This window comes from Centruroides vittatus, unplaced genomic scaffold (assembly GCF_030686945.1).
Source record: "Centruroides vittatus isolate TY-2023 unplaced genomic scaffold, ASM3068694v2 contig_488, whole genome shotgun sequence".
Lineage (NCBI taxonomy): Eukaryota > Metazoa > Arthropoda > Arachnida > Scorpiones > Buthidae > Centruroides > Centruroides vittatus.
The window spans coordinates 56,840-633,555 of record NW_027122276.1 but is presented as its reverse complement, the minus strand read 5'-3'; the positions used below and the strand labels follow the sequence as shown (position 1 = coordinate 633,555).

At 29.7% G+C, this 576,716-nt stretch overlaps 12 protein-coding genes and 2 long non-coding RNA genes across 25 annotated transcripts in view; 8 read left to right on the top strand and 6 right to left on the bottom strand.

Annotated features, from left to right (window-relative positions):
- The window catches only part of LOC136978107 (ecotropic viral integration site 5 ortholog-like), a 90,575-nt gene extending 8,756 nt beyond the window's left edge, over positions 1 to 81,819 (top strand). The window contains exons 2-18 of one of the 2 annotated variants that reach the window (XM_067273764.1): positions 27,263 to 27,454; positions 54,364 to 54,571; positions 56,298 to 56,597; positions 56,661 to 56,786; positions 56,897 to 57,040; positions 60,647 to 60,736; positions 60,816 to 60,913; positions 64,600 to 64,660; positions 64,746 to 64,799; positions 75,142 to 75,309; positions 75,458 to 75,604; positions 77,072 to 77,221; positions 77,483 to 77,647; positions 77,722 to 77,868; positions 79,711 to 79,806; positions 79,888 to 79,983; positions 80,062 to 81,819. In XM_067273764.1, coding sequence (XP_067129865.1) covers positions 27,312 to 27,454; positions 54,364 to 54,571; positions 56,298 to 56,597; positions 56,661 to 56,786; positions 56,897 to 57,040; positions 60,647 to 60,736; positions 60,816 to 60,913; positions 64,600 to 64,660; positions 64,746 to 64,799; positions 75,142 to 75,309; positions 75,458 to 75,604; positions 77,072 to 77,221; positions 77,483 to 77,647; positions 77,722 to 77,868; positions 79,711 to 79,806; positions 79,888 to 79,983; positions 80,062 to 80,313 — 2,445 coding nt within the window. In that variant the 5' untranslated portion in view covers positions 27,263 to 27,311 and the 3' untranslated portion in view covers positions 80,314 to 81,819. Of the gene's footprint in view, positions 1 to 27,262; positions 27,455 to 54,363; positions 54,572 to 56,297; positions 56,598 to 56,660; positions 56,787 to 56,896; positions 57,041 to 60,646; positions 60,737 to 60,815; positions 60,914 to 64,599; positions 64,661 to 64,745; positions 64,800 to 75,141; positions 75,310 to 75,457; positions 75,605 to 77,071; positions 77,222 to 77,482; positions 77,648 to 77,721; positions 77,869 to 79,710; positions 79,807 to 79,887; positions 79,996 to 80,061 lie in introns of both variants that reach the window. The other variant, XM_067273763.1, reaches the window with a different exon arrangement.
- Positions 81,820 to 87,196: 5,377 nt separating this feature from the next.
- On the top strand, positions 87,197 to 91,496 carry LOC136978113 (uncharacterized). 2 transcript variants are annotated; one of them, XM_067273775.1, is made up of 6 exons: positions 87,197 to 87,461; positions 88,486 to 88,606; positions 88,677 to 88,762; positions 89,000 to 89,082; positions 89,167 to 89,224; positions 89,710 to 91,496. In XM_067273775.1, exons 2-6 carry the CDS (start codon positions 88,528 to 88,530, stop codon positions 89,746 to 89,748), a joined length of 345 nt encoding a protein of 114 aa, XP_067129876.1. In that variant the 5' UTR covers positions 87,197 to 87,461; positions 88,486 to 88,527; the 3' UTR covers positions 89,749 to 91,496. The 2 variants fall into 2 exon arrangements, with proteins under 2 accessions (XP_067129876.1, XP_067129875.1); XM_067273774.1 differs by lacking the exon at positions 87,197 to 87,461 and having other exon boundaries at positions 88,243 to 88,606.
- LOC136978105 (transient receptor potential cation channel subfamily M member-like 2) lies at positions 90,229 to 133,946 on the bottom strand. 3 transcript variants are annotated; one of them, XM_067273759.1, is made up of 30 exons: positions 122,384 to 122,478; positions 120,679 to 120,879; positions 119,770 to 119,949; positions 119,485 to 119,700; positions 118,317 to 118,515; positions 115,982 to 116,174; positions 115,726 to 115,882; positions 115,020 to 115,113; positions 114,806 to 114,933; positions 110,965 to 111,156; positions 110,568 to 110,896; positions 110,231 to 110,483; positions 109,887 to 109,977; positions 108,595 to 108,676; positions 103,259 to 103,418; positions 100,029 to 100,172; positions 99,718 to 99,948; positions 99,420 to 99,594; positions 98,434 to 98,496; positions 98,249 to 98,357; positions 97,995 to 98,184; positions 97,758 to 97,900; positions 94,474 to 94,616; positions 92,720 to 92,921; positions 92,487 to 92,642; positions 92,324 to 92,410; positions 92,139 to 92,232; positions 91,861 to 91,959; positions 91,601 to 91,777; positions 90,229 to 90,528 (listed from the first exon to the last, which is right to left on the bottom strand). In XM_067273759.1, exons 1-30 carry the CDS (start codon positions 122,462 to 122,464, stop codon positions 90,418 to 90,420), a joined length of 4,680 nt encoding a protein of 1,559 aa, XP_067129860.1. In that variant the 5' UTR covers positions 122,465 to 122,478; the 3' UTR covers positions 90,229 to 90,417. The 3 variants fall into 3 exon arrangements, with proteins under 3 accessions (XP_067129860.1, XP_067129859.1, XP_067129861.1); XM_067273758.1 differs by lacking the exon at positions 122,384 to 122,478 and adding an exon at positions 121,156 to 121,501; XM_067273760.1 differs by lacking the exons at positions 120,679 to 120,879; positions 122,384 to 122,478 and adding an exon at positions 133,828 to 133,946.
- On the bottom strand, positions 133,812 to 184,752 carry tst (twister). 2 transcript variants are annotated; one of them, XM_067273762.1, is made up of 24 exons: positions 184,734 to 184,752; positions 182,901 to 183,025; positions 179,659 to 179,765; positions 179,406 to 179,523; positions 170,188 to 170,371; positions 166,454 to 166,629; positions 163,832 to 163,906; positions 163,200 to 163,331; positions 156,921 to 157,066; positions 156,660 to 156,806; positions 156,357 to 156,441; positions 155,115 to 155,221; positions 147,938 to 148,084; positions 144,302 to 144,398; positions 140,787 to 140,999; positions 140,553 to 140,663; positions 140,245 to 140,475; positions 139,011 to 139,292; positions 138,563 to 138,921; positions 137,701 to 137,917; positions 137,487 to 137,597; positions 134,318 to 134,542; positions 134,107 to 134,247; positions 133,812 to 134,035 (listed from the first exon to the last, which is right to left on the bottom strand). In XM_067273762.1, exons 2-24 carry the CDS (start codon positions 183,006 to 183,008, stop codon positions 133,835 to 133,837), a joined length of 3,720 nt encoding a protein of 1,239 aa, XP_067129863.1. In that variant the 5' UTR covers positions 183,009 to 183,025; positions 184,734 to 184,752; the 3' UTR covers positions 133,812 to 133,834. The 2 variants fall into 2 exon arrangements, with proteins under 2 accessions (XP_067129863.1, XP_067129862.1); XM_067273761.1 differs by lacking the exon at positions 184,734 to 184,752 and adding an exon at positions 184,578 to 184,654.
- A 24,857-nt stretch (positions 184,753 to 209,609) lies between these two features.
- Positions 209,610 to 211,171, bottom strand: LOC136978100 (52 kDa repressor of the inhibitor of the protein kinase-like). Its single transcript, XM_067273754.1, has 2 exons — positions 211,153 to 211,171; positions 209,610 to 211,099 (listed from the first exon to the last, which is right to left on the bottom strand). The coding sequence occupies exons 1-2, from the start codon at positions 211,169 to 211,171 to the stop codon at positions 209,610 to 209,612; spliced, it is 1,509 nt and encodes a 502-aa protein (XP_067129855.1).
- Positions 211,172 to 219,548: 8,377 nt separating this feature from the next.
- On the top strand, positions 219,549 to 222,407 carry LOC136978104 (tudor domain-containing protein 5-like). Its single transcript, XM_067273757.1, has one exon. The coding sequence runs from the start codon at positions 219,563 to 219,565 to the stop codon at positions 222,197 to 222,199; it is 2,637 nt and encodes an 878-aa protein (XP_067129858.1). The 5' UTR covers positions 219,549 to 219,562; the 3' UTR covers positions 222,200 to 222,407.
- A 1,662-nt stretch (positions 222,408 to 224,069) lies between these two features.
- LOC136978114 (uncharacterized) lies at positions 224,070 to 234,626 on the top strand. Of its 2 annotated transcripts, XR_010881173.1 has the most exons (4): positions 224,070 to 224,165; positions 232,600 to 234,023; positions 234,136 to 234,389; positions 234,457 to 234,626. It is a non-coding gene; the product is annotated as an uncharacterized lncRNA (long non-coding RNA). The 2 variants fall into 2 exon arrangements; XR_010881172.1 differs by having other exon boundaries at positions 232,600 to 234,389.
- Positions 234,627 to 235,204: 578 nt separating this feature from the next.
- SCaMC (Short Calcium-binding Mitochondrial Carrier) lies at positions 235,205 to 337,265 on the bottom strand. Of its 2 annotated transcripts, none has more exons than XM_067273770.1 (10): positions 336,750 to 337,257; positions 332,432 to 332,558; positions 309,070 to 309,157; positions 297,189 to 297,300; positions 264,741 to 264,899; positions 252,478 to 252,624; positions 250,724 to 250,834; positions 243,932 to 244,099; positions 237,935 to 238,082; positions 235,205 to 237,116 (listed from the first exon to the last, which is right to left on the bottom strand). In XM_067273770.1, exons 1-10 carry the CDS (start codon positions 336,951 to 336,953, stop codon positions 236,941 to 236,943), a joined length of 1,440 nt encoding a protein of 479 aa, XP_067129871.1. In that variant the 5' UTR covers positions 336,954 to 337,257; the 3' UTR covers positions 235,205 to 236,940. The 2 variants fall into 2 exon arrangements, 1 of the variants encoding a protein (XP_067129871.1); XR_010881171.1 differs by lacking the exon at positions 235,205 to 237,116 and adding an exon at positions 243,796 to 243,865 and having other exon boundaries at positions 238,011 to 238,082; positions 336,750 to 337,265.
- LOC136978111 (early estrogen-induced gene 1 protein) lies at positions 327,424 to 389,961 on the top strand. Of its 2 annotated transcripts, none has more exons than XM_067273772.1 (10): positions 327,424 to 327,442; positions 343,082 to 343,139; positions 357,428 to 357,649; positions 359,122 to 359,242; positions 360,914 to 361,104; positions 365,830 to 365,993; positions 374,550 to 374,718; positions 377,365 to 377,443; positions 379,591 to 379,696; positions 388,926 to 389,961. In XM_067273772.1, exons 3-10 carry the CDS (start codon positions 357,504 to 357,506, stop codon positions 389,039 to 389,041), a joined length of 1,092 nt encoding a protein of 363 aa, XP_067129873.1. In that variant the 5' UTR covers positions 327,424 to 327,442; positions 343,082 to 343,139; positions 357,428 to 357,503; the 3' UTR covers positions 389,042 to 389,961. The 2 variants fall into 2 exon arrangements, with proteins under 2 accessions (XP_067129873.1, XP_067129872.1); XM_067273771.1 differs by lacking the exon at positions 327,424 to 327,442 and adding an exon at positions 337,390 to 337,547.
- Positions 389,962 to 392,096: 2,135 nt separating this feature from the next.
- On the top strand, positions 392,097 to 486,626 carry ftz-f1 (ftz transcription factor 1). Of its 4 annotated transcripts, none has more exons than XM_067273768.1 (6): positions 392,097 to 392,524; positions 472,106 to 472,402; positions 477,106 to 477,896; positions 483,124 to 483,382; positions 484,250 to 484,350; positions 484,438 to 486,626. In XM_067273768.1, the coding sequence occupies exons 1-6, from the start codon at positions 392,476 to 392,478 to the stop codon at positions 484,582 to 484,584; spliced, it is 1,644 nt and encodes a 547-aa protein (XP_067129869.1). In that variant the 5' UTR covers positions 392,097 to 392,475; the 3' UTR covers positions 484,585 to 486,626. The 4 variants fall into 4 exon arrangements, 3 of the variants coding, with proteins under 3 accessions (XP_067129869.1, XP_067129870.1, XP_067129868.1); XM_067273769.1 differs by lacking the exon at positions 392,097 to 392,524 and adding an exon at positions 468,377 to 468,482; XR_010881170.1 differs by lacking the exon at positions 392,097 to 392,524 and having other exon boundaries at positions 471,706 to 472,402; positions 484,221 to 484,350; positions 484,438 to 484,568.
- Positions 486,627 to 488,059: 1,433 nt separating this feature from the next.
- Positions 488,060 to 490,648, bottom strand: LOC136978103 (pancreatic lipase-related protein 2-like). Its single transcript, XM_067273756.1, has 8 exons — positions 490,597 to 490,648; positions 490,110 to 490,510; positions 489,791 to 490,037; positions 489,491 to 489,718; positions 489,152 to 489,379; positions 488,665 to 488,779; positions 488,221 to 488,397; positions 488,060 to 488,141 (listed from the first exon to the last, which is right to left on the bottom strand). Exons 1-8 carry the CDS (start codon positions 490,625 to 490,627, stop codon positions 488,069 to 488,071), a joined length of 1,500 nt encoding a protein of 499 aa, XP_067129857.1. The 5' UTR covers positions 490,628 to 490,648; the 3' UTR covers positions 488,060 to 488,068.
- A 9,126-nt stretch (positions 490,649 to 499,774) lies between these two features.
- LOC136978099 (zinc finger BED domain-containing protein 5-like) lies at positions 499,775 to 500,369 on the bottom strand. The gene is made up of 2 exons (XM_067273753.1): positions 500,180 to 500,369; positions 499,775 to 500,124 (listed from the first exon to the last, which is right to left on the bottom strand). The coding sequence occupies exons 1-2, from the start codon at positions 500,367 to 500,369 to the stop codon at positions 499,775 to 499,777; spliced, it is 540 nt and encodes a 179-aa protein (XP_067129854.1).
- A 3,323-nt stretch (positions 500,370 to 503,692) lies between these two features.
- On the top strand, positions 503,693 to 572,377 carry LOC136978108 (G-protein-signaling modulator 2-like). Its single transcript, XM_067273766.1, is given in 14 exon segments — positions 503,693 to 503,844; positions 520,578 to 520,807; positions 520,912 to 521,047; positions 533,175 to 533,317; positions 539,963 to 540,086; positions 542,937 to 543,052; positions 546,834 to 547,098; positions 552,267 to 552,372; positions 556,360 to 556,427; positions 566,234 to 566,398; positions 566,499 to 566,703; positions 568,545 to 568,580; positions 568,583 to 568,776; positions 571,709 to 572,377. Coding segments are annotated over 13 exon segments (2,124 nt in total). The 5' UTR covers positions 503,693 to 503,844; positions 520,578 to 520,583; the 3' UTR covers positions 572,051 to 572,377.
- Positions 569,701 to 569,954, top strand: LOC136978115 (uncharacterized). Its single transcript, XR_010881174.1, has 2 exons — positions 569,701 to 569,831; positions 569,887 to 569,954. It is a non-coding gene; the product is annotated as an uncharacterized lncRNA (long non-coding RNA).
- Positions 572,378 to 576,716: the final 4,339 nt, after the last annotated feature.

Below are 576,716 nucleotides of genomic sequence, written 5' to 3'. Positions count from 1 at the left end.
ACACTAATACAAAAATTTTAAATGTTTGTATTGGTGTTCTATTCTATTGTAACTGATGAAGATCAGTAAAACTAATCAAAAACGTTTTTATTTTATTAAATTCATTACTGGATCTTTTAAAGGCATGACTTTTTTTTATGATTAAGAAGCTGATTGCTTTTCCTATCTGTAAATTTTTGTCCAGTGGAGAATTATTTTTTTAAAAGTTAAAAAAAGTCTGCCCAAAAGGGACCACCATTTATTTTTCTTGCGTTCTAGACAATACACAATCTTGGCAACTGACCTTTCTCTCTAGGCTACTTGGTGCCAGAAGTTAAAAAATGTCCTTTTAAAAACACAAAATACGTTCAATTAAAATTATAAGTAATTTCTAAAAAGGAACTGGTGACATACAGACTTGTTGCTTACATCCATCCATACCTTCGTTAGAGTTGTTGCTGCTTTTATCTACTAAGAAGCGTTGGAAAATGTAGATTTTTAGAAAGTTGCCCCCTGGTGACGATACATGTAGAATTTTCATCTGTAAATTTTCGTCCGATGGAGAATTATTTTTGTTTTTCTCTGGTTATAATATATTGTGTGCGCATGTATTTATTTATATGTGAAATATTAAAGAAATAAAGTATATTGACATTTAGTTAATTTATTATTTTTGTTATGTATTTATATGCTCTTAATATTTTTGTATAAAATTCAGCTTGCACCCAAATTGGTGGAATGGAACTTTATAATTACTCAGTTAAATGAGTTTTCAGTTTGATTTTAAACTTCTCAAAAAACAGTGAAATAATTGCTTTAAATCTGTATTTTGAATGTTCAAAAATGCTTTGTCATGTTTTTATAATTTGTTAATTTTCTGAATTAATAGTTGAGCAGTAGTGAGATTTGAAAGTAATCTGATGTTTTTATTTATATTTGAAGTTTTGCTTTTGACATTACAGAATGGTACCGAACAAAATGTTAACCTCCAGAATAATCATTAAGAGTTAAATTAATTGATGCTATTAGATTTAATATATAAATATATTCTTGTATATTTTTATCAGAATATTTATTATTATTATTATTATTGTTTGTTGTTATTACAAGTGTTTCTATTTTTACTTCATGTTATTTATAAATACTTGAAATAAAAATTACTCAGCAATGTAAGAAAAATCAGAAATTATTGTAATTTTATATAGCCTACTGTTGTTTGATATAATTTTTATAAAGTATTTTAAATATTTTCTATTTCAGATTTACTTGATTTTTCTCTTACGTTAGTTTTAACAAGTAACAGAAATGCAAAATAAAATAATTACTTAATAAATTTTTTTAAATGTTTTTTTTTTTTTTAAATAAAAATGAGGACAGTGAATTAGTAAACAGTTTGCTTAAACTTAATTGTATTAGATAGCTAACAAATTTAGATAACCTATATTTGTTTCATTTAAGATTAAAAAATTGTATAAAAAAGATTTTTTAAAAGTTAGATGTTAAGATCAATATTATAATTATATTGAAAATTGTTGAACAACTGATTAACATAAATATAAGGCTATTGGTGTAACTTTTTTAAAAGATCAATATGTTTCAGAATGATTTTATGTAAATTTGAATTAATGTTTTATATTTTTATTATAATATATATTTGTGTAGAAAGAGCAGATATCTTAATTTGAGCTATGACACACTAACACACTAGATGATTTTATATATATATATAAAATCCATGTCTACCATGTATATATAATATATATATATATATATATATATATATATATATATGGTGGAGTCAAATTGCTTTAACTTTTGAAAGACAAAAAGTCTCCTGTTGCTCACTTTAACCAATGAGCATGTGTAGATTTATGTAAGCAAGCTCATGTCTACAACACAAAAATAAAAATGGTGGATAGTCACTCATCAATGGTTGATAGGACACAATGTTAATTTCATTAATTCACTCGTAAGAACCAATTTATAGTATAACCACACCATTAACGAAAATTACAAGGTACTCAATGATACATGCTTTTGCACTGTTAACAAAAATTTATGATTATCAGGTAAGAAATGTTGATCATATGACTGTGGCAACTTGTTTCATTGTATGTCTGAACATTGCCAAACGTCATCAGGTTTTTGCCACCCAGAGACATCAAGTTCAAGTTCTTTATTGCCATACAAAGGTACAAGCCCGGTACTGCGTAAGCACAACCAGTACCACCCAGAGACACATCTCCAGGGTGAGAAATTGCTTAGTGTGTCATGGCCTTTAATGGTGAGCTCCTCAATTACTTGAAAGCTGGAGCCCATCACTGGCCAAGTGGATAAAACCACTGAACACTGATAGTTGGTTGTGGGTTTGTGCAAGGGACAAATTCACCACCAACTATCCCAGAAAACCCAGAAAACTACTTGGCAAGCCCACTGCCAAGTAAAGTTTTCTGGGTTTTCTTCATATTAATAACACCTAAATGGGCCAGTTTCCCTTAAAAGATCTCTTAGGAGGCATTTCCCATTGGCAGATTGTCTATGTGTTGCATTGCCATAAACAAATAAAACATTTGAAAGCGTGATTGGATAAATGATGGATTTCACATAGTTCAAAAAGAGCTTTGTGGAATGGGTAGTTTTTATAGATGTATTCCATTGTTTGAAGTTCTAACATTTGCAAAAGGCTGATTGGAATGTCTGTTTTAAACAGGCTAAACTCTGATGAGCTGATATTCGTTTAACTTTCCAACCTATGTTGGATAAGGAGAGTTTAGGCAAAGTTCAGTGGGTTCAGCTCAAAGCCATTTATCCTCATCTCCTCACAGACTCCCTATGTAAATACTATAAAGGGATATGTGATATGTATGAAGATCAAACTTTGTGGATTACTAAAGGATCATCCATTAATTACATGTACAGTTTAAGGGGAAGAGGGGATTGTGAAAGGGACACCATCAACTGGTTTATGACAAGTGGTGATGGTCAACTGGATGTCAGACATCTGAGCAACAAAATAAGAAATCAATAATAGACAAAATACAAAATTTTTTGTTTTCTTGACTAAAATCACCATTCTTTTCTATTGATTTACTATCCAGTAAATTTTAAATAGTAAATAAAAATGTAATGTTTGTTTGTTCCTAATAGCTAATCTCCGAAAGTTCTTCACTGATTCCTTTGAAATTTTGATACAACGTTGCATTCAAATATGCACATGTTTTTATATAATATACATGTCGAAATTCCCCCACCAGGGGGAGAGGAACAGGATTAAGGTTTACCGTGAAAAACTTGGCTTCTATTTATACTATTTTAGATGTGGTTTTTTTGCATTTTTGATTGTGTTTTAATAGGGTACGTCAAGAGAATGTACAGTACATTAAGAAGGGATTTTTCGAAATCCCCCAGCAGGGAAAGTTTTATACATTTATAATAGATACATTTTGAGCCACAGCAACGCATGGCTGGGCTCGTTAGTCTTTAATAAACAAGTTAAAAGAACAATTTTGTAATTAACATATTTATACATGTTACATGCACTAAAACAAAAAAGTATAAAAGTTCTTTGAAAGAATTTGTTTTTGAAAACTGCTTTTCTTTGATGTGCTTTGTTAACAGCTTCTGACATACAATAATTAACAATGCTACAGTACCTTATTCAAAACATTTCCTAAGTTGGAAATAACTCACAACTCATAACTCATGCCTCATAAGTCTTAACCAGATTTATATTTACATATATATTATTATTATTTTTAAAAAATCCACAAAATTGTATGCTTACTAAGTGTGCAAAAATTTTTAAGTTTTTTTTGCCCAATTAACAGTCACTCACTTGACTATCACTCAGTTGAACATTGCCCAGCTGCTGTGTACCATTGTGAAAAGTACATGACAGGGAAGAGGGATTAAAGCATTGTTTACATGGACTTTTTTTAGTGGTATTAGTGGGCACTATGTATTTATGTACTTGTACAGTCAGTATATGTAGCACTACAGTGGGGACAGTTCGGCAAATCGCACAGATCCTGTGTGAATAGGACATCATGCAGAGGGGCTGTCTCAGTCCTGAGACAGGCCAAGAGGGTTTCCGTGTAATGAAATGATGCGCAACTGTAAACCTAGGGATTGAAAGGGCAAACATGATTACGGCCTTTGTTGAGTAGGGATGTCGACTAAGCGTCCATCAGTGTCCTAATAGTGGTGTCCCACATGGACCGAGTGAGGTCTCGTGGCATAATTGAGTGCCATATAGAACTGCAGAATGGGCTGCTACAGGCTGTTTTGTTGTCTGCTTTATTAATCAGTATATCAGTGTGGCCCGGAGTCCACCCTATGACTATTGGTGCCATATGAGAGGTGATGGCTGCCACAAGATCAATGATGACCAATGGCGACATGAACGAGACATTAACCACTTCTTGAAGAACAGAGTGGCTATCAGAAAACATTATAGTGGGTCTTACAAACGGGACGCTAATTTGAATCACCCACATTACCCCCTGGGCCCTGCCCTGAAAATGCTGTAATGTTTGTTTAGGGACCAGACTTTGTTCTCGTGGCAGGTCGGGAGTACTGCTGTGATTGCTGTCTAGATCCGGGTTTTTGATGTGTCTGTCCCCAGGCAAAGCTAGCCCAACCATTTTGTGGCGATGGTTGTCTAGAACTGGTCGCACGTAACTACAGGCAGGTCGATGGATGGTATGGGGTAGTCATCAAGGCTGCTGTGGGGAAGGACTGTGGTTGGGCGTGGTGGCATACCCTGCTGGTGGTATATGTGTGATTGGTAGGCATTCCTGCAGAAAGTGGGATAAGACCCAGAACATGTAGGATTCCTGATGTGATCACCACCAGTAAAAGTCGAAGGCTTGTAGCCATGTGGAAGAGGTTTTGGAGAGGGCTATAGGTACCTCATGAGAGATGTCCTGCAGCATGGAAGAGTGCGCATAAGTGAAGCCTTGTTTGCAGTGGCGCACAGCCCATCTCGGCATAGAGCAATAGTAGAGGAGTCGTCTTTGGCACACTGAGCACTGTACAGAGATTTAGCCTATTACATAACACATGGCTTTAAGATCCTTCTGAAATAAGATAAGGCCTTCTGATTTTGCAAAAGGTTCTCACTTCTGAGAGTTAGTTTATTTTCTTAACCAGGTTTCGTCAAGCTTGGTTTGTCAATATATAGGGTGAACCAAAAGTATGTGGATAGTAAATTTATTGAGTTATTATAAAACATTTATTGAGATTACATATACAATTATATTTACCAATATAATACAATACAATTTTATCAATACACGTGCTCAAACTGCTGACCATCACAATTTACACAACTTTGAAGTCTTCATTTCTCCATTTTATGCTTTGACAAACATTTTTGCACAAGTATTTTTGTGTATTAATTTCTTGAAATGCATCTCTGTAATTTTTTCAACCATAAATAGGTTAAATATACACCATTGTCATAGTATAACCTTAACACAAACCTTATTCCACCTACTGTACTTTTGGTTTACCCTGTATATAATGAATGAAAATTAAAACCAGTCATTTAGCATATAGTACTGTGAATGTCTCATAAACAAACAGTCAGTTATTTAATTATCATTACATTTTTGGCTAATAATAATAATAATAATAATAAAAAGTGATCTAGTAATAATTTAAAAATTCTACTTTTCGTTAATATACATATAATCAATATTACATGCAAGATATGAAATTTTACAATATTTTGAATGTTTTGTAATTTATTTTTGTACATTTAATTCAAGGGTAAATAATTGCATAAAATAAATGAAGAGTGTTAAATGAAATCAACTGGAAATGTGTTCATACAAGTATGTATTGTACTGAAAATACAATAGATATACTTTATTGTGAAGAGTTTTTTTTCTATCATCATGAAGAATTTTTCAAACGATTGTAATTATTAAATTCATAATATTTTTTGGCGATTTAAAGTAAATTAAATACAATAGATTAAACAATTTTATTCACCCTTTTTGGCATTTATTTTATATACAATATTATTAATTGTTCTTAATATGAAAATTTTAGTTTTGTTTTAATTTTTATAATGCTACAAGAATATATTATCATATCTATATTATGAAATGGTTCACTGCTTACTGATGTGATAATACCAAAAAAGTAAGAACATTAACTAATTAAATACTTAGTTTAAAAGCTTACAAAATTATATTTGTGTATATTGTAATATTTAATATTTGAAAAAATTGTAAATTTTTTTGTTATTACACTTAAATATCATGGATAAAAGAAATGCATGAAATTTTCTAAGTTAGAGGAAAGAAACTGCATTATATTTTAAACTAATTGAGGTGGAATATTAGTGAAGATTCTTCTATGAAGCTGATTGATTTGTGTTTGTTCTCAAAATTTGATTAATCATTGTTATTTTCTATAATTGTGATGAAGAATCCAAAAATGTAATAAAAAATAGAGGTCTGTGACTTCATTTTTGAGATAGTGTGGGTCAAAGTGACAATGTCCATGCTCCTTGATATGATTAAGTGTGCCTAATATAATTTAGGGAGCAAAAATAAATAAAATCTTCATAAACTTCATTGTATGTGCCAAATGGAAAATGGGCATAAAAAATGAACAGAACACAAAGCAGTAGATGTAAGGATCATCTCTCCATGGCCAACAAGTGCAAGGATTTCCTTCTCATGTGGCCAGCCATTTACTTCTGATCTCACTCACTCATTCTCAGACACACATCCTTACATACATATTCAAACACATGCTGGTGTTCAGGTTAGATTGAATGAAAGATAGTTTTCATATGTATTAATACTAATTTAAAAAATTTTTAATTACAAAATTACAATGTTTTGCCTTAATTCTTTCATAATATAACAGCCATGCAGTGTCCCTAGTTTAACAGGACATTATATTAATTTGATTGTTTAAATTAAATATTATAAGAAAAGCATTGCTAGTATTCGAATTATTTGTAAATTATCAAACTTATAAAAAAGCTATATGAAACTAATGGTTAGCATTCTTGATGTAAACAAATCTAATTGTCTAAAAAAATTACTGGCTAATATCCAATACAATAAGAGAAAATATATTTAAGAATTTAAAAAAAGCAAAATATTAGATTTGTGTAATTAAGAAGGCTAACCATTAGTTTCATATAGCTTTCTTCATAATTTAACAATTTTAAGTTACTTCTGTTGTAACATTTGTTATTATGATCATTTTGTTAATTTGAAAAAAATGTACAAAAATTATTCAGATAATATCCATCAGCCATACAAAGATAGTATACAAAAGTTATTAAAAGTTCCTTACACTATAATTAATGTTTTTAAGATTAATGAAATTTACTTCATTTAGTAGTTTTATAAAAGTTGATTAGTTTTGTTATTTTTATATTAAATTTTAATATTTGAATTTAATCTAATGCCATTTAATTTTGCTTTATGTATAGATTAAAAACTTTTTCATGCCTTTAAAGAAAATTTATTGTTTGATTGCCTTTATTAAAGTTACTTTATTTATTTCAAATGGAAATTTTAATAACGTTATTTGTGCTTCATAAAATAAAGCTTAGTTTTGTTCCATATGAATTTATTTAAGCTTTGGCTAAATAATTTGATAGCAGAACTTTGAATTATGCTGAAAATTGAATCAGAATTCAATTTGATTTAACACTCAATAATATAATAAGCTTTTTCAAAGATAGATAAATCTTCTAGTAAAATTTATTTAAAAATATTAAATTATAAGATGAGGACAAAATATAATTTTAAAATTAAAAAATTATTGTAAAGATAACTTTAATCTTATCAACAAATAATTATCAATTAGCTGAAATATTGAATATGCATGTTCATTAGTCTTTTAATAAAATTGCTCTTCAGAATTTATTTTAATTAAAATGTAATGATATATATTGGAGATTTATGCAAAATTAATTTTTTCAGTTTATATATAATAATAATTTCCATACGGATGACCTGTTTATGATACATTATTAATGCAAAATGTTTTTCTAAGATGCCATTTTTTATAAGGATTGATCATCATCAAGATCACTTAAAAAGATATAACTAAAACTAGTTTAACAACTTATCCAAATTAGATCTATTAGAATTAAGTTTTTGTATTAAATTTAGGAAAATCAAAGTAACCAAGATAATTTGACTGCTGAATTTTATTGCATTAATGTTGATATATAAATGAATGAATTTGTGTGTACTGTACATGAAAATGGAAGGGAGTGCTGGGATTTTTTCCTGGGGCCTGAAGTGGTTTTTACCCTATAAATTAATGTTATTTTTACTAACAAAAATTAGAATATTTAAGACTTTATCAATAAAACAACATTTAACTTATTTTATTTGTTCCAAAGAAAAATAAGGGAAAAAGATATCTGTTCAGGGGTAGAGGAGAACCTGCTTTACTCCAGACCTTGTACAAGCTCTTGGTTGACATTTGTGTATACTGATATATATAGAGACAATAACAAAATATCCAAAACATTACATGTTTCGTATATTAATGTTTTTACATAGTGTGAATTATCTGGACTATTTAAAGATTATTTGTATGAAAACAATATGGTTTAGTGATTATAATAAAATGAGATAAAAATTTTGCTTGCTAAAAGCAGAACAATTTTTAAAATAAACTTTTTTATATATATTTTTTATTAATAATAATCAATTACACTTCTGAAAATTATAATTTAAATGCAGTTGGGAATGTTATATTGAATCAAAGTTTGACCTAATGATAACTTTAGAGTTGACACACATTTTAAGTTTATCAGTACATCAACAAATATGAATAAATAAATTGGCCTCAATATTTACTTGATTCATACTGTGTATGTAAATTTATTTATGTATGAAAATGTAGTATTGATCATAGTTTATCAATGTTTTATGCACAACATTACAAATTTTGACTGTCTTTTGATAAAATTGTTATCTAAACAAGTTATTTTTTTGAAAGAAAATAATAAAGGAAATGAAATAATGGATAATTTCTACAGTTTAATGTAGACAGTTGCTAATTCACATATACCTAATCAGATTGATATTCAATAAATTTAGTATAATTTAAACTTTATCATTTATAGTTACATTTTAACATTTTTTAATAAATTCATGAATACTGACAATTAATGATTTTTCTCATTTTAAATTTTTTGCCGATTTATATATATAAATAATTGAACCTGTCTATCACAAATCACATGGAAATAAGAAAAAAAAAAATGAGATATAGCAGTTCCTACACAGTAAGCAGTACTAGGTTTGATTGGATGTATATACTGTACTAGCTATTGTATTTTATTAATAGAATAACAAGTGCAGTACATACCTGTATTAAGTATAAATAAAACATTTTTGACATACCTTAACAGAAATAGTTTGTCAGTTGTTTCTGATGCCTGACTTTCTTCAACCAATAAGATGCAAGCTAGACTTGTAGCCAATCAGAAAAAGCAGCATTAATTGTATGTATTGTATTGCAAGAGATGTTTCTCAACTACAGTTTACACTATCAAAACATAGTGGCCGAGCTTTGAATTTGTAATGGACACTTCAGTCCATAATTTGAGTTAGAGGTTTTGGGAGAAAATTATTTGAGAAAATATGGAAAGTATATTAAATTGAGGTTGAAAATGCAGAGGAAAAAATAAATTTTGATAGACAGGTTCAACTGTTGTTTATGTGATTTTGATTTCTATTTCTATTAATATTTGTAGAAAAAAAATCAGCAACGAGTTGCTTAACTTTCCCAGCAACATTTGGTAACACCATCTGTTATTCTATTTTAGTTAAAAATATAAAATGTTTTTCTTTTTAATATTATAAAATGGCAATGCAAATAGGAAATGCAAAATTGCAAAATTGTTCTCAAAGATAAACCTGAGTTCTAGAATGATATATGTTGTAGCATAACCTTCTAAAACTTCAAGTTTATTTTTTGAGGGACAAGTTTTTAAATGCATTTATACTGCTGCACAGTTTTAAAAAATTTCAGTTTTTTGCAAGGTTTTGGAAAATAGAATGAGTATGAAATATCAGGGAAAAAATGAGAACATTATTTTCAAGAGAGTGCAAAATGAAAAAGATAGTGAAGTCAAGTTAACTTTGAATCTTTGGTTTAGTAATGTTTGTGAATGAAAAAAAAAATGTGTCTGTTAAAATGGACCTTTAATGTATCTGAAAGCAGAAGAATTGGCTAAAAATATGAAAAGATTTTATTGCAGCCTGTTTGAACTCAGTTACATATGAAAATATCTTCTCTGGGATGCCACTCTAGACCTAGAATCTTTATCACTTTAGTTTGTCCACTTGTGGAGAAAATAAATTTCTAGTATTTTTTGTTGTGTTACTAAGAATTTGTGTACTGTTTAGAACATGTAAATGGGAACACAGCCAATAGGTTGTTTAATTGGTAGAGAAAACGAGAGAACATTTTGTGTTTAGATGCACTCATGATGAGGAAAAAAGTTCTGATTCTGCATTATATTGTGCACGAAGGCAGAATGACTAAAAATTATTGCTTAATATTCATAAAAGAATATAATGCAAATGAAAGAGCACTATCTTTGTACAGTACCTGATTATACTTATGTTTAAACTTGAAAGTGCTAATGGATTTAAATCACTGAAGGAATACATTACAGTGCTTTATTAGTAGTGTTACTAGAGTTGGTATCATTTAGTGTAGTAATTTCTGGTATCATTGCTATGGACCTTTTTTTATGTTGTATCATACAGAATCTGTAGTAATGTTTTTGTACATACCAATATTACTTGTAGTAACAATTTACATTTATTTTGGTTTATTGTAATTGTATTATACTTATAATATTTAAAATATCTTTTATTGTAATTTGCTAATAATGATGGCTCTGACTGGATTAGAAGTGGAGTGCATTAGAAGGTTCAAGATGTAAATTAGTATAGTTTTAGTATTGCAGGTATATTGATACTGGGCTTACAAAAAATATGTTTATTGCTATAAATGAATATTTTTTAAAATATAGTTAGTTTCTACTGAAACACTGCACAAAAGTTCTTTAGTGTGTTATTTTAATGTTATCTGGTGTGGTCTGCACTTCGATACTTCCTAGTGACAGCAACTAATATGTAACATCAGAAATGGAGAGTTCTAGTGATTGGAAACAGTAAAAATACTAGATGAAACATTTAACAATAGATTACTGTTCAAATGCAAATGCTTGGATGACAGCTGGCATTTTTTAAGAACTGGTTATTAAATGGAATTTGCAATTTTGTTGGTAGACAATTGTACAGCACATTCATATGTTGACAATGTATCATTAAAAACATTATGATGATGATACTTTCCAGAAATATTTCTTCACTGATTTAGCCATGCAACCATGAAATTACATCTAACTTAAGACACACTACAGAAGTGAAATTTATGCAAGAAGTTTAGAACTAAATGATAGTCAAAGTTGAACTGATATGACTGTTGCTAAAAGAATTTCTCTACTTGACATATTACAACTTTTGACAATGTCATGAGATCAAATATCTGAGACCATTGAGAATCATTTTAAAGAGGATGGTTTTTAAAAAATATGACATTTGACATGAAGTTGTATATGTCAAAGATGAGATCATAAATAACCCTTAGAAGATTTTCCAAAAATGTATGCATTCTTAACCTACACGACAGTGATATTTATTATAGAAAAGCAATAACTGTATACAGTAAGATCCCGCTTAACGCGGGGGGATACGTTCCTAAATGACAAAGCGCTAAATGAAACAGCATTAAATGAGGTCATTTTAACACAGTAAATAGGGAAAGGAATAAAAAATAAACAGATTTTCCTTTAATTTTGTTATATTATTATGAAAATTAATATAAAAATATGTTAAATAACACACAAACATATGTACACAGAAATGTAAAGTTCATTTTTTGTGATGAAGGTCCTTTTTCTAAAGTTCTTGATTTTTTTTTGCAATTAAGTGATCTAATGTCATTTGTTGCTTTTTTTTTTCTTTTGTTAAGCAAATGTTGGTAGCAGGAGATCACATCCAAAACACCTCATCTTGCTTTTGCACTCCTTTCAAAATCTGGATAATTCACCTCAATTTGATCAAAGATTTCGATTATCGTTACCAAACTTTTACCAAGGAAACCTGTAGAGAAATTCTTTGGGTTTTTTGTTTTCAGAATCTATTTTCCAGTTCTACGTGAATTCCTTGTTCTGCCAGTTCTTGAAGGTCATTGTTGGTAAGGCTCTCACCAGAAACCTGCAGTAACTCCTCAATATCCTGCTGTATCAAATAAGAGCCTATTGTTGACAATTTGGTCAATGATAGGCTCTTCTCATTGAGAATTCTTGGATGCCTCTAGCCATACCTTCTTCTTCACTCTGTTCATGCATTTATCAGTTAATTCTTGCCAAGCAAAGTCAATATTGCCTATGGCATCCACAATGTTATATTTTTTCCAAAATTGCATCACAGAAACGTAGATTTAAAGAAAGTATGGCGCTATGATGAATTGCCAATTTTTGCTGATTGGTTCATGCTCAAGAATAATCGTATTATATATGAATCAATAAAATGCCGCAATAATTTGAATCAGCATAAATTTTGAGCTTTTTCTTTTCTTTCTTTCTTTTAAGGTTTAGATTGCATTATATTGAATCAACATTAAATGAGGTCTTACTGTACTTGATTGCTTCTTGTTCTTTCTTTTGTTCTTTGGAAGTAAGGAGAAAATTGCTACGTAGAACTTATCACACAGGAACACTATTACATGAAAAAAATTTATTTTGTACAATGGAATGGATATGCATTTTGGGCTGTTTGCCCCTCTTCAGTCTATATTGTACAGTACATTTATTCCTGTGTGGTAAGTTCTACTTAGCAATTTTGTGTTTATTCCCATAGAGTAATAATTATAATTTTTTAATTATATATATATTATAAAATTAAATTATTAAATTATAAAATACTATATATATATAGATAGTATTTTATATTTATATACATATAAAATACTGTGTTCTTGTAGAGGATGTGTCTCATGTATTTCTGATAGGAGATAAATGCCTCCTATCATAACAAGGTTTGACCACCTTTGATATATATTATTGGCAGATTTGTGTTACTGTGTTACAGAATATCCTAGATTTCAAAACAAATTTTTTTTAATATTGGAAATTATACAAAATTGAATATTTCATGACATGCAGATATTAAGAAAAGTAACGTAAGTAAAATTACTGTTTTTGATTATTTCTGTACTTGGACGAACATATACTAATACTATTTCTTAGATATTAGTTATTCGTGAATACAAAAATTTAAATTTTTTAATAAAATTTGATGGTTCAATATGTAACACAAATTAGAGATTATATTCTTATAGTTGAAATAACCCTAAAATAAACAATAGAATTTTTGAAAAATAAATGTTCTCTCCATGTTTTAATATTTTAATTCAATTTTTAGAGACTGTATATATTCAATTATTTCTGCACATAATTCTTCAAAAATAGTTTGAAAATTTATCAATATTCATTTCAGTAATATGATGATTGCATATATATAAACAACCAAACTGAACTTTTTACTAATTGAATCACTAAATATTGAATTTATTTGACAGCCAAAAAAATTAATCCTTCATTTAGAGATTTGATTACTTATGTTATTAATTATTGTATACTAAAGAATTTAGTTAATTGTTAAGAAATTAGATCTTGGTTACTTATAAAAGAAACCCTTCTAACCTTTTTTACCCGGTGTGGTTCTATTTTTAGAATCGCTTCGTTCTATTTACAGATTAGCGAACGTTTTCACAGCCCTCCTGGGCTCTTCTTCAGGCTTCGTCGAATAGGCTGTTAACATTCGAAAATATTCAATTTAAATTTCTTTCCGGAATATTATCACGTGCGGCAGCTGGATATTTGTACTGCGCATGCTCGATGCTCCTCTCCTTTAAACGCTGTTTTCTAGGACAACCTGCCATGCGCTCGATAGGATCATTTCGTCCTTATGATTAACGCAGGTGTTACGTAATCCAGCCTTAAATATCTCTATGGCTTCTAGCCATTTCAATTGCTGTGGGTTATAGCTGGGTATAATGATTTTTGCCGCATGCAGGTCCGCCGTTATCTCCTCTTCCGACGCGTACGTCGCCAGGGCCGTGGTGTATCTACCGTGGTGTATGTCTGACTCGTGCTCCTTTAATCTCACTTTTAACGCACGTTTCGTGGAACCAATGTATGTTAATTGTCTATCGCACCTGTGATCTTCTAGTGGTATCATATATACTCCCGGAAGCCTGTCGGGGTTTGGTGGGTCTTTGCCGTTGCTTAATATTCTGAAGAGAGTCTGACATCTTCTGTACACGATGTTAATTCCTTGACGGTTGGCCACGGTTTTGTAAATGGATTTCAGCACTGGATTGTATGTGATAGGTATCCTTTCATTTTCCTCCTGTGTGATATTCAATGGTTGTGCTGTTTGCTTATTTTCCTTTTGGGAGTTCTCATGTCTTCTAGACAACTTTTCAATGAGCGTTTTGCTGTATCCATGGCTTATAGCAATATTTTGGATATGATTGAGCTCCGTTTCGAGCGCTTTTTTTGTAGAGGAGTGCGTATGAGCCCTTCTCACTAATGCTCGGAAGGCAGCTATTTTGTATTGAAAAGGATCATATGAATTTCTAGGAATATATGTGTGGAACGTGCTAGGCTTTCGGTATACTGATGTAAGTATATTAGCTCCTTCAAAGTTGATATCAATATCCAAGAAGTGCACCCTCGATGAGTCGTGCTGCTCCACCTCTAATGTTAGCCCGTACGGATTACTGTTTATGGCTTCGAGGAATAATTTTATGTCCGGTTCTACTTTCCAAAATATAATAATGTCATCTATGTAACGTTTGTACAACAAGATGCTGGGCAAGAATCGCGGTAGGATATTGTTTTCCAATCTCCTAATTACCATTTCGCACAAATCACCCGAGAGCGGGCTGCCCATCGGGACTCCTTTGCCTTGCATGTACGTGATCCCTTTAAATTGGAAAAGAGAGCCGTAGCATAACAAATGGGCTAGTTCGAGAATATGTTGGTGCATTGTGTTGTCCTCAACTATCGAAAACAGAAAGTCCCTTAGTTCGCAAAAACATGGTGGTAGTTCTATCGACGGAAACAACGATCTGAAGTCTAAGACCGTAGCATAAGCTGGTTTTGCTATCTTCTTCAATTTTTCTATAAGTTCTGCTGGGTTGGTTATATTGAACTGGTATCCTTCCAGGTGCGGGATGAGCAAGTTATGAGTAAAAGATTCTAAGATACGTGTGGGGGCCTTAGTCTTGTCCACCACTGGTCTGAGTTGCTGTGCTTTTTTGTGTGTTTTTGCAAATGCAAATAACCGCGGTATTTCTGGAGCATCAACTATTATATTTCCCATTTTCATTCTCTTGGCCAGGCTTGTGTTCGCAAAACGTTTGACCCGCGATTGTAATTTATCTATATAAACCCCTTGCACTTCCGTACATCGAGTCATGCTAATGTATTCTTCTAAGCCTTTTTCATACGTATCCCGCTTCATCAGTACTAACAGTTTATCCTTGTCGGCTCTAGCCATAGTGATGTTGTTTCGTTTTATCCATCTTATGGTTCGCCTTAGTTGTTCTTGGAAGTGATAAACCTCTTTCGTTTCTTTGGATTTTCGTTTCTTTTGAAAACGTTTGCTAATCTGTAAATAGAACGAAGCGATTCTAAAAATAGAACCACACCGGGTAAAAAAGGTTAGAAGGGTTTCTTTTATTATTACAAGTTCCGATGAATAGAGAGATTATATATCTTGGTTACTTATTTCAAAAACAACTTAAATTGCTATTAACATAATTTTATTTTATATATAAATGTTCTGTTTGCTTTAAAATGAACTGTTGTTTAAATTGTTCTGAAAGAGAATTTTGTTTTTTTGTTTAAAGTATGTTAAAATTATATTGAGTGAATTAAAAGGAAGGAAAACTTTGATCTATTTTCAAGAATCAATATTTTATGTAGGCCATATGTTGTGGGTTGATAATTTAGTTTAGCTACTGCGAACATGCAGTCTGTTTTAATTATAAATAAGTCTTTCTCAAAAGTTTTTCCTTATCCTCTACATTTAACTAAAATTTGTTAGGAACTGAAAGTTTTGAAATACTTTGTATTATATCAGCACAAATATCAATAAAATATCCTTGTTTTAGTAACAAATTGATATTTTAAATCTATTTTATTCTATTACTGGAGTAAGACTCCAATATTAGAATAAAATAGATATTGCATAATATTTTAATGCAATCATCCCAATACTACTGGTGTAAACAATAATAATAAAATAAATACTGAACAAAACCAGCAAAAATTCAATCTAAACGAACGTTTTCAACAATAAGGACTGATTTGATTGGAATGGTATCCCAGAAATATATTCTATCCCTATTTATAATCATAGAGTAAACCACCCAGGTGAATATATTGGTGCTACCGCATGCTGCCTTAAAACAAGGATCAAGGAGCACAAATTCTCCATTCAAAAATGCCTTTCCACTACAGCATTGGCTTCTTTTGCCCTTGATGATGATGTCAGAGTGGTCTTTGATAATGCATGATTAATACAACAGTGTGAGCACCATTGTGAATCTAAAGATGATATTTTAGGGCAGCCTAAAATATCTCAAACAGCTGGAGATATTTAAAGCATTCAAGAAGGGAACGGCCATCAATTTCAAAGAAACTGACTCATTGGCGACTGCGTGGCGGACGTATTTTTATTACTTACAGGACTAACTTGTTAGAGAGCTACAACAGGGCAAGCGCCTAACTTCATGATATGATTTTTGAATTTTTTGCAATCGAACCTGAGGATGACCGTTTAAAACAGTTGAAAATGTTCATTTAGATTAAATTTTTACTGGTTTTGTTTGGTAATTATGTATTTATTTTAATATTTTAATGCTTTTTTTATAAAGTTTTTCTGAACATGAATCATGTTGGATTAGCATTATCATCTATTATAATAATATTTTTTAATTGTATGCTATGTTTAAAAATAGACCAGAATATATTGAATACAGTATAAAATATATTAATTTAAATGAGCAATTATTTTATTGTGACATCATCACAATGCCAGACTGTAATTTTTAATTTATTTAATTTAAAATATATGTTCTCCGCCTCAAATTAGTAGTGTCTTGCTCCTGTACATCTTACTTTTCCTGTTAGCAGTAGATCCATGCCAATCATCTAACTGCTTTCTGGGAAAATTTTTGAATTGAAATAACATGACTTTCTGTGCAAACCAGAAGTTCCTATATAGTTAATTGGGGCCTCCTGCCCCTAAGCATTCCATAATGGTTTTAACTTCCATCTATCTAACTCTGTTCTTGAGATTAAGGAAGGACAGACGTATGGAAGACAGTGAGAATTTATAGGTATACAATTTTTTCAAATTGCAGCCCAATTAGTAACAAATCAATAATAATTTTTATTAATGTAGTTTTTATTTCAAAAGTTTAACAGTTGTACATTTGGTACAGTGGTTGATGTGAGTCATATTTTCATATTCATGTTGTTTTATTATTAATGGAATGCTATTTGAAAAGATTAAATTTCAGAGTAAAAATTCAAAGATTTTATAAGATGTCAACTATATATATATTTATTTATTTATATTTCCTTTATTCTTACTACCAGTAAGAGAATAGCTATTGCATTTCTGTAGGATTACATCAGAATACTTTATAAAATATTTTAAAGGCATTAATATTTAAAGTTCTTTTTTATTTTTAAGCATTAGACTTTTACAACAAGAGCTAAAAGCAAATTCAATTATTAGAAGTCAATATAATTAAAGTTTTTATTCTTATGTAAATCTTTAAACTACAATAAATATTAAGCTTTAATAGTAATAAATAAACTGTCATTATGAGAGTATATCTTAATGCATTGCAAATAGCATCCATTGTTTTTGTCATTAAAGTTACATAAATAATTTTAATTTAAAGTAAAATAAATAAACCTTTTAAAAAGTTCTTTAAATATAAAAGAAAACTAAAAAAATTCTTTGTTACATTGTTTAAATTCAAAATTTATTCTTTAGTTAGTGTTCTATTTATACTGAATTTCTATAAAACATTCTAAAAATGGTTAAGTATCTAAGGATTTAGTTTTTGTTTTAGTAGATTCTTGGGAGAGATTAAGTTAAATCAAAATTCTGCATAAATATAAGTAAATATTATATTATCATTTTGAAAATGTTTGTTGCTAATATAAATAAAATCAATATATGCAAAAAAAAATGAAAAATGAGAATGACTGTGTTTTTGTACATATGTATTTAACTTAAAAATATATTGACAACTGAAAAATATATTTTTAATGACAACAAAAAAAATTGTCATGATAATAATTTCACATTGATACCTTTAAATGCAGTATACTGTGGAAAATGTTAAAGATATCAGTGTGAAATCATTGGTAATACTGAAAGTGAAGTTTTTGGAGCATTGTCATATATGATATGATATGTGAATATATATTTGAGTTTAAAAAATTTATTACAGTATCTTTAGTTGTATGATAAACGTAAGTAAAAGATTTTCTAGATATTAGAAATATAAGTAAAATTGTAATTTTAAAAAGTTTTATTTTATAAAATTGTAAAAGCAATCTAAAAATAAATTGCATTAATTACAGATATAGATATTGGTCAGAAGTGTAATAGATGTTTATATAAATAAATAAAACATATAAATGACCGTTTTTAAGTTGTCACTATAGAAAGGTTTCAAGATTGCATGGCATGTGAGAAAATGCATGTTTTCTCTGCTCCTTTGCAATGTTTGTGGTCTAGCTTCCACTTGCTTAGCTTGCAAGTGGTTTATTATTTGACAGGTTGGTCCCCCCTTTTTTATTTAAACATAATAGAACTACAGTATTTTTAAATCATGGACAAAGTTAAAAAAGATGCTTTTTTGGCAGGCTATTCTCGTTGTCTGACAGGATGAGATGCTGTTTTATATAAAAAGAAACTTTCATTATGTCAAGATGTTGATCCATACAAAGCCAGCATCTTTGTTGTAGATCAAGAGTTGTCATGTTTGTGGTCTAGCTTCCACTTGCACATGGAAAAGAACAATCATATTGATTAAAGGAAACTATCGTCCAACTAAAGCCAAATAATTATCTGGCTAGAAATGGCTATAATAATAATAATTTATATGACAATTTGGCACTAGAGTTAGGTGTTATGTGCCATTTCTTAATAAATTTAATAATTATAATTTTAATAATTTAATTTAAATAATTTAGAAGTACTGGAAGAAAAGAATCAGCCTGGAGTGGGACTTGAACCCACAACTCCTGCTTAATGTGTAGATGCATTGCCAATTACGCTACCCAGACCTCTGGTTTGATTTAAGGAAATATTACACATTTTTATCTCAACACTGGAGAATATATTAATAAACTCTTCAAACCTGTTACCAATGCGCTGTTAAGGAAATACTGTCAAAAATCTTATGAAGTGCATTCAAAAGAAGGTTTGAAAGGAATAGAGCAAAACTTAAATGATATAATTATTTAAGCCTTAAATATATTTTAAAAAGCAAACTTTTAAATAAAAGTAAAATCTTTTTGATTACATTACAAATAAAAATGATGTCATCTTTTGAATTTTACAGATTTCTATCATTACAGTCTTCAAATTAATTATTAACAACTGGAAAAATATTCTTGAGCATTCCTTGAGTGAACTCCAGATATTGTACTGTAATTTACAATTTAAATCATTTCTTATGGAAATTTATTCACATTGATATCATTCAGCATTCAGTTACTTTAGATATATGATAAAATATAAATGAAATATTCTGTTAAATCTATAATACTTAAATATTAAGTATTACAAAGTATCAATGTGAATAAATTTTCATAAGAAATAATTATTTTTATTTTTTAATGCTAATGGTGACAGATTTATATTATTAACTTATTAAAATTTGTTACTATTAAAAGATAATTCACAATTGCAGTTGTTTTAAGTCATCAGACTATTTTTTACAAATATATTTAACTTAATGTAAATCAAGAATTCTGACAACTATTCAAATATCTAGGTCAAATTATAGTTTAAAAAATATTTACAGTTTATATGTAAAGAACTGCAATAACTAAGTTCTCTTTGTTTTTTTGTAAACTAAAGTTAAAATTACTTCATAAAAAATTTGATGTTTTTTTCTGACTTGGTTTTAATCAAATACTTAATATTTAAAATGTGTGTTCATCAAGAAATGTTTTATATGTAAATCAGTAATAAATTAAAAATCATGCAAAATTGAGAATTAATGCAATTTTCTTGTCTAAATTTTTAAAAATAATTTTAATCATGTTATAAAAAATTTTTGTAGTTTGTACACTGCAGATTCTGAACTAATATAGGGGAGAAATGTTAGAAATTTCAATTTGCTAATAAAGTAATTTATTGCTTTTATTGTATTTATTTTTCTTGATTTTAACGATGATTTTCTCATGTTATTACTGTCTTGCTAACAAGTAAATTGTTTAAATAAGCACTACATATAACCAATATCCAGCAAGAAAATACAAAACTACATGAAAGCAAATGTTTTGTATTTTCTTAATCGATATTGGTTGTATGTGATGCTTATTTAAGTATATTTAGTTTGAGTGAGTTAAAAGTAATTCTTTTTTTGTTTTTATGCCTCTCTTCAATTGCAAAATAATTTTTACATAGTAAAATTAATATAAGAATAGAAGGTTTATTCATATATAAATTCAATTTCTTGCTGTAGATTTACTTACTAATTTAACAATTTAATTAGAAAGCTTTTACTAAATGCATGTCATTTCTATAGATTTCTCAATATAGTATTTACTAGATTGCAATATACTCTATATATTGTTATGTAGTATATATGAATTGTTTTAAAATTTCTTATATGAAAATGTATTTTTTTTTGGTCCTATTTCTTAGAATTTTCTTTTACGTAATGTTTAAATCATTTTTAATTGTTACATTTATTAATATTTCTAATTTATTTGTTTTGTGAAATGTATTGTATGATTTAAATTAACAAATACATTTTATCAATTGATAACAGTAGCTAATAATAATTCGAAAATATATCCAATTAAATTAAATTTGTATAATTGGGTCAAATATGATTCAATGAACTTTTGAGCTTTTGAAATGTGCTAACTTTAAAATAAAAATGCATGAATGAATACTAAGTAAAGTCAATTTTAGAGAGACAGTACTTTCTTAAGAAGTTCAGGTAATCACAATGATTAATAATGCATATTAAAAATGGATAATATATTTCTTCATAATGTCTTAAAAATTTGACATGATTTCATGCATGATTGATGTACAGATGTTAAAATTTTTATTAAAAATATTATAATGTTGTTAGATTTGAATTTTGTATATAATTAACAATAATAAATGAAATAAAAGAGCTGAAAATTCTTTTGATATTTTATTTTATTTTTAACATTTAAAAATATATGGTAATTGTATTATTTCATAATCTTCAGATTTCAGTTCATAAAATGACTTTTACTTCTGCACTTCTGTCATTAAAAATTCATTCTACTTTTTAAAGATTTGAATCATTGATTGTATGTCAAATATAGTTATTTCATCATCAAAGACTATGTTTTTATTGTTTGTATTTATTCATTTTTATTACAAACATAGAGAGATTATTATGACAATATTTATGTTTTATAAGTTTTTAATAGTATATAAAGTAAATATTTGCTTTATATAGGGTATTAAAAAAGCATTTAACATAAATGCTTTTTTATATATAAATATAAACCTTCATTGCTACATGATGATCTTGATTACTGGATTGGTCAACATAGCCCTATTTTTTGTCTTCTTTGATTGTCTAACATCATCCTTTGAACTTTTTTTTCACTGTGGATGTGTCAGTGGTTGCCTATATGCTATAAAAGTGCCAGACATAAGAGCCCTGCATACAAGAATCGTGGATACTATTAACAATGCAACTCCTAACATGCTGACTTGGACATGGCAAAGTAAAGATTTGAATATCATGCATGCCACATCAGGAGCACATGCAAAGATGTATTGATTTAATGTAATAACTTTTTCAGATGCACTTTCTATTATTGTTTACAGTACTGTACTCACATATCTTTTCCTAAAATTAATTCACAAAACCAAGGAGGTTTAAGGGAACACCTTGTAAATTACTGATAAACAGGCAAATTTGAAAATATTTATTTTTATTTGTTTATTTAGACATACTGGGAAGAACCCATGATGTGGGGAATACATACAACAAAATCATTACGTATACATTGCAAACTAATGTAATATTGCAATTCATAAGTTATTACAGAGAAAAAAAATAAAATATACATAAATAAAAACAAATAAATTATACAAAGTGATACTAAGAAATATTTAAACAAAATATTTATATATAAAACAAAAAAAAATTGTGGGGAGAACTATCTAAACAATAAAAAAAAACATTATAGGTGGGTGTAATTAATTTCTTTGTATAAGACAAAAAAGGATTGTTATCACGTCAAACAATGGATAGTCTCCCGAAGATTCTTAGCCATGAACACACTTTTAAAGGAAGAAAGCAAACACCACCTTTGGGCAAAATCAAATACTCCAATATGCAAACCAAACAAAATGTACACCACTCTGTACAAAGGATCACAATAAGGTCCAGGAAATTCTCAAACAGAATAATAGGGATACCAAAGATACTTTCACGAATTTTTTCTAAATTAGCACACCAAGCTATCATGTGAAAAGAATCCAATAGCTGATCACCTTGACAATATATGCAAATTTCTCTGTGATGATTCTATAAGACAAAAAAGGATTAAGTTATCATGTCAAACAATGGATAGTCTCCCCAAATTTGAAAATATTAATTTTGTATTTGTCAGGATACTATTGAAATAATACTAATAATTTTAGAATTATTAAATGGTATAATTTGTGAAGCTTCTTTTCTTATTAACTGGTTTTTGGAATTTATATCCCTTACTATTTCAAGGTTCCTAAAGTTTCTTGGAAATTTGGAATAGTAAGTGATGTAAACTTTGAAAAGGCAGTTAAGTATTTTATTTAATAATGGAATTAATTTTTGTGTTAAGTAAGAATGTTTTCTCCAAAAAGTTTTTGTATTATATAAATAAATAGCCTACTGTATTTTCACGAAATGACTGACATGCTGGTCTAGCTGGGGAGACCATGAAATTAGATATTTCTGTATTGTAAAAATCAGAATGCTGGTTTATTCCTGGGTGAATGCTAGCATGGTGGTTTATGGGTGCATTAAAAAAACAAACAAGTTAAGTCAGGTAAAAATCAATGAGTTTTTAAACAAACAACACTATGAAAACCCTGTCTGTCGTAGATACATTGGGCTCTGTTCCTTTCTACTCTGCCATCTCATTGTGGGCCTGGCCCAAGTGCACAGTAGGTTTGAAAAAAGGCCCTCTTATTGCCACAGGACAAAAAGAGTAAAACAAATAATAACTCACACTAAACTACATTATTGTATGCAGTGAAGTCCCTGGGATTTATTCAAAGAACAGGATTTATATGAATTTTAGAGTGTAATTGAGGAAATATGATAATTTATTTGATTTAAAAAAATGTTAAGTGGAAATATGCTAAAAATAATTAAAAACATTTATTTTGTATAAAATAATTTTGTTTTTCATTTTTTTACTGATTATGGATGAATATTATCATCATCTCAAGAAATATTCATTATAAGAGAAATAACTGATAGTATTATATAAGGATATTCTAAAATAATTATTTGAATTTCTTCTTGACACTTCAGAAGTTTCTTTTACAGAAGTATTTGAGGGCTCCAATAACAAATTATGTAAAAGACACTAAATCAATTGTTTTAATTCTAAACAAATAACAAAAGAAAACATCTTATTTAAAGATTTAAAAACATATTCATTAGAGAAATGTGAAAGATTTATGCTATTTATATAAAGTTGCTGATACATTGATATATGAAGTACAGGTATCTCTCATACAACATGGCACTTCTTCAACATGGTTTTTGCTCTAAGACTGTTTGAAAATTTGGGATATCCGCCATACAACACACCTTCTGATTCCTCTCTAACACTGTTGTGAAATTTTGTACAGAGGATTTTCAAAATTTTTAAGTGTAAACTTCATTATTCAATATTTTTTCTTATTCAAGTAAGCATACTGTCTCAAATTTACCATGGATTTTAGAATATTGAAATTTTCAAATTACTTTGTTTTCAATCAAGTTTACTTTAATGAAAACTGATAGGACAATTTTTTTCCTTCCTTGCACTAATTTCCTATCAGCTTTGTGTTGTTGTTGCTTTCAGACTTTACCTCTTACTGTTTTCTTTTTATAGATTAACTAGCTGACCCGGCCACACGTTGTTGTGGCTCAAAATGTATCTATTATAAATGTATAACACTTCCCCCGTGGGGAGAATTTCAAAAAATCCCTTCTTAGTGTACATTCTCTTGACATACCCTATTAAAACGCAATCAAAAACGCATCTAAAATAGTATAATAAAAACCGAGTTCTTCACAGTAAGCCTTAATCCCGTCACTTTTCCCGCTGGGGAATATCGAAAAATCCCTTTTTAGTGTATATTCTGTTGACGTAACCTATTAAAACGCAATTAAAAACGCAAAAAACGCATGTAAAATAGTATAATAGAAGCCGAGTTCTTCACGGTAAGCCTTAATCCCGTCCATCTCCCCCCACTGGGGGGAATTTCGACATGTATATTATATAAAAACACATGCGTATTCGAATGCAACGTTGTGTCAAAATTTCAAAGGAATCGGTAGGAACAAACGAACGTTATATTATTTATATAGATATAGATAGATAGAAAATGATCTGCTTCAGTCCATTCTCACAGAAAAGCATAATGCCTGACAGAAAAGCAAACTTAGGTCGTCGGAAGTTAGCGCCATCTGTTGGACATAAAAGCCTTAATCCATATATAAATATATTTTTGAAAGGGGGGAAATGGTGTAGGGGTATGAAAAATAGATAGTAGCCGATTCTCAGACCTACTGAATATGCATATGAAATTTGGTAAAAATCGGTAAAGCCGTTTCGGAGGAGTAAGGTAACTAACATTGTGACACGAGAATTTTATATAATAAGATTTTCAAAATTTAGTAATGTTTATTCAGACATTTTTAGGTAAGTATTGTTAAACTTTTTTTAACTGTAGGTAAGCAATCATTCGCCCACCAGTGGCCGAGCAGTTCTGTTGTTAAACACTGGGAGTTTGGTCGTGGGTTTGCACTGTGCTTGAACAGGCTGGCTATGTGGAGTTTTTTGGATTTTATCTATGTTAGTAACACCTGAATAGGGGCCAGTTTCCCTTACAAGACCTCCTGGAAGGCATTTCCTCTCACATAACATCATGCACCAGAGAAGACAATGGGAGGAACCACTCTGGTTGTAACTTTCCCCAGGATACACTTTGATGCACTTACTAACCTGCGCTAGGTGCTTGCCGACGTTGGGATTTCTGATATGCAGAGAGAGAAGCAATCATTCATAAAATGACAAATGAACTAAAGCAGTATCTTGGTATTGAACAATTTTTGGTATTCAAACACAAATTTTGGAAAAAGTCACTTGGTACTCGACTGGACAAATGCAACCCACTAGAACAAATTTTTGATTAATAACGTATTTTTATTTCATCTTCCATAAAAATTTTTTATGATAAAAATAAAAAAATATGAAAATGTTGCCGATACTTTTGATCAAGGTCAACGAAAGAGCTGAGATGATGATGATACTTTGTAAAAAGCAAACACCCTTAGAAAAAATATATATTTCTTTCCGGACTATACATACAAATGAGTCCAAAATCCTTGTCCTTTCACACACTTTTAGAGGCAATAATGAATCTGCGGTGGAACCAACCTTCCTTTTTAGGCTACATGTCCGCCGTGAAATATAAATAAGTTAAAAAGGACAAGGATTTGGACTGATTTGTATATATCAGACGTGGGCAAATGCAGCTCCGAGAGCCGCATGTGGCTCTTTTTAAGTTACGCGTGGCTCTTGCTGAAAGTGTTAATTTCTGTTTTTATTATTATTTTTACAATTTTATTTTTGTAATTTTATGAAAATAAATATTGAATTTTTTTAATAAACATGTTTTATATTATATTTATATTACATAATAAAATCGTGCGCCTTACCATACTATCTGCCACGACAGTACAGAGCTGCAGCTCCCATGCATTTTGCAAAACCTACATTTTGGCTCCCACTGAACTCTTGCTTGCCCATCCCTGGTATATATAGTCTGGAAAGAAATATATATTTTTTTTCTAAATGAATTTGTCCTGGCAAATTTTTACTTTTAAAGAAAACACCCTTGTTTAACAAAAATGAATATTAATATGTAATGCAGTTTATGTGTAATTGTGATTGTTAATTAATTATTGATTGGAAATAAATTATTGATTGCTTTAATAAACATTTCTTTTAGTAAGCAAAAGTATACGATTCTTTTTCATAACCTCTGAATAATAACCCTGTGTTTTGCATTAGTGCTTTGCTTCATATAACACAGATTCACATAACATGGCACTTTTTCAGAATGTTACTATCACGTTATACAAAGGATAACTGTATTAAAATATCATTAAATTCTATGTAATTGTTGATGTCAAAAATTTATTAATAAATTTTTTTTGTAAAACTGTTATAAGCTAGTATTATAAAAATTTAATGATCAGTTAATAAATACAAGTTTCTATCATAAATATTTAGTTTTTTTGAACAAATATGAATTATTAAAAATATCAAAAAAGAAGAATACACAAAAACAAATTTTAAAAATTTATTTATAATTTATATTTTCACTTTGTTTTAGTAAGTTGAGTTTCAATTTTGCAGTTTGAATTATCTCTAACTTCTTAAGATTAATTTATAACATTAATTTTTTTTAACTTTTGTTTAATCATTCAATAATGTAATTAAAGAAAATTTCAAATTGATTTGTTAATTTTTATCTTTAAAACATATATAGCTTAAAAATATAACTATGGTTTAGGATTTTCTTTAAAACTTTTTAAAATACATGTTATTTCTAATGAATGAAATAAATTTTATGAAATACAGATAAATTTATAAATTTGTTTCTGTTAGATCTATTAATTCCGTCCTTATCTGAAGAATTCTGAATGAAGACATTACTATGACAACACATTCAAATTCTCCACCTAGCCCTGTCATCAAATTAGGAGATGGAGATTCAGATAGTCCTATTTCTTCCTTCAATAATAACAAGCTGAGTAAGGAAGAAATGGAATTGCTGGCAAGATTAGAAGAACAAAATAGGTTAGTGTTATTTAAGTAATGAAAAAATTAATTATAAAATCATATAATATAGCATTTTTTAAAATTCAAATAAAAAATAGTTATTTCTTAGGATAAAATATTTTCATTAAGTAATATACTGTATTTCTGTAAAAATATTTTGTCTGAAATTAAGTTTATTTTAAATTATTTATTGTTTTAAAAAATCTTTAAATTAATTTAAATGCCGTTAATTTAATGATGTCTTTATTTAGCCAAACATTGTTTAAATGATATACGTTTAGAATTTTAAATGAGGATATCAATTTTCATTCTTTAAATTTAGTGATGATAATTTCTAATTATATTAGTAAACTACTTAGTTTTATAACATTCTATGTCTTGTGTGGAGATAACAGTTAAACTTCACAGCAGTTTAATAAATTTACTGAAACTATTGTAATGTAATGAAGTTTAACTTTAGTAAAAAAGACAAAATCAGATTAAAAACTCTTAAAAAGCTATTTTAAAAGATTTTTTTAAAAATATATTTTAATTTGAAAAATAATGTTATTCATTTAATAGCTAATTCAATTTATATCTTTTGTAATTACAATCAATTTTTATTTAATAGTTATTATTTGCATTTGAGTTACATTGAGATATTTCAATCATTTTTTAAATAATTGGCCTTTTATGCTGCAAAATTGCCAAAAAGTATTACATTCATCTGTTATTTCACATTGCATGAGGAGCACAATCTACATAGAAAATTATATCCAAACATATAACATTAATGTCCTCCCATCTCCTAAAAATTTCTAATATTCAAAATTTAATCCAAATATCAGTAATGAAATACATATTAAGAAAATTACATTTAGTATTGATTAATTAAACTATCTAGACATTCTTGGATCAATTTGAGAATTTAGATTAATTAAATAAAGGCCAGAAAATACTTAGAGCAAAATTCTATGCATTGTATTTTGTAAAATTATATATATTTTTTTCATTTTAATTAATTGTATTAATTACCTAATTGTGATGCTTTGACTAGAATAAATTTAACTTATTTATTCTGAAATGAGTCTGTTACATTGTCAGTAGCAGTAGTGACTTTCTGCAGTATCCATCTATACTATGATAACAAAATCTATTGTATTGGTCTTATGCATAAAGATAATTTAACAATGTATTTATCAAACTCATTTCATTATATTAAGGAAATGTGATTAAATAATTACATGTATACAAGATATCATATACAAGTAATCAAATAAAATGAATCAAGTTTTAAAGAACTATCAAAAATTTTTATAACTGCATATGTTAAGTAAGAAAGCTGATTCCTACATAAAATTGTTATTAACAGTATGACAGGACTGGTAGATTTTAGATGTGAGATTATCATAATTAAAACTTTGTCAAACAAATTTCCAGATTATTCATCAGGATGTAACAAGGCTAATTTAGTGATTAGATATAAAACAATTTTGCTATATGTAGTGCTTGAAATAAGTTGATATATATATATGCTATTACTTATTATGTATCAAAATTTTAAAAATTTAAATGTTCAACTGAAATTAATCATCAGTTATCAAATTTAACCATACTTTACTCTATAGGAATGTTCAGTATTAATTTCTGAATACATGTATGACCTGGTTTATTCTGGGGTTAAGCTCCTAAGATTTTTGGCATAAAATGAAATGGTTTAAATTGAAACAAAAATATTGTAAAATCAATAATCTTGAGTCATCTTTCTCAAATCCCTCCTTAAGTCAAAATGGACTGTTAGATTCAGCAAACACCCTATATAACAAAACATATTTTTTTACTCCTAAAGTTGAACAAATATCATATATCAATGTTGTCCCTCTAAGTCAAATTATTTGAACTCAGCAGGTGCCAACTAACAAATTATGTTCTGCAAATATTTTTGGCATGTTGCCTGTTAAAGTGACTTTAAAATGGTTGGATAAGCAAGCCAGTGACATATTATCTTGTTTCATTTGAAACAGACTCTCCATAGTTTGCTTATCCAGTTGTATTAAAACTGCTTTAATGGACAACACACCTTTGTTCATGAGCAGTTGCTAGTTCAGTCAAAACCCACCAGACCTAGGGATAATATTGAAATTTGATGTAATGTATTATGCAAAATTTGATTTGTGAATAAATTCAGTATAGCATAGAGAGGCAATTTTGTGATTTATCTATATTTATAATATTTATTTAAATCATTATTACATCATATATTCAAATGATTCAAATGAAAAAAATCACCTGGTGCTCAATTGAACAAATGCAATCTGTTAGAACAAATTTTTGATTAATAACATATTTTTATTTTCATTTTATCGTACATAAATTTTTATAGTAAAAATGAAAACATTGCTGATATTTCTGATCAAGATCAACAAAAAAACTGAGATTATGATGTACTTTGTAAAAAGAGAATGCCCTTGTTTAAATAAAATTAATAACATTAATATGATGCTTTTAATTGTGATTATTAGTTAATTATTGATTGCTTAAATAAACATCATATTTCTCTTAGTAACAAAAAAAAATAATATACTTTTGTTAATTTTTGCACCTGACCCTTTGTTTTTTATTTGCCATTTGTTTCGTATAGCATGGGTTCATGTAATATGGCACTTTTTCAGAACATAACTATGTTGTATGAGGGATACGTGTACTTCACAAAATCATAATGCAAATTTTTGCATATACCCTTGAAATATTTTAATGAGCTATCATTAACAATTGAAAATATAGATAATACCCATTCATCTTAATAAATGAGAGATAAAGGGTTATCTACAATTATAAATATCAATAGAACTTGAAATTGCACAGACATCTTCATCTTTATATAAAAATTATTGTTTTTTTTCTGTGTGGACAATTTTTTTCTTGTTTACATATATGATAGTGGGGCATTTTTTGTGTGGACTTTTTTCATGTGCATCTTGTTCATATAAATGATATTTGAAATAACTTGCAAGTTATTTCAAATAAAGTTTTACAATATTAGTATCTAATTAACTTAAGTAATATGTTATAAGCAAAAATGATAAAATTTTGCTTTTGATATGTTATTTTGAATTTATAATTTAAATATACAAGGCTATAATAAAAAAATTTCAAACATGACATAAATTTGACATGAGTGAATTCATTTTATTACAGAATAGAAATAAGATCAATTAAATATGCATTAAATGTCTTGTTTATATATATAAACTACATATACATACATAAGATATTAGTAGTAAAAATTTACAAAGTATTTTATGATGTTAGTATTTAAAATGAAACAATGGAAGTAACTTTTAATCAATATATAGATCATTCTTAAAGTACTTAAATTTTTAAAATATTTTTTACACTCTAAATGTATAATTTTTAATGTAAATTTATAAATTTAAATATGAGTAAAGGATTATTATTATTATTATATAATGATTCTCAATTATTGTTTCCATTTTTCAAGAAATGTAAGTATAAATTACTAGTTTTTCCTGCCATAAAAGTTTTTTAATCATATATCTGTAATATTTAAAGTACTCAGTTTGTGAATGATGCATTCATTTAATGTTGATATTTAGTCAATTTAATATTCTCTAATCATTTGTTTCAGTTATTGTTACATGTTAGTTGTCAAGCAAATGATTATTTTCACCTTTTTAACTTCTCACAAATGTTTAATTATGAGATTTTAATATAACAATACTTATGTAAATTTTGTTATTTATGTAAATCTGTTTAAAAAACTATTTTGTCTACTAACTTAAAATTATTCATTTTTTTGAAATTAGCTTTTAATTAGAAAAGAAATGATGAAAATTACATAAATTTTAAATTTTTACTTATTTTTCTATTGTTTGGAATGAAATCAGATTTATTGCCATAAATTAAGAGTTTAAAAAAATAGTTATCCTTGACATTATATTGTTTAACTTGTTAAGTTTATTACTCACCAAACATTTACCTGAATGAAATAAAAGGTATTTTATTATTATGTTTTTTTAAATTCTGTTAAAAAAAATTATTTTTCATTTTATTCTATTATTTACTTTTACAAATTAATGTTTATAAAATGAGTATAATTTCAGAATACAATTTAAAACAATATACAATAAAACATCAAATTTTCAAATTTGAAGGGATAAAAAAAATTGGCTAGTTTGAGTTATGGAGAGATCCACGTATGAAGGTATATGAAAATAGAAAATTTTTTATTCAGATGCAGAGTATAAAGCAATAGTATAAGGGACAAATTCTTGATATATATTTGAATTATTAGAACAATGTATGATGTAATAATGATATACCTAAATTTATGATAATTTAAATCTCACAAAATTACCTTTGTTACACTGAATTTATTCAAAAATCAAATTTTGCATAAGTGGTTAACAAGAAAATTTACATGATTAGCAAATAGTTTTTAGTAATGTAAAATAATTTGTAAGTTCATAAATTGCTGAAGAAAAAATTTAAGATGTATGCCACAAACAAAGAACTTCACTCCAAATAGAAATATGAATTATGAGAAAATCAGTATTTTTCAATGGAAATTAAAAAACAAAATACTGAAATAAACTTGAGCTACCATGGTGTTCCTTATTTGCACTGTGACCAAAAAAATTAACATTTCCACCAGGTGGAGAACAACTTCTAATCCTCTCAACAATGCTACAGGAAAGCTAGATTTAGCAAATTTTCTGTTAATTGGCAACTTGATGGATTGGCTTGCTTATCCAGCTGTATTAAAGCTACTTTACTAAACAATGCACTGAAATAATTTGCAGAACTTAATGAACTTAGGTTGGTTGACACTTGCTGAAAGTTTAACTAGTTTGACTTAAGGAAGATAATGTTGAGATGTTAAGTCAAACAAAACTTAAGAAGTAAAAAAAAATACATTATATTATATAGAGTAGCCAGGACCAATAATCCAGTTTAACTTGCGGGATTTAAGAAAGAGAAGATTTGTGTTTGGTAAACTTAAAATACAGTAAAACCTCTAAAGCCAACCACTGCTGTATGGACTAAATAAAGGCTGTAATATTAATAAATTACCAAACAATTTAATACTAGAGGGAGGCATTAGGTGCTATCTCTTTAATTATTAAGAGATGGTGCCTAATGCCTCCGTCTAGTATCAAATTGTATTACCAAAGCCAACCACTGCTGTAGGCTATCATGCTAAATAATGGCTATAATATTAATAAATTACCAAACAATGTATCAGGTTTTAGTAGAGTTGTTTGTATTTTAATTTGTAAAGAAAAGATTGCTCATACTGGTAATAATGTGTATATGTGTATATATATATATATATATATACAGTCAATATACAGTCAAACCTGTTTTTATGCGCTCTTTTTATGTGCGATTTTTTTTAATGCGAATTTTTAATTTATGCAGTTTTTTTTGTGCGAATTTTTTATTTGTGCGGTATAGTTGGCGACTAGTCTCGTGCGATTCGTCATGTCTCACGTTGACTTATTATAGCTAAATAAACTTATTATAGCATAAATGCACTTATTATAGTAATATTATTGCATGAATATGCAAAAAATGAAATAATTTACTTTTTAAGTCAACAAAACACCACCTAGACAAAAATATGTAAAACAGACGATAGACCAGACGATGCAGTCAAGTGCTGACATCTGTTGTCAATAAATTCTATTTCGTACGGTTTAGAGTTATTTTCTATGTGAGACTTTTTTTATGCGGTCCCTGTTGACCGCATAAAAAAAATATTTTTTAATTGTGTTGCGAAAACTATTTTTTACAGCCATTCGTGAAGTTTCGTGCGATTTTTTTTTTTTTTTTTTTTTTTTTTTTAATGCGTTTTTTTTAATGCGGTCCCTATCCCCCGCATAAAAACAGGTTTGACTGTATATATAAGCATGCTTGTGTTTCTGATTTTACATTTTGAGCTTTGATTTTTAGCGGGAGCCATGGCCTACTCAGCCCCTTAGTCCCCAGAGCCTTTGTATAAACCAGTGGTTCTCAACCTTTTTTTCACCCATGGACCCCTTTTCCTCTTAATTTTTTTTGTGGACCCCTATAGACATTGCACAGAAAAAAAAACTTATATTTTTCATTAATAAAAAAAGAAAGAAAAATGTTCAGAAATGTCACTGTCAAAAGACATGACCATTGATGGTATAAGATTCTCCTAACAAACCCCAGCTTTATAATCTCTCTTTGAAACCTTTGTCAATGAGATATATATGTCATATACGTATTCAATATTTTAAATAATTTGAATTTTAAAATGCAAGAAATGCCAAAATTCCAAAACTTTTACAATAAAGTAATAAAGAAATTGACAATATATATGCTTAGAAATTTAATTCTCAGTAAAACAATTGTTCTTAAGTAGAATTACCCTATAGACCAGGGGTGAGCAACCTTTTTAATCAATGGGCCAATTTAAATTTTAAAATTTTTTGGCGGGCTGCACATAAAGTAACACTTATTAATAATTTACAAAACTTTATTTATAATAAACATTAGAATAAAAAAATATAAAATTTAAAAAAAAGTAAAGATTTCATATACAAATTTTAATGCAAAATAAAAACAAACAAGAAAAGAACAGAAAAACGAATTTACTTGAAATTTTAATGAGAAATTTGGCACTGTTTTTTTGATACAAGCTGATCAATATCAGCCGGAATTGATGAGGTAGCTACACGTACACAGCTTTCTAATCGTGCATCACTCAGTCTTGATCGGTGGTCATTTTTGATTAATTTCATGGTTGAAAATAATTGTTCGCAAACATACGTACTTCCGAACAGAGATATCATTTGCTTTGCATTTTTCGTCAAAAGCGGAAATTTCTCAGGGCTCGCATAAGATTTATAAAAATTTTCAATGTTTACTGTGAAAAATACATTTTTTAAATCGGTATTATTCTGCATGTCAATCACTTCCATTTGAAAGTCTTCGGGAACTGTATCCACATTGATATTAAATGGCGAGGAAAACATTTTCATGGAAACCGCTGTCTTCTCAGCTTTGAACATTTGGAATCGTAATTGAAATTCGTTGATTAAAATGTCTATATATTGTGCATATTTTTGAGTAGTAGTAATGTTTTCTTTTTGTAAATGCGGAAAGTGAAACACATTATTCTGCAAAAGATGCTGTTTCCACAATTTTAATTTGTGCTCAAAGCCCTGAATTTTATCATACAAATTGTGAATAAACTGTCCTTTGCCTTGAATTTCTACATTAAGATCATTGAGATGCTGAGTCATGTCGATAAGAAACCCAAAATCGCACATCCATTCTTTATTACCAAAATGAGGAAAGGCATATCCCTTCATATCTAAGAACAATTGTATTTCGCTTTTTAAGTTGTATACTCTTTTTAGCATTGCATCTCTACTAAGCCAACGTACTTCGGTATTAAAAACCACGTCGCCATATTCAGTTTCCAAATCTTTCAGGAATTCTTTAAATTCACGGTGATTTAACGCACTCGACTTTATAAAATTGATTAGTTAAATTATTGGTACTGTGACATTTGGCAAACTCAATCTTTTCGCGCACACATTTTTCTGGTGAATTATGCAGTGGTTAACGAATATTTCCCTTCCTGTGACCTTCTTAATGTCTTGAAATAGCCTTCCCGATACTCTTACCTCCATGCTTGACATTGCTCGTGCTCCATCTGTCGATATACCAATAATCTTTTCTAATGAAATTGAAAAATTTTCCAACACAGACTTTAGTTCATCGTACAGGTCTTTGCCGGTTGTAGTCCCTTGCATTGGAATCAGTGAACACAATTCTTCGGTAATATTAAATTTGGTGTCAATACCACGTAAAAATATAGCCAGTTGTGCTGTATCGCTAATATCACAACTCTCATCAAGTGCCAAAGAACAGTATTCGAATTTTGCAATGCGTTCACGAAGCGTTGTTGCTATGTTCTTGGACAAGTCTTCAATTCTCCTTGCAATGGTGAATCTTGATAAACTAATGTTTGAAATAATATTTATTTTATCAGGAAATGCTATTTCTGCAACAGCAGTCAGACATTCTTTTATCATCTCTTCATCCGCAAAGGGTTTCTTTCTTTTTTTTTTTTTTTTTTTGCCAGTATTTGACTGGCAACAAAACTAGCCTTTACTGCCGTATTTGATAAAACAGCTTGATTTTTAAAAATAGCCTGTTGCTTTCCCAAGTTTTTCTCCATTTGATTAAACGTATCTATCCAGAGTTGTCCTGTTGAGTTTTTATATTGTTGTTCATGTTTTGTATCGTAATGCCTTTTTATGTTATATTCTTTTAATGTCGACACAGTCTCTGAGCATATTAAGCATACAGCTTTATCTTTGACGAAAGTGAAAAAATAATCAAATTTCCACTTTTCTTGGAAATGCCTGTGCTCATCCGCAACCTTCCATTTTTTTGTTTGCTTTTCCGACATGCTATTATGGATTAAAAATTTGAAAGTTAAAAAAAATTTGTAGGAAAACTTAATTTTGAATAAAAAAACTCTAATAGTACCTTTTTGACAATAATATTGCACTCGTGCCTTTCAAGAAACACAAGAATTGCTAAAATTGCTAGTTAACAGCTTACCAGTCTGACTGATTGTGTGACAGAAGCAAACACAAACAAGCACAGACGCAGCACGTTCGTATTGCATGTTTAAACAAGTTGCCAACAAGTGAGTAACTCGTCACAAAAAATTGTTTCGGTTTAGTATGTACTACCATTTTATTATAATTAATTTTATAATAATATATTGATGGGAGAAAGTCGATAAATAAATTCAATTATAGAAATGCTTGGCGGGCCACATAAACATGTTTAACGGGCCGTGTGTTGCTCATCCCTGCTATAGACCACTAAAATATCACCATAAACTCCCAATTCTGTATTTTTTTTCTGTGGACCCTCTAGTAATGTTACATGGATCCTGGTTGAGAACCACTGGTATAAACCACACATTGTTGGTGCACAACTCAAAAAAATAGATCTTTCAGACAGCCACTTAAAAGTTTCTTGTTTCTTTGTTAAGACTTTGTCATGATCTTGGATTTTGAAAATTTTCAAATCTATTTTGGAAATAAATATTAGTGTTCATTCTTCCACATAAAAATATGGGGAGTTTGCTATACATTTCTACAATAAACTCGAAATTGGAAATTTTTGAGTTGTCACTATTCTTGTGCACCAACGTCATGTATAATTTTGTGTGTGTTTGCATGCATACATAGATATACACATGTTAAATAAAAACGTTAAAGAAGTTTTCAACATTCAGATTTGATGTTAAGACATTTTAGGTTTTAGAGCATAAAGTCAATTACTTATAAGTATTCAAATATTAATAGAATCAAAAAAATTTTTAAAGGAAAAATTGAAGTGAATAAATGAATTTTGATATTTAATGAATAAAAAATACATTCTGAATTTCAATATATTTATGGAATAAAATTAGATATGACAATTTTAATGTTATGAAGTTAGAAAGAAAAAACAAATCATATTTTTATTTGAAATTCAACTTTTTTCTCCCTTAAAGTAGTTCAGAAGTTTTACAATTTAAATATATATCAACATCCCAAAGCCTGATGTATTGATACTAAGCCATACAATCACCATTAATAATTGGGCATAATTAGCCTGATTATTAACAGAAATCATTTGGCTTAGTAATTTACAATTTAATTTATACAAATTAAAATATTTCAAAAGATTTGCTTATATTTATAGACAAAGTTTAGTAACGATGATACAAATGAGAATAGATTTTTTTAATGAATAAGCCTGAACTAAATTTTATTCTTAAATATCTTCTATAAACTTGAAAACAACTTCAGGATTAGGTTATGATTATAATAATAATTTTCCTAACAGTTCCAAAACTTTTATAATTATAAATCAAGTCTTTAAATAACTTCAATTACATGAAATTTCTTAGAATAATTTCTGTAATTTCACTAGATTTGATACTGGAAATTCTAATTCATTCTTAAGTACTTCTCAAATACATTTTACAAAGTATACTTATTCCATTTGGATATAACATCGAAAATGGAACTCAAAGTTCAAAAATTCAATGTTTACGAAGAATTGCCCTGTTGTGATTATTCATGATCATGTGAGACCAGTGTATTATAATAAATATACTTATCAGTAAATAATTTTCTTAAAAATAAAATTATACTGGTAAATTCTGTTATCCAGTTTATAGAGTAAATGCACTTTCTTTGTTATAAAGAATTTTTTAAAGTGTTTATTGTATATTTTAGAATATCTGTTCATCTTTTGAAACAATAACTTTTATTTAAAATAATTCTTTGAAATGTTGAATCTAATAATTTTCTATTAAAATATTATCACGTTTAACATAATTAACTAAAAAATAGATTAATAATTATTTAGTTAATAATGCAAACAAATTAATTAAATTTGATATAGCTGTAGTGGTATATTTAATGGTATATTTTATCAAAAAATAATAGTAATAATTTCTCTTAAATAACACTCTCTATTTATAACTGAAAAGTAATTTATAATAAAAAAATTTTCATAAAATAGTGAAGGCTTATATTATGTTATGTAATCCTTTTTTTTTTTTAATCTTAATATCTATCTGCTTCAAATTATATTATTTAGAACATGCTTTTTTTAATCCATGACTCATTACAGATTTTACATTGATTTTGTCATTAAACTACTTGCAGTGGATGTAATAATTGTAAAAGTACAATCAATCAAAAGTTAGTTGTCATATTTATTACATTGACTTGAAAAAAAGGTTACGAAAAGATTTTTTTCTCAATAAGAAACTTTGCAATTTATATAATCAAATTTTATTGAAATAGAATCTTATAGTATATCTAATTATCATTATACAGTAACATTATATATAAAGTTTATTTTTACTTGATTTTTCTGACATTACATAATCAAGATTAATAAAAATTAAAAATTTTCATTATTTTATGTATCTTTAAGACATCATTTATTTGATTTCAATATATCTCTTCTGTTTCTATCTGATTCAATTTAACCTAAACCTTTCACTAAAGTTTGCTTAATCTTTATTTGCTTGGATTACAGATATGGTATAAATTTTCCTAATTTATAGAAAATTTGGAAAATAATCTAAAGTTCAGTTTTTAGCAAATATTATTTAAACATGTTTTTTAATTATATCTTTCCTTAATTGTGTTCTGTACAACACTTTACAAACCCACTTTAAATTCTAAATATTTTTAGAAAAATATTGAGAATAAAATCAGTAAAATATAGTATTATGATTATACTGAGAAATTTCATTTATTTGACTAATTTGAGACTGCCAATTTTGATTCATTACTAAGCACTTCTAAAATATGATTTTAGAAATTATGATTATTTGAATTCTACAATTCCATGTTATAAAATAATAAATGACGTAATAATTATAGTAAAAATGAATTCTAGTTGATTGAATGATGTTTAAACTAAATGTTAGTGGATGGGATTATATCGTTGATCATTAAGAACTAACTCAATATTTTACCAGGTTTACTGAACTCTGTTATTATTGATTGATTAATTAAGTAGAGCTAATGAGTACTTTCTCAATTATCAGAATTCTACTATGCTTATAATTTTGTAAAGTAGGTAGGAAATTTTAGGAAAGTAATTAAATAATAATTAAGTTTTGATAATGGATACTTTGTATTGGTATTTATTGTTTTATTTAAAATTAAATTATGTTTTTATGTTTTATTTAAAGTATTTTATGTTGTTGCAATAGCTTTGAATTTTGAATTTAACACTAGAATATCTAATTATGAAAGTACAGTTTTCGAGATATTTTTGAAAAGAAACAGAATTGTTTATATTTCTTTCTTAGATATTATTATTAGAAAACTGCACATTCCTCATATTAAATATCAACTAACAAAGTATTGTATTGATGAAAACTGAAATATTGTATTAAAACAATCTGTTGAAATATTATCTATTTTGAAAGATATATTAAAAGTAGATGTCATCAACTTTTAATATTCTTTTTAATATTCAACTTGTAATTAAAAAGAATTATATATATTAAACGTTATATTAATCAATTCATTTTAATTTTATTTTACAGTTGAGAACTAATCAACATTGTGTTTGCTGAATTTTTATTATATTTAAAAATTAATAAGAATTATTTTGATATAACTTCATTTATTTATTTTTAACAATCTGATTTAATGCTTTTATGAAATCAGTTATAATACTTTTAATCCCTGTAAAAATTCCATGTTTTCATTCATCAAGGAAGTATCCATAATAATCAAAACTGGAACTATCACAGTATATAAAGACACTGAGCATGGTGTATTTAGTGTCTTTATATTCAAGGAAATATTTTTATTTTATAGCATTTTTGTACATGCTTTTTTTTAAATTAATTATTAGCGAGGTTGAGGTTGAAGTTTTCAACGTGAAAACATGTATGTCAGATGTTTAGCGCAGTCTTCCTGTAAGTGTAGAAGTTTGACAATGGCACTTGGAATGTCAGTGGAATTATGCTTGATGTTCCAAATATCATTGTCAAACTTCTATGCTTACAGGAAGATGGCACTAAACATCCGACGTACACGTTTTCGCATTGAAAACTTTGGCCTCAATCTTGCTATTATATTTTTATAAACCTGAGAAAGCCCATATAGTCAGAATTATTATGAAAATTAACAATTGTAAAATTTATATATTAAATTAAATTTTTATATACTGTATTTACTCAAATATAAGATGACCTCGCATATAGGAAGAGATGTGACTTTTAAGATCAAAATAAAGAAAATTACATTTATTAATACAATTTTAATTTTATTTCATTTAATCACAAGTAAAATATCAAATGAACATAAATGCACACGTTGTTCCACAAAAATTACTAGCATTTTAAACTTTAAGGAAAAATCTTGTAAAATCGATGACAGCATTTGTTCATATAAAGCTAGACAATCAGAAACTTTTTTTTTTTTGTTTTGCAATTCTTAACAGTCGAATCACTCTCCGTTGATTATGCTTACAAGTTTCTCTGAATTCTGATTTCCAAATAATTATCTGTTTTCACATGGGAATGAATTAAAACTTATCCCCCCATATGATTTTAGAATTTCAATCTGGAATTCAGTTTAAAAGTTTTGCTTTTCCTATTGCTATTTATCTTTATTCTTGACAATATACAAGAATGATTCAAACGACCCAGATAAAATACTTGTTTTTAAATACAAGAGGGTAAACATCTGGTAAAAAATGCAAATAAACAGTTCACAAAAATTATTTGCAAAAAATGCAAAGAATCTTTCACTTGTATGTATAGGACAACCTAGGAATTTGAAGTTGTGATAAATGAATAAAAACCTTGTCTTATATGCGAGTAAATATGGTAATGTCAATACATTGTAATAAAATATTCTTGTGTGAATTTTCCACAAATTTTGAAAACGAATTAAAAGATGTTTTAATAACAGTAAATTTAATTTTAGAAAGTAAATTTCAATCATTTGATTTTATACTCATAAAAACTTTACAAAAATTTTTAAAAAAGATGATATATTAAAAATGTCTTTACATCTGGTCTTTTCTATATTATCTATTTTTGTAAATTTTTATACTTATTGTCCTTGCTATTTTATCACTCTTTATATATATAAAATCCATTTTATCATCATTTATATTTATATCATTCATTTAAAATTTTATTATTTATATATTGAATTAAAAACCATTAAAGTATTTTAAGAATATTATTTAAAATGTTTGAGAAATGTACTTGTAAATATCTTGTTTATATGTTGTAAAATTTTGTTCTGTTTTTAAATTAATTACAAATTAATTGAAATTAAAATTTTGTTATATAATAATAAGTTCTTAACTGAATTAATTTTGTTTACATAATAATTAACTTTACCTTTTTCAATGATAACATTTTCAAATTATAATTTAAAATATCTATAATTTACAATAATTACTGTTATTTAGTTTAATAATCATTACAGTAATTAAGCATATAATAAATCTTAACTGATAATGTTTACTGAAAGATATTTCCTTGTTTTGTTTTAGTATGAATTCTTTACTTATACTGCAAATGTTTTATAAGAAATGTTTCTTTCAAAAGGCTGTTATTTTATTATTATTTTATTTAAATCAAGATAAAGAATTTTCCTAAAATATATATATTTTTTTAATTTAGAATTTTATTGAGATAGATATTAACATTTAACACACATTAATTTTTGTTAATTGTTATATACTATATCTTTTATCTAGTAACTTTTTTCTTTTACAATATATCAAATTGTAGAAATTTCTTTAATATTTAGTTAAAATTTTTTTTACTAAATTATAAATTAACTGATAGATTATACTTAAAAATGCTAATATTAATGTGACAAAAGATATTAAGGTAATACAATAAAACCCAAATAATATAGAAACCTGCTTAAATGGAAAAAATTTCATTATGTAACTTTCATTTACTCAGATTTTACTGTAGTCAAATAATTTCTCTGTAGTTATAGAAGTTAGACAAGTTATGAAACTATTGAAAGCTTAATAATGAATTTAATATTTTGTATTTTTATTTTAAATAAATAAAATATATATATAAGATCATCAATTAAAACAGTCTTGCTAGCTAGACAGGTTTTAATCATATTCAGAATGTTATTAAAATGACACCAATTTGACATGAGATAGGGTGTAACTCCTTAATACCTTGACTAGTGATGCGCAATTGAAGATATGGGTGGGGGTTTGATGACACGCACACTATATACGTCCAGCACATAATTTTTTAATGGAGTTTTAAATATAAAAAAAAAAATGAAATGTAATTAGATTTTAATATTTTAATTAAATGTTAAATTTTTAAATATTTTGATTTCATTTTTACTTTGTTTAAAAGAAATAATTAAATTTGGTTTGATAATTTTAATTTTTTAATTTGTTCTTGATTTCTGTAAAGTAAAAACAAATTTGTAGTCAATTCTTAGTTTTCATTTTTTATGATGATATATATGCTATATATATATATATATATATATATATTGAATTATATATATATTCTATGATATTTTTGTTTTTTTTTTTTTTTAGTGATAACTATATATAAATAAATGTTACATTATAAACTTATTTATTATTATTATCATTTATTGTCCATTGGGAATTTCTTCCCTATTACAAGGGTGTTACATTTACATTGTTTACTTGTTTTTTACTTTACAATACTTTTTGTTTATAAACTTATTTATAAGAATCTACCTTCTATAAAAGACTTTCAATATTTAAATCAAATATTGAATTTAGAAAAAAAATGTTTTCAACATGGAAAAAGTGAAGTTATTGACATTTTATATATAAATTGAAAATAATTTAAAATTGCATTTTAATAGTTTTCTAAAGGAGGATTAAGTAATCAATAGAACTAAAAATGCTGAGAAATCAAAAAAAAAAAAAAACATTAAAAATTTAGATACTTTTTAAAATTGATATGTAATTAAATCAAAATGTTACATATGTTAATAAAGAAATTGATAAATTATATAATTATATTTAAGGGCATTTGATTTTACTCTAAGGATTAATAAATGTAATAATGGAAAGAAGAACTGATTTTAGTATTTGGTGATTCCTGGTGATTCTGTAGTTTTTGCAAGTTGAAATTCAATATTTTATTGATTATCAGTACTTTTTATCTTTTTGATAAAAATTCCTCATTGATACAAAAACTTAAATTGGTTGTATTAATATCATATACATTTTAGGTTTAATAGAAGACATTCTGAAATTAAAACTAATAGTTTCTAAATTGGTCTCATCGTGTGTGTCTTAGGTTTGTTAATATTTTAAGGAGAATCCATAATATTTGTAAGAAGTTGGCATCTATTTAAGGCAACTAATTATGTGGTTAATTATAAGTAAATGAAATTATTATTATGAATAATATAATAAATATGTTTTTATTGATATAAGTCTATAGCATAATAGCTGGTAGATTTTTATTCCTCTACTATCACTTTTAAAAATATTCTCCTCATTGAATAGCTGAATGAGAAAACACAATGTAGACTATAATGTTCTATGTACTGTAAGTTTAGCTTCATTTGATGTGAAAAATGTTAAAATCAACATCACAAAAATAAATACACTTTGAAAGAGTTGTTGCTTCGTGAATCTTTTGATTTACATTTTCCCCCAAATTATGTATTTTTAATTATATTTTAATTAATATTTAATTATTTAATAAATAAAAGGACTCAAATAATTTGTAATATCCATAATCCGCGTGTTTTTATTAAGAAAATTTGATTGTGTAATCTAACTTTACGTGATGTCATGCATCGTTTTAAGTATTTTTAATTTAAAGGAGTGTTTATCATGGCGAAATCGGATAATTTTGTTAGTATTCATACTGGAAAGAAAATCTTAGTGGTATCGCGTGTCGTAACTTATTATGTAAATTTTAAATGTAAAACATCGAACTTCTTTCTCATCGAATGAATTACCAGCAAAATCGATAACGTTTCGCAAATGATCCGTCATACGTTTGACCCTCTTTTAACCTTCCGGTTTAAGGGATCAAAATCAATTTTAATCTTTTAAATAATAATTTTTAAATTTGTTACAAAATATGTAAAATTTTAAAAAATATATATACTCTTAAGTCTGTTTTGAACTTCCCTTTAAGATAAACTGAACGAAATCATGTCGTTTAAAATTTCAAAATAAGAATCGGTTGATATCTAGCGCAAGAGTGAACAGTCGAATGATTCAGCTACAGTGTATAATTTAAATATTTTGTGATTAAAGTAAAAATAGAAATAGGTCACATCTTCGTGAATAACTTGGTGCATTTAGAATAAAATTCTACATTGATGCCGTGATAATGGGATCTGACTAGCAGAAAATGTATCGACTCCAAGCTATATATATATTATTTAAGTCTCCTGTAAATAGGTTAACTAAGTTTTATTCCTACTTCGGGAGCTCTATGTAATTGACTTATAGGGACTCTCTTATTACCATTGCGTTACTTAAAGTTACAATACTAATCAAAATTAGTTCTTGATATTTATTGAAATCTGTGAGAAAGAAAAAAAATAATTCTTTTACATTACTGTAATATAAAAAAAGAAGAAAGATCGCTTAGATTAATCGTGCCAAAGGGCTTACTGTTAAAGAACTAATTAATAACAACAAAAGAACTAAAGTCTATAAAAAAGTAGCCTATTTTGAGTCATGGGAGCAGGCGTTTTATTTTTATTAGTAAATAACAAATGGTATAATAAAAAAAGTAGAAATTCTGTACTTTGCCGCAAGACGTTTGTTATAAAAAGTTAAAATGCATATAGCGTTTGATGGTGGCGCAAACTTTTCAATGCTAAAATTTTCTATATTTTAGTGCATTAACTTGTTTTTATGTTTAACGTATTGTTGATCATTAGTTTTAATCTAAAAATTTTAAATTACTGACGCGAAAAGGTATTAAAATTACAATTTTCAACGTGAAATAATTGTTTAGATCAATTAAAAGCTTTTATAGAAATATATTGCTAGTTTTTTCTTTTTTTAACCAAGTCTTGGAAGTAAATTCGATCCAAATTCCTCTTCTAGATCGACTACAAGTCGCTTACTTATCGATCCATTAACTAAACGTCATCGGAAAATTAAATATCGAATTAAATCTCACGGATAAATTGACAAAAATTCAGTTTTGCTACTAACCTTGACGTCATTCTCCAAAAACATCTCGTGATGTCATTTCCTGTGTCCTCTTTAGGTGTCTGGTATTTTTTCTCGTATAATAGGTATAATTAAACCATGAGTACCCACCAGACTTCAAAATTGCCCGCGGGCATAACACTATCCGCGACTGGTAATATATTTTATGAAAGTAAATAAATCGAAAAAAAACGAGTTTGGCATCTACATGGCGTCTCGACAATATAAAGTTTTTAATTAATAACTGCATGTCGCCCACTAACGATAGTTGCTTTCTCTATGGGGGTCGAAGTTGTTGAGTTGAGTATAATGTGTTGGCACTTTAATAGTATGTGTAAAGTAAATAAAAGAACAAATTTAATTTTTGTTGTTGCAATCACGAATGTAGAAAACAATTTTATATATATATTTTATAACAAATTCAGTAGCTATGATAAAATATGTTCCTGTGTATTTTCTATTATAAAATATACTAAAATTGCCGCACACAAAAGATGCATCCTGTGTAAATGAACACTGTATTTGCGTGTTGAATATACAGGGTTTTTCTGATTGCCTTCGACTATCGCTATGTAAAATTTTTTTTTGTTTGCATAATGCTCTTTCCACTATCTAGACTGGTTAGGAATTGTAGGAAGATGTTTTAGTTTTGTTACTATTAAAAACTTATCTATTGTTCGATATGCATCTTTAAAAAATCATTAACTAGTTTGTTAGATACTGACCGTATTTTATATATGAAATAAACTGTTTATCGAACACTATAGAGAAGACACGCAACCTTGGACGATCTTAGTTATTGTAAACAGCTCGATAATATGTTATATCAGCCTTTGTTTTTAAGTAAAAACGTAAGTCTCGTTTCTGATGTATTGCTTCTATTGTTTTTCGCTTTTCTTTAATTTATTCTACCAATCGGTAGATGTTTGAAGAGGAAAATTAATGTTTTTGACACAAGTTTTGTATGAGTATTGTTCATTATACAAAAGCCACGATTGATGATAAAGCGTGATTTTATTGTATTATCACGTGAAGATTTTTGTCGTTTATTGAACAACTTTTAAGTATTGTGAACATTGTCGTCATGTCTGACACCTCAGACTTTAGTTACGAACAGAAGTCTTTTTGTATTCTGAAATATCAAGGACAGTTTTCGGCGTAGGTTTGGGTCATTTTGACTGTGTAGAGGCTATTATCAAGTTTCTTTAATGACATATGTTAATAGTAGAGATGAGGGCGGACTGGATGGAAGAACCTCCAGGCAAAATTTAATTATAAGAGCTGCTCTGTCTTAGTATTAGTTGCAGCAGTTTGGACTTTTATATGAATTTTGCGCGTAAAAGTTCTTTATACAATTGTTTTAATAAGTTAGATATTTTTTTTTTTAAAAAAAAAAGATAATTTTTATCTGATTGAAAATTGAATAATCAGTATAATCTCCGTTTGTCAAATAGTATTTTTGTTTTCTTTAAAACAATGTTAAAATACTTTATGAAAGTTTAAACGTCGTTTTAAATTTCATCTTACGTAAAATAAACTTCGTAAAGTGTTCGGCAAAATCCGGATCTAGTCGGAAATGCTTCGTTAGAGCGTGAGCCAGAAGAGCCGCTCGTACACTGAGATAACTTGCTTTCTTGGATACAGTCGTGTACAGACAATGGCTTAGCCCGTTTACTTTATTCTGCGACTGTTTACAGTTTGGATTATCGATCGACAACACAATAAATGGTCGTTTATCTTAACGCTTCACCGAACTCGTGTGGGTTTGCAGGAATGTTGACTTTTCCTGTGTCATCCGAATGCAATCGTCTGCTCATCTCGCTTGCTGTCTATCTAGTAACGGTAGTTATCGATAGTATAACGTGGCTGTAAATGTACAAATTACCTGCTATAATATGTCATTAAGATAACAGTTTTTAAACCGACCGGTGCCGTGTTTATCATCTCAAAATCCGAATGACTCCGAACATGGATGATACTGCCAACGTTACTAGGAGAAGAAGAGCGACAGTCAATGAAATCATTTGGGATTTTGGTCGAAGGTAAGAATAATATATCGTTAGTATCGATCGGGTAATGACACTTTGGAAAAATTACAGACTTGAACCCACTCGTTGACGAGTGAGAGGCGTGGTGGACTGGAAACGGAATTAACGTTGGTAGAACCAGGTTGGTTAACCCCATAACAGCCATATAAGTCTGTTGACCTCATACATTCATTGATAATTTTGTAAGACCCGACAGGAAAACACCTGTGCTTTGTTTTCGGTATTTTATCTAGGTCTGAGTTTGATTCATATGCTGTATTTTGGTCTATTCAATATTGTTCGTGCTGTGAAGCCTGATACACACGTCAGTTTCAACAATATATATATATATATATATATATACTGTATATTATTCAGTTTCCTTTTTCATAAATATGTTGATATGTACATCTTTCCATCTGTGGCCACAATAAGATGCATTTGTATTTTTAATTTTACTGAATAATATATATACGTTTTTATTTAGTATTATTTTGATTATTATATTTCTGAATTTGTTAAATGAGTATATAATGTTTTGTGTGAGTAAAGATGCACATTACATGGTTTGGGAAGAAAATATGCAAATTTTGAACATTTACAGACCTTGGCCCCATAATTGCTGTCTTCCTCTTTTGTCTATTGCTTTTCTATGTTGAAAACATAAATTAATGTGAAAATATATTGAACAAGAAATTAGTTTATTAAATACTTTTATAAGAGATTTTAATTTATCTCAGTAAAAGTATTTAATAAATATTTTTAATTTATTGGTCACGGAACATTTTGTTTGTTTATTGCGGGCATTTAAAAAATTTAATCTTAGGTCATCAACATCTGTTGGAAAGGGAACAAATATAATATTAAATAATGGGAAAGTCAGACAAATTATATTACAGGGGTTTAGTCTGTACTTATTTACTAAATAAATTGTCCTCATTACTGTTTAAAGTGGGATGAGTCCTTGAAACAAGTTTCCAACATTTAGCTTTGTGCTTTGCCTATAATTTTAGATTAAGTCTCATAAAAATTATTTTATGGGAATCAATTACTTTTTTCTTATTTGATTTAAAAATAAATAAAAGGGGTGAAGAATCTGTGTTGCAGGGGTGTAGAAGCAGGAAAGACAACTTCTATAAATAAAATTTGAATCATTTACAAAAATTGATTTTTAAATACAGGATTTGTTTAAAGAAATAAGTTTTATTTGGTTTTGTAATTATTTTAAGCTCTATTAAATAATCACTCTTTGTCGTATTTGAAATTTAATAATAAGAAGATGCAGTTGTTAGCTTAATATATCAATTTGCTATTAATGTATATATTGGAGAATGAGTGAAATTACAACTTATTAATTAATAATAATAATTTTTTAAAACATTTGTGACAATAAATTGGTCTGTTATGACTTACAAAATTTCTTCTAAGTAATATTTAATGATTACAAATTCAATTATATAGTGAAGTTGTTCTTGAAAATTTTCCACTTTAAGAATGCTAAATTTAAAATGCCCTTGAAATGAAACACTGACTGATAGTAAAAATAATGAGATAATTAAATTTTGAGTAGATTCTGTAATGATAATTACTATAAAAGAAAAAAAAAATAGTTGCAAATAATTTAATATCAAAAATTATATATTTTTTATGATTAAGTATATAAATATGAATATACTTTCCTCTTAATTATTTATAAATTTACAAAGTTAAAGTTTGATGTAAAGAATAGATTAAATAGTGTATTTTGTGATGTTAATTTTTTACATATTATATAAAGATTATTAACTTGATATATCTGTTACTTTAATTTTTAATATTAATTATACTTACATGTTTCACTAAAACATAATAAATGAGAAAGAAACATGCATGTTTATTTCTTAATTTAAGTACATATTTCTGTTTTTCATTTGATTTGTCATTTAAGATGTTTTTTTGTTATGCTCTTAGAATATTTTCCCAAGAGAAAAAAATTAAGAATTTCATTTTATATTATTCTTGTCTTTAGATATGTTAGGAATTAAGTTCATATAAAAATGGCATAACATTAGCTATTAGCAAAAGAAAGTGGAACAAGCAGCAAACAGGTAGTGAACCCAATTACTAACAAAAGTACTGTATAGAATTTAAAAATGGCCTGAGCATATGGTACAGTGAATCAGTTTAGGATAAGTAGTAGTATAGTTTTTATTGTTTTTATACGGTAATTTCTCGTATTCATTTATCATTTTGTTTTATAAAATACTGTACTTGATAGCTAATAAAGAATGATGTATTATAGTAGGCATTATAAATGTTTATTTTTAAACTTGTATAAATATAAAAATTGAAATATGTAGTAGTAAAAAGTTTTTATAGTGCATTTTTGACTTACGCAATTTTGGAATTAATATTTAAATCAGATAAGAGCTAGACTCTTTGTAGAAGTAAACCAAAAGAAATTTTATAAAGAAATCTATTGTATGCACCACTAATAATATAAATAGCCACCTGCTGTTTGTCTAATGAAAGTGTTCGTTGTTTAAAGATTTTTCTCATGTCATAGAAATTTTGTTGTGATTTTTAATCTTACCTTAAGAAAAATAATAATAATAATATATATATAAGTAAAAAGATAGATAGATTGGATTGATAATATTTCAAAATATTCTATTGTTTACATATAGTTTATTGATATAATAGTTCATAAGATGATTATTATTTATTATTCAGTAAAACAAATATGGAAAAAATTCTCTAAAAACTTTAAAAACTTAATAAAATATAATTTTAAAATTTAGAATTTCATTTGAGAGAAAACAAATGAACTTTCTTTATAAAACATGATGGCGAATTGGCAAAATGATGTTAATTTTTAGGTAGACCAATTATGTTCATTCATTTGGAAATAATTGCCCATTGTAATGCACTTTGCTACCCATAAATTGTGATTAATGAAGGAATTTTTCATGTCTTAATCTAAGAATTAGTATTTATAAACATTTTTAAACTACTTTCATGAAAACATATATAAAATTTTAATAATTAGATGTTACTTAAATTTTTCAGTTTTAAAATGTAATTTAAAAAAAATAATAATAATAAATATGAAGTTTTTAAGTTATTCTTGAATTAAATTGTAAAATTTTGACCTTCAGTTTAGTTAGTTATGTTGTATTTAAAAAATATTGCATTATTATGTAGCTGCTATGTCAAATCTGTCTCTTAAATTTCTCATACTTTATGCATCATTGATGTTTTAACACTTTGAATGGGATAATGTGCAATTATCTGTTTCCTTGTTTCATGTTCCTCTTATCATTTAGTTTTTTTTAATTACTTTATAAACCTTTCCTTTACTTGAACATGTAACGATTGATGATACACTAAGAAATGTGTGATGCCCTATTTAGATTGTTGATTTATTGATTAGTCTATATCTTTATTGATTTCTAGTAAAAAAATAATTAAGAATTCAGCAAATTTACACTTTAAAAATATTTTATTATAATAAAAAAAAATGTGGTTTAGATAATTGTTTCTTTGTATACTTTAAAATAAAAAATTTAATAAACCTATCAGCTTTTATACAAGTCTAATTGTTTAAGGAATTTTAATATTTTTTAATGTTCTAAGAATTTCAATATTAGACTTAATATATACAATATATTTGTATGTGCACGAATATTGCCTAAATTTTAAATTTTTGAAAAGATTTTAAGAATTCTTATAAGAATAAGTAAGAAAATAGTTAATTTTAATGATTAATTAATTAATATTAAACTAAATTATACCATTTTAAAGTAACTTTCCATATTTCAGAATTTTTAATATATTATGATAAAATGCAGATATCCCTGTATAACACTGTAGTTAGGTTCTGAAAAAATGCTGTGTTATGCAAATCCATGCTGTACAAAACATAGGATTAGGTTTCAAAAGTTAGCGAAAGTATACAGTAAGACTCCACTTAACACTGATTCAATATAATGCAGTCTGCTTTGAAGCCTTAAAAAAAAGCTCAAAATTTACGCTGGTTTAAATTATCACAGCATTTCATTGATTCATATATAATACGATTGTTTACGAACACGAACCAATCAGCAAAAGATTGCAAAAAGGTGTACTTTCTATAAATCTAGTTTGTTTGGTGTAATTTTGGAAAAAGTATAACATCATGGATGCCATAGGCAATATTGGCTTTGCTTGGCAAGAATTAACTGATAAATGCACAAACAAAGTGTGTAAGAAGTTCTAACAATGACCTTCAAGAACTGGCAGAACAAGGAATTCACGTAGAACTGGAAAATAGATTCTGAAAACGAAAAACCCAAAGAATTTTTCTATAGATTTTCTTAGTAAAAGTTTGATAATGGTAACTGAAATCATTGATCAAATTGTAGTGAATGGTCCAGAATTTGAAAGGAGTGCAAAAGCAAAATGAGGGGTTTTGGATACGATCTTCTGCTTAATGAAAGAAAAAGTGACAAATGAAACTTTACAACTTTATTGCAAAAAAAAAAAAGAATTTCAGAAGAGCCAGGACCTTCTTCACAAAAAATAAACTTTACATTTCTGTGTGCATATGTTTGTGTGTTATTTAACATATATTATTATACAAATTAATATAAAAATAACTTAAAGTACAATTTGGTCGTGCGTTCCCCTATCCCTATTTTCTCTGTTAAAATGACCTCGTTTAAAGCTGTTTCATTTAGCGCTTTGTCATCTAAGAATGCATCTGCTGCATTAAGCAGGGTCTTACTGTACTAGTCTTTTTTTTTTGTAATTAAGATAAATATGTTTGTTAAAGCAATCAATAATTAACTAACATTCACAATCAAAAGTATTGCATGTTAATATAAATTTTTTTTATTCACTGCTAAACATTGTTAAATGAGGAAGTTTTTTTTTTTGCAAAATATTATTTGATCGATCTTGTTGACCTTGATCAGAAATATCAACAACTCAATTTTTCTCTACTTCTTTCATAAAATCAGATATTTTCATTTGTTTGCATTTGCCTGAGATATCTTTTATAAATTAACCATTGTATGTAATAATTTTTAATTTATTCCTTAAAAACAACATGACAGTCTTTCAGGTTCATTTAGAGTACTATTGCCAACAACAGCAATGCCTGGTTTGTAGGAAAGCTAGAATTGAAAGCTAGGACAAGGAAGAAGAAAAATTGTATAATCAGTTCTCATTAAAGAAAACTAGACAAAACAACATTGGAATTTTTAATATTCTAAAATCCATGGACAAATATAAGACATGCATGCTTACTTGAATAAAAAAAATATTGAATGACTGGTTTGTACTTAAAAATTGGGATGTTTTGTGTGGGGATGTCTCCAAATCTCAAATCATGTTAGAGCAAAACTGTGTTGTAAGAATGCTGTGTTGTATGAGGGATACCTGTAAGATGTTTAATATTTACTTTTAGAGTTTATATTTTTAATTTTAGAATATCTCATCAATATTTCTTAAACAAAAAAAAAAATTAATATTTTTAGTTTATTTAATAAATTTAAATAAAAGTTTTTTTTTGTATGATAAATACTTTTTTAAATAATTTGTTTCTTTATTTAATCTTTATTTTTAATTTGTTCATAAATATATTGTAAAAATATATATGTAATTTTCCAGCTTAGTATAATTTTTAATTTTTTTTCCTAATATATGACTTAGTCAATTTGTTTATAAATAACAAAAACAATGGATAAGAAATTGGAATATTGAAAGTAGTATATTTGGTAGACAAGGCTAAAAGTTTCATGGGAGGAGTCGATAAAATCAGAATTTTGGGAGGAGTAAATGACTCCTCCCAAAATTCTGAATCATTTTACATAAGAATTTTTTACAAGTTCGACTGATATCAAATTTTAAGGTGTGTGTGTGTATATATATATATATATATATGAAAATCTAATTAAAGAATGAAAAATGAAAATTATACTTTCTAAAACTTTTTAATTAAAAAAAATGTTATAATTAAACTCTACAATAAAGTAAAATAATAAATGAATGCTCTACACATTGTAAATGCTATCAGCTTTGTACTTACAAATAAAATTTTCAAGAAACATACTTTTGAAGAATCCTTACAATTTTTTCAGATTTTATCCATAATTGACAACATAATTACTGGCTGCAATTATTCATTGACAAGCCATAATTTTAAGTACAATTAATGCTAATTAAACTCTTTTCATGTATATTTAATTTTCATAAAATAATGCAAGTATTCAAATTCAAAAAATAAGCAGAATATTAATTATTTTGTATAAAAACACATGAAGCAGTTTTAGTTTTTTCCCTCCTTGTATATGATGAAACTGTGACTTGACATTATATTTAGAGTAATATGATTATCTATTGATAAAATTTACATATCAAAACTTTTATTGGTCTTATTTCTTAGGAAAAAAGAATTCTTAGAACAAAAAAATTTTTAATATTTGGTTATCAGATTATGTCAATTAGAATATTATAAATGAATTTTCATTAGACATACAATCAAAGAAACATAGTGAAATTTATTATTGAACTATGGAAAAATGCTTTTTAGAAGTTTTAATTCATATAGTTCTGTCTTGCATTATGTTGTTCATTTAGGAAATGAATGAAATAATGTAAAGTATTTAATAAACTATTAAAAATTTGACTATTAAATGAATATAGCTTATAATAAGAAATTTCAACAAGAAACAATGAAAGTAATTTTAAATTAACTCTTATTTTATTATGATATTGAGGAAAACTGAGTAATACAGTTGAATTTTCTCTTAACATCTTTATAAAATACATTTTTATTCATGATATGAAAACTTAAAATTCTGAAAAATACAATACAATAGAATTCACTTATTGTAATTGCTTTGGGCCTCTTATATTGATGATGATGATAACCAATTGATAACATTAAATAGGGTAAGTAAAGAAGGTTATGGTTAGTGAAAATTCTTGGTTTTGTTGACTCTGACATTAAAAGGATATATTAAGACAGTTTGATAAAATTAAAGTTATATATATAATTTTTTTTTTTCTGTATTCTAAAACTTTTATTTTGGTGTTTACCATTTTTTCCCCTGAGCAGTTCAAGTTTGTTATTTATAGTAACTTTACCTAATTAACTTTAATATTTCTGTACAACAGGCTTTTGGAATCAGATACCAAATCTTTAAATTCATTAGCATCTGGGCATTCGAGACGATCCTCTGATACCAGTCAGGTATCGGTTACTTCAGGAACAAGCATACATAGCAATGGTCAAGAAGATGAGACAGAAGATGTTTGGATTATGTGGGGAAGAATTGCCAATGAATGGGATACATATATCAAAAAGAAGAGTTCATATGTTAAGGTACAATAAAGATAAGAAGAAATTTAAAATGTTTTTTGAATTTCATAGTGAATAAATAGTCAATTTTTGATGATTTTAAAGTTTAATTATATAATTTTTAGAAATAATTTCATTGTAGTATATTATAATTTTACAAATAGTTTAAGAATGTTTATTTAATAGAAAGATTGATATTAATTATTTAAATGATTCGTTTAAACAAATCATTTAAATGTTTAATATAATAATAAACTTAATTCAATATTATTAACTTAATATAATATTACGTCTAATAATAAAAGATATATTGAAAGAATGTTGAATAGAGCATTCTTCAAGAAAAATATTTTGAATATTTTGTGTAGAATTCTGCATTTGAATTGTTGAACTTTTTTAAATGTAATATCATTTGCACTTCTAATTTTCTTATAGATAACTAAGAAGTAAATAATAGAATAATTTATGAAATTAACTATTCTTGCTCCCAATATTATTATGAATTGAAATCTGATATTAATAGTGTAAGGTCGTTTTTAAGGAAAGAATTTTGTGATTGCATTTTATCATTTAAATCTTTTAAATGTTGTTCTATCTTATACAGTACATGTGTGTATATATTATATCTGTAAATTTTCTAAGTAAGTAAATTTTTAATTTTAGTATTATATAAATGATTATTTTTATTAGATTCAGTACCCTCTAATCAATAAAGAGCATAATTAATTAAATTATATTTGGGACACAAATATTTACTACAGAAGACAAACTTCTTTGAACTGAATCATTTTTTTAAAAATTATAAAGTATACAGTAGTTTCATACATGTGGCTTACTTCCAAAATTAGATCCAAAATTTTCGTAATCTCAATAATTGAAAAGTTTATTAGTTTAGAATTAATGATTAATTTAAACTTGACTTAAGAAGCTAGATTTTATTGACTGAATTGTTTTCATAACATCTTCAATGATGATGTATTATACAAACATCCTATTATATAATTAATAGGTCTGAATTGTTTGTTTGGTCATCTTTGAAATAATTGGTGATTATAAGTAATTAGAAAATTAGGATAATTCAAGTGCTAATGGCTGTTGTAATCATTGTAGCAAGTATTGTCAGTGATTTTTATCAGCTGTGAAAATACAAAAATATTTATTTTGAATGAATGTTGATTGCTTAAAAAGTATATTTTGATCATTTCTTCAGTTTTAAAATAAATCTTTGATTGTTAAATTAAAAACAAAATATGTACTTGTCATATAATGGTTGCATCCATTGATTATAAAATGTTATTTAAGCAAAGCATTTTACAAAAATGTGTTTATATGAATTATGTTCATATGATGAAATTATCTCCTTTTTAATGCATTTGATAATGCATATTTTGTTACACTTCAATAATAATTAAAATTTACAATATTTCATTTTTACATAAGCATTTTTGTGATTAATTAGTAAACAAGTATGAAGACAATCAACTTCCATTGTATGAATAGTAATAATCTTTAAAAAATAACTGATCAAGACAAGCTTTTATTATATTTGATTGTATAATTGTTTTTACCATTTTAAATACTATTGTAATGTTATATCATCAAATTTCAGTGCATTGGGACAATTCTTTTTGATACTTGATATGCATTTCATTATTTCTAATTCTTGTAGTTTGGCATTATTTTAATTGGTCATTTAATTTTTATAAGATTTTCAAATTACTGAAAGATATTACTTCTTCCTGTGTTATAGGAAATGGTACGTAAAGGTATTCCTCAGCATTTCCGCAGCATCATCTGGCAACTATTATGTAATGCTCAAACATGTTCTGCTAAAGATTTATATGCAGATTACATGAAAAGTGTATCTCCATGTGAGAAGGTAATTTTGAGGGACATTGCTCGTACTTATCCTGAACACGAGTACTTTAGAGAGAAAAATGGTCCGGGTCAAGAGAGCCTGTTTAATGTTATGAAAGCTTATTCCTTATATGATAGTGAAGTTGGATATTGTCAAGGAAGTGCTTTTATTGTTGGCTTGCTTCTCCTTCAGGTACCAATTTCATCCCTAATTAATTAATTTTATTTTTAAAAATAAAATTATATCATATTACAGATGCCAGAAGAGGAAGCTTTTACAGTTTTTGTAAGATTAATGCAAGATTATAAATTAAGGGACATGTATAAACCAAGTATGGCAGAATTGGGTTTAAGCATGTATCAACTTGAATGTATTTTGCAAGTAAGATAAATAAGAAATGTTAAACTTATCCTTGTACAGATCCAAATTAAAATTATTCATATAGTTAATTTTAGCTAATTTCTAAAAGTTATATTTAAATCTGTTTATAGGAACAAAATACAGAATTATATAGACATTTTCAAAATCAGAGTTTTCACACATCAATGTATGCATCATCATGGTTCCTTACACTATTTACCTCCACGCTTCCATTGTCACTAGCATCAAGGGTGATGGATTTATTTCTTTCTGAGGTAATTTATAGGATTCATTAAAAGTAATGTGCTAAAATAGAATAGGAAAATCAATTTTGCTAAATTGTAAGTATATAAAATTAGACTAAGATAAACAACACTTGTTTCCTTATTTAAAATCTTAAATTCATTGTTTTACATTTTCATATTTATCTATATTTATGTTTAAATAAAATAATATGTATGTAATACAGTAGAGCCCAGAAACTCAACTCTCAGTAACTTGACATTCTGTATAACTCGTGTCATTCAAAAAAAATACATGTAATCTAATTTATACTGCTAGAAACTAACAAAGTAGGTTCAAATAAGTTATTTTTCACTGGTGACACTTGATAATAGCATCAATTCCATATATTAACATAGAATATAACCCTTTTATCAAAGTTCCATGATGCAACTGTTCCTAATTTGAAAATAACAACTGAATAGCCAATTATATTAATTAAATTATCAACAACTGTGAGGCAGATAATAGTTAGGGCTTATCAGACCAATGATGGGCACAAATGCTCAGGAATCAAAGTGAAAACATTTAATAAATACAAAAATGACTACATAAGTATGGAAACAGAAAAAACCAAAATGCATTTTGGACTATGAAAATAGTCCCTCATCAATTGGTATTAAATAAAGGTTTTAGTATATTTAAAATTATACAAGGTAAAGATAAACTTAAAACTATGCCTAAAGCTATACAATATAAAGATGGAAATGCTGTTATAACTGTATGAGCAGTAAGCATTATCAGTGTAGATGGGTGTAATAAATCCACATAACGTTGCAGGGTGGCATGACATACAGGGTGCTGATACAAAATGGTTATAAGTTAGTCAAATTATTGATTTACAGTTATGAACTAAAGTTATACATACAGATTATGTACATAACAGTAAGACAATAGAGTTTCAGGTGCTAACATTACAACAAGGTGCTGGGTGCTGTAGTAAGGGAGGTGTGTAACTGTCCACATCTGGTGCACAAGTGGTGACAACATATGATACAATTACAAGTTTACAAAAGTTTACTGATAATGCTTACTGTTCATACAGTTATAATGGCATTTCCATGTTTATATTGTATAGCTTCAGGCATAGTTTTAAATTTATCTTTACCTTGTATAATTTTAAATATACTAAAATCTTTATTTAATGCCAACTGATGAGGGACTATTTTCTATTGGAAAATAGTCCAAAATTCATTTTGGGTTTTTCCATTCCTATACTTATGTAGTCATTTTTGTGTTTATTAAATGTTTTTGCTTTGATTCCTGAGTGTTTGTGCCCATCATTGGTCTGATATGCCCTAACTATTATGCCCCAACTGCTTCACGGTTGTTGATAATTTATTTAATATAATTATACCAAGAGCTAGAAGCAACTTTTGTAATTATTTCGTGGATAGCCAATGTTTTTTAACTTAAAATTTAACTACAAATAGAAATAGTCACTGTTGGTATTCAGACCGAGCAACCCCCCTTTCATTGGGACCAACAGTCCTTTAACCACCCCCTGATGGAAATTCATATCAAACTTTAAATCAATCAAAAACGAACTTTTATCTTTCCTCCGCCGAAGTTTGTTTCCTTTCACAGAGGATTTAAACCTGAGTCACAAAATCTTAATCATCGATAATCGCTATTGGCGATAACCGGCCATGTGACTGAAGGTATAAAAGAGAGATGATAAGAAATTAACGGGGTCGTCTAATCAATTTCGGTTTAAGTGCCCATCTTGAGAGAAGCTCCGCCAACTCCTCCAACGATCCTCTCAACCCGATGATATCCAATGAAAGAAATAATAGCTGGATGAGGTATGACGACCAAATTTTTGTAAACTCTCTCTCCCCCCTCTCTCCCTCGCGTCAAGTGATAGATATCGATATTAATCTTGTATTTGTCTAATTCTGTCCAAAATAAATCTTGTTCATTTGTTACAATGGTGTTAATTATTCGAGTATCACTACTGCCTTATCGATGAACCCACGAAATTCTTCCACTCAACCGAACAAACAATCATTAAACAATTAAATTCCAGACCAGAACTTGCCATCCTTGACTGTGGGCAGGTTTTACCAACCTGTTAACTGAGAAAAAAAAGATACGACTCCATCCGACCTCCCTGTTATCCCATAGTATTTAGTTAATTTGTATATGAATTTGCACATATAATATCTTGAAATACATATGATAAGATTATCTGGAGGTAAATTTTTATATCATTTGTAGTATAGTAATTATTTTGTTAGATTGTACTGTAGATTTTCTTTAGCTCTGAATGTGTTAAAAGATTTTTAATAGATTAATTTGTAGCAATGTATTATGAATTGTGAATAATCCACTGCAAAGTCTATAAAACTTGTCATTTTCAGTAACTTGTTGCCTTTTCAGTCCACATTAAGTTGAGTTTGCAGGATTCTGTTCATATATATATATGTTACAGTAAAAGCCCGTTTTGTCTAGTTAAAACTAGAATTTACTGCTATACATGTTTTGATTTTAGATAAAACTAGTTTTAACTTTTAACATTAGTTAAAACTAATTTTAGCTACATAAATATGTTTGGGGGAAATAAATAAAGTGATGATTGGGATTAAAATATTTGTATTATTTAATACGATATTTATTGAAAATATTGGTCACACATCTGTGTTATTAACATTAATTAACCCTTTGTCCCTGAAGGCACCGATCGATTGGTACCCTGGCTTTTTAAACAAAACTTCGAGGGTACCGATCCATCATTACTTTGGTAAATATTGATTTTTGTAAAATTTATTAACAACAGATATAATCTCGTTCGATATGAAGTGAATAAAGTATAATAATTCATTATATTAGTTGATAGTGGTATAAAATGTTGATTTCAAACAAATGTTTGATATAATGTGCGATAATTTCACAACAAATAAACATACACACATAAGTGTTATATCGAATTGTACAAAACAATATTCTAGGTCTTTCTGGCTCAGTGCCAGCAAACAACTATGTAACTAGACAATGTTAATTTTCATAAAATGTTACAAATTATCAGGTTTGTGTGTCAGTTCTGATATATATTATTTTTTTTTTTTTATAAATTTTTCTAATAAAATGCATTGAAAAATATCGTATTTAAAACTAAAGATATTAATAAATGTAAGTGATTTTTTTTTTCATATAGATATAATGATAATTTGATTTTTGGTGAACTTTTAAAATAATGTCGCCTGACTGACCTTAGGAGGGATTGCAAAATAAATGTAAACAAGATGTCGGGGGGGAAAAGGGTTAAAGCGATTCGAAATTCATCATACACTATAGGAACGTGTTAGCTGAATGATCTTGGTCAAAACAGTTTTTACTAAGCCATTTTGTTAAAACCCGTTTTGTCTAGTTAAAACTAGTTTTAACTCAAATTCATTTTTGACTAGCAGTAAATTCTAGTTATAACAATGACATCCAGTAAAAACTAGTTTTAACTAAAAACAGGTTTTTACTGTAATATATACATATGTGTATATATATATACACATATTTATTTAATTCTGTAATGAAATAATTTTTTTATTTACTGTGTAATAGTCTTAAATTTGATGATTTATCAAATTTACTTTTTTACAAAGGGAATGGAAATGATATTTAGAATTGCTGTTGCTATTCTTCAGTTTTGTAAAGAAGATCTGTTGCAACTTGATATGGAAGGAATGCTTAAGGTAGAACTTAATTTTCAATATCTAATAATTTTCAATTATCAGATATCAAAAATTTGTATTCTTAAATATATATTTTCAGTACTTTCAAAAGGAAATGCCTGCTAAATGTGAAATTGATCCAGATTTTCTTATTAATTTGGCCCTTCAAGTGAAGTTTAATGGAAAGAAATTAAAAAAGTAATATTAATTTTTAAAATGATTGCTTCATTTATGTTTAATTAGTCTGTTATATACTATACAATTTGAAAGAAAAATAATTTAAAATAATTGCAAAATTTTTATATTTAGTGATTCAGTATCATAATAATAATAATAATAATAAAAATAAAATATTACAGAAAATAAAATATTACAGAAATAATAAATACATTTATTATTGCTGTAATATTCTACACACAAAAATTGTCTAATTGACAAAACAGATCAGTAACATCTAATCTATAAAATGTGTCATCAAAGAACAGTAATGTTACATAGTTAGGGTGTTTAATCTGTACTTTTCAATGACAGAATAATAGAAAAGATATGAAATTTTCAAAACTGTGTTTGTAATTGATCATTAAATACCACAATGAAAGTGTGTGTGTGTATATATATATATATATATATATATATACACACACACACTTTCATTGTGGTATACAGTATAATAATGCTGATTTTCTAAAGTTACTCATGGTTACTGAAAATTAAGTGTAGAAATCAGCAATTGAATAGGGTCTGTCATGATCTAAGTGGGTCAATATATCCTACAGAAAAGGAAACTTTAGTATTAAATACAACTAAGAATAACTAATACATTAAAGTATATTTTTATAACAAACTTTTATCTGATGATGATTTTTTCCTATTTTCTATCACTCTTAGACTGATTTTAAAATCCCAAGCACAAAAACAATATATGCTTAAGATATAAACACAATTTGAACAGTAGCTCTGAATTTTAATATCTGAATTTTTTGCATACAAATTTTCTTCATTTTTAAACACCTTAAGTAGTCTAATGGCTACTTCTGTGCCTACTTTAAGATCAAAATTGATAATAATTTTGAATTTAAATCTGTAATTTCCAAAGCTTAAATTCTAATACTATATTAAATTATTTTATTCTTAAAGTTATATGATTTATATTGGATCATGTTTAAATTTTGTATAGATATTAAATTCTTGTGTAATTTACTAAGTACAATAAAATGATTATATAGAAAATTATTTTTCATGTTCTATGAAAACTTTCATCATAGTTTTCTTAATGAAAAAATTGTATAATGTAAATAATTTATAAAATGTAAACATCTTGAGTTATATTACTTTTACAAAGATGGGGAAGTATTTTTTCAAAGTATGAATTATTTTTGGTACTGAAAGAGAGATTAAAATCTATGATAAAAAATTTTAATGTAATAAAAATTTACCAAATTAAAGCATGACTATTACTTTGTCTAGTTTAATAAATTATAAAAACAACAAAGTGAGTCATATTTTGCCATTCCAGTTATGACTGAATTGACTGACCTCCAAAATGCAGATCTTTTATATAAATTAAAATAAAATATTTAACAGTTGAATAATTTGTAGTGAAACCTGTTTTATTTTCAAAAAGCATTCCATTGCAATACATTCATATTTAATTATTTACTTCCAATTTCGGTATTAAAATTATTATACAGTTCAAATCTTATCTTCACAGTTTCTGATATCATAGTGATTTCGTTTTTTTATCTTTTGAAAGAAATTTACATGAATAAAATTGTAAAGTAATTTATGATACAAATTGATTTCAATGAAGATAAAATATGTTTCAAATAAACTGTTTTTATCTTTGTCAGAATTACACATTGAATTTGCAGTGACAAGTATATAGTGTGAAATAAACATAACAGACTGAAATTTAGTCAGTACTTTATTATTATTGTAGCTGGTGAAGAGTGTGGTAGTGAGGTAAACAAAGGAATTGCTTGGTTGGAATAGAGTTTAACGTACAGTATACACAGTAGAGGTACAAAAAACAAGGTCCACATAGGACGGGGTTATCTTATATACAGAAAGAAAGATTTAGTGGAACCTGTTATGTCCTTAGGAAAGTGCCATGATACTCTTACCAACAATTATTTCAGAAATTTGGAAATTGTTTTTTTTTGGAAAACATTCAAGTTTGAAATGGAAGTTAGAAAATATTTGATATAATAAATTACTATGACTATATTTTTAGTCTGTTTTTTTTTTTTCTATAAATAACTAGTAGAAAATAGTTACAAAGATTTTGAATTCTACATTTTATTTAATGTTCACAAAAAATTTTTTTATTTCATTATTTTGTAAGGAAGCAGTATTTTAATATAGACAGTATTAAATTATTTTAAAGCATTTTGTTTTCACTAATTCTATAAAATTAAATTCTAGTTTGTTATTCTCACTTTCTCAAATATTAAAAAAGCTGATCATGATTACTTATGATTATACTCAACTATTTTTAAAATTAGTGGTTTTGTAATCTGTTCTGTAATTTTTACTTAAGTAATCAATTTTGAGAATACCTAAATTATATCAAATTCCATTTAAAAATATAATCATAATAATAATTATTATTATAATATTTCAAATGTCATGCTCAGCTGATTCTGGTGACACGTTATGCTGGACTAAAGTCAAGACAAAGCTACCCAAATAAGTTAACATTAAGCTTCTGCATTATTTGTATGTGTGTCCATGTCTAGAAACTTCCTAACAATGTGACGTGTGTTCAGTATTGCAGCTTTCTGTAGTGACGTGTAAATGTTTTTTATTAAGGTTTAAAGTTTCTAGATTTTTCTGTAGTGTATTTGGTATAGCAGTAGTAGAAGAGAGGAAAATAGGTACAATAAATACCATCCATCTTCTACAGTTGTCTTATTTCTTAGGATATTGGAGTGTACTTGTTGATTTTTCAGTGTGGGTATTTTTCATGTTTTGAGTGTTTGGAATGAAAATGTCTATAATATAATTGGTCTTATTACATTTGTTGATAGACATGATATCAGGTTTGTTGTGATGAATTGTTTTATCTACAATTATGGCTCTCATTGTATATTTTGTGTGTCATTTTCTAATAATGCCCATGGAGTAATTTTTAGTATGGTACTTGGGTGTTTAATACTCTGTGTATTATATTTTCTATTTGATTAAGTCTATATACTGTAAATAGTCTGTGCTAAGAGTTTGCAACCAGAAGTAATATGTTATAGAATGTAGCACTTTCCGTAAGAGTCATTTGTAAGTGGTGTTTTTTGTACTTTAGTGTTTATGATTTGATCTTGAATGGTAACCATAAAACTCCTCAGTCTCTCTAAACAGGCAGTCCCTAGTCAGCCAGTAGTTTGACACAGTTTTGTCAACATAATTCTGAGCTAGGTCAGGTCATAGGCATGCCTGTCATGGAAGTGCCTTTTGGGCCCATGACTGCTTAATGGTGTCTGTTATTTGTGCTGAGCTATTCCACATGTTCAGAATGTAAGTTTATATGTGTATGGTACTGTTTGCCAGAGTTATAGCTTTATGTAATTTTGATGTTTCTTGTTTATTATCATTATTATGATGGTTATAGTAGTTAACAGCAAAAAAATATATTTTGGAAATGCTTTTTAAATTGCATTTACATGTATTAGATTTAAAGTAATGTTTAAAACAAAACATATTTAAAATCTTGATTATATCAGTTGTATATTAATGCTGTTTTAAAGACTTTGAAATGATATTTTTTCAAATTTCAGTTGTTATCTTTCCTCATTATATATATATTATTTTACCCATTTGGACTAATATAGTATTAAATATAATATTAGTGTGAATTGAACATAATTTTTCTTCAATTTCCTGTTGTTTAGAATGGAGAAAGAATACACTCTATTAAAAGTAAAAGAGCAAGAAGAAATGATTGAATTAAGGGTAACTATAATTGAGTTTTGTGATCATATTGATAATAAACATAATTAAAATATATTGTACATTTATTTAAATCTATATTTTTCAGAGATTAAGAACTGAAAATAAAATATTAAGGCAAAGAATAGAAAATCTTGAGCAGGTACAAAGTTTAATTTTAAAATTAACAATGATTAGTTATTTAGGTTTAACTTATACAGTATATATCTTGATTATTAAACTTCATTAGAGTTCATTCTTTATTGCATATCAGCAATGAAAGTGAAATATCAATTCAAAATTTTAATAAATTTTTGTGCATTTTTTTTCCTTTTCTTGTTACTTTCTAAATACACTGGATATTACATTTTTAGTTATCTTATAATTTTCTTAAATTTTTATAGTTATTCTCATTTCAACAGATTTGTACAGTTTAAAGAATTACTTTTAATTAAGTAAACAAACATCATCATCAAACCCAATATATTTTAAAGCTATCCTCCAACTAATGCCATGTATTATCGGGCTAGTAATGGCTATAATATTAATAATAACGCCTAACTTTAGTGTCATATTGTCTTATAAATTATTAATATTACATTCATTTCTAGCCCGATAATATAAGGCATTAGTTGGAGGATAGCTTTTAATTAAGACCAAGATTAAAACTTTATAAATAAGTAATAACTTAGAAATTTTAAATTTTTGTAAACATTTTATTTCATATACAACTAAAACTGGTTTAGAATAATTGCATCTTATTTGTGATTCATTCACTTCAGTGAAGTGTCTGAATCATAAAAAATAACACGTAACTATATATCAGACTGGTTGTGAGAATTCTTAAAGTAATGTTTTAGTTAATTGACTTTTGGCTACTCTACACACAAACTTGGTCATGGTTTTCAAAAGTAGAATTTAAAATTACTCAATTCTTAAGTTAGCCATTGTCATAAATTTGACTTATAGATTAGCATTTTATTAAAATATTTTTTAAAAGTTTAATAAATATTTGATTGCTTAACAAAATACTATTTTCATTCTTGAATTCAACTACTGCTATTTGTTTATCATAACTCTGTTGAATTATAACAATTGTTTACTTTAATTTTGACTAGTTTACATAAATTTATACAATGCATTGCAGATTTTTAAATAATAATAATAAACATCCTGTATCACAAACAAAATATACAAACACATTGAAGAACACGACATTCTTACGAAACAACAAAAAGGTTGCCGTAGAAACCACAGGGGATGCAAAGAACAGTTACTCATAGATTCAGTCATTCTACGGCAAGCACACAAACAACACAGAAACATACACATGGCATATATAGACTACAGAAAAGCATTCGACAGTGTTCCACACAGTTGGCTGCTACACATGTACAAAATACATCCATCACTCATTGCATTCTTCCAAAACACTATGCCAGTGTTCCGCAAACTTTTTGTGTTCGAGGTACACCTACCAAATCAAGAAATTTTAGAGGTACACCAAAGAAAAAAACCAATGTTTATTTAATATATATTTATTATAAAAATCAGTACAATGTTTAATGAGAAATGTGAGCCTGCTTAACTGAGCACAGGAGATCAAAATTTGGAACAGTCATTGATAAGGCTGCTCTCATCTCTTGGTCGATCGTCCTTAGGCGTTCTCTTTTTCTTGATTTAATCATAGTGAGAGTTGAAAACCCCAATTCGCATAAGTATGTCGTGGCAAATGGTAAGAGAATTGCAATAGCACGCTTTGAAAGCAGTGGATACTCATTTTTTATATGCAGCCAAAAATGTGCTAGCTCTGTTTCGGAAAATTTTAGTTTTAATGTCCGATCAGTTTTTAGCTCCATGAATTCTTCCTGCTCGTTTATCAGTAGGTGTCCAATGGAAATACTATCTGAGAATGGATTTCGTACCTAGTCCATAAGTTGCAGGTCACACTTAGGAAAATAAGAGTTCATTTTTTTTCTTAATAGCTCCAAGTGTTTCACTATCAAATCCTGCACTTTTTTCCTGAATCGGCAGCCATGACATTTGGGAACATTTCATTACTACCATTGGTAGCGTGGCTGATCCATAACACCAACTTACAAGGGAACTGTCGGAGTGTCATCTAATAGATTTTAATAAAATTTAGTTAATAATTACGTTAAAAGTATACAAACTCTATGACAAATTTCTAGTATTCACTAAAAGTGTTAATCAGAGTTATTAGCAATCAAATGTCGTACTATTTTATAGTACTTAAACACAAATATGCAAATTTTTAGTAGTGAAGAGGTCGCGGAGGAAGACAGCGCTATTACATTTATGAATGAATTCTAGTTTTCGAAAATGGGAGAATTAAATGTAAATATTCAAAACATTATAGCAGAATTTAAACGTTGATGTGATAATGTTTGACCTACAGAAAATATTTGTAGGCCTAATATTTCAGACGTTGATAAACAGGTAGCCAAACTGCTTTTTAATGCATTTAGCGATATTTTAAGTAGTTATGTAAGTAGAGATGACGAAGAGTTTTGTCAGATGGAAAATAATAATTTGATTATAGATAGGCCTATTTCAGATAATAAAATAACACGTCTGCTTCTAGAGAAAGAAACTGATAATGCAGACACTGACTGTGAATCGGGATATTCAGATGATGAAAAATTCGATAAGAATATAATCTCAACAAAACGAAAAGAAGAAATTCTTCTCTTGCATAAGAAACACCCAAAATGGAAATTACACACATTACAGCAGAAAGGAGCTAAAGAATTAAAACGTTTTAGTGATTTATATAAATGGGAAAAACAATTTAAATCTCGAAAGCATAGAATTGAAATGTTAAAAATCATTAAAGAACATACTAAACAAATGTTTGACGAAGCTCGAGGCAGCTATAAAATTGTTAAAGGAAATCAATTAAAAATATGGGCATTACAGAAATTTCTTCAACTGAATAGTTCAATTAAGTTTACAGCTAGTGATTCTTGGGTTGCAAAATTTAAAAAAGAATATAGATTAGTATCTCGAAAGATTACAAAACTTGTAAATAAAACAGAAATAGTGAACGAAAAGGATATATTAGTAAAAGCTGCGCAATTTCAAACAACAGTAAAAAATTTATTGCCGTCTTATTCGCGTAACTTCATATTCAATACGGATCAGTGTGGTTTTTCATACGAAATGATTTCACCAAGAACACTTTCATATAAAGGAGAAAAAAACACTATTGGATTTGCACATTCTCCAAGTAATAAAGTAACGCATTCCTACACTGTTCAATATTTAATTAATGCTAACGGACAAGTTGTAGGTAATGTATTTATTTGCTTACAAGAGGCTCATGGAACCTTTGGACGTAGAGTTCAAGCATCGCTGTTCAATGCCCCAAACGTAACTGTTACAGCTAGCTCATCTGGCAAATTATCTACAGCAATTATTACAAACTATGTAAAAGACGTATTATCTCCAAATATAACAGAAAACTCTTTATTAATAATTGACTCGTGGAGTGGACAAACAAATATTAATATTTATAATACAGTATTTCAAACATCTACAAATCAAAATTCATGCGAAATATTAATTATTCCACCAAAGTGTACGTCTATATGCCAACCTTTAGATGTCGGATTTCATAGACAATTAAAACTTTTAGCTAAAGAAATTTTAAATGCTATACAATTATTCTGTAATGATTCTTTGATGAAATTGTTTTGGACAACTAGAAATGGCATTATAAAATTACATTCGATTCTTCATCATCAATTATCTGCGCCAATATTTAATAATTTGATTAAACATGCATGGTTCACTTCTGGACTCATAAATGAAAAGTGTCAATTCTTAAATGTAAAACAAGTTTGTTTTTCTTTTTTAAACACTGACAGTTTAAATTGTGTCGAGAGTAATGGCGAAAATCTTCGATTTGTTAAATGTGCACGATGCCAACAGATTTTGTTTATTTTGCTTTGTTGAAAAATATCATGTAAATAGTTGTCCATCTAATAATTTGTGAATATAATAACTTTTAAATATATCTATTAAAATGTATTTATTTATTACGTTTCGATTGTTTTCTTTATATTTATTCTATCAATACTTTTATATTAAATTTCATTGTTAAACTAGTATATATATCTAATCTTTTATAATATTTATTTGAGTTATTTCTTCTTCTACTCTGTAAATGTAATACAGTGATACCTCTGTTTTCGTAGTGTTTAATACTAAAAAAATTAAGAAATTAATATAAAATGAGTATAAAAAACTAATACAATGGTCTCCGAAACAGAATCACCATCTAACTGTTTTTGATTGATCGAAATTAATAATAACTGTTCGGCCTCTTCAATTGTTTGCGGTCTCTGTTTCATTAGCACATTTATGCCTTTCGCTACATTAGCCTCCTTTTTGCTTCCTTTTTCGCCACAACGAAACTTATCGTGGATGACGACTTCCCGAAAAGTACATGCGACCGATTTCAGCAATTTTAATGCCAGTCACGTATTTTTTAATGATTTCCTTCAACTCGATCGTGTTCCTGGCCTTGTTCGAAGGGCTACTGGCTCTGGAAACTTTCTTTGGTCCCATGATGGAACTAAAAAGAATGGAAGCAATGAAATTGTTTGGCTAGACGCGCGGAGTAATGCTCGTACAGCAAAAAACACCGCCATGAGGACTTGTGAGCAGAAAAATGCGTGGGTCGCTCTTTGTTTTCGCAAAATTAGCAACGAGATCATGTGGCACGCCGACGAAATCCGAGGCAAATTTTTTGCAAAAAATCGACGAAAACCAAAGTCAACGAAAATCGAGGTATTACTGTATCTTCCTCAGCGACCCTTTCACTACTAAAAATTTTCATATTTGTGTTAAACTACTATAAAATAGTACGACATTTGATTGCTATTAATCCTGATTAATACTTTTAGTAAACATTACAAATTTAATATAGTGTTTGTATACTTTTAATGTAATTAAACTAAATTTTATTAATTCTTCTCCCATTTTCAAAAATTCCAGAATTTATTCTAAATGTAATATCGCCGTCTTCCTCCGCGACCCTTTCACTTCTAAAAATTTGCATATTTGTGTTTAAGTACTATAAAATAGTACGACATTTGATTGCTAATAACTCTGATTAACACTTTTAGTGAATACTAGAAATTTGTCATAGAGTTTGTATACTTTTAACGTAATTATTAACTAAATTTTATTAAAATCTATTAGATGACACTCCGACAGTTCCCTTGTTAGTGCAAAAGCTTTCAATCTTGTTCGATAACGTTAAAATATTAGAATTCCTGCCTTGCAGTATTTTGTTGAGCTCATTTAAATTGGCGAATATATCTGCCAGATATGCAAGTTTTGCTACCCATTCTTCTCTTTTAAACAGAAAAGCAAAATCTGAACCCTGGGCCTCTGAAAACGTTGGGTCTCATTTTTTAGCTCGTAAATTCGAGAAAGCACTTTTCCACGAGAAAGCCATCGTATTTCTGTATGAAACAGAAGTGACTGATGATCCACTCCCATTTCCTGACACACTGCATTAAACAGACGAGAGTTCAGCGGTTGCAACTTGATGTAATTGACAATTTTGACAACATCTTGTAGGACAGAAAATCTTGTAGGACAACAATTCATCAGGCAGAGACTTTGCCATCAGTGCTTCCCTGTGTAAAAAGCAATGTACATTTTTAATATTATGGTTTTTTTCAGAAGCCCTGGTTATAAATCCCCTAATTTTTCCCATCATAGCTGCTGCTCCGTTCGTGCAAATGCTTATGCAGTTGTGCCATTCCAAATTATGCTCACTGAAGTACTGGTCTGTTACTTTGAATATTTCTTCTGCAGTGGTATAATCAGGTAGTGGCAGACAAAATAAAAAGTCCTCTTTTATTTCATATTCATCAGTGTACCTCACATTTGATATGAGATGCGCGTGACCATTGATATCAGTAGCTTCGTCGACTTGTAGCGCAAAAATTCCACTAAGCCTTAATTTTTCAATTAACGTTGATTGAATGTCGCTAGATATATCATTAATTCGACGTGAGATCGTATCTGCTGACGCAGGTATTTTTTCGATTTCCTTAGCAGCTTCTTGGCTAATCATAATCTTGACAACTTCTTTGCAAACAGGTAAAATTAAAGTTTCAGCGAGAGAATAGGGCTTCTTGGATTTAACAATCATATTAGCGATCACGTAGCTTGCTTTCTGTGCTTTGTCTGATGTTTTGAAAGACGAACTCATGAGAGTTACCTGTTTCTTAGACTGGTCTTTCAAACGTTGAAAAAAGGCTTTGTCTTTTTGAGCCACCGATGGGTGTTTAGTAGTTAAATGTCGTAAAAGTTTACTGGGCACCATCGAATTATTACTCAAAGTTTCTCCACAAACAAGACATTTTGGGATTGGGCATGATTCGTCTCCGCAATATATAAAGCCATAACGTATATAGCTTTCATCATATTTTCGATTAACAAGCTTAGGTTTTTTCTTCGTTGACTGCTTCTTGGGAATCATTAGTTTCACTTTACAAACTTGCAGTAGGTTTAAGGAATTTATCCATTATATACACATACATGTATTAAGGTCTATTTATTTGTAATAAAAAAAAAGTCAATTACGTTCGCGACGACACAATCACAAACTAGTGGCTAGTTACTGGCGAAAAGCAATTTGTTTCAGTTTACAAAAGCGCGTGACAATGATGACTAAGCTGGGTGCAGCATTACAATATCACATTGACACGCGCATGCGTGCGGCGCGCGGGTGGGCTGTCCCGCTCCTCACGCAATGAAACGCTTTGCTCGCGTAACTCTCAGCTATGTGTAGGTGCATTATCTTTACATAACTTGACGTTTTTCCGCCGCACACAACTATTGACCGCGGCACACACTTTGCGGAACACTGCACTATGCAGCACTGGAGAACAACACTACATCTCAAGGTTCATAACACTTCCATACAAACAAACCAAATTTTTATTAGGCGAGGAATTTTTCAAGGAGATTCCTTGAGTCCTCTCTGGTTCTGCTTAACCCTGAACCCATTATCCAACATGTTAAACAACACACAATATGGTTACAATATCAGACATGAAAAAACAACACAGTTTACACTGTCACATCTCATGTAATGTACATGGATGACATAAAACTTTATGCATCCACACAAAAACAACTTCATCAACTCCTACAAATCACACATTCATACACCAAGGACATACAAATGAAATTTGGCCTGGATAAATGCAAAACATTTCACATAGAAAAAGGAATCCTGAAGAAAGAAGATTTTGCACTTGGAAATGGAGACGTTATTGAATCCATGGAAGAGGGCGAGTTCTACAAGTATTTAGGATTCCAACAGGCCAAACTAACAGAACATACACAAATAAAGCAAAGATTAATTAAAGAATACCAAAGTAGGTTAAATGCTATTCTCAGAACACAGTTAAATGCAAAACACACAGTTAAAGCAATAAACACACATGTCATCCCAGTACTCACATATTCTTTTGGAGTTATACATTGGACTCACACAGATCTTGAGCAACTCCAAAGGAAAACAAGAACAACACTTACTAAGCATAAACAACATCATCCTAAATCCGCCACAGAAAGATTAACCCTTTCACGTAAAGATGGCGGACGTGGCTTGATTGACATAGTTAACCTTCACTACAAACAAATACAGTCACTGCGAGAGTTTTTCTACAAAAAACAAGAAACATCACAATTACATAAAGCAGTAACTCTAGCAGACTCAAATAACACACCATTAAACTTACACTCACATCTTATGGACACAACACAACATATAAAAAGCATAGACAGCATTAAGCAATCATGGGCTCAAAAGGCACTCCATGGCAGGCATCCTTATGATCTGGCCCAGGATTTTGTTGACAAAACTGCGTCAAACAGCTGGTTAGCTCGGGGATGCCTCTTTGGGGAGACGGAAGGATTCATGATTGCCATACAGGATCAGGTCATAAATACTAAAAACTACAGAAAACACATACTCAAAGATACAACACTCACAAATGACACATGCAGAAAATGACACATCATGCCAGAAACTATACAACACATCACCTCTGGTTGCAAGCTCTTGGCACAGACAGATTATTTACACAGACATAATCAAGTAGCAAATATAATACACCAAGAGCTCGCAAAGAAACACAAATTAGTAGACATCCACAAACCATACTACAAATACATTCCACAGACAGTATTGGAAAACAACACGCACAAAATGTACTACGACAGAGCCATAATCACGGATAAAACAATTTACCACAACAGACCAGACATCACACTCATTGACAAACACAATAAAATCACATACATTATAGACATATCCATTCCAAACACACACAATATACAAAGCGCATGCACTGAAAAAATTAGCAAGTACACAGAACTCGCCCAGGAAATAAGGCATCTGTGGAGGATGGATAGGGTGCTTATTGTACCTGTTGTTTTCTCTTCTACAGGTGTCATACTGTACACACTACACAAAAGCCTGGGCACATTAGAATTGAATAGAAACACATACATCACACTACAGAACACCACTATATTGAATACATGTCATATTGTGAGAAAATTCCTGAATACAGACACACACTCTGATACACTTCTTTAATTTCTGTTTTGGTTATTATGCCTTGACTTTGGTCCGGCATAGTACACAGCCACCAGTGTTAACCGAGTATATCTCACTTAACCCAACAAAATAATAATAATAATAATAATAATATTTATTTTTGTAATATGGGATGGTCCTGTTACAAGGGGGGAACATAAATTAAAACATTTGTTGATAATTTACATTAATAACAGTATTTATCTTGAATTACAAAAAAATAATTTTGATTAAGTCTCGTTCTCAGATTTGTTGCTGGTCTTCCCGGACAATTTAACATATTTAATGAAAAAATTGTATAATCTTGTTATTATAGTTGGGCTCATTTGAAACAACTTTTTATAGAATTCATTAGTTGATTTACTCTCAGATAAAGTGGAAATACCGTATTTTTGCCTAATCTCTGTACAACCTCTACATGTACAGTACATATTATATGGAAGATCAAAATTTGCTCCTGACATAATTTACATGTTTCTCTCCTGATCCTTATATAATTCTGATCCACTAATATATAAAAACTGTTTAGTCAGAGCTGCATATAAAATTTTTTAATCATAAACGGTAGGTGAAAATTGATGTATTCATTTGAAGGAGGAAAGTTTAAGTTCTCCATATACCAGGGATGAAATTTTGAACTCTGTAATTTAAGTATTTCTTGATGGATAGAGTTATTAAACAAATTTTCTATTAATGTACGGTTACCAAATTGCCAGTCTTCTTCTGTATTTCCAAATAAAATAGGAGAAATTCCGTATTTAGCCAGCATTTGACTAAATTTAGTAAACCAATTGTTGACATAATTTTTCTTTGTTTCTGTTAGACTTTTCAGATTATTTAATATGGTCTTAATCCAAGGATTATCACTGTTAATCATTCTTTTATAAAATTTTTGTATTCTTGATACCAAATAGGGCTCCAATTGCAGTCGGTTTGTGTCATGTCGTATGGCATATCCAGGGACTGCTCTGTCTAACCCATATATTTTCCTTATATATTGTAATTGTATTATTTCAAAACGAGTAATCCATTCAATTCTTCATATTGGGAAAGCATAACATATTGAGTTCATCACTATTGCCGAAAAAAGTTGCATTTGTTTTTGAATTGAACTAATTTTTATTTTGACCAATAGATATATTAGGTTATTGATTAGTTTATTAGCTTTATTTCTCATATTTTTAAAGTGGGCTTCGAAGGATAGAGTTGAAGTTATATTAAGTCCCAAGTAAGAGGTGCAGATTTTTAAATTAGCAAACAGACTATAATTTTATATTTTACTAAATATTAATAATAATTTAAATTATATGAGCAATTATTTATTGTGACATTGGCACAATACCAGGAAGAAATTTTTTGTCACCATGCACCACACTTTAGTGTCTTGCCCCAGTACACCATACTTTTACTGATAGCAATAAAGTCATGCCGCTCATGTATCTAACACTGTTTAGGAGAAAATTTTTGAATTGAAATATTGTGATTTCCATCCCGAAACAGAAGTTTGTATATAGTTAATTGGGACTTCCTGCCCCTAAGCTTTCTATATCTGGTCTTTCATCTATTTAATACAATTCATGAGATTAAGGAAGGACAGACAGACTGATGACAGTGGAAATTTATAGGTCTACAATTTTTTCAAATTGCAGCCTAATAAAATGAACAGAATCAGGCATATTTTTTAGATATACGAACTTTCAAATATTATCTTAAAAATATTCTGAATTGTTTAATATTTATATTAAATTATTAAAATGTAAAATACTTTTTTGTATAATTATAAACTGTATTTTTTTTTTTTTTTTGTATTTAAGATTTTTGGCAAATTACTATTGGTTTCAATATTTAGGAAAGTTCAGCATTAGCAGACAAACTCATTCAGGGTCAGGTGAGTCGAGCTCAAGAGGCTGAAGACAATTTTACTATTAAACGAGAACTAGTTCTTCTGAAGCAACAAGAGCTTGATGTTCAACAAAAATTAGAAGAGGCAAAGAAAGAAATAAAACATTTAAATGAGGTTATTATTATTATTATTAATCTGTAATACTTAAATATTATGATATATGTTTGGACATTTCATAGAAATGAGAAATTTTAATGCATTTTATTATCTTTCAGTTGATTTAAATTCAAATATTTTAACTGTGTATTAATTTATCAAACAGATAAATTCCCAACCTCCCTCTTTAGATGAAGAAACAGAGAGACTAGTTCAGTCTCTACAGGATGAGTTGGTTGCAGTGAAGTTGAAAGAAGCCGAAACTCAAGAAACAATGAAAGAAATAAAACAGAGAATACAGGAATTAGAAGAAGTATGCAGTAATATAATTATGATTTTCAAGAATGTCTCAATAATGATTTTTTCCCTCAAATTTATAGTTTTTATATTGATCTATCTATATATTATATTCTATGATCTGATCTATATATTATAATATATGATCTATCTTATATATTTAAATTTATATAGTTTTTATATTATATTGGGATTTTTTTCTTGTCATGCTAAAATTTAGTTGATTCAATTTACAATATTTATTTTTAAAATATGCAAATATTTGTCATTTATATAGTTACAAGCAGATAAGCCTAGTGTTGCTCAGGCAAAAAAGTAAGGATAGCGAAGATTAAGATTATTACATTATAGCCAATCTTACCCATTTTTACAGAATGCAAGAATTAGGGTCCCCCCTGTTTCCAGATTAATTAGAGAATTTTTAGATGGGTCTAAATGTATGTTCGATTTCCCGCAAAAACCGCATCTGCATCTGTAAATCTTGCATGTCGCTTTCTTTTTCTCTTAACACTTCCATTGTTAAGGAATACACTATGGTACCCCACATGGTACCTTACTAAAATGCAGTTAAACATAAAAAATTGCATCTAAAATAGTACAGTAGAAGCTGAGTTCTTTAGGATAAGCCTTAATCTTTTCCCTCTCCCTTGCAGGGAGGATTTCGAAAAATCCCTTCTTAGGGTACATTACAAAAATGTACACTATTAAAACGCAATCAAAAACACATCTAAAATAGTATAATAGAAGCTGAGTTCTTCACAGTAAGCCTTAATCCTATCCCTCTCCTTCATGGGGGGGATTTTGAAAAATTCCTTCTTAGGATACGTCATGAGAACATACACTGTGTACCAAATTTCAACTTTCAACTCCTAACCATTTGGGAACCCATCTCCATTATGTTATAAGATTTGTTAATAGAACTTTTTTAATAATAATAGAATTTTTTAATGAAAGGTTAATTATTCAAATTTAATCTTTAAAATTATTCTCATCAAACTAGTTTTTTCAGAAACAGTCTTTACCAGAATAAGAATGGAGTCAATATTCATTATAATATACACATGTATGTTTTTTTAAAATTTATTTGACGTTTTCAACATTTTTGCAAGAAATATATGATTATGAAAAATTATTTTAAAAAGTCTTGCAATGAAATATGACATGATTGAATTTTTGAAATTTTTATTCTGTTTTGTTTTATTCAACTTGCTTTACTCATGGCTTAGTTACAGTGACAGTGATATACATTTAAGATCCAGCACATTAGCTCCATTCTTATTCTGGGGAATATTATAATGTCATTAATTTATACTATAAATGCTATATTGAAAATACTTTATTTTTATGATTAAGAAAAAGATCTTAATAAAATTTCCAAATTTAAAAATAAAGACAAAAGTCTTGAACTTTGAGACATTCATTTATCAAAGATTAATTTTTGAGTGAATTTCAATCTCATCTCATTCATTAACTGTTTTATTAGACAAATAAGCAGCTTCGTGAAATGAAACCGGATAATGACATTGCAAATCTTCAAGAAGATCTAATTGTTGTTAAACTGAGGGAAGCCGAAGCTAAATTATTTGTGAAGGAACTACGACAAAAGGTGGCAGATCTCAAGGCCATGTGGGAGGTAAAAAAAATTTGTAATGGTTATAGTATTTCAGTTACCTTAAGTCTTATTAATTGGGTTATTTTTAGACAATAATGAGAATGATAAGTGATTAGCTTTAGACCAAATTTATTAGTTTAGACTATTTTAGATCAAATTTATTAATTATTTATTATTATTGGAGCCCATTAGTAGCAAATTAATTAGGCTTAATGTTTTTAATAAATTTTAAAAAATTTCTAAGTTCCATTCAATTTTCATTGATTTAATCAAAAATTGTAGAAACATTTGGAGGAATCCCAAGCTGATGCCAGCAATAATAAGAAAAAGGATAAGACAACAGTGTCTCAACTTCAAGAAGAACTCATGTCAGCCAAGTTATCTGAGACAGAAGCAGTGGCAGAATTAAAGGAACTTAGGCAAAAAGTCATGGAACTTGAAACACAAGTAATATTTGATAATTTTATTTTTTATTAATTTTGAAGCTTTGAGCTGGTTTTGCAATAATTTTCTCTTCCTAGAATCAAGTTAGTTTAAATCAAATCAGAAGACAAGCTGAACAAATCCAAAATTTACAACAAAGAGCTGAACAAAAAGAAGAAAGGGAAAGAGAATTGCAACATCTCTTACAAGAAGAGAAAAGAAGACTTACAGACATAGAATCAAAGGTAAGATTGGTAAATGTAATATTTATTTTTTATGGGCAAATAAATTTTACAATATGGAATTACTTTGGGTTAATGAAAAAAAAACAAAGAAGCATGTCTAATTAAAACATTTTAGCAATGAATCTTATCAAGAACATAAACTCAATTATTTTTATACAGAATTATATTATTTAAACATTTTTGAACTTGTAAACATTTAAGATTAATATTAATCTATATTTTCTTAGTCTCAAATACTAAGATAATACAGTTTGAATATCAATATATAAAGTTGTTGGATTTTCCAGGAAGTAAGGATCTTTGTACAAGTGAGATTATTGAAGAGCTTGGAAAGCTTGTACTTTCAGTTTTACTTTTTGTAGACTTGCCACACTATATATTATTTCTGCAAACTAATTGATTGCAACTCAACTGTATTTACTGAAACAAAAGATTTTTGTTTTCTTCTCCAAATCTATTTTTGATCATATATTTGTGTCCACTTTGGATGTTCTTTTGAACTTTTTAACTAGAAACAGTGTGTTTCTAGTTAAAATATATTTACTGTAATGTAATCTTGGGCCCAAACTTAAAATTTTCAATGGTATTTCTAAGTCTGAGCTATTAACTATTAAACCACTATTCATTGAAGAAAAATAAAAATGGATGGATAGTTTAATAGTTAATATGTCAGACATAGAAATACCATTAAAAATTTTAAGTTTGGGCCCAAGATTATATTACAGTAAATATATTTAAATTGGAAATTGTATGATCTCTTCCTTTTAGTATAACAAGCCCTAGATTATAAGAATGTCTAAAGTGGACACAAGTAATTAAGGACAAGAAGCACCTGTTAACATCTGTCATGATCATTCAGATGACCTAGATGTGAATATGACTTTTACCACATTTGTAGCTTTCAAAAATACAGAGTTGTCTTAAAAACATGAATATAAATATATATATATAATGTTTACAATTATCTTATGTACTTTGAGGCCTATTAGAATAATATCTATATTTAAGTACTTGACCTAGAATAACTCATACTTCATTTAGCTTTTTGTTTGGATTTGTATCTAACTATTATTTCAGCAACCCAATAGTTCTGTTTTTTCCCAAACCTATCACAACTACTGTATGTTAGTTATGACATACAGTAGTATTACGACAGACATACATGATAAGTTTGGGGAAAAACAGCACTATTGAAATAATAATTTGATAACTCATATAATTTGGATAGTTAATTATAATATTGCTTCCATATTTTGAAACAATTTTTTTTATGAGTTTAGGTGTTGTTAGACTAATGAAACTTTTATAACAAATTTATTAAGATTTATTAGCAATTTTTATAAGTATTTATTACTGGAGATTAAAATACTTAACTTTGAAAAATTCAAAACTTTATAATAAAGGCTTTAAGATTGTTGTTTACCTGGATTTGAATACCTGGAATTAATTATTAGTATCTTCAGCCATATCATATCTTTTCTGTATTCAGTTATAAGAGAAATTATCATTATTTAATATGTGAAATCTTGTCAATTCACTTGGGGATGTTAAATTTTAATGGATTGATTGATCTATATTGTGTTTTGTATGACTCCATCCCTCTTATCATTTGGTTGAAAATGAATGAAAATGTATTTTCATTTTTGACTTTTTTGCTATTGCTGTGGATTCATTTTATGATATTACATAAACAAGAAAATAATTTATTAGAGAATTTGTAACAAAAATTCTCAGATTACACTATTTCTGTTAATATATATTTTATCAAATATAAAATACTTTTATGTAATTTAAATTGATTAAAAAAATCAAAAGATATTGAAAAAAGTAATTTCTTTTAAGGAGAAGGAACAGCAAATGATGTCACGAATAAGAGAAGTGGAACAAGAACAAATAATTGCAGAAATGAGACAAAAAATATCTGCATTAGAAATAAAGGTTTCTTATAAAATTGTTTTTACTTTTTGTATAGCTTATTAAATTATTTTTACAATTCTTATATAATGTATTTTCTTACAGAATCAAGAAATCATGACTGCTAGACAGCTACGAGGAGGTGTAGAGAATGACGAAGTAAAAGAATTACAAGATCGTATTGTCGAACTTCAAGGAGAGGCAAGATATACTGTTTGTAAAATTCTTTTGCTTTAAAAAAAATATAATTTATTTAAAATACAACAATTATAAATTTAGATAACAAGATTAGAAAACCTGAATAAGCAATTGACTTCGGCCATTGCCTACAACACATATCAGAATGATGGCATGACTTCCGGCAGTAATGAAAATAGAGGAGACAACTCCATCAACAGACTGACGAATTTATTAGACAATCATCTAATATATAGCAGAAATAATGGTACGGGTGACGATGTACTAAACGAACATTTACTATTACAACTCAATCAGAAAGGACTAATTAAAGCTGTTAACGGAGAAGTGTAATAATGATACACGTAGTTTTTTAAGGGGATTAATGTACTATACTGTTTGCTTCCAATCAAATAGCTTTGCTTGAATGCCCTTGGTAACAACAAAACTCAAAAACTGTAGCATTTGTTACATAAGTATAAGTCATATGACAGCTACATCCGTCCATCTACAGTGTATCTGCTTTGTGATATTGAAACTTTTGAAAGGGACCAATTAATAATTTTACTGTTACACTGTTTAAAAATTTTTGTTCTCTGATCTTAATTTTTCAGAAATCTAGAAACACAAAGCAAAAATTAAAATAAGTAATTGTATCTGAAATATGTAATTGTGTGGAGAGAGAATTTATTAAAAATTATCATTAATGCTGAAAGCAATAATTTTTAAGTGTGTAATATATGCATATTCTATGCAAGATTGTGAATTTGTTTTTAGATAAATGCTTAATACCATTGTTTTTAAATATACTTAATTATTTGCTTAGGAAACTATTCTGATATAAAAGCAATATTTAATTATAAAACCGTAACTTAAGTTGTGAGTTCATAAATTTTTTTTGTAGCTATCGGGTACTCATTTAGGCAGACTTTCTTCATTTTGAAGGTAAAAGGCTGCCTTGTGGCATACAATTGATACAGTGTCCACAGAAATTTAGCTTGTTGCAATAATTTGTGATCCAATAATTTTGAATGCAATATAAAAGGCTGTGCAGTGTTAAAATTTCAGTTTAGGAGATGGAATTTGTTACATTATTTTATTATTATTATATATATTATATATGAATTATGTAAAGATCTCTGTTGAATAATCGTGTGATATTTTTTATTACTATAAAATAGATAAAGTGATAAATATTTAAATTCTATTTTCTCTTTTAAAAAAAAATACTATATATATAAGAATATATATATATATATTCTATGTACTCCTTGTTTATTTATTTCTAATATTTTATCATTACTGTAAATATTTGTGTGTATGCACGTGTTTGCGCATGCCGTATCGATGTAAATAGTCGACACAGGTCACAATTTTTACCACAGAAGTTCCAGGAAAGTGTGATTGGGCAATGAATATGCTCTCGGAGGCAATAGAATTACTACCAGATTACAAGTATTATGTTGTATGTTTTACAATATAAATATTTATGAAAAAATTATATATATATATAATGTATATGTATGTGGACGACATTTTTTGGCGACACCTATGAGACCTTTTCGACGACGATTCGAGTCAACATGTGAGTTTTTGTAGACGAGAATCTCGATCGGGTATCGTCATCAGAAGTGAAGGGGATAAAAAATTGCCCCAAGAAAGATATTGTACATATCTACTATTCAAAATCATGCCCAACATTTGTGTTAAATGTAATAATCTCAAGAATTGTTTGGTTATAAATGAATGTGCAAGAAAAATCCAAAGGATTTTTTGTTGAGATTTGTATAACAATCACAAAGATACTTCTGTTATATAATTTCACTGTTTGTGTTGGGAAATAAAGAGAATTATAAATAACTGCTTGTTTATGTCAATTTTTTAAAAATATTTTAAGCTGAACAAAAATAATTTGATACAAACTAAATTTCTTAACAATTAGGAAATTGTTTTGAGTTATCAAATACCAAAAATAACATTTTCATTTTCTTTTAATCTGAGATATTGACTTAAAGTTTTCACAAACTAAATTGTTTTTAACCATTTACAAACATGCTTGAAAGCTCTTCTATTTTCATTTTAAAATTTCTGATCATTTTGTAGTAAATAATGGTTTTCAATGAAAAATTAATTATGCAAATAATTTTTATTTTTATATCCTTAAATTTAGTATTTTTCTAAGGGGGAAATTTCATTACATTTTCTGCATTAAGATAGAAATCAACTCCCAATTTTAATTCTTTATTAAGATACTGCTATGAAACTTAATTTTCTTAGAACTAAATATCCTGTAATATGCGTTACAGGGTATTTAGTTCTATTTAGAAATGTGTTAAAAACTTTAATGTATTGCACAAGTTTCTAAATTATATAATTTTTTTAAAAAAATTTACAGTAGACCCACAATTTAAGACAAGAAATTTGTCTTTTTTTTATTTGCCAATAGAGCACGCAGAAAGCTTTGGTCAACGAGTTGGAGTATAAATTACTTGAGATACAGTATTATAATTTCTTTGTGCTTATATATAATAATATTGTAATACCTCTTGTAATTGTCATTAATATGTTTTTAAAATTTGTACAATATAAGACTCTGCAATAGCAGACACCCCATTCCTACCCCAATTAGTCAAATCCGGGTCTTACCAAATTTAGTAGTTACGAAGTATGTAAATATTTGTATTGCATGTATAAAATAAATATGTTCATCATTAGCAATGCATTGTATTTTATGTAGTGTGCATATATTAAATCTTATAATGTTGCATTTAAAATTAAAAGATGATATTGTAGTTTTTAAATAAAACCTCTTCAGTTTCAAAATTGATTGAAAAATGTCAAGCTACATTTTATCAGATGCTTAAAGCATTTTTTATATATTACAGATTAAAAAGCCTGTTTTCTGGAATTTTTTTAAAATAAATTGATTACAAGCAAATTGTAAAATTGAAAAATACCATCTATTTTAAAATTTCTGGTAAATTATTTTTATAAATGGTTGCTATTTGGAATTCCTATACTATAGTATACAGTCTATAGGAGTTTCTACATTATCAGTTTTGCCATTTTCATCATTTCTTAAGATTTCATTATTTAAAAATCTATACATTACTAAACTTATTTTTTCTTACTTAGATGCATTTTATATTTTAGCATCTTGATGTTCAGTGCTTTTCCATGGTATAAAACCTGAACATTTTCTGAAATTGATACACTTTAAACAATTACTACTACAGATAATGAAATGTTACAAGCAATAATTCTATGAAAACTTGAAACACAAGTAATATTTGATAATTTTATTTTTTATTAATTTTGAAGCTTTGAGCTGGTTTTGCAATAATTTTCTCTTCTTAGAATCAAGTTAGTTTAAATCAAATCAGAAGACAAGCTGAACAAATCCAAAATTTACAACAAAGAGCTGAACAAAAAGAAGAAAGGGAAAGAGAATTGCAACATCTCTTACAAGAAGAGAAAAGAAGACTTACAGACATAGAATCAAAGGTAAGATTGGTAAATGTAATATTTATTTTTTATGGGCAAATAAATTTTACAATATGGAATTACTTTGGGTTAATGAAAAAAAAACAAAGAAGCATGTCTAATTAAAACATTTTAGCAATGAATCTTATCAAGAACATAAACTCAATTATTTTTATACAGAATTATATTATTTAAACATTTTTGAACTTGTAAACATTTAAGATTAATATTAATCTATATTTTCTTAGTCTCAAATACTAAGATAATACAGTTTGAATATCAATATATAAAGTTGTTGGATTTTCCAGGAAGTAAGGATCTTTGTACAAGTGAGATTATTGAAGAGCTTGGAAAGCTTGTACTTTCAGTTTTACTTTTTGGAGACTTGCCACACTATATATTATTTCTGCAAACTAATTGATTGCAACTCAACTGTATTTACTGAAACAAAAGATTTTTGTTTTCTTCTCCAAATCTATTTTTGATCATATACTTGTGTCCACTTTGGATGTTCTTTTGAACTTTTTAACTAGAAACAGTGTGTTTCTAGTTAAAATATATTTACTGTAATGTAATCTTGGGCCCAAACTTAAAATTTTCAATGGTATTTCTAAGTCTGACATATTAACTATTACACTATCCATCCATTTTTCTTTATTCAATGGGTAGATAGTTTAATAGTTAATATGTCACTTTAAACTGGATTTTAATATTTTGTATTTAAATTGTGATAATGAAAATATTGTATATTACTAATTGTCTCATGCTTATGTTTAATAATTATTATGATTGTTGAATGGCCTTTCTTTTAATTTCTCAACACCCATGTTTTGTATTTTCATATAAGTGTACGACTATCCTTACTTATTCAATATCCTTTCCCATAAAAAGTTATGGTTTATCATTACATATTTGTAAAATTTCAATTTACAATTTAAAATATTTATAATAAATATGAAAAACTATAATTTCTAGATCAAAATCTAAAAAATATATACAGAATGTGTAGCAATTGACTACAAAATTGTTCAGCAAACTTTTCAACTTTCGTTTTACCCCAAAAAAAGTGATGCCATAATTGCAGACGGTGGAGGTGGTAATAGTCGACCTACCACTCGGGGGACCCGGGATCAAATTTGCCACACTATACTTGAAATATGTTTTTGTAACAGAGCAAAAATCTTTATAAGAAAGCATTTTGTGTTTAACACACTTAACACTAATAAAAGAAAAATATAGCATTTATAATTTTATACATCACGATTTAACAATTCACAATATCCTAGCAAATTAACGCTCTAGTAATCTCGAGTTCTGGGAAATTTACTTTTGCCACTCGAAACGTGTCACTAGAAAAACATTTAGCGTTTGGTAAAACAATTTATTTTTGTCTTAAGCAAAACAAAAACTATTTTATAAAAATAGTGATGCACTCAAATATTAGAGTTAAAATAAAAAAGGAACTACTGGCAATATAACACAACTTTCTATAATTTATCAATTCCGTACTACAGTTTATCACATTTTTAGTAGGGGAAACTTGCTTAATTCGTACTTGTGCCTAATTCGTATTTCGCTTATATTTCGACTCCGGTAATAGCTATTAGTGCCTTTAGTGACAAAAAAAGTAAATAACAGATCGGCCATATTACCATCTGACAGACAACATGCTGTTACGCTGCTTCCGACAAAAATATTGAAAAGGTAAGTTTTTTTCAACTTTTTCTGTAATATTTTTGCACATTTCGTAAGAACGTTCTTCAAATTCGATCGGGTATATGTTTTTTAACTATCTGTGACGTATTAATGCGTATTTTTGTGGTTTCACCTGACGTGATGATATATGAGTGTTTGTTGTCAAATTTCTTGGAGGCAAATGTAAAATTTGTTCGACTCTTGCGCCTATTTCGTACTCCAGGCAAGTTCTTAAAACGTACTGGTACGATTTAGGAAAACCATTTTAGATGAATGTCACAATAAGCTATTACCGATTCGTAAACTGTTATTTTTTTACTAAGTTACTGATTTCAAAAATAACCGCAAAAGTATGATCAAATGCACACGATGTGAGATATGGGTATATGAACTTTGCGCAGGAACCAATAAAAAGCAACGTATTACAACTGCGATGACTGCCAAGAATTGGCGAAGACCATCAGCCGAATCTACACACGTATTAATACATTATTGATTAAGATTTTGATTCTTAAGATGCAAACCAATGATAGGATCTCAAAGTACGATTTAAGATGAATGGTTCTAAATCGTACTTTTTTAGTGTTTTTTTAAATTGTTTATTTCTCAGAAGTTTATAAGATTTATGCTAAATTTGATTATGGTAGTAATAAAATATTTCTCAAATAAAAGTTACTTAAAATGAAAAATAATTTTTGTTTATTAATTTCGATATGATGATTTTTCCTTAAGGGGTACGAATTAGGCAAGTTTACCCTAGTAAATTACATTTTTCACCAATCTTAAAAATGTCAAAGTAAATAAATGAACGTTTGCAGACAGAACAATTAAGATGATTTGCTTCAATAAGTATTTTAATGCAATGTTTCTGTAACAGCTCTCTCATTCTTGGCACAGCAGCCAATTGTAGTGCAAACAATTACTACAGAATGGAAATCGACACAATTCACGTCGACTGATTCCTTTGAGTAGAATTTCTTAATTCGGACAGCACATTCCTGAACTGATTGATTTCTTCCGCTTTGATAGTAGCGTAGTGATGATACATCATCTTGATTCCGCTGATGATCGACATCCTCATCCTGATGTTGTATCTGATGGCATATTTATTATTATTTTCCGCTCTTCGATATAATTTTTTAAGGTACGAAATCTGGTGACTGAGTAAGACGATCTGACGACAAACGCGATCGAACTTGACCTGCGTTACTAGCAACTTCCTTTGAATATCGTCTTCGTTTCCTAACGCCGCTTTATTATAGAACTGCTCCGTCACCGACGCCATATTGGAAACACGTGAAACACTACTCTCGATCTCCTTTCGCCCCTCGTCGAAAGTATCGTCAGGAATTTCGCTAAAAATCTATTTTAATAATAATCACAAAACATAAAATATATTTAGCAATCGATACCGTGTCAAATCTACAAATTAACATATAGGGAGAGCTTCCATAACTCGATTTTTAAATAACAGATGGCACTAACTCCATTATAAAACGCTTTCGTTTTATAAATAAGTTAGCGCCATCTGTCGTTAATCAACGTCATTAATGACTCGTATCGATTTTTAAATTTGAAAATTTTGAACGTACAAAACGTAAAAAAATTTTATTTTCTATTCGAAATTTTGCTTAATTAACCAATAATTATTTATAGAAAGATCCGCCTAAAATTAAAAAATTACAGTAAAATCATTAGATATAAAACAGTTAAAATTCGAATAATTTATAAAGTCCGTTAACATGCAGCCACCTGTCAGAAACTTTCTTCCTAATCGATATAAAAACTATGTAAACGACGATAATTTTGACTTTTCGGAACAAATTAATAAAGAAGCGAGAGAATGAATATATAATTGATAATACAAATACTTTTTTATATTTATTTATTAATTATATTTTTTAAATATAATAATTACAAAAAATGATCAAAGATGGCAACATGAAGCACATTATAAACACGCATCGAAATCAAATTTTCAGATAAATTAAAATAAATTAGATTTTTTTTTAAAGAAACTTTACGTCATTTATTTCTATTTATTTGAAATTTTAAACGACGTTCGAGCCTTTTTGTGTGACATTTAATTGCTTCGCACTCCGAACATATTTACTGAAAAAACTTTTAAAGGCAGCTAAATAAATAAAAATATCTTCTTGTCACGTGACAAGATCGAGCGCCGTCTGGTTGCTCAGGTAACTGAACACATGGCTATTTAGAAACATCGTAAATACAATATTCGAAAGTCGAAAAGAGAGAGAGAGAGAATTTTATTAAAGCCGCCGACGTCAGAAAAATGGATTTAAACCGAAAATTAAAAGAAGGTAAAACGTCTTTTCGCTGTTATTCTTTTTAAATATATTTAAATTCGATCGGTAATTATCCGTTCCAATTCTCTGGTATTGTTTGTATGCGATAGGTGGTCGATCGATGAATAAAAATAAACAAATTAAAACGTTTAAAAACATCCTAAAAATATTGCTGAATATCTTATTTAAAATCGTAAAAATATTTAACGATTATTACTAAATTATCTGGAAAATAATTTACAGTTATCTGCCGCCAGTCATTATTTTGGTTTTTATTTTTCCCATTAAAAACGACAGAGCGATAATTTTAAAAAAAGCAGGAAATTTTTAATGTTGGAATTATGCAATTATCCCCGCGCAGCGAGTAGAGGTTTTTTAATAGGAAATGCAATAAAGCATCCTGTTCAATATTAACGCAGCACGCAATGCTTTTAGGTAAGATATCGTGCGTTAGAAAAAGGTAAAATATTCTTTTGTTTTCTTCCTTCCGGTAAGAAGTACAAACAAAATTTTTGAAGCGTATTAATTTATAATTTTATTTTATTTTTCCTCCCGTTTCGTGTTTATTCGTAATTTTATCCAAGAAATTGCTGAAATGTGACGTTTTGTTTACTTATTACGTATGGTTTGACGTAATAGTTAATTTTTTTTTGCCGACGAGTGACGCCTTGACATTTAAGTCTAGAAAATAATAATAATTTTTTTAAGTGTATAACGTAATTTGAGATTTTTTGGGAAGCGAAAAACGATAATTTTATATTTTCGTCATTGGAATAGTTTCGAAACTGTTTTCCCTATATATATATATAACATAAAATTCAATTTTGGAACGGATCCAGAAAGAAAAATGACTAAGAATAGTCCAACTGGCACAATACTCATTGGATAATGCGCATCCTCTGTTGCTTTTTTTATTCGGCTGTTAAATATGCAAAACGTTACCCTAACACACTAACCGTGAACTTAAGAAGACGGGCTACGATGTTACCTAAATTACGCGAGATTTAAAATATAAGATCGCTTTGGTTTATCGTTACAGTTTGTTAGCTTCTTGGAGGCATTACGAAGCTGCAATGAACACATGGGGTGCGGACCAAGTAAACCCTCCCGGGTCTCACCTCAAAGGGCATCTTTCTGCGAAGAGGAGGAGTTCGGACAGAGTACGTATCTTAAATTGAATGCGTAAATTCACGACGACGCTCACAGTTATATGTTACCGTGTTTTTAAAGATGGCGACGAAGTAAACACAGTCATGGTGAACGAAACCGGTAAAAATTATCCGCTGTCTCCAGGTTCGAAACACGGCGATGTTCGGGTAAGCTTTTACTTTTATTGTTTTCTTCGTAGTTTAAACTGTCGTAAAAGTTTTCGGTATTCGTCCTTTGTGAACCGCGACGACGACACGTGACACGCGGCGTGGATATTGTTACTTCTAAAAATAGTTTACACGCGCCTTAAAGAATTCCTAAAATATTTGACGCGCATTCTGACGTCGCGCGCGTCGTTCTTAAACGAAAAAATTAATTAAAAATTCGAAAAAAAATTTTTTTAGACGATTCGAGTAACTGGCAGTTCTAAAGGGAGAATTGGAGAAAAATCAACACGTCCCATGCCGGGCCCTCTAGTGGCGCAAATGTGAGATTTCTTGTAAAAAGTTTATTTATCAATTTTTTTTTAAATTGATAAATAAATAATTATTAATGTTGTTTGTTTGTTTAGGCAACGAACTCCGAGCCAAATCGAATTTTTTAAGACTCTTGAAGAGAAAATTAATCAGGTGAATAGAATTTATAAGATAATTTACTCAGTTACATTTTAAATCAAAATAATGTCATGTGTATAAAGTCACGAGCACAAATATTAAGGATTTCCTGCCTATTTTCAAACGTTTAACAAGTTTTTTTCAACTTCAATTTGTAAATAAATTGAAAGTTTTAACTTTATTTAATAATTTTAAACCAAATATAATTATGATTTTAAAAAATTTAACCCATTAATTATAAACTGAAAAATTGCATAATTTATTATTGCTACAAACTGCCTTTGGAAACAATAGAATTAAATATTAATTCTAATTAAAACCTGTACTTTAATTACTTTCTTTAATTAAATTATTTATAAATCCCTGCCTTTAATTCTCTATTCTAAAGTATTCAAAAATTTAGACTTTTTTTATAGTGTAAATTAAAAAAAAAAGTCTAATCATTGACTAACTTGTTAAAACATTTTATATCATTGTAATGTGTTGTAATTTTGGTGTAGGGCCAAGATCTGGAAGAAGCTGAAGGACTTTCTATCTGAGTTTCATTATCTCAAATTGAAGACATTACTGGAAGGGGGCCACTTTTCAATTGGTTGTTAATGTAGATTTTTCTATTTCTGGCTTGCGTGCGTATTTTTTCGTGCGAGCGACCGTCGTCGTGGCACATTGCGTCGAGATTTCCGCGCTTTTCGAGTTAAATAGAAAACAACTGCGGACGAAACGTTTCGGTATTTGTTAACGGTTTAGTAAATTCTCGAGGTTATCGAATTAATGGTTTTGAAACGTCCCGTTTAAGTTTTTTTACAGTTTATGTTCCGGAAATAATACTAAGTAAAATGTGAATTTGTTTGTACTTATTTAATATTCTTTAAAGAGAACGAATTGAGTTATGTATACAAAATAATATTTTCATGCATAATTAGTATGGTCGTTGTTGCAATTTTATTTAGACAGTTAATTATAATATATGAAAATAAAGTCTATATGAATTATCCAGTTGAGATTTGGGAAGATTCGAATTCCACGTTTTATAATCGTCGTATATAGTATAAATACGGTATTTATATTTATGTATAAATTAACGATAATTTACTTATCTCGACGATGTCGAATAAGTAGAAAAAATAAAATATACAAAATTGTGCTTTGGCGTCGGTTGTCGTTCTATCGACGAGAATCTTAAATCAAAATTTAAGAATCCGCGATCTTCACAACAGCATCGCCTCTACTCGTTGCGTCACCTCTTGAAGGAAGGCCGCTTGTCCCGCGGGTAGTTTGATGAAGACGTCGTCGTTAATTATCCTCCACCATAGTAGCGGCTGTTGGTAATCAGATAATACTTTTAAATACTGTACTGTACAATTTAAAGTGAGTATAAAGCTTACAAATTTAAATACAAAAATAATTTTTATTAACCAAGTATTTTCCATCATTTTCAAAATATAATTTGTTAATTTTGTATTTGGATGAACATTTAGAATATCAAATTAAATTTATTGACATTAACAGCTGTTAGAAACATTTTTCAGTGGGGGAAAATTATTTCATCATTTAGTTTTATTTATGTTGATTTTGCAGGTTTTTTCCAGAATCTGTTTGAATTAGACTGATTTCACATAGAAATATTTAAACAATTGAATGGTTTCTACTTAATCTTCTCGCAATACTTGCACGATTGGTGTGGTGACACCACTACTGCTAACTTAAGCAATTTAATATGGAGTCCGTGGCTGGGAAGAGCAAATTTTACGTTAAAGTTACCTATGCGTAATTAATTCCGGTAAAAAATACGATCGGTAACGACGATTGTATTTCTAATGAAATTTGTAAATGGCCAAAAATGTACAAATAGGCTGATATAATAGATAAAATCTCGGTTTAAAGGGCAATATATTGCCAAAAGCCTGCAACCGCTACTATCCTAATCATTATCAAACAGATTTTGATAAATTTACATCTATATTAAGTCAGATATTAATATATTCCAATAAAGTTATTTAGATTATTTTATTTAATATGGTTCATTTCTTTCAAAATCACATAATAAACAATTTATGTTAAGTTTCCTTTAACTCAGAATGTTCAGTTTATCATGACTGAAAATATTACTGATGAGCATCTTTACTGACAAATAATGTAATGGTGTTATCATAAATACCAAAATTTGATTTTCTGAAGTTCATCCAAACAGTGGCATTGAATGTACAAATAATAAATGTTGGGTCAAGTTATTGAAATTCTGCATGAATTTTTGTTATAAATAAAAATATATATTTCAGAACAGAAATTTTTTCAGTTATTTTATGATAATGTTTCTTTAAAAGCTGCCATACAAAAGTAATTAAAGTATTTCAATACATTCACATATATATATATATATATATATCAAACCTGTAAATTCTCCTGGATACATTCTTGTTTATTATAATGTACATGCCAAAGTTCAACTTCTCTCCATGCTTGATCGGTATTACAAGGATCATCCATGTACCCTTGCATTACTAATTCTACTTTTATGTCATTTTCGTCATCCTCCTCTTCTTGAGAAATGCTACAGCTTTTAAAAAACTAGATAAAATGGTTTGAAGTATTAACTTAAGCACTTTTTAAACTAATTTTTTAAATTGATATTAACAGAACATGAAACATACTGATATCATTGCTGCTTGGTTTTTCCAAATATCTTTAATCTTTTCAGATTTAAACAAAGAGCGAACAACTTCGTATCTGTTTTCGTCAGGAACAAATCCCTGTTTTTAAATGTCGATATAAATTATGTAAATCTATACATTTAATTAATTTTTTTGTAAACTTGTCACTATCAAACCTGTTCTGTTTTAATTAAATAAATCTACAATATTGTTATTTGCTGCTGTTAAATTTTGTCACATCTACAAAAATTTTTTAAAAATTAAATGAATTAACATACCCCAGGAAGAGTAATTTGATCATGTCTTTCTGCTCTCATAACAACAAATTCTACTCCTTTCCCTCCAAAAATTGTGTACTTTGATTTTTGCCATCTAGTTTAGATATTAAATTATATTAATTTAGATATCTAATGTTCTACAATTAAAAATAAATAAATTACAGACTTGTAATAATTACAATTACCTTGTGATAATTACAATTATATAATGGTTTGGTCCCCAACGTGGTAAAGATCCTTTTCCTCTGAGGCCAGTTCTTCCTCTTGGATTTCTACAAATCACAGAATTAGATTATACATAATTTATAAATATGCATTTAGGTAATTAGCTGCTAAGATTATACTAACTGAGGCACATTTTCGCTATCTAGTTTATAAGTTAGAGGCATTCCGTCTTCTGTTTTAATCCAAGATTGTCGATCGATTCCGATACCGGCCGGACTGATTGATATACTGTTCCACGTAAAAACTGGTAGATTGTCTTCGCCATCCTTTTCTCGAATCCTATGATGTATAATTAAGTAATGTAATGTTTTTATTGGTTAATTTAAAATAATTTATATTGAATTTATATTACTTACAAAAGTAAATCTAAATCTACGTGAGGTCTAAGATTGATGACAAAATCTTCTCGAGGATGAGTAAAAGCCACGGGATCGTAATCCATCCACATCACTTCCCACGGAACATATTTTTCGGGAACGGGGAAACGATTTACCATAGTACCAGGATAAGGTGAGTGACGCGACAACACGTGGACTGGTTGACTGTGAATACCTTTATCTGAAAATGTTTCATATATTATATAATTCATTTAAGAGCTAAACAAATGATTAGAAATTAATATTTCTCTATATTATGTTCAGGAGAACAGAATTTCTTGTTAAGAACATAAAATAGCAAAAAGTTCCAATTCTAGGTTTAAAAAAAATAGTATTTATGAATTTAATAAGTAAGAGTCTTAAATAATAGAGTCTTAATTTAATTTCTTCAATTATTTCTAAGATGAAATATTTTAGATATTTAATAATAAATTATTTTTCTTAAAGATTAAATATGTAAGCTTCTGTTTATAAGGAGAAAAGAATTAAAAAATTCAATTATTTTATAACTAAATTTTTACAGTAATCAATAATACAGATTTAATGATATTTTTAAATGTTATGCTTCAATATTTTGAAAAATTATTAAATAAATGGTAGTAAAAATTCATTAACCTGTACAAAATGCTATTTTTTTACATATTGTGAATATTGTATATTGAAATAAACAGAGGCTCTAAAACAATATTTGGTAGTACTGTATTAAAAATGTTACTTTTCATTCTTGATTTCTTTGATTCTATAAACAAATGAATTGGTTACAGATTCAAAGAAATCAAGAAACTAGTGCTTGATTGACAAATTTGAAACCAACATTTAAACTACTTTCATGAAATTCATGACCAAAAGATTTGTTTATTCAAGCATTTACAATGAAAATAATTAAACATATTATTGATACAAATTTAAAAAGTAAACTTATCTCGTTTTTAGTTTTTTTCTATGTTCTATAAGTTATAAAAAAATTATCATATATTCCCTAATTATTTAAAAAGTTGCTGTTTTATTATAGGTATGTACCATTTAACAATGAACTGCATATATGATGGAGGTTCCATAAGATTACAATGGAGTTGAAAAATTTGTAGCTGCCTGTACCTTTTCCATGTTTAGATATGCTTAGATACATAAATACTTATCATTGTGTTATATATAGACTATATGACTAGTAAACTATACCATATAAGTTTGTCTAATTACACTATAATATTCACTTAATGATGTATTTTTTAGAACATAACCTCATTGTTGAGTGCACATACCTGCAAAATAATTCATTACTTGTTGCATAAATGAGTTAACTGAATTAGTTAGATTACTGAAACATTAATTACATTGAAACAATTAAGGCTGTTATGTAACAGTCTTAATTGTTTCAATGTAATTAATGGTACTTTTCTAATCTTGACAATTAGAAACTATAAATACTTTTTTAAAAATTATTTAAAAATCTGATATTACCATTTGGTTATAAAAAAAACAAAAAACTGATTTGTAATTTTTCTATAAAATATATGAAAATTTATTATATATTATATTAACTTACTCCTTTTCAGACATTTACAAAATATATATGAAGGGAATTAAGAAATATTTCAAATTTTTTTAAATTTGATGGCCCAGAATAATTATTTAATTGACCACATATTTGATAAATGTATAAATTTTCATAAGTAATAAAATGTGTAAGTAAATGATTAACATTGTGAAATTTAAAATATAATATGATTTACCTTTATCCTTTTTTGCAAGGTGTCTGATATTTTCTAAGGAAATATGTGACTGAACCATCATCCGCTCTAGAACTCCTATGTGCCCTTTTAATTGTCTTAATACTTTCTTTTGATAATCGACATCATCGGTAATATGTCTTATTCTAATAATAATAATAATTTAAATGGATTAATTAAAACATCTAAAAATTTTCTATTGTAGAAATAAAACTATTACACATTGAAGTGAATTAAAGCTTTTGTCTTTATATGATATTTATATTCATTTAAAGATAATGTATAAAATAGATGAAAATGAAAACAGCCCCCCAAACTTAGCTGTGACTTTTGAACTCAAATTATCAAAATATAATTAATTGCTTAAAGTAATTAATTAAATAATAAGTTCTAATGATTATTTGAATTAAGTTAATTTTATTTCTGATTTAATTATTGTTACTAAATCTACTATTACAAAATTGTTTAAATAAATCATGGTTTTTAAACAATTTTATTCACAATTTCTGTTAATAATGTATAAAATTAATTTATTTTTGGACTCTCCACTCTGTGGGCACTAGGAGGACTTTTTTGTGGGTTTGGTCAGTGGGAGGGATGAGGCCCAACATACCCAAAATGGATCACCCATAAAAAATTCCTGGAATTTTTCTACCACCCAGAGTCAATCACCAGAGCAGTAAGCTAATATCTGAACTTTCTCAGTCAGAAATTTATATCTTTAATCAAGGATATGAAATATTAACTAAATTCATCATTTATCTTTCATTTCAAACTCTAAATGCTTTTGTAATGCATGATTTTAAACATACTAATGATTACAAAAAAAAAAAATGATCATCAAAATTTTTAAAGCCTCTTTGTTTAAAGCCTTTTCAAATGTTTATCCATATTAACCACATCTATATTTTATCTCTGTTTTGTATGCAATCCCATAGACTTGAGTTGTAGTTGCATGCCTGTACTTTTACAGTTTTCATTGCAACATAATGAAAACAGATATTCAAAATATTTGTAGCATCTACAGCCTCACTCTAATTTATAGAGAGAGAGAGAATCTTTATTTTTATTTCAATATATATCATTGTTCTTCTATCACTTGCTTCACACAATTTATGTCAGTGTTTCCTAAAATGCAGTCAATGACCCAGTATCAACTATTGTACTATAAAAAGTTGGGTCATGGAAAGCTTAAAAAATTATGTTGAAAGTTGAAATTTGGTACACAGTTAGGGTACGTCATGAGAATATACACTAAAAAGGATTTTTTGAAATTTCCTCCATGGGAAGTGTTTAAGAGAAAGCGACATGCAAGATTTACAGGTGCAGATGCGATTTTTTGTGGGAAATCGAACATATTTTTAGACCCATCTAAAAATTCGCTAATTAGTCTGGAAACAGGGGGATCTAATTCTTGCATTCTGTGAAAATGGGTAAGATTGGCTATAATGTAATAATCTTAATCTTTGATATCGTTACTTTTTGCCCGAGCAACGCCAGGCTTATCTGCTAGTATTATACGAACTTGAAAATTACTAATTGGAATGAAAATTACCACATATTTGAAGCATTTATGTATTCAAGATGTGCTTCAAAAAATTATCAGTCCCTAGCTAAAAAGTTTAGGAAATACTGATCTAATTTATTTAATATCAATAGAGGTAATATGATGAATCACTAAGTTAAGAATCAATCAGTTTATATTATTGTCTATTATCTGCTATTACATATAGATACATATTTTGAGAAGGATATTATTTTACTAAAATACTTTTTATATTCCATACATTACATAAATACTTGGTTATTATTGGGTAGTATGATTAATAAATTTATTCAAGTTATCCAGATTCTTATTTAAATAATTAAGGAGACAATTCAATTCTGTACTTATATGATATTTCCTAACATATTTTAACTCAACAAACAATACCACTGAATTTTAATCAGGCTGTAATATGAATAATTAATAATAAAGATATTATATAATTTGGATTAAAGATGGTCACTTAACCGCTTAATTTATTTATTTCAGAATATTCTAGAACTAGTCGGCAACCTTTCAGCAGTGTTGTGCTGAATGTAAGTTATAGTATTATTCTGAATGCGACATGATTCTACCAAGTTTTTGATAATATGTATAATAATTAGTCCGGTTATAACAGACTTCAAAAATATATAATTTTGAAGTTAGGTTGTTAATTGATTTATGTTTTTAGGTGTAAAGTGTTTGCATAACACATAGATGCAATATGGAGCGTAAATGCATGCGCTGTAATAGAAATATATAAACAAGAGATTCGTTTTTAATATACCATTGCCTTTGCTCAACTATGATTTAATTATTAATTACACATTTAAATGGAAAATATAATTTTTACTACATTTCTATTCAATCAGTGTGCTACAGGTTGCTGACCCCTATTCTAGAAAAGATTGATCTAGTGCAGGACTCAAACCCACAACTCCTGCTTATTGTGCAGATACCAATGTATCTGCACAATAAGCAGGAGTTGTGGGTTGAGTTGTTGAGTAAGTACTGTACATACCATCCCATTCTGAATCAATCTTTTCTTTCAAAATATTCTGAATTAATTTATTTATTTCTAATTATTAAATTTAACACAAGATGGCACAACTTAACCACCTATCTTTAGTTCAGATTATGTAACATCTTTACTGCCAAATTTTAATTGATTGAACTATATCATTTGTTTATTGCTATATATCAAGATTGATTTATATTTAATTATTTAAATCTAAATAACTTGTAAATACAGTAGAACCTCACTACTTCAGACTAATGGGGGAAATCCTAAACTGAATGAGTGACATTTTTACTCAAATGCATTTTGTATTTGAGTAAAAACCTCAAAAAATACATTCATTTAAAGTGAAATTTTATTGTGCATTTTAAGTGAACAAACACAAATATTTGCAAAAGTAGTAGTAGTAGCATCATTCCTGTCATTGCCAACATTTACTAATTTGGGCTTAAGAAAGAAACTAACTTAAGTTTTGTTTTCAATTCCTTTTCTAGCATCTGTCTAAGAGTAAGGTAATAGTTGTTAAAGCCCAGATTAGAATCACTAGATTCATTATTAAAAAAAAAAATACACAATAAAAAATAGTAGTTCGAATTAGTATGAATTCCAAATTAGTAAGTCTGAATTAGAGAGGTTTTACTGTATTTAAAACCAACCACCAAATATTAAAACTGTAGTACTATAGTTTGTTAATCATTTAAGATTTTATGAATATCAATTTAATAATTGTCTATAACTTGCATTTCCATTTGCTTTTTTTGGTAGTTTTTTTCTGATTCCTTCTCAGCTTGGTTCTTGCTATATTCCTGAGCTAACTGACGCCAATAATTATAATCCTTCTCTGATAATCTTTGGTTTTTGGGTGGAGGAGCTGTAAGATTATCCTATATAATATTAAAAATATTTGTAATTATAAACTTATTTTGAACATTATTCTAAAGTGTGAAAATAAATGTAAAAATATTTTAATAAACTTGCAGTTGTTTCAGCTTTCTTGCAGACTTTACAGGTTGAGCATTTAATTATCCAATGAAAAACTATTAAAACATAACTAAATACATTAAGTGGAGCAGGTAATCTTAAACAAGCAGCAAAATCTACAATCAGTTGATATCTTTGAAATTTCCAAATTGCATCAACTTCTGTTTGAAGTTTAGAAGCTGTTGCACTAAATAAATAAGTAAAAAATTATTAAAATTATTATTTTATATTAAAAAAAATTTACAACTTACCTGAAAAGAGCATAGAGTAGAGTCATCATAATTAACTTTAACAAAACAAAATATTGAATAGTAAATATATAAGGCCATAACCCAATATTTGGACAGGTATCATCATCATCTGTTAATAATTTTGTTTTGTTTTAATATTTTCAAGTAATTTATATATATGTTTATTCAATTTATGAAATACTCACATTTTCCAGCTTTACATTGGTAACTGTCATTGAATGAGTGCCATTTATTACAGCCCTGTCTCTCTATAGTAAAAATGATACTTATTTATAAATACATCATATATGTTTTAATAAAAGAAGTTTCAATATTTTAACTTCTGAATTATTTAAAACTAGTTGATACAAATATATTGAGCAATGAAACAGTAATCATATTTCAGCCAGTTATATGTCATTATTTATATCATGTGTTGTTAAATTAAAACAATTTTATTATTAATTCATATTATTACTTTTCTGTTCCCAATATAGAAATAAATGAATATAAAGTTAAATGTGTAGTAGTGTTTTCATTGGCAGATTGGTGTGTAGTCAGTGACTTTAAAAGTTTATTTTAGCAAATAGATGTGCATAGTTATTCAAAAGAAATTTGTGGACTTCCATGAATTTTTTTATAAAATATAATGGAACAGGTTCATAGGAAAGTATAAAAATAAAAATAAAGCTGAATTTCCTAAATAAAAATTGAAAGAAAAGAAGATAAAATTCAATTACACTGCAAATACAAATGTGTCTTCAAGTGCCTAACACAAAAACAATAGTATGACAGTGACAAAAAATTTCCTTTTATTTATAAAGCTATTCATATAATATTTGTGAAATCTGTTATACGCTTACATTACAGGCATTGACACACTTAAAGTGTAGAGAATTAAGACACTACCAGGGTGTATTAAGGTATCACATCTTTATTTTTTTTAGCATGCATAAACTCAGCACTGCCTGGCCATACACATGACATTAATACAATTTCTCACTTTTTTTTATTAATCATTACTTATGTAAATTTATATTATCAAATTTATCACTTTAGATACATTTTTTTTAATATTACATATTGAATTATGATTTATAAATTGTTTAAAAATGTGATAAATTGCCTCTAACATCTCAAAATTTGTTTTGAAATTTATAAAGGAAATTGATGACATTTTAAAATAATATACCTTGTAAATCACTAATTGGAGTCATAAACAGAGAAAACCAAGCCTTATGAAAAGTTCTTCTAAATAATTCTAAACTAAGTGGAAAATCAGGATATAAAACAGCATGTATAACTATTCCTCCACTGATGATAATTAATAACACCATACGCATAAAATTCACAAAATCTTCAAAAACCTATAAAAGAATTTTATTTATTTATTAATTATAACAAATAAATCAAGCGTTATCATTTGTATTTATTTTATAATTTTAAGTTTTTTGTAAAATAAATTAGTTGAATAAAATTTTAATACTTACCATTAATCTCACTCTAAATAACAAAGGACCTAATGTAGGTGATATAGGTAAATAAATTGCAATAATACGATAATAAAAATAAAGAAGACCACAACATAATAATACTCTTCCATTGTAAGGATCAAGAAACAATCCAATTTTTACAATACGACTAACAATATACAGGAATATGAAGATTATAATTAGTATTATTTCTACACATTTTAAAAACAGTGGAATACTTGTATATTTCTGTAACATAAAAAAACAAATATTACACTTTTTACAATTATAAATAAACAAGGAAGACAATTTAATAAGCTAAATCTTACTTTATGTAATACAAAAGTTCGATGGATGGATTCAATAAGAATCAAAGTTGTCCAAGTGCATACTGCAATATCTAGATATTGATTTCCACAAGAAGGCCACATCACTGCTAAGCTAAATATTGCAAGATAAATGATGTAAAACACCTATAAAATACAAGAAATTTATTACTAGAATTACTAGAATGATAAATATATGAATACTGTTTAATCAATCAAATTTTATTAAAATTAAAGAATTTCCCTTTATGAAAAATATAAAAAGAAAATTTTTGGTAATAGGAAAATATATATTTGGTTCAAGATATAAATTCTCATTTCTCATTCATTCTCCCTAATGTCTATGTGAATTAAGATTATCTGTATAAAACTACAAGCCGACTAATGCCGTATGTCACTGGGCTAGAAGATGGCTACAATACTAATAAATTATGAAACAGTTTGGTACTAGAGGGAGGCGTTAGGCACCATCTCTTAATAAATTTAATAATTATGAAACAATTTAGTACTAAAATTATAATTTATTAGTATTATAACTGTCTTCTAGCCTGATTAAGGTATAGCATTGGTTGGCTTGTAGTTTTATAATGTATCGGGTTATAGTGATGATGTTTGATTATCTGTATACAATGCATAAAACTGAGACTACTAATCTAATAATATGTGCTAGTATACTAAACAAAATTCCAATTTAATTAAAAAATCCACAAATCCTCAATGTTCATGGACGTCAGTGTTTGGGAATTTGATTATTCATAATTGGAAATTTATGCACCAAAATTTCAACTTTCATTAAAGGTGTGGTCTTTCAGGAAATGGGAGATTAAATACTACTGTAAACTGGAGTTGGCACCTGCACAAACTGGATGTTTGAGCAGGCACAATGCTAAAAAAATCACTGCACTCACTCCTTTGTATGGTGTCTGTCATAAGTTATGTTACTGTTTAGTTGATTTTTTTCTCAGCTTAAATAAAAAGAATTATATAGTCCAAAGGATTATTTACATATTTAAATAATAAATTGACCGAAAATTGTTTGTTTGGTCATTAAGTCTTTATCCTTTTTTAAATTCCAGCTGGGGCAGATGGTAAATAACTTGAAGATAAAAACAGTTCTTTGTTAAAAATGGCCGACAATATGACATTAAAAACATACTTTATACACTTGACGCTGATCTTTTCATGTGGGATCTGACACCAACAAATTACTAACAGTTTTTCACAATATTAATCTGGTCACAATATCAGTTATGTATTAAACACCACTCTGAAGTTTCCTGGTGGAAATTTGGAAATTAAACATATTTACATAAATTGAATAGTCCCAAAGATTATATGATTTATGTAAGGTTTGGTTATTATTATTTAAATATGTAAATAAAATGAGTTTTGCAGCACTATAATTCATTGCACTGTATATTTATTTAATAAAACCATTCATTTTTCTAACAGGTTTTTAAAACAGCAGTAATACATAAAGTCTTGGAATGAATTACAAATTTAACATTAAAATAGAACTCAATGTATATGAAGGATTACTTGCTCCCAATTATTCACAAACATGGGGAGATCAGTATATACATAATGATACAGAATTTATATATTATTTAGCAAAAATAAAAGATCATATTGAATTTAAATAATATTAAATCAAAAGATTTTATTAGACCAAAGAATTTTATTATTTTAACAGATCAGACAATCTTAACTACAACATATGTACTTTGTTATAATAGTTAAGTTGATCCCTTTCATATTCAAATATTTTTAGATATTACAAATAGAAAAATATATAAAGTCATTCTCAATTGCTATTTAATTGAATTTTTAGTTGATTAACTTTTTTCTTTTTTGAATTAACTAAAAATCAATGAAATTTAATTAAAAAATCAGGATTTTTTTGTCATAGATTTTGGAATGATATCCACAAGTAAAAGTTATATTAGAAATACGTTAAACTAGACCAGTGGTTCCCAACCGGTGTTCCGCAGATTTAGTCGCAAATTGGAAAGTGTACAATCGTATTCGAGCCGCTGAATATCAAAAAATTAAAATCATAAAATTTTCATAAACTTAAATATGTATGTACGACTCGTACTTATGGAGTGTACTACTGTTTCGAATAAGATAAAGGCAATGATAAAAACTGAATGAAATATGTAAAAAACATCAGGCACAAGTTTCCCATTAAAGTTATTTAGGTATATTTTTCCTGTCTTAGAATTGGCGTTAATAATATGAGTAGAGATTTTGAATTATAACTGCTCAATTCTAATAAAATAACTGATGACAAGCTTATGTATTTCATATTAACTTAAGTAAGTGTTCCGCTAAAGAAAATTGCTCACAAAAGTGTTCTGCATCCTAGAAAAGGTTGGGAACCACTGAACTAGACTCAAAATTAAGTATGCCATGAGTTATAAGTTTTGTTGTAAGTTGAAAACTATCCTAGAAAATACATTTGTACACAGAATAACCACATGTTAGTGTTTGATCTTTCAATGTACTTAATAGAAAACATTATGCATATCTACCCGCTTGCTATTGCTTAGTAGAAGGTGTTTCAAATGTGGTTTTCTTTTACCTAATGCACTTAGCTTTATAATGTCTAGTGCAGTTTTCATGGTAATAGAGCAAACCTTCTTGCATTTATCTTCACTGTTAGATTTACTATTACATTTTGGATGCATTTTTAAAGCACTAGTCATAAAAGTTTATTTTAAAAAAAATTGCAAACAATAACGATAAATACCATTACTCAAACATTACCAACTTTAACACCACCTCACCATCAGTGATGGAAAGTCAGAATTTGCACAAAAACAAAAAACGAAGATACATAATAGAAACAAATCCATATTAATTATTTATTTCTGGCCAAAGACTGACTTTGATGCCACCCTACAAGCATCAAGAGAACTTTAGAAACCATGCAAAATTAAATTTTAGACATATGGTCAAATTGTATGTAAGTATGAAAGTTTATAAGTTGAACGTTTGTGAGTAGGGGAGCACCTGTGTAATCAATTATAGTTTATGAGCATTGTATTTTTATAAATAAAAATAAATATCTTAAGTAGTAAAATTACTAATATATATAATGTAAATATAAGATAAAGTATAAAATATAAATTTATTTTTAAATTGAACATTACACAGTATATAATATTTTATAGAATAATAAACAAATGTGAAATAAAAAACATAAATGCAATGTTTTAATCATATCCTACTTGAAAGGTCCAGAATTTTGTAATTGGTGCACTCCACATGAGATAGATCATTTTAAATATATTTGGACGGTAATACACAAACATATCAGTGTCAAACTGTTTAATTGGATGTGGAGATTTTGTTTTAGCTGTACGTGGATCCTCTCTTACGCTATTTTTCCTGCAATAAAGACTAAACTTATAATTTCTAAAAATGTAATGTTAATATTTTATATTGATGATATTAAAATTTTAAAAATTGTTGAATTTGAAAAAAGGACACAAAATATTCTATACATGTATAGTGGAGTATAAAAAGGGCTGAAATCATACATTAAGTGCAAATTAAAAACTCAATCTCACAATATTTATTTAAAACTTTTCAATTTATCAAATATTTAATTCATTTTTTATTCCATAAATAATAAGAATAATACATTAAATTTATTTTTATCCTATATTTTAAAACAAGTGTAAAAATAATAGTGTCACTGATTAGACTCATTTCTGAGATACACTAAAATTTTTGGGTACATCCATTATGTAGACATGTTAAGACATTTTTGAGAGATTTTAAGAATACTAAATTTAATATTTGTATTCTGCATTTATAATTATAAATCTACAAAATATAGACTGAAAACATACACAGATTAATTAATTAATTTAAGTTTATTGTATAATTACAATTATACTAAATATGTTATTTTCCTGCTCAAAATCTTTGTTTTTAACAGATAAAATAAATGTAATATGTTGATTAATATTAGATGATACAGTCAAGTCCACTTAACAGAGCATTGGATAAGAGAGTACTCTCTTGCGTTCCTGATTTTCTCTCATACATTTTATATTAGCAGTGCTCTTGTTAACATATCATCAGATAGTAGAGTGGTCTGTTTTAAAAAGCTGAACATTGGTATTTTTAGAGTGATACTCCACATAAGGGAGCTATAAGGGACATAAGGCACATAAGGGACTATTCTAAGATTTATAAGGGTCTATCTTTAATCTTACAGTTACATGGGCACATGGCAACAGGGCTCTTAAAACTATGCTATATGTTATGTGGAGAGTAGTGAACCTTCCATCATGATTTTTTAATAAATAGACAGTCAAAAAATTTCTTACACTTTCATAATGAACATGACATGATACACACATAAGAAGCAATTACATATTAAAAAGATTTCTTAAAATATATCTGAACAAGCAACACAGACATGGGAATTAATCCATATGAGACAGAGGAGACATACAGATCATACAGAGATGTGATTTCCCAATCACATCTTTTCAGCTAGGCCAGTGTGTACTATATTTCTGGGAAGAAGGAAAGTCATGTGATTAGTAAATATACTGTATTTACTGATTATTCAACAGAACAATAAAATTAATGAAGCAAGAATGGAAACCAATATTCCAATATGTATAGGGTAAGACAAAAAGGTTACCTAATTTTGAAAAATCAGTACTTGCTAGTTAATGGACTTATATGAGCAAAACTGCACATTGATACAGTCAGTCAGTCAAATAATCTTTATTCTCTGGCACCGCTAAGCACAGCCAGACAGAAATACAAAAAGTACATAGTAGATACATGCTGTTAGTCATACAAGGGATACAATAAAATGGCAGATAAAAGGGAAATAAAATAAATAACATAAATGAATTAAAATAAAAAAAATTAAAGTTAAATAAATGATTAAAAAAATAAAAGTGCACTATAAGTAAAATAAAATTACTGTACATCAAAGTCTAAATGCTGTAATAGCAGAGCAAGGCATGTAAAAACATTGGCATCAAGGCTAGAGTGAATCAGATCACAAGAGAGCAGGTCAACGGATCCCACATCTAATGGAGTAGAGTGCAACAAATTTCTTTAACAAGTTAAAGTTGCTGTTGTTTTGTAGAAAAAAATCAGGCTTTACTGGCCAGTCTATATTGCTTATTTTGACATGCTGCATGCACTGATGCCTAATGTCATCCAGCATAGGACAGTTGTATAGATAGTGCATGACACCGTCCCGCACCCCACAGAGCTGACAGCAGTCAGAATTAGAATGGTGAAATTTTTTCAGGTAAGCACGAAAGCGCCCGTGTTCAGTCAAAAATTGGACTAAATCATGTGTGGGTTGAATCCATTTGCTGTGAGTACGTTCCTTGACCTTTGGGATAAAACGTCTTGTTATGTGTTGTTCTGGGATCCAGTTGCCAGGTCTCCAAGGCATTGTCCCAGATAAGGTATTTAAGTCTTGATACAAAGAAACTCTAAGTATTCTTCATATCTCTCCCACCAGATGTAATTATGTAGAATTGCCACCAAGTGGAATAGAGTAAAAATGGTGGCCATTGCAGCAGAAAAGAGGTTTTGCATGATTGAGTTCTCTGCTAGCAAGTCTGTTATCACTGTTCAGTATAGTTTGTGTCTACTAAACACATTCCTGTCACAACACTGGATCAGACATGAAAGTATTGTTTTGACAATTGATTGTTACAGTGGTCTCCTCAGCCACTAGATCTCATTTCTTATGACTTTTTCTTGTGGGGATACATTAATGATAATGTGTTTGTACCACCATTGCCTTCTGACATAACAGAGCTAAAGACATGCACTGTCAATGTTATGGAGACATCCAAGCAGACATGCTGAGCTGTATGTAGCAAGAACTATATTACTGTGTAGATGTGTGCCATATCACCACAGAGCACATATTGAGCACCTGTATGGACAAAAAGAACTTTTTAGAGTTTCTACATGTACTGTTACATGTTCATTGAAGTATCATCAACAATACATGTGTAGTGATTTTTCAAAATAGAGGAGACCCTCTTGATTTACCCTGTACTTGTAAGTATAGTAAAATTATTTAATAATGAATTTTAGCATTTCCAATTGTGTTATAAGTTACATACAGCTCCTAAGACAGGAAAAAGTGAAGAAAATTGTATATACAGTAAGACCTGCCTCGCTTAATGCCGATTCAATATAACATGGTCCACTTGATGCCTAAAAAATGCTCAAAATTTATGCCAATTCAAATTAACGTGGTATTTCATTGATTCGTATATAATACAATTATTCTCAAACACGAACCAATCAGCAAAAGGTGCAATTCATCATAGCACTGTACAGTGGAACCTTGCTTAATGAGCACCTCGCACAATGAGTAAAACAAATTGTAAAAGTTTGCCTCGCTTAACAAGTGATGTTTTGCATAACGAGTGACGAGGAGAGGGGAAGTTCCGAATTGTGCGCATGCAGCATGCGCCATCAGTCAGTGTTTAGCACTCGTTCCACTAGCATCTTACTGTCACTTGTAATCACATATTTTTCCAAACTTGTGTTCACACATATTACTTTAAAAACATCGACAACCATAGCCCGTTATATAATAAACACGCCAAACCATATGCCAAATTCTTGGGTTATTAAATTTAATGACCGATTCCAAATTAAATTTTAGAAATGTTTGAATTAAAAATTAACTATTTATAATTATTAAATTTAATATGAGATGAAAACGTAACTGCCTACCTGTAGACAAATTAATTAATTTCTAATATTTAATTATAGCCTTTACATAACCCAAGAATTTGGCATATTGTTTGGAGTGTTTATCAAATATATTAGCTGTGATTTTTTTTTTGTTTCTGCAAATCGAATTCTCATTCCAGGATGGTTCATTCCGCACTAGAAGAAATGATGATGATTCACGCTCCTTAACAGTGTATATTGTACAATTTTTTTTTGATAAATGTTAGACATAAAACATTTGAGCATTTTTTCAGCATGGAACACATTATCGTATTTTACATTAATTTCTATGGAAAAAATTGTTTCGCATTACGAGTAAGACTCTGGAACAAATTATGCTCGTTAAGCGAGGTTCCACTGTTCTTCCCTTAAATCTATGTTTGTTTTGTGCAATTTTGGAAAAAATATAACATCATAGATGCCATAAGAAATATCAACTTTGCTTGGCAAGAATTAACTGATAAATGCATAAATGGAGTGTGGAAGAAGTTATGGCTGAAGGTATCCAAGAATTCTCATCGAGAAGAGCCTATTGCTGCATCGTTAGGTTGACAAAATTGTCAACTTAATCAATACAGGAGATGTAGACAAGCAGGATATTTACGCATATGTTTATATGTTATTTAACATAAAATTATAGTAAAAGTTTTGCATAATAATATAAGTTATTTTTACGTAAATTTGCTTATTTTTTGGTCATGTGTCCCCCTATCCCTATTTAATCTATGTTAAAATGGTCTCATTTAACGCTGTTTCGCTTAGTGCTTTGTCATCTAGGAAAGCATCCCCCGTGTTAAGCAGGGTCTTACTATAATTAACAATTCCCTGGGTGATCTTGTTACTTTGGATAAAGGAACATGATTCAGCAATTGCATCATGCTCCCTTATCCAAACAGACTTGACTGTATAATATTTAATATATTAAACTATTTTTTAGTTTTAATTTTAAATTTAAAATTAATTTTATCAATCATAAAAAACTGAAAAGGCATTCAAATTTATTTATATAAATATAAAAGAAAAGCTAAATAATTAAAAATATAAAGCCTTATTTTATCTAACTTGAAGAAAAGATAAAATCTATTATAACATAGGGTAGATGTACCAGTTTTGGCCAGTGTACCAGTTATGGCCAGAAAACAAATTTGACTTAAAAATATAATCACCACATATTCAAATCTGTTCAACAAAACAAACTTTTATTGTTAACTGTTCACACAGTTAACAATAAAAGTTTGTTTCATTTGTGATTATATTTTTAAGTTAAATTTGTTTTCTGGCCAGAACTGGTACTACACTGGCCAAAACTGGTACATCTACCCTAGCATTTTTTTTCAATTATGAATAATTTATTTTGAAAATTTTAATCATTTTCAATAATTTAATAATTTGTAAGCTTTTTAGCAAAATACAAATTAAAATTGTAAAGCCAATAGAATTCTTTCTCTTCTCAAAGCTTGTACTGTAATGTTAATTAATAATTAACATGAGATTTTATAAGTTTTCTTTAATTTGCTTAATTAAAAAAAACTAATTTTCTTTAACACATTCTTTGCTAATGATACCTTACAGCAGTTTACAATATAACAACACTACTCTCATAGCATCATAAAAGTTTACTGGGTTTCTTGCTTGGAAAATTTTATTATTTGTTTTTAACCTGTTTATTACAGAATAAATAAAATAAAAGTTTAAAACTTATTGTAAAATATATATTTATTTATTTAAGAAGTAATGTTAAGAAAAAAATTTAAAAAATAGATAAAAATTTGACACATCTAAAATTTACAAAATTTAAAATTTTTATAATAATTTATACTTTGTTAATGTATTTCTTTTGTTATCTAATAATATCGCTTCATCACCATCTCTTTCATCTTTCTCTTCATCAGAATCATATTCTATAAAATAAAAACAATACATAATAAGTTTCTGGTAGTTATACACAGTAATAGCAAGATGTAAAAATAAATCATTTGCATTTGTTTAACAAATTCTCTGTCACATAATCCTTTAAAATCATTGAATGTACATATATGTCACATTAAATAAAAGCTTAACTAATTTTTTCACTTATTTATTATTTGTAGCAAGTCAAGTTATAAGTAAAAGCTAAATTGTAAACAAAAATATAATTTCATAAAAAATTCAAAGATTTATATCCAATTTATATACATATATATAAAGACATGAATTGGCATATATAAACTAATATATAAATCACAAGAGATTTGTAAACTAAATTAATCTTACTTGTTTACATAAAAGCATCATACAGTATTACATAAACATAACAACAATTAAGTTTAAGCTTATGTAATAAAAGGTTAAATTTTAAATTTTCAATTTTTCAATAATTTTTAAGAAAATGTACACTTATTCATTTTTAAAACATTTAAAAATAATAAAAATAAATAAATATGCATAAAATATTTTTATATTTTATTGAAAAATATTTGTGTATTTAAAATTAGTATTTAATATTATTTTAAAGTTTAAAAATGGATTGAACATATTAAAATTTTAATTTTTGTGTTTTTTTAACAACTTGTTTATTTTGTTATATAATTTTTCCCATATAATATTTTATGATAAAATTTGAATAATAGTAGATTATTACAATTGTATAGATAGCAATTGTAATAAACTGTTTTTTTAATTTTGCAAAAGACTTTTATCTTTCAAATATGAAAAACAATCCAGCTATTAAAATTATTTAACCTGATAAAATAGATTTTTTTTATGAGTACAGAGAGTAACAGCTTTTTTTTCTTTAAAGCATAAATGTAATTAAGTATTTGCATGAATAATGTTAAAAAGATTAAAAGAAATTAATTAAGATTTATGATATCATTTTGATTCTATATTAAACTATTTAAAAATTTTCTCGACAATAGATATAATCCTCAACTTTTACTTTCATAAGAAATATACCAATAAAAATATTAAACAAAAACTGTTATGCTATACAATTATATGTTTATGACTGATTGTTTTATCTGTAATGTAATTAATAAAACTTACATACCATCTGATTAATTAACTAGATATCATTATAATGTTTTATTGTAATTTTTTTATGAGACAAAATACAGAATGAAATCAACCTACCTGATTCATCATCATCATCTGTAAATATAGGATCAGACTTAAATCTAATCCAAACATACATTGGAACAATCAAAAACGCACTAAGTATTATCTGTACGAAAAATTCATGATATAAAATAATGCATTTCTTATAAATAGTTCAGGTAATAAAAAATACAAACAAATTATAAATGATGACATAATACAAAAAAGAATAAAATGATTTATGCAACTTTATAAGTTTTAGATGTATAATTTTAAGATGTGATAGAATGTTAAATTGTAAATAAATATAAAAATTACTTAGCAGAAAATTGGAATTTTTATATAGTTATAAATTAAAAAACATTATTAATTTCACAAACCTTTAACCAAACAGGTATTGTGATAACTCCCCATGTTAAATCTCTTACACAAATATTTCCTAAAAATTTATTAGTGAGCCATTTCTGACAGGAAGGATGTGATAAAAATGTGCGATTCTTAGCATCAGCTGCAATATCCACTGCAGTTTTATATGCCCAATCAGCACTCTCTTCATATAATACATCATAAGTCCTACATGTTTTCTCTTTATAACTTTCATCTAATACTCCAGTTGCCATTTCAGCAAATTCCCTTTTTAAATAAATTTTAGTTAAAAATTTATGTTTGATATTATTATTAAAATTAAATTATGCTGTAAACTTCTAAAAATCTTACTTGCTAAGTCCTTCCAATTCTGTCCGAGTATTTACTTCTTCTATATAGATTAATAATCTATTATACATCATTGAAATAATTAATGCTAGATGAATAGGTTGGTCAGAATGTTTCCATAACAATTTTGCTAATTTAACACGATTGGTGACTACAGCCCACAGTGTAAGAATTGCTAATGCTTTTCTTTCAGCTGCTGATGGATCAAGTGGATACATTCCCATCGCATTCAATGAAAGCTCCTGACCATTTACAAAATTAACAATTCCAGTCACTTTATAAAGAAGCCAATTAAGATCACCTTCAAGAAAGTCTTTACTTAACTTCGTAACCTATATTTTAAGAAATTTTTAAACTTTTCTTAAAACTACATAAATCAGATTAGTTAAAATTTTCTTACTGCACCATGACCAAGTATTCCTTCCCAGCATATAGAACGAAAAAATTCCTCATGCTGAGCAATTTTAAATAGGTTTTTCAAACGACGAGGTGTTAAATATGTATGTACTTGAAAACCTTGTTCTAGAAATAATGATATAAAATCTTCTCTGTTGGATTGATATAGAGCTTGTTCAAAAACTGCTTTACTAACCTAATTATTTTAAGAAAATCAAAATATTTTAAAAAAAAATTAATATCTAAATATTTACTAACATATATTATGCAAAAATATCTAAGACATAAAATAATTTGTTATAGCTATATAGAAAACCAACAAATTTATATTTTTAAATTTAAATAAAGTTTAAATTACAGATAAATTGAAAACATTTCTTTAATTCAATATTATAATAGAATTGAATCCCTTATTATAGTGACTTTGGGGACTCACCTAAACTGATGACAATAATAAATGATAGCATTAAGCAAGATAAGGGGCCATCCATAAATTACGTAAGGGTGATTTTGGCCATTCTAGACCCCTACTTACCCCTCTGTAAGAAACCATAATATTTTCTTTGATTCCCCCCTCCCCTTCCCTATCTTACGTAATATTTAGGCATGATTTTATAGAAAAATTTTAACAAAAAAAAATTTTTTATGAAACCCTAAAAACCTTAGGTCCAAAACATATAATTATTAATTAGTTAATTAATAGGTACTATTATTTATAAAAGACTTTACGTGAACAAATTTAAAAATGAACAATTTATTTTAAAAACTTAATAATAATAATAAAAAGATTGTTAATTATAAAATAATCATTAATCAATGTCATAATATTCATTTTTATATATATCTTCCTCATACACACCGGGGTGTATATTATATAAATAGAACTCACTTGTGCCTGTGACCGGTGTGAAATTAATTAATTCAAGTTAACGAACGTTTTCTGGACGCCTTCCGTGTCCAGAAAAGATATAAGATACAACAGAGCTACCACGTCACTCGCAGTGTACGCTTCTGAACCGGGCATTAATGTGGACTTCGTGGGGGCCACGCTAATAACCAAAACAACTCAGATGGAACACCTTAAATGGCTGGAAGCGATAGAGATACATAAAGCACAAACTAAAACAACATGCATTAATTCACGCGACGAGATAGCTTTTTCGCTTGCTTGGCAAACTTTATTACAAGAGGATGCATGAAGATTTATTTGGGTCCAGATGACACATGAAGTCATGTGACCCAAAGATAAAAAAGAATACAAAGATTAAAAACGAATACGATACAGTACAACACGGAACACGACAGATATAGCGCATGCGTGATGGTCATCGTGCTTTCGAACTATCATCGTTCGAATTCGTTCTTAAAAGATCGGAACAGAGTTTTTAAAAAAATAATAGAATCCAGCAGTTTAACCTGAAGAAGGACACGGAAGGCGTCCAGAAAACGTTCGTTAACTTGAATTAATTAATTTCACACTGGTCACAGGCACAAGTGAGTTCTATTTATATAACATTTTTATATAAATTTTAATTTTCCCAAAAGGATATAAACAACTTTGACAGGTTGACCAGCTAGTGCACGTGTAAACAGAATCGTCATATAAAATAAAATGAGAGAATAGAGAGAAACCGCACTCCTTTGCCATATTGATTACATCTTGGCTAAGGCCAAGAAAATAAACTACATGCTGATAAAATATGCTAGGTGCACCTGGAGACTAAATCATAAAGTTGTAAAACTCTATATAATGGGGTAATACAACCAATGCTACTTTGCGTGGCCTCTAGCTGGGGTCATGTAACTAGTAAAAATTCAGTAGCAAGTAAAATACTCTCTCTTCAAAGACAGTTTGCCGTCATGTCAATGTGAAATTGTCACATTGACATGATGGCAATGTGAAATTGTCATGATGGAATGTTGACAATTTCAGTGCTGCAAAACTGTTTCTATTAATGCTTCTCTGATACTAGTGGAGCTCCTTCCTTTGCCACTATGTATTGTAGAAAAGTTTCTAAACTACTACATCAGAACTTCAAACATCAAGGCTCAACAATGGTCTCTACTCCTATCTATAATTGTTATATGCTACCACATTGCAATTACCCTACTATCACCCTGTAAACAAGGTTATCCTCCGGGTACATTTGATGTCATCTGCTTCCTCCATGGATAACCATGCAGACATTAATATCTACACAGATGAGTCCAAAAAGTCCCCTTCATATCGGCTCAAGTATCTGTATCTTCCTCCAAACTGACATATTTTACCCAAAATATGTTAGAAGATATGGATACCCCACACATACCTCCATCTATCAAGCTGAAGATGCTGTCTACCAAGATGTTCAGTGGGCCACTTCACTACCACTCTGTCTATCAACATTTTCAGTGATTCTCAGTCTGTCCTAAAAGCTCTATTAAATCCCAATTTCTACAGCAATAAAATCACATATATCCAGCACCATATTAAAAATCTTGTAAATAAGATAACTTTTATATTTTTTTTCCTGGCTACACTGGCATACTAGGAAATGAAAAAGCTGACTTTGAGGCTAAGTCGACTTTGCAAAGTCGACTTTGCAAAGGACACTAAGGCTGACTTTGCAAAGGACACTGACTTGGACTACACTCACATCCCTTTCTCATGTAGCAGCCTTAAAATTTATATTTATGACAATGCTATGCAAAAGTGGAATCAACAGTAATTGAGCAGTAAAACTGGTAGAATAACAAGATTATTTTCCTAGTGTAGAATGCTGTTTCTCATCACCACTTAGAGATATAACGTTTGCTACTGCTCAACTACTTACTGAGCATTGTAATTTTAGAAGCTACCTGGCATTGTATAACTGGGTAGAAACTGCCTCTTGCTTTTGCTCTACAGAAAACCTAGACATCATTGACCATATGATCTATCATTGTCCAATTTATGATCAAGATAGACTTATTCTGAAATTAGAAATCTTTACACTTAGTTTCAGGTGGCCATCTCCACTCGATAAGCTTGTTCAGAAGCCACTATTTGATGCTTTTTACAACTATGTTCAAAAAATATGGAAGAAAAGACTATTTATAATTTCTAATATCTAGTTTTACATTTTAGTTTTCACTAAAAGCTGAATACTAATTTTATGTTTACTTTGTATCATATATTTTGGTTTATGTATTCTTAGTGTTATACACCTATAGTAGTGGTGCACTTATTCTAATAAAAAAAAAGTGAGAAACCACCACAGGGCCTTTCTCCCATGATAAAAAATGTGTAGAGAGTGAGTATGCTAGTGTTATTATTCTATCACGGCACACAAGATGGCATTAGTACAACAATCGTTCTTAATAGTAACTGCCAAATTGAAGCCAAATTCAAAACTCCACCACTCAACAAGATCAAAAAATAAAAATAAGGATATTATGTAAGACAATATCTATTACCCCCTACCCCTGCGTAAGAAATTGTAAGAAATCCTTGACCCCAACCCACCCCAAAATACCTTACGTAATTTATGGATGGCCCTTAAGTAAATAACACTACAAAAAATTCAAAGATTAAATTATTAATTATAATTATTGTTAATTAATAATAAATTATCCAACATTGTTCGCCTGCTGTTTTCTGCAATAACAACTTAACAACAGCTAGCATCTAACTGAAATAAGAAATGCCAATAATTTAAACTAATATATTTTAAGAAAATAATGTTGCTAGATGCATAAAAATATTAGCAGCTAGTGAAATTGTGTACATGATAATCCATATCTTACCTGCTACATTACTAGTCAGTAATATTTTTATGCAGCCTACTCTAAAACAAGTAACATCTAATGTTTAAAGCACTGGTTACCTTAAAATTATGGGAAATGTCTTTTTGGAAAACTTCAGATAAAGCAACATGTGGACTGTTCCAGTCTAATGTTAAATAAAGATCTTTCTGCATTCTAGCATGCCAATTTGTATTATCAGATCTATGACCTTAATGTATAAAATTATATTTAATAAACTATAGAGAAAATATAATATATAAAAGTAAAACTTTAATTTGCAGAATATTAACTTACACTTGAATAGTGCTCTTAAAATGTGTTCATCAAGATTTTGTAGATTGCATGTGTGACTATGAAGATTCAAAATGGTTAAATATAAATGGCCATTCTAAAGTAACAAACAATTAGAAAAAAATTAATTTGTTTCATCTTAATTACAATAAAATTTGTTTTCTTTTAATTAACTTCATATTTAAATTGTTTAGAATTAAAAAGTGCTATTCAAACTAATAATTTGATGACTGAATACTGTATTATTAGGAAGGAAGCCAAAACTCAAATACATTGCCAAAAATTTATTTTTAAAATAATGTATTTAATTAAATACTTACAAACAGTAAACAATATTTTTTATTTAAACAAAAAATAGTTAATTCAGTTCTTCCATTCCATAAATTATTATTATTTAATTTGATATCATCATCATAAAGTTGTTTATTTCTTTATTTTAATAACTGACATGCTTTTAATTTCAAATAAAAAATTATATTTAGCATGAGTACAAATGAGACTAATTTTTGAAAAAAAGAAAAAAGTCATCTTACATTTGAAAATTAGCTTTTAAAAATGTTTATATGTATGTATGTGCTTATAAAGAAACAAACTATAACTTAATTTAAGAAACTTGTAACTTATTACTTTCATTTAATAAATTATTATCAAATGAAAGTAATAAGTTATGAGCTTTTCATTTAATAGATAACATTTAAGTTGCACTCACTTGACGAGCGTATCGAACACAATCCAATATTCTATCACGAAACATATTCCTAGCTAAATTATTATCACAGAAAATTGGAAATTCATAGGCTATTTTAGATGAAAGATCTGGTTTCAAAAAATTTTCTACATATTCTGCATCCATTATTCCATATGGTCTATATAATTATATAAAAACAGTAAAAAAATTAAAAAGTTGAATTTAAATAATTTATTTTAAAAATTCTTAAAATATTAATATGTTTAAATTATTATACCTCTGTTCTACTTCATAATAAGCGAAAGCTAATAAATCAGCAAATCCTCCACTGCCTCTAATTACAACTACAGGTAATTTTTTCTTTAAATGATCTAAAACTAATCTTGCACAATTGTAACCTCCTTGTATCAACAATGCAACAACAGGTATTTCTATAGTACCAAGAAGACAGTATTCTTGATTTGATGGATCTATAATTATATAAATGAAACAAAATTCACAGTTAAAGTATAATAATAATGATAATAATTAAATGCTAAAAGAAGGAAAACATTTTATTTCATTATTTTGCAATTTATACATTATTAGAATTCAAAAATTTCAAATAACAAATCTCATATTTCTTATAGTCATTAATCATATATACTATCTTCCAAAAATAATTGGATACTTATCCAAGTATCCAAACATAGTACATTTTATTAGCAATTTCAGTACTTAGTGAGTCCTCCTTTGACCTTTATGCCTTGCAGAGTATATGCTATCATTCTTTCCACAACTTCTGATACACCTTAGCTGGTATTTTCCTCCATTCCTCTTGTAAACAGTCAGTTGGTTCTCTCATAAATGAACAGTTTGCATAATTTCTGATTATATTTTCCAGCTGGTCCCAAAAAGGTGCTATTGAGTTCAGGTTTAAACTCTGTGCTGGAAGTCTGATTGTGAAACATCCACATCCTCAAACCATCTTAAAACAGCACTGGATTTAAGGCAAGGTGCATTGTCTTCTTGGAAGTATTGATGATCATTCCAAGAGTACTAGCACATCGTCAAAAGCATACAATTATCTAGAATGTTTAGTTACACCATGGTTTTTGCCACTAAAACCAACAGGCTGAGCCCATACCAATACAGAACTTCCACTGTACTTAACAATTGATACAACAAACTCAGGCAAATGCCTTTCCCTGGGCATTCTCCATATCTAGGCTCATCCTTCTAACTTGAACAGTGAATAGCATGATTCATCATTGCATAGGATGTTCTTCCATTGCTCCATTGTCCAATAAACATGTTCATTGGACAATGATGTGACCTAGATGATGTGATGCATTTGGCTTTATGATGGATATAACTTGTGAACAGCTACACAGCCATGATATCCAAGATCATGCAATTTCCATTGTACAGTAATGACACCAACACTCATTTCAGTCAGTTGGATGATTTCTGTATGTTCCTGGACACTGGAAAAAATGAAAACTGTAACACTTCTCAGCCAGCTATCACATACTTCTTTAAGTCAACACTTTGGGTCATTCAATTTTTTGATTTTGGTGCCATAATTTCTTCTCTCCTTCAACTGGTCATCATGAAATTCACTGTTACTCTTTGTTTTAGTGGGAATGTCACAAACAGACAAACCACTAATATGACAAATCAACAATGATTCAGACTCAATTCTGGTGACTGTCAATATGCCTTGATCCAACTTCCTTGGATCAAGGCATATTAACAGTGAGTAGCATATAAATAAGGAATGACAGATACCACTGAGATATATTAAGCAGTTTAGGAAACATGGTTTGCAATTAATATATAATTAATGTCCAATTCACTTTGCAAATACAGGTATCCTATTGCATTTGGGAGGATAGTGTAGTTTATACTTCATTTATATTTTAAAAAGTTACATTTTGTTAGAAAAGATATGTTTTCAGACTTTTTCCATTTCTCAGTTATTTCCTATAAACTAAAATTATATGTAATTAGTATATTTTCAAGACACTAAAAGACACTTGAAATATTTTTCCATTCAAATTTTGCAAAACTGTATGAAAGAAATATAATTTGAATGAAATTATTATGAACTCACTTGAATTATATTTTTCTTCAGTAATAATAAATCAATAATAATAATAATATTCTTTCAATAATAAGGCTTATTAATTAATTAATCAATTTGTAATTAATATAAATATATGCACATATGCATGCCAAATACCATGACCTCTTTCAGCATCAATCAAAATAATCTAAAAACTGATTTTAAAATATTTACATGTTAAAAATATTAATAATTAAATACAAAGATATAAATAAATATTTATGCACTTCTATTTTATTTATATTATATAACTATTTTATACCTTAATAAAGTAATTGTTCTCATTATAAAATAATTACGAATTGCCAAAACATTTAATTATACACACTAAATTTATTAATTATATTTTGTACAAAGAATAAAATTTATATATAATTTTGTGATAAGTATCATATGAAAATATTTTCAAACTTTGAATATATAACATACATTCAAACTATTTTATTTCACTATATAAATATATTAAAAATACATATTTAATTGGCTATAGAAAAATTAAGCATACCTGCTTTATTATCATTAATAGAATTTTGAGCTTCTACAGCAGCAACTAGATATTGTTCCAAGCGTAACAAAAAATAATTTATTCCTGTTTTATTAATTGTACTGTCTTTAACAATTATATAATGTGAATGATCAGCATTTAATTCAAACTTTCCTTCACTTGGAACATTTCCTTCATTTTCTATCTCAACACGATTACTCTGAAAATATTTAAATTAATGAAACATTAGTATTAAATGCTATTATTCCTTTACTAGTAACAATAACATTATTACAATAAATTTAATTAACTATTACATTAATTATTAGATAAATCTGCATAGAAAAATTAATTTGTTAAATTTTTAATATAACTCAATTTCTGTATCTTAATTAAAGATATCATCATAAATGCAGTAGAATCTTGATTATCTGAGGTGAATCTGTAAGTGAATACATTACTTTTCTTATAATTCATAAAAGCTTTGTCATGAATACCTTCAGTTACTGAATGGGTGGCTAATTCTGAGGTAAATTTTTTTTTTTTAGATATTTCTGGCCTATGAGCCTCTTAGTACTTATATGTCAGAAATACAACTGTGTTCACACAGTAAAATTGTGAATATAGTAAAAAAATTTTTACTGTGTTCAATATGGGTTCAGCTAGGCTCACAATGAGGGAGGCTGAGTTTGAGGGACAGAGCCCAAAATATCTGGAATAGACATCTCATGAAAAATGATACTGAGGTGACTGTGGAACATTGAGGTATAGAAGGGAAGAACGTCAATAGAACTAAAAATTCTAAGGACTTTTAAAAAAATGTTTAAAATAATATCAAATATTACAAAGTATTTGTTTCTATTACATTTTATCATTTAACTTTAATGTAAGACAACCCATTCATATTAAAATGTAACTATAATAACACACATTTTTATTCTTAAAATTATTGTAAGTACTAACTGTATAATAAATGATGTAAAAAATGTTCTTCTTATATGGGATTAAATTCACTAAGAAATAAATAAAAAGTTTAAAAGTGATACCCTGAAAAACTCATATCTGTAATTTTTAACCTGAAATGGCCATAATCTTCCATTTTACCCAGTTATCCTAGATAGCATCAGTCCATATTACCTCAGATAATCAGTGTTCTACTTTATAAACTTTTAAATGAAAAATAACACACCCTGCCATCTAGTAAATCACTGTATGTCAACATATCTTCTCTTGCAATTCCTACTAATCTCAATGGTGGTAAATGTAACTGTGTTTGATGTGGATGTTTATGACATTTAAGTGCTTGTCTACGGAGTAATTCTTCCTGAACTGCATCACCAATAGTTTTCACAATTCCAATATTAGTGCCATGAGTAAATATCCAAAGATCAGTAGAATTAGCTGCCTGTATTAAATTCATTGAAGCTTATATATTACTATAATTTTATAAAGCAAATTTGCAAAATATACTTACTTTAATTAGGCCTTTTTTGAAATTATCCAATTGTTTACTGTTTTTCCAACATTCTAGTGACACAACATTTGATATCACGACAAGAACTATTCGAGGATTTCCAATTTGCCAATCTTTCATCATCACATTAGCTACATCTTCCATATTAATATCATGTGTTACACGAATGAAAGGTCTACCCTTTAAATTAAATTTAACTTTTAATTTAAACATTTTAAAGCAGTTTATAAAAATCTATAGATATAAATAATTATGATTTCCAAAGAAAATCTTATATATATTGTTTAATCAGATTTTGGGTTAGGATAAGCTTACCTAACCAACAATATTTTTACTTAAGAGAAATCCTCTGACTAGTTGAATACAATACATTGGAAATTACAATAATTTTTATCTGTAGATTTATTAAGTAAACACAATATACAGCTAATATTGATTTTATTTTCTGCTAAACCAAAACATATACAATTTGATGATAAGCATAGTCTATCAATTAATTTAAGACTGAAAATTAGGCAAATTGCCTTTTCCATCATTTCATATTTTTACAAAATTGCAATTTGATGACAACAATGATGGTGGTGCTTCTATTAACAAAACAATTTTTTCTTTTATATTATTCAAATTAGCTTCTCTCTATTAACTGTTGATTTTGATCAAGAGTCTAACTTTTTAATAACCAAATAGAATAGACTACATATACAAAAGCATTCAAAGACAACAAAATATAAACAGAAAAGTAAGAAAAGAATTAAATATATTCTAATGAATAAATTAGTATTTTGTGCAAAATGAAGAATGTTTTATAATTATAAAAATATAAATATATTATTAAGAAATATATATATAGATAGATATATACATGCAGTATATATCAAAAATCATTGTCAAAAAGCCAAATTATCTTACCGGAGTTTCATAAGCAAAGTTTTTCCAAAATGCTATTTCTCCCTGAGCGGTCATATAGCGATTTTGCTGTTCTTCTCCAAAAGTTACAGAAGGGGCATTGCTGGATTGCCGAGGTAGAGACGCTTTCGATTTTCTTCGACTGCTTTTCTTTCTGGCCGACTTCTTCCTCTGGGTCGTTTCTGCAGTTTGAGCAGTCATATTCTAAAATTAACATCAAACATCAGACTTATTAATTTATTTAATAAAAATATTTCTAAACAATTGATAAATTTGTGACTATTTATTACACTGCCAATCTTATCAATATTATCTGTTAAATAAATATATACTTTATCTGAATGAAGGAATTTTGTTTACTATATGTAATATTTAAAACGATTATTAACAAGTTCAAATATTTCAAATATAATTCATTTTTTAATCATGCAAATAAACAATTTCAGATATAAGTGATGTAGACATGGTATAATAAATTACCTGCTCCCCTCTTTGAAAACGTTGTCGACATCGTCGCAAAAATTCAAGAGCCCTGTACGTTGCAGAAAAGTTAGCTTGTGTTTCCATTGATATAACAAGTCAGAAAAATTCATTAAATCTTTAATCGTGTATCGTTTATCAGAAATCTATCTCCACTGCCTTACACAGCAGTTCGGCAGGAAAGCCCAAAGCAGCTCTACGTTTTTATTACTATTTGAATTTTATCTTATAGAAGCTTATTCAATTAACATATAACATCACTTTTAAAGATAAAATGCCAATGCTAACATCCAAGTTATGTTTACTACGCATCGTCATATTGATCTGCAGAATGATGTAATCGTGTGTGCGCCTGATATAAACGGATTTTGAATAATGTAAATATATACGGAATAATTTAATTGCCATATTTATTTAATATTATATCATTTTACGTAGTAATTATTAAATAATACAATTAAGATTTGGCATTAAAAATAAATCGCTGTACACGTAACGATCGTTTAGAAAAAAGTTCGCTTTTGCCGCATTATTTTTGGTTTCGTTTTCACTATTAATGTTAAATTTTATTTGATGAATACTTATAAATATTGTTCATAAAAATATTAACAAAATTTATAATAATTTAAATATATTAATTGGGCTTCAATTCGAAAAAAATTGTAGATCTATAAATTCCCACAGTCGTCCCTATCTATCTGTCCTTCCTTAATCTCAAGAAAGGCGTTAGATAAATATCTCCGATTAACTGTATACGAACTTTCGATGCAAGCCGGAAGTCACGGTATTTCAATTCAAAAATTTTCTCCCGAAGGAGATAGATGACCGGCACGACTCCATTGCTACCAGGAAAAGTATGATTTACAGGGGAAAGTCACTACTAATTTGAGGTGAAGAGCATATATTTTAAATGAAATAAATTAAAAATTCTTCGTACCTTTTAGAATTCTTTCTCTACTTCTAGAAAATGGGTTCTCTCACCGTTAGTCATTCTTTAAAATAATAAGAATCGGTGTGTGACCTTATTCTGCGAGCTTATACATATATGTCATAAAGGTTATTTGCCTTTAGTGAAGAAAAGAATCGATTTCGATACTTTTTTTTGTGTCATATTCTTTACATTTAAAGCTTTATAATCTATATAACACCATTTTTAAGACGATAAATTATGGAAATGGAAATATATTCTACATGAACAATTAAAATGTAAAAGAAAAAAAATACTTACAATTTCATCCTTAACTTTCTCCTCCTTAGCTCCTTGAGGAGAAACTTTTTTTTTAAACATTTTCATAAAATAAAATGGCATGGGGTTCGACCAATGTAGAAGGCATGTCACACTTACACCATAAAGTGGCTTAATTCACAGTCAGAGAGTCGAAATCCTCCACCTTTACCAGAAAAAATAGGACACGTGTTTAAAACGTGTTGCTTTTGTCACGTGATCTACGTCTAAGTTATAAATATTAATAATTAATGAAATTTACCTTAACATGGAAAACTTCAGAAGATATTCACACCGCTTCATTTTCTATCGACTTTTATCGTATTTCATATGTGTGCGAGTCGATAATAAATGAGATTCATATTTAAAAAATGAACTGTCAATTGTAACCATGACAACTAACTTGTTTATAAACAAACACAAGAAAATCGTAAGACCGCATTAACGAACCTTTATATCTAGTATTTAAAATAAATAATAATAATAATAAGGTAGAAAATAATTTATTAATTTCTATATAATTTGTATTTAAATAGCATCGGCTATTTTTATATTTCGTCGTTGGTGCGAAATAATAAATTCGATGAGCGATCGATCGTTATTCACCAACTTTATTTTCGAATTAAATGTATTTTTAGCAAAATATTATTTTATTGATTATAATAATTACGTAATTATATCTTTTTTCCAATATATAATTTTATCAACATTTTACAAAATTATTTAAAATATATATTGTTACCGCTAAAGCTCGAAAGCAGCTAAGTGTACATTACCTAGCTAATCTCCAGATTAACTAGGTTGATCCGTTAACGTGTGGAATCAAGAGTTTTCCGCATTTTACCTAGGTAATCTGCACATTAACGGCTTCCGTATCGTTAAAGTTTAAAAGTTTGTTTCTCTCATTTTCTTGCCCTACTTCTCGAAGAAGACAGAACAAAAACTGATGCACACCCAATTTTAGCTGTGGTTCTTAGTAAAACAGAGGATGGCTTTTTATAAACTTGGTACTAAAACGAGTACTTTAAAACAATTGTATGCAAAATCTGAATTCAGTGTTTGTAAAGAGAGATGTTTAACGAAAGAAGATGTCCCTGCTGTAGAAATATTTTATGTCAAACAGCAATAAAACAATACCTTGGTACTGGGCAGGGTTTCAGAAAATGTGACTGCAAATCTAAATGTACCACAAATATGTGTGCTTGTGGCAAAATCCAATTGCTATGTAACTCAAAGTGTCACCAATCTTTAGATTGCACTAATAAGTAAGCACAATTTTATCATATGTTTCGCAAATTCATTTTCCTAATTGTAATAATATTTTAAACCGTTTTTTTGTATTACAGTTTTTTAACTGATTGATAATCGATTCTATCAACTAATTTGTTGATTGATTGTATTAACTTGATTCTTTAGATATCGAAAATTAAATAAATAACATTATGTTAATTTAAGCGTACAGAAACGTTGTTGTTGTTCCAGCAAAGATCTTATTTTCACTTTACCGAGTGCCTAGTAGGTAATGTGCAGATTACCTAGAAATGGAACAATTTTCGAAACTTTAACAGATCATCCTAGTTAATATGGAGATTAGCTAGGTAATGTACGCATTAACGGCTTTCGAGCTTTAGCGGTAATATATATATATAGTAACGCCATCTCTTGATATTAAGTAAAATCTTATTTAATTGTACGAAATACAAAAGTTAAAGCAATAATTATTTAACTCTGTAAAATACTTCTTCCAGATAAATAAAATATAAATAAATTATAAGCTGATTACTTAACTAAAAAATTTATTTAAATTTTATTCAATAATGACGCAACGATGTACAGTACGTCACAGTAGAATAACATTAGATACGAAAAGTGATGGAGCGTTTAGTCCCGTTATTTTTCCGTTCGTAAAAGGATTCGTATCCAAAGATCTCTTACCACATACAAATTATGAATGGAGGACATTATGGATGTGGTGTGAGTGGATACTCAAAATACAGTATTCACTCACACCACATCCACATCTTGTCCTTTTTTGGATTCAACATGTTCTCCATGTTGAAAAAAAGATATGATCTTTTGTATACTCCATAGTGTTATCTTACACTTACAGGGCACGAGAGATTCATGTCACTCATCTTTTTGAGGTTTTCAGTAAAGCAGAAGAAAAGATTGGGTCATAAAAATTGTAAAAAGATTGTATCACGAGGTCCTGCTGGTCTTCATTTCTGGCATTTAATAAATAATTTTATAGAACGTTAAAAAACAAATGGTTCGTTAAAGTGTAAGAATTGAACAGACTGCCAGAAATACAATATAACTCATTTTCTTAAATTTTTAAACTCTGCCCTGCGGGCACTAAAGGGACCATTTTTGGGAGCCATGGTGGGTTTGGCCGGGTCCACGACGACGGAGTGACCGAGTGGCGAGGGACAAGTCCCAACGTATCCAGGAAGACCAACTGCCCAAAAAATTCATGGAGTTATCTTGACTATGTGGATTTGAGATTCGATGCCTTAACTGGCTTATTTTCTGATTTAACACCTGTTAGATCTTGCCATTTTACATGGGAAAAAGTTAAATTTCAGAATTATTGTGTTTATATATTACTTTGATTAATATTAAGAAATTTTTATTATGTATTTATTGATGCTAAACCTTTTTATTTGGGCTTTTTAATTTGTTTTTGGATCATTCTGTGTACAAACATTTCATTTTTATCAAAATTATGAGCATTAATTTTTTATTATTATTAAAATCAATATCAATCATTCTGCTTGATTTAGTAAATATACATTTCTATATAAAGCATAAAAGTTACAATACATTTTTTGTATAGTTGTCCAGCAAAGAAAATACTTAAATTAGGAGACTGTTTACATACAACAATTTTATAAGCCCCATTATCTTCATAATTCATCACTTTAATGCCAGAAATTATAACAATTGTTTGTGTTATTGTTAGGCAGAGGAATTTAGGATGCTGCACTAATTTTTAAACTTAGCGGAACTTTAAACTGTATTTTTGCACTTACTATGACTGTTAGCGGTATTTAGCAGGGGTTTACCCATAGTACAATTTACAGCATTTTGCACTTATTGGTTACGTTTTTTTGTCTAAAACTGTCTCCCATGTTACAAGCAGCAGTGTCATTCTGCAATGGGAAGGAAAGAATCACATGAGAATCAGAAAGATTAACTAGCTGTGTATAACAATCAAGTTTTATGAAAGCATAATTTTGTATAATACAGAAATCAAAAAGACAAGTGATAAATTGAGAAATATTGCAAAAGAATACTCAAGGATCAGACAGCTACAGACAGACTGTATGGGATGCAATTGTAAGGCGTGGGATTTGTGATGTCAAACTTAGCACAGACAAAAACGTCAAAAGCAGATTGAGATACATTAAAACTGGTAAACACGAGAAGAATAAGGAACTGAGAAAAATGAAACTACGTCTCAAAACAACAGATGAACTAAACTTGTTCTTAACATTCTAATTGCACTACTCAATAGAAAAAAAGTCAGGTCAATGTTGTTTAAAACTCACTTTCTTGAGAAAACTAATTCAAAATAGTCATGCAGTTCTTCAATAACATTATGGTAAGCATGTGACCGGCTATTGCTTACAACAAGGTGTGAATTGTAACAGACGAGGCAAGTTACATGCTTCTTGCATTTTCATAGCTTAAGGCCTTTATCAGAATTTGAAACATGTCACTTGTATAGTTTATGCAATTCACAGCATCCATGAGAGAGTTAGAAATGAATTTTGACTGACAAATGAATATCTAACAGATTTCAAGAAGATCCTAGTGATGTATCCTGCACAGATAAGATATACCAATGTGGGAAACGCCGGGAGGTAGGATGGGAGTCGTACCTCCTTTTTCTTCGGCGAACAGGTTGGCAAGACCCACCCCACTGTCAAGGATGGCTAAATTTTTTTGATATCCCGACTCGTCGGGATTGGGTAATTAATTGTCAGGTCGAGTGGAGGAAGTGTGTGGGTTCGATGATAAGTTTATGGCGATATTCGAATAAACGGACCCAGGATGAAAACACATGACGATTTATTTAGACGGACAAACAAAATACAGACATCTAACGCGTCCCGTCCCTAATCGTGGGAGAGAGAGTTTACACATGTTAGGGGATCATACCTCGTCCTCTGATATCTCGGTTGGAATCGAAGGTGAAATCGTCTCGGCTCTCCGGTCGTGGAGGTAAGCAGGAGGATCGGTCGGGGCGGCTCGTCGGCGGCGGGCTTCGGTGGCTTCGGGGGTTCAGCCCTCGATTCTCGGGACTGATCCTACGGGTCGGGCGTCTTATGCGGACCTTCAGCGACCCCGTTCTCAGATATCTTCCCCCTTTATATACTCCAGGTCTCGTCCGCTGCGATCACCAATCGCGACGGTGGGTGATGAGTCGATCTCCGTGACTCAGAGGTCAGATCCGGAGAGGAGGGAAGCATGTTTGACGGCGGAAGGCTACACATCCTTTGAATCTTGATCACTATCGCCGATTTTGATCGCTATCTCCCGAGGGGATTTGAACAATAAAATTTTAAAATCAGACTGGCCGGTTTAACCCAGTCCTCACACCAAGAATTGACCAATCTTCCATTGCCTCCATTACCAGTGATGAATTGTTTGTTCACGGATTGTTGTTACAGCTTTCCACCATAAAAAGTTAGATCAAATTTCTGCTTTCCCGAATGCTTTAAGTGAGGATTCTAAAGCCATTTCAAATGTACAGAAACTACCCCTCAACACTAACCTCCAGAGTAAACTGTTTTCAGTCCATGTCAAGTTCCTGATGGAGTCGTAACTAAACTTGAAAAGCAAGGTCTAGAAAAAAGCAATGGAACATTGTCAATGAAGTTAACAACTTGGTTGGATTTGCAAAAACTGCTGACAAGTCTGAACAAAAATTTTGATCTTGAGAAAGTTGCCATAGAAAGTGAGTTCCTATACATACCTACTCACCAAACTAGCCTTTTTAATATCAGTAGACATAGAAAAATGTTTTTCATTAAATAAGCATCTTTTGGGAAATAGGAAATAAATTACTTTTATCAAGCAATCAATCAAGAAACATAAGATCATTCACTGCAAGTTTCTGATATAGACTTAGTGATGTGCTAAAAATAATGGATAGAAAAATGTTATTTCACTTAAGTTCAATTTAAATCTCATCCTACTTTAGTTTTTAAATAATGCAAAAATATTCCAGTATATGGAGTAATTAGATAAACATGCACTTTTTCTTGTTGTTTTTTAATACCTTTTTTGTAGTTTTCCCCCAGCAATTTTTGCACCTAAATTTCCTCTCCTTGATTGAACTATATATCAAATTAACATACAATAAAAACATCCTTTGAAATTTTTTTAAAGAACTTTTACAGGCATATACAAATATACTATTTTTAGCTTAAAATTTCAATCTATATAACATTATGTGAGATGTAATTGTTTTCACAACTGAAAATAAAAGAAAACAATTCTTTGATACAGATTATAGTTTATTTTCAAATATAAATTTATATATATATTATATAAATAATTTGGGCACTAATAGGATTTTCTCCATATCCAACATGAGTTCGGCCAAGCCCACAATGGGTTGCAACCAGTTGAGGAGGGACAGGGTCATATTCAAGATTGATCATCCATAAAAAATTTGTGAGTTGCTTGCCAAAATTTGATCCTTTTACTTTAATTACATTTTTAGTTTATTTACAAATAATTTTTACATTAATAGATGCATCAATGTAAATTATGACTCATTTATAATAGCCAAATGTGCTACAAGCTATATTTTCAATTCTAACTCAAAAATAATCAGACTTTTAGATATGCTTGATAGATATAAAACTAACCATTGAATATTGTGTAAATAATGTTTCTCAGATGACTGATTCTGGAAAAATTTATCTAAAATATAAGCAAAGGTCCATAAGGAACTTTGATCTATTTAAAAGAAGTCTTGAAATTTATTTCTAAGAAAAGTGAAATAATTGATATTTTGATAAATTAAATTTGAAAACAATTTGTTAACATTATATATTAAATTATATTCAGGTGGTTCAACTTTGTTTTGTTTGAGGGACAAATTGTACTTTCAAGCTGGAGAAGTAATTTATTAGTGGAAAATAAAACATTTTGAATTCTTAATCAATTAAATAATAGACTATATTTGAACAATAATTTCACTCATAACATGATTCTATCCTGTCAATAATGTGCTAATCCATCTCAGCAATGATCCATTTGTGGCACTTGTAACATTTTCAACAAAGTAAAATATTGATGAACTCAGTATAAAAATGGATTAAAAAGCATTGAGTTCAAGAACGTATCCATTTTACACTATTGCTGTTGAGCACAAAAATGGTCTGAGGAAAATTATATATGGAAGATACTAATGAAAAATAACAATTTTTAAATATCAATATGGATTCATTATCTATTTTGACTGGGCCAGATGTGATCTGTGGGCTAACAACTAGCCTATACTGCATTATGTAATAAATACTTTTATTATTAACAACATACTCTATGAAATCAGATATATTTTAATGTTTGTTCAAATGTTATTCAGGATACTGATTAAAGAATATTCTTTGGCATTTCTAATTTATTGCTTTGTCAGTATAAACCAGGCAATTTATTTCCACCAAAGATGGAAATGGCCAAAATAATGCATTTGAATTAACTATTCAAAAAAACAGTCTTTTACTGTTAGTCGAGTTGATCTAATTTAAAAGTTATCAACAAATTTTATAATTTTAAACCCTTCGTCACGTGCCTAGTGCCGATTCGGCACCAATCGATTTTTAATTAGTTCGTGTAAAAATTCTAATTGTCCGAAAAATCTGAAAAAATTATTACCTGTCTAATTTTTCTTCAATTTTATGATGCGCTATTCATTTTTTGCTTAAAGCGTTCCGTTATTTTTAATTAATTATTGGTGCCAAATCGGCACTATGGCGCGCGTTATCTCGGATTTCAATTTTCAAATTTCCCGCCAGTTGTTGTTACTAAAAATAGCCGCAGCGGTGGCGCGCGCGCGCGCTTCTTTGTTTATAATGGCGTTATTTTAAAGTGAATTACTTCTAATAAACTGAAATTTGATCAGAAATAATTTAAATTTTTCCATTGGTATTTTTAAATGTTTTTATAAAGTTTTATGACATCATCACATTTTTCTAAGTGAAAGTAAACAATTTGTTAGCCATTTTACTATCAGCTGATAGAAAGGGGAGTTTTTGAAAACAAAGTAATAAAGCGATTAGTAGTTTCTTCTTTTTGACAGTTGAGGACTAGCGAGTCTATTATTTTTGCTAGAAAAAACAAGCTTTACTACTCTGAGGTTAAAAATAATACAATTTCGTGAAATTTAATAAATCTGATGTCAATAAATAAAATTATTTATAGTGAGTTGATGTTTTTTAAGTTTAATTTTTGCATTTACAAATCAAATTACAGAAAATATAATAAAAATTTCATTTTTTATTACACCAACGAGTATTTTATTCTGTTAGATAGTAGAGAAATCGAGGATGTAATGACATTTTTATGACCATCACGCGATTGTTTTTTCTTCTCCCCGGCCATGCTGTTTTTGCGTTTTATATAAATTTTGTCGTTGATACAAGCGTCCAAGTCGAAGTTCAATCTTTTTGTTTGACATTTAACACCTATGATCAAGTCACACCTGCGACTTACGTTGTTTATTTCGTACCTTCACGACATATTGATGTTACACAGTCCTTTTTCTAGAGAAATTTTTCTATTTCTCTTACGTTTTGCGAGGTATTTGGACCCTGTCTGGAATCTCACATGTACAATAGTACACATTTCAATAGACGATATAAAAAATCGCTTGTAAAATACATATGAACTATGCACATAAAAATGTAGCATCGAAAATGTTAAGTTTTATAAAATACATTTTTTCCCCTATATTTTGTCTTTCATGAATTGGAATATTCTTTTATTGCTGTTGGTTTAATACTTATAGATCATATGGGTTTTATGAGGGTTTTTTTTTGTTTGCCGTCTTTTCAAATATGTATTATTGTTCTAAGAATGTAAATAAACTTAATTATTATTTATATAACTCTTGTATTGAAAGTAGAATAGATGTAAGCAAGAGACGAGATAATTGACATCTAGGCGTTAAGTGTCGCCTGGATGTCAATTTTCTCGTCTCTTGCTTATTCAGAGATCGGCGTGAAGTCCACCATCGTTAGGATTATTATAGATCTAATAGAATAGATGTAAAAAACATTTTGGTATAGTATAAACATTTTTTTTCTATTATATTTTTGTTCCGTTTTTTTTATTTTTTAAATACACTCAGTAATTAATATATATTATTCCTATATAGATTTATTAATTATAATAAACATACACTATTTAATATTATATGAAAATAACACTTTTTAATTAACATCTGAAATGAAGAAGTAATTGAATCGAGTCCCATCGCCATCTTTAATAACGCGCGACAGTAATTAATTGATTCTGAGCGCTTCGCGTTGCATCAATTTAAATAATTTATAAAAATTAAAATTATAAATATGTTTATAAAATAATTGACGATATCTGTTCGTAATAGTATTGTAAAACACACTGTACTTATAGTTTAGCATTTCTGATAAATTTTAATAAATATCTGAATTTTCGTATATTTTATATATAAAAATCGAAGAAAAAAACATAAATTTGTAAAACTTAATTAAAAAAATATCTACAACTTCATAACACATATAAGTATGAGAATCCATCAAAAAAAGATAGTTAATAATAATTAAAATTGAGAAAAAAAATAAAACTTTCAAGGTAAGGTAATTTCTGTGGTAAAATGTGAGGTAAGCGATCACGTGACGCCCGTCTCCCCATCTTCTGTAACCAAAACGGACGAGGTTGAAATAAAAGCCTAATCACCAGTAGAACTAAAAACAAACATCGGCGCGTGCCTAGAGCAATAAACTTGAACGGGAGCGAAGATGAAACACGACACTTTGTAATTTATGCTAATTACCTTCTAATATTAAAAAATTAAAATCATCAATAAATTATGATGAAATTAAAACTTTTTTGACTGAATTCGATTACAAACATATTAGTAAACTGGATTAAAGTAAAAATATCCGTTTTCCGATGTTAAATTTTTATTAATTAATTTTTTAAATTGGTGCCGAATTGACCGAGCGCGCGTGATTTCGATTTGACTGAGCGCGCGCGTGACGAAGGGTTAAATAATGGTAGATCATTAAGAACACAACTCTAGTTCTAGTCCATTGCTATGGTTTTTAATATGAAATTCATTTGGACTGTTGATACTAGATTATAATTATTTCAAGTCATTTCAAATTTGAAATTCTGTCCATTATCCAGATATAAATCATTTTCAACTATATCTTAAGAAGTCTGAAAAGTGACAAAAATAACACAAAAATTATGGCTTAGAAATATTTTCCAATGAAATTTTAAAGAGTATGAAGAAAGAAAATAATAGAAAAATGATATCATGTATTTCACCATTAAAACAATATTTTAAGAGTGTATGTGTTATATGAGGTGTGGCTATTAAATAACAAGACTGATGCTGTAAAACATTTTATTTTGATTTCATACATATTTATTTATTATCACCTTCAATATACACCCCTCCTCTATCCCTACAATGCTCCACGCAAATCTTCCATTGTTCAAAACAGTGCTGGAAGTCTTCCTCTGTCAGCTCCTTCAGGACGCATGCCGCTTTCTCTTTCACAGCTTCAACAGACTCAAATCTTGCTCTTTTTAATGCAGATATCACCTTAGGAAATAGATAGAAGTCATACGGTGCAAGATCCGGCATAAAGGCAGATGGTCTAACACTGGGATGCTGTACTTGGTTAGAAACCTCTTGATAGTAGACAATGCAGAATGAGCTGGCGCATTATCTTGGTGGAGAACCCATGACTTGCCCTTCCACAATTTTGGTAGCTTATTTTTTCGTAGAGTTCAGCAAGAATGTGAAGGTAGTAATGTTGATTAATAGTTTGACCTTCAGGAACCCAGTGAAGGTACAAAATCCCATGAATATCAAAAAAAAAACAATCTTCATTGCTTTGAATTTTGATTTGCTCATTTGAGCTTTTTTGGCTCTCAGTGAGGTTGGGTTCTTCCAGTGCATGGATTGGCACATCATTTCAGGATCATAAGTAAAAAATCACTATTCGTCAAATGTTGTTATCCTTTCCAATAAGTTTGGGTCATTTTCAATGGTATTCAAAGTGTCAGTACAAACATTTTTGCGAGCTTCTTGTTGTTCAAACGTGAGATTTTTAGGCACCATTTTGGCACACACTTTTTGCATGTTAAAATTGTTATGTAAAATTTGCCATATGCATTTTTGTCAATTCCTACAGTTTCAGCAATCACACGAATACTTAACCGATGGTCAGATCAAACCAGATTACCAATTTTTTCGATATTGTCATCCGTTTTTGATGTGGAAGGGCAACCCAGGCATGAATCATCTTCAACGTCTTCTCGGGCATCTTGAAAACGCTTAAACCACTCAAAAACACATGCATACGATAAACATTCATTACACTTCTTTCAATTAAGTTTCAGTAGCGGTTTTTCCAAGTTTCATGTAAAATTTCACTACAATTCGTTGCTCTATTGTTACACTTAACATTTTTTTGGCGAAATAAAAAAACAACTCTAATGCGAACGAAGGCTACGGCTATATGGATTTGTTTACAGAAGCGAGAGGTACTGCATTCGAAGAGAAGGCTTCACACTAAACAGCTGTCGGTCACTGGCATTTGGTGCATGTGTACTTCTTCTGTAGCAACGTCAGTCTCATTATTTAATAGCCACACCTCGTATGTGCTCACCAGTAGCCAAGTAGATAAAAACAACTAAACACTGGTAGTTGGATCCAGGTTTGTGTCTAACCAATAAGCTGGCTCTGTGGAGTTTTTCAGATTTTCTTCATGAGTCTAACACTTAAATAGGAGCTGTTTTTCACAGAAATCCCCTCAGGAAGCATATCCCTTGGTAGATTGTACATATGTTACATTTCCTTATCTTATTTATCCTTGTATTTGTATTATAAATAAACATAACATCTATTTTTATATAAACCTTACTTTCTAAAAATATAAAATGATGTATTTTATTGTATTTCATTAATGTAAAAGTCTTAATAGTAGTGTTGTATAGAATTACTAATTATTACTTTGAGTATTAGCATTATTACTTTGAGATATTAGTATATAAAAACTGGAATTGAATTTAAAAATATAAATAAATTTTATTTATTTTTAGATTTGAGGAAATAAATCAATTTTTGTAAATACATGTTTTAAAATTAATTACAAATTAACTTTATATCATTTGTATTGCGATTAAAAGTAATAAAAAAAATTTATAAATACATTTTATTTATTGGATGTACAGGCTAGCAGCAAATACAATGTCTCTTTTAATCATTTGAGATGCTTTTTCTGTTTTAGCTTCCAGTTCTGGATTGCCTATTGTTCTTGCTGCGGCTCGGACATCCTTTAAAATTTCATCTAATCGTTGAATGCAACGAACAATGATTCCTTCTTGTACAGTGGTAATGTTCATAATTTCACTAAATGTCTAAAAAGATATTCTGAATTATTTTTGTATACTATTTATTTATTTCAATTTTAAATTTAGTATATACTTACTGTGCCGTTAGCCCATTCATATACTACATGACATAAATTAAAATTGTACTGGTCTGAAAATTCCTTCTCCGATTGTTTCAAACCACACTTCACCTGAGTTTCACCAATATGTTGTATTATGGCCAATAATTTTTCCTTTCCCTATAGATACATTCATAAAAATAAATTAAAACACAAAATTTATCAATAGTAGAATAATATTTCTTTTTACCTCTTGTAAGGAGAAAGGCAAAACTTCATCAGGAACATCATCCACTCTCTGCTGAAATACCGTACAAGATAACAAAGCAACAATTTCTTCAGGTTTTAGTGATTTAAAGACATCATCAACTAATAATTCAGTCAGTAAAATTTCATGATTACTCATTGCACAAGCCACCTTTCCTTTCATTTCGGTGGTATTTGTGTTGTCAATATAATGCAGTTCTTGAAGTACCTGCAATCATAATTATAAATAATAAACAAATAAAATATAATAGAATAAGTTTAAAATTCTGCATATTTTTTATTCTTAAACTTTATTAATAATTTAGTCTTAGTACTAAGTAAAGCATATAAAAATAAACTCAATTTTATTGAAATTTAATTGTTTATACAAAATATTTCTGCAGAAAAACAAAATTCCATCTCTATTATTTATTTATTTTTATTGTTTTAATATACATACACTTTGTAAGCATTTAAAATTTATACATCAATCTCTAGTATCATTAAATCAATTGATCAGCTATTAATATTTATTATACAGAAAGTCCTCACTTAATGTCATCGATAAATTCTTGGAAACTGCAACATTAAGAAAAACAACATATAACAAAACCAATTTTACTACAGGTTAAATTATATAAACAAATTATAATTTGATTAATATTTTAATTGGATTGTTTTTTAACCTCCAGCATTTATTTCCTACCATGTAGAATCAATTTTATTGTTTATAAAGAAAATTCAATAATGATAAATGCAGGGCCGGATTATCGAATAGGCAAAGTAGGCAAATGTCTAGGGCCCGTAAGTCGGAGGGGCCCGGCTTCAGTGCAGAAGATTTCTCTGTTTGAAAATGAGTTAAATTTAAGAAATTCGATAGGACAGAAAATGCTGTACTTAACAATTCTTTTCTTACTAAGCTCCTCTCGACTAGCCATTGCCTAAAAAAAATAAAAAAGGTCAACAGCCTCCCGTGGGTCAGAAGTAACGCCACGGGATCTCGCGGCATCTAGATATATTCCTAGGTCCGCGTCTCGTGGTAGTACCGATGTATGGATGGTTATGATTTATTTTCTAAATCTACACCTATACATCGTGACATCGCATATTCGAAATAGTGTTCAGGTCGAGTGCAAAGATATTACAATTCAATAGTGTTTTATAAAAGAGTTAAAAAGGGTGACACTACACTAATGTGACTTGGGGTGACACCACGATATCCGCACCGGGTGTCACCGATGCTAGCTACGCTAATGTCACATTATATAAGATTTGTTTAAAAGCAACTTATTTAAATGGGGCCCCAATTTAAATTTTGTCTAGGGCCCACTAGAGGCTTAATCCGGCGCTGGATAAATAATTATTTATCCAGTGCCGGATTTATCCATTTGTAATTATGGATTAATAATTACAAATGTACTCATATCTTTCATCAATGATGTTATAATGAAACAATGTGAAGTGAGGACTTGCTGTATATAAATCTGCATATTTTTTATCTGTAAATAATTTATTACTTTATTTGACAGAATGCATCATTTATGTTTTTAGTAATATTTCTTCTAGAATTCAATCAAGGCTGTTTCTTTTTTTTTTTATACAATTTTTTTACAAGACATTATTATTATTGTGACTTGTCACATTTTTGTCATGTTCATTTTATTCCAAATGTTAATACTATGTATTAATCATACCCACTTTTTTATTATATTTTTCATATTAAATATTACTGATTTGTACTTAAAATACTTTAACATAACATTAGGTAATAAACTGTATAAAAAGTAAATACATTTTAAACAGTCTTTTCCATTAGTTTGTTGTGTTTTCAGTCTGTTATAAAATAAAACTGCCTGACTAGTCTGCTAAATTTCATATATTTTTGATTTAATAATTGAATTTTGTAACACACATCATTAATAATTAAGTTTAATTAGAACTTGATTTTCATTAAATATTCATGATTAATATAAAAATTAGGCCTGTAATTCTATAAATGTAACAAAATTCTAAACTGTTATGAATGCAATGTGTATTCAATTATTTCTCCAGAACAAGTTTTTAAATTTTTATTGCATTCATAACAGTTTACAATTTTGTTAAAAAAGTTATGAAATTAAAAAATACAAAAAAAAAATGCCAAGTGTTGATTCACAGTTGTAAGATTTTCTTCATCCATTTTAAGCTTTTATTAATAAAAAATATAAAATAATAAATATGGTTTATTTAATAAATTGATATTTAGCAATACTATTGCAAAATTTCATAAGTATATTTATTTTTTCTAATAAATTATTATTAGAAAAAATTATGCTAGGCTGAAAAATCTTTTATTTTCATTTAACTTAAAAGTGATAAAAATTTAATCAAGAATGGTTACAAAGATAAAAATATAATTTAAATAAGACAATTATAGATAAAGCAATATAAATTAAATGCTTTTAAAATCAAGCAATTAAAAATTCAGTCAACACAGTTTCTTTTATTATTATTATTTTTTTACTTGTCCTGTGGAACCTAAAAAATCTAACAATATATATTAATTGCAGGAGGAATTTTTGTTAATTCAAGTGATTTTTGCAGTCAATTATAATTCATAAACCATGTAGAATTTGTTGCCTAGAATACATTAAGGATAATAATAACTATTAATATTTATTAGTGCAAAATTTTAAATTAAAAAAAGATATATTCATCTTGGTAAACTTGGTACAATCTATTTATAAATATAATCAATACAATATAATACAAACACGCTAATTATTATAAACATGCAATATTCTCTTCAAACTAGCTTTAGCTGGTCTATTTACCAGCAAAATATTTCCTCTAAAAATGTATTTTATTTATTTTTTAAAGATAATTAAACTTTAGATTAATTTGTTCATAAGGAAATTTGCAGTATCAGCCAGTTAACATTACAGGTCAAGAATCGAAACTGTTTTCTTGGGGAAAAGTATTGATATGCTTAATAATCCTTATATAACATAATTAATTAATGTTAACATTTTTTTAAATACACAGCTTAAAAATCTTTGCACAAAAACACTAACTAAACCTCTGCCTGAATCAGAAATTAAATCTTCATTCATTGACAATTTGAAGATATTAAAATGTTTAAGGATATAAGGATTTTATAAAACAATAATTATGTCAGGTAATAATTTACATACCCTGATTCGTGCCTGATATTCAGGTAATAACTGTAGGCTTTTCTCAGACAACTTCAGTTTATAGTTATTCATTTTCTTTTCTAATTCAATCTCTTTGAATGTCTTAACAAACTATAATTAAAAGATTTTTAGTTTATCTTAAATTAATTTTACTGTCTAAACTTAAATTCACTATAATGTATTATTTGATTTAATATTTGAATTTCTGACTTACATGATCAATGAAATCGACACAAGTTAAACAAGTAAATTTTTCCAAAACTTCTGATGTATGTAGAATCTCTTTCACTCTTTCAAACAATTCAATATCTCTAATACCACATTCTTTAATAATGTCTACTGGAGGCAAACCATTTTCATTTTCCATAATCATTTGGTGTAATTTTTGAACAAGTTTATTAATAGATTTTCCAGGAATTTCATTATCATTTCTATTATCAAAAAACTTAATAATTATTTTTTTAGTTTTAAATTATTTACAAAAGATAAATTGTAAATATAAATTTAATCCTATTTAAATAAATATAATGTTATTTTAAATAGGTAAAACTGTGTTATAATTTCAATTTAAAATTAACAGAATTTTATCATAAAATCTTACTAATTTAAATAATTGAAAAATAGCTGATACAGATACTTTGTTTTTGTATACCAAGTTAATTAAATTATGTAATTTTATTTTATCTAATATAAAAATCAACATGAAACTGATAATTATTTCATAAAAAATTCAATCAACATAATCTTGTCCAGTAAGATATGCGAAATATCACTAGATATAAAAGTTTAGTAATACAGTTTGTAAATATAGATAACTTTAAAAATAAAGTTTTAATTACCAGCTCCATTTATAAAATTATTAATAAATTTTATTAAAAATTTTAATAATAATTTTACAAATGTTTCAAATTGCAGCCCAAAAAAAATCATTTTCAATATTTACCAAAAAACTTTAAAAAAAAATAGTTTATGTAAGTTTTTCTGCTGCAGAATTGTTAACTTTGGAATAAATAATTCATATTAACAATTATAGAAATTATTTGCTTAACTTTTAAATAAGTAATTAATATTCTTACTTTATTTGTTTATTCCAATCATTGAGTATCTCATTTGCATCTATTTTAATTACTTTATTGAATATTTTTTGTATTTCATTCACCGATATACTTGTTATATGATAACTTGATACACTTTCAGGAACGTATAACGTTGGCAACCAGGGTAATTGTTTAATTGATGCTTCGTCCATATTCAGAATATCAGTACTTGACTTGCATCGTTCTGATGAATATTTACACATCAATAAAACTTTAAGAACTTTTTTATCTGAATTCAGAACAACACCAAAAGTGTTGGAATGATATGAAGTTTTAACCGTTAATAATCTTCCTTGAGAAAACAATTTCGAACCAAATTGACTATTAAAAATCTTTTTCTGGAAAGTTTAAATATTTATTTTATTTATTCAAATTTTATAATTGAAATAAATAAAATTTACTTAAATAAAAATAGCTTCATACATACCAATAAGTTTGTTTTTGAATTATAGAAATCCTGGACCATTTTACAATATTGTTTTATGTCAACCTGACAGATTTCACATTCCAATTTTTCCAAATGTGTAAAAGTTTCAATTAATTCTTTAAGAACTTTCTCATCCTCCTTCACATTACGTTGTGAAAATGCCTCTCTAAATGACCGTTTCATCATATCTTCCACCCTTAAATTTTCATTATGAACTTTAAGAAGATTTAAAATCATGCTGTAAGTCAATCTGAATTTTGATTCTAATTTTGTAGGTTTACCCTAAAAATATAAAACATTAATTTAAAAAACATAAAGTATATTCACTAATTATAATATTTTGAGACCAACAAAAAGAACCTTTTATGTTTTCTATCTTGTACTGTCAACCAAGACAGAAAACACCAAAAGCTTGGATATTTCTAAATATAACTAGATTTAAATAATCAAATTCTCAATAACAATTTGTTTAATAACTATAAAGCTATGTATTAAAATTCATCTAGATTATTATTTTTGTAAAATAATATTAATATATATCTAACATTATTATTGTTTTCATTTATATATAAAATATAAATATATATTTTAAAATATTGCAATTGTACCTTATATGATTAAATTGTTTAATATAAAATTTTACAAAATAATAATTCCTATTTCTCTAGATTTAGAAATATAAATTCCAAAAAGTTCAACTGTTATAAATATATATATATGCATATATAACATTCAACTGTTATATATATAGTTACAGTGATGCCTCATACTTTGAATGCAAAATTTGGCAAAAATTTGCCTCAGAGTTTGAACTGTACAGTGAAAAAATCCGCTCAAAAATCTCAAAGTTCTTAGAAGAGCTCAATGTGATAATGATGAGACATTGGCATAATGTTGTAGCTTGTTAGCAAACCAAGAACAACAAACAAAACAAACAACTTTAATAGAATACTTTCAAAATTAATTATAATGGTCAAAAATAAGCATCAAAATCAAAATAAACATTTTTTTATACATACAGTAGGCATATACAGTATATTAAAATCTTATTTAAAAATTATCACACTCCCTTATCTCAACCTTTTTTAATATCCGGATCACTCCCACCCATATTAGTTTGGATATGGAAGAATCTACTGTCATAATTACATCAACCAGAAAAAGTCACATAAGTATTTCAATACTATGGAAAAAATTAATAAAAATAAATAAATGTATGAGAAAAGTTATTTACCAACATCATTTTATATAAAACTGATGTTTCAGGAATATCTGCTTTGCACATAATAATTACTGTTCCTTCACTATCTTTTCCTCTTCTTCCTGCTCGTCCAGCCATTTGTATATATTCTGAAGGAAGTAATTCTCGAAAAGTCTGTCCATCGTGTTTCTTAATACTGTCAAAAACTACTGTTCGAGCAGGCATGTTGATTCCCATTGCAAATGTTTCTGTAGCAAAAAGCATCTAAAACATACCATTCATAATTATTTAATTTAGTTAGATAAATTAATACATTTTATGTTAAAAATTTGTTTTTATACTTTTATGAGTCCTCTTTCAAATAACATTTCTACAACTTCTTTTAAAATAGGTAAAATTCCACTGTGATGAACTCCAAGTCCTCTTTTTAGCAATTGTTGCATAGTAACAACCTAAATCAAAGAAACACATAATGTATAAAATAAATTTATGAATCATTTACATTATATAATCCAATCCTAAACTATTAAGTAATAAATTAAATAAAAATTATTATACTAATTTTTGTATCTTACCTGGGGTAATTTTCGATCAGATTTGTTTAATTTAGAAATACATGAAGTCACAAATTTATGTATTTCACCTTTTTCTTCTTTTACTGTTAGATCGACACTTGAAAGCATCTGGGCATTATCGTCACATTTTTTTCTGGACAACGTAAAACAAACAACTGGTAATTTATCATGTTGACGAAGATATTCAATTAATCCTATGTAAGTGTTTTTATCCTGAAATTATTAAATATATTGGAAACACATTATTGCAAATTTAAATAATTTATTTTTCTTATAGTTTACCTATCATTAAATTAATAATATAATAATAATAATAACCATTATTTGGCGTAAAAGGCTTTCGCCTGTTACGAGGGCGTTTTATTTTAAATGTGAATTAACATCTCATATCATATCATCTTAACAACATTCTATAGATCGGTAAATAGACTATATCAGTTACATTAATATTTTGTCACAATTATCAATTAATAAATTGTTTAACGTAGTTATATAACATATAGTATTTGCTCTGTCAAAAGTTTTATACATTTCCATCTCACTAGTACAGTTAGCCAGTGGCCCAATTTGGAGCCTTTGTAGTTTATCCTTTTCATTACAGTATTTGCATATAATATGAATTTAGATAAAGTTTTGGTACAATCATTAAATTAATAAAATAAAACAGAAATATATGTGATTTTACATTAATACCATGCATATTTTTTAATATTTATTATATAGTTTAAGTATAAAATTATGAACTGCTTACCTAAATTTGATAAAATAATAAAAAAATTTCAAATTTTACAATAGATTGTTGTTTAATATAGCTATTGTATTATAATAATTAGTTATTAAAGAAATTATAATGGAGCTCTCACAATAATTTTTTAAAATAAAGAGTTATACTTTTTACATTTTACAAAAATGCACTGCATAATTTTTATCATCTCTTCAGTCTAAATCTAAAAAATTAATATTTATTCTATTATATTCATTTTTTTATAATATTAAAGATTACAAATTATCAACTTTTGTTTTTCCTCTAAAAAGCTAATTTATCTTTGACTGATATTCATTTTATATCTTTTTATACTTACAACATAAAGGTATTGTTAGTTAGTCAGTTTATTATTATTTATTTATTATTATTATTATGTTGGCTTTAGTGGGTTATACTCGGTTGACACTGGTGGCTGTGTACTATGCCGGACCAGAGTCAAGGCATAGCAACCAAAACAAAACTAAAATTAAATAAATGTCAGTGTCTGTGTCTGTATTCAGGAATTTCCTAACAATGTGGCATGTATTTAATATAGTGTCCTTCTGTACTGTGATGTATGTGTTTCTATTCAATTGTAATGTACCAGGGCTTTTGTGTAGTGTGTACAGTACGACACCTGTAGAGGAGAGAACGACAGGTACAATAAGCACCCTATCCATCTTCCACAGATGCCTTATTTCCTGGGCAAGTTCTGTGTACTTGTTAATTTTTTCAGTGCATGTGTTTTGTACATTGTGAGTGTTTGGAATGGATATGTCTATAATGTATGTGATTTTATTGTGTTTGTCAGTGAGTGCAATGTCTGGTCTGTTGTGGTAAATTGTTTTATCTGTGATTATGGCTCTGTCATAGTACATTTTGTGCATGTTGTTTTCCAATACTGTCTGTGGAATGTATTTGTAGTATGGTTCATGGATGTCTACTAATTTGTGTTTCTTTGCAAGCTCTTGGTGTATTATATTTGCTACTGGTGTATTATATTTGATATTATTATTATTATATAAATATGATTTCCAAATTATTAATATTGAAATTACTTACAGAGTTATTTTGATACACAAAGATATTAACAGTTATGATTTCTCTTTATTAGTTTTAACACAATATTTAAAATGTTATTTACAATTTGTTTTAGAAATTTAGAAATTATTTTACTAAGGTGTCAGTTGATTGAAAAGAATATACCATATATTCCGGTGTAAAAGACGACTTTTTAACCCAGGAAAACCTTCTCAAAAGTCGGGGGTCATCTTATACACCAGGTGTCGACTTATAGGGCAGGTGCTGCAGTCGGCCGGGACGCCCAGGGTATAAATAGAGATAGAGCGGTGCTGTGCCCAGAAAAAAACACATCTTTCACTTGTCTGGTCCACCCTTGTATGTATCCTATTACTCTACCTCTTTCTCTGCCTCTCAGATCTCGCTCCTGAGGACTGCAGTGAAGCAGTGCAGGCACGCATATGTGAGATCTGAGAGACAGAGGAGGAGGTACTGTAATAGGATACAAGGGTGGGCCAGTATGTCGCAACATCTTGCTTGAAAATCAAGCTAGAATCGATCTTTTTCTTGAAATAAAAAAAAATTATTGAGAGAAAAGAATTGATAGCAAAAAAGATGCTTGCAATGGTCACGATTGATGATAGCAATTATCGCAAGTGTGTTTTTCCACCGAATTTTTCCTATTTGATGACAAACAGCCTTATGTTTATAAGTGACAGCTTACCTGCTAAGTACCTGCATGTCAAAAGCATTTGAATTAAAATTACCATATTAAAATCAAATCTGATTTTTTTTACTTTTATTTGATGTGTGTTGGAAGAGGGGTAGTCTTATATGGCGAGTATATCCCAAACTCTATATTTTAACTGTAAAAGTCGGGAGTTGTCTTATACGCCCAGTCATCTTATACACCGGAATATATGGTATATCAAAAATACATTTTAGTCATATAATTAAGAATTGAATTGTTAATTAAATTTCTCAAAAATGTTCGATGTTTACAACGAGCTTACAGTCTTGACTCAAGTTCAATTATAACTTCACAACTTCAAATCATCTGTTTTTAAAATTAAAAGTAGTTTTTTTTGTTTAAAGAAAATGTTTTTATTACAAATTTCCATTGAAAATAGATATTAGAATCTGAAAATGCTAGGGAAACCAACATTTCACTGTAATTTGTGATGATTTGTGCATATATTTGAATGCCAGTAAAGTAGTCTGAAGTTGTAAATTTAAGATGAGATCACTTTTGCTATTTTCTTTTAAAAATTATAATTCATTAAGGTATAATATAGTTTATAAAATATATGTTATATTTAGATAGGTTTATTTAGACTCAAAAATGTTATATTTTTGTGAATAGTCTAAACTTCAAATTATGAAGAAAAATATCCTGGTCATCATGAAAATTAAAAGTATATTTTAATATAAAATTGTGTTCTAACATGATTTACTAAATTAAATCAATTTAAAGTACAGTTTAATGTAATTTAATTTTATCTTTATTTTATTATTTAATGCATAAAGTTACAAATATCTAAAAATACCACTAATCAGTAGTTTGTCCCCTTTTCCGAAAAATCATAGACATTAAATTTGCAGAGTAATTATTAATGCCAAGTAGCAATTAATATACGATGAAATTTAACATGTTATTTTCAACTTGATTATTAAAATTTACAGATTTTTTTTCTAGTATATAATATTGTATCTTAGTCTCAATTTTTTATTGAATATAACATTTTCTTACTTGTTTTTCAGAAACATTGTTTCGATAACCTTTAGGTCCAAATGAATGTTGATGTTTACTTGTTCTTTCTTGTTTGGCATTTAAAGCAGCATTGTAACTATGAAATTGTATAAATTTGAGAAATAACATCAGAGTAAGAGTTTACAGATTAACAAAAAACATATATTATTATTTAATATTTATAATTCTATAATATACTGGAAGAATTCAAAAAATAAACTAAAAAAACTGATTTATTAATTAACATATAATATCTAAGATATAAACATTCACAAAAGAAATCATAAATCTGTAACAAAATTTATTTATTCTAGGATTAAAAATGAAATTCATATTTCTATGAAATATATGGTTTAATAACTACTCAAGTAATAAAAAAATTACATCTTTAATTAAATAAAATGTAAAATCAGCACTTTTTAAATACACTATTTAACACATCAGAAAATTAATCTTTTACTTATTTCACTATCTCAAAAATATATGACTGATTAATAATATCCTGTAATAAATGCCATTAATGTGTTTAATAGGATTTTATTTTAGTAAATAAAAAGGATAAAAAGGAAGAATGCAATATTTTTCATTTTTATTAATTTTAAATTTTTTATAATATATAATTATAAAAACTGAAAATATTTATAATTAATTGTAAAAATAAATGCCTGATTATTTACAGTATAAAATAAAAGTCTTACATAAATCAAAAATAAAATACTTTAAAAAAACTAACACCAAATGAGTATAAAATTAAGTTTTTTATATTTATTCAGATTAAAATAATGGAAATAATTTGGTATGCATAATATTTTAGATAAGTCAACAACTAATACTTTATGCCAACCAAATAAAACTATATTTTGATACTGAATTTTAAATATTTTGATTTTAACAATTTTCTTATATAATAAAGTACTGTAATTTTTAGTCTATCAATTACATATAACATTCACAGTTATTTAAATATATGTTTTTTTTTTATTTAAAAAATTGTTAAATCATTTGCATTTTTTGTTTTTGAGAAAGAACTATTCATTTTAAAGTGGTAATGATATACAGTAGAATCCATATATTGTAATCATGGATATTCTTAGCAGACTTTTAATGTTCTCAGAATTAACATGTCTGAAAACATATAAGTTAAAATATAGTTATCAAACTTCATTTATTAATCATTAATCATTAACTTACTCATTAATCAAAATTTCAGTTATAGTTATCATTATTTTCATGTAAACAGGCATTTTTAAGTTGTCTTTTCACACTATAAATTGTCAGTTATCATTATCAATCTTACGCTATGCGATAATCACTTTAACTATTATTTACTCACAATACAATAGTCTGTTCATATCTATATGCTAGTTGTTGTTAAAAATGGTATCACAAAAAACAGCAAACAAAAAATACTGAATAAATTAATACTAATAATTCTATTAAACAAACATTTGTTATGTGTCTCAATTTTTTCAATATGTTTTTTAATGTCAGCATCAATAAAACCAGAATTTCAACAAATGGATTCTACTATATTTAAAAATTACTGTTTATATTAACTTAAAGGACACTTTATTCAGATTCTACTTACAGTATAATTTCATAAAGTTGTTTGAAATGAAATATTGACTTCTGAATAATGAAATGCAAGGTAATTCAATTGGATGGAGATAATTTGAAAGCTGTGTTGTAATTAAGGCTAAAACATCTAGGCAACAAAAATTACAGTGGGTGATCGATTAACAGACATAACCCATTTCAAGACGGTGTTCGCTACGTGAATTGTTTGTTAACCGATTATCAATTTATCATAGATTTTTATGGGAATTTGATTAATTCATTCTGGAGACCCCCAAAAAAAGTTATATACTTTCTTATTACATTTATTTATATGTAATAATAAAAATACATATACACACAATCTTGCATTTTTATCAGTTGTGTTTTTTTCTGTTTGTGAGGGGTTAAAGAATCCATCCAATGTTGATTGTTTTTCTCTCTTCTTCAGGATTTTTTGGAACTAATTAATAGCATTGTCATTGTAGAGATCCCCAAGCCTATTAACCTGAATCTGGTTTGGACGCCATTTTAATGACCATTGTTCTGACATCCTCCCACTTCTTAAAAAGGTCTTTAATAGTAGATGTCAATATTGGTCCTCTTTGGTCTTCCTCTTTTTTAGAAGGGGATACCAGCATGCTGGAAACTCCAGGGTTATCGGCATGCTGGTTAAACTGTGACTAAAATATAAAATTAACCAAATCTAACAAAACTAGTTCTTAATTAAACATTAAAGAAACCATTCTTCCAAGTGCAATAAAATAACAACATTGGTAATTTGACTGATTTAAAATTGGGAAGAGTGTTTTTGTTTACAAAACAATAAAACAACTAATGACTTATTGGTAGTGGTAGTGGTGATGATGGTAGTAGTACAGTGTGGGCTACACTGACCATCTACCTCCACCTTAAAAATAACACCTTCCTCTCAAATTTCACACAAAACAGATTAACATCTGTTTTGTGTGAATAATTTACAGAGAGTTTCTTAAATTTAATTTATTTATTTTTGCGTTTTTGAATCAAATTACAATAAAATGCACATAAAAAAGCACTTTTGGAATTCCACAAGTATTTTATAGTTAGGAAAAAGACAAAATGAAGAAATTAAACATATAATTGTAGTTTTTGATGTAATGCTGACAGTTTCACAGTTTTGGAATAAAAAGTTATTTGTTTTTACATGACGTAATTCATTCGTTTTTTTTTAATGAGCCCTCTAGAAAAAATGTATAACCTTACTTAAACTGGCATGCCAGCTTTTACCATAAGAAAATATCTGATTTTATGGTCTCCCCTGGATAGACCAGCATGCCAGTCATTCCGTGAAAATACAGTACAACTACAGTAGAGCGTCGTTTATCCGAAAACCGGTTATTTGAAAGAGTTCCAGTCGGACTGTGTTGTGCTTTATCGAATGTTCTTGATACTAGATTAAATTCTAAAGTATAATTGTTTTTGTTTTTATCTTTTTCAATATATTTATTTTGTTTGTACAAAATAAAGAAATAATTTTTAACGATACAATAGCCTCGATTATTATTATAAAAATTTTCATTAGACTTAAAATCGACAAAAATTCAACATGAAGCGACACGCAACAGAGAAAAATTTCAACATCGGATAGGTTAATATATTTTTTCATACATAATCGGTTATCCGAACAACCCCAGTCCCCAATTGATTCAAATAAATGGCGCTCTACTGTAATGTGTTTTTATGACACAGTTTTCAAATTATCCTCACCCAAATGGATCATGCTGTATAATCTTTTCCATCAGTGTGTGTCTTATATATTGTCCCATAAAAGTATTTAAATATAAATCTTGTGTCAACAAAATTAATAACAAATTCTTATTTTTTGCTGTGCTTGAAAAGATTATTCTTTTTCTTAAGACAATATTAATATAAAAATAAATGAATTAGAATATTTCTTGTATATTTTAATCTATACATTAATGTTAATGCATTTTATTTGAGAAACAATCTAAATTTTTATACTATATATCTTTATTACATTAATTTTAATCAAATTTATACAAGTGTAATATTTGCAATAGTATTTGAATACATACATACCCAAGTGTCTTAAAATTTCCTCCAGAATCTACAATCATAAATAATTCACATTTTGATTTTCCTCCACTACCTGTATATAAATGATGTTCTAAAGGAACTGGTCTTTTCAATGTTGTAATTACATAAATTTTCTTTTGTTTTATCCTCCTGAAATAGTAATAATTTAACATTTATTTGTTCTATTTGGTATAAAATAATTCTTCTAATTATATATATATATATATGTTACAGTCAAAATGCGTTTTAAGTAGTTGAAACTAGTTTATACTGAATGTCTTTGTTAAAACCCATTTTGTCTAGTTGAAACTAGTTTTAACTCAAATTCATTTTTGACTAGCAGTAAATTCCAGTTTTAACTAGACAAAATGGGTTTTGTCTAGTTAATTTACTGCTGTACATGTTTTGATTTTAGATAAAACTAGTTTTAACTTTTAACATTAGTTAAAACTAATTTTAGCTACATAAATATGTTTGGGGGAAATAAATAAAGTTATGTATAGTGATTAGGGGGAAGATGCCTAACATTTTGCTAATGAAGGAAATTATAACGATAATTTGGGTTTTGGAGGCCTCTAATGGAAATACCATATTCTTGAGCATGTTTTTCAAATAAAAGTTTGGTGTATATGAAAAATAATTGTATACAGTCTAACTTGTTTATAATGTCATCCATGGAACCGGCAATTTTTTGACGTTATAACCGAGTTTCGTTATCTGCAAAGTCTATTATTATCATATGTATAAAAATGCAAACTACATGTTTAAATCAACTGTATTTACATCATTATGTCTAAGTTTACATCGATGTAATTAAAAATTTCAAAAGTTACCTTTTATAAGAAATTTCTATTTGTCATAAGTTTCAATAATGGCAGAACTTCCGGTTTTGAGAATAATGTTGAATCAAAAGGCAACAAAAAGTTAAACTAATGTATGCCAATTAAAAATAATTCAATCATTTCTTTATAAACTATTTAATGTAATATGTTATATTAAAAATAATAGAATATTTAACAATTTAGCATAAAGTAATTTAAAAATGAGTACATAATAACCGATCGTCCAGTCATTAAAAGTGTAGCAAACCTCACCCCACTGAAGTCAGGTGGTGAGAGTACCACCCACAGTCGTTCTAGGAAGTGGACTCTTATCCTAGGACCAAACACATAGTATTTTCTTTGTGAGATAAAATTTGTAATCTAATTTTGTAAATTTGGGAGTGCTTCAAATATGACATTAAAACAGGGTTTTATGTTGTTACAAGCGAGTTTTTTATCATTATCTAGTATAGTAAAGTCGTGGGACCGATAAAAATTTGACATTATATTAGAGTTATCGTTACATCTGATGACGTTATAACCAAGTTAGACTGTATTATGTTTGCAATGACGACTTTTTTACTGTCTGGCATTTTAGGCATCTCACCCCAAGTATCCGGGTGAGATGCCAAATGCCATTAGGGTAAGATAACAAATATAATTGCATAAAATTAATTTTCGAATATCTTAACCAAATTTAATTTATTGCATATGTAGTACAAAGTACTTCATAGTAAGTATAACAGCGCAGTATAAGTATTGTTAAGTTTCCGCCTGTTCTAATGTGCTCTATAGCTAGCTGAAAGCTCTTTTCAGTCCTAAAACCTTTTTGAGAAGTCCTTATGTAATTTCTATGCATATCCTGCAATAAAACGAGAAAACAAAAATTTATTAAAAATAGGCATATTGGAATTCAATTAACAAAAAATAGGCATGTTACCCCAAGAAAAATGTGGCACCTTTCCCATTTGTCGGAGTAAGATGCATGGCAAAGTCATGTGTTCCAGCGTGTCTGATCGAGATCAGCCGTAGCTCACAATGGAAACTTTAGAATCTTAACTACATCACACATTAATTGTTTTTCGCAATTTTTAATAAATTTTATTTTAACTTTTAGTTTTAAAATGATTCTAGAAACATTTCACAACAAAAACTTCGTTCTTATCTTGCTTTTATTCTTCTCAGATGTAGAAAATGAGGTAATGGTAGCCAACTACAGCTTTCCGCACTCAATATTGGCCCAACGATTCATCATACAAACACATGACAATATCTGACATCACCGTTTGAAAATATCAAAAAGTAGGCATCTTCCCCTCGTTTACAATCTTACTTCAAATCACTCTATATGTTGCACTCAAAACCAGTTTTTAGTTAGAATGCGTTTTAACTAGTTGAAACTAGTTTATACTGGATGTCTTTATTAAAATCCATTTTGTCTAGTTAAAACTAGAATTTACTACTAGTCAAAAATGAATTTGAGTTTTAAAACTAGTTTTAACTAGACAAAACAGGTTTTAACAAAGACATTCAGTATAAACTAGTTTTAACTAGTTAAAATGCATTCTAACTAAAAATGGGTTTTGACTGTAACATATATATATATAATTACAGTGATACCGTGCTTTTCGTCGATAATTCGTCGGAAAACAATTGACGAAATCCAAAACCAACAAAAACCGAGACAAATTTTTCCATAGGAATCAACGTAAATCCGATTAATTCGTTCTAGAGACTCCAAAATATGCACCAAAAACACGTTTTTTAGAGAATGAATATAGTGTTTAATACTAAAAACAATAACAAATGAACATATAATGAATGTATAAGACTAATATAATAAATAAATGAACATTTAACATGTTATTTATCTTTCTGAAGACTCTTCTTCGTGTATGAAAGACGGTGAGGAGTGTTGGAATCAACGATCGAAATTATTGTTAAATGCTATTCAACATTGTCTCTGAAACAGAATCGCCATCTAACTGCTTTTGTTTGATCCAAATTAATAATAACTGTTCAACATTTTCAATTGTTTGAGATCTCTGTTTTGTTAGTACATTTACACCTTTCGCTACTTTAGCCTCCTTTATTGCTTCCTTTTTCGACACAATGGAACTTATTGTGGATGGCAATTTCTCGCACATGCGACTGATTTCAGCAATCTTAATGCCACTCTCATATTTTTCTACAATTTCCTTTTTCAATTCAGTCGTGTTCCTCACCTTCCTTTTCAAAGGCCTACTGGCTCTGGAAACTTTCTTCAGTCCCATGATGGAGCTAACAGAGTCAAGTTACTAAACTTGATGTGCAAAAAATTGCAACCGAAACCAAAGTGCCAATGATTGCTAATTGTTCATATTACATATAATTTCATTAAAAAAACACCTTACGATGCACTAACACTTTCGGGAATCGCGCCCTGTCATTGGCGAGACGATGCCTTCTCTTTAACCAGACGAAAGCCACTTTCATTTTCCCGCCTAAACTGTCCTTATATATGCGCGCCGGTGGCTGGCGAGCATATATAAGGACAATATTTATCCTAATGAGACACGAGCCACCACAACAAACAGGAAATGAAAGCAATCAAATTGTTTCGCTAGACATGAGGGTTAATGCTTGCACAACGAGAAACAAGGCCATACTGCAGAGGAAAACACGAGTCGCCCTCTGATTTCGGCGAGGTCACATGGGCACACCAATGAAATCCGAGACAAATTTTTCACGAAAAAAATCGATGAAAATCGAAATCAACGATAACCGAAGTCAATGAAAACCGAGGTTTCACTGTACGAATAATAATATATAATATAATATATCATATATATATATTATACATATACATACATATATATATACATATTATATATATATATATATATATGAGTTTAACAGTAACACAATTTATTATTATTTGAATATAAACAAATAAATATATTTTTGGAAATATGAACATATTTGGATCTCTTATTAAATCTTTCATCAGATACAAAATTAAAACACTTTCAAATAAAGAAAATTTATGTAACAGCAAATACCAAAAAAAATATTTAGAAATTGTAAACTTTTAATTTCTGTATTTTAACATTAAAACAACATTCATAATGTAATATTTCATTCTTTTCATAACCTTCAAATAACATTTCATTAACATTCAAATAAAATAATTATTATAAACTTCTGTTTTAAGTTAGTTTCCTATCACTCCAAATTCTGATTTGCCTTTTATTTTAATGGAAGAAAATTTCCTGTATTATTAGTGTTTATTAATTTTTACAGTCCACTAACAAAATGTAAAATTATAATGGGTTCTTTTTTGTATTATAACTTTTATTACCTTCAATAAATCAACATGAAATCAAAACAAATATATTTTGAGATTCCAGCAGAATTTATTAGTTACTGTGCATTTTTAAATTCAACACTTATATCATTGATGAATTCTCCCTCCATTGAGTCCCCCTGTTGAACAATCTGAACATCATGTTTTATAGAAAAAAGAAATGTTTCCATTGAATGGGCACTTTTCATGATGGCTGACTTAAGGAGATAGCAACAATTGTGACTGTTCTGCTAAATAATTAAAGTAACTCACTTAACCATTATTTGAATAAATCCTTTTATTCAAATGAACCCTTATCTCTATCATTTTCTTGTATACTGGGTCTTTCAGTCATAATCGATTTTGGACAAACTCATGGAAGTAGTTTGTTTCTGAAAAACACTTAATATTTCAATATTGACCAAATTATCCAACATAATCATGCAATCACATGTTTTATCATATACAGATCATTCATAATCTGTCTGAAATTACATGCACAGCAAGAGTGAATCAATAGTTTCTATAAATCAAATTTACTTGTTTCGTGGAAGCCACCATGTTAGTTTGTTGAATTCTCAACAACCTGAAAGACCATCGAGTATTCAACAAACTAACGTGGAGCTCAATGGTGAAACAGCGCTGACATCACTAGTTTCAACAGATAACTCAACGGTCCATTTATAAACATCATTTTCTCACTGTTAAGTCAACGTTGAATATAGAAACATATGGTTAGAATAAACAGTTTCAGCTAATAAAAAAATCATCATTGACTTCTAAAACTACAACAGAACATAAAACAAATCCACAAACAATAGAATTAAATTTAATTTAATGATGTAAGAATCGTTAATGTCATTAATGTGAAAATAATTTTCAGTCAATGCTAATTTTACACACACACACATTTATATATATATATTCAAATTTGACATTAAATTTATATTAATACAACATTTTAAAATTATAAATAATAAATATCAATATGTTTTTTATATATTACAAAACATATATTGAACAGTGATAGTTAATACTTCTAAATTGACATTATAGATAACAATAAAGTGACTGACCTACTTTAAGAAACATATAACATTTCTTTTAGATAGATCCATTAAGAATAAAAATCTTAATTCGAAATTAAATTTTGATGTGCTTTTCAATAAAATATGATGATTGCTTCAAAATTAATTTTTATCATATTGCATAGGATTAATAGTAAGGATAAGCACAAATACATATATTGTTTATTTAGTTTTAAACTATCCATGAATTTCTAATGTATAATTTGTCACTTTTATTCAGCTTTTGAAGTTACATGTTTTGGCATTATCACCCATTTCAGACTAATAGGTATACTTCAAGTGCATTCACCACATATAAACTTAAGGAAATACAAACAAAATAATATTTTAAATAAAACACAAAAAAGAATCTTAAAAGAGTTATGAATTTTTGGACATGATATCAATGAATTAAATACCATGGATTCATGCATAATATAAAACTAAATAAATAATATTATGCTTAATGTAATTTGATATTTATAATACTAAGATTCTTTATTATTGTGAAAATATTTCTTTTAAACAGTTGTATTAAATTCAAATGATTTATAAAAACATTTTTAAATGTGAAGATCATTCAAATTAACTTGATTTAATGGTTAAAAAATTGTATTAAAAGTAGAGTAATTCAAAGGTAATGAACCTAATATTAGAAAAGTCATGCCAAACTGTTTTATTTTAATCATGCATTGTAACAGCATTTCAATTCAAAACCCTTAATAAACACATTCATTAATAACATTTTATAATATACCTTGAAATAAAGGTTATAAATGACATTCTCTGTTTTGAGTCCATCTCCTATATGTGATCACTATTTGATTGCACTGGTAAATTGCTTCATCATAATTTATAAGGAATCCTTTAGTTACAATTAGATGTTATTAGTCTATGATGTCATAAAATTAAATTTAGGAGCTTTAGATCTTCTGGGATTCCTGGGCACAGAAGATTGTGGGAACGCCGGGAGGTAGGACGGAGTCGCACCTCCTTTTTGTCGGCGTTCAGGTCGGTAAGACCCACCCCACTGTCAAGGATGGCTAATTTGTTTGTTGATATCCCGACTCGTCGAGATTGGGTAATTAATTGTCAGGTCGAGTGGAAGAAGTGTGTGGGTTCGTCGATAAGTTTACGGCGATATTCGAATAAACGGACCCAGGATGAAAACACATGACGATTTATTTAGACGGACAAACAAAATACAGACATCTAACGCGTCCCGTCCCTAATCGCGGGAGAGAGAGTTTACACATGTTGGGGGAATCATACCTCGTCTTCTGATGTAATCGTAAAACTGATCAAATGGTGAAAGGAGGGTCGGTCGTTCTTCGGCCTGGCGGAGGGCGGAAGGATCGGGCTTGGCGGTTCCAGCGTCTTTGGGTTTGGCCTTTGATTCGGGTTCCCCGGGACTTTCGTCGTCTTCGGACGTTCAGCCACCCCGTTCTTAGATATCTCCCCCTTTATATACTCCAGGTCTCGTCCGCTGCGATCACCAATCACGACTGAGGGTGATGAGTCGATCTCCGTGACTCAGAAGTCGGATCCGGAGAGGAGGGAAGCAAGTTTGACGGCGGAAGGCTGCACATCCTTTGAATCTTGATCGCTATCTCCCGAGGGGATTCGAACAATAAAATTTTAAAATTGGACTGGCCGGTTTAATCCAGCCCTCACAAGATCCTAATCTGTCTGTGCATGAAAACAAAACAAAGAAAACAGTTCCATATGGCAAAGAGATTGTATTTGAAGTAACTGTATACCTAGACTTATGCAAATGGTCAGAGGCTCATTTGTACAGAAGAGACCAAAAACATATGGTCACATATCAAAGGTAGGCATAAATCAAAAAAGGGGATTTCTTTTATTGTGTATGTACAGTACATATATATAATAAAATGTTGTTAATAAATATATACACATGTATGTATGTATGTAAACTTTTGAATTATGTATAAAAATCGACTCACCCAATCCAATCAGCAAATTCTAATGTATTAGGCACAGTGGCACTCAGAAGCACTAATTTAACATGTGATGGTAACATAATCAAAACTTCTTCCCATACAACACCACGCTAAAATTACAATTAATAAGAATGTAAAATATTAAAAATTTCTAAATGATAAAACATCTTTACATTACAAGTTAAATCAAAAGTGTCATCACTCTTTATAAAATTGTATCAAACAAATTGTTTTTACTAAAGAAAGGAAGAACCCTTTAAAAATGACTAATTACCGTATTTTACGGACTATAAGGCTACGGATTAAGCGCTACGGACTATACAACGCACCTTAATTTTGGAGGCAATTTTTCGAAGAAAAAAGTGTGTCTTATAGTCTGTAAAATACAGTAATTATATCTTAAAAGAAAAAAATTGTCCAGAGAGTTGATCAATAAGAGTAAAAGCATGTGCTAAAGTTAGTGCATCAACAGAACATTTATCCAAAAACACTTCAAAAGCAGTCATAGGAATTTGGAATTCTTTTGACTACATTAAGAGAGTATTGAATTCAAGATTTGAATTGGTTCCCAATAATCTAACCTTCTCATGATGAAAGGTGAGAGAACTTTTGCTCACCCTCCACTTAAAATTTTAATAGAAATAATAAATTAGATATTTAAAAAATTTATTTTAAAGTTTAGTATATCTAAAATAAATGACAAAATTTCTAAGGTTTATAAAAAAAAAGTTGTTGCCATATTACTACTTACAATTTAAATCTGGAAAAATCATTTGTTAAATTATCATTAGAAAGAATTTTTGTTATTATTCAGCAATGTGTATTAAATAAGCAATTACATAAATTAATTTTTCAGTTAGAGTGATTTATTTTTTTATTTTTGAATATTTTCTCATATCGATTTAGAAGAGAAAACTCTATAACTTCAAAGAATATATATTCAAATATTTTGAGACAGCTCAAATAAATAATAAAAATAAATTAAAGAAATTGAATTTAATGACAATTAGTAGTTTCTAAGGATTTCAGTTTTAATAATTATGTTCCTTCATAAAATCAGTACAAATTCTTAAATTTTCTTTAAACAAGTATCACTTTATACTAGCAATTTAATGAAATTATATTTTACATGCATTTATCAATTTACTTTTAATAAATTCAACATAAATAAAAATTATCAATAAGAATTAAAAACTGAGCTATATAATTATTATAATGTATGGTATCAATATTATCACACCTTACCTCTGAATCATTAATATAATGCACTTCATCAAAAATCACCCATTCCAAGTTTCTTACAACCTCCGAACCATTATAAAGCATTGATCTAAAAAAATTTCAGGTGGTTTCAATGATTAATAAAAAAATAAATTACTATAGTTTGAAAAATAAGTATCACAATGTAAAACAAGGAATTTGAAAAGACTTTATAATTTTCTTCCTTTTACTACTTAAATAAATAATAATATGCAAAGAACATTTAAATTCATTTAAATATTTTCTATCATTTTTTAATAAAAATATTGACTTTAAAAATTTAATTACCTTAAAATTTCAGTTGTCATTATTAAGCAAGAAGCAGTTTTGTTTAACTGAATATCACCTGTTAACAGGCCAACATCTTCAAAAGTTTTCTTAAAATCTTTAAATTTTTGATTGGAAAGTGCTTTAATAGGTGAAGTGTAAATTGCTCTAAAATAAAATAATTATACAAATAAAATTATTGCTAACAAAACACTTTATTATATATTATTTATAAATACCCATAACTAATTTGTTAAATTAATTTTTCTTTTGTATATTTACTTTGTCATACTCTTCATTGCAAGAGCTATGGCATATTCTGCAACAACAGTCTTTCCAGCAGATGTATGAGCAGCAACAAACACATTATCATTATTCTCAAGATGCAAAATGGCTTGTTTTTGAAATGTATCCAATTCAAAATCATACTACAAATATATAAATCCTATAATTAATTTATTAGAATAATTTGTTATTATTGATAAATACATTACAAAATTTGAAAATAAAAGTTCTTTCTCAAATAATATAAATTGAAAGTTAAATTATTAGTATATGTGCTTTATTAAATTATATGAAGTATGAGCATTTTAATATTATGATGTGATTTTTTATATTGGAAAATTAAATCTTACAATATACAATGATACCTTGGTTTTTGTTGATAATCCATCCAAAAACAATTGGCAAAATCCGAAACTGAAGAAAACTGAGACAATTATTTCCACATGGATCAATGTAAATTCAATTAATTTGTTCTAGATACTCCAAAATAAATACCAAAAACACATTTTAAGAATAAGAAATTAACATAAAATGAATATAAAAGACTAATGTAAAGAATAAATGAACATTTAACATGGCATTTCCCATGATGGAGCTAAAAGGAAAAGAAAGTAATGGAATTGGGCATATTCAAAATCTCAGCCTCAAGCCAGTGAGATGCTGCCAGAAGTGACGCAACTGTCGGTGTTTTCTAGAGAACACAAATGCTGACTGCCAGGAATTTTTGGAGAGAAAAACAAGAAAAACGGTGAATGTGGACTTCCATGTTATGTTAAATTTATTTTTGACCTTATTTAAAGAGAAAAGCTTAATAAAAAATGAATATTTCAAAAAGAGAAATGGAGATGAAGATTTTTTAAATTTCCATAGGAGTTTTAAATAATTAAATCAATCCTAAGATTACACTTTAACAGCTAAAAAAAATTATGTGATGTCTTATGTAAATATACTAGTATATTGAAATATTCTATTGATGTTGCAAGCAATGAAGATATGTTTAGTATCTGTAATGTAATTTTTACTTTACTTTATTAAATTGTAATTTCTGCCAGCCCTTTTTTACAAAGAAATGTTATATTTTTTAATTGTGTTAGGATTATCACCTGTGGACATCTTAGACTATTTTACATATTTGTGCAGAGTAATAGCCTACAAAGAAAGATCATGCAGTGAAGAATAGCTGTTTCTGGTGATTAGACATGGCGAGCAATGAAGATATGTTTAGTATCTATAATATAATTCTATTAACCTACTAACCAAATATTAATTTATTCAGGGTTTATTCATCAACAAATAAATTAAATTCAAAATTGTGAATGCAAAATAAAGCTCTTATGAGCCTCATGGTGGCTGCCATCTTGTTTGCTGGTGTATCGAGCACTGAAAAATATGCTTGCAGTTTGCTTGAAGCATGCTGGCAGCAACTGGAAGTCATCTGAGATTTTGAACAGAGGTACTGAGAGGTGCTGGCTGCATGCTGAGATTTTGAATATGCCCATTGTTTGGCTAGATGCACTCACACAATGAGAAACAACACCACACTGTAGGAAAATGCATGATTTTGCAAAATTAGCAGTGAGGTCATGTGGGCATGCCAATGAAATCTGAGGCAACTGACAAAAATCAAGACAAATTTTTCATGAAAGAAATCAATGAAAACTGAAACCGACAATAACCAAAGTCAATGAAAATTGAGGTATTACTGTATTTCATTATTACCATTACTATTACTAATATGAGAAAAATTAATTATCCACTTTCCAAAAAAAGCCATTAACAATTATATTAGTTTATTTTATTTGCAACTAAATTTAATGATGAATTTATACAAAGTAAAAAATTATGAATTTTTCTGTTATCATCACTTTTCAACTAAAACTTCTATCTAAAAATTAGAATTCAATACAAAAGTTTTGAATTCTTATTTTGTACTATTTTGTTTTAAACAAAGTAGTACAAAGTAATAATTAATTAGTTGTTTCTTATATAATTTTAAGTTTGAGAGTTTTAAAGACTTACTTATTACTGCAAAAGTTTTGGAATAACCTATACATAACAAATATGATATTATGATTTATGATTTTTAAATCAGGATAGTTTCAAGAAAGTGCCTAGACAACTATAGTAAACATAGCTTATAATAATTTATGATAAAATCTTGTAATGAAACTCAAACATAATAATAATTACTATTCTGTTGCGTAAATTTTAAAATCTGTAAAATGAAATAATACTTTAAAGCATATATATATATATTTTTTTCATTTTTGACTCTTTCCATCCATGAACATTAAAAAAAAACCTTTTTTCCAGACCCTATATAGGTTTGACCAGACCCACAATGGGAGCAATTGACTGATAAAAATTCCTGAGCTTTCTCTCTGGCTAGATTTGATCCTGTGTATTCCATCTGAATTCAATCCCAGATACCCAGAGTGACAAGTCTCAGGCCATCTAGCTGGTACCATTAAGTATTACTAAAATTAATAATAAATGATGTCTTCTTCTTCAAAATACTAGTTTATTAGTTATTTAGTTATTATGCATACATACAGGGCCAGATCATCACGTAGACAATTGAGACAAATGTCTAGGGCCAGGTTTTTTGAAGGGCCTGGTCAAACTGTCTATTTTGAAAATATTTGTAAATAAGATAGTATACTTTTCTGACTGCCGCACAACCATTTCACACAGGTCTCCAGAAATCAGGCTGCCCATAGGGACCCCCTTACTCTGTGTGTAGATCTTGGTGTTAAATTGGAATACGGAATTATAGCACATTAAGTGTGCCATCTCTAGCATCTGGTTGTGTAATGCATGGTCCCTGACAATATGAAATAAGATGTCCCTGAGTGCACAGAAAGCCGGAGGGAGCTCAATGGAGGGGTAGAGGGACACAAAGTCCAACACAGTGATGTAACAGGTGGAAGTGACTTCTTTCAAATGTGCTATAAGTTCCACTGGGCTGGTGATGGTGTACTGGTATCCTTCCAAGTGTGGAGTAAGAAGGGTGTGCACGGCTTTCTCAAGTTTACTCGTAGGTGCTCCTACTTTATCCACCACTGGTCAGACTGTTAGCCTGGTTTATGCGTCTTCGCAAAGGCGAATAACTTTGGGACATCGAGGGAGTCAACAACCACATTAACAAGCACTAAGCATTTAGCAAGATTGGTGTGGGTGAAACGCTTCACTCTGGCATGTAGTTTATCCACATAACTTTCATCCACTCTCTCACAATGGGTAAGTGATAAGTATTCCTGTAGGCCTTTTTCATACGTGTCACGTTTCATGAGAGCCATGGCTTTGGTTTTGTCGGCTCTGACAAGAGTAATGTTGTTTAGTTGCATCCATCATACAGTATGTCGAAGTTTGTCTCTCAGATCCACGAGTTCGGATGACTCCTTGGAGTTCTTGATTTTTAATGTGGCCATCCAGCAATAGTATTTTTTTTTCTATCTGTTAGGCCCCATAAGAGGATTTCCAGATCAGGAATGAGGCTCCTTGCGCCAGTCTTCTGCGGGGTAGTGTGAACGCCAGTCCATATTTGAGGACTTCCACCACAAAGCTCAGTATGTTCAAGTTATCCCATAAAATAAGCGGAAAGGAGGGATGATTACGACTCTTAGGGACCTGGAAGCGAAGAATCCATTGGAATTTCTTGCGGTAGTTTCCCATTAGATTGATTGATAGCTTCTCTTAGATGTTGACTATTTTGGCATTCTTTATTGTTATAATTTCCGGGTTGATCTGGAACAACGAATCCTCTATTTCCACCAGTTTAGTTAATTTGGAATGTAGTTGTTTCCTGGTGTACCAAATTGCTCTATTTAGGCACATCATCCTCACTTTACCAAGGAGGGGTTCATTTCCGGGAGGGAGGTGGATCCAGAAAAACGGCATGGGAATGACACCATTCCTTTTACAGTCCAACAGAAACTGAAGACAAACTCAGGCCTTAGACCTAAAACCGTTTTACAGTAAATTTTAGATGGCATTGCTAACTACTAAAAATAACTCCTTACTTATCACACCAGAATTACTTCAAAAAATTACATACCGGAACCTTTTATGGTGTGATCATGTATGAAAATCGTCAAACAAATGTTTTCGAACCCCTTCTGGGCTCTGCATCAGGTTCAAACAGCTTCTAGATCGATGTTCGATATTCGCTGAATATTCGTTCAATACATATATTGTTTAAATTTTCGGTTCAATTGTAGGTTCAAATAAATTATAAAAGCCACATTGTGTATGCGTGACCAGTCCGCCCATCCACGTATAACAGGTGACTAGAGTGTGTTGTGAATTAACTCTTGCCAGATAAAAACATCTCTTCTTTAAAATTTATGCATGTGCTGGTTATGGAGAATTTAAATATGTGCATGACTTCCAACTATTTGAGGTGTTCAATGGAAGGCGAGTTGTGGAGGAGATTTGCTTGGGTGAAGTCCGCTACTATATCAGGATTGGTTACATAGGTAGCGAGGGCCATGGAAGTTCTCCTATGATAAATATCTGCTAGGTGCTCTTGTATTCTGACGCCCAATGATCATTTGGTGGAGCCTATATAATATATCAGGTCCCTATCGCACCTGTTATCCTTTAAAAGGATGTAATAGATTCCAGGGCATCTGTTAGGGTTAGGAGGGTCCTTCCCATTATGTAGGATGTTGAAAATAGTAGGACACATCCTAAAAGCAAGACGTAGCTGGCATTTGCTGGCAACCTTTGCATATAGAGATCTTAAGTATGGGTTGTATGTGATGGAGATTCGTTCTATGTCCTCATGTTGGTCCGAATCCCATGCGTTTTCTGAATATATACGTTGATGATGTTGTATTAGCCTATGTATATCCTTGTGATACCCGTGTTGAGTAGCTAAGCAGACAATGTATGCTAGTTCGGTATCACGAGCCTGGATGGTAGACAAATGTGTAAAGGCCCTTCTGATTAGGGCTCTAAAGGCTGCCATCTTGTATGCGCTCGGATCACAAGACCCGGTGGGAATGTACAATGATGTAGATCTGGGTTTATGGTATACTGAAGCGTGGATTCCCGAGCTATCGACTTTAATGTTTATATCCAAAAAGTGTACTTCTGACGAGTTAGATTGCTCTATTTCCAGTGATAACCCATAAGGGTTATTGTTAAAAAAAATTGGCCAAGGTTGTTACATCCAGTGTTGTTTTCCAAAAAATGATGATGTCATCAATATACCACATATACAATAGGATGTTGGGGAGGAATTGAGGGAAAACCTTGTTCTCCAACTGCTGCACAACCATTTCACACAGGTCTCCAGAAATCAGGCTGAGTTATGTTTCTCATACTTTTGAACTTAAGAAAAAATTTTCAATAAAATATTATAATTCAGCTATCATTACGCTTAATCATTGTCTATATATTCATTGTCCTTCAATTTTCTGGAAAAAGTAGACATATGTACTTACTTATTCCAGAAAAGTGTACACATTTGAAAACATGTAAGCTCCTAATTCGGAGTTGCTGTGCAAAGATAACAAAAAACATTCCATTCCATTACATATTTTATTTGAAGAAGGTTGTCAAAAATGTCCATAAATGTCTTAGTTATTAAATTTTTTGCTGTATTTTCAAGATTATTTGAATGTTTTTATCATGTAAGCTCCTTTGACACAAACAAAACACCATCATAAATATTATTTGTTTAATTCAGCAATAATTTAACACAAATAAAAGCTATCAAGCAATACAATTTCTTTTTTTTTCAAACGTAATTTTCCTAATTATAAAAATTTCCCAAATAAGAAGGAAAAATACTAAAACCAAATATATATATCCTTCTGTTACATTGATGTGTTCACTGTTTTTTCTGCATTAAAGGAAAGTTATCCATTTTCAAATTTTGAAATATTGTTAGTACTAACAATAGACAGATGATAACAAATACTACTAACATATGAAAATCATAATGTTTTATTGCAATTCATTCTTAAAAAGTTCAGAGATATCATTTGCAAGTTTCTGTAAATATAATTTCCTATATAAAAAAAATAAAAAAAGCTAAAACAATTTGAATTGGGTGGACAGATCTGTTCAGTTGAAATGATTATTCAAAAAAATGTTACCAATTTCAATTTTCCAGTGAAATTCTAATAAAACTGAAGTAAATATAAAAGATATTGTATGTTAGGCTTTATGCTCTCATAGTTATAATTCCAATTACTATCAAAGAATTTAATGAAGTCATATTTTAAAAACATATATAAATAATATATTAGAAAAATAAAACCTAACTTTAAATGCCATATTTGGAATTCTTTGATGAAAATCTTCAACAGGAAGAAGTACATTTACTTCAACAGCCCAATCAGTTGTTGATTCTGTTTCAATTTCTTTAGTTTCACTGATATTTAAAACATCAGGTGTCTACATAAATAAAAATAAATAATACTTTGCAATTTAGAATTCCTCAAATTTTTTAGTAAACTTTAGACTTTAGAAAAAATTTAAAAAGTACAGTAGAGCATCGAGTATCCGAACACTGATCAATCGAAACATCGGTTAACCGAAAGCATTCCAGTTGGACTGTGTCAGGATGTGTGTTGTGCTGAATTGAACGTTTTTGATACAAGATTAGACACAATTATTATTATAAGAAATTTTTGTTAGGCTTAACATTAACGAAAATTCAATGTGAAGCAACACGCAATGGAGAAAAATTTCAACATGGAATATATTAATATACTATTATTGGGATATACTAATATACTAATTACATGGGATATACTAATATACTAAATTAATAATGTATTTTTTCATACTTATCTGTTATCCGAAAAATAAGTTATCCGAACAACCCCAGTCCCCAATTGATTTGGATAATCAATGATCTACTATATTAACATTTTTAATATAGTTTTATATACCTTAGAAAGAGTTTCTTCTAATTCATCATTTTCTGACGTTATAGTAGTAGAAGTAGTAGTAGTAGTAGTAGTATCCTTCATAATAAAACATTTAAAATTGTTAGTTATAAAAAATAAAATCATAATTAAATTAAATATTAATGAAAATATCACAAGAATATAGTTTATATATTGTCAGTAATCAATATAAAATTTTTAAATTGACTAAAAATTTCTGTATTCACATTTTATTGATTGATTAATGTGAGGCACCAGCATATTGTTGGACATATGACCAGTCTCAGTTATACTCACCTTGGGCAGGCCTGACTTAAAATGGGTTGACCAATTAAATGTTTTCAACTATAATTTGAGTAATTATTTACACAAATCAAATTATTTACATTTAATGTAAGGAATAATTATTTTAGATATTCAAAATTTTCAAATAAATAAAAAAAACGCCTTTCCAAATTATTATGAATTGGGTTAATTGCAAATAAAAATGCAATCTCCGAATGTTATCAACATAAATTTTAAAATATACTCTTTTTTATAAATAATCTATAACAAAATTTTAAAGATTTAAAAGATAATTTTTCAATATTCTTTACAACTATTATTTGTTAAAATTAATAACACGTGTCAATTTGAATACCTGAAGAAACAGTTTTTAAATCCATTAATGTTTATATACAGCAGGGGTGGCCAACAAGTCGATCGCGATCGACCGGTCGATCGCCAAGCCAATTTTGGTCGATCGCTAGCGATGTCTTCACTTAATGTATTATATTTGTAACCGAACGCAACTGTATGCATACAGTTATGACTCGACTCATAAGCAGTGAGTGCACTTCGTACTGAAACAATGTATAAACATAGTATGTATTTCGCACTTCTTCCTCCCCACTTAGACTATGCCTATGACAACAAGTCGATCGCGACACATTTTTACGATAAAAAGTAGATCTTGTGTGCACAAAAGTTGGCCACCCCTGATATACAGGATTGCTCAAAAGTAATGCATTACAGGATGCATCCGTACATAGCACATGTGTATGTGCCACTGTTACGGGAATGTCAAATTTACATGTAAATCACTGTAACGTGTAAATCATCAAGGTTATTGTATAGTTAATTATAATTAATTATTTAATGAATGCAAAACGATAATAAAATTATTAAATACTGTAGTTTTCTAAGTTACACGTTTATTAAATAATTAATAATAATTAACTGTACAGTATACATTGATGATTACAATGATTTATACCATAAATTACATGTTTCTTTGACAGTACCCCATACAGTACATACATGCATGGAAGCATCTTCTAATACATTATTTTTGAACAACTCTATATTTCTAGTGATGTTTATTAATCCTCAATCTATATATACAAAAACGAATGTATGTCTGTCTGTGTTTGTCCTTCATGCATTACCACACCATTTATCCGATTGCCATGAAACTTCAGGAAGTTGTTTAATACATTCCCGCAAAGGTTTCTGGCATATGTGAAGACCACCATTTCCCCCCTTTCAAAAATATATTTATATATGGATTAAGGCTTTTATGTCCAACAGATGGTGCTAACTTCCAACGACCTAAGTTTGCTTTTCTGTGAGGCATTATGCTTTTCTGTGAGAATGGACTAAAGCAGATCATTTTCTATCTATCTATATAAATAAAATATAACGTTCGTTTGTTCCTACCGATTCCTTTAAAATTCTGACACCACATTGCATTCGAATACGCACATGTTTTTATATAATATACATGTCGAAATTCCCCCCACTGGGGAGAGAGGGACAGGATTAAGGCTTACTGTGAAGAACATGGCTTCTATTTATACTATTTTACATGCGGTTTTTTTGCGTTTTTAATTGCGTTTTAATAGGTTACGTCAACAGAATATACACTAAAAAGGGATTTTTCGATATTTCCTTGCAGGGGAGAGGGACAGGATTAAGGCTTACTGTGAAGAACTCGGCTTCTATTTATATTATTTTAGATGCGTTTTAATAGGGTACATCAAGAGAATGTACACTAAGAAGAGATTTTTTGAAATTCCCTCCCCGAGGGAAGTGTTATACATTTATAACAGATACATTTTGAGCTACAACAACGCGTGGCCGGGTCAGCTAGTCCTCAATAAATATCAAATTCCTATAGATTTACAAACATATCTATTAAAATTTAGTTTGATGTATTAATGATCATATGAATTTTAATTCAATTGTAATTTCAAAATAAAATACAGCATGTCAAAATTTTTTTAATGTGAAACCTAAAGAATTTTCCAAAATTTGCATTTATGTTTAATTTTCATGCTAGTTTTCATTTATCTTATTTATTTTTGATATAAAAAAAGAATTGAAATAAAAATCTACTTTTTCATAAACTGTTTTTCAATCAATAATTAGAAAGGTATTTATGAACTTAATCAAGAAAAAAAATTTTGTGACTATCATCAAAAAAAATTTACTGATATAATATCTTTTAATAGGATCAAGATCATTTTTTATAACAAATTTTTAAAAGAATGTGATTCCATTATATCATCTTATTTAAAAATTGCTACTGAACACAAAATCAATCTTTCATAAACTATTTGTAAAAAAAGTAAAAAAAATACTTACTGTACTTTTATCAATATCTTCACTACTATCAAATACAAATCCTTCTGCTACTGAATCTAATTCAGATATATCATATGAAGACAAAATATCTGACAATTTAATTACAGATTGTTCAATTTCTTTCTTTTTCTCAAATTTCATTCCAAATTCAAATCCAGGTGGTATTGCTAATAGATCTTTATAAATGCATAAAATTTATAAACTTTGTTGTAAATTTAACTTAACAATAATTATTAACTTCTAAAAAATATATTTAATATTAAAAAAATCTCAAAATGATAGTTTTGTAGAGCACAAACTTCTACGTAACATAACTCACACTCAGTATGTAGAAAGAAACTGTGACAAGCTTAAAAAAATATGTTCTAAACATCATTGTTTTTATATTTTAAGAAAAATGGTTAAAAACAAAATGAATTATTTTTGTATGCTTTTCTGTCATTATATACAAAACATATTTTAAAATATTCACATTTCATTAGTATCCCTGGAGGAATCAACAGTACGTTACAAAATTCATATCTATTATCCAAAGAAATACAGAATAAACATAGTTCCTACTCAAATATTTGTTTTAAATTCCACAATTTTCCCTGACTTCCCCTGATCAACTTTGTACAAATTCTTTGACTCTCACATCCCTTACAGTGCAGCATATTGACAAAATAAAACAGCACATATGCTATTGCTTCTCCAATTTTTTAGTTAGTTATTTTTTCTAATTAACAGTTATATATTTCTTATAATTGCTGAATTCTTAAAACTAAAAATAAAATGTTTTTTTAAATTAAAGTAGTTTATCCTTTTATTTATCCACAATGATAAATCTACATGGCTTTGAAAAAAAGAAAAAAGCCATTACAGTAGACCCCCCTATAACACAAGTTCATATAAGATGGATTCGTATAAAATGGCGGAAAAATTGTGATCGTGTTCGTATAACACGGTAAAAGAATGAGACAGATTGTCAATGGCCAACAGGATTGGTCGAATCTGGACCAATAGTGGACGAGCAGCGAACCTACTTGAGAGCTACCAGCATAGTGAGGACGTTGATTGGATGATCACCATCCTGCGGCATGTGTATATACGAACAGTTTAGGCAGGAAAGTTGAGTTTTCTTGTGGAAAACCACAAGAAAACTCAACTCTCAATTGAAAACATTTATTATTCAATAACCACAAAAATTTTTGTCATGTAGTGCCTTAAGCCTGATTACTAAAAAAAGTTATTTTAAATATAACAAGTAAGTTAATCGCTTTGGGCTGTGAACGGCTCATGTATTTGTAAAATCCAAGTGACTCGTACAACACGGATTCATATAACACAGAACATATCTACCGTGTTATAAGAGGGTCTACTGTATTTATTTATTATTCATTAACAAATCCTGTATAATTCATGTACAAAAGTATATATGTATATATATTAAATTTAGTAAATTTCCTGAGTTTTATAAAATATTAATAAATTGGAAAAAAATCATTGTTTGTTATGCATTCAAAATTATTAAAATTAAAAATAATACCATTTAAATTAAAATTATTTATCATTTTTTTGTACTCTGTTATCATTTTTTTCTCAGTTCATTAAAATCTGCCCTCAAATTGAGAGTGTAATTGGTAATTGTCAAAAATTTTGAAAGTTAAAATATTTTTAAAAAGTTTTATTAATGTCAGATTATTAAGTGTATTACAGACTTCTCTCTCAAAATTTTAATACTGCATAATTAATACAGTTGAATAGTATTTCAAAGTCCACATCAATTAGACATAGTACTAAATGCATACATTGTCAGATAGCATTAAAATCTTTTTTATAACACAAGTACTTTCAACAATACAAAATCACTCATCAGACTGACTAATGTTTGAAATTTAGAACAGAATGTCACTATATGCAAATAACATCCTCAATATTTTTAAACATTGAAATATTCTAAACATTTAAATTCTTGCTAACTGCAGATGGCTACACTTTAGTCAACCATATTGTCAGCAAAAAAATCAACAAAGCAGCCAAGGAGGCAAACTCCCTGACTTTTTGACAAATTGCATGGCTTTTTCCAAACACTAATGAGAATACCCAACTTTTCAGAATCCTGAATAAAATTAATAATAATAAATACAACAGTTATTGCAATAATAATTTAGAAATAGTGTTGCAATAGTACTTAATATGAATTACTAAAAATATCATACAGATATCCTGCTTATGTAGAGCTGTTGTTATAATGAGTAACTCATTTAAGTGTGAGGAAATTGAAGAAAGAATGTAGGCTCTTCTAATCAGAATGGTAATTGCAATGTTTTTTATGTATGGTGGGCTAGTATGAATTATTAAAGATAATTAAGGAAGAACCAAATTTATGGAATATTCTAAACTCCAAACTGTCGCATATTTGTATGAAGTTTAGATCAAAGAATGAAATTAATTTTTGTATGGTTTCTTGTTCTTTGAATCACTTTTGTTTGTTTATTTATCCATTTGTAGTTATTCTTATTTTTTTTAAATCATTTTTCAATATAATAAATGCAAATTTGTGAACAACAAATTATAAATTTGAATATTTTTAAAACAAATTTTGTAGAACTTTTTGCATTTTGTTAACATCTATTTTTTTTTTAAGTTTTTGTCAACTGCTTAAATTCTGTATTATTCTAAACACATTATTTACTATTTAACAAAAAAATATTGACTGTTAAAAAATCAATTTGAACTACAGTAGAAACTCGTTAATTGGAACCCTGGTAATCGGAACGATTTTCAGTCGGACTGTGTCGGGCTGAATCGAACGTTTTTGATACTAGATTTACTTATAAAGTATAATTTTCATGTTTTTATATTCTTCAATATATTTATTTTGTTTGTACAAAATGCAGAAATATTTTTAACGATACGATAGCCTCGACTATCATTATAAAAATTTTCGTTAGGCTTAAAATCGACGAAAATTCAACACGAAGCGACACGCAACGGAGAAAACATCGGACAGGTTAATATATTTATTCGTACATAATCGGTTATCCGAACAAATCACTAATCTGAACAACCCCAGTCCCCAATTGATTCCGATTTTCGGTTCTCTACTGTAATTTCAATTCAAACTGGTACACAATTAGTTATACAGAACTATTAAAATAAACATAACTCGTATTTCCAGTACATTTTGAAGTTTTTATTATTAATATTGCAGTTTCTATGAAATATAAAGACATATTATATATTAATTTGATGAAAAATTAACGTTTTTAGAAAGAATACACTTAAGTTTTATAAGATTTAAGTATTTAAACCTTATAAAGTAAGATTACAAATAAACCTTAAATGAGTTATCTCATAGATGACATCTTTTATTCAATTGCAAACTACATAATGATTTGTAGTTGGCAGACAATGTGTTAAGGAGATATAAAATCTTTTATTTAAATATATTTATCAAGTACTTTTATTTCATATAAAAATGTTTTATCAAGCTTTAGTTAGGAAAGATGTAAAGATTTAAGTAAAAACATAAAACTATAACTATAATTTTATTTTATGAATATCTATTTCCAATCAAACAAAATGACATAAATTTTTAAGAAATTTGTGATATTTATTTTAAATATTTCAATAGATTAAACAGTTATTTAAATAAAACGTTATATAATATATATTTATATAAACTACATCAATTAACAATTTTCTAATTGGATCTTTATATATTTTATTAAAATAAATATTTTACTGACCATTGACAAAGTCAATATCTTGATTCTGAATATTATCCTTCAATTTTTCAAAAGAATAATCATCAAAACCACCTGGCCAAAATGGAAGATTATTAGGATTTCCTTTCACATCTGTGGTCACATCTGGAGCTCGTTTAAATGACATTGAATTTTTTGAATTTGATGCATCATCTTCAATAATAACCTAATAAATAACCATCATATGTAAACGAAAGTAGTTTTTATAAGATAATTTATAAAAACTAATCTAATATAGAAAAATAATATTTAAAAAGGGAAAAACTGAGTACTATGCTCAAATATTTATTAAACTGAAGAATTAAATTTTTTAGCAAGTACTTCTAATAGCTGTAATTTCTAGAACTTCAGAATAAATTACACTTATTAATTTGCATTATTAATTTTGATTTCCAAATTAATTGTATTTTGTTTTATGCAAATTTAAATTATCTAATTTAATGAATATAAATTTCTTATTAAAAGTTAGAACTCATTATGAAAATACTCAGAAAAATTTGACATCAAATGCTATTCTTTAAATGTAAGTTGAACTTTTAAAACTTTCATCACAATCTTAAAATTTAATTTGATAAAAAATAAAATTACCAAATTGTTTTATTAAATTATTTTAGGTTAAACAGAAAATTAGCCTAAGAAACATTGGTAGTTTTAGTTATTTGTTTATTTGATTAGTTTATGATATTTATGAATGTTGTGAAAGTATTTTTACATCAAAAGTTCTTTACCTGGTAATCATGGATAGATTTCAAGGAATGTATGAACTTTGATAAGAAAACATTATACCTTCATTGTCGCTAACTTCTAGTTGAAATTTAGTTGCATTTCATTCAATGTGAATATAGGAAATAAACCACAGTAGTCTCTATAGCTTTATAACCAATAGAAATTATGATATTTTCATGCCATATTTACAATTGCACATCTATAGGTACAGAATATGCTAAGGCTAAATCTATTTCATTGACACTTTTTCATTTATTTTCAATTACTATTTTAATTTCCATTGACTTTCAATTATTTTCATTTTATGTTATTAATGGAAAGATTGTTGTAAATTAAATTTTAGTATTTTTTTCTTTTTCTTTTTGATTTTTTTCATTAGAATTTGTCAATTTTAAAGCCGTTTTTTAAAGAAATTTATATAACTTGAAAACTGGGTTTTCTCAACCAAAAAACCAGTTTTTGAACCTAGACTTAAACAAAAATTAATTAATTATTTGATTAAAAACATCAACTTTTTGACAAAAAAGGTCTCTGGTATAAAATGGGAATATTTTTAAATACTAAGTTTCATAAAACTAACTACTACAAAACAAAAAATTTCCCTACTCCTAAAAAGCATTCAATTCTCCCTACAATATGGAAAAATCTTGTAACAACAGAGAAACAATAGAAAGATTTGTGCACTTAAAAGAATGTGTTGTTTTAGCTTTGAATGACATCTGTGCTACTCACACGTGGAATGAAGCAGAGTACACCTATCCCTCGTTTACACGGTACTTTTTTTACACGTTTTCGCTTTTATACTGTTTTTAAAAAATTTTAAAAATAAATGTTGAAAATAAACTGGCTATGATCAAAAGGAACAATTTTTAACTCCAATCTATATATCAATCCACCTTAATTATAAGATATAGTTGATATTTATGGTACTAGGTGGCAGTTTAATTTCAATCTGTCAAATAGTAACCAATAAACCAATAAACTGATATAGGATATTCCCCCATATGCATGAAGTTGCATTCATTGCACATCGTTTTTGGGTGTACTATAGATTACCCCCTATGAAATTTCAGGACTTTGATTATATATTGGAACTCAGGGGACCGAGACGAGTTCAACAGTACCCTATTTTTGGACCAGAGACGAAAAATAAAAAAGTTATCATACTTTTTCACTTACCATACTTTTTTAATGCTCTCACGAAGATGGCACCATAGTTGCTAGTACTGTCATCTTGCGGTAAAGTCTGCAAACCATGATGTCGGACTACGGTCATCTCCAGTAGGGTTAAACATGCGATACGAGAGCGGAGAGAGCAATGCAACTTCCGATCGTCGCGCAATCGCCATTTCGGTTAATGTTACTTATGGCAGCGAACGTGGCGGCCGTTCCGACTGTTCGTGCTCTCAACTGACCTCTCGGAGGAAAGCCGCCGGCAGGCCACCATGTGCTAAACGTCACTAGTTATTGATTCACGGTAGTTATTGAACAAAGTAAAAAAAAGGGGAAAACGTCTACTAAAGGCAATTTTAACGGCAAGAAACGCGACTCCCGATCGCGATAGCAAGGCCGACTTAGCGGTGAGAGCGACGCGACTTCCTATCATCGCGCGATTGCCGGAAAAAAGTATGATAACTTTTTTATTTTTCGTTTCCGGTCCAAAGGTAGGGTGTCATTGAACTCGTCTCGGTCCCCTCAGTTCAGATATATACTCAAAGTCCCGAAATTCCAAAGATAGTAATCTATAGTATCCCCTCGTTTTTAACCAGAAAATTTTAATTTTTCATATTCGTAAGTAACAAACGATTACATTATTTTTAATTACATATTTTATATCTTGAGTAATATTTGTAGGCTTATTTTGTCGAAAGAAATTATAAATAAGCAAGAAGTGAAAAGAAAAGCAACCAAAATCTTTAGCAACCAAAATAAAAATTTTGGATTGTTTACGAAATGGAGAAAGAGTAATAGATGTTGCTAGATTATATAGCATGAATGAAGCTACAATAAGAACCATAAGAAAAAATGAAAACTCAATTAGAAAGAGTGTAGCAGCTTGCACTAGTACAAGTACTAGCACAACTTCATATGTCAGAGATATTGCAATGGGAAACATGGAGAAGGCATTAATGATTTGGATAGAGCAGGGATGGCAAACCTTTTTGAGTCCACGTGCCATATTGTAAGCATACTTAGCTTTAAAGATGTTAACGCATGCCAAAGTCTTAGACTTTGAATAATGATATTTAAAGAAATTAAACAAATACGCTTTAATTCAAATAAATGTAAAAAATCTGATTGAAAAAAGGATGATCAGGTGATAAACAGAAAGGATGATTGAAAAGGACAGAAATCATATGATACATTACGTGCCAGATGATTTCTCTTACGTGCCACTTTGGGCACGCATGCCATAGATTCGCCATCCCTGGGATAGAGGACCAAACTCAAAAATGGATGCCAATTGATGCCAATGCTATTACAAATAAAGCTTTGTGGATTTACAAAAAAATTAAAGAGCAGTTATCATCCTCTTCTTTATCTGAAAAGAAGCAGACTTTCACAGCAAGTCATGATTGGTTTGAATCTTTCAAACCAAGACACTCTTTACATAGTTTAAAATTAAAAGATGAACTGGCATCTGGCGATGCAGATGCAGCGCAAGAATATCCAACAAATTTTCTGAAATTGTTGCCAACAATTCATATACTCCTGGTCAGGTTTTCAATGCTGATGAGTCAGGGTTATTTTGGAAAAAGATGCCAGAGAGGACGTATGTGTCTAAAATTCATAAATCAGTTAGCGGTCATAAAGCAGCAAAAGATCACATAACAATTCTTTTCTGTAGCAACGCTTCAGGAGATTACATTATGAAACTATTGGTTATTAACTAATCAAAAATGCCACGTGTATTTAAAGAAATAAATATCAACCATCTTCCAGTTTATTGGAAGGCCAATAAGAAAGCGTGGGTTACTGCTGCAATGTTTAATGAATGGTTTCACAAAAGTTTTATCCCAGATGCCAAAAAGTATTTAAATAAAAAGGGACTGCCTTTTAAAGTGCTTTTGTTAATTGACAATGCACCGGGTCATCCACAAGATCTACAACATAAGAATGTCCAAGTTATATTTTTACCAAAGAATACGACTTCATTATTACAGCCATTAGATCAGAGGATAATTTCGACTTTTAAAGCTCTATACATAAAACAAGCCTTCACGCACATTTTAGAACAAATAGAAAATAACGAATCTTTAACAGTTATTAGATTGTGTTAAGCATATTGCTTTAACATATACCGCGATTAAGCAATCAATGCTCAATGGCTGTTGGAAGAAATTGTGGCCAAATGTAGCTAAAGATGAAACTTATATTTCACCATTAAAGGATGAATATTCTCAAAGTGTACAATTGGTGCATTCATTGGGTAGAGAAGGTTTCGACGATTTTACTGAAGGAGATATTGCAGAACTAGTGGCTGATAAAGAACTAAGTGAAGATGATTTAATTAACATGGTTGATAAAATTAGTGATTGTGACAATGATCCCAATGAAGAAGAATTTAAATCAGTTGCATTTACAGCAAAAGTCATCTGTGAAGGACTCGAATTGGGAAAAAAATTGGGTAATCATTTTGTACAAAATGACTCAAATGTTGAACGGGCTCTTCGATTCCAACATGATATTAATCACTGCTTGGCTCAATATGATGAGGTCTATAAAGATCTAACAAGAAATCAAAAGCAAATGTTAATAACAAATTTCATTACCAAATCTCCTCGGAGAGTAAATGTTTCTACTTCAAACATCGAATCGGCACAAATCATTTTGACTGACGAAAGTGACCTCGAACCAGTCACGAAAAAGAGATTGACAATGATTAATGATGGTGATGAATAATGATAACTGCCATCAACCCTTGCAATAATTTTTTATGAATCTTTTAGATTTTATTTTTTGTTCCTTTGTACTTTGTATTTAATTAATAAAAGAATATATTTTTTTGCCCTTCAATATTTTTGTTTGATTTATGTACCTTAAAAAAACTAATAAAAATTCATAATTAATAAACAACAAAATTATGCATTTTTTGCATACTTTTCAATTTACACAGTTTTACATTCAAAAAGTTACAATTTCGATTTACACGTTTTTCTCAGGAACCTATCTACCGTGTAAATCGAGGGATAGGTGTATTGTAAAATTGTAGAGCTTAAAGTTTTAGGATCAATACATTTAGCAGCTGATACCTTAGGACAGTGGTTCTCAAAGTGGGTGCCGCAAGTACGCCACAAGGGTGCCGCGAAATTTTTAAATAATTAAATTAAAATTACTTAAAATAATGGAATTAGAGTATTAAATTAAATAAATAATTAAAACAATTATAAAAAATGAATATTGGTTTTTTCTACTAATCTTGTTACATCGCCACTTGTCTCAATAACTCAGTAATTGGTGATACGTAAATACAGTCAAACCTGTTTTTATGCGGGGGATAGGGACCGCATTAAAAAAAACGCATTAAAAAAATCTCACGAAACTTCACGAATGGCTGTAAATAATAGTTTTCGCAACACAATTAAAAAATATTTTTTTTATGCGGTCAACAGGGACCGCATAAAAAAAGTCTCACATAGAAAATAACTCAAAACCGTACGAAATAGAATTTATTGACAACAGATGTCAGCACTTGACTGCATCGTCTGGTCTATCGTCTGTTTTACATATTTTTGTCCAGGTGGTGTTTTGTTGACTTAAAAAGTAAATTATTTCATTTTTCGCATATTCATGCAATAATATTACTATAATAAGTGCATTTATGCTATAATAAGTTTATTTAGCTATAATAAGTCAACGTAAGACATGACGAATCGCACGAGACTAGTCGCCAACTATACCGCACAAATTAAAAACTCGCATTAAAAAAATCGCACATAAAAAGAGCGCATAAAAACAGGTTTGACTGTACTATTTTAAAAAAAACGAACTAGTTACTAGTTGTCTGTTCTTCTGTTCCTGCAGCGAGTAGAAGTGCAATATAAATGCGTTGAATGCAGTAAGTAGTTGTTTTTATTATTGTTATATGTTCAGACAATAATGAGAAAGCATCATATACAAATATTTTTCTTCTTTACAACAAGAACAAATAAATTATTAACTTGTAATTAAATTTTATAATAAAATATTGAAGTAAATTATGTCGTTCAATATTATGAATAATTTTTTTCATTAAAAAAAGAAAACGTGAAGATTCTAATGATTAAGAAGTGGTTACTGGTAGCAAAGCTAAGGAATCAATTAGCACTAGTAAATCATCAAAAATTCAGAGCTCATTTTATCACCAGATATAATAATAACTTTTGTTTTGAATATTTTTGTGTTGTTTGGAAATAAACTTACTTACTTTAAAAAACTTTTATTTTTTTTCAAAGACTTTTCATCCTTCATATCTTTATTAACTGTAAAAAAGCAAATAATAATAATAATAGGGGTGTTGTGAATTTTATTTAATAATTTCAATGTGCCACCAGACAAAAAAGTTTGAGAAACACTGCCTTAGGACAACAAGATGCAAATCTTGCCATCCTATTTTAACAAGTGAAGGCATATTTGAATTTCTGTTATGTGAATTGAAAAATTTGAAAACTGAAATTAGTTCCAAGTTGTTACATGCTGTAGAGGTACGAATTCGAGAGAGAAAACAAATGGAATTAGTAACATTTCTCTTTTATTTACAAAATCCACATAACATTTGGACAGTCTTCTAATGTATTTCATCCACTAGCTGCAAAATCTGATATCATTAAGTTATTTAGACAAATATTATTGAGATTATATCTAAATTATTCTATAGAAGACAACTGCAATGATAAAAAAGAGGCAAAAAAGAAAATCAAGCCATAGCTTTAAAAAATACTATGGAAAAATCAATACATAAATATCTTAAAGAACCTGAAGAAGTGACTTCATCAAGCCCTAACACACTAAAAAGGAGTTTTTAGTATTAGAGGGTACAAACAGAAAAACGAAAAATTTAGATTCATTATTTAATACTCTAAAGATGATTAAACCCAGCTCAGTAGCAAGTGAAAGAGTTTTTTTCTATTTCCGGCAATTTTGTCTGCAAAATAAGGACACAGTTGAGTAATAGATCTATAGACGTTCTTTGCTTTCTAAAATCATATTTTCTTAGGAAAAATAAGAGATAAAATAATATTTTTTAGGCATTCATTGTTATTCATTTTCTTTATGGTTTTCTATGGAGTAAATTTTATAGTTTAATGTGATAATCTAGCATTTTCTTTTTGTTTTGTTTTGTTATATTTTTGAAATTTTATAAATATTAAATAAATTAAAAACTTGTAAGATAAGTTGTAAGTATCCCTTATCTCCATTTTTTTGGGGGGATGAAAATTCAAAACCTTTGTAGAAAAGTTGAGATTCAAAAACCGGTTTTTAAAAAATCAGTTTTTGTATAAACCCTACTTTCCATCCTATAGTGGACATCCTTAATTAATCCATAAAGTGGGCACTAGGAGTGCCTTTTAATCAATTACAGTATGTTGTGAGTTCTATGAAGCCCACAATGAGGCAGCTGAGTGGTAATGGGTAGGACCTGACATATCCAAGACACATCACCGCCAAAACATTTCTGGGATTTTTTGACTCATCTGAATTGGTTCCCAGATCTCCAGAATGGTAGATTCATACCTTAACTCAGTGTTTTTCAACCTTTTTCATTGAGTGGCACCCCTGATTGAAAAATAAAAAATCGTGGCACCCTTGACCAGTGGTGGATCTAGAATCTGAATAAAGAAACACTTAACGGGGGCAGATGAACATTTTGCAAAAATGAATATTATGCACAATGCTGGGGTGGGGTCCGGGGGGACTTCCTCCCTGGGAAAAAAAATTTTAAAAATTGACAGTGTGAAGTAGCATTTTGATACAAAAATAGTGTTTCTACGTGTTTAAAATCAAAATTTAAGTCCATTGAATTTTGTCAAAATACTGATGATGAGTTATCTTGAACTACACTTAAGTAAATTTCCATGAAAATGCCTAAAGGTCCTAAACTTTGCAACACCCCAATCGTGGCGCTGCGGTACCCCAGTTGAAAAACACTGCCTTAACTGCTCAGACATCTGACCATCAATTAAAGTCTAGTCAGGAAGAGTGATGTCACTTCTTTCAAATAAAATGGCATCTAAGCAAAGGAAAACTCTTACAGATAGGCAAGAAGGAAATGAGAAACCACATTTGATTAAATGCTGTTGACTTAATTTGCATTCAGAAATGAATAGCTTACCTAACAATGAAAGTATTTACACAAAAAATGTTGTATACCAAGATACTTTACAAGTCTTATATAAATGAATTTTATGTAAATAAATTTATTTCCTTCTTTATTTTCCCTCTTAACAGTAATTTATCAATTGTTTACAACAAACATTTTGATGGGTACAACTAGTATATTATTATTTAACAAATTTGTGTTTTTAGTATTTTGATAACTGTATTTCAATATGATTGGTTACCTTTGTAATTCTATACATTTTATTTTATGCATTTAAAAGCATTATTCTGAGAAAAAATCCACAGGCTTCAACAGACATCTAAGATGTCCATGACAGAAAAATGGTTAAGAATTCCTGTTTTGAATGATATTATGTTAATATAATAGATGTTATAAAAATTAATGTTTTTATACACTTTCGTAAGACAAAATATATGTTATAAAAACATATTTTAATAATTATTTAAATACTATTATTGTAACTGGAGAAACACTAAACTTACATAATACATCCAAACTCCAGCAGTAAAGTCAAGTATTTACACTGTAGAACAAATGTTTTCGGTGGTCTTAAGCCCCATCTTCAGGTTCTGAAGTCTTTTGAACTTAGAACAATGCTTGTAAAGAATGTTTTAATTTGTAAAAATAGAATTCCACATATGTTGGAATCTTTAAAATTCAGCACTTATAAGTTCCAATTGATTGGTTTGTGCTAGTGACATGTCTGATCTTACGATGTAATTTTTTAAATCTCAAATAAGGTCCTTCACCAGAGAGTTGCTGTCTTTATAGCAGATTCTTCACTTATTGCCTTGTAAATTTCAATTATTTACAAGTGTCATATGTGTGCTTCGTTACTTAAATTGTGAATAAGTTTTGTCTGGTCCAGATATGTGTGGATGTCTGTCTCCAGGTTACAGTTTACTGCTAGAGTTTGGGTATATTATGTAAGTTTAATAATAATTTAGCATTATTATTCAAAATAAACGTTTTAGTATATTTACATTTATCAAATTTTATCTAACATTATTAAAATATATATAGGAAAAGCAATTTTAATATGATTATAACAATTATTATGTTATTAATATATTCTTATATATTATAACAGACATTAAATACTAAGTAATAATTTTTGCACTAAAAAATATAATTATAAAAGTAATTTATTTACTTCATTAAACTTTATTACTTCACCAGTGGTCATATTCCTCTCAGCTTTTAAAGTTGTTTGTAAAGGACATAACTCCATTGTAAATAATGAAGATATATTTGGTTTTCGAGGTATATGTCTTAAATAAAAAAAATTATTAATTTTCATAAATGGATAGTATGGGTAATGGATAATAAAACAAATAATATTAAATTAATTGAAACATAATTGATACTTTAAAAATAGCAATTAATTCAATGATTAATTCTCTTACCGTTGAACATTATCTAAATCATAAATAGAAAGCTTTTCTGGGTGATCTAAAATTTCTTCTAATTGTTCAGATAAATCAGGTAGTACAGGGGGAAGATCAAAAACCAACTAAAAGAATAAGTTAAAATATTATAGTTTTTCAAATATTTAAAAAAAAAAAAGGTTTGAAACCTAAATTGTAGTAATTAACTGCTTTCCTCTTTCTCTCAGAAACAAAAACAATTAACTCTATTAGGCATACGAATAATGTAACTTCTATTGTAGTTTGAGCAAAAAAATTTGCAATTTTCTATTATTTTCATCTTTTAATGATGATTATGATTTGTTTTTAAAGTTAATTTTTTCCAACTAAAACTTTTCATATAAGATGCTAATCCATGTTTAAAATTAATTTGCATTAATAATAATGAAATAATTTTTAAAAATTTATAAGAGTAGTTTTGTAGCCTTGTGCTTTATTGTATATCATCGTTACACTCTAAAGGGAAGGATCCCAATCTAGTCAACAAGCAACCTTCTGAACAGTTATTCAATTTATCTAAGAAGTAATAAATTGCTAGAGACTGGTTTGGGATTAGTGGCATTTTTATTATTATTAACTTTAAAACTGTAATAATAATAAAAGCTGATATAACTTTAAATTTTAACTTTTTGGAGGTCACAGCTAATCTCACAAATACATTCAGAATAATTTTTTAAATATTTGTTTTGAAATGGTATAGAACCTGCAACTTTGAGTAACTACCTTAAAGGGATTGGCAACATTAATTATCTAGAATTGCTTTGTCAGTTCGTTTTTGCTAGGCAAAACTTTTTTTTTCTCAACAGTACCTTAAATCGTGCCTGAGACACTACACTCTAATAAAGTAATTTGTTAGTTTTTTAGATGTTCTTTTGTTTTCTGTTTGAAAATGGAGATTATTGCAGATCAAATCAACAATAAAGATTGATTGATTAAAACTGGATGACATTGTTTACATATTAAAAATATACATTGAAGAAACACAGATTGTCTTCTTAAAACAGTCTTTAACATTTACCAAGAACAAAAATTTTTTCAATCATATAGACATCCTTTCACTTGAGACTAAGAAAATTGTTTTTGTCAAGGGTGAATGTGAAAGATAGTTTTAAGAAGACAATTTATGTTCCTTCAATGTAATGTTTTTTTATGAGAAAGAATTGCAGCAGATGTTACTTGAGTCAGATAATGAATGATTGAATCTGAAAATGAAAATCTGATGTCAAAGAAAATGATATAGTAGAAGAAAGTGTAGAAATTTGATACTGAACAAAAAATTTATGATGATAAAGTTAACAATTAACATATAGTCATATATATATATATATATAGTCATACATATATAGTCAATATTCCCAGTTTATAAATGTTTTAGTTCATTAATTGAGAATATTGACTACATTTGTAAATCAATTATTGCAGGTTTCATTTCAATTTACTTTTGACACTGCTAACTCAATAGCATTAATAAAGTAAATGAATAGTTTAGTGTTAGTAAATGAATATTTTAACGTCAGAGTTACTCATATATTAAAGACATAATACTAAAAGTAATATCAATGATTAATTTAGAATAATTAATTAAATTTGTAAACATCTAGAAAAGAATATCTTAAAGTTAGAATCAGACATATAACTTGCAATTTAATTGTCCAGTTTATCAGAATTATGAATTCTCATAAACTGGACAATTCATAAACTAGAAAGATGAATATCATGTTTTACAATCAATTTTTTTACAATCTTTTTTACATTATAAGAATTTCTAAACTAACAAATAATCATTATAATTACTTAATTAAATAATTATTGCTCTAACAAAGCTTGTTACAAATCTATTACATATAATTACCATATGATAGAGCTGAATTAACTTGAATTAACTATCAGGCTAGAACTTGGCTATTTAAGTATACAGGTATTATAAAATTGAACTAAAGGTAGGCAGTTTTGCCATCATCTTACATTAAATTTAATAATTAGAAATAAATTAATCAATTCAGATTATTCTAAAAAAATTGATCCTGAGGAAGACTTAAACCCATAACTTCTGCTTATAATGAAGTTGTGGTACCAATTCTGTTTCCCAGAACTCAATTAGATCTCACTTCCAGATCAATGAATTTACAAGATATAACAATACAGGTTTACTCACTATGACAACTTGGGATGAATATCTATATGATTAAATAGCCAAGTTCTAGCCTGATAGTTAATCTGGATCTCTCATTTATTCATATAATTCAGGGTTTTTCTGTATATAATTATTCAATTTACTAAATAAAAATATACAAAATGTATATTTACAAAAAATTCGTTTTGTATTTTTGTATCCTATTCCATATATTATTTATAAATTGATTCAAGAACAAATTGAAATATTTCTCATTTTATAGTTTATTGATTCCCTTAAAATTTCAAGCAGTATAATTTTTTTATAAGTTAAAGGGTTTTTAAAACTCAAACAGTACCATAACTAGAACTAATATTAGGGGGACCCAAATAAAAATGTGCAAATCTATATTCATCCCTATATCACTGTGTATGTAGCCACTAGTGCTGCAGATAAATACAATATTTAAGAGTTCATGTGCATAAGTGAAGGTTTGTTACATTCAAATCTTTTCCTGAACTTTTTTCTTAGTTGAGTTATTTACAAAGGTAAGAGAGACCAGGTTCCTAGGCCCCTTTACCTTTATAATGGTTACTTTCTAGTTACATTTTTGAAATCAAATATTCAAAAATCCAGCAACAAGTTGCATAACATTCCTGATTGTTAAGATATTTTATTAAAAAATGATTTTATATTATTAAGCATAATGAATATAATTGTGTGTGACACCACATGTTATGAGATTTTGTTATAAAAAACTTTTTATATTTTTTACTATTATAAAATGGTAAAAAGCTTAATTTTGAGGATATAGATGAGGTTTATAAAAAACTGTAAATGCTAATAACAAGTAAAATCTTCATTAGTCCAACTTCTCTTCAGATATGACGTGACTATTCACTGTCTCCCCATCCCCTGAACCTTTAACCACCAAAATTTATTAACATCAATACTCCTTAAACACAAGCTAATGTTCCACTTTTCATTTCTTAATCTTTACCCCATCCTGAGATATTAAATGAAATAGTCAAATTTGATATGATTCCAATACTTTCTCTTGTTATGTATACATAATAGTTAAAAAAGTAAAATTTATAAATCAACTTACTGTAGATTTATTAATATAACTGTCATCTTCAGGAATTAAATCAAATTTTGACTCTCTTCCTAAGTGAATAAGTTCAAGATTTTCTAATTTAATATCCATTGGTATCATATATTTGCATATTTCTACTGTAAAATAAATAAATAAAAAACAATGTAATATTATAGACATTCAAAAAATAAAATTATGAATAGATCTATAATGATAATGTTAAAAATAGTTGACATTAAATTACATTAGGTTTGACTAAAAATGCTTTTAATAGTAATTACATGAGTCTATTATCATTACTATTTAATAAAATGTAATTAAGAATAAATTATCTGAAACAAAATGATATAACTACTAAAAATCAATATGGTAATTAAGATAAAGATTTCAAAATGAATTCATCTACTCAAAAATTTATTTAACTTATTAAAGTATCAAGTTATTGAGAAAATTCATGCCAACCTTTTCACAGTCATTCAGAAATATAAACTGATGGATTAATTTGAACAAAAACTTTTAAATTTAAAATTAATTTCAAAATTAATTCTAATTTCAATAGTTCTCAACTTAATTATTCTTTCTCAGAGACTCTTGTCATAAAACAAAAATAATGAAGTTAATGGGATACTATTTCCAAGTTTGCTCATAGATCTCTATTTAATATCACTTATGTATATTGTAACAAATTATTGCTCATATGTACCACAATATAATATGATAAAACTGTTTAGATGTACTGCACTTTAAATCAACACTTAATATTTTAATTAATTAATTACAGTATTTCATTAACACAAAGATTCATAGAAACACAGACAACCACATACACAAGTACGCAACTTTTTGTATGAAATTCATTTTATGTTAATTTTTTTATTTAATTTATTATTAATCCATTATATCTTTATCTCTCACTCTGTGTGCCATATCAGAACATCCTGACATCAGCGAGCACTTGGCACAGGTTAATAAGTGGTTAGTAACACGCCAAGGTGTATCCTGGGGAAGTTACATCCAGAGTGGTTTCCTATTGCCTTCTCTAGAGCACGGTGTTACACGAAGGGAAAGAATGCCTTCCGGGAGGTCTTGTAAGGGAAACTGGCCCCTATTCAGGTGTTACTAATGTGGAGAAAACCCAGAAAACTCCACATGGCCAGCCCGTCTGAGTGCGGCAAGAACCCGTAACCGAACTCCCAGTATTTAGCGACAGAACCGCTTGGCCACTGGTCAGCTTATCTTTATAATAAAATTAAAATTAAAATGATTATTCTAGCCAATCAACTTCTTGGAAAGTTAGTTTCATTTTTAGTTTTGGGTGCTATTGGCATAAGCCCAAGTGAAACACGAATAAACTTATCAGCTATTGTTATATAGAGCATGTTTATTGCCCATTACACTATTACATTTATTATTTATTTGTTGTACTATGCCATTATCAAGTGCAACTGATTAACAGGAGTTAAAAATATTTTTAATGCACTAGTTGTAAGCCAGGGGTTGACTGTATTAATCATGGTTCAAGAGTCAAGAAAGAGTCTTAATTGTATACTTTCGAGGCAAATTATACTATTTAATAAAGTTAAAATGTAGCCTGAAAGCAATTTGGCCAGTTAGATTACTGATTAATTATTTATTCGTAAAATTGTAATATTCTTTGCAATTTATTTATTGAATCACTTAATCACTAACACTTTATCTTATTATCTTTTAGACAGTTGAGTTTTGAAAAATAAATAATGTAGGACAGATAATACAGTACATGTCTATATTAAGATTGGAAAAACCTGCAAAATATTAATGAATATGTTATTGCATAAAATCAATATTTACAACAAAGAAACTAACTTTTTCAATGACTTACGTACGTAAACAAAATATATTTAATATAATAAACTTCAGGTGTTAATTCCACATGTTGCGGAATTCAGCGCCACCTGGCGTCATAATTTAATTATTTTTAAATCAAAGGTTGAAACAGTATCCGCCTCAAGGTCCTAGAATATATTCTAGGACCTTGTATCCGCCGTACTTAATTAGCGCAAAATTAATACATTTTTAAAAGTCTAACTATAGTCTTGTATTATTGACATCGCCTGATTCATTTATGCGTTTCAATCTTTGAATATTGGAAAATATTTTTTGCTTCGTATTCACAAACTTGAAGAAAATTCGCAAATCACCTGGCGGTACCCTCTTAATGTGTAGGATTCGAATTGGTACAAAGTCCAGAGTACTGTCATTTACCACGAAGACTACGGGGAACGACATTATTGGGTGCGTTCATTAATAGCGGTCGTTCTGCGTCTCCGCTACTACGGGAGTGCGCTGCTGTTTGTAGGCATTTAGGAACGACGATGAAAGAAAGAAAGATGGCGGCGTCCTCACTATCGATAGTATCGTGATGGAGGAATCTACAATTCTGAAATATGAGCTTTTAAAGTCAAAAGAAGGGTCCAAATTGTAAAATTTAACCATAAAATGGATTATTTGTTGAAAGAGCATTCAAAATAGCCATGAAAAAAATTAGAATGCCGGCTACCATTCGAAAAGACACTTACATCATCGCGTGCACTAACTTGTCCTTTCACAACTTCTAAATTTTCATTCATAAAACCATATAACGGACCCCAAAACGATACTATTTGAGCCATGGAGGACGCCATGTTGCTTTCCACCGTAAACTACTGTTTGGGGTTTCTCATTTCTCGGTCTTTTGCTTGTTCCGGGATTCCGGGATAAAAGTGAACTGTTTCCCGGGATCCCGGAAAATTCCCGGGACAAAATTAATTATTTTTAAGATATACAGAATATCATAAAATCAAATGATATAATTATTTTTTGTTTTTTTAAAGTAATTTAATACGTTCTGTAACCTCCAAAATCAGCGGCCGGATGGCCGAGCGGTCAAGGTTAGCAGCTTGCTGATCTGGGTGATAAAAATCAGATATATAAGGAAATTCAGAATTTAATAAATTATTATGTGATTTCTATCAAATATTTTTGTACGTATGTAACTTGACAGTTCAAATATTTATTCTTATGTTGGATGGCCAGATGACAGTTACCAGCAGTAGTCTACAGTTCTGGGAATCCAGGTTGAATCTGATGTGCAGTCCCAAGGATTTTTTATGGATCTCTTTCAGATATATGGGGCTTTCTCTCACCACCCGGTCGCTCCATTGTGGGCCTGGCCAAATCCATAATGGGCCTACTAAAAGAGGCCCTCTTAGTGCCCACTGGGCAGAAAGAGTTTTAAAAAAACCTCCAAAATCATATTAATAATGCCGTGTAAGATATACTGGTATATTAAAAATTACCTTTGAATTACGTAGAAATTTTCAGAAATGGAAAAAATTTATTAAAGTTTGCTGGAAACTGCATACAATAAAAATGCCTTTAAATTGAATTGAAAATTTAAATTAAAAAAAAATGACCTTAGATCAAACATCTAACTTAGAAGGTAATTTTTGTTTTTTAAATAAAATATAATACAAAATTTTATAAATTTTTATAAGATTTTAAAAAGCAAAGATGGTCAATACTCCGATCACTCGATCCGATTCTTATTTTAGTAATGAAAAGTCTTGCTACCGAGAATGCCTTTTCTGATCAAATTGATGTGATTGGAATCGTGATTAATGCATTTAAGAGAAAATGTTGTGTTTTTCACCTGTAGCCTGGAAGATTTCTTGTTCGTTTTCGAGATTGTAGTACTTCTTTTGCTCTCTAGTATTCTTGATTTGTCTACCTCGACTGCTTTAATATAAACATTATAGCCCAATAGTTCGGCTGTCGTCTGTCTTTAATAATCAGGTTTATGAAGAAAAATTTCATACTTGCATACTTCGTACTCGTTTGTATCCTTGCCCAGGTTCTGACAAGTAAAGAACTTTGAGAGTCCTGCCACAAATAAGCCACGTATTGATTATTGACCATCAGTGCCGTAACTAAAACGGTGCCAGCGGTGCCCAGGCACAGGGTGTAAAACCCTAGAAGGGGCGGTAGAACATGACCTGGACCAAGTTTTTATATTCATAGTTTTGGGCGTAGTTACAGAAGCTCGCACCGGGCGCATAAAAGACTAGTTACGACGCTGGTTCGCCATTTGTGACATACCATAATAAGCCAAAATTTAAAAACTAAAAGATAAGCAGATTTAAAATTAATAAATACAAATGTATTCTGACAGTTTATGAGTTAATTATACTTTCTATTGGCAAAATTTCTTCAACCTTAACACAAAATAAGATAAAAGTGAATTTTTAAGAAATTTGCGGATTTCCCGGGATATCACACTCGCTGTCATTGGCCCATTACCACACGTAACTGAACGGTCAATTTCGTGTTTTAATTTTACCAATTAGCAAACAGATTTACAGAGAGTGCCTTTAGTTTGTAATTTAGCAAATATTTTTAATATTCATCGAAACAAAATAAACATAAAAATTATTTCTATTTAAATTACAGTGATACCTCGGTTTTTGTCAATAATTGGTCAGAAAAGAATCGACGAAATCCGAAACCGACAAAAACCGAGGCAATTATTTCCATATGAATCAATATAAATCCAATTAATTCTTTTTAGACACTCCAAAATACATACCAAAAACACATTTTATAGAGAATTAATGTAGCTTTAAATCAGTGGCGTGGAAAAAATCAGTGAAGCGATGGAAGCGCCGATTCCATCTTTCAATGACCTTCCCTTGTATTTTATACAATATAAATTTTCATATTTTAACGTACTTTGCATTAATTAAAATTAATATTTTATTATAACTGCATTATGTATCTTTTACAAATTTCTATACTACATGTGAAAAAAACGATAAGATTGCTATTGTATATTCGAATAATTCAGGTGGCGGAAGGAATGTCGAAACCGGGTCAGTTTCCAATCAGCCAGATTATATAGGCATTGGCACATGCGGTTTACAGAGCACCAACCTCACCCGGTTTAGCTGGTAGAAGCAACACACGCATAAAGAATCTAATTTTATATCCCGGAGCAGGTTCTGAGCTGTTAGCCGCCTGCCTGTCAACTTCCAAGCAGCCAGATTATAGGCATTGGCGCATGCGCTTTACAGAGCACCAACCTCACCCGGTTTAGCTGGTGGATGCTTCACACATTAAAGCGTTTAATTTTATATCCCGGACCGGTTGTGGGCTGTTAGCCGCCCTGCCCGTAGATATTCGGCCGCACTCGCCCAATTATGTGAATCATGAGTAGATTAGATCAACGGTGGGCAACCCCCGGCCCGCGGGCCAGCTACGGCTCGCGAAAAGTTTCTATCCGGCCCGCGAGATCTTTAATAGATTATTAAATTGGAAAAATAACTAGTTTCCAATTCTTTGTAATTTTCGAAAACGATAAGAGAAATAAATCTAGTAATTAACTTTTTATTTATTTATTTCATATTTGCAGACTAAAAAAATTACAAGTCACAAGAAGGCGTCAATTGACTACTACGGCCCGCGGAAAAAAACGTAAAATTTATTCTGGCCCATGTTATAAAAAAGGTTGCCCACCCTAGACTAGATTTATAACTTAACTCAACCGATAGGAATTTATTGGCATGTTTTTATGATAGTAATGTATAGTTGACAAGAGTTTTAAAAAATCCATTAAAATATTTGATATATTTATTCTGCGTTTATTCTGCTCTGCCATCTTATATTACTTACGGATTTCAATGTTAAACCGCTGATATTACGATTTAGCATGTCCCATCTGTAAGGGGATGCAGAAAAAACGTGTACAATTCTAGTACAGTGTTAAAAAATTAACTGTTACTTTGGCAGCATCGTTTACAACCAAATTTAATGAATGAGACGTACTGTACAATGGTACAAAAAAAGCTCTAGAACTTATTTTCCTTAAATTTACGATTTATGTATCGGTTGTCATAAAAATATCTTTCCACTTCTTTCCCAAGACTACAGATACTCAAGTACAAAGTAACCGGTTTCAACTTATTTTTACTTAAGAAGTAGTTAAATAATTAAGCGATTAGGGAAATAGAAACATAAATAAAACCCTGATGAAAGAGCCGAAGTTTTACTTAAACAGAAGCTTAACCGAACCAATCTCTTGCCGAGTACAGTGGGGATTGATCTCTTCATAATATTAGATGTAATAAAGACAGAAATTTTTCCAGTTCAATTAGAATGACCGAAAAGTTGTAAATTTTGGAAATTTCCGTGAACACTCGGTCCTAAAACGAATTAGTTAGAAAACGAACGACGGACAATCTGTTAAGTTTAACATATTTAGATTTTTACAGCTATGGTGAGAAACGTTTAAAATCTACAACAACCCTGTTGCTTTCTTTGAGGTACACTAGTGATGCAACAAGTGGCATTTGACATTGACCGGTATCGGCACCCTCGGGATTTGGCATACACACACTCCACACCTACCTGGACCGTCTCCGATTCTATTCATTAGCCACTCGTAGGGAGCTATTTCACTAAGTGGATTGTTTTAAGATTTAAAAAGTAAAGAATAATTTGTTATTTTTATGTACGTTTCTTCACAAAGTTATATTTAATTATAAGTTTTTTTAAAAGTATATTCATACAATTGAAGAATTTTTTGTACTAAGCATGTATATTCATCACACATTTTGTTTTACTAAGTAAGTTTTTTTTTATAATTTTAATTTTAGCCCTTATATCGTGGCTAGTGATTCAAAAATTTATTTTAAAAAAGTTTTGGCTCGAGATCATATAATGAAAAAGAAAACATTATTAAAAGAGAAAGACCAATGCCTAAATTAAATATAAATACGTCAACAAAAAAATTTCGACATTTTGACAATAAAATTTATGACGAATGACGATTCTTTCGTAAAATTGAAGCAATTTGGAAATCAAAGCGGAATAGAATTTAGACAATATAAAATAAATATTGAAAATTATAACAAGATAATTACGATTAATAGATATATCTAAATTAATAGATGTTATATGTTTTTTCTCAAAGCAAGAATTGGCATTTAGAGGGCGTAGGGAATTTATTGAATCTAATAACGGAGGTAATTATATTGAACTTTCTTATTTATTAAGTACGTCAGATAATCTATTAAAAATACATTTAAAGAAGTATACGGTTTTTACTGGCTTATCGAACAAACGAATACGAACGGGCCCTGACGCGCAATTAATTGATTGCCCCTGTAAGTCGGCTTCTTACAGAAACACAGCTTCCCTATCATCAAATGTCACGGCACGGCACTGGACTTCTTTAAATACTAAAAGCAATAAAAAATTAATATTAAAAAAACTAATCTAAAGGAAAGCATTGGAATTGTTTGGCTAGACGCGTGGGATAATGTCTTGTCTTGTAGAAGTTGGTTAGACATGAGCTTCTAGCCTATATCGCCCTTTTGCTAAAGTGTGACGTAATTGTCATGTAATAGTAGTTGTACGCGTTTATGATGGTCGTATCGCGGGGAATAATGCCTTCCGGGAGATCCGTTTAAGGGTAACTGGCCCCTATTCAGGCGTTACAGATGTGGAGAAAACCCGGAAAACTTCACGTGGCCAGCCTGTCTTCGCAAAGTATGAACAGAGGACCGAACTCCCAGTGTTCAGGGAACGGAAACGTTGGCCAATGGTGGGCCGTCGCGGGGTAATGCTCACACAACGAGAAACAATGCCACTGAGCCGGAAAACGCGTGGGTCACCCTTTATTTTCGCAAAATTAGCAGCGAAGTCACTAGGACACGCCGACGAAATCCGAGGGCATCGATAAAAACCGAGACAAATTTTTCGCGAAAAAATCGACGAAAACCGAAACCGACGATAATCGAAGTCAAGGAAAACCCGGGTATTACTGTACATTTATTTATCAAGATTCATTTGACATTCTTTAAAATTGCTAACGCTGAATCGTGTTTTGACATTACATAGTTTCGTTTGCATTTACCGCGCATTTCTAAACATTCAAAAATAACATATTATGTAATTACTTCGTTTTCTCGAAATTTTTTCATGAAATCCAACATCTAAATAAATATAAATTTTAATAATTAAAATAAATACGATTATACAAGTACAGTTTATCGTATTTTCAATAATTACAAATAAAACTTACTTTTATTTTGTCTTCTGCCGCCAAACGAGCGGAAGAGAAAATCCTTATTTCTTGAAAAGAATCATAAGCCTAAACATATAAAATTAAAAATGTCATTGAAAATATAAAATTGATAAAAATTCTTATTCTGCCCATCAGAACTTACGAATGCCGAAACACGGGAAACAGCCATAGAGAACAGCAATGCCAGAAAAACGAATAAAATGGCGGCGAGAGATAATAAAAGCCAAAAAATTCCATCTAGTTCAACGAAAATAGAACTGTAGATGAAAAAAGCTAATATATAAATATTTACGCCAAATGCAAAGAAAAATAGCTCCTTTCATTTATCATTCATTTGATTTATAAGATCATAAATCTCTGCGTGCTTTGAGATGATTTCGTCAACATCAGACTTTGTGCATCTATTTCTGGTTAATTGTAATTGTTTTGCTAACTCATCGAATCTCCCCAGTATCAAAACAGCTACTGTTAATGCTGCCGGTATCATCCATAAATAAAATCCCATTTCGAGAGAACCAAGTATATTAAGCGAAACAGTGCAAAACAGTGCTCGAGAATAACTCGATTCCTTCTCTACAACCCGAGAGAAAACAAGCGAGGAAATCAAACAGAGAGAAACGGAACAAAAGGAAAAACAACCACCGAAAAATCTGAACATTACCAATTGATACCAAAACAACTTTTCTCTCTCACCAGTGTAACTCGATATTTTCATGTCAAAGCTTAGTTTTCTGTTACCGATCTGTATAGAAAAAATGCAAGCAATAATCATGAAATAAAAGCCCATTTTCAGAAAAGGATGCATTGCTTTACCGCTATATCTTTCAATAGGACTGCAGAAAACAACATTCTCTTTAGTAGCAAGGTTCTGAAGGACAAATACAAGTATTTGAACAACCAATACAAACTGAATGAGTTTCCTGTAAAATTCTATTATTTTTGATTGTCTGGCGCTCAACTGGCGACAATCGCAGCGTTTGTAATAAAAATCGCCAAAAATTATACCGATAGAGAATATGGGATAAGCCATACAGTAAACACAATTCTCCGCCATATTCCATCTAACTAGAAGCTTATCATTCTATAACAATTCGAAATTTCCACTCTAATGCTATTTTCTAGAAACCGTAACGATTTTCCTTTCTCATTCCACGTGCATTCGCTTACATTATAACGGAAATAAGCGAAATAGTTTACTCATCTATCGGCTGTGCAAAAATTTTATGATCGCAATACAATCGATCAATATCAAAACAATTTGAAATGCGTTTACTTTTGAGAATAAATGTTTCTATATTTTTACTTAGGAATAATAGAATTCGATTCGATTTATAATAATAACTAAGATGTTTATGGATTGGACTATTATTGTTTGAATCGATTGAATTAAGGTAATGCAACACTTGGGCGATCTGCCAAAGGATATAGCGGTAAAGTAATGCATCCTTTTCTGAAAATGGCCTTTTATTTCATGATTATTGGTTGCATTCATTCTATACATATCGGTAACAACAAACTAAGCTTTGACATGAAAATATCGAGTTACTCTGGTGAGATGGAAAAATTGTTTTGGTATCAATTGGAAATGATAAAATATTTTGGTGGTAGAGCATCGTGTATCCGAAATCCGGTTAACCGAAACGTCGGTTAAGCTTTCTAGTCGGACTGTGTCGTGCTGAATCGAACGTTTTTGATACTAAATTAAATTCTAAAGTATAATTGTTTTTGTTTTTATATTTTTCAATATATTTATTTTGTTTGTACAAAATAAAGAAATAATTTTTAACGATACAATAGCCTCGATTATTATAAAAATTTTCGTTAGGCTTAAAGTCGACGAAAATTCAACATGAAGCGACACGCAACGAAGGAAAAATTTCAACATCGGATAGGTTAATATATTTTTTCGTACATAATCGGTTATCCGAACAAATCACTAATCTGAACAACCCCAGTCCCCAATTGATTCGGATAAATAATGCTTTACTGTAGTTTTCTCTTTTGTTCCGTTTCTCTCTCTTTGATTTCCTCGCTTGTTTTCTCTCGGGTTGTAGAGAAAGAATCGAGTTATTCTCGAGCACTGTTTTGCTCTGTTGCGTTTAATATACTTGGTTCTTACGAAATGGCATTTTATTTATGGATGATACCGGCAGCATTAACAGTAGCTGTTTTGATACTGGGGAGATTCGATGAGTTAGCAAAACAATTACAATTAAAACAAAATTTCACAATATTCTCCGAGTACAGAAACACTTATGAAACTACTGAGAAATGAAAAATTTTATTATTTACGAATTAAAAATTACCGTAAAAATTAAATTTATTTTCACAATGTGCCAAAAGCACGGCATTTTATAGGAGGTCATTGATTGATTCGTAATTGTTTTTATTGTTTGTACGGCGTTATATCTCATGAAGCATTTGTCCGATATGTTTTTTATCTGAAGACATTAAAAAAAACAATCTCACATTACTAATAATTGAGATTATGTTCTTTATAATTGACTGTTATAATGAAATCACACATGTATATTAAGTAACCTCAGCTGTTAATAATATGCAAAACCTTTCTGTTGAGCGCAACATAACCATTACTTATTAATCATGGCATTTCAGAAGTGTATGGAAGTAACAACGAAGTCTAAGAGGAAGGTTGTAGTATTGACAATTAAAAGATGAAAAAAGAACTTATCACAAAGCAAGAAAGCATGTGTGGCGGATTTGGCCGCCATGTTTAAACAATATATAAATGAATAATAGTATGATTAATTAAAAGGCCAGCGGCCGGATGGCCGAGCGGTCAAGGTTAGCAGCCTGCCGCCCTGGGGGACCCGGGATCGAATCCGGACGGGTCGAGAAATCCCCAGGAATTTTTCGGGGGGTGGTCCGTCCGGATATGTCGGGCCCCGTCCCTCACCACCCGGCCGCCTCATTGTGGGCCTGGCCGAACCCATAATGGGCTTGCTATAAGAGGCCCTCTTAGTGCCCGCTGGGCGGAAAGAATTACAAAAAAAAATTAAAAGGCCCTCTTATTACCAACAGAGCGAAAGAGGCACAAATGAAGAAAAAAAAATACCAGCCCTAAATGATCTAATTGCAAATTATCTTATAAAATAAAATTAAACTGAATTGTGTTAATTTATGAAACATGTTCCTACCTATCTAAATAAATAATTTCCTGGTTTAAATATTCCTTATTTAAAATTTATTTCAATAAATATTATTTTTCCTTAAATTTTTTAAGCTTCAAATTTATGTATTAAATATAAATTCATCTGAACTATTTGATAAATACGTGGAAAGCTTACAGAAATACCGAAATAGAAATTAGGCTATTTTCAAATTCAAAGTTTTATTTATGAAATAATATCGTGACTATATCTCATATATCATTTTTGCTGTAAAAATGTAAGTTATATAAATATTTATCTGAGAAGAGTTTTTTTAAAAAAAGTATGGAAACACCTACTGTAGATGAAGCGCTGGTAAGCAATGAGATGAATGAGCAAGCTAACATTAAAACTTAAAAGTTATTAATTAGAATCCATATTGGTGTACTAAAATGTCTAAACGTCTCGACCTCAACTACGTATAAAATACATTTCAAATAAATTACGATTTCTTCAACAAATTAAATAAAAATTGAATTTTAAAGTGCTAAAGGACCGCGTAATATTGCATTACAAAGCTGTGTAAATTTAATTCATTAAAATTCTAATTGTCAAAATTTGTTTTTTCTTAAATTTTATAAACGCAAATTTTACCGCTAAAAAAGTAAGTGCTCTGAAGTTTTTAATATATAAAGATATTCTTTGTAAACATATATAGGTGTAAATGCAAATTGTTTTCGCTCGAAGGCACTAAGAGAACTTTTTAATGATTTCGACCAGGCCCAAAATAGAGCATTCGGAGGGTCGAAGACGGGGCTTGACATAACCGGAACAGATTGTCCATGAAAAATTCCTGGGTAGTTGCTCGTCCAGATCCTGGATCTTTTAGAGTGGTTGGCAAACTGGCCAATCAAATCGTTTTATAAAAATATTTTATTTATCTATACTCTTGTAACTATAATTTAGCTAATGTCACGTGTAAATTCTTTTTCTTATTGTTTACTTATTTTCATCTTATTTGACTTCATTTCCATAACTTTCCAGCATATGATCTGCGATCTGTAGCTGCTCTTCTACAGAATATTTGCTATAGAGTACGGATTTAAAGGGGTTAACCCAACGAAATAGGTAAGTTTTTTTGAAAAAGTCAGAAAAAGCTATGAATTATTTATTTTGTAATAGTAAAAATCCAAAACTCTAACTTTTATTTTAATATATTAGCATTATACAATTAGCCAGAAATAGATTCACGCATTAAAAAGAATTAAGCGAATTACTGTAAGATTCCTAAATTACTCAGTGAATCACTTTGTTCCCTAAAAGTTAGTCATTTTTAATAGGTAATTATAAATGGTAAACAATAGTTTGTAACACAAAATATATAAGATTTTCTTTGGTTTAGCTACTTTGTTGCTTATTTTTAATTTTCACTTGTTCGGTGCCATCTAGGAACACTCAGGAACTAAGATCGAAATTAAAAGGAAGACTCTGTCAGGAATTCTTTACTTTTATCATCTGAGTTATATGTTTTTAACATATAATGGAAAATTGTAAAAACAATAAAAAATGTTTAAGCTTGCTAAAAAGACAATGTATAACCTAACTTATCTTTAGTTTGGGTGGAAAATAACTAGGCATTAAGAAACCCCCCCCTCACTGTAATTTTTGTAATAATAATGCAATTTTAATAAAAGTTATTCGTGCACGTACTGTACATTAATCAATAAAATTTTGTAATTTTCGCATCGGTTCGGTGGTGTGGCCAGTGACCGAGAGAAGCTACACGCGCAGTAGTAAAAAAGATGGACGGTCTGCCAGGGCCGGATTTTCCTATAGGCTAACTAGGCTTTAGCCTAGGGCCTCAAGATCAAGAGGGGCCTACATTCAAATTTTTATTGTCTCTCATGTAATTTACAAACTTAAAAATGGGAGGTAAAAGGGCCTCATAAGTGGACTAGCCTAGGGCCACTTTTCATCTAAATCCGGCCCTGCGGTCTGCTAAGGAGCGAGCGCGGATTGCAGCGCCCTACGAGGGATGAAAATCAGTGATCGCTGTGCAGAGACGATGACATAAGGTGAAAGGAAACCATGCCACAGTCCATCCGGAAACAATCAAGAATTATCATTCGAATCTAATGAACACAGGTTCGGTCGCGGACACACAGAAGTAGTCGTCCATCCACATCATGATATAAGGAAAACGTTTCGTTGGCGCGGGAATTTTCACTAGCAGCCTGCATAAATCAACAGGTGTTCGCGAAAAAGGATTGTCGAGATACACGATGTGTACAATGTTAAATAAAGAATTGAATTATGCCAGTGAAAACCGCATTACGTGAAGGAGTTGACCCTCGAAGATTGTGACCACAGAATGGAATATGGGGAGCCTACATTGAAATTTTAGGTATGTATCCGTGTTTCCGTTTAATAAGGTATAAGTAAAATAATTTTCGTCATTTTTCCCTTAGAAACAAAAATTATAGTAATTTCTCAATGCTTAGTTACTTTCCACCCACTCTACACTATACAGTACATTGAAAATGTGTACATAGCTTAAAATACGTATCTTTTAAAATATTTTTTACTACGTTGCTTATTCTAAGACGAAAGAATAAATAATTAAATAAGAGACTCGATCATAACGATTTAACAGCAAAATTCCAAAGTTAAATCATGCTATTATGATCGACTAAAGAAAATTGTAAAAAGCAGATACGCACACTATTTCGAAAAAATTGATATGTTAAAACCAGCATGCGAGACGGCCAAATGGCTCAGCGGTCAAGGTAGTAGCCTACCGCTCTGGAGACCCGGGTTCGAATTTGAACGGGTCGATAAATCCCCAGCAATTTTTGGGGGGTGGTCAGTCCGGATATGTCGGGCCGTCCCTCACCACCCGGCTACCCCATTGTTGGCCTGGCTGAACCCATAATGGCCTGCTAAAAAGAGGCCCTCTTAGCGCCACAGGGCGAAAATAGTTTTTAAAATAAAAGCGACCGGACGATAGTAATCAAATTCTGTGCATGGGATGGTAGTGAAAAAATGAGAAATACAGAAACCTCCCCGCAAAATTTCAGAAAATTTTGACAAAAAGCACAGTTAGGCTTCAAAGAGGGTGAACAAATTCGTGTCACCCACACGCGGTAACATCCATACATAGAGAAAAACCCTCATTTTTTTATTATTTTGCATTTCTCGACGTTTTAAGGTCCCCTGAGTCCAAAAATGTAAAAATCCTGAGGATCATTTCTTGACCGATCGCCATACTTTCCTCTGTTATAAATGACAGTCGGGAAAGTAAAATGGAATATTTCATTATTTTGGAATGTACTTGTATTACTGGCAATAAATTATGGAACTTTGTTTGTGAAGAAAATATTAATGTTGAAATTATAATATATTAGATTTATTTTAGTAAAATTTATTGATATGACTTTTTATATCATTTCAGAAAAAAATGAGATTAAACATAAGTGAACCTTATCCAAGCCGTTATGAATTTGAACATTCGTTTATGATACTGGACATGGCATTCTTCCAAAGTTATTGGCATTATACTTTCTACATATCCTTTATTTATCTACTCGTCATTTACCTGCTTCGAATGTACATGAAATCACGCCCCGCTTTTGATCTCAAAAGAGCCGCAATCTTCTGGAATGGATCATTGGCATTATTTAATATCATTGTCGTTGTAAGAACGACTCCCACATTTTACTTTTTGTTCAAGCATTCACTTTTTTATTATGTCTCTTGTGATTTTATCTCCTTGGAGAAAATGCCTCATATATTATTTTGGGGAATATTATTTCTTTTCTCCAAAATATTAGAATTAGGAGATACGATTTTCATCGTACTAAGAAAAAAGAATGTAATGTTTTTACATTTGTATCATCATGCTGTGACTCTAATTGTAACATGGTACGGAGCAGCTAGCAAAGATAATGTCGGATCAATATATTATTACGTAAATTCGATTGTACATATGTTCATGTATACATATTTTGCCATAAAAATGGCAGATGTAAGGATTTCTCCCAAAATTACTATGTTCATTACAATGATTGAAATATTACAGATGGTTACTATATCTGTATGCAATTTTTGGATTTATTCGTTTTATTTGAATGGCTACGAATGCGATGTTTCTATAAAAAGGGTATACATCTATATTGCTGTTGGGTTATCTTACTTGATTCTATTTGTTAACCTTTTTTATTCAACTTTTTTACAACGTCAATTGTTTTCACACAAGAAGAGCTCTTAAATATGTATTACATAATGTATAGTTATATAAAACTGAATATGAATTATAGACGAAGATTTTATTTTTAGTATCAGTATCGGTATTAACTACCTTGTATTAATATATAATATTATATATATATTTACTCTTCCCGCCCTGTTGGCATTAAGAGAGCCTCTTTTAGCAAGCCAGTAAGTTCGGCCATAAGTTCGGCCAGGCCCACATGGGGCAGCTCCACTAACTTCTGAATTGGTAGTCTTTTTTTGAGATTTTCGGCCCTTTTAAAATTATGATTTATATTGATAAGAAAAATTTCGCAACAAACAAGATCTGTTGTTTATTATGCAAATGTAGGACCGTCTACGTACGGCGCCCATTACGAGTAGGGCTAAATCTCGATGCGGTTAATTGGCATATTTGAGGTTGGAAATTTTTAATTTTAACCTTTTTTGTTTTTCGGCACTAAAGAGGTCTTCTTCATGCCTATTATGGTGTATTTCATAACTTTATTAGCAATTTAATAATACATATACCGTATATATATATATATACGGTACGGTATATATATATATATATATATATATATATATATATATATATATATATATACACGATTTACAAAATTAAACAAATATGTGGAATGCAGTATATACAGGAAAAGTCAAAATGGACTTATATGAGCGAAACTGCAGATCGACGTGAAGGAACCCGAAAGTTTTGTGTATCTCCTCCTCCAGGTAGAGTAGAGCAAAAAATGGCGGTCATTGCTGCAAGGAAGGTGTTTTGTATGCTCGAGTTCCATGCTAGCAAGTCTGTTATTACCGTTCAGCATAGTTTTCGCATAATTTATGCAAATCAGCCATCGACAGGCAAGACAATTCGTACTTGGTACACACAGTTTTAAGGATCGGACTGCCTTTTCGGTCGCCAGATCTCACTCCTTGTAATTTATTTCTTATGGAGATACATTAAAGACGCTGCGTTTATACTAGCATTGTGTTCTGACATAACAGAGATGAAGACTCTCATTATAAACGCTATAGAGACCATTCATGCTGAGCCGCGTATGGCAGAAATTATATTACCGCATGGACGTGTGTCGTGTCACCCGCGGTGCTCAAATTGAGCATCTTTAGGATCAAAACGACTTTCAGAGTTTCTACATGCACTGTTACGTGTCAATCGACATATCTTCAACGATACGTGTGTAGCGATTTTTCAAAATAAGAGAGACCTTTTTGACTTACCCTGTGTATGTTTACTTCAGAGGGAGATTCTAAGATGCAACTTTTATATTTAAGCTACATATTTTCCAAATAATGAATGTAATAAACTATAACAAATACTATTGATATCAATTAAAATAAATAATGAATAAGTAACGTGTATAATTTGTAATTAATTTACTGAGCGAATACAACACTTAAAGAAAATATTAAACTTTAATTAGAAAAAATTGGTGTTTTATTCTAATTTCATAAAGAATTTATAATACTATAACTTAAAATTTTCCGTTTTTATAACCAGATTGATTTAAAATAATAAAGACTGTTGAGGGAAATATAGGCTAGTCCGAAACGCATACTCTCCTCAATTAATATAGCCTATATATCTATTTTGTTGTGCGTTCTTGCATGATTAGTTCTCTCAAGCAATTTTATTGATTCACATACTTCAGTTTAATATATATATATAAACTATCGGGTAAGCCCGGCGTTGCCCGGGCAAAAAATAGGTACTGTACATACATTAAGATCATTAGATTATTTCGTACTTCTAACCCTTCTATTACATTATATTATTTATTTACTACAAAGATTTATTTTAACTACAAAGGTTATCTTACGTAATGGTTTATCACACCGAGTGACCAATCTAACACATTTTAAAAATTCTTTAAATTGTGTACAATAGAGGAATAAAGAATTTCTCGAGACCAGATTTGGAAATTGTAAAAGAAAGAAGACCTATATACGAACTTCCGATTTGTACCGCAAGTCAAGTTATTTTAATTCAAAAATTTCCCCCTGAACGGAGTTAGCTACATCCCGGCACGACTCTATTGCTAATGGAAAAAAATACGATGTACAGGGGCAAAACACTAGTAACTCAATGTAGGCAAGAGCGCGAACAGTCCGTGGCAAGTCCTCGCCCGGACTGTTTGCGCTCGTCCCGACTTTCGCCCTGTTTGGAGCGTTGTTTGGACTTAAAGTGGCAGAACTGAGACTGGGGATTTGGTGGAATTTTGATTTTTGATTTGTTCGAAAAGAGTGACTAGATCGTGAAACATGTCACGAGCTTTGCTCAGGCTGATATCTACTTGTTTCTTGATTTCGGTTTTAAGGTTTTTACTAGCATCCATGGCAGTAATGGTTGCCTGGATAACCTCGTCGAACACCTCCTATCCCGTGCCTATTGTATAGACCTCCTATCCGTGCTATGTGCTACCTGTCGCAGTAATGGCATAACCGCGCATCTATTTTTTCCCTATATCATTGTCGCAGTAACGGAGTAACAGCGCATCTATTTTTCCCTATATCATTGTCGCAGTAATTCGGTGAATATAATATAAATTTTTCAAAATTATATCCTTTTTTGTAAAAATTATATTTAGTTAATTACTTTGTTAAATTTGGGGATACTATAGATTACCACCTATGGAATTTCGGGACTTTGAGTATATTTCTGAACTGAAGGGACCAAGATGAGTTCAATGATACCCTACTTTTGGACCGGAGACGAAAAATAAGAAAGTTAGTGTAAGGTCGCCGACTGGTGGGAATAAGTTAATCCCGTGTCAGGATGAACCTAAAAGACGTTTGCATGTGGGTGTGGCGGAGGAGGCAAATGATGACAAGTGTTTTGCATAAGGAAACCCGTTTATTGAAGAACATATATGCTTACATCCACAATAGACAGTCCATTTCTCTACAGTCTTTCGGAGTGGCGAGGATTTCCCTTCTGTCGAAGCCCCGGGGCGGACGAGATGAGATCGCTGGACCGATGCTCGCAGAGGTGCTGAGGCGCCGTACGTCGTTGGCGGCGACACAACACAACACAGATCACGGCTCTTTGCGGGATGCGGAGGACACTCTCCCGACCTTTGGGATCCCGTGTTTTTATAGTTCTTTGCTCGCTATTCTGATTTCCGATTGGCCCATCATCCCCTTTCCCGTTTTCCGATTGGTCTCCCCTTTGTTTCTAGGCGAAACTCGGGCGACCCGGGTCATGGGAAAGGTCCGATTCGGAGTGTCCTTCTGGCGTCTTTTTGACAATTGTGTTCGGAGACTGTTGACAGATTTACATGACTCGAACTCATAATTTAGCCCGTTAATTGCGATTTCTGTCATAATTCCATTTATTTATGGACTTTCGTGTCAGAGTTTGACTCTTCCATTTGACATAGATGGATCGTTTTGAACACGTGTTTTGGCACGTGTTCCGGCACCTGTTCCGACACGTGTTCCGACACTCGTTGTTTACATTTTGCGTCGCGATGTCTAGATCAAGAGTTTTTTCTCTTTCTCTCTCTCTCTCTCTTTTCTATATAATCTATTGTTGTAATTTAAATGGAAGAATTTCGTGATTTACGGACCTCGTCTGCAACCTCACATTAGCATACTTTTTTCCGGCAATCGCGCGATGATCGGGAGTCATGTCGCTTTCTCCGCTAAGCCTATCGCGTGTTTAACAGGCAGTCCGGCAAGTCGGACATATATACCTTCAACAGAGGCAGATGCTGATCCACGAGCACACTGATTGTCTGCAGTTGGAGTTAAGTTCTTTTCGCACATCCCCGCGCTCATCGACCTCGGGGCCTACGGCCCCTCAGCCGCCGACACGCTCGCTATCGCTGGCGGTCGGCTAGTACTACGCGCCGCTATCGCGGCTTGTCCAACAAACCTAACCTATCCCTCCGGGAGATGACCGTCACCGCAAGGCGGCGGAAAAATCTGAAATGGCGTGGAATGCTCTGCGAAAGGCAAGAAATCGTAAATATAACTTTTTTATTTTTCGTCTCCGGTCCAAAAGTAGAGTATCGTTGAACTCATCTCGGTCCCCTGAGTTCAAATATATACTCAAAGTCCCGAAATTACATAGGTGGTAATATATAACACAGTCGTTAAATTTTTTCCAATAGATGGCGCTACGTGTAAAAACAGAAATTAATCGATTATTTGAAGTGGGAGGTACGGCACGATCTAAGCTACAGGTATTTAAACGTAACTGCCGAGTTTCGTAGCGAACGGTTGAACGGCATAGGCGTGTAAAGCGAACAAACATCCTCATTTATAAACGGTATCGTGGGTTCAGCCAAGTCCACAATGGGTACTGCCAGATGGTGCCGACATATCCAGTACAGACTGACCATGAAAAAATCTTGTGGAATTGCTCACGTGGATCCCGCATCTCCTGGAGCGATAGACTGATGCCTTAACCGTCTCCGCCATACTATAATTAAAATACCTATGAATATAGAAAGAAAGCTATTTTTACAAATTCTTAAGCAATATTTATTTAAAATTAGAGTGTAACTGTCGTAACTATTTCCGTTTTAATTTGATTTAAAACGGAAATACTATATTTATTTAAAATAAATCTATTTTTTAATTGCTTACAAAACAGATTATTTTTAACTTAATATAAAACAACTTTCCTCGTTTGAATAAATAAACAAGTTTTCCTTAATATAAATAAAGCAATTAATTTAGGATATCTTTCCTTATTTGCCTAAACAAGGAAAATTATTCTAAATTAATATAAATAAATTGTTTATCTATTTATTTGTAGATAAACAAATAAATAGATATTAACACTATCAATAGTATATTAACACGAACTAACCTTTTTAAATTCCTACTATTAGTTCACACTCTTCCTATATATATCTATATATCTTGTTCAAATTTTCAATCGTTAATAAAATACTTTTTATTTATCTACTCAAGTTCAAATACATTTTTTAAAACTTGTAGTGGATGACACTTGATGTTAATACAGTTTTTTTTCAAATATTAATTCATTAATTAATTAAATTTAAACTGTGGCGCCCGTCAGCAATATGCCGATTCCGACCGACAGAACAGAGAGCGCGAGGAGAAAAAAGCGAACTTAGTAATTATTTAATAAAAAGTAGCAAAAATAAAAGTTTTCTTTGTTGACCTAAGTAGGAATTGACTTTAAAAAAAATTTTTTATATCATTAGCTTGTTTTTGGTTATGTTGTAGACAACAACTTTGGACACTGAAGACGGATTGGAAAATTACCAATCCGAAATGCATTGTCAAGTAGGCGAAATAAAGTGAACTGTTTTAATCTTGGTCTCTGTTAATTGCGGATAATTAAGAAAGCCGTGACCATTAGTCTATTAGAAGAAGAAATCTTATAACTTTTTATATTTTTAATCGTTATCGAATGGCAAAAAGCTTAATTTTGAAAGTAGTGATGAGTTTAAAAAAATTGTAAATGTTAATAACGAATAATATCTTCATTAAATCCGACCTCTCTAGAGATATGACACATGACACCCTTCTATCTCCCTACCTCTAACCTCTAATTAACCATCAAAATTTAATAGCATCAATGCCCCTCATATAGGGGAAGGTGGGGCAGGATGAGGACGTTAAGGTTTGAAAAGTCATAAGACGGCAAACACTTTAATGAGAACAATAATTTTTTTATTCTCGGCAACTACAACATTTGGTAATATATAATACAAAATCAAAAACAAAAAGTTTTGAAAAACGTTTTTAAAAACAAGAAAATTTAATATTTTAAAAGTATATGTAAATGCACCATCTTGCCCCACCCATGGGGTAAGATGGGGATATTATTTTTATATACAAGAAGGACAAATTAAAATAGTTAAACTGTCGTTTTCTTCAATATTGGCACAAGAACAGTGTGCCCATTTATCACAACGGCTACATTTATTATTAATTTCCGAATAAATAAATACGAGGTATAAAAGTTTGAACTTACTCGTATTTACTTTACCAGACGATACTATCACTTCGCGCATGCTCAGTTTCGCTATTTTGTAAGCAGACGATTTTTTTTTCGATTGTTATCTCACATTTTATTTTTTGTTAAGATAGTATTTAAATTAAAAAAATGTTTTCATAAATAAAATAAAATGTAAGAACATAAGTAATAAAGTAATACAGTATATACTGTATAAATTTATTACAGTTAGATATGATTTAAAAGTGGAATATGGCCAGGAACACACATGCGTAAAATTCGGCGTAAAATCTAGCTTAAAATAGAAAGTGTAAAAATTTTTCTGAAATTTTGGCTGAAACAGAACTGAAAAAAGAGTAGAGCATGTCTCTACTTTTTACGTCGTAAAATTTTTACGCCAAAATTCCTCGAATAAGGCCAGGAACACACATGCGTAAAATTGTTTGGCAGAAAACTGAATCAGCAATCAGCTTTTAGTTCAGTTTCTGTTTACGCTTTTATGCCAGAACACACACACGTAAAAATTCTGGCCGAATAGGAAACACCACTACCACCAACAGTGCTAATTTTATTAATTTTTTCCTCTCATATAGGCTATCTATCTCTTTGTACCTTCCATTTTTTCTCCACTTCCTCTGCTATAATATAGAAAATTTAAATTAATACACTTATATTCCGAATTCAAATAAAGAACGTGTGATCTAAATACTAGGCCTATATATCGATTTTACAACACCTACCTGTTGTTTGAAATTTTGCACTTACAGCCATCCATAAACGTTGTTTAAATACAGTGTCTTTATGCATGACACTGATGTGGTCGAACGGATTCGATAAACTCCTGTATTTCATTTATTTTTTGTTTTTTCGAGACCGTCACAATTGTAGGGTTAACCCTCGTTGCCGCCATTGTTAGGCCAGGAACACACATGCGTAAAATTCAGCGTAAAATCTAGCATAAAACAGAAAACGTAAAAATTTTTCTGAACTTTTGGCTGAAACAAAACTGAAAATAGAGTAGAGCATGTCTCTACTTTTTACGCCGTAAAATTTTTACGCCAAAATTCCTCCAATAAAGAGAAGTATTTTCTGTGACGTCAAAGTAGACACATGCTTTTTACTCTAACAATGGCGGCAATGAGGGTTAACCCTACAATTGTGACGTCTCGAAAAAAACAAAAAATAAATGAAATAGAGGAGTTTATTGAATCCGTTCGACCACATCAGTGTCATGTATAAAGACACTGTATTTAAACAACGTTTATGGATGGCTATAGATGCAAAATTTCAAATAACAGGTGGGTCTAGTAGAATCGATATATAGGCATAGTATTTAGATCACACGTTCTTCATTTGAATTCGGAATATAAATCTATTAATTTAAATTTTCTATATTATAGCAGAGGAAGTGGAGAAAAAATGGAAGGCACAAAGAGATAGATAGCCTATATGAGAGGAAAAAATTAATAAAATTAGAACTGTTGGTAGCAGTGGTGTTTACTATTCGGCCAGAATTTTTACGTATGTGTGTTCTGGCATATAAGCGTAAAACAGAAACTGAACTGAAAGCTGATTTCTGATTCAATTTTCTGCCACACAATTTTACGCATGTGTGTTCCTGGCCTTAGAATAAAAAGCACGTGTCTACTTTGACGTCACAGAAAAGACTTCTCTTTATTGGAGGAATTATGGCGTAAAAATTTTACGGCGTAAAAAGTAGAGACACGCTCTACTCTATTTTCAGTTCTGTTTCAGCCAAAATTTCAGAAAAATGTTTACGTTTTCTGTTTTATACTAGATTTTACGCTGAATTTTACGCATGTGTGTTCCTGGCCTAAAGAAAAGTCTTTTCCGTGACGTCAAAGTAGACACGTGCTTTTTATTCTAACAATGGCGGCAATGAGAGTCAACCCTATAATTGTGACGGTCTCGAAAAAACGAAAAATAAATGAAATAGAGAGGGTTTATCGAATCCGTTCGACCACATCAGTGTCATGCATAAAGACACTGTATTTAAACAACGTTTATGGATGGCTGTTAAGTGCAAAATTTCAAACAACAGGTAGGTGTTGTAAAATCGATATATAGGCCTAGTATTTAGATTACACGTTCTTTATTTGAATTCGGAATATAAGTGTATTAATTTAAATTTTCTATATTATAGCAGAGGAAGTGGAGAAAAAATGGAAGGTACAAAGGGATAGATAGCCTATATGAGAGGAAAAAATTAATAAAATTAGCACTGTTGGTGGTAGTGGTGTTTCCTATTCGGCCAGAATTTTTACGTATGTGTGTTCTGGCATTAAAGCGTAAAACAGAAACTAAACTGAAAGCTGATTTCTGATTCAGATTTCTGCCAGACAATTTTACGCATGTGTTCCTGGCCTATTTCATCTATATATATAAAAACAAATGTATGTCTGTCTGTGTGTGTGTTTGTCCTTCATGCATTACCACACCATTTATCCGATTGCCATGAAACTTCGGGAAGTTGTTTAATACACACCCGCGAAGGTTTCTGGCATATGTGAATACCACCGTTTCCCCCCTTTCAAAAATATATTTATATATGGATTAAGGCTTTTATGTCCAACAGATGGCGCTAACTTCCGACGATCTAAGTTTGCTTTTCTGTGAGGCATTATTCTTTTCTGTGAGAATGGACTGAAGCAGATCATTTTCTATCTATCTATATAAATAAAATATAACGTTCGTTTGTTCCTACCGATTCCTTTAAAATTCTGACACCACGTTGCATTCGAATACGCACATGTTTTTATATAATATACATGTCGAAATTCCCCCCACTGGGGAGAGAGGGACAGGATTAAGGCTTACTGTGAAGAACTCGGCTTCTATTTATACTATTTTACATGCGGTTTTTTGCGTTTTTAATTGCGTTTTAATAGGTTACGTCAACAGAATATACACTAAAAAGGGATTTTTCGATGTTTCCTTGCGGGGGAGAGGGACAGGATTAAGGCTTAGTGTGAAGAACTCGGCTTCTATTTATACTATTTTACGTGCGGTTTTTTTGCATTTTTAATTGCGTTTTAATAGGGTACGTCAAGAGAATGTGCTGTACACTAAGAAGGGATTTTTTGAAATTCACCCCACGGGGGAAATGTTATACATTTATACATTTTGAGCCACAACAACGCGTGGCCGGGTCAGCTAGTTTTCTATAAAAAGATCATTTTTAAAATTATTATTTTACGTATTCGAAAAGGTGATATAGAATTATCAATAAAAACAAATTTAAAACTAGTTCACTTCACTATATTGCAGTGCCTCTAGCCAGCAGCAAAATTCGTTGCCAACCTTGGGCAAGATGGGGTACCCTTATCTTGCCCCACCGTGCACTTTTCATACTGACTGCAAACACAGGTCAACTTTATTTCAAAACTAAAACATTTCAGTCTTAAAGGTTACTTCGAATACCATAATATCTTCATGTAAAAGGTAATGTAAAAGTTCATAATAATACTTATTTTGTAGAAACTTTGTAGCGGGCGTAAAATTAGATGAAGTATTGCTGAAACATGGAAAACTGTCTTACTTCCAAACAAAGAGAGCGATTCGGACGTTCTCTCGTCCCGTGATCCCTTTTGAGGTTGACATTTAGTTTCCCAAATAACAGCTAGATGAAAGCGCGTTAACCACGAATAAACAGACGTCCCTGTCTTACCCCATGGCCCCATCTTGCACCACCTTCCCCTACAAGCCATCGTGCAAAATTTATTTCTTATAGACGCCAACACACTCATACACAGTATATTTTTCCATTTTTAGACCTTTTTGGTTTCAGGTGGTCTCAAAACGTGGAGATTTGCAAAAAAAGAAAAAACCTCTGAGAATCAAATCTGTAATGATTCCAATGCTCTTTCTTGTTATGTATCCATAACAGCCGGGAAAGTAAAATTAAGAATGTTAGAAATGCATTTAACTTATCGCTACAGAATATTTTGTCTTGTTTAAAAACGTTTAAAAAAAAGGTTAAAGAAAGAAATGTTTTGTTATTTACTTTCAAAATTTAAAAAAAGTACGTAGTGTCAATTTGACTTTCACCATTTCAGTTAAGGGATAAAACTCTTCCTTTTCTTCGCGCACTTTTACACAACGAGTAAGAATATTCTAGCTCGTTATCTTTACACAATACAAATGATACGCCCCCTTGACTAAGAGGAAAATGGCTGTCGTGTATTCAATTTTTTTTTAACACGGTGTCGGTACAGCCACTCTATGTAGCATATTTTAGCTGGTTGAGTAAAATGAAATTTTTATGATCATTATTTTACTGATATTTGTATCGTTGAAAAAAAATTCGTGATAGTGGTCTACGGAATTCAAAATTGTGAGTTTAGTGGTCCTTGAGGTCAGAAAGGTTGGCGACCACTGGTTTAGATGTATTGCAATTTATTTTTGAAAATAATTTAACAGCTTTGTTTCCGAATTTGGCAATAGCTTTACGGATGTTCTTAACTTTGCCACTAATAATTACTTCAGAAGAGAGGTCCTTTTCAAAATTAAATAAATGAAAAGCCATTTATAATTGAGTATGGCACAAGAGCGACTAAGAAATTTATCGATTTTGAGTATTGAAAATATATAACAACTTTGAATTGGAAGATAAAATAAAACATTTTGCTGTAATAAAAGCCAGATGAACGTGTTTGTAGAAAATGAACAAAGTATTTTCTATGTTTCCCTCTTTCTTTTATTTGTAATAAAACTTTTTCTTAAAGAGCAGTTAAATAAAATGATTCGCAACTTGTTAGAGAGGTTGCGGCCGTCGTTTTCAGCCCAAAACGCGAATGTCAGACGTTCGAGCAATGTTGCCATGTCTACCGAATTTTCGGTAGATTTACCGATTTCGGGTCCGGTCTGCCGATCTACCGATTAAAGCACCAAATCTACCGAAAAGTTGACGATAATTCAAGAAAGAAATTTTTATTTTCAATGTATCTAAAAATTCCCAATAAAACATTTCTTATATATTGTAAAAGACTTTATTTCAATACAAAGTTATTTCTGCTGATCTGTTTAGCGCACTCTATTATGTAGTAGCATAATCACTTGTTACATTATGACAGAAATCGCCAGAAATGTACTCTTTTAATTATTCACACCGTGAATAATCAAAAATATATTAGAAATCCAAAAATGAGTGACCAAAAGCAAGGGCGTCGCCAGCCAATGGGCCAGGGGGGGCAAGATGATATAAATTGATAGAAGATATGAATTGTATGTAGGTAAAATAAAAACGATTCATAAATTTTAAGAAGCTTAAGAAGATTATTTTAATTAAAACATAATCTTCTTGGGTTTTTGGTGAATTTTTCTACTACTTTATTATTAAAATCCTTTATGTTCTCATTGATGATCTTTCTATGGACACTCATCATAGCAAGACCATTGAGGCGACTTTCCACCATGGTACTTCTTAGCCAGGTTTTCATCCGTCTCAGGCTGCTAAAGGATCGCTCTACAGTACACGTTGTGCACGGTAGAGTAATCAAAATTTTTAGCGCTTTACTCGTTTCGGGAAAGAAAGTTTTCGTTTCTTTTAGAACATCCACAACGGCCAGCTCAGTTACATTGGGTTTATCCTGCCACAATTGTTGCCACAGTTCAATTTCGTATTTTATGTTTGGTAAATCGTAAAATTGAGAGAAAGTTTGGCAAGCTTTTGTGAGACTTTCCATGGACATGGTTTGCATTTGCGCCGGGTGTAATTTAGATAATGCGAATGATGGAGTATTTTCTTTTGCAAATCGTCCTTTAAGAGAATTAATAATGGAGTCCAGGTATGGTATTATTAAAGACCTTTTCCAGTATTCTGAAGGACTTCTTGCTGGATGGTTGCTTCGATAACTTTGTCTTCCAAAAATGCGCGGCACTGATGTCATGTCCTCCTCCAGTCCGAGTGTTTTTGCAATGACAAAAGCATCCCTTAAAATTTCATCTGTGACTTTATCGGCATCATCGCGGTGTCTTTTAAGCAATTGCATAATGTTCTTAATGTGCTGCGAGGCCTTGATCGCGTCCAAAGTTACAGACTGGAGTACGTTTACCACGGGTTCCATCAAAACCGAGTATTTGGCTATCAACAAAAGGCACAGAATAAACGAAACTCTTGAAGCGGCGGCACGGAGCTGGAATGCATGATTTCGAGTCGCACTGTTTCCATCACGCGATAAAGTTTCTAAGGCCTCCATTATAACATGAAAATTATCCTTAAAAACTCTGATGGTTTTATGTTTCTCGCTCCACCTTGTTTCGCAGAGCGTGGAAATATTAGGTATTAACTTCCTCCTCAAAATTGATTCCCGAAAAAATGAAATAATGTCTTTCGTGGTTCCTATGGTGTTCCGAATTTCAGTCAAAGCATTGAGATCATTGATTACTAGATTTAGTTTGTGCGAAGAACAATGAAAGAACAAAGCTTCAGTGTATTTTTTGCGTAAGATTGCTTGTACACCACCTTCTTTTCCGGACATTGTCGAACAACCATCAAATCCTAATCCAACGCATTTTACTGGAATAAGTTCTTCTTTTGTCAAAAATTCATCAATGGTTTGTGCGATAGATTTCGCATCCAGACCTTTTAGCTCAACAAATCCAACAAACACTTCTTGGACTTCGTTGTTTTTCTCATGAAAATAACGCAGTCCAATAGATAACTGTTCTGTTCCAGAAATGTCAGCTGTTTCGTCTGCTAATACACTATATGCTTCTGCTTCTTTTACTTCTTTTATAATATCTTCCTTATTATAGAAAAGATATGTCACTTTATGATTTAAAAAAATTATATTTATTACAAATGCATGGCATCGTTTTTACATTCAACATAAACACGCATAGGTGTGCGTTTCAGGTCGCATCGCGCGGGAATTATAAATCGGGCAATAAATGACTTAGCATTTAAATAATTTTTTTCGAATGTCTAGGGAGGGGCAACTGCCCCTCTGCCCCCCTCTGGCGACGCCCTTGACCAAAAGTATGATAGTGATGGTGAAGGTTCTTTTTTTTTAAACTCTTTCCGCCCTGTGGGCACTAAGAGGGACCTCTTTTTAGTAGGCCCATTATGGGTTCGGCCAGGCCCACAATGGGGGGACCGGGTGGTGAGGGACGGGGCCCGACATATCCGAACGGACCACCCCCCGAAAAAATTCCTGGGGATTATTCGACCCGTTCGGATTCGATCCCGGGTCCCCCAGAGCGGTAGGCTGCCACCTTTACCGCTCAGCCATCCGGCCGGATGAGGGTTCTAGTACCGATGTTACTAAAAAAGAAATATGAACAATTCTACAAATACGAGAAGGAAGCCCTGCCAGAGTTCAAAGGGTGGTTAACCGAAAGTAAAAAAAGGGCGATAATTTGCACTTTGCAAGCCTTGTGGCAAAGACAAACATTTCAAGTGGAAAAGACAATTTACTTAAACATCTCCGGAAATTTCACATAAAAAAAAAAAAAAACTGCAGACAATCTCAAGTAAACAAGTCTCAATGATGAAAACTTTTGCTATATCTGGATCAAGGAAAAAGCAATTGGAGGCATCAATTAATTAAAGAAGGTGCGTTTTTGCGACAGTTAAAAAATAAAAAAATTAAACTAATCGATTCGTTACTGTTGTTATATTTAGTATTATTAATAGCGAGGTTGGGCCGAAGTTTTAAACGTAAAAACGTGTACGTCGGACGTTCAGTGCCGCTTTCCTGTAAGCCTAGAAGTTTGACAATGGTGTTTGGAAAGTCAGTGGAATCGTGCTCGACATTCCAAACGCCATTGTAAAACTTCTAGGCTTACAGGAAAGCGGCGCTCAACATCCGACGTACACGTTTTTGCGTTTAAAACTTCGGCCTCAACTTCGCTACTGTTATTTGTTATTCAGGGAAATACGCCTTTCAGCATTCGTAGCAGAGCACAAGTTGCCTTTCTTGGTCATGGAGCATCTGCCGAAATTAATTATGAACATTTGTCCCGACTAAAAAATTGCTCAAGGATTGGCTTACAGCAGAACCTAAACAACAGCCATTGTGAAATATGTTACTGGTAACGAGGATTTTCTTCAGGCTTGTGAAGATTTACGAAATAAAAAATTTTTCCTTATCGTAGATGAATCAACGGATTGGAACACAATAAAACACTTATGCTTAGTTGTATGGTATTTAAAAGATGACGTTATTCAAGATAGTTCTTTTGGTCTTTTTAAATTAAGCGCTTCTGATGCATATAGCATTAAGAGCTTCTTATATAATCACATTGCTGAAATGTTTAACCACAATAATATTCCCTACAAAAACAATTTGATAGGGTTTGCATTCGATGGTGCTAATGCTATGATGGGAAGTCATCATTCTTTGGTATCACTATTAAAAATGATGTACCTACTTTATATATTATAAAATGTATATGCCATTCGTTTCACTTGTGCGCATCATATGCGTGTAACAAATTCCCTAGGTACGTCGAAGATCTCTGCCGCGATATTTACAATTATTTTAATTCTAGCCCAAAAAGAGTTTGTGAATTCAGCCAATTTCAGCAATTTTGCAATATTAAGACCCACAAAATTCTATATCCATCGCAAACCAGATGGCTTTCAGTTCATGGTGTGGTAATTCGAATCTCAGAACAGTACGCTGCTCTAAAACTACATTTTACTGATGCTATCAACAGTAATGATGTCCTTGATGCAATTAATATACTGCAGAAATTTAATGATTCAGTTTCAATATTATTTGTAGAATTTTTGGATTATGGTTGCCTCTATTCAATATTTTAAATATAGAAATGCAATCCGAGTCCCCAAAATTGCATGTCTTGTATGATAATGTTTGCCTCGTTTTGAAAACAATTTATGATTGCTTCCTTCAAAGAAATTATATAACAACCACTCCAATCGAAAGTATTGATTTTAAAAATCTAAGAAATTATTTAGCTATAGAAAACATGTATTTTGGAGCAAAAGTCGTCGCTTCAATGACTCAGCTGAACCTTACAGATGAACACATTACATATTTTCGACTACGGCGTTTGGATTTTTACATTGAAGGTTGCACCCAAATTACTGCTAGATTTTTTCTTAAAAACAACTCTATAAAATTTTAGTTTTTTTGAACCCAACCGCTGTTAAAAGTGGAATCATACATACAATTACAGATGTTGCCTTGTTATTTCCTAATCTCATAACTGATCGCGAGATTCAAAGTTTAGATTCCGAATGGAGACTATTAAGAAATTATCAAGAAATACAGTCGTTTAGCAATGATGTGCAAGTTTTCTGGCGAAATATTAAGACTATTACTCTGGGCGATGAAACACTTGTTTTTCCAGTGTTGACTCGTTTTGTTAAGAATATTTTGTGTCTGCTTCATTCTTCAGCTAATGTGGAAAGAATATTTTCGTCAATAAATCTGTTTAAAACGAAACAAAGAAATAAACTGAGCTCTGAAACAATCACTTCTTACTAAACTATTAATTGGAAAAAAATACTGTTACGATTTTCTTGTAAAAGATCATTTAATTTCAAAAATAACAAACAGTTTTAAAAACATACAAACGGAAGATATTGAATTATTATTATTATTATTAATATCCGAAAAATAAAAAATAAGTTTTGTTAGAAAAATAAAACAAAATTTTTACCTACTTAATTAGTAAATTATTATTTCTTTACGTAAGTGTTCTGTGTTCGTTTTTTGTTTTTTATTGTTTCTCTATATATATAATCGAGACGAGTTAATAATAATAATAATAATTTCAACTTTCAACTCCTAACCGTTTGGGCTCTGCGCTAATTATTATGTTGGGTTAAGTTAGATATACTCGGTTAACACCGGTGGCTAAGTACTATGCCGGACCAAAGTCAAGGCATAGTAACCAAAACAGAAATTAAAGAAGTGTATCAGTGTGTGTGTCTGTATTCAAGAATTTTCTCACAATACTATATTGAATACATGTCATATTGTGAGAAAATTCCTGAATACAGACACACACACTGATACACTTCTTTAATTTCTGTTTTGGTTACTATGCCTTGACTTTGGTCCGGCATAGTACTTAGCCACCGGTGTTAACCGAGTATATCTAACTTAACCCAACATAATAATTAGCGCAGAGCCCAAACGGTTAGGAGTTGAAAGTTGAAATTTGGTACACAGTTAGGGTACGTCACGAGAACGCACACTAAGAAGGGATTTTTCGAAATTCCTTCCCACTGGGGAGAGGGACAGGATTGAGGCTTAACACTTCCATCAACAATGGAAGTGTCAACAATGAAAGTGTTACGTAACAATGGAATTGTCAACAATGGAAGTGTTACGTAACAATGGAATTGTTAAGAGAAAGCGACGTGCAAGACGCAGATGCAATTTTTTTCGTTTTTGCGGGAAATCGAACATATTTTTAGACCCATCTAAAAATTCTCTAATTAGTCTGGAAACACGGGATCCCAATTCTTGCATTTTGTGAAACGGGTAAAGTTGACTATAATGTAATAATCTTAATCTTCACTATCGTTAATTTTGCCCGAGCAACGCCGGGCCCACCCGCTAGTAATAAAATAAATGACGAAAAAAACACGTTATTGTTTATGTGCAACCCCTTTTCTGCCAGAAAAAGTCGATCTACCAAAATCTACCGAAAATTGCCTAAGGAATCTACCGATGGCAAGTAAATCGGCGTGGCAAAAGTGCGTTCGAGCGCCGCCATCTGACAATTCTAGAAGGTTGATAATGGCGTTCGCTACCTCTAACATGGCGAGTAGAAGTTTGGTTTAAACTTCATTTTTTGTGTTTGGGGTTAAAATTATGAAACGTATTTTATTAAAATGATTGTTTAAGCTTTTACGAATAATATTGTAAAGAAACAGACGATTTTAATCTAGAAATTATTTAATTATTCAATTTTTTTTTGCAAGTGATGTGAAGTGCCTATAAAATTTACACATATTTGTCTTCATAACAGCTGTGGCATAATAGCATTCAGTGGCGTGCCGTGACATTTGATGATAGGGAAGCTGTGTTTCTGTAAAAAGCCGACTTCCAGGGGCAATCAGTTAATTGCGCGTCAGTGATGGTCTAGGGCAGGGATGGGCAACCTGGGGCTCGCGACGCATAAAATGTGAATAAATATCTCAATTTCCCAGCTGAAGGAAGTATGCAGCAAAAATTCAAACGTTATTTTTACAACTTATGTATGTGAATAGTTTTTCCCGCAATGAATTTAGTAAAAATTAAAACAAGAAACCGGCTAACAGACACATCGAAACTAATTTAAAACTAGCAGTGACGAATATTTAACCAAATATTTCCAATATATTACGTTTACATTAGTTTCAGAAGCTAAATTATTATACCTATGCTAATTTATAATTACTGTATATATGAATAAATAATTCTGATTTATCAACATTTTTTCCCCTCTTTCTCTTGTATGCGGCCCGCATCAGTTCAAAAGTCTTAAAATGCGGCCCTTACATAGAAAAAGGTTGCCCATTGCTGGTCTTGGGGATCCATTCGTATTTGTTCGATAAGCCAGTAAAAACTGTCGACTTCTCTAAATGTATTTTTAATATCACAATTACATTCTGAATCGCTAGCCACGATATATAGGCTAAAATTAAAAATAAATTATAAAAACTTACTCGGTGAAATAAAATGTGCGGTGGATATACATACCTGGTACAGTATATTGTTCAATTGTATTATTATACTTTTAAAGAAAATTATAATTAAACTAGCAGGTAGGCCCGGCGTTGCTCGGGCAAAAGTAACGAAAGCGAAGATTAAAGATTATTACGTTACAGTCCAAAAGAAAAAGAGTGATTTCATCAACAAACTAAATATTTCTAAAGAAAGGTCGAATTTGAAAATCGAATGTTCTAATATTGTTTGATTTTCACGACGTGTTCTGATTATTTCGTTCGATATTCACAACGTGTTCTGATTATATCGTTCGATTTTCATCGAATGTTCTAAAGAAGAAAAGTCGAGAAAAGCCGAACCAATCTGTTTAAATTTGAAAATCGAATATATTCTAACATATTACCCTTTTTCTTTTTTTTCCCTCCAGCGCCCGTAAATCTTGCACGTCGCTTCCTCTTGTTCTCCATTGTTACTTAACACTTTGGTACTTAAATTTGGTACCCTGTGTACCGAATTTCAACTTTCAACTCCTAACCGTTTTAGCGAAGATTAAGATTATTATGTTATAGTCAGTATTACTTTTCACAAAATGCAAGAATTGGGTTCCCCTGTTTCCAGACTAATTAGAGAATTTTTAGGTGGGTCTAAAAATATTTCGATTTCCTGCAAGAACGAAAAAAAACTGAATCTGCGTCTTGCACGTCACTTTCTCTTAACACGTTGATGGAACTGTCAAGACTTAATCCTGTCCCTCTCTCCCGTGGGGAGAAATTTCGAAAAATCCCTTCTTAGTGTGCATTCTCGTGACGTACCCTAACTGTGTACCAAATTTCAACTTTCAACTCCTAACCGTTTGTGCTCTTAACATTTCCATTGTTACGTAACACTTCCATTGTTGACTCTTCCATTCTTAACGCTTCCATTGTTGACACTTCCATTGTTACTTAACACTTACATTGTTACTTAACATTTCCATTGTTGATGGAAGTGTTAAGACTTAATCCCGTCCCTCCCCCAGTGGAAAGGAATTTTGAAAAATCCCAACTTACAAGTTAGTGTGCGTTCTCGTGAAGTACCCTATCTGTGTACCAAATTTCAACTTTCAACTCCTAACCGTTTGTGCTCTTAACATTTCCATTGTTACGTAACACTTCCATTGTTGACTCTTCCATTCTTAACGCTTCCATTGTTGACACTTCCATTGTTACTTAACACTTACATTGTTACTTAACATTTCCATTGTTGATGGAAGTGTTAAGACTTAATCCCGTCCCTCCCCCAGTGGAAAGGAATTTTGAAAAATCCCAACTTACAAGTTAGTGTGCGTTCTCGTGAAGTACCCTATCTGTGTACCAAATTTCAACTTTCAACTCCTAACCGTTTGGACACGTCTCGATAATGTATATAGAAGCTTTAACCCTGTCCCTTCCCCGTGGAGAGGAATTTCGAAAAATCCCTTCTTAGTGTGCGTTCTCGTGACATACCCTAACTGTGTACCAAATTTCAACTTTCAACTCCTAACCGTTTTGGCTCTGCACTGATTATTATTATTATTATTATTATTATATATCAACTCGTCTTGATTATATATATAGATGTAGCTTTGTAAAGAAACGCACATAAAATTAACATAAAATATTCTTTACTTTTTAAATTTTAAAACAATCCACTTAGTCAAATAGCTCGATACGAGTGGCTAATGGATGGAATGGAATCGGAGACGGTCCAGGTAGGTGTGCAGTGTGTGTATGCCAAATCCCGAGGGTGCCGATACCGGTCAATGTTAAATGCCTATTGTTGCATCACTAGTGTACCTCAAAGAAAGCAACAGGGTTGTTATAAATTTTAAACGTTTCTCACCATAGCTGTAAAAATCTAAATATGTTAAACTTAATACTAAGTAGATTGTCCGTCATTTGTTTTCTAACTAATTCGTTTTAGGACCAGTGTCCACGAAAATTTCCAAAATTTACAATTTTTTAATCAATTTCATTGAACTGGAAAAATTTCTGTCTTTATTATCTAATATTACGAAGAAATTAGTCCCCACTGTACTCGGCTAGAAATTGGTTCGGTTAAGCTTTTGTTTAAATAAAATTCTGGCTCTTTCAGCAGGGTTTTATTTATGTTTCTATTTCCCTAATCGCTTAATTATTTAACTACTTCTTAAGTAGAAATAAGTCGAAACCAGTTACTTTGTACCTGAATATTTGTAGTCGTGGGAAAAAAGTGGAAAGACAAATTTTTATGACAACGGATACATAAATCGTAAATTTAAGGAAAATAAATTCTGGAGCTTTTTTGTACCTTGTGCGTCTCATTCATTAAATTTGGTTGTAAATGATGCTACCGAAGTAACAGTTAATTTTTTAACATTGTACAAAAATTGTACACGTTTTTTTTCTAGATACCCTTATAGATGGGACATACGAAATCGTAATATCACTGGTTTAACACTGAAATCCGTAAGTAATACAAGATGAGAGAGCAGATAAAAATATCAAATATTTTAATGGATTTTTTTTTTAAACTTTTGTCAACTATACAGAACTATCATAAAAACATACGGGGATGCTATAGATTACCACCTATGGAATTTCGGGACTTTGAGTATATATCTGAACTGGGGGACCGGGACGAGTTCAACGATACCCTACTTTTGGACCGGAGATGAAAAACAAGAAAGTTATCATAGTTTTTAAGTTATCATATTTTTTTTAATACTTTCATGCAGACAGCACCGTAGTTTCTAGTGCTGCCATCTCGCGGTAAAGTCTGAAAACAAATTTTAAAAAAGCACTGTGAAAGGCAAGAAATTTCACAAACAGTCGAATGCCACTTCCTTTTTTTTCTTTTGTTCAAGAACTACCGTGAATCAATAACTAGTAAAGTTAAACAATCGGCGGCCTGCCGGCGGCTCCCCTCCCGGGGGGAGTCTGTCGGGAGCACGAACAGTCGAACGCCAGTTCCTTTTTTTTTTCCTTTTGTTCAAGCACCACGACTCCCGTTCGCGATACTGCAGTCTATAGTGCAGTCGGTTCGTAGCTGACCACGAGCGATAGCGAGATTTTTTTTTGTAACTCTTTCCTCCCAGTGGGCACTAAGAGGGCCTCTTATAGCAAGCCCATTATGGGTTCGGCCAGGCCCAGAATGGGGCGGCCGGGTGGTGAGGGACAGAGACCGACATATCCGAACGGACCATCCCCCGAAAAATTCCTGGGGATTATTCGACCCGTTCGGATTCGATCCCGGGTCCCCCAGAGCGGTAGGCTGCCACCTTGACCGCTCGGCCATCCGGCCGTTTAAGGAGAACGTTTAAAAGAAGACCCCTACCACTTGACTATACAGCTAACGGGTCTCAATTATTTTGAGACATTTCACACAAACCCTTACTTAATTACATAAAATTAATATAAACAATTAAAATAGTCACCATTTATAATAATTATTAATTCCGATTAATTATATAAAAGAAGTCAATTATAGTAAATCATTGGTTATTTTTTGGCTATTTATTTTCTCTTTTTATGTGATAGCGTTTCATTTCAAAATCGCAATTTGGATATTCGTCTGGTATCAATCTTTAACTGAAATTCGAAAAAATGGAAGAAAACCAAAGTTTGACGGAAATAAAACAAATTATTCGTTCTCTCATCATTTCTAATTCTTTAAAATTAACTCTTCGGCAATTAAAGAAGGATTATAGAAATTTGAATGGAAGAAACATACCATTCAAAGATTTCGGATACAAGAATCTTGTCGATTTCCTGCAGACCATGAGTGACGTGGTAGTCCTTGATTGGTCGCCTTCGCTCAATGACTTTCAACTGACAGCTGTTTCTGTCGAATCGACTAAGCACATAGAAAATATGATTAAGAAGCAAAAGACGAAGAAAAGTGCGATCCCTCCGAGTAGATACGAATTTACAGGTAATCGTTTAATTAGACCAAAAGTCACGGGACGTTGGAGAAGTCAAAGGTCAATTCGGAATACATTACGAAAGGAAATTTCTTGTTTTATCCCTTTAGAAATCAAAGATAAAATAAAGAAACTGTTAAGTTCTTTTGAAAATGGTTTATGTTTAGCGAATTTCCTTGAAGTTTATGAAACATACTTTCAACAAGAATTTCCTTTAAACCGGTTAGGATTTTATTCGGTGAAGGATTGTCTGATGAGTATTCCACATATTGTTAAGTTAGAAGGTGAAGGTGTTAACGAAATTGTGCGAATTAATTCGCATAGATCCTTTACAAATAGAAGATGCAACGAATATACAAATGTTAAAGAAAATTTGTATAATATTCCAAAAGATAAAGACTATAGAAATAATAAAAATATGGAAATAGATGACGGCAAAAGGATATCAACGAAAGGTTTTTGTGCCGACAAGGAGGGAAAATTTATAAATAAATCAACATTTCTTCGAGAAAATAGATTTTCTAATAAGACATTTCCAAGCCGTTCGATTGAAAAGAACAGTAATTTAAAAGATGATAAAACTGTTTCAAAAGTTTTAAACCAGAACAAAGATAAAAGGAATAGCAAAGTCTTACAAAATAATTTGGAAAACAATAATTGTGAAGCATCAAACGAGTTCAATTCTAATATTTATTCTGGTTCACATCTTAACAATTTACTTCAAAACCAAGTTCTTCAATTGCTGACTTTTTTAAAGAAAGTTTCTATGAAAAATTTTGAAGAAATGTTTAAAATCAAGTACAAAATGGAGCTTCCGTGGGATGCTTTAGGTTACGACAATATTGAATCCTGTTTATTTGATTTAACAGATGTTGAATTTTCATTCGAAGACTGCACTCTTTTTATTTCTCTCTATTTAGAAGAATGCAATTTTTACTCAAAAGTTAATTTACTTTATATCAGAAATTTAGAAATGGCAATGATTAATGCCATTCCATCTGATTCAGTAATGCCTGGTGAGATGTATACTATGCAGAAACTTCCACAGGTTTTAACACATTACATACAGGTTTATATATCTGGTATGGAAGATCCTGGTAAATTTTGGATTCAATTAATAGGAAAAGAAACAACCGATGCTTTAGACACACTCACAAAAAATCTTCAGATGGTGTATGAAAGTAAAGAAAGTGAAAAATATCAGATTCCAGATCATTTTCTTGAAGTAAACAACGTATGCGCTGCTCTATGGCCTTACAATAATCGTTGGCATCGAGGGATCATAATGAAAATTCTTTCTAAAAATTATATTGAGATTTTCTATGCGGATTATGGAACTAAACACACCATACCAAGACAATTTCTTAGAATTTTAAAGAAAGAATTCTTTACTCTACCATTTCAGGCAATTGAGACAAGATTGTCTAATGTGCGACCAATTAATAAAATTGAATGGTGTGAAAGATCAAAACTGAGATTTATGCAGTTGTGTCTTGATAAATTATTACAAGCTTTGGTAACAAATACTAGTTTCAAGAATAGAATATCTGTTTACTTACGAGTCGTTTCAGATAATGATGATATTCATATAAATGAAGTCATGGTTAATGAAAATCTCGCTGCTCAGGTCTCTGATCCAATAGATGTAAACTTTATATCTGGTTTCTCTAAGAGACAGCTTTGCACAATTTTGGGTAATGAAAATAAGGAACATTCTGAAGACATATTTCAAGAAGAAGAAGGATTTTATCATCATTTGTGTAAAGCAGCCGGAAATGATAACTTTAGAATTATCAAAATTTTGCTGACAGAAAACTATAAAATTCACTTAATTGAAGTTCACAATGAACTTTTTGTAACCGTTGGAGACATCGCTTCCTTGTTTCATAAATCGGAAGATTTAGAAAAAATGCTTTCTAAAAAACAAACATTTATACCTCATATTGTTCTAGAAAAATATGGCTACGAGAGATTGTTTATTGAATTAAACAAACACAAAGTGAAAGGAATTCAAGAAACATCCACTCGTCTCGTATTATATTCTTTTGAAAATGTCAATATGATCTTGATTTGTCTGGAACACCCTAATGAACAATTAAAGTATAACATTCGAATGGAAATACAACTATATTATGAAAATATTAATTCAAGATTCGACTTAGAGCTTCTCGTTGTTTTTTATAGTATAAAAAGACAGGAACTTATCAAAAAATTCCTAGAAGATAAAATAATTGCCGATGATGTCGATGAAATGGAACGTATTCATACTATACTTGAGTCACTCATATTTAAGAAATACGTGAAAAATTGGATAAAATAAAAAGAATTCGAAATTATACAATGTTTGAATTCAAATTGGAATATGATTTTCGAAGTGATGTAAACAATACTCATGTCTAAGAAAAACTTATTTTGCTTTGTTTTTAATAATTCTGTAGAATTTAATACGATCTGTTCAATTTTTTTTTATTTATGTAAATAATAAGATACTTTAGCGTGGAATTTACTAAAATAATATATTTATAAAGATAATGTACAAAACAGTTATTAAATTCTATATATTTACTTTTATGGACAGCTTGAATTGTGAAATATTAATGCTTTCAATTGGAAGAAATTAAAATAGAACTATTCTTATATGGTTGTAACGTTTAAGAATTTCAAGAAAAGAAAACAGTTATCAGTTGGTATTTAAACTATATGTCTGGTTAATATATAATTACCGTATTTATTTGAATAAAAACATTTAATTAAAATTAATTAGAAATCAAGCTAAGTGAAAATTTAATTCAGACATTTACCTGAAAATAATACTTCCAATTTCCTTTTTGTGATTATAAGTTTGAATAAGGAGATCCAAGTTAGTTACAAAATCTTCACTCAAAACTGTTGAATTTTCATCATATTGTTTAAAATACAGTAAATAATTATAATTGTCTTAACTTAAATTGCTGCAGTTTGCAGAAGAATGTTTCATTAGGAAGTTTTGAAATAAAATGGCTCAAATATATTGAAATGCATCTTTTCTGTTAAATTAACTTCTTTAATGGGAATTAAGTCAAATAAAGCGTTAATTAAACAAATTCACTTTAAATAGATATTCATTCTAAAATAGGCCCACCAGTGGTTAAGCGTTTCCGTTTCCTGAACACTGGGATATTCGGTCGTGGGTTCACGCCTGGTCAGGATAAGATGGCCAAGTGGAGTTTTCCGGGTTTTCTCCACGTCTGTAACGCCTGAATAGCGGCCAGTTACCCGGAAGGAAGTTTTCAAAACTTAATAAAACAAACAAATTATTATAAAATAGAATTGTGAAAGTCAAAATTGTAATTTAACCATTTATAATTGTTTATATCTACTCATTAAAAAATATATTATTGTTAAAATAATATTATCAATGAGAAACTATTTAATATTGTCTCCTAATAGAATAATTATTTTACACAGCTTGCTTTGTAATGAAGATAGCGACTTTGCACATGAGTACTGTAAAATAGTCAATACTAAAATCGTAGAGTAAAATTACTCCTTTTATATGTAGTACTCTGGTATACATAAAAGGAGTAATTACCATTCCCTCGTAACTTGTGATGCATAAGCTGCAAGCATGACGACGGCCCGATAGTCAAGCAATTAATTAAGGTGCAGCCTAACGCTCTGGGCATCCGGGATCAAAGCCGGATGGGTCGAAAAACTCACGAATTTTTCGAGTGTTATGTCGGGTCTTGTTTCTTATCACCCAATCGCCCCATCATGAGCTTGGCTAAACCCATGATAAGCTTGCTAAAATGACTCTGAAAACTCCACAAGAAAAAAAGTTGGTACTAAAAACTATCGATTAGACCGGATGATCTAGCGCTCTGGGGGATCCGGGTTCGAATCCAAACGGGTCGGAAAATCCCCAGGAATTTATCGGGGTGGTCCGTCCGGATATATTGGGCCCTGTCCCTCATCACCCAATTGCCCCATTGTGGACCTGGTCAAACTCATAATGGTTTGATAAGAGGCCCTCTTAGTGCCCACAGGGCGGAAAGAGTTTTAAAAAAGTATATATATAAACTATTGATTCCGATCTACATATATTATCGTAAATTGCAATATTATCAATTTTTAAAGTTATTTACAATAATTTTGAGTTCAATTATCGACAAATAAATTTAGAAATAATAATTACGAATTTATTACCGCATTTGTCGCTGCAATCGAGTTATTGATTATAGGAAGTGAAAGAGAGGTTACTTATTTTAAAATTCATAAACATCTCTATTATCTCGACGTGGATCATGGTAAATATATAGAGTTTGTATTCCATAAAACTATACCTCTAAGTTAATGATAAAGTGTTATTAAAATACATGATAAACATAGTTTTGTTTGTAATTAGACATCGTAATAACAGATAAGACACATTTTCTAGTAATAAGTACACGTTCTTTTGTTAGATTTTTATGTATTTTTCACATATTTATAAAAACATTTTGTAATTTTAAATACAAATAATACGCAATTGAATTAGTTTTAATTCGAATTCGATATTATCACTTGACGTGCATGTCCTTCGTCACTTGTTCATTATAATAAGTTATGTCATTAATCATATTTAAATAATTTGAAATATAAAATTTGACGAAAACAATACACACGAATCCAAAATTATAAACCAGGTGCGAGTCAACCAATTACATAGAGAAAGTAATATTAAATATTTTCCTCGGGTGTACTATAGATTACCCCCTATGGAATTTCAGGACTTTGATTATATATTGGAACTCAGGGGACCGAGACGAGTTCAACAGTACCCTATTTTTGGACCGGAGACGAAAAATAAAAAAGTTATACTTTTTCACTTACCATACTTTTTTAATGCTCTCACGAAGACGGCACCATAGTTGCTATCTTGCGGTACTGCCATCTTGCAGTAAAGTCTGCAAACCATGACGTCGGACTACGGTTCAATACATCCAATAGTTGCTATCTTGCGGTACTGCCATCTTGTGGTAAAGTCTGCAAACCACGACGTCGGACTATGGTCATCTCCAGTAGGGTTAAACACGCGATTCGAAAGCAGAGAGAGCGACGCGACTTCCGATCATCGCGCGATTGCCATTTCGGTTAATGTTACTTATGGCAGCGAACGTGGTGGCCGTTCCGACTGTTCGTGCTCTCGACTGACCTCCCGGAGGAAAGCCGCCAGCAGGCTGCCATGTGCTAAACGTCACTAGTTATTGATTCACGGTAGTTATTGAACAAAGTAAAAAAAAGGGGGAAACGTCTACTAAAGGCAATTTTAACAGCAAGCGACGCAACTCCCAATTGCGATAGCGAGGCTGATTTAGTGGTGAAAGCGACGCGACTCCCCATCATCGTGCGATTGCCGGAAAAAAAAGTATGATAACTTTTTTATTTTTCGTCTCCGGTCCAAAAGTAGGGTATTGTTGAACTTGTCTCGGTCCCCTCAGTTCAGATATATACTCAAAGTCCCGAAATTCCATAGATAGTAATCTATAGTATCCCCTTTTCCTCAAATTAACAAGTTTGATTATTTAATTTCTTGGATATGAGGAAATTGAATGGTGTTTATTTATTCTATCTAAATGAGCAATACACATTATCATCTTTTAAATAAAAGTTATGTTATGATTCCTTGTTTAACATACAGTTTATAATATCTGTGTGCATTTTAACTTCTTATGAGAGATTTCATAATCTGTTTTCTTTAGTGTAAAATGTGATTATTTTAAACTGGGAAACATTGATATATTATATTCTTGTTTTTGTGATAGTTTACACAATGATCAAAACAAGATTTGATTCTCATAAATAACATATTCTAAATTACAACACACCACACCACACCAGGAAATACTTAATGACATGCACAGAACCAATAACTGGTTATTGGTTCTGTGTGCGTCAATAATGTATTTTATCTATTTCCCACACAAGCTTAAATATTCCAAACAAACAGTTTAAACCAGGGGTCGGCAAACTTTTTTGATTATCGACCTCCTACAACTTTTCGCCTCGACCCCTACCAAAAAGTTTGTGTTACAAGCAAAAAAAAAGCTCCTACTATTTTAATATATATTTTTTAATTTTACATTTATTGTATATCTGTTAATAATAATTTTTGTAACTGACAATCAATGAGACGGATAAGCTTGATGATCCTTAGCAAGATTAGCAATATTTGGTTCAAATTTTGTAAGTTATAGTCTTTTCGTCGACCCCCAAATACTGTTTTATCGAGCACTTTGGTGACCCCTGGTTTAAACATATAAATTTAAAATATAGAATACAAAAATGTAAAATTAAATAAATAAATAAATAAAATAAAACAAAGATAGTAACCTAAATAAATAAATAATAATACTAACATAATATAACATCAAGTTAATATTAACTTATACTAAAATGATACAAAAACATTTAGTGTAAAAATATCATTAAAATCCAATGACCATTTTGACAGAATCATTATTTATCATAATATTAACAAGACCTTTGATGTTATAATAAGTTGTAAGTTAATTTATTTCGGGTAAGAATACAAAAATTTTAAAGTTGTTATATTTATCATTTTTTGTAAAAATATAACTAATAAACTAACATTGTAAGTCCAAAATGGGCATATATTGGTAACAGTCATGTGCAGGAACAGCAGTTTTAATTAATTTAAAATTTGTTATATAGAAGACTCTGTTTATTGTAATCATGGATATTGTTATCAGTTTGCTAATGTTATAGTTAGCATATTCCAAAAGATGAAAGTTAAAATACACTTATAAATTCCGATTATCATAAACAAACTAGTTATTATCATTAGGCTTTATTTTTGTACTTTGTCTCAACATGTGGCTTGTAATGTGCAATCATTATCAATCTTAAGTAGCAGTTAAATGTTAAACAATACTAATTTTATGTTTAATTAATTAATTAAACAATCACTTTATTCACTGAAAAGATCAACACCAGAACAAATGATAGATGAACTATGGATATACAAATATTTGAAAATTGGAAAATGTTTCAACATAATATTCAAATTATAAAATTCAAAATGGTTAATATAAATAAAGACAAATAAAAATCATAAATACATAAAATTAAATATGACACAGGATAAAACACTAAATGCACCAAATTAATTACTAATTATAACTGTAGCATGTAAAAAAAGACCTAAATATTTTTAAGATGGTGAATACTTCCAGTTATATATGAATTTCCATGCTGTGAATAGCAATTCTGTGTCTTTTGCATTCAGGCAGAGTCATTTAGCTTCTGCTTATAAATTTTAATTTTTTTTTGTAGTTGCTGCATATATTACTCTAGCATTATTCTGTAAGATCTTTGTATTCTCAGCATCAGTGTAATAGGCTAGCACTATATTATTTTGACAGTTATAGGCATTTACTGATGTTTGTGCAAAATTTCTAGTGGTATATCCTACATATGCCATGCCATTATTTTCAGCTGGTATAATATAAAGTTTAGTGCTGTGTTCATCTGGAATTTTGTCCTTGTCATTTCTTAACTATCTGTAGACCATAGAATTTCAATTTATACACTACTATAGAGTCACAAGATGTAACTAATTTTCATGTTGTGAAGCCATCCTGACCAACTAATGTATTTCATAGGACAGATTTGTTTGATTTGGATGATTTCCTTATAATATAGAGATTGAGCAGCAAAATAGGTGACTTTGTTAAAGCCATAACCCCTTTAGTTACAAGTTGGAGTTGCAAATTTACTGACTTTTTTATTAACAATAAAATGGTAAATTTTCAAAACATTACTGGTTTACCAGTAAACTACCTGTAATTTTTAAATTGCAGGTGATTTAGCTCATTAAGATTTCAAATACAAAAATTAGTACACTGATGATTGTTTACTTGCCATCTCATTATTTAGTCATCAACTAAACAATCTTTAATGCTCCATGAATTGAATTCTCTTTTTTACTTTTAAAAGCAATAGTTTTGTCACCTGAAAAATGGAGCAAGTAATTTTAGTTGCTGTGATTAAAATGTGGCACTATACTCACATTGAAATAAACATATTCCATTTTGTCAAATAAAGTTATTATTGTGCCCTAGGTGTTACTGGTTAAAAACAAATTGTCAAAATGTCCAGCATGGTGTTGTAATATGATACTTTTAAAATTGTGAAGAACTGTAAAGTAATAAGTTTTTGGTGTTTCATCTACAAGTGTAAAATAATAGATGTCATCCTGATATATATTTATACTCAGAAGGGTTTTTAATAGAGAGATGTTTGCATATTGAACTGGATAAGAACCTCTAAGAAAAGATCCATGCTTCTAATGCTTTCATCAGACTGTTGTTGAATCCCAAAGGTGTGAAAGGGGTGAAGATGTGAAGACACTTGTAGAAGAAATACTAAAAATAAATAAAAGTGTAATAATAAATTTCATTTGGCATATACAGGAAATCTTTAGTTCAAAATTCAGGGGATGAAATATTTGTGATTTAAATTATTCAAGATTTACATATTTCTGTATAATATGGCAAATGCCATGTAACTGTTGTAATTTATTAAGCAAATGGAATATGGCTACTTATACAGAATGCTATTTTTGTTGGTTAATAAATAATAATATAAATAAACTGCAAAGAAATAACATGTGTATGATGAGAACCTCACAGGTCACAGATAGGATTTTTAAAAAGTAAAGCAGAATTCCTCAAAATGTAACCCAAATTATTTTTAAAGTGGCCCAAAAAATAGTAAGTCACCGAAATGCAATAGCCTAGAGAACTACAAATATCTTAATCTGCTACTTGTAGCCCAAAACCCAGCCGTATTTTGTGAAATAAAACAAAAAAGGGATAGTCCATATGTAAGATGACACTTGAAAATGTGTTACTGTAAAAGCAAAGTCATATTGACCAGATTAGAGTTGTTCTTGATCTATTGTTCTCTTATAGCATGTAAGTACTTTCAGCAAAACGTACAAGTTAACCTATGCATAGCATAGTTTTGACAGAATTTTCAAGATTTTTGGACAGAATTTGAAGTAGCCATATTTCAAACTAACCAAATTCCTTAACACACAAATCTTTATATCCCTGGTTGGGACAAAAGTACAGTTATGAACTAACAGGATTTTGAACTATCCAAGTTTGAATTAACAAGGATTCCTGAATTTATATAACAACATACACACCAACCCAATTTGATTATTAATGTCAAGTAAACTGCCTTATTATTAATTGGTCAATAACAAATCTAATTTAATTAGATGTAAAGCAATTTGGTTGTAGATAGGCAGTTAAATTTATCGTTAAATGGCAGGCTAATATCATATTTACTCGCATATAGGACAAGGTGTGACTTTAAAGATCAAAATAAAGAAAATTAGATTTATTAATACAATTCTAATTTTATTTCATTTAATCACAAGTAAAATATCAAATGAATGCAAATGCACACATTCTCCTGCAAAAATTACTGGCATTTTAAACTTTAAGGAAAAATCTTGTAAAACCAACAACATAATTTGTTCACGTAAAGCTGGACAATCGGGAACCTTTTTTGCCAATTCTTAACAGTCGAATCACTTATGAGTTTCTCCAAATTCTGATTTCCTAATATCATCTGTTTTCATGTGGGACTGGATTAAAACCTATATCAGACTCCCATGGGATTTTGGAATTTCAATTTGGAATCCAATTCAAAAGCTTTGCTGTTCCTATTGCTATTCATCTTTACTCCTGACAATATACAAGAATGATTCAAATGACCCAGATAAAATACCTTTGTTTTTAAACACAAGAGGGTGAGCATCCAGTAAAAAATGTGAATACATGGTTCACAAAAATTATTGTAAAAATGCAAAGAATCTTTTGCTTGCACATATAGGACGATCTAGAAATTTGAAGCTGTGATAAATGAATAAAAACCTTGTCTTATATGTGAGTAAATAGAGTAATTGGAAATAAACTTTAATTTAAATTTAGAATATTCTGTTAGGAAAGATTAAACCAAAGTGGGACTTGAACCTGCAACTCCTGCTTACTGTGCAGATTTTGTCAGTTACACTACTCACAACCCCATCTGGTTTTGATTCCAGAACAATTAATTACTAAACTACTGGTCATTTACAGTGCAAACTAGTTTTATTTTTATCCCACTGACACATGTGAATTTCTTGATATTAGAGAACATTTGTTTTTGCATTAAATTTAACAAACATTTTTCTTTTTGAATCTGAAGCCGAAGAGGTTCTGGGTTTGGAACAAAAATGCTTATTGACTTCTAGAAATAAGCATTGGTAATAAAATTTTATCTTTCAATCAATCCTTGCACAATGTTAGTCATGCATTGTATCATTTTCAGAATGATTAGAGCATATGTACAATACATAAGTCAGAAGCATATAACAGCATCATGGCATAATGCACTGGTAAAAAATGCACATTAATGTCTGCAATGTTCAGATTGCATATAATGTATTGAATTTTAAAAAAGTCCAGTAATCCAGCACCATACTGGTTCCATAGATGTCATTTTACTGTAGTTTCTTTGGAAACAACAAACCACTTCTGTTCATTCTTATCTCCATCTTTCTATTCCTGGAAAGTTTCTCTTTTGAGGTTCCTCAGTACATTTTTTACAACTCTGATGTTTTAAGCCATTAGGGAAAGAAAAACAAATTTAAAGTATAATTCTTAAACATAAACATAGAAAATAAAAAAACATTTTAACAGATCTGGTGAATCTGTTTTGTTTTCATGAAATATCATGCAAAATATTATAACATAATTATTGAATTTCATTTATATTGGGATCAACAATTATGGTATTAGTTATTTAAAATATAAATAATGAAGCAAGTTGCAACAAATCTTATTGTGCCCAAGATGTATCAAATTAAAACTGCTAGGTGATTATGAGGCAGTATTAAGGCACATTTCAAAAACATTGGTATTTATTTTCATAACATATTTGTGTCAAATTACACATCACAATTAAACAATTGTAAAAAACATTTTTTTTAATAAAAAAGTAATAAATTTGTAGTGTAAGTAGTGGTGAGATTGTTTCTAAAATTGCTTAAATTCTTATGAAGTTATTAGTAATGTGACTACTTTTACAATATGCAAGTTTAAAATATCCAAGTTTTTGAATTAAAACTAATTTTTTTCATTAATTTGTCATAAGATTTAAAGTTTGAGTAATTCAAGGTAACAAAAGTTCCCTTAAAATAAGATTTATAATCTGAATAATTTCAAGGAAACTATTAGTTACCTCTTGTTTTCTATTGTTTAATTTTTGTAATGTATCTTTAATATTAGCTATTGAATTGAGAACTTACATTAAGTAATCTAGAAATTTTTAGATATTTACTGCAAATAATATTGCTCAAGAGTATTAAGCAGAATCAATTAATTAAGTTAAGCAGGAAAAGATTGAAAATAGCATATAAATAAAATGGTTTTTGTGTTGAGATGTTACAAAGTAAAATGCAAATATTTGAAAATAACTTATAAAAAGCTTTTAGTAAATTAATTTGAATTCAAATAAAAAATAATAATAAATGAATCAAATTGCTATAATATAAAAAACAAATTTTTAAGCTAAGTATTTCTACTGTTTTATGAAAGAAATTACAATAAACAAATGTCAATCATATTGTTACAGAGGCAATGCAGTCTCTTTAATATCAATAGATTAATATCATATGATGTGATAAGTGTTTATGTATCCATTAAAGCAACTCTTTCAATATAAATTTTAAACAATTTAACATGTATGGCATCCTCGATTTGGGACTTTGTTAACTTCAAAGATTTTGCAATTACCAAGGTAGTAAATCAAGTACAGGTATCCCTTAGATACTGTATTCGATTAACACGATTAAGTTAGGTAAAGACAACCGATAAAGCTGCATTAATTAAAACTTCTGTCGCATATATAAAGGAATTGCTGCAATGAATTTCGTGCATTAATCAAACCCTGCATTAAGCATGGGATACTGTACCAATATACATTACCATTTTCAAGTATTTATGCATCCAATATTTATTTTAAACAGGTTAGTAATATCTTCATATTATGTATAAAAATTGCATATGTATAAATAGTTACAGCTTGTTCTAAAGATTTGGAACTAATGATTTACAAACTAAATGAAGATCACAAAGGTGGAAATTATCAATGAATATTGATAAGATGAAATTTTTACATGTAGAAATTTCTATTTTATTCTGATTGGAAATAGAAAACTGCCTGCATGGGATTTAAATACAGTATGAAAATCAAATAGCTCAGTGTAAGAAAATACTAGATGTATTTAATAGAATCTGGCCAAACATACTTAACATGAGCTTTTGGACATTCACTTTTCAACTTTCCATTATATACGTATCCCATTAATCTATTACATACATATTCCATAATTATTCAAGGCTTCCCACTTCCATATTCTTGTACTAACAGATGAATGAGACTTTCGTAAATACATTAAAAAAGGCTTTAATAATTGTTTATTAGAAAGATAAGCATTCTTAGCTTAATTCAATAACAATGTTTAGGTTAAAATTTTAGAATATGATTAAATTGGCTGATTTGCATATCTTTCTCCACAATTTGTTTTGACTTTTAGTTTACTAATTTAAAGCAAATACCCTTAAACATTTTATTCTAAAATTTATACTTTCAATAATTTTAATAATAGTTCTTTATTTATAGGGTTCTGCATCATTGTACAGTATGAAAACCAGTTGTCACCCAAGTAGGATGTTCATATTGATGTAAATTTAAATGCAAAATGTAAAGTACCAAAAGTTTCCAAGAAATCTGGAATCCATTTTCTCACTATGAGTGAAAATAAACATGTTCTATCCAAGAAGAATTATTTAAATGATTCTTTCAGAACTAAGATGAAATGTGGAGAAAAACAATTATTTTTCATAGTAATAGATTTAAAACCATAAATTGGAATGATGTCTTTCATTCCAAATAATAATCTTAAATATAAAATGTTTCAACTTTTTTTAAACATATATTTTTCTTTTAAGATTCTCATTCCACTACAAAAATAATGGTGATGAAATGTTTTATTTGGATTACGAATAATTAATGTTGATACAAATGTTCATAAAATGAAATAAAAATTTACACAACGCTGAATTTTTGATTTATTTGAAATATATTTCTGTTTATATCTGATATTAGCAAGTACAAAAACATCTAAAGTAGTAATAAATATTACAAATTATTTGGTGAACAGTGATGATAGCCATATATAAACAAATGTATGCTACTATATTTTAAATAGGAATACAATGGAAGAAAGAATGCTGTTTTTAAAACTATAAACCTCAATATAATAATAATTTATTTTTATCTAAACTATTCAAAATATTTTAATTCACAATAAACTTTAGAAATAATTTTAATAATAATATTTGTTATATAATAACTAGTCTGTCTTTAATTAATTGTTAAAATGGACACAGGAATGAAATATTTGATAAATTCAATTTTTCAATTTCTGACATAGAAATGTCTTAACAAGTTGTTGAGTCAAACAGCTACATAAGCAATAAAACTAATAAATGATTGCTAATGGATAGTTTATCCATTAACAATCAAATTTTTCCTTGCAAAACATTACATCACTTCTAGTTTAATTAACTAATCTGTACTTATGCAAAAGTATCTTATGCTTGTCTGTTTTAACAATTATGCTGAAATTTTTTTTACCAATTCCTCATATATATTTATAATAAATTGGCTTATTACATATGATTTTTTAATACCATTTGTAAGCTTATTCACTAAGTTATGTATACTATATATAAATTTTTAATTTATATGTAAATAACATATACAAATATTCACAATCATGCACAAATGTTTTTAAATTAAAAAAATAAATTTAAATAAAAAAATCTGTCTATTAGTCCTTTTTTTTCCTATTAATATTTCCGAGCAAATTTGATTTTTGATACATTTTTTTAATGTCCAAAATAAACAGGTAAGTAATGCTTGTTCATCACAAAATATCTTTTATTAGAAAAGTGATAAATTTCTTTTTATTTCAGACAGAGACAATGGCGGCAGAAACAAATACTGAAGATTTCGTGGACGATTTTCAGATCATATTTTTTGTAAATTTTATTGTTAGGATTTAAGGGTTCTTAGAAAATACATTAGTAGTAATTTAATTAAGAGGGAAGTTTTATAATTTCTCTTTCAAATTTTTTTCCTCTACTTTTTTAGATACGGGTCTAAATGCATTAGGCAGCTCGTCAAATTTTTGGAATTACAACCAGACCACGTCCAATCCGGATTTTCAACAAAATCAAACTTTGGTTAAAAAATTTAAATGTACCTATTGTTCATATAGCACAAACAGCAGCGGAAACATCAATACTCACATCAGAACTCACACGGGCGAACGACCTTATAAGTGCCAGAGGTGCGGAAAAGGCTTTGCTCAGAAGAATAATTTATCCAGGCACATGCACATCCACGTAAGTAATCTATTATTTACGAGTAATTTTATGGAAGTCTTATTTAATCTCGTTTTTTAACACTCAGGAAAAAATTTCGTAGGAGTGAAAAGTTTTTTATGTTTGTTGTCAAAAAATTCACTGAGTTGCAGTCTTAAAGGAGTAAAAGATATTAATTTTTAGAAGAAAAGGATCTGTATTTGTCTAAAATATACTTTTTTGATTCTTAATAAAAATTTTATATTTATTTCACTACAATACATATTTATTTTTTTTATAGTAGTCTTTATTAGAAAATACAAAATAGAAGAGTTTTCAAAAACATACAGTTATTGCACTTCTCTCATTATATAAACTAAAATTTATATATTACAAATTTTCCTAGATGAAAGAACACACTATCAATGTTTATATACATATAAATGAAAAGTTTTAATAAAACATTATTTAATATATTATATAATACAAATCATTTTTTTTTAAGGCAACTACTGTAAAATTTTGTCAAATGTTTTCCTAAGCTTTGTATGTCTTAAGTAAGGTAAATTTGTCATTAAGATTGAATTCTTGAAGAAAATTTATCTTTTTTTTCAATTTCACAAGAAGCAAAAATATAACACTCAATATTTATAATTTGTATAAACTGCTTTATCTTGATATATCTTAAAAACACACCTGGAAATGTTTATGATCATGTTGTAAATGCAACAGACTATTATAAAGGTTAAGTGGTTATAAACATAATTCTTTAATATAATATTATTGACAAAGAATAACAATTTAGAAAACCAACTGATACAATTTTCTGCTGCACAATTCGTGTTTTTTAAGAATAATTTTGAATCTGAAATCTACACAAACACTTTTAGATAATGTAACAATTTGAAATTTAAGATACTTTTGAGAGAGAGCAAATACTTTTGAAAAATTTCAATTACAAACTGAAAAGATTCACATTGACTAACAATACATTTCTTTAAATTTTAATGTTTTCAGCTCATTTCACATAATACAGACTTCTGTATGTCTAAAATTATGCTTCACAATTCTAAATTAGATACAAAGAACGTTCATTGAATACTTCCCTTTTTCAACTAAACCCTTAATAAAGCTGCAAAACAGAAGGCACTTCGTATGCAGTTTTGTGTGTTAATGCAAATACACAAGGGTTTTAAGCAATGCTACTTAGACATCGATCATCTCTCTAATAAATGCAAATTACTTTTAATGTAACAAGATTTAAATAAATATGTTTTTAATTTATCAAATTTTTGTAATGATTAGAATTAAACAACCTGAACTACATAAGTTACGTTAAACCTTTCATGGATATAATTGTGTTCATGAGACAAACACAGGTATTTATTTCTGAATTGTTTTTCAACTGGATGATCATATTATGTAATATAACCTATGATAGTTAATACATGAATCATTAAATCACTAAATATGGCAGTAAAGATTCATATGTTTTTGTCGGTTAACAGTTCCAGAGATCAGAATAACAAGAACAGAATAATTATTAATAAAAAATTTCCAATTTACAAATACTAAGCGTCAAAATAATTCGAATCGGACCTTTCTTCTTTTTCTTAATGGGCAGAAAGTCATATCAAAATTATTTAAAATTAAAAACAACACAATTCTACCTGCATAAATTTATATCACATTCTTTAGTAATATAATTTACGGAACTATCCACCAAAAACATTGTCAATTTATAAAACAATCCATCTGTATGATGAGTAGTTAACAATAACAAATAATGAAAATTAAAAAGGGCAATTAAAAAAACTTGTATAAATAAAAATGTTTTATAAATACGTACCATTATTATAAAAATCAAATCCGACATTTTGTCAAAACAATTTTAAACACAATCAAAATATTTTCTAATCTTGACAAACTAACTAAAGCTGCTAATGTACAAACAGGATTTACAAATAAGTAAGCCTTCAAATATTTTCTCATCAGAAAGAACAATCAGTAATATTTACAATTATAAAAAAACATTTTATTGTAAGGAGGAGTTTACCTACAAGAATGTTTTATAACAGTAATCTAATTTGTAAGCAATAAACAGTAAGTATACACACTGAAGAATTTAATATCTAAATCAGGTAATGTATGTACAAGCAATACTCATCTAATAATAGCAAAAATATAACTATTGTTGCTGACAGAATTAGCACATCTCAAATGAATTGCTCTTGCTGAAGAAAGGCATTTTACTTATCTCCCCTTGTATATACTTTTATGTACAGTATATACATAATTCAATTTACATTATTTTACAAGAATTACAAAATAGTAACAACATGCTGGAATTCAATAATGTGAAAAAACAGATTAAAGGTATATTTATGTAAAATACTTTAATTTGAAAATAACTAGATCACAGGAAATTAAAAAACAAATGCTTTATTTAATGCCTAATCTTCAAAATTAACAGGAGTTTTTCATTCCCTCAACAAACCACCTCCTTTGATAAATTATTTTCAGTTCTGTTTTTTTATCCGACGGACTGATCGGATGATTTTATGCTAACACACGAGCATGTTTGCTGCATAGACTATGTCATTGATACTCCTAGAGCCCTTCTCGCATGCTCGTAAACAACATAACTGATGCTGACTGCTGGGGCTACTTTCATAAAATTAGGTGTGATGCCCCTATAGAGACCCATAAAACCTTCTCTTTGCACGATTGTTCTAAAAAGTGATAACATAGAATTTTCTTGCCTTTCCGCTGTAATACAAAAAAAATTTGCATCAATGATACAATGCTGTTATTCAAAAACGAACACTTATTCAATATAATTGAATGATTATATTAACATTGAACATAAACGTACTCAGCAAAAATATATACTCCAGTAACCACCACCTTATAAGTTGCTGAGGAAATTTTTAATTAAGAAAACTAACGTTTTCAATCTATTCCATAGATCATCTTCAGGTTTAAACTGACAAACAAAAATAATTCCATAGAATGGAACACAACATATTTAAATTCAAAAAAACCGACAACGGAGCAACTAATTAAAATTAGAAATAAAGCGCAAAAAATACACAAATGTAAACTAACAAATACATAACAATCCCAAAGTTAGTACACGCTAACATCATTTAACAGATAATAAAATATTAAGGTTTTCCAAATACGAAACACATCGCAAATCATGAACCATTTGTAAGTCTCTTAATTGCAAACTTCCAAGCTGACGGTAATCCCTCAGCATCCCTGGCGTTAATGCATCTATTGTCGAGTCTACTCTTATTTCTAATTTTATTAATTAGTTGCTCCGTTGTCGGTTTTTTTGAATTTAAATATGTTGTGTTCCATTCTATGGAATTATTTTTGTTCGTCAGTTTAAACCTGAAGATGATCTATGGAATAGATCGAAAACGTTAGTTTTCTTAATTAAAAATTCCCTCAGCAACTTATAAGGTGGTGGTTACTGGAGATTATATAATTTCAAATTTGTTAATATAAAGTTAAAGACAACAATCACAAAATGTAATAAATTTATTCTTTCCTCAAAACGGAAAGAAAAAAAAACTTACTCTGTGCCTGTAGTCTTGTTCTGACTAATGCCAATGGATAACTAGCTACTTGACCACAGCTGCTACTAATCGTCCCACAAGCAAGTAATACCAGAACACCAGGATCTTCTTCTAATGAATGTCGTCTTAAATACATTTTCTTCAAAGTCTGTAAAGTAAAAAAAATATATAAAGTAACAATCAATCATCAAATTGATAATAATACATTCTTAAAATTTGAATAATTGTTTTTGATGGAATACATTATTATGTTTTGATTCCAGTCAGTAGTAGGTACAGAACCTAAAGGGAACTAACACAAATTAAAAATATTCAAATAATTAATAGGGATATTTTATTAATACGTGCATAACTATCAGGTTGCGGATGACCTGTAAACCACATTTACCATCATGTTTTTAAAATATTTTGAAGTTTGACACAAAATTAATATTTATTCAAAGGAAATGAGGGCCAAAATCCTGATTTCAATAACTATCATCAATAAAATGTTTATATCATGTTCAAAAATGTGTTTTGACTTCTCAGATCCAGCCACAACATGAAGTTTGTGTTGTGGCTCTTTCAAAAATGCACACAACTTGTTTTGGCATATTCAATAAGACCACAAAACAAAATTCATGTCTAGATTCTTTTAATAATCAACCAAAACTCAATCTACAGGAATTTTGCTTTGTGGTCTTACTGAATATACCAAAACAAGTTGTGTGCATTTTTGAAAGTGCAACAATGCAAAATTCATGTAATGGCTGGATCTGAGTAGTGAGAATGCATTATGGTTGATTTTTTTGTTCAATGAGCATTTTTGGTCTTTGAGTCTAACATACACAAATATACATACTGAATATAGATTACTGTATTTTGTTGAACCAAATTATAGTTTGCGTGAAAAATTTTGTCAGAATCAATTTTTTTGAACAAGATCAAATGTGAATTCAAGTTTTAGAGTTATAATTAGTTATTTAAATTTAATCATATTCCAATTGCAAGAAAAGAAATGTACAGTACAGTACATATCCAATATATGTTAAATGAATAAATTCTAACAAGAAACCATTGAATAAATTTTTCTAGTTATTACTCATCATCTTTTGCATTGCATTGTGAGAAACTATTTGTTTAGAACTTCTATTCACTTTTGTTTGTGTAATAAAAAGTATGTACAAGGTTGCATTTTTTACACAAGAATTTTGTATGATATAATGATTTACAAGACAGTAATATGATAATTTTATCTGTAATTTACTAGAATTAACATTTCTATTATTATTAAAATACTTTCAAGACACACAGTTACTAGTAGACAATCCATGGTACCCACCAGGATAAAATAGAAAAAGTAATTTAGAATAAAAAATTGGAATGTAATGTCAATCAAAAGTTACTTGTGGTCTAGACTATGTGAAATATTTTCATGCTCTTGACATCAACTACAAAAATGGATTGCAAAATTTCTGAAATACCAGAAGCTGGTAAATCCAATAATGAACCCAAGTCCTGGATACTTTGGCTCTTGAATAAAGGACTGTAAACAATTCACAGCAAAGTTGTCAATGAAAAAAGACAGGAGAAGAAAGGCATATAGACATGGAGCATAAAAGATTGCTGCATAAGATGGTAACAATAGCATACCATTGTGACAGCACTACACTGAAGTCTCTGGAGAGAAACAAAATGCCCCACAATATGAACATTCGTGGCTCAATGTACTAAGATAATGTTCATCTGGAATGGTGTCACTTATCAGCACTAACACGAACAACAGAACAACATAATGACATACCTCCCACATATGATCTCATTCTGTATATTCTGTATATAATAATGGCTGCCAATGTTGGCACAGGACATGATGAGGTACAACTTTGGAGTCATATACAAAAATTATTATAAAATGATTTGTGGACACAAAGTACAGAAAATTCATTCAGAGCTTTTTATCGGGATCATACATCCCTTCATAAACTACATACACAGGTGGCACATTGGTGAACATGACACTGAATTGCTGCAAAATTTCAATATTTAAAAACATTCTTTATTGAGTCCCTATACAAAATCACAGGAAAATTTCAAAACTTTGAAATCCAATATATCTGGAATAAATCACCAAATCCAAAACAAAAGCTTGTTGCACATCTACAAACCCATTCCTATTTACATTGACACCTAATTTGTTCAAATTTGGCAAGAAATTATATATATATATATATATATATATATAATTTCTAGTAGTATAAATAGTAGATATATATATATAATATAATATAATATAAATAATAAATAGTAGATATATATATATCTACTATTTAAGGTTTAACGATTGAGTTCTGGAACTGGATCTACTACAAGCATATAAAAGAACTTAGAATAATAAATCATCATAATGACTAATCAAATCAGATTACTTTCTTATCAGTTTATTTTATTTAATGCTGCTTTATGTGAATAATAAATGATAAGTAGAGCTATTGTTTGTTTTACAAGGGGAGGGCACAACCTGGAAAATTCACTTCGGGATGAGACTTGGTATATAGGTAGTACTCCTTAACGGTGTTCAAACCCTCAAAACAAGAAAGCGCAATGGCCAGCCAATTTTGAGAAAAAGGCCTTTAAAAATTCGAGCTCAGCTTATGTACTAATAAGTTTTGTTAGGCTGGCAGCTGTTTAGCAGCTCAGTCGATAGCATTCTTGGCTACCACCAAGTTGTTCAGGGTTCTAATCTCTGTCTCTATTATTATCATTATTTTTTCTTTCTAAAAATTTTTTAAAATAAGTATTTTTAATATATAAATATTAAAATTTTATTATAATAAACATTTTTTTAAATGAAATTATTTAACACACATTACCTGTCATTTTAATTAGAATAATACAAAATAATTAATAAGTATATCAATAATAATAGTTATAAGTGGTTATTATAGCAAGTAAAAAGTTTAAAAGTTAAATCGTGTTATTTTTATTCAATCCTTTCCTTAGCCTCTTCCCTTGAGTGTGAGGGAGTAATGTCAATTTTAATTGTAATGTATGTTCTCCATCTTTCCCAGTCTGCCCAGTCAGTGCAATATCTTGGTTTTTCTAGAATGTTGAGATTAGGGATGATGATTTCAAAACATAAGTAACATTTACAAATTTTCAATTTGTAAATGATAAATACTTTAACAGCAGGAAATACTGATGAGTTTAAAAACATCCTTTGTCTTGTAAATTACAAGCTTTCAACAGAATGACTATGATAAGAAATAGAACTTGTAAAATCAAAATCATTAACAGTTTTAAAAGCAAATGGGTTTAATGAACAAGCATTATTTTATAAACCTGTCTCAAGTTTTAAAACTAAAATTTTTTAAAAAGTGTGAACGGTTTTGATTTTACAAGTTATCAGTTCCAGCTTTGATTTTGGATTTTAGTACACAAAGAAACTGGATCCAATCACTCATGAAAACTTGAGAATCTAGAATGGATTTGATCCAAGAATTCTAGTCTGACAAAATGATGAATGTTCTTTAATGCATTAACAATATGACTAGTTTGATTCTAGATTTTAGAACATTTTCAATCAAATGTTTAATTTATAAGTCAAAAATAAAAATGATACATGATTTAATGGAAAAAACCACTTTTAAAGAATTTATTTAATCAAGTCAAATAATGAATAAAAGATAAAACTTGTATGTTATGTCTCATTTAGGCTTGATGCAGCAAAAACATCTTTATGCAAAATGTCTTGCTACATTTTTTCCATGCATTTGCAGTGTTCTGCTGCTGCAATTTCAACATTGTATCTCATAGTACCACAACATCTTTTGATGATGAAGTGTATGTAATTCTTATTATGGCAATGGATGCAACTATATCAGGAAGAATCACAAAGTAAAATCATATAAAGAAGGTCTTCAATTACAACAATTAACTTCTCTGCATCTATTGCCACAGTCTACTACAAATCAACTACACATGCAAATGTGAACTATTTATGGAAAGCATCTAATACTAATGTATGTGCACAAGAAAATGTTCACCAGAAATAGGCATTTTATTGGGGGCAGTGCAAATCATTAAAAAGTTTCAAGCATGTTTAATCAAAAAATGTTTTTGCTGTATCAATATGCATCCAGCCTTAGTTAAAAGTATTTGGAGAATAAGTCCCTTATTATCCAGAAAGGAAAAAGCTACTCCCATTCAAAACAATGACAGATTTGTGCAATGGAACAAGATATTGTTCACAAGATAGGTTAAAAATATATTTAATGATAAATAATTAGTATTATATAGTAAAAGACACCTAGAATTTTTTCTGAATTAAATAAAGTTTGGAAAAACAATAATGTAGATTAATAATGGTATGGACTAACACATTTAATAATCACACAATCTTCATAAAATAAAGTAATTTCTAGAAAAATTATGACTAAAGTATTGTTAAAGAAGATCTAATAAGCATTGTAGGTCTGTAAAATCTAATTCCCAAACATAAAAAAAGAGTTTATATTCATCTCTGATCTTCAGTTCTTTTCACTGAAAACTTTACATTAATGTGAAGAAAAAATATATGTTGTATGATACTAATCTGATCATCAGTTATTTACTATTAAAATGTCCAATATAATTAACAGAAAATTATGATTAGTATTATTTAACTTTAATATTTTAATTACATCTAATTGAATTTTCTGATTTGTTAATTGCAAATTATATTATATCTTTTAAAAAATTAACATATTCTTAAAAATATATCCAAATGTTTTTATAATAAATTCAGTAGTCAAAATGAGAATAATACACTATTTAAATCAGAAATAATTTAAAATAAAATTTAATAGTTTGTTAGTAATTTCATTCAATCATTGTTAGATTATTAACATAAACAGATCAATTAATAGCTACTTAGTGCTGTTGTTAAAATAAATCTAATAATTTTTATATTAACTTTACCACATTATAAATAAAATAAAAGCAAAATGATTTTACTATGTTTATAAATTTTATTGTAACTATGTTCTTCACAAATTACTGGGGTAATTAATTAAATACAAAAGAAACATTTTAATCCAGTAACAGCATTTCAATGAAAATGTGAACATCAATATGACCTTGAGAACAACAGGCATACCACCACCTTGTCCACGTACGCTATCCACCCGGAAGTACATGCAGACCTCCAGAACACCAAGTTAATCAGGCAGGCCTTTCAAATAGATCATATTTGTAGCCTGGAGGCATTGGAAATATATAAAGCCAGCCTAACCGGCAATTGTATTAACTTTAAGGACTGCAATACAGTGGCACATGCATGAAAGTATATGTATGAAAGAGTTGATGAAAGTTAACCCATCATAATTTCATCTTATACAATATATATGGCTTAAAAAATTGGTATGGATCACATAATTGCATTTTTATGGTTTTAGTCAAACAACCGTATAAATTTGCCTCATGTGATGAGATATTTGAAATTTAAAAAAAAGCAATTTTTGAACATCATCGTTCTGACATTAGACTTTGGAAATTTGGTTTTGTTAAAAATCCTGAGGCAGGCCTTGGTGAAGGCTGAAAATGTTTGAGTTTTTGTTGAAGTGCTGTTACTGGATAAAAAGGTTTCATTTGTATTTAATTATAAATTTTATATGAATTCTTTACTTTGACTACAAGAAATTGTTTATTAATGTTTTTAACACACAAAAAAGTTTTTAAATGAGATGTAATGTTTATCAATGGAAATCACAACTTAGTATCAATAAGCTCTTGTTAAGCAATGCTGGTTGTCCATAAAGAATTAAGCAAGATTCTGCATCTATATCAATAACATATCTGCAATTCATAATATTGCAGTTATGGAAAATTATATTTCAACTTACAATGACTAATGGCATGTATTCCAAGAATGCATCCCTGATATAAGCTTGGAACCTCCTTATATTATTACTTCTATTCAAGAAGGAAACAAAGTAAAACAGTTATCTATGAAATGCTCAAAATGGTGTCATAACTTACCTCATAAATAGCAAGATCAATCCCTGCATATGGAATGATTCCTAGAAGATTGGGGATATACCCCCTGTAAAAACTCTTCATGCCTTCGTGACGATATATCTTTGTTGCTGCATCCCAAATACCAGAATATTGACCAGTTTTTCTTAAAGCAAGTCTTGTTTTTAACACCTGAAAAGATTTTATGATAATTATAATCAATAATTTCATAAATTAAACATAACTGTGGAATTAGTGTTTTCTCACAATTTACATAATATTTTTTATGATCCCAATTTTTCCTACAATTTATGTATACATTTTCCCATAAATTATATGTCGGCTTCTATATATTCCCACAATTTACACATTTTGATTGATTAAATCTGTAATTTTTTCAAATCATATTTCCAAAAACAAAAAAATTAACATAAAATAAATAAACTTTGATAGTGTAGATCAGTGTTTCCCACAGTGTGGTATGTGTACCCCCAGGGGTACGGGAAGAGTTTAGTGAGGGTATGTGCTGCACCACGCTTTGGCTGCACCTGGTGCAACAAGCAGTTTACTTTTTTCGATTACAAACATACAAAAATAATAAAAAAACTTTGTTACTTGTTAGTGGTTTCACTTGGCACTGTGATTCTGCGCATTCCTCCACCCTATGGTCCAGACAAAAGTGTCATACAAAAACCTCTAGTATCTACACATTGAACTGTTACTGTGCGCATGTGTGTATTTTTAGCTTTTATGTGATTTTTCTAACAGGAAAGGTTTGTTATGCACTTCAGTATCAATAAAAAGCTAAAAATGCCGAATAAAGCAATTTTTCTGTAGATAGTTACTACCACTAACAATTCTCAGCAGAGACTTAGTTCGACAGTTTGTTATGCACTTTAGTATCAATAAAAAGCTAAAAATGCCAAATAAAGCAATTTTTCTGTAGATAGTTACTACCACTAACAATTCTCAGCAGAGACTTAGTTCGACAGTGCTTCAAGAAAGAAGAAAATGAGACCTAAAGTCCAGATCGCTATATCTAGGAACGATATTTTCCACATAGCCTTCTATTTTGGCTTTTTTCAATTTTCCAATTGCAGCAGCATATAGAAATGGAATATCCTCCTTATCTTTGGTTTTTGATTTAAAAAACATCTCATAACCCCCTCTACTCCCATAAATACTATTTAACAAAACAGTCACAATCACCACTAAGGTTTCTCAAACGGGATCTCAGGATCCGGGAAACAGTTCACTTTTATCCTGGAATCCTGGGACAAGCAAAAGACTGGGAAATGAGAAACCCTACTTGTTGCAAGAATTCAAAATGTTGCCCCAAATGTCATATCCACACATTGTTGCATACACAGAGAGGTTTTGGCAACATGTAACATGCCCGCTGATCTACAGAAAGTTCTGGACGAAAGCATAAAAATCATTAATTACATTAAAAGCCGTCCTTTGAATGCACGACTTTTTTTGCAAATGTATGAAGAAATGGGAAGTAGTCACACTCAGCTTCTTTTTCATACTGATGTTCGTTGGCTATCTTGAAGAAAATTCTAAACAGATTATTTGAACTTAGACATAAACTTCAAGTTTTTCTTAATGATAGATTTGAGCTGAGAAATTGTTTACATGACTGAAAATGGCTTTGTATACTGGCATACTTAGCAGATATATTCTCTGTTTTAAATTGCCTCAACTTATCGTGTATCCGGTTTTAACAGAAAAAGTCCTGAAGTATCTCTTGTCTTTTCAAACTTCATATCTATGTGAAGTTGCTTTTTCAGCATTTGTAGACATTAAGTCGAAAAAAGGAACAGACTTTTGGATGAGGAACTGCATCTTGAACTAAAATTAACAACCAGGGAACCAAATTAGGATGATCTGTTGTCTCAACATAAGCAATTTCATCCTTCTTATTGATCCTAATAAATGTTATTTATAATATAACTTTTATTTATATTTTATTATAAATAAATTTAATTGTTTGTTTATTATTATTTTGTTTATGTACTAAAAAAGGAAAAAATAAATATATTTTGATTGTTATTAAAGTATATGCAATGTTTTTTTGACGAGGGGTACTTGGCATTACAAAAATTATAGAAGGGGGTACACAGATGTGGAAAGTTTGGGAAACACTGGTGTAAATGATGCTACTTTTCTACCATTGTTAATTCAAATTTTGTACTGTGAATAAAATTCCAAGTGGGTGCACAGGTTTATTTCCTCCTCTTCCAAATGATCTCACTGGTTGGTCTTTTTCAACCCCACAACACAGAAAATGGAAACTAAGAAAAAAAGAAATACTCTTTCATTGGAAGAGAAATTACAATAATTGAAAGAAGTGGTTTCAAAGTAGAAACAAGAGTAAGCCTCACAAATTGGCTAAACATTTCAATGAATAGATCATTTTAAATGAAGGTATCACTTGACTACAAAATTGAGTGTTAAGAGTAAAAGTGTAGTCAGTGGCATAGCGTAGTGGGGGCGGCAAAATTTCACAATAAATAATATCATCTTGTAAAAATTTGAACCTGTAGAATACACAATAATGATGATTGTTCTTGGTGAAAAGTTCTTTAGAATTACTGTATACTTCAGTCTTTTAAATTGAGATACCTAAATAAGGGGGCGGCGAAATTTTCTTCCGCCCCGGGTGGCTGATAGCCATGCTACGCCACTGAGTGTAGTATTCTGAAACTGAAAGAGTGGATGGAGAAAATTTATTTATTTCAATCACGTTAGGAAAAGTCTTACAACAACAGATTTCCTCTCCCTAATTAACATTTAAACCCGAAATAAAATACATAAAAAAATATCTGTGATGTAATTGATCAAAGTATTTTACATGATTAGTATATGAAGGAAAATCCAATCTGGACCTAGCAATGTTACGGCAGCTAGTAAAAGGTAAATTACAGAATTTATTTAAGGTTAGGTATATTTTATTTAGTCTTTTATAATTTTCTCTAACAGAGAGGGGGCAGCCATTGACCAGATTGGTATACAATAATCAATAAGCAATTAAAATTAATTAACAAAGAAAATGGAATGTAAAGCAATTTTGAAAGAGATCAAATGGCAAAATGTTGAAAGACGTTCCACATTGAATGGCAAGGGATTTAACTGTTCTTTTGATAAGAGTTTTGAAACAAAGTTTACAATCAAAAATAAAGCCTAGATCATATTTATGGAGTTGACATAATTTATATATTCAGTATGAATAATGAAGGATGGAAAGGATAAATTTCTGGTTAACGAAAAGCACATTGTGACCGTTTTTTCGGACATTAATTCTTAAGTCAGCCTTTTCAAATAATTCGAATAATATGTTTAAATCTGATTGTAAAGAAACAGGGTCATAATTTATTAGTTTAATGTCATCAGCATAGGTTATAACAGGGGTGGCCAGACTCTTTAGAACTTGAGCCATATATTGAAAACAGAATTCGTTGAAGAGCCGCATATACATATATACATATTTTTCCACAGCAATTCATTTAAATATTTATAAAAAAAAAAAACAACACTTTAGCTATTATTTCATTTTATATTATGTTTTATAATACAATATAATTTTTTTAATAATAAATAAATTATAATTGCCGTATTAAGTAGCATAATCTAAATTTAAAAACCAAAAAATGCTAAAATGTTTCCTAGTTTCAATTGTCAATAAGGAAATATAAATTTCAAAACTATTAACGTTATAGAAATTGTTATTCATTATATATTCATTTTTAATGTTGATTTGGATAAATAAGCATTATAATTATTTTTTCATAATGTTTTTACGTAATATGATATTTAATAAATATTACATTTATTTTTCAATAAATAATGTATAACGTTGCCATATTTTGACTTTTTTATTTCAAACAATATATTATTTATTTTATATTATCCAGGAATCATACATAAAAAATAATAAAAGCAAAATTAAAATAAAAAACAAATTTGGTATAAATTTAAGTATCTCGCAGTGAGCCACAAGTATACTAGAAAAGAGCCACAGTTTGGCCACCGTGGGGTTATAACATGGGAATTAAGGTGGCTGAAAACATTATATAAACTGAGAAAAAGAGGCTGCTTAGAGTCGATCTTTGCTGGATGCCACAATTGGATGGAAATCATGGAATTCAAAATCACCTATTTTAATTTTACTAGAGAGTGCAAGGAAGTAATTATTTAACCAAGAATGGAATACAGGATCTAAATCAAATTTGTTTTGTGGCAACTGTAAACCTGAAACCATATTAAATGTTGATAAAACAAAGTTAAGTTTTCTACCTGGCAAAACTGGTGGAGAAAGTGTCATAAAAGCAAAATGAATAAACAGAGATTGACATTTCTACTAGGAGTTAATTCTATTGGAATTGAAAAATTAAAGCCAGTGGTAATAGGCAAGTCAGCCAAATTGATATGCCTGAAAAATATTAGAAAATATGTCATGCTATAAAATCCAATGAAAAAGCATGGATTAAAAAAAAAATCAGGATATTTGCATTCATTAGATGCAGAAATGGATTACAATAACAGAAAAATGTTTTCATTCCTGAAAGATATCCAAGCCTGAAGTGAACCTGAGAAATAGTGAACTTGTACATCTAATTGTACTATCAAGATACAATATCCTGATTTGAAAACTTAAAAAATTTAAAACCCACTACAGGAAATGGAGTGCATAAAATAATAGATATCTACTAGGTGAAAATTCCAAAACTGAAACAAAACTAAACATTCTTGATGCAATGCACTTCATTGAAAATCCATGGAATAAAATGAAACAGTCAACAATAGTAAAATTTCAGAAAAGTTAAATTAGATTTGAATGAATGTCAAATTCATCACACTTTCAAATACTTTCTAAACTGACAATTTGGAAAACATGAAAGTGGAAATGTTTAATGATGATTTTGATAGTGACAGTGCTTTAGTTACATCTGAATACTTAACGAAATCCAATAATAAAATATCAAAATATTAAGGAGTTGATAACACTGAAGAAGACACAACAGGTCAAACAGTTACTTAGAAAAGCTCTTTGTGCTTTTCAAATGTCAAAAAGCTTTAATTTTTAATAGTAAAAAAGAATATATTCAAATCTTCATATAAAGTAAATCACATAGATGAAATACAAAGTGGGAAGAAAAAATTAGATTTAAAAAAAATATGTGAAATAACAATTTTAATGTATTTTAATACTATGTTTGACTTTTTATTTCCATAACCTATGAAACCTTACATATGATTAAATTTACAATATAGAGTATCATAAGTAAAACTGAATACATACACACATATATATATATACAGTCAAACCTGTTTTTATGCAGGGGATAGGGACCGCATTAAAAAAAACGCATAAAAAAAATCTCACGAAACTTTACGAATGGCTGTAAATAATAGTTTTCGCGACACAATTAAAAAATATTTTTTTTTTATGCGGTCAACAGGGACCGCATAAAAAAAGTCTCACATAGAAAATAACTCAAAACCGTACGAAATAGAATTTATTGACAACAGATGTCAGCACTTGACTGCATCGTCTGGTCTATCGTCTGTTTTACATATTTTTGTCCAGGTGGTGTTTTGTTGACTTAAAAAGTAAATTATTTCATTTTTCGCATATTCATGCAATAATATTACTATAATAAGTGCATTTATGCTATAATAAGTTTATTTAGCTATAATAAGTCAACGTAAGACATGACGAATCGCACGAGACTAGTCGCCAACTATACCGCACAAATTAAAAATTCGCATTAAAAAAATCGCACATAAAAAGAGCGCATAAAAACAGGTTTGACTGTATAATATAATCTCCTTAGTTTAAACTTTTTTCCTGAGGTCCCTTGAAAAGTGTAAATAAAAGATTCAACTGTACTTATTACTTTTCATTAAATATATAAAAGATTAAACTTGATGTTATTCACTTTTTATCGTCTTTGAAAAATTTAATAATATACATCAATATTTAATACTTTATCAATCATTTCATCACAGTTTAGTTATGAAATAGTGAAGCTGTTTCATAAAAACAAACATTAAATTTGTTATATGAAACTTAATCCTTTTTACTAGCAGAGAATTCATCTGATAACTCCTAATCAAAATTTCTTTTTAAACAAGATAGCATGTAAATTAAATAAACAATGTCTATTAAAAGTCAACAAACAAATTTGAAAAGATATTATTTCATATAACTATTAAAAATATAATTTTCTAAAATCACAATTTTATTTATTTAAATTGTATTTATTAAAATATAATATTAAGGGAACTACTACTATAATATTCTCTTATTTTATACATCATAAGATATATTTAAGTCAAAGAATAGAATTTATTATTATTATTATAAAGAAAACAAATACTATTTTCTTTCTTAATTTTATACTAATTTTATTAAAACTGTTCTATTATATAAAGTAGAATGAAATGTGCATATTTTTTGCTATAATAAAATATTTTAAATAGTATTTTTTAAAAATATTTTCTATTATAATAGTTTATAAATAATCCTTAAATACAACTTATTTAGTTAGCTATCATTAGTAAAATTTCAGACAATTTCTTGAATAATTAAAATGACTATTGTTTTATAGAATCTCTCCTGAAATTACCAAACAATATGCAAGTGCATTTTTTAGGAAAGTCTATAGAATTTACATACCAAATGTACTTAATTACATAATAAAATATTCCATATGTTTAATGAGGATAACATATGTAATAAATAAGAAAAAAGGATTAAAATAATGTACAAATCAAAGCAATACAAAAATTAATACAAATAATTCTTACTTCCATGGGATAAATCACGGTTTGGGAAATGCCACCAGCTATGGAACCTGCCATGAACCTCTCATAAATACTTAATTCACGCACTCTATTTCCTTTGATTATTCGTTTTGTCTATCAAAATTTTAAAATAAATATATAAATAAATTTGTAAAAACATTTGCAGTGATAAATACAGAAAAATCTTGTTTTATGCAGAGTTGATGTATGCCTGTAATGAAAAAGTATTGAAAATGGTTCAATAAAATGCAAGATTTGAATTTATTCATAAAAATTTATCTTATCCTCTTCAAAGTAATCCTCTCTCACAGCAATACACAAAGTCATTTTCATGAAACCCCTTCAGGACTTGCAGCAAATTTTGTTTTTTATGGCATCAAGCAATCCAAAACAGTGACCATGAAGTGGAAATTTTAGCTAAGGAAACAGAAAAGTCATATGATGCATTTATCAAGTGAATACAGAGCTTGTGAAACTATATTTGTTGAATTGTTGGCCAAAAATTCACAAACGATAAAAACATTGTGAGGAATTCATCATGCACAACACCATGATAAAGAAAATAATCAACGTGATCTTGATTTTTTACTTAGACTTGATTCAACTTTTGAGTGCCATTCACTTGGTTGTTGGATCTATGCTTTTACACTAAAAGGGCACGTTTCATTATCATAATGTGGTTTAAGAATAATTTGCCTTGAGAAAGCATTTACTTGGCCATGTTTTTGGAAAAAATTCAACATTTTCAAGGCAACTTGAGAAATGATGTACCACAAGCCCAAATGACTTTTTAAAATTGCTTGACAAGATCCAAATGATACTGGATCATGTTAAATAATATCCCTAATTGTTAAACAATGATCATCAAGCACCAAATCTCTGACTTGAGCAATGTGTTGTTCATCAGTTTAAGTGGATGATCTACGAGAGATTGGTTCCCCTCCGATATATTCTCTGCCTTTCTTGAAAATCTTACACCACTTGAAAATTCTTGTTGATAGATTATCACCACCAAAGGCTTTTTGCAACATTTTCAACATTTTTATAGCAGTAATTCTATTGCTAAACAAAATTTAATGCATGTTCTTTGTTGAATTAAACTCAACATTTTGAAAAATTGCCAATGCAAAAATTATTTATACACAAAACAAGTGTTTATTTTCAAATGAAAACAGAATAATGACATACAGATTGATGCAAGATGTTGATAAAAGTTGTACCAAACAATGAAAAAACAAAAACAAAAACAAAAAAAAAAGACAACAGCACCCTCTTGCAGGTGCAGTTTATATGAATTATTCTTGGTACTTTTAGATCACAGTAGTACACATATTCATGTTTATGTAGACGACAAATGGTTAGCTTACTCCACTTCTAATGCCACTAAATCTGACTCAAGTCACCAAATCACATTCATCAACCTTTAACATTCAAATTACAGAGAACTATTAAATGCTACTTTTAAGTATTTTGATTTGTATATTTTTCTCAAGTAGTCTAATTGATACAATATAATAAAATTACACACTGTATATTCAGAAACATTTTAGTCTAAACATTAAATGTGTTTAAAACATTTTACTCAACATTTTTCTGTTAATTGTAAATTGATGCATAAGTGTCTAGGTAATCATTTAGGACTACTGGAGTGGAGCATAAATTTACATGGAATTTTGTTTTACATGGTACTTACTAATGCACAACCCCTGCATAAAACAAGACCATATTAGATATTTCATAATTTAATTAATACTTACTTGTTCATAAGCCATAAACTTAATAGCACTTTCAGGGGCAATTTTCACTACATTGATACCATTTCCTCTCCATAAAGATTTAATTCCTCCCTCATTTAACATATGCCTCAAACATGTTGATATAGATGAAAATTCGCTTCCCCTTACCTAAACAGAATAATTTTCTTTATGAATGATATATTAAAATAAAATTATTTTAATAGTAATTTTTGCATTTACTTATAATATTTTGTTAAATTTTTTTTAATATTAAAATTTAAAATAACACACACATTTTTATATATTACACAATATGTTAGTGCTAACAAGTAAGAATCAATTTGGTCCACAAGAGGATCAACGATTTAGACAAAACAATCTCCTTGTTCCTTTATCTCACATCTTGCAGTTTGAATCTTATGGTCATATATGGAACCTCACCTGTTAGAATCATGTCCTATGTTATTCAGGTTCTAATTTTCAAATGAAAAGCATTTGCCTCAATTATAAATGCTCATTGTCTCTCTCTCTTTAATGACTCCCAAATTTTAACAGTATATAATAGGAATTTAGAGTAATTTACAAATGATTTTAAAAAAATATTTTTTGGGCTGCAATTTGAAAAATTTGTAGACCCATAAATTCCCACTGTTGTCCATCCGTCTGTCTTTCCTTAATCTCGAGAACAGAGTTAGACAGATAAAATCTGACACCAGATATGGAAATCTTAGGAGCAGAGGACCCAATTAACTATATATAAACTATTGATGCAAACTATAAGTCACATTATTTCAATTCAAAACTTTTCCCCTGAAAGAAGTAAATAAATGACCAGCACGACTCTATTGTTAAAGGAAAAGTATGTTGTACAGGGGCAAGCTACTACTAATTTGAAGTGGAGAGCATATATTTGAAATTAAATTAATTAAAAATTGCAGCCTAGCATTGTGATGTCATCACAATAAAAAATTGCTTGTAATTGTTTTATTTTATCTCCATATAAAATCTTTTATATGTAAATAATCATCATCATCAAACCACACATATTTTAAAGCTATTATCAAACTAAAGCCAAATTATTATCAGGCTAGAAATGGCTATAATATTAATAATTTATAAAACAATTTAGCACTAGAGTTAGGCTTTAGGTGCCATCTCTTGATAAATTTAATAATTATAATTTAAATAATTTGGAAGTACTGGAAGAAAAGAATTGGCCCAGAGTGGGACTCAAACCTGCAACTCCTACTTACCATGCAGATGCGTTGCCAATTATGCTATCCGGACCTCCAGTCCGATCTCCTCTTCCAGCATATATAAGCTTACATTATAATCATTGATGGTTATTAAATTAAATTATTAAAATTATAATTATTAAATTTATCAAGAGATGGCACCTAACACCTAACTCTAGTGCCAAATTGTCTTATAAATTATTATTATTATTAAATCTTTTGTTTATTATTAATTCAATTATTCTGTATATAAGATAATTATACTCATTGCTGTTTTCTTTTTTATAGAAAATAATTAATTATTATTAAAAATATGTTTGTTATAATAGAACAATTATGTTCAAACCATTCAAATTTTCTAATTTTTTTCCTTGTAAGTCAATGTTTCCAAAACCATTTTTTAAAACATTTATTGCCTGACAAATATATTCTTGGAGAAAGTGACAAATTAAAATTATTTTTATTACTATTTCAGATATTAACTTGATCCATATTGTGAGTAATTTTTAAATTAAATTTCAGCCAATAAATTATTGAACTATTGAAATATTAAACTCCTCTTTTAAAATTGATAAAAAAAAATTAAGTTAAGAAAATTATTTTCCCAAAGTTCAATTTTAATCATACACAATTTAGTTTAAATGAAACACTGCACAACCAAATTACATTTGGCTACAAATTTTGAATCAAAGTAATTTTTTAATGTTGAAAAATCTATTTTAAACATTAAAAAGTATATATATAAAATTTTTACACATCATCTTTAGATTTCTTGCTTTGTTGAACATTAATATATGTGTTATACAAATAAACACATTAAACGCCACAATAGAGAAGCATAAAATATCACACTGGGCCATGCTCTTTTTTTACAAAACAGCACAAAAATTATGGCCATTTAATATTTTATAATGAGGACAAAATTATAATGAAAAATTAAATTTGTCCTCATTGTTAAAAAACATTTTTTCTCAATTTGTAGGCTTGTTGCAGAATTGCAACATGTTCCTGAATGATCTTTTATGCTCATCAGGTTCTAAATTAAACACACAAATGCACAAATTCTAGTTTGAATAAAGGGACAAATACAAATCCAAGAAAAATAGAATAATCACCAAAATATTAGGGCAACTTTTTTTCACTAAAAGTAAGATAAAAGATTGTTTCTTAAATATTTGTTTTTGTGCTTTATATTTTCATGATATTGTACTTATTAAAGTTCATTGTGCAAGAAAAACATTAGAAAAAGCAAATTTTTCATATTTTATAAGGGGGAAATAATTTCTATTAGCATTCTATCATTAAAAAATTTACTGGGCCAAGTGTAATTTCCATATCCACAGGCCATTCTCTGAATATATCCATTGTTTTTATGGCTAACCTGTAGCTATGAAGTACAGATTTGAATGTATAGTGTGTGTTGCATTTCTGCAACAGACGACCTGGGTATGTTGCATATTTGCAACACATGAAACTTAAGGAGTTAAAAAAATGTCTTGTTCAGCATGGAAAACATTTTTTGGTGAACATAAAAATTAGTAATGGGATGATTAATCAAGAAAATCAGAAAAATCTCATCACAATTTCTGATTCTTCCATATTTTATAAGAAAACTAATTACAGTGAAACCTCCATTAATGGACACTCCTGAATAGCAGACACCTCTACTTAATGGACATTTTTACAATCCCCACACTCTTCAAATAGGACATCTATTACATTTATCTCTAAATAACACATGCTGTCGTCCAGAACCAACCTTATGAAAATGCAATGTTCCACCTTCAATATTCCAAAAGAATTAATTAAGTACGAAATATTTTAAAACAAAAATAAAGAATTGATTCAAATACTCTTTCAGATGATGATTTTGACTGCAGGCATCAAATACAGACTGGCTTAAAATAGGAATAGGGGAGGAAGGCAGAAATTATAAGAAGTTGAACAATATTTCTTTATTTGTTAGAGAAGTTTAGTATGATTCAGTTGTCAATCATCATTTATCATTATACATATTATTATTATTACTAAACTTGCCTTATTGTTGAAATTAAGCTTATAATACCAAAAACTATAAACTTTTTCAAAGTTTTTCATTCATTCGACAAGAACCATAGTATAGTAGTAATGAAAAAGAAACTTAAGACCATTAATGACATCAAAAATGCAAGAGAATCATCTTCCCACACTTTAAAATGGTTGGAAAAATGCCTTCTTAACATGACCTTTGAACTTTTACCAAACAAATGCTGTTGTCGTAACCATTTTAACGCCTTTGTGGTGGCTAAAGTGTAATTTTTAATAAATCAGTTACTGAAAATAAAAATATTCGAAAAGTTACACCTATTTGATAACCACAAAGCAGACAAATCCCTGTATTGATTTTTTATTGGTTACACAACCAATAAAAAATTTGTACATCATTTGTATTATTATTTATGATCTAAACAGATCATACAATTCTGAATCAGATGTTACAAATGTAACAATTCTGAATACATTCGCCACCCCTTGAAGTAGATAGCAAATCACCTATGTAATGACATTTGAATGAGATTCAATTAAAAGAAGATTTTTACATCTAAAAAATAAATATACTGTATATATATTTATATTATATATACTACAGTATATTCACATTCCGAATGAAAATTTGATGTTTTTGTAATCCACCATATTCTTCATTTTATAATGACTGGGTTAACAATACGGTTGCCGACATGTACAGTACCTATGAATAGTGGACAAATTTCTTGGTTCCGATGATGTCTGTTATTCGAAGATTATATTGTATTTGTTTCAGACTAAAATTAAAATTTTTAAAATTATGATATTAATTAACAATTAAATATTAGTTTATTGGAAACTTTCACATTGACAAAGCAGAGTATGCAACGGACCCATACATCTATCACAGTGGACTTTCTTTTGTATAGTCAGAGTGACGAGAGACTGCATTCGTTTGGTACTAATTGTCCCCATTTTAGGGGAGATAGGGTAAAGTTAGAATTGTCATCCAACCGGCACTAGCCTGGCTTGATTGGCAATATGTATTCTGTACATATATTAAAAACAAAATGTTCTGTCACCACCACATGCAAATAACAAATTTAAAAATTAATTTCATTACAATTTCATAACTTTTAAATGGTTTTTAAAAACATTATTTTCATTTTTGATTTATTTGATTTTAATTTTAATTTTGGCCACCTCTTGAAGTGGCTAGCAAATCACCTTCATAATTTGATATTCAAACTCTCACCATCTAGACTGACCTCTGTTCACCCTTCTGTCCATAACACTTTCATTTTTCATTTTTGTTACTTCCACTCACATCATTTTGATGAATTAGTAATTAATCAACATTTACACTTTGTCCTAATTTTTATATTTTAAAGTATACCGTATTTTAATTATATATCCTACTTATACTTTGGTATACTCACATTCCTAACACAAATTTGATGTTTTCGTAATCCATCATATTCTTTACTATACGATGACCATGTAAAATACACTGTTAGCTGCATGTAACTCTTAATAGTAGACTAACTTCTTGATCACGATGGTGTCTGCTATTCGGAGGTTATACTGTATTTAATTTATATACGCCAAAATGAATCATGTTTGGAAAAATTAGATTGAAAACATATATTAACTCTTCCATTTCTATTAACTTTTTCGGTCATAATTTAACCAATAACAAAACATTTTGCAAACAACATCTGCAAATTGTAAATTGTCCACTGACTTTGTTCTTAAATTCTTGAAAATTGTGCTGAATTATGAGGTAGTCTATAATCAATAGAAACATCAAAGTGACTAAAACTTTGTCTATTTTTAAAATAACAAGTTTCAGCAATTGCTGCAAATTGTTACTGATATTGTTTTCAGATAGAGTAAACTGTAAAGCTTAGCAGAATTGTTTAATTTTTCAGTTTTCATCATCATTTAAGCAATGTATAGTTCAAAGCTGGAACTTACTAATAATTAATTTCACACCTGCCTTATGTCTTCCAGCAATACATTACTATTTTTATTAATACAAAAATATGTTTTTAGCCTAGTTTATAGGCTTGCTTCAGATTCTACACATTTGAATCAAAGGATATACTGAGCATTCCAAAACTGCAATGTTCTGACATTTAACCCAACTTTCTTTAAAAAGGTGTATATTTTGTTTTTTGGATCAAATAATCTAATGCAGGAGTCGGCAACCTTTTTCTTACTAAGAGTGCACAGTTTAATTTTTGAAAAAAGTCACAATGTTGTAATAAATAAAATAATTGTTTTGAAATATGTATCAGATCCAGATTCCAATTAGGATCAAAAGCACTTGTCAAAGTATATTAAAAACTTTATTTGCTGGTAATTATAAAAATTTGTTGGTGTTATTGTTAAATATGTATATTTATACAAAATAAATATTATACATGCATGTAATAACTAAAAAATAAAAAATTAAATGTATGTACATAAAATAACACAAAATTAAATTATTAGTATATATATTTCTGCTTGTGTGATTATGGTTCTGGAGAGCACATCTGAATCGGATTGTCTTATGACAGAGAATCACCTGATGAAATTCTCACACTAGGTGGGAAACTGTCGGGGATAAAAGGGGTTCACACCAAAAATTCAGAGTGGACTCTGACTTCCGAACATCTCACCAGCTCTTGTGTCCTCTCCCCTCTGAAGTGGACACCGAACATCTCTATTGAAGTCTCCTAACTGACCCACTATAAGAGGTATTATACTTCAATGATTTTTGTAAACTCTCTCTCAGTCAACTTAGACATAAGTAACTAGATAGACATTTTGTATCCCTTTTGATGTATTATCAAAATTATAGTATCCATTGTGTTTGTCTGTAGACATGTCTCATTTAGGTTATTAAACGTTGGTTGTTTGTTAACCTGGTAACCTGTTTTTACTTGGAGAACAAATGCCTGTTGACTTACCCGCGACTCTACTGCTTGATCCAGCCCTCTACTCCGAAGTTAGACAACATGTAGAATCGCAATTTAAGATGCACTATTTCTTAACTGGTGTCAGAAAAAAGAATCAGACTTAAGTTCTGATCTTAGGCCAACCTGAACTCCTGCAAGGCTGCTTCTCACAGTAGGGTTTTATAAAAAGTATAAATGTTAATAACAAATAGAATCTTCATTAAGTCCTATCCCCTGTCAAGGTATGACACATGACACCCGTTTATCTCCTCACCTTCTTGACCTTTAATCACCAAAATTTAATAGCATCAATGCCCCTCATACACACGCCATCATGCCAAATTTCATTTCTTAATCTTTACTCCATCTTGAGATATTAAGCAAAATAGATGCCAACACACACACACACACACACAAATTTTCTTTAATGTTTTTTTTTACTTTTTTGGATTCAGGAAATCTCAAAACGTGGAGATTTGCAAAAAACTCAGAGCGTCAAATTTGACACAATTCCAATACTTGTTATATATACATAACAACCAGGAAAGTAAAAGTCAGTTTAAGGATCAGAACATTCCAGTTTTGCAACACTCAATATACAGTTTGTTTCAAATGTATAAAACCTGAAGAAGGCCCGTAAATTAGGCCAGTATGCTGGAAGGTGTAGAATTAAATATTCATTATCATTTGTTTGTTTTCAGGCAATACAGGCAATACAGGCAGTACAATACAGAGCATAAACCTTATAAAGTATACATTTCACTATATGCTATATGTGATAAAGTTTAATTGATGTATCTTTTTCATTTTTACTCCATTTTTGTAACTCCATGCAAGAATGATGGAATAATGACATGTTGATAAGAGAGTTATCAGTGGCGTAGTGTAGTGGGGGAGGCAGGGGCGGCCGCCCCAGGTGGCACTTTAAGGGAGCAGCAAAATTTCACAATAAATAATAATAATACCTAAATAAGGGGGCAGCAAAATTTTCCTCTGGCCCGGGCGGCTGACACCCATGCTACGCCACTGAGAGCTATCAAATCAGTTAGAATTCAGCAATGTTAAAGTTGACATAAAAATACATAAATATTAAAAACTCAGTTTCAGTAAAAAGTTGAGTCAAAATTGATTTAAAATATTAAAAACAGCAAGTTGAATGGAAAAAAAATGATGATTATACATCAAATGCCAGTGTAAACCTTGCACAACTATCTTTGAATAAACAAGTTTCTTTACCACATTTCATCATATTCTAATCAGATATAATGTTTTATCATTGCATTACAATTATCTTATAAACTCTGAATATATTTTCTTAATTTTTCATAAAATAAAAATATTTATTTCAGTGTAAGAAATTTATTTTTTTTTAACAAATAAGAAAGTTTAAATGATTTTTAAAAGAATTAAATATCAAATTCAATACTAATCACAGCTGTTTTTAATCAAAAATTGTATTTAGTATTGGAGGAAAAAAAAAACCAAGTGTACATCCCGAAGTGTTTTTTAGATACAGTCAAACCTGTTTTTATGCGCTCTTTTTATGTGCGATTTTTATTTGTGCGATTTTTTTAATGCGAATTTTTAATTTGTGCGGTATAGTTGGCGACTAGTCTCGTGCGATTCGTCATGTCTCACGTTGACTTATTATAGCTAAATAAACTTATTATAGCATAAATGCACTTATTATAGTAATATTATTGCATGAATATGCGAAAAATGAAACAATTTACTTTTTAAGTCAACAAAACACCACCTGGACAAAAATATGTAAAACAGACGATAGACCAGACGATGCAGTCAAGTGCTGACATCTGTTGTCAATAAATTCTATTTCGTACGGTTTTGAGTTATTTTCTATGTGAGACTTTTTTTATGCGGTCCCTGTTGACCGCATAAAAAAATTATTTTTTAATTGTGTTGCGAAAACTATTATTTACAGCCATTCGTGAAGTTTCGCGAGATTTTTTTTAATGCGTTTTTTTTAATGCGGTCCCTATCCCCCGCATAAAAACAGGTTTGACTGTATATTCCAAATTTTGCCTTTTCCAGTAATCATATTTAATCATTATTAGAATTATTTGCTGATAAGTTATCATCAATTAGGGCAAGCTTATTTGTTAAAATGAATATAAAATAACATTTATTATTTATAATATTATTATTAAAAATATTTACATAATATAAAACTTCTTTATTTAATATTATCCAGAGTTTTGATTTTTGATTGTATAATTGCCTAGAAATAAACTTCACCCGGTTATCATCAAACAAACTATCAATCTAATATTTAAAACATGATACTTGTAAATGATTGCGCATGAGGAGGTAATCTGTAAGTATTTTATTTTATCATTAAATACAAACAGAGTAGTAACTTATCATTATTTACAGAGAATGCAGTTACATATTCTAAAAAAAAGATTTAACATGTACGTTAAGGGATTATAAAGTTGATGTTTAAACTTTCTATATTTCCTCCAACTCTGAGAATTGAAACTGGATTCTACGAAATATGGCATTTTAAGTCAAATGATTTACTATTCAAATTTATACTAATAATAAAATATAAAAATGTAATATTTATACTACAAACTTTTAAATTTATTTTTAAGTAGTTATTTTTTTATATTTATACTCCTACATTATTTAATGATAACTGTAAAAAATGCATTTTTTCATTATGTGCAGTTTAAATACTGTCTTCATCGTCTATGCATGCTATTGTACAGGGCGACTCAAAAGAATAGGAAATTTTGGAATGAAGCTTAATGGGAGAGAATACTTTAGAAACATTTATTAATTCAAATTAATACTACAGAGTATGCCACTAATTAATTTCACACAAACATTTTATTTCTTGAAGTTAACATTAGGTAGATGACTGACCACCTTCTCTGCACGACTTAACATTTCAACAGAAATCAAATCTATTCAACTGGAAGTGGGCTTTGTACAACATCCACAGGTTGTTAAGGAAATTGACATTCTTGTTCACTGTTGCCATAATGTATTTACAAAATTGTCAACACATTCAATGATCATTAAGTTGCAGTTGGTAAACTATTTGTAACTTATACTGACAGAAGTTTAAGTCCAGTGAGAGTATTCTTTGAACACTTGAATGATGCACATGTAGAGATACTGAGTGAAGTCAGCTGAATCCTGTGGACTTCTTATGACAGCAAATTGAACAACCTTGATATCGTCTGGCATACAAGTATCCATGGTCTGTCTATAGATTTCTTTTTTTAGAGCGAAATATGTCTCCTCAAAATTTCACAACTATTATAATTGAACTACATATCTATACCAGAAATCATGAAAATAGCAAATTCACAAACACCTTTTTTACTGAGAAAAACATATCCATTTCCATGTTTTTCTAAGTAAATAAAGAAAGCTGTTAAAGCTGCATTAAGTAACTTTTGCCACACATATAAAGGGATTACCGCAATTAATTTTGCATGTTAACCCTTTCCATGCGGTTATACGCCTTTAGGCGTATGTCACGTGACTTGCCGTTAATTCGTGATGCGGCATACGCCTTTAGGCGTAATTAATCAAAAAAATTTGATTATTTTACGTTATATTCGATTTTCCAGCGATCTTAGCTCTGCTTCGCTCTTCTGTAGGTCAATTAACTTTCTTTAAGCCAAAAAGTGTTTTGTGACCACCCCTGGGCCATAAATATTTCGGTAAAATAATGATAAACTTTTATGTGTTGCTTTACAATAACAATCGACTCCGCTCCCTGCCAAGTAATTAGAGACATAGTGTAAATAATAGCAATAACTTCTCCCCCGCTCTAGCTAGAGAGCTGCGGTTTCTTTTATTTAAAAGAAGACAGATGTATCTAACTAAGAAATGTACAAAGTTTAGCGATTTTCTGTAAATTAATTATTTTTTCTTTTGTTCGTAAGTGTCAAATTTTAATATTATTTTAAATTTCTATTAAACTAAAAATTAAACAATCGTAAACTGTGATATGTTCTTAATCAAACACAAAAAACAGATTAAACATAGCGTGATTTTGAAGTGAAATATCGCGATTTAAAAATTATCCAAAAACTGCAAAAAATGCGCCGCATGATGAATTCCACTCAATTATTTGCTGTAGATCACCCGCATGGAAAGGGTTAAGTGAGGGATACCTGTGTAGCTGTACGCCTTTATTTATGTATAGTTTTGTGGCTGTACACCTTATTTTATGTATAGTTTTTAGTTTAATTTATATTCTATTTCTATCAATCTATCCTTCTTTCCAATTTTCTTTGTCTCATTGTCTCGAACTTCTGAAAACTCGGACTTACCCGTAGCCCACCAGGAGGTAGGGGAAAACAATAGACGACGATGAGCCTGGAGGGAAAAGGAGCGTTCCACTGAACATTCTTTGGCTGGACACGAACGAGGAAAGACATGTGGCTGCGAACCTCAAGGGTGAGAAATTGGCGAGCTCTACAGAACAGGGCCAAAAGGAACAGATCGAGAAGAGAATCCGATCACTGGAAGAAACCGTCATTGTACGAGAGAAACCGGAAACTGGAAGAAACCGTCATTGTACGAGCATACGAGCATTATAGATCGAGACAAGGATCTGTGTCCAACAACAGCCAAGGAATTGGGTACCCATCTATCCTATAATCCTTCTTACTTCCTTTTTTTCTTCTATCCCTTCCTATTAGTTTAAGTCCGATTAAAATTCGCGCGCATTAGTTAAGTAGGATTGTCGGGCAGCATTTGTAACAGGACTGTACTCGCAGATTTACGGTTACGACACGAACACCGAGGAACAGCGGGAATCCATAAAGAATTTGTACTATTTATTCCAATGCAAAATTAAAATTATTTTAATTGATCAACACGTGTACGTGTCTTTCTTTCGGGTCATACTTCTAACAACCTGTATATAACTAAAATTACTAAAAATCCCTCTAGCTCAATGTTATTTAAAAATCTGTTAAACTTTAAAAATCATTCTTCAATGCAGTGTTTCTCAAAATGGATCCACAAACCCTGAAGTATTTCGGAAGGATGTAAGAAGCTCTGCAAGATGAAAATGTGTAATGGCAGAAAAAATTTATTGAGTGTCTTAAATGTGTACATATCACATTCATCATTAACCATTCAATCACTGATAGTAACCAGACAATCCATTGATGCTTCACTCCAGAAGCATTTTAATATTTCATTAGTAGATAAAAAAAATCTGGCAAATGTTGCATGTAACTTTCCTGGTTTTGCTGAGAAAAGTTATGCAACATGTTTCTGGATTATTTTGTGTTTAAGAAACACTAAAACATTAGCACAAAGTTAAAATTGTGTGTGGTGCCATCTGTTATAAAAGTTATTTATTAATAACATCTCATTAATTATTATAAAATTCTGAGAGTAGAGATAAGTTTTTAAAAACTTGTAGAAGCCAGTAAAGAGTAAAAGTTTCATTATATCCAGCCCCACTTAAGATATGACATGATCTCCTTAACCATTAATGACCAAAATTTTATAGTATCAATGTCCCTTATATACAAGTTACCATACCAAATTTCATTTCTTAATTTTTACCCCAATCTGAGAAGTTAAATGAAATAGATGCCAACACACACAAACACAGAATTTTTAACTTTTTACATTTTTGGGCTCAGGGGGTCTCAAAATGTCAAGATTTGCTAAAGCCCTGGAGGATCAAATTTGACACAATTGCAATACTTTTCCATGTTATATAAATTTAGCTGAAAAATAAATGTTTTAGATTAAGATACCAGAAATGCTAATTCAGCTTTAGTGGAGATGAGATACAAAGAACTTCCACCAGTATCCCTACTTCAGTTTTTTAGGGTATCATGCATTAAACTAGATTGAAAATCACTACTTTAATAGATAAAATAAATTTTAACTATTAATTCATTACAAAAAAAAATTAGTTACTTATATTAATGGAAAAAAAATAATGATTCAATAAATCCTTTAACCTCATTGATTATAAATTTATCTTGCATTAAATGTATTAAGTTATGTACTGTACATATTACTAAAGTTTGTACATGCTGTCATTTGCAATTTTGAAAAGACAAAAATAATAAATGATAAATCTTACCTGAAGAAATACCTTTAACCTATCTAATGGTGCTGTTCCAGTACGAGATACAGCTCCTGCTACACCTCCAGCCACTAGATGACGCCACCACATTCCAGTTTGCATTTCAGTTTCTGTAAAATCGTCAGGAACAAGTGTATCTTCACCTATATCGACAAACTGAAATTGATATCAATTAGAAACATGGACTTAGAACTTTCACTGGTTAGTAAAACTTTAGATAAAAATTAAGAGGGTCAAAAAATTATCTGTCCCTATAGCATTAAGATTAATCATTATTTATAATCTTTGTAATGTGTTAAAGTATTAAAATGAAAACTGGAAATTTCTGAAGCTTAAAGTATACAAAATATTGAGATAATTTCAGGATTGTTAGATTTAAAAAAAAAAAAATTACTGTTGTCATATGTCAAATGTATGCACATATCCTGTTAATTTTGATTAATTCAAAATATAACAATAAGTTAATAACATGCTTGCTTGTCATGGATAATTGTGTTGAAACATATGCTAATAACCAGAAATTACATTTAGTTTATCAATTAGAGCATAAAATTATTTAATCATATCTGTCTTTTTATAAATATTTGAAGTTGATAATTACTCAACAGTACTTATCTCAAGTGAAATTCTAAATGTTTAAATGTGAATATAATTAAATAAACAGAATTATAAATAAAAAAAAAATTCAGAATTAATTTCAAAATAATAATATATTATATAATAAATATAATGCTGCTACATCAAAAAGTAATAAAATAAAACATCACATCATCAAATATACAAATCTTTATTGCAACTTGGATTATTCAACTTTTAAAAATTATGATAAAATTATCATAATTATTATTTTAATTTTGCATACAATTAACATGATATAACATACATTAAAATTTTTAATCACAAGTAATCAGTAAAAGTAAAAGTAAACAAACACGATTTTCTGATATTTGTTCTTAATTTTTTTGCAAATTGCAGAAAAACTATATTTTTTTAATCCTTTCATTAGTTTTAATATAGAAGAAAAGAAAAAAAACACACACACATATATATTTCATTTTCTATGTTTGTTTGTTTGTTTAGTTAGTTATGGCAACGCAACACTTTTGGGCGATCTGCCTATGGGGATTCCTTCTGGAAGATCTTTCATTAAGGCTGCCACACACATTCAGGAAAATCCTTTGAGGAATAACTGTGAAGGCCTGGCCTTGAGGAAATTCAGAATTTCCTGTCACCCACACACAAGAAGAAAAATCTCTCAGTCAGTCGACCATGGCATCTAATGACGACATACTGGCTGTTCTTGGATGTTTATTGGCAACAGATTGTATTAAAACTTATGGAAAAAAACATGTGCGTAGAAGTCTGTGTAATGAGTAATAGTAGTGGTTTGGGTAGCACTGATCACAAAATTAATTTTTCATATGAATAATTTTTTAATGGCATTATTTCAGATCAAAATTAATTTTTAAAGAAAAATCTTGGGATATAGATTCTGTTAAGAAGCATCAATTACCAGCAAAAGATCATGGCAAGTCGATTTTACTACCAAAAACATTCATGGGTTAAATTTTATAGACAAAAAACCATTGGATATAACTGGCTGATCAAACATAGTAATTTACAAAACTTATTAAATTATTTCTCAACCTATAAAGAATTATTTTTATTTAAAGGTGGATATATAGAGGGAAAAAAATTCGTTTTAAAAACTGGAACTACAGTTATTTAGACACCGAACTTCTTGGGTGTCCAAGATCAGATAATATTAAAAAGATTGTTATTACCACAGATATTTTAAAAACCATTGTTCTTTTTGCAACATTCTATCTTACAAACAATTCTTAATTGAACAAAAAATAGATATTTTCAAAATCAATACATTGTATAGATATTTAATAAATAAGTAACAAATATAATTTAAATAATTATTATATTAAACTATTTCCCTATTTTACTTTGTCATATTGTCAAAATATTATTTTCAAATTGTTGTGTTTTAATTTATTCCAATATTAGAACAAAAAAAAAAAAAAAAAAAAAAAAAAAAATGAATTGAGAAGTTTTCTAAATATTAAAATTAAAATTATTTATAATTTTAATTTACTTGAGAAATTTTTGATTGAAAATAATTTTAACTTTTAACTTTTATTATTTATAACCTGAAAAATTAATTTTTCAGGTTATGAATAATAAAAGTTAAAAAGGTTATAGAAAATAATTCTTCCAAACATTCACGAGACATTGTTCTCATTACTCAGCGACCTCACAACTAAACAACACAACAGCACACACATTACAGTTGGCCTGCACAGTCCAAAACTGTGCAGGAAAATCATAGTTTTTTTGTTTCCACTCTGGCGGCCTTGTATGGGCCGCCAGAGTAGAAACAAAAAACCTGTGGGGGAAAACTATACAGTTTTCCTCCACACACTAACAGGAGGCCTCAACACTCAAGGCCAGGCCTGCACAGTTATTCCTCAAAGGATTTCCTGAACGTGTGTGGTGGCCTTTACAGACATGGAGAAAACCCAGAAAACTCCACAAGACCAGCTGTCTGAGCGAGGTGTGAACCCATGACCAAACTCCCAATGTTCAGGATATGAAGACCGCTGGACTCATTCATTTTCAACTTACTAATGTAGAATACTGTACAAAGTTATTTTAATCAGATTTTGAGTTTAAAAAAAAACCTAAAATTATTAAAACTGCAACTAAATGAGGGAAATAATATATACAGATAAATTTGTTTTTCTGGACAAATTACATTTAATGGCAACTTAAACTCAAAAAGCATGTGCAAATAGCAAATCTTAAATTCATATTAACACATATATTTTTATATAAAAGATCTAATGTTCTAGTACTTTTGAACAAACTGTTCATGCTACAAGAACAGTTTAAATTTGCAAGTATGAGAATGTTTGATTGTCTTTTGTATATATGCTTGCCAAAAATCATTACAAAATATTTGTCTATTCCTTCCTATCAAAATCATAGTAATAAACTGATATTACATATGTAAGTTATTTGTTATAATTGCAGATAACAAAAGTAATTTTTAATATTATAAACATATTACGATTCTAAAAATTTTAAATTTAAGCCACAGTTTAAACAAACTTTACACTCTTTATATATAAAGTATATTTTCCATTGTTTTATACAGTTTAAATTTTAAGAAAAATTACAGATATTCTAAACTATGTTGACTTGTTCTTAAAATATAGAAATAATAAAAATTTCAGAAAATAAATCTTTTAGCATTTATTCAAATATCAAAATAAAAATCAGTGTTATACTTTTGTTGAATTATCATAATTTAAAAATCGATTTTATCCACAAAATCAAGTATTAAATCTTTAAAACTGTAAAATAATTCATAAAGTAATAAAAATATTTTACGAGAGATTAAATAAATTTAAAAATCATTACGCATTCAAAATATTATATTAAAGCGATCGTTTTAAAAACAATGCAATCTATAAATCTAAATATACATTATTTTTCTAAAACCTTTTAACCTAAATTATAATCCGATATAAATTAACAATAATAAATAAATCGATTCATACGGGATCAATTTTCGAACAATGCAAAGCAGCAACAATACTTTTCATCTTACAAGTTCACCAAACAAGTACCTCCGAAGAATTCCGAAACACTACCTACAGAATAAAGCGACTTTTCAACACGTGCTATGAAAAGTCTGTTTACCGCCAATAAATTTTTAAAAATTCTGAACAGTAGCGTTACCCTACGATTAATTTAATTTTATTCGATGATTTTAAATAAAAATCGGAATGTTAGATATTACGATATATAATCTCTTAGAAATGTTGTTTTTAAATTTCCAACTATTTATCGAGTTTTCCAAATACAGAAAACAAACACTTGAAATTACGCGCGCGTGACTTTGCGCGTGATGTCACGAGAATCGATCGTGACGTCACGCCACATCACATATGATGATGACTGTTACTAAAAGCAGAATTATAAGACACGAGGAATATTTCTTAAAATCTTTTTATCGTTTAATGAATACAGCGTAACGGCCGGATGACCTACAAATCAACAATTCGAATCCGATAAGGGAACACATGACCGAACGAACCTTATCCTTGTGATATTTTTGGCCATAAAAGTATCTTAAACTTTTTTTTATTTCTAAATATTTACCTTACATTCTCGGAAAAACGACCGATTGCATTAAATAAACTAGAGTTATTAAATAAGGAAACAAAACACTTTCGTTGTTTAATTAATAAACCAGACGTTTCAACATTTCTTCGAGAGTTAAAACAATTGATAGAAATGTCAAGTTTCCGATTAGTTTTACTAATTTACATTTCTTACGTCATACAGGTGTTTTAAATATATTTAACAATAGAAATTACGTAAAGCGACTTTCCAATACTAGTACTACTTGCTGTTTCGTTCACGGTTTGAAATTTAATTTATTCGATAACAAACAAATATTAATTAGATAATTTTTTATTGTATTTTTAGATACGCAAATAATTTTTACGTTTTCTGAATATAACTTTTAGCAAAGAAATAGAACTGAATAATAATCGTTTTGACACTACTTGAAAGTATTACTCCAGGGCAATCTTGATATATTTTTGATCCAAATCATCATATGACACAGAATAAGGACAGCGCTGCTTCCCTATACATGCAGAGCTACTTCTAAACGTAAGTTAAATTTAATTAACTCGAAGAATTAATATTTAATAATGCAAATATCTAAAATTATAATTTTTCAAATTTAATGATTATAGCTTCGATTACTTTGCATTTATACTTTGTTTATTCTAAATCTAATCCTTTATTTTTACTTACACTAACAATATTTGAAGTTAATATTTTATAATCTAATTAAAAGATTTATATAAAACTGCTTATTTGACTTCTTATAGAAAGATTATAAATATAAAAAGTTTAATGCAGTATTGAGGTTGTTTCTATTAATGATATCAGCAGTGGAAAAATTTACTGTATATGAAAGCACATTTTCCTATTTATCAGCAAAAAATATTAACAATCAGAATAAACAGTACAATCTTATTTATTATTGTAAAAAATTTTATTATTAGAAAAAACGTCACACTAAAATTTTGGATAAGCAATTTTATTAATAAATCAATTATACCTTATTAAAATACTTCCTCTAATACATGTATTATATATACAACATATATTTGTTTTATTATATAATAAAACAAATACCTGGAAAGGTTCTTCTTTATATATATAAAAGAGAACCTTTCCAGGGGCATCTGCAAAAAAATTTTCCAGGGGATAAATAATTACACCAATAAAAACTTATTAAATTTTCTGGGGTTTTTTCACAAACAGATTATAGAATACAGTCATGGATGCGAGGTTACATATCTCAAACACTTTTAATATTATTATTTGTGAAATTTTTACTCGATTCCAATGGAGGGCAAGTGCCCCATTTTTTCCATCTGGATGCCCTTGGTCCCTTCATTTAACAGAAAAATTTCTGACAAAAACATTTTTATTTGAAAATAGAGCACATTAAAAGGTTTGGTCAGTGAATCAATAAGGTAATGAGCATAAATCACTCAATGCACATTATAATATTTTAATACATTCTATACATTGTAAGTTTGTTATTAATATTTGTTTTCATGGACTTTTGTCAATAGTGGACAACTATTCCATTACATGTAATGTGATAGTTTTATTTTTATCTTTTTGATAATCATCTTATATATATATAATGTATAAATGTGGATATTGTTGCTTGTTTCAATATCTAAGTGACAAAAAATAATATTTCATATAAATTGTTTTTCTATACTTTCATTTCTTCTAAATCTGTGGTTGTCAACTTTCTGACCTCACAGACCACTAAACTCAATTTTGAATTCCACAGACCACTATCATGAATTTTTTAAACAATACAAACACCTATAGAATAATGAGCATAAAAGTTCCATTTCACTTTATTTTACTTTATTAATATTAAATTCACTTGTTTAATTATAAGAAATTAGTGTGAAGTTTGTTGCAGCTGGTTTGAAATAAGTTTATGGATTCTTGGCTCTTTTCCACGAAGGACAACAATTGCACTCTTAACATTATTTATTGATAATAGTCATTTTGTGTTTGGCTTTATATTTGAATAAAAAAATACCCCAATGAGGGAGAAAAAGCAACCAAGCATTTTACATTTCTTTTGTAATACTTCATGTATCATTGAGTTGATCAATGTTCAAATTCCTCCACAGACAACCAACATTTTCTCACAAACCACTGGTTGTTGACCGCTGTTCTAAATAACCTCGTTTACTTTCAATTCAAAATGATTTTGATACCTATTTGTTAAAGTATAATAATGCTAAGTATTTTTTATCAACAGACCAAATGTTTGGAATGACCAAAATTTAGTACGTTAGCTGCTCTATTTTCTCACACGTAATTACCTCGAGATTAAACTAACTATTAAAGTTAATGATTACACAAGGAACTTACTGAACTTATCCAATTACATTGTTGTTTAATAAGTTCCCATCATGGCCAAATATTTGATTTTTAGACCAAATGCTAAAATTAAAAATATTTTCTACAATATAATGAATAATTTTATTACCAAAAAAAGCAGTGAATATTAATAAAATCATATTTATATTTAAAAATAAAATGTTTAATTTAAAAATTAGCATTTAAACAGTTTTAGTAGCTATTTTGTCATTTTCTGTTTTAACCAATAACACAAAATAAGTTGTTTAACTATCTTTATACTGTTCTAGTATTCATATTTAATAAATATATGTAATAACTTTGGGTGTACTATAGATTACTCCCTATGGAATTTCAGGACTTTGATTATATATTTGAACTCAGGGGACCGAGACGAGTTCAACGGTACCCTATTTTTGGACCGGAGACAAAAATAAAAAAGTTATCACACTTTTTAAGTTACCATACTTTTTTAATGCTCTCATGCAGACGGCACTGTAATTGCTAGTATTGCCATCTTGCGGTAAAGTCTGAAAACCTTGACGTCTGACTACGGTCATCTCCCGGAGCGTTAAACATGCGATATGAAAGCAGAGAGAGCGATGCGACTTCCGATCATCGCGCGATCACCATTTCAGTTAATGTTACTTATGGCAGTGAACATGGCAGCCTGACTGACCTTTCGTATGGGAGCCACCACACGCCGCCATGTGCTAAACTAGTGATCGATTCACGGTAGTTCTTGAACAAAGTAAAAAAAAGGAGAAAACGTCTACTAAAGGCAATTTTAACGGCAAGCACGCGACTCCCGATTGCGATAGCGAGGCCGACTTAGTGGAGAGCGATGCGACTCCCTATCATCGCATGATCGCCGGAAAAAAGTATGATAACTTTTTTATTTTTCGTCTCCGGTCCAAAAGTAGAGTATCGTTGAACTCGTCTTGGTCCCGAGTTCAGATATATACCCAAACACACGAAATTCCATAGGGAGTAATCTATAGTATACCCATAACTTTAAAATATAACATGAAATTGAGATTGTCAAATTTGGAAGTGTCATGTTTTTGATCATCAAATTTTAGGTGTCCTTCAATTACAATCATTTTATTGTTAAATAAGAAGACTGAAACACTCATTACAGAGTAAAATGGCATCAAGTATAAAACAATATTTATTTAGATTTTAAATAAATAAGGATATCAAATCATAGATATAAAAGTTAAGCAGTTTGTTGAGTACTCATGTAACACTTTAGTATGGTACAAAACACAATTTAACTTGTGCCTATTATGTATCCGTACCATAAGGTACTAGTACCTTATTATTATTAAGGTACCATATTTTAAAAGTAATTTTTTGGTTTAACATATAAGTTACTAATTTAGACTTAATACTTCAAATTTCAGAATTTAATAATTTTTTTATAATTGAATATATATAATAAACTTTTTGAACTAATTATAAGGTTGGTTTTTATTTTTCTTTTAAATTTTTGCATTAATAGCATAATAAAGGAATCCAGCTATTAATTTGATATTTGAAATAATCATATCTCAAATTCTTTATCAGTTTTATAATTTTCAAAATTTTTCATTTCATATAATTAAATTCATAATTTCATATCATTTTTACACATTTTTTTAAAAATGTATAAATTTGAAATACACTTTGGATACTTTGATAGCTATAAAAAGTAATAAGTTGAAAATTGAGCTATTTTTAAATGATTAAATATGTAAAAACCAATTTATTAATTTATACGAGAATGTGTTTCAAACAGAATTTAATTGTTATGCATAAGGTGGTTCCAAATAATATAGAATATCAAAACTAAAAATTTAAGTAATAAAGTTATTTTTAATATAAAATAAATACACTATAGGCTAAGTTTATTGTATATATACTTATATATATTTTAAGTTGCAAATTTTGCTTTCAATAAAGTTCAAATTAAATTTAATGTTAAATTATATAAATAATTATCACATGCAAGAAAAAGTAAGTAATACAGTTTTACTTAACCTTTTTGAAATTTTCTTTATAAAAGGTTTTCTTACTAAATATGATTCTACCAATCACATTTTAAACGTTTGATATCAGTCATTATTACTACATTATTACAGAGAATATATTTCATAATATTTATTTCATACTCTAATCATCTATAAACTGATATTGTTGTTATGAAAGCAAGCTGGAAACTGTAATATCTGGCTGATAAAAAATTTGAATGAAAAAGTCACTGCTAAAATACATAAGCTAAATTTTTATTTTTCTTTCAAAAGGAATACATTTTCAGATAATACAAACACATTATATCTAAAAACAGAATTTTTGATGAACCTAAACTAGTTCTAAAACTGAAATTTAATTAACTCTGAATATTTACTTACCTGTTTAAAAGATTATTTTTAAACATGTCTCCTTCATTTAATATTTTCTGTTGTTTCTTATAAAATAGTTAATTGGCATTTTATTTAACTTTTCGTCATGTTTTTATTTACATTATAAGTTTACTACTTTTGTTTTAAAAATTTAACACCAACTTATATAATAAAGACAGTGTAGATTCATTTATACAATAGAACCTCTATTATCCGGACTAATTGGGGATGAAGGTAGTCCGGATAATCAAAAATAATAATAATTGACAGTGCATATAGTATGAATAATTTTTATTTGTCTAGATTTACATATAGCTTCAATATTAAATTATTTTTTATTAAGAAATTCAATTAATGATTTTTGTTTACCAGTAAAGTTAGCTGTTCTTTTCGAAGCTGCTAAGTTGCAAATACTTTTAACACACATAAGTTGTCCTGAGTTAAATTCTTCTTAGCTCTCAAACCACTTCACGGCGACATCTAAGCACTGAAAAGCTTCAGAATGTGTAGGACCAATATCTCTTACTTCGCAAATCTCTTCGTCTTCTCGAACTTGTTCATCTGAGGCAGATATTTCTTTAATTATTTCCTCACCATTCAAAATTTGGAATCCAGGATTGTTTGCATTGCAATTTAACCACTCGGTTACATCTTCTTCGTCACATTCAGCACACATTGAAATTTGTGCTATTGCTTCCGCAATGTCTCCTATACCACTTTCTACTGTTACTGAAATTTACTAATGGTCTTTTCAAAATTTTGTTCCATGCATTCCATCACGTACAGTACATACATAAACAGTGTCACAATTTCCCAAGTGCAAATCAGCAAATTCATACAATTTTTGTTTATTTTGAACAATCCAGATAATCGAGGTTCTACTTTACACGTGTTTATTAATCACAGATCCATGATCATGTAATAAATTACAGAATTAATTATACAACAGAGATTAAAACATTATAGTCACATTTCATAACAGAAAAGTCTACTTAGGCTCATTTGTTTTATATAATACCCTAAGTAGACTCTTTTTTGTTATGAAATGTGATTGTAATGTTTTATTCTTTATAGTTCTGATATTGCAATGATCCAAAAATATACAATGATTAACAAGCAATTATTTATTGTGACATCATCACAATGCCAAGATGCAATTTTTAATCATATTTTCAATTTATTTAATTTAAAATATATGCTCTCCACATCAAGTTAGTAGGGTCTTGCCCTTGTACATCATACTTTTCCTGTTAGTAGGGTTTCTGGATGAAAATTCCTTTCTGTCTGTTCTTGGGAATTATTTTTGATTTTTCTGTTCCCAAATGCTGAGAAAACTTGGTCAGGAAAGTGAGAAAATTGGCTCCTAGAACCCAGTAATACCCACAATGGGAAATAAATACACTACTCACAACATATCTTTTAGACATTTTTCCTATTTATTACTATGTAAAGTTATGTGTGTTACAACATTACGTCACCAGAAATACATATACAACAAAGGAATCAGATAAAATGTGATCAGCTAATTTTAGCTCTTGTAAATCAAGCACATTTGATCATGGAGAACAGAAAACAGTTTGTATTTACAGAGAAATATTGTAGTCAAATCCTGCATTGTGAAAATAAATCTCTCTCTCTCTCTGTAAACACACTGTGGAAACGGTTTATCATGGAGAACAGAAACAAAGTGATGGCTGATACTACCAACCACATGCAATCAGTTTGTTTGCAGCTGATGATTGCGATGTACAGTAAACCTCGTTATTTTGAAACTCAAGGGACCAAAAAAACATAGCTTCAAGTTATCTGGATTTGAATTAGCTGAACTTCTTTGAATCAGTTTTTTGTAATTTTTGAATAAAATTATGACATTATCTTATATAATTTTACCTGTTCATTTACAAATATGTTAATATTACAAGTTATTACTTAGTTTTTTGAAATAGCTTAAATTACTGTCAGTTGGTGTTTACTTAACAAAAACATAATCAAATTATATTCAAAGCAAGACTTGAAAATAATGTATGAAAGAAGCTGAATTACTGCAAATTTTGTCTAGAGGACCAATGGCTAGTTTTATGAAGAATCTACCATCACAGCATTTCTGTTTATTAACATTTATTGTTATTATTGTTATAGCCATTCTTACAGATGATCAACGAAAATTAAATATAAAAGATTATTTCAGGAATTATTGAGAATTCTTGGGAAATACAATTTCCAGTTTTCAATTCCTGAAGGTTCCAAAATGCTGGAAATTTGTAAACTTTACCTGTTAGCAATTGAGTCATGCCTGTCATCTATCTAATTCCATTTGGAGAAAAATTTTGAATTGAAATAACATGACTTCCGGTTTGCACTGGACGTTTGTATATAATTAATCGGCCTCCTCCTCTATAATCTTTCCACATCTGGTCTTGGCTTTCATCTAACTAACTTCATTCTTGAGATTAAGGAAGGAAGGACAGACAGTCTGACGATAGTGGAAATTTATAGGTCTACAATTTTTTCAAATTGCAGTCCAATAAAGAAGCGCTTTAAGACGACAGATTTATAAACATTTGTTATGATATGAAAATGTGAGTAGTAGTAGTAGTAGTAGTAGTAGTAGTAGTTTTGCAGTAAATTATTGAGTAAATTTTGTTTTTTTTTTTTTTTTTTTTTGGTATATGATATTTTTATATTGAAATTAAATTTATGTATGTTACACAATTTAACAAAATTAAACTTAAAACAATTAAAGTATTTAGTTTATTAAAAAGATTTATAACATTTTTCGATATTGACTCCATATATTGAAATACCAATACCTAGATCACTGTAAATATAGAAATCACATAAATTCTTCTCTTGATTAAATGCTTTTCAAGATGTCTTCATCACATCATCAGATCAGTTTTTTCAAATACCGCAATGAAATCAGAATGCAAAATGTTGTTTAAATCAAATTGGTTCCTTTTGAGTACCGCAATGGTATTTAAAATTTGAAAAATGTACCTAGTTCAGTTGCAGATGATAGACAAGTCACTTAAGTACTACATGCATGTTAGATAGTACTGTACATACGAGAATCAACAAGGCAATCCATTCTTATTTAGTCATCATTTGTTTCCCCACTGGTCTGTTTTTCCATCAGTTATCCAGTCCTGGCATCTGTTATCCCAGTCATCTAGGTCCCCGGGTTTTTCCTTCTTCTGCTCCAGTGGATTTATGCAGCTGACCATCTTCAGCAAGATTTACTCCAGAATTACAGTTCTCTTTGTCTGGAATATTATCCTAATCCAAAGTGCAAAGTATATACTATTCTTCACCTTCTGAGAAATGTTTGTATGCTGTCCAATGACTGAAGTGACTTAAAGTTTGGACTTGAACTAAAGCTCCATGCTTGGGACAAGAGATGTGAATTTGTGGTTAAATGTATACTGTTTGTACAAGCTGTTGTGCCTTCTAATAAATGGTTAAGTGTAATAAATCATGTAGAATGATTTTTCCCAACAAATCTCATCATTTCTTAATAATCCAGCCTGTTACCCAAGACTTGCATACAAGACCGTTCCATCTATAAAACCAAGGTGACAAATCTCACATATAAATAGTTACACATTGATCTAGATCTTGGTATTATAAAAACATTATTGATGAAAATATGTATATGGTAACTATTTTATTGAAAAAGGAATGTCTATTTTGATATGAAAATGCATGAGTATAAAACTACATAAAGACCATGACTGGTTAATAAAAACTATTTTATCAAATACACTCAAACCTGTTTTTGTGCGGTCTTTTTTTGTGCGATTTTTTTTATACGTGCAATGTGTTTTGTGCAGTATACCAATTTGATTGAAATTCATATACCACACAAAACAAATCGCACAAATAAAAAATTGCACAAAAATAGACCGCACAAAAACAGGTTTGAGTGTATTTAAAATTTTAATCAGATTGATATTTTAAACAAATTTTTTATAATGTTTATTTTATACACTATGAAATCTTTTTAATTACTGCCTCTTTTAACTGGATTTCTTCAAAACAGATACTCTCTAAATAAAAACAAATGTAGCATGTGCAATTGATTGCTGAGTTTAAATTCTTTAAAATGTCCTCTGATTGAACATTGTATAGTTGACATACCTAAAGGTCACCTATCCATATTGGATTTCATACAAAGTTTTCCAGGGTGTACGGTACATAGGGTATCATTGACCTGTAAATGATGGCTATATTATTTCTGTTGGCATTAAAAATCTACAATTTTTCCAAATGTTTAAGAATGGTAGGTTTCCTTGAGTAATGTCTGGTTTATGAGGGTCTGTAACTCTGAAGTGTCTGCATGGACAGTTAATGCCATTATGTGTTGCACCTTTGCAATGTGCAATGTTCCTAGGTGTTGTTGTAGTGGCCTTGTCATCCCCCAATGTATCTAAGATGAGTCACTTTCAAATTATTTAATCTATAATCCTGTATCAAAAAATGACATAGAAATTAAGAAAAAAAAATGCAAGTGTTTTTGGTTTTTGTAAGTTAATTTCTTTAATTGTCCAAGCCTTCATGTAAGTTAATTTTATTACATAAAAAATTCACAAATATATATATTCAATTTTTACAAAGCAAATTCTTAAAAATATCAAATCAACAATGTGTTTTATAATGAAATCATAAAATTTTATTATAATTTATTATTTAAATGTCAGCACAAATTTTAATGCAAGTTAATATTGCTGGTAATATGATGGCATTCAAAAACATTTTAGCATAGATAAGTTTTTTCCAAGTCCAAAATATTATTTTATTCTAACATTATAGAAGAAACAGCTTTGTTTTGAAAATATTTAATGTTTTTGAACCATTAACATAATTATTGTATTTAAAATTTAATTATAAAAAATTAATCATTCACTTTCTTGTTTGGTCTATTTTTAATAAGTACTCATATTCCACAGTCTGAGAAAACTTAATACTTTACTAAACTTCTTACATTGATTCGGTATATAATCACTCAAATGATGTTTGTTTCAGTACTTCTTAGTTAGAAATTTTTGTTATCCTAAATATAATAGTCTTACCTCTTATTGAAATAGAAAATTGATGTTATCATAAAAAAGTCTGGGTAGATATTTTCATTTTTTTAAATATTATTCAAATATTCTCTTACTCTTTTTATTTAATATCCTTTAAGAAAATATACATAATGTTTAATCTTCTTATCATCATCAAACAAGGCATTTTATAAAATGTTTGTTTCAGAAACCTCAATTTTGCTTTCTTAGTTGAAGAACAGAAGATATGTTCTGTAAAATTATATCCAAAAATTTAATTATTCTTTTTTCATTCAATTTTCATACAGATCTACAACTTTTGCATTATATTATTTTTCTGTTTAGTTATCATAATTGATTTAGTATGTTTTAATCTTTTTTTTTTCATAATAATAGACTTGAGAAATACTATAACTTTAACAGATGGACATGTTTCAATAAGGAATTAAATATTAATATATAAATAAATGATCTTATAACATAATTGAGATGGGTTGATGATGATGATAATAATAACTCTCCCGTGGTCACCACCTGATCGTGGTGGGAGAGTCCAGTAATTTTACTGAACCATAAAGCAATGCAGGCTGGAGCACAAGCTCCTGGTAAGGACACCCATGCCAGTAAGGTCTATGGGGAGAAATGAAGCTATGAGTGACCACATCCACATTTTGTGGAGATATTTATCACAGTAGTAACCAGATCTAATTATGTTACCGGCTCGGACATCGCCTGGGTTAACAGGGTCCACGTTTGTGGGTTAAGCAGAGGCTCACGTTCGAAAAATAGGCCACAGTCTTCTTTGGTTACCAGTGGCAAAAGCAGCACAGGCCCAAGCATGGCTACTGCAATGCACTCAACAGATGTGAGGAACCAACCTAGCCTTGGTGTTTCTGTGGCAATGCATCCACAGACCACAAAGGCTGGAAAACCATGCCAACAGATGAAATGGACAATAGAAATGAATGAGTTTATCATCCGTACTTACTACACCATCACAAAACTCGAAACAAACATGACAGCATACAGACAACAACTACACTACAGATTCACACAACAATATCCTCAACCTCACTGTGACCAAATAAAGAGTTGTTGATCAAAAAAGAACAATTATACACAACAACCTTATTCCACAAACAACACTTGAACTTATCAAACAACAGGTTGCTGATCAAATACATCAACAGACAAACATTTAAAATTAATGAAAATCACGTAACCTGTCAGGATAATCCAGCAACAAGCATTGATAATAACACACATACAACAACTACCACTAATGATACTACAGACCTTTCCTCATCCATCACTGATAACATTGACATAGATTTAGTTAATACGCTCTCACTTATATTTTAGGAAACACTCACTAAATATACAGGTACAATCCCACACAACGACCACGAATACCAAAAATCAACACGTCAAAGGAAGTAGGAAAAACAGTAAATTATGTAAACACTCACTTAATACCACACTACATTCATTCAATTTCTACACTCGCAGACATTCATACATTAGTTTATGCTGGGGCAGTCACAGTAGTGACACACCATGGACTGAAAATACAATCACAGACAGATACACACAAAACACAGTTCTATCACAAGCCTGCCTGGCAGAGAAGAATAGAAACACAAATAAATGACATTAGACAGCAATTAGGCAGGCTGACACAATACACTAAAAATAACATAATACCCAAATTAAAGAAACAGCTCAAAAACATTTTCAAGAAAATCAAAACACGCACAAAACACGAACATCACAACTAGGGATTGCAATTGCTGGATCCCTCATCCAGCAATACAGTTGGATCCAGTGCTGCGGATCCGCAAATACTCAATTAACTTTCTAAATAATTGCGCAAAAGTCTATGTTGTCGCATTGCCGCTTTGCTAACTACTAGACTGCTACTAATTACTTACTCACTACTTTACTAACACTAATAATTAAATTACTTATAAATAAACTATATCTTAATCAATCCAGCAAAATTTAATAAAATAATAACGTATTCAATCACTTTTAACGATCTTACTCAGTTACAAAAAAATACAACATTAACTATAGAACAGAAAATGTGTTTCGAATAAATATAAAAAGAATAGTGCTTAATTACATCCCATTTTTTTTAAACAAGATACATAGATGTACTGCCAGGTCTGATAATTTTCGTATTGTATACCGACGTAATCCCACTGTTTTCAAACTTTTAAGAAACGATAAAAAGAAAGAGAATCGAAATTCAACAACGGGTATATATTCGGTGCCTTTACACAACCAATGTTTCAATTCCAAGCTTGTTTATGTGGGTGCAACGATGTGCAGTTTAAAACAGAGGCTCAAGAGCACAAATATACAATCAGTAAGAATCTTGACTACACTGCGCTGGCATCACATGCAAGACAGAAGAATGTTAACGTCCAATGGGATCAAGCGGCAATTATAAAAACAACGACGAATAGGCAAACGGTCAAACATCTTGAGAGATTGGAAATCTGCAAGGCGCACATGCCAACTGGTTGTATAAACCATAGAGATGCGGACTCATTGTCTAGCATGTGGAGATCCTTTTACATTAATTAATGTTATTAACGGACAATGCTGGTTTTGTTGTTATATCTTATATACAGTAATATCCCAAACTTACGTGATAGGTGGGACCGAGCGATAACCGCGTAAGTCGAATTCATGTAAGTCGGGGTATAACTTCGCATATAAATACATACAAATTATTTTTAATTGGGGCCGGAGACTAAAGAAAACAATAATTTAGAAAAAAATGTTTAATAAAATCTTAGATAATACATATGTATAACAAATTATATTATTAAAATCGTAAATCGAAGTTATTTTGTTATAGGAGGCTTCCTAAAATCTCACAAATTCGTCTGACGGCTCAAAGATTTTTTTCTCCCGCAAAATTTCCTCGTAGCATGCTAATAATTTTTTTATTTCTCGTTTTGTAGAAGAAATGCACTCTTCATTGGAATCTATATTTTCTAAAATTTGTAACCTCTTTTTTTAATTAAACTGAGGCCTTCTGTCAAGTTTCCAACCGTCATTCGATCATCTGATTGAACTGGGTCTAAAGGATTAAGTTTTGCCAATTCACATATTTTCATTTTTGTATCTAAGTCTTTGGAATGTAAAGTTAACATTATTAAAGATAAAGTTTTTCTTTTCTTGTTTGATGCAGAAGAATCAGTTCTACTTTGTTTGGATGACATAGTAGAGTCAAGTCTCCATAGACATAACAAACACAGAAATAAATAAGACAAAATAAGTTGTAGCTATGTGTCGATTCCGTGCGACACGTCCGAACATGTAAGCTGAACAATAGTTTGGGGAGGAGTGAGTAATCAAGGGTTGCGTGGTGCTCAAACAAAAAGACGAATTGTCGAGATTTGAAAATCGTGTAACTCCAAGTAGCGTAAGTCGAGGTACCTCTGAGTTATTGAATCCATGGAAGAGGATGAGTTCTACAAGTATTTAGGATTCCAACAAGCCAAACTAACAGAACATGCACAAATAAAGCAAAGATTAATTAAATGCCAAAGTAGGTTAAATGCTATTCTTAGAACAGAGTTAAATGCAAAACACACAGTTAAAGCAATAAACACATATGTCACCCCAGTATTCACATATTCTCTTGGAGTTATACATTGGACTCACACAGATCTTGAGCAACTCCAAAAGAAAACAACAACAACACTCACTAAGCATAAACATCATCATCCTAAATCTGCCATAGAAAGACTAACCCTTCCACGTAAAGATGGTGGACGTGGCCTGATTGACATAGTTAACCTTCGCTACAAACAAATACGGACACAGTTTTTCTACAAAAAACAAGAAACATCACAGTTACATAAAGCAGTAACTCTAGCAAACTCAAATAACACACCATTAAATTTACACTCAAAATATATGGATATGACAACATCTAAAAAGCATAAACACCATTAAGCAATCGTGGGCTCAAAAGGCACTACATGGCAGGCATCCTTACGATCTGGCCCAGGATTTTGTTGACAAAACTGCGTCAAACAGCTGGTTAGCTCGGGGATGCCTCTTTGGGGAGACGGAAGGATTCATGATTGCCATACAGGATCAGGTCATAAATACTAAAAACTACAGAAAACACATACTCAAAGATGCAACACTCACAAATGACACATGCAGAAAATGTCACATCATGCCAGAAACTATACAACACATCACCTCTGGTTGCAAGCTCTTGGCACAGACAGATTATTTACACAGACATAACCAAGTAGCAAATATAATACACCAAGAGCTCGCAAAGAAACACAAATTAGTAGACATCCACGAACCATACTACAAATACATTCCACAGACAGTATTGGAAAACAACACGCACAAAATGTACTACGACAGAGCCATAATCACAGATAAAACAATTTACCACAACAGACCAGACATCACACTCATTGACAAATACAATAAAATCAGATACATTATAGACATATCCATTCCAAACACTCACAACGTACAAAACGCGTGCACTGAAAAAATTAGCAAGTACACAGAACTCGCCTAGGAAATAAGGCATCTGTGGAAGATGGATAGGGTGCTTATTGTACCTGTTGTTCTCTCCTCTACAGGTGTGATACCACTAGGGCTTCTCAAATGGGATCTTGGGATCCCAGCTGTTTTTTTAACCTGGGAAATCCTGCAAATTTCTTAAAAGTTCACTTTTTTCTTTTTTTGTGTTAAGGTTGAGGAAATTTTGCAGATAGAAAGTATAATTAATTGTCAGAATACATTTGTATTTATTAATTTTAAGCCTGCTTATTAGTTTTTTAAATTTTTGCTTGTTATGACATCTCACAGATTGTCAGTAAACAATATGTAGCTTATTTGTGGCAGGATTCTGAAAATTCTTTACTTGTCAGAACCTGTAATATCTCGAATAATTCAGCCGATGCTATCCTAATTTTAACTATGCTCAGTAGCTGCAATAACTGCATTATGCCAGATTGTACGTGTTTCTATCCTTGCCCAATTTGCACAAAGTTTGCAAGTATGAAGTTTTTCTTCATAAACCTGATTATTAAAGCCAAAAGAACTGCTGAATTATTGGGCTATAAGTTTGATAACGCTTTTAAAGCAGCCGAGGTAGACAAATCAAGAATACTTGAGAGCAAAAGATGTACTGCAGCACATTTCGAAAATGAACTAGAAATCTTCGACGCTACAGGTGAAAAAACATGTAACATTTGTCTTCTCTTAAATGCATTAAAGACAATTCCACCCACATCCAGTGAATTGGAAAGGGAATTTTGACCGTGTTTGGTTTTCAAAATCTTATAAATTTTTATAACAATATTTTGTATTATGTTTTATTTAAATATTGAAAATTATTTTCAAACTTAAAAAATGAAATGAACTTATATCAAACTTCTAAGTTTTTAACTCAATTCAAAAGCATTTATTTTTGTTGTTGTATGTAGTTTCCAGTAAACTTTAATAAATTTCTTCTATTTGTGAAAATTTCTACATAATTCAAAGGTAATTTTTAATATATATCTTACACAGCATTATGAATATGATTTTGCAGGTTGCAGAATGTATTAAATTACTTAAAATCAAATGATATACAGTAATTATTTGTTTTTAAATATAAAATATATCTTAGAATTAATTATTTTTATCCCGGGATAGAATTAATGTGAATCCACGCTATACAAAAGAAAGGACTAATACAAAACAAGGCATTAGGCTCCAAAAGTTAACAAAAGTATACTATTCTGTTTTTGTTACTAAGAGTAATATGTTTATTAAAGCAACCAATAATTTATTTCTGATCAATAATTAACTAACAATCACAATTAAAAATACTGTTTTGCACAATATTAATTTTAATTAGACATGGGAGTTTTCTTTTTATAAAATATTGTCATTCGCTGAGCTTTTTTGTTGCTCTTGATCAGAAATATTAGCAATTTCTTCATTTTTACTTTCCTAGCTGTTATATGTAACAGAGAAAGTATGGCAATCTGTGAAAAATGACCCCCCCAGATTTTTACATTTTTGGACTGGAGACCTTGAATATACAGAAATACAAAGACATTCAGGGGTAATTTCTGTGTGGGGGGCACAATTTTGTTCACCCTCTTTGAAGCTTAATAACTCCTGTACTTTTTGTCAAAAATTTCTGAAATTTTGCAAGAAGGTTTGTTTATTAGGGAAATTGAAACTTTTAAATGTTTGGTGATTAAAGGTCAAGGAGGTGGGGACATATATACAACCCTCCTTTAGCTTCAGAAAGGTCAGACTTAATGATGATTTACTCATTAATAGCATTTACAATTATTTATACTATACATCCCTGCCCTCAAAAATTAAGCTTTTAAATAAAATATCATAACAGATGGCACCACCAAATGTTACCGAGAAAGTTAACCAACTCATTCCTGGATTTTTATTTTTATCATAATTTTTTATGGATGACAAACTAAAAGTTTATTATTAATCAAAAATTTGTTCTAGCAAGTCACATTTGTTCAGTCAAGTAAGGAATGATTTTTTCCCAGAATTACCAATATACTGCTGTATTTCATTTGTTATTATTACAAATGATTAGTTACCTACAGTTAAAAAAACTTTAATAACACTTGCCTAAACATGTTTACTTGTTATATTTAGCAAAGTTTATTTAATCTATAAAAACCAAACACAGTGGCAGCCTTAAATGCTAAACTCTAAAAGCAATGATGACAACACCTGGTTGATAGTGCAATTTTTCATCCTCCTTGTCTTGGCTTTCCTATCAGTTCTAAATCTGAGACAACACACACATTTTATTCAAAAATAAAGAAATATTGAATAATGGTCTTTGCTCTTAAAAATTGTAAAATTTTGTAAGATGATTTTCCAAATTCTCAAACTGTGTTAGAGTGAAACTGTGTTTTATGAGGGATACCTATATTATTTATTAGTTAGGAATTTTCAAGATACAATAATGTAGAAGAATTATTACTTTTCACATCAGCAGACACAGTGTGTAAATAAATAATTGTTTTAATTAAGAAAAAAAAAAAAAAGAATTAATAAGAAAATACGTAGTAGGCTGTTATATTTCTATATAATATAAATTAATATTAGATTAAATTTGATCTATTTTTAATATTTTTCCTTGTATTGATAATGAAGTATATTCAGTTTATTCTATAAACAATATATAAAGACAACTAATGTTATTTTTATATTATTCAATCATTCATAATACTCATATCATAAAATATTTAAATTAGTCCAAGCTTGCTAAAAGTCATCTCATGTATTCAAACTTACCTCCAAATTTGTAGATTTTGTAACAAATTAAAAAAAAAGAAACTTAACACTTATTTATGCCAAAGTCTAGTTATTAAATTCATTTATTGTAGTTAATGTAGAAAAACATACCAGACAATTAGACATGGTAATTCTCAAATGCAAATTCTGAAGTCATAGATTAAATAATAGTTTCAAAGAAAATGTATGCCATTCTATGATGTGAATATGATCAATTTTAGTATAGAAATAAAAGTAATAGTCAACTACAAATAACTTCATTACAAATGAAATCTCAATTACTTGATAAAGCAATTTATTATGATAAAGCATAATCATTTGAAATGTTAAAAAAAATTATAACTTTTTAAAAAACATCAAAAGATCATCTCATATAATGAATGAAATTTTCAAACTAATTAAATGTTTTCAAAATAATTTTTAAATTTATAAGTTTGAATTTAATAGGTAGTTATTTTTATCTATAAGTAAATTATTATAAATAAATCTTCAAGTTATGCAGTTTTTAACAATTACTATTGATAAGTACTAATAAGTACAGTGAAAATTATTTTCCTACTATTGCCTTTTAACAGCAAGTAACATAATTGAAAAAAGAAATAAAATTTTAACCATTTGTTCACAATATGTTAGTTTAAAATGGTTAAAACATTGGTTAAGACTGATAATGATTTCTTATTATCAACCTCAATATGTGGCTGATAATATGTAAAGAGTTTAAAAATGCCTATTAATCTGATGATTATTATTACCATAATTTCAGGTGGATAACCAATGTTTGAAAGATAATTTGGCTTCCTAAGAGTGCCTCACTCACAGGAAACCATAAAAATTGATAGAAAGTTTAACTAATAATACAGTGGTACTGTACTGTACATTGTACTTTAAATGACTAACTTAAATTTTTCATAGTTTAATTGCTAAATTTGACAAATATTTGCTTCAGAGTTCAAATAATGTGCTCAAAGCATAAATGTAATCTATTGTGCACCCAAAGTCATCTCTCACTCTCCCTTTATGCTCATGTTTGTTCAGTGCTTTTTTTTGCCTTAGTTTTGGAGTGTTTGGTTATTTATACTGTATTGTGTGTTATCAGTCAATTTTTTAAAATATTTTCTTCCTTTGAATTTTCATCATCAACAGCTTTTGTGCACATCCGTGTGTTTTGTATCCTTTAGTTCAAAATTTTCCAAATGAACTTTTTAAACCACATTTGGCACATTCAAAGTTCAAGATCCTCATCATACATATTACAAATTTTTTTTTTACCATTAATACAGCATTATTTCCTTTCTGAAACTCACAAAGCATAATATGGCAAGTATGCTTTTTATCCAAAAACATTTTGACTTGATTTTATTCAAACAAAATGTGAGTAAAAAGTTTAAAATAAGTTTCTGAATAAAGAATACAATCTCAGCTTGGCAATAATGTGTTAATGTTAACATAGATTTATTTACAATATTTGTGAAATTTAAATAAGGACAGCTGTTAAAAATACACAAAAACTTTGTTTGACCTGATATAATCTTTACTTATGTACTATGATATCTGAAAAAAATGCAGAAGCAATTAAGTCTAAAGATTGTATTATCAATGACTGATGTAAAAGGAACTTATGTGAAGCATGAAAGCACTACATAAGTGGAGGAAATGATTAGTATGACAAAGTTGACAGTGTGACCAATAAATGCACTTTTCAGTTTATTATATAGTAGTTACATATTTTGTTCATTGCTTTCATATTTTAATTTATTATTAAGAGATTTAATCCTGTTATTTTTACCTTAATTATATGTATTTGCTGTTTTAAGTTTATCAAAATGGGAATTGTTTAGGGTCTGGGAATAGATTGACTTTCCATTATTTCTAATGGGATAATTTTGTTCAACTTCAAATGGCCTCCAGGAATAAATTAAATTTGAAGTATGAGGTATCAGTGTATTTCTAAACATGAAGTGGGGCATTCACATTTAGAAAGCTAAAAAAGAAAAAAAAAAAATACTTTTTTCAGCTTTTACAATATTCTTAGTATTATGCAGCCCAAAATAAAAGCATGTCCCATGTTTTTATTTTTGGCCACATAATACTAACAAGGAGATGGCCAGACATTGTCCTCTCTGATTTGAATGAAACTTAGCAAGCATGTAGCCTTAAATGCAAATAGTTCTTTGTCCAAATAGGACCTACTTCTCAAGCATTTCTGAAAAACAAGCCTCTGAAAATTGAGCATTCAGCTTATAAGTCTGGAAGTTTTACATATCATAAGAATGGCATAGTTATGGCTGAGTGGATACAGTTCTAGACGCTGGAACTACTTGATATGGGCTCAATTCTAGGTGACTTTAGTTTTTTTTTTCTCAAATAAAAAAAATATGTAGCATAGTTATTTTATTATTTTAATGTATCATTAGCATTATCATTACTATTCTTATTCCTCACATTTAGATCTTATGAAATGAAATTAAAAATCATGCTGTCATTTCCTGTTTAGCAAAAATGAAGTTTCTGTAGATTTAACTCTATGTTGTTAAATAAAATTTGAAAATAAATATAAAGAATTAAAAATTTTGGCTCATGGTTACATACTCTGTCAGCACAAGTGAATAAGCCTCAGACATTACTCTTCATGAACAAAAAAGACAAGTCCTTGATATGAAAATAGGATAGCATAGTTAGTTTTTTTCTTTTAATTGATAATGTTATGGACAATTCCCTCATATGCTTATGTTTGTTACACTTCAAATAAAACAATATCACCATATCTGAAGCTTACATGAGGAATAAGAATAGTAGTAATAATACTAATAATACAGTAAATAATAAAATAAACAAAACTCACAAAGGATTGAACCAATATCATGTAGGTCTAGCATCTAGAACTTTATCCACTTGGCTACTGCCATTCTTACAATATGTACAGCTTTCAGACTTGTAAGCTAAACATTCAATTTTCAGAGGCCCATTTTTCAGAAATGCTTGAGAAGTGGGTCCTATTATTTGGACAAGGAACTATTTGTGTTTAAGGCTACATGCTCACAAAGTCTTGTTCAAATTGGAGAGGACGTCTGGTCATCTTGTAAGAATACTGTAAAAGCTAAAAACAAATGTATTTTTTACTTTTTAGTGCATTTATGTGAATGAAAAGTGTTTCTTTAAAATTTTTTAAAAATATTTTTTATTTCACTGATAAGCATTGCTAATAATTTGAATTCAACTCTTGGCAATAATGGTCTAACACAACTTGGAAAGAAATACATTTGGGTATTAAATCATATTGATGGAAATACCGTTTGAGAAAATGTAACTGAATACATTCTTTGAGCCAATGCTCCCTTGTTTTTAGAAATGAGAAGTGTTTATTTTTGCAGTTTCCATGAGTTACTAAGATGATAATCAAATTTGATGCCAAAATTGTAAAAGCAATAAAAAACAACCACTTCTTTCAGTGTTACACTACTTTAATTCAAACAAAATAGATATATGCAAGTACTTTCAACATTACATTATTGTCATCTTTAGACAATGAAGAACATATTCAGAATACAAATACAGTTTGAATGAATGCATCAACATACTCCAAAAAGGAATTCGTAAATGAATATTATACATTGAAAATTTATTCAAAAATCATTAACAAACTTTTTAGATTGAATGCAAATGGAAACATAACACTATATAACTTGTTCACGTCATTGTTTTGTGTGTTTATAAGGATATGATTAATAGTTGTAACTTTTATACAGTTTCTATATTCCACGTTTTTCTTAATACACTTTATACAACTTTGTCTGTTGTATATCCTTTTATATCATTCATCATAGAAGTGGAAAAAGCAGGTAAAATTGCCTTGTTAGAGGTTCTACAAATGGAAAGATCTAAGGGTCTTTGCTATACAGTATACCATAAGTTTATACCCATATATCATCCCTGCTACATCCTTTCAGCTACTATCTACATAGCCAGGTGACTGAAAGGCTAAGGTGGATAAGTCACTGCCCTTATATGCAGGACCCATTTATATCACTTATCTCAGTTCTTAGTACATAAAGAGCTATAATTAGTGGATACAGCAATAAGCAAAGTAGGATATTCTCATGCCAAATTTACATACATTAATACCTTAGTTCAAAGATTGTTCTTCCCACATCCTACTTTATACACTGAAAATGAAGCATCCCCACTCAAACAATGTATGGATTACAAGGAAACCATTTTTTCTCTAGAAGTCTTTATAACAACATTAGAATCCTGTAATAAGCCTGTTTCAGCTTCCAGAAATATCAGTGTCACTTTTTAAAATGATAAAAACTTAGTTTGTAGTTTTAGTGATATCATGTATTCAGTATTAAAAGAAAAAATAACTTACAAGGGGACCTTACGATCTCGGAAATTCAGTTCGGGATGAGACTTTGCAGGTTTGTAGTATACCTCAAGGGTGTCCACCTAGAAAAATTTTAAAGTACACTAACCAGAAGATTCCAAAAAAAGGGCTCTAAAGTTTTAAGCGCAGCTCATATACCGATCGATTTTACATTCTCGCAGCACGGCGAAATGGCTGAGTCTGTAGCGAACTTTCTTGCCACGCGGGTGAGCTAGGTTCACGCCTACCTTTGGCTAATTTTTTTTCTTTTTTTTTTTTTAAATTGTTTTAAAAATTATAACAACTTTATTTAAAAGTTAATGACCTAACAGTATTATTAATTAAATCATAAATAATTTTATTTTATTTATGAAATGACTGTTACAGCTAATTAAAATGTGAATTAAAGATAATATTTTATTTTTAAAATGTTGAATAATTTCAAATGCATTTTTAATGGAGGTAAATTAAAGCTTTAATTACCACTATAACAAATTTTCGGGTAGGGTTTTATTTATATAAAAATTTTTACAATATCGTCTTTGTCAATTTTTTTACTTTACATACAAGCACCAGAATGATAATTATCATAAAAACATTGAAAACAAAAACTATTTTGACATCTTGCACAATTTATGAAGGATGATTGTTTACACGAACAACCTTTCTTTAAAAGATCTATTGGAAAACATACTTCGTTGACATTCATAAAAATTTCTCTTTCATCAGAAAGCCTGGAAGCGTACCAGGCATACCGGATCATTTCATTAAAAATTGGCGATGACAGTTGATGATGCACTATTGATTGTATTTTTATACAGTCTTCACGGGAGTTTATTTCTCTATTATTTTCAATCAGATACGCGCAATTTTGTATACGTTTTATTAGATTTTTTACCTGTCTATAAAAATATACTTCGCAAGGTTGAACAAGAGGAGTACATTTTGGTGGAATTACTTTAATTGTACAAGTCGGTGATTTTTCATCATCCTGAAAGATTTCGTCATATAATTCAGGCTTTGTTTGGCCACCCCAAGAGTCAATAATTAATAGAAACTGTTCTTTTCCTACATAAGACTTTAAACAACGGTTGAGAAAGTCAATATAAAGTCGTGTCGTTAGTTTCCCAGATTTCGAGGACGTTATTACGACATTTTTATATTTTTGTGCATATTCATTTACTGTTTTTTGAACTCTGGGACCAAAGTTACCGGTTGCTTCTTGTAAACAAACAAATACTTGAGGTAGGACTTTTCCAGACAGAGTAACAGCATATTGAGCGGTATATGTATGCATCAGTTTATCCATGTCGTGCCTTTTGACGAAAATAATTTTGCTTCCTTTTACATCCAGAGTTCTGTTGTACACCGACTGATACTGACATCCTGGAAAGAGAAAACAACCGAAATTGAAGTATTTTGTCAGAGAGTCATAAAAATAGAGAGCAAAATGAGTTAGGTAAATTTTTGCAGAGTATTTACTGTCTGGTCAGTGTTGATAACAAAATCTTTGTTGAAATTCGGTATCAATTTCAACGTCTGGGTTCGAAAAATGTCTGCAGAAGCCAAGGTTTCTTCGATTGTCGCGGTTTCTTTTTTTGAAAAACATTTTGTCACTTTTCGTTGACGAATTCCATGCTTCTTTTTGAATTTATGAACCCAGCTGTCAGAAGCTTTAAATTGAAAATCTGTAAACTGTCGTGCTGCTGTTAAAGCCCACTGTTGTAAATTCTGAGTTGTCACTTGTTGATAATTCTCTCGGGTTTCAACAAAACGATCATGTGTCCAGGAATCAATTGTTGCGTACTTATCAAATTGATTTCCTCCTTTTTTTATTTCTTTTTCCCATTGGGATAAATATTCCTTCTTTTTTAATCAGCTGCATCCTTTTTTTTGCAATGTTCGTAAATTCCATGTGGGGTGAGCCTTTGCAATATTAACAACTTTAACTTTGTAATCCAAAGAAAGATGGTCTACCTCTCTTCTTTTTTTCTTCTGGTTCATATTCATCTGATGAGCTATGGTCTTCGACTTTTTCAAAAGGTTCCTCGTCACAGTTTTCATTTTCATGAACAAGTTCTTCATCAGTCAAGTATTTTTTCAGCCAGCATGTCCATAGTACATTCGTAAATTTCTTCACCCATCAACATTGCTTCACAAGAAATTAAAGTTGAAGATTCTGATGTAGTCAAATTATTTTCAGCAAGCAAGCTTTTGTAATAAACGACTGCATCTTTTAACCTCAACTTTGAGTTTTCACTGTATAATGAATCTTGACTGATTTCATTTGCATCTTCTGATACTTTTGCGATTTCTCCATTAACAGACATTTTCAATTCACAATATTTTAAAAATTTTGATAATATTTCACAGTATAGAACGCTCCAATCCTGCGAAAGTCAAGAATGAACTGGCACGTTAGATCGAGTTTCTAGAGGAATAAGGGTGGGTAAACCTGTATATATTGTACTGTAGCAGATAAGGACCATTGTTCGACTAGTTCCGTTAGTCTTCAAAATTCCTGACCATCTGCTTATCTTTCAACGAATATTTTTAACCTCTCCACAGCTTATAATAACTTAAAATTTGTAATAACTTTTTAATGACAATAGTAATTAAAGGTTTAATTTACCTCCATTAAAAATGCATTTGAAATTATTCAACTTTTTAAAAATAAAATATTATCTTTAATTCACATTTTAATTAGCTGTAACAGTCATTTCATAAATAAAATAAAATTATTTATGATTTAATTAATAATACTTTTAGGTCATTAACTTTATTTAAAAGTTGTTTTAAAAATTATAACAATTTAAAAAAAAAAAAAAAAAAAAAAAATTAGCCAAAGGTAGGCGCGAACCTAGCTCACCCGCGTGGCAAGAAAGTTTGCTACAGACTCAGCCATTTCGCCGTGCTGCGAGAATGTAAAATCGATCAGTATATGAGCTGCACTTAAAACTTTAAAGCCCTTTTTCTCGGAATCTTCTGGCTAGTGCACTTTAAAATTTTTCTAGGTGGACACCCTTGAGGTATACTACAAACCTGCGAAGTCTCATCCCAAACTGAATTTCCGAGACCTTAAGGTCCCCTTGTTAGTTGTAACTTATATATAGCAAATATATGAAACCATTGATCTTACATCTTATATTATGTTGTTTACTATTCTATACTGCACTACTCTGGCACCATAGTTCCAGAAAAAATACACCAATTCCTAAAATGTGGTCACAAATATATCTAAGCTCAAACTTAAATTAGACTATTTAATTCCTCTGTCATGACAAGGCAAAAAGTTGTCAACCATTAAATCTACAATCCACTTTGGAGGTATCTGATTCAGGATTCCATATCTGAAATTTATTCAGCTCAGTGTTTTTCAAGCCAAACACTTGCTGAATTAAATTATATCACTGCTTAATCTTTTCAAGCTTCTATATTGGCTTCTAATCTGAGGACTTATCACATCTTTAGGAGAATGTTTTCAATTGAACACCAAGAGACATTTAGTTGTTCTACTTTATTAAATACAGTCAAACCTGTTTTTATGCGGTCTTTTTTTGTGCGATTTTTTTATTTGTGCGGTATAGTTGGCGACTAGTCTCGTGCGTTTTGTCATGTCTCACGTTGACTTATTATAGCTAAATGAACTTATTATAGTAATATTATTGCATAAATATGCGAAAAAAGAAATAATTTATTTTTTAAGTCAACAAAACACCACCTGGACAAAAATATGTAAAACACAATAGACAAGACAATGCAGTCAAGTGCTGATATCTGTTGTCAATAAATTCTACGTGTGTTTTAATTACGTTAATTAAACCTTCAAAGTGCTTTCACATTCCTGGACCATTAAGATAAGATTCATTTCAAAGCGTAAATCGAAGGTAAATGTATTGTATTATTTTTTCTATTTAGATATAAAATTTTAAGATTTTTATTTTATGTTTAGACATAATCCCTGAAAATAAATAAGGGCAAAAACAAAGCGAAGAGTAAGGCAATTTCCTTAGAAACTAAGACTACGATTTTAAAACGAGTTATTTTCTATGTGAGACTTTTTTTATGCAGTCTCTATTCACCGCATAAAAAAAATATTTTTTTAATTGTGCTGCGAAAACTATTTTTTATAGCCACTCGTGAAGTTTCGTGCGATTTTTTTAATGCGTTTTTTTATGCGGTCCCTATCTACCGCAAAAAACAGGTTTGACTACGCATTTTTGGACAGTTCTGTCCCTCTTCAGTTTTAAACTGAAGAGGGACAGAATTGTGTTAAAGTAGTTACTTTTCAGGTTACAATTTCTTTATAACTACACTAATTAATTAATTATGGTTTTTCTTCTTTTTTAAAAAAAAAATATAGTATATTTATATTGATATACAGTGGAACCTCGCTTAACAAGCATAATTCGTTCCAGAGTCTTACTCGTAATGTGAAACACTCGTTAAGCAAAACAATTTTTCCCATAAAAATTAATGTAATATACAATAATGCATTCCATGCCAAAAAAAAAAAAAAAAATACTCAAATATTTTATGTATAACGCTTATTCAAAGAAAATTATACAATAAACATTATTAAGGAGCATGAATCATCATCTTTTCTTGTAGTGCAGAATGAACCAACTTGAAATGCAATTTTGCTTTGCAGAAAAAAAAAAAAAAAAAAAAAAAAAATCAGATAATTTGTCCAATAAACACACCAACTGATATGCCAAATTCTTGGGCTTTGAAAAGGCTATAATTAAATATTAGAAATGAATTAATTTGACTAGAGGTAGGCAGTTATGTTTCCATCTCGTATTAAATTTAATAATTATAAATAATTAATTTTTAATTTAGACATTTCTGGAATTTAATTTGGAATCAGTCATTAAATTTAATACAAGATGGCAGCATAACTACCTACCTCTAGTCAAATTAATTGATTTCTAATATGAAATTATAGTCTTTACATAGCCCAAGAATTTGGCATATCATTTGGCGGGTTTATTATATGGGCTATGGTTGTTGATGTTTATATGTAATATCCGTTGGAAAAAGTTTGGAAAAATGTGTGATCACATGTGACACTATGATGCAAGCTGAACAAGTGCTAGATGGAGCATGCACACAATCCAAGACTTCACCTCTCCTTGCCACTCGTTATGAGAAAATTCATTCATTGAGTGAGTCATTTTTTCACAATTTATTTTGCTCGTTATGCGAGGTACTCATTAAGCAAGGTTCCACTGTGTATGTATGTGTGTGTGTGTATATATATATAATTATTTTGATTTTGTTACATTGTATATAAGTATGTTCCCACCAGTGGCTGAGTGGTTCTGTCGCTAAACACTGGGAGTTCGGTCGCGAGTTCATGTCACGCTCGGACAGGCCGGCCACATGGAGTTTTCCGGGTTTTCTTCATGTTAGTAATACCTGAATAGGGACCAGTTTCCCTTACAAGACCTCCTGGAAGGCATTTCCCCTTGTGTAACATTACACACCAGAGAAGGCAATGGGGAACCACTGTGGTTATAACTTTCCCCAGGATACACCTTGGCACATTACTAACCACTTATTAACCTGCACCAGGTGGTCTGATATGGCACAAAGAGTTTATAAGTATATTCATATTGGGTGAAGACTATTCATTAAATATATTTTCTTCTTTTTTGTATTTTTTATTACATTACTTTTTATTGGTTTTTCCCCCTGAGACCTTTTCTCAAGGATATCTTAAATCTATAATTTTTTAATTTTTTTATAAAATAAATCTTTTTTCATTTCTTAATAAAATTAAATTTTTAAAACCTACTCATGCTAAAGGGAAATTTTAATTTTAAAAAAACTCCAAAACTTTTCCTATATGTATATTCTAAACACATTTATTTGTTACTAATTTATCATTTAAGGCCTACTCACATTTTTCTTTTTACAGTGATCTATTGATCTTTATATAAACATGCAAATTTTTTCCTTCTACACCTTCAAAAGTACCGTGTTTTATGGACTATAAGACGCACCTTAATTTTTAAGCAATTTTTTTTAAAAATACCTATAAGACGCTACGGACCATAAGACGCACCTGAATTTTGGAGGCAATTTTTTGAAGAAAAAAGTGCATCTTATAGTTTGTAAAATACGGTAATTTTAGAAGAAATCTTTATAAAATAGCTTATATTTCTCTTCACTTTGGTCTTGCTGCAGTGCAATTTCACATTCAATTTATGACTCCAAAAAGGTATGCTACAACAATGGTCCAATTTGTAAGTGAGCTCAAGGTGTCCCCCAGTGGGGGAAAGAAAATGAAAATATGAAAATAATACAGTTTACAACATACAAAAAACTCAGAACAGACAAAGCTGTTGAAATTTATAAGGTGCAAAAAGTTTGCAATTAATAACAAAGACAAACTAAATCTGCCACAATTGTGGCAAGCATTGATAGCCTTATAATCTTTAATTTTTACATTCAACTATATAACCATTCAATGTGTTTAATTTTTTGATTTTACCTTTTTTAATATTTAATTTTTAGAAATGTGTTTAAAAAAAATTTAAATTCTTAATATAAATGAAATTAAGTCATTAAAGTGTAGAATGCTCTGCATTTCAAATGTTTAACTTGGTTTGAATGTATGTAAAAAAGTTTGTTTCTAATAAAATTTGCAAGCATAACTTCTATCTGAATTTAATTCTTTTTGATGAATGATGATGATTATTTTGTATTTTTAATTATTAAAAAAAAAAAAAAAAAATCACCACCATCACATGATAATCAGACATTAAGTTTAACAAAAATCTAAATCTTACAATTATCTTAAAATATTAGTATAAATTGTACTTTTACTTACTGTAGCATGCCTCCAGTATTTAATAATATCACGAAGTTCAGAACTAGGATGAAATAAAAGATAATCTCGCCATTCATCAAATGTGATTGTCAAATTTCCATCTTTATCCATTCTACAAAATACAACAATGCAGATAATGATAAGATGTATTGTCAATTAAAATCTAACATATAAAAAACATATATATTCTGTATTATTAATAAAAATTGTAATGAGGATTGATTGTTATATATATATATATATATATATATGTATGAGATACCATTAGCAACCATGAATAAATAAAAGCTAAATTTTGAAAAAAAATTGCTATAGGGAAATTTTGTTATATAGAAATAACACTTTTTGGTAATTATAGTAATAATGAAATATAAACTTACTTAAATATAAAATAAAATTGTGTATTAAAATACAAGTTAGTTTTAACTACATTTTCATTTAAAAAAAACTTTGAAACATATAACAAAGAAAACATTTTTTAATTGTTCTGTACAACAAAAAAATTACATTCTTATTAAGAACATTAAAACTGTTTCGTCTAAATCATTGGCTAATTTCAAAACTGATTTGCGACTTTTTTTTATTATGGTTGATAAACTACTCACAGGAATTCCATACTTTGCTACAATGTCTTTCTTTTTTGAACCTTTGTCAACTTCCTGCAACAGTAATGCTTAAATAATTTTGCTTCAACATTTTTGTACTACAGTATAGAATCCTCCTCTCTCAAACCTGAAGTTAAAATAGAGTTGAAATGAAACTTTCCAATTTTAAATGCTAATTCAATTTTAATGTTTCTGAGAACTCTAATAGACAAATTTAGGACAAAAGTTTCTTTGAACTTTACTTAGCATTCAGTATTGTAAAACATTATAGTAAACTAACAAAATTCACACCTAAATGCTAATTCCAGCAGTAAATGAACAAGGAACTTTAATGCTCAAATGTTTTCAGCTATCTTTTAGAGGCCCTCCTCAGGAATGTACAAAAAAAAAAAAAAAACAGTTTTATTGTTTAAAAATTTCTAACCATCAAATACAGCCGTGTTCCAATTTTTTAAATATTTAAACGATGTACCGTATGATACATAAATTGTTACCTTTAAACATAAAATTAATTATATTTTAAATAAAGCTTATAGTATGATAATTCAACAGTTGTTTGGCTTTATTTCAGCATTCTGCAAAGAGCACAGATGGCAACATATGACCCTACCATTTAATATCGATGAATATTTAGTCTCAGTTCTTTCTGTTATCTTTGTATTTTAATTCAGTCACTGATAGCTACTTTGTAGAAGATAAGTTCTTGTTAAACAATCATATTTTAAAACTTTTGGAAATTTTGAAAAATACATTAAATAAATAAATCATCTAATATTTACTTAAAAAACTGTTTTACTAGAACTACTTTTGATTTTAAAAAATACAGTACACACTCAATAATTCAACATATATGGAACCAGAACAGTGTTGGATTAAGGAGATTTCTGGATTATTGGAAATAAGGTGAATTCAACAGTTAATCACATTTGGAAAGAAAAAATTTGTTTATTTTCATATTATTATTACACTATATTAATCAAAACATATATAGCAGTAGTTTCAAAAGTGGGCACTACCACCCCTGGAAGGCAGTGAGTAAATCTAGGGGGCAAAAAAAAGCAAGGGGGCAGGAGGCACTGGAGGCAGAGTCCTGATCAAATGACGACCATAGGTGAAGGGTTTGCTCACTGACAATCTCTCACTTTCTTTTGTTAAAACAGGTAAGAAAAAACATTGTATTTAATGGTTTCCAGACGTGGAGAACAATGTACAACAAGGACAAAGTGTGAGGTTTGTAGAAAAGCTTTTCTAAGAATATTTCCAAAGTTTTTTCACACAAGGGATAATGGATTGGGGCGTTGGGTATAAGTTTATGAAACCAAGGGGTAGTGGCTTGAAAAAATTTGGGAAGCACTGCTTTACAGCATTTCTCAAGCACTATTTGGATTCCTCACTATGCAAAAAATTTCCTTCAGTATATTTTTGCAGGATATACTGAATGAATAAAGGTATACTGAACTGTATACCTTTATTCAATGAATCAGAATCAGATTCCATTACACGTTTTTTACTTCTACACAGCTTAATAATAGGTTTTCCTCAGGGGTGTCTGTGTATTGGGACATTTGGAGCAAGTGCTCCCTCTTTTTGTCTGGGCAGCCTTTTTTTTCTATCCCCAAGGGACCCCAAATCCCAATATCAACAAAACAGAAAATTAATGACTTCTAGCCTACTCTGCAAATATAAAAGAAACTAAAGAATTATATTTGTCCATTATTCCTTGCAATTTCATCATAGCTGATGAAAACCACATTCCTTGTTTTCAAGGTCACGTTAGCTCTGAGTGCAACCAGCACTGCTTTGTGGGAATGTTGAATCTTAGGATTTGAAGCTTCTTGCATAATGTATGATGATTTTTTTTTTTATAGTTTGTGTACTGTACATCCCCTTTTTATAGTTTGTAGGCACTGCTCATTTTACTGCTTGATGACCAAAAGGAAAATGTGACTTGAATGCTACTGTTGGCATTTACTGTAACCACAAGAGTGAATGAACTTCAGTTGGGAGATTTTCAGTGAAAAGGCCTGTGAGTGAGAAACATGAAACTAACAAGATGTGTCAAGAAGTGTGCAAAACTATTTTAATACATGAATGAATGTAGTGTTTGCTTGGGGCTGTGGCTGTATGCTATATTTTTGTAAATATTAATTTAAGTTTAGTTTAGTTCTTCTCTACCCTTCATCCTATTGTTCTACTCCTTCTAGAACTTTCTTACCTAATCCCTGTCCCTTGGGGTGGGAGGACCGGTTCCGAGAAATGTGTGAAATAAAGAAGTGGACTGGACCCTGAGGACAAAGAAGACAACAGATGGGTCATTCTTTTGCTGGACATTGAAGTGTATGGACGAGGCAAGAATGCTCCAAATCGCGTTAGCAATGACCGGAGATATTGGAAATAAGTTAAGAAAAAGGATCCTGTTTTAAAAGTAGTGGTTTTTTTCTTCCACTGTCGTTGATACTAAGTATTGGATTAGAGAACGAGCCATTTTTTTGAGAATAACTTGTGGTATCTCACCCAATCATATGCATAGTTCAATATGCCGAAAACCCCGGGTATCCCTATTCCTATTTTATATATATTTTTTTCTGTCCTCTTATTTCTATCCGTTCTCTTTCATTAGTATTAAATTAGTATATAAGTTTAGTTTTAAGGTTTTGGGCCTCATATTGTCGTGATTGGGATCTGTACTTGAGCTTTGGATATAAACTATTGTTCTAGCTGTAATCTCATACTATTGTATTACCGTGACATTGGAATCCATAATTAAGAATCTGTATAAATAAGATAAAAATGCAAAATTGTTTTAATTGTGAAAATATATCAAATTATTTTTATCATTGTATCCTGTCTACCTTTGTGGTAAATTTTAATTTTGCATTAAACTTTCACAAGGCCTTGGACTTTAAGGATGCCTCAAAATGACATTAATATGATAATACATCCTGTATACTTGTTTATAATGTATTATCTAAGAGAAGTGTATGTTTAAATACTTGGCAGGGTTATAGAAACGTTAATTTTAAGTAAAAAACTCTAGTGTCATTTTTGATTTGAAGCATTCAAAAGACCATGATGTCATTTCCTGTTTAGTGAAAATCATGTGTTTGTAGATTTAACTCTTTCATGTCGTTAAATAAAAGTTTTATTTCTTCATATTTATTTTCAGATATGGTGGTGTTGTTATATTTGAAATATAGCAAACATGAGTACATGAGGAAATGGTCTATAATATTAAGAATAAAAAGCTGTGCCTATTTTCATAAGACTTGTCTTTTTTGTCCATACACAATAATGTTCTGAAGCTTATTCACTATTGTGACACAGTATATGTATTTTTAATTCCAACTTTTTGCAACTGCTTTAATTTGTTTTATAAGCATTAAATGTAATAACAGTAATAATTATTTTACTGTATCATTACTATTATTATGCTACAAATTAAAAAAAAATTGTGAGGTTTGAACCTATGTATCATTCTAATCCCTGGTGTCTTGCCCACTTGGCTATTGCTGTTGACAGGAAATGCGAAATTTCCAAAGCCTTATAAGCTAAACAGTCAATTTTCAGAGGCACATTTTGCCTCTGAAAATTGTCTGCTTAGATGAGGTCCAGAAATGCTTGAGTGTTGGTCCTATTATTTGAACAAGGAGCTGTTTGTGTTAATAGCTATATGCTCATCAAGTTTTGTTTGAATTGGAGACTGAATGGCTAACCCACTCCCCGTGTGTCTGGAAGGTCCTTGGGAAACATTCTTTCATTAAAAATCCCATTGTCACATATTTGGAAAGATAATGCCCAATGTTGGAATGTTAAAAGCTTTCAAGACATTGCAAATCCTTTTGCAGATTTGTCAAGTCAGTCCCATGCTAATTTTGGCCACCTCTGTCTGCTTCTGGTTTTTAGTCATGAAGGTGGTTATATTGTAGGTAAAATGATATCAGGGATGATGATAAGACAACCCACAAAGAAACCAATAAGAGGCTGTTGGAAGTGCAAACATTTTTGGAAAAACATTGTAAAACAATAGTATAATGTGCCATATCATTATACTGGTTAACTCAAACGAACATCAAACAAAAAAAGGAATGTACTTCATCTAACATAACCTTAATTGTTCCAGTTAATCACGTTCATACTTGTTCAAACGTTTTCGACCCATTCTGGGTCATCTTCAGGATATCGTTGTAATAAAATAAACCAACGTGTGGAATTGGAACGTTCAGATCGAATCCAGTCCGATTCAAATTACTATCAAACGGTTAAGCTTGCTAATGGAACGATTCTCTCGTGCTATGACGACGATATGGCGCGTGAGAAGATCTTGGTGTAAATTTGCCGCATAATCATTAAATTAATGTCTTACAACTCAATTACCAGGTGTTTTCCCCTTCATAACAGTATTTCCACACAGACGTCATCATAGCACGAGAGAATCGTTCCATTAGCAAGCTTAACCGTTTGATAGTAATTTGAATTGGACTGGATTCGATTTGAATGTTCCAATTCCACACGTTGGTTTATTTTATTACATCGATATCCTGAAGATGACCCAGAATGGGTCAAAAACGTTTGAACAAGTATGAACGTGATTAACTGGAACAATTAAGGTTATGTTAGAAGAAATACTGGTTAACATGCTGAGAAGAATTGGCAAGAAGAAGCAAAAGATATTAAATGATAAATTCTTCAGCTCCAGTAATTAAAGGCAATTCTTCAGACTCAGTAATTAAGGTGCAACTATGCAGACGCAAGCAAGTGAATTTTCTGAGTGAGTGAGAATATGTAGTGAGAAGAGGCGAGACGCAATAAATATCAAAACCTGTCATATATGTGTGAGAATCAGAAATTCGCTCTCACCAGTGTTATTTCTCACTTCTCGCTTGTGCACAGTTTTCCTTTGCAAAAACTAAATTGCTCGCAACCTCTCGCTTGCTCTAAATTCGCATCTGCATAGTCGCACCCTAATTACTGTTACATAAAAACATAACTCATAATTAATTGAGTTATGTTTTCATGTAACAGTAATACAGCAGACAATTCAAACTGAGCATAGGAGAAGTACTCATTCTATACTCTCAACACATTTTTTTGTCTCTTATATACCATAGATGTAGGCTATACAATTTGTCTGGAAATGAGTTTTTTGGGGGGTAATGTATTATCATTTTTCATTGTTTAATTAGAATAATTATGGAACTCATGGAAGAAACTAAAATGTCTTCATACTTCTGCCATGTCCAGTCATGAGTTTTAAATATGTAAAATACCATCAGCCATTTTAATTAAACTATTTTTGTTATGTATTATTTTAATTATTGATTTGTCATCAGAGGATGTTTTAAACTGTTTCTATATTTTTTTGCAGAGGAATATCCACTAATATAAGGTTGTCTACGCAAGGAAGACTATTGTTCCCTGTGATTGGACATAGCAGAAGTATGAAGACATTTTATTTTCTTCCATAAGTTTATATCATTTTCATTTACTCAGTATACTTTATTCAGTTCACAACATGTTTAATTTATTGCAGTATAATATGTAATATAAAAAATAAATTTGTTTTTTCTCCATTGTAATGTTATAAACATTTTTATAGACCACCAACCTCACTAAACCATCAACTTTGTAATTAAACAAGCAGTGGCATCTTAATGAACTTTAACTGCAAATAAGTTTATATATACAGTTAACAGTATTAAGTACTGTACACTGTGTAAAATTACATTAAGATGACATAATTTCCTAGGTGTCATTTTATACAAATACCAGAAGGGTTCAACCATTGAAATTTAAAAGAAAATCTAAAATTTAAATTATCATTGTTTTTGTTAAATCATGTAGATTTCAGAAAAGTTTTAAACTAAAATGCATAATTTTAGTTTAAAAATTCATAAAATACTTATTAAATAGAATTCTGCTATTTAAAAAGTATTAAAAAGTAACAAACATTTTGAATATGTAACTTGAAGTACAGTGGGTGATCAGTTAATGAACAGTTCAGACTGAACAAATTGGACTACAAACACTTTCGCAGAAGACTTTTATGTTCAGACAAAGAACACCTCACAGAACAAACACAAGAAGCGATATTGCATTTAAGATTTGTATAACTATATTTTAATGGCATCTACACATGGTTTATGGAATGAGACTTTCACAGTTGTATACATAACCTTTTTTTGCACTAGTTAATTTTAGTTTTCTGAAATTTGTATTTAAAAAACTGATAATATTATAGGGCCTAAAAAGAGTAGTGTATCAAGAACTGTGTTCACTGTAGAAACTAAGCAAGAGATAATAGCCAAGATAGAGAGTGAACAGAAGATGTCTGATATTGTAGGCAGATGATTTCAACAAGTCTACAGTAGATAAATCTTAGCTAAGAAAGATATAATCAAAAGACTCTAGTATATAAAGAAGTAATGAAAATTGCATCTGAGTAACAAAGATGTGCCATCCACGAAAAATAGAGAGATTCCTTTTAGTTTATTATTACATATAAATAATCACAGTATGAAAGTATATAATTTTTTATTTATTTTTTGGAGTCAGCAGAACGAATTAATGAAATTCCCACAAAAATTTATGGTAATTCAATAATCAGTTAACAAACAATTCAGATAGTGAACATAGTCTTGGAACGGATTATATTCATTAACCGATCATCCACTATATTTTCTTTTTTATTTTTTTATAGTTTTCTCTGAGGATTGACGTTCTGTTCTTGAAAATTTTGAGAATTTATTCAAATTGTTTAGCTTGACCTTTATATTTCTAGGTTAAATAATTATTGCATTTCAAATAAATATAAATTTATTTTACTAATGGAAGCTTTCTTATTATGGTCTTATTGTAACAAATAACAATGTAATTAAATTTATATTTAATTCAAATTATTTTAAATAAGTCCCACTCAAATTTTTGTTTTAAATTCCATGACTTTCTTTGACCCTCATATCCCTTAGACAAAATAAAACAGCATTTGACTTACTATGCACATACACTATTGCTTCTTCAACTTTGTAATTAGTTATTTTTTTCTAATTAACAGTTGCATATTTTTTATAATTGCTGAATTATTAAAATTAAAAATAAAATGTTGTATTAAAGTAGTTTATCCTGTTATTAATCCACAACCATAAATCTACATGGTTTTGAAAAAAAGAAAAAAGCCATTATTTATTTACGATTCATTAACAAATCTGTTACAAAAGTATATATTTATTAAATTTATCCCTTAATAAGTTTCCTGAATTTTATAAAATATTAATAAGCTGGAAGAAAAAATCAAATTCTTTTGTAATAAAATCAAAATTATTAAAATGAAAAATAATATATACTGTGGCTCCCCTAGTTACAAACAATTTTATCCTATGTCTAAAATTTAATATTGCATGGATTCTGAAGTTCTCTTGCTGGTCATAGGTTGAAGTTGGTAAGCTTGGAGTAATAGAATTTTTCACTATAATTGTAAAAGATTATAAAGATTGCAAACAAGTGCTTCAAAAATGTGTCCAAAAAATAATAGTAAATCTAACAGTGAATATAAATGCAAGAAGTGTGGCTTTTTTATTACCGTGGAACTAAACTCAACATTATAAAACTAACTGTATTAGGTAAAAAAACAGTGCTTGAAACACCTACTATTAAACAGTAGCAAGTGGGTAAATGAGTGCAATGTATTCTATTAAGTACACTGAAGGATCAAACACTAACAATATGTAATTTCCTGACTTTTCCTGATTTTTATGATAAATTCTCTGACTTTCCATGACTTTTTCCAAGCCCTAATGAAAATCCCTGATTCTCTCCAACTTTCCAATTGGGTAGGAACCCTGCATTTTACCAAAAGAACCTGGAGAAAAATAAGCTGTAGTGAATCATTTATAATATAATTTCATATAATCTGGAAAAATCTAGCAAATCAAAGTTTTTTATAACATAATTCAAGTCTTACATAACAGATGGATGAATAGCTATGTTCTGTGCTTAATAAAAAGTTCTAAAAAATGTATTTATTTATAAAAAATTTATTAATAGATAATACATTTATTAATATTTAGAGTAAATAATTAAAGCATATATTACAACCTCCAGTAATTTAGCTTTATCACTACTTAGATATAATATAATAGATACTAAATACAGTAAAGCATCGATTATCCGACTTAATTGGGGACTGGGGTTGGTTGGATAACTGAAAAGTCAGATAACCGAAAAGTATGAAAAAATACATTATTAGTATAGTGTATTAGGCCTGGTTTAAATACTAGCCTCTCTTTCATGGTCGAGCCAGTGCTGCCAGCTAAAACATGCAAAAATTTAACAAAAATAATATTAAAGTAGCAAGACATAACCAAATATTGTAGCGCCACATCACTAGCGGACATTTGAATTTGCCGACTAGAACGTGGTTGGTTAACCGATAAGTCGGTTAATCGGGGGTCGGATAATCGATGCTCTACTGTATATTATTATATACGTATAAGAAAATTTTTAGTTTATTTCTTATTTTGTTTTATTAGCATATTTATAAAATTATAATTCAAACATTAATTCTACATTTTCATATTTACTCCAACTTCTGGAGCTACTTAAGACATATTTTAGACAGAACTGCAGCATTTATAATTTTATTTTTATTTATTTTTATTGCATTTTATAAATTATACATTACTCTCTAGTGTTTTCAATTTTGTAATTATGCATTCAAACATTCTATGTTCTTTCTTTTAAAATTTTGAATATAATCTTTAAGATTCATTCTATTTATTCTTTGCTACAACTGAAGTTAGTCCATCAATTTAGTTAAAACATTTTTGCTTAATAAATTTCTTTGCTGAAGATTAACAAGGTGGATTTTTATTAAGAATTTTACTTTATTTTCCACTTAAATAATTTTATGAAATCATCAAAATATTGAATATTCTTTAGTATCTTAATATGTTAAACTGAAATTCTGTCAAGTAAAAAGTAGTTTTGTCACACATTTACAACTATATTACTCCAAATGTATAATTCCAGCTAAATGTGTATATCAAGAGTTAGGTGTAGAATGAAATATTTTCTGCAACAAATTAATGTTTAGACTTAGACTTATTCATAAAAAAATCAAATTTTCTTATGATTTTTGATTTTTTTAAATTAATAAAATTATTCTGAAATTCTTTTGATAATATTTAATTAAAAAAATTAACCAGTTTATACTTATTATATTTCTGTTTAGCTCTTAAAATAAGTTAAACATGGAACTTACATTTTTAAAAATTATGAATATCTACAAAGTTTGGCAAGAGATTTGTTTCTTTTGCTGATGAAGTTTTTAAATTAAACAGACAGTGATTTTTATAATAAAACCATACATATTCATATTAAAATCATATCTACCTAGAACAGCATTCTCATCTAATAAATTGATCAAAGTCTTATGGTAAAGCAATAGAATAATTGGTCTTATTTAAATTATTGTTTAAATAAATTTATTCTGCTTAACTGTATAATAATACTAATTTAAAAATTTTTCTTCATAACTATATCAATATCCTTATTTTTAAAATATATATATTTTGATTCAAAGTTTCTATAATCAGATTTACAATGTCTTATGAACTCTACTTTTTTGAAAAATACCACAAATTTTTTTTATGATATTGGGTTGTTCGGAAAGTTTGTAGCGATTTTTGATAGCCGACAGTTGAGACACTGATTGACGCAAAAATGATTAGAATTGTACAAACCAATGAATATTATGATAAATGACCTTGAGACGCGTCCGTTACAAAAAACCGTTAAGATTATTCAAATAGCGTTTAATTTGTCTCATTGCAAAAAATGGATGTGAACAACGTGCATTATCGACACTTGTTTCTTTTCTTTTTTTGTAAAGGCAAAATGCTGTACAAACAGCAAAAAAAGATATGTGATGTTTATGGTGGGAGTGCTGTATCAGAATCAACTGTTCAAAAGTGGTTTGCAAAATTTAAAACGAGTAATTTCAGCCTTGAAGATGCTCCTCGTTCAGGAAGACCTCCTGTTATTGAAGAGGACTGGATCAAAGCATTATTGGATGAAAACCCTCATTACACAACTCGAGAGATTGCAGACATAGTGAAGTCATCAAACAGTACTGTATTTCAACTTCTAAAGAAGCTCGGATACGTGAATCGTTATGACATTTGGATACCTCACGACTTAACGGAAAAAAACTTACTGGATCGCATCTCCATTTGTGATTCTCTTGAAAGACGAAAATGAAAATGACCCTTTTCTGAAGCATTTAGTGACAGGTGATGAAAAGTGGATCATTTATAACAACATCAGCCAAAAACGATCATGGGGTAAGAAAAATGAATCACCATTAAAAACTCCAAAGGCCGGTCTTCATCCAAAGAAGGTCATGCTCACTGTCTGGTGGGATTAGAAAGGAATCCTGTACTACGAGCTGCTTCCACAGAATCAAACAATTGATTCTGATAAGTATTGTTCCCAATTGGATAAGCTGAACATAGCAATTAAAGAAAAACATCCAGAACTGGCAATAGAAAAGGCATTGTGTTTCACCAAGATAATGCCAGACCTCACACATCTTTACGAACACGCCAAAAATTACTGGAACTAGGCTGGGATGTTTTACCCCACCCCCTTACTCACCTGACCTTGCCCTGTCGGACTACCATTTGTTCTGTTCTCTACAAAATTCCCTTCATGATAAAAACGTTGATGCTTTGGAAGCTTGCAAAAACCATGTGGATCAGTTTTTTGCAGGAAAAACTGGAAAGTTCTACAAAGAGGGTATCATGAAGCTGCCCCATAGATGGCAACACGTCATTAAAAACAATGGCATATACATAATGGAATAAAAGTATATTTTTAGTTTTAAAACAATTTCTTTTATTTCTCTTAAAAAAATTGCTACAAACTTTCCAAACAACCCAATAATATAGGATTTTTTTAAAATACTTTTTAAAATATTTAATATTAAATATTATTTTAAAAAATTTGTTTAATGTTTATATTGTTAAATAGGCTACAAAACACTTTCTTAGTGAACATACAAATTAAATTTCAAGATTTTTCTATATAAAGAATTTTTAAATCCAACAAAATAATTATTTTTGGTTAATAATATACTACACTAGAACAGCTGATATATAATATAAATGAACATTAGTTGATTTTTTTAAATTAATAAAATTATATGCATTTCTATTAAAATTTTTTTGAATAATTTTGTTTTAAATTGATCTATAATTAATTATCAATCAAATTTTTCTTACCGTTTTAATAATTTTAATGCTTCTTGTTCATCAATTAATACACCTAATCTTTGAAATGCATTCATTATTTCATTCTTGTCAATTTTTCCTAAAAATATTTTATTATACATTAACTTTAATAAAACTTATAAAATTTGTTACTTTAGATTTTTAATTTAAAAATTTTAAAATTCTACAATATCTTCAGCAATACCAAATTTTCCATTGGAAGTCAAATTATTACTGTATTTTGAGATGGTGTAAATAGGTTACGTTTTAAAAATTAAAGATTTTAATAATAGACTGAATCAATAACTTATAATAATAAATTAGAAAAGATACTATTTTATATTAAATACAGTTAAGAAACTAAAATGCAAAAATGTAAGCATAATTATACATAATAAAAACCCAATATATAAACAAAAGAGAATTTCAAAATTATTAAAATTAATTCTACTTGTTTATAAAGTTACTACAAGATGGCAGTATCATCTGTGTGTAAACAAATTACTAAATGATTTCACATTAATTAAAGTATAAATACAGCCAGCAAATTCTGGCTATTTGGCTGAACTGTAAGCAATACTTGGCATCATGGTATCCAAACCTGGCTGTAACACTGAATGATTTAATATAACAATTTCCTCAAAAAATATTCAACATAATAATAAATTCAACATTAATCATTTCAGCATTTGAAATGATATTACTCAAAACCAAAATGTTGATAAAATTTGTTACAAAAAGTAATTATACATTCTAAACTAATCATGCTAAATATGATAGAAATTCTATACTTTTTAAGAAATACAATTTTTCAACATTTAAAAATTTATTAACTAGAAGCTCTGAACAATTATGTAACAATAAAGACTTCATTATTGACAATTTGGCTTCAAATAGCAAAGTGATATTTGTAAATTTACTGACAAACAATTTTTAATAATTATTCATTTATTTATTGTTGTTATTTTGTTTTCAACACATTTAAAAAATGAAACAAATATATGTTAAACTATGGAAGGTTTTAATATTAGACATTACAGTATAACCAGAAAACAATTACAAAAGATAATGTTAATCATTTTTCAACAAGGTTTTTAATTATTACCATTATCATCAGTGAAGCTTATAATACTTGGCACCATTATAATAACAAAGTAAAGTGCTAAATATAAGATTACAAAAATTAATTTAATTAGAAATGTTTTCAACTTTTCCATCCTGAGTTTAACTTAGGGTGTCCAACCTTTTTGTTTCTCTGGGTCACATTGGAAGAAGTCATGGAGTTTTTGGCCACAATAATATACTTTGGCCCAATCCTTAAATATACAAGTATATTTAAGGATTAATTTTTAATACTTATTACTATAATCTAGACAAGTATTAAAAATATATCACAAAAAAAGATTTTAAAAAATTACTTCTACAGACATTTTCAATTTTTACTTAGAAATAGATAAATTCATTTATTATAAAGCAGACAAACAAATATTTGTTTTATTTGGGTCTCTAATTAATAAAAAGTGACGAAACACCATTTTAAAGTGCATTTTTATTGGACTAATATATTTATAAATAATATGTAGCCCAAAAAGTAGCCAATGCGCCAAATGATATTTTTTATGCCAAACTAAAAAACGGGTAGCCAAATCAAAATTTGCAACGCTGGAAGGAATATTAAATAAAGCTGGAGTTAGGACTCAAAGAAGACAAAGAAGTGAGAAAGGTTGGAAAATTAAGGGCCAATATTTGCATAACAAGTCTATTTAATCTTTCTCACTACTTTTTATCTTTTGTCCTTTCTCTCATTTCCCCACATTTGGGTCTATAATCCTTTGAGTCACAACTTCAGCTTTATTTAGTATAATATTCCTTCCTCATTCACACATTTCCAAGTATTTGAAAATATTTCCTTTCCACTCAAAAATAAAATACGTATAAAGGTTTACATTTATATATGTTTGTGAAACTTCTTTTTTGAGTTTATTCCATTGAAATAAATAAGTAAATTTGTCAGTTTTAATTACACATTTATTGGGCTGCAGGTTGGACACCCCTGCTTTAAACAGTCTTCAATTAAAAGGGTACAGTAAATAGTAATATTTTGATTGGAGGTACAGTATTTCATTAATACAATAATACTACAGTACATGCCTGTATTAGGTATAAAACATTTTTGACATACCTTAACAGAAATAGTTTGTCAATAGTTTCTGATGCCTAACTTTCTTCAACCAATAAGATGCAAGCCAAATTCATAGCCAAACATAGAAAAGCAGCAATAATTACAACTAAGTACTGTATTTTAAGACTACAATTTATGCTATCAAAATGTAGTCACAAAGCTTACTCTTGGCAAAAATTTGAGTTGTAGCTTAAATTGATGGATTTTATGGCCACTTGTCTCTATGCTCTGTTCAAACTCAGTAGCAAGAAAACTTCCCCCCCTTTTTTGTAAATAATAATTTTTAAATATGTATATTTCACATGTTAAAGAAATGCTTTTTAGTCACATAAATGCATTAAAAAGTAGAAAATAAATCTTCAAGCTTTCATAGTATTCTTGTTGTTATACAATCAAAAATGCATGAGTCATAAAAATTGATAGAAAGTATGAGTGTCCCATGCTTTTATTTTTGATTGCATAATAACAAGAATACTATTAGAGCTAAAAAAATTTATATTTAACACAATGACTTCTAATAACACTGTAGTGCGTTAACACAGAGACACAGACTAAAACCTTTCACAGTGTTGTATACGATAGCGCAGACTAAAACCATATATACAACACTGTGAAAGGTATTACAACACTGTGAAAAAATATATAATAAAAATTTTTTGATATTTTTTAAGAAAATCTATGCATTTAACACAGAGAACAGACTAAACCTTTCACAGTGTTGTATATATGGTTAGTTGCGCTATCGTATACAACACTGTGAAAGGTTTTAGTCTGTGTCTCTGTGTTAAATGCATTAAAATGTAAAATATAAATTTGTGTGAATAAAAAGTGTTTCTTAAAAAATATCAAAAAGAATTTTTAATTATATATTTTTTACTTTTATATTTGAAACACTGACTTATTGAAATTCTTCTTGGTCTAACATTTAATTGGGAAGTGGGTGAAAAATTGAGATTATATATTATATAGTGGGTGAAAAATTAAAGATTATATAGACCAGGCCTGGCCAACCCAAGTTGTTTTGCGGGCCAATTTAATCATGCATAACATTACGTTGGGCTACAATTTAGGCAAACATGCTTTTAAAAAAGTAAAACAAATACAAAATGAATAAGATTTTATTGTTATACCAAGAATTTGTACTCGTACTTGTGCATTATAATAATGACACATGCAAATTTTCATTTATTTAATTGTTTTGGTATACACAAAACAGGAAACAAAAGTTTTAATAGATATATAATATCGCTTAGTGGGCCACACAATTTAACATGATGGGCTGCGGGTTGGCCAGGCCTGATATAGACAGAATGACTAAAAAGGGGCAAGCTCTTTTAGTCATACTTTCTACTTACATGGGCAAAAGTTTGTGACTTTTGCATGACTTAAACAGTACTCACAATTTATTAAGCTACATGTTGTATCATTTATTATCAAATTTTATTTTATTGCTATGAGATCGTTTCAGAATACTGTAGCAAATAAAATACAGAAAAGTACTAATGAAAATGATACAATTACAAAATAATTATGATGCAAGCCAATTACATCTCAAGAATGGGTCACAAATTAGATCACCTTTTTATTTGTTAATAATTTAAAACTTTTTTGCATTTTTATAATTAATTTAAATTATACTTTTATCTGACACACACAAAATTAAAAAATATTTAATTAAAGCTTGTTGTTATATATTAAGATCATTAATTATATTTATTTTAATTTAAATTATAAAATAAAGTATATTAATTTCAATAATTTTTTAATAATTAATAATTAAATATGATAAATCGAGTGTTTACTGTGTTTATAATTTTAACAGACTGATTGGGGAAGGGATGTTCACTATTGCCAAAAGTCTATTAAATTGAATGTGTTTTAAAAATGTGTTAATAATGAATTTAGAAGTGCAAGATGTGTAAATATGTTATGATGTATAAGTATGAATAAAGTAATATAATGCCCACTGAGTAATTTAAACTCATTGATTCTGACCACTGTTCCAACCTTTTAGCATGCTCTATTCACATATAAAAAATAGTTTTAAAAATTCCTATAAGAAAGAAATTTTTTGCCCATTAAATTGAGGGTTTACTATAATTATTATTTTGTGATTAGGAAATTAGTTGATGTGATAAATTTATCATATCAAATTTACTAAAATGGCAGTTTTAAAATAATTTAAGGAAAGAAAAAAGCAAATTGAATGCAATCATTAAGCAATGTGTCAAGACCAAGCCTTAGCAGTAATGTCAAAAATAATGAATGACTACATCCATTTTTGATGACATCACTGCTTTAAAAAAATCGCATCAGATAAAATTTATCTTGCTTACTTTTTCTCATTCAGTATCAAAATTAAATATTCCTTTAAATTATAATTAACATTCTTGCCAAAACTTAGCAATAACTGATATTTATTTACATGATTTAATTTTAAATATTTTATTTATAATTATCGTTATAAATTTTTTTTGAATTTTTTGTTTTATTTGCAAAATTTAATATAAAAGAAAAAACAATTAGAAATTCAGAATAAATGTGAATTATGAAATTATTACAAAATTAATTAAAAACAAGAACATTACAAAATATTTGTTTTTAATAAATGAAGTATTGTATTAACAATTCATATTGTCCTTTCATTTTTTTAATTTATTATGATTTATTAAAATTCTATTTATTTTAAGGAAATTACATCAAATATTTTATTTGTCAAATTCTTCTTTTAAATGGTAATTAAATACAATTGCTATTTTGTTAGCTAAAAATTAAATATCTTATATAAATTATATTAATAATTGAAGGGTGTGGTGTGGTGAAAAAGTAGCATGTTCTACATTAGGAAGTTTGGGGAAAAAAAGGATGTGTATTATTCAGAATGTTTTAATTTACTATATTTTTTCAGTTGTAATTAAAACTCGATAAAATTTACCAGTACATAGCACAATTAAAATTGGCATTTTACTTCAACAACATATAAGTATTCTTATGATATCATTTCTAAATTTATATGTATTGTATCATTATCATCATTCCTAATAAAACTGTTTCATTATAATACAAACCTCTTCAATCATTAAGTCATTCATAATGATAAGATCACACCTACGAAACTTGTTTTGAGATATTTATTACATTATATTTAAAAGTCAGATACAAAAATTATGTACTTGACTTTAATTCTAAGTAATTCATTACAAACAACAAAAATTATAAGATTCTGTTGATTATCTACTCTATATTCTTTATTATTATTCTTGATGATATTTAATAAATATAATAAAAATGTTTGAAAACAATATTTTTAAAATTTAAATTAATTGATATAAACTTGTAAGCACTGATAAGCATAGAAACATTAGTATTTATGTCTTATCATTTATGTATGTGTTGATGTACTGTACAAACACACACACACACACACACAGTACAATCTTAGCAATCCAACAAATATGAGACAATGTTGGATTAAGAAGATTGCTAGATTATTGGAGTAAGATGAATTCAATGGCTGAAACAAATTTGACAGTGCAAAGTCAACTGTTAATGACGGCAAAATACAAGTTGAACTACTAATCAAAACATCTGAGCATGCTGCCATTGCCGATAATCAGCATGCCAAGCTTGACAAAGTTGGTGGATTTCCATTAAAATTAGTGGGTGGTAGAGTATTTTTAGTAAGAAATTTCAAGGAACTGATTTCATATTTATGCAGCATTATAAGATACCTTTTTTGTACCTTAATAAAGCAGCCTAAGATGACAAGCTTAGCAATCTTTAAAATCATGTTGATGCCAGCAACATGCCATGTTTAGTTGGAGTGTTAAAATTTAGTGAGAACTGGAGTTTGAACTAGTGGAAAGCTTGTCTAGAACTTACAAGTAGTGCCATTAATACTTAATTCAACTAGTGTTGGATTACTGGACATGTCAAATGAACAATGGCTGGATACCAAGATTGTGTGTATATATACACACAGGTGCACACTGTATATATGTGATATGATAAGTGAATATATTAAAAATAGCTTAATATTAAGCTAAAATAAATAAATATATATATATATATTCAAATACACAGATATCCCTCATATAACACAGTAGATACATTCCAAAACAGTGTGGTGTTAATTAAATGAACCCATGCTATACAAAACAAAGAACTAACACACAAAACATTTGTTAACTTTTGGAACGTAACCCTAAGTATACTGTTTTTTATTATTAATAGAAATAGGTTTATTAAAGAAATGGATAATTTATTTCCAATCAATAATTAATTAATAAGCACAATTAAAATTACCGTTAATATTAATTTTAGTTAAACCAGAACTTTTTCTTTTTTCAAAGTATTGTCATCTTCTGAGCTTTTTTGTTGCTCTTGATCAGAAATAACAGCAACATCTTCATCTTTTTATTTTTATCATAATTTTCAATGAATAGCAAAATAAAAATATATTAATTGAAAATTTGTTCTAGCAGTTCACGATTGTTCAGTCAAGTATTGACTATTTTTTTTCTTCTATAAGTATTAGATATAAAAAAACCGCACCATTAATATATTGTTTAAGTATCAATTTCCTTAAAAAACATTTTCTTTTTTCAAAAAAATTAATTGATTTAACTTTACAGTTAGTTTAACCGTTGTTATTTTGTCTGTACCGCATTTTATCAGAGACAAAGACTATTGGGTTTTATTCTCATCATTCTTTATTCCACTATGCATTTCGGGTGCAATCTTTTTCGTTTATTTCAATTCGTTTATTTATTTCTTTTTCGTTTATTACAATTATTTAGATTAATTTAACACTAATTATTACAAGAGATTATTTCAAATTGCATTATTGTTAATATTATTGTGAACTAACCTTTTTTTTTTTTAAAAAAAGGTTTAAAAAAGGTTAGTGGAATAAAGAATGCATAAAATGCATAGTGGAATAAAGAATGATGAGAATAAAACCCAATAGTCTTTGTCTCTGATAAAATGTGGTACAGACAAAATAACAACAGTTAAACTAACTGTGAAGTTAAATCAATTAATTTTTTTGAAAAATGAAAATTTTTTTAAAGGAAATTGATACTTAAACAATATTTTTTTCTTTTTGGAATTTGTGCTCAAATAACGAATTTTTCCAGTTGGGAACAGTTCAAGTACCAGATACTGCTGTATTTCATTCTATAATAAACCAACGATCACCTAAATATTCGGGATATAATATGGCTATAATCAAATAATTAATACAAGTAAATTTGGTATTAGAGGTAAGCATTAGGTGCCATTTCTTAACTAAATTAATAATTATAATTTTAATAATTTATTAAATAATTTAGAACTTTCTGGAAGAAAATAACTGACTCAGGGTGGGGCTTGAACCTGCAGCCTCCACTTACTTCAAATAATTAATACCAAATTTAAGTGGAGGCTGCGGGTTCAAGCGTATTATAGCCTGAATATTTAGGCGATTGTCGGTTTATTATACTAACTCACTGAGCTTTGAGATATGTATTATATATATTTTTACAAATGAATACTTACCTATGATTAAAAATGTTTAACAACACTTACCTAAACATGTTTAAATAAACTTTACTAAATATGAACATTAATCTATAAGAAGAAAAAACAGTGACAATCTTGAGGACTAAAGTCTGAAAACAATGACAATGACACCTGGTTGATAGGAAAGTTAGTGCAAGTTTTTTCTTACTTTAATGAAAACTGATAATGCAAGGAAGTCTGATGAAAAACACAAAATCTCAATATTATAAAATCGACAGGCAAATTTGAGACATGTGCGCTTACTTGAATAAACAAAATATTGAATAATGAGGTTTACACTTAAAAATTGTGAAATCTCGTATGGAGGATTTCCAAAACAGTGTTAGAGCAAAACCAGAAGTCAAGTTTTGTGGGGGATATCCCCAATTTTCAAACCATGTTGTAGAAGTATCATGCTGTACAAGAGATACTTGTATAGTGTAGATGTACCAGTTTTGGCCAGTGTAGTATCAGTTCTGGCCAGAAAACAAATTTAACTTAAAAATATAATCACAAATGAAACAAACTTTCATTGTTAACTGTGTGAACAGTTAACAATAAAAGTTTGTTTCATTGGACAGATTTGAATATGTGGTGATTATATTTTTAAGTTAAATTTGTTTTCTGGCCAGAACTGGTACACTGGCCAAAACTGGTACATCTGCCCTATGTAAAAAAAATATTCATATTATCTTAGCATTCAGAAATATTTCAATCACCACCAGACCCTGAAAAGGTATAAATTTCTGTATTTCTATCATTTCTAGAAGATGACAAATTATATAGAATAAAATGAAAACTTAAAATTATTTACTTCAGCTTTACTTGAAATTATTGGGTTGTTCGGAAAGTAATTTCGTTTTTTACTACTAGAGGAATAAGTTGTATTTTTACCAGCTAACTTCATTTTAATCCACATTTTCATTATATATTTTGACAGCTGACATTTTAAGGCTTATTTGTAAAAAATTTTGTTTGATTCTGTACAATTGTTTTTTTTTCCGGTATCCCATCAAATATGGAAAATCGAAAGCATCATTTTTGGCATATTTTGCTTTTTTATTACCAAAAAATCAAAATGATGTTCAAGCAAGAAAAAAGTTGTGGTACATGTATGGAGATGTATTGAGAGAAAGACAGTGCCAAAACTGGTTTACAAAATTGCGTTCTGGCAATTTTAATATCGAAGATACACCACATTCTGGATGGCCATTTGAAGCCAATGAAAACAAAATAAAGGTACTGATTGAAGCAAACTGCCGAATAACAACACGTGAAATCACTAAGAGATTAAATTTGTCAAATTGAACTGTTTATGATTACTTAAAACGAATTGGTTTCGTTTCAAAGCATGATATATGGGTTCCACATGTTCTTAAAGAGAGATGCTCTCTTTGGAATTTTAAGGAAATTTTTTTTTTGAGTTTTCACCAGACAATTTAACAACTGATTCAAAAGTGTACTGCCATCAAGTAAACAAACTGAGTAATATCATCAAACAGAAAAGGCCAGAATTGATCAACAAAAAAAGTGTAGTGTTTTACCATGATAATGCTAAATTTCACACAAGTTTGGTAACTCGTCAGAAACTGTTACAGCTTGGATGGGATGTATTACCACACCCACCATGTATGCCAAATCTGGAACCCTCAGATTATTACTTGTTCTGGTCTTTACAAAATTTTTTAAACAGTAAAACATTTACTTCAAATGAGGATGTCAAAAATCACTTGCATCAGTTTTTTGTAAGCAAAGATCAAAACTTTTATGAATGTGGAATCATGCTACTACTAGAAAGATGGCAACAGGTATTTGACCAAAATGGTCAATATATAATTCAATAAAATATTTATATATTATAAGAAAATTGTTTTTTTCCCCATAAAAAAAAAATGAAATTACTTTCCGAACAACCCAATATTTGTAATTAGTATGTTGAAGTTTTAGTTATTCTAAACTCAACAATTTCATTACATTTTGTGTTATATCTAATACAACTAAAGATTTAAATAATAAAAAATAAAGATTTAAATTCTAATTTTTATATATTAAATTTTCTTTGTATACTTGTTAACCTTTATAAGTTTACTAAAGTAAATTAACACTAGAAGATGGTATTTTTAACTTTGTGTCAATAACTAAAAAGTTTTAAAAATGCATATTCAATATTAGATTCTCAAAATCATATTTCTAATAGCAATAATACAATAAAAAAGTAGCATAATTGCTTATACTAATACATCTTACTTCTTGGCAATGCCATTAGATGCTTTCTTTACTATGTGTATTCTACATTATAAATACACAATATCCAATTATTAATATAAACAGATATTATCCTTTAAAATAATCTTTTTAATAAATAATAATTTTCAAAATGAAGGAAAACACAATATATTAAAAAATAAAAGTTAATTTTATCTGTCAAACAGATAATCCAAATAATAAAATTTTAAAATCTACAATTACAATACCGTTCGAAAATGTACTTTGTACAATTTAATAGAAATTTATCTTAAAATAATTATTATATAATAATATAATAATATTATTATTATTATGTTGGGTTAAGTTAGATATACTCGGTTAACACCGGTGGCTGTGTACTATGCCGAACCAAAGTCAAGGCATAGTAACCAAAACAGAAATTAAAGAAGTGTATCAGTGTGTGTGTCTGTATTCAGGAATTTTCTCACAATATGACATGTATTCAATATAGTGGCCTTCTGTAGAGTGATATATGTGTTTCTATTCAATTCTAATGTGCCTAGGCTTTTGTGTAGTGTGTGTGGTATGACACCTGTAGAGGAGAGAACAACAGGTACAATAAGCACCCTATCCATCCTCCACAGATGCCTTATTTCCTGGGCGAGTTCTGTGTACTTGCTAATTTTTTCAGTGCATGCGTTTTGTATATTGTGAGTGTTTGGAATGGATATGTCTATAATGTATGTGATTTTATTGTGTTTGTCAATGAGTGTGATGTCTGGTCTGTTGTGGTAAATTGTTTTATCTGTGATTATGGCTCTGTCGTAGTACATTTTGTGCGTGTTGTTTTCCAATACTGTCTGTGGAATGTATTTGTAGTATGGTTCGTGGATGTCTACTAATTTGTGTTTCTTTGCAAGCTCTTGGTGTATTATATTTGCTACTTGATTATGTCTGTGTAAATAATCTGTCTGTGCCAAGAGCTTGCAACCAGAGGTGATGTGTTGTATAGTTTCTGGCATGATGTGACATTTTCTGCATGTGTCATTTGTGAGTGTTGCATCTTTGAGTATGTGTTTTCTGTAGTTTTTAGTATTTATGACCTGATCCTGTATGGCAATCATGAATCCTTCCGTCTCCCCAAAGAGGCATCCCCGAGCTAACCAGCTGTTTGACGCAGTTTTGTCAACAAAATCCTGGGCCAGATCGTAAGGATGCCTGCCATGGAGTGCCTTTCGAGCCCACGATTGCTTAATGGTGTCTATGCTTTTTATATGTTGCGTTGTGTCCATATGATGTGAGTGTAAGTTTAATGGTGTGTTATTTGAGTCTGCTAGAGTTACTGCTTTATGTAATTGTGATGTTTCTTGTTTTTTGTAGAAAAACTCTCGCAGTGACTGTATTTGTTTGTAGTGAAGGTTAACTATGTCAATCAGGCCACGTCCGCCATCTTTACGTGGAAGGGTTAATCTTTCTGTGGCAGATTTAGGATGATGTTGTTTATGCTTAGTAAGTGTTGTTCTTGTTTTCCTTTGGAGTTGCTCGAGATCTGTGTGAGTCCAATGTATAACTCCAAAAGAATATGTGAGTACTGGGATGACATATGTGTTTATTGCTTTAACTGTGTGTTTTGCATTTAATTGTGTTCTGAGAATAGCATTTAACCTACTTTGGTATTCTTTAATTAATCTTTGCTTTATTTGTGTATGTTCTGTTAGTTTGGCCTGTTGGAATCCTAAATACTTGTAGAACTCGCCCTCTTCCATGGATTCAATAATGTCTCCATTTCCAAGTGCAAAATCTTCTTTCTTCAGGATTCCTTTTTCTATGTGAAGTGTTTTGCATTTATCTAGGCCAAATTCCATTTGTATGTCCTTGGTGTATGAATGTGTGATTTGTAGGAGTTGATGAAGTTGTTTTTGTGTGGATGCATAAAGTTTTATGTCATCTATGTACATGAGATGTGACAGTGTATACTGTGTTGTTTTTTCGTGTCTGATATTGTAACCATATTGCGTGTTGTTTAACATGTTGGATAATGGATTCAGGGCTAGGCAGAACCAGAGAGGACTCAAGGAATCTCCTTGAAAAATTCCTCGCCTAATAAAAATTTGGTTTGTTTGTATGGAAGTGTTACTAACCCTGAGATGTAGTGTTGTTCTCCAGTGCTGCATAGTGTTTTGAAAGAATGCAATGAGTGATGGATGTATTTTGTACATGTGTAGGATATGTAGCAGCCAACTGTGTGGAACACTGTCGAATGCTTTTCTGTAGTCTATATATGCCATGTGTATGTTTCTGTGTTGTCTGTGTGCTTGCCGTAGAATGACTGAATCTATGAGTAACTGTTCTTTGCATCCCCTGTGGTTTCTACGGCAACCTTTTTGTTGTTCTGTTAGAATGTCGTGTTCTTCAACATGTTTGTATATTTTGTTTGCAATACAGGATGTCAATAATTTGTAGAGTGTTGGAAGACATGTAATTGGTCTGTATTGTGTGGGGTCTGTGGTATTGTTGTTTTTAGGTTTCATGTAGGTGATGCCCTGAGTAAGAAAATTTGGCATGTCTTGTGGATTGATGATGATGTGTGTTAGATGTTTAGCTAGTTCCTGGTGCAGTGATGTAAACTTTTTGTACCAGAAATTGTGAATGTTGTCTACACCAGGTGTCTTCCAGTTGTGTGTTCTGTTAACAGTGTATTGGAAATCATGTATGTTTATTTCAACACAGGGCATAGTTGGTATGTTGTGCAAGTTTCTGTTCTCCTCCTCGATCCAGCCTGCATCAGCATTGTGCGTGACAGCACTGGACCAAAGAGAAGACCAATATGTTGTGAGTTCTTCTTCTGTTGGTGTGCCACTGTGCTGTGTATCAGTGTTTGCTTTGTTATTAATTTGTCTGTAAAAGAGTTTTTCATTGTTTGTAAATAATTTATTTTGTTGTTTTCGTAGTGTACATGTTTTGTATCGTTTGAGTCTATGTGCTTTGGCAGCAAGTTTTTGTTTTAGTGTATCAATATATTCTGTAATGCGTGTGTTGTGATGTTCATGTTTTGTGTGTGTTTTTATTTTCTTGAAAATGTTTTTGAGCTGTTTCCTTAATTTGGGTGTTATGTTGTTTTTAGTGTATTGTGTTAGCCTGCCTAATTGCTGTCTAATGTCATTTATTTGTGTTTCTATTCTTCTCTGCCAGGCAGGCTTGTGATAGTATTGTGTTTTCTGTGTATTTGTCTGTGACTGTATTTTCAGTCCATGGTGTGTCACTACTGTGACTGCCCCAGCATAAACTAATGTATGAATGTCTGCGAGTGTAGAAATTGAATGAATGTAGTGTGGTAGTAAGTGAGTGTTTACATAATTTAGTGTTTTTCCTACTTCCTTTGACGTGTTGATTTTTGGTATTCGTGGTCGTTGTGTGGGATCTGTACCTGTATATTTAGTGAGTGTTTCCTGAAATATAAGTGAGAGCGTATTAACTAAATCCATGTCTATGTTATCAGTGATGGATGAGGAAGTGTCTGTAGTATCATTAGTGGTAATTGTTGTATGTGTGTTATTATCAATGCTTGTTGCTGGATTATCCTGACAGGTTACATGATCTTCATTAATGTTAGATGTTTCTGTCTGTTGATGTATTTGATCAGCAACCTGTTGTTTGATAAGTTCAAGTGTTGTTTGTGGAATAAGGTTGTTGTGTATAATTGTTCTTTTTTGATCAACAACCCTTTGTTCGGTGACAGTGAGATGAGGATACTGTTGTGTGAATTTATGGTGTAGTTGTTGTCTGTATGCTGTCATGTTTGTTTCGAGTTTTGTGATGGTGTAATAAGTACGGATGATAAACTCGTTCATTTCTACTGTCCATTTCATCCGTTGGCGTGGTTTTCCAGCCTTTGTGGTCTGTGGATGCATTGCCACAGAAACACCAAGGCTGGGTTGGTTCCTCACATCTGTTGAGGGCATTGCAGTAGCCATGCTTGGGCCGGTGCTGCTTTCGCCACCGGTAACCAAGGGAGACTGTGGCCTATTTTTCGAACGTGAGCCTCTGCCTAACCCACGAACGCGGACCTTGTTAACCCGGGCGACGTCCGAGCCGGTATCACACTTTGATCTAGTTATTACCATGATAAATATCTCCACAGAATGTGGGTGTGGTCACTCTTAGCTTCATTTCTCCCCATAGACCTTACTGGCATGGGTGTCCCTACCAGGAGCTTGTGCTCCAGCCTGCATTGCCCTATGGATCAGTAAAATTACTGGGCTCTCCCACCACGACCAGGTGGTGACCCCGGGAGAGTTATTATTATTATTATTATTATTATTATTATAATATTAACTCTCCCGTGGTCACCACCTGGTCGTGGTGGGAGAGCCCAGTAATTTTACTGATCCATAGGGCAATGCAGGCTGGAGCACAAGCTCCTGGTAGGGACACCCATGCCAGTAAGGTCTATGGGGAGAAATGAAGCTAAGAGTGACCACACCCACATTCTGTGGAGATATTTATTATGGTAATAACTAGATCAAAGTGTGATACCGGCTCGGACGTCGCCCGGGTTAACAAGGTCCGCGTTCGTCGGTTAGGCAGAGGCTCACGTTCGAAAAATAGGCCACAGTCTCCCTTGGTTACCGGTGGCGAAAGCAGCACCGGCCCAAGCATGGCTACTGCAATGCCCTCAACAGATGTGAGGAACCAACCCAGCCTTGGTGTTTCTGTGGCAATGCATCCACAGACCACAAAGGCTGGAAAACCATGCCAACAAATGAGATGGACAGTAGAAATGAACGAGTCTATCATCCGTACTTATTACACGATCACAAATCTTGAAACAAACATGACAGCATACAGACAACAACTACACCATAAATTCACACAACAATATCCTCACCTCACTGTCACCGAACAAAGGGTTGTTGATCAAAAAAGAACAATTATACACAACAACCTTATTCCACAAACAACACTTGAACTTATCAAACAACAGGTTGCTGATCAAATACATCAACAGACAGAAACATCTAACATTAATGAAGATCATGTAACCTGTCAGGATAATCCAGCAACAAGCATTGATAATAACACACATACAACAATTACCACTAATGATACTACAGACACTTCCTCATCCATCACTGATAACATAGACATGGATTTAGTTAATACGCTCTCACTTATATTTCAGGAAACACTCACTAAATATACAGGCACAGATCCCACACAACGACCACGAATACCAAAAATCAACACGTCAAAGGAAGTAGGAAAAACACTAAATTATGTAAACACTCACTTAATACCACACTACATTCATTCAATTTCTACACTCGCAGACATTCATACATTAGTTTATGCTGGGGCAGTCACAGTAGTGACACACCATGGGCTGAAAGTACAATCACAGACAAACACACAGAAAACACAATTCTATCACAAGCCTGCCTGGCAGAGAAGAATAGAAATACAAATAAATGACATTAGACAGCAATTAGGCAGGCTGACACAATACACTAAAAACAACATAACACCCAAATTAAGGAAACAGCTCAAAAACATTTTCAAGAAAATAAAAACACACACAAAACATGAACATCACAACACACACATTACAGAATACATTGATACACTAAAACAGAAACTTGCTGCCAAAGCATGTAGACTCAAACGATACAAAACATGTACACTACGAAAACAACAAAATAAATTATTTACAAACAATGAAAAACTCTTTTACAGACAAATCAATAACAAAGCAAACACTGTTACACAGCACAGTGGCACACCAACAGAAGAAGAACTCACAACATATTGGTCTTCTCTTTGGTCCAGTGCTGTCACGCATAATGCTGATGCAGGCTGGATCGAGGAGGAGAACAGAAACTTGCACAACATACCAACTATGCCCTGTGTTGAAATAAACATACATGATTTCCAATACACTGTTAACAGAACACACAACTGGAAGACACCTGGTGTAGACAACATTCACAATTTCTGGTACAAAAAGTTTACATCACTGCACCAGGAACTAGCTAAACACCTAACACACATCATCATCAATCCACAAGACATGCCAAATTTTCTTACTCAGGGCATCACCTACATGAAACCTAAAAACAACAATACCACAGACCCCACACAAAACAGACCAATTACATGTCTTCCAACACTCTACAAATTATTGACATCCTGTATCGCAAACAAAATATACAAACATGTTGAAGAACACGACATTCTAACGGAACAACAAAAAGGCTGCCGTAGAAATCACAGGGGATGCAAAGAACAGTTATTCATAGATTCAGTCATTCTACGGCAAGCACACAAACAACACAGAAACATACACATGGCATATATAGACTACAGAAAAGCATTCGACAGTGTTCCACACAGTTGGCTGCTACATATCCTACACATGTACAAAATACATCCATCACTCATTGCATTCTTTCAAAACACTATGCAGCACTGGAGAACAACACTACATCTCAGGGTTAGTAACACTTCCATACAAACAAACCAAATTTTTATTAGGCGAGGAATTTTTCAAGGAGATTCCTTGAGTCCTCTCTGGTTCTGCCTAGCCCTGAATCCATTATCCAACATGTTAAACAACACGCAATATGGTTACAATATCAGACACGAAAAAACAACACAGTATACACTGTCACATCTCATGTACATGGATGACATAAAACTTTATGCATCCACACAAAAACAACTTCATCAACTCCTACAAATCACACATTCATACACCAAGGACATACAAATGGAATTTGGCCTAGATAAATGCAAAACAGTTCACATAGAAAAAGGAATCCTGAAGAAAGAAGATTTTGCACTTGGAAATGGAGACATTATTGAATCCATGGAAGAGGGCAAGTTCTACGAGTATTTAGGATTCCAACAGGCCAAACTAACAGAACATGCACAAATAAAGAAAAGATTAATTAAAGAATACCAAAGTAGGTTAAATGCTATTCTCAGAACACTGTTAAATGCAAAACACACAGTTAAAGCAATAAACACCTATGTCATCCCAATACTCATATATTCTTTTGGAGTTATACATTGGACTCACACAGATCTTGAGCAACTCCAAAGGAAAACAAGAACAACACTTACTAAGCATAAACATCATCATCCTAAATCCGCCACAGAAAGATTAACCCTTCCACGTAAAGATGGCGGACGTGGCCTGATTGACATAGTTAACCTTCACTACAAACAAATACAGTCACTGCGAGAGTTTTTCTACAAAAAACAAGAAACATCACAATTACATAAAGCAGTAACTCTAGCAGACTCGAATAACACACCATTAAACTTACACTCACATCATATGGACACAACACAACATATAAAAAGCATAGACACCATTAAGCAATCGTGGGCTCGAAAGGCACTCCATGGCAGGCATCCTTACGATCTGGCCCAGGATTTTGTTGACAAAACTGCGTCAAACAGCTGGTTAGCTCGGGGATGCCTCTTTGGGGAGACGGAAGGATTCATGATTGCCATACAGGATCAGGTCATAAATACTAAAAACTACAGAAAACACATACTCAAAGATGCAACACTTACAAATGACACGTGCAGAAAATGTCACATCATGCCAGAAACTATACAACACATCACCTCTGGTTGCAAGCTCTTGGCACAGACAGATTATTTACACAGACATAACCAAGTAGCAAATATAATACACCAAGAGCTCGCAAAGAAACACAAATTAGTAGACATCCACGAACCATACTACAAATACATTCCACAGACAGTATTGGAAAACAACACGCACAAAATGTACTACGACAGAGCCATAATCACAGATAAAACAATTTACCACAACAGACCAGACATTACACTCATTGACAAACACAATAAAATCACATACATTATAGACATATCCATTCCAAACACTCACAATATACAAAACGCATGCACTGAAAAAATTAGCAAGTACACAGAAGTCGCCCAGGAAATAAGGCATCTGTGGAGGATGGATAGGGTGCTTATTGTACCTGTTGTTCTCTCCTCTACAGGTGTCATACCACACACACTACACAAAAGCCTGGGCACATTACAATTGAATAGAAACACATACATCACACTACAAAAGGCCACTATATTGAATACATGTCATATTGTGAGAAAATTCCTGAATACAGACACACACACTGATACACTTCTTTAATTTTTGTTTTGGTTACTATGCCTTGACTTTGGTCCGGCATAGTACACAGCCACCGGTGTTAACCGAGTATACCTCACTTAACCCAACATAATAATAGCATTATTATTATTAATGTTAGTAACAAATTTTATAAATCTGGGCTACAGGACAAAAAAATAGTCCATGTTTCAAATTGTAATAGATCATATATCATAAAATATAAACTATCAAAAATATTCACTCTTGTTTAATTTTTGTTTAAATTAGGATGCAGACAGATACAGGTAAGAATAAAACAACAGGTAATTAAATGCAGAATGAATTTACTTTCAATGCTTTTTACTTAGGTAAATTATAATCAATTAAATGGAACATTTAAAATGACTGTATTACATGTTCTGAATTCAATATTCACTTTGATTCATTTTTCTTACAATGTAGGAATTATTAGACATTATTCAACAGTTTAATAGTGTGAATATATATAATTTCTATTATATTAAAAATAAATTTATTATATTTATAAATAAATTTCAAGTTTTAATAAAAATATTACAGTGAAATTCCATTAACACAGTATCAGGTATGCCAGCAAACCTGATAAGCCATCATGTCAAGCTCATTTTTAGGGAGTATCAGTGCACTGAGTATTCATCTGTGTTTTTACATAACATTTACATAACTAGGTAGCCAGTTAATTAAAACTAAAAATAATAATTTAAATTTAAATTAAATATTTTAAAATTTAAGCTCTGGCTTTTATACCAAAGCATAAACCAAAACTAAAATTAAAAGTAGAATCAAAATTAATTAATTAATTAAAATCAAATCAATTTAAACATAATTTTTCGTCAAATATGGATAAAGTACTTGTCCATCTTGATTGATTTGGTTATATTTCATCCCAGCAGTTGGAGTTGAGTCTATTTATAGCACTTTTTGTAAAGTGTTAGTTTCAGTTTTATAGGTAATGAACATTTGCTTTTAATATGTAAAATATATAAAATATAAATATAGAATATAGATTAGATAGAGATAAAAGTGCACAAAGTAGATTAATGTTTTCTTGTTTTAAAGCAACCAAGGGTAGGAATAATCTGAAAAAATTAAAATGGTGTTAAACAATCATAAAAGGCAGATTTATACAGTTTTATATGTAAAAGTTATGTAAAATTTTGTCCAGGAAATAAAAAAAGAAAAAAAAAAAAAACAAAAAAAATTGCATTCTCCAATAAGTCAGCATATTCGATAACCTGGTACCGCATCAGTCCTGATAAAGCCAGGCTAATGGAATGTCACTGTAATTACTAGATATATTTTGTTTTATAGATTCTTTTCAAGATTGTTTTTTACAAAGCTAAAAACCTTTAAACAAATCTTTAAAATTTTCTATGATAAAAAGATTAGATAAAGATCACTTAATTTTGAATAAATCACACACTTCTATTACTAATATATCTTTTATATGAAATTTAAATCTTTAAGTGGCTATAAAATTAATTGTAATAATGCTTAGAGAAAAGTAAATCATTTCATATTTTATAATTATAAATATGAAATGATTTACTTTTTACAGTTATATTAAAACTAACTTCTATTTAAAATACATTAAGAATAATAGTTCATAATTATAAATAATGTTAATTATTTTTAAAAATATTTGCATTGTTCTCATTAAATTCTATAACAACTTAATCTAATAATTTTATATTACTATTAATTCAATTAATTTTAATATTATTTACTATGAATTAATAGTAAGATAAAAATTAATTTAAAATATAAAATAAGTTACACATAAGAAAATTTATTTAAATTTCAAATTTGCAAATAAAACATTTTTATACATTTAAAAAACATTTCTGAAAATATGCTCCTAATAATACGCAAATATGCAATTCTTAACCAATTTATTTATAAAAATGTTTAATAAAGTTTCAGTCAATTATTAATATATATATATATATATATATATATATATACACACACTACCGGCCAAACCCGATTTCAGGCCAAACTGATTTAGAATTATTATTCAAGTATATTAATGGTTAAAATAAAATTAAAAGGCAATCAATTAGATAAACAATATTTATTCAAACATAGTCTACTTAATTATAAAAAAACGGGGTTAATGTTACCCTACATATCGAAGGTGACGGCTCGTCTCCAGCAATCAGAAGACAGGGAACAGTGGGGACGCACGTTATAACCTAACCTAACCTAACCTATTCTAATAAATTACCATAATTATTAGAATAGGTTATGTTAGGTTAGAACGTGCGTCCCCACTGTTCCCTGTCTTCTGATTGTTGGAATTGGAGACGAGCCGCCATCTTCGATACCTAGGGTTTCGAAGATGTAACATAACATTAACCAAACACGGTATTGATTAGAAGTGACACAACACTTGTACAAAACTATAAAATAAAAATAAGCTAATCAGTACTTATCAGTTTGTATTTTTTTTATTAAGCCATGCACTTTTAAAGGCAATTAACTTTCGAAAATATTTTCAAAAATTGAAACAAAATAATAAAAATAATTTTTAGAGTCAAACTAAAATTAAAAATGAACTTATTTGTGCTTCTTAGTGTAACATATAAAATATTTTCTTTTATTTATTTTTACAGAGTGTACTATGGTGGCATTTTGAATTACACAAAATTATTTTTTTCACACTGGCACCTATTTATAGTACATAAATCAGTTCAGACTAGGACAAACTAGTTTGGCTGGTAACATATATATGTAAATAAGAAAAAGTCACATTTTCTTTTTCAGTACAAAACATCAGTATAAAAATAGATACAAGTAAGTAAATTATTGTTTGTTAATTATAAAACAAGATGATTTATGTAATACAAAGAAAGACTCATTTTTATACTTTATACTTAAACTTGGCAACAATTTTATATATTTCATAATTATATAAAATTTGACTTTGTATTTTTCTGAAATATATTTTACTCAAAACTTGTTTTCTGTTTTGTAGTTTACATATTAATATAATTATGTAAGGAAGAATTAAAAAAAACTGTTCTACATACATTATATGGGTGTACTATAGATTACCACCTATGAAATTTCAGGACTTTGATTATATATTTGAACTCAGGTGACCGAGACGAGTTTAACGGTACCCTATTTTTGGACCGGAGACGAAAAATAAAAAAGTTATCATACTTTTTCACTTACCATACTTTTTTAATGCTCTCATGAAGACGGCACCATAGTTGCTAGTAGTGCCATGTTGCGGTAAAGTCTGCAAACCATGATGTCGGACTACGGTCATCTCCAGTAGGGTTAAACACGCAATACAAGAGCGGAGAGAGCGACGCGACTTCCGATCATTGCACGATCGCCATTTCGGTTAATGTTACTTATGGCAGCGATCATGGCGGTCGTTCTCACTGTTCGTGCTCCCGACTGACCTCCCGGAGGGGAGCCGCCAGCAGGCCGCCATGTGCTAAATGTCACTAGTTATTGATTCATGGTAGTTCTTGAACAAAGTAAAAAAAAAAGGGGGGAAAACGTCTACTAAAGGCAATTTTAACGGCAAGCGACGCAACTCCCAATTGCGATAGCGAGGTCGACTTAGCGGAGAGAGTGACGCAACTCCCTATCATTGCGCGATCGCCGGAAAAAGTATGATAACTTTTTTATTTTTCGTCTCCGGTCCAAAAGTAGGGTATCGTTGAACTCGTCTCGGTCTCCTGAGTTCAGATATATACCCAAAGACCCGAAATTCCATAAGTAATCTATGGTATCCCTCATTATATATATATTATAGCCCCACAATTAAAGAAATCAATATCATTGACTTTTTGAACTTCTAAATATGTAAATGAATATGAAAAATTTTTTATCAACAGTTTTTAATTACAGAACTATTTTTAGGATACCTATGGACATTTAAATATATTCTACAATAGTCTTCATTTTGTAATTTTTAATAAATATATAATTCAATATAACTTTTTAATTATTCTATACACTTTTTCTTATAAGTTTCAAACAAGTTAGTAAGTCAATATATGTAAATATGTGGATATATGTAGTATTATGTAAAAAATACATTACACACAATTTTTACATTCCCAGTTGTTATATATAACAGAAAATATGGTGATTGGTCAAAAAATGACCACCCTAAGATTTTTAGTTTTTGGACTTAGGACCTTCAAACATAGAGAAATACAAAAAAATTTGGGGGTTTTTCTGTATGCATAAATGCTTATTTGTGTGGCATGATTTTGTTCATCCACTTTATAGTTTAATAACGGCCATGCTGTTTGTCAAAAATTTCTGAAATTTTGCAGGTTTATATGTTAGGGGGATCGATGCTATTAAATTTTGGTGGTTAAAGGTTGAGGGGTGGGGAGATAGAGGTGGTTGTGTGTAAAGTGGAGTTGGACTTAATGAAGATTTTACTCATTACTAGCATTTACAAGTTTTTTATAAAACTCATCTCTACTCTCAAATTTAATTTTTGTTTTGCCATTTTATAATCATCATTAACATAAAATTTTTTTTAAAAAGGTGGTATTAGGTAAAAAGGTTTTTACAAAGGTGGTATAACAGATGGTACCACATACAATTTTAAATTTATTTTGCTGGAAAAGTTATACAACTCATTATTAATTTTTTAATATATATTTTACTTAATTTTTCAAATTAAAAAAAAAAAACCATTATTTTATTCTAGCAACTGCTAATAGAGCAAATATTTAGAATAATAATTTATACTCTAATTACAAGCATTTAAAATCTTAAAATTTTCTATCAGCCAAACTGGTTTCTTAATTTGTTAATAAACAATATAATTATGACAAAACTATAACTGAAATTATCCAGATATATCAAAGATCTATGTCATAGCTGTTAATTCCTAAACAAAGCTTTGGACTTATTCCAAAATTTCATTTAGGAGTTAACATGAAAATCATTTTCTAAATAATTCATAAGTGTAATCCAAATAATTATAAACAACAAAGGGTATTAAGTATGTTTGAAAATACTGTATAATAAAATTCCAGAACTACCAAGTTTAGATCAACTATTAGTATTAAATTATCTATCTGGTGAATAATATTAAATATGATAATTATTGATCTTAACCAAATTATAACATAATTTATTACATATAAATCCAGATATATCCAAGATTATTTTACAATCTTAAGAGAAGATATTAAAAACATGGAAGTCTTATTTGTTTTAAATGTATTATATTAATAATTTTTTATTGAAAAAGTAAATTCATAGCTTACCATCTTTATTTTCGTCAAGACTTTTAAAAACTACCATCAATCGCTTTTCATGTTCAATAACATAATGAACAAACTCTGCAAAATCTACATGTCCACTCTTTGCCAAGTCAGACTTTTCAAAAAACCTCTGAAATTAAAAAACAATTATTCATATTTTTCAAAATATTCATCTATATTGTTAATTATATAAGATTAAAATATACTGCATAAAAGTTTAATTCCTTTGATTCAATGACAATTTAATACATATAGTTAACTTAATTTTTTCATGACTAATTTAAAATAGAACATAGTTGTTATTTTTCATTCTTTAACTAAATGGTAAAAACTAGCTAAAAGATCAGTATTTCATCATTTTTATAAAATTTTTAAATTATGCATCAGTTAATAAATAACTGATCAAAACTAACCATGCTACATTATTTCATTTGGTATAAAATCTAGTTGAGAAAATTCTTGATACAAAAAGTATATAATATTAAAATATATGGATTGTACTGAGATATTTATAAAGTTTCTCAGACAGTTTTCTGTTTATACTTTTCCCTTCTAAATAAATGAATATAGAACAAACAATGTATTGTGACATTGTCACAATGCTGGGCTGCAATTTTTAATCATGTTTTTAATAATTTTTTAATTTAAAATATATGCTCTCCACCTCAAATTAGTAGTGTCTTGCCCTGTAGATACATCATACTTTTCTGTTAGCAATAGAGCCATGCTGGTCATCTAACACCTTTCACAGGGGAAAATTTTTGAATTGAAATAATGTGACTTTTGGTTTGCATCAGAAGTTCAAGGGATCCTTAATCTTTCCATATCTGGTCTCAACTTTCGTCTATCTAACTCCATTCTTGAGATTAAGGAAAGACAGAGATGACAGCAGGAATTTATAGGTCTATAATTTTTTCAAATTGCAGTCCAAAAAATTATTGCATGATATCAACTGATTAAATTTAACATGCCATAATTAGACTTTCTGTATATCAGTTCATTTTTTAAGCTTTTAAAGCTGTATGACTTGACTGCAGCTCAATAAAACATTGGGACTAATTAAAAATATTTTAAACTGGTATTTTTCTCTTTTCCAGCCAGCTCTAGGCCTACCAGCTACAGTAAAGTATAAAAAAGTAACAGTTACCTAAGTTTACATGATGAAAACAAAATCATATATTATGTATTTGCACCAGTAATTGACTTTGCCAACTTTATTATACAAGGAAATGCATTTCAGGCTTTCTGCTCTTCATCAGTCGTTTATTTCAGATCTACTTAATTAAACAATAAATGCTATATAATTCTAATACACCATATTGAATAAACCAGCAACAAGTTGCTCCACTTTCCTGGTAACATTTAAAATTTTGGTGGTGCCATCTGATATCATATTTTATTAAAAAAATTATATTTCTAACTATTATAAAATGGCAAAAAGCTTAATTTTGAGGGTAGGGATGAGTTTTATAAAAAATTGTAAATGCTAATAAGGAGTAAAATCTGACCCTTCTGGAGTTATGTGACCTTTATCTCCCCACCCCCTCAATCTTTAATCACCAAAATATAAAAGCCTCAAACCCCTTATTAAACAAATCTCCCTGCGAAATTTCAGAAATTTTTGACAAAAAACTCAGGAGTTATTAAGCTTTATGCCCCACACACACATTAACATCCATACATACAGAAATTACCCAAAGTTTGTTTGCATTTCTCAATGTTTCAAAGCATCCTGAGTCCAAAATATAAAAATCTGGGAGGGGGGTCTTTTTTACTGCATCACCATTTTTTTCTCTGCACAACAGCAAAGAAACTAGTAAATAATACTCACATTAAAAAATTTAAATGCATTAAATTAACTTTGACTGTTTTTAAAGTTAAATTAGTGACCACTGGATGAATCAACTTTGTATTCATATCAAACTAATAATTAAAATTAAAATTAGGCTATGAATACAAAGTTGATTCATCCAGTGGTCACTAATATAATTTTAAAAAACAGTCAAAAGGTAATTTACTGCATTTAAACTTTTTAATATATTATTTACTCAGTACTATGTATTAGAATTATTTAGCATTTATTGTTTAATTAAATAGATCTGCAATAGACTGAATAGAGGTAGAATGCTGAAATGCATTTCTTTAATAAAGTTGGCAAAATCAATTATTGGTGTGTTTCCTGTGTGATTAGTTATCTTCAGCAAAATTTATACCTATCACTAAAGAATACCAAATAGTGGTCCTGGATTATTCCTGAAATTTCATTCTCTGTATTCTTGCCCTAGAATTTTTTGTTGTTTTCAAATATATTTACATTTAATCTTTAAAAAGTTTGAAAAATTTTGATTTTAAAAAATTTCAAGCAATCTTAATAACATTTATTATATTTTTATCAAATTATCAAAAAGGTATATTAAGAAAATTGTAACTGATAATTACTGTTTATTAATATTTAACAGTGCAATCTTGAGTACAGTACTGAATGTAGATTTGACATCATTTGGCATCTCTTCCTATATGGGCAAATGCTTATACACAATCTATGCAACTGGAATCACCTACTGTAGGCAATTGCTGTGGTAGTCACTACATTAAACAAAGCTCTGCTATTTATTATTCTTCATTTACTTGCAATAATGCAATTTAATAATCTTAGTTTTAACTTTTTGGTTATATTAAATGCATAGATTAAGAACCCTTCGATTTTTCAAACATTATATTTGGAAATTTCAACTTGTTAAGATAATTTGTCATGAAATTGAAATGGGTGTTTTATAGAATGGAATGCAAAAATAAGACAATTTTACTTAGAACTAAAGATCTGCGTAAACTATAAAATCATTATAGGTATGTATTTAGTAGATAAAAAGAATAAATTTAAATACTACAAATACTCTCTCTTAAGCAGAGGGCCCACCAGTGGCCAAGTGGTCTTTGTACCGTGAACGCTGGGAGTTAAGTCGTGAGTTTGCAATGTCACTTGGACGGGCTGGCCACATGGTGTTTTCTGGGTTTTCTCCAGTCTGTAACACCTAAATAGGGGAAAGTTTCCCTTAAAAGACCTCCCAGAAGGCAACCCCCTAGGCAGATCATTCAAGTGTTTTGCATTGCCATAACTTAACAAACAACAACTTAACCAGAGCTATAGCAATGTTTTTGCCACTCTTGGCAATGCATTAGTTTTTAGTCCACAGCACATAAATGTTTATAAGGCCTATGTCTTTTTTCCAAAACTTCTGAAATTTCTCAAGGAAATGTTTCCAAAAATTTTCAGAAAAATTGTTTGGGAGTTACGGGTATAGTGTCCTTATCCCCAAAACTTTCCACATTACAAAATTGTTTACTGGTATAAATTTTTAATTTATTATTTTTTTTTCAGATGAATGCAGTTCTGTATAATAGGCCTCTTTCTGCTCTGAGAGCACTAAGAGACTGTTTATGAGGCATGAGGGATACTTGGTGCCTTTCACACCTCACACCCTTGCACTTGTCCCATTGCCAATGCATTGCTACAGCTCTGCTAGTAACTGGGGAAAAAAAATCAAAGTTTAGATAAAATCCTGAGATAATCTGAAAATACTCTTGATAATCAATTGTTCTTTAACTATTCAAGGTCAAACATTAAATATTCTATACTATAATAGTGACATTAATATGTTCTATATTTAAAAACAAAAGTTAAGAAATACAATCTCACTTTATTCTAATTCTGTTGTTTAATCCTTAACAGCTCTATAAATAGCCATACAAATTTATTTTAATAAAAATACTTGAAATTTTAAACTGTGCAGTTTAAAATATATATATATAGTATTAACTGTAATATATATACCATCAAAGTATTCTTAAAATTTTCTTTCTGTTAACAAGCAACAAATATTGGATTCCATTTTTAAAATTTAAATAACTAAATTTTAAAAATGCAATTCAATATTTCGTATAAAAATAAAGTTTTTAATTAGTATTACAATTACAATTAACAAATTCTGAATGTTCTTTCATTTATTATTTTTACTAAGAAATTTGACCCAACACAAAATTAAAAGTACTCAAGTTTACCTTGGGCACAGAAAGCGTTACCAAAGCACACACACAACTCTACAAACCAATCAGTCAAAACTCGTTTCCAAGTTAAATCAATAATCTTCATAATTAGGGATATTTACACCCACCAGATCTTTAAAAAGTTGCTTTTAAATCAATTTCTATTTACCTACTACCGTATTATGTATTGTAACTGCAGACCAAATATGAATTACTCTCTATGGCGTATTTTGTTAACTTTTGTATAGATGTTACTTTAAATCGAAACGAACCTTACCTGGACATGATTTGAATCGTACGGAACGCCTAATTTCTGGAAGGCTTTGGTTAAATCTTTGATATTGATCCTCCCGTCTCCATCCACATCGAGTTGCTTAAACAGTTTCTCCAATCGTTCCTCTTGCTGAGAAGGCAATTCTTGGTAATAATGAGGAGGATGAGTAATTATCCTCTCGTGAGTTTTTTCTCCAACCGGAGACATTTTTATTTTAAAAAAAAACTATCCCAAAAAATTTAATTCATTTCAAAAACACTACAGTAGATTAGGCTTAATGGAATTACCACACACAATATACATTATGACTCGGGACTTCCAAAGTATTTATTCGATAAAATAAATATATATAAACTTTAAGCTTTCCTAATAAATAAAATCGTTCTATTTTCACTTTTACACGGCCTTATAGTCAAAATTCCGACAAACATTTCTAGTCTTACAAGGACACGAAACTGTGGCCATATTAACTCTAACCAGACGATCGGATCACTGAACCGCATTCGAAAAAATACTAAAATAATATTCGATACGCCCAATTAATATCGAAATATTATTAAAATATATATTAATATATTAAAGACAATATTATTTAATGTAAAATTTAGAATATCACAATTAGAAATTTGCTCAAGAAATCAAAAAAAAAAATTGCTGCGGATCTGCTTAATGGTCGACGGATCGTCAGATGGTGATTGATAAAATTTACCGCAGTTTCGTTAGCCGTTTGTATCTTTTGTGTGTTTCGTACTAACGGAATCGTTTCTTTATACGTAACGACATTTACTATTTTTTTTTAATGTAAGTATTTTACTTGGCAGTTTATTTTGAAAATAATGACACTTAATTTTAGGCTTAACTTTCATTATTAAAAAAATAGGCTTGATGAACTCTTACGTAATTTTTATTGACCTGTAAATTAGTTGATGGCAAAAATTTTCGATGTATTTTATACGATGGTTAATCTTATTTTGTGTGTACAGCTTTATAATTGTGATTTTGCATTCCTAATTTGTAAGCGAAGGAAACTGAGTGGGTTGAATAGAATGGGATGTGTTACTGTGATCCTTGAAAGTATCAGATGTTTTGAAAAATCGACTTAGGAAAAAATTGTTAATCTATCACGACACCCCTTCACTTTATATTGCAAACATAGATAAGTGCTCCGACAATGACTTTTATTTTTCAAATGTATTTTATTATATAGAAATTAGTCAAGATTTTATCTAAAAACTTGTAAGTTTATTGAGGTTTTTTTTTCTGTTGTTTATAAAATGGAAATAATTATTTGGTTAATATTTCAGAAATGTTTTGAATAATTTAGTTTATATGTAATTAGAAGTTAATTTTTATTTATTTTAATTTATAATAAATTTTTCATTTTTATTTGGAAACAATTTGTACAATTGCTTCATGATTTTACAGTTTTCATTCGTTTCGAAATAATAATGACATAAATTTTAAATTCAATACGAATATTTACTACATTTAATATTATCTGAAATATAAACACCATTGAAATTGAAAAATATATGATGTAATAATTAAGAAATATGTTTATATTTAAAATACTTTTTATGGATTTTTATTATGTACACAATTGCTAATATCTGAATTATTACTGCTCTAGTTGAGATTCTAGTTTATTATATCAAATAAAAATATTAAAGAAATACTTTTTATAAAATTTTCCTATAAAGTTAGTGATTATTATTTATGGTGTTATTAATATGAATAATTGTCAGTTATTATCAAATATAGATATTCATTTGTGTGCACGTATCTGCTAATAGGTATAAAAATATATGTAGTTGTATATTCTTGGAATGGCTTTAAGTAAAATAAATTCCGTCGACAATAATAATCATAAAGATTATATGATAATTCTAAATACATTGTTTGGTAGAGGTTTAGCTCACGTAGTTCAAATAACATGACTGATAACATATCTTTTTAATTTGCAAAAGTTGTACATTTTAATCCTGAGTCAAATTTTCATGTTAGATATTTTTGTAAATTTAGTAAATAAACATCATTCATTCCAATATTAATGAATAAATAATTGTTGCCTGTCTGCATTACCAAATTTGTTAAATTAATTATTAGTCAAAGCAATGTATAAAAAAAATGTCATAAGCCAGTAATTTTGACAATTATCAATATTTATGTTAGGTATGATTTAGAAGTGATTCATTGATGCATTTCATTATCTAGAGCACATTTAATACTAGTTTAAATATATCAACTAATTGGCTAAATGACTCATGTCATTTAACCTACTAAATAAATTATATACTGAAAAAAGACATTTACTGTTTGATCTTCTACATATCAAGAATTAGTGTGTAATATTTCTTTTGTTTTTAAGACATTAAATTCTTGTAGGGTAGATGTGCCAGTTTTGGCCAGTGTAGTACCAGTTCTGGCCAGAAAAAAAATTTAACTTAAAAAATATAATCACCACATATTCAAATCTGTCCAATGAAACAAACTTTTATTGTTAACTGTTCACACAGTTAACAATGAAAGTTTGTTTCATTTGTGATTATATTTTTAAGTTAAATTTGTTTTCTGGCCAGAACTGGTACTACACTGGCCAAAACTGGTACATCTACCCTAGTTACTAATTTTGATATTCTGTCTTTCTTGAATATTCTGTTTTCAATGAATGTTCTGTAACTAATGTGACCTCCAGGCTTTTATGAAAAAAAATTGATTGTATTTTATCAAAACAAAATCAACTTTTTGTAAAAAGTTCAAAAGATAAGTTTTTAGTTTTTTGAATGTTAAATAATTATTCAGAGTTATGTTGTAATTCACGTGTTAAGCAGTACTGAAACAATTAATGTATATAATTTTTTTAAAATGTTTTTCATTTTAAAAGTAATAAGAGTTTTGCTGAATTAAAACAAATATCAATAAATGATATTTTTTTTATTGTTAGACTTTATTACAATAAAAAGTATTTAGATTTCAAATTTATCTTTTAAAACATCCTAAGGAAAACCTTACTTTTAAATATTTTAGTTTATCTTATTGTATGTTAAAAAAAATTTGAAGTACTACTGCCTAACATTTTAGTGTAGAATTTTAACAAATTATGAATGTTATTTATAAATGTTAATTTAAAATTATATTATCACTTTAATAAAATTAATATATAGTATAAAATCATACACCCTTAAGATATTTTACTGTATATATACAAAGTAACATATTTAAAATAATATGTAGAAGTAAAGATTTCAATTAAATTATTTTCTAATGTTATGATAGTCATTTCCCTACATAGTAAAAACTATGTATTGAAATATTTACTTGAACTGATTTGATCTGGAACTGATCAATCTGGAAATGATTATTTTAATCACTTACAGATCCATAATTTAACATCTTTCTTCTGTCATGCTTCAGTTTATAGTTCTTGCAATTGTTACTGAATTACTGTTACAGAAACTATTGACTTGAAGCTCTATTGATTGATTCTTATTGTACGTGAAATATCTTTATCCTTCATTAATTCATCAGCACTCTTCTGCTTTTGTTATTCATGAGTGACATGACAAGGTCTCAATCGCATCATATGATACAAGGTCCACTGATGCATGCATAATGTTACTTTCATTGAGTAACTGTAATTACAGAAGTAAAGTTTTTTTAAATTGTTTGCTCTAGTAGGAACACTTGAGAAAAGAGTTTCCTTTAGGGATTTAATGGAAAAAAACATGGAATTTTTGGTGTTTTGTATTTTGAAAAAAGATTTAAAAAATGCACAGTTTAAATTTGAAAATATTTTGAAAAGTTATCAAATTAAATAACAGAATAGATGGCAATAAGTCTATTTTGTTATCCCCTATACTTACATGCTAGACCTACATGGAAAAGTGCCAAGACTGATAACAAAACAGATGTTCATAAGTCTGGTTTGTTATACCATCTGTCAATTTGACAATCTGACAATTTGTCATCATGAATAATAAATAGACATAAATATAAGTTTGTTTTGTTAGTGCTATACAATTAAGTAAGGTGCATCCCATAAATATAGTTTTACCTACTAAAATTAAGTTTTTAGTAAGTTAAATCTGTTCAAAGAAATGAAGTAATTGTTAACAATAACCTTCCAACTGCTGTATAATTTGGAAATAATAATTATAATGTACTGTACTAATAAATTTGGACTAGGTTTCCTCCCTTTAGTTCCAAAACAAATTTTGTTTTATAAAAATGAGAATCGTTTGATTTTTTTTTTATTTCCGAAGGTCATTCAAATTGCCCAAAACATTTGAAAAGTTAATAAAAAAGGCTGCATATTAAAGGTTTTTGTCAAGGTTTGGTTGTTATTTAAGTGCACTTAGAGAAGTCTGAAGTCAGTTACAGTAAAACAAGTAGCTTCTCCATATTTGATAAATGTAAAAACTTTAGCATTTAAACCTAATTAGAACAAAATGAAGAAAATAGTCTTTATATTTTACTAAGTACTTTGTCAAATTTTATGCAAGAAAAAAAATTTCGTTTTGATGCCAAAAAGTTGTAAATTGCAATGTTGGTAAAATTAACATTTATGCTCTTGTAATTTGGTCCTAAGTTTAAAGTTAAAGTGTTTGGGCTCATATTTATTTTACTTTGTATAAGTATATAAAAAAACAACGTTTAACAAATTACTTTGCTTTTCGTTTATTCTTCCGTCGTTCGCTACCAGTTGACCAGTCCACATTTCCACAAATACGAAGGCGACCTTTCTTTATAGGCTACTGCCGACGTAACAAAATGTAAAATAGGTAAAACGTCCTCTGGAGCTATCGCCACTTTCCGTAAAAATTACAATTTAAGTAAATATAAAATACATGGCCGACGGTAATACATTGTATAAGTATATAAAAAAACAACGTTTAACAAATTACTTTGCTTTTCGTTTATTCTTCCGTCGTTCGCTACCAGTTGACCAGTCCACATTTCCACAAATACGAAGGCGACCTTTCTTTATAGGCTACTGCCGACGTAACAAAATGTAAAATAGGTAAAACGTCCTCTGGAGCTATCGCCACTTTCCGTAAAAATTACAATTTAAGTAAATATAAAATATAACACATGGCCGACGGTAATACATTGTATAAGTATATAAAAAAACAACGTTTAACAAATTACTTTGCTTTTCGTTTATTCTTCCGTCGTTCGCTACCAGTTGACCAGTCCACATTTCCACAAATACGACATTTTCGTTTTTTTTATATACTTATACAATGTATTACCGTCGGCCATGTGTTATATTTTATATTTACTAAATTGTAATTTTTACGGAAAGTGGCGATAGCTCCAGAGGACGTTTTACCTATTTTACATTTTGTTACGTCGGCAGTAGCCTATAAAGAAAGGTCGCCTTCGTATTTGTGGAAATGTGGACTGGTCAACTGGTAGCGAACGACGGAAGAATAAACGAAAAGCAAAGTAATTTGTTAAACGTTGTTTTTTTATATACTTATACAATGTATTACCGTCGGCCATGTGTTATATTTTATATTTACCTAAACTGTAATTTTTACGGAAAGTGGCGATAGCTCCAGAGGACGTTTTACCTATTTTACATTTTGTTACGTCGGCAGTAGCCTATAAAGAAAGGTCGCCTTCGTATTTGTGGAAATGTGGACTGGTCAACTGGTAGCGAACGACGGAAGAATAAACGAAAAGCAAAGTAATTTGTTAAACGTTGTTTTTTTATATACTTATACAATGTATTACCGTCGGCCATGTGTTATATTTTATATTTACCTAAACTGTTATTTTACTTTCCCTGTTGTTATGTATACATAACAAGGGAAAGTATTGGAATTGTGTCAAATTTGATCCAAGTGTTTTGCATATCTCTGTTTTGAGGCCACCTGAACTTAAAAAAAAAGAGAAAAATCCTATGTTTGTGTGTATTTTGTTTACTAACTCAGGATAGGATAATGATGAGATGAAATTGGACATGGTAGCTTATATAAAGAGGCAGAGCGGACAGTACCATTTTGGCAAATTAGACAATCACCTAGGGCACAAGCCATAAAGGAGTGCAAAATTTCAAGCCATGCTTTATTCATACTTCACTAAAATATTAAATTAAATAGTACTATATGATTTACGTATCAGTTCTTTTTCTTCATCCCTCTCACAGCACTACTAAATTTCACTATTTAACTCTGTTCTTTTTTGTTCCTTACCTAAATGATTTGTACTTACCGCTACTTAAAATTCAGTTAAGATATTTAACTGAATTTTAAATATTAAAAAAAAATGTTTTTTAATAAAGTTTGATATAGTATATCAATTAATAAATTTTTGTTTTCTTAATATAGATGAAGAAGATAGATATATATTTGATTTTGCTGAAGGAAAGAAATAATGCTGCTAATTGTAAGAAAAAGTTTTTTACATTGTATTTTGAAGATATTTATTATATTTAAATGATTCATTCATTTTAAAAATGTTTTAAATAATTAAATAATAGTTGTATTATCTCAATTTTTTGTAGAATTATCAGCAAATGCCTCTAATAGTAGAATTTGAGATAGAAAATATAAAAAAAACCATCATTCCATGAGAGACTATAGTAATTAAATAAATTAGCAAAGTAAAAGTAAAAAAGGTAAAGATGAAAGAATAAGATTTTAACCAAAAAAACCTCAAAAAAATAAGTGTACTATAATGTACTGTATATTTATTTAAAATTAATATTTCAAATGAAAGAAAGCTAGTTAAAATCTTCTAAAACTTAGATGTTTTATATAGTTTTATGTTGTACTAATATTTATATCTATCTAACAGTTAAATCATTAGGTTATTGTTGTCTTTCATTTTCATTGAACCAATCTTGGACATTAATGAGAAGTCTCTTATTAACTTAATTGTTTGAAGTTAATACATTGATAGTTAATAGAAAAGCAAGATGACTTCCATATTACTTTGTCAATGATAATAGACAAGTATTTAATGATCACTGAGTAATTAAATAAACCTTTAAAATTTATATTGGAATTTTACATTAGCTGATAAGCTAGGAACATAATGGATACTACTGGTGTACTATTGGGTATACTAGGAGATCATATAGTCATCTTCCTTGGAGTTTTGCAGTTGCAGTCAAATTGATTCCAAAAACTCAATATTGTATTCACTATTGAGTCTTAAAATTGATTTAACTGAGCAATTTTATTATGATATATGTATTTACTTGAATTTAAGACGCTATTTTTCATTTTCAGTTTCTGAAAATAGTGTGTATCTTGGATTTGATGTAATATGTCACACTTAGCAACCTCTAGTGCCATGCGTCTTATTTCTCTGCCACTAATTTTATTATATCATTTTAATAATTTTATTAGACCAATATTCATAATAGTAAATATTTAAGAAGTCAAATCAGCCCAATCTGATTAATCTGTTTATAGTGTCATAAGTACTTGGATAAAAATTGCAGGAAATCCTTGTGTGCACTCTTTCAAAAAATGCTGCATTTCCAAGGTTTCAAATGACACTGAGAATGATTGCATGTGAAAATGTGAGCATCGAATCCAGTGCTGATTCACAAGAGCCTAACACTGAAGGTGAAGAGGTTTTTCAACTTTGATATTTGTTATGTTGTGTGGGTTTGATCAGCAAGATAACATGTGTCCAAAATAACCTTAATGTCATTCAAGATACTAAAATACAACTATATATAACAACTGTAGACAGTTGCTTCTTGCAACTTATTTCTTTCACTCACACTGTAATTCCCTTGCTCATGTATATAACAATATCACAAAAGATATTGATATAACTTACTTTACTATGTAAAAAATACTGAACAAATTTATGTCAACAGAATCAATTCTGTTGACATAAATTTGTTCTGAGTTGTCTATTTTTCAAAAAGAAAAATAATCTGTGAGTGGACATGTAGAGGTTAAGTGTGTCTTAGGCATCTTAATGGAATTATCTTAAGTAAACACAGTAGTAAAATTACTGTTGGCTAATTTGCCATTGTAGGAGTCTGCTTAGTTTCTCTGTTCACATCAATCTGTAGAAAGAGTATGCATCATATGATCATAGTGCATGAAATACATTGTTTCTGCTAATTAACATATATCATATCAATAAGATTGGTTGAAAATTGTTCTGTGGACATTCCTGTTTAACATGTAACAATAGGTCAAAAGGGTTGTCATTGAAATATTTTATTGTATGCCAAATACATTGATGATATTCTGATTGTGTGGAAATGACAAATTTAATCTTAACGACACCAACACTTTGCTTATCATTACACATTGAACAGGAAAGTCACAACATTAATAATGTTCTGTGGAAGTCATTTAGCCCTACAATTATCAAATCTGCTGTCTGTGCCATTTTCATCTTTCTCTTTCTTGTCACTAATGATGGTGAAATTTTTCTAAATACTTACTCTTTCTGCCTCTATCTTTGATTATTAGTCAAGCATATCATAAGCAAGAAGATGGACCTTCGTGCAAGTTACTAGCCCTAATCTGGATTGGACTGAACAGATTGGCCTGTTGTGCAACCAATTCAATTCAATTCAATAAATAATTGGTAAATGCAACTATATTGCTGATTGACTATTTAAAATAATATTTTACAGTAGAAAGTACTATATAAGAAGCTGACAATTGTCCTTGTCTGCATCCTCATTTATTCTTAATTAGTACAGAAGGTAGAACTTGTTTTTTCCATGCTTGAAAAAAGAATCTGAGTGTTGATGTTTTTCCACATAAATCACTGACATTAAAGGAGAAAATAGAAATAAGCCTGAAGAAGAGCCTAGAAGAGGCTACGAAAACGTTTGCGACCCGAATACTAATCACTCTGGTTATCTGGTTTTACATAAGTGTATTTTTTGAAAATAGAAATTGTTGAATATTACAAATGAGAGAAGTGCAGAATGAGAAAATTGGCCGAAGTGTTCAAGATGGGAAAATACAAACTGTGGAAGTTTGTCAAGAAATAAGAAGAGCTGGCTGTACAAATACATTTCACTGACCTTGTATAGCTTTGCACTTAATTTTTGAAATGTTTTTAATCCACCCTAGGACCTTCTTCAGGTGTTCTATAAAAATTTTTCTGATGCAATCTAAGTTCGATTTAACTTCCAGTTTTTAAATGTTCCAGTTTCAATTCAAAAGCTAAAATTCTGATTTAAAAATTCCAGTAAAAATTAATTGCAAAGCTATACAAGGTTAGTGCAACATATTTGTATATACTATTATTTTGTTTATCAGATAGATTTGAAAGAGCTAGCTACTCAGCAAATGGACCATAATGACAATGAACAGCAGATCCAACAAATGAGAATATCTGGTGGAGCCATGGGAGTAGAGTTACATCCTTCTGTTCACTGTATGTGATAGACATTGGAAAGTCTCCATTGAGGCTAAATTGGATTTTCTAATTCTAACTCAATGCCGCCTCAAATGGGAATAGCGCACTCATTGAAAAAGTAGTCATAGTATGGTTCTGCAGAGTCAAAAGGCAATGTTTCTATATTAGAGCTGATCATACAAGCTAAAGCTCTACAATTTGCATCTGAATAGGTACTGTGGTCTTTAAAGCCTCAAATGGTTGGCTTGAAAATTGAAATTGACGTATCAAATTGAAAGCTGTTTGTGGTGAATTATCTGGAGTTGATGATAATACAGTAGCATAGTAAGGGGCTAAGGGCTAGCTTTTTTCATTATATAATTGGCTATTACAAGACTCAAACAATCATTCAGTCAAGAAACATAGAATGATCTGGGTGATGGCAATAGCTACATAACCAAAATGACACTTACTAGAGCCACCAATTCAGTCATATAGAAAAGCTGTAGACTGAACAGCTTCCAAGCAGTTTCACATCAATAGAAAAGACAATTTAAAACTACAAAATTTAATTATGCATAGTGAGAAGCAGATTACTATAATTAATGATAAAAAACAAATATATCTGAATATTTTAAAAAGTAATACTGACTCTAATTCATCACTTACTATAATGTGTCATATTACAATTTTTGCAGGGTATGTGTATTCTATGTTAATAAATAAAAAGATATTGCAGTAGCCCAGTCCAGTAGCCCTTCATTACATTGCACTTGTTGGGTGACAAAGAAAAAGCCTGATATATCTGGTGGTACAATATAAACAAATACTAAAACATATAATAGAACTTCAAAACTTATAAAATTAGAGTAAAAATTCTCTAAAAAGCAAAATAAAGTTGCTACTGGATAAAAATTTTAGAAGTTTTTGTTCAGAAATAAAAATTCTGGGCTTTCCAAAGCATGTATAACCTGTTTAGTAAATCTCTATCCTTTATTCTTTCATCAGCAAATGTTTCTGATATAAAATAAGATTAGTTTTGCAATACTGAATTTTATTCATGGTTATATCATATTAAATGACGTTTATGTAAACATCGATATCCCAAGTGCCCATTTAGCATTATTGTTTAACAACGACATTTAAAGACAAATACTGTCGTATAAAAACAAAATATCAGTTGCAATTTTATAATACAGTACTGTATTTCACAATAAATGGCTTTTTAAAAATGTATCCATATATTTTGTATTAACTGGATAGATTAGACTCAAAAAAACACACCTTTAAAAGATCCAGCAAAGAAATTTACTAAATAATGCTTTTGATCAGTTTAACTGATCATCTTCAGTTATACAATCAAATGTGAAAATAGAACATAAATACAAAAATTTAAAAATAAATGATAACAAGAATTCTAAAATAGCAAGTAAAATGGCAATGTCGTATTTGGGACAAGACTATATCTTGGAGACTGCACTACCAAGCGGAATCACTTTGATGCTCATTGGCAGTCTCGTTCTCATTCTCCAATCTTCTTTTGGTATCTCTAGTTTTGAGCGTGATTGTTCAAACTTTGCCAGTCATGTCCACGAGGTTGCCCACGATGCATTTTCGGTGAAATTAACTTATCTGTGTCAAAATTTCTTTCTGTTGCGTGTCAGCCCAGGTTGAATTTTTGTTGATGCCTAATGAAAATTTCCCATTTTTGAAAAAAATAATCATGGCTATTGTATCGTCTGAAATTATTCTTTTATTTTGCACAAAACAATATACTGTGGTGTTCGTAATGAGTAGGTACACGATCCTGCGAGTGAAATGGTACAAAACAAATCTTAATACAGGGTAGTTTTATTCTCTCTGAAACAGATTCTTTACATAAGATCCCAACTTTACAACTTTCAGAATTTTATATACACAGGCATTAAGTATTTATCCTCAAAATAGTTAACTTGCACACATGCGACAGTCTGACGAGGATCGTATTCACTTACACTAACATATACTAACTTAAAACTTAGAAAAATGGAAGAATAGAAGAAATAAGGAAAGATAAGAAAAGTGGTAGAAATACCCGGGTTTTCTTAGCGATGTGTTCTTTGGTAGGAAACAACTTCGGACCTCCCTCTTTTTTGTTTGTAGCCCTTTGTAGACCTTTCGTCTATAATCTTTTCTCTTTCGAACTTAGTCATCTTTCCTCGATGATCTTTCTCTGCACTTTATTCGCGTTTTTCATGAACTATAGAGGGCGCTGAATTTTTACAAAATGGCTACTTTATCTGGATCGCTTGTAACTAGTAATGTAAAATTAATCATATATTACTGTCCGATATATATGATATATGCTGCTTGTAGCTGTTTTATTGAGAAATTTTATAGTAGCAGAACAATTATTGCTAGCGGGATACGTCATTATGTAGGTATCGAAACAAGTGAGCGAGATCGTTCTATGCATATTTGTGCCCTTTGTGTTAAAAACATCAGCTTTGACATTGTCCTATCAGGGTTGGATTTACAAGTAAAAAGCTATGTAAATTGTTGCTTAGGCTTCGACTTTCAAGGGAGCCTCAAACATTTGTACAAAAAAAAAAAAATTAAGTCGAATTTTGTAATAAACATTTTTTTACAAACCAACAAAATATACTTTACTTTTTATTTTGTGTAGTATTTCATTAATTTTTTTTCTAAGAATTAACATAAGATCTTTTTTAAAAATTGATAAAACCACTTTTTAAAAAGATTTTTAATGGAATGGGTATAAAAATTTAATTAAATTCAGTTATAAAACAGAAGACTAGTGAAACCTCACATCTTTTTCTTTCAATAACTGTATTGAATCAGAGGGATAGTCTGATTTAATTCTTTTCTTTTTATGATTGACTTCTAAAATTGTAAATGGTTGGTAAGGTGACTTACAGAGTTCAACTTAGGGTTTTGAAATGCTTAAATCCGACCCTGTGTTCCACACAAAATTACTAGCATTTTAAACTTTAAGAAACTATCTTTTAAAATTGACAGCAATAACTTGTTCGTGTAAAGCTGGACAATCGGAAAACCGCAAATTCTTAACAGTCTAATCCACTCTTTCAGAATTCGGAGAAGCTCATAAAATATAACCTACCGATTTCCGAATAATCATCTGTTTTTTGTGTGGGAATAGACGAAAACTTATATTAGGCTCCCGTAAATCTTTGAAATTACAATTTAGAACGCAACAGAAAGCTTTGCTTTTTCTATTGTTATTCATCTTTACTGCTGATAATACACAAGAATTAATCAAACGACCCAGATAGAATAGTTTTGTTTTTTAAACACCACAGAGGGCGAGCATCCGGTGAAAAATGCGAATTGTCTTCGATCGTTTTTCTCCTTTTCTGGAGCACTGACTTTTTCACCTCCTACCTCTTCGGGATTCCAACCCAGAATGGCACTCTTTCTGTCCGTTTTGCTTCAGGGCCTCACTCCCTCTTTTGTTCTGACTATCGAGGGAAAGATAATCCTCCCCCAAGGGCAAAAAAGTTAGACAAAGAAACAAAGAAAATCTAAGACTAATTCAATATAAAATATACAGAATATACAATAACATGGCTGACGGCCACAATACAGTTTAACTTGATTTATAACGTCATCGGATGTAACAATAACTCTAATATAATGTCTTTAGTGGCATGGCTAAAACCTGTATGTAGCACATCCTATCTTGTTTATGATGTCCACGTCTTTTATTTTGCCAGTAAAAATTAACTGAGAAATGATCCAGGCAAATAATTTACTTTATTTGGATTGGCTATGCAATATTTACAATAGTGTCGAGATATAATACAAATCCAAGATTGGCACGGCTATCAACTCGAAAGGTTAACTAACATGAAGTGAAAAGCTCTCACTCCTCATTGGAGTTTGGGAGCAAAGTGAGGTCAGAGGGCAAAGGTCACATGGTGGCGCCCTCTGCCCTACACGTCAACTTTTTATCGGTTTCACAATTTCACTATACTAGATAATGTTAAAAAACCCACTTGTACCAACATAAAACCCTGTTTTATTGTCATGTTTCAAGCACTTCCAAATCTACAAAATTAGATTACAAATTTTATTTAACGAAGAAAATACTGTGTGTTCAGTCCTAAAGTCAGAGTTCACTTCCTAGAATGACTGTGGGTGGTACTCTCCCCACCTGACTTTGATGGGGTGAGCTGCCTGTTTGTAGAAGAGGGTCGCCATTTTGTCTTTTATTTTGACTTGGTTCTCGGTCCCCTGACTACCTAAAAGTCTGGATTTTTTTTATGTGCAAGTGATTTGGGCATCTAATACTCTATGCCAAATTGCAACTCCTGACAGGTACTCCTTCATACCTCTGAGCTGGTAACACAAGCTGGCAGTATGATTTTATAAACAAGACAAAGTCTTATCAATAAATAAATAAAAAGTTGCTATTGGGTGAAAATTTTAGAACTTTCTGTTCAGAAATAGAGAAATCTTTTCCTTACACATTTTGCAGTGAGTTTCAAATTTCATACCTTTGTGAATTGACTGTATTGTATCAATTCACATAAAGGTATGAAATTTCGAATTTACAGAAACTTGTAAATGTGGAGACAGTACTTAAAGCCAATAAATAAACAGCTTTTTAATATCAAAAGGAAACATAAATGATAATTGATTCATCTACCTGCTTTGCTTATTTAGATCTTAACAAATTTATTGTTTTACCTGTAGTGGTAGTTTCAAGGACAATGATAGGAATAAAATATATTTCATTGCAAAATGGAAATTGATATTTTAAAATTTATTGACTCAAATGCTTTTAAAATTTGGGGACCAAAAAAAGCAAGATATATCTGAATCCACAATATAATGAGATGGCTACTATATTATGATTACCTTTTTAAAGGTTATAAAACTTGCACAAATACCTTTCTTAATGGACAATCATTTTTTATCTCAGAAGTTGTTTCACTATATTGTTATGTCACTAGACTATTTTAAGATATTAATGCTATTCTATTACAACAGTGATTATTTGTCTAGCCCAGTCATCAGATTTATCTATTGAGCAGCTAGAGCTTAAAAGTATATATATATATATATATTTTTTAATACTATAAAGACTAATGGAACAACGATAGATTAGTTTTTTTTCCCTGCAGAAAGTAACTACGTGCAGTCAGTCTGACCTAATCATGTTTAGGTTAGAGGAAAATGTGTGTTTGTGATTTCTTAACAGGACATTTGGTATTTGTAATCTACTTTATATTAAAAATTTCTTGTGAACTTGGTACCATATTGATAAAGATAACTCAAATGCTTATTTTAGGAAATCAAGTTATTTTTATTAAGAAACATTTTTATTCTCTTATAATATCTTTAGCTCAATGTTTGAAGAGGAATATCAATTGTTAGTGCATCAGATCAAACATTTTAAAAATTTTATGCAAACTTCAACTTTTTTTTATTACATTAAAATAAACTTTTTCATTTTTGCATAACCAATTGACAAGTTAATTTTGACTGACTTCTTCTGTACTAAATTTTATCAAACTTAAAGATTATTTATTTAGCATTTCAAACTTCAGTTCATTTTTAGAGTGGTCCTTTTTATTCAGATATTTCAAATTTAATTCTTTCCTTCAATATTTTTAATTTCTCAATATGAATTTTTTCAATATTTCAAACTTAAATTTTTTTCTTCTCTTGCATTTTTTCTTATTCATCTTCTATGCATTAACAGCACTAGAATTTTCATTCTGGGAGAATAGAGGTGGTGTGGAACATTATTTTAGTAGGGCATGTGTTATCTGTGCATTTTATCATCAAACTAAGTAATTTTTAAAATTAGCAAATATTTTCAATGATATTTTGGGTATAAAAATGCTTACTTTCAGACAGCTAGCTAACAATTTAAATTTTTCATGTAGGAACATTTTCATCCTGTTAAAATTAAAGACTCATGCCAAGGTTTATATATCTTCTGGAAGAAAACTCACTGTACAGTGAGTTTTCTTCCAGAATATTTCATTCAGAAGATTTCATCCTGTTTTAGGACATCTTTAACTACTTAACATAAGTCACTGTTTTAACTGAAGAAATAAATCTTAAAAGATTTCTCTTTTCCTTCTTTGGTTATTTACATTTTTTGTAGCACAATATTTTATCTTATTAATTGCAATATATGGTATTTTAAACATTAATAAATTGAAAGACACATTTATAATCTCATTATTTTATTCCATACAATGTGTTATGTATATTTTCCTGATTGACTTTCAACAGGTTACTAAATGTTGCAGTGTCATAATGAAATGAATAATTCTTACTCCATAATAAACCTCTCCATTGTAATTCTGTGTTATTCTACATTAAGAAACTCTCCATTGTATTTTTCCTATATATTCATGTATCTATTTAATTACTTTTCATTTTGAATTACTATACATTTTAAAGTACTTTTCATTTCACAATGAATATCTAATAATTTTCCCTTAAGTTGTTTTTTGTAATTATGCTATAAATTAGTTAACTACCACAAATAAAAATCATTTTATTTATTTAAAATGAACAAAAACATTTACATAAATTTAACATAATAGTTAATTTCCTTGTTGCTAAAAGATTTTCATAGTGATTATTTGTGGTTTTTATGTAGAAATTTAGTGTAATCAATCAGTAATGAATAGTATAGCAGTCAGTTAACTTTAAAAATAATATTTAAATGAAGGCAATTAAAATTTTAAACAAATCAAAAACTAGGAAAAAGAAAAGGTATCTGAACTCATTTAAGCATGGTTGCCATGGAAGTGAACACACAGTTGTTACAGTTGCAAGATTATAAGCTTTATATAGTAAAAAAGATATTAAATAACCAATAAATTCAAGTTGTGATTACAGATTGAAATGAGAATTGATAGAAAACATTTTGATAATATACTAGTTTATCATTTTCACAACTAAACTCATTTCTTCTCCCTGCCCTGTATAATTATATAAGCCAAGTTTTTAAATTTAAATAAATTATTATTTATGATTTTTAACTTGAATATATTTTGTCTGTTCATTAATTAGTAAAATATGATTTTAAAAATTTCAAGCATAATCTAAATTTGGTAGCCCTGTGTTGTATGATTGATTTTTTTTTTTTTTTTTTTAATGAATATAGATTTTTGAACACACAACATTTTATTCATAATATATCTGTTTATATTGAGATATGAAAAATTACATAATTTATTTGTTTTTAAATAATTTATTAATTGTAGAATTAGTGTGAGAATATATATAATAGCTGTATTATGTTAATATTTAAAACATTTTATAAATTATTTTAGAAATAATGAAATGTCTTATATATATATAATTATATAATCCACTTGGAATAGCCATTCTTAGGCCTGTGTATTTACAGTACAGCCAAACACATATTCTCATTATATGTTTCGCTGTACATATGCATGATTGGTTATTTACACATACTATGTGTAAAAATATGTTATACAGTAAAACCTGTTTAAACTGGAATCACTTGGTGCCAAATATTTTTTCTGGTTTGGCAGATTTCCATTTTGAACACGTTTTCTTTTTAATATAGAAATATTATATTAAGCATGTGTTTGTGTGTGGAGATTTCCAGCAATATTAACGGATGTTCTGAAATTAAATAGCTTTGAACAGATTTGTTTACATGAATATGAAAGCTTGTCAGTTTGTTTTGTTAATTAAGAATTTTATTAAGAAACAAACTTTTGACACACAAAATGGCTTCATTGGGTAGCTTACAAAAAATGTAATGGTTTTTAGAACATTATGGATAACAAACCAGATTTATTGTAGAATACAACGATCATAGAAGTACGGTACCTTATTTAAATTTCACATTTGTACAAGTATGTCCAGAAGTTCACTGCTTAGTTTCCAAAGGAATCAAATGTATACCAAAGCTTAAATATAGTGATTAAAACTCTTAAATAACACCAAAAAAATCTGATGAGCTTTTATATTTGTAACTTATTGTGGCATATGTTGATATTGTACTGAATTTTATTTATATGGAACTGTTTGTAAATTTAGTATTAAAATATTTAAGGAAGAAGTGTTTATAAAACAAACTGTTTTTGTATAAAAATTTTAAGTTTGGTTTTCATTAATAATATTTAGTGAAGAAAAGTTAAGTTATAAAGATAATTATTTTTGTTTAAATATCAAAAAATAACCTTTTTTTCAGAACAAATGTTTTCAGTCTGATTTTATAGGCTTATGTCAGGTCTACCATCAATCCTAGTATAAAAACTTTGTTTTGTGATATTAAATAATTTAACACATCCACCAAATTCAAAATAATTTTTTTTTAAATAAAGAATACAGTGATGCCTCATACTTTGAATTTAATTCATAATGGTAGGCCATTTGAAGTCTGAATTTTTTTTTTTATTAGAAATAATGGAAAACAAATTAATTCATTTCCATATTCTAAACAATACCCATTTTAATAAATTTAAAACAGCAAACATATGTCATTTAAGATAAAGATAATTAAATGCACTAATAATAAATTAAAACACAAAAACAATAAATAAAACATACAAATATTATATAATAAAATGAAAATTATGTTTAATGCTCACACACTGTCGACTTTGGCATCTTAAACATAGCCATCAGATGCCACATGTACTGCTTTCATGCTTTGCAATGAGCTCTTTTCATCTCAATCATTGATATTACAACTTTCCTCTCATTAGACTTTGTTACTTCTACATACTTCTGGCATGCCATGGTTAATAAGTAAAAGTTTATTTATTGGACTGAACAGAAAGTTTCTGCATATTTTCATGTTACTTAATATAAATGTGTGATTTAATTATAACAATTGTACAATTTAACACATTATTGCTGATTTTAGATTCCATTCTTATTTAGAAGCTTATTTTACACTTAAAGTGCATTTTTTTTACTGCACACATAGTTTGACCTTTGAAGCATTATTTGAACTCTAAGGCAAATTTTTGTCAAATTTAGCATTCAAACTCTGAAGCATTTGAAGTCAGTCATTTGAAGTACGAGGTACCAAGGGGCCACTTTGGTACCTTGTACTTTGAACTACTCTATTGCTATTGTGTAATATTTTGTACACTTTGTTGTTAAGTCAATAACTGAGTTTGGCACTTATATTTCTTGCAGTTTCTTAATAGTGAGCTGAGTCTTGTATCGAAGTTAGCTACTACATGTCTGGACTCAGCTAGTGTTGTTTTGTTATAATATAATTAAGGAAGGATTGCCCTTCTGTATTGTGGATATACTTTTTTGCTAATCCTTGCACCAGTTTTCTTGATTTTCTTGTGTATCCACATCGACCTAACGTTAGGAAATAGTCACATCACCCCTAGAATCGACCACTGTTACACCACCGACATAGATTCTGCCAGTGACCATAGGTATATCTTCACCCAACTGAACACTACTAGTAATACTAATAATCATAGTTTTCACTATATTCGCACTAACTGGCAATTATTCCATGACACCTTCAATAACATTTGGGCTGGTACCCCTCACCACAATCATTATACTCAGGACACATTAGACAATCTTGTCACCAGGCTTACAAATACAATCACTAACTCTTATGTTATTGCCTCCAAGGTCAAACATTGTAAACACAAAAAGGTTCCTTGATGGACCACTGAGGTAGAAAACAAGAAAAAAGTAGTTAGGAGATTAAGGAGGCAATTTAGTAATGAACAGGACCCGAACATTAAAGTCACACTTAGAGACCAGTACAGGCACAAACGTAACGCTTACAGAACCCTTATAAATAAAACAAGGACTAACATTTGGAAGGATTTCTGTACCAACACTTGCGGTTGCAACCCCTGGTCTGAACCGTACTACTTAGCTTGTAAGGAAAAACACCAGCTTCAAACCCCCTCCACTATGCCAGCTCCCCGAATGGTCACTACACCAACAACACTGGAAGAAACTATCATGCACATCCTCACCAGCCTTTACCCTTTGGATGACCCACAGCAGGATGACGATACACAAGTGGTCATCTAAAGTTCTACACTCACTCCACCTAATACAGACAATGACCACAACTACATCGAGGTTTCGAATGTCATATGTTCACTCAGATAACAAAGCCCTAGGTCTTGACAGCATAACCACTAGGATGATAAAACATTCATTTGAAACCAGTCCTACAGCATTTGTTATTCACTTCAATATCTGCTTGAACACTGGCCTTTTTCTTACTCAGTGGAAAAAGGCTAGTGTCAAATTGATTCCCAAATCCATCAGCGATAACACTTTCAAAAAATACAGGCCGATCTGCCTTCTTCCAACTCTGGGAAAAGTCTTAGACGGTCTAATGATTAATAGGATCACATGGCATCTACACAAGTGTAGAGCCCTGCATCAGAATCAGTTTGGCTTTTCTAAAAACAAAGGTACAGTAAATGCCATCCATCAGATCATTAACTACATCCACCAGGCTAAACAAAACCATCAGCATGCCACAATTGTCACTATTGACTTCAGAGGCACCTTCAATTATGCCTGGTGGCCTTCTATCGTACACATATTACATGCTCATCACTGCCCTCAAAATCTTTACAAACTTTTTCAATGCTATCTTAGCAACAGGAATGCGGGTGTTTATACAACACAAAATAAGTCATACCCATAACTCAAGACTGTCCTCAGGGATCCAGATCTGATCCTGGTCTCTGGATCATAGCCTATAACTATATTCTGCACTTAAATGATGCCGTGCTTCCTGGCTGCCACATACAGGGCTATGCTGACAACACAATTATCCTAGCTTCACACAGGAGCAGTGACGCTTACGGGACATATGCAACGACATTCTCAATAACATTCACCAGTAGAGTATTAAACATAGGCAACCCATTAACACAGACAAATGCAAAAGCATGATAATTGGTAGGAACATGCCACTTGTCAGGAAGCTTACCCTTCGAATAGGTTTTGATGCTAGACCTGAGGTAGGCCTATAAATCAAGCTAGAAATGTTTGTTCCATTAATAAACATTCTGCTGGAAAGAATAAAAGATTACTTTTTGATACTTGCAACTGGTTCCAGGTTTGTTTTCAATTTTCTTATTTTTGTTCATTAATCAGTTTTTGTAAATATAAATGCTTTTACTTTAAAATTTCTAGTATATTAAGAAAATGATCCTTTAAGTTCCTATCTCCTGAAGGTTTAAGAAACAAATTAACAATAATTAAAAAAAAATTTGAAATATATGCACCTATATTGAAATATCTAAAATTTCATTTTTATTTATTTCTTTATTAATTTAAGTTGTTTAATAATAATTCTATTCTTTTAGAATGAAAAGCAGAATATAGTTTTTATGATGAAAATTTTGGTATAATGTAGCAACAGTTAAATAAATTTGCTATAAAATGTCATTCATGATAAAGAAAAAGAAATATAAATTTCAAGTGGATTTTCTACTTGATGAATTATCTTCTGTTCCATTTTTGAAGGGCATCCTTTTTTCAAAGATTCGTTTGTTAGATGGTGGAAATTTTATTGAAATGTCCCAGAGGTAAGATATTCTTTTACTTTTAAATTTTATAATGTTATTTTGTTTTTATATTGAAATTGTATTAAAAAAATTAATTTGTGTTCTTTTATTAAAAATAATTTAATTATAAGGAATTACTAGTAAATTTTTGGGCATGCTTGTTTGTATTTATCAATACAATCAAATCATTAAACACTGGAGTATTTTTGGCTACATTTCAGCTATTTGTTATCAAAACTTAGTAATTTGGTCTAAAGGTGGGCCCATTACCAGAAAGTATATTGGTAATTTGATATTTTTTACTGGTAAATTCAATAAAAATAGGTAGATGTAATAATTTTTTGAAGCCAAGTATTTATTTGTATATGCTTCTACATGTACTGTACAGTCAAACTTCTTATTTACACTTTTCAAGGGACCTCTCAAAAAAGTATAAATTAAAGGAATATGTATAATGAATGCATTTTGTTTTTACTCAAGATACTGTTCACTGTATCTTTAACCTTACATAAAGTTTTATAAGTTAGAGAAAAAGTAAAGTCAAATACTATTAAAATAACAATTTATTAAAATTATTATTTCATTTTAAAAGTTAGATTTATCAATAAAAATGTGTAAATTGTAGAAGATATAGAAAAACTGAAATGTAATTTATGAAAAAAATTTATACAAAAACTGTAGGAAAATATTGAGACCAGAAAAATGTGATCTAAATTGCAGGAAACCATTAATTCTGGGAATGAGGATTAGACTATTTTTGAAACACTTTGTTGTGTATATTTGTATTTTTATATATTGAAGACATAGAAGCATCAAATAATTTTATTGAAACCACAAAATTAGTTCACATCATTTTTCTTTTAAATTATGACTTTACAAGTTTTAAGTATAATGTTAGCACCATGTTAGACAGTTTGATAATTTGTTTTCTACCTGTGATGCCTAGAGCACAGTAGTGATTTTAGCTAAGTAACATTTTAGTTGACAAAATGGAAAATATATATGTGAATGGGAGTGGTCACACTGGCCACTTTATAATCATGGTAAGTAAAAAGTTAAGGCATGCTCTATTCTTAAAGCCATTGTATTTCAAAAATAGAAGAAAGGAAATTCAATTTGACATGGTGCTAGTAATTTTTTTAGTTGACAATGAGTTGGCAGCTAAACAATCACTAGTGTGATAATTTTCGTGTTTGAAGTCAAAATTTAAAAATTATTAGTAATTTACTGGTAAACTGAAAACATTCTAAAACTTACCATTTTATCAGTGAAGTTTTAAAAAAGTCCATAAATTTGCAATTCCTAGCTGCCATCTTGCGTTGAATTTCTTTAATTATTATACCAAAATGTAACCCAAAATAATCTGATATTTAATGACTTGAGTGTAAACTTATTAAATTTGATTTCAGATATATTATTAATTCAATGAATTAATAATATAAGATTTTTAGTATTTGCAAAAATATTTAGTTATTTTATAAATGTATTTATAGAGAGGCTGTTCAAGATCATTGTGTGAAATGGGGATCACAGTTCTCATTTTGTTGTAAAATGACAGCCAATGCTTATACTGGAATTTTAGAAACATGTATTTGTCGTGTATCCGTACGTAAGGTAATGTTTTCATGTACATTGTTCTAATTATGTAGCGAAATATCTAATTTTTAATGTGTAACTTTTTAAATAAGAACATTAAAGTTTTGAAATTTATTTAAGTTGAAATAGAAAGACAGAATTACATCTATTAGATTTAAAATTTGATAACATACAAATTAAAATTTTACTATTTATTTTATTTGGTCTAGTAAACAAAACTTCTGTTTTAATCTTTTTAAATAAAATAAATAGTGCTTGTTGACCATCATGTGAAGTTTAACATGTCAAAGGTGATAATTGAGACATTATTTCATATAAAATGAGTATTTAATTGCAGCTTATTTTATTTAAAATACTTTAATAAATCATACATATAAAATAAAAAGCTAAATTACTTAGGTACACAAAAAATTTCAACAGGCAGATAACTTTAACACATTAATTCAGAGATAATGCAGAGATTCTGTGTACAGTGATGTTAGGATGGATTAACTTGTCTGAAATTGTAAATATTACAATAAAAAATGTTATTTAAGATTTCAATTTTTCCTACTTCTAACAGTGTCTAACATGTTTGGTTAGTTGTAGTAATTCTACTGATATTTATATAATGTGTCAAAATAAATCATTTCAAATAATGTGCATTGAGTGTGTTTAGTGATTGAATACACTAAGAACAGCTTCTACACTTTTAATATAAAGTTAAAATTTATCTGAGAAAATAATTATGTTGTTTGTTTGTTTGTTTAATATTTATTTTGTTAAATAATGTCTTTATGAAAAATTATTTTTGAAATTGAAACTTGACATCTATTTTATGATCACAAAGAGATTTTGTGAGGAACAATGGTTATAAGACTTCATTTATCAAAAATAATTACATATATATAGACTTTGATTATTTTGACTTATGGTTATTCAAAATATAAAGTATATTAGATGACATTAGGTGTTTCACACGTCTATCTACCAATCTAGATCTTCATATTTCTAAGATAAATTGAGTTAGATTTAATTTTATATTTAAAAGATATTTTGAAGAAAATAGAAAAATGTCTAAGATAAAAGTAACTTTTATGATAAATTTGTTATTTGCATTGCATCCTATGACAGATTTCAATTGATTACTTTATAACAATTTTTTAAAATAACTCTGTATATCAAAAAGTACTTAGTGTATCAAATTTGTTTAGCATTTATTTTTATATACATAAAATTTTCAGTTTGATATATAACCAAAACTATATAACAACAAATTTGATTTTTCAGATATTAATCATTTTTATAAAATAATAATAAAAAAACATTGTAGAATAAATTTAATATAGTTAAGATATATTTCAAACTAAATAAAAAATTAAATAATAGTATTTGAGCCATTATTCAAAAGTAATTTTTTAAGAAATAAATTAAAACTATCAAGAACACAAGTTTTTAAAAATGTTGTCATGTGTTAAGAGGAAGTGGCAATTGAAAAAAATTGATAAATACTAGTTTAAAAAATTCATATGGTACTATAGCACTGCATTTAAATATTTTTTAACAAATATTTTAAAAAAATAAACTAGAAGTTATTGAAATATTTTCTGTGAAAAGGCTTTTAATTTTTATATTCAGTTCTTATTAATATTTTTAATTGATTATAAAGAACATTATTTTTATTACTAAAATAATTTATAACCATGATAGGAAGTGAAGGGAGGCAGGTCCTTCCAGAAACTTGGGTTTGCTGATGTTAATTTGGCAGAATTTGCTGGTGCTGGCACCACAACACGCCGATATTTGCTAGAAGGATATGATACAAAACATCGTCAGGATAATTCCATGCTAAAAGTAACTTTAGGAATGACTTTATTATCCGGAGATCCATGCTTTAAAGCGTAAGTATTGATTACAATTTGTAATCAGAATGTGAGGATATTTACAATTGCAATTAAAATTGTGTTGTGTATGTATTTGTATTTTGTTCATATTTTTATTTTAAATTTTTTACTAGTCAAATTCTTTAAAAATTTATCTGAATTAGAATTTAAATTAACTAGTATTAGAACAAAATCAGTATAATACTCAAAATATGTATTAAAATACACATCTGAACATATCTATGCTAAATTAGGTTTATTAACTTAGACTTATACTTTCTATAGTTTGGAATTAATAAAAGAAAATATTCAATAAATTTGAAGAAATTTTTTAAAAACATATCTCAATATATAATAATGTGAAAAAGCAGTGACTGAGTACAGTTAAAAATATATAAATATATTTATAATGTACTTCAAATAAAAAACCAGTTTTGATTTTAAGATGTAAAGCTTAAAACTGTTGTCTGAAAATCTTGTTATGTCAGTAATTTATTTCTATTTTATTCATTATATAGTATACTGAAAGTTATATTTATGGGAATATTCCTTTTCAATATTTTTTAAAAACATTTCTATTCTTAAGCTTTATTAATATTCACATAATGAAATAGCACTTAAAAATATTTTTATTTTATAAATAGTAATAATAAATCCTTCTAAAAACAGTTGTATTCTCTTTATAAACAGCATAAAATTGCTTTTTTAAACTCTAAATTGTGTATTTTGTATGAAATTTTTAAAATATAATATTTTACATAAGTAATTCATTCTCATTATCATTTTTATGTGAATTTATGAATAATTTTAATAACAATCTGGATGATTTTGGATGTCAAGTGGCTTCAGTTTTTAAGATCTACATGAAAGATATATCATTGCATAAAAAAAGTTCAAACAGAATACAGTGGGTGATCGGTTAACGAACAGTTCAGACTAAGAACACTTTCATGAAAGATTTTTATGTTCTGACAAAGAACACCTCACAGAACAAACACGAGAAGCAATGTTTCATTTAAGATTAGTATAACTATATTTTAATGGCATCTATACATGGTTTATGGAAGAAGACTTTCATAGTTGTATACATAACTTTTTTTGCACTAGTTAATTTCTGTTTTCTGAATTTAAGTGCTTTTCTGAACTTTTGAATAAAAAAACTGATATTATGGGGCCTAAAAAGAGTGGAGTGTCAAGAACTACATTCACTGTAAAAACTCTTTCTCTGTGTGTCATATTAGAACATCCTGACGTCGGCAAGCACCTGGCACAGGTTAATAAGTGGTTAGTAACATGCCAAGGTGTATCCTGGGGAAGTTACATCCAGAGTGGTTTCCCATTGTCTTCTCTGGAGCATGGTGTTACGCGAGAGGAAAGAATGCCTTCCAGGAGGTCTTGTAAGGGAAACTGACCCCTATTCAGGCATTACTAACATGGAGAAAACCCGAAAAACTCCACATGGCCAGCCCATCCAAGTGCAGTGTGAACCTGCGACCTAACTCCCAGTGTTTAGCAATAGAACCACTCAGCCACTGGTCAGCATACTGTAGAAACTAAGCAAGAGATAATAGCCAAGGTAGAGAGTGGGCAGAAGATGTCTGATATTGTAGGCAGAAGATTTCAGCAGGTCTACAGTAGATAAATTTTAGCTAAGAAAGATATAATCAAAAAGCTTAGATCTGATAAAGGAGTAATGAAAATTGCATCTGAGAAACAATGATATGCCATCTATGAAAAAATAGAGAGATTGCTTTTAGTTTGTTATTACATGTAAATAAACATAGTAAGAAAGTATATAATTTTTTATTTTTGTGGGTCTCCAGAATGAATTAATTAAATTCTCACAAAAATCTATGGTAAATCGATAATTGGTTAACGAACAATTCGGATAGCGAACATAGTCTTGGAACAGATTGTTTGTCAACTGATCACCCACTGTATAAAGCCAAAAATATGCAAAATAAATTGAAATATTTTTTTAATTTAAAAATATTATTTATTCTTTAATCATATTAATAATTTTTCTAACTAAACACAATTATTTTGTAGTCACATAATTAATTGAAGCATAAGTAAAATATATTTGAATTAATGAAAAGCATACCAAGTGTCTCTTTCAATTTTATATTTTTCACATAATTATTTAATTGATATTGCATTGTTCTTGGCTGTACCAACACAATATGGTGAAACGTTTGACTTTTTTTTTCTGAAATATCTAAATTTTCCTAAGTTTGGTTTAAAAGTTACTACCAATATGTGTAATTTCAAGTGTTTTAAAGTGGATAAACAACATTAGGCACAGTCACACTTTGAATTACATAAATGTGTATATGGTATGTATAAAGGGTTGTTCACTTTAATCAATCCACTGAAATAACTCAACCACTGAATACAGTGGGTTGTGTATATAAAAACCTTCTTGCTTGAACCAAATAACCGGAGTAAATTGTTTCTTAGGTGCACAAGTTTTTGACGCCCCTTCTGGGCTCTTCTTCAAGCATTCTAAATCTGTTACTAGCTGTTCTTTAAATTTTAAAGCTTCTTTAGAACGTATTCTATTCCGTATTCTTAATGCACATGCATTCCAAAATTCATTCAAATATTGTGTGCAACTGTGTTATTCAAAATGCATACAGTTCACATTTCCAATGAATATAAACATGTATAAAATAAATATAAAATAATTCAAATATTATCATCAATTAGAACCTGCCATGCGGTAGAAAGTGTCAGTTCCTCTTTATAATTAATACTTTTGGATTTTCCCTCCGCTTTGAATATTTCTATTACCTCTAATATTTTAAGGTGATCCTGATGTGGGGTGATGAGAATGATCCGTGCTCGGTCGAAGTCAGTCTTGATGTCAGGGTCTGTTGCGAATGTTGAAAGGGCTGTGGTGCATTTATTGTGTGTTATGTCTGCCTTATGTTCCTTTAACTGTACTTCCAACGATCTTTTAGTTGCACCAATATATATCATTTCCCCATCGAATCTGTTATCTTTTATAGGGACTTCGTAGATGCCTGGTAATCTGTTAGGATTCCGGTTGGTCTTTTCCATTCCTTAGTAAGTCGTAAATGGATTGGCATCTCCTGTATGATATTTTGATTCCTCGTTTTTTGGCAATGTTATTATATATTGATTTTAAAACTGGGTTATATGCGACGGGAACTATTGTCTTCTCTTCATTCTCTGTATTAAGTCTTTCATTTATACCCAATTGCCCTACTTGCTTAAGTTCTTGGTTTTCGCATAACTTGCGTACAATGTTGGTGTATCCACATTCACTGGTTATCTTTTCAATGCTTCTTATTTCTTGTGATAAGGCTTGTGCAGAGGAAGAATGTGTATTATAAGCTCTCCTTACCAATGCTCTGAAAGCTGCTACCTTATATGAAAAGGGATCACAAGACCCTATTGGAATATGTTGCGACCACTGTTGGTTTTCTGTACACCACTGTTTGTATGGCCGATCCTTCAATAATTATATCTATGTTCAGAAAATGGACATAGACATAATTATGTAAGAAACAGTTTACTCCAGTTATTTGTTTCAAGTAAGAAGGTTTTTATAAAATACACAACCTACAAAAAATTCATTGAACCATGAAGGTGAGACTTCAAGAAGGACACAACATGGAGCTATTGGTTTCATCATAGATAGCACTGCAACTAGTGAAAATGGAAACCACCTTTTTTTTCTTTTTGCATATTATGATTCTTTATAAAGTTTTATTTAAAAGTTTTTTTTTGTTTTTCTTTTCGAGAGATGTGTTTATTAGAGGTTACAGGAGTTTGAACTTTACATAGTTGTCATACAAGATGTGCATGATTTGGTGGATATCTGTAAAGTTCATTGAAAAGGAAAAAAATTATGTGGACTAGTACAATGGCCTTCATGATCATCAGACTTCACTTCACCTGACTTTTATTTCTGGGGCTGTTTAAAAAATATTGTCTATGAACAGTACCCAACAACTAGAGCAGATTTGACGCAGACATTCCATGAAACATTTCATTAAAAACTGAGATGTTTTCAACAGAAAATTGACGTATTCATTTAGCAAAAATGAGTTGTCTTTGAACATCATTTGCCATAGGAGAAAACTGATAGGCACTAATATTAATTAAGCATTTCTCTAAAAGTTTAATTGAAGTAAAGATGTTGAGTAAATTTAAGATGACCTTGAGCTGTGGCACAAGTTTTGTATCAGTTCATTACTTGAAGAGTGATTCCACCTAATAATAATAATAATAATAATAATAATAATTTTTGTAAGAATAATTTTTTTTCAATGAATTTTACAGGTATAGAGACTTGTAAATCTGGTGTGGCAACCACATAAAAGTTCAAATACTTCTAACTTGTGTACATTTTTCAAAAAAGTTTTACATAAGGTTCCCATTTAAGAAAATTAAGTTTACCCTATTTTCACTGATTGTAGTGTTGGTTATGATAGCAACAAGCAAGGTTATTGATTTCATCTTGAAGTCTAATATTTTTGATTCAATGATTATTTTTTGTAGATTGTATATTTTTTGAGGTATTCCAGTGGATTTATTCAAATGGGCCACCTGTGTGTGTGATGATAGGTATTTTTCATATATCAGTACAGAATATGTTGTAATCCTCAACATAATATCATAAATTAGAGAAATAAACCTAGTAAATTAACTTTTTAAGGATAATTTTATACTATAATAGAAATATGAAATGCATTAATTATTATCTATTTTTAGACCAATTTTTAACCAACCAACTTTATTACCTGAAAATCCTGAAGAACAACTTCATGCTAACAAAAAGGGTGAAGATTACAGTGGTGATAGTGTTGCAAGTGGAAGTAGTGGATTTGGCAGTCTTCCACGCAAACATGAGAAGAGGCCATGTATCCTTAATTCAGGTATTTTATCATATGCTTATTGCTTTAATTCGGTGTAAAATTTATTTCTAAGTAATGCACTTTTTTTCTTTTAACTGATTGTCATTGATTAGTGAAAATTTTAAAGTAGGTCAGATTCTAGAAATTTCACTATAGTAGATTATGATATAAAGAAACAAATGCAGGAATTACATATGATTTACATTTGTCACTAAAAATCTTAATATTGTCTGTATCAACAAGTTTAACTCATGCAATTACATCAAAATGTATGAAATATCTGCATAAATCAAAGTCTTAGTATTAAAATTTTTACAAAAATTATAAATGAAATACTTGTGAAATTTTGTGTAATGGCCCATATTCTATATAATATATTACCAATAAAGCAATGCAAAGTGTGGAAGTATTTTAATAATCAGTTTCACTGATAAGGATTTTAATGGAGTTAATATTTCATAAGTTGTATTACTGATTTAGCTGAAATTTTTTAATGTCGTATAATTTCAATCCTTTTATTTATTCTTTAGGTGTTTTGGATATTTTAATTTTGGAAATTAATAGATTTGGTTTTGAGAGGGGAAAACAGTAAAACTAAAATACTGAATAATTGAAAATTCAGGTGCTTACTGGAAAATGGCATATCCTGCCATTGTTCACAGATTTACAGCATAACAAGTTACAGTATAGCATCAATTATCCAAACATCGGTTAACTGAAAGCATTCCAGTCGGACTGTGTCAGGATGTATGTCGTGCTGAATCAAACATTTTTGATATTAGATTAACCTAGATTTTTTTTGTTTTGTTTTTATATTTTTCAATATATTTATTTTGCTTGTACAAAATAAAGAAATAATTTTTAACGATACCATAGCCACGATTATTATAAAAATTTTCATTAGGCTTAACATCTACGAAAATTCAAAGCAATACGCAACGGAAAAATATTTCAACATGGAATATATTAATATACTATTATTTGGATGTACTGATATACTATATTAATAATGTATTTTTTTGTACATAATTGGTTATCTGAAAAATCGATTTTCCAAACAACCCCAGTTCCTAGTTGATCTGGATAATCAATGCTCTACTGTATTAACAAATTTGGATTTTTTAATAACTTATTTGTATAGTGTGTGTTATTTATACAGTAAGACCTCCCACTTAACGCTGATTTGATATAACACGATCTGCTCGAAGCCTTAAAAAAAGCTCAACATTTACACCAATTTAAATTATTGTGGCATTTCATTGATTCATATTTATTGCCATTATTTGTGAACATGAACCAATCAGAAAAAGGTGCAGAAAGGTGCACTTTCTTTAAATCTATGTTTGTTTGGTGCAATTTTGGAAAAAATATAACATCATGGATGCCATACAGAATATCAGCTTTGCTTGGCAACAGTTAACTGATAAATGCACAAACGAAGTGTGGAAGAAGTTATGGCTTAAGGTATCCAAGAATTCTCAACAAGAAGAGCCTATTGCTGTATCGTTAGGTTGACTAAATTGTCAACCTAATTGATACAGCAGGACTAGGAGATGTAGACGAACAGGATATTGAGGAGTTACTTCAGGTTTCTGGTGAGAGCCTTACCAATGACCACCTTCAAGAACTAGCAGAACAAGGAATTCGTGTAGAACTGGAAAATAGAGATTCTGAAAATGAAGAATCCAAAAAATTTCTCTACAGATTTCCTTAGTAAAAGTTTGGTAACGATAACCAAAATTGTTGATCAAATTGTAGCGAATGATCCAGATTTTGAAAGGAGTGCAAAAGCAAAACGAGACATTTTGGATGCAATCTTCTGCTACCAACATTTACTTAAGGAAAGAAAAAAGCAACAAATGAAACTTTACGACTTTATTGCAAAAAGCAAGAATTTTAGAAAAGTCAGAACTTTCATCACAAAAAATGAATTTCACATTTCTGTGTGCATATGTTTGTGTTATTTAACATACTGTTATATTAATTTGTATAATAATTTAACTTAAAATTAAAGTAAAATTTGTTTATTTTTGGTCATGTATTTCCCTATCCCTATTTACTCTGTTAAAAGGACCTTGTTTAATGCTGTTTTGTTTAGCACTTCGTTGTCTAGGAATGCATCCCCCGGGTTAAGCGGGGTCTTACTGTATTTCATCTAATGAGAAGTTAATTAACTGTAAACTTGTATATCATTACTCCATCTTCTAAGAAACTGACAGTTCAGTTGCATGTCCTACAAGTGTTACACTTACATTAATAAAACATTGCATATTAAAGTGCTAGTGAATTGAAACACAAATCTTCATTTTTCTTGAAAACTTCCTAATGTAAGATATGCTGTTTTTCCACCTACCAATTTAAAAAAGAAAACAAACCCTTGTTAGCATCTAAAAAAACTATTCAAACACTCAATCTTCATTGTTTTCTAATATTTTTCTACTTTTTTAATATTGTCGGGTCGAAGTGATGACTAATAGAGAGGTTTCAAGGTCGCATGTCACGTGATAAAACACACGTTTGCTCTGCCCATTCGCCATTTTTGTGGTAGTTTTCGCTCGCTTAGCTTACACATGGTCTGTTATTCGACGTCTTTTTTTAGTTTAAACGTACAAAAATACTGCAGTTCTATTATCATGGATTAAGTTAAAAAAGATTCTTTTCTTGCGGGCTATTCTAGCAGTCTAACTATTTAACAAGTGGCTGGGTTTCTCCTGATATAAAAGTAAAAGTAATGAATAACAGCGAAGTAATATTGCTTGGAAAGATATGTTTTCTTTTGTTTGTTTAAACTTGTGTTTTTACGTATTTCTTAACTAAGAATTTTTGTCTGAAAGTAAAAAGTCTAATTAAAAACAGCTGTGGCAATTTTTTTAATTCAAATTGTTCAGTACCTTTATTTTCTAGTTGAAAATAGCATATAATAAGCCTACTTGCTTTTAGTTTTAACGTGTAATGTTTATAAGTTTGCACTAGCTAAAGCCTGAAATTACATTAGTTATTCGTTTATAAATGCACTATACCTAACTAGATTAATATAACAAATCAGTAAACTCTTTCAGGTTTTAAAATATAACTTAGTATTTATTAACGTAAATATTGAAATGAAATGTTTCTGACAAACTCTTGTATTGATATTCACTTTATTCGTAACGAAATTTTTCCGGTTAATTCTTGAGAGCCATGCAGTTTGCCTTCGTCGTGAAAGCTCCTCAGTTTGGGATCTTTGATGACAAATAATGCCGGGAATTTTAAAAAATGACGTTCCTTTGTTCTTGAGTGAACTAGCATTACATCCAATTACACAACAAATCACCATAGTGATATTCGCGACAAAAAAAAACAACACAAGAACTCCTCCAATTAAAGTGCACGTGAACACACACAAAACGTAAACAAGTCACAGTCACAAAGATGGCGCTGGACAATTGCGCATGCTCATGACGTCACTCATGATGTCGACATGAAACCTCTCTATACTTGACTTCATGCATTCCTTGTCAACATTATAACTCTATAATGGGTTGTCCAATCTTGATGAAATTTTCTAGAACGACTCACCATCACTCAGGGATGAACGGATTAAAATTTCAACTCTCAAAAATGATCCATTTTTGTAGAACTGGAGATAGGGGTCAAAACAATAATCGTGTTTTTCTTCAGCATGGATCATTTTTGAGAGTTGTAATATCCCAACAAGGTAGGGACCTTGTTGGAACATTACATTCGCATTTGATTCTTTTGAGAAGTTCATTGAACTTAGTAATTCTCATAGACAAAATAGCACAGATAGTTCCTTCACAGATGTCTTAAAACATCTAGCTTCAGGTGATTTCTGATACAGATCTGAACACTCTGATGACAAGAAATCAAGCCTATTTATCCAGAGGTGAACTTGATCGGTTCCAAATGGCTATATCCAACAAATGAGCAAGTTAAACAAAGCAATCAAGACTAATTGCAGTTAACTGGGTACCCAGTTGCTTATATAGCATCTGAAAACACTCCAGATATTGCCCTGCCTTCATCCAAAGACGACTCAGCTCTAGGTCTCTCCGAGTATTTGAATCTCTCAGTTAATGCCAGAATCATGCCAAGAGTCAACTTATGGGTGCAAGGAGGTCTCGTCAATGGTTCACTTGGAACTATACGTTACATTATATATGTTCCTAATGCTTGCCCTCCAGCTCTTCCTTCGTTTATTTTAGTGGAATTCGATAGCTATCAGGGATCTTTCATCTCTAGTAATCTGTTTCCAATAATTCCCATAACACTCTCTTCGAACGATGGCAGTATATTGTGATCTCATAGACAGTTTCCCGTTACCTTAGCATACTCGATGACTATACATAAATCACAGGGATTAATTATTCCAAAAATCAAAATAGCCGTCTCTTTTTGCCCTATATCTATCAGTCTTACCTATGTTACATTGAGTCGACTGAAAAAAATTATTGACTCGGTATTTTTAAAGAGTTACAATAAAGATCACTAAGAGCGAATCTATAAGTCCAAGACCCATAGTGATAGACAGAATTTTGTGAGACGCTGGCATAGCAATTAATTAATGGCTTATTCTGACCTTATATTTGTACCTTTAAATGATCTAATAGAAATCAAATATATTGTTTAGAATGAATGATTCTTTCTCTCTTTGTTCCCTCATAATCTAGAAAATATAGATGTGAGCAGCTTTGCTCTGACTACACAGCATTACTTAACTAGTTATTGATAACTGTTTGCCATGTATGGTCTGTATACCATTCATACCTTCTTTTTTGCTTTCCAAAATTGAGACATCAAAAATGTGTGTGAAATGGATAGTTTTCACTGTAAACCTTAAAGTTTCTATCATGGATTTTTATGTTTTATTAGCCATATCTAACATTCTCATAATGAGGATAAAAGCATACATCTCTAATAGTTTTCAGTTACACTAAGTAAAGCAATTCAATGGAATCTTGTCACACTGTGATAGAACACACATCTGTGTGCTATGCTGGGATAATGATAAAAAATTACTTTCTAGAACCATCAACTGGCACAAAGTTAGACTGATCAATAAAAACAAATGTTTTCATAGCCCCTTCAACTGATCAATAAAGACAACAAGAAGATATTCGTTGAAAGCGCTAGGAAAAAAAACTAGTAATAATGTCATACACAGTGTACTCTACTTCCTACTACTAGTACGTAGCATGAGTATCATACTAAATTATATTAAGAGATGGAAACTGCAAAAACCTCTTCTATGGCATGCTGAAATTAAAGAAACAGTGGCAGAAACTACATGCCCAACTATGGTTTCATATAAATAAATAACAACTAACCCGTTACAAAGCTATACATCCACCAAAGCTGAATTATCGGGCTAGAGTCGGCTATAATAAATAAATAATTAATAAGACAATTTGGCACTAGAGCTTGGCGTTAGGCACCATCTCTTACTAAACTTGTAATGGCCATCGATGGTCGTCGTATTAGCTTATATATACTGGAGGAGGCATAACTGGTAACGTGTCTGCACGGATAGCAGAAGTTGCGGGTTCGAGTCCCGCTTCGGGCCGATTTCTTTTCCTCCAGTTCCAAATTATTAAAATTATTTATTTAATCTAATTATAATTATTAAGTTTAGTAAGAGATGGTGCCTAACGCCAAGCTCTAGTGCCAAATTGTCTTATTAATTATTTATTTATTATAGCCGACTCTAGCCCGATAATTCAGCTTTGGTGGATGTATAACTATGGTTTCTTTTAAAGTGCAGAATGCATAATGTTGTTCCTAAGTGCATCTCACTTAAGTACAAGCATTTTCACCATGTCTATGAGGGACTTCCAATGTTGAAAACACGCTCCTTGCAAAGCTGTTAAGAGCAAGCGAAAGTGCCATGCAGAAATAGAGCTTAAGCTCTATGCCAGCAGTTCCCAACCTTTTTTGGACCAGGGACCACTTTGATTTCATTGTTGCTAGCAGGGACCACAAGGTTTAAGAAAAATAAACTGTGTCAATCTAAAAATAAACTTTAATCAAAACTTTTAACATAAGTAATTGTTAAACTCAAGAGTAACATGCTTTAACAGTACTATTATAATAGAAAACATATCATTTTTAGTAAAAATTAAATTCAATTTGTATCAATGTGGGAATAACAACTCAAAATTAATAAAAGTTTTAAATCTTTCACGGACCATATTTTAGCTCTTGCGGACCACTGGTGGGGAACCACTGCTCTATGCGGCACATCTTCAGTTTAGTAACAGGTGTGACCTGTCTACACTTTACGATCAGTTGGGCAAAATACATAGTATAGCATCCAGAGCCACTCAAGTTCTAAAAAAGAAATTAGACAGTAAGTTCCAGTGGTTACTACATTCCTCACACAGACAGCACAAATGGTATTTGTGCGAGAGTAGTTATAATACAGGGTGAGCACCCCCATATTATAACTATACGGATGAAGACATTCCTACCATGATATGTGCAAGTTCTATGACAAGGGCCCAAATATATTCCCCCTGCAAACACCAACCTTTCCCAGTTGGTCCTGGCCGCATTGGCAGCACTGAAGTCATGCCAGGCAACAACCAAGTATTCACAAATGGAATTGTCGATAATCACGAAGCTTGCAATGGAAAAACAAGCCTGGTGAGTCCAAACACTGTGTAGACTACCAAGCATTAATGCACTTCCTCGCCACTTGAGGGCTCACTTGAGGCTTCTAGCTTGACAAGGACAAGAAATTTGTACTGTGCAAAGACAACGATTTTCTCCTCAGAGCCAATGAGTTTCTTGCTTAATCATGTTCCTCAGCAATAAGTAAAGATCCTACACCACCAATGATACTATGAAAAACAAGGAGAATCGTAGCCCTACCAGGGGTAACATCAGCCCTAACTGGATGCCTTGACTCCAATGTTGCTTGCCCCAGGTTGTTCTTTGAACCAAAAACATATAAGGTGGACTGGCCATTATGACCACTAGTGAACAAGAAATCTCACCCCACCTACTTAGAAAAAGCACTAGCTAATTTCTACATGCACTGATTCCAGACTCAACCTATGTTACCCCCTTGTCCTTGGTTGCTAAATCCACCATCACTGCAGGAATTGGCATGGTACAAACAAGCACCTATACCTTCTACAAACTAGAAGTAGTAGCTTTGTACCCTTCAGTGCCCACGTTTGAGGCTGTAATGCTGGTCAATTCTCTACTCCTTAAGAAGTGCTTTAGTGCCCAGCAGATATTGGATGTACTGTACATGATGCACTGATGTTCATCAATGAGCACAATTATTTTTGTTTCAGTCGAAAGATTTATTTACAGAAACAGAGTACCCATGGGTTCCCTTTTGTCTGCCATTCTAGCAGAGTTTATTATGAGAGAAATTGAGCACAGAACATTCTATTTCCCCCCTTACATCCTTACCTGCTATTGTACTTGCTTTATGTTGATGATATCCTCATAGCCTGGGAGGACACTGATGGAACCTTTACCTTCATGCAGCAAGTCTCTAGTATATGTCCCTCCATTAATTTTACTTAGGAAAAAGAGAGTAATGCGGCTATAACATTGTTAGATTTGCGCATACATAGATTCCCGGAAACACTACTATTCTCGGTTTACCATAAGTTTAATATAGTACCACACATCATCCCAGCAAATGCATTCCAGCCTTCACGTTACATTGATGCCTCCATCCCTGCCCTCATTAGAAGAGCTGCCTCACTGCCATCAACACAAGAACTTGTAAACATTGAATTAAACAACATTAACTTAGCACATGAAAAACTCACTGCATGTACCTTTAAGTTCACACATGTGCTCAACATGGTCAGGAAAGCACTATTTCCAAACACTATGCTAAGCAACAGGAGGGAGGTCACAGTAGTTCAACCATCATTACTATACCTCAGACCGCTTTCAATACACATTTGCTGCATATTTAGACAACACAACCTTCTCCTGCCCCTTTTTTCACTGCCAAACTGCGCAGACTCATCTGCAACGATCGGGCCAAATTCTCCACCTTTGAGAAAGTGGGAGTCTATGCAGTACCATTGGAAAATCCCATAACTGGGATCAACACGAGATACATTGGGGCCACAGCAAGAATGCTTGCTACCTGCGTAGTGGAAACACCAGGATGATGTGGCAAAACAAAAGTGCACCACAGAATGCACAGAAAGGTGCACAATCTGAATTACAACCCATTATGGGCCCAAACTGCAATACTCAGAGCCTGCAGCAACTGAAAACTCCTCTTTATATGGGAGTCTCTATTTATAACAACCTCGGAAACATGCAATGCGCCCACTCTGGAACTGCCCAACATGTGAGTCACCCTATACAAACTGTTAAACAGCAATTTTACATTGTCTGTCACACCGTTGACGTGGATCGGCATTTTGAAATCATGCACAATTGTGGTTTTTATTTAATTCATAAAGTTCTAAATTTAATTTTTACTTAACATTTGAAATATTATTATTTCAGAATTTTAAAAATTATAATAATTAATATTCATTGAATATTATTTAAAACATCTTTAAATTGTTTTTATATATGTGTTTTTATTATAAGAATTAGTGTCTGTGTCTGGGAAAGATGGTGAATGTAAAGAAGAAAATCTTCAAGCTGACTGTGAATCAGGACATTCTAGAAATTCAAGTTATGCTAGCCAACATTCTAGAGGCTATGGAAGTCTTTGTTCTCATTCAAGACAAAGTAGTGCAGAATCTGGCCATTTCAGGTAATTTGAAAATTGTTATAAACATTTATAATATAAAATATTAGCTTAAAATTTTATTATATATTTGAATAGATTGATTTACTTGTATAATGTAAATGTGTTTGTTTATATTTTGATAAATAAATAAAAATCAAATAGTTATCTCATATCTGTAATTTTCTTTTAAATTAGTAATTTTAATGAATAGATACTATTTGCTTAAATGACCATTAGGTCCACAATAAAAAACAGCAACATGAAACAAGCAAAATAGAACTACAATAGAATACATTAAAAACTAATTGGTAAAATATGATATATATGTTTTAAAAAACTAGGTGCACAAAAAAAGTATTCAGTAATTTAAATTTAAAAGTATAGTAATGATTATACTTATAAATAATCTTTTTGCAATATACTATTTTTTATTGATTCTTATTTGAACACAGATTGAATTCCATTAAGTGTTTTTTAATGTAACAAAGTTTTCTTAAAAACTTTGATATGATCAAAATTAAAAGTCAGCACTATAAATTAGGATTTAAATTAGTGATTTTCAAATTTTTATATTTTATAGTGTAATTAATTTATGAAAAGAGCTAAATGCAACTTTCTTTCCTTTAAAACTTAATTAGAAAAGAGAATTTTTCAATTTTTTTTCAAGTTGTAGTTGAAGATAAAAATCTATTGATATATGAAAATTCTATATGAAATTATAAATAAAACTATTAACAAATATATAAATTTTAAACAAAATGTAGACACTTGTTATCATTCGTTCAGAAAATAATTTCAATTTTTGACCATTGTTAAGATTTAATTCAAATTTTTTTTATAGTTGCCGTAGCTCATATAAGTTGTAATTCTATAGAATTATATTGGCTTTATTCCAAAACTGCAAATTGTTATTGAAATATAAGTAATTTGGCACTAATCCAACTAACTTCAAATTTATCATGAAAGAATTTTATCAGGAATACAATTATAGTTTAGTAGTGGTTATTTCTAAATATCAATTTAAAAAGTTAATGGATAAAGTAATAATGAAACTTCTTAAATTAACTTTAGAAACTGAATAAATTAAATACTGTTTTAATAGCTTAAGATTAAAAATTATCAAAAGAAGTCTGATAAAATTGACAAATTTCAAAAATTTAACATTTGAAATATACTAATAAAATTCTGCTGTTAGAAAATGCAGTTTATTCAGATATAAAATTTTAGTATAGAATAACAATCTAGTCAAATATTTTGTATCTACTTCTAATAGTTGACAATATCTTGCTAGGATTCACTGAATTTAAAGATTGTTAATAACTTAAATTGTATACAAATGTTACTTAAATTAATATGAAATAGGTTTCTGCACTATACTGTCCAGCTAAAAGCATGAAGCAATTAATCAAAACAGTACTGACTTTGCCTTTTAATTTTGATTTCATTATTAAAATCGTTGAAAGTAATACTATTGTGTATAAACAAAATTAAACATTTGGTTGAGCAAGGAATATAGTTTTAACAGTTCATAATTATTTTAGATATCAAAACTCACTCTAAAGGGATGAGAAGAGTAATAGTTTACAACCTATTACCATTACAATTAGTGAGATATGTATATTGGTTGTCAACAAAAGTGACTTGTCAAAAATGATTGTGAAAAGTTCATCTTTTATTGGACAGAGAAATAATAATAAATGCTAAAATAAATAAATAGAAAAATATACTATTGTAGAAAATATCTATTATATTCAATGTTTGAAAAACTATATGGGGTCAAAATTGACTTATAGAAAACAGAAGATAATTAAAGTGTGTGTGTGTGGTGCATAAGATTTTTCATAAATTTTTAAAATAGTTTTAGTAAGTTTGGAAAAAGGGAAAGCTGTTGGGTGAGACCATAATTTAAAATCAACAGATAGCCCATACCCTTAAATTTACTTTAAAACACACAACTCAAGGATTATTTACAACAAATTGCAATAATATAAACTTATAACTGTACATAATGAATTTCTAATATTTAACTAAGTAAATATCTAGATTCAGATTACAGTAATTTGCTTATAAAATTGTGTTGGTATTTCTTAAAATATAATTTAAAGGAAAACATTTATTTTAGTAATAGCAAAATTCAATGTAAACATTGAATTAATTATTATTTTTTTAATTTAACTTCATTTCTTAATTTTTATGATGATTCTTAATAATAGTAATGTCATTATTAACAAATACATATATTTTTGATATCTTACTTTAATTATATTGTTGTTAATTTTGTTATTAACAAAATGAGATAGATCATTACATTTAATAAATTTTTTAATTACTAGCAATTTCTAAAGAAAAATTGAACATTTCTTCATAAAATTTCATTTTATAAGGGGTGGGATTTCCCAAAGCCATAAAACTTTAAAACAATAGCATAAATTTTGCTGCACTTATTAGGTAAATGTAAGAATTCATTTCAGATAAATACTTTCTTTAGTGTGAAAGTAATAATAATAACTTTATTATTAACTCAAACTGCAAACACTGCAATGATTTGACAATTCAATGATTCAGAATAAGCAAATTTTTCAAATGTAGAGATTTTTTAATAAGTATGTTAAGTAGATATATAATTTCTATATTTTATTTTTTAATTAATATTTTAATAATAATTTTTAGAAATCTAAGTACTGGATCTGCATTTAGTGACTTTACAGTGACTTCAAAGCTTATAGATCGAAAACGTCCAGCTGTTAAGGTATAAATTTTTATAAATATTATAATAGTTTACTTGCTTTTGATCATGATATTGCATTTTAAATGATTTTCAAAATATTTAATTCAGATTTTTCTTTTTTAGAAATGTATTCTATTTATATGATAATGTTTTATGATTGCTGCATTGCTTGAAACATGTTTTTTTTTTTTTTTTTTTTTTTTTTTTTTTTGTGAGATTAATTTGTGTAATGAAAACTAATTCTATATATATATATATATATATATTGGTGGGATGTATTCCGAACCCATTTCATTAATATTTCATAAATGATCATGCCAGTATAAAAATTTTTCAGCTTAATTTATTCAGAAAAATTTGAAATTGAGAGGTTTTTTGTAATTAACGTGTATGAATAAAAAACACCCTGAAATTTATAACAAAAAATAACGTAGACTGTATGATAAAATTCAGTTTAAATTCAGATATATATACAGTTGTATTTCATACTTCAATTTTAATTTGTTTCAGGAAGTCTTTCAAAGTTCAAATCAATTTTTCCCATTACAAATAATGGATAGTGAATTAATCCATTTCCAGACCCCAATCAATACCTATTTTGATAAAACAGCAAATACACATAATTTAAAGTAGCAATTAAATACCCTGATAATAAATTAAAAAACATAATAAATAAAATACATAATTTTCATTTTATTGTACAGTATTTTTGTTTACTGTTCACACATCACCAACTTTGGCATCTTATGACAGATCTGGCAGCCATGTTTAAGTGTGTTGCTTTCATGCTTTATGATAACTTCCTTTTTCACCTCACTCATCAATATTACAACATTTTATTATAATTCCTTCTTAGAGTTTGTTTTCTCTATACACTTTTGAATGCCACAGTTAATAGATAAAGGTTATATTGGGTTGAACAGTAAGTTTTGGTGTATTTTTGACAGCTGTGGTTACTTAACATAGATGTGTGACTTAATTGTAATAGTTGTGAAATTTAACACATTATTGCTAATGCAAGATTGTTTTCTTCCTGCAGAAGCTTATTTTAAACTTTTTACTTCATGTTACTTTCCCTATGTTATATATAACAATTAGTCAAAAAAATGACCCCCCCAAGATTTTTTACATTTTTGGATTCAGGACCTTGAAATGTGAGAAATGCAAAAAACTCCAGGGGTTTTCTGTATGGTGAATGAGTGTTTGTGTGGGAGCACAATTTCGATTGCCCCCTTGGAAGTTTACTAATTCCCATGCTTTTGAAAATTTCTGAAATTTTGCAGGAAGGTTTGTGTATTAGAAAGAGTTATGCTATTAAATTTTGCTGTTTAAGGTTGACAGGATGGGGAGATGAAGAGTGATTGTGTGTCACGTCTTGAGTAGGGTCAGACTTAATAATGATTTTACTTGTTATTAGCATTTAAAATCTTTTATAAAACTCATTCCTACTCTCAAAATTAAGCCTTTTGCCATTTTATAATAAAAAGTGTAAACAGTTTTTTTTAATGAAATATAGTAACAGATAGTGCCATCAGAATTTTAAATGCTGCCAAGAAAGTTAAGCGATCTGTTGTTGGATTTTTTGTTTAAATGAACCCACATTATATTTTTGGATTTCTCATTTTAATTAATGGAAAATGGTAATTTTCAATAGTAGTAGTCAAAATATAGTCATTTAATTTTGAGAACAAACTTAATTCTATAAGCCCATACAAGACGTGCTAGTGATCGCAGAACATTGCATGGCAAATAATTTCATATGATATTCAATTTGTTACTATTATTTACATGAAAATTTACAGGAAAAAATTTTTAACAAGCATTTGTTTAAAATACAAAATCTATTACATGTATATTTAATGTTTTCCTTAATTCATTTGTGTGAAGTTGTTTTTTGATGATATTCTTTTGGTAAAACAAAGAACTGCTTTATTTTTTTTACATATTTTTAACATGCTTTTTAAAAAGTAAAAATAATATAATGTCTTTTTTTTAAAAAGTGATTTCTAATGATTTCTAATTTTTAAATGTTATGTAACTAGAAGAATGTAATTATTAGTAGTAGTTATTTAATATCTTCAAAGAATGAAAATGATTATATTTTATATAGTGTACAAAAGTTAATGAATTTTTAAAATGTTTAATATTAACAAGCTTTATTTTTATAGGTCACAACAGAGGAAAATCGAATGGACTCTACAAGAGTTGATCCAGATTTATTAACAGATGAATTAATTGAAGCCACTAATTTAGAAGAGGACTTATCACCAGAAAGTAAATATTTCAAGACTAAATTGTTTGTTTAATTTAGTAGTCTGATTATTCATTCAAATAAAAGTTCCAGAACATCAGTATGGACATAAAATTGATGTGACATAAATTTTTGATTTTAAGACTTTACTCTCGCTCCAAACAAATTTTAAATTAAAAAAATAAGTCATGGGGCATTGACATCCTCACTGATATTATGGAACATACATTTGAATGTTTAATCTGAGGATGGCTATTAAACATAGCTAAAAATGCACTATTTATTTAAGCACATTTCTAGTACTTGTAAACAGCAAGCAAAGAAATGTTTATATGCTTTAAATCACATGGCTTAGCAGATTTTCCAACCAATACACTGGGTGATTTTATGCTTTCCTGAAGCATTACCGCAGGCAAGTAATGTGATCCTCTTTTTGCTTTTTTTGTAATCTTTAGCCAAATATTCTAAGGAGTGTTCCTATATGATTTGTTGTCATTAGCAACTTTATGCTAGATTCCAAAGAACATACAACTGAGAGAACAGCAAGCAATCAAGTACCAAATCTAATTTTGAAGGTATTTCCTTGTAGCATCTTGTAAAAATGACCAGTTTCATTGGCATTATAAATCTGATTTGGCTTTGGCTTTTCAGACTCAAATATTTGCTTAAATTCCTTTTTATAAAACATTCACTACCTACTGCAGTGATTTCTCAACCACTGCGCCATGAGATTTTTGAAGTGTGCCACCACTGCAAATACCCATACGTAAACGGATGACAGACAAATGGTTCAATTAGTTCTATCTACCAAGAGCACGTTTGGAAATTGTAACTGGTGTTACCTGTAACTGTCAGTAGTTACCAAGGCATTTAGAAAGTGACCTAAATAACCAACTATAATAATAATCTTCCCACTTGTTTATATAAAGAATAATGAATACCAAGTTAAAAAATAAACTACAGTAGAGTCCCACTAATTCGAACTAATTGGAACTGAGCCCTGTTTGGATTAGCAGATTTTCGGATTACCCAAATAATTGAAATAATGCAAAAGCAAGCAGTAAAACAGGTCCAGTTTATATAGATCCAACACCATCAATGACTTTTGTTTGTTTTTGTGTATAAGTACAGTATAGATCTGCTGTTTTAATAGGCCATGTCAAACACTGATTTATTAATTTGTACAGTATTAATACAGTACTACAATAAAATAAATATTTTTGGTGTTTTTGTGGACTTATATTTTGTGAGCTAAAAAAAATTTAACTCTCGACTGAAACATGTTCAGACTAGTGGGTTTTTACTGTAATTATTTATATATTATTACAAACTTAATTGAAAAAGTATATCATTTTTAATTAAATAATTTTTGAAAATTTTGTATTCCTGTGTCTGCAGGTACATAGGAACACTATTGGTAATTCAATGATTAAATATAATTAAATCTTATGTTTTGATCTTGGTTTATTACATACATTAATAGATGCACTTCAGACAGACTTACATTTTATGGCCCCTCATTAGTAATTTCTATTGAATCAACCTTTTCCTTAAATATGAAAGTACACAAACATAACATGACAACATAACATTTAAGAAGACAGATTCAATACAAATTACTGATGAAGAACTATAAAATTAAGCCCAAATTCATCTCTTAATGTATGTAATCAATCAAAATAAATATAATTAAATCCTATGTTTTGGATCATTGAATTACCAGTAGAGTTCCTATACATCTGCAGACTCAGGATTATGAAATTTTCAAGAATGATTTTATTGAAATACAGTTGATGATCCCAACAACAAAGGAAATACTTTTTTTTAATATTTAAAAATATGTGAAGATAAATATTGAAATAATTATGATGACTTAATCATAATGAAAATGTAATCTTTACTTTCTTTAATAATAATGTTTTACCTCTGATTTAATGATGCAGATAATAAACACATTTTAATTTTACAGCAAAAAATGTAATCTTTACAAATGTTTCAACCTAGTTGATAGATCCTCCTTGTGCATAAATAGGATAACTACAACATCAAAATGAACATACATTGAAATAACCAAATATAAAATTCAAAATATAGAGTTCTTTCACGGAATAAACTTTTTGGAAAACTATTTGTTTTTTGAATAGTGTAATTAATGATGCAGCTACAAGTTTCACAAATTGATTTCATTTTACATCAATGATATATCAAGTAACACACAAAACATTTATTTAATAATAAAAATTTCGGAAAAATATAAAAGGAAAAAACTGGTAAATTCTTTAAAAACAGTTATGAAAAGTAACATCTTTTTTAACTATTTTTTAACTTCCAGCAAACTATTTAATACTGTAAAAATGTTTTCAACCATTTTTAATGGCCTTTGTCAGTTAAACGTAAATTAACAAAAAGAACGTTAAAAATAGAACATAAGGAAATTAAATTATGAAAATAATAAGTGCGCCTGCGTAAATACAATAATTAGCGCATGGGGAGTATCAAAAATATCAAACAAGACAGTAACACAAAAAATACATATAAACAAAATATGCATATGCAACATAAAATTTGCAATTATAGTCTATCATCGTAAAGCGATTTCCATGCCATTGACAAAAAATCAGTCTCTCTATGATTAATACATTTTCTTTTTACTTGTGCTTTATATATCTCAAGCTTTTCAAGATGTTTGATAGTATGTCTGTTAGTCGTTGGCCTAATAATGGAAGCCTGATCCCATAAAACTTTAACATCATGCTGGTTGGCGTAAGATGCTAAAACCGTATTATCTAGGCCCTTGTTGACAAAGTACTTATGTTCTTTGACTCTTTATTCCAAGTGCCGTAAAGTACCTCCCACATAAACTATATCAGAATCAAATCGAAGGTCTTTTATCGGTATGGAGTAAATGCCTGATGGTTCTGGTTGTCATTCTTATCATTCTTCAATAACCTTTAAACTGTTGGATTACATCAAATAAGTATAATAAGTCAATACTTTGTCATTGTTTGATATTTTTAATACTTCCCATGTGCTAATTACTGTATTTATGCAGGCTCACTTATTATTTTCATAATTTAATTACCTTATGTTCTATTTTTAATGTTCTTTTTGTTAATTTATGTTTAACTGACAGAGGCCATTAAAAACGGTTGAAAACGTTTTTACAGTATTAAATAGTTTGCTGGATAGTTAAAGAAGGTGGTACTTTTTATAATTTATTATATTTAAAAACAGTATTTTACTTAAGTTATTAAATTGTTTGTTTAAAAAAATGTGTGATTTTTTTTTTTTTTTATTTATTTTGGTATTCTTAACATTCTCAAATTGCAAAACTTGTCAAAAACTGCAGTTTTAATCAAATCTTTAATTTTTTTTCAGTTTTATCTATTTTACGTTGTAACTAATGCTTAAACTACTTTCTTTGATAGCATTTGCATCTGTGCATTTTAGTTCATTGATATCAGAAATATCAAATAACTATTGTAATTATCAAGTAACTAAATTCAATACAAAAAACAATTAAATGAAATGCAGGATATTTTAAAACAAATTATAATATTATCAAAAAATATACACTTACTTAAAACCAGATAACCGGAGTGGTTAGTATTCGGGTCGCAAACGTTTTCATAGCCTCTTCTAGGCTCTTCTTCAGGCTTAGTAGTAATAAATTCGAATATATTCCTTTTTAAAAGAACCAATTTTCGAATTCCGGTTGAATGAAGTTTTTCATGTGACAGAATTCGAAAATCGGTTCTTTTAAAAAGGAATATATTCGAATTTATTACTACTAAGCCTGAAGAAGAGCCTAGAAGAGGCTATGAAAACGTTTGCGACCCGAATACTAACCACTCCGGTTATCTGGTTTTAAGTAAGTGTATATTTTTTGATTGAATCACCGGTGTGTAAGGAAGATTGAGTATATATATAATATTATTTAAAAACGTGTTTAAGAGTTCTATATTATTGTTAGAAAATTATAAGAAAATGGTAAAGCAAGTTAAAAAAAATTTTTTGCAGACAATTAGTTAGCTGTGATTTATACTTATGCTTGTCAATTCACTTAATTCAAATTGAAATGATTGTTTCTGTATTGATAACATATAGTACAGTAAACCAGTATTTTTTGTATAGAATATAAAATTATCATTTTCTTAATTTTAAAATTAAAGCATTGTATTTGTAAGCACCAAGATCTTTTATCAAGACCTTGGTCTCTCAATTACTCTCAACACACAATTTATAATATTACAAGTTTTTTAATTTTTTTTTTTTTTCCTTAACTTTACATAGTTACACCAATGTAATTTTAGTATTTTGTATGTACAAATTTCTGAATATAATTTCAGTTTAGTAAAATGCCACCTATATGACATGCAATCTTTAATATCAGTACTATATAATTTGTGTGCATATGCATGCACACAAATTACATAGTTTGAAAACCATACTTAGTACACATACACACTAAGTATGGTTTTTGAACTGCCAATTTGAATTTACATAGTCCATGAATTATTAGTTTTGAGAACCATTACTATAGGCAATATCTTAATTGTGATTCAACAGCTTAATCATAGTGTTCTATATCAAATGCACTGCCATCTACAGTCATTTATAATTTATAACAATTCTTTTTAAACTGTTTTAATTTTGCATATAATAGTTATTTAATCAGTATCAACTTTTAATTAACATAATATTTAACTATAAATAAAATAATAATGGCATATACAATTCTAATCAATATTGGAATGCTAATGATGAAAATTTGATATATAAACATAAATTATATATACTTTCAAATCTATAAAATTTAACAGATTTCTCTCTTCTACAATTTTTTAAAAAGAGTTAATCTTAAACATTTCATGTCATTAAGTGAGACCAATATAATTTTTTTATATGGGTAACCCCCATATAACACGGCACTTCTATAGCACGAATTCACTCTAACACGGTTCAAGAATTGGGTAAAACCTTCGTACAACATGAAATGTAATAAATAAAACTACTAAAACTACTAACAGCAAACTTTATCTAATTTGAAATTAGGGAAATCCCCATAACAACAGTTCAATAAATCAATGAGTACTAAAGCGTTTTTAGTGTAAAAGATACCTCATTTGACATTTTTCATTCGAGCACGTACGTACTATCAGATTTTCCCGCATAATTTTCATGAACTATTAGTTTTTAAGTACAGTATGTAAATTTTCTTTTCCCGCCTTCTGTCAATACACGTGGTCCTTCTCAAAACTTGTTTCAGTGTTGTCAGATCTCAACGCTTCTGCTTTTGGTGTTGTTTAATTTATATCAATATGTATCACTTAAGAAAATTTTAATAAAGATATTTATCTTAATTATGAAAATATAATAGCATGTTTTTTAGTTTTTGGAACCTAATCCCCTCTTTTCATACTATTTCTTTGTTTTGTATAACATGGCAATTTTTTGGAACATAACTCCCATATTATATGGGGGTTACCTGAATATGCAAATTATAAAATTGTATTGGTTTTAATATTCGATGGAGATCAAACTGACTCATTTTGTCAAAAATGAACTTCTAAATTGTTATCTAAAGCAGTGGTCACAAGCTGGTGGTCTGTGGGGAAATTTTGACATTGATCAGCTCAAGGTTACGTGGAGTTTTGCAAAAGAAATGCAAAATGCTTTGTTGCTTTTTCTCAATCATTGAGGGTTTTTATTTGAATCTAAAACCAAACACAAAATGACTGTTAGCAGTTATTTATTGTGATAGTGTCACAATGCTGGGATGCAATTTTTAATCATATGATTTAATTTAAAACACATACTCGCCTCCTCAGTTAGTAGTGTCTTGCCCCAGTACATCATATTTTTCTTCTTAGCAACACTCATTCCATCATCTATTTTTTACAGGGAAAATTTTTGAATTGAAATAACATGATTTCTGGTTTGCATCGGAAGTATGTACAGTAAGACCCCGCTTAACGTTGCCTCGCTTAACACTGATTCAATATAACACGGTCTGTTTGACGCCTAAAAAATGCTCAAAATTTACGCTGATTCAAAATAACACAGTATTTCAATGATTCATATATAATACGATTATTCCCAAACACAAACCAATCAGCAAAAGGTGACAATTCATCATAGTGCTGTATTTCCCCTAAATATATGTTTGTTTTATGCAATTTTTGAAAAAATATAACATCATGGATGCTATAGGAAATATCGACTTTGCTTGGCAAGAATTAACTGATATATGCACGAACGAAGTGTAGAAAAAGTTATGGCTGAAGGTATCCAAGAATTCTCAACGAGAAGAGCCTATCGCTGTATCGTTAAGTTGACAATTTTGTCAACTAATCAATATATTAGATGTGGACGATCAGGATATTAAGGAGGTACTGCAGGTTTCTGGTAAGAGCCTTACCAATGACGACTTCAAGAACTGGCAGAACAAGGAATTCGTGTAGAACTGGAAAATAGAGATTTCTGAAGACGAAGAACCCAAAAATTTTCTCTACAGATTTCTTTAGTAAAAAGTTGGTAACGATAACCGAAATCGTTACTAACCTTTTAAGTGAATGGTCCAGATTTTGATAGGAGTGAGAAAGCAAAACGAGGCATTTTGGATGCGATATTCTGCTGCCGACATTTGTTTAAGGAAAGAAAAAGAAAGCAACCAATGAAACTACATGACTTCATTGCAAAAATCAAGAATTTCAGAAGAGCCAGGAACACAAAAAATTACAAATTAACTTCTTCATCACAAAAAATTAACTCTACATTTCTGTGCGCATATGTTTATATTATTTAATATATATTATTATTCAAAAATTTATATAAAAATAACTTAAAATTATAATAAAATTGCTTATTTTTTTGTGTTTCCCTATCTCTGTTTAAAATGGTCTCATTTAACGCTGTTTCGCTTAGTGCTTTGTTGTCTAGGAATGCATCTCCCACATTAAGTGGAGTCTTACTGTATATAGTTAATTGGGCCTTCTGCATCAAATCTTTATATTTAATCTTGGTTTTCATCTAACTCAGTTCTCAAGATTAAAGGACTGACAACAGTAGGGAGTTATACGTCTACGATTTTTTTTAATTGTCCAATCAGCAATAAATGTTGCGAGTGTAATTGTTGTCCTTCGTGGAAAAGAGCCAAAAATCATAAACTTATTTCAAACAAGTATCAACAAACTTCATGCTAATTTCTTATAATTAAACAAATAAATTTCATATTAATAAAGTAAAGTAAAATGAAATGGAACTTTTATGATCATTATTCTATAGATGTTTGTACTGTTTAAAAAAATTCACAGTAGTAAAATTCACATTCAAAATTGTGAGTTTAGTGGTCTGTGAGGTCAGCTTGGCAACCACTGATCAAAAGAATGAAACTTTAATCTCCATTTATTAAATATTCAAATATTATTGTGTGAACTTAATTTTGTACACAAATTTTTTTACATTTTATAATTTTCAAATAATTATGTAAGATTTCTGGAAAAGAATGATTGTAGTATAATTCTAGGATACAGTTTCATTTTAATAAAAATATAAACATCTTTACAAAACCCAATACATTATAATAAAGGTACAACAATTGCCATATGACATTGTATGCTATATTATTATAGCTGTTATATAGCCCCTTATGTCGTAGGGCAGTTGTTATAGCTTTAAATTTTATTAATTATAATCATATTGTGTATCTTTTTACAAAGAGATATAGGAAAATATACCCATTTTTCTCCTGCTTCTGTCATTTAATTTTGATTGATGACAATGTAAAGCTTTAATAAAATGTAATTATTCTTTAGCAGATAAGAGAAAAAATTTCCAACTTTAATTACCATAGACAATTATTTTTACATAATTCTTTATTTTATATCTATTTATATAAGAACTCCACTATTTCTAAATTTAGAATTCCTGAAAGCTGAGCATTTCTCTACTGCTTTCAATCCACCATTTATTGGTCATTCAGAAAGAACCATGAATAAAGAAACTAAAGTGGTGCAGGGTGCGTTATTTTTGGAAACAATGCTAGGTTCTATTTTTCTCTTGTCATCAATTCACATGAAAAATCTATTAATAAACTTAAATCAGTATTTCTAATAGTGTTTTTGTGAAAAAAATGTTTAATTCTTACATTTTGTCGATTTAACAAATCAGTTTATCAAGTAAAGAAATTCTAATAATTCAATGTTCCTATTAAATTTAACATTTTACAACATTGCATAACATTACTTAGGTTGTAACATGAAATGGTGGTTTTTTATTGCTATAAATAACTTTACAAAAATTTTAAGTAAGACTATATTGTATCTGAAGAAAACCAGATTTTTTTTTCAAATGCTATATATTAAAATTATAAGTGTCGACTGTTTTCGTTTGGATTTAATTCTTAAGGAATCTATTTGTTATGTAGATTCATCAATACATAAACTGTATTTTGTAAAACCTTAAGATTTCTCTCTCTAACTTATAAATTGAACTATGTTAAAAAAATAATAATAATTTCTTTTGTACAAATAAATAGAAATTAAAAACTTCTATGGTTTATAATTGTCTGTTTTATAAAATATATTTTATGTTACATAAATTTGTTCTGAAAGATTGATCATATTTGAAATTCTCAATTAAATACAGTGAAGCATTGAAAATAAAGACTAATTGGGACTAGACCCATTCAGATTTTCACACACACTTAAATGAGTATTTTAAATACTGTAAACTCCAAATACACTATAAATCAAGTTTAAGTGTTATAAGTTCATGCCAGTATTTCATAAGGAATGTAGGAATGCTTATAAAGATTCAAAATGTAATTTACAGAATTACTATATTGGAACAAAAATATGCTAATTATAATTTCAAAATTAAAAAATTCTGCATGGATGTTAGAACATCAACAATGAAGTTACTATTGAAAGGAGTTAATAGCCATTTTTTGGTGTCTGGATTTTTGACACTTCACTGTATTACACATATATTATATTAAATATAAATAATTATTAAATTTAAATATTAAATTTATTAAATTTTAATTTTATATTAAATTTTAACCAAATATTAAATTTAAATATCTTTCATTAGTTTAGTAAATTTTATTTTATGATGAATTTAAAGCAGTAAAAGAATTATAAATTAGTTTAATATTGTCTGATGCAAACACTTTTGTATATATTAAAGTAAACTCAATGACTTATAGTAATCCAAGTAACAAATTTAAAATGTGATTTTATTTTACAGCTAGCGGATTGCGTCTGTACATCAACAAGGATGGAACAGCAGCTCTGGGTAGTCACGATCCAAAATCGACGAACATTAGTAGCGGTTTCGGACATTCCTTCCTGGGACAAAGATAGTAGGCAGCCACAACGCGGAACCCTCTGTACAAAGATCGTCACGCAGGAAACGACGACATATTTTTGTACTGGAATAACTTATGTAAATGCCACCAACGTAACAATAATACCGATGCCAAATAACCACCCGAGAAAATCTAGTTCATTCTCACGAATCATCGATGCGTAATTTTCTTTTGGACCTCTATTTTCATCAGACTAACATCAATCCAGTATTTTGACAGTCAATTTTGTTAAAATTTAATAAATTTCCTTAATTTTCTCACCTATTTAAACAATGAAGTACATTGTTATCGAACCAATTACTCATTAGATTTCTTCCATATTCCTGTTACCTGTGCTGCAGAATTAGTATAATTATTTTTTTTGTGTGGGAAGATTTTCATTCTAGTAATTAATATTTTTTATACATATATAAACAATTTTTTATTGAAATTACCACAGTTGTGGATAAGAATAAAGAAAAAATTAATTTGGTGTTTTGAAGTTCTGAACCACAAGTTATTTCAAAGACCCTTTTTTTTGTTAAATTTTGGCATGATTTGTTCCATGTTACTTAATACAATTGTAATTTTTATAAATTAAGTAATTCCTACTAAAAAAGCTTTCTTGAGTATGGTCTAATTTCTCTACACAGAGTGTAGCAAAAACTTTTCCAATGATCTATCTTATAAATATCTATATATATATATATACTGTATATAATTTTCAATAACATAAAATTGTAATTTGCAATATTGTAAACAATTTTCAAAAAAAAAATTCATTACCATAGTTTATTTTTGCGATGGAATTTTATAAAGAAGTCTTTTTCCAAGCTTTATTATTAGAAATTTTTTTTGTCAATAATCAATGTAAATTTTTATTGAGATGTTTAAAAAACAAATTATATATAATTAAAATGTGCTTTGATTATTTCAGTGTTTTGTTTTTTCATTTATTTTATAATTCAAAATCCTTCCGAACGTAGTTAAAGGTTGAAAAAAAATTAATGACATCCTTGAAAATCGAATTTAAAGGTTCAGTTACGTGTATGACGTCAATAGTGCAGTGTTACGTATATTGGTTCATACTAAATCACGTTTGTGACGTAACGAACGCTAAATAGGTCGGGGTGACGTAGTCTATTTAGGTCATTACGTCAGCTTTGACGGGGATAGAGAGCCCTTTTTACTATGGCGTCATTTCTTTCATATTATTAGAGATAGGTTTTTTCGGTCGTATAGTAAACAATTTCGGCAATTTATGCTGCTTTTTTTTCTGAGTATTACGTTTGAAATTCCAGAAAATGTAATAGCGACATCTATTGGAATGTCGCCGTATTAAATTAACCTAAATTGCTACGAAAGAATGCTTTTAACTTGTTTTCGCGAAAATTTTTAATTTTAAAATACTTTTTAAAAATTACTTTTAAATTTTTAATTAAAAAGTTTCTTGAAATGAAATTAATAATATACGGGAATCGAAGGAATTGTCGATAGATTTAACGTTACTTTCGTACAAAAACTGTTTGGAACCTAATTATTTTAATTATCTAATTTAACCAATATTTTTTTGCGTCTTTTAATAAAATTATAAAATAGAAATTTATACACAGTATAAAGAACAATTACATTTACTACAGATTCCGTCATTTATCGACTATGCTGCCATCTTTGAAAAAATAATTAAAATAATATATATATTAATCTCACTCGTTAGTTTGACTTCCCCCCTTTGAAAATTTATTATTCGGTTCGTCTGAAAATAATAATACGTGTCGCATGTCAAGTATTAAATATATATTTTTTTAATAAAATATTAGAATAGTTAATTGTTTTTTACAAAAAAATTAATCTCGTGGATTACAACAGCTTTAAATTATAAGGGTTTTCCCCCTATTCGCTAAATCAGACTTTGTCATTTCTTTCTTAACCAATGAGGTATTTTTATCACACTTTAAAATCTAAAACTAATTATAGCTTACAGGAATTTTAATAAAACTTCATTTTGTAGATAGACAAAAGTTTTAAGTACTAAAAAAATAACTTCAATCGTAAAATTTACTACTTTTTAATCATAAAAATCTAAAAATATTATTTAAAAAAGTATTTTCACAGAAAATTATAAACGATCGTTTACTTATTATTAGTATAATTTTCAAAATCCTTCACATATGTGTTTGTAAGGGAAAAAAAATAGTAATTACGCCATATTTAGTCAATAGATGGCAGAATTTATAGCCGGTGGCTATTACGGACTTCTGCTTTCCGTTAAGAGCTATGACGTCATGGCCACTAATTATTTCAATTTCTGTCGTAACTTGCTAAAAGTTTAAAAACTTGAAAAGATTTAAGAAATAGAAAATTATAAGCCTTATTTGTTAACTTATAATACGATTTATAACTTATTTTGAAACATCTAATCCACAAATGAAGAAAAATTTTATATGCAGAATTTACTTAATCTTTAATTTCTTAAAAGCATCGTTATTGGCTGTTTTATTTTTACGTTTCTAAATCGACTGTAATTGGTTAATTGTTAATTTTCAAACTTTTAAACTTATAATTTATTAAAAATGTACTTAAATAGAAAAAATTCGATTGAATATTATATATAAAAATTAATATTTGAAAAGTATCGGTGAGGATTTATATAATTTTAAAAAATCAGGTAATAAAGCGTAACGCTTATATAAAATCAATCGATAGCTGAAACGGATCGATTCGGTTAGAATGCCTATCGATATTCTTTTATCCCGAAGCGTTAAGGCAAACAAAAAGCATAGAACAGGAAGATATAGAGCTACAGGTATATGGAAGACGGTGGTAAGTTGCCTAGCTGCTTTCACTGTCCTAGGACGCTGTCACGTGACTTTGTTTACGTTCGTCGCTTGCAACAACGAGAAGCGCCACTCGAAAATCAATACACGAAACAAAATGAATAAAACAGAACGATGTATTTTAACATAAAATTTAAGTAGGTGATAATTTTATTAAGATTCCTTTTCGATTATCTTTTGTTAAGTGCTATCTCGGATGACCCAATTCCGTTGTTGCAAGCGACCCGACTAACCCACTTTCGCGCTTGCTCACTGTGGACGAAAGTGAAGTTGGCCGAAGCCTGGAAGCCCTTGTCCTTGATTCCACCGGTATAACGCGCGTGTAATGCTTTAGGATTTTCGTGTCTGGTCAACGTTCGAATGCCCACTCTCCCCTTCGACCCGTGGTTGCCCGACAGTGTGTTAACGAGACATTAAGAAGACGTCACACGGCGGACACGGCACATACAACACTACTCAATCACACCAAACTCGAATGTGTATACGGAGAAGGGGCGCAATGGAGACCGTGGCCGTACTCGAGTCTGTCAATGAAGTGTTGTAGCATCGTTTACTGCAAACTCGATTTTTTTACCGTTTCCAACAATTTCTACTATGTGATTTCGTATACAAGATGAGTTGCGAACCTACCACCAGTACTGCAACTTCTACTGACGTATCAGGTAGGTGTACCACGCGTATACCAAATTAATCAGTTTCGTGTATAAATATATAATATAACGTATAGTGTATAACGTTTTTTAATGTATATATACGGGCGTGACGTAACACTTTTACTAGGTTAAGGTGAAGGTAAAAATAAAGGAGTTGCGTCGAGTGAGAAAAACCACCGACCGCATTCCACGTGAACTTGATCGCACCCTTGCACAGTCAGGTGCATCTGTGCAACTATCCCACATATAATAGGCCCTGTGTTAAAGTATGTGGTGGTGCGGCGTTAATGGTGAAGCCCAGTTCGTGCTTAAACACTTGCGAAACACTACTGCCCTGTTTAATTAGAGAAATTAAGAGTGTAGTCGTTTTTTTACACTCGATATGTAGCGTGTAACGATTTAGTGTTGTCGCCGTAAAGTTTTAACCCTTTATCACTCGTCGAACGTGACCGGACCGCTATTATTAAATTTCGCTCGTCGGATATTCGAGCGGGGTCTTCTTTTTAACGGTCAGAAACAAGATGGCGTCGTTTCCGAGTCTATCTGTACGGGGCGGAGGGGGTGAATTATCAAGAAATTTTCCTCCAGCGAAAATGATTACCTACATAATTATACACTTAAATGTACTCGTAGGCATGTGTGTGACTTTTCCAATTGGCAGCTGCTCGACATTTCGTTTTCGAAGTTTTCATATCGGCTCGACTTTTCTGGTAAAATTACTACTGTTAAAGGTTTTGAATTGATCTAAAGTAGAATTTTTTTTTATAGTTACGGGTGAGGCCTCGTATTATGTTTCTTCTGGTGCACTCTTGAACCAGTTCCATAATGGATGTATTATTTAATAAAATCGTATTCGTGACGGCAACGTCATAAAACGTATAGATTTCGAACCTTTAAAAACGTATGTTTGTAATCGTAATCAATATAGATGTGTTAAGATCGATAAAATAATTCCTTTCGGCACTTTTTTACATCGAGATCTCTGCTGTGTAACAGTTTTCCGCCACTTCCGGGTGAAGGGACCGCGCCTCTGGTTGTTCTTCCCATTACCGATGATTGAGCGGGGACGGGGTTTTCAGGGGTAAAACAGGTGCACGTCACCCCATCTTAGAGGCCTCAAATTGTATACTCGTATATTTATATCTGTGTGTATACAGTAACCCAGTTTCCGCGAGGAAGATAAAACAAAAAAGGGGGAGAAATACCATAATAAACTGTGTAATCAATCAGGAAAATCAATCGCTGTTACCGAGCTTATACTGTTACATATTGTAAATATAACCCAAATTTTATACGAGTAATTATGTAGTGAACGAGCGGCGCGAACAATTATAAAGCAGGAAGATAATATTGTACAGTTACGTCTGCGATAGTTCTTTTCGGGTTTTAGCTAAAGTTTCTATCGTGTTTACTTAAAAAGGAAAAAGTAATAATAAATATATGACAAATCCTTGTTTGTAAAATGGAAAAGCGTTCCCAGTTAGACTCCGATGCAAATGATAACCATCTGGAATTAGTGTGGGAAGAGAACAGCACCTGTTACTTTAGCTGCACGATGATCTTTGATACTTTGCATATGTACCACGCCTCCAGAAACATTTGTACAACATTCGTAGGAACTTTTTTGAAATTATTCAATAAAATTCAATTGAATTCAATTGAATCCGTGTAGTTTTTATATTTTTCTGTAATATTCGCTATATGTACAGTAGAGTACAGTACGGGAAGTGAGTTATTTAAAAATTCTCTGTTAAAAGAAAGTAATGGGACCTAGCGTCAAAACTGATTGATAGCTGCTAAGGGTCGATGTTGAGAACTTGCAGGAATCGCCATATATCGTTCTTTTGTTCGGTTTAAGTAAACAAATTGTTATTTATGACATTAATGAATGCAGGACGCTTTACGTTTATTGAGGAGAATATGTAATAAATTATTCAGTATAAAAGAATTTGCAGTAATTTTTTAATATTAAAAATGACTATGAAAATCGAGTAGTTTCCAACATGTTATTGTTTCGAACATGTTATGAAAGTGAAATAAGGGAAAAAAATTGTTCCACTTTCTCCAACCTTGACGGTGACCTCTAGTTTCGCTTATCGAGTATTGATGTCAATGCCCGTGACGTGTTTCCGTTTTTTATTAGTTTTATTTATATATATATATACACACACGTTATTTATTAATATGAGAATTAACAGAAAAAAAGATTGGGGGATTTTATCCGAAATGCTGTTTATCTAAAATCGATCTTAGAAATTACGGAAGAGGAATTAACAGAAAACATTTACAAGGTCGTTTCTTTCAACTATACTAATATTTATAATAATAAAAATGATTATCTAACCGCAACCTGATATCGAATAAACGATGACTGATAAATTTTTAAGATTTAATAATTTAACAGGATGACGTATAATATGTGTATCTTTTAAAATAAAAAAAGATTGATTTTTTTACAAGATTTTGTGCGCTAGTCAGTTGGCAGCACTTATTATTTTTTTACATATTTAAAAATTACAATTGATACTCAGGTGTCGCGCTCTGTTGGAATCGAACAGAACTATTTTAATGAACGTACATTGGAGGAAAAAAGTTTGACCTAAATTTCTGTAAATCCGAGATCTTTTTGTGTACTTGGCATTGGAACGATTTCTAAGTCGTCGTATTTTCAACCAAGAGTTGCGCTACTAGAGTATTGTACATGAATGAACTATAATAAATGTGATACTCGTAGTAAATGTGACCTTAATATGTAGATCACGTGTTGGGTTGATTACAAAGAAACATTCGGTTTTATATAATATTTTAGAACTGTATAGAAAACTTCCTTTACCGGAAGAATTCATTTTTTGAACAATGGAAAATTTTAACTGATAACACCATTTGATAGTTTTAATGATACCATTGTATGTATATAATTGGTATATAGCCTATACCTGTATAACATTGTAGAGGTATATTAGGAGTCATAAATGAATTTAAGAACTATTAAAATGTATATCATTTTTATAGCTTTTTTTGTGTTTTGTTTTTAATTTATTTAAAATTTTGAACTAAATGTGAGTAGTCAATTTTAAGTTTGCTCATTCACACTGTTTTACATTAGAATAATGAATTATTGCAGTGAAGATCTGCTCAGTTCTTCTAACTTAGCCTGGGGAAAAATATCTTGTGAGGCCTAATATCCCGTCCTGCTCTTGTCCTAAATAGGCTTATAAGGCTAGACTGAAGTCTAGTTGAAGTCTAAGAATATTTGTTTGGAGTTTAGCTCTTTCTCTAACGAGAAGATGATAAGGATTGATGGTGTTGAAATTATTCCAATAATGTCAATTTGAAACTTGCACTACTAAATTCAAACTTAAAAACTTAGCTGTGTTTGAAATTGTAAATTGTGTACAATTCATCCATTTATGATATATTTGAGTTGTTTTTGTTGTTATATTTCTTTCATTAATTTAAGTTGGCAAATTTATATTTTTTTTAGGTAAGAATGTTTTTAGTCGAATTTATAAAGTAGAAAAATATCAATTTTGAGAAAATTTAGTATTTTCACAGCAAAAAGCTTGTCTGATGCAATTTTTACTACATCCGGCTTCATTTTTATAAAAGATCAAGTTTAAATTTCATCATAACCGTAGTAGATTTTCAAGATGATACTGTAATTTCGCAATATAATTTATCATTAGTTTTTTTATAATTTAAATATTTTAATATTGTAGAGATAATATGAGTAATTAATAAAAAATTTTCAAAATAAAAAAATTTTTAAAAATTACTATTATTTGGCTTTAAAAAATATTATCTATTAGCAAAATTATAATGTAGTTCTTGCCTCTTTGATTTGGAACATACTGTTGATTTCACTGATGCTGTGTCAAGATCCCTTTTAGATGGTAATGTTTGAAATAGATCTGCTTTTAACGGATGATTTGTACTGACTTGTGATGATTTTTTTCTGCTATGTAATGTAGATTTGTATATATCCCATTTATCTGTCTATCTTTTCTTCAACAGAATTGTTTGTTTAAAGTATTTTCTGTGCTTTCACCATTTTTTTTTTTACAAAAAAAAAGAGCAAGCAATAGATAAACTATCTTGAAGATAAAGGAGAAAGAATATTCCAGAAATTTATTGATTTGATAAAAATAATGTGCAAACACAAAACATATGTAAATTGTTTAAATTTAATATTCATTAAATCAAAAGTTGTATTTAGTAAAATATTAAAATTAATTAATTTAAACATGTTTGTCTTTTCTCATAATTATTAGATTATGCTAAAGTATATATAAAAATGAAAATTATAAGCAAGTATTAAATTAATATTATGCAATAAAAGTCTGATTTTTTTGTAATTTTATTAATTTTAACTACATTATAGTTAATAAATCTGAATATTCAGTGCTTATCTCGGTGACACAGCAAGATCTGGCGAATAGTTAGAGTATCTTGATAAAAATAATTTTGAGATATGATACAGACTTCAATTCATAAAATTATCAAATGTTCCTGACTTAAAACAAAGAACAAGTGTATGTTATGGAGTGAAATATATAGTAGTAGTAGAATACTATTATATAAAAAAGTTATTGATTTTTGTAACTATCGAAAACTCCTGTATCAAAAACTTAAGATTCTTGAAATCTTTTACATTTATAGCATTTGAAGTTTTAATTTTTAAAAGAATAAATATGTCACTTTTAATAATTTTAAATATCTATTTAAAAAATGCTCTTTAGAAAATTATAACTCAAAGTTTTGAATAAATTTCAAGTTATTTATTTAGCAGCTTCTGTGGATTATTCAAATGAATATTCTTTGTTGAAATAATCTTTAGAGGACTGCTTGATTTGTAGTAAATCAACATTACAAATAGATAAGGATTATTTTTTTTAATATTGAACTTTGGATTTAACTAGGGTTTCTCAAACGGGATCCTGGTTGTTTTTTTAACCCAGGAAATATCCCAGGAAATTTTTCTTATCCCGGGAAATTCTGCAAATTTCTTAAAAATTTACTTTTTTCTTATTTTGTGTTAATGTTGGGGAAATTTTGCAAATAGAAAGTATAATTAACTCATAAACTGTCAGAATACATTTGTATTTATTAATTTTAAACCTACTTATTAGTTTTTTTTTAATTTTTGCTCGTTATGGCACTTCACAAATGGTCAATAATCAATACGTTGCTTATTTGTGGCAGGACTCTCAAAATTCTTTACCTGTAATATCTGTAATAATTGTGCTTATGTTGTCTTAATTTTTAACCATGCCCAGTAGCTTCAATAACTGCATAACGCCAAGTTGTGCAAATTGGGCCAGGATACGAACAAAGTCTGCAAGTATGAAGTTTTTCTTCATAACCTGATTATTAAAGACAAATGAACTGCCGAATTATTGGGCTATGATGTTTCAATTAAAGCAGTCGAGGTAGACAAATCAAGAATACTAGAGAACAAAAGAAGTACTACAATCTCGAAAATGAACTAGAAATCTTTCAGGATACAGGTGAAAAACACATAATATTTGTCTTCTCTTAAATGCATTAAACACGATTCCAATCACATCAATTGAATCGGAAAAGGCATTCTCGGTAGCAAGACTTTTCATTACTAAAATAAGAATTAGATTGAGTGATCAGAGTATTGACCATCTTTGCTTTTTAAAATCTTATAACAATTTACAATATTTTGTATTATATTTTATTTAAAAAACGAAAATTGCCTTCTAAGTTAGAAGTTTAATCTGAGTTCATTTTTTTAAAACTCAATTCAAAGCATTTTGTTGTTGTTGTTGTTGTATGCAGTTTCCAGCAAACTGTAATAAATTTTTTTTTATTTGTGAAAATTTCTAGTAGTACAAAGGAAATTTTTAATATATATCTTAACAGCATTATTAATATGATTCTGGAGGTTGCGGAGCGTCTTAAATTACTTTAAAAGATGAAAAATAATTATCATTTGATTTCATGATAATTTGTATATGTTAAAAATAATTAATTTTGTCCCGGGATCCCGGGAAACAGTTCACTTTTATCCCTGGACAAGCAAAAGACCAGGAAATGAGAAACCCTAGATTAACCAATTCCCTTTTTTTGCTAATTTCAATATAATATATTAAATACTATTAAGACGTATCAGATATAAACAGTTATTATTCTAATAACCAACTAAGATGTTTTATTCAGAACATGAATTGTATAATTGAGGAGTTTTTATATTTTAAATATTATATTAACAATAAAATTTATAATAATGGTAATACTTCATTTTTTTAATAAATAACAAATTAATTAATTTATTAATCATATTAGGCCATAGCCTGTTATTATAGGGTGTTATTACATTGTATTCACATTCATCGTAACAATAATATGATTTGGTGTCACCGGTTAGTCTTAATACATTGATTAGTTGTATCGGTTCAAGTACATATAACTTTAAAGAGGTTGATTACAAAAGATTTTTACATAATTGTATAATTTGTAAATTATTACAGAATTTGCATCGTGAAATAAACAATACATTTAATTTTCTTTTTTAAAGGTATTTAGTTGATTTAAATTCTCTTTGTTTCTTAGTTTGTATCCCTTTTACACTCACAAAACATGTGATATTTGGTAAATAAATCTTGGCATCTTGGAGAGATTATGTTTGAAAATTCGTAAATTTTATTGTTAACTATAATCATTTTGCTATTTAATCTAAGTTGGATAAAAAATTTCTTGATTGTAAACGGCATATTAGATATCATATAATTATTACTTCATTTTAGTGATTATAATTATTGAAATAAAACAATATATGATTTCTAATAGCATATTCTGAACATTTAATATAAAATATCTGTTTTAATAAATTTTTCTGCTTATTTTATGTACAGAATGTTTTATCCTTCAAGATCAATACATAAAAATTAGATATTAGCTAGCATCTTTTGTCAGAAATTTTAATTTAAATTATTATACATAAAAATTTTGATTTTTCTGAAAATATATAGATATTTTGAAATGGAGCATTATATTTCAAAATAAACAACTAAATGTTTAAAAAAATTATAAATTAATGTATTTATTCAATAGTAATTTACTTTTTAAGAAGTCCTAAATTTGATAACTTAACAAAAATGGAATATAATATGCTATATTATTATTTTATAACTAAAACATTTTCGTTGAACTTTATTGGTAGATTATTAATCAATAATCTCTAAACTAAAAGTAGTTTATATTGATTCTCTGGTGGTAAGATTCTTTAGTTTGATTTAAAATCAATATAATAATTTCTGAAAAAACATCTTGCACCTGTTGAAAGTATTATTAATGTGAATTTAAAAGAATTGTCCTAACTTTTTCATATATCATAATATAATTAATTTTAATAAATTATCAGACAAAATAGCATTTATAGGTATGCTATTATTTTCAAAGTATTATGACAATATTACCTCCTTATCATATAATAACATTAATCATTTTTATAAGGTTTTGTATCTTTGAAAGATTAAAAAAGAATCTTGCTTTTAAGATATTTTTTTATTTTATTATTATTTCATATGATATTTATATAATAAATCAAACTTTATAGTTTCATAAGATTTAGGTAATAAAACAAATTTCATTGAAGTACATTCATTTTAATGTAAAACATTTATGATGAAAAAATTGCATTTCTAATAGCTACAAGAATGTGATTAGAGTTTGATGTGACTATAAGCTTATCAGCTTGTCTTGATCTGTTAAACACTGCTATATTCTCATGAAAAGAATATGTGACTCATTAATTTTTTTTTCTATTTTCTTTTAGATGTGAATCAGTTCTCTTAACAGATTTGTTTTTTCCCTTAATGCTTAATGTACTGAATGAAAACAATAACTGTTGAAAATAACAAAAAGTATTAAAATTCCTTTAAATTTAACTGGAACAATACAAAAATAATATAGTGTATATATTTATATATAAATTAATTAATTCTCTTAAATTAGTTACTTTTTAAATTTTATTGATATTATCCAGATTCTAATATCTTGTATTTTACAGTTTTAATACAAACTAGCTATTGAATGCATAATTATTATTTGTAAAAGCTTTATATAAAGAAAATCTATGAAATTTTCACATCAAATTTTACTTCATGCATTTCTGGCTCTTTAGTATTATCTGTATTAAATGCCTAGTTTTAGGTAGCCAACTATTTAAATTTAAATAGTTGGCTACCTTAAACTAGGCATTAAATACTGATAGATTTTCTTACATATATGTATGTATAAATAAATATGTATATTTATAATTATTATATAACAGATTAATTTATAAATTAATAGGTTATTTAGAATACATATATAACATGCTTCAAGATAATCTGAAAAATACATATTAAATACAAAAATAAATGGAAAAAATTCTTGAAAACATATTAAGGAAACTTGAAACAGTTGTTGATTATAATTGATGAATGAAGAAGTTGATTCCTGAGAGCAGCTGCTAATTTTCACTAAGCCACAAAGTAACTCTTGAAGTTTTTTAATTATTTTACATAGTAAAAAAGTGAAAGCTTGAAATATTAATGTTATAATAAAATTCTCATTGTTATTTATGGTTAAATTACATTAAAACATATAAAATGATATATTTTTTTAGAATATTTTGGTCATTAAAATATAAATATAGACTTGTTTTTAAAAAAAAAAAAAAAAGAAAGAAAGAAAATTGACAGCAGACACTACAAAATCTAAGTTTATGAGAAAATATAACAAGTACATTGCTTTCAGTTTTACTTTAAAAAAATTGTATGTGATATTTACAACTAGTCCTTTCATAAATTATGAAGTGTATACATTTAAACAATGCTTTAAAAGATGTCATGTTAATTATTTAAACATGTCAAAACTATTTTTATTTAATTTTGTATTATTTCTATAATATATATATTGTAAAATCTGTATTATATGAAAGTTTCTTATAATTTTATCCTTTCTTGTAATAGTTTATATTAGTATTAATATATTTTTTTTATAGATACATAAAATGATTTTTAGATAATAGAACTTTTAACTGACAAATTTCCGACTTTCAACTTTAAAAAAAAAAATAAGCAAATAATTGAAATTTCAAAAGTAATATTTTACTGGGCATTTAGATATCAGGTTATCCTGTTTTAAAAGACTTAATTAAGGTCACTTTTGTTATAATTGCTACATCTGCATTGGCTTTATTATCATTTTGAAGTTGTTTGCTGAACAGTTTTTTTAATTATATGACCAACAAATGCCTAAATAATCGGGCTATTATATGGCTATAATTAAATAATAAATACAAATGAATTTTGTATTTGTATTTATTATTTAATTATATGACTTTCATCTGTTAATGCAAATTATCTGATCATAGTCAATTAATTTCTTTATAACATGGTAAAACATTCAGCAGTTTTCTCTTTTGTCTTTCATAATTGTATTATTGTCATGAGTCAAGTGTTACTAGGATACAAGTATTGACTAGGATACAAGTATTATGTTGTTAATATTTTTTATTAATTGCATTATATATTTTAAATTAATTTGCAAAAGTTACTGTTTATGTACAGTACAAGTAGAAATAATCTAAATAACAATTGAAAATACAAATCATTTTAATAATAAACATTTATAATAAGAATAATATAAATATTAAAACTAAAACTACTATTTATTTGATATATACATTAGCATTTCTAATTTTGTTTTATCAGTAGCTGGAGATTGTTAATTGTCTTATTTTACAATATCCTGTCTTAGATTTTTTTGTGCAATTATTTAAACTTGTTTCTTTTTGATAACTATAAGAAATTCCTCATTTTTATCTTTAATGTATTTTAACAATAGACAATTCCTCAAATGTACTGATCAATTCAATGACAAAATTGCTATCTTGAGATCTCTGTACTGTAAAACAGCATTTCCTCTATCTGGAATACCACCTTTCATATCATCAATTGGAATCTCATAAGTGATAAGAGCTCAAGAAAATGAGGATGGACAAATTTATTCATTAAATTTTACATTTTTTCTTTCTTTCATATTTAACTTTTACTATATTATTATTTTTTAAAGTGCATTTTTCTTATCGCTGTAGAAACTGCGCATAAAGTGTTAACTGTGTAAAAAGAAATTTGTTTTGAGTATTTTTAAGAATCTCTACAAATATAGATAAAAATCTGTTCAGTTTTATTCTAGTACTGAGAAAAAATTATGCAAAAACTGTTTATTAATGTTATATACAGTATCTATATATTTTATGATAAATTTTAAATTAGCATTGTTACTGAGGAGATAATTCTTAATGATTTAAACTGAATTATATAAAAATATTAATTTTATTGTTTCCATACCTGCAGATACTCTTGATTACTTTACTTTTTAGTTGAACTTTAATTATTATTTAACAAATGTTCTAATATAATAAATAAAGAAAAATGCAAATTTAATTGGAGGACATTTTTTAGATTATTTATATAATTGGGAGATCATTTGAGGAAGATGTTTATATAGTTTTTTGGATACAAAATAATACATAAGTCAATTATGTATTGTAATTTTTATACATAGTTTGTTAATTAAATAATTTTTTATTGAGATGTTTAAAATCAGATTTAAGCTGATACTAAGAAAATTAGCTTACATTACTTCTATTTAATTGGTTAATATTTAATTAAGTTTTCATTTAGTAGCAAGTTTTCACTTATTCATTTTTACTTTTGGATAGTTCTAATTTATAAAATTATTTTAGCAATCTAATCTTGTAGTGAAATATTATATTCAAGATGAGATCCTAGTTTCTAGATTGAACTATGTATATATTATTAATATGATGAATTATATTGATATTTCAGTCAAGTTTAGAGTGGAACAATAGTTTTATTGACTTATATTAGTTATCAATTACTGTGTCTCCTTCAAATGAAGGAGTGTCCTTTGTACTTGTACATCACTATTTTTGGAAACCTTCTGGATTGCTTGGTAAAAAGTTTTCATTAAATAAAAATTCTCTTAATATATTTGTTTAAACTACTATTTATCTTCAGAGTATGGGAGAAAAATGACTACAAGGCACATTTGGAAATGATTTTCAATTGTAGATTTGTATGAAAATGTCACTACCTGCATATGTATCTGCTTGCGCAATCATTGCTTGATATTAGTACATCATAAAAATGCTATATGGAAGATGTATATAGCATGTACTAGGGTAAGGCACACTAGATTATTGTCAAATAGAGTAATGCATGGACAAGAATAGGGATACAATCTTTGATAGCAATAGACTGCTTTCTTCCTATGGAAGGAAGGCATCTCACCAGCATTTAAGAGCAGTTTTTTAAGAGGAAGCACTTACGCAGAGAAGTGTTTGCAACTGGCTTTAAGGATTTTGTAGTAGCAACGAAGCTGCAGAAAAGAACATGAATACTGGCCATAAATCAACATCCTAATATAATCATTATCTTCAGAATATGTATACTGAGTTCAGGATTGTGTGTGTGTGTGTGTGTGTACATTATTTTTTTTTAATCTCACCATACCAAATATGTTATACAGTTTGGTTACTTCAAATTTTATGGGAGCCAAAAATTTTCAAAAAAATTGAATGTTGCATGTCTTGAAACCTCCGAGCTGTCAAAGTTTTGTGAAAATATGCCACTTGTCATTTTTGTACCCAAATATAAAAGTGATTGTTTTTTCTAGTGTGCAGTATCAAGCTAATCAAAACATACAGATTAAAAAATTTCTAATTGTAAATCCTACTACAGATACCCTAGTCTATACTTCAACCTTTTTCAGAACATGTTTTCTAGTAATTTCTCTTAAAAAATTTGGGCAGGAGATACTGCCTTGTCTTCTTGCAATGCCTAAATTTTATATGTATATGTGAAGTTGTTGAAGTTTATGAAATGTTAGAATGTTGCTAAAATTTGTGTCATTTTTTAAAAGCTTCCAGAATATCTTCCCACAGGCAATGCTTCATCACAATGATGGTTACAGTGACAATGATTGAAATCTTGCATTGCATGGCATTGCTTCTGCAGCCTATTAAGGCTGCAGAAGCAATGCCATGTTAAGAGACAGAAACACCATGAAAATTTGGTCATTGCTAGTTTTCAGTTTACAAAAGAGCAGTGTTCAACAGTAACACTGCTCTTTTGTGGAAATTCTTGGAGTTCAGATGGCCTTGAACAGAAAGAACAAAATTTAAAAATGCCCCAGTTCATACACCCTTTAGCTTGATTGTAATAAACAAGAGGAAAATGATGCCTTTGTGTACCTTTAAAGGACTGTGAACTTTGATTTTCTAATGCTTGAGTTTTAATTTGTGCAAACCCTTTATATTTGAATATGCTAACATAGTTTCTGTTACTTACTTGACTTGTGGCCTGGAGCAGATTTTTCTTTTTGAGACATGTGTTTGGAAGAAAGGCCTTCCAATACAACCCAGTATAATCAGCTTTGTAAATGTGCTCGGATGACAGAATATGACTCTCATCAAATTGCTTAAATTTCACTAGGTACAAAACAGCATCATCAGAATCATTACTTAGTTTTCACTTTGAGTAAATTTCAGATTGTGCCTTCCGATTTCTGGATCTGTGGTCCATCAGAAAGAATGCCTTAAGATATATTCATACACTTAACACCTTATTCTTGCCGAGAAAATTTATTCAAAACAAACGTTTTCAGCCTGATTCACAGGCCATCTTCAGGTTTAGAATACATTTGAACTAAAATTCTATCATTGGAACACAAAATTCAAATTCAAAATTAATAAGATACATTTAAACAAAAATTAAATAGACAACATAAATACCAATAAACTAAAACATAAAATATATAAACATGCAAGAAACGAATATATAAGTATTAATAAATGCAATACTAAGACATTCAATAAAACAGTTATAACTATTGGTTAGAGCCCTTATTAAAGTTCCTAACCATGAACTTCCACGCAGAGGGTAGACTTTCTGCGTCCCTCGCATTTAGACAGCCTTCTTGTAATCTACTCCTATAAATCTGTAACTTTTCTGCCGTCAGTGCCAAAGATGGAGAAGATAAAGTGTTTATGATGGTCGCCTCATTCCATTTAACTATAGCTCCTGGCGCTTGCGCCATTTGGGACAAAATTGTTGTATTAGACCTCTTTCTGATGTTATAACTATGCTCCTTGATTCTAAGCCCTAAACTTCTAGTGGTTACTCCAATGTAGTCTTTTTTAACGCCCAATTGCATGTTCTCATATGGAATTTTATAAACGTCCTGCTGTCTCTTCGTTTCCAACCATCCTTATCTCTAGGATTTTGTAAACTAGGTCCTTAAGCATGGTGACTTCTTTGTGTGCAACTCCGGTACAAGTATTAAGACCTGTGGTAGAGAAATGCAGAGGTCCCACGTTTGTGTTGGAGAAGAAGTTGCATGAGTATTTATCCTCGCAGCTAGGCACAGATACTCTAGTGGCACGGGATCCTATAAAAGTGGTTAAAGATCTGCAGAATATAGCATTAATGGAGGATGAAGTTGCAACTGTTTTCGATTATGAGAGCATGTATCCGTCGGTTAGGATAGAATCGTGTGAGGAGGCGCTATTGGACTTCTTATACTGTAATAACTCAGAATTGCTTAATTATACTGAAGAAGTAGAGAGTTTGGCTAGTTTGGTCTGCCGTGAGTCTTGCTTCATTTTTAATGGGCAAGTCTACAGACAGAGAAGAGGGGTCCCTATGGGAAGCCCGCTTTCAGGGATCCTATGTGAATTGGTGGTTCGAAGACTGGAAAGAAGAGTTTTTCATGTTTTTAAGGATGATATCATGTATTTTAGCAGATACGTTGATGACTTATTTATATTATGGAGAAATAACAGCAGAATCAAGGATTTTTTGGATAACATCAACTGTAACAATGATGGCCTTACTTTAAGATTGGAACAGAAGAGTTCCTTGAATCTGCATTTTCTCGACATTGATATTACATTCAGAAAAGGCCACCTGTCCACTAACGTTTTTATTAAACCATCACACAGCCCTTTGTACATTCCCTCCCAATCCAAGGATCCGTATAAATATAAAATAGCGGCTTTCAGAGCTTTAATAAGAAGAGCATTTTTGTATTGTGAAAGAGTACAAGACAGGAGGAAAGAAATGAATAGAATAATAGACGTAGCCAAGGCCCTAGGTTACCAAAAAAGTACGATTCTGGGATTAATTAAGAAGTATGAAGCCAACATCGAAAAAAGGTTTTTTAAAAATGCTCCCAATAAAAGCGTAAAATTTACGTATAATGAGAGTATGAATACAGTCATGAAGGAGATTGCACACAAAAAAGATTCGAGAATGCTTTTAAAAAGGGCGCCTAATTTATACAAAATCCTCAGGAATGATAAGGATGGTATAAAATCAGAAGAGAAAGCAGGAGTTTATAAAATTCCATATGAGAACATGCAATTGGGCGTTAAAAAAGACTACATTGGAGTAACCACTAGAAGTTTAGGGCTTAGAATCAAGGAGCATAGTTATAACATCAGAAAGAGGTCTAATACAACAATTTTGTCCCAAATGGCGCAAGCGCCAGGAGCTATAGTTAAATGGAATGAGGCGACCATCATAAACACTTTATCTTCTCCATCTTTGGCATTGACGGCAGAAAAGTTACAGATTTATAGGAGTAGATTACAAGAAGGCTGTCTAAATGCGAGGGACGCAGAAAGTCTACCCTCTGCGTGGAAGTTCATGGTTAGGAACTTTAATAAGGGCTCTAACCAATAGTTATAACTGTTTTATTGAATGTCTTAGTATTGCATTTATTAATACTTATATATTCGTTTCTTGCATGTTTATATATTTTATGTTTTAGTTTATTGGTATTTATGTTGTCTATTTAATTTTTGTTTAAATGTATCTTATTAATTTTGAATTTGAATTTTGTGTTCCAATGATAGAATTTTAGTTCAAATGTATTCTAAACCTGAAGATGGCCTGTGAATCAGGCTGAAAACGTTTGTTTTGAATAAATTTTCTCGGCAAGAATAAGGTGTTAAGTGTATGAATATATATATTTTGCTGAGTGCTTTGTGATATTTTGAATGCCTTAAGATTCCCTGAACTCAGACTAAGGGTCGATTTACACACAACAGTGACGTGCTGGCACAGTACAATAAATTTTTGCCTGTGGGAAATCGTTGACCTAGTTTTAAACCACCCTGTCCAGACTCATTTGTTACAGTGCTGTGAAGTGGCAGTGCCGTGACTGTAACATGAAAGTACATTTCTCGGGAACTGATATTTTCACCGACGGTAAATTTTGTTTTCTAAGGAAATCAAAGGAAATTTTAAATCAAAATAATCAATAATTAATTATAATCAAATACAGGTATTTTACTTTATTTCTTTATTTTAATTATTTAATTAATATTCAAAACATTTAGTTTTATCATCTATTAATTCTTTATAAAGTGTATGAAATTTCCCTTCTATTGACCTTTTTGTTCATGCTTGATGTACCCACTTGCAGCGCTTTCTTAATTGGATTTCTTTTTCATCGTCCAAACATATAGCTATGATAGCCAATTCTTCCTCAGAAAACTGCATGACTACTCACCGAGAGAATGAAACAGATACTGTACGGTTAGGTCACTGTTGTGTGTGAATACTCATCACTGTGCCGTGCTCGACGTCAAGGTTATCAAACAGTCACAGTGCCGGCACGTCACTGTTGTGTGTAAATCGACCTTAAGTCCGTTTATTTCACAACTATTTACAATACATATATAGCAATATTTCTTGCTTGATTCTAACACAGTCCTAAGCTAGGCTTGCTTCTTCTGGTTCCAACAGTTGCATTGCCTTATATCTGACTTTTGGATCCATTGGCCAACCAATCCAAAGCTGAGTCAGTAGCTCTTTTGTGGGTCCACGTCAGTTGTCATACCTGTCTCAACTTGTCCAAGATGACTCAGGCTAACCGACCATTTTGGAAAATGTGTTCTGATGAGTTGAACTTGAATCATCTTATCCCTACTCAATAGGTCTCCTTGACACCTTGGAAATTCTGCTGTTATAATTTCAGAGCAAGATTTCAATCATTGTCACTGTAACCATCATTGTGATGAAGCAAATAGTTCAGAAATCTTCATTTCATTTCTTTGTGAAACTATTTGGCTTTTTAAAGCAACAATGGCCCAGATAATGGACATCCCTCTGCACAGTTTTGCTTAAACCACTCAAAAACTGCTGTATCAAGGTTTTCAAATTTGAAATTTTTGTGATTTACATCCTATTGTTTCATTAAAAGTGTCCGATGAAGTGACATACTTATACAGTATCTGTAACAAATTTTTGTTCCAGATGATATCTCATATCATTTGATTTTGATGTTAAATTCTGATGCAAGTTCATTTTCATTTTCTGATGCAAGTTCAACAGTTTCATTTTCTAAGCAATTGTCAAAACAATCCTTTATCTTTTCACTCCTGCACTGGATCCTGACATTTCAGTAGTTATATTCAACTGCAACTGATTTCCACAACACACCTTACTAACCTCAAGGTGGTTGTAGGTTAATTGAACCTAAAATTGACAAGCAGATACTATATACCTTTTTCCAAGAAAAACAATAGAATGATAAATGTCAAAAATAGAACAAGTGATGGTCATTGGAATCAAAATCTGAGACAAAGGGTAAATGCTTTAGTTTGTCTTCAGTCTAATGGATTTTAACAGCAAGAGGTCTCCTTGATTATATGTTGTACCTGAGAGTTTAAAAAGATAATGTTGGCAGATCTAACTTAACCATTTTATAAAATCATAGTCATGGGATTAGTGGCACTTAGGGCTACACGTCCCCACTCCTTTTCTGTTTGGTCCTGAATAACTGAGTACATGGTTATTTGAAGACTGGGTAATCATGGTTCTACTGTTAATTCAAGTTTTCTTAATAAATGAAAAAATAAACTAAATGTTATCACATAATACTGGTAATGTAACATGACGACCTACATAATTTTTCATGTACTTTCAAGTGTGTACAAAGTTAATTGAAAGAACAAGATTTCATGTAAAGACACCCCTAGTGTTGCCACCTTTACAAAATCGCTGACCCGAACGGCAGGTCAGGTTTGTTCGAACAGAAGTTCCTGATGCATGCTGGTTCTAAATCAGTTACAGTTAGGGACTAGGGACTTGCGTAGGAGTAACGTATGTAACCTAAATTAAGAAAGAAAGAAGAGATAATTTAGCTCCATAGAAGACATGTACAGACGTACTGTACAAGCAAAAAAAAAAGGTTGAGAGGCAGGTTGCGCGTCACACATCGGCATAAACAGCATAACATAGTGGAATGGCAGACGAGTTTCAGTGAATGTGAGGTCTTTCGCTGTTCAAATGGTGTAAATTTATAAAAATATTTGAAAGAACTTTGTTTCATCATAATTTCACAATTTCTACTATATTCCCGAACTATCCAGGTGAAAACCGGACGGGTAGTAACAGTAGACACCCCACAAGAACTAAAAATAAGAACCTCAATGTTTAAGATTAATAGCATTTCTCAAATAATGGTTGTTTTTAGATCTGTGATTGATTTTAATAACTTGCTACATTTCATATGGGGACAAAATTCTGTGCCAGTTCTGTCATTTATTTGATTATGTAAAATATTGATGTTATTCTATGCAAAGTGTTAAGTTTCTTCTTAGGGTGCCAATATATTCCATGACCATATTATCTAAGGACTAGTCCAGTGGAATTACATAGATTCCAGCATGTTCTAATAATAATTTGTGCTCTGCCTTGAACAAGTAACCCCTTTAGTGGAACACAAGGTATAATGAGTAAAGTGTAACACATGGGAAAAAATACATTTAAATGGTTTAAATATTCCAAAGACAACCAAGAGTATTTCTTATAATTGAGCATATTTTCAATATCTTCAGTCAATATTATAGTTTGAAATAAACAGACAATAGCAATTTATTAAAGTGTCTAGTTAATGTATTATATACTGTATCTTGTAACTTGTTGTAATACACTTGGAAATGTTAAAATTCATTATCACGTAATTTTACTAAACTTATATACTTATTTTCCATTCTTATATCATTAACTTTTATTGTTCTATGAAATAATCAGTAAACACAGTATATTTGCCAGTCACATCAATTTCATTTAGTCCCAGAAATACAATGGGAGGCCTAACTGAAAAGATGTGAATATCTTTACTTTAAAATTTCTGAATGTTTTCTAATAGCGTGTACAGTATAAAAACAAATAAGTACAGTATTACCTAAAATAAAATCACAGACACACTTCATAATTTTTCAACACTAATTTTGAATACAGAACAAACATTATTTGGCCCAATCTACAATCTACAGGCTTACTTCAGGTTAGAAGCCATTCCAAAAATAAAAGAGCTATGTTCAGTTCTAAAGAGGAACCATTTGATGAATATTCTGTGACATTATTTAAAATTCTTACATTGTGGTTCATTGTTTATACAATATGGTTTGAAACTGATACTAGATTAATCTAGCAAAACCAAAGTAGGGGAGGAATGGGACACTTTTGGGAAAAGTATGTCTAAAACATAAGCAAAGAAAAAACTCTTAAATCTTTTTTTTTTTTTAGCTTGTTAGTTTGAACCATCTCTATCTTCTGAAAAGTATTGGAAGTTTCAATGCTAACATTTGGTAGAAAAATTATAAGTTTTGTATGCTGTGACAAGTATCCCTTTTATTAGGGAGGAGTGGGACAGTAAATAGGAGAATGAGACAGTTCATAAAAGGATAACAAATTCACATAAAATTTGTATTAACATACTTATTTAGCAAATATAAATACAGTAGAGCGTCATTTATCCGAAAACCGGTTATCTGAAAGAGTTCCAATCGGACTTGTCATGCTGAATCGAACATTTTTGATACTAGATTAACTTCTAAAGTATAGTTTTTTTGTTTTTATATTTTTCAATATATTTATTTTGTTTGTACAAAATAAAGAAATAATTTTTAACAATACAATAGCCTTGATTATTATTATAAAAATTTTCGTTAGGCTTAAAATCGACGAAAATTCAACACAAAACGACATGCAACGAAGAAAATTTTCAACATTGGATAGGTTAATATATTTTTTCGTACATAATTGGTTATCCGAAAAAATCAGTTATCCAAACAGCCCCAGTCCTCAATTGATTCAGATAAACGACGCTCTACTGTAATTATTACTGATGTGTGTATCTGTACTATGTTAGTTTTACCGAGATAGTCATACTATCAGTACAAGGTTTTGCTGTAAAGTATCTTATAGTATATTACAACAGTATTTTCTTGAAATGCTTGATTTGAGGTATTAAAAGAAAATTTTACTACATGATTATAAATAAACAATTTATTCAGAATACTGTGAATCAACATTTAACTGAAAACATAAGATAATGAACTAACAATCACTGCAATATTTATTGGTCATTGTTTTAATAAAAACAGAATTTAATAACAAAGTGAATAATATAAAATATTCTGAATCTGATAAAAGGTCTTTTCAAGTACTGAAAATGCAAGATTAATTTTAAAGTTCTATTTGTACAGTTTTGTGAATCAATGTATGTACAAAACAAAACACACATACTATATCCAAAACTGGCAAACGTTTTTGATGCCCCTCCTGGGCTCTTCCTCAGGCTAAATTTGTTTTTCGTATGCTACAAACTCAGGCATAACACCAATTTTTAATGAGGCATGAGTTATCCACACCACCCAGCATCAAGAACATCTAAGAACTTTGGAAGCAATGGAAATTTTTAAAGCTGATTGCAAATTAACCTTCATTACTTTTAAGGATGAAATGAATCAATGGCTTGGCAATATTTATTAGAAGATGTATCACTTATCAATTTATGATTTATGTAATTACTATAAGGTGCACATATCATATCCCCATTGGTCAAAAAGAAAATTAATTTTGAAACGGCATGTGGATTGCTTCCATATTCGAGCTTTAGGAAGCAGAGCACGTTTTTATTTAAAAACATTCAAATGAAAGAATCTAGTTCCAATGAAAAACAAATTTAGCCTGAGGAGGAGTCCAGGAGGGGCATCGAAAACGTTTGCCAGTTTTGGATATTTCACGCCGGTTATTGGTTATAGTGTGTGTGTTTTGTTTTATACAACCCAGTGTAGTGAGAAACTCTAGTTATTTACAATGTATCTACACCTTTTTGAATTATGATACAGTTAGAGTAAAAATTAGAAAGATTGTTTCAACCAAAAAATTATATTATGACTCCCAATGTTTTATAAAATTCCTCTACAATTTCAAACTATGAATTTACGTAGATTTTATAATGAATATAAACTTAAACCATTTAATATAATTTATAATAAAGAAGAATTTCTAATTACATAAAAGTATCTATTTTTGGATAGAATTCATATAAATATTTATAAAAAGTTATCACTCTGCTATAAGTAATATTAAAGTTTAAATTATCATCATTTAAATATATTTTTTTTAAATCTTATCTATTCTATCTTATTTAAAAATCTATTAATAATTTACATAGCAATTACTATGTTATAATTCAATAGTATGAAGTAAAGAACCAATGAATGGATATACTGTAGATTACTCCCTATGGAATTTTGGGATTTTGAGTATATATCTGAACTCGGGACCGAGACGAGTTCAACGATACCCTACTTTTGGACTGGAGACAAAAAATAAAAAAGTTATAATACTTTTTCGGCGATCGTGCGATGATCGGGAGTCATGTCGCTCTCTCTGCTAAGCCTATTGCATATTTAACAGGCAGTCTGGCAAGTCTGCCATATATAACTTCAACAGAGGCAGATGCTGATCCACGAGCACATTGATCGTCTGCAGTTAGAGTTAAGTCCTTTTCGCACACCCTTGCGGTCGGCTAGTACTACGTGCCATTATCGCAGCTTGTCCAACAAACCTAACCCATCCCTCCAGGAGATGACCGTCACCGCTAGGCGGCGGAAAAATCTGAAATGGTGTGGAATGCACTGTGAAAGGCAAGAAATTGTAAATATGATAAATTTCGTATTTTTCATCTCCGGTTCAAAAGTAGGGTACCGTTGAACTCATCTCGGTCTCCTGCGTTCAAATATATACTCAGTTCCAAAATTCCATAGGGAGTAATCTATAGTACAGCCCAATGAATTATGAAAACCAATTTCAAGTCATTTTTTATTCAAGTAACTATATACATAAAAGTACACATACTTAAATAATAAATGCTCATCTTTTTGGACTCAGATAAACATATCATTACAGTAATTATTTTTGTTTATAATTCCCTAAAAAATGAAGATAATTAACATAAATAATCTTTCAATAATAAACAAAAATTTTTAAAAATAATATGAAGGAAATGCCGTCAGTGTAATAAAAAAAAATAATCTTTTACTCTATTAATATCTTAAATAAATAAAATTTAGAGGAAAATATACAGTATGTCAGGGTTCTTTCTTACACTTAAGTGCAAAATCATATAGGCTTTCTTATCGCCCTAAATGATAAATGCACTATTTAAGGCTTAATTAATTTTTAGACAAGTTGAATCAATATTTTCCATAATATTGGCCTAATTTTCTTGTGAAAAGTTTTTTTTCTTATATTCTCTGCTTTTGTGTATGTGTTTTTAAATTTAAAACTTGTGACATTTTTATAAATGTTAAAAGTTCTAAATTTGTAAATGCAAACTACTTCTAACAAGGGGAAGGCACGACCTGGGAAATTCACTTTGGAATGAGACTTGGTATGTAGGTAGTACTCCTTTAGGGTGTTCAATCCTCAAAACAAGAAAGTGCAATGGCCAGCCAATTTTAAGAAAAAAGCCTTTAAAAATTTGAGCTCAGCTCATGTACTAATAAGTTTCGCTAGGTTAGCAGCTGCTGAGCAGCTCAGTCAACATCGTTCTTGGCTACCACCAAATCGTTCAGGGTTCAAATCTCGGTCTTGATTAGTATTTTTTTTTTCTTTCTAAAAATTTTTTAAAATAAGTATTTTGAATATATATAAATATTAAAATTTTATTATAATAAATAATTTCATTTAAAAAATGTTTAACACATATTACATGTCATTTTAATTATAATAATACAAAATAATTAATAAGTGTATTAATAATAATCATCATTAACTGTTGGTAAACTGATAGTATCTTCATTCACAGACATTTTACTGTAAAATATTGAAACTATTTGTATTATGGTGTGCTATATTACGGAACACTATGATCTCTTTGAAATCCAAAAGTAAAATGACACTCCAAATATCAGGTCAGTCCATGTCATTTTACTTTTGGATTTCAAAGAGATTATAGTGTTCCGTAATATAGTACACCATAATACAAATAGTTTCAATATTTTACAGTAAAATGTCTGTGAATGAAGATACTATCAGTTTACCAACAGTTAATGATGATTATTATTAATACACTTATTAATTATTTTGTATTATTATAATTAAAATGACATGTAATATGTGTTAAACATTTTTTAAATGAAATTATTTATTATAATAAAATTTTAATATTTATATATATTCAAAATACTTATTTTAAAAAATTTTTAGAAAGAAAAAAAAAATACTAATCAAGACCGAGATTTGAAACCTGAACGACTTGGCGGTAGCCAAGAACGATGTTGACTGAGCTACTCAGCAGCTGCTGACCTAGCAAAACTTATTAGTACATAAGCTGAGCTATAATTTTTAAAGGTCTTTTTCTTAAAATTGGCTGGCCATTGCGCTTTCTTGTTTTGAGGATTGAACATCCTAAAGGAGTACTACCTACATACCAAGTCTCATTCCAAAGTGAATTTCCCAGGTCATGCCCTCCCCTTGTAAGATAATAAAGACAAATATGATGTCACTCTCCAACTCTTAAGTTATGCTTCTTTAAATATCCAAGTTTCTTTATAAATTTCCTCAAGATTGGTTTTCTATCTCAATTCTTTCCAGTTCTGTAACAATACTGTTAAATTTTCTTTGACCAATATTTTGTGCATTTCTGTCTTAAATGATCTTTTGTATTTATTTTCAACTTTTTATTGTCTTCTGGTAACGTCACTATAATTCTAAAGTTTTGCTGTCAGGTCTCTTACTTAAGGGTTTTAAAATATCAGAAATAAAAATTTACAAAAATCGTCCTACTCTGTGATTTTTTTTTGTTTTTTTTTGGTCTTTTTCTACTTGCAGTGCCATCTTGCTATTGTATTGCCTTTTCAATGTTTTTCATGTTATAACAATGGTATTTTGCCAGGTCAATGGCAAAATACATTTTATCAGTGCTTGTTTTAAGCTGAGTCAATTGTATAAGTATAAATAAAATAATTATCAATTATTTAATGTATAGTACATTATATTTTCATTGACTCTTTAATCCAACCTTTTAGCATGCTCTATTTGCAGATTTAAAAAAATTCGATTTTTCCTATCAAATAGAAATTTCTTATCCATTAAATTCAAAGTGTATTAAGTCCAAGCTTAACAGCCACAGATTTCCAAATCTATGAAGAATGAAAATTTATATTCTTACCATGCTTGATTCAACATATCTGTGCAAAAGTGATTTATCCCAAATGAATTATATCAAAAATATATATGAGCTGTGTAACTCAATATTATTTGGAACAATTCATCCAAATTACATCATCATATATACCAGATTTTACAGCAATAGTTACAGAAAGAAAGTGCAATTTCTCTCATTAAGAATTAAGAATAGTTTGACTTAATAATTATCACAGCATATTGTACTTTGTATACTTGTATGGAGATAGCAGCATGACTGACAACTCATTCTTCTCTGTCTCTCTCTCTCTCTTTTCTCCTTCAGTTTTATAGTTAACAGTATGTGATCCAGATTAGTATGACTGCCTGTTCCATATTTGCAACTTGATGCAAATTAGTTGAGTGGGGCTGCTCTGGAGATTTTGTGTACAATGCAGACAAAATGGGTAAATTGGAAGGCAGTCACTGTTGCAATACTCAGAAAGTCAAATGTCCAAACTTCACACATTATTACAAGAACTGGAATCAGATTATCCACACATGTCACATTTATTTATCAATAGTAAAATGCACAAACTCGCCAACAAACATTGTAGTGATGACTTGTTAAAATCATTGTGGCTACAAAAATCAACAGGCAACATTCAAGCCATCACAGTATCATCAAACAAAGATCTACCGTACCAACTTTGGAGTGAAAACAAAAAAATGCATCTCTCCCTGACTGTCATTAAGGAGAAAACTTGACAAGTTCCCTATGGTTACAAGCAGGGATCACTAAATCTATACAACTTTTGTGGCCACCCAACTTCTCAAAAATTCATTTCCTAGTTCCTACAGGACCAGATGTGTTAGTAGTATTGCTGGCAACAAACCTGATTTTTGGTAAACTGTGGTTTTAGCAAAAATAATTTTTAAAAGTAGTTTTGAATAGATGGTAAAATCAGTATCATTGTATTTACTTTGAACTTTGGTTGGCAGTAAAGTGTGCTTGGATTTAAGATGATTCCACATAACTGATATACAGTGATACCTCAGTTTTCGTTGATAATTCATCCGAAAACAATCGGCAGAATCCAAAACCGACGAAAACCGAGGCAATTATTTCCATATGAATCAATGTAAATCCAATTAATTCATTCTAGACACTCCAAAATATATACCAAAAACACTTTTTATAGCGAATTAATATAGCGTTAAATACTAAAAGCAATAAGAAATTTACTGGTAACAGAAAAGTCTAATTAGCATAAAGATAAAAGCATTAAGATTAAAGATAAGATAATTAGCATTAAGATGAAAGCAATGGAATTATCCAGCTAGACACGTGGAGTAATATCTTCTGAGTAGAAGCTAGTTGGACATGAGCTTCTGGCTTATATTACCCCGTAGTAAAGTGTGACGTAATTGTCATGTAATAGTAGTTGTATGCATTTATGATGGTTGTATCGAGGGGAATAATGCCTTCCGGGAATTCCGTTTAAGGGTAACTGGTCTCTCTTCAGGCGTTACAGATGTGGAGAAAACCCGGAAAACTTCACGTGGCCAGCCCATCCTCACGAAACGCGAACCCATGACTGAACTCCCAGTGTTTGGGGAACGGAAGCTTTGGCCAATGGTGGGCCGTCGCAGGGTAATGTTCACACATTCATTCATTTTAAGTTTATTAGGTACCAATTTTAGTACATAGCCCGGTTCCGCTTTGGGCAACGAGAAATAACGCCACCCTGTGCCGGAAAATGCATGGGTCGCTCTTTGTTTTCACAAAATTAGCAGTGAGGTCACTTGAGCAAGCCGACGAAATCCAATGCAATTGATGAAAACCAAGACAAATTTTTCACGAAAAAAATTGACAAAAACCGAAACCAACGAAAACCGAGGTATTACTGTACTACCAGAAAATTTCATTGTAACATTACAATTTGTACACCACACCAATTTACCATCCTTGAGTTTTTTAAAGTAATGGCATGCATTACATGTGTTTAAATTAAACCTCCATTAAAAACTGGAATTTTTATTAAATTATACAAACACATATTACATGAGTGCTGGAAATGTATGAAACACTTCAAACAAATGTTCTTGGCTTGAAGGCAACGTAACTCTTTCATATTTGGATGGCTTCTAATCTGAGGCAGGCCTATAATTCAAGCTGAAAATGTTTGTTCGAAGTGTTATGTGAGTACTGGAAATGTATGAAACATGTGTTTAAATTTTAAAACAATAACGTTTTTTAAATGCTATTTGTTAAGTATTTAACTCCATCTTTTATCAACATGAAAGAAACACTGGCCTCTTTTTGGCAGGAATAATACCTGATACAGACATATTTGTAAATTCTGACTAATATTTATTGTAGGACTTTAATAATAATAAGAAATGCAAAATTATAACATTACTATCAATGCTTTGAATTCAGTGGAATTAACAAAAAAAAAAAATACAAACACTAAAAATCCAGCAGAATTCAAAGAATTTTGAAACCATTTTTGTTGAAAACTGGTTCACCAATTTTTGGAATTTTCATTTTTTCCAGCACTAATTAGTAGTGCCAAAAAATTTGCTAAATCTTTCACCAGGCCTTTTGCTGGTCCTTTGTAATTGCTGATGTCATCCATCTCATCCTAAGAGTTGATTTTTTTTTACACATTTCAACTTGCTTATAGATATAAAACATAACTCTGATGCTATAATAAGATATATAAACTCTGATGATACCAAATTCACATTATGTGGATTAATGCAGAAAAGCTTCCTCAAACAACTGTTTTGTCTGATGACTCATGTGGATGATATAAAAGTCTGTTGTAGTGATTTAGTTTCTAAATCATATAATCCGTGCCCTAATCTGACCTAAGCTTACCTGCATGAATTTCTCTGATATTCTAATTTTTAATAAATTTAAAAAATTTTATTTTTTCAAAAAATTGATCATTCAACAAACTTACTTTCAAAGAATTATATCAAAAGTTATAAAATTTATTTAAGAAAAAGATGGTTAAAAAAGTGGTTTCAAAATGATTTACAAATGAAAAATATTACTGCACAATATTGAAATAAAGAAAAAATTTAGTTTTTAATTTATTTATTAATATTACTTTGTAATTAACATATATATATCTGTGTGTGTGTGTGTGTAAATATAATAATTTCATATATTTTTTCCTTTTATTATTTATATTATAGTTATACGCAATACCATGTAAATATTGTATTATATTTTCCCTACAGTAAAATAACAACCTTTTTTCGTTCCAGCAGTATTTTAATTATGTAAAAACGTTTTCAACTGCTTTAAGTAGCCTTCATCAGTTAAAATACTGTTGGAACAAAAAAGGTTGTTATTTTACTGTATAGAAACAATTTCAGTAAGCTTTGTTTATTTATTTATATTTTCCCTATCATTTGCTTTCAAAAGAGTTTTTTGAAGAACTTACCATGAATTTAAAATAAGCTAGTATAAGAACAAATTGTTTTCAAAAATGAGTTAGAACTAGAAAAAATAAAAGTAAAAGTAAACTCACGCCAAAGTTGTATATACTTCTGATAAATAGCACTGAGTTCAGCGTTAACGTAAATTCTTCTTTTTACTGCAAGCACTTTCGGCGAAATTACGTTCGTCGTCTTCAGGCGAGTAAGGAAAGAACAAATTTGAAAGTGGCACGTGCCGAACGTTCCAAATCGATAACGGAAAATTTTTGTTGGCGAATTTTTAAAAATAATATATTCTTTTAGCGTTTGGTAACTTCGCCGGTTCGAAGGAGATTTTAAATCGGCGCGACTGATAGACTGAGTTAGAACTATTTTTAAGCTTTATTGCATAAGATCTTTTCTTTGGCAAGTTATCATTTGTGCAATTTCTTCATATTTAATCTATTATTTTGTCATCCAGATGTCCAGTGCCCACTTGGATATTGCCCATATTTTCAAATGATCATCACTCATTTGCAGTTGCCCAGTTGATCATGGTTGACTTATCTTACCACACACTGTTTCCAGGATTTCCTACCATCACCAATCTATCACAACTAGACAAGTTAAAACAGGGGACCCAGATCTGTCACCACATAGAAATGCATGGTCCATCAATGTTCCGTAAATCAGTTTTTCACCCTTCTTGCCACAAGCAAGAAGTTTGAATTTATGATATCAAAAGGAATCATTCAGTCATTGAAGAGCCCCTGGGCCAGCTCAATGTACATCATCAAATAAGTCATTCTACTTACATGAAATGTTTCGCTATCTTTGTCTTTATATTACTCATTTTTTTGCTACTGTTTTTGTATTTTGTTTTTATTTTTTTTTAAACTTTTTTTTTTTTTTTTTTTTTTTTAGTTTTTTCGTTAAAGTTATTTTATATAGTTTTTTTGTCTTTTTTTCTTTTTTTTTTTTTTTTTTTTTTAACTTTTCTAATGTGTTTAATTATTTTATATTTTTTTTTTTCGTTTTTTTCTTTGTATTTTATGTTATTAGTGTATTTATTTTCATTTTTTTTTTCTTTTTTTTTAAAAAAAAAAAATTAATACTTTCTCTTTTTTTGTATTTTGTTCTTTTTTGTTTTATTTTTTACTTTTTTGTTTTAATAATTTTTTATTTAAATGTATACTTTTTTTTTTTTCTTCTTTTAGTTTTTGTTGCCCATGGCTTATCTTTGTTTTTTATTGTTTGTTTTACATCGGTTCTAATTTTTTTTTCGACTGCTTTTTTTTATTTTGTTTTTCCTGTAATTCTGCGATTTATTTTTATGGTCTTCTTTATGATTAAGCTATCGTTAGTTATTATCTATTCTTTTTTCCGTTTTTCGTTTATCATTATTTATTATTATTTTTTTTTTTTTTTTTTTTGTTTTATTTATGTTTTTTTTCTTTTTTTTCTTTGATTTTTTCTTTTTGCTTTTTTTTTTTTTTTATCTCTCCTAGTTTTGTTTTGGTGTATTTTTTTTTTTTTAATTTTTTTTTTTGTTTCTTTTTTTTGATTTTTTTTGTTTTTGTCATCCAGATGTCCAGTGCCCACTTGGATATTGCCCATATTTTCAAATGATCATCACTCATTTGCAGTTGCCCAGTTGATCATGGTTGACTTATCTTACCACACACTGTTTCCAGGATTTCCTACCATCACCAATCTATCACAACTAGACAAGTTAAAACAGGGGACCCAGATCTGTCACCACATAGAAATGCATGGTCCATCAATGTTCCGTAAATCAGTTTTTCACCCTTCTTGCCACAAGCAAGAAGTTTGAATTTATGATATCAAAAGGAATCATTCAGTCATTGAAGAGCCCCTGGGCCAGCTCAATGTACATCATCAAATAAGTCATTCTACTTACATGAAATAACGCTTCATAAATCATACAAATTAGAAAGCATTCTATAAACTTGCTCATACTAGTAACTTCATAATCATTTTCATTAAAATGTCTGATACTGATTCAAGTGTATTCACTAATTTTCTTTCAAGTTTTTATCCTTACTTCCCATTCTTTTTTCTTATTGGGTCATTCAGAAATATGTGAATTTCAAACTGGTCATTTTTTATTATCAGCATTACACTGAGGTTCACAACAATTAAACCAGCATTTCAGTAATATCTAAATAAGTAAAAAAGCAATTTTGAACAACATAAACAAGTATGACAGACAAAACAGTAAGCAACATATCCATAAGCCCAATACTAGTGCCACGTATTGGCTTTGAAAAGTGCATGCCCTATTATTCATACTGTCCCAAGTTGATCGCTATGCTACATTGCTTTCTTTGGGGAAAATCCAAGCCCAGTACATAAGTTTGGCACTTTCAGGGAAAGAAGCCTTATGTTTGCATATAGATAGCATATTATTCACAAATGATGTATTATAATTGTGTGTGTTATTACAAAATCTTCTCGTTTGAAAAAATTTTATTTACTTACCTAAAAAGAATGACCTTTCTTCTAGCATAAACCTTTGCAGATAGCCATTTGCAATCAGAAGTTGTCAGATAGTTTTGAAATAAGGTTCTTTCTCTTGAGACGGCATTGGTATGTATATAGAACCGAAAAATTTATAAACAGTATTTGTTATGACCCACCTTTCCCTAGTCATGAATATAGTATATCAGGGGTGGCCAACTTTTGTGCACATAAGATCTACTTTTTATCGTAAAAATGTGTCGCGATCGACTTGTTATCATAGGCATAGTCTAAGTGGGGAGGGAGAAGTGTGAAATACATACTATGTTCATACACTGTTTCAGTATGAAGTGTACTCACTGCTTACGAGTCGAGTCATAACTGCATGCATACAGTTGCGTTCGGTTACAAATATAATACATTAAGTCAAGACATCGCTAGCGATCGACCAAAATTGGCTTGGCGATCGACTTGTTGGCCACCCCTGTAGTATATGATTCACCACATTATTCAAATTTCTCAACAATAGAAACCAATGCATGAACATTATCTTGCATGTAACTGATCTCATTACCATTGAAATAAATTAATCATGTCTTTGCATCTCTTTAGATAACTCAGAAATTAATGGATCTCTATATGTACAAAATGTAATTGATTGGTTGCAATTGTGGGATATTATTTGTAATGGGAAACTATATGATTATTTTAGAGTTAGCTACTCTACAAACCATGAGAAAGTCTGTTGGGCCAGATCCAGCCTGCAATTGGCAATCTCTGTAACATAGTTTCTTTCATCTTATTTTTATTGTTCTCAATAAAAATAAATTGAAAGAAACTATGTTAAAAAAAGTTCTTTTTTTGAAATTGTACAAAACAAATAAGCAGTTATTTATTGTGACATTGTTACAATCCTAGGATGTAATTTTAATCATATTTTTAATTTATTTCATTTAAAATATACATGCTGTACCTCAAATTAATACTGTAGTGTCATTGTACCAGTATACACAACACGGTATCAGAGCTAAATTACATATCAAACATCGCAGAGCAACATGGTTATCCGATAAAAATAATACAGAAATTGATCGCAACCTTTCGAACATCAAAAAGTCAATATGCATTATCGGACCAGAAATGAAGGGTGTTTTAAATTATATCCCATCTTTAAGAAAGATACATAAGAAAGAGGCCAAAGCTAATGATGTAGTGATAGTATACTGAAGCAATCCAACAATCTTCAGAATTTTAAGAAATGATAAGAAGCCATAGGAACGTAACGTAATTCGTCCACAGGAATTTACTCCATTCTGATAATCAACCAGCATTTTGAATCAAAACTGTTCTATGTGGATGCCACTACATGTGATTTACAACAATGACTTCAGAAGCATAAGTACACAATTGATAAAAATTTAAATAATATGGCACTAGCGGCTTACTCGCAACATCATGATATAAAATACAATGGGAACAAGCGAACATCATCAGACCAACTTCTAATATACACACGATGGGATATCTGGAGAAACTGGAAAACTATAAAGTGCACAAAAATCATCTCACATCAACCAAAGGGATGCAGACAATTTATCTACAGCATGGTGGTCCATGGTTCGTTTAAGAAAGTTAATTGTATTAAGTGTATGGCAGTCCATTTAGGAAAATTAATTTTATCTTAGAATTCTTATTATCGTTTTTAAAATTTTAAATTTTTGTATTAATGTTCTGTTCTATCGTAACTGATGAAGATCAGTAAAACCAACCAAAAACATTTTTATTTTATTAAATTCATTGCTGGATACTTTAAAGGTATATAACAACAACACCAGTAGCTTTTTAATTATTAAACAGTAAAACAGACTCAATGATAAAATAAAAGATTTATTATATTCTATATAATAAATGTCATGTTTGCTCCATTATTATAAAACTACTTTAAGCCAGGGAATTAAGTATTGACAATATTTATGAACTAATCATATTAATAAAAGAAATGAGGTAAAATAGCCAGTTCATACTAGCAAATAATATGAAAAGTTGAATTCGGTTTAAAAATTAAGCATATGAAATATCATTTGCACAAAAATTTAAAAGAATCTCTCTAAAAATTCATTATTATGATTATATAAAAACTCATTTTTTTTATATTAATATCATCAAATGATATAAATATAAAAAAAATTATATTTATATCATTTTTTAAATTTTCTTTTATTAATATGATTAGTTCATAAATATTGTCAATACTTAATTCCCTGGCTTAAAGTAGTTTTATAACAATGGAGCAAACATGACATTTATTATATAGAATATAATAAATCTTTTATTTTATCATTGAGTCTGTTTTACTGTTTAATAATTAAAAAGCTACTGGTGTTGTTGTTATAACAAGCAGCTATTGAATCTTTTTATGGATATTTATTGATAATTAGCATATATATTTTTCTTTATGTATTTTGTTAAGGGTATATTTTTTGAACTGTAGTGTCTTGCCCCTATATGCCATACTTTTCTGTTAGCAATTGAGTCGTGCCAGTCATGTGTTAACTGCTTCCAAGAGAGAAGTTCTGAATTAATATAACTTGATTTCCGGTTTGCATTGGAAAATTTGTATATAATTAATCAGGGCCTCTTGCCTGTAAGGTTTCAATATCTGGTCTCATCTTTCATCTATAATTCCATTCTCAAGATTAATGGATGACAGTGGGAATTTACAGGTCTACAATTTTTTCAAATTACAGCCTAATAAAATTCCTTTAACTGTTTGAGTAAATATGAATACTTGAAAGCAACAGTGGATAGACAGACATAAAATCAATTAAAATAGAATGGTATGAAATGATAATTATGGAAATATCCCATCAAAATAAGATGAGAATGAATGAAATAAATCAAAATCTTAGTTCCATTTTTACTATAAGCAAATACATGACAATATAATGATAGATGTTTTGATATTTAAATAGGTTTAAATAAAAGTGTATATAATTAACAAATATGATATAATAGAATATGAGGTTATTTCATGGAAGAGGTAATTCAAAGCAAGCATCTCTTTTGATCTTTATGCATTGGAAATAGTAATTCAAGTAACAAAGAATTTAAGGAATAAAATTCTTTATTGTGTTTATAACCAATGAACGGATTTTAATAAAATTTTCAGAGCAGATTATGTATGTATAGTCTGCTCAGTTGCATGAATTTATTTGCGTCCAAAAAATATATGAAAGTCGATGGCACTTAATATAATATTCAATGCCTGAATTACCAGGTTCAAGATTAAATCAAGCATTGAGGAGACCCACAAAACAGACTCCTCCCAAATCACCTTCTTAATCAATAGAGAGGTTTTTATTGGTGGCAGACGTTTTTATCGCAAAAACGTGTATGTTGGACATTCAGCACTGCCTTCCTGTAAGCCTAGAACCTTGACAATGGCATTTGGAATGTCAGTGGAATCATACTTGACGTTCCAAACACCATTGTCAAGCTTCTAGGCTTACAGGAAGGCAGTGCTGAACGTCCGACATACACGTTTTTGCAATGAAATTGTCAGCTGCAACCTCTCTGATATCTCTTTTCAACAATCTTCATTATATAGAGAGCCTTGTTTCCTTTTAGATCAATATCTGATGTTATTGGTGACAACCATGAAGTTTATGTAATACATGTGCAAAGACAATGTTTGTGTTTTGTAGCTGGAATTATCCCATTCCTTACACTATTTAGTTCCGCACTGAAAATAATTCCCTATTAGAGAATGTCACAAATTCTAAATTTAAAAGTACACAGCCATTGCTATAACTCAATAACTCAACATATAATAATAATATTGACTCTATTTTAGCAATTGAATTAAATTTTTATATCCATACATGCACATTTGAAATAAAACCATGCTATTCTAATCAAGTAAAAACAAGAAAAAAAAATTAAAAAAGATGCAGTTCTATAAATTGAACATCTTTTTATTTTTCTGTAATTCTCTTCATTGTCTTCTTTTTTTGTTTTCACATCAATTACTTCAAAACTGCCCTCTCTCTTTTCTCCCTCTTCAAACATGAAAAATGTTATACAGTAATACCTTGGTTTTTGTTGACTTCAGTTATCGCCGGTTTGGTTTTTGTCGATTGCCTCTGATTTCGTCGGCGTGTTCAAGTTATCTCGCTGCTAATTTTGCAAAAACAAAAGGTGACTCACATGTTCTCGGCTCAGTGTGGTGTTATTTCTTGTTTCTAAGTATTTGAACAGGTTCACCTCCCACCCTACTGACATCTGCTCTATCTGTGGCATTCAAGATGGCGCCTCACACTACATCTTCACTTGCCCTATGCTTGAGGCCCAGCACCTGCAACTTAAAGCTATCATCAACTCTAGGGGCATTCAGTGGCCTTGCAAGTTGAATGATCTTGTTAACGATAATACTACTTATACTTGTTTCACCCAACTGGTAACCCAGTATCACAGGCTCACCACTCATCCTTCCTCTGCTGCCACCAGCAGCTGACCCGTCTTTGACGTCTTACCTCCTGTTTTATTGCATGTGCTTTATGCTACCGCATTTTGTGCTTTGTTTTTATGTTGTTGCCATGTGTTGGTATAGTATCATGCAACTCACTCTATCTATTTTTGCATATGTATTATCATTACAACTGAATGTTCTCTCTATTATTTGCATGTCTTCCATGTTTTTATTACTTAAATTGTATAGTATTTTATTTTACTTTGTATTGTAACAATTTCATATTACTGTTTTCACTACCAGTTGTGCTTAAGCGGCACCGGTGTTGTACCTTTTGTATGACAAGAAAATAATGAATGTATGTGTAAACGTTACTCCATGATGGCTGTTCCCTGAACACTGGGAGTTCAGTCCTCTGTTCATGCTTTGCCAGGACAGGCTGGCCACGTGAAGTTTTCTGGGTTTTCTCCACATCTGTAACTCCTGAATAGGAGCCAGTTACCCTTAAACAGATCTCCCAGAAGGCATTATTCCCTGTGATATGACCATCATAAACACATGCAACTATTATTACATGACAATTACATCACACTTTACCATGGGGCAATATAGGCTAGAAGCTCACGTCCAACTAGCTTCTACAAGACAAGATATTGTATCTTGTAGAACCCCACGTGTCTAGCCAAACAATTCCATTGCTTTTATCTTTATGATAATTAGTCTTTTATATTAATTTCCTATTGATTTTAGTATTTAACGCTATATTAATTCTCTATAAAATATGTTTTTGGCATCTATTTTGGAGTGTCTAGAACAAATTAATTGGATTTACATTAATTCATATGGAAATAATTGTCTCAGTTTTTGGACAGATTAGTGACAAAAACTGAGGTATCACTATATTATTAATAGAATTGTTGTAAGTGGTGCATACATCATCACACTTTTTAGATTTTAGTGCATTGAAGACAATATTTGTTATCTTATTAATGTAACAAAACAGTTAGTTTATTTCTTTTTATGTATAATTTGATTTTTCCTGTTATTATTTAATGAAACATTAAAACAATAATGTGATATCAATAAAATAATTGTTGATTACCAATAGTTATTTTCATTCTTCTAAAACAAGTTTGGAGAATTTCAAAACAAATTATTTGTTATTTAAATTTCTAAAGATTGATCTAATTTAAAACTGAAAATGTTTTCACAACTTAAGCAAAGATTCTCTAAATGCTGCATCAAACATTAATATTAGATCATACAACTATTACATAACTGGAGAAACAATCAACTTACATAAAACACCCAAACTCCAGCAGTAATATGAAAAATCAATAGTATAGAATGAATATTTTTGGAGATCTTATGTTTCCATCTTTAGGTTCTGATGTCTTTTGGATGTATCAATAGAACTTAGTTCTGCATTTAAAAAATTCTATAGTGTTAATTTTTCAGATTACTGCTGAAGTTCAGGTGTTTTACCTAAGTTAATATTAGATAAGAAAGAAAATGGTATTTCTTAAATAAATAATATAATTTTAACTTCTTGATTCTGAAAATTTGTATTTAATTAAAAAGTATATTTAATAACCAAAACATTTTTCTTGATCAGTAAAGATTGTGAACTTTGTCCTGTATGTTTAATGAGAGAAAAACACATCCTAATTAAGGTTAGATATCCTGAATTTGATTACTTTTCCTTTTAATATAGGCCAACAACTATGAATTTTTTTATTTCTGATGTCAAATTTAAAATTTTATATCAGTTAAACATGATTTTATGTAATGTTATATATAAAAAAACGTTTTAGGTTTTTAAAAAACATTCTAGAATTTCCATTTGGCAAATTAAATTTTTTGTTTGATCCTGAAGAAGGTCAGTTAATTTGACCGAAAACATTTGGTACATAAACAAAATAGACTGCATTTTAAAGGTTTTTGAGTTTTTTTATGTATTATAGTAGTGCAGTTAGAGATATAGTATAATGTTATATTTAAGTACATCGTTAAAATTAATTTACTCATCTCATTCAGTTCATGTACTTGATTTAATTGTGAAAAAATATACATTGAGCACTGAGCATTGAGATATTAATTCTTCAATTAAATTTAAAATAATTTAAATTGGCTGTGAATTCATATAAATTTTAATTTGTGTTTTAATTTATAAGTTTGTATTTTAATGCTCAACCAGTAAAACAATTTGTATCAAGTATCACTAACTTCAATAGAAAACAAAAGTATTTTAATTAAAATACTTGTGGGTGGAAAATCTTATATAAATTAATAGCTAATATGATTTAATCTTAGAATAAAATTTACTATAATATTTACATTGAAAAAATAAAGAATAAATAAGAATAGCACTTATTGTCATTAGAATGTTATATACAATAACAAATACAGAACTAGTAACACATATAAGTAACAAACTAGCATGTTAGATTGTAAAATGCTAAAAACTTTGCTTCTGATTACCAAACAGTATGATTGTTATTAGCATCAAGTTGCTTTGTATGGTAGTAACATATACTGTCTGTATGCCATATCATAAACATTATGCTACAGCACAGCAAATAACACAGTAATAAATTTGTTTGAAAAAAGCAGACAACAAAAAAAGTCATTTATAATAAAAAGTAATACTGTATTATGTCATTGTCTCTAGTAACATTACAAAAGAGCATGTTAGACTTTGTTATAGGAAGTGTTAGTATATCATGTGCTTTTTCCAGAACCAATAACATCTGATATCCACATTCTCCCTTTGTTGATACTAAGTGTTTTTTGAAATGTCTATATATAAATATATTTTATCAATTGTATTTGGAATGTAACTTGAAATTTTCTCCACATATTGTTTTAATATTCTGTATTATCAGTTTTGAAGTGTTAATTTTATTAAAAGTGTTATATAGTTGATTTTCATTAATACAAATTCCTAAGAGAACAGTAGTTAGTTGGCTTTATCAAAAATTCATATTAATGATTTTCAGGATCAAGGTCAAGGTTGTATAATTTATGGAGTTAAGGATTAATATACAATTGAAATCTCTAAATTATAATATTTTGAATTAATTTACTAAATAAAGTTAAATAAAATTAAATTTATTTGCAAAAATAAATTAATGATCTAAATGATTTTCAAATCAAACAAAATGAAGAAGAGAGAATATTTGCCATTTAAGTGTGGAGCAGTTATCTGAGTGGTTAAACGAAATAAAGCTAAAAGAAATCTGAATTTTTTTTCTATTGAAGGTTGTGTGAAAAAGTAGAAAATATTTTTCAGCATCACTGTATGCATCTCTTGATCTTATGCAGCCACATGTTGATAAGGCAGCATCAAACCACTGGCTGAGAGATAGGGGTCTCTTTGGGAAAACAGAAGGCTTTATGATTGTAATACAGGACCAAGTCATTAGTACAAGAGCCTATAGGAAACACAATCAAAGATACCACTATTGATACATGCAGGAAGTGTCATGCTGTATAAGAAATTGTACAGCATATCACAGGCAGTTGTAAAAGCCTAGCACAAAAAGATTATTTATAAAGACATAACAATGCAGCTAAAATAATTCACCAGTATATGGCAAAGAAATACAGTAACCATACACCTTTAAACTTATATTCTGAGCACCTGGACATAACTCAACACATAAATAACATAGACACTATTAAGCAGTCATGGGCCCAAAAGACAGCTCATGGCAGGCATGCCTATGACCTAGCTCAGGACTATGCTGACAAAACTACATCAAACTCTTGACTGACTGGGGGCTGTCTGTTTGGAAAGAATGAAGGGTTTATGGTAGCCATTCAAAATCCAGTCATAAACATTAAAAACTACAGAAAACACATTCTGAAGGATACATCATTCACAAATGACTCATGCAGAAAATGTCATATTCTACCTGAAACAATACAACATATAACCTTTGATTGCAAACTCTTTGCACAAACAGACTATTTACATAGTTATAATCAAATAGCAAATATAATACACAAAAGCTTGCACATAAACACAGATTATTAAACACCCAATTACCACACTATAAATATATAATCAGTAAAATATACTAAGATAGAGCTGTAATCACAGATAAAACAATTCATCACGCTAGATCTGACATCTCCATTCCAAACACCAATAATACAGAAGTTTAATGTTACACTTGTTTGGGTAGCTTATGCCTTGACTTTAGTCTTGTATAACATTTGGCACCAGTATCAGCTGAGCATGACATTTTGCAACATAATAATTATAGCAATAATAATAATAAATCAATAAGCAGTTTTGTTGCATGCACAATAAATTGTGGGACTAATTAGAGTCGATGTATAAATAGGTGTTGTTTTTTTATCATTAAATTTGTTATTTGATAAGATTTTATATAGAGTCCAGCAATGAGTTGTGTTACTTTCCCAGCTGTTATGAGATTTTATTTAAAAAATAACTTTTATTTTTAATTACAGTATAATAAATAAAATTGTGTAACCTCTTATGAGATTTTATTATTAAAAAATGTTTATATTTTTAATTATTATTGAATGATAAAAAGCTTTTGAGGATAGTGATGAGTTTCATAAATTGTAAATGCTGATAATGAATAACATCTTCATTAACTCTAACCCTACTAAAGCTATGACACATGACACTCCTCTATCTCTATGCCCCTTCAACCTTTAACCACCAAAATTCATAGTATCAATGTCTTTTATACATAAGCTACCATGCCAAATTTTATTTCTTAATTATTAACTCATCCTGAAGTATTAAACAAAATAGATACCAACATATACCGTATTTACTTGCAAATAGGACAACGTGCGAATTTAAAGATCAAAATAAAGAAAATTAGATTTATTAATACAATTCTAATTTTATTTAATTTAATCACAAATAAAATATCAAATGCCCGTAAATGTACACATTGTCCTGCAAAAATTAGTGGCATTTTAAACTTTAAGGAAAAATCTTGTCAAGTAGACATAATTTGTTCACATAAAGCTGGATAATCGGAAACCAGTTTTGCCAATTCTTAACAGTCTAATCCACTCTGTCAATTACACTTACCAGTTTCTCTGTATAATCATGTTTTCACATGGGAATTGATTAAAACTTATATCATGCTCCCATGAGATTTTGGAATTAAATTCAAAACCTTTGCTCTTCCTATGGCTATTCATCTTTATTCCTGACAATACACAAAAATGATCCAGATAGGATACTTTTGTTTATAAACATCAGTGTGTGAACATCCAGTTAAAAGTGCAAATATGTGGTTCACAAAAATTATTTGCAAAAATGCAAAGAATCCTTTGCTTGCACGTATAGGACGACCCAGGATTTTGAAGCAGTAAAAAATGAATAAAAACCTTGTCTTATGTGCGAGTAAATATGGCACATACAAGCACATCCATGGAATATAAAATAAAAGATAATATAATATATTAATATTTATAGTATAAGACTGAACTATAGATTACTCTCTATGGAATTTCAGGACTTTATATGAGTATATATTTGAACTTGGGACCAAGACAAGTTCAACGATATCTACGGTGACCATACATCCTTTATTTGAGGACAGTCCTTTATTTTACTGCTCTGTCCTCTAACTTTATTTATTTTCTAAAATAGGCATTTTGTTCTTTATTTTGTAAAATCAACACAAAGTTTAAACACATTTTTTAAAAATAATATATTGAACAAGTTAGTTTCGTGTACGCCATCACAACCAGTGTTATCATTGTGTTGTGCATTGCTACGTAGAGCACGATAATGCAGCGTGTTGCCAACTGAACGGCCCTTTGACAGTACCAGGGGGTGGACACTCTTATGGGGATTTTTGTGATAGTTTTTTCAACTCTCTAGTTGGTGGATGATACACTTGGAGCATTGGTGAGCATTCGTTGCCACTTGTTGGCAATCTTCGGGGGCTCAAGCATGTGACATTTTTATTGTTGAGCGTCCCTTCTCTTTATAGTACACTCCTTTTCTCTTGACAGTAGACATGTGGACCTCGCATCAGTTACTACACTTTTATGCAACATTAATTAGTTACACAGGGACTGCATGTGAGTTTTTAGTCTATTATTTCTAATTTTTCATATTTAGTTATTACAGTAGAGCGTCGGTAAGTGGAATGGCCGGAAAGTGGAACGATTTTCAGTCGGACTGTGTCGTGCTGAATCGAACGTTTTTGATACTAAATTTACTTCTAAAGTATAATTTTCATGTTTTTTATATTCTTTAATATATTTATTTTGTTTGTACAAAATGCAGAAATAATTTTTAACGATACGATAGCCTCGATATTATTATAAAAATTTTCGTTAGGCTTAAAATCGACGAAAATTCAACACAAAGCGACACGCAACGGAGAAAAATTTAACAGGAAGCGATACACAACGGAGAAAAATTTGAACATCGGACAGGTTAATGTATTTTTTCGTACAAAGTCGGAAACTGGAACAAATCATTAACTGGAAGGACCCCAGTCCCCAATTGGTTCTACTTATCGACGCTTTACTGTATTTTGTAGACCATTTATCATGGCACCCAAAAGAAAATGCATTTTTGGTTAATGTTACTTTAGGTAGCCAAGATGGCGGCTCGTCTCTGATTCCAGCAAGGAAACTGTGGGACGCACATTCTAACCTAACCTATTCTAATAAATTACCATAATTATTAGCAACCAAATTATTAGAATAGGTTAGGTTAGGTTAGGTTAGAACATGCGTCCCACTGTTTCCTTGCTGAAATCAGAGACGAGCCGCCTACTTGGCTACCTAAGGTAACATTAATCGCCTTTTTAATCAAACATTACAAGAAGAATTTCCATTTATTAAAAAAGGAATAATGGATAGTGATGTCAAATGCAACAAATGTTTAGCCAGCTTTAATAATGCGAATAGTGGCAGATCAGCAATTACACAACATATTCAGACAGCAAAACACAAAGAAGCGGACAACCAGGCTAAATAATGTAAGGTAATGTATTCGCACCATATTCTTTTGAATCAATTAAAACTGAGCAAAACAAATTATATAACTATTTATTCGGATTGTTCAAATCATGGTAATATTAAATTTTGCACAATTCTGGTCAGATATTTTTTACCCAATTGCAGTGTCAGAATAAAAGTTTTGAACATAAATAATTTTTCTGCAGAAACTTAAGATATATTAACAAATTGGAATAATGAATCACTGTCAAAATTTGAAATTACTAATAAATTACTCGCTTTGTGTGCTGACAATATCAACAGCAATTTTGGTGGTTCCCAGAGAAAAGGAAAGAATAATGTTTTATTTAAAATGCAACAATCAAGTAAACATAAATTGATAGGAGTTAATTGTGCTGCCCACATTTTGAACAATTGCATAAGCACTGCTGTAGATTGTCTTCTGATAGATATAAGTAAACATTTATTCACATTTCTATATTTACACAATACGAGTAGAAGATTTGAAAGAATTTTGTGATGACACACAGGTTCAAATATAAAAAGCTTCTTGGTTACAGCAAAATGCACTGGCTAACTCTTTTACCAGCTTTAGATAGAATTTTACAACTATTTAATCCATTAAAATCATACTTTTTGAATCTGGAAAAATGTCCCACAATTCTGAAAAAACTTTTTCAATGAAACATTAGCAGAGGAATGGTTATTTATTCCAAGCCTCAATATTCATTAATATATATTGAAAGTTGAATCACAAGAAACCTCAATGTACGAAACATCCATACTTCTAAAGGAATTAAAGCTAAAGTTAGTTGAAAGAAAAAATAAGGGGTTTCTTCCTATTGTTATTGGAAAAGTGATTTTAGCATCAGAAAAATCAGAAAATATACAAGGCAAAAAATTCAATGATGCTGTGTACACATTTTATCAAACGTGCATAGACTATCTAAATAATTGGGACATGTGTGTTATTGAAATAGAGGTGTTTGAATGGGTCACATTATGCAAAATCCCTTTGTGGGCGAAGGTAGAGGAAAGCTATATTTTTATTTTGAATCATTGGTCCATAAATATACTCAATGGTGAATTATTTGATGAAGTTTCGTGTGTAAAAAAATACATCACAAACAAAAAGATTGACAAATGGAAACAGAATAACAAGCCCTGCCATCAAAGATGAGTTGAGATTTTTGAACATTTTACAGCAAAAGAAATTGCTTTCAAAAACATTTATAAAATTGTAGAATTTTCTTTGTCTCCCTGGATCTAATACCCCGTCAAACGAATATTTTCATTGGTGAATAATATGTGGACAAATGAAAAAACCCAGTTAAAAGTAAGCACATTAGAAGCATGTATTTCCATCAAATACAACTTTCAAATGAACTGTATGGAATTTTATGACTTTTTAAAGCGTGAACCGGTGCTATTAAAAAAAATTAATTCTACTGAAAAGTATCAAAATTAATGTTGTTTAAATTTTTACAATGCTTGTGTATGTGTAATAATTAAGATTGTTTAAAATTTTAATGTATGCATTGTTGTATGCTACTATTTTTGTAATAAATGCTATAAACTTATGAATTTTATAAGGTATTTATAAAATATAAAATAAAATAAAATATTGTCACCGTAATGATACCCTACTTTTGGACCGGAAACCAAAAATAAGAAAGTTATCATATTAACAATTTCTTGCTTTTCATAATGCATTTTATGCCATTTTAGAGTTTTCTACTAGATGGCATTTGATTGTTCGTGCTCTCAACGGACTCTTCCCGGAGGGGAACCGCCAGCAGGCCACCCAGTTAACATCACTAATTATTGATTCACAGTAGTTCTTGAACAAAAGAAAAAAAAGGAAATGTATACTGAACTACAAGCAGCACCACCTAATGGAAAACTCTAAAATGGCATAGAATGCATTGTGAAAGGCAAGAAATCATTAATATAATAACTTTCTTATTTTTGGTCTCCAGTCCAAAAGTAGAGTATCGTTGAACTTGTCTCGGTATCCTGAGTTCAGATATATACTCAAAGTCCCAAAATTTTGTAGGGAGTAATCTATATAATCCCCTAGTATAATTTAATATCATATTATATTCAAGGTTTCCCTATATTATGTTTTGGTTGTTTTGTAGATTTATAGTACAGGTCTTTCAAAATTGTCTTTACAACTTTGTAGGAGAATAAAACTTATTTAGAGGAAATGCATAAATTTAGCCATATACATTAAGTTTTCAGTGAAAAAGTTTACATAAACTTTTTCACTGAAAACTTTCACTGCAGTGTGATCAGATGATTTCTAGGATGGTGGATTGGCCAGGGTGCACCAATAGCATGGCCACCTTGTTCCTCAGATCAAACATATTTTAGAATTTTTCTTGTGGGGATTTGTTAAAAATTGAATGTACCTACGTGCTACCCTTACCTACAAATGGGGCTGAACTCAAATTACTGCTGCAGTTGTTCAAATGACACCAGATATGCTATGCTGCATATGGGAATAAATTGACTACAGATGGGATGTCTGCCACATAACAATCATTGATCCATAAAAAAAATGGACATAAATGGACATAAAGCTTGAAGTGTTTGACTACATTTCATTGTTTCAAAATTATATATCTCTTTACTAACATCTCACCTTTTTAAAGGTATTTTTGAAATGCCCATAGTTATACCATTAAAAATAGAATATAAATATATAAATCATACATTTTTGCAAGTAAAAATTTAAGTGATAATTTTATTTATTTATTTTGTAAGTTTATTGAAACATATTTAAATTAAAATTTGAGAAGTTTAGTTACTTTATAATTTGTAACTACAAATGTACAATTTCTTGAGTCTTTTGGGTGTCCTGGTGCATTATTCAAAAGCAACAGTGCTTTCAATGGCAATTCATTTGCCTGAAGGTATCTATGATGCTTGGGACACAAACTTTAAATAGCCATTCTTTGAAAAGAACCTGCATGACCCATGCAGGTTCTTTTCTCTTTCATTCAATCTCCCCATCATTGGCAGTCTTTCTAGGATTCTCAGAGTGATAGACAAGAAGCAGGTTAAACTTCATATCACCACTAGCATTATCTCCCAAAAGTAACATCGATTGGTCTTTCATGGGTTTATTCCCAGAAATATTTTTCTCATCTTTTGTGATGTAGGTACAGTTTAGCATTTGCTTCCAAAATAAATCAGTTTCATCACAGTTGGAAATTTGTGAACAATATCCTTCTTTTTTAATGAATTCTTGAAATTTGAGACAACTTCTCAGCTTCTTTATCTGAACTAGCAGTCTCATTGTGCATTACCACATGTTTGTCATATATCTCCTGAACTTCGTGAAACATGCAGTGGTAGGCTTGAATTCTATCTCCTTGTGTGACAAATGTAAAGTTTATTTCTGCAGTTCTTCAAAAATTTCTCTAACCTTCTTTTGAATGATAGTCTATATCAGGTCTATATCTCTTTTCATTTTCCTTTTTTTTTTATTCAAACTAAAAGTAATCTTTTTTTTTTTTTTTTTTTTTTCATGGATGGCACATCATTATTTCTCGGATATGATTTTTATTACTCCTTTATCTGCCTGAGTCTTTTTGATTGTCTTTCTCTCTCTGATTGAGAAAAGATTACTATTAAACTTTGAAGAGTTGGTTATGTATACCAAACAATTGATCACTAATCATTACACCTTATCTAACTTTAATATTTACAATAAGTTTATTTTTAAATACCTAAAGTTAATAATAAAAATAATAATAATTAAAAATATATTGAATAAAAATTTTGTTTTATTAAAGTTCGGTTAGGTAGAAGTTATGTATAGTCTGCTGAAGACTAGGGAATTCATAAGCTTATATCTTCACATAAAAGATGTGGGGATTTTTTTGGGGGGACTGTCTCCATTTTGTCTGTTTATAATATTCACAGATTCTGAAATGTCTCACTGGTTGGATTGTAAATGTTATAGTCTGCTTAATTATACAGAACTTTATGCAATAAAATGTTAAAAGTACGACGCAAAAGAAAAACACGTACACGTGTTGATCGAATTAAAATAAATTTAATTTTGCGTTGGGACAAATAGTACAAGTTCTTTACGGATTCCCGCTGTTCTTCGGTGCTCGTTTCGTAACAGTAAATCCCTGAGTACGGCCCAGTTACAAAGCCGCCTGACAATCTTACTTACTAACGCGCGCGAATTTTAACCGAACTTAAACTAAAGGAAGGGATAGAAGAAAAAAGGGAAGTGAGAAGGATTATAGGATAGATGGGTACCCAATTCCTTGTCTGTTGTTGGACGCAGATCCTTGTCTCGATCTATAATGCTAGTATACTCATACAATGACGGTTTCTTCCAGTTTCTGGTTTCTCTCGTACTATGACGGTTTCTTCAGTGATCGGATTCTTTCTCGATCCTGTTCCTTTTGGCCCTGTTCTCAGAGCTCACCAAATTCTCATCATGGAGGTTCGCAGCCACACGTCTTTCCTCCTTCGTGTCTGGCCAAAGAATGTCCGGTGGAACGTTCCCTCTCCCTCCAGGCTCGTTGCCGTCTATTGTTTTTCCCTACCTCCTGGTGGGCTACGGGTAGGTCCGAGTTCTCGGAAGTTTGAGACAATGAGACAAAGAAAATTGGAAAGAAGGATAGATTGATAGAAATAGAATATAAATTAAACTAAAACTATACATAAATTAGGGCGTACAGCCACAAAACTATACATAAATAAAGGCATACAGCCACAAAAATACAGTTATTATAATGCACAAATTAAGAATGAATAGACTGAACTGTAACATATCAATCAAAATAACACAGTTCTCTCCCTATAAAGATTACAACTTTAGAAGCCTGAGTAACAGATAAATCTATTACAGAGTTTAAAAAATTTCATTTCTTGATTTTGTCTATCAATAAAAGTTTTGATGATTCTGATTTTTAACATTAAAACACATTGTATATATAATCTAAAAATATGTGAGGTTTTGCATTTATTAATGAATTTATATAAATTCATTTTCCTTATATATCTTATACATCTACATAATTTCATTTTTTATGAAATTGGCAATAATCCAAAAGGAAAATAACCATGTAAACTTTTTCATATTCAAATGTAAATTACTTACTACATATTACATTCATTATAAAAGTATTTTAGTTAAAATCCTTAGTTGAAGGCATTCTGAAAGATTTTCTGAGATTTTATTTTTTATTTTATATTAGCAGTTGATGAATCATAGTTTTTCATATTAAATATATAATATCCTTCTCAAATTCTTAAATTTTAAAATAACTTTTTAACGTTAAAGGAAAATATAACTATTCAACTTATAGGAAATTAGGTTTATTATTTATAACAGCATTGTTTCTATTAAAAATATCTGTTGCTTTTACAATTATTAAACATTATTTGATACATAGTTAATTAATTTTTTGTATGAAATCAGATTATAATTAAATTGATTTTTTTAAGATTAGTAATTAAGTAAATATTGTCAATATTTATTAATGTATAATCTAATCTGCATGTTCTCGTGATTAAAGCAGACTCATTGCATTTAGCAATGGAAAACATGCTTTTGTGAATGGAGAACATTATTGAAAATAGAGTATGAATTGAACATTTATTACCATGATTTGCATAGCTCCAGATCCACCTAACAGTGACTTTTTTGTATGAAAAATTTTATTTAATAAATGATGAGTACATCATCTGAAGTACCTGTTATCCAATTGTTGTTACTTTTAACAGCCCTGTACTTTAAAAAGGTCTCACTTTATCAAATGTATATATATTTTTTAATTGATTGTGCCATTACCAGAGGAAAGATTTTAACATTTTGCACATTGAGGCAGACCAAAAGTCTCTAAAGAAGGGTCGACTCCACCATGAAACTTTACTCCTGATGGTGTGTGAAAGGAATGAAGTGAGAAACACTTTACAAAAATTCTTCAATAGACATCATTTAAAATTTTTCAAGTTTATAATTATTGTCCCAGCTATTTTATCAAATGTATAGTTAGTTATTGTTTGAAAAGCAAACTTAATTGTATAAAATACAGAATTTGTTGTTAAATTTGAGAGATATATAGAAAAAATAAACAAGGAATAATTTGGCAATTTTAAAATTTACCAATCAATAATCATATGTAATGATACCAAAATTTTCATTGATCTTTTCATTTCATGTTAAAGAAAGGTTGATTTCAAGGTCAGTAATCAAATCTTAAATATTTTAACTAAAAGCAACTTGCAACTTTCACATTATCTTAAGTTATATAAGATTAAATGAAAGTTACCTATAACTTAAATATTAAAATAAATAATAACTAATAGCATGTTTATTAAACACATTTTAATATTATGTCATGATCAGATATTTTTTTACAGTTGCAAAAAATAAAGTATTTCAATTATAAATTTCAAATGTTTTATGTTCTGTTTTTAATGTTTGGATATTAGTATAATATGCTATTCTTTTTTTAGTTTTAAATTTTGAAGAATATATATTGTACCTTCTAAAGTTCGTTTGTTTGTTAGTGGCATTCAGTGGTGCACCTAGAGGGGGCAAAGAGATCTTGGCACCCTCCAAAGTAAAAGGAAAACAAATACAACACTAGAAAATTTTCCAAAAATCTTTTCTTAAATAAAATTTATTTTTTATTCTTACTGTATCATGTCTTCTATTTCTCTATTACTAATGAATTAGCAGTGATATAATATGGAAATTTTATTAATTTGTATTAAAAATATTTTTTATCTGACTCTGCTCCCAAGATTAAATCCCGAGTGCACTACTGGTGGCATTAGTAATAATGATAATTTTTGAATTAGTTTCTTTACTTACCTTGAATTTTAGCAGCTGAGGTTGAAGAGAAAACTGCTTGAAAATGTTTAGTAATCATATTTATAAACTTTTGACTTTACTGACAAAATAGTTTATTAATAGAGTTAACAGCAAGAAATTTAAAAATAAAATATTTAATACAAATTCTTCTTAGAAGAAAATTGTCATTTTTGCCATTGTATCATTCACTCTGATTTAAACCAATATTTATTTAAATCATATTCTCAAAACTCATTTTATCTTTCACTTGTGAAATACAGTAGAGTACAGTAAATCGGAATCGCCAGTAATCGGCACGATTTTCAGTCGGACTGTGTCGTGCTGAATCGAACGTTTTTGATACTAAATTTACTTCTAAAGTATAATTTTCATGTTTTTATATTCTTCAATATATTTATTTTGTTTGTACAAAATGCAGAAATAATTTTTAACGATACAATAGCCTCGATTATTATTATAAAAATTTTTGTTAGGCTTAAAATCGATGAAAATTCAACACGAAGCAACACGCAACGGAGAAAAATTTGAACATCGGACAGGTTAATATATTTTTTCGTACATAATGGGTAATCGGAACAAATGACTAATCTGAACAACCCCAGTCCCCAATTGATTCCGATTTTCGGTTCACTACTGTATTGCCATTATTCAACTTAATATTAAATCACACATACCGTGTTCTTGAGCATATACCCAGCAGAAAATTGCTAGAATGAAAATTAAACCTCAGCATAACTTGCCCCACTGTGTACTCTAAACTTATGGAACAGCTGTTGCACAAAGAAGCACAGTAATTCATAACTACAATTTAAAATTAGCATAAATCTGCCCCATTGTATTATTCATACATCCTTTGAAATTGTCTTTTAAAACACAATTGAGCTATATGCACAAAAATACAGTAAATAGCATAAGTAGAATTTTGCTCATCCAGAAGAAAAGTGATACAATTCAAAAAAAAAAGTTTTTCAGGAGAAACAATATAAGTTTGTGTTGTGATATTCAATTAATATTATTCACATATGTCATTTGTGCCATCTACTGCTTATTTCTGTAATATGATCCATGACATTTTTTCAACTAAAAGTTTAGCTAGTTTCAATTCATTCTATTTAACCCTAGATAACTAAACATTTGTCTAATAGACTACCCACCCCTGCCAGTTTTGCAAATTTGAGATGTTCCTGTTGTGCTCACACCACCTCACTCACAGTACCTTCATAAATAGTAAAATGAGTTATTTGAACGTGATAAATACAGCTGTACACTTGTTACTTTTTGCGATTTGCTGTAATCGTCGTCTAATAGTTGAATGTTTAGTGATAACATGCAGAAGTTTGCGTTAATACCATAATCGGCCAATGTGAATGTGCCATAATGAACATCACTAAACCCAATGATTATATGAATTACCAACAATCGCCTTGAAAGATTGGGCTATAATTCGGCTAATTAAATGATTAATATAGAATTAATATACACTGAAGAGCAATTGAATTAGGGATAGCTGGTGTTATGAAAATTTTGAGTGGTGCGTAAGTGTGAAAGTGATTTGCACTTAGCATGAGGTGTAAGCAGCAGTTTGACAAGATAAGGAGTGCTGCTAACGGTATCAGTAATAGTCAGAAACAAAATGGGTAAGAGTAAAGATCTAAGCGCATTTGATTGTGGACAAATCATCGGGGCCTGACAAATGGGTCACTCCATTTTGGAAGTAGTGGAAACACTGGGATTTTCATGCACCACTGTGTCGAGGGTGTACCATGAGTACGTCGATTCCATTAAAACCATCACTGCCAGGGTCAACTGCTGTGGACAACAGTGTGTGGATGAGTGAGGTTGTCGGTGGCTAGTCCGCATTGTAACAGCGGATAGACAAGCCACAGTGCAACAGATCACCCATCGATTTAACACTGGCACACGGCAAGGTGTAAGCTGCCAAACCATACAAAACCATCTGCTCTCAATGGGGTACAGGAGTCATTGTCCTGCTGACTGACAAGAGTCCCCCTGCTGACTGCACAAAACAGGATGCAATGATTAGCATGGACACAGAAATATCGTTAATGGACCACCGAGATGTGGAAAAATGTTGCCTGGAGTGATGAGTGAAGATTCACTTTGGTACATGCCAATGGCAGAGTACGTCTATACCGTAAACCACATGAAGCGATGGATCCTTCCTGCCAGCAGGGGACTCTTCAAGTTGGCAGAGATGGCATTCTTGTGTGGGGACTGTTCACATGGACTGAAATGTGACCCCTGATATGTGTGACAGGTGAACGTTACCAGGACATCCTTGATGACCATCTCCTTCCGTTTGTTCGTTCTCAACAGCCCACTACAGAGATTGTCTTTCAACGAGACAATGCACCATGTCATTACTCCTGAATTGTATTGGAATGGTTGGATAAACATTCCACAGACCTGCACGTGCTTTCCTGACCGTCACAGTCACGTGACCTCAATCCAGTTGAGCACATCTGGGATGCAATTGAGAGAGATGTTCGAGGCTCTGACCACCTTCCATCTAATCTTCGTGATTTGTGGGAGATTATTCAGGACTTGTGGATACGTATGGCTTCACATCACTTCCAGTGTCTTGTGGAGTCCATGCTAAGACGAATTGCAGCCATCATCAAGGTGAAAGGTGGTGCTACATGCTATTAGACAGGTATCCCTAATTCAATTGCTCTTCAGTGTACTCTGGAAACGAAGACTTGCTCAGGTTCCGGGTGGTATAACTGGCAAGCACACCACATGGCAAGTGTAGGTTGCAGGTTCAAGCCCTGCCCCAGGCCAGCTCTTTTATTCCAGAAGGTTCTAAATTCCACAAGAACTAAAAATTCAAGGACAAGAAAAGTACGTACTTAAATGTTTTGCTATGACAATTAGAAGACTTTGGTGTCATGTAAACCCAAATCAAATAAAGTTGTATACCTTCTTTCTATCAAATTTGATCAGTCAGACATCAATCCTACGACAAACAAGTCTGAGATAATCCATTATTATAACAGCACTAAAGGAGCAGTGGATACTGTGGATTAATTACGTTCAGGGATGAGTATTGCTTGTAAGACTTGTAGAAGGCCACTTTGCTTATTCTATGATGTTCTGAACCTAAGCTTAATAAATGCATGTTATTTATCTGTCAAATAAAGTACGACAGCGGCAGAAACCCCTCACATGAAGAAACTTTGCATTAACATAGGCTGACAGCCTCATAAAGCCGTGGTTGAAAGATCGTTACAATACAGTAACTTGAAGACGTTCCATCAAAATAAATATTAAAGATATTCTGAATATTGAAAAGCCCACAGACGACATGACTAAAAGTGTGGCAAACAGATGCAGAATTTGTACTTTCTGTCCATCTAAGAAATGCAGAATGACAAAGTACTGTACATATGCAACTACTGCAACAAGGCCATTTGTGGAGAGCACACTTAACATCTGCCAAGAGTGCAAATGCTAATTTTTACCACCGTTCTATTTTTTAATTAAAATATTATAATACTTCTCTTAAGATACACTAATTTGTTTGAAATAAATAAAGGAAATATAAAAATATACTTGTTTTTAATTCATAGTTTATGAGTCAAATGATTAGTTACCGAGTAACAGTGATTTAAGTTTAGTTATCTAGAGTTAAAAAAGCACAAAAAAGCATGGTTTTTTTAGATTATCATTTCTTCTGGATGAACAATACATAAAAATATTGAAAAAAATCAAAGTTGCATAAAGATGATAATTATTATGTGAACATAAAATAAATATTTTTATATTATATTACATTTTATATCAAATTAATACTTGGACATTGATTTCAATTCAGTATTTTAGTTCCCCCCCATAATTTATGTATTATATTTCTGTTCTACAAAGATTATTATTATTTCTTATTTTTTTCTGTAAAAAAGAATTTAATAATTTAGATATAGATTGATCTTACTAGAAAGTAAATAATTGCTAATTAAAATGTTGAATGTGAGGGTGTGTATGTGTGTCATTTCTCTTTAATAGTTACTTTTATTTATTTTCTTGAAAACAAATTGTAGCCATTATTCATATTGTAACTACCTATTTGTTAAATCCTGTTTGACAAATAATTTTCAGAGAAAAAAAACCTGTATGTATGAATAATCTTAAGAAAAATTTCCTACCTCATACGTACTTCACAATACACTATAATTTAAAAACTTTTTGTATTTATTATTATTTAAGTATAATACATTATAATTTTAAAATCTGTCAAATTTTGCAAAATTTTTTTATCATCTTTAATATTATAACTAGTAAATTTATATATTAATAAAAAATATTTAAATGAATAATTTTATGTCATAAAAATCATTAAACATTTTATGAGATATAAAGTAAATTTTAAGAACTTTATTAAATTAAAAGCTGATCTTTTAAAGTGACAATAATAATACAGGTTAAATGATTTTGAGATATGGTACAAAAAATATTTTATGTTAATGTTCTATAATAAACTTTTATTTCTGTTTAATGCTAGCTGATTGAGTATTTTTTAAGTTTTTAAAACTATGTGGATCGAGTTGGTCCATGTAGTTTTAAAAACTTAAAAAAATGGTAGTCTTGGACTACTTTGAGATTTATTCTTAAATTAATCACTGCCCTAGAATTTTTTATGATTTTCCAATGTATTTGCATTTAACAAATATTCAACACTGTCTTAGGTGAGTACAACACAGAACAGAAGTGTACAGGTACATTCAACCATCATTTTGGCAGACCTTCCCATTTGGGTAGATGTTTATCACAACCCGAGTAGCCAGAATCAAGTATTAACTACATTAATTTAATTTAGTTATGTCATAATCATAAAAATTAAATTATTAAGAATTATTTATTTATCTTGACAATTAAAGTTTCAATTAATTTAAAATAATGATCGTCTCTTATTAGAAATACTAAACTTGACTACACTTCTGAATATTGGAAAATAACATTGAAACATTGAAATAAATTTTAATAAATGTAGTGTAATTGAATTTTTAATTTTATATTTAAAAAATTGTAGATTTTATTTTTGTATAAAATATTATGTAATTTACAGGCATTTTACACAAAAAAAACAAAAGTACTCTGTTTACTTTTATTTAATGAAAACTTTAATGCCAATACAGTTTACTTTATTCTATATTTGGCATTGTGAAGAGCATATTTAATACAATAGATTTGAAATTTTAATTTTCTTAGGACTTATATTGTTTATCATTAATCCAATTATTTAAACAAAATACTGACTGTGAACCTTAGGTTATTCCTTTGTGATTTTGCATTTTTATTTATTTTTTTTTATCTTTGTTACAACTAATTGTTTTTATTTTGTTTATAAATATTTTTATAGATTACTTTTGGAATGTAGTTTTTTTTTTTTTTTTTTGATTTGTTAAAAATTTCTTTTGTTATAAATAAATTTAATACTTACCAATAATATTTTCTAGAAATTTAAAAATTTTGTAAAATTCTTAGGGATAGGCCTGAAGCATTGGAGAGCCATTTAACACATTTTGTTAAGAGACTAAAATTTTTAGTTATGCCACTGCATTCAAGTTAATAAATCTGTTTATTTTGTTATTGGTTACTTATGTAACAAGCAATAAGAAATAGTGTTTACAAAATATTGGATGTTATGTAGTACTGTACATGGTACATTCAAAATGTTCCCAGAATGCTATATGTTTGATGCAAGCAAAAACTTGTTGAGACTTGTTTTATCAGGTATTTGCATCTAGCTTAAAGTGACCAGATATGTTAGGTTGAAATGCGGGACGCTTCTGTGTTGTGGGAGCTAAAAATGGGGTGAACCTCCGACATATATATGTGTGTGTGTGTCAGAGGTTCACTCCATTTTAATAATAATAATAACTAATTCGTTAATAAATAATTTAGTAGAAAAATATATAAATGCATAAATAAACTTAAAAATAACTCTTTATAGAAAAAAACAGTACATAACTTAACAATAGTCAAAAATAATTATTAACATATATTTTTTATTAATATTTTCCAGCAGAGTGATTTTTTTCAATAAATCAGCATTATTTGATATATTGTTATAAAATTCTTTGCAGGAATTGGAAAAATTGCACTTCACTTATAATACAGCCTTTAAAGTTTCTACGCTCAGTTGTGTTTTCTCTGAAGTCCAAAATTGGTTTACAATTGAAAAAACTCTTTCCGTTGAAGTATTAGTGCCAGGCAAGCATAATGTAAATTCAATAATTTTTTAAATATTGCTGAATGGTATGTTGTTCACATCAAAGTAATTAAATATTTCAATCCACCTTTTATCAGTTGGAATTTTTTGGTCATTCCAAGTACTTAATTTTGTATGATCAACATACTTTTTTACATATGAAACCTCATCAAAAAGTTCCCTTTCTTTCTTATCAGCATCAAATAATTCCATTTTAGCATCAAATTTTTTAATGTATTCAAAACTTTTTGGCACATTATCCCAATGAACCCCGATTTTAAAATTGGTCCATTTAAAACAATCAATGTGTTCAAATTATGATAAATGTATGCAGTACTTAGAAATCTGTTTTGGTGGAGAACTCATTTTCTTCTAAATTTTTTATGTGAGTGCATATAGAGAGTGGTAGGTATTGCATATTCAAACATTCTTTTAATTTGAATTTTAAATTGTCTAATTCTGTAACAACATCTATAATAGTATTTTTATCCCCTTCAATATTTGTCACGGTACTATGAAACAGTGCTGCCTGACTATGCTAAAATGCAACGATGCTTCTGAGGTATCTTTAAAAAATGTTTGCAAAATCCTTGGACAGTTGTTAATGGACAAGAAATATGATTTTAAAGGGAAATACAATTTTAAAATTCTTTCAATTGTAGGCATCAATGCCAACCATCTAGTCTTGCTGTAACCAAGCAAGCACTTGTATTCCACCTCAGAATTCTTTTAATAATTCTACCCTTATTGTAAATATATGAAAATGACTAAATTTTAATTATGATGCACTCAATATCAGTTGAAAGTTGATCTGCTGCTGACTGTATAGTGTTGTGTACTATATGTGCAGCACATCCTACACCAAAAATTGGCTTCTGGAGATGTGTTTTTAGCCGGATTTATTGGAAGATGAATTGTGACTTAATTAATAGTATAATCATAAGTAGGGGATAATTTTATTATGACGTGCACTCGACGTGTCCCTATTGGTCAAATATTATTCAAAGTGGCTTGTGAATTCCTTCTATTTAAAAAGTTTTTGGAAGCAAGGCACATTCTAAATTTTTAAAAAACCTTCGAATCCAGTTCCAACAGAAAGAACTAATTAACCCTGATGAAGATCTCAGGAGGGGAATCGAAAATGTTTGCTTTTTTGGGAGTTTTCACACTGGTTATTGGTTTTGGGTGTGAGTATTGTGTTTTTAGCCTATTGTACACATTATTTGTTCCTCTTCTAATAAGACCACCAAAATTTGTATCTGCATTATCAGCACAAAGTGCTACAACTTTCTTTTCTAAATTATTTTTCTCAATTATTTCAATAAGTGAGTTGGCAATTATTATGGAGTTTTCTCCTGGAAGAGATACAAAATCTAAAAGCTTTATTTGTATCCCTAGTTTGTGATTAAAAATAAATGAATTAATGCCAGAAATAGTTTAATTTCTTTATGATTTGATGCATCTGTAAGTATTGTCAAAAGTTGGTCATTTATATAAGGAGCAAATACGTTTTTTACAATCACTTCAGATTTTGTGCAAGTGCAAGTAAACTTTGGCTTGAATAATGTATGAATAAGTTTGGATGTACAATCCCTCAATCGAAATGTTTGATTATGTATTATAGTATGATATGCAAAGACTGCCTTGGCAATTGCTAATTCTTTTTCTTTATATCCAAATTTGACTTTTCGAAAAAAAATTACCTAATTTTGTTGAAGAAGCTGCAGTAATAGTGCTCATTTATGTTTTTCAGATGATGCATATCTGTTTATATCATTTTTACCTCTGGAAGATATGAAAATTCGCTATTGCAAACATCACAGTGAACATTACTTTCAATTTCCGTTCTTTTTATGTAAGAAAATTCTTTTTGTAATTCAATTGTAAACGTACGAGCTTGTTTCTTAGACATGGCTATCTAAAATTAGTTTTTATTTATTTAGAATAAACCGAAAAATTAATTAATTATTAAAAATTTATACATACCCTCTGTTGCACATTCACTAAATATAAGATAAATAAAATAATCTTAAGTTTGTTTAGTTAACTGTCAATATCAAATTCAAATTTTACACGCCTCCACTACACATTTCTATTCAGCATGACAAGTTTAGCACAAACTTGTCATGCATATTATCTATATATATATATAAGTCATTGATAGCACTGTTTGCCTACAATGGGGCAAGCCTACTAGGGGCACCCCTAGATATTATTTAAATTAACAATAAATTCAGTTTATTATTATTGCAATAGGAATTTATTTATACCACGGAATGACACCGTTGCTACTAGACTGCCCACTAGGGGGCGTCCTGGGCTACTAATTGTAAAAGAAAATGGCAACTTTGTGCTCTTGATGACTTGTGAACATGATGAAAATGTTACATGACCAAATGTGGGACACTTTCCAGGACGGTGTTCAATATGGGACTAACAACCCAAATCCAGAGCGGTCCCGTTTAATCCGGGATGTCTGGTCACTTAATCTAGCTCCATCTGACATTTTTATTTCCAAGTTTAAAAAAGACGTTAAAGACATTCACTTCAACTAAATGAAATGTTTTGTAGTGCAATGGCTAGAATCAAAGAGCCTGATTTCTAGTGGAGAGACATAGGAGGATGGTGACATCTTATAGAAAATTGTTTTAACTTAAATGGAACATACATTGAAAAATAAAGTGCTAAATTCAGTTTACTGTCTTTTTATTTATATTTTCTGGAAACTTTTTGAATACCCCTCTTGTTAGCAAATGAAGTATTATTATATATTAGCAGATGAAATATGAATTGCATGCATGTTTCATTGCTAATGCAACAATAATTTTCTTGGATATGTGAAAACAAATAACAATAATTTGTAGAATGAAAAATGCCTATTGCTCTGCAAGGCATTCTCATATAAATGTTCCATGTTGCATTTTATATACAAGACATGTCCAAAGTGTTCCAGAAATAAGCATGTAAACTAAAAACCTCATTACAGATACAAATTTTTGTAATTTACATATGAGCAGTTTCACGTATTGCTTGACATGATAATCATAGAACTATCTCGTCTTTACACGGAAAGAATTTTCATTAAAAAAAAGAATCCAATAGGAAAACTTTTTTCAAATTAGTCTTGAAAGGTTTAGAACAAAAATTTTGTATTAAATTGTAAAAAACATGACAGAAATGTACATTATTATAAAAACAAGATTTCTGGGAGGAAACTTGGTCAAAATAAAGATGTTTACAAGTGACATAGAGATTTGTCCAGTTTTGAATCATTTATCACAATGACTATAATGAGTAGCATTTCTTGGCATGGAGTTTTCACACTTTGAATTTATTCCTGAAGGCCAATCAATCAATTCAAATGTTTATCTTAATTTTTTTTATGGTAATTACATCAAACAGTTCATCTGAAAAATAGCAAAAGAAAAATTGGATACTCCATCATGTTACCAGGCTTCATTCAGCCATTAAAGTCATTATTTTCTAACCATGAAACCATTATTCTTCTGCAAATATCCTATTTTCCCAAACTAGCTCCTAATGATTGAATAAAGAAAAGAGTGAATAAATATTATAATTGTACCAAAGAAATGTTTAATTGTTAATTGTAGAAAGTGTCTTTTGAATGCCTGCTGAGGAGGGATGAACAAGTCTGAAACACAAGTTTAAAGTGTACATGTTCAGGTGAACTAAATAAAAAATATTATTTCTGATCTGTAAGACTAAATATCTGCATTCATAATTCCAGTATAATAAGTCCTGTTAATTGATAAAAAAGTACTAGTATACAAGATAAATTTTAAAGAAAAGAGTGGTTGAAAAAACTTTAAAAAGAAGACAATTTGAGTCAATAGAACTCATTGAAAGTTAATTGAGGAGAACTTTGTCATCTTTGAAACATTTTTCTAAATGTTTTCTGAATTAAATCGTCTTTGAATGTATATATCTTTTCTCAACGAAGACTTGTTCATCTGGGTGTTCTCTTTTTTTAGTCCTCATGAAGTCAGCTTTCTAAAGGAAAAGTTACTAGTCTTTAAAAGACTTCTGAAATAATTTCTTTATAAAATCTACAATTCTTCCTGAATTGGAGAAAATACATTGGATGTTAGGATTATATTAAAAAAATAAATTCCTTTTGTCATAGCATTTCAATTTTTTTTTATCCACTCTTGAAACTTTTTGATTACACTTTGTAGATAAAATGTTGCTTTTGATTTTAAAATAGGGTAATTATAATTTTTAATGAATCTTTTTTTACTTTTGCACTAAACATATAAGGGATAATAACTTACATATATATTTTAATGAATAAGTTATAATAAATGTTACAAATTCTGTTTTTTAAAATGTATCTCATTTGATTTTTATATAGAATTGTCCAAAATTCAGTTAACTGAAATATATGCCAAGAAGTAAAAGTTTATAGACATTTGAAACCAGTTTGGAAAAGCTACAAGTTATTTTTCATGATTCAGTCACTTCATTGGAAGCAATTAAATCATAAACAATAACATGTAGCTTTCCTAAACCTGTTTCAAACGTTTGTCATTCTTAAAATATATTTTAGAGTATAGGATAGTCTGAAAGTCAGTTTATAGCTTTAAAAATAATGGAAGTACATAATATTTTTAAAATTATGTAAATAATGTATATAATATGATCTTACAAACATAAGTAACAATAAATCTTCCAGTTTCTGTAGAAAATGTGAATTATCAATGTTTATAAAAATAGAACTTATTCATAATCTTAATTCATTTCTGATAGTCACCAAATGCTTCAGATATATCCTTATTTTCTTAGGTTCCATCTATCTATGTGCATCTTTCATACAACATTAACATTCTTTTACAAAAGTTGTCATGAATGTGGTTTTATTTTGAAAAGAAATCTTGATTCTTTAGATATCGAAAATTAAATAAATAACATTATGTTAATTTAAGCGTACAGAAACATTGCTGTTGTTCCAACAAAGATCTTATTTTCACTTTACCGAGTGCCTAATAGGTAATGTGCAGATTACCAAGAAATGGAACAATTTTTGAAACTTTAACGGATCACCCTAGTTAATCTGGAGATTAGCTAGGCAATGTACATATTAATGGCTTTTGAGCTTTAGCAATAACATATACACTAAAATAAAGAAAACACAGCACAAATTTAATTAAACCAACAAGTATTTTATTTCTTTGCGTTCTGTGTTTGCCACATTTTATTTAACTTCTTAACACACCAGGATGAATATAAAATCAACTTTACTTAAACCAAATAACTGGAGCAAAAATGTTCTATTGCGAACACTTTCAACTCCCCTTCTGGGCTCTTCTTCAGGCTTTTACGTAAATCTGTTGCAAGCTGTTGATTCAAATTTCAATTTAGAAGGCATTCGATTTCAGATTCAAAATGCGCACACATTCCAAGATATTCAAATATCGGATATTAGTATGAGATTCAAAATGCACAATTTAAACCATTATAAAACCAATATAAAATCAAATGCTATCATTGATTAGGACTTGCCATGCCATGGAAAGCGACATTTCTTCTTTAAAATTAATGCATATGAACTTGCAACCCACCTTAAATATTTCCATTGACTCCAACTCTTTGAGGGGATTCTCTTCCTATCATTTTTTTTTTCATTGTTCGGTATTTCCATCTTACTAGACACTACTACTTGCGTACGTTTGTAGCTTTCACATAACTTACATATAAGATTGTTGTATCCGTGCTCAATGGCTATCCCTTCTATATTTCTTATTTCTTGCATTAACACCTGTGTAGTGGAAGAGTCTGTGAATGCTCTCCTGACCAATGCTCTGAAGGCTGCTATTTTATAAGAAAAGGGATCACAGGATCTTATTGGAATATATGCTGAGACAGGATTTGGTTTTTGATACATACACACTGCTGTGTTCGATCCTTCAATCATGATGTCCACATCCAAGAAGTGGATTCTGTCTGGCCTGTGTTGTTCAATCTCAACAAACAGTCCATATGGATTGTCGTTTATTGCATCTATAAAGCGTTTAAGATCCGGTTTCGTCCTCCAAAAGATGATGATATCATCTATGTATCTCCTAAATAGGAGAATATTGGGGAGGAAGTTAGTAGGTTTCCGCTTTCCAACCTTCTGACCACCATTTTGCATAGGTCTCCGGATAACAGACTGCCCATAAGGAAACCCCTAATCTGTGCATACACAATCTCTTTAAACTGGAATGCCGAACTAGCCAAGTGCACCAATTCTAATATATTTTGGTGCATTGATCTATCATCTATTTTTGTAAACAATAAGTTCCTTATCTCACAAAAAGATGGTGGAAACCCTGTCGATGGGTATAACGACCTAAAGTTCAACACTGTAGCGTACATGGGGGAGGCAATCTCCTTAAGTTGTTCCAAAATCTCTAATGGGCTGGATACTGTGAATTGGTAACCTTTCAGGTATGTGGCAAGCATGTTGTGTATGCACCTCTCTAATTTACAAGTGGGTTCTCTAGCCTTGTCCACTACAGGACACAGTTGTTGCCCTTACTTAGGTGTCTTGGCAAATGCAAATAGTTTAGGGATGTCAGGAGCCTCCACAATGATAACCTTCATATCTAATTTGTTGGCAAGCTTTGTATTGGCAAAATGTTTAATCCCAGAATGCATTTTATCCACCCAGTTTCCTTCATCCTCCAAGCATTGTGTTATGGTGAGGTATTCACTTAAGTGCTTCTCATGCATTTGCGAAGACACATCCTAGAGGCATTTTTTACAAATTATTTTAAAGAAAGTATTTTTACTGGCAAAATAAAAACATATTTTTTTAAAGCATACATTGCATGAAATTTATTTTTTTTTTCAACAAATAATATAGTACTTTTTTTGGAATTTTTGCAATGCTTCATTTATACACAAAATGAAAAATGAGATGCTACACATGCAAATAAAAATGAAATAAGTGTGCAGTGAATAATATATCTAGAATAGAAAATCTTGAAAAGATTTGCTGTTCTTGATATTGTCTATTTTAACAAAACATTAATTGACTATTGAAATTTTTTAAATTTCTAATAATTAAATTAATGTTCTTAAATTGCAATTTGATTTATTCTCAGGTAAAAAATTTTTTAAATGTTTATTTTCTACTTAGAAGAAAAATGAAACAAGGATTTCTTTGCATTGTAACTATGTTGTCCTTGATGGCAAAGTTTCCTGTATTATATATTTAGACATTTTTATTATTGTATTGTGTATACTCAAAAACATAGGATTATTGTCTCATGAAAATTCCAGTTTTATTTTTATCATTTATTTTAATTAATTGAAGCATTGTTAACTTTTTTGAAATACTTTGAAGAAACTTTTTAAATCATTATTTGTTTTAGTGACAATGCTTTCATTTAACTTTGACATTTTAGATCAATTTGACCTAATACAGCTACTTATAAATAACTTTATAATGTACTATTTTGATTATTTCTCAAAATTAGAAGAGTACTGTACTTTGTCTCTAAAGTCAAGAGAACTGAATGCAATGCAGTTTGTTTCATGAATCTTGGCTAGAAAATATACATTATTTAAAAGAGCTCTAAAAGTTTTAAAAACTTAAGTGATTTTTCATGAAAATACAAATTATAATTAAAATTTCTTAAATCTCTTTAAATCTGCTGTAAGTTTACATTTGCTTAAATAAATACAGTTGTAAATAAAATTGAAAGTGTTTAACATTTAATAATGAGATGCAAACTTTTTAATTATTTTGGATAATTGAAACTTTACTGTATTGCAAAAATAAATAAATTTGATAAAAATAATATATTGAAAATAAATTCTATAATATAAATTAGGATATCTTTGATTCCATCTGCCATATTTTACATTAATTTTAATTTTTTTCTATTAATACTTTAGGAAAGAAATACAGTGAATCCTACCAACACTTCCATGGTTTTTTTTTTTTTTTTTTTTTTGTGGGTCAAATAAAATATATAGTAAACCTGTGTAAACCAGAATTGCGCGGTACTGAATACTGTATTTTTCCAGTTTGGAAGGTTTCCATTTTGAACGTTCTTTTCTAACATAGAAAATCACTCTGTTTTATAGAATTTTTCTGTTTAGGCTGATTTCCTTTTTATTTGAGTTTCTGTTTTGGACAGGTTTCACATTACACTGTGTAATTAGATAAATATTTTAACATTAACATAACCAGAATTAAGAAATACAGTAGAGCGTCGATAAGTGGAACCAATTGGGGACTGGGGTCCTTCCAGTTAATGATTTGTTCCAGTTTCCGACTTTGTACGAAAAAATACATTAACCTGTCCGATGTTCAAATTTTTCTCCGTTGCGTATCGCTTCCTGTTGAATTTTTCTCCGTTGCGTGTCGCTTCGTGTTGAATTTTCGTCGATTTTAAGCCTAACGAAAATTTTTATAATAATCATCGAGGCTATCGTATCGTTAAAAATTATTTCTGCATTTTGTACAAACAAAATAAATATATTAAAGAATATAAAAAACATGAAAATTATACTTTAGAAGTAAGTCTAGTATCAAAAACATTCGATTCAGCACGACACAGTCCGACTGAAAATCGTTCCACTTACCGACGTTCCACTTATCGACGCTCTACTGTACTTATAAAATCCTGAAAAGACAATTAATTACTACACAAATATGGGATCTCACTGCACAATTCAAAATTCTCATTAGATTATAATAAATCTAACTGATTTATTGAGAAATATATAAATTATATTTTCAAAATTATTTTGTGTGATATATGATATGTATGGTATGTTAATTAACAGTTTTTACTCATTAACTGTGATTTTTCATCATTTGAAACTGCAAAATATTTTTATGTACTGCTGGTTTTGAAGTATTCTTAATGCTAATTAATTCAAAGAAAAGTAGACATTTAATTCATTTGTAATTTATTTATAGGTATAAACTATTCTGTACATATTCAGTAATATAATTATTAGCCATGTATTAAATATTTTGTTTTTAGAAAAGCATTATTTAAGGATTGTATTTAAGCATTGTTTCTATTGTTTCTATAATCAAAATAACAACACATTGCAACACTAAGTAAATGAGCAATTTCAGAAACATACTGAAATTGGTTTTAGCCATACATAAAAAATTTAAAAATTACAATTTATATAATTATAATAAAGTAATATATAAATGAAAATGTAACATAATATTTATTTTATTCTATAGAAATATTTAAAATTTTTAATTATTATATTTAACAGTTCTAATTACTTATTACTACTAAAACTATTTTTAATAATGACAAAAATCATTATTGAATAACATTTATAATTATGAATTTTCATATATGTCTATATATACATTTGTCAATTACATGGATCAGTTCTGCACCAATAAATGAAATTTTGTATTGTAGTTTATATCTTTACAATTATTTTGCAATATTTAAATCACACCCAAAATTACTTGAATATCATAATCATTAAAAAAAATTATTTATTAGTAGTAGAATATACCAAATCCTTATGAAACCAAATTTATTTCTGTTAACTATATATGAATAATATTTAAATTTTATAAGTTAAAGGATTAAATAAATATAAGGATTAATAAATAACTTGTTCCATTTTTGAATTTGGAAATACAGTAATTGTTAAGTAATAAATTATTCTACAGTAATTGATATTTCTAAATTTCAAATTATTTGTAAATAACATGTTGATCGAAACAATGTTATATATTTTAAGAACATAAAATTATCATTATGTATGATTTAGTTTTTCTGTGAATGTTGGCATGACTATTTAATAAAAAAACTAAAATGATAATTCTAATTTTTTCACATCCTATGTAAAATGCTTTCTTTTAATATATCAGAGAATGTTTTGAGAACAAATTCTAGACTTTTTAGTATTTGTTTTAATATGTTATATACAGGGCCAGATTAACCAATAGACAAATTTGACAAATGTTTAGGGCCTGTAATTCAGAGGAGCCTGGCTTCAGTGCAGAATCTTTCTCTGTTTTAAAACAAGTTAAAAATTATTTAAGAAATTCGATAGGACTGGAAAGGCTGTCTGTAACAATGCTTACTAAAGAAAAAGACAGTCTCAAATGGCTAGATTGATCAATTTTCTGAAAAATTTTTGAAATCCAAAAACAAAAAGTTTAAATATTTTAAAGGCTGATTAATGGCTAAAATTATATACCAGACATGGGCAAATGCAGCTCCGAGAGCCACATGTGGCTCTTTTTGAGTTATATGCTGCTCTTGCTGAAAGTGTTAATTCCTGCTTTTTATTATTATTTTTACAATTTTATTTCCACAATTTTGTGAAAATATGTAATTATATATATGTAATATTTAGTAATTTATTTCCAAGTTGGTGCAATAAATTAAATTGACATTTCAAATCTATTCTTTTAAAACAAGTTCTTGACCCAGATGGGGGACATCTTATCCTTTCCTGCCTTACCATACTATCCTCCACAACAGTACAGAACTGCAGCTCCCATGCATTTTGCAAAACCTACATTTCGGCTCCCACTGAACTCTTGCTTGCCCACCTCTGTTATATACATTTTTCGTTGTACCAGAAACTCTTTTGTTGTACAGTTATTATTGTATTAGTGTTTGTATTCTCTATTATTAATAAAATTTTAAGTGACATTATTTAAGATTTGTTTAGAAGCAACTTATTTAAATGGGGCCCCAATTTAAATTTTGTCTAAGGCCCGCTAAAGGCTTAATCCGGTGCTGGTTATATATATCTTTTTTATATGAATTTAAATGTGATAATTTAATAATAATTCTGTTATAAATGAAATGTAGTTTTCCTTAGTGCATCTTCTAGTATATACTGTATTTTATGGACTATAAGACGCACTTTTTTCTTCAAAAAATTGCCTCCAAAATTCAGATGTGTCTTATAATCTGTAGTGTCTTATAGTCTGTAGTGTCTTATAGGTATTTTTTAAAAAAATTGCTTAAAAATTAAGGTGCGTCTTATAGTCCATAAAATACGGTAGGGTAGATGTACCAGTTTTGGCCAGTGTACCAGTTCTGGCCAGAAAACAAATTTAACTTAAAAATATAATCACCACATATTCAAATCTATCCAATGAAACAAACTTTTATTGTTAACTGTTCACACAGTTAACAATACAAGTTTGTTTCATTTGTGATTATATTTTTAAGTTAAATTTGTTTTCTGGCCAGAACTGGTACTACACTGGCCAAAACTGGTACATCTACCCTATGTATTTATTAATAGTGATAAATTATTACTCTATTGATACTCAATTATTAATTATAAAAATTTAGATTTTTACATTAAAATATTGAAAGAGAATTTGTTTGAATTATTTTTAAAAAAATTCAATTAGTATTAAATTAATAATGCATCCAAAACTATTATTATAACTAGTAGCATAGTTGGAGTAAAATTTGAAAATATGCTTTTTAATTTTCCTTTTAATATATTAAAAACATTAAAATCATTCCCACGTGCTCGAAGTTTCTTGTCTTATCAATCGTTTTACTTCTTAAATCACATGATTTGATAAAATTGTATTCTTAATACACAATATGTAATAAAGTAATTCTCACGTATCTGCTTTTCATAATATATACCATATTTTTTCGATTAGTTTCTTGAAGCGTTTCACATCATTTTGTCATGTATGTATACGAAAGATTAAAACGAATTTCGACGGAAAATTTGATAATCTGTACAAACTCTCCCCCGTTTTAACCAAAATTAAGGCTGAACACGTTCTGCATAATTTGAAATAGACAAGTTATATAACATTTAATAGATACGTCTAGCACGTGAGCTAGCGGTTATTATTGTTGAAAATATTTGTCTACGGGGAGCTTCTTTTTCATTTACAAATAAATTTTAAGTTATGGCTAATGAAAATTTTTATTATTTAGTAACCATTTTAGTAATATTAATAGATACATTTTTTTTCTATTGTTTAATTTATTGTCAACGATAAGAATGCAAGAACCTCTCTTACTTCCGTAATACTTCGGATAATATACTGTAACGCTATTTAGTTAATGTTGAGGTCAAGCTTTGATACTGAGTGGGAGAGAAGATAGAAAGGCCAGGCCAGCTGGGGAGATGAGTTTAGATCTGTCCATTTTGAAGTAAGGGAAGAATGGTATTAGCATTTACATTGGACCTACCGTGCGAGTAATTACCAAGCTGACGTCATGGTTTTATTGAAACAACTCACAGATGTCCTCTTCGGTTTGCATAATTTTCCGTTTTATAAAGTCGAAAAAAATATGAGTTTTATCACCAGAAGAATCGATTTACTTAAAAACAGTCGCTTAAAATACAATATTTCTTGAAATGTTCGTCTTAGACTAACACACGATTTTTTTTAAATAAATGACGTAACTTCCGTCTCGAATGACCTATTTTAGACAGGAAATTCACTTATTTAATTAAGAAAATCATTTTTGAAATCTGTATCCAATATCGCAATCCTTTATTATTTGCTAAGTTAAAGCAAAATACTTTTTTTTATTGTCGCTTAGTTTAAACTTACTATAATAATAAATTATAAAATTTACCCCTGACGTCATAGCAATGTAAAGGAATGGATGGATAAATTTTTCTAGGATAAGTTAGTTTGAGATCACTGCCATCTGTTGTGAAAAATATGTATATAATTTTGTACAGGGGACTTATTTATTTGTGTTGTGTCTAGATACAAAAATTTATTTTCATAATTAATGTTAAAATACAATTAAGAAATATTATATATAAAAATTGTAATATTTAGTTTTCAAGTTTCCAGGTGTAATTTTATAGGAAATTCGTAAATATTTTATTCCTGCTTTCTTACATAATATTGAATACTATAGAATTCGAGTAATCAGTGAACTGTCATTTTATCTGAAAGAGAATAAACTAAAGTAATCGGATGTTATCACGCTTTTTAATAAACTCAAAGTACAAAAATATATAATATCCAATTGAATCAAAGAAAAAAGTTAATGTTGAAATATTGCTATTCTATCGGATGTTATTTTAATTAACATATTTTATAATGCATAATACTACAGTAAAATTATTATTATAACAATTTATTACTAATTTGTTATTTAAATACTCAATAATATATCAAGCATTGATAAATCTAATATTCAGCGGTAAGTTTCTAATTTACTTTGCAATCGGTAGTAATTAATATTTGTTAGAAATATCAATTTTTCAGATGTTTAAGTATCTTGTGAATTATTATTTTCTTTTCCTCCTCTTGCTTTGAACTTCCACTAAGCGAAGCATAATATAATTGGAGCAACTGCAAAATCGATGACAATTTTTAAATCTATAATATTGAAAACGTTTACGTAAGATTCATTTGAATATTATTGCATTTGAAAATTTAATTATTTATATTCAAATATTGTAAAGCTTTTGCTTTTATAACGCAAAAAAACGGGGACTTTGTTACCAATTGAAAACGTTTGCTAATTTTCAAAATATTCAATACTTTTACTTGAGTAAAATTATATTATTATATTCTAGAAAGTTACAAAAAGTTTAAACCTACCATTTTCGCATATAATTTAGAATTATGGTAGATATTTTTTACCTACTTTGCTATATTTTTACAGTTTATATTGGAACGTTACTGTATAAATTTTAGATATGGCAAGAGGGTGTAAAATATCTTTAAATCCTGGAATGCAATTGTTAAATTTACCTAAAGCAATAAGAGCGATTCCGTGGGTTGTATTAGAGAACAAAATGTTTCGATGGAAAATTGTTTTTTTATTATATTATTGATTGCTGAAGGATCGATCCTACTTTGAATCTCTAAAATTTCGTTAGTCTCGCAAGAAAGCCCTAATATTTGTCTCTAGAAATTTTATTATACATCTTCACGTTTTAACTAACTTTTTTAACCATCTTATCGGTTCGTTCATTTCTTGCATCAATAATTAATTTATGATTTACTTGTAAAAACTGATCTAGTTGTACTATTAATTTAATGGACTACTACAACTAGATTATTACTTTCATATAATTGTATTATAATACCGATAAAATTGTCCATATTCCTCAGTTGTTAGTAGTTTTAAAAATTTCAGTATTATTAATTTTGTGGTGTTAATTAAAAGAATAAGGTGTCAAATTATTTAGGAATTTTAAAGTGTTCGAGCTTGAATTATTGTCAAACCAGAGCATTTATTATTTTATTAAACTATTTATTACAATTTTAGTAACATCAGTAGAAGTATTATTATTATTTTTTTTCGATGTACATTTAATTTAATTTTCAATTTTATATTGGTTTATTTTTAGTTTAAACAGTCGGACGTATGTAAAAATTTATGCTCCAATCTGCGTTTGAAGTTTTCCTCTATTAGTAAACATTATTGTCGCAGGTGACGTAAATCGATACGCTTAATTTTACATTCGAGTAAAATAACGATGAGGAACTAATAAAAAAGATTTTTCTACTGTGTTATATAAACGTAATTTTAAATTTAATCTGGGATACATTATGTATATAAATATCATAGAATTGCATACTTGATTGCTTTTTGCGTTTTATTCTGTATTTTAAGCTTGCTGTTTACGGTACATACACGCAATGCAAAAAGAAAGACAAACACAGTTAAAAATTTTTTTAAAATATTCTCGTTTTTAAATTTCTTTGATGTTTTCATGTTAGGCTTTATATTAAAAAATAATAATTTTAAAATTTGTAATAAATAAATATTCATTTTCTTTAAAAGTTAGTTGCACTAGAGTGGCGATGTTTGAAAAAATTTTTGTATAAATAATATAAAATTTTGTCTTGTAAATTTCTAATTAGTTTTAAAAACTTTAAAAAATTTTCTCGTGTATAATCGTGTTTTAAAATTTCATTCCTTTCCGTTTCGTTCCTTTGGCAATTTACATAAGCGCAAGCTATCAATCAATGAAGTGAAAACTGCCATCTGGTGAGTAATTCATAAACGTGGCTAATGATGTTCGTTAATGCGGTGGTGTAGTAAACTAATAAACGCGGTTTTATGTTAACAAGAAAATTTCTAAAGCATTTATAATCATCTGTTAAAAAATTACTCTAAGTTAAGAGTAGTTAATAAATATAACAATAATGTAATTTAAAATTTATCTGTTTTTAAATTCTTTTAAAAGTGCCGTGCATTAAAAGTCGTGGCGTAAAGCGAGGTTAATAAATTCAGACATTTTATATTGGAACATTATAAATTATAGTTCATAAATGCGGCGAAAGATGTAGCCGACATCCCGAAACAAATTATGTTAGTTATTAACGCCAATTGTTTCAATAATCTCTGAAAACTCCTATCGGAAATAATCCACAATTATCCTCTTGGTTATCCATAACAATTATCCATAAAAATAACCAATCGAATTTCAGATTTTTTTTTAATCTTAAACCCAATTGGTTACTTTTATGGATTCCCCCTCCATATTAGATAAGTCTCTTTTCAAATAACTATAAATAATTTTATTATTATTATTATTATAGGATTTTTGTAAATTATTAAAACTATTATATATTTCGTCTTTATTTTATTCTATGAAGGTTTAGAAAATAATTAAAAATTCTGGTTTTGGTAAACAAAGATTATATCTTGTATATTCAATTTACCGCTTTAATTTTGACGTAAAAAAATTATCATCACGTGGCGATGAATTTACTACGTGTTCTAATTCCAGTTTTAATTCAAGGATAATTTAATTAATTAATAGATCATAAATCGAAATGCGTTTAAATTTATACCGATATCTGTTTATTTATAACATATGCCTGCATTATTAACTTAAAATTTGTATGTTGTTTAAAAAATAAACCTTTTTTTTACTTTTTTGTAATAATAATCGTTGGCTAATTCAACAAGTTTTGAATTCTCTTTCCCTTGCGTGTTCTCTGCAGTTATCATAATAAAAAGATAATGGGTTCGATTCTATAAAACTAAGAATTTTTAAACCCCAACTCTCGATTTTTTAGTGTTTATATATATATATATATATATATATATATAGAAAGTCGAGCATTTATTTATTAATTTATGATTGAAAAATACCAAAGCGAATGTTTTATCGCATTCTCGTCAATGACGTTTGTTCCGTAAATGAGGCCAGTAGGCCAACATGCTAATCTTTCATTTCTATCTGCTGTCACTTTTTTTTTTATCTTTTCACTTTTTGTTTAGGGTGGGGTTTGGGCATTAGCTAACGTTGCCACTGGATGGCGCCACGTTTAAGGTACCGTAAGTCGAGATTAAAATTGATAAAGGGGAAAAAATCACCCGATTTTTACCAAATTGGGTATTTTTCGAAATTATTTTAATTGTGATATTTGCGTATTAATCGTCAGAAAGTGGATACGCTGTACGTTTTTTCGATATCGAGATTATAATAATAATAATGTTTCTCTGTCTCTGATTACACCAATTTGTAAATTATAGGTTGACCTGATCTCTTTTTTTCTCTCAAATCTGTCCTTTCTTCTCCTTACCCAGTAACCTTCACCTCAATCTCCGTCGAAGTAGGCGTCGGGCGACGAAGCGAAAAAAAATAAAAACTCAGACCCGTTTGTAAACCGGATTGATCGGTTTAAAGAAAGCACCTGTTTGACGGAACAATGTTGAGATTAGCAAAGAGGGAGGAACAACCCGTTACACTATTTTACATTTATATATAGTATATCGAATTTAGTTTACTATTATTACTGTATTTAAATCCAGGGTTTTAAACGTGTGATTGCTTTAATCGGCAAGAATTTAAATACTTCTATAGATAAATCCTACAGAAATTTATTTATGTATTGCATAGACAATAAATTTCGTGTGTTCTGTCGTATGTAGACAAGTTATAAAATTCCACATTTTCATCATTAACATGAGTAAACTATTTTTTTTTTTTTTATAGTGCAGAAATTCTTCGTAGATTTTGTAACGTTCGCGTATCACTTTCAAAGTTAAAATATATATAAATAGCAAGTATTAATGCAGTTATGATTTAATTTCAATATATAATTAATTTCGTTAATATTTCGAGCTACCGGTTGGAATCGATTAAAGCTAATTGCTAGTATCTATTATATAAATAAATAAATCTTAGAGTATTCCAGAATTGCAATTTATATGCAATTATGTATTTATGGGGTGATAAGATCTAAAATCTGAGAATTTTAAGGTGGATTTTCAAATGTATTTTCTCGTAATTTTCTGTTGGAAAATATTGAAAAAATTAATTGTTCTTATGGTGCTGAATTTGGAAGTTTTAACAAATTTTATTCTTTTTCAGATTTTTAAAATAATTATAGAAGCTGAATAAACATCTTATTTACTAATATGACGTTGTTTTTATGTTGCCTTTCCAAGGTTGGATGTGAGCGAACTTTTAAAATACTCGCATTTACTACTTTTGCCTGTATAAAATATATTTTTGTTTTTTAATTTCTCAATTATTCTTACTTTATAACTTAGTTCGGTAAATTAATGATGAAACGAAAGAATTTGGTAATTTCTCTATAGATTTCTTGTGTGTACGAATTCAAAAACTAAAAAGTATCATTTAATTGATAAATTCGGAACTAAATCCATAAGAAGTGCATATTTATACGTAAACATAAGTATTAAAATATATTTACAATATTCAATTAAGATATATAATTTTCATCATTATAAAGATATAAAACAAGAATATTTTAGTAGTATTGTTTTAAAGCATTCCAGTCAGTATTAGTTAAAAACAATATAAGATTTAATGTATTTACGACAGGAGTATTGAACGTTGGCTGAATATAATATAGAAATATGAAACAAAAACATTTTCATATAACTTATTAAATTCAATTTTTTTTTCATTTATAGAAATATGATAAATCTATAAATGATTGATTTTTATAGTTCCGTAAAAGTATAATAATAAATTTCTCTATTTTTGCGGACTAATTTTTATGGTTAAATTATTGATTTATTGGTGAGATTATAATTTTCTTAATGGGGTAAGGATGATGTTTCTATCAAAAAATTATATTTTAAGTTACATTGAATTCGGAACTGAATTTATTTTTCAGATTTTTTTGTAATAAATAAACATCTAATATTATTCTTATAACTAATTTATTTGAGAGAATTTAGAGACAAGAGACGTGTTTATTCAAGTACATGCGATTCCATAGTGATATTTACAGTATTTAATATGCCTATTTATCTCTTCCGAATTTACAGGTAGATTAACTTTCATTTTCGCGGGATTTGTTTAAGTCGTAAATCCTACGCCTACTTTCCCGCATATAGAAATTGCCATGACCTCATTCCTATTTCTCTTACCCGCCACATTTTCCCTCTTTCTACGTCTATTTCTTAGTCAGAAGCATTAGAACAAATTGATGAAGAATATTGAAATAAATAAGGCTCGTTGTTAGTATAAGAGTTATTTCCTATACTCGGCGATGTCGAGAGACCCTACGAGGATTACTAAAATAACCGAACGGAACGAGGAATCAATGGCAAATTAGCAAGATCTGACTATCAAAAGGAATCCGCTCGAGGGTAAAAATATGTCCTTCGGTTCGTCTTGACCTAATTTTTCCTAGGGATTACATATTCACTACTTTATGGGGACGACCTATCTCAACTCTTTCGATCTCTAGTCATTTCGGATTTCTTATCGTGTTCCAATAAAGGAAACGCTAGATGCGTTATACAGTTCTAATTATGTCACAAATTGAGAATTTTAAGAAGAATTGTAGATCCAGTTAAATATTTTATAATAAGTCGACAGCTCTAACATTCAAACCATTGACTTTCATATCAAATTAATCATAAAATATACTGGAAATAGACGTTTTACATTCTGATTATTTTCGTTCGTGAAATTTCCAATGAAAATTTGAAAACAATTTCAGAAATCCACGATCGAGTGAATATTATAAACGATCATTTTTACAAATGAAACAAGTTTGATTCCATTAAAAAAAGGATAAGTGATTCAAAACTTTCTCAGTCGTTTTTTTTACTGATTTTTTTCGTATACTTTTTAAAAAATTAATCTAGAACATAAAGTGAGCGATTTTTGTTCATAAATGTGGAATTTCTGTTTTAGAAGTTGTCACAAGTTATAATAATACGACCTTGCTCTAGTTTTAACACTCTCCATTGCTGTATCGTGCTCGGTGATGTAATAGTACCGAACAGAGGAAGAATGTAAACGTTTTAGATCAGTTGGCCCAAAAGTAAACTAAAATGCGATATTTGTCTGACATTATTAGAAAGCAAAGGTAGGAAAGACAAATCTCATCGTAACTTTTACCTAAAATAAGAAAAATGAGGTCACTAGAGGTCACTCGAAACAAAATTATTTCGTTATAAATTATTGTTTAAATTAAAGCTTAATTAAAAACGTTCTAATACAATAATGTTTTCTTTTTTTATAAATAGATATTGCCCTAAAAAGAACGGGAAAAAATTGTTCCAGAATTATAAATTTAAATAAATTATATTGTCGTCTTCGTTCTCTGTTTATCCATGGCAACGCAATTAAAATAAAACTAAATAAGTATTTGAAAAATTAATTATTATTAATTCAGGATTGAATTATATCAATTAATATTTTCCAGCATTATCCGAATAGTAATATACATTCATCTTTTATATTGTCATGCAAAAAGATATCGATTTTAACAGTTGAATAGCTCAAAAGAATATTAAAATTGTTCACTGGAAAAAAAATTAAATATTTGCATTTTAATCCTTTAAACTTTATAAAATAAACAATGGACAAATTCTAAAACTTAACAATTTTTTATTTAACAAAAGTTGATTTTGAATTGAAGTATATTTCTAATTGAAAACGATTTTGTTTTCGATTAGAAATATACTTCTATCTAAGGCTTGAAAATTTATACAATTTTTAATCATATTTTCAATTTATTTCATTTAAAATATATGCTTTCCACCTCAAATTACTAGTGGCTTGCCCCTGAACATCATACTTTTCCTTTAACAATAGAGTCGTGCTGGTCATCTATTTAACACCTTACGGGAAAAAATTCTTGAATTGAAAAAAACAACTTCCAATTTGCATGGAAAGTTCGTATATAGTTAATTGGGACATTCTGCCCCTAAGCTTTGCATATCTATCTCGGTTTTCATCTATCTAACTCTGTTTTCGAGATGGAGGAAAGACGGACTGACGACAGTGGGAATTTATAGCTCTACAATTTTTTAAATTGCCACCCAATAGCGTCATTTATTGTAAGACTTTTCGCGCTGTGGCAAGAAGGACATGTATCGGGGTTTTTTCGTCATCAAAAAAATGAATAGTTAACTGACGAAATTCGATATAAATTTCAGATAATTTTACTAAATGTTTACTAGAAATAAGAATTGTTTTGTATTATATCAATTATATTCTTTTTTTAGAGCAGTTATTGCTTCATATAAGTACACAGATGATGCAAAACAGTTATCAAACCTGTCATAAATATAGGCTAGTTTATAGTAATCATATTCATTATCACGTAAGAAAAATATATTCTACCTCCCATGTGTTTAAACTTAAAAATTTTAAGGGTTGATTCCAATAAAAACTGTTCACTGCAAATTAAACCCTCTGCTTGTCGCAGAATTGATTGAGCTGCGTAAAAACTAGATGTAGGTCAATTGTTACACTATCTTCGGCCTTTTCGTGCCGTTAAATCTGCATGCGCTTACACTTTAATTCTGTTAGCTTAAATTTATATAATTTTATTAGAATCGAATTTATATTTGGGGTGTGTGTGTGTGTTTAGTATATAGCCTAATATGATTTTCATATCGTCCGAATTATGACAAAAGGGGACATTTGACACGTTTTCGTAACGTAGGAGGGTTTTTAACAGTTGGATGATACTAATGTTACAGGAAATAGTGTGTTTACTTTTCATTGTGGTTTAAGTTCCGTTCTCGATATCACGCCCCAAATTTACAGGTTGGCATTTGTATCATCTTGTAAGTTTTTTTATGCAAACAGTGAAAGTAATAACATATAAATACAGCCGGTCACGAATTCTAAATATAAAAATTCCGCCTTACGTGATTTTATTTAGACTTTCATTTATCATTTTCTCTGAACAGCGCTGAAGGATCAAATATTGATTGGTGCGAAAATTTACCAAGAGATGGCGCCAGTTAAAATTACTTTTCTAATTTTACTAATAGTGTATGACATCACATCCGGTTGTAAAGAAGGCATCAGATGTGACTGTTCGATTTTCTCAAAATTAGCAATGAAGAAAATTTCGAAACATAACATAACATGAAAAACTGTTCTTTAAAATACATAAATAGCCCATTAAATATATTAATATGTAGACAAAAGATTTATTTGATATTTACCCCGTTTTGCTCGTATTATTGAGTAAACTACTGTCGAAATCTTCAAAGAAACCCTCCCATTCATTTAGATACCATAGAATTAAACAGGTTATCAGAAAACCCACATATATCCTATTCCCTAAACGGTTTAGCCTATTTTTATAAAGTTATCTTGTTTATATAATTTCTAAATAGAACGGTTTTAAAAAGTATTCCATGGTCGAAATTCGAATTTATGTTATAATCATTTTCATTGATCGCAAAATTCATTTAATGATTCTCATCGTTAAAACCTTAGCTTATATTTTTATATAGGCCAATGCCAGTAACTCTAATGTTGAAATAACTTTTTAATGGTTTTTTTTATAATATCGCATTAATATATTGTTTTTGCAGTTGGCATAGAATTAAAATTTTAAAACATAATAAACTGTATAAAATTATTTCGCAAGAAAATGGAAATAAATTATTGCATATTTAAATTATATACATTTTCTGTTTGAAAGCGAAATTTGTATGCAATGTTATGAAAGTCAACAGATTCTAGAATATTTTAAAACGTTCTTATTGCATCTATATTTGATCCATTGGTAAACTACAACTGAACTTAGTTTTACTATAGTTTTAAAAGTAGGGATTACTACTATTAAAATAAGTGCATATCATAAATATCGGTATGTATGACATAAATATTATCGTTAGCAATAACTAAGAGTGATTAAATTCAAATACAAATTGCGTGTATCAATTACAGAATAGCTTTCTGCTTAAGTTTCAAAAGTCCTTTGAGAATAGTTTTTAGTATAAAGGAATTGTCATTCGCCAACTCAATTACTAAATGTAGCGTAATAAGGGAAGAACGATCTTAGTTTTCTTATGACGCCAACAAAAGAAGTGGCGTCACGTTACGTCAAGTGACGCGAACGTCACTTAATTCCATCGTAGAGATTACGAGTCGACCCCGTTGTGACATCTGGCTTTCGAAGAGCGTTTGTACGTTAAAATGAGGTCGTACGTTGTGCAACACCTCTTCTCCGATATAGGCCACTCGGGCTGTATGTTAGTGTGTATCCAGTTCAAGAGCATGCTAGTGAGATCTCGCTTTCCCTAGAAACTCTCACTATCAACGTAATGTCAATTTTCTAATAAAAATAGGTCACCCACTTTTCTACAGCAACCGTCCCATTTTCTTGTTTGTAGTTTTCTCATAACGTTCTCTACCTTCGATCTATTCCATGTCATTAATTGTCCAGATATCCGTTTTTCGTTTTTTTAACTCTAAATTCTCCTCTTCGCGTGTATGCGGCACTCGTGTTTAAGCGACTTGCTTAACTGGTCTAGAATAAGTTGCCTTTTTTTTTATATCTCCTGTTACAAATGCTGTTTATATAGCTTATTGTATGTTAATATCTAATTTTAATTGACAATAAACATTGAAAATGTCATTTTTGTCAGTCTGGTAACATTTCATCAGTATTGTAGACTTTTCTACCTTTATTTGAATATTTTAATGAAAAATAAATGTGGAGATCAATTGATTTTTGTTATCCAACAATGCAAGTTACTTGAAACATTTGCCTTACCCGATTATATTATATATATGTATACACTCAAATTATATTTTTCTGGATATTTTCTTAATTTATATGACTATAACTAAGATATGTACAGTATATAGTAATTAATTTTAATGTTTAGATATGATTTAAAACATCAAGAAGCATTCAAATTGTATCATATTAAACGAGCTGTTCTGTATAAAAATAATATTTCAATTAAAAGATTTGTCTAGTTTTACATCTGAAAAATATTAGCCCTTTTGTACATATTAAAATTTGCATTTATTTATTGAGATTATAACTTAGCTATTCACGATTTCTACGTTTTTATCAATGTTTTAACTTTATTACAAATCTTTATGAAGGGAGATGTTTTACAATATTTATTAATTTGAACGATTATAGCTATTTTCATAAGAATTCCTTATAATAGACTTAATGATGATGATGATTAAATGTAATTTTTTGGTAAAATATAACGAAAAAAACTATTACTACTATATTTATAGTTAGATATTATTTTTAAAAAAATAAAATAAATTATTACGATATTTTCTCTCTTAAATATCGTAGAAAGATTTAGGCTATGAACTTAATTACAACTAGTACATTCTTAGGTTGGAATAAACCCAAGTGGTTTTTGACTTTTGGATAAGTTTGTTTATAGTAAAAACTTAAATGATTTTTAGTTTGTTTTCTTAAAGATAAACTTAGAAAATTGTTTTTAATTCATAAAAATCCCGTAGATAATTTTATGGAAGTTTATTTATGATCTATTAATGTTTCATTCCTATATCGATAAAATAAATTTTAAAAAATTTTCATCTCGAGAATTGAAAATTTTGTTTGCATAATTAAATAGTAATAATAAAATTAACGCAGAAAATTTTTATTAATTTTTAATTTATTATATAATAGTGGCAGATATACGTGTAAACATATATATTAGTTTAATTAATGTATATTAAAAATCTTTGATTTCTTTTTTATGATTCTCTTCTTAATCGTTATAGATTAACGTACATAAATTGAAATTCGCTTAAATGATGTCTTCACTTTAAGAACTGCGCTAAAATTTTCTGACAGAAATGTTTATTAATGGATTTAAGAGAAAGTAAAATTAGTAATAATGTAAATGTAAACAAAGAATAACTTTACTTTCTAAGAAAAAAAAAATATATATATATATGCAAAGCGGAATAGGATGAAAATCATAAAAATGTATCATTTTTACAAAATTGATTTTTTTTTAATGCCATATATCGATTAGGTGGACTTTTCATTATAAAATCATATAGTTTTATCAATATTATATTTTTTAAAAAATTGCGCTGAAATTTAAACTGTTGAATTTCAATAATAATCGAGAACAAATTGAATGACGCATCATTTCATACGTGAAACCATTCATGAGTTGGAGAGACAAGAGAGATACTCCTTAAAAAGTAAAGGTCATAGAGGAGTAAAATGCATTATAAAAGAAATGTTTTAAAAATTACATTTTATTTATTTTGGGATAATAAAATTTGAATACACGAATAAAGTATTAATATTATCTCAAATGTTAGATTCATAGTTTACTGTAACTTTGAACAATTCCATATGATAGTGTTCTGCGATAAGTGAAAACGTCACATTATTTTCATTCAGGTAATCGTAAAATTGATTATATGTTTTGAAAATAGATAAAGATACATATTTATTTTTTTAGAGATATATAATCGGTATAAAATTGTGCGTAATAGATTTCTTCGTATTATTATTTTTTTTATAATTAAAATCTTTAAAAAGAAATTTGAAAGAAGAAAATTAATAGGCAAGTTGAGGCTCGGTTTACAGAGATTCACTAATGTATAGCATTAACTAACGTATGTTATTTAATAGTAGAAAATGGAACGTTTAGAATTGAGTTGATTGATGGAGTTCGTTCATTCTATTAAGGGAGTCTAAATTCCTAGTTAGAATGAAAATTGACTTAACGTTTAAAAAATTATACACTAATAAAATTATTATAGTTAATAGTTCGTAAAAAAGAAATTATTTATTAATTTGATGTTAAATTTAATCGATTTTTATTATCGATTTGCAATTTTAATTATAATTGTTGCTTTAAATACACAAGTGATAGGTTTTTTTTTTTTAAATACGATATTCCCGGAATTCGAATCTAGTCTCACGGCCCCAATTGCTGACATAACATTGAAGCGATCCCTCCTTCCAATTACACAACTTTTCTCACTGAAACGATGATGTCGTCATTTGCAACGCGCTCGAAATCCGAACGTTTTTCGCATAAGAGAAAGTGAGAATTAAAAAAAAAATAAGAGTCGTTTTGTAACGACCGCTACGCCATCCAACCCACCCAGCTGGTTGTTAAGCTGCCATCAACCAGCCATTGGCTAGAAGTGGGTCAGGCTGGTTGCGCCGACTCAGTCGCTTCTGACATAGACCCACTGGGTCGGCTCTATACTTGTAGGTCGTATTAGTTGGTCGCTCACCATTCACGCCATCACCACCAGAAACGGCGTTCGCACTTTCGTTAACGGTATGAAATTAAATCGTTGAAAGTGTGTCTAGTATCTCCTGCGTCATGTACCGATTAGATGTTGATAGACCCTCTTGATGATACAACGCGTTTGTCAACAATGATATCTTCAGCGTCTCTCATGGATACTTCTGCATGTTTTTTGCCAGCTACCCCATCGATGTTGTCTGGACCGACTCCTACACCGACGGAGTATCATCACGACACTCCGGACACCAAAGAAGGGATTGAAGAACTTTGTCCCGTTTGTGGCGACACTGTGTCGGGTTATCATTATGGTCTGTTGACGTGTGAATCTTGTAAAGGTTTCTTCAAACGAACAGTGCAGAACAAGAAAGTGTACACGTGTGTCGCAGAAAGGAAATGTCATATAGATAAAAGTCAGAGGAAACGTTGTCCGTTTTGCAGATTTCAGAAATGTTTAGAAGTTGGCATGAAGCTCGAAGGTAAGTTTTCTTTTTTTAAATTTATATCTGCTTTTGTTATCACGTGTCACTAGAAAGAATAGTTTGATTTTCGTGTAGCTATCCTGACGTGAAATGGCAGGTGGAACCTGCTGGTTTCACAGGTGGTACACGTGTCATGAGAGAGAGAGAGAGAGTCCTCCGGTGTTGTTATTTAATTTTCTTAAGTGATCTCGAAGATATCTAAAAAGTAATTTTTCAGAATAGCTGTCGTATTCGAAAGATTGGCGTAAAAGATTTAGATTTTTATATTTTTGTTGTATACCGACTGTTCCTTGAATAAATTATAAAAACTACTGAATCAATAGTCAGTTCTAAAGAAAAGTATTGTCATGGTTGGTTTCGCTTTTCAAAAAATAGAGGACAAGGCTAAATTTTGTCGGGAGTGAAAGTGAAGTTATGCATGAACGTGATATACAAAGAATGATAAGATATTATTAATGTGACTAATTATAAATTCGTCTCTAAGTTTAAAATGTTCTAAACAACTTTACGACAGGTGTGCTTTTCTCAAAAAAGTATTTTAGAAGTTACCGAATAACCCGTCCCCTTAACGGCAGTTTTGCCAGCAGCGATAACATTGAATTATTTAAGTGGTTTGCGGCCAAATCCTAAGTACTCCAGATGTTTTTGTAGCTAATACTATTAAGTATGATGATGATATTCGCCCTGCAAATCTTATTCAGAATCATCCCTTATGTAAGATTTTTATTATTTAATGTTTAGGAATTTCATATTAATTAATTCTTCTTCGGTTCGACTTCTTAATGAATTAATTTAGGAGAATTTATTACGTCATCTTGATTTAAACATTCTAAATATTCCGAAATAAATTACGTTAAAAACTAAAAATATCACAATAAATTATGCTGGCATGTTTTACCTTGTTAGTCAATATTTCATAAGCTTAAGACTTCAGCTCTTAAATATAAAAATATACAGTAAGAATTAAATTGATTAAAAAGAACAATTATAAATATTAGCCATTTGTTTTGAGAGATTAGTTTAGATACCACGTGTTTTTTTTTCTTTTTAAACCGACAGAGGCTTTCTCCAATTTTTATCTTGTTCTGGAATGAAAATTGGGTCGACCCCCCTCCTTTTTTTAACTGGGAGGGTCTTTGGTATAGACGTAATTCATTTATAAAAGAACGGGTGATTCCATTTATCGACGACTAAAAACCCGGTAGATGAGTGACATCGCATCCGGTTTGTTTGTATGTCCGTGACGCGTCGCTTCCCGTTTCTCTCTCGCGTGACGTCACAGTTCGCGCATGGCGAATTTGTTCAGTCGATTTCGCTTCCAACGTGATAGTTGTCAGTGGGTTAGTAGGTCTGCGATGATTCACGAAGAATTTACTCAATAGTTTTTACTTTCTTAAAGTAATTTAAGATTGTTCATAACTTAATTTAACATAATACATATGACCGATAAGTTTAGCAAACAATAATAAAGCAATTTCACCGTAAAAAAGTAATAATAATAATAATAGTGTGTTTTCTAACGTTACCACATGTTTTTGTTTTATAAATCTCTCGATGCCATTTTATGAACTTATGAGGCTAAAGTCAAATTGTCATTTCCGTTAACGCGTGTACGTAATTGCGTATGTGATCAGCTGTAAGTCTATAGTGATAAAACGACAGTTATGTTTGTATTGACGGCGTAATGTAGCCTCATTCCTTGCAAAGTGGGTCAGTGGGTCTTCAGACGAAATTGAAAGTTAGTTTAGGCGATGCTAAATTTAAATTGGGTCCTGGATATGGATGGAATAATTTACTTTCACTTCTTTTAATGTTTTTCCCCTTTCCTTTCCCCTTTTTTAAGTTTAGAATCGTGTTGTAGGGCACTTCTTTTAAGTGTTGAATAGAATAAATTAAGTTTTTAAGGATGAGCTGCCAGGTGGTTTTTTTTTCTATTTATAATGGAAACATCTAATTTGCATGCGGGCTACTTCTTCAAGTAGGACTATATATAAATAACATATGTGAGTATGGTATTTAATTTTATGGAAATAAATTTGTAGAAAGCTGATTTTATTTTGAAATACGTAAAATCAGAATGTAATGGTTAGAATACGCTTTACATTCTGGTGTTACGTCTTACTTTCCATCGGTGATCATTTAAAGATACAGCATGAACCTATCTATATGGAAATGTTCCAGTTCGAGAACCCAGACCACACCCATAACTCAGCATCTGACTTTCAAGGCTATCATTTAACCTACTTACCTCGTTTGGAACTGATTTGTAATCAACGGATTCTCAATACAAGTTATTTATTCGAACAAATTAGTTTTTGTTATTCAAAATTTTTGAAAAAGTGAAAAGATAATACAAGATGGCTGCGTTAGCGGGCCAACTTTTATACTTTTGTATCTTCTCGAAAATGTTGAACATACGTTTCTAGTTAATTTGTTACATTTACAGTATTTAGTACTATTTTATATTTATTAACGTATGAAATATTTAAAGTACTTTTTGAAAAACTCAAATAAATTGTTCGCTAGTTACAATAGTATATATAAGCGCATACACTAAATATAAAAGCAAAAATGAACGAAGTTATTCATAATATGCACAAAAATATATATACGTGTGCGTGTACTATGAATGAATTTCGTCGTCTTTGCTTTTGAAAAGGAAACAAAAAAAAAAAATTAAAAAATGAAAGGTTTTATCCTTGTTTCTATATAATTGTTTCGTGTAAGAAGAAAACAAGATTGAAAAGAAAGGAATTAAGATTAATAAATGAAAAGGAAAAAAATTACTTAGGATTAATTACTAACATGCAATAAAGAGAGAGAAATTACCGGATGGCGAAGTAAAAGTGGGTCAAAAGAACAAGTAGGTCTGTGTGCCAATGTCACGTGGTTAGTGGCACGTGACGCGCGAGTGGGAATGCTGATCGATAGCCGTCACGTGATTAGGAGCGAGTTCGTTGCTATCGCAACCGGGAAGATCGAAACCATCTCAATTTTTAAATGGTTTTTTATTATTATTATTTAGGTTATACGAAATTTTATTACATGATCGCCTACCGAATTTGAAAATGATACCTTGTTTAGAATTATTGTTTTCCATTTCGATTTATGTAACCGCCGTCGTTGCAAAAATAGAATTTGAAAATTTATTCTAATATTTTATAGTTAAAATTTCGAGAAAGGGAGAAAAAATTAACTTCGAGTATATTTTTCCTTAAGCGTAGAGAGATTATTAAATATAATTTTTTTAAGTTTTCCTCGTTTTAATAAAACATTATTCGAAATGTTTGAATTTGAGATTCTCTCTACCGACGACAGCGCTGTCTGTTGGCCGTCGATTAAATTACAATTTTGAAAATTTAGTTTTAATTTAAAAAGAAAAGTTTTGAAAAAATAAACGATTTTAATTTATACTTCTGGAATTATAATATCTCGACTTATCATATTTTATTAAATCTTTAACAAAGTTAATGGTATAATTTCTAGCATTTAAAAGCCGCTCTTCTAAGAACAGGACTAATCTTTTATGTAAATGAACCTACACAAACTCGTTCCTTTTCTGCTCGTATGAATAATTATTTTATATTAACGAATAGATTTAAACATTTTATAAACAATGGTCAGTTTTCAGAAAGGAAAAAGTGTATAAAATAATTTCGAATTATTTAAAAATCTGAGAGTAAAAATTTGTACTGAAAACGAATTTATTCGAGGGTTTACTATAGGTTTTTCTATAATTATGTAAAGTTGCAAGCATTTACAGTAATTTAAGTGGCGATTTCGTGATATCATTCATTAAATTTGATGTTCGGGAATCGATTTTTACGTTATGTTATAGTAATATTTAATTATTAAAGGAAGCTGTGCAGTTGTAGCTATCAGTTTAGATTATGAAGATACGAAATCATTTCACGCTTATAACAAACTGGTGGGAGGTTATTTTTAATAATTAAACGTTCTTTATAGTCGTAGAACTGTCTATTAGATTATAATGGAGTTTGCTTGTTGTGTTTTTCTCATTTATCGAATTAAATGGAAATTTTATTCGATTATTCGCTCTTGCACTAAGTTTCTATTGCAAACAATAACATTAATGCTGTTTGAAGATTTTTGTTAAATGTTTTAATGTGACCTGCACTCGGCATGTATACTTCGATATAAACTACATGACCAATTAAAAAATGGCGACCCAGACAGGAAAATTGCATTTGGCCCTCTTTATCGGCCAAACATTAAGCATGCCTTTAATTTTATGTTTTATATATTAAAAAAAAATAAGCTTTTATGTTTATGAAATTTAATTATTTCAATTTAAATTTTACTGGTAATAGTTTATAAATACTCTTATGATGTAAGCGGTGACAAATTTGAAGTATTTAAATTAATGAACTGATTTGTAATTTAACACTTATATGAGATGTTAAAAGTTTAACAGTATTTTTTCCTCAATTTGCTATATTTAAATCTATTTTTAGCAAATTGCACGTATTCTTCGGAGAGAGAGTAGCAGAATTGACGTCAGTAAACAGTAAGAATTTGAATTTTAGTTAATACCGAAGATGGTGAAATTTAATAACGTGATTTAAAAGATGAAAAGTTTTATTGTGTGAATTTTTCCATGGTAGAATACCAGAATCCAAATGTTTGAGATATTTTTACGTGTGTAGCTTTATTAATTTATTGTTTTTTGGTGTTTTCAGCTGTACGTGCAGACAGAATGAGGGGTGGAAGGAACAAATTCGGACCAATGTACAAAAGGGACAGAGCTAGGAAATTGCAGCTTCTGCGCCAAAAGCAATTAGCGCGTAACCAATGTCAAGGGGTCCCGGCGACGGAAGGAGGAATGAACAATCCTTTGCCTTCGCATCCTCCTTCATTCACAGCTTCGACAGGACCGGCGGGTGTTACGGCCCCTCAACCACTTTATTCTCCAGAAACCGTCTCTATGAAACAAGAACTTATTCAAATCCCTCACCTGAGTTCGTCTACGAATTCGCCTGAATCTTCTCCTTCACCTCTCTCTGCCATCATCCCTGTCACTACTCTAGGAAGTCACTATAGTGGGCCACAACCGACCAGAATTCATCCACAAGCACCAGTGGTACAAGAACCATCGAAATTAACTTGGGTCACGTCGCACGCGCCACAAAACACAACACCATCGCCTGGTCATGGTGCATCGCCGCCTGTTACTAATGCGGCACCCTCTCCCAAAACTTACCACTACGATGTTCCGTCCGCTGCAAATGTTCCACCTCCTTCGGTATCATTAATGACAGGAATCGGAAAAATTCCGAATTTAATTCGGGAATTCCAATCCTGCATGGCCGACGATAAGGATTGGCAGAATCAAGTTTATAGTTTATTGCAAAGTCAGAGTTATAATCAGTGTGAAGTGGATCTGTTCGAACTGATGTGCAAAGTGATTGACCAATCGCTATTCTTCCAAGTGGATTGGGCAAGGAACAGCATATTTTTTAAAGACCTAAAGGTTAGTAAATTTTATTTCTCGTTTACATTCCTAAAACATTTATATATATACATATATACGGGCTGTATAAATCAGGATGGGGATGTGATACTAACGTCACTTGTTCCGCCATATCAATCGAGGAAAGCACACATTAGCGGGCATAATTAAGCTTTTATCCTTTAATACTTCCGTAAAACGCGTAGCTCGTGACATTTTTCAAGTGCACATGTTCCTTATTTTCCCTTCCAACACCGGAGTATGACCGAAAATCGTCACAGACGAGCGAATCTCCCACTATAAGGATGTCACAACGTACAGGCGAGTTCCTGTTATTTCATTCATCACTTTTGTTAAGACGGAATTGGTCAGAAAAACAATGGGCGACAAACGTTATAGGGGGAGGAAAACAGAAAAATTATGTGTGTCATGGACGCAAACGGTTCGAAATGGACTTTCAACACCGCTACGTTACCCAATCGCGACAATCTACGATCTCCATCGCTGTGACGTAATGCTTTGGTTACCTAAAAATGATTAACTAACAAAATTTCTAATTTGATTGTGTCTTTACACCGTTTCTCTCGTAGGAGCCACGCGAAATGCGATACATCCAGACGAACAAAGTACAGTATGCGAGAATTCGCAGGAAATAGGGTAATCTAAACTTTAAAACGCTACATCACTGTTGGGTGTGAGTAATTTAAATAAAAGTTTTTAAAGCGCCGCTAGTGTTGTTGTTTTTTCTTATTCTTGCTGATTCGGTAGCGCTATAGCATCCCGCGTCTTCGATTACTATGAGAACACACCCGCATCCCCAGGAAGAAAGTGACAAGTACAATATAGCCTTGACCTAATTTCAGAATGAACCACTCTTCCTTCCATGGATGGCGTTCAGCACGATGCGCATCCCACAACAGTTGGTTATACATCAGGATTATATCTATGTGTATTCTTAGTAATTTCGAAGGGGGGGAGAAACAACACGCACACTTGGTCGATCATGTGTTTATCTGTGCGTTAATTTAAAAAGCGGATGTAGGCTTTGTTAGCCGCGTTAGCAGTGTACAATATTTTGTAATAAGATTAATGAGAACAAAAATATTCAAATTAAAAAAAGAAATGATGATGATAATCACACATAATTCTGGACATGCGCGTGAGAGTAAAAGGGAGAACGAAATTTAACCCATTCTCTTATTGCTTTGTCTCTGTGTATCTCCCATTTTGACGTCACGAAAACATTCCCTTGACCCAGAAATGCATTTCTTAACTTGACATGGGTTGTTAAATCGTAGGTTAATTATGTAAGGTTTTTCTAATTTCAAAATGCATTTTACTCTTTTTCACTCGGTTTTTTTTTAGAATTGCAGTTTATGGATTGGGAAGTGATTAGGACCCAAATTCTCGGGCGGTCTATTCTTTTCCGTTTGGGGTTTCTCACGTATGTAAGATTTCATAGTTCTTGGTTTTGTCGTGTAACCTGAAACTCAACTAATTGATTTTATGCATTATTCGAATCTAAACTTGCAGCTATATTAGTAAATGTCGAATGTTTTGTTTCGAAATTATAGAAACTATAATTATAACAGAAGCATTTAATCTATTATATTTGCCCTTCGGCGCACTATCTCGTGTAATGTCGATTGCTCACGTGTTCAGCAGAATCCGTTGGGTTGACGAAAACCAAAACCCTTAATTGTTAGATGTTACGTAAGATGCAGGTTTCAGTTTTTTTAGCGAAATCGTCAAAATAGTATTCTTTTTAGCGTATCGTGACGCATAATTACAAGTTACATAGGAGGCCCTGTTGCAGCGGTATTGTTGGCACTTTGCCAGCATTTCAGTTCACGTGTATTTAGAAAGTAGGTCAATGGGGAAAAGGCAACCTTTGGACAGTCCAGATGCTTAGTTTTGTTTCCTTTCAGTTTTATCATCACATCCCTTCCGAATTAATTCATTTTGGTTCGGATATTAACGTAAAAAAAGCTCGCCAATTTATCGGTGTATTTCTCCTAACCCCATTCGGGTTTACTCCTAATTTCTAGTAGCACGAAATTCGCTTACGTTCAGATAACGGTCGGGATTATCTCCTTTTTTTCCGTTTATAAAGTGATAAATAATATATTTAGTGATTTAAATCACAAGATACCGCGTGTTCAAGGCGACTGTATGTTTTATTAAGTGTATTTCTCTAGGATCAAATGTCCAAAGCTGTCAAGATGTGAAAAATTAAATTGTCAAATTTATCTTATGGATGAGGTTATATTTCTGAATTTATGCTGATTTAATTGCCCACTTTCGACTCGAAGATTGCTTCGTTCTGTTTTATGCGATGGCTTCTCTATATTTTGTTTACATTACGATTACAGCGTACTCGGTTCTATGGTAGGTCGTGTGGTGTTCACCAATTTCGTTTCTGTCGTCGGTGGATCATTGTTCGATACTTTTACTGATATTTCCAGGTAGATCTGCGGTTCGTTCGCCAATAGCAAAAGTGGCAAATGTCCAGGAAACTTGTCAGTCAGACAGATAATAGCGATGGCTGAAGGAGATTGCGAAAGAGTGAAAAGAGAGGGGAAAAAACCTGTTTTTTAACTAAAGCTATAGATCCATTCACGCAAAGTTTCTACCTATACCTCTCATAGTTTAGTCTGGCGTGGTTTTAAATGGGTGTGCTTAAGGGGTTAGAATTAAGAGTCACAAGGGGCTCGGTTCTGGAAGAATAAGCCGGGTGGCAAATTCCGATGTGGGATCTGTCATAATTCGACGTCGGTTCCGACGGGAGTAGGTCTCGTTTCCTCCGAGAACGGTCACTTCCGGGAGAGGTTCAATTTCGATAATCCGTAAAAAGTGCGGTATGGCTAACCATGACACCAATACCCGGTTTGGAAACGGGAAAAAGGAGCGGATTGCTTGCCGATAGTTTCCTCCTTCGTATTACATATCTTATAGAAGGGTGGTTCCCCATTTCGGTGGCCGGCGGTGTCAAATCGACACCTGGGACCAAAAGAGTTGCTCGGTCTCCTCCCGTTTCACCTTGACCTCCTTCGTCGCCCACTTAAAGCTTTAATTGTCTCATAAACTCGTTTACGCATTTTCCGACACGATTGTTTTATTTTTTTATTTTTTCCCCTCACATTGACCATAACCAAAACCATTTCATCTTCGTAATGTGCAAAACGCGCACGTAACCTGTTGCTAGGCAATTTCGCATATTTGTTACGTCACAATTCCGCCATTTTCAACTGTTGAAAGGCGGGAAAAAGTTTCTCCGAGCTTTTCGTCGCTGGGCAGATTGCCAACCACGTCATCCACTTAACCAAGTCGTAACCGTCGGATGAAGGGTTGGCTACATGCCAGTGTACGGGTATGTATACGGGTGGACCGTAGTGTCGGAATCCTTCCAGTTTCCTCCAAAAAAAAAAAAAAGTCGGAGTGAGAAAAAATGTAAAATCGACAACAATTCAGGACTTACACCTCCCCACTGAAGTATCCAAAAAATGTTTTTTAAATTGCGTCTGACCCACTTTCCTTTTATCAGATGTTACCGAATCTTCACAAAATCTAATCCACTAGTTCTATTTTCCTTTTGCCAACTTCGCTTAATTCTCCACAAAACTAACACATTTTCTTGCCGATTATTTGGTTAATGCCCAAAGCTCTAATAAATTAACTACATTGTGGAAATCGCGGTGCATATAACACGTGGCTTTGCGCCCTTTTCGAACTTTAAAGATTGGCTTAAACGATTTAAAATGGAAACCATTTTTGTCGAAGCGAAAGCGAAACGAAGATCGATAATTCGAATAGAATTTATCGAAATGAAGAAATAATAATTATTTTAATTTTTAAAATAATAATTATTATTATTTCGTTTTATTTTTCGCTGGTGTACGTGTAGATTTGATATATACCCCAGGCGAACAACTAAACACGGAGCTCGTTTCAAAAACGGTAGGTTTCCACTTGACTGACGACGTTTTCTCTCCCCTCCCTAAACAACCCTTACCCACCCTGCGCTGTTAGACTAGGCTGGCATTTCGCACTAACTTATCCTCCGGGTATATTCACCAACACGAAGCCACTTTCACTGAAGCTGGCGCCTGAAAGTAGGTCAGTAGGACAGAAATCGGCGAGGCCACCTTCTCACGTGACTGCCTGCGGGTGTAGCGACATTGCCAATCGTTCTACTCCCGCCATCTAGCGGAGTCATCGGAAATTATTAATCAATAGAATGAAATGAAATGAAAATCGTATTATTTTTTTCATTTCGTTTCTACTTGTGTGACATTTCGCTTTCAATTTTTATGGTTTATCTAATGGTAAAAATTAGTAAATTTTGACTTTATTTAATTTGTGTTGTGACGAGAATGTTGTTACTTAATGTTTGTTTCATTCGTATTTTTTTATTTTTTTCCGAGCCGGAGAATGGTCTTTTTTCTCGATAGTCTGCAATAAATCTAATAGCCAGCATAGGAAGTTATTAGACTCGCCCCACTCACGTGACCCGTACTATATACTTCCTCTTCTCTTTTCTAACTTTATTGTTCTTGGATAACTTTTAACTCGATTGTTTTTTTAAATTGGTTTCAATAACAGAATTTCTGTTTAGACAGCCAATCTCTTGACCTATATATAAGCTCTTCTGTGCGAGAAGCATTTTTGGAATTTATATAAATCATTAATGAAGTCGAAAGCGTGTATTTTATTTTAAAGTAAAAATTGCTGGTTTTAAAACATTCAAGTCTTTCCGAAATCTTAATTCGACTAATTTGCCATTGCCTTTTTAAAATTTTAAAATGCGATTTAATGTTCAATTTCCGCGTAAAAGATAAATATTTTCTTTTTTTTCTCCCTCCCATTTGATTAAATATTTCTCGATTAAATTACGAAGTGTGTAATAAATATAAAAGTTCCATTTTTTGGCCGTTCTGTGAACTGTCGGATTAAATTTTTAATATTTTCCGGAAATTTATGGCCGTCGCCATCTTGGAGTGGTCTCTTCTAGTCAAGGAAGACTGTTGATCGCCTTATTTTAATACATTTAAAAATGTTAATATCGGTTAAAATACCGAAATTAATTTGTAAATTTCCACGCCACGTGAATAAATACAAACTCCACTTATCTGTTAATAACCTATCGCCAATATCCTTTTATTTGTTAATTTAATAATAACTTAATTATGTAATTCTTAGAACATTTAAAATTTGTAGATATGTAACGAAGAGTTTGTTTTTTCTTCAGGTTGATGACCAAATGAAATTATTACAGCATGCATGGAGCGACATGTTGATCTTGGACCATCTTCATCAGAGACTCCATAACGGTTTGCCAGATGAAACTACTTTGCCAAACGGACAGAAATTCGATATGTTATGTCTAGCGTTATTAGGATTACCGGCAATGGCTGACCAGTTGCATCGTGTAGCTACTCGTCTTCAAACTTTAAAATTCGATCCTCTAGATTATATATGCCTCAAGTTCATTGTTCTGCTCAATCCAGGTATGGCATCTTAGATTATCGTCATCGTGTTTTTTATATAATTTCTTATTTAAATGGTTTCATGTATGAGTACACGTTTGGTTAACATCAACCCTTAAAATAATCTTACAATGGATGTTTTCAGAATCAAAATTAATAATGAATTCATTTAAAGTGGTAGGCGAAATTAAAGTTGTTTCCATTAACAATGGTTTTTCAATGATAATTCCGTAATGTTAAAGAAAAATGTTAAGAAAAATAATATGATACTATTGAAGAAATACAAAATAAAGATCAGTAAGCAATTGTAGTATATCATCATCATCTGATCCAAATAACTTGGCAGTAGACTGATACTTTTTGAAATCAAACGTAACAAATTTTATGAATTACTGAACCATTACTTTTTTAATATTGGCTATCTTTTATTCAGTTATAGATTTGCTACTATAACAATGTTCACTAAGATATTACAGTAGAAAATGTATAGCATTAGTAACAGCAATAAAATGACTGCATTTGTATTTGGATTGAATTTTTAGCCGAAATCTGGACTGATATTTTAAAATTAATGTATTAAAAAGAAGAGAAAATGTGTATAAAATAAAAGTTGGATAATTGCAGTAGATTAAAAAAAAAGGGTTAATGTTCAATCTATGTGTAGTGTGTAAGTATAACTGAAACATTGACTTGGGAAGCGTTCAAATTCAGTTAACTAAAATTTCTAAAGCTCTAACAAAAATTGTGTAACAGGAAGATCGCCACAGAATTTAAAGAAGTCTGGAATAAAATTTAGGCGCATGTTTCCCTATTCAATGTCGCTGCTTGTTTTAATATCTAAATTTGTTTGTGGTAATAGTTACTCTCTGCATATTGTTCCGAGCGCAGAAATCCGGGGGCTGTCAAACATGAAGCTTGTCCACGAAGCTTACGAACAAACCCAGCAGGCGTTATTGGAGTACACCATAAACTGTTATCCACAAGTAACCGTTAGTATTATAGTAACATATGTTTACGATTACAATTGTTACTACCTTACACCGTTGATTTTTTTTTTTTTTTTTTTACATTGATAGGAGAAGTTTAATCAACTGATGCAGGTATTACCGGAGATCAAAGTGATCAGCATGAGAGGTGAGGAATATTTGTATTACAAACACATAAACAGCAGTATTCCGGCACAGACACTACTCATGGAAATGTTACACGCTAAGAAGAAATGACAACAGACACCTGTACTAACAGAAGAACTTTAAAGAAAAACGGTGAAAGCAACCATAATTATCCAAAACCAGACCTCTTAGGCTGCACGAAGGGATTCGACGTAGTACCTCTGTCTACAAAGAGGGAACCTATGAGCTCCCAACGCGAAACACTGCCGTATATATATAAATATATATATATATAAATTGTACACCATGTACTATTGCCAGCATTGATTCTTATTTTCCCCTCCTTTTTTTCCCCCATAAAGGCACTTTTCATTATTAGTTTTTCTTCAGTTCATATTTGTGATTATATTTGTTTGTACTGCCAAAATTGACACGGGTCTGTTCATCAGTATATTCTGTACAGATATAGATAGAACGGTAAAAGATAATGATGATAAGATATTAAAAAAACTCATACGACTCAGGGAATACGTCAAGCACAGCCATTCAAAAACAGCAAAAATTAATAATAATAATAAACTTTTTAAAGAGTATTCGAAATGAGTGGGTTGGAGTTTTAACCCATGTGTCAGGCAGTCCAAACTATAGATTTTTAGATTTAAATAATTATATATTATAAATATTATTATATTTTTTCGTTGTGTATACCATTACAACAGAGATTCAATTGAAAACTGTTCTGTTCTTTTATTTTATTTTTTATAGCCAGGCCAAAATTTTAAGTCTGTTTTGATACTTATTTTCTGCTCTGCAACCTCTGGGTTAATTTTAAAAAATTAAAACAATGATGATGATAATAAAAGTCTGTATGGTGTTCGTCGTGAAATTTTAACCCCCTTCTACTTATATACATGTGCTGGTGTAGGCTTCTGTTGCCGCCTCTGTACATAGATGTTGTAGTTAGTTGGTTGCGGGACACGTGTCAACGTAACATATATTTGGACACCACGCTCTCGGACTCGACAGAAAATGGTCTAGTGTTGAAAGTATAGATATATTTTCTATGATATACACGTGACATTATATTAAAAAAAAAAACAAACTGCTTAGTAAGCACCATTATAAAAAGAGGAAAAATCATAATACTAATAATTCTTGTATATAGTTTTGACAGAAGTACAAATTCACTTCTCAGCTGTTGTATTTTGTGAATTGTTAATGGAGAGGTTATCTGTTAAGAGTTGTTTATAGTAAAAAAAAAAAAAAGGTGGTATATATATATATATTATATATTTTTTGATTGTAACGCTGATCTGGAAAGTGTGTGTGCCTTAATATACCAATAGAGATGCGTTTGTGAATAATCACTTATACATACTAATCGTTGTGTTTTTAAAATTATGATAAAATGAATTTGTTAAAATTATTATTAAGAAATCTTTTAATTTTGAAGCTATTTTACTGTATGTATAAATGTTTATTCACCACGTAATTTATTGAGGAATGTCTCATGAGCACAAACATACCATACATACATGGAAAAACCCCCTAAAAGTTCTTACTGGGCTGTTATCAGCATGAAAAATGGTGTCCGATTTAGCGATGTGTCCATCTTGTCATTGTCATCACACATTTTTTTTCCATTATTATGTTTATCATCATGGAAATGGAGGGTGATGGACCAAAAACTGTTCACGAGATAAAAAATGGGGAAATCAAAAAAATTAATAAATAAATTTTTTAAAAAGGGGATAACTCGGGGAGAAATAAAATCAAAATTATTACTAAAGAATAAAGTTATATGAGATTTTTATGCCCTTTGTCAAATTTTGAACTCGAGTGATAGTCGCACACAACAGAGTTCTTCAGGTGCCTTCCTATCTACCATTGTGTTTTGTTGATTGTTATTCCCTGAATGGTGATACATCTTTGAATGTGGAGGGCCACTGAATTAGAAAAAAAATATGTTTAAAAAAATATATATAGAGATTTTTATGGTGTACAAAATAGAGATCATGTGGGAAAATAGCTGATAATGTAAGTTTCATCACTTCCATGTTTGTTGTTGCTGTTTACAAAAAAAATAAATAAAAAATTGATTATGTATAACTAAAAAAATGTCAAATATATATATATAAAAAAACAACGTAAAATTGTGGATTCTTGTGTTTTCAAGTCGAAGAATCAATTAATTTCATTGCACATATGAAGCTATATATGCTATATATACGTGAATATGTATGTAGGTATGTGTATATATACATATATATATAATTTTTCTTGTAAAAGTTTATTGCAAAGTGAGAATATATTTAAGACAAAACATATTCATAATATGGGGGTATCGCTTTGTGTGCTATTTTAATTGCTGAAATTTAAAAATAATAATGAGATTTATCTGGCATTTCAATCCAAACCAAACTTTATATATGAAAGAACTATTAAAAAAAATATTAATAATAAAAAAGTATTTTAAAATATTTTTTTGTCTAAAATTTAACAATTACAAATATTAAAACCAACGAGATGATTAAATTTTACAAAATGTAAATTATTTTAAAATAACACCGATCAGGTAAGTTCATACGTAAAATATTTATAATAATAACGTAAACCCTATGTTTTTATTAGCGAGGTTGAGGCCGAAGTTTTAAACGCGAAAACGTGTACATCGGACGTTCGGCGCCGCTTTCCTGTAATCCTAAAAGTTTTACAATGGCGTTTGGAATGTTGAGCATAATTCCACTGACTTTAACTCAATGGATTTGATACTTTGGCAGGAAGAGACGGTCGCACTTCTCTCCATTAACAGACACTGGCTCCTCCTGTTGGAAATTTTTCATGCACTTTACGCCATCACGCGGACGGGGTGGCAGATTCTATTTGTACAATACTGTAAATGAGAATTTTTTTCACTAGACGCGTGCGTTTAAAGTTTTATTATTTTTTCTATTCGAAAAATAAGATTTTCCGAATTTTTAATATTTAAAATCATGCAACTACGTTTTTTCGTTTTTCCTCAGGCGGCTATGAATTCGTAGAATGAGAAAATGGTTTATGTCATGTTGCCAGAAATAAAATTTGGCTTTTGGAAATTAACAGCAGTAATGTGGCATCGTGTTGCCAAATAATTTTCATTTTAAAAAAAGAAAACGAGGAAAGTTGTGAAAAAATTTATTTATAAAATAATAATGACGAAAGCACAAAACCGGACAGCTGGAAACTGTGTATTGGCACCTTTCGTCAATGGCGGCTATTATAAAATTAAAATAGCCCAATTTTCTCAAATAATTTTGTAATTTAATATGAAATTGTGTTTTGTGTAATATATGGTATTTATATATATGTACGAAAATTGATTTGTCGTAATGTTCCATTTATAAATTAGAATTTTTGCAACATTGCTCTGTAAAAGTCGTTATTTCATTAAAACATTTTATTTTCGTAATGTAATAGGAAAGTCGTTATTGAATCGAAAATAATCTCCCAAAAGAAAACAAAATAAAGAAAAATTATAGTTATAATTTAAAACATTTCGGTAAATACGTAGGCGTTACATATAACGAAAGAAACAGTGCAATGTTCATAATTTTAATCAGCATTTATTGGGAGAAACTGTTCCCGTCGTCACATTATCTAAATAAAGATGTAGATGGCACGCAGTAAACCTAAATGGAGAAATTCATTAATTTATCCTCAAAAGATTATTACATATTTTTATTTAGAAATATGCGAACAAATACTTACAAAGGTTTACTTGGCTTAGTAATGATGATATTATCAATTATCCAATTTTCGTGGCCCTTTCTAAAATATCCATTAAATGTTTTATAGGTAACAATTACTTTTAATATGTCTTCCATTTTTGGAGACGCATTTACTCTCTTAGTGACAGCATTTCCGGGAATTAAAATTCCTCTTTTACTGAAAAACAATAAAAATAACTATATACTGTACTTCGTAAGTCATATTTGTAAATACCTAGTTTGTAACTGCAAATTTTTTTTTAAAAGTTCAAAATTTCAAGACAAATTTCATCATATATGGGCCTAGAAAAACAAATTTCCAATGACGAAATCTGTTAAGGAACTATATTAATGTTGCTAACTTCATAAGATATATGTATGTAGATAAACTACAATATATTATTTTACATAGGTTTAATAAATAAAAAGAGAATTATAAACTTACTCTGTTAATTGGTAAGTTTCATTATATCTACTCTTTGTTATTAAAGTTATTTCAATTTGTCCTAACGTCGCTTCTTGCTTTGAGGAAAATTGTACAGCTATCAAAATAGGAAAAGCTAAAAAAAATACAAAATGAAATATTGATTTATTAAAACTTATAAATAAACTTGTAAAGTTTGAGAAATTATTCAGATTGTGCTTTTAAAACAATGAAATTCTTGTTCTTGAATAAATAAATACATAATAATTCGAGGTATTTTAAATATACTTCGGCAATTTAATCCCAAAGGGAAGATATCTTTCTTCTTTAAACATATGGGAAGTAATACATTTGATACTTCTGTCCTGTTATTAGTCGAAACTAAAAAAACGTCCTTGAGTATAAACTCATCCGGCATATTGCAATATCAGATACGCCGTGTTTACATTAATGGTATTATTTTTTAATATTACTTTATCGTATAAACAATACAAAAATTAAAGCTTACTACAAAACGGGTGATCTTCATTGGTTGGCGTATAATATACTCCACTACCCTCTACGTTGTATCCCAATCTTCCACAATTTCCATTAGGGCATAAGAAACATTTCTCTTCAACGTAATGGTCGTAACTTTCACACGGAAACGATATAAAAACGCAGTCGTCATTAAGAATAGATTCAATGAATAAATAAACAGCTCGTTTGTGATGACATTCTTGTTCCTTTTCCCCGGCTAAAAAAAAAAAAAAACGATAATTTTTAAAATATAAATACCATATAGTCTGTAGGACGCATTTATTTCGTTATTCGTTGTATTTATAAATTGGAACGACCCTTTACATACTAAAAATGTCCTTGAAGAATCCAACAATGTTGTTGTGTCTACAACCGGGTTGCACTTTCCCGCCATTAGGATAAAAGTCCACATGTCCGACTGGCGTTTTCATCCCAACTCCACCGTATAAAAGATCGTTAGCATTTGTATGGATAGCATCAACAAATTCGGCGTCGCTTTTATCTACGTGTACTTTGGGGCCATAACCTTCGTAAAGTGGGCCAGCTGGATCTAGAGCTATAAAAGTAATACGAAATATATTTACTACTGCTATTTTGATACAATATTTTAATTATTATTTTGTTTTACCTGTGATTCTCGCAATCGTTCCAGAATACATCTGTTGTACACTTTTTCCCAAAAATCCTACTACTTGAGCTCCCATACTAAAACCAATCGCGTGCATCTGGTTCCAATTTACTTTAAAATATAATCGGATTTGGTTCAAAAGTACAGCGATTTGTCTACCGACTAATTCGCTGTTGGGAACGGCGGATAAATAATTAGGTCCTGCAGCACCTTTACTCCAATCAATAACAATAACTTGAACATCTGCCTATAAAATGCACATATTGCACGACTAGATTAGTCAAAAATAATTATTTGATTGAAAATTTATCTTTAATACCTTTTTTAAGAAGGCATTCTTCATAGACTGAACCCAAGATAAGCTCGACGAACCTCCGAAACCGTGACAAATCACTTTAATGGGTTTTCCCGGTTTTAAACGACTTTCGTATAGTGTGTGGATATCTCTATAATCAACATAATCTGGTGTTTTACGATTTTCGCGTGTATAAAGTAGAAATTCTGTTTGTATCTCTTCTGGATTAGCTGGTACAGACCATATGTGTGAAAATGTACCGTTGCTTTCAAAACAACCGACATAATCGTAACACACTGTCACAGTTGTAATTTTTATGCCATAATGCAAATTATTACTAATTTCTTCCGACTGTAGCGCATATTTGTATATGGAGCCATCCGAGTGTTCGCTACTTGCTATTGAAATCGTGCAGAAAACAAAAACTATACAAATAGTGAAAATATTAATTATATAAATTTGATTTCTAAGCATTAATTTTATAAAATCTAATTTATTATTAGAATCATACCAATAAAACATGCGTGACGCCATCTCTCCATTTTTCCTTTTAGAACGTTTGATTTCCACTTTGTAAAAGAAGGTTCAATTTTAAAATACACCTTTTTAACTCTAAATTGTGATATGATAACAAAGTAAACAGACGTCATTTTTATTTTTTCCTGTAGTGATCTGTACATCTGTTACGAGATAATGCTAACTTTTGAAAATTGTAAATATACTTATCGATCTGTTTGGTAAATTGTCTTTTTTATCGTCCTTTATACGGTATTTTTGACATGCGTCCATTTTGATTAAGTCGTTTCCTTTCTCTTCCCCATTTTTTAAGAATCTAAACAAAAGTAACAATTCTGTGTAAAAAGTTCTGATATAATTTGATTTTTTCTATTATTCAGATGATCACGCGCCTTCCATACTAAAAGGTCCGGATTCGTATTCCGATAATTTATTCCTTCATAATTCGGATTACAACGTCGTTCTCGCGTTGCCAGATCTGGGATTTTCGTCCCATTTCTAGGACTTTTTCGAATGGTACGGGACTTTGAAACCTAGCGTTAGGAATCCAGGACTTTTTAGTGCAATTACATTAGTACGTTCATAACAAATGCGAATATCATGGAGTAAAAGATTATTCGAAAATCTATTACGTACATGGCCCCCACATGGTAGTGATTGACCGGACCCTAATCAGGAGCCCGGGTTCGTGGGGGGCCGGTATGAAGATGGCTAGATTGTATTCTTTGCTTTGCTCGGATTTTCTTGTAAAATATTAAGTTCAATTTAATTGGAATATTTAATTCTTTACATAGTTTAATTAATATTCTAAACATCTATTATTAACTTAATATAACAATCATAAAAGTATAAAAATTACCTGCAAAAAAAATTCAATTGGAATCCTGAGTGTGATTTACGATAAAAAAAACTTCAGGGTTTATTTGCCAATATTAGTATCGCATTAAGTTGTTTTGTACAGTGTCAGTAACTGTTTCTTCGGCTGAGAAGTCTTTCAGCTAATTCACTGAAGACGTGGCAAAGAAACTCAACTGGTCAGGAGCGACTAAATAACCTAGCAATTTTGTGCATTGAAAATGATTTAGCAAAACAAACAAATTTCAGTGACGTGTCAAAAATTTGCTACGGAAAAACCGGAAAATTTACTGCGAAATAATTTAATCGATAATTTCTTGGGTTTTCTCTTGTTGATCAGTGGCGTAGCGAACATAACTGGCGCCTGACACTTTATTGGCGCCCCCTCCCCCTCCAGAAGGAGACCATTTGGGCGCCCCTCTGCGAGTGGCGCCCGGTGCATGATACACCCCCTTGCACCCCCCTCGCTACGCCGCTATTGTTGATGTGCTTTTCTTTTGAATTTCTGTCATTTTTTTCAGTTCTTGTGTTGGTTCCTATTTTGTTTTCGTTTTTAATGTCATGTTCGTCATTGTAAAATTTGTCGGTGTAATTCCTCTATTGTCTATAATAAATCTAATCTATGTTTTTGTAAGTGTGTGCTTAATTTGTGAATGAAAATAATATTTTTTGTCATTTAGCTCTGCTTTATCCCAAAGCGGCCGCGGAATCTGAGTAGTTAAGACTTTTGCCTTATACCACTAAGGTCTCGTGTTCGAGTGGGGATGGGAGGGGACTCGCCAATGATCTTGGTCTGGGGATCCCGCTTAGGATGTGGGGACCATGATTGTGTATTTCCGTTCTAAAGCTTAAATTTCAATTTTTCGTTAAATTGCTGGTTAGCTTCATTCTCGTCTTCCGACATTCAGTATAATTAGTAAAGGTTTTTCTTGGTGCAAATTGTAATTACATCTATAATTTCTATTAACGTTCAACTTGCGTATATCTGTCACTTATTTACAATAATTAGTATATTCTTGTTTGTTTTCCTGCCGAATTTCTCTACTTTATTAAAACTTTCGGTATAAATTTTAATGGGGGATTAAAACAAACCTTTTTCGTTATTGAATGTATGTCTGCAAACGGTCACCCGTCTATGCTAGAGGGAGAGATTGATACAGTAATAAATATAAGACGGAAAGTGTGAATTTTTAGTAGTAGTTGTTTAAGGGCGCGACCACCACCACACGCATGCCTGAAGCTTTGAAAATATGCCCCAAACAATGCGTCGCTGCGACGCATTGTTTGGGGCATATTTTCAAAGATGTCCGGCATTTCGCGAACAATTGAAGCAGCGACAGCGACTCTCGAGATGAGGCCTCATGGGAGTCAATAGGAGTCTCAAACCCAAGATCCTGCGGATATCTTTAGAGAAAGAAATCAACGCGTGGTGACCAATGGCTCACTCAGGATTTAATCTTAGGAAGTCCAGTTAAACGGATAAAAAATTGTTAATGAGAATCGAATAAAATTTATTTGGTGATTATAAAAATTTATTCACAAAACTATGTCTTGTTTATAAAATCGTACTGCCAGCTAGGTTACCAGCTTAGAGGTCTGAAGGAGTGCATTTGTTTTTTTTTTTAACTCTTTCCGCCCTGTGGGCACTAAGAGGGCCTCTTTTAGAAGGCCCATTATGGGTTCGGCCAGGCCCACAATGGGGCTACCGGGTGGTGAGGGATGGGGCCCGACATATCCGAACGGACCACCACCCGAAAAATTCCTGGGGATTATTCGACCTGTTCGGATTCGATACCGGGTCCCCCAGAGCGGTGGGCTGCCACCTTGACCGCTCGGCCATCCGGCTGTCAAGGAGTGCATGTCAGGAGCTGCAATTTGGCACAGAATATTAAGTGCCCAAATCATACGCGCATAAAAAAACCAGACTTGTAGGTACTCGGGGGACTGAGAACCAAGTCAAAATAAATTACAAAATAGCGACACTCTCTACAAACAGGCAGTAGTGCGAGATTTGAAAATACGTTGCTCGTTGGGAAGTTCGAAAAGCGAATGTTGCTAAATCGAATTTTGACAAATGAATCTTTGAAAAATCCCATTTACCTGCCGTGTTATCTCTGGTTGCCCAGAGATAACACGGGCAGGTAAATGCTGACCTTGACCGATTGACCCAAGATATCGAAACGTTTTGAAGTAGATGGCGCTAGTCTTTATAATTTTATATTGAAACTAACTTCCGAAATATAATTTATTTTTACATTTATTAATAAATATATATATATATATTAATAAATGTAAAAATAAATTATATTTATTATATATATATTGTTTGCGCAAAATCAAAAAAATACTTTCGGACGTTACAATAGCCAGGATTATGTTTTTCAAACACGGGAAATTTTCATTAGGCATCGACAAAATTTCAACTCGAGGCGACACGCAACGGAGAGAAATTTTGAATTGGATAGGTTAATTTCACCGAAAATGCATCGTGGTCGATCCGTGGTCGTGGTCGTGGCCGAGGCCGGCGGAGTTTGAACGATCTCGCTCAAAACCAGCGATACCAAAGAAGATTGGAGATTGGAGAATGAGAATGACACCCGCCTTGAGCCTCCGAGACAGTCTTGTTCCAAATACGGCTTTGCCGTTTTACTTGTTTAAAGATAAAATCCACTTCTTTTTTCTTTTTCAAAGCTCTTGAGTTACTTCAGTAGTGATTACATTGATCTCTGTGTGTATGTTACCGGCCAAACCCGATTTCAGGTTAAACTAGTTTGTCCTAGGCCGAACTGATTTATGTACTTTAAATAGGTGCCAGTGTAAAAAAACTGATTTTGTGCAATTCAAAATGCCACTATAGTACACCCTGTAAAAATAAATAAAAGATTAAATATTTTATATGTAATGCTAAGAGGCACAAATAAGTTAATTTTTAATTTTAGATTGACTCTAAAAATTACTTTTATTATTTCGTTTCAATTTTTGAAAATATTTTCGAAGGTTAATTGCCTTTAAAAGTGCATGGCTTAATAAAAAAAATACAAACTGATAAGTACTGATTAGCTTATTTTCACTTTATAGTTCTGTACAAGTGTTGTGTCATTTCTAATCAATGCCGTTTTTGGTTAATGATACCCTAGGTATCGAAGATGGCGGCTCGTCTCCGATTCCAGCAATCAGAAGACAGGGAACAGTGGGGACGCACATTCTAACCTAACCTAACCTATTCTAATAATTATGGTAATTTATTAGAAATTTATTACAATCTGCTCGCTCGCGTCTGCATAGTCTCACCCTTACCCTTAAACCGACTTCCCGGATGGCATCCTCCTAGGCAGATCGCCCAAGTGTTGCATTGCCATAACTAAACTAAATAAACAAAAGTAGCCCCGATTGGATTTTAAAGATTATAATCAGCCTATCTATATTGTTCAGCTTCGGTAATTAACAGTAAGCCATAAATCTTCTACGCCTTATTGCAATCGATACGTATTAAAATAAATGTACCTACACAAAATTGTTAAAACCGATAATTGCTAGGAGCCAGCCTAGCAATTATCGGTTTGCTAAATAGTGCATGGATCAGTGCTGCTGCTAGTGAAGGTCTAACAATGCACATAGAGCAGCGCTGCAAATCCAAAATGGTGGATGCCGGTGCATCTGTTAAAATTAGTTATGCAATGAATATTCAATTACTATTCGGCCGAATACCTTTTTTTTTTTTTTTTTTTAAACTCTTTTCGCCCTGTGGGCACTAAGAGGGCCTCTTTTAGTAGGCCCATTATGGGTTCGGCCAGGCCCACAATGGGGCGACCGGGTGGTGAGAGACGGGGCCCGACATATCCGAACGGACCACCCCCCGAAAAATTCCTGGGGATTATTACTTATAACCTGCACAAAATAAAAAACACAAATGTATTCACAATTTATACCGTATATCTCGGCGGATAAGACGATAGTTGAATCATAAAAAAAGGCCCCGAAAATCCGGGGTCGTCTTATAGGACAGATATAAGCTAAAACTATAAATCTTCGACGAAAATTTATACCTCGTCTTATCTTAAGGTCGTCTTATCCGCCGAGATATACGGTAATTACAAAGATCAGCACACGTACAGTACAGTACATACCTATTCGTCCGAGAATCGTCGCACATCTGAAGGTCTGACCCTACCTATTCTTCTTTTTTAAGCGCTCGACTTCTCTCTTTCTTCTATCGCTCTAGTCTAGTGCCTATGCATATATCATAATGTACGCGTACGATACTTTCGATTCGTCACTTTTCCGTCGTAGATTTCCCATTTTACAATTACTTGGCTCATAGCCTGGTGATAACGGAGAAAAGAGACAGATAGGACGTCGGTATAAGTCACAGTTATGATTTCACAGATTCGAGACAGCTTGGTAGCCTGAACGGCCCGAGGCTTTCGCCCATGCAGGCTGACTTTCATTACAAGCATTTAGCTTTCCGAAGTCTATGAGAACAATTATTTGGCATTGATGGCCGTGAATTTCGTGCCAATAAGTTGCCTCGACTTGTTTGATTATGTTATCAACTCAGTTTCATATTTATTTTCACACTTTCACTTTGCAGTCCTTCTCTGTTCTTTTTCCATTATTTACACGTGTAGGTCATTTCATTGTCATCCACATTTGATATCATCACTTATCACATACTGCCATGACGCTCTTGTCTGTCCGCTACAACTGTCAAGAATTAACGCGATTGGCGAAGCGTAGTGACAGCGTGCCAATAGAGAGTAGGGTCCTTGCCATAATGCGGTTTGCGCGCCAATTTTCATACGTGCGTTAATCAAGCCGAATATTCGGCTATTCGGCCACGCTCCTGGCCGAATATACTATTCGTTGCAACATTAGTTAGAATGTTTCGCGAATTATTTAATTCGAAACATTTTAAAAGAGTTGATTTTTGTGATGTTTGGGAGACAAAGTTAAGCTTGGACTTCACATTACCTGAAAACAGAAACTCAGAAACAGAATTCAAACATACAGAGTTTTCGTTTTGACTTGACTTCACTAGCGCGTTACGTGGAACTGCGCTATCTGTTGATCAGTTTTGTAATTGTCGTAGAGTCAAACATGGACGACGGTACTGTACGGATTTTGCCTTGCTTTCTCTGCATTTATTAACAATTTCATTGTTAATAATCTTTGAAATATTTACATGTTTTGTCGTATTTTCTAACTTCGGGTGTACTATAGATTACTCCCTATGGAATTTCAGGACTCTGATTATATATTTGAACTCAGGGGACCGAGACGAGTTCAACGATACCCTACTTTTGGACCGGAGACGAAAAATAAAAAAAGTTATCATACTTTTTTCGGCGATCGCGCGATGATAGGAAGTCGCGTCGCTCTCCGCTAAGTCGGCCTCGCTATCGCGATCGGGAGTCCCGTCGCTTGCCGTTAAAATTGCCTTTAGTAGACGTTTCCCCCCTTTTTTTACTTTGTTCAAGAACTACCGTGAATCGATCACTAGTTTAGCACATGGCGGCGTGTGGTGGCGCCCATACGAGAGGTCAGTCGGGCCGCCATGTTCGCTGCCATAACCGAAATGGCGATCGCGCGATGATCGGAAGTCGCGTCACTCTCTCCGCTCTCGTATCGCGTGTTTAACCCTCCGGGAGATGACCGTAGTCCGACGTCATGGTTTGCAGACTTTACCGCAAGATGGCAGTACTAGCAACTATGGTGCCGTCTTCATGAGTGCATTAAAAAAGTATGGTAAGTGAAAAAGTATGATAACTTTTTTATTTTTCGTCTCCGGTCCAAAAGTAGGGTACCGTTGAACTCGTCTCGGTCCCCTGAGTTTCAATATATAATCAAAGTTCTGAAATTCCATAGGGAGTAATCTATAGTACACCCCTAACTTCTTCAATGAATAATTCCAAATCTATTTGTTTCCTCATCCTTTTCGCTACACTTTCTGCCTTTACGACAATCAAACTACACGTGACGAATGCACGTGACTATGCGTCACAAATCCTCGCGTTTTTATTGGTTGCAGTACGACAGAAGCGCGGAACGAAAACGGAAAAGTTAAACAATTTTTAACTTTGCTTTCAGTCTTGTTTCTGTCCAACTGAACCTTCCAAAACTGAAAGTTTCGTCAGTTTGGCTTTCAGTTTTACGATTACGTCGCGGATTCCGGTAATGTGGAGTCCAGGCTTTAATGATTTAAATTTAGTGTATACAGTACAGGTGGGTAATTTCTGCCGAAACTACGATGAACAGTTCCACACCGAGTGTCGAGACAATTCCGGTAGAACTACTAACGCATTCTTCGTTCTGTACTTTTACGAATACGATGTTTCACGGAACGATGGATTTTTTTTATCTGGATTTGAACTTAAACAATAAAAATGTTCCACGGATTTTTAGGAATAATCAAATTAGTTTAAAGTATTTTAAATTTACAAAGATATTTTTAAAATGTATATTTTTATTAGAGTTCGTAATTATTTATTTTATTAGTAACCAACAAATATATGTCCGGAAATGCCCGTCCAAACAGGAAAATGGCTAATCGTTAAAATAAAAACCATATTACAAATTTGGTTATTTTAGCTTACAATTGTTATGTTTATCGCGAAGTATCGATGAGATCAAATTAGGGAAAGAATGGTCTATCCGTATTTCACGATATTCTATATTTTCTTCATAGTCCCAGAGGGTAAGCATAAAAAATTAGATGCAGATCAGACTAAGAGTTTAGGAGTTAATAAAGCGGAATGAAATCGGGAGGGGTAAGGTGTCGAGGTTTCGTGGTAGTATATATTTTCCTCAGATTCCGAGTTAAACAAGAATAATTCAGAGCAGATCGGCCAAAAAACAAAGAATAGAGAGACAAACATTTTATATCTTATATAAAACAGACGAGGGACCGTCTAGTCCAAGAGACTAAGCAATTCCGAGGAACTGTCTAATCCAATTGTTCCGACGCTGTCTAGCTTAACGGTTGTGATGGAACTGTTCCTTCGGAACAGTCTGCACTCGGATCAGTTCCAGTTCCACAAGCGAAACTGGATTTTTCACCTCTACTATGAAGTTTTTTTCCTGCAATATAAAGTAGATAATTAATTAAACATTTTCAATATAAGTTTTGTCAAAACTGATTTTGTTTTACTAATGTGTATTGTAAAAGAAAAATTGGTACAAACAGAATATCGATTCATGGTGATCGATACCTTATAGCAGCGTTTCTCAACCTGGGGGACGCGAAACAATAATGAAATCATTTAAAAAAAATCATTTATTATAAACGTAAAAACATTTTACTTACAATAAGTATACATGTAAAGAAAAGAAAATCATGTGATGGTTGCATTTGTTTTTCATTTAAAATTTTCTCCATGCGTGGATCTACATTAGAAACATACAAAAACAAATTGTTTTCGAGTGATAAAAGACGATTCCTGTATTTAGTTTTTAGCGCAACCATAAATGAAAAATCCTTTTCACAGAGATAAGGCGTGGCGAAAAGGATTAATATTTTCAATGTTTCTGTGACTAAATTTCCATATCCATGTCGACGAGCAAGCTAAAAAGTATTTAAATCTTCAGATGTAAATTGCAGTTGTAGCGTTTTGTCGGCGGACAAAACGCTACAACGCTTTTCGATGAGCTGGTCATGAATCTCAACTGGTAACTTAGCAGCAGCAACAACATTTTCACTAAACGGATTCAATACCCATCTCTTCGAGAAATTATTTTTATCTTCAGGGAAATACTCCGTCAACTGAGTTTTTAGTTCACGCAAATGCATCTTCATGCAATCCAAACTGGTGAATAATAGTGTCTTGTTTATTCAAATTCTTCTCAATATAATCCGAAGTGAGTGGGAACATACCCAAATTTTTGCTTTGAAGGCGAATAATCCAGATATCAAGCTTCTTAATGAACGCATGAACTTTGTCTATCATTAATAAAATGTTTTTATCACGTCTTTGTAAATTCACATTCAAGTCGTTTAAATGCGAAAATACATCAGCTAAGTAAGCCAACAACAACATACACTCATTATTCTATAGAAACAATGAGAATGGCGTTTGTTTAACCTGGAAAAATATTATTAGTTGAATTTTATGTAATAAAATATTTGAATTTAATAAAATACTGTATTATTAATTCATCTCTCAATTCCAATACCCAGGTTAACACTTTTCCTCGCGATAACCATCTAACTTCTGTATGGAAAAGGAGAGATTTTTTATTTTTGCCCATTTCATCGCATAGTTTAGCAAACAGTTTTGTTCTGTAACGGTCGGCTTTTAATAAAATTAACCAACTTTACAGCTTCACAAAGAATTTGATTGAGATTTTCCGGCATATTTTTTTGTGACAAGAGCATGTCTGTGAAGGAAGCAGTACGTCCATTCCGTCCTTGGTATAAGACAATAACTTAATATTTTCATTAATCCACTGTTCTTTCCTGTTATCGCCTTTGCACCATCACTACATACTGCAATACATTTTGTCCAATCTATGTTAGTATATTTTCTCGTAGCTTCATAAAAAACATCAAAAAGACATTGTCCTGTTGCATGACCCGGTACTGTTTTGCAAAACAACATATTTTCTTTGATTGATGTGTCCCTATCGCATTCATACCTCACAAAACATACGAACTGAGACATGTTTGCTACATCTGTTGATTCATCAAATTGAATACTTTTTAGTATTCAATTCAATTAAAAATTCACTCGAACTCACTTGCTGAATTATCTGATCACAAACATCGGCAGCCATGTCATCGATTCGCCTTGATATTGTGTCGTTAGAAAAAGGAATGTTTTTCAATTTTTTTGCTTCTTCCAAACCTATTAAAACACTGACCATATCAACTGCAGCAGGCAATATGAGGTTTTTGGCGATTGTATGGGGTTTGGACATCTTAGCTACTCTTAATGCTACGAGATAAGATGCTTCATGTACACTTTTATCAGTATGGCTCAATTTACAAATAGAAGTTTGCTGATTTCTCAAGGTATGTAATTTTCTTTCGAAAAATTCCAAGGGTTTGTTTTTATGAGCCGGATGTTTAGTTTCCAAGTGTCGAACTAATTTTCATGGCTTCATGCTTTCATCGGATAGAACTTGAGAGCAAACAACGCACTGTGGCTTTCCATCCAATGAAGTGAAACCATAATTTAAATAACTGTCATTGTACAATCTTGTCTTTTTACCAACCGATTCACTGGATGTAGATGGCTCACTTCGTTTTTTCACAAATTTATCCATTTCGCATTAGAAATTTAAAAAAACAATTCAGTTTTACGGTCGACCGCACACTAAAATAAAAGCACCAGACGCACGCTTCGCATTCGAAACTTAACTGAAGTGGTGCAATCGCCAGCGTCTCTTTTATACTAGTGACAGCACGACTTGTTCAAACGCATCCATATACATGTTCAAACATGCTCTCACAGCGAGTATTATAGAAAGAGATCAAATTACAAAGAGCACGTACTGTACATATCAAGTTGGAACTTGTAAATTGCTCATGTATGTACTGTACACGTCATACATGCATGTTTATGCCCGTCGCTATAAACGCAGCGACATAAAATAATAGGAATAGTTGTATTACATTTTTTATACTGTCGGTATTTTCTTAATGTATAAAATTAGTGCAATGTGATTATATAATATTTTTAAAAATTTACATTTATAATTACATTCAAAATTCAATTAGTAATAGTAAGGCTTACTGTTATTACACCTTTGGGTGGGGGTCCCGAAATATTAATTTTATTTATATTTACTATTTGGGGGGTCGCGGAGCTAAGACGGTTGAGAATCGCTGCCTTATAGTCATCCACGGGAAGACGGCCGGATGGCCGAGCAGTCAAGGAGGCAGCCTACCGCTATGGGAAACCCGGGATCGAACGGGTACCGCAGAGCGGGTCCTCTTTCCGCACGGGTCGAAAAATCCTCAGGAATTTTTTGGGGAGTTATCCGACCGGATAAGTTGGCCCCCGTCCCTCATCATTCGGCCGCCCCGTTGTGGGCCTGGCCGATAAAAGAGGCTTTCTTAGTGCTCTCAGGGCGGAAAGAGTTAAAAAAAAAAAAAAAAATCATCCACGGGAAGTGCTAACAACGCCTAGATATTTTGCTAAATTTGCTTGTTTATGAAATTATATATAATACTTTTAAAGATTGCTCTAAAGATAAGAATAAATATTTTAATGTTAGGTTTTTATTGCAGTTACCGCTACGAGTTTTGCATATTACTGTTTGACAACTGACACATCAATGACATTTTTAATAAATAATCTACTTTTATTAACGAGTTATTAATGGATGCCTGATCCAAGCAAATCTTTTTTAGGCAGTCAATGTAGTAATTCTTAAGTTTGTTAGTCTTCCATTTACTAAAACTACAATAGAATTGAATTACAAATTTATCTCCTAGATAACCTACATACGTTTTAATGCTTAGATGGTTGGCCACAAATGGATATACCAATTTTCACTTTTTACCTGTTTTGGCAATGAAAGAGGCTATAAATGGTTTATTAATATTCATTTGTAGTCTCTTACTAATCTAAAGACTTGATTGATACATTATTTAGGTACAGTATCTACCTACTTGCCTGGTTTAGTAAAGATTAAGCCGAATCAGAAAAATATACGCTGCGGAGCTGTTTCTTTTTCCTAGAAAATACCTAGTAATACAGAAAAATTAAATAGCGAAATATTTACGAGTTATACGCTAAATTTAAGTAAAACAATTTTTATAGAAATTTAAGAAATGCATAAAATATAATGAAGAAACATGCAATAGCTTATTGTTGCTTTTTTTTTTTTTTTTTTTTTTAAAAGATTTCATCGTAATTTTCTGATTTCTTATAATGTGAAAGTAAAAAAAGTTATTTTATAAATATTGTTTGACATTGCAAAATAAGAATAATTTAAATGACAAACTCTGCGATAACGTGCAAAGAGAAAGCATTTACTAATAGACATTAAAAAATTGAATAAAAATACAAGGATTTTTACGAGAAATGACTAGAAAGCAATTTTCCATTTCAATGATAATTTTCGAGAAAAACTCAATCAAGTAGAAATAACAACTTGAAAATCGAATCATTTTGTGCCTAAATTCACTCGTTTATGGAACTGACTATAAATGCCAATTTGCGAACTTATCTTTTTATTTTTTATTTTAACTATACGATTCTATTCAAATCTCACATTTTTGATCAAATATTAATATTCAAAGAGAAGGTCAAGGGACTCGCAACCCACTAAGAAAAAACAATTGCGTATTTATAAATCATTGAAGATATTTAACGTTAAGATGTCATCCTGCCGCTCTTGGCAGTGGCGTATACAAGGAAAGGGCTACTGGAGCTTAAATAGGAAGGGTTTACTCCCTATTGATACCAAAACATTAAAATTTACGTTGCTTTTTATAAACATTTGGGATGACAAATATGGTTAATCGAACCATCCGTAATACAATAGCCTTGTACTGAACATATTAATAAAAGGTACTTTTTAATTATTAAAATATTTAAAATTTTTGAGTTAGTCTTTCTTCGGGTACTTCCGGATACCCCACCGGCCCTGGGAAACTGGGAAACGAACCCAGAAGGATAAAAAAAAAAAAAACTCCAGGAATTATTCGGGAGTGATCCGTTCCGTCCCTCGTTACCGGTTGCCCCATTTCGGGCCTGGCTGATTCCAAGATAGGCTCGTTAAATGGTCCTTTTAGTGTTCACAAGACGGAAAGAGTAAAAAAAAGGACAGAATTTCTATTTCCGGGAAACCTTATAAATCATAGAAAATAGCCTGTAAGTAGAAAAGGACTGACGGACTTTCTTGTCTGTTAGTCTCTTTTCATTTTTAAAATTTTTTATTAGTTTGATTTACTGTATTTATTAAAATTTGATTTTCTTTAATCGATAGACATTTAAAGAATAAAAGAAAAATTTTAATTTTATTAATTAATTAACAAAGTTATGATCCTTAAAATACAATGTACAACGCTCTACGCCAGCGCTTCTAAATTAAATTTTCACTTCCGTAATAGAACTAGCGACCTCTATACTAATTCTACTTTTCGAATATAAAATGATTCTATCGCCTTTTAACCAGCATACAAATATAAATTGTTTTATTTTAAAATAAAATACGAATTAATTTTATCCGATATTATTTATTAATTAAAAAATAACTTATAATAATTTAATAACAACAACAACAGTAGTGTACGATAATCCGGCAACAGCAGTAGTCAGTAGAAGCAGCTGCTGCTATGTTTCTGTCTAACGGTTTTTGCAACGATTTCTATGAAATCATCTAAAGAAAAATAATAGAATAATATTTGTTTATTTTTAATTTTTTTTTCGGGGAATATAAGGTAAGAAACTATTCACTTATTCCTCAAAGTAATCAATGTTAGAAAGTAATTATACCAGTAATTACTGAAATAATCAAAACATTTCAAAACTTGTTTTTAATGGAAATATATATTGTAGATAATTCTATAATGATTAATTTCTTGTGTATGTGAATATGAAACACGATATTTCAACAGGAACATATTTAAAACGTTACACTTCCTGTTAAAGTTGGGTGTGCGATTTAAAACCTTGATTAAATTACAAATGGATGCTGAAGTTAATCTGGCATTTATGATTAATATATAGCCTTGTGTTATTTAAAACAGAAAAATACATCAAATTAATTGTATATTACATAAGATGCTACAGTGATTTACAACTGTGATAAATGATTATATCATCATCATCATACATTATATGATGATGATGATAACATTTATGCTGCAATGAATTAAAGTAGATACATAAACTTATTTACTTTTTAATTCACATTTTATTATATTCACAAATCTTCAATCAATTGCTATTAATGTGAAGGAAATTACAATTTAGTTTGTTTCCTTTTATTCGAGTTAAATGTCAAAAAAAAAGTAATATTTATTGTTTTGACATTTGAAATATGAAGGTTTTTTTTAGCTAATTAATTTTTAATATCGAATTTTACAAATGTTTATAATTGTTTTCGTGGAATTTTATTGTGAAGTAATATCATAAAGATTCTTTTTGCAATGGTAAATATTTATCTGTAGTATTTGGTGCTTCTTTGTTTTTTAATAAGTATTGAAATTTGTTAATTTAGATTAACACAATTTAAAATGTATAATATATTAAATACAAAACTGGTTATTGTTCGTCAAATTTTACATTTTTCGTTTTATTGAAGAGTATCAAAATCGTTTCTCAAAGTATATGCTCTTATATTATGTATGATTATTTTAAATGTGTTGTGATGATATTCCTATTAAGTAATGTAATTAGGAAAATCAATTTATAAATTAGTAGTTGTAAATCTTGATGCTTAATTTGCTTGATAATCATAGTAATTTTGAAATGTAGTAGCTAAAGCTTATTTAAATTGTAATTACAAATATTGATATACTTTTTGATAAGTCTATAAATATAATTATAAAACTTTCCAAATTTATTTGCTGCATTTATTTTTTATGGTTATAAAAAATGTGCATATATAATAAGTCTGATAAAATTTTAGTCTAAGTGAATAAAGTAATGCAAATTTTGTCATATTAGTATTGTTATTAAATGTTTTAAAGTTTTAACTTTATTTAAAAAGTAAGAATAATAATAAATTTAACATGTTTAAAAATAAAAATAAATACAATATATTGATAACTGTTGTTTTTAAAAAATATGGAGAAATAATTTTATGCATTGTACCAGTAATTAAAAATTATCATCATCAGTTTACAAATCATTTAATATTAGAATGATTTTTTAGAGCAATATTATTATGTTTCACTTAATTACAATAATTTTATTAATTAGAATACGCTTCTGTATTTTTAATTTTTGTTCTATTATTTTACCATATCAAATTGCACAGATTTTTTCATTTAAAAAATTCAATCATTGTTCTATATTCTAATTTTTCTTAGTTGATAAATATTGAAATTCATGTTTTGTAAGCCCAATCTTAAGTTTAAATAAAATAGAATTGATCATTGTTTTTAAGTTTTTTTAATAAATGATGTAAAAAAGAATACTTTGGAGATAAGTTCAACAGAATCTAAAGTATTAAATTAAATTATATTAGTATCAGCTGTATTGGATTGAATTAAAATGTATTAGAATGTATATAATGAGCTTTAAAACATGACCCTTTTTCTTATGTGCAGGCTACAGTATCCCTTTTCTAAGTTTGAACGTAGTCAGTATGAATGAGCACACTTAATATAAAAACATAGATTGATTGTTTTTTTAAAACCAAATTTAATCAGATGATTTGCCACTGATTTTACAGATGCAAGTATTTATTAACTTATTAATGTAAGTGAAACAAAACTAGAACTAAGATTTTAATTTTAGCATTTCACTTTTTATGTAGTCTTAAATCTTGGAATAAGCTGAATTTATCCATCACACTTGTGAAGCAGTTACTGCCATGTTGTTCTTATCTGTGCACACATCATATCTATGCTTGTATAGTCTTTATGCAAAGTTCCTATTTGTATAACCCACATGGGCTGTATCCAACCTCAGATTGTTATTTCTAGCTGGTGTGTTGTTAAAAGTGTTGTGTAATTCATATTTATGTTGATGACCTGTATACATTAAGAGTTGACTATGTTTGGAATGTTTGTTCTTAATCTTGATTTTTTTAACATTTGAATAAGTGCAATCTAAAAAGTTGAATCCTGAAGATAATCTATGGACTAGACCAGGCCTGGTCAACCCACGGCTCGTCACGTTAAATTGTGTGGCCCTCTAAGTGATATTATATATCTATTAGAACTTTTGTTTCCCATTATGTGTATACCAAAACAGTCAAATAAATGAAAATTTGCATGTCATTGTTATAATGTGCAAGTATGAGTATGAACTCTTGGTATAACAATAAAATCTTATTTATTTTGTATTTGTTTTACTTTTTTAAAAGCATGTTTGCCTCAATTGTGGCCCACCGTAATGTTACGCGTGATCAAAGTGATCCACGAAACAATTTGGGTTGGCCAGGCCTGAACTAGACTGAAAACTTACAGTATTTTTTTTTTTTCTCATGCTCTTGCTTATTTGGTGTGTGAATATATAGTATCCAATAGCATGTATTACAAAAATAAAATGATCAAAACCTGATAAATTTGTAAGGCCAAACTACCACCGGATTACATTGGGCTACTTTCCATGATTATATTTAATTAATTATTAAATAACTTGTTACTGAAGGGAGGTGTTGGATGCCATCTCTTATTAAATTTAATAATTATAATTAAATTAATATTTATTAAATAATGTATAATATTCTGGAAGAAAAGATTAAGAAATGGTGTCTAACACTTCCCTCTAGTGACAAATTATTTATTTAAATTATCTAGTGAGTAATTAATTAAATATAATTGCAGAAATGTAGCTCGACATAATCTCGTGATTGTTTGGCTTTATGTTATTACAAAATAATTTATGTTAACTTTTATCAATTAATTTCAATGTGAGACAATTCATTCATATTAAAATATAACAACAAATGATACAAAAAATCTGATTAAATTCACTAAGGCATAGAAAAATTTTTAAAAGTGATTTCATATAAATCTTTTATATTTATAATTTTTAGTCTGAGAGAGACATCTGTTTTGTCCAAGTTTTCAGTTATACAGGAAAGCATTGTTGTACATTACTACAGATAATCAAGATTTTACTGTATTCAATAATAATGCTTTTAAGGTACCATTTTTTTAAACAATTAGGTTTTGGTAAATATTCAATAATTATCATCATAACTATTGAATTTATGATGATACTGCTTATCTTTCTTTAAATTGTTGCATACTGTATGATGATTATTTTGTTGTAAGAAAGTTTATTATTGTGTGTGTGATATATATGCAAGATGATTCATGAAAAGTTCATCCATAGTTAAGGAGCAAATTTTGGGGGAAAATTTTGAGCAAAAAATGTTCTAGAACATGGTTTTATTCTTATACTTAATAATGATCATAAAATATGCTTCACACAAGATTCAAATTGGTAGCTATAAGCTATTGAAAGTGCTAGTGAGTACGTTTAAAATCTAAAAAGTTGCAATTTGTAATGCTGTAACACTGAAGTGTTAATTACTCTATTTTATTCTTGATACTTAAGTTACTCTAGTTGTTTTGAATTCTAAGATGAAAACAATTTTGAACAAGATGAATGGAATCAATAAAAAAATGCATAATCAATGCATGAAAGTATTTATTGATGAAATCACAAGTGTTGTACAACATTTAGAGATTTTCAAAGATTTCTCCTTGCACTTAATGCCCATTTTTGCCAGGCTTGTGTTGCATTTCTGATTGTGGTATAGGTATCCCTACTAAATGCTCTTGTGTTTACATTTTTGTTGTGTAAACAAGACCTTTCTCCATCTGTAAATACAAAAATGAGTAATTAGATCAAGTGTTTGGTTTTTTAGGAAAAAGTTTAAAATTATTGAGAATTGAACCCATGATTGTAAGACTTTTTTTGCTCAAGATGTTCACAAAGTTGCCTTCTTCAATTGTTATAACAACAATTGTATAATGGAGAAAGCTTTTACTTTCCTGACTGGTATGTATATAACAAGGAAGTATTGGAATCATGTCAAATTTGACCTTCCAGGTTTTTGCAAATCTTGATGTTTTGAGACACCTTGAACCCAAAAAAGGGAAAAAATTTTGTGTATGTGTTGGCATCTACTTTGTTTAATATCTCAGAATGGAGGTAAATATTTGAAAATGAAATTTGGCATGAAAACTTGTATATAAGGAGCATTGATGCTATTAAATTTTTTAGTTAATGATTAAAGAAGTGGGGAAGTAGAGGGGTCATGTAAAATATCTCAAGTAGCATCAGACTTAATGAAAATTTTACTCATTGTTGGCATTTGCAATTTCATATGCCTTAAAATTAAGCCTTTTATCTCTTTATAACAATTAATAATATATAATTTGTCTTAATAAAATCTTATAACATCTCATAACAAATCACATACAATTTTATTTTAAATAATTACTAGCTAAAATAAACAAATAAAAATATGGATCTAGTAGATTTAGATTTTATCCTAGGAAATTTTTCTACAAGGAGAGGCAAAGCTTGGAGCAACATAACTTTTGGCAAGTGGAGTTTGACAAAAGAGGAATTTTTTATAAAGAAGACGAGAGTTTTTTTGTAAATTTATGAAATTGTTATTCTCTCAATATTTGTCTTTTTTCAAATATCTCTCAAGAAAATGCCTGTCAAAAAATTTTTTTGTTAGCTTCAGTATAAAAGACATCAGTCTAATTAGATAAATATATTGTCCAACCATAATTTTTTTCATATTTGTAATTTAAAATCTAAACTGATTGATATTTTTGGTCAGATTTAAGAATTAATGTTTGGAATAAATATACATAGCCAGTTGCAAGCTGTTACAATAAAGAATAGTTCAGCATACAAAATGAGCTGAAATACTAAAATATGAAGTTCATTTGATTTACTAGAATTAAAAGAGCTAATTATCAATTTGATCTTGTAGTAGTGAATGTAGTTTTTCTGTGTTTTGGATATGTTCACTTATCTGAGCCAAACTGTTAAGAAGTTTATTTGTTTCAAAAGTTAGTGATTCTTGATTTGATAATTTGTACTTATTAAAGTAGATACTCATAACTCTTTGATAAATAAAAAAGTATAAATGCAAGTTTAAATGTTCTGTGTCACTAAACAGCAGCTTAAAAAATAATAAATTAAATTTGTGAAAAAATGAACATAACTTCTGTCAGCAAAAATATAATAATTTACCAGTAGCGTAAGAAATACAGTAAAAGCACGATATAACAGACCATCACAGAACCAAAAAAATTGCTGTATTATAATGAAAGTCTGTTTTATTGTGATACAATAGAATCATGTTCAAATGGATCTTGGTAATGCATCTGGAGAAAATATATGCGGTTTGCAGATGTTTTCTCCAGGTCCAAATGCCAGATCAATGTATTTTTACCTCATTTCAGCAGATCTGTTACTGTAAATATAAGTAGATTTTACTGAATTCAGTAATATAAACTTGTCCATCACTGTATATCAGTATTGTGGACAAAATTTTGGTTGTAAAGTATAAAGCTAGATTTTTGTTAAACTTGTAAAACAATTACTTTTATTTACATTAAAAAAATTTTAATGTAATTATTAATTTTATAATTGTGTTTGCCACTGCTAGAGGACTTTTTAACTTATTTACATTTGACAGCAGACATGTAGCCTAAAAAGGAAGGTCGGTTCGGCCGTAGAATTGTTATTGCCTCTACAAGTGTGTGAAAGGACAAAAGGATTTTGGACTCATTTGTATGTATAGTCTAAAAAGAAATGTATGTTTTTTCTGAATTACTTTTATTCATCAGTTTATGATGATGATTTAGCTGCAATGGGCAAATGAATAGATTTTCATGTTGAAATATATGATAAACACTATTAATGAGGAAACAATAATTATGGTGAATAAAATAATAACAAGAGTATTCAGTATAATGGTCTATTATGTTTTTCTACAACATACTTGAGAATAAGGCCAGGAACACACATGCGTAAAATTCGGCATAAAATCTAGCATAAAACAGAAAACATAAAAATTTTTCTGAAATTTTGGCTGAAACAGAACTGAAAAAAAAGTAGTGTGTGTGTGTACTTTTTATGCCAAAATTCCTCCAATAAAGAGAAGTCTTTTCTGTGATGTCAAAGTAGACACATGGTTTTCATTCTAACAATGATGGCAATGAGGGTTAACCCTGCAATTGTGATGGTCTCCAAGAAATGAAAAATAAATGAAATAGACTTTATTGAATCCGTTCGACCACATCAGTGTCACGTACAAAGACACTGTATTTAAACAATGTTTATGGATGGCTTTAGGTGCAAAATTTCAAATAACAGGTAAGTCTAGTAGAATCAATATATAGGCCTAGTATTTAGATCACACGTTCTTTATTTGAATTCAGAATATAAGTCTATTAATTTAAATTTTCTATATTATAGCACAGTGGCGTAGCGAACATAACTGGCGCCCGGGGCATAACTGGTGTCTGACACTTTACTGGCGCCCCTCTCCCCCCTCCATAAACACATATAGTTTGTCTTGGAGACCATTTGGGTGCCCCTCTGCGAGTGGCACCCAGTGCATGATACACCCTCTTGCACCCCCTTGTTACGCTGCTGTTATAGCAGAGGAAGCGGAGAAAAAATGGAAGGTGCAAAGAGATAGATATATGAGAGGAAAAAATTAATAAAATTAGCAGGGTTAGTGGCAGTGGTGTTTCCTATTTGGCCAGAATTTTTGTATATGTGTGTTCTGGCATAAAAGCGTAAAACAGAAACTGAACTGAAAGCTGATTTCTGATTCAGTTTACTGCCAAACAATTTTACGCATGTGTATTCCTGGCCTAACTCTCAAAACTTGTTCACTCAGTGGACTGAATGAGTTTTGAGTGTGCCTAAGACTTTTGCTTTCAAGTTGTCTTGAGAGACAGCTGGATTTCTGTATGATGTTTGTTGAGATACTTCTTTTAATCAACTTGAATTCTGCCAAAAATTATAGTAGTACTCCTAACTGTTTTTGTGTGAGTTTTTCTTTGACTTTTTGTAAAATTTTACTTTTACTTATATGGACCAAACAAATTTTGGGATGCATGACTTCAATTATTACAGAAGTATGGGACAAAATATGACATTTAAAAATATGAAATAGTTGATTTTTTATTTCATTATAATTTAGTAATACCACCATTTAAATATTTTCATTGTATTTTTTTTTCTATTGTATTTTCTGTTTTCTCTAATCTGAAATTTAAATTCTATCATTTTTTAGTATAAGTAGAAAAATCCATATATCAAAATTAAAACTTTTAATTAATGTTGTAATTGTATTAATGTTATAATTATAATGAAGTAATTTAAAACTAATACAAGAAAAGTCCAAATGCTTTTTGATGTAATATGAAAACATTTTTGACATTCTTCAGAAGTATTACATATATTTATTTTCTAAAATACATTTTTTACTACAGATATTTTAGTGTGATAGTTTTAATGCTTGTTGTTGAAGTTAGTTATAGTGTAGCATACTGAAAAGTAAAAAAACAATTCTTGAAGCAATAGTGTTATCTTGAAACTTGTAAGAAAAATTTATATAATTATTAATATACAAATTATATTTAAATTATATACTTATATATTATAGTAATATGTAAGATCACTATAGGAAATTACACATATCAAAATTATCAGAGTATAGTGATATATAAGATGATTGGTGAGTATGTTTAAAAGTATCTTTGATTTAATGATTGCAATATTATATAAATAAGGTGTAAGACAGTCTCAATTGACATTTTCTGTATAGAACTTTAAAATGAAGTAAAAGATTATTGCATCACTAAATTTAACAAGTTATATTCTGATGACATAAAGATAAGTTTAAATGTTTAGGTTTAAAAAAGTGAAATTATTCACATTTTAATGTAATAATAATAAATATTTTTCTTCAAATTTTAAAGAAAATACAATTAGAAATTTCATAGACAAATTTCAGTAAAATTTTAAAATTTTTGTTATATTGATCAGAGCTGTGGAGTTGGTGGATTTTTACCCGACTCCGACTTTTTCTTACGATTTGACTCTGACCAGGGGCAAACTTGTTAACAAAGTAGGCCCAAAAGTTCTGATGTCATCACGTGACCTCAGGATATTAGCATTAATAAATATAGTTCTAATAGAGCTAGTGGAACTTGAGTTGAGCACCACCTGTATGCAGGCAAAGAAAACTGTTTCGGAAAAACATGTGCACCTTTGGGTTGGATACATACTGAAACGCAGTGCTTGTTTTCTTCCTGTGATAATGAATGAACCGCAGATTTCTTCCACACAAAACTTCAAAAAATAACTGTTGTGTGGTCGGTTGTAGTGGTACCTATATTACTGCACTGCCAGGTTCAAAAGTTAATCAGTAATGTGCGATAGTATTTCCTTAAAAATTGATATTACGACATACGTACATGCAGAATCAAAACATTAAGTCAAAATAATCTGCAGTCACTTCTTGAGTTACGACCACCTTGACTTACAACCATTCGCACTTACGACAAAAAAATTTCATAAAAATTTTTAAAATGTATCAATTTTTTATAGTTTTCGTCAAATATATATCATATACATATATATCTTGCAATTGTTTGTGTTATCTTTATTTTTTTCTGCAGTTAGTTACCCTTTGTGTGTGCTTGTATAAGATGGCTAACTGTTTTGTTGTTAACTACAATCACTTCTCGACTTACGACAATTTCGACTTACTCTAAAGTTGCGGAACCGAACCCCATTGTAAATCGAGAAATGATTGTATTGACTAATGCAGGCATCACTTTGACCATAAACTGCTGAATGTATGTATACCGGTATATTATATATTATTTTTAAATATATACTTATAAATAATATATAAATTTATAACTTATCAAATTTCTATTTATTAAAATATACATAGTGTTACATGTAACATACAAAATTCATACAGGCTAAATTCATATATTGCAAGAATGTTATTATTCTTCAACAATAATCAAATGAACAAAATGTTGAAACAAAAGTAATGAACATGAAGAACTGAACTTTAAAATTGTCACATTGAAAAATCACTGGTAAGATCATTATCATCAGAATCTTCCTCACTAGAATGTTTTGTATGGTTGAAGCAGATGATGGTTTTCAAGTGTAACATTGTTGCTTTTAAGTAGCTCCTTTGCTAATAACAGTGCTTTACAGGAATTGGTAAGAACTCAATTTTGTAACTTAGTTTCTATTAAATTTAATTGCAAAAAAATACGTTCAACTGCTGTACTTGAATGAGGAAGCAATAAAAACATCTATTTACTGCCAAAGTAAAGTTTAAAAATATAGAAATATAGAATACAAATGAATGTTTTGAAAGGCTAAATTGAAAGGAAAGGTATTAGGATTTCATGAATGGTATTAGGAAAATGGTATTAGGTATCTTGGTACTGGAACAAGTAAAAAGGTACTAGATTAGTACAAAAGTACTAGGTAGAACAACACTGGTGCTGCCTTTTGTAGCCCCGATTCTGTTACCCGGTGTTGCCGCTAGAAGCGCCTCAATCTAGTTTCGCCGTTCCTTCCACTAGCTCTATAAAGATAGAATGTAGAAACTTTTTTATTCCAATGCTAAAATATTCCTCTAAGTAATGAGTCAATACGATAATTTTTATTTTTCTGGCTGTTATATATGACAGAAGAAAAGTGTAACAATCGGTCAAAAAATGATCTCACCCCAAATTTTTGCATTTTTGAACTCAGCACCTCGAAATGTCGAGATACACAAAAGATTTGGGTTTTTTTCTGTATGTACGAATGTTAGAATGTATGGGAGGCATGATTTTGAATCAGAGTCGGATGGTTTAATACAGGAGTTATTAAGCTTGAAATGGTTGAACTAAATCGGTTGGTACACATTCTAACATCCGTTTGCACTTCTCTACGTTTCGAGGCTTCCTGAGTCCAAAAGAGTAAAAATCTGAGAAAGTCATTTTTTGACTGATTGTCATTCTTTTCTTTTGTTATAGGCCTATACTGTATAACAGCTGGGAAAGTAATAATGACAACAATTCTGATTAATTTTTAAAAATACAAAATAAAACGATTTTAAAAAATTAATTAAACATTAAAATTTGACACATCTACTGAATATATAAGTTCACATTTATTGACTTGTTTGATGATGGCATTGGTATTTGGTAAGCATGTATGAATAAAAATTGTAAATACATTCTTATACAAACAAATTAGTTTAATAAAAATGTTGTACATAATATACAAGTAATATTGGGTAATATAAGATATATTTCTCATTCTTGACTTAGTTTAATGTAACATTTAGACTGGTAAAAAAGAGGTTGCTTATTTTGCCATGTTGATTAATTTATTATTTTTCATCTCTGTTATAAACCAAATTACTCCTTACAAAAAAATCACTTCTATTAAGTCAGCATTCACTGAAGCTCTTAAATCATATTTAATAATTTTAAGAGCGGAAAATAAATGGTCTACTGAAACTTGGTTGGTGGCAATGCTGTGATAATCAATGTTGTATTTTGGATAATGTCTGGATAGTGAAGTATTGCCTTTTTAACATCCAAACTTGAAGAGTGGTCAATGTGATTTATTTTTTTCAGTGAATAGTAAATATCATCAAATTTTGTAAGATTTCCTTTTCTGTCTGTATTCATATTAGAACTCAAGCTTAATTTTGAGGATAGAGAAGAGTTTTATAAAAAAATATAAATAAATAAAAACTAGCAGATGAGCCAGATGTTGCTCACTTAAAAAGTAACGATAATGAAGATTAAGATATTTAGATTATAGCTGATTTTACTCGTTTTCACTGGGTGCAAGAAAAAATTCTCTAATTACTCTCTTCTGAGACTAATTAGAGAATTTTTAGATGGGTCTAAAAGTATGTTTGATTTTTCACAAAAATGCAAAATACCATATCTAAAATAGTATGGTAGAAACGGAGTTCTTCAGGATAATCCTTAACTCTCTCCCTCTTCCCCCCGTGAGAGGAATTTCGAAAAATCGCTTCTTAATGTACATTCTTATGATGTATCCTAACTGTGTATCAAATTTCAACTCTTAACTGTTTGAACTCTGAGCTTATCATTATTATTATTATTAACCCATCTTGATTATATTATAAGATTGTGAATGCTAATACAGTAGAGCGTCGTTTATCCGAAAACTGGTTATCCGAAAGATTTCTAGTCGGACTGTGTCGTGCTGAATCGAACGTTTTTGATACTAGATTAACTTCCAAAATATAATTTTTTTGTTTTTATATTTTTCAATATATTTATTTTGTTTGTACAAAATAAAGAAATAATTTTTAACGATACAATAGCCTCGATTATTATTATAAAAATTTTCGTTGGGCTTAAAATCAATGAAAATTCAACACGAAGCGACACGCGACAGAGAAAAATTCAACACAAAGTGATATGCAACAGAGAAAAATTTCAACATTAGATAGGTTAATATATTTTTTTGTACATAATCAGTTATCCGAAAAAATCGGTTATCTGAACAACCCCAGTCCCCAATTGATTTGGATAAACGACGCTCTACTGTAACAAGTAAAATATTCATTAAGTCTGACCACACTGGAGATATGACACACGGCCCTTCTGTGTTTCTACCCTGTTGACCTTTAATAAAGAAAAAATAAAAAGATAGTCGTTCTAAAAATTCTTAGGCGATCACCATTTTATTTTCTTCATGTTCTAGAACAAACTTTAGATGACCAGACCTTTTGTTGACTACTTAGCTGTCCAGTTAAAACACTCCTTAAAAACATAGAAATTATCCAATTAAAATTAAAAATTTTTTAAAATTGGAATGGTGAATCTTACAACGTCTTAGCGTTCTCATCCTTCTCCATTTGGCAGTTTTGGGTCCTTTATATCCACTTAGAAATAGTACCAACAAATGTAGATTATGCCTCAACTTTCCCTGGTGACGAATTATTACAATATTTAAAAATTTTTGAAGTTCCTTCAGATGGCGAAATTTTTGTAAAAATAAAAAGAAAAAAGACACTCCTAAAAATTCTTAGGTGATCACCTTTTATTTTCTTCATGTTCTAGAACAAACTTTAGATGACCAGACCTTCCTTTGTAGGCTACTTAGCCATCCAGTTAAAACTCTCCTTAAAAACATAGATTTTAATTTTAATTGCATAATTTCTATGTTTTTAAGGAGCATTTTAACTAGATAGCTAAGTAGCTTACAAAGGAAGGTCTGGTCATCTAAAGTTTGTTCTAGAACATGAAGAAAATAAAATGGTGATTGCCTAAGAATTTTTAGAATGACCGTGTTTTTATTTTTACAGAAATTTTGCCATCCGACGGAACTTCAAAAACTTTAATAAAGAAATAAACATCACACTAAATCCTATAACATTAAGCCAATACATCACCAACTGCCGTAAATAATCGGGCTAACTTTTGGATATATACGATTAAAGATTAGAAATAAATTTGGCACTTGAGGTAGGTGTTAGGTGCCATCTCTTATTAAAATTAATAATTAATAATAATTTTAAATATAACCATAACCATCGACGGCTATTACAGCACTAATAGTTGTCGATGGTTATGACTTTGGCTTATATATGCTGGAAGAGGAGGTCCGAAGGTCCGGGTAGCGTAACTGGCAATGCGACCACACAATAAGTGGGAGTTGCGGGTTCGAGTCCTGCTTCGGGCCGATTCTTTTCTTCCAGTTTAATCTAAATTATTATAATTATTAATTTTAATAAGAGATGGCACCTAACGCCTACCTCTAGTGCTAAATTTATTTCTAATCTTTAATCGTATATATCCAAAAGTTAGCTCAATTATTTATGGCAGTTGGTAATGTATTGGCTTTAATAAAGAAATATACAAAATTTAATAGCATTAATGCCCTTTATACACATGCTACTGTGCCAAATTTTGTTTAAACTTTACTCATTCTGAGATATTGTTTAATAGTTCAGAACAAAATAAAGAAATTAGACAAATTAGATGCCAACATACATGCGTGGATGTGTGAATTTTTCCCTTTATTTGACATTTTTTGGGCTTATAAGATCTCCAAACGTATAGATTTGCAAAAAACTTGGAGAATTAAATGTGACACGATTCAAATACTTTTTCATTTTTTATATACATAACAAGTTGGGAAAGTAAAAAGGAGTTGGAGTTGGGGGGATTTTTGATGACTCCGACTTCACAACCCTGATATTGATGTATACACTATGTTGACAAAGTATTGGGCCACAGGAAGGAGGTGATGAAAGTAACTTTTTATTAACATTTTTTCAATATGGCTTAGGCCCATCTTTGGCACTGCAGCAACCTTCCTAGGCATACTTTTGACCAAATTTTAATAGATGTTTAGAGGGATGCATCTCCATTCCTTGAGGAGAACTATGGGTAGTGATACAGTGGACATGTATGTTGCATGCAGATGTGATACTCCACTTCATCCTGGATCTAGATGCCCAATGCAGTTAAGGTATGGATTTGGGCTAGCCAATTCAGCTTGTTGACATTCTACTCTACAAACCACACTAATTGTTGTATGGCGTGGTGCTCAAGTCAGAGCCATACAAAGTACTACAACATGGCAAGTTATGTCACATCGTCCAGAATGTCTCTGTAGTCACCAGCATTGAGGGTAGACTTTATAGTAATTAATCACTCTAATCCTTCTCAGCGGAAAAACCTCTATGCCATGACAGAGCCTTTTCTGAACTTTATGCTGTTGGACAATGCAGTTGTATATAAATTGTTCTTCAGGCAATCACCATACCCAAACATGACCATCTGATTGAAAGATGGTGTTCTGCAGAGATGGGCAATCTTTTTCTGTGTAGGGCCACATTTGAAACTTTTGAACTAATGTAGGCTGCATAAAAGAGAAAAATGATGGTAAATCATAATTATTTATTCATAGACTATATGATTATAAATTAACATATTAGTCACTACTAGTTTTAAATTAGTTTTGATGTAAGTCTGTTAGCTGATTTCTTGTTTTACTTTTTACTAAATTTATTGCAGAAAAAATTGTTCACATATATAATGTGTAGGAAATACAGTAGAGTGTCGTTTATCCAAACACTGGTTATCTGAACGCTTTCCAGTCGGACTGTGTCGTGCTGAATCAAACTTTTTTGATACTAGATTTACTTCTAAAATATAATTTTTATGTTTTTATATTTTTCAATGTATTTATTTTGTTTGTACAAAATAAAGAAATAATTTTTAACGATACAATAGCCTCGATTATTATTATAAAAATTTTTGTTAGGCTTAAAATCTATGAAAATTCAACACGAAGGGACACGCAACGGAGAAAAATTTCAACATTGGACAGGTTAATATATTTTTTCGTACATAATCGGTTATCTGAAAAATCAGTTATTTGAACAATCCGAGTCCCCAATTGATAAATGACTTTCTACTGTATTTTTGCTGCATACTTCCTTAAGATGGGAAATCGATATATTTATTAATATTTTGTGCAACGTGGGTCACTGGTTGCCCATCCCTGGTGTACTGCAAGTCATCTGTCCACAACACCTACTTTCATTTATTGGCAGCCCAAGAATGATGCTCCTAGTACCCTTGTAGGCACTGCTGTTCCTTTACAGCTGTGATGGCTGCATACTGTATGGATGGTTTAGTGCTAATGGATCTTCCAATAACTTGTAAGATCTGAACAACTATTTTGACGGACAATGAGCATAATGCCTTCATATCTTGTACAAGGTATTGATGCTTCTGTTTAGTCAGTTTATGAGGTCTTCTCAAATATGACTGCACTGTATAGGGACCAATTACTTTTCACTTCTGAATAATATCACCAACAATGGCCTGTACTGATTGTGTACTTGGGTGACATTCCACTACTGTCATCTGATGGAAGTCTGTCAGCTTTGCCTCACACCCTATCTTAACAGTATCTGTGCCAAGAGATGTCTGTGTGATGTTCTCTTTATACTTACTGCTTGTGGACTCCTGGATATATATTCAAATAGTTTCATATTCTATTTGCCTGAGAGCATAGGATCAAGGCATCTCCTAGTACTTGTTGACATAGTGTATTTATCAATTACACCAGATTTCTTGAAGGAAAATGTACAACTTATCAATAGATATCTGTACATTTTAATGTAATGATGCATACATAACAGGGATTGAATATATTATAATTTATATATTTACTACAAAAATATTATGATTAAAATGATAGTAATTTATTATTTATGATCGTATTACATAAATTTGAAATTTAGAAAGGCTAATATATTAAATTTTGATTTTTTTTTTTTTTTTTTGTAGTAATGTATATTGCTGTCTAAAAGTTAAGCAATGTTTATTTTAGAGAAATATGTCATAGTAAATAGACAAATTTCATTGCTATTTAATGAAAAAAATAGTATGCTTAAAAATTTTTTTTTGAGTTGTTTCCTGTAAAGAATTTATAAATTTTTTGTATAATTGATCATTATTAACGGGATCATACTGTATATTTGAAAGTATGTGTACATTTTTTAATTGTTAATATAAATCCTAATGAACTGATGAAAGTGAATTAATATGAAAACATTTTATAAATATATCAATTTATAGATATGTAGTAAACAACAACTCTATTTCAGTTTGTAATAGCCAAATATCTACAAGTCAGAAATTGAGCCATTCTCATGCTTAACTTTTAGATATGAATATAAGTAATTTGAAGAAATTTTGAACTTCAAAACTGTTAACAATCAGGATTCTTTAGAATGATTATATGTTAGGAATAATGCATTGAAGAAATAGTTACAAAAGATATCAGAATAAATCTAAAAGATATTCATCATTGCTATATATTTGTCATAAATTTAACAGAAATTAAGATTTTAAATATAAATTTTTAATGTTTTAATTCTGTTTATATACAGTGTGTTCTTGCCAATTATTGTCCTGAGCTAATTATTGTACAAGGCTATTCAGATTAACAAAGTTATGAAGAACAGGACATCAAAATGATGGCAGACATACAGTACATGTATATTAAAAAAAAATTTATAGTGAATTTATATTTATATTAAAATGTCTAATACATATTCATTTTACAAATTATTTATGTTTATAAAAAACAATCTGATTTATTTTTGTTTTTAGATAGAACATTTAACTGAAAAAGAAATAAAGTTTGTTGGATTAGTGAGAGTGCACTATATTTTGTTTTTGTTGATAACATCCATTTGTTATTATTTCTTCAATGAATTGATTTCAACCTTTATACTTCTCTGGAATAAATATTTTTATATAAACTTTATTCTAACATTTTGCTTTCTACATTTCAAGTTCTGTTTTGGAAATTATAAGATGGAAAATGAGCTGATCACTTGTTTATAATTTTTTTATTTTTGTAATTAAAATCATTTAAAATATATTTTATTTAAACAACTATTCCTCAGGCTGAAATGGATCCAAATACATGTCTAGAGCTTGCTTTAGAAGGTGAAAGACTTTGTAAAGGTGGTGATTTCCGTAGTGGTGTTGCATTTTTTGAGGCAGCAATTCGTATAGGAACAGATGATTTAAGAACTCTTAGTGCTATTTATAGTCAGTTGGGAAATGCATATTTCTACCTTGGTGATTATGCAAAGGCTATGGAATATCATAAATGTGATCTCACTGTAGCAAGGTAAAAATATTCAATTTTTTTTTAAATTTCTGTTTGTTCATTAATTTTAGCTAAGATGAATGAATTTTTTTAAACACACTGCTAAAATTATTTTGATTTTATAGAGCTATAGGTGATGAATTAGGAGAGGCAAAGGCAAGTGGAAATTTAGGAAATACATTGAAAGTAATGGAGAAGTATGATGAAGCTATTGTTTGCTGTCAAAGACATTTGGATATATCTAGAGAATTAAATGATAAAGTAATTTTATTTAATTAAATATTTAGAACATCCTTATATTTTTTGAAACAAGAACTACATTTTATAAAGTATTAGCTCTTGTATAGATTCTTTATTAACTAAATATTTTGATTTTAAACTTTGATATCTACCAGTCATGAATAATCAATTATACTATGGTTATTTAATAAGAATTAATGTTAAAAATGTTAAAGAATAACTCTGTATTCTAGTTTAAAGTAGATATCAAATATATTATTTAAATCATTTTTTAATTTTTAAGTATTCATTTTTAGTACGTTGTGAATATTTATAGAAATATATTGTATAAATTAATCTCAATCTCACCAATTATCTGTTTTTTTAACGTTAGTATAATCTATAAACATTTAAAAAATGAATTACCAAACTTTTCTAAAATATCTGATTTAATTATGCTAATTATATTAATGATCTACAAATTTGGATTGCAGATAAGCATTTTGCTGTCTGTTGGAAATTTTAATTAGTAAATTTGAATTAATTTAATAAAATATTGATATTTATGGAAAAAATTTATTCAAAGCAGAATTTGAATATATAATTTGTTTAAATTGTTACCAGCTGTACATTTTATATTCCAAGTAGAAACTAATATCTGTATTAATACCAAATAATGTATTAAACTAATACTGGATATCTAAATAAGTTGCTGTAAATGTAAATGCCTATTGACTTACTCTTGGATACTAGACTTAATTTTGAGGCTGCAATCTTATGTCTTGAAGTCAAAGCAAACATAACATTTAAAGTTATATTTGGATACTAATGAGAGAGTTAGCTTACCAGTGGACTCAATGAATTTGCACTGCATAGGTATAGATGATGACCAAAGTGAGAAACTATTTTGACAATCATTTCCAATAGCCTTCTCATTAAAAAAAAAAAAAAAAAGAATTATAGAATGTTTTGAATCCTGTGGAATAGCTGAAAATGGATATTGCATCTGTAGGAAAAATCACTGGGTTTAGATCAGCATTGGTAGAAATTAATGAAAATTATATTGAGATATAAGGAATATGATGATGAAATTGATGGATTTTATGATATTTCTGATGATTAATATAATTTTTATAAATGATAAAGTTTTTAAAGAAAACCTGAATTTATTTTTGTCATCAGCATTTTACACTCAGATTGTTTAGTTTTTGTAATTAAGCCCAGAGCTTATTTACAGAAACATCTGCAGTATTAATTGAAATATAATACAATCATCATGGTAGTTTATGATGATGCTAATCAATAATTACTGAATCTGAAGTTCTAATGGATTTTGTTGAAATGCTTAGCATATTGATACTAGGGATTGCAATCCAGCAGTGTTTTCAATCCAGTTGGATTTTTGCTGGATTGAAATCATTCCAGCTGGATCCAGCTCGGATCCAGCGTGGATGTATTTTTGGTGCAATAAAGTGTTATCTGTCATCTATCTATTCAGAAATTTATGGATTTTTAAAGAAATAAAACGTTTTTTTAAAATACTTAAGAAATTTTTATTATTTAGACTGGTCACTATAAATCAGTAAAACTTTTTACACATTTAGGTAGTAAACTTAACTTTGGTTCGGTTTAACACTTTAGAGATAATTAACTTTAAATGTTTAGTTAGATTATAATTATAATGTAATCTTTAAGTTAAATAATAGCAAAGGTAATTCTACTAATTAATTTATATTAATATATTATTATAATGTAAGGATGGATAATCAGTGGCTAAGTGGCTATCAGTCTTACCAGTTTTCTTATATAGGCTCTACATATTGGTCTGTAGTTATTTATAAGTATATAAAACTATGTACTGGAAGTAGAATAAGTTAAATAAACTACATCTTTATCAATCCAGCAAAATTTAATAAAATAATAACGTTTTCAATCGTTTTTAACGATCTTCCTTGGTTACAAAAAAAAATAGAACATTAAATATAGAACATAAAATATGTTCAGAATAAATACAAAAATTAATGGAAAATGCCCAAACGGACAAAATATAGATAAATAAACAAAATAAATAGCGGAAAAAAAAAATATATATATATATATATATATATAAGATATAACAACAAAACCAGCATTGTCCGTTAATAACATTAATTAATGTAAAAGGATCTCGGCACAGTAGACAATGAGTCCGCATCTTTATGGTTTATACAACCAGTTGTCATGTGCGCCTTGCAGATTTCCAATCTCTCAACATGTTTGACCGTTTGCTTATTCGTCGTCGTTTTTATAATTGCCGCTCGATGCCATTGGACGTTAACATCTTTCTGTCTTGTGTATGATGCAAGCGCAGTATTGTCAAGGTTCTTACTGATTGTATATTTTGCTCTTGAGCCTTTGTTTTAAACTGCGCATCGTTGCACCCACATAAACAAGCTTGGAATTGAAATGTTGGTCGTGTAAAGGCACCGAATATATACCCGTTGTTGAATTCCGATCCTCTTTCTTTTTATCGTTTCTTAAAAGTTTGAAAACAGTGGGATTACGTTGGTATATAATACGAAAATTATTAGACCTGGCAGTACATCTATGTATCTTGTTTAAAAATTGGATGTAATTAAGCACTATTCTTTTTATATTTATTCCAAACACATTTTATGTTCTATAGTTAATGTTGTATTTTTTTGTAACTGAGGAATATCATTAAAAGCGATTGAATACGTTATTATTTTATTAAATTTTGTTGGATTAATTAAGGTATAGTTTATTTATAAGTAATTTAATTATTAGTGTTAGTAAAGTAGTGAGTAAGTAATTAGTAGCAGTCTAGTAGTTAGCAACGCCACAACGTAGACTTTTGCGCCATTTAGAAAGTTAACTGAGTATTTGCGGATCCGCAGCGCTGGATCCAGCTGGATTGCTGGATGAGGGATTCAGCAATTGCAATCCCTAATTGATACTAAGCATCTCAATTAGTGCTGTGCTGATAACTGATATATCAAACTGAAACCAATACACTGCATTCTTACTAATCTTACAACATATATGGAACCAGAACAGTATTGGATTAAGAAGATTGCCAGATATTGGAAATAAGGATTCAATAACACAAAAAATTTGACAGCATGGAGTCAATTGTTAATGTAGCAGTAAAAACATAAGTTGGACTACTGAAAGTGCTGTCTTCACCAGCAATCAGTATTGCCAAAATGTGGATTAAATCTAAACCATTTTATCACTAAATTTAGTGGGAGGTAGAGTATTCTTGGTTGGAAATTTTGACAAATTTTTATATTTATACAGTAATGTGTTATAAGATACTGTACCTTTTTTGATAGCCTTAGATGATGAGCCTAACAATATTTAATATTGTGTCCATGCTTGGGCAGTAGGCCATATTTACTGAGAAAGTGTTCAGATTTAGTGGGAACTGGAGTTTGAACTAGTAGGAAGCTTGTCTATGACTTAGCAACAGTGCCAGTAATGTCCAAGTCAATTAGTGTTGGACATCAAACTAGCAAATTGCCAGATTACTGAGATTGTAATGTATATTTTACAATATTGTAAAAATTTATTAATTTTGGTTTACTGCATCAGTTATTGGCACAGCACTAATTTTGAGAAATTCAACAACCCCATCCAGAATTTTTAATACTCTAGTGCTATTTTCTGATATCTGGGTAAATTATTATGTTGCAAGAGGTAAAGTTGATGATTATTAATATTTGGCATTGTCAGTAAAAAATCTGTATTTTATTGGTTTCATTATTCTAGATAAGTACCAAATATTGTTATAAATATTGTGAACATTAGTTTCAATTTGATAAATTGGTTACTGGCACAGCACTATCAGTAATTTTCAGCATTTATCAAAATTTTTTGATTATCGACATATCAGGAATCTCAGTATCAAATCTGATATCTGTATCAAAATTTTGGTTTAGCACAATCCTAATTCCAATCTACAGACTTGTTACAATGATAAATGACTGCTATGATTGTCTAGGTATAAATTTTTGAATAGAATATAGTTTCCTTGTGTGGTGGTTCAGATGGCATAACTCATTACGTTACACTTTGGAGTTGAAATTCAAATCTTGCTCCAAATGGGTTTTTTTTCATATTATCAATAACAATTAGTAAATTTAAGTTTCTAAGAAAAGGTGGCATCTACTTGTTTTCTAAATTCATAGATTCAATTCTTTAATGTAATTAGGCAAATTAACCTGGATATTTCAGCACTATTTGGAATTAATTTATTAAGTATCAGCATTGTTGCTTAGTTTATATATTTTAGAAAGCTGAACTTTCAAATGATTACCTTATTGAATTCAATTTATTAATTGAAATACTTTTCAACTAACTTCTTTTGCTTATCATTAGTAATTAAAAATTTAAAATATTTATTTGAATTTATAACAACTACTTCAGTTAAAATTTGAAATATTTATTCTATATATTATTCATTAAAAAATTATTGATAATTTTTAAAATATCAATTATGGTAAATGAAAACAAAAAATGAAGTTATATTTTAGACTTGTAAAGGAAAAATGCTCAGATTCTGTTTGAATTTCAGATTTTTTGGCCCGGAATAGTAAATTTAATTAATTATATGCTGTGCTGTTACAGCTATGAAATTAAAATTAATCTCATACATAACATTATTCTAAGTTGCTTTTGCAAATTGTTTTCCTGTTACATTAAACAAAAGTAGCAATATTCAAAATCATATTTTTAGCTCAATTGGATTTATAATAAAGATGATTTATTTTTATGATAAATAACAATTCAAATGAAAATCCATATTTTGATATTTATTTGCAATCTAAATGATTCATTCTTCAGTTACAAAGATATTTTCTAAAAATTTTATGCCAATACACCAAGTTAGACTTAAAAGAAATATAAAAGGAATATAAAATGAACATCAAAAAAGATACCATTAAAATATTATGCATAGATGTTTTCATAATTGCATTAAATATTGCTTAAATAATTTAATAAAAATCAACTTTTTTAAATCAAATCAAAAAGTATGTTAGTAAAAATTAATTATTTTATGAGTAGTAACATTAAAATTAATCTGTTAAAAAGTGAATTATTTTTATTTATTTTTGTTATGTTTATTTTAGTGTACTAAAACTTTTCTAACAGTCGAATATTTTTTTTTAATTGTATTTTCATAAAATTATTTTATGTAGTTATTATTTATTATTTGAATAATAAATTTAATTTTAAATTAATACCTTTTAATAATTAAATAGTTTATTTATTATTGTTTGTTTTTATTATTTGTAAATAAATATTTATTTTTTCTGAATGAAAATATACTGTATTTATTTTAATAAACAGCATCTCTAATAGTACAATAAATATTCTGTCTATTGGAGGAAGGTAAGACTTATTATAAGCTGAAAAATTACACATTTTATTTAGCACTGAAAAACAAAATAACATCTTAACATACTTATACTTTAATTCAATATATTGAATTAAAGTATGAGTGTGTTAGGTGCCATTAATATTCACATCCAATTTCGAAAGATAGTTTTCCTCTAATAAACAGTGCAGTTACAATCTGGAAAAAAGCTATAGACAGTGTGCTATTTATTAGAATAAGTATAGTATATATAATTTTTTTTCAAAAATTTGCATTTATATTATTTTTCATCTTTAATAAATTATAATTACTATAGTCCACACAGCAAAAGAGTAGATGAGTCAGCCTGAGCTAAAAGGATCTATTTCAGATGAAAAGGAGGGAAAGAGACATGATTAATGTGTAACATTAGAATTAAGAGTAAGTAATAAAATTTTGTAAAAAAATAAAACAATAAAATTATTTATGATAAAGATGGTATAAAAACGTTATAAAAATGTAAAAAACAAAATAGCTTAAAGAGATCAGATCCATGTCTTTTTCCATCCCTTTCATCTGACAGATCCTTCCAGCTTAGGTTGACTTCTGTCTACTTTTTTACTGTGCAGACTATTATTTATTCTTATCCAGTTTTAATTGAAAAAAATTAAAAATTTTGATCAACATTAAAATGCACATTTAAAGAACTGTAATGTCATTAACTGCCTTAAACTTAAGGTTTTTGTTATAAAGTTATTACAAATTAAATTAATCAGAGATCTAAATAGGAATTTCATAAAAATGTAAGTAAATCTCTATAATTTTAATGATTATAGTACATACACATAATTTTAAATTAAATGATTTTAAATTATAATTGCCTATCAATTATAATTTAAAATCTTATTTCTTTTTCATACTTATTGGTATGAAAATTAATATACAAGGAAAACAAAAACTTGGATAATTCATGTAAAAGAAATTTTATTGATGAATAATGCTATAGATATCTTGTTTACAAATTTATAATACATAAATATTGTAAAATTAACAGAATTACACATATTAATTTTTTAAAATAATAAATAGATGCTGTTTTATATAGTATTTATTTTACTTTATCTCAATTAAATTAGATTTTAAATTTAAATATTACATTATACACAATATGACATTTTGATTTCATCAACTTTTTCTTTATCAAAAGATGTTCTATTATTATATATCTTAGTTTATTTCTAATTGCAAGTATTTTATCTTTGTTGCATTATAAAAAAATACATTTGTCTTTGTTATCATCAGAGGAAATTTTGGACCCTGAGTAAAAGAATTTGTTTAACTTTAACTTTATCTACTATCTGATTTAGTCTATCATTTTAAATTATGACAGTAGTGTCATAATTCTCCATTCTCCATAGACAATTTGCCATTTGAAGTGCCTTTTTATACTGATAAATGCTATAATATACCATGCTACCATGTTGGCCCAAATATAAGTTGATTCCGAATTTTGGAATCTTCAGTTTTTGAAAAAATTAGGATTTGAATATAAGTTGAACCTTTTTTTTTTATTAATTTTATTTGCTTACAAAAAGTCATTGAAACAATAGTTTATCAGTTTTATCTTAATCAGAATTTTTATTGTCAATCATTCTCATTTCCTATTTCATTGCCATCATGGTCTTCAGTGTTCTTGAACAGTACATAATTTTCTATTCTATCCAAGTTATTGGTAACAAATTTCTCAAAAGGATTATTTTATGAAAAGAAATATGTTCATTGGATACTTATATAAGTGACAAATTATAACTTTTTGCTTTTTTATCAATATCAATAAAAATGAAATTAATAAAAGTTATAGACCAGAAGTGAGATAGATTATCCTATGTCCTTGAGTATACATCACCCCAGGAGAAGCAGAGACTTCCTTGTATATTCATGTGTTCAGAAAAGTGTACTTGAAGTTTTATGACTATCAAAAACAAAACTGAAATTTTGTATTTCATTTTCACTTGTCTTATTTTTTTTAAAACTGTTTAAAATATTTTTTTCATAAAGTTTAAAGCATGTAATTAATTATATTTGAATATATTATAGTAGAAATTTACGCTTTAAAACAAAATAAATTTTATGGTCAATTTTCAGTTTCTTTCCATTTTTGACAATTAATTAATTTGTTAAGACTCCTAGGAATAAAATAAAAAAGTTACCAAAATAAAATTTTTGTAGAAGTTACCATAACTGACTGATTCTGTTGAATACGAAAAAAGAATCTGTTTACTTTAATCAATTAGTTACAGTCATGCTAAACACAATTCCCATATAGTTTGCTGACTGCAGCATTATAGATCATAACTTGGCTGGCATTTAGCATTGCTAAACAATCAAAGCATCAAATTTATGCATCAGTGTAACCTTGTACAATATGCACCATACAGTTATTGAAATTGAAGGAAACATTAATGAGACTCAAATATAGGTTGAGAGATATTTTTACCTCTTTAAAACTAGGAAAAATATTGCATAATAGTAGGTCAATACAGTATTTATTAAACATTTTATTACTGGACATAAAGGTTTTTCAAGGGTTGTCATTAGCACTGGTAATTAAGTTCGAAGATATAAGTAATTATTTAATATTAATTTGAGTTACTTTAGAAAAATTACATATAAAAGTTTATTATTAATCTGGTAATCTGCAGCTTTATTATCAAAAGAAAATTCTATTATTTTAATTTTGTTTTAATTTACTCATCAATTGTATTAAGAACAAAATTATACAAATTAGCAATTGTAGAAGTTAAAGATACAATGTTTCAAAAGTACTGTATATTCTAATGTTTCTATGAGTGTAAAAAAGTTCATATGACTAAATATAAATAGTGTAGTGTATGATATATAGATGTATACATATATATAATGACAGTTTTATATGTAAAGAATATGATTATATTTGTATTGATTACAAAAATGTATATAATTGAAACTATTTTTTAAATATAATATTAGTTAACATATTTTTTCATGTTAAATTTTTTGACAAATTTTTTTTGTATTAATAATTTTGTAAATAAATTCTAGTAATTTTATTTACTAGTTTTCATATATGTTATTCTAAAACATTTACAAACAAGCAATAAACATTAAGTTATTTTTTATTGTCTTGATAAAATCATTGAATATTTCAGATTCCTAGCAAATATTTATGTTTAGGACAGATAAATAGAAACAAATGTATGATATGGCATATTAATATTTTAAATTGCAATTTAAAGTTATAATCATACTAAATGTTGGATTCACAGGATGAATGTTACTTGTATATTTATTACACAAGGTATTACATATGACAACATATAAGCTAGTCTCAAGATTTTTAGCTCAAAGTTTATATTTAGACATATAGCTGATGTGTAAGTCAATTCCATCCCAAAATATCATATTCTGTAAGTAGACTAGAACTGAAATGGGGATATAGTATATTGTAGCCTATAGTGAAAGCATATAACAAGGATGTCATTTTCATTGAGGCACTAACTCTTACACCTTTTTTTCAATATATATAGTTTGTATAAAAGGAGATGTATACAGCAAGATCTGTATAATATGTCAAGTAATCACTAAAAAAGTTTTGTAAATTAGCTTGTTAAAAATTCCATTGTAAATTAAGTCTAAAATAATTACATTTGAGCTAAAATCAATACCCCTAGTTGAAATATCAATAATTTAGAAAGAATAACATTATAATTGAGCTATACATACAGTATCTATCATAGCTACATACTATTCATCAGAGATATAGGGATATCAACTATTGGAAACAGCATTTGATATAGTGTTTATTTATACTGAATTTTTAGTAATATATTTAAACTCTATATTAAATAAATTCACCGAACATGAGTTTTAATTGGAAATGTTTGTGGGCCTTCTAGAATTAAAAGAAATGATATATGGTACCACTTCATTTGTGGTAAAGGTTCACATTTTTTATCCATTACATAAATTGACCCTTAGTTATGAATTTTTTTTGAGTTTAAAATGTTTACTTATACGCTGGCATAAACTAAATAAAATTTTATTTAGTTTATGTTAGTGTATAAGTAAATTTTATTATAAACCAGTATAAACAGTGGTTTATACTGGTTTATAATAAAATTTAGCTTTTCACTACATATTTTATATTTGTAACACAACTACTGGATATTTATGATCATCTTACAAATGAATTGGGTATCATACAGTTTTTTTTTTACTTTGAACAATAAAAAAATTGTTTAAATGATTGAGAAGTAATATATTAAATTATAATCTTTTACATACAAATAAGTCATCATGATTTGCTAATCACTTTATATAGTCATGGTATAAAAATAGTGATAAAAAACGTAAATCACTTCCTTCCAAACATTCCAACAAAGTTTTTTTTTTCCAAACAAAAAAACTGTATGTAATATTTGTGGAAATATTGTAATAATTGTACTATTAAAAGATTTGTTTTGGACATTTCTTTATTGAATCTTATTATAGATATTCAACTTAAGTATTAATATGAAACTTGTTTTATTATTGTCATTACTACATATTATTTATTATTAAATTTGTACATTTTTGATTCAATATTTAGTTTTGGTTTTGTGTGCAAAACTTATAAAATTAAAATGATATTGCAATTTTGTTTGTTTTAATAGTGTTTCCCCCTCATAAACTTAAAATAGGCTGCTGAAACAGATTTTGTTTAAATATTTTTTACTCAATATAGTGTAAAATTTAAAATGAATTGCATTGTATTACAATACAATATTTCTTTTTAAGTAGGAATAATTGAAAAGTTATTTTTTCCTCTGTACAATGACTAAAATGTGGATTTTGATCCTTGAATTATAAAATTAAAGGATCAAAATCATTATGAGATACTAGAATATTTTATTTTTCAAGATATTTTGAGAACATTCTCATTGAAATACTTGACATTTCATATACATATTTGTATATAATATATATATATTTCTAAATCTATTGTATTATCAAAGTTTTGAAGATTGCATTAAGATGGCCAAGAAAAATCTTATGTTTGGAAAATTTATCTAAGATTTTCATTGTATCTATTTTGGTTTCTGAAAGATTTATAGTTTTGATTTTGTCAGTTTCAGCTCTAATAACTGATATGAACTAGTGTTAAATTATTTCAATTCACTATATATTTTATGAAGTGCAAAATGTATTGTATTTTTTAAAAATAATATTCTGATGTAATTCATGCCCAATGTATTTTTTATAGAGATGAAGTAAAAGATTATATATACAATAGCATTTGTTGTTATTATTTAATGAGAATTAACAAAAACTTTTTATTCAATTGCATAATTACCCCTTTTTTTTTTTTTTTTTAAATATAAAACTTAAAGTTGTTTCATTATATCTGCAGAGTATGATCTCTGGAAATGTTTAAGTCTTTTGGAAAATAATATAAAATTAGTTGTAGTTTAATCTAGTTTTCACAAAACTCATTCTGTTTTCATTTTTCTAGAATTTAATTTCATTTTACATAATAATAATACATTAGAATTGTTATCTCGATTTTATAAAATAGAAAATAATAATTTAGGAAGTTAACTTTTTTTATTTTTTTAAATTAGATTCAACAACTGCAGTGCCTTTGACCAGTGTGCTTCTTCTCTCTTTCTCTGTAAATCACAAACATTTTCGAACCTCGTTGGGTTCTTCCTCAGGCGTAACGGAATTCCGTTCTACAAATTTAAATATCCTGTTGAAGTTGATCGTTGATTTAGAAAAAACTGCATTCAACGGTCAACTTCAACGGGATATTTAAATTTGGAGAACGGAATTCCGATGCACCTGAGGAAGAACCCAACGAGGTTCGAAAACGTTTGCGATTTACAGAGAAAGAGAGAAGAAGCACACCGGTCAAAGGCGCTGCAGTTGTTGAATCTAATGTAGTTTCACTCCAGTGTTTTTTCCTTTATACTTTATTTTTTTAGTTCTATTACACAGCATGTATTAAAGTTAATTTTTATGTGCAAAAAAAATTAATAAAGATGCAGATTGAATTTGTTATTGTCATTATGCTTAGCTAGCACAATATTTTCTGAGTATTTGTATTTACATTTATTGTTTTACTTTAGAAAAACTTCCTGTTTCTCAGTTTGATTACATCAACATCCAAACAATATTGTGTTGTACATATTAATGCTATCCTAGAATTTTTAATTGAAACTGTTGGTCTTGTTACTTGTAAAAATTAATAAAAATTAATTTTTCTGGGGTTAAAATTAATAATTGTACTACTCCAGAATGTGATTAAGATCAAGGATAGAATTATATTTAAGTTTCATCACCTTAAAATTATTACATTTAACAATTATTTATGATATTATCTGTAAATTATTCTATTATTATTAAATGTCTCGTGTTATATTACATACAACCATCTAAATATATTACACACAAATCAAAATATTATAATGTTTAATACATAATTTGGTATTTATATATTTCAATTTGTCTTTCAAATAACTTTAATAAAGCAATTATAAAAGTTATAATTGCTTTAATAATTGAATGAAGTGCATCTATAAGTACATGAAATTGTTATTAATGACTAAACTATATTTGTTAATGATTATTTGTTCTAAGTAATATAGTTTAAAATTTTTTGATTTAATTAATAAAAAACATAAGCAATAAATAGATTTCTAATTACTTTAATTAACTACTTTAGTTTTTAATAAAATAACAATTGTAAATGTGAACAAAAAATGAAATATATGTATATATTTGTTGAAATAGATTGGTGAAGGAAGAGCTCTCTATAACCTAGGCAATGTATATCATGCAAAAGGGAAGCATATAGCTCGAACTGGACATCAAGATCCAGGAGAATTTCCTGAAGAAGTAAAAAGCTGTCTGCATGAAGCAGTTAAATATTATGAGTAAGTTTTAGTTTTTATTATTAAATACATTTGCATATATAATTTTATGGTGGATTATCTGAAAATTTGCCCTGGAAATCTGAGAAAAAAATTATTTTGATTTTAAATATTATATTTTTAATCTAATAATTTGTGCTATCATAAACCTATTAGTGCATATACATGGACAAAAATCACTCAAGAATAATTTTAAATTATATAAATGAAAAATTCCAAATAATAATTGTTTGATTTAAATGATAAATTAATTAGAAATTGAATCAAATATGTGAATTGCATACAGGAAAAAAAAAGAATTTTAAAAATTTAGTTTGACTATGATGTAGTACTTGCTAAATTAATTAAAACTACCTTTTAATGAGGATATTATTTGTAAATATTAATTACTATGTAGCATGACAAATGAGGATAGGAAGCTCTTGAGTTTTGACTCCCATATGTCTGTTATATAAAAAATATAAAAGTACTTTTTTTTGTAAATATAGTTTTAAAAAGTAATATGCACAAATATAGTTTTAAAAAACAATTACAAATAATAAATAATTTTTTAATTTTTTATTGTTACACACAAAAAATATTATTTAAGTAATTATTTTATAATTGATGACTATATTCAATCTATTCATAATCTTGTACACCACATGATTAATTGAATTTAATATATTAGGTTAAAATGATTGTTATAATTACCACATTAAATGAATATGCCTGAATGAAAATAACAATAAATAAATGTTGTATATAAAATCACTTTAATCTGAATCAGTTGATTTTTCTCACATTAGTATTATACAGCACCCATATTATGTATATAAATAAATGTGTTTATTATTAGTGTAATTTTAATGTTTGCATATTATCACTTAACATTCAAAGTAATTGACTTATTTAAGTCAGTAAACACATTAATATTTTTGTAAGAAATCACATAAAAAGCATCTTATCTCAATAAAAAATTATGTTGTAACTAATTTAATAAGATAGATAGCTACAATAAAAGAGGAGCAGAACAATTTTAGGCTCATATTTAAAGAAACTTATTTCTCCAAGAATAGTTTCAAGATTATGATAATATTTTCAGGAGACTGCTTTAGGAAATACCATTTTTGTATGCAGGGATTATTTTTTTTTTAGGGAGGCATCATTACACAAGGTTTTCTGCTCTTTTATTTATAAAATAGGACATAAATATAATTATAAAATTAACTATGAAAACTTTACACAGAATGTTTTTAAATTTCTAAAGATTTAGGCTTAACAAAATTAATGTACAGAGAGAAAAATAAAGTAAAGGCTTGTCTGATAGAAAATACAGTAGGATTTAAAAAGGTATTATTGACAGATAATTTAAATATAGGAAAATATGTTGCCGAAGTAGTGTAAATCAGATCAGAAAGCATGCTGGGTTGAATAAATAACTAATAAATTCCTATCTAATATATAAAAATCTAATGTACTTGAAAAGATGCTCTGTATCTTATAGTTTATTATCATTCTTAAAAGACTCATTATCACTTTTATTAAGTTAATGCAAATAATTTCTAATAGATGCATAACAAGAAAAATTATTACAGCTTGTAATAGCTGCTATTTTGCTTTAATAATGAGATGCCAAAGGTGCTTTTTCAGTTATTAATACAGAGAGTAATTGACTAAAGACTAGTTGCAGAAGTTCTAATCTTAAGTTAAATACACTTTAATTTCAGAATCAGCCTCATCACATTGCACAAGTGCAAATCTTTGGGGTAAACTGCATTTTAAGTTAACTGATTGATTTTGGGTGACTAAAATTATTTTCATATTTTCAAAGAAACAAGATGGCTGACATCCATTCTAATTCTGATATAGTTGGCCTTTCCTTAGATTGTTTAAATGAAGCTATCCTAAAAATGACAGAATATTTTCAAAAAGATCTGATCCTATAATATATAACACTTGTATATTTTAAGAGAGAGTTTGATTTAAAAAAAAATGGTGATTTTTACATTTATCATCAGAGATAAGTGAATCATATTTTACATAACAATAATAATTTATTTTTTATTATAAAATACTTATATTCAGATACTGTAGACAGTATCTGCCAATCTATACATTTTCCCACAACATCCAATTTGCCCCATGCTTTCACTTGTTCATTTTTTGATTCTCCATTTTCTTTACAGTTGCTGTTAGTAACACTGCACAGTAAGAATCTTTCAGCTAACTGACTGATAGCCAACTGTTGAGTAAAAGTACCATACACAGCGAGTGAATGAACATATCTCATTCTTTAGATTTGTGACAGGATTAAATTTATTCTGTAGATAGTTATTCTGCATTTTAACAAGTAACTTGTGCAGTTAGCTCTAAGAATGTAATTTAGTAGTAATCAGCTGAGCTCTTCAATCTATTCAAATATATTCAGTAATAAAATGAATGTACATGGTGGTTATAAATTGAGCACATTTCAGGGTAGAATAAAAAAAGAATACACAAACATAGTGACCCCTGTTTTGTTTCAGATGATAGAGTAGCTGTAAGAGTTTGTGCTAATCTTGACTGAATGTAGATGGTATCATGATGGCAACTGTGCAGGAGAAAGTGGTACATTCTGTGGTTTTAGGAAAATAAATAGATAACTGTTCAAAGACATTTTTTCTTAGAGTACAACTATGATTCTCCTAGTAAAGACTCCATAAAACATCGGTATAAACAATTTAAGAATATAGGAAGCGTTGAAAATAGGAAAAGGGTTGGCAAATTCCAGATCACTTGTCACTGAAGACATTGATCAAGTGAGAGAAACTTTTACTAGAAGTTTGGGTAAATCAATTTATCATGTGAGTTTGTAATTGGGAATATTACAATTAACAGTTATGAAGTTTGTGCATAAGCACTTTAAACTTCATGCATACAAAATACAATTGTTGCTTGTATTACAGCATGATAAACTACATCATTATGATTTTGTTGTGTGCATTCTTGATGAAATCAATGAAGACAACTTGTTCTTAAAAAATATAATCTTTTCTGATGAGGAAACCATCCACATTTCTGTTTACTTTAACCATCACAATTGCAGCATTTTGGGTACATAAAACTCTTGTGAAGTTTGAGAGAAAGAACAAAATAGCCCAGAAGTTAATGTGTTATGTGCATTGGCTGTAGATGAAATGATTGGACCATTCTTCTTTGCCAAGCCTACAATGACTAGTGCTACATATCTTGAAATGTTGCAAGGTTATGCAGTATCACAATTGAACACCAACTGAATGTTTACTTTCAGCAAGATGGGACACTTCCAGACTAGGGTTTAATTGTTCAGGACTATCTACAAGAAAAATTTCTTGAATGTTGGATTGATTGCAATTTCTGGCATCTCAATCCCGACATTATACCACTGGATTTCTTGTTTTTTTGGGGTTTGTCAAAAACAGAGCATACACAATAAAGGTTTGTGACATTGAAGAACTAAAAAGACAAATCAGTGAAGCCATTGGAGGAATAACTATCGAATTGTTCTGTAACACATGGTGCAAAATTGAATGTTGCCTGGATATTTCATGTTCTATACATGGAGCTCATGTGAAAGTTATTTAAAGTGTAAAATGTAAATAAAGCTACTTAAACTGGCCTATTAAATAAAACAACATACATGTAAATACTTCATTGTGTTTTTTTTTTTATTCCTTCCTGAAATGTCTCAATAATTTATAATCACCCAATGCATTACTGTTCACTTATGCTGTCTTTCATGTTACCCGTCCTTCTAATAGCTAAATTTTCAGATGTAAAAACATCAAAAAAATTGGACAAAGTCACCTAAGGATTACTACAATTACTATTTTGATTTAATAGTGTAATATCATAACAGTATACATTTTGAAATTTTTATTAAATTTAAAAATTTTCCAATGCTGTAAGAAAACTTGTATCGTTTTGCTGAAGTTCTTTTTAATTATTGGGACAACTATTTCAAAGAAAACCATATACAGTGAGTTATCGGTTAACAAACATTATCCATTCCAAGACTTTATTTGCTATCCGAATTGTTTGTTAACCGATTATCAATTTACCGTAGGTTTTTATGGGAATTTGATTAATTTGTTCTGGAGATCCCAAAAAATAAAAAAATAATATACTTTCTTACTACATTTATTTATATGTAATAATAAAAATACTTATAATACACAGTCTTGCATTTCTATCGGTTATGATTTTCCATTTGTGGGGTTAAAGAATATGTCTAATGTCGATTACTTTTCTCTTCAGGATTTTCCAGAAGTAATTAATAGCATTGTAATTGTAGAGATTCTATGCCTATTAACCTCAACCTGATTTGGATGCCATTCTAAGACTGTTGTTCTGACATCCTCCCACTTCTTCAAAAGATCTTTAATAGCAGCTATCGGCATTAATCCTCTTTTTCAGAAGAAAACATATTTTGCCAAGTTTCTTGGTGTTCTTCATTCAAGAGTTCTTGGCGTTCTTCTGTTTTCAGATCAGTTTCAGGTTCCAGTATGAACTCTTCAGTGTTCTTTATTTCTCAGCTGTGATTTTTGTTACTCTTTTAGCTGCTTGAGTGTTCTTGATTATACTGTACCTTTCTTAGATAAGATTGAACTGTGACCTACTGTAGACGTGTTCAAGCCATACTGCCCAGCAACATCAGACATCTGCCCACTCTCTACCTTTGCTATTATACTCTCACCTTTTGAAAATAAATATTGACGCAAAACTTAACAAATGCCAACCTGACAGTCTCGCGAATACTATAAAAAAATTGTTTCTGTCAGAAAAATAAAAGGCTGGAATTACAAGGGAGAGTTTCAAAGTTTGGAAGAAAACTATCTGATCAGTATATACTGGGTTAAGCGTTAATGTCAACATCTGCACTGAAAAGTTTTGAATTGTCACCTGAAGACAAGGGAAGACCAATCGGTATTCATTATTTTATGCTACTTCTTCTTGTTTATTCTGTGAGGTTTTTTTTTATCCAAACGTAAAAATCTTTTGCGAAAGTGTTCATTATCCGATTTGTTCGTTAACTGATCATCCACTGTATTAAAGATTTAATGAATTTAATGGCCTTTATGAAGAATGACTCATTTTGTCTGTTTTGTTCTTTTTATAGCTGAACTGGCACAGTCTCTGCTGTTTGAGCTTAGGGAAATGGATTAGAATTCTTTTTTAAGATAACAGATTTAAGTTTACAGATTTATTGTTGTTGTATTATCATTTAGAGATGATATTCACATTTATCATTTCTTCATTTGGTAAAAAAATCACAAATTTAAATCAACAGAAATATGTACTTTGCAATAAACTATGTAAAAGGAAAATTATAAAGAAGAAAAACCTAAATATTTATCTTAATATTATATTTTCTACAGCAGTTTTTTTCCCTATTATACTAACATAGGGTGTCTTGAGAAGTAATATCATGGAGTTGTAATATGAACTTTGTTTTTCCATTTCACCATTCATGGCAAAACATTTGTAAAGCATTTGTATTTGTAAAAATTATTACTACATATAATGTTAAGTCATAATTTTGATAAATCATGATTGTAAGTAAGAGCATGGATTGAGATACAATATCATCAATTAACAGAGATAATAGAAAATATGAGTATATCTCTTTATCAAACCACTTTTGCAAAGAATTATTGATTATAATATGCTTTGTTACAAGTTCTTACCACAATAAGTGCAAGACTTAGATTTTGAACAATTCTGGAGAGGAGTATTACGTTTCAATACATATCTATATGTCAGTCCCTACATGCTCTATTAACTTCAACTGGAGATCTCACTGGCCAGTCTAATCTTTTAAATGTGATCAAGCAAAATTTATAAGTAGTATTCTATACAGATGAAGATTTTCATCCATAAAAAGAAATTGAACTCTCTAATATTCTGGAAAAGTATTACATAGATTTTGAAAGTCTTGTTTCTATAGTCAGAGTATTTTATACAAAACACTAGCATCATTCAACATTATATCACAACAGATTAGTTTATTTTAATCGTCAAAGCTATCTCTTTCCTTAGGATAATCAAAAAGACACATTCTTTGGTCAAATTTCATTAAATTGTATTGTGTATTGCATTTATTTTTTGGAAATGATCCTGAGATGTTAATTTTATGTATGTGTGAATATACTTATAAAATATATTCATTAAAGATAAATTCAATCCAGCATTGATTTCATCTATGTTGATGATTCATGTTAAGATAAAATACTGTTTATCACAAAAATCATATAATTTATGGCAACAAATGTTGTTGAGGTTTTTGTTTTTATCTTCAATTCAAAGCTAACAATATTTTAGAAAAGCTTTAAAATATTCTTTGGTCGTATAAAATCTTTTTGAAGTTCAATATTTTCGAGTGGTTTTTAAAATTCACTCTAAAATGTCTTAAAGCTATTCTAAAAACTGTATGTATTGTAATTGAATTTAAGGTGAGAATGAAAATTTCAGAAAAAATTGCAATTTATTATAGAACATCTCATTTTCTGTGATGAATTAGCCTATGACAAATTAACTGTTATATTTTAGATGCTAATATAAATATTGATTTTGAAATGAGCATTTTATAGTTAAAATGCTATCAAGTAACTTAATTGCTTAATTAAAATTATTATTGTTTTTTGTCAGGGAAAATTTGAAGTTGATGATAGAATTGGGTGATAGATCAGCACAAGGAAGAGCTAGTGGTAATTTAGGAAATACTCATTATCTTCTAGGAAATTTTGAACAAGCTATTGTTTATCATGAAGAGGTAATTGTATTTTTGAGAAATGTTTTTTATATCAAAAATTCATTATATTTAAGCATCCTATAATTCAATTGAAAAAGCATATCATCAATAGTTTTATTTGAATCATAAATCTTGTATGGTAAAATTAAACCTTTTAAATTTTAAACTTAAATATTACTAACAAGTAGTGTGTGCTTGGTGGGAAACAGACCTGAACCAAACTTTTGCAGTTTGTAGTGGGACTTCACACAAAATATTAGGTGTAGATAACCAGCCATTCAATAATAATTAACAAAAGAGATTTTAATGTCCTTTATAGTTTAAATGTTCTTGAAACCGTGTTTTTACTGTATATTGAGCATTGAACACAAGATCGTGTTATTTATCAAACACCTGGCTTTTTCCATCTTTATTAGTTGATTCGAGAGCCCACCCGTTTACCTCGAAGCGGTTTCACGTACTCTTGAACTCTCTCTTCAAAGTTCTTTTCAACTTTCCCTCACGGTACTTGTTTGCTATCGGTCTCACGGCCGTATTTAGTCTTAGGTGGAGTTTACCACCTGCTTAGGGCTGCACTCCCAAACAACCCGACTCTTGAGAGGTCGAATCCCGAAGCGACCGCGGCAGCTAAGGGCCTTGCACCCGCTCTGGGCCAGAGCCCCGGTCAGGGGGACTTGCACTGCAGTTTGCAACGTGGAAACTGACCTCCCTAATGCCACATTTCCCTCCGTCCAGAGGAACACGAGATTCGGTGCCGGACTCTTCCCCATTCGCTCACTGTTACTAGGAGTCTCTGCGAGTAATCTCGTTGGCCTCAGATCAGACGAGATTACCTGCTGAATTTCAGCATATAAGTAAGCGGAGGAAAAGAAACCAACAGGGATTCCCCTACTAACGGCAAGCAAACGGGAAAGAGTCCAGAGCCGAATCCCACATTCCTCTGGACACAGGGAAATGTGGTGTTAGGGAGGTCGGTTTCCCTGTTGCGAACTGCAGTGCAAGTCCCCCTGAGTGGGGCTCTGACCCAGAGCAGGTGCAAGGCCCTTAGCTGCCACGGTCGCTTCGGGATTCGACCTCTCAAGAGTCGGGTTGTTTGGGAGTGCAGCCCTAAGCAGGTGGTAAACTCCACCTAAGACTAAATACGGCCGTGAGACCGATAGCAAACAAGTACCGTGAGGGAAAGTTGAAAAGAACTTTGAAGAGAGAGTTCAAGAGTACGTGAAACCGCTTCGAGGTAAACGGGTGGGCTCTCGAATCAACTAATAAAGATGGAAAAAGCCAGGTGTTTGATAAATAACACAGTCTTGTGTTCAAGGCTCAAGTCCTTTATAGTGTCCAAGATAAGGATGACATTCCAATATTGCCAACATAATATGGCACACATGACAACATTACTATAATCTTTGGCAACTATGATACTGTCCAGACTTTGCATCTTAGTGTTTCTGGAATCTTTTTTTCAAACTCATTAAAGGTTGAAAATTACCTTTGAATATATATATATTATATTCAGGGGTAATTTTTTAACCTTTGATATAACTAAATACATTAAAAAATGTCTGATTTTTTTTTTTTTCTTTTTTCTTCTTTCTTTCTTTCCTTGAATAACAATAAGAACTTGTGGATAAAAAGTAAGGAAATAATGTGAAACATGCTAAACAAATACTTCAATTTTTCTAAAAAGTAAAGGAAATAAAATATATAGATAAAATTACAAATAAAAACATTTATATATAAATGCATGTAAAATGTATAGGAAATTCCCTAATTCTGAATCTTTCCTATAACAAACTTCCCTGTATATTGAACAATTTACAATTCCAGACGAGTGAAGTATGGAATTGTAAATGGAGTAAAGTTTTTTTACATTGTATAACAAACAAATTTCAAAACCTTTTAGTAAATTGGATTGATGGTTTAAGACTGGTTTCCAAAGTGGGTGTTACTGCTATTCGTGGGCAGTGAGTAAATCTAAAGAAGCGAAAAGAAGCAAGGGGGCAGCAGGAGCACTGGAGGCAGAACTGAACAGTGACCGTAGGTGAGGGTTCAGTGACTCCAGTTTGCCAGATTTTTAAAAAAAATTCTATATTATAAACATTTGGGTTGCAGGAGAAAAAAGTTTGAAAAATGCTGGTCATATGAAGTATTTTTCTGTTGTTGAATATTTCGCTTTTCAAATATAAATATAATATAAAGTATGTTCCAGAGATCATCTAGCAAGTAGTGAAATAATCAGGCCATATAATAATTATAAAATATTTCATGCAATTTTTTTTACTTTTTTAATGAGAACTGGTGATTTTTATAAAATAAATTTTTGAAAAATAGTAATTATAATTTTTTTATGAGTAAAACAACAATAATTATAATAATTTCATCCTTTTACTTTCCTAGCTGTTATGTATAACAGGATAAGTATGACAATTGGTCAAAAAATGACCTCCCAAGATTTTATATTTTTGGACTTAAGACCTTGAAATGTCAAGAAATGTAAAAAAAAAAAAAAAGTTGGGAGTTTTTCTATATGTATGGATATTAGTGGGTGTGGGATAGGCACAATTTAATGATTCCTATGACTTTTGTTGAAAATTTCTGAAATTTTACAGGGAGGTTTGTGTATTAGGAGTATTGATGCTGTTAAATTTTGGTGGTTAAAGGAGTCAATGGGTTTGGTGGATAGAGGAGAATAGTGTGTCATATCTGGAGTGGGTTTGGACATAAAATTTTTCTCATTATTAGCATTTGCAATTTTTTTATATGTCAATTGCCCAGGTACTAATTTGAAGAAGTATAGTATTTTATATTTTTGTGGTATTATAAGAAAACAGTTAAATTTTAGGTACTTACATTTTTATTTTTGTTTCAAATTAGAGGTTGAAAATTGCTAGAGAATTTGGAGATAAATCTGGTGAACGAAGAGCACATAGCAATCTTGGTAATGCTCACATATTTTTAGGAGAATTTGAAACAGCAGCTGATCATTATAAGTAAGTATAAATTCAAAAATTTTTGGATTATCTTATAGTTTTAACAAGTAAACTCCTTTTTCTTAATAAAATTTGGTACTTTTTTAAATTAATTTTCTTTGCATGTGTGTTTGTTGGAGATTGTGGCTGTGGGTACTGTTTCTCTTTTTCATTTGACAAAAATGTTCTTGGAGTCTGATTATTAATATATTTTAAGAGTTGAAACTGAAAAATATTGTATAAAAATTTAGTTGTAGTTCAATTTTTCCTTTTCTCTAATACTTTCCCCATACTTTCCCTCTGTTTTATATATAACAGTGGGAAAGTATGGAATTGGTCAACAAATGACCTCCCAAGATTTCTGCATTGTTGTACTCAGCACCTTGAAACATTTGAGAAATGCAAAAAATTCTGGGGTTTATTCTGTATTTATGGATGCCAGTATGTGTGGCTGTGGCATGATTTTGTTCACCGTCTTTGAAGCTTAAGAACTTCTGTGCTTTTGTCAAAAATTTCTGAAATTTTACAGGGAGGTTTGCGTATTAGGGGGATTGATGCTATTAAATTTTGGTGGTTAAAGATGGGGAGATAGAGGGGAGACTGTCATAACCTGAGTAGGGTCAGACATAATGACAATTTTACTCATTATTATCATTTACATATTTTTATAATGCTCATCCCTACCCTCAAAATTAAGATTTTTGCTGTTTTATAATAATTAAAAACAGTTTTTAAATAAAATATCATAACAGATGGCACCACATGCAATTTTAAATGTTGCCAGTAAAAGGTTTAAAGTTAATCAATTCATTGCTGAATTTTTTTTATCATTTTTAAATTTGAATTTTTTCTAATAAAACTAAAGTTTTGCTTTTGAAATTATTTCAGTTTCTTGAACTGATAAATGCAAGTTAATATGAACATTCAAGTTGTAAATCTAACAGAAACTAGTTTTATTTCAACAGAAATTTTTTTGTTTACAATAAGTATCTTGTATGAGATTTTTGTTAAATGTCAAATGTTTTATATATGAAACATAACTTTAATGAGATAAACATTATCATTGTAAATTAAGCATTACAGAAGGAAATTAAGTTAAAAATAGGTTTTCAGCATGAAAAGTGAGATTTATGAAACTAGTGGGCAAAAAAATTGCAAATTGGTTGAGGTTTTACACAATCTTGTTTTATAATTTTTGCATAGAGTTCTTACACATTTTGACAACTTGCAATCTTTTGTCTTTACCTCATTCTTTTCAACATTGGATTATTTTTTAGGAAATTTGCTTTTTAATTATCTGATTGTAATATCTACAGTTCACAGCTAATGTCCATTGCAGTGTCTGTTTTATCTCTTGTACAAAGTAAATTATATAAAGCTCAACAAGATTTGTCTTAGAAAAATATTGTACATTTTGAACAAGTAAATGATGACAAGATAAAAAAGCAGAAATGATGATAAAATGTAAGTTATTGATAATTAAAAAAAAAATTGAAATAGCTTTCATGCCAACTAGTTTGAGCCTGCAAAAAGCAGATATGAAAATCAAAAAATAAAGAAATTGTAATAGTGGTTAAATAATTATGAAAGTTTTTTGGCTAATAATGTCAATACATTCTGGTGAAGCCAAGATACACATAACTGCCAATTATCTGTGCTAATTAGTGCACAGGTGTGCATGAAAAACATATAATCTAAAATCAGTTCCATTATAATGAGATGCAAGTGTGAATCCAAGTTTCATAAGCTGAGATGTATATTTAGTCAATAAACACAAAATGTAGCTTTCTTCTGTTTATAAAAATATCGTGTAGAAATTAAATTTTAATTTCTGTATATAATTCTTACATATTTTCCAAACTACTGTATTTTAATTTTAGTAGTAGTGTAAGTTCGCCGAAATGGGGGGTTTTTTATTCCCAATCGTCGGGATGTCTAAGGGCTATACGCATGTGGGTGGCGGTTTTTTGAAGGCAGAAAAAACACAAGTGTTTCACAAAGAAACCGTTGATTGTGTAAGCATTGCTTCCTAAATAAAGTCGATGTTAGCAAGTCCGAAGTTTGGTTTTCTAGTCGAGTTCTTTTCTCTTTTCTTGTCCAACGCAGGCAGGGCGACGTCGAGTCAATGTTCGATATAGAGAAGAAGCACAGAAATTATCGAAGACAAACCACGATCACAACAGATGCATTCTACAGAGGGCTCTGATTGTCCTTGACATCGGAGGCTTTATAATTATCTCAGGATCGAATCATCGCTAATTGGCTAACTCTTTTCCTCCTTGCTTCCCAATTGGTATCCCACCTGTCTCCTTCGTTTGGTCGCAGGAAAGGTCGGCAAGAGAAGGTTTATCTGACACCGTCTTTTAGACTATGATCGTGTTTAATCGTTGACTATGACACCTACCCTCATTTTGATATTTTTTTTCTTTCTAGTTTCGTTTTGCTTTCTAAACTGCGTCTTAATATTTTTTTTTCTAAATTTTCTTTACCTAAAATTTTGTTTTTCCCGTTACTCTTTATGAGCGTCGACATCAAAGTCCGGTGTCGCCAACTCGACACTTATAAAAGTTATCATTTCGCAGTTTGACTTAACAAACTTGTACATTTCCCTTTTGGGGGGCTATTTCCGGGCCTCACAGTAGTAGGATATTTTTTCAAATCTTCTGTTTAGCATATAAGTATGATTTCCCTTCACATGTATTCTATCAAATTTCTCAAGTTTTGTATGTAAATTGAAGCCAACTGTCATTTGACTTCAATTTATATACTATTGCCATAAACACCACACTGATGAATGAAGGTCCCACCCTCATTCAACTTTGCTTACTGCAAAATAATAATCCAGGTAATGACTCACTTCACTTCTGTTCTTTAGAATTGACAGTTGAGGGAGAAAAGAAAAGTTGAATGTTGCTTATGATACTTTGTCATTTCACAGTAATTCTAATAATTTGATGATGCATGGATAATCACAAAACAAATAATCTGCACACAGATAATTAGGAGTATTTTTTCATTTTTATCATAATTTTTTATGCATATGATCTTGACATGGTGCAGCTTAGCCTATTTGGCTCTTGTGCCAAAAAAACAGCAACAAACAAACATGATTTATAACACAAATAAACTTTAAATGCAAAAAAACTGATTGCATTAAAAGTTTATTTGTGTCATTTGAATAGTTGGTCATTGCAACTGTTCATGTTAACATGGTTCAGTTATATTACAAATAAATTGTTGTATAATTTTTATTTGTCACCTTACAAAAGAATAAATGTGTATCATTTCATAATAATACTGTGCTTAGCTTTTTGAAATTGATTTACTGTTAACTTAAAAATATTTTTATAACATATTATCTTTAAAAGTTTGATAAAATGAGTTGTAGTGGTTTTAAATGTTCTTTTCTTATTTATTATCAATTGTTTTTAGCAGTTTTGCACATTATTCATTATATCATTCAAAATTATTATTATTTTTTTTAAGTTAATACACTCAAACCTGTTTTTGTGCCATTTTTTTGTGTGCAGTATACGAATTTCAATCAAATTGGTACACTGCACAAAAATAATTGCACAAAACACTTTGCACATATAAAAAAATCGCACAAAAAAAGATCACACAAAAACAGGTTTGAGTGTAAATATAAAAAATGATATTTAAATTTTAATGACAGATGTTGCATATTAATTTCTGACTAAAACATATAGTTTTTTAAATGAATTGCAAAAATATGATTAAAGAACAATACATAAACATTTCACTAAATTATTAATATATATAAACTATTTTTTCTATATAGAAAGACATTAGCTTTTGCTGAGGAATTAGGAGATAAGGCAGTTGAAGCTCAAGCTTGTTACAGCTTGGGAAACACTTACACTCTTCTTCATGATTATGCCAAAGCTATTGAATATCATTTGAGACATTTAAGAATTGCACAAGAACTTAGAGATAGAATTGGAGAAGGAAGAGCATATTGGAGTCTTGGTAATGCACATTCTGCAATCAGAAGTCATCACAAAGCTTTAAAATATGCTAAAAAACATTTGGAAATATCCAAAGAAGTAAGTGTTAATTTCATTAAATATCTTTGTGTGTGATGATAAATTTAATTTTCATGAAATTCATTTAATGACTTTGACTTTTTCTGTTTTATATTGATTTAATATAATTAATTAAATAATAATTAATGATTGAAGCTAAGAATTCCACTTTCTTTGAGAATTTAAAACATTTTGAGTATCTTTTTGAAGTTATGTAAATCTTTTTAAAGTTTATATAAAATTCTGTTAAATTACACAAAGATTAAACAGAATTAAAGTTTTAATGTGAGATTTATCTTAATTTCAGATCTGGACTTGTCTTAGATCAAAGCTAAATGGTCAAATTATAATACACTATATAATGTACAAAACACATGCACTGAAATAAATCAGCAAGTACACAGAACTCACCAGGAAATAAGGCATCTGTGGCGGATGGATAGGGTGCTTATGGTACCTGTCGTTCTCTCCTCTGTAGGTATCATACCACACACACACTACACGAAAGTCTGTGAACATTACAGTTTAATAAGAACACATATATCACACTACAGAAGGCCACTATATTGAATAAATGTGATATTGTTAGAAAATTCTTGAATACACACTGACACACTTATTTAATTTTTTTTTGTCTTGTTTTGGTTGCTATACCTTGACTTTGGTCTGGCATAGTATGCAACTGAGTGTCAACTGAGTATAACCCACTAAACCCAACATAACAATAATAATAATAATAATAACTCTCCCAGGGTCACCACCTGGTCGTGGTGGGAGAGCCCAGTAATTTTACTGATCCATAGGGCAATGCAGGCTGGAGCATAAGCTCCTGGTAGGGACACCCATGCCAGTAAGGTCTATGGGGAGAAATGAAGCTAAGAGTGACCACGCCCACATTCTGTGGAGATATTCATCATGGTAATAACTAGATCAAAGTGTGATACCGGCTCGGACGTCGCCCGGGTTAACAAGGTCCGCGTTCGTGGGTTAGGCAGAGGCTCACGTTCGAAAAATAGGTCACAGTCTCCCTTGGTTACCGGTGGCGAAAGCAGCACCGGCCCAAGCATGGCTACTGCAATGCCCTCAACAGATGTGAGGAACCAACCCAGCCTTGGTGTTTCTGTGGCAATGCATCCACAGACCACAAAGGCCGGAAAACCACGCCAACGGATGAAATGGACAGTAGAAATGAACGAGTTTATCATCCGTAATTATTACACCATCACAAAACTCGAAACAAACATGACAGCATACAGACAACAACTACACCATAGATTCACGCAACAGTATCCTCATCTCACTGTCACCGAACAAAGGGTTGTTGATCAAAAAAGAACAATTATACACAACAACCTTATTCCACAAACAACACTTGAACTTATCAAACAACAGGTTGCTGATCAAATACATCAACAGACAGAAACATCTAACATTAATGAAGATCATGTAACCTGTCAGGATAATCCAGCAACAAGCATTGATAATAACACACATACAACAATTACCACTAATGATACTACAGACACTTCCTCATCCATCACTGATAACATAGACTTGGATTTAGTTAATACGCTCTCACTTATATTTCAGGAAACACTCACTAAATATACAGGTACAGATCCCACACAACGACCACGAATACCAAAAATCAACACGTCAAAGAAAGTAGGAAAAACACTAAATTATGTAAACACTCACTTACTACCACACTACATTCATTCAATTTCTACACTCGCAGACATTCATACATTAGTTTATGCTGGGGCAGTCACAGTAGTGACACACCATGGACTGAAAGTACAATCACAGACAAATACACAGAAAACACAATTCTATCACAAGCCTGCCTGGCAGAGAAGAATAGAAACACAAATAAATGACATTAGACAGCAATTAGGCAGGCTAACACAATACACTAAAAACAACATAACACCCAAATTAAGGAAACAGCTCAAAAACATTTTCAAGAAAATAAAAACACACACAAAACATGAACATCACAACACACGCATTACAGAATACATTGATACACTAAAACAAAAACTTGCTGCCAAAGCACGTAGACTCAAACGATACAAAACATGTACACTACGAAAACAACAAAATAAATTATTTACAAACAATGAAAAACTCTTTTACAGACAAATTAATAACAAAGCAAACACTGATACACAGCACAGTGGCACACCAACAGAAGAAGAACTCACAACATATTGGTCTTCTCTTTGGTCCAGTGCTGTCACGCACAATGCTGAAGCAGGATGGATCGAGGAGGAGAACAAAAACTTACACAACATACCAACTATGCCCTGTGTTGAAATAAACATACATGATTTCCAATACACTGTTAACAGAACACACAACTGGAAGACACCTGGTGTAGACAACATTCACAATTTCTGGTACAAAAAGTTCACATCACTGCACCAGGAACTAGCTAAACATCTAACACACATCATCATCAATCCACAAGACATGCCAAATTTTCTTACTCAGGGCATCACCTACATGAAACCTAAAAACAACAATACCACAGACCCCACACAATACAGACCAATTACATGTCTTCCAACACTCTACAAATTATTGACATCCTGTATTGCAAACAAAATATACAAACATGTTGAAGAACACGACATTCTAACAGAACAACAAAAAGGTTGTCGTAGAAACCACAGGGGATGCAAAGAACAGTTACTCATAGATTCAGTCATTCTACGGCAAGCACACAGACAACACAGAAACATACACATGGCATATATAGACTACAGAAAAGCATTCGACAGTGTTCCACACAGTTGGCTGCTACATATCCTACACATGTACAAAATACATCCATCACTCATTGCATTCTTTCAAAACACTATGCAGCACTGGAGAACAACACTACATCTCAGGGTTAGTAACACTTCCATACAAACAAACCAAATTTTTATTAGGCGAGGAATTTTTCAAGGAGATTCCTTGAGTCCTCTCTGGTTCTGCTTAGCCCTGAACCCATTATCCAACATGTTAAACAACACGCAATATGGTTACAATATTAGACACAAAAAAACAACACAGTTTACACTGTCACATCTCATGTACATGGATGACATAAAACTTTATGCATCCACACAAAAACAACTTCATCAACTCCTACAAATCACACATTCATACACCAAGGACATACAAATGGAATTTGGCCTAGATAAATGCAAAACAGTTCACATAGAAAAAGGAATCCTGAAGAAAGAAGATTTTGCACTTGGAAATGGAGACATTATTGAATCCATGGAAGAGGGCGAGTTCTACAAGTATTTAGGATTCCAACAGGCCAAACTAACAGAACATACACAAATAAAGCAAAGATTAATTAAAGAATACCAAAGTAGGTTAAATGCTATTCTCAGAACACAATTAAATGCAAAACACACAGTTAAAGCAATAAACACATATGTCATCCCAGTACTCACATATTCTTTTGGAGTTATACATTGGACTCACACAGATCTTGAGCAACTCCAAAGGAAAACAAGAACAACACTTACTAAGCATAAACAACATCATCCTAAATCCGCCACAGAAAGATTAACCCTTCCACGTAAAGATGGCGGACGTGGCCTGATTGACATAGTTAACCTTCACTACAAACAAATACAGTCACTGCGAGAGTTTTTCTACAAAAAACAAGAAACATCACAATTACATAAAGCAGTAACTCTAGCAGACTCGAATAACACACCATTAAACTTACACTCACATCATATGGACACAACACAACATATAAAAAGCATAGACACCATTAAGCAATCGTGGGCTCGAAAGGCACTCCATGGCAGGCATCCTTACGATCTGGCCCAGGATTTTGTTGACAAAACTGCGTCAAACAGCTGGTTAGCTCGGGGATGCCTCTTTGGGGAGACGGAAGGATTCATGATTGCCATACAGGATCAGGTCATAAATACTAAAAACTACAGAAAACACATACTCAAAGATGCAACACTCACAAATGACACATGCAGAAAATGTCACATCATGCCAGAAACTATACAACACATCACCTCTGGTTGCAAGCTCTTGGCACAAACAGATTATTTACACAGACATAATCAAGTAGCAAATATAATACACCAAGAGCTTGCAAGGAAACACAAATTAGTAGACATCCACGAACCATATTACAAATTCATTCCACAGACAGTATTGGAAAACAACACGCACAAAATGTACTACGACAGAGCCATAATCACAGATAAAACAATTTACCACAACAGACCAGACATCACACTCATTGACAAACACAATAAAATCACATACATTATAGACATATCCATTCCAAACACTCACAATATACAAAACGCATGCACTGAAAAAATTAGCAAGTACACAGAACTCGCCCAGGAAATAAGGCATCTGTGGAGGATGGATAGGGTGCTTATTGTACCTGTTGTTCTCTCCTCTACAGGTGTCATACCACACACACTACACAAAAGCCTGGGCACATTAGAATTGAATAGAAACACATATATCACTCTACAGAAGGCCACTATATTGAATACATGTCATATTGTGAGAAAATTCCTGAATACAGACACACACACTGATACACTTCTTTAATTTCTGTTTTGGTTACTATGCCTTGACTTTGGTCCGGCATAGTACACAGCCACCGGTGTTAACCGAGTATATCTCAGTTAACATAATAATGTAAAATTTTATGTAATTCTTATACAAAAGCTTCTCTATGATTAGAAATATCATTTTATAAAGTCAATATGTCATCTAACAGGATATACAGAATAATCATTGCATTAGAAATTTGAGTCAAACTTGCTTACGTGGAAAGTTCAACATGTTTTTGCTACCTACTGAAGACAATTAAAATGTGTCTTGTATTTTGTTCAGAAGTCAATTGAATTATTTATGAAAAAAATAGGTTACAATTTATGAAATGAATTTATTTTAGATCTGTCATTTTAATCAAATTTTACAAAATAACAAATATTCGAAGTTCAGAAATTATTTAAAATCATTTAACTTTAAAAAATGAAATTTAATCCAAATCATTGTATTTTGAGAAAAAATGTTTCTAATTATTAAATATCAGTAGTTTAAAAAAAATTGAAACAAATAAGATGCTGATTTGTGTTGTTATTAAAACATTTTAAAAAAGAATTTAAAATGAAAATATTTAATTACTTTTGCAGATTGGAGATCAAACTGGAGAATTAACTGCACAGATGAGTATATGTGACCTACAGAAAATAATTGAATTAGAAAGCATAACGCCAGATTCCCAAAATTGTAATTTTGGTAAATAATTATCTTTTCATTATTAGTTTATTTTCTGATTTAATATTTAATCTACATAAATTGAGCAAGTATGTTTTTCTCAAAAGTTTGTTCATTCTAATTACAAGTGCTCTTTTTTATTTTTATGTATTAATGTTTAATCTGTTTCCTTTAACAGAAAAAATTAAGAACAAGAATGTGTATGATATTTATAATTGAAAGTGAAATAATTTCAAAATATATATTCCAAACTGATTAAAATTGTTTAATAATTATTATTAAACAATTATATATTATTTCATATATAATTAAAAAAAGAGACAGATATAATTTACAATAAACAAGTCCAAAGATAGCTAGATAGAATTTTTTGAATATACAGGGTGATTCATCTAAGCATGTACAGTACAAACTTCTGGGAGAGGTAGGCTACACAAAGACAAATTGGAATCATATAACAATGCTGGATCATACCACACACTAAGTGTGTGTGTGTGTGTGTGTGATCCAGCATTGAAACATCATCTCCATGTGCTAGTGTATAGAGAGGATGAGAAATGAAAGAGCATTACATAAAAGAATGAAATTCTTTCTATTACTCACAAGATTTTTGTGAAATGCATTGAGGTTACAGAAAGTGTTCAAGTGTTGCGACTATGAATTTAACTTACTTGATGTTGTCAGCACATGGAATTACATACATTTTGTAAAATTTTTGGTGTGTCTCGGACTTCCAAAGCAGCTATAGAGATGCATGGTACAAGATCCTCATCACTTTCAATGTGGGTGTTGTACACCAGTCCTTTGATGTAACCCCATAAGAAGTAATCAGAATATGTTAAGTCTGGAAATCTTGCAAGTCAATGAACAAAACCACTATGCCCAATTCGCTGATGTCCAAATGTCGTGTTTAAGTGATGACAAACATTTGTTATAGTCCACTGCTCCATAAGCGAGGTGCATATTAGCCATTTCTACATTCACGAATTCAGCCATCGTCGGGCAGTTTACAAATGACAGTATCTTGAAAGAATGTATGAGCAGTCTTGCAGCCGAACAATATCATCTACCACATGAAGATGGCATTTCTGACCCAGCATTGCTATATGATTCTGATTTGTCTTTGTGTAACTATTCCCCTCAAAAGCTATAAGCTTAGCTGAATCATCCAGAATATTGCAGTGGACTGACAAAACTTCAAAACTGTTTGAATGGAATAAATGCTTAATTTTTCAATGCTCAAAATTTCTGGAACAAAAATTTTGATGATCAATCTCCTTGCTATTTTTCTGCTGTTTAACTTTTATTGAATAAATTAATTAACATTAAAATAAACAATTTATCTTAATTTAATAAAAAAATTTTGTGTTGCTAAGAAGATTGTTAATTATTCTGTCTTAATATTAATTATAAGCTATTAATAAGCATTGTTAAGATTGTAACAATACTTATTTTTTTGTAAAAAAGCTGTTGAAGTTGTAACTGAAGTTGCTATTCCTCCTTCTCTTGTTGTAATAGTCAATAGAATAATAATTAATATTAACTAAAATAAAAACTAATATTTTCAAATATTGATATTGTAGACAGTCAGTTGACCAAGACAGATAAGGCATTAGCCTGCCAACCTGACAGTTGAATATGGGTGATTAAAAAGCCCTAGGAATTTTTTGTGGATGATCTGTCACAGATATGTCAGGTTCTGTTTCACACCACCAAGCCATTTTCATTGTGGACTTGGCTGAACCTACCATGAGTGTGGATAAGATGGCCCTCTTAGAGCCTATTGAGCAGAAAGAGTTAAATATATATGCAGGATTTTGTAAATAAAGTGAATCAGTTCCAAAATGACTAAAGGTAGGAGGATCAGACTAATCATGACCAAACAAGCTATAACTATACATATCCAAAAGTAGTAAGTGTACATGTCAGAGATCTTGGATTATGGAGTCTTATGGAGAATTTCTTCAAGTCTTGACAGAATCACTTTTTATTACTTCATAAGTTTTTTCTTAAATTCCGACAAGTCCTTACATCCGTATAAAATGATTTTATTTTCATGTTTATCATTAATCCCTTTAATCACATAATGCATTAAAGCACCATCATCTATTTTTTCGAAATTACATTTTCATCTTTGAATAATATTCGTGAACGGATTCAGAGTCCTACATGGTGCGTTTACTCAAAAGCTCATGCAACTTAGCTGAATTAATTTCAAAAGAGAATTCATCGATCAATTCTTGTTTTAGTCTTTGCCATGAATTAATCTCAGATACTGTTCTTACAAATAAAGAGGCGTTACCACTAAGGGATCTTTTATTCAGACAAACTAAATAATTTAGAGATATTTTCAAAATGTTCGATCCAACAAATAACATTCTTGTGCGATTCTGCATTAAACTTAGAAAGGGTACTTTCGATATCAAATAATTAATGGTAACACTATGGGAAACAGAAATAGCAGCAGCATTACTTTGTTCAGATTGGATAGAAGAATCGAGACTGTTCTTATTCATCTCGCACCGCATTGAAAATTCACCTTCACTTTCATTTTTTTCATTTGGTTCATCGGCTTCAGACTCAGGGCCAGACAAGGTGTCGAGTCGGACATGCTGGGCTAAGGATTCCAAAACACACAAATCAGCTCGAATTCTCTTCACTACTTCCAACTTACTATCCTCGAAAGATATGTTTAAAATGTTGGAAATCGTAATTAGCGCATTCAGGGAAAAGTTACCTTTTATACTTTTCAGTTTCTTATTAAAATCATCACTGTCTAAAGCAAATGTAAATCCACTAAAATTTCTTATTCTCTTTTGATTTGACCAATCACCATCGGTATCAAAAATAAATTTATGAAGAATTTTAATTCTATCAAACTTGCAATTTTTCAATGCAATGCTTATTTCTTTTATATCGTTTAGGATCATTTTGAAGAGTAAAAGTCTACATACCCCTTATGCTGCTTCCAAGATGAGTGTTGATCGTATCCTAAAGTGTAGCAATTATTTGTAGCAAGTTTCGTGGAATTTCTTGCCACCCCGCACTTTCTTTCTAAAAGTATGTGAATCTCGGTCAGGTGTCAGATGGGTGACATAACTTACGACCTTTATGTAAACACTTGTCTACTTTCCCACTCTCTTTCTCTGCTGCTCTCAAATGGCTTAGATGCAGAAGTAAAACCTTTTCTTTTGACAATGTCAACTTTGGATTGTCTGGATCATTTTACAATCTTCCAACAAAAAGTTTTCGTTTTAATTCGAAATCAAAAGTTTTTGTTTCGGCAAATCACAGTCAGTTCGAAAATCCCTTCGTTCGTCACTAAATGTTTCAGTATAATCAGCAAACACTATGATTTCGATAATCCTCAACTATTTAAATCACTTTTATCCCACTCCTGAGAAAATGTGGTGTCTATGGATGGCTGGGCTGGGCGTTAAGAAGTGTATGCAGAACTCAGTTTAAGAAAACACGAGGAACTTCTTATAACATACAATGACATACACTTTAATATGATACAGAGGACATTACAAAACAAAGAACACCAAACAAATCGTTTTGAGGTGGACACGTCGTAGCTTCTTCCTTTGCTACTCTTACTGTCATCTTTTCCTGACTGGGCAGAATGGATGCACATAAGCTTTGTCGTCTGTTTCCCGTATGCGCCAGAATGGATGTGCACAACATTCGGCTTGACCATATCGCCAACGTGGAGGATGGGCACCACTATATATATATATTATATTATATGAGTTAACAAATAAATAAATATATATTCACATATTGTACATATTGTACAAAGTAATATATATATATTACTTTGTACAATGTGTGAACGAATAGCTTACTTTATTTCAGGTAGTTTAAATAAAATTTTATAATATACTTGTGTATTCCCACAAAATATATTATAAATTTGTATAAGTTAATATTCAGACATTTTCTATATTTAAAAACCATTAAGAGGAGAATAGTTTTCATTATTGAGTTATTATTTTTTTATTTTAGAAAATAGTAGAATGAGAAGAATTAGTATGGAAAACATGGATTTATTGAAATTAACTCCTGATGCTAAGGTAGAAAATTTTTTTAGTCTATAAAATTTATAGTATTAATTTGATATAAATCATTGTTATAATTATAAATTTTTTGTCATTCAGAGATTTTTATCAGTTAATAAAATTTAACTTAAAAATGTAAAAGCTTTTAATATATATTTTCTCATAATTAGTGCTTATCAGTAATAATATCTATTTGTAAATCAAAACTTTGCTTAAAGTATTTAGTACTTAAAGTTTTATTTTTAGAAAAGTAAGAATTTCAAATTTTTTGGAAAATTTTAAGAATTTACATAGATATTTTTAATGTTATAATTGAATATATTAAATAAGCAATTTCAAGTAGAAAAATGTGTATATTCCAATTTTTAGTTAATTAAATTCATGTTTTGATAGTCATAAAATATATATATATGTATATATATATTGTTTTACTTAACCCTTTCCCGGTCGGGGTACTGATCTATCGTTACCCTAATTGTTAAGCAAAAAGGCCAGGGTATCGATTGATCGTTACCCAGTTAACAATCAATTTTTATAAAATTTATCGACAACAGATGTCAGCACTTGACGGCAGCGTCTTGTTTATCTTCTGTTTCACATATTTTTGTCCAGGTGATGTTTTGTTGACTTAAAAAATTTTAATTATCGGTTTTTTTTCTTAATTTTTCATTTTCTGATAATTTTTTATTTCATTTTTAGCATATTCATGCAATAATATTACTATAATAAGTTCATTAATGCTATAATAAGTTTATTCAGCTATAATATGTTAATACATTATAAATATTCACATTATGACCTTCAGTTCTGATATTTTATATATTTTTTTAATTTTTAATATTTTTTTAAATCTAAAATATCAGCAAATGTTACATCTATTGCTACTGGTAATCATATGTTTATTACAAAAATATATAATCTTGTTTGATGTGAAATGAATAAAGTATATTAGTTCATTATATTAGTTGAAAGCAGAATAAAGTTTAGATTTCAAACAAAGGTTTGATATAATGTGCGATAATTTCACGACGACGTACATGCATAAATGTTATATCAAATAGTACTGAACAATATTCTACGTTCTGGCTCAGGGACAATAAGAATGAAGTAACCAGACAATGTTAATTTTGACAAAAAGTAACAAATTTTCAAGTTTGAATGTCAGTTATCATATATTTTTTTTTTTTTTTCTCGTAAATTTTTCAAACAAACTTTATTGAAAAATGTAGTATTTAAAACTAACTATATTGATAAATATATGTGATTTTTTTCATATGAATAAAATAATAATTTAATTTTTGGTGAATTTTTAAAATAATATTGCCTGATTCACCTATTTTGCCCTTGGCCATTTTACAAAATAAACGTAAACAAGGGGGCGTGGCAAACGGCAGGCTAAGGGTTAATATAATAACTGCTAAAGTGAAGGTTTGTACTACAATTACATAATATTAAATAAATTTACATAACAACCTTTGGAACAGCAGCAGCAAAATTTACTAACTACAATGTTTTTGGACATCTTTAACATCCTTAAATCTTAAATTTTTTGTTTCAAGGTTATTGTTGCATGAATTTATTTTTATTTATATTTGCAAGACAGCTCTGATTTAGTTGCATAATATTATTATATATTATTACTTTATGCTCTTACTTTAATAAATCATGAATGAAAACATTTGTTTTATGAAAGTAACAATGTAGCAATTTCTATAAGGTAGATGATGATATCTTGCTGTTATTGTATATAGTTTAATAATAAATACAGTAAGACCCTGCTTAACGCTGCCTCGTTAATGCTGATTCGATATAACACAGTCTGCTCGAAGCCTCAAAGTTCAAAATTTATGCTGATTTAAATTATCGCAGCATTTTATTAATTTGTATATAATACGATTATTTGCGAACACGAACCAATCAGCAAAAGGTGAAATTCACCATAGCGCTGTACTTCCTTAAATCTATGTTTGTTTTGTGCAATTTTGGAAAAAATATGCTATCATGGATGTCACAGGAAATACAACTTTGCTTGACAAGAAGTAACTGATAAATGCATGAACGAAGTGTGGAGGAATATATGGCTGAAGGTATCTAAGCATTCTCAACAAGAAGAGCCTATCGCTGTATCGTTAAGTTGACCAAATTGTCAACCTAATCAATACAGCAGGACTAAGAGATGTAGACGAGCAGGATATTGAGGAGTTACTGCAGGTTTCTGGTGAGAGCCTTACCAACAATGACCTTCAAGAACTAGCAGAACAAGGTATTCATACAGAACTGGAAAACACTGATTATGAAAACGAAGAACCCAAAGAATTTCTCTACAGATTTCCTTAGTAAAAGTTTGGTAACGATAACCAAAATTGTTGATCAAATTGTAGCGAATGATCCAGATTTTGAAAGGAGTGCAAAAGCAAGATGAGATGTTTTGGATGCGATTTTCTGGTATTGACATTTGCTTAAGGAAAGAAAAAAAGCGACAAATGAAACTACACTACTTTATCACAAAAAGTGAGAATTTCAGAAGAGCAAGGACATTTATTACAAAAAATGAACTTTGCATTCTCTGTGCATATGTTTGTGTGTTATTTAACATATATTATTATGCAAATTAATATAACAATAACTTAAAATTGAAGTAAAAGTTGTTCATTTTTCATTGCATGTTTCTCTTTCCCTATTTATTCTATGTTAAAATGACCTTGTTTAACGCTGCTTCGTTTAGCGCTTTGTCATCTAGGAACGTCTTACTGTAATGTAAACTGTTCAACTTGTAGTATAGTCTGGCCAACTACATTTTAAACAATATTGTTAATATATAATTTATAACTAACAACTGTTTATCTTAAAATAATTTTCACTATTATTATTTAAAAACAATTGTATAGAAGATATTAATGAATCCTATTCTCTAGAAAATAAAAATAAAACTGTTATTTAGGGAGGGCATTAAAACTATCCAGTTATTCTATTTATGACTAGTGGCTTTATTTTTATTATTTTTTCTTTCTAATATATAAATCCCTGATTTATATATTAGAAAGGCAGGTTGTGTGGCTCTTTTTCAATGTTTATGTGGCCTGTGGAAGATACAGACCAAATCTCTTCTTTCAAGTGTGTTTATGAATTATTTTCTCCATTGTCATGTGGGTCTTGTTACTTTAATGCAGTGAAACAAACCCTTCCTATGCTAAGTCTAAGAAGAACCTTTTCCACTTCATTAGACGATAAAAGTATTAATTACACTCTTTTTAGCTGAGATTGGTGCTTTTTGGCTTGAAAGACTTGACTTTATCCAATAAAAGTAACCGAGAATCTGACCCATGGGAAAATTGCCACCAAAACCACATCCCTTTCAACTATTCCAATCAGAATCTGGAATGTAAACAAATGCTAAAAAATTGTCATTTTTATGGTCTTCAGCACTATTTTCACTTATTTTTATGTTATTTGATGCTATTTAGACGAATAAGCATGTTTTCTGAAGCATAAAATTGAAAATTTTCTGCCAAAATAGAAACTTCCTAATAAACTGGAAATGACATTCTAACATCACTTATTCTATTTGATTCTTTTAAAAATCGTTATAATACTATGTATTAGACTTATAATATTTGATATCTAAACCAGAAAGTGTGTTAGCTAGAAATAAAACTTTAACCCTCCCATTTCTCACCTCTGGGAAAGTCATAAAATAGTTGGGTGCTAATGAATTTGTGAAAGGGAAAAAGTTCTATACTTACAAGGGAACTGTTGGAGTGTCTTTTAATAAATATTAATAAAATGTAGTTAATAATTACATTAAAAGTATACAAGCTCTATATTAAATATGTTATATTCACTAAAACTATAATCAGTGTTAATAGCCATCAAATGTCGTACTATTTTATATTAGTTTAACACATATGCAAATTTTTAGTAATGAAAAGGTTGCAGAAGAAGAATACATTACATTTAGAATATATTCTAGAATTTTTGAAAATGGGAGAAGACTTAAATGTAAATATTTAAAATATTATAGCAGAATTTAAACATTTGTGATAATGTCTTGCCTATAGAAGAGATTTGTAGGCCTATGATTTTGGACATTGATAAACAGGTAGCTAAAATGCTTTTTAATGCATTTAGCAATATTTTAGTTATTAGGTAAATAGAGATGACCAAGAGTTTTGTCAGATGGAAGATAATTATTTCATTAAAGATATTTCATATGGAAAAAATAACACTTGTCTGTTCAAGAAAAATAAGTTGACAACAAAGACGCTGACTGTGAATCAGGATATTCAATTGATGAGGAAAAAGCTAATAAGAATATAATCTCAATGAAATGAAAATAAGAAATTCTTAACTTAACATAAAAAACATCCAAAATGGAAATTACACAAATTACAGTGGAAAGGAGTTAAAGAATTAATTAAAACATTTAGTGATTTATATAAATGAGAAAAACAATTTAAATCTCAAAAATATAGAATTGAAGCTTTAAAAATCTTTAAAGAACACAGTAAACAAATGTTTGACAAAGCTCGAGGCAGCTATAAAATTGTTAAAGGTAATCAATTAAAAATATGGGAATTACAGAAATTTGTTGAGCTGAATAGTTCAATTAAGTTTACAGCTAGTGATTTCTGGGTTGCTAAATTTAAAAAAGAATACAGATTAGTATCTCAAATAACTACAAAACTTGTAAATAAAATAGAAATAGTAAACGAAAAGGATATTTTAATAAAAGCTGTGCAATTTCAAACAACAGTAAAAAATGTATTTCCATCTTATTCGCCTAACTTTATATTCAATGTGGATCAATGTAGTTTTTCATATGAAATGATTTCACCAAGAACACTTTCATATAAAGGAGAAAAAATACTATTGGATTTGGATATTCTCAAGTAATAAAGTTATGCATTTCTACACTGTTCAATATTTAATTACAGTAGAGAGTCGTTAATCGGAATCAATTGGGGACTGGGGTTGTTCAGATTAGTGATTTGTTCGGATTACCGATTATGTACAAAAAAATATATTAACCTGTCCGATGTTCAAATTTTTCTCTGTTGCTTGTTGCTTCGTGTTGAATTTTCATCGATTTTAAGCCTAACGAACATTTTTATAATAATAATCAAGGCTATTGTATCGTTAAAAATTATTTCTTCATTTTGTACAAAGAAAATGAATATATTGAAGAATATAAAAACATGAAAATTATACTTTAGAAGTAAATTTAGTATCAAAAACGTTCGATTCAGCACGACACAGTCCGACTGAAAATCGTGCCGATTACCGGCGATTCCGATTACTGGGATTCCGATTAACGACTCTCTACTGTAATCCTAATGGACAAGTTGTAGGTGATTGTATTTATTTGCTTACAAAAGGCTCATGGAACTTTTGGATCTAGAGTTCAAAGATCACTGTTTAATGCCCCAAACATTACTATTACAGCTAGCTCATCTGGCAAATAGTCTACAGCAATTATTACAAACTGTGTAAAAGATGTATTATCTCCAAATATAACAGAAAACTCATTATTAATAATTGACTCATGGAGTGGACATAAAAATATTAATATTTATAATACAGTATTACAAACATCTATAAATCAGAATTTATGTGAAGTACTAATTATTCCACCAAAATGTACATCTATATGCCAACCTTCAGATGTTGAATTTCTTAGACAAGTAAAACTTTTAGCTAAAGAAATTTTAAATGCTATACAATTATTTTGTAATGAATCTTCGATGAAATTGTTTTGGGCAACTAGAAATGGCATAATAAAATTGCATTCGATTTTTCATCATCAGTTATCTGTACCAATATTTAATAATTTGATTAGTTTGCTTCTGGACTCATACATGAAAAATGTGAATTTTTAAATGTAAAACAAGTTTGATTTTTAAACACTGACAGTTTACATTATGTTGAGAATAATTAGCGAAATCTTCCACTTGTTAAATGTGCACAAAATCAACAAGTGTTTTGTTAAATAGCCGCTTGAGTTAAAAAGTAATTTTAAAACATTATCTTACCGTTTGCAAAGATATATTAGGAATTAGGACAATCCCACGATGCAACAGTTATAAATTCACAATTAATTAATTAATTAAAACCCTTCTATGATCATGTGGATTCTGTGAAATGCCATCTGGTGGATTTTTTTTGTCGCATTTTTAAAATTTAAGTTCTCCAATTTCTTTGAGCTGAGAAAAATGCAATAAATAACGTTTTTATTGCGTGCTGAGTTTACTCGGAAAGAAAAGTCAAAAAGTGCTGGCATCTCACAGAATCCAATGTGACCTTTCAGGTAGGAAAAATTCAGAGAAAAAACACGCTCGGGATAATCACTATTGTTGATCATGACCATCGCAAGCATCTTTTTCGCTATCAATTCTTTTCTCCCAATAATTTTTTTTATTTCAAGAAAAAGATTGATTCTAGCCTGATTTATAAGCGAGATGTCACAACTGATTACTAAACTCAGTGAAGTCTCATTATACTCTGCGAGAAGTTGCATTGTCGCGCATGAGAAATAACAGCGACAAAAATTTTCAAAATTAATTTTGCGAACACAAATTGTGTTAATTGTACAATTTTTGTTTCTTGCATAAGAATTTCATTTAGGTATTGTCACAAATGCATTTTTTTGATGAAATTTCAAGAATATTTTTAGTTATAAATAAACAAATTTGTGCATTCAACATCATGTTGTAAATTGCCGAATTTTTGATGGTCCACCCATTATTTTTTTGATTGCTTCATCTCATGCATTTAAATTTTAAATCAACCAATTTTAGATTGCCGCGCGTACCCCTTCATGCAATTTTGCATGTCCCAGGGGTGCACGTACCACTAATTGGGAATCATCGATGTAGATAGTACATTTGTATTATCAGGTGTTATAAAGCTAGTAGGAGCATAGTGCAATCATGCTGATAATATATATATATATGATATATCATCTGTATGTTAAATTATTTTTATGTTGCAATGTTAATTGTATTTGTTTTTGTTATAGTTATATATAAATATTTATAAAACTAATACAGGTAGTAAAGAAATTTCTTAGTAAGAATCCCTGCTTATTAAAAAATTTTCTGCCAGTTCAATTTCCAGTGCTGTTATTTCATTTTTTCTCTGTGACAACTTAAAATCATTATATTTTTTTCTAAGTATTTTATATTCAGAGAATAGATTTAGGAATTAGTATGTGTCTTAAATTTAAAATATATGTAGATTATAATAAAGTTTTAAATCAGAAAGTGCTGTAAATACCAGAAATTCTCAGTTAAATGTTTGAAGCTTGAGAGAAATAATGGCAGTATTTCTGGTTTGCTGGAATGTGAAATTACACTTGTATGATTGGCAGAATATGAATGGCAGAAGTTTCATCAATGGCATATGCCATTGATGAAACTTTGATCTGATTGGCTAACATTTTATGATGCTTATGGAAAATTTTATACATCAAAATTATGAAATATCTATATTTATATTTGTACATACATATAGATAGAGATGTTTCATAATATTGATGCATAAAATTTTAATCTTTAAATGCAATATATATTAACACATGCAATCAGTCTGATAATTTAAATATAGAAATGCACAATCTAATTCTTTATTGGGCTATTTAAAGCTAATTTAGTCTTATTATTATTATTATGTTGGGTTTAATGGGTTATACTCAGTTGACACTGGTGGCTATGTACTATGCCAGACCAGAGTCAAGGCATAGCAACCAAAACAAAACTAAAATTAAATAAGTGTATCAGTGTCAGTGTCTGTATTCAGAAATTTCCTAACAATATAGCATGTATTCTTCGTCGGATTGGAGAATTATTTTTACAATATTAAAACAACGTCTGTCCAAAAAGGAACCACCATTTATTTCTTGCGTTCGTAGACAATTCACACATTCGGCAACTGACCTTTCTTTTTAGGCTGCTTTGTTGCCGGAAGTTAAAAATGTCTGTTTTAAAACACAAAAAACGTTCAATTAAAATTACAAAAATTTCTAAAAAAGAACCGGTGACATACAGACTGTTGTAAACATCCATCCATGCTTGGGGTTGTTGCTGCTTTTATCTACTGAGAAAAAGCGCTGGAAAATGTAGATTTTCGGAAAGCGGCCCCCTGGTGACGATACATGTAGAATTTCTTCTCTGAATTTTCGTCGGATTGGAGAATTATTTTTACAATAAGAAAACTCTGTCGCACCAGGAGGCCGCTTTCGAAAATCTACATTTTCCAGCGCTTTTTCTCAGTAGATAAAAGCAGCAACAACCCCAAGCATGGATGGATGTTTACAACAGTCTGTATGTCACCGGTTCTTTTTTAGAAATTTTTGTAATTTTAATTGAACGTTTTTTGTGTTTTAAAACAGACATTTTTAACTTCCGGCAACAAAGCAGCCTAAAAAGAAAGGTCAGTTGCCGAATGTGTGAATTGTCTACGAACGCAAGAAATAAATGGTGGTTCCTTTTTGGACAGACGTTGTTTTAATAATATAGCATGTATTCAATATAGTGGCCTTCTGTAGTGTGATGATGTATTTCTATTCAATTGTAATGTTCCCAGGCTTTTGTGTAGTGTGTGTGGTATCACACCTATAGAGGAGATAACAACAGGTACAATAAACACCCTATCCATCCTCCACAGATGCCTTATTTCCTGGACAAGTTCTGTGTACTTGCTAATTTTTTCAGTGCATGTGTTTTGTACATTGTGAGTGTTTGGAATGGATATAATTTTATTACGTTTATCAATGAGTGCAATGTCTGGTCTGTTGTGGTAAATTGTTTTATCTGTGATTATCGCTCTGTCATATTACATTTTGTGCATATTGTTTTCCAATACTGTCTGTGGGATGTATTTGTAGTATGGTTCGTGGATGTCTAATAATTTGTGTTTCTTTGCAAGCTCTTGGTGCTACTTGATTATGTCTATTAAAATAATGTGTGTGCGCCAAGAGCTTGCAACCCAGAAGTGATGTGTTGTATACTTTCTGGCATGATGTGTCATTTGTGAGTGTTGTATCTTTGAATATGTGTGTTCTGTAGTTTTTAGCATTTATGACCTGATCCTTTATGGCAATCACGAATCCTTCTGTCTCTCCAAAGAGGCATCTTTGAGCTAACCAGCTGTTTGACTCAGTTTTGTCAACTTAATAATAATAATAATAATATCTATTTATTTATTATATATATATGCACCATGCTGGGTAAAAGCATAAGTTAGTGTTATGAGTGACCAATTAATTGGTCTGGAAGCAGAGATTACAGAGTGGTTTGGGTAGCATAACTGGCAACATATCTGCACAGTAAGCAAGAGTTGCAGTTTCAAATCCCAATCTGGCTGATTTTTTCTTCCAGAATTAAATTTATTTCTAATGCTTAAATTTAAACACAAGACGACAGCTTAGCTGTCTACCTCTAACAAAGTTACTTAATTATTAATTAGCCTTTATTGCTTGATAAAATTCAGTTATTCATTTGATACAACACATGTTATTTTCTGTATTTTAAATAATTATTGTAAAAGAAATTTATCTGAAAATCTAAAATTTTCAAATTTTAGTTTTCTTTTTTTGCACTCTATTTCATTAAATTTATGATGATATTTTGAAGTATCAAAAATATTTGAAATTATATTTTTAACCTGCTCTTAGAGCCTTTGTTCTTTAAGCATACAAAAAACTAATTTTTTATTTTTACCATAGCATTTATTGTAATTTGTTGCATTTAAATCTGATTATTTTTAACATTTATTGCAAATGTTTAAAATAATCAGATTTAAATTAATATAATATTTATCTTCAGGCTTCTTCTAAAGATAATAGCAAAAATACCAGTAAAAGTGATAATTTACCACCTGTTAAAGAAACATCAAGCAAAAACCCAAGCAGTATTGAAAGCAGTTTAAGTTCAGAATCTCAAATCAGTATTTCGTATCCTAGTGAATCAAATGCTGTTAAAGATAAACAGGTAAAGTTATGTTAAGATATTTAAGATGTCTGCTATATATTAATAAAATTAAAGTTTTTGACTTTGTTGCAATTCTGTGTATTTTATTAAAATTTTATAGAATCCAGTACACGAAAGTCCATTAGATGAAGAATCTTTTTTTGATCTGTTGAGTCGATTTCAAAGTAAAAGAATGGATGATCAGCGTTGTTCCCTAGCACTTCTGGAAAACAAAGAAAATAATCAATTGTTAGGCAATTGTCAGGCATCTAATTCAGCATCTATTACAATGCCAAGAATGATTCATAGTAGTTCAGAAGAAGGAGGTTAGTATTTTATATATTAATTTTTTTCCAAGAAATAAACATTTTCTATATATTCCAATTAATAATTTCTGCAATTTTTAACATGTTATTCAAACTTATAAACTCTTTATCTGTTCATTTTAAATATTTACTGTTGATTTTAGTTTAACATCCATCTTCTATTAAAAATAGAGATACGACTAATATAGATATTGCTTTTTATTTAAGATTATGGTTGACCGTTTTTATAGAGAAATTGCCTTTTAGAAACATTAGGAATTCGTTATGTAGAAAATTTGTTAAATGGAAAATGGACTAGTAATGAAAAGAAAAACAGTATACTATAATGATGTTTTATTTTCTTTGAAATTAATAACAAAATAGTGTTAGGCATGGAAAAATCAAACAGAAGATATATCTTTTTATATTATTTCTAATTTTGATGGTGAGAAGAAAGATTTACAAACATGGGTGTGAATGCACTTGAATTGTAAGTGTATCTTGCCGTAGCTACGCATTGCCATATTAATGAATTGTAACTCTTTTTGTATCAAATGTTGCAGTGATGGAAATATGTAGGCTCTACAAATAAGTGCAACTATGGCATTATTTAGCTGCACTTATTCGTAGCTGCATTTTAGATGTGCACTCCAATTAGAACATATTAACGTTAATGTTAAAATTTAAATCAACATTCTAAAATTTGTTTTCATTTCACCTGAAGAATACATTCTGTACATGTTGAAAATGCTAGCAAAGTATTTTGTATTCATTTTGTGTTTTACTCAGCAAAACCTTATTAATGCCGATAGACAGTGCTTTTGAACTTTCATCTAACCAAACAATAACAGAGTAAATTAATTAAAATATCTATAACTGCGAGTCAGATAATACTAAGGGCTTATCACATCAATGATAATGGACACAAATGCTCAGGAATAAAGTAAAAACATTTAATAAAACAAAAAAGGGTGTTCAATAAGGTGACTACATAAGTATGGAAAATACTTATACTTACTTATATAGTCATCTTATTGTACACCCTTTTTTGTTCTATTAAATGTTTTTACTTTGATACCTGAGTGTTTGTGTCCATTATCATTGATGTGATAAGCCCTTACTATTATCTGCCTCGTGGTTATAGATATTTTAATAACAGTGTATTTTAAAATAAAATAAAAATAAATATTCAAATCTGTTTAAATATATTAATGACTTTCAGGAAGTCCATCAACATATCAAAACTTGTTCTGTGATTCAAAATTCCTAGCGAATGTGGATTTTTAAAATGCTGTCTAAGAGTACTCTCAAATACAGCTTTAGTAGTTAAAGCATAATTTAATGCTGTATTAGTAATATAAAATGTAACTTGCTTTTCATATATATGTAATAGCCTTTTTTAATTATCTGTATGGTCTCATCAATCTGTCATACTTTTTTTCATTATAAGCTTTATTAAAAATTCTAGCCAATACAATAAGATATAATATCATGTAATAGATTTCTTAAATTTCTTGTTCCTAGTTAAAATATTTGATCATATCAGATACAAATTTCTTAAGTAAATGATGAAGTAGTTAACTAAACCAAATGATTGTGGAGATGGCACATAACATCTGCATCTAATACAAAATAAATTTTAATTATTAGTAGTAGCAAAAAATAGCCTGATTAATTATGGCAATCATTTGTTTAGTATTAATACATTGGGCTTTGGGATGTTTATATATAAGTAGTTAACTTCTTATTAAATTATTTATTAATAAACCACCATTTATTCATTTTATGAACATTATTTTTTTATTAATTAACATTCTATCAAATAAAAAATGCTTTAAAAATTTTTGTCTTTAAATCTTTAGATGGGAATAAATTTAGAGATGATCTATTTGACTTAATTCTGGTATTCAGAGTAGACGATTGGATGAACAAAGAGCTAGTCTACCACGACTGCCTGGCTTAAATATACCAACTGCAACCAACATACATAGGAACAATAACAATAATATTGAACAAAATTTGTTACGACGTACTTCCGTCGGTAGTTCTACTCTTCCCGATGATGATTTTTTTGATATGTTGATGAGATGCCAGGTATGTATAATTTTATTGTCTAATAGCAAAATATATAAACTGTTGTTCATATTGAAATTGTGGTTTTAATTCTCTGTTGTTGTACAATTTCAAAATTATTTAAAGGCCACTTTCAAAATTCATAAGTCAGCAGTTTATATTTTATAAGATATCTCATGTAAATAAAATTATAACTTTTTTATTATAATATAAGGATGTTAAACAAAACATCTTCACAAAATTAAACTACTTTATTTTTACAATATGATTATTCAGAAACAGAAAATTTACAAAATTAGTTTCTTCTGTCACTAAATAATGATCTGTAGTTGATGGTTTTTCTGACTTTAGCCTTGATTCCAACCATCCAAGTTGGAAATGCTCTGAATTAAATTGGCAGAGTTTGGACTAGACAATCTATTTCAGCTCTGCATTATTTTTGGTAGACTGCCTATTTTTGTACATCTTCTGTTTTGGCCAGTATTGCCAAAATAGTAGGTATACTTCAAAACCTTATTTCACTGATTGAATCAGTAATCTTTATTTTTCAATTGGATACAGCTAATGAATACTTTCAATATTTTCTCTTTGCTGACATAACAGACTCTGTATTCTTCTGGCAGAAACTGTATCTGTTATATAATGCACAAATGTAAGATCTGGCCAGAAGACATACAAGCTGCCTGAATGGTGTTTCTTGAGAGATGGGGGCGGCTTTTTCTTAATATACTTCTTTGTTGATTCAGAGGTGAGAGGGTGCTACAAATGCTTGGGATCTTCCTATGGACCAATTATTATCTAAACTAACATTTTCTAAGGAAATTTTATGTAATGTTTAAATTTTGCTTATGGATTGATCTCATCTCAATCCTTATAATAGTATATGTTGTTCTTAGCCCAATCACTTTTGTCAAAGGTAAAATACAAGTTATTGTCCATAACAAAAAGTCTATTTGAAGCTTTGAAATCACCTTTGTGCATTTTTTGCAGCACAGTCCTTTGCAATTTGAGTTCATTCTTGTATATTTTGGGGCTGACTTTTGCTTTTAAAGGACAACGCTTTACTTGACTAGTATGTTTTTAATATACTGATGAGATATTTTGAAATTTTTTCCAAGTTTTCTTTGTGAGTGTAAACTTTTCTGACTGCCTTTCTTTCCAATGACTTTCTTTTGCTATCTGTAGTTTTAATTCTTTTTTGCCCACTCCTTGGACATTAACAAGTCTTACCACTTCCCAATCTTTCTTTGATGCTACAAACTGTCCTTGTCATCTCCACGGATTTTCATTCTTGCCATATCCACAAAATGCATAACTGTGAAGCTTTTCCCCCTTTCTGTTTGTAAAATTCACCAATTACAGTTTTTCTTTGCTTTTCATTAAGCTGCTTCATTTTTGGAATATTGTTACAACAACATGAATTTAAATCTATGGAGTCCAAGCAATAGTCTACGCTGGCATACTCTCAAATTTATTTTTAAAAGAATACCAAATATGCTTGACAATATTGTGCAGATTTTTACTTTACACACCTAAATTGTCATGACCTGCAAATATATAATAAATAAATTTTATTATTTTTGGTCAGAATTTTCAATTAGAAAGATTTAATCATAAAAATAAATTGTAAGAATTGTATATATTTGTTCACAATATACCAATATACACAATTGAGCCATTTATTTTGAAAGTGGCCTAAGTTCATTTATCTTTAAATCAAGATATTTCAGGGTTTGCATTTTAATTAATTTAAAAATATTGGTAACTGATAACATGGTATTGTAATATTTGCATTTCTAGAAGTGTTTAAATTACTTAACCTATAAACTATGACTTTCTGAAAAGTGGATCAGTTCACACTTCTGTCGAAGGTTTAGCTCTTTGTACCTTTTCTTTGCCATTCTAAAAGTTAATTGGGATCGGTGATTGAGTTATTGAAAAAAGAGTGAACGAAATGAATCTCTCACCTTTGAATTAAAAATCTACACAAAGAAACTTAACAATAAGCAAAGAACACACAAAGCTAGTTCACTTTACTGGACAAAGTTAAAATACGAAACACTTTGACAAGGAAAACTTCGATAGTGACCCAAGTGAGTTCTATAATAACAGAAATTTTAAAATTTTCCTCCAATGTTGCTGCTAAAAGGTGCACAGCACTGGTCCATTCCTATTGTTGTTTTCAGTTTATGACACAGATAATTTTAAATGTTTCAAATTGCCATTTCTTTTATTCAAGCTTCCAAAACATTATAGGAAATTTAGTTTAAACCCCTTATCTTTGAAGTGTAAATGATTTGAAATATTTATATTTGCAATATGAGCACTACAAATTGAATTACATTCTTTAAAATAGTGTTTTTGTTTTTTAATGGTCACTTCACTTTACACAAGATAATTTCTTACCTTGGGACATGACTGAAGTCTTGGTCAGTGGTCACTAAATGCAAATATATTCCCATTGCAAAATTTTACAAGGACCAGCTCAAAGTGAATTTAAGCAGGTTTCACTGTATTTTCAAATCTAAAGCTTCTAGATTTTCAGGTTATCTTTTAACAATTAAAGATAATGATTGCTTGATTTTTAAAAATTAGATAAAGATTATCAGGGAAAATCATTAAAACATTTCTGAAAGACTTGGGTACTATGGATCTTATTGAATCGTCCTATTTAATTGTGACTACTGTTACATTATGATTCATAATATATTTATAAATTAGGAAACATTTCATACATTAATTTAGTTAGCATATAAAGTGTTTCATCTTATAATTTCTTAATTGTGGTAAGAAACCTTGAGAAAAGTCAAAGTTTAACATCTTAAAACATTCTGTATCATTCATTAATAACACTTTATAGATATATGTGAATAGACAATAGTAGAAATAGTTTTTCTATTATAAAAGTTGTGACGTATTCAAAGCATTTTGTTACTATGCAAAAATTCTTTAGGCAAGTAGATTCGAAGATCAACGTAGCAGTATGCCAGACATTCTCCCATGTCGATCTCAAAGAAGTGGCCATTACATGCCTACACGTCATTCTTCATCCCCATCACATTGTCCACAAACTTTTCCTGATGACGATTTCCTCAGTCTCATTTTACGATTTCAGGCAGGACGAATGGAAGACCAGCGTTCCGCTCTTCCCGGAAAATCGTCCTCTCCGCCTCAAGAAGAAAATGATAACTGTTCCGAAATTGGCAATACGAGCAAAGCTGGAATTAAGCCGGCCGGATTGTTAAGATCTAGTTTAAAAGTAGGATCCAGAAAAGGTCAATTTTTCAAACATTAATTTATAATTTCAATCAATGAATGAAATATATAGAGATGTTTCTTATATTGAAAGTCTATTTTAATGTAACAGAATGAAAGAAGGAAATATATATATAAATATATATTTCAGATATAATGTAATCATAAACTTGTAACTATACCTTGATCAATTTTAAAATAATTTTAAAAGTTTTAATTATATGTTCTTCTAAAAATCTGTATTCTAACACTTAAATAATCTATACTGTTACGTAAAAATACAAATTTTGTTTAAATTTTACACTTTATTTCATACATATTACATGCAATTAATTATCTTTTAAAAGTTAAATCAACTTATCTTTAACGTAGGAATAAGTTCTAATATCTTCTGACAAATGAAATATGCTTTTAATAATCATTGCATGTATTCAAAACATTAATCATAATTTTTAGCAAGAAAGTATTTGTTACCACATTTATTTATTTTCAATCATCATTGGTGTAACTAATAGCAGTGTCCGGTCTGAACATTTCGACAACTCTAGGTCATTCAAAATTGCCTCGATTGGCATGCGGCAATCTCGTTAGTTCGTCGAGCTCGCAAATGTGTCAAAACCATCAATCTCTCCAGTAATTCCAAATATCTGAAAATCCTTTCCTTATACACTCATTTAGTTTATTATTGTTCCATTTTTAGTGTTGATTACTGAAATATTTGTTAAACAAATTTTTTCATTTACATATGGATACTTTGACCAGATGATTTCAATTTGTAACAGATGTGTTTATCTTGTTTGTTTGTCTTATATATTTTCATGTTTAGTTTATATTTTGAAGTAATGCTATTATTTTTGCTGTTTTACATAATTTTCATACAGGTAATTTTAATTATATCCTAATAATTCTTTTTGCTCATATTTTGTATATTAAGATCTATGCAAACATATTGTAAATATTATTATTTGTTGATATTTTTTCTTTTTTATACAACATTCATATACACACTTAACACTCACACACGTGCATACAGACACGCACACGCACACGCACACACACACACATACACACATATATATGAATTACATTTATGAAATAACTCTAATTTTAAGTCAATTTTCCTCTGATCATGTTTGTTGTTATATTTAAAAGGGATGTTGTTCGGTATTCACAATTTATCTAACAATTTTTAAAAATTATTTCTGTCATTCCATTTCCATATATTTCGAGTTCTTAAGTATATTTTCAATAAATATTTTGGGTAGCTTTTTCTTCTTTACTCATATTTTTATAGTTTAATAGTTTACTCAATATAGGTAGAAATTGTCATGTTATGCAAAGATACTACTAACATTTTTTCTTAAATTTAATTTTGAGCAATTGATTTATTTTTTGGCCATAAGCCACATTTAAAATTTGGATCTGACTCAGCTGATTCACATTCTAAATCATGCTTTTAATATCAAACTCGTATAATTTTGTAACAGAAAATGGGTTATTTCCAAATTATTACATTAGAAATGCATCTGATTTGCATATAATGAAAAAATATTTAATATGTAATTACACATAGCAAATAGTATTGTATATTTTACTTTATGTTACGACATTCACAAATTTAGACGTATGCTTTCTCGCCAGCTCGTTCGTATTCGAGTCGGTGCTTTATAGAAATAATTTACGACATTCCTAATGGCGTGTATTACATTTTCATTCTAAAAATTAAAAAAATGTATGTTTTTAGAGAGTAGAATGTAAAAGTCAATATTAGTTGTTATTGGTGTAACAGTAGGATATCTTAGAAGCATATACATGTAAATTATAATACATTGAACATTTTTTTGCATTCTTAATTTGTTTCTATAGGGCCAATATATAATTATACTATGTTGAACTATGTTGTATAGACTGTAATTTAGTATGGTTCATACAAAATGCATTACACTTAAAGAGGAGCATTTATACTTCTTCCTCTTCCAGTGTTTACCCAATTAAAAGGCATATTTATTTTATAAAACATAAAAGCAAAACAGAAATAAAGACAAAATAAATTAACAGTTGTACCAAGCTTAAATGAATTTGGCAATATCAATCATTCTAAATGCTTTTTTTAAACATAAAAGTGTTTGACATAATTTAACTAAACTTTGAATACAGATGTTGAGTTTTTTTCCTCAATAATAAATTCAGGAATATATAAGTGCATGGTCAAAGTCAAATGTAAGTTAACAAAAAAATCAATACTACTATAAGTTGACAGTAATAAAATATAGAATACAGATATCCTTGATTAATGTAAGTAATTAATCTCTCAATGCTAACTTGTATAACAAAATCACATTAATCAAATACAGTGGTGCTGTACTGTACCTCGGTACTCAATCAAACAATCCCACCCACTAGCACAAATTTTTGTTAATAAATATTTATTATTTGAATTTAGTCATACATAAAGTTTTTTAAGATAAAAATGAGTAAGGTTTCATTTTGTTTTAAAATTAATTAGAGCTGCCTACGTTTTCAGACAAAATTATACTTGATCCAGTGTTTTTTTTTTTCGTTAATGCATATGGAACACAATCATTATGTTGGTGACACACACTAACCATGTAAGATTTGTTTTAAGTTCACAAATTATTTGCCAAATTTTAACAATTTCTTCCCATAATTTCTCTTTGTCGACAGCTTTTGGATGCCCTGTATGTTTTGTATCCTTTAGTTTGAAATTTCCGAAACAAAACTTTAAAAACCACATCTGACGTGTCTGACATTTAGGAGTTTCTTCCCATAAACATGATGACTAATGCTATACAAATGGCAAAAAATAATCCTTTACAAAACTTAAAATGTATACTGGGTGTATTATGTAGGCTTTTTATCTGCAGACATTTTGATTTGATTTTACACAAACAATATGTGATGTAGTTTTAAAATAAGTGCTTCTAAACAAAGAATGCATCATATTAGAAATAATATGTAATTTAATTACAATAGCTCTGAAATTTAACACATCTCTATTGGAAATATCCTTGGCACAAAATGACAAATTTGCCGACAGATTACTTGCCGAAAAAAAAATCAGCTTTAAAAGCCATCTTTACTTAACATAGATATGTTAATTAAAACTTCTGTCATGCATATAAAGGGATTACCGCAATTAATTTTGTGCATTAAGCAAAAACCATGTAAAGCAAGGGATACCTGTATTTGAATATTTTTATTAGAATTAAAGTCTGCAAAATTTAGCTTTATTTATGCAAAACTAATTTCCATTCTCTGCAGTGTTCTAAAAGATGCTCGGATGGTCAAAGTGTTAAAGGCATTGGCCCGTCACTCTGGTATGTCTGGAATCGAACTGGTGCAAGAAACCCTGGGAATGTTTCATTGGTCTCCATCTTGGATGTATTGGACCATTTCTTGCATTTGGCCATCCCCTTGTGGGTCTGGAAAAGTGCACCCTTTGTGTCTATAGAGCAGACAGTAAAAAATGTGTGTTTATGTATATACTGTCTTTTGACCCAGAGTGAAACAGATGGCCACATATCTCCATTTATTGTTCTATATTCCCCTTCTATGATAGACAAAAGTGCAGTTTCAAAATATGGTATATGTCGGAGTCTTTATTTCTTTCCATGTTTTTACTACCAGGAAACATATGACAGGATCGAGATAGAAATTGGAGAGCCATTATGATAGTTTTTTTTTTGTCTGTTGATTTTAAATACAACCTCTTCAACCTTGGGTAAAAGACAACGAAAGTTAACGAACTAACGTTTTCGATTCTTGGTGGAGAATCAAAAACGTTAGTTTGTTAACTTTCATTGTTTTGTACCGGAAATCTGAAAGTTGAAGAGGTTGTATTTGATCTTATATGTACTGGTAATCATTTGTGAAGATTGTTTTCTGTTGATTTCATTTTTGTTTTTGAGAACGACTAGGTCTCCTTTTTTAAAATCTTCTTTACGATGAACTTTATCATAATATATTTTATTATTCTTGTGTGAATGTATGGTGTTATTTATAGCCATTTTCCTTGCAGTTTTCAAGTTTGGGAAAGTCTCTTTTATTAAGGATTAAATTGTGGTATGCCATACATTAGACATTAGGAAATTGGGACTGAAGTTTATTACGTCATGAAGAGTGTTGTTATATTCTTGAACGACTTCATCTGGTAATTTTGTCCAATACACGTTCTTGGGATTTTCATTTATCTTACATCATAGTCTTGTACACAGAGTTTGGTTTACTCTTTCACATAATCAGTTTGATTGTGCAAAATTAACTGTTATGAACTTCAGTGCAATATTTTGTTTGTCAAGAAATCTCATAGATATGCTGGAATTTATTCAAAAGAATTTATCTGCAAGAATTAGTTTTGGTTTGTTCAAATATTCGATCTTTTGAATTAGATTAACAAAATCCTTGACAGTTTCTGTATGAGAACAAACAGTCCATACATATCAAGTGAAGTGATCTACAGCAACACATAAGTATTGTATTTTAGAATTGTATCCTTGAAATCCTCTTAATGTGTTGATTTTAATAATTTCAAAAGAGTTGTTTGTCAGACCAAGCCACAATAGATCTTTCAGCTTTAGTGTTCAATTAATTTTGTTCTTTTGGCAGACCATGTACTGTTTGACCGAAGATGTTAATATGGTAATCTTGGACCAGTAGTAGCCCAAAGATGTTAAGGATGATAGTTA

Excerpts from the sequence above, each read along its gene's own strand:
- LOC136978105 (XM_067273758.1), bottom strand. The coding sequence starts at position 121,242 with ATGGAAACACAAGCTAACTTTTCTGCAACGTACAGGGCTCTTGAATTT. Across the intron at positions 110,484-110,567 it reads GAATTGGAAGGACTTAGCAA|GGAATTTGCTGAAATGGCAA; the intron begins GTAAGATTTTTA and ends TTATTTAAAAAG. Across the intron at positions 97,901-97,994 it reads GCAAGAAAGCTGAAACAACT|GATAATCTTACAGCTCCTCC; the intron begins GCAAGTTTATTA and ends AATATTATATAG.
- LOC136978104 (XM_067273757.1), top strand. The coding sequence starts at position 219,563 with ATGGAAGAAAACCAAAGTTTGACGGAAATAAAACAAATTATTCGTTCT.
- LOC136978111 (XM_067273772.1), top strand. The coding sequence starts at position 357,504 with ATGTCATTCATGATAAAGAAAAAGAAATATAAATTTCAAGTGGATTTT. Across the intron at positions 357,650-359,121 it reads TTTATTGAAATGTCCCAGAG|AGAGGCTGTTCAAGATCATT; the intron begins GTAAGATATTCT and ends ATGTATTTATAG. Across the intron at positions 365,994-374,549 it reads GCCATGTATCCTTAATTCAG|AATTAGTGTCTGTGTCTGGG; the intron begins GTATTTTATCAT and ends TTTTATTATAAG.
- SCaMC (XM_067273770.1), bottom strand. The coding sequence starts at position 336,953 with ATGTCTCCGGTTGGAGAAAAAACTCACGAGAGGATAATTACTCATCCT. Across the intron at positions 309,158-332,431 it reads TCTTGACGAAAATAAAGATG|GAAAAATTGACAAGAATGAA; the intron begins GTAAGCTATGAA and ends AAATATTTTTAG. Across the intron at positions 244,100-250,723 it reads CCGTGATTTATCCCATGGAA|GTGTTAAAAACAAGACTTGC; the intron begins GTAAGAATTATT and ends AAATCTTTTCAG.
- tst (XM_067273762.1), bottom strand. The coding sequence starts at position 183,008 with ATGATACCAATGGATATTAAATTAGAAAATCTTGAACTTATTCACTTA. Across the intron at positions 148,085-155,114 it reads GAATTTGCTGATTGGATTGG|GAGGATAAAACAAAAGAAAA; the intron begins GTGAGTCGATTT and ends TTACTATTTCAG. Across the intron at positions 141,000-144,301 it reads ACAATGTTTCTGAAAAACAA|GATAAAAACACTTACATAGG; the intron begins GTAAGAAAATGT and ends TAATAATTTCAG.
- ftz-f1 (XM_067273767.1), top strand. The coding sequence starts at position 472,015 with ATGTTGATAGACCCTCTTGATGATACAACGCGTTTGTCAACAATGATA. Across the intron at positions 483,383-484,249 it reads CATTGTTCTGCTCAATCCAG|AAATCCGGGGGCTGTCAAAC; the intron begins GTATGGCATCTT and ends TTCCGAGCGCAG. Across the intron at positions 484,351-484,437 it reads ACTGTTATCCACAAGTAACC|GAGAAGTTTAATCAACTGAT; the intron begins GTTAGTATTATA and ends TTACATTGATAG.
- LOC136978113 (XM_067273775.1), top strand. The coding sequence starts at position 88,528 with ATGGGGTGCGGACCAAGTAAACCCTCCCGGGTCTCACCTCAAAGGGCA. Across the intron at positions 88,607-88,676 it reads AGAGGAGGAGTTCGGACAGA|ATGGCGACGAAGTAAACACA; the intron begins GTACGTATCTTA and ends GTGTTTTTAAAG. Across the intron at positions 89,083-89,166 it reads GGCCCTCTAGTGGCGCAAAT|GCAACGAACTCCGAGCCAAA; the intron begins GTGAGATTTCTT and ends TTGTTTGTTTAG.
- LOC136978103 (XM_067273756.1), bottom strand. The coding sequence starts at position 490,627 with ATGGAGAGATGGCGTCACGCATGTTTTATTG. Across the intron at positions 490,038-490,109 it reads AGAATGCCTTCTTAAAAAAG|GCAGATGTTCAAGTTATTGT; the intron begins GTATTAAAGATA and ends TGCATTTTATAG. Across the intron at positions 488,142-488,220 it reads ACTAAGCCAAGTAAACCTTT|GTTTACTGCGTGCCATCTAC; the intron begins GTAAGTATTTGT and ends TTCTCCATTTAG.
- LOC136978099 (XM_067273753.1), bottom strand. The coding sequence starts at position 500,369 with ATGTCCAAACCCCATACAATCGCCAAAAACCTCATATTGCCTGCTGCA. Across the intron at positions 500,125-500,179 it reads AATTCAGCAAGTGAGTTCGA|ATGTAGCAAACATGTCTCAG; the intron begins GTGAATTTTTAA and ends ATGAATCAACAG.